At 41.3% G+C, this 576,716-nt stretch overlaps 5 long non-coding RNA genes across 6 annotated transcripts; 4 read left to right on the plus strand and 1 right to left on the minus strand.

Annotated features, from left to right (window-relative positions):
• The first annotated feature begins 29,269 nt into the window (after positions 1-29,269).
• On the plus strand, positions 29,270-287,994 carry LOC122460577. Its single transcript, XR_006281975.1, has 10 exons — positions 29,270-30,164; positions 31,852-31,940; positions 70,483-70,525; positions 72,390-72,534; positions 91,945-92,415; positions 93,876-94,028; positions 248,630-248,669; positions 249,936-250,068; positions 253,639-253,753; positions 287,275-287,994. It is a non-coding gene; the product is annotated as an uncharacterized LOC122460577 (long non-coding RNA).
• A 99,576-nt stretch (positions 287,995-387,570) lies between these two features.
• LOC122460579 lies at positions 387,571-450,872 on the plus strand. Of its 2 annotated transcripts, none has more exons than XR_006281978.1 (5): positions 387,571-388,015; positions 419,328-419,454; positions 422,117-422,282; positions 426,464-426,582; positions 450,702-450,872. It is a non-coding gene; the product is annotated as an uncharacterized LOC122460579 (long non-coding RNA). The 2 variants fall into 2 exon arrangements; XR_006281977.1 differs by lacking the exon at positions 387,571-388,015 and adding an exon at positions 418,503-418,850.
• LOC122460578 lies at positions 413,118-418,911 on the minus strand. The gene is made up of 3 exons (XR_006281976.1): positions 418,807-418,911; positions 414,530-418,385; positions 413,118-413,775 (listed from the first exon to the last, which is right to left on the minus strand). It is a non-coding gene; the product is annotated as an uncharacterized LOC122460578 (long non-coding RNA).
• A 42,927-nt stretch (positions 450,873-493,799) lies between the features above and the next one.
• LOC122460738 lies at positions 493,800-498,913 on the plus strand. Its single transcript, XR_006282212.1, has 3 exons — positions 493,800-493,929; positions 498,209-498,283; positions 498,870-498,913. It is a non-coding gene; the product is annotated as an uncharacterized LOC122460738 (long non-coding RNA).
• A 27,174-nt stretch (positions 498,914-526,087) lies between these two features.
• Positions 526,088-528,747, plus strand: LOC122460611. Its single transcript, XR_006282031.1, has 3 exons — positions 526,088-526,179; positions 526,448-526,480; positions 526,808-528,747. It is a non-coding gene; the product is annotated as an uncharacterized LOC122460611 (long non-coding RNA).
• Positions 528,748-576,716: the final 47,969 nt, after the last annotated feature.

Below are 576,716 nucleotides of genomic sequence, written 5' to 3' on the forward strand. Positions count from 1 at the left end.
GCTCCGGTAGGGAGTTTGTGTGCTGGAGGGGATTCTGGGATGGGGCAGGGTGTGGGGTGTGGGAGAGGGTCGAGTGTGGGCTCCCGGTGCATGGTTCCTGACCAATGGGGGCTTCTTATCCGGCACTTGGGGCACGGGCAGTGCATGGAGCCTGCCTGGCCGCCCATGCACCTAGGTGCCGCAGGGACCTGGTGGCTGCTTCCAGGAGCCCCATGGAACTGGGACAGGTAGGGAGCCTGCCTTCGCCCCGGGCCCCTGCTGCGCCACTGACCAGAGATGCCAGGGTGCCTTTTCGACTGAGCATTCTGGTTGAAAACCGGATACCTGGCAACCCTATTTCACCTGCAATCCATTAACACACTGCATGGGAGTTTGGGGGAATTTTACAATGCAGGATAAGATAGGACTTTGCCAAGTAGTTTAGGCCCTAAATTTACAGTGCCTGGAAGTTTGTGGAGGTTGGGGAGAATCCTTGGGATTCCAAATGGCTTTAACTATAAGGAAAATGGAAATACTGCAACACCAGAGGACTTTTTTTCCCCAATTGCTATTATTTTTGCAGGACTTGCACCTAAAAGGAATAGTGTGTGTTCCCACGTTGGACGCACTGCAAGAGTTAATTACCAAATGCTATCCCAGAGCAGTGGTGACACAGATGAGGCTGGAGTGGCATAGTGCTATGCCAGCTGCATGTGACATCCAAGATTACCCGATGGGCAGTGAAAACTGCCTCATTACAGCTCTGAAAGGGAGCAGCATGCACCCACTCCCCTCACTAGTATATGCTGCCAATCATAGTATATGAATTGATTGGGCTGGGCCTGACCATGGCCTTCAGAAGGCAAGCCATGCTCCCAAGAGGATGTGATACACCAGTGGATGCAGTAGTGAGGCCCTATCAAGAGATAGAAATTCTGTGTGCTAGGGGGAGCAAGTCCCTAAGCCACTTGCACTAATGTCTCATAGGACAGGATTTGGTTCTAAATTACATCTGTGCTTGGAGAAGAGAGATATACAATAGCCCTAACTGTGCCTGCACAGCAGCCTTGGGAGTGATGAGATCTACCATAACAGGTCAGGTCAATACTCCATAGTTTTAAGTCCTTAAATATATATTTAGATGATAGGGAGCTGTCTTTGTGGCAGCAATCCAAGCTTTAAAGCCTCTATAAATATATATTTACATGACAGATTTACATGAATTGCTCTGGTTTCAGAGTAGCAGCCGTGTTAGTCTGTATTCGCAAAAAGAAAAGGAGTACTTGTGGCACCTTAGAGACTAACAAATTTATTAGAGCATAAGCTTTCGTGAGCTACAGCTCACTTCATCGGATGCATTTGGTGGAAAAAACAGAGGAGAGATTTATATACACACACACAGAGAACATGAAACAATGGGTTTATCATACACACTGTAAGGAGAGTGATCACTTAAGATAAGCCATCACTAGCAGCAGGGGGGAGAAAGGAGGAAAACCTTCCATGGTGACAAGCAGGTAGGCTAATTCCAGCAGTTAACAAGAATATCAGAGGAACAGTGGGGGGTGGGGTGGGAGGGAGAAATACCATGGGGAAATAGTTTTACTTTGTGTAATGACTCATCCATTCCCAGTCTCTATTCAAGCCTAAGTTAATTGTATCCAGTTTGCAAATTAATTCCAATTCAGCAGTCTCTCGTTGGAGTCTGTTTTTGAAGCTTTTTTGTTGAAGTATAGCCACTCTTAGGTCTGTGATTGAGTGACCAGAGAGATTGAAGTGTTCTCCAACTGGTTTTTGAATGTTATAATTCTTGACGTCTGATTTGTGTCCATTCATTCTTTTACGTAGAGACTGTCCAGTTTGGCCAATGTACATGGCAGAGGGGCATTGCTGGCACATGATGGCATATATCACATTGGTAGATGCGCAGGTGAACGAGCCTCTGATAGTGTGGCTGATGTGATTAGGCCCTATGATGGTATCCCCTGAATAGATATGTGGACAGAGTTGGCAACGGGCTTTGTTGCAAGGATAGGTTCCTGGGTTAGTGGTTCTGTTGTGTGGTGTGTGGTTGCTGGTGAGTATTTGCTTCAGATTGGGGGGCTGTCTGTAAGCAAGGACTGGTCTGTCTCCCAAGATCTGAGAGAGCGATGGCTCGTCCTTCAGGATAGGTTGTAGATCCTTGATGATGCGTTGGAGGGGTTTTAGTTGGGGGCTGAAGGTGATGGCTAGTGGCGTTCTGTTGTTTTCTTTGTTGGGCCTGTCCTGTAGTAGGTGACTTCTGGGTACTCTTCTGGCTCTGTCAATCTGTTTCTTCACTTCAGCAGGTGGGTACTGTAGTTGTAGGAATGCATGATAGAGATCTTGTAGGTGTTTGTCTCTGTCTGAGGGGTTGGAGCAAATGCGGTTATATCGTAGCGCTTGGCTGTAGACAATGGATCGAGTGGTATGATCTGGATGAAAGCTAGAGGCATGTAGGTAGGAATAGCGGTCAGTAGGTTTCCGATATAGGGTGGTGTTTATGTGACCATCGCTTATTAGCACCGTAGTGTCCAGGAAGTGGATCTCTTGTGTGGACTGGTCCAGGCTGAGGTTGATGGTGGGATGGAAATTGTTGAAATCATGGTGGAATTCCTCAAGAGCTTCTTTTCCATGGGTCCAGATGATGAAGATGTCATCAATGTAGCGCAAGTAGAGTAGGGGCATTAGGGAACGAGAGCTGAGGAAGCGTTGTTCTAAGTCAGCCATAAAAATGTTGGCATACTGTGGGGCCATGCGGGTACCCATCGCAGTGCCGCTGATTTGAAGGTATACATTGTCACCAAATGTGAAATAGTTATGGGTCAGGACAAAGTCACAAAGTTCTGCCACCAGGTTAGCCGTGACAGTATCGGGGATACTGTTCCTGACGGCTTGTAGTCCATCTTTGTGTGGAATGTTGGTGTAGAGGGCTTCTACATCCATAGTGGCTAGGATGGTGTTTTTAGGAAGATCACCAATGGACTGTAGTTTCCTCAGGAAATCGGTGGTGTCTCGAAGATAGCTGGGAGTGCTGGTAACGAAGGGCCTGAGGAGGGAGTCTACATAGCCAGACAATCCTGCTGTCAGGGTGCCAATGCCTGAGATGATGGGGCGTCCAGGATTTCCAGGTTTATGGATCTTGGGTAGCAGATAGAATACCCCAGGTCCTGGCTCCAGGGGTGTGTCTGTGCGGATTTGTTCTTGTGCTTTTTCAGGGAGTTTCTTGAGCAAATGCTGTAGTTTCTTTTGGTAACTCTCAGTGGGATCAGAGGGTAATGGCTTGTAGAAAGTGGTGTTGGAGAGCTGCCTAGTAGCCTCTTGTTCATACTCCGACCTATTCATGATGACGACAGCACCAGCACTCCCAGCTATCTTCGAGACACCACCGATTTCCTGAGGAAACTACAGTCCATTGGTGATCTTCCTAAAAACACCATCCTAGCCACTATGGATGTAGAAGCCCTCTACACCAACATTCCACACAAAGATGGACTACAAGCCGTCAGGAACAGTATCCCCGATACTGTCACGGCTAACCTGGTGGCAGAACTTTGTGACTTTGTCCTGACCCATAACTATTTCACATTTGGTGACAATGTATACCTTCAAATCAGCGGCACTGCGATGGGTACCCGCATGGCCCCACAGTATGCCAACATTTTTATGGCTGACTTAGAACAACGCTTCCTCAGCTCTCGTTCCCTAATGCCCCTACTCTACTTGCGCTACATTGATGACATCTTTATCATCTGGACCCATGGAAAAGAAGCTCTTGAGGAATTCCACCATGATTTCAACAATTTCCATCCCACCATCAACCTCAGCCTGGACCAGTCCACACAAGAGATCCACTTCCTGGACACTACGGTGCTAATAAGCGATGGTCACATAAACACCACCCTATATCGGAAACCTACTGACCGCTATTCCTACCTACATGCCTCTAGCTTTCATCCAGATCATACCACTCGATCCATTGTCTACAGCCAAGCGCTACGATATAACCGCATTTGCTCCAACCCCTCAGACAGAGACAAACACCTACAAGATCTCTATCATGCATTCCTACAACTACAGTACCCACCTGCTGAAGTGAAGAAACAGATTGACAGAGCCAGAAGAGTACCCAGAAGTCACCTACTACAGGACAGGCCCAACAAAGAAAACAACAGAACGCCACTAGCCATCACCTTCAGCCCCCAACTAAAACCCCTCCAACGCATCATCAAGGATCTACAACCTATCCTGAAGGACGAGCCATCGCTCTCTCAGATCTTGGGAGACAGACCAGTCCTTGCTTACAGACAGCCCCCCAATCTGAAGCAAATACTCACCAGCAACCACACACCACACAACAGAACCACTAACCCAGGAACCTATCCTTGCAACAAAGCCCGTTGCCAACTCTGTCCACATATCTATTCAGGGGATACCATCATAGGGCCTAATCACATCAGCCACACTATCAGAGGCTCGTTCACCTGCGCATCTACCAATGTGATATATGCCATCATGTGCCAGCAATGCCCCTCTGCCATGTACATTGGCCAAACTGGACAGTCTCTACGTAAAAGAATGAATGGACACAAATCAGACGTCAAGAATTATAACATTCAAAAACCAGTTGGAGAACACTTCAATCTCTCTGGTCACTCAATCACAGACCTAAGAGTGGCTATACTTCAACAAAAAAGCTTCAAAAACAGACTCCAACGAGAGACTGCTGAATTGGAATTAATTTGCAAACTGGATACAATTAACTTAGGCTTGAATAGAGACTGGGAATGGATGAGTCATTACACAAAGTAAAACTATTTCCCCATGGTATTTCTCCCTCCCACCCCACCCCCCACTGTTCCTCTGATATTCTTGTTAACTGCTGGAATTAGCCTACCTGCTTGTCACCATGGAAGGTTTTCCTCCTTTCTCCCCCCTGCTGCTAGTGATGGCTTATCTTAAGTGATCACTCTCCTTACAGTGTGTATGATAAACCCATTGTTTCATGTTCTCTGTGTGTGTGTATATAAATCTCTCCTCTGTTTTTTCCACCAAATGCATCCGATGAAGTGAGCTGTAGCTCACGAAAGCTTATGCTCTAATAAATTTGTTAGTCTCTATGAATTGCTCTGGAGATCTTGCACACGTTTCATGCAAAGTCTCTCAACAGACTGCAATATACTGCAGCAAGACAGTATTTCCATTGCAAATGATGACCCGCACTAACAAAAGAAGTCCAGCCTATAAGGGTATGTCTACATAGCAAAGAAAAACCTGTGGCTGGCCCATGCCAGCTGACTCGGGCTTGTGGGACTGTGTAGGCTTCTGTGTAAACTCTCCCACTTTGCAGGGTCCTAGAGCCCAGGCTCCAGTGTGAGCCCAGAAGTCTACACAGCAATGAAACACCCCTGTAGCCCGAGTGCCGCAAGCCCAACTTCTCTGGCACAGGCAAGCCATAGGTATGTCTACACAGCAACTAGACATCAAAGAGATCAAGGCATATCTGAGTGTGGTCAGCCTAATTTGGATTCTTGTTAATTTACTAATAGCTGGGCAGGGCAAAGAAACAAAAATGTCCTGCTATAGAATATGGTTTTAATGGGCCATTTTCTGCCCATGTTCAATAGAACATCTATTGAAATTTTGGAATTGATCAGATGCAGCTTTCGAAAGTTACCATGTTACATCCAAAGAGATAAATGCCATCAAACTGAGTGTAAGGACTTTGCAAGTTCAGCCAATGATCCAGGAAAATTCAAAGTGTATTAGATACACAATACAGGCATATAATTTGATTAAACAGACTGAAAACATTGCAACAGTCTATCAGGTAAGGTAACACAAAAATGTTTAGAAAATGTGTAATAGTAATGCTTTTCTAAATGACAAAGCATTTGTACCTTCTCCTTTGGCATTCTATGGCATTCTAGGTAGCTGAAGTAGTAGTAGTAATAGACTATCTCAAATGCTGGTATTGTTTTATTGAGAGTCCTATAGAGAGACTTATTTTCCAATTTGTCATGATCTTTCCTGACAAATTGTGCAGAACAGCGTATGCATGCACCTTTTAATTATAAGATGAATAGTATTTCCAAGTGCCCACATACAGCATAGTATCTATGTGCCAAATAGGGCAGACTTCTCACTGAAGTCAGTGGGCTAAATTTTTCTCTTAAGGTGAGATCCACAAGAGGGTCTTAGGCTTAGCAACACTTAATGATCACTAGTGGAAGGCACACCCCCACATTAGGCATCCAGGTTCCCTATATAATGCAGGGGGAGAGTTAGGCACCTAAAAATGGGGTCTACAAAAGCGAGCATGCTGAGCGGGGAGCTGCCTAAACTAACCAATAGGAGATGCTGAAGAGAAAGATATAACCTAAGCCCTACCCTTCAAAGACAGTTTGGTGCCTGACAGGAAGCACCTTTCTCTGCTTGGGATTCACAGCTATGAACCCTCTCCTGGAATTAGGCACCAAAGCCAGGTCAGTCAGCCCTTTTTCTCAAAAAACAGAGGAGAAAGTGCTTGTAGCTCCTTTCTTCCCTAGTATCTAAATCCTTTTATGGATATAGCCCTTAGTGTCACTAGTATAACCCCACTAAAGCCAACCAAGCAAAATTTGGCCCAGTATATTATTTCAGTGCTGAAACTAAATCCACCATGGAATTGTAATGATTTTTTCCATAGAAAGGACATTATAATATTAATCTTTCTGGAGCTTCCAATTATAGTATATCATACAAAATATTCTAATTCAGGTTCAGCTGACTTCTGTGGGGTTGCACGAGTGAAAATGAAAATAGAATTTGGCCCATTGAATTCAATGCACACTTTGCCTAAGGATGATTTGGCTCACATATATCACACTCTATATAGGCACTGGGAAGTACTCCTCCTCCTTGCATAATTATAGGGACATGTACATGCTGCTATGTACTGATGCTACAAGTATGAAATCTTTGACGTCTACAGCAGTCTTTCCATTGACTTCAGTGGGCATTTAATAAGGCCCTTTCTCCTCTGTGAAGGAAGAGTGGGATTGATTTTTAAAGACCTACCACTTTATGGGGCTAGTCCTACAGTCCCTGCTTAGTTCTTATTCAAGAAAAATTTTTGGTGAAACTGATGCAAGTTTTGCTTGAGTAAAGACTGACCTAACTTTTTAACTGATAGTGAATAATTCGCTTGACTAGTTTAGCTTTCTTTCTGCTTATACAGTATCAACAAGCAGATTCCGATTTACTCCCCATTCCAATTTATTGGGCAAATAATTCTGAGAGTCTTTTACTCCATAAATTAATTGCAAAAAGTTCAATGTGAATGTTCGATACTCAGTATTCAGAATATGAGCTGTTGTGATTGGTCAGTCATTTGGTACTGCTTTTTCCCTAGTTGGAGGACCATAATTCTTACAATCTGGGGGCAGGCCTTATAATTCATTCACTGGAGTTTTATTCTCATAGGCAGCAAAAGAACAGGGCAGGGAAACACCTTTACATTTTAAACCTTTCTTTTTCTGGGTCTCACAGGAACACCATCAACTTGAAATCCAATCATATTTTAAAAAAATGGATTAAAAGCAGTTTCAGGTACTACATCTGCTCAAGTCCCCTGCCAATTTTTGTGGCTTTATTATCAGATTTTCCAATTTTTTAAAAAATGTTTCTTTCCCATGCCTCAAGGGATTTTATTAAATGTGCCTATTTTTACCTCAGCATAAATACAATGGAGTTTCCCAGACTTTCCACCTTAATATGACATCCAGAAAAAATAGACTTAGTTGAAAAGTTCTGAATGAAACATTTTCTGGTAAGAAATGGGATTTTGTAGAAAATGGAAATATTCACCTGGAAAAGATCCATTTTGATGGAATTTTCCATTAGGAAAATTGAAATGAAATGTTTTGTTTCAGGTTGACATTAATCTCCACATCCGCCTGAGCTGCTGGGATACTCATGGGAAGTTCTGGGTCTCTCTTGAGGCTCCCACAATGCACCGCAGCAGACTAGCCAGGAATAGAGACTGCAGCACATGTTGTCCAGCTGAGGAGCAAGACTCATATGGGTGAATGGGGCCGCAAGAGACCAGAACTCCAACTCCCATGAGGTACTGCAGCTGCTCAGGTGGATGCGGAGGCCAATGTCAAACCTACCTGAAACAAAATGTTTAGTTTGTAGTTGACAAACTGAAAGGTTCTGTTTCAATTTCTGAATGTCTGCAAAAAGTTTAAATATTTTGACTTTTTGTCCTGTATCAGAATGAACACAAATGTTAAATATCAGAATTTCCCTTGGGATGGAAATTCCATTTTTCAGTCAGCTCTAATGCCTTGTTATCTTACTCTGCTATAGACTCATTAAAGCTTTTATGCTATGTGCTCCTTTCCATGGGAAAACCTGTGGGAAGAAAAAGAGCCCACTGAAATCTCTCTGGCTTGAAAACAACAGAAAGCCTGTCACACACTTTCCCCCTCCATAAAGGTGGGATTTTGGCAACATGAATGGAGCAAAAGTTATGGCCCTTTAACTGCCTGGAGACTTTCTGCCACTTCTTTTCACTCCCATGATGTTCATGAGGCCATTATATTTAGTAGTAGGAAATAATATTTTAAAATACTCTCCCCCTCACACACCTCTATTTTTATTTATCTAAAGTTATTTGGTTTCTTATGAAAGTTAGACAATTAACTTTTAATTGCTCTAGTTCTGCAGAAATTGAGAATATTCTCAAAAGGACAGATTTAGAACCAATTGGTCTGATTATGTTGAAGTACTAGACAGAACTAAATTCAACATATAATTTTGTCATGTCCATGGTTTCAAAGAAAAGAAAAATCCTTTCATTTTCCCTCTTCATAAAACCTACTGTGACCTTGTCAGTGCTCACCGAATTGATGCTACATTGAAAATGGTGCTGAACAAGTTGCATATTGCGAATCTCATAATACTATAATGTAAGATTATGCAACCGATTAAAAAATGAAGATCAACAAGTTAAGATGTCAATAGTTATGCCAAGGCACCTTTTCTCCCCTTTCAAAAGCATTAAAACAAAGCAAATTCCACTATGCTAGTGATTCTGTTTTATCCACCGTCTAGTGACAGCCTTGATGATAATTCTCTTTATTCAAGTGGTTCCTTCTTGTCTTCCACCTGTTGGTATCCAAGCAACTGTGACAATGCCAAAGCACAAACTGCTATATGTTGCAGAGTCACTGCCACTATTCTTTATTGTTTATGATAGTTTAATAAGAAACATCATTAAACTCCAAATTAAGAGTTTTCACTTCTAATTGGTACAGCCATGTTTCTAGGAATTTGGAAAGCTATCAAGATGGGCTCAAGCAAACACAATTATGATCCAGATTTTGTGCAGTTCAAAGTTTGAGGCCTGTCAGCTCCAAGGTTTTCCATTTGTAGTAGAAGCGTCATTCATAAAGCTGTACATCATATGATAGAAGATCAGACTTTTCCTCACTCACATTTCTTTCCCCTGACACACTTTTTACTAGCTCCAGGATTCTTCTTCACTTACCAGTACCACTTGTTTGGAAGATCTTCTATAGCTGTAACATTTAGTTGTATGTTTGCGTCAGTAGCCACACTATAAATGATGCTGCAGTAACTGGGTAACACTTTTCAGAGTAGCAGCCGTGTTAGTCTGTATTCGCAAAAAGAAAAGGAGTACTTGTGGCACCTTAGAGACTAACAAATTTATTTGAGCATAAGCTTTTGTGAGTTACAGTTCACTTCATCGGATGCACTTGAAATCTTGCCTTTCTCCCAAAACACAAGGCTTTGTCTGCATTGAGAATTTGACACAATTTTTGCCATTGATAGTCAGCCTTTTATATAGCTGAAATAGTGCAAATCCCAAGGGAAGACAGAGAAAACTAGGATTAATGCTGATGGAGCACCTCCTGTCTGAAACCAAAGTGAGTTCCATTTGCACATATCAAGGTCTACACTTAGGAATTCTGAAATTTTTGGCTTGAATGACCCTATTTTCAGACTTTATTGCTTCCTGTGGACCCAGACAAGAAGAAGGACACCATTTTGTAGAGCAACGTACGTGTGAGGTCGTGCTGTGCAGAGAAAAATGGCATCCTCTGCACAGTCAGGACTGCCACAACCCCATCCACTGATGGCATGACCCCACTCAGGGTTGTGACCCATTGGTGAGGAATTGCTAGGGGTTACCCGGGTGCAGCTACATCAGAGACGTGCCACTGATTGCTAAAATTGGGGCAACATTCCAATATAGACAAGGGCTGGTGTCTTAAATGGAGGTTTGAGTTTAGGTTTTTCGTATGTTAGGTAGCAATGATAAAGGGAGTTCCACCCCTAAGCAAAAATCTCATTAAGGAAAATAAATACACAAGAGCAGCCTATAGCCTTGCTCCTTAAAACCATGAGATCTTGACCCAAAAAATCTTTTTGGATTGGATTCTAACTCTACAGTCTTGCCTGAATATGGGGCAGCACATAGCTGGGAGCCCCAGGGACAGGACAAGAACCAGACTGTGACTCTGAGGATCACAATCTGCTTCCTTCTGCCCCCTTGTTTTGGCAGAGAAGCAATCTGTGCCACATCCCACTCTGTGGTGGAGCTGATACGTAGGCTGGTGTGTTGAGGGGTAGAACCAAAACTCTGCCATCTCCCAGTCCCCGCCTGCCCACTTCCTGCCCAGTGACATGGGAGGGAGAGTAACAGCTTGGTGGTGGCTGCTTTCATCATGTAAGCTCTGACAATAATAGTAGTCCATAAAAGGGTGTAAAGGAACTCCTTATGCCTCCCCCCTGCACTATTATCCTTAGGAGGAAGGCTAATGATGGAGCCTAAAGGATTTAAGTCCTCTTAGACTGTGTAAATTTAAGAAATTCAATAGGCCCTACAATTATACCACCACTCCAGACAGCAAACAATATAGAAATGTTAGGGACCCTCATGTCCATGAGGGGCTGAGGGTAGGAGGGGTTGTCCTACGTATCACCATGGAAAGTATCTCCTCTTTGCTAGCTTGATCATTTGTAACTGGGGCTGGAAAGTGCAAACCAAAATGTAACCTGCATTAAAAGAATTTTGTGGACTGTACAAATCATAAGGGTAAGTACTTCGCAAAATACTGTCAACTGAGGCGTATATTTAAAAGGTTAGATAAAATATCTCCTTGCCATTTTTTCCAGTTCTTTTCTTTTTATAGTCCACTGCAAAACAACAATAGATAAAAAGGCTGTATATAATGCATGTATATTTTTTTATATTTTTTTTTACCTTTCCCAAAGGAGTCTCTGTTCTACCCACACTAATTGTAGGTTTTTCTGAAAATGCAGCATGAATCATTTATAAATAAAGAGACTTTAAAATCCCTAAAAGACTCCCTGAGGTATTCAGTATTTCAGCATAAAATAACTGTTAAATGGAGTTATTCTGAATTAGCTTTTACTGGAAAGTGGTGAAAATAAAGTTTTCTTTTCACTGTGAATGTGCAATAATTCTTTTACACAGCTACCCTGGGTAATTGACAAGTGATTTTCATAATTCAGGTTTTAGCAAAGAAATCATCTGAAGTGGCTACCATTAAATGAAGGTAGCTGCTATTAAAACATTGCTTTCAAGAAAAACTGCATGAGATGTCAGTACCAAGGGCTCTGTGTTGAAACCTAAAAACATAATAAAATAAAAACACAGACATTGAGGCTTAGTGACAAATTTATACACACGTCGTCCTCACACACACACTTAAAAAATAAAAAAGGACTTTTTTATTTTAATCTTTCCTATAAAAGCAGTAATTATTTTAATGCATAGATAACCCCAGAAAGGCACAGCACTCAGAAGTGGTGGTTGATTTGCCTGTCTCCTTTGGACTTCGTAACCTTGGCTGTCCATACCAGTGTACAAGCAAAGGTCACATCTGATCTCGGTGTGTACAATTATGCAGAGGAGGCTTCTTCAACACTCGGTAGTTGATTGACAAATTGGTCTGTCACTCAAATGCTCCTTCAACTTATCGTGAACAGTAAAGAAAATTATCTGTTCTGTGCATATGTGAGAAAAAGCTTGTTCATTAACCTCTAGACTGCTGAAGCTGAGGAACATGTAAAGCTTCAAGGAATATCCACTCTGTATGACAAGTATACTAAAGATACAGGTATATGTATTTATGTATATATGTGACTCTGTTTGAATTTACACAGTATACTTGTCTGGTCTGTATAATAAATCTGAGGCATGTGTATGTGTATATACATACAGACACATACATGCAAACACATAAATATACCTGGGTAACATTTTATAGTATAACATTCTTCATATTAGCTGGCAATGGTTTTTATCTTCTAGGGGCATACATTGTAGCCCTCATATGCTGGTCTATTTACAAATACCTCTGAATTGCAAATGCAAGGATTTAAATACAGTAGGTTATTTAGCAGACAATAAAGAGTGAGTTTAATTTAAGGCTGGCATAAGCAGGTGCAACTCAGTTGAATTTATGGAGATGTGCCCATTTATAGCAGCAGTGAATGTCATCCTAAGTATCACAAAGTCATCATCTGGAGTCCACTTTTTACAGTTTGAGAATATTCCTTCAAATTATGTATACATGTCTCTCCCACTGCCCTGCAAGCTTCCAGATGTCTAATAAAGATATATCTCTCTATATCAATATATATGCTTTATTCTTTAGTCAATTTTAACTATAGTGTCAGTTCCAGCACTTTCTGAAGGCAGACTGCCTTTCTCTTCTAGTCATTTTTTTGGATTCACTCATTATTGGAAAGTTTTCAAAGAATATTTTTGCCTTTGTGCCTGGGACTAGTGGACAATGCAATTCTTCCTGTTACAAACAACAGTGAATGCATGTTTTTAGCAGAGATGGATCCCGGACATCTCTCTTCCCTCAAAACTTTGTGAAAGTTTTGATCAAGATCCCAACTTGGCAGCTGTGGTCCATCTCTGGATCAAACCTAAACAGAATATGACCTCTTTGCTTTCTTCGTAAGTTCAGAAGTCTGGTCATTTCTGTCGGGGGTATTTTGCTCCAGATCTATGTTAAAGGATGACATAGGGCTTAAATATCATTTAAAAACACAAAACTTTTTGCTTTCACTATTAAAAATGTTTCTTTGCCGGTGGCTGACTAGCTTGAAGTCTTTGAAACACTGAGCTTTCAATAAAATCCAAATAATTCTCTGTAAATCAAAGTAATTGGCATGCTTGCTGCAAAGCCTGAAGCTGCTATTTTTTTTAAGGTAATCTCTAGAAAGTAGTTTGTACTCATGTTTTCACAGTGATTAAATATGCAAAGTAATTTTCATGATTATCACCCCGTTCTGAACCAAATCAGATGCGGCGATGCTTCTCTTTGTACAAAGCCAGTTATTGGATCAGATTCCAAAACAAATCCCTTGAATTTGGCGGATCATCATTTTAAAAGGGGGCTTGTTAAGGTAATGATTAAATTAAACCACCCCTTTAAGAATATTTAGATCTGGTCTGCCAAGCGGAACGGTCTAATGGTTTTTAAATTAGGAGCTGCGAATGCTAGTGAATTTCTTTTGTGGGTCAAGTGGGTATTAACAAATGCTAAGACTGTTCTCTCTTTTGTCATCACCTTGAAATTTGCAAAGAAAAGGGAAGAGTGGGAAAGACACAAGGAGAGAAGCAGTGTTAGTATTTAACATCAATGCTTTTAACCAAGGGCAGCTTCAGATTTACAAGGTTGGATAGGAGAAGATTTGAGATGCTGCTGCTAGTAATCTCTTTATACCTCACTCTTGAGAGAGACTGAAGCTTGAATCTTCAAGGAAGTGGAGAACCCAAGTGCAGTGAATTCTGGCAAGCTTAAGCTGCTGCAGAGGTGTAATAGCCCACTAACCACAGGAGCATGGATAACAACTGATACCTATATCTGCAAGATTTTTTTAACCCTGTCACTATTAAGTGTACTCGCAACCCCATATGCTGCTGCAATGTTGCAGTTTTGTCCTTTGCTTTTTGTGGAGGGTTTTGTCCTTTGCTTTTTGTTAGCTCTGTCCAATATCAGCAAATGAGTTTGCCTTTTAGATACTCTAGACAATGTTATGTAGTTGTTTCCACCTACAACACTAATTGGTACCAAAGTTTGATGGGGGAGGGGAGAGATGTGGATCTGTGTAGTTACAACATTCTGCCCTCGTGGAAACAAAAGCCAAATCACAATAAAAGTCAATCTGGTCAGGTCAATACAAACCTAACCGAACTGATATTCTGCAGCATGCTGTGTGTGCATGTATTAAAGTGAGAGAGGCTGCTACAGCTAAGATTGTTAAATGGTTTTATTCATACTCCTTGTTTAGTTACTGGCAAGTTTCTGAAAATGGAACCATTTGTGCTGAAATGTAATTCATGTAATTTGGGGGCGGGGTAGTAAGGGGAAATTTGAGTTACTCTGAGAAAAATGGGGAAAGTAGTTTTCCCATGTTTAAAAAGGAAGACAATTCTCATGACCTTTTGCGGTGAAGAGCATTACAGCCAAAATGGCTGGGGGTGGAAAGCTGGCATTTGGTACGGACATAGACGTAATTGATGAGATGTGCTTTTTCATGTTCAGAAATTTTAGTCTGCAGTTGACTGAGTTATGTCCCTTTGAATATCTCATGCTCTGCCCATGTAGTACTGTACAGTTTGCATATGGCTTTTTGCTAAGCTTGTAAAGTATGTGCTTAAGGAAAGTTGTGCTGCATGTGTGTGTGGCTAACTTAGCTGTGAGTGTGAACAGTTTCCTGATGATACAAAAAGGTTACGGAGAGTTGCTACACGCTGCTGAGCCCTTGGCTCATTCTCTGCAAAAACTGCAAGGTGCAAAGGAGTCAGGGAATGGCTGTTCTGCATTTTGTAAGGTTCACAAAAAGAAGTACCACTCTGATGCTCCTTATGAACTTTGTGCATTCCAGGATTGTACAGCTGGTGACCAGAGTAGTCACAATGAGCATTGTGGGACACCTCCTGGAGGCCTCTTAGGGCAACATAAGCAATGCAGTGTCTACACTGTCACTGAAGTCTTTTTCCAGAGTGGTTACAGTTAATGTAGAACCAGCGTTGTGGAGTAATAATTCCCAGGGTGTCATAATGCATTTGGACAGGGGGTAGAGATAAGGTTGTGCATACAGCCTTAGTTGTGGCAGATTTTGGTTTTTGAATGCTCAAATGTACAACAGTAACATTCCTCTAATAGTAGTTCCATAGCCCAAAACTGTCTACATATCAAAGGAACACACTAGAGTAGAACCTCAGAGTTAGGAACACCTTGGGAATGGAAGTTGTTCATAACTCTGAAACGTTCGTAATTCTGAACCAAACATTATGGTTGTTCTTTCAAAAGTTTACAACTGAACATTGATTTAATACAACTTTGAAACTTTACTATGCAGAAGAAAAATGCTGCTTTTAACCATCTTAATTTAAATGAAGCAAGAACAGAAACAGTTTCCTGATCTTGTCAAATCTTTTTTTTAAACTTTCCCTTTATTTGTTTAGTAGTTTATGTTTAACACAGTACTGTACTGTATTTGCTCGTTTTGTTTTGTTTTTTTGTCTCTGCTGCTGCCTGATTGCATACTTCTGGTTCTAAATTAGGGGTGGGGTTGACGGGTCAGTTTGTAACTCTGGTGTTTGTAACTCTGAGGTTCTACTTTATCTCAGGTGCCTTAGGAGGTCTTTAGGAAGAAGTCTGCTGCCCTGCAGCCAGGTACGCAGCCATGCACCCCTCCCCCTTTAAAGCCCTGGAAATTTTTTAAATTCCACTTCCTGTTTGCTTGACATGGACAGCACGCATAGCATCTTACCAGCTGACCATGCTGGCTCTCTGCAGCAAACACACTTCTACTTGGAGTACGCGAGAGTTGTTGCATGCTGGCTCTGTGGTGAGAGGAGGTTCTGCAGTCACAGCTCTGCTCCAGCTGCAGGAACTTTGATACTTACGGATACAGGCGCCAACTTTCTAATTTTCCTGGGGGTGCTCAGCCCCTGCTCTGCCTCAGGCCCCACCCCCACTCTACCCCTTTGCACAAGGCCCCACCTCCGCCCTGCCTCTTTCCGCCCTGTTCCGCCTCCACCCCCGAGTGCGCCCCGCCCCTGTTCCTCTCCCTCCTCCCCAGTGCCTCCTGCTTCTGGCTTCCCCCAGAAAATTCAAACCTGGAGGTGGCACTTGCTACTGTGCTGGTGAAATTCACCCCTTGGGAGCATGACCCTTGTGCCAGGAGCTGTTGGCAGCTCAAAGGGCCAGGGTCAGTTCTCCAGGGGAGGCAGTTTGGAAGTTACTGGCTAGGACACCCACCAGAGCCTGGGAACCCCTGCTCGGCCTATGTACCTCACCAAGCAAAACTGCCCTGCTCCTGGGCCCGGCTTGCGGGACTTAGACACCCGGAAATCTTTGTGCTGGGACGTGGGAGCAGGGCCCAAGCTGGAGACAGCCAGTACCAGATCAGCTAGTGGGTCTGGCTCCCCAGCTGCCTTGGCCAAGGCCCGGCCCTCTGCCCCTTCAGTACACTGGGCTGTTCCCTCCCAGGCTGCCCTACGGACATGAGCTGTTCCTCCCCCATTGCCTGGACATTGGCCCCTGCCGATCGCTGCTCTGCAGTCCGGCAGCTGTCTGAGTGAGCCTGGCTGGGGAGATAGCTTCTGCTCCCTGACCATGGCTGAGCGAGCTGGAAACGTGCTGGGAAGCCGGGAGGAGCTCTCTGGCTTGCTCGCCCCTGGTCCCTGGCACCCGAGCCCAGGGGGTGAGCAGAAGCTGCCTCCCCAGCTAGGCTCTTTCAGGCAGCCACCAGCCCACCATGCTGCAGAGCAGTGTCCCAGTAGGTGGAAGGGCTGGTCCTGCCCCTTCCACTCCTGGCTCTGCCCCTTCCACTCCCTGCTGGTGGGTGCTGAGCACCCACTATTTTTTTCTGTGGGTGCTCCAGCCCCGGAGCATCTATGGTATTAGCGCCTATGCTTATGGGCAGATTGCTGATGGCATGGAGGAGAAGGGGCACTAAAGAGACATGCAGCAGTTCCATGCTAAGATCAGGGAGCTGAGAAGGCAAAGAAGGCCAGTCATTGGTCTGGTGGCAGAAGTCATCTGCCACTTCTACAAGGAGCTGTATGCCATCTTTGGCAGTGACCCCACCTCCACTGCCAAGAGCCCCAGGGATACTCTGGGGGCACTGGCTAGTGGAGCGAACCAAGGACAAAGTGGTGGAGTTGGAGGAGGATGGGAGACGGGCGACAGGGACGTCCAATGGTGCAGGGAACCAGGACCTCTTTTTAACTCTGGAGGGGGTAGCGAGTCCCAGCAGTTCAGCTCTGGTGCACCTGATGCAGGAGAGGGGAGCTCCAATTAGTACTCATTGATGCTAGATGTCTGCTTTGTTTGTTTGTTCCAAATGTAGGATAGGGATAGAAATAACCAACACAGGCACAGTTTGTATTTGGTTCTCATTCCCCTGTGCAGATAGGCAGAGGGGCCCTATGGAAAAGTTTGTTGATACACACTGGGATGTTCCGGGAATCCTGCATAGAGATCTCTAGGAAACTTTCGTGGAGGTATTCTGCAATCCTCTGCTGAAGGTTCCTTGGGAGGGCAGCCTTGTTTCTTCCCCTGCAGTAGGAAACTTTGATATGCCAATCACAATTATCTCTGCAGGCACCAAAGCAGCACACAGTTGAGCAGCATATGGACTCAGTCTATAGCCACATGCATGCAGGAACTGTACCCTTGCACGCTTGGTTACATTCAGGAGGAAGATATCAGCTGCTATTGCCCCTGCCTGTGGAAAACGGTGCAGTATTCAGAATAGTGGCCCTAGGTACTTGTATTGATACTTCTGTGACACGCACCCTCACCCCCGAGTCAAACTCACAGTGGTTAGGGCTCTCGTTGAGCTGTGTGCCTGCCAAGGGAAAGTGAGAAAGTGGTTTATCTAACTTATATGAATCAATATTGTGAGTGCACTCACAAGAGTGCCCCTGTCTATTGTTTCTTTAGCTTCTACAGATGTGTCCTTGTGGGTTTCCTCCTGCACTTTCCGTGCCTGTTGTTGAAGCGCTCCTTGCTGCTGTTAAGGTTTCTCGTGTAAGATTTCATGAATCATAGGATAGGCTGGGTCCCCTGGGATAACAATTGGAATTTCCACATCCCCAGTTGTAATCTTCTGGTCTGGAAAGAAAGTTCCTGCTTGCAGCTTTCTATACAGACCAATGTGTCTGAAGACGAGTGCGTCATGCTTCTCTGACCATCCTGTGTTGATGTTGGTGAAACAACTTTGGTGACACCTCAGTGCTTGCAATACTATAGAAAAGTAGCTCTTTCTGTTGATGTACTCCATTGCAAGGTGGTCTGGGGACAAAATGGGGATATCCATACCATCTATCGCTCTGCTGCAGTTAAGAAATCCCATTGCTGCAAAGCCATCCAGTATTTCCTGCACATTGCCCAGAATCACAGTCCTTTGTGGCAGGAGGCAATTAATGGCCCTACATACTTGCCTGGCTGCAACCCCCATGGTGGACTTCCCAGCTCCACCCTGATTTGGACTTATTGGTAGCAGTAAGGCATTGCCAGCTTCTACAAAGTGATTGCCACTCGCTTCTCCACCTTGGGGGCAGCTCTCAATTTGTTGACCCAGTGCTGGAGTGCAGGGGTGAACTCCACAAACAGTTCCAGGAAGGTAGCTATGTGCACCAAAAGCTTTGCAGCTACTGCTCGTCATCCCAGACCTGCATAACGATGCGATCCCACCACTCAGTGCTTGTTTCTGGAGCCCAGTACTGATGGTCCACCCTGTGCAGCTGCTCCTGTGAACTCCAACAGCAATCTTGAATTGTTTCTTTCCCTGGCACACAGCAGGGCAGACACCCTGGTGTCATTATCAGATTTGCAGCTCATGAAATACTGTAGGATCAGCTGTGTTGTGTTCATCACAAAACTGGAGAGCAGTGCAGGATCCATGTTTTCAGACAGAGATGGCGGACACACAATTTATAGGGACTGTTCAAAAGTGGTGTGAAAAATAGTTGGAAGCCCATACAATGATAGGATGGAAAAAAACTGCATCCGAGGATTCTGAGCTCGCCCCATGAGGCGCCGCAATCGGTTCCGAGAATTCCAAGTGGCAGATGGTGTCAAGTTGCACAGTGGGATAGCTACCCACAGTGCACTGCTCTCTTTCTTGATGCAAGAGCACCAACGGTCGACGCCCTGCACCGTCACTAGGAGCATTGTGTGGCCTTTCAAAAGCAATTTAAATACAGCGCTGGATGATCATTGATGTAACTTAAGTCGACACAACTGTGTAGTTTAGACATGGTGCAAGTGGTAGATGCTTACGCATCTCATATTGTAAACTCTTTGGGGTAAGAGCTGGACCTTTTGTACATAGGGGCAGAGCCTGCCATCTAGTGTGGCTAGATGAGTATACATAATGATTATTATTTTTTTAGATGCAGTCATGGCAAATGTAAGTAAATATGCTTTTAAAATGTGCTCTCCAGCCTTCCCAAAATGTTCTGAGTTGGAACTTGGTAAATAAGCATCCCTAAAATGGGGAGTGTATACTGGGCCAGTGTTTAAAAATCCAGTTTTTCTTTTTGAGACTACAGTTTGTAGCTACAGTTATTTGTACTTGGATATCACGGACATAGACATCCAAATGATATCACATGTATCACACATACTGTGGGTGTGAAATTTGCACCCACCAATATTGGTAGGCCCAGAATTGCTGTCACAAAAATGGAAAGCAGGTTGAGTGCCTATGTAAATACAGACTCATTATGTCTGATAGGTTTTCAAACAAATCTTTTTTTTTAGTAATCTTATAAGACAGCAAGAAACAAAAACTGATATAAACCCAGTATAATAATAAAGTTTTGAGCATTGCTAGGTTTTGAGATGAACATTTTTAACCCACTGATATCTTACTTGATATCTAATTTTCTTTGCTGAGTTGTAAGTCAAAACTCTGCTTTTGGCTTATGTGCAAAGGAGATCTCAACTGCATATTCTGTCCTTGATCTCTGCACAAATCATTTATTGACGTCAGTATGAGTTTTAGATTAAAGTTATGTAAACCTTTCACAATAAAATCTGAAGTTATGCAAAACTCTGTTTTGAGTTCAAACAGGGAAATAAAACAAGCAGTGTTCCATGCAGAAATTTTCTTAGCTCCAAAAATGTTCATAGAAAAGCTTGTTATTTCTATTTCTATATAAGCATAATTTTCTCAAGACTCAGTACTATGGTTTTGTACTCTAGTTTCAGCTGGTCCCTGGTAGGTCATCTGGATTAGATAAACCTTTGCAGTTTCACCTATATTGCAGTTGGTTTGAACAACCCTGACTCTTGAGACTAGAGATGGACTTGAACCTCAAAAATTTTATCCCATTTTGAATCTCACTAAGTCTGGAGCTGGTCAGATAGTTCATAGAATATAGATCTTTTGTGGAGGGGGAATATAGATCTTTTGTGGAGGGGGATCAAGGTGGAATGGGATGCCCATTATTCATATTATGATAACATCAAATTTAGATCCAGGTTTGGGTTTGGATTCCAAGCACCATATACTCTCATCAAAGATGCCTGGATCCAGATTTTTGGTTTGGGTCTATCTTGGCTTAATGCAGAGCGGTAGGAGTGCAAAACTACATGAGCAGAAATGGTAAAAAAGTTAGTTACAACACTCCTGAAACCTCTGAAACCAGTAGGCATTACCCAACTCTGACGGGAATAGAAAGCAGAAAATGGAGTAGAGATCTACTGTGGAGACTGGGAAAGGAGCTTTCCCTTAAGTGTCTCAAGATCACTGGCTTTCTATGGACAGTATCTTGTTTTACAGCTTCTGTGATATGTAGCTTTGCACTGAGATAGTGACAGAGGATAACTTGAAGCCTGGTCCTGAAGTTTTTGGGAGATTTGCTTGCGTAATGAATGCAGGATCAAGCTTGTACGGTAGACTTTCACAATAGACCAGAGCAGCTCCTTAGAGTCATTCTTAGTGATCAGAGAAATAATGTGATTCAATTAAAAATTGTAAATGCATATTTACCTGATTAGATAGGAATGGCTGCTTCAGAGCAGGTTTAGTCTATTAGGTAAATAATGTTCATTTTAAAAAGATTTATAAATATGTATTTGACCAAAGGATTCACTCTGGTGTCTTAGATAATTAATATGCAATGGAAAACTTTTCTTTAAGGTTTTTGGCTTCTCGTTTCCCTTTAAAAAGCAAAGAAGTTAAATAAAAACAACAAACAAACCAAAAAAACATACACACCATTGTTTGAATAATGGTATACTTGGAACATAAACCACAAAAAACAGGACACTGGAATTTAAGGCTGGTGCAACCTGTACTGTGAAGCTGATTTTCTTTTCCTTCTCCATGACAGCTGGAATTAAAAGACCAAGTCTCAATCTAATTTGAAACTTCCTGGCTGTGGTCTATTTGCATCATAGCCTGAATCATGAAGAAATGGTTGTTTCTCCATAGGTAAGGCCAGATTGTTTCTGGCCCATGTGTGGGTGCTCAAGGTGAATGGAAGGGCAGAAAAAGGGGTGTAAGCCATACCAGCGGGGTAGGGAGGGATGAGGATGAGCTGAGGTCATGGTGGTAGTCTCCTAAAGGGTGCTGCAATAGACATACTGTCACTGTAGGCTGAGGGACAATGCCTCTCAGAGCTCTCCCAGGAGCAAAGCAGTTCTGTGTTGCCCCTTTTGTGGGCCTGTCTATACCTGGATGGTATAATCTGGATTTGTTTGCAACAAGTTTTCCATAATAGCCTTGACTTTGAGCTGATTTAGCCAAAATGGTACAATCTGCCTGAAATTTCTCTGGTATGCTTCAAGGCTTTTAGACTATACACTCTTCAAGGCAGGGCCTATCTCTTACTGCTGTAGAGACCAACTAGAATGGAGCTCTTATCCTGACTTGGGTCTTTGAGCACCATTCAATGTAAATGTTAAATAATAATAACAGTATTGATACCAGGTGTCTTTGCCAAAGGAATATTTTTTGTAAAATTTGTGGTAAGTGGACAAGACATTTGTCAACTGTCTTAGTTTGGATTATCAGAGAGTTTCACTTTTATGAAAGTTTCTTAATTTTTTTTAGTGTCATATCTCACAAAGAGCTTTGGCTGGTGTTGCCAAAAAAATAGTTTTACTGCGTTGTCCTCAGTGAGGAATGGTGCCCTGGACTAGTTTTCCAGACTTTATTGAATTAATTTTGAAGGTGATTGCTACATTACCTACCTTTAAAACAAATTACTACAGGGTACGAAAGCTATATTAAGTTCATTGTTGTCTATTCACAACCTTAATTCTGTCTTAGGGTCTTATTAAAAAAAAGAAAAAAAGGAAAGACTTCCATTGACTTCAATGGACTTTACATCAGGCCCTCAATTAACTTTTTTTGTTTGAAAAAGTTACTTAAAGCACCTTATTTAATGACAAAGTGGTGCCCTTTTCATTTCCTTAGCCACATATAAATGGCATAAGTTAACTGCTATTATGTTAATGGAAGATTGATGTGCTCATATATAAAATTAACATGGCACACATTAAACGGATTAAAAGCTGGCTAACTGATAGGTCTCAAAATGTAATTGTAAATGGGAAATCATCTTTGAGTGGGTGTGTTTCTAGAGGAGTCCTACAGGGATCTGTTCTTGGCCCTACACTATTTAACATTTTTATCAATGACCTGGAAGAAAACATAAAATCATCACTGATAAAGTTTGAGGATGACACAAAAATTGGGGACATGGTAAATAATGAAGAAGACAGGTTACTTATACAGAGAGATCTGGTTTGCTTGGTAAACCAGGCACAAATAAACAATATGTATTTTAATATGGCTAAATGTATACATCTAGGAACAAAGAGTGTTGGCCATACTTACATGATGGGAGACTGTATCCAGGGAAGCTGTGACTCTGAAAGAGATTTGGGGGTCGCGGTAAATAGTCAGCTGAACATGAGCTCCCAGTGCGATACTGTAGCCAAAAGGACTAATGTGATCCTTAGATGCACAAACAGGGGAATCTTGAGTAGGAATAGAGAGGTCATTTTACCTCTGTATTTGGCAGTGGTGCAACTGCTTCTGGAATCCCATGTCCAGTTCTGGTGTCCTTAATTCAAGAACAATGTTGAAAAATTGGAGAGGTTTCAGAGAAAAGTTACAAGAATGATTAGAAAACTTGTCTTATAGCAGGGATCTCAAACTCGAATCACCACGAGAGCCATATGAGGACTAGTACATTGGCTGAGGGCCGCATCACTGACACTCCCCGCCCCATTACCCCCCGGCCCAGCCCCACTCCACACCTTCCATGAGGCCCTGCCCCTGCCCCACTTCTTCCCACCCCTTCCCCGCCCCCATTCCAACCCCTTCCCCAAAGTCCCCACCCCAACTCCTCCCCCTCCCTGCCCCTATTCCAACCCCTTCCCCAAATCCCTGCCCCGGCCCCGCCTCTTCTCCAGCTCCTCCCCTGAGCGTGTAGCTCCCTGCTCCTCCCCCCTCCCTCCTGGAAAATGCTAAGCACCACCAAACAGCTGTTTGGTGGCAGGAAGTGCCTGGAGATAGGCAGAGGAGAGGGAACGCAGCGCACTATGGGGAGGGGAAGCGGGGGGGAGGGGAACTTGGTGGCCCACAGGAAATATCTCCGGGAGGGTAAGGGGGGGGAACAGGAAATAACCCTGCAGGCCGTGTGTTTGAGACCCCGTCTTATAGTGATAGACTCAAGAAACTCAATCTATTTAGCTCAGTGCTTCTCAAAGTAAGGCCGTCACTCATTCAGGGAAAGCCCCTGGCGGGCCAGGCTGGTTTGTTTACCTGCCACGTTCGCAGTTTCGGCTGATCACGGCTCTCACTGGCCGCTGTTCGCCGCTCCAGGCCAATGGGGTTTGCAGGAAGGGCAGCCAGCACAACCTTCAGCCTGTGCCGCTTCCTGCAGCCCCCATTGGCCTGGAGCAGCGAACCGCGGCCAGTGGGAGCCGCAATCGGCCGAACCTGCAGATGCGGCAGGTAAACAAACCGGCCCAGCCTGCCAGGGGCTTTCCCTGAACAAGCGGTGGCCCTACTTTGAGAACCACTGATTTATCTTAACAAAGAGAAGGCAAAGGGGTGACTTGATTACAGTCTGTAAGTACCTACACGGGGAACAAATATTTAATAATGGGTCTTTAATCTAGCAGAGAAGGGTGTAACATGAGCCCATGACTGGAAGTTGAAGCTAGACAAATTCAGACTGGAAATATAGAGTACAATTTTAACAGTGAGAGTAATAGCTGTTGGAAAAATTTACTAAGGGTCCTGGTGCATTCTCCATCACTGACAATTTTTAAATCAAGATTAAAAGTTTTTCTAGAAGATCTAGAAGGAATGGTTTTGGGGAAGTTCTATGGCCTGTGTTATATAGAAGGTCATTCTGGATGATTGCAGTGATCCCTTCTGGCCTTGGAATATGTGAATCATTAAAAGAAGAATTCTGATGTTTTACTAAAAGTATTAAGCCACTGTGTATGTTGTGCATAGTCAGACTTCCTCCTTTTTGCTTCTTATGAAAGCATTAGCATGATGGCACTGAAATGTAGAATGAATGGATTTCCTGCTTTACCTGGGCCCTTATAAAAAGAAGATGGCTTATCTCATGATGCTGTCCTGGCAAATCAAAGTTTAAATACATTAAATAAATGCTCTTCAGTCTCTCAAGAGCAGTATGCCTCAGAGCAAAGCATTTTAACTGTTTTATGGGGAATAAGACTCTGTTGCATTGTATCAGAGAACAAGTGCACAAAGCTCTTTAGTAAGACCAAGAATGCTTTTTAGTTTGTTTTATTATATGGATTCCATTCATGATGCTATAGTTAAACTAGCTTCAGTGCCTGCATTATAAATTCTTCCCGTCCCTCTCCCCCCAGATCAAATGTTGGCTTACTCTACCTGTTTTAGGACATTGCAGGAACTTTTTTTTTTTTTGGCTAAAGTTTTAAAATCAAAATTTTAAGAAGTGTTTGTAGACTCTAGAACAGTAGTTCTCAAACTAGGGCCGCCGCTTGTTTGTGGAAAGCCCCTGGTGGGCCGGGCCAATTTGTTTACCTGCCACGTCCACAGTTTCAGCTGATCATGGCTCTCAGTGGCTGCTGTTCGCCGCTCCAGGCCAATGGGGGCTGCAGGAAGTGGCGCAGGCCGAGGGATGTGCTGGCCGCCCTTCCTGCAGCCCCCCATTGGCCTGGAGTGGCGAACCGTGGCCAGTGGGAGCCGCGATTGGCCGAACCTGTGGACGTGGCAGGTAAACAAACTGGCCCGGCCCACCAGGGGCTTTCCCTGAACAAGTGGCGGCCCTAGTTTGAGAACCACTGATCTAGAACCCTGTCCGCATTTCAGAGTGCTCAATTGAAGCTCTGAAACATTTGCAGTCCTGCCATTTACTAATAATTATAATGCTAAAACAAGTGGAAGGGCATGACCTTGTGGATAGGTCACAGGAGTGGGACTCCAGAAACCTGGGTTCTATTCTTAGCTCTACCACAGATTTTCTGTGTGATGCTGCACAAGTCTCTTAAGGCTTGATCTTTAGAGTCAGTTGGAGTCTTTTCCATGACTTATGCTCTTTGTGCCTCAGTTCCCCATTTTTAAAATGGGATAAAAATACTTCCTTTCTCCTACCTGTTTCACCTGTCTTGTCTACTTACACAGCAAATATTTTGGGATAGGGATTACGTATTGCTATGATTACGTACAGTGCCTAGCACAATGAGACCCTGATCTGATTTGGGGCGACTAGGTTCTGCAGTAATTCAAATAATAAATAATTATCTTCATCAAATTAGTCTCTAAGCTCTATCTATTTCTTACCTGAGTAAAAGGAAACTGGTAACCATTAGAGGGAATACACCTCTTTCCCTCTTCTTCTAACAATCTGACTATTCAGAAAATAGGAACATATTCTGGGTGAAACCCCACCCTCACTGAAATCAGTGGTAAAACTCCCACTGACTACAATGGTGGAGGTGGAGAGTTTCACCCTTAATGCATAAGACAAGGCCATTCAGAGCTGCCGGTAACCCTTGGACTCCAATGGCTTAAAATGGGCCTGAATTTAGCCCAAGGTGCTGACCACAACAAAATAACTCCTTTGTGCATCTCTCCTGAGTCTGCAAGGTATGGATCCTGGGTGTACAAATGCAGGCAGACACTCTGTGTGCATTGGAAAGGCTCGATACACAGCCCATACCCACTCATGCATGTGCACCCACCTGTGGTCTGTGTCCAGGAGTCAGATCACATTGTTGCATTAGTGTGTTCAATGGTTTGTGTTTAATATTTTTAAAATGAGAGGAGGACAAGAGCAGGAGAGACAGAGATTAGCTCTGAATTCTTGGTTTATTAAAGTAAGTTAAAAAATGCTGACCCTCTTTTCTTACTGGCAACCTTTATGTGTTATTTGTGTTACAACCATAATATCCTTTAGACATTTTCCTGTATTTAATGTTTTAGAGCAATGACAATAGATCAGTACTACTGTACAGATAATTCTTAGGGGCTAACTATAGTATATATATTAACCAAAAAACCGATTATCAACTCCCTTAAGGAAACAAGCTAACATGCACTATCCTATCCTTTAATACCAGTGTTTCATGGTTATCACTTTTAGATAGGATTTAGATTCTAGATTATTTCTGTAGGAATGAGCAAGCAGTCTGTTCACTACCAGTCTGGCTTAATTTTCTCTCATGTCTTTTTTTTTACCATTTTGTCAGATGCTATTTTTATGGATTTTTTCCCCCTTATAAGTCCTTGCTTTTGCTAATATAACATTAATTTGTGATTGATCTTTTTTGGGGTGGAGAAATAAGGTCGAAGCATATATTGGCATCCTGATGTCTTAAGCTGGTCACTCTGCCAGCTCTTGATCAGCAGCCAACTTTTCAATTAGGAGGTGAGAGCGAGTGATCTGTGCCTTTTTTTTTTTTCCATTTATCTCATCTCTAAGGAGAGACACTTTTTGCCTTTCTGAAAATGGCTCCATAGACTTTATCACTGCAGTTCTCTCAAGTCCAAATCCATTTTGATCAGTGGCAGATTTCCGACTCCCATTGAAAAGTTCACTGAGGTTCTCAGCATCTTTCAAAATGCTTGGAGGTGAAGCTATGAAACACAGAAAATGATCAGAGCGGTAATGATGATATTTCTAAAAAAAGGTAGACTGTTGGAGCAGCTAAGATATTATAATCCAAAAAAATGTTATGGATAATTTTCCCCTCATAACCCAAGGACAAAAAACTTTATTACTCTCTAAACTTCAATATTGCACCAATTAAATTCCAGCATCAGAACCAAGGTTACCAATCCATGTTTCATTTGAAAATCTCTCTCTTGTTCCCATATGTCGCATAAGAAAAACTTTTTATTCTTCCTTTTTTCTCTTCTCATTTCCAGTAATTAAAAACCATGAAGGAATATTAAGTTACAGAAACTTCATAAATGTGCTTTCACTTTGCAAAGTGCACACTTGAAATAATACTATTTTCTAAAAGAAGAAATTTGTGTATATATATATATATATATATATATATATATATATATATATATATATATATATATATATATACACACACAAAGAAAAGAAGCAAATTTCAGGCTCTTTTCTTTCCTGGTGCATTTAACTTTTCTACCTCATAGCTCAGATTGCTTTTTTTAATCAAAGCAGTAATGGAAGAACAGTTCTTACACTCAAATGCAATCACATTTAATCATATTTAATATCCTTATTTCTCAGCTGATCAGACTTTAAAAATGTGATTGCTTTAGTTTGATTTAAAACTTAAGGTAAGTCAGAACCAATAAAGAAGTATATTTTTGTTATTTCTCTGCTCAGATTGCATGGCTTCTTTAGTTGCTTCAACTCTGGCTATACTATTTTTTCGGTAGAATTCTATAGTAGTATGTTGCGCCACCACATTACCGTCTTTTCTTGCATTTCCTGGACTTGTTTCCCAGCCAGTGGGACCAGATTCTGCACTCAGTTATTCTGATGCAAGTTGAGACTAACATCAATATCTTAGGTCTGTATGTTCAACCTTGATTTCCAAAGTATAAGGAAAGGAACTGGAGCTGAAGTGACTCTCATCAGGCATTTCAACTACATTAAAGTCCATTATAATTACTATAATTATCCCCTAACTTCCACAACAATCTCTTTATAATCTACAAAATGCTTGCTTCCTTCTTGTGTTATTAAAGGGTAAAGGGTATATTCAGTGTGTCAGGACTTCTTTTGATGTACTGCATATGGATTCCTTTATTCTCAAAGCAGATTACAGAATACGTCACATGCGAGTACAAAATTTTAGGATACTCAGAACACCGCAAGCAGTGATCTTGATAAAATATGAGAGGGACTGTGTGTTTCTAGTAGCACAACTTTAGGGAGCCATTTGCCCTCCTGGTAAATTGGGTATAGACAAACACTACCTTCAAGTCTCACATGTATTTGTGTTCTTTGTAATCTTATGCCCATGAGCATGAATAGAATTTGTCCCTCTCACCAGCATAAATTGGTCCAATAAAAGATCTTACCTCACCCACCTTGTCTCTCTAATATCCTGCTACTGACACAGTTACAACTACACTGCTTACATGAATAGAACTGTTATACTTCCCATAAAGAGTAAGCCTGGAGCCAATGTTATAATTTGATCCTCCCAGTCCAGCCACATATATAACATTTTCTAAGATGCAGAATTGAACAGAGCTAATACAATGTTCCATTCTTTGTTAATTTGATGCAAGTGTTCTGGGTGGGAACTGTGTGCCCAAGTTCAGGGCTGAGGTATTACATACATTCAATGCAATCTTGAGGACTGATCTACTTTGGATTTCTAGAGCTTTTAGACCAGGCCACCTCAGCAACTTGACAAGCATAAATAAACCAGAGGAAAGCTCCGTCTAAGAGATAGCTTAAAAGCTAAAAATGGTTGATCCTTCAAAAACAGTAGTAATCAAAAAGCCTAAATTTAGTCCATTTCGATATGACAGGATGCTGTTAGCAGCTTCAAATTGGACTTTATGGAAGCCAACATCATGGTCACTTAGAACATACATGGTACTGGGTGTGGTTAAGGTAGAAGGGAGCACTTACAACTGCTGGTAGCTTGATGAATTAATGAGGTAATTAGTTCAACAGAACCCAAGAAGGAAAGCCTTGGAACTCATTCCCTTTAAGAAGAAGAATGGAGGCCTAGGGGAAGGAACCTCAATGGGGAGTACAGGAAAAGAGGAGCTGGACTTAAGCATAGGACCCGGAGTCCATGAGGAGAGAGATGAGAAAACACTAAATGGAAAACAACAAACCAAGAAAGTGGGGCCAATATAGGAAAGACAAGGGCAAAGGAGAAGCAGGAAAGTGAAAACCCTAGATGAATACCAAGAACATGAGATCCAAGTGGTGAATACCACAGCAGAAGAGAAGCTAGAAAAGTGGATGAAGGAGCAGGGGACAGCCATGCAAGGACAACCTGAAGGATGGGAGGTGAACGCAATGTATCCAAGTTAGGGGGCCCAGAGGAGGCAGTTACCCCAGATGCCTAACTCCTAAGTGGGAATTAGAGACCCCAAAGCATGAGGGGTTAGCTGGGGAACATACCCCAGCATCCCCGACGAAGGGTGGAGGTAGATCCCGACGAAGGGTGGAGGTAGAGACTGTAGGTTGTCCCTAGTGTGATGACCTGTAGGAATTTCAGGGTTAGGAATTGCTGTCTTCATAAGAAAGATACAATCCAGTCAGGAAGAAAACTGAGCCCTAGTGGAAAAGAGGGGGCCTCTAGCTGAGCTGGGATACTTAAAGAGAGGAGGTATGTGATGGGATGCTATTAACAACTTCCAGCTGGGCTCTATGGAAGCCATCACCCAGGTCACATAGAACACCCAGGACACTGGGTGTGTTTAAGGTAGAAGGGAGCACTGATACCTGCTGGTAGCCTGATGAGTTAATGAGGTAATTAGCTCACCAGCTGGAGAACCCAGGAAGGAGACTTGGCAGTATAAAAGGCAGGGAGCAGGAAAGAGCTCTTCAAAACTGCTTGTATGTGGTTGTATTGTACCTGGAGTTTAAGAAGGAGACAAACAATAAAAAGGTACCTTTGTGGACTTATGTGCTCTGTAATTCAATAAGAGGGCTTACCAGCCAGGGTTTTCCTGAAGAGGAAAGAGGAGCCCATCCCCAACTAGCATTATGAGTTGTGGTATTATGGAAAGTAGCATTTCATTTAAGCCAGCAGCAGAATTAATTTATAGAAATATGGCCATCTTTCTTGGGAATCTGGAAGTTCTGGTCAACCTTTTTGAAATATCCTTTTTTTAAGGGAGGACTGTGTTACAGTCTTCACTGAAGATCTATTAACTGCTGTAATCATTGACTTCAGAGGTACTACCCCCATCCCTTCTAGACCTGAGCAGCTAGTAAAATTTTGGGGCCCTGGGGACGTTCCAGTAGGGAGAAGAAATGGAGGGAGCCTGGTAGTTTCTTTGATGCAGACTTGTTTATTTACAAGAAATGTACAAAGTCCTCCTTTGCGGAATGCAGGAGGAACCAGGGGATCTCTTCTTTGCTTATAGCCCCATGCCTTGTAGCCAACACTAAACCCAGAACTTCCTCTAGGCTTCTCCAGGGTCAGATTGTGCTTACAGGCTGCTGCTTAGTTATTCTGTCCCTCACCCGCACTTACCCCAACAGTACTCAGCAAAATTGTTCCCCTCTATTCGACATTGGTGAGGCCTCATCTGGAGTACTGTGTCCAGTTTTGGGCCCCACATTACAAGAAGGATGTGGAAAAATTGGAAAGAGTCCAGCGGAGGGCAACAAAAATGATTAGGGGACTGGAACACATGACTTATGAGGAGAGGCTGAGGGAACTAGGATTGTTTAATCTGCGGAAGAGAAGAATGAGGAGGGATTTGATAGCTGCTTTCAACTACCTGAAAGGGGGTTCCAAAGAGGATGGATCTAGACTGCTCTCAATGGTAGCAGATGACAGAACAAGGAGTGACGGTCTCAAGTTGCAGTGGGTGAGGTTTAGGTTGGATATTAGGAAAAACTTTTTCACTAGGAGGGTGGTGAAACACTGGAATGGGTTACCTAGGGAGGTGGTGGAATTTCCTTCCTTAGAAGTTTTTAAGGTCAGGCTTGACAAAGCCCTGGCTGGCATGATTTAGTTGGGGATTGGTCCTGCTTTGAGCAAGGGGTTGGACTAGATGACCTCCTGAGGTCCCTTCCAAACCTGATATTCTATGATTCTATGAAAATCCTTTTGCCCACCCAATCAAAAACTCTTGGGTGGGTTCCCAAGCCCATTTATCTTAGATGGGGGATTTGTGATTAATTTATCATGACAGTTATGTTAATTGAAGCATTCCTTCACACCTGGGTCACAAACCTCTTTAAGACCTATACAGTCATCTGTACCTCTCAGCATAACAGTACGCATTTGCAGGATCAGCCCCTTAGGTCCACTTATCCAAGCTAGGCAAACTACCACCATCAATGGAAGATTCCAGCTGCAGCGTGGCTTTACCATCTGAGAATTCCATCCGAATGATGTATGCTGTGTCTGAATTTTAGGTTTAAATCAGATGACTCTGTCCAGCCAAACATTCCACAGCACCTGCCAAAAATAACCGTGCACATGATGCAGTCTCATATTTTTAGTATAGCACTTGCTGATACTGTGTGTTGGAAATAAAAGCTATAAAATAGAGAGAGAGAGAGGTGTTTTTTTCCGAGTGGCATTATATAATAATTTTAATAGAATTACCCCTTTGGAGTTCTTTTTAAGAGGAATATAGAAAATGGAATGAGGACAATCTGTATCTGCGCTAGCAACGTCTCCGAGAGTTGGGACAAGGGGAAGAGAGTGAGTAACATTTTTCTATGTACATAGAGAATAAAGTGTTGTTTCATGCCAGCAGCTCCGTGAACATTAGGTGTTTACTTATTAATCAGACAGCATATTCCTAAAATAACAGTGGAAGTTCCTGAAATACCAATATGAGTCAGTGCAGTTATTTTTTTAAGGCTCTAGTATTCTCACTGATCACATTTAGGTAGAGAGAGGTCTGAACATTTATTCTGAATCCAAACTACATAATATATACTTCTAAAGGCATATTTCATCTGAGGATCACCAGCACACTTTTTTTTTGTACAAAGAAGATATCATTAATTGTTTGACAGATAGGGTGACTTGCCCAACTTCACACAGTGAATCAATGGCAAAGCTCCAAATAGAACCTACAAGACAGATCTTCAACTGATGATATCAATGGAGCTATGACAGTTTACACCAGCTGAGGATTTTTCCTCAGGTCTACTGACTCTTATACTGCATGAGAATTTCAAAGATGACTTAATTCCATTATTTTCCAAACTAAAAGCCTTAATTTGTACACTATCAAACTTGTGGTGGGGAGGAGAAGGAAAGGTGTTTCAGAGGAAGTATAGTATCCAAACCAGAAAGTATATCTAAACCCAAACTCTGGACCTGAAACCCTCCGAATTTTGATGGGGCTCAAATCTGGACCTAAATGTTGCATCTCAAGTGCCACTTCCTCCTCAAAAAAAGAAGTGTTAGAATAAATAAGAAATAGAAACTAATGAGAAAAAAGGTGGAGTTTGGGGAATGGGGACTGAATAGAATACTAAGCCCTGGAGTTCAAGGGAGGGAGGAAGATGTGAAAGTCAATAGAGCAGAAGTATTTGAGTCCACATTTGAAATCTTTCATTAAGTCCCCTAAACTTGAGTCCTGCCCACTTGTGGTTTATTAAAGAGATCATAGCATTCTTTCCTTTTGTTGTTGTTGTTGCAAAGTAGTGATATTAAACCCAGCGTGAAGGTTAAATTCCAACTGGGTAATGATGCTCTGCTTCTTAAAATTCTCCCTGTACTTTCAGTTTGATATGCTTTTCCTGTTCACTTTGCAGCCTAAACTGTTGTGCAGGATTGTTGTGTGCTGCCAAAATGCTGCTGTGTTCTACTCTAGAAGTGGCTGCATTTTGGTGGTATGTGAAAAAATTCCCTTATAGCTTGTCAATTATTTGAGATCCTTTGGGATTGAAGGTGCTGCATAGATGTAAGACAGTATTTTAGAATTTGGCAGACGTGGAGAGTAATTGCCATGCACACTGTCTCCAAATTCTTTTAATTCTACTTAACAGGCCAGTTAGGCTTTTTCCTCTGGTTTCCTGACCATCCCCCATTAACCTGCAGTCTTTGATAAATATGCATTGCGTCATAATGTTGCATAAACATTTTTAGATGGCAAATAGAGAGTAAACAAAACACATGTTAAAATGATATTAAAGCCTTTGATGGCTTATTAAACATTTATATAAAGCTTATTAATCACATGTATACTTTAAAAAATGTATTTTCTTCCAAAATTCTGTCTCTCTTAAGAGGTCAAGGTCACTGGGAGCTGATTCTTTATTATCCCAGTTCAAAATACACAGAAATAGGAAAAGGATCCCCCGTTGTCATCTCACAGCCAGTGCCACAGCTTTTCATGTTCTTCTGGATAATCAGTTTGCAAATAATGTTGGAGATTCTGATCCCAGGAACCTAAGTGCATTGCAGTGTTGACTCACTGGCTTCATCTAGACTAAGGTTTAAAGGTGTGTGGGTAGAATGTGTTAGCTAACATGTTCTAGCAAACGAACACATTTTAAAAGTATTAGCAAAACTTTCATTGTCTTCAGTGGGGTCAGGATATCAACCACAGTGGAAACAGGATGGAACACATGCTAAACTGGTCACATTGAAGAATCGGGTATGTCTACACTGCAGTCCTGGGGTGTGATTGCAGTGGTGCTTAATTTGTAGTGAAAGAGATGCTGGGAATCAAGCAATTTTTTTACCCTCAGAACTGGTGCAGCAAGCCTAGAAGTGCTAGGGCTATGAACTGCCAAGCCTAGAGGTGCCAGGGCTCAGGATTGCCACTCATGTAGACATACCCAAGCTACCCAGGTACCAGAGCAGCAAAGGTACGGCAACCCGGAATTCAGCAGGGACCGAACATGCTCATCTGGAACCCTGGGTAATTACTAGAATGGGTAGCCTGTTCTGAAGCCCATGCTGCCTCAGCTTCACTGCTCCAGTGCCTGAGCTAGCTACATTAAAGCTGGCTGAGGTATGTCTACAAGGGCTGTAATCACACCCCATGACTGCAGTGTAGAGATCCCCTATGCTTCAACATGACCAGCTTAGCATGTGTTAAAATATACGCTGCCTCACCTACGCAGATGTTTTGAATGTGTGAGTTAGAGGGTGGTTCCAGCCTTCTCAGTGCAGGGGGCTGGAAGTGAGTTTTGGGGCACCTCTGCGGGCACTACGCAGAAATAGAATTCCAGATTCTAGAATCAGACCATTGTTTAGAATTGAGACACGAAGGCATTAATGGAGTTAAGAAGTAAGAAATCTGAGAATAGCTCACAATCCCAAGGCTGGGGCACACCTCTTCCCCCTGGAAATTTTTCAAATGGTATGCATGCCCCTCCCCCTCCTGTGGTCAGTGAGCATGCTCAGACCCTTTGGCCCCTGCAGAGGAAAATGTTCCACCCCACAGCTTGGGGAAGGGGGTGCCACATGCACTGACCATAGGGAAGGCAGGGACAGGAGGTCTTGAGATAGGGCGGGGGGGGCCCAGACCCCGCCCTTCCCATCCCCCTTCATTGGCCAGCTCCGAGTTTGCAGAGACTCACCAGCCAGCACCTCCCCTCCCCGCCATGCCCAAGACAGCCGAGCAGACAGCCACCCAGTCAGTGACCTATTGCCTGCACAGGAGATAGCAGGCTGGGGCACTTGTATCTCTGCCCAACTGGGCAGCCTCTGCCAAAGTCCTAGCACTGCAGGCTGGGAGGGGACTGGAGGCCCTAAGACTTCCCTGTGTCCCCTGCTCTGAGTGGGACAGCAGCAGGAAGAAGGGGGTGCAGCCTGGATGCCTGGGCTTTCCACAGGGAGCAGGGGGCTTAGGGAGCCTGTGGGGCTGCATGGTACCAGCTCCCCCTGCATGCTCTGACACTGGGGTATGTTCTAGACAGTTGTGCTGGAAGGCCTGAAAAAGTGGGGGGAAAGCTTAGTCCAGCAGCCACTCCTCTGTCATGATGGAGGGGTGGCTGGAACAAATTTGAGTAAGTAGTGTCGCGATCTCTACCGTGCATTGGCATTCCGTGTGGTTGGAATTTTCATTTGTTTCTTTTTCTACAAAAGGTATTCAACAAGGGAAGTGTTTGAAGTAACAAATCAAATAGTTTCCAACAGCAATTTAACAATGGTTTCTCTTTGCCCCGCCCCTCCCCCCCATAAATCAGCCTGACATTCCCAGAGCCTTCGAGGGAACCCCCTGACTCTGCCAGTTCTGCTCGCCATTCCACACGCTCCCAGCTCTGCTCCCTCTTCCACGCTTTCCCTGCTCCCCCAGCTCTGCTTCCCTTCATGCTGTTCTAAGTCCCAGTTCCCACCTCTGCTCTCTCCTCCCACTTCGCTCCCTGGAGTAGCTCTTGGGTGATGGGTCTGTTCTGCTTCCCCTTGGCCCACCCAGCCCCTGGCACAGTGGAGCTGCCAGAGGCAGTGAGGGCTGAGCAGGGGCTGCATCATGCAGACTGTGGGACTCAGCCAGCACTAGGGTTGCCAGGCATCCAATTTTTGACTGGAATGCTGACTTGAAAAGTGACCCTGGTGGCTCTGATCAGCAACGCTGACCTGGCCATTAAACGTCCAGTTGGTGCAGGGCTGGCAGGCTCCCTACTTGACACTACATGGCTCCCCAGAAGTGGCTACATGTCCCTTGGCTCCTAGGCAGAGGGATGGCCAAGGGGGGCTCTGCAAGCTGCCCCAGCCCTGAACCCCAGCTCCGTAGCTCCCATTGGCCAGGAACTGCAGCCAATGGGAGCTGCGGGGGCTGTGCCTTTGGGTGGAGACACCGCGCAGGTCCAGCTGGCCGTGCCTCCGCCTAGGAGCCGAGGGACATGTTGCTGCTCATGTGGAGCCGCACGAGGTGAGCACCATCTGGACCCCGCATCCCCTCCCACACCCCAGTCCCCTGTCCCAGCCCTGAGCCTCCTCCTGCACCCTAACTCCCTCCTGGAGTCTGTACCCTGCACCCTGCTCCCCCTCCTACACCTCAACCCCCTCCCCTGCCCTGAGCCCCCGCCCACCCCAAACTTCCTCCCAGAGCCCGCAGCCTGAACCCTCCACTGTGCCCCAACCCCCTGCTCCAGTTTGGAACCACCCCTGCACCCAGCCCCCTCCTGCATCCCAAACCCCTCATTCCTGGCCCCACACCAGACGCTGCACCCCCAGTTGGAGCCCTCACCCCCTCGCACCCCAACCTCCTGCCTCAGCCCAGAATCATAGAATCATAGAATCATAGAATATCAGGGTTGGAAGGGACCCCAGAAGGTCATCTAGTCCAACCCCCTGCTCAAAGCAGGACCAAGTCCCAGTTAAATCATCCCAGCCAGGGCTTTGTCAAGCCTGACCTTAAAAACCTCTAAGGAAGGAGATTCTACCACCTCCCTAGGTAACGCATTCCAGTGTTTCACCACCCTCTTAGTGAAAAAGTTTTTCCTAATATCCAATCTAAACCTCCCCCATTGCAACTTGAGACCATTACTCCTCGTTCTGTCATCTGCTACCATTGAGAACAGTCTAGAGCCATCCTCTTTGAAACCCCCTTTCAGGTAGTTGAAAGCAGCTATCAAATCCCCCCTCATTCTTCTCTTCTGCAGACTAAACAATCCCAGCTCCCTCAGCCTCTCCTCATAAGTCATGTGCTCTAGACCCCTAATCATTTTTGTTGCCCTTCGCTGTACTCTTTCCAATTTATCCACATCCTTCCTGTAGTGTGGGGCCCAAAACTGGACACAGTACTCCAGATGAGGCCTCACCAGTGTCGAATAGAGGGGAACGATCACGTCCCTCGATCTGCTCGCTATGCCCCTACTTATACATCCCAAAATGCCATTGGCCTTCTTGGCAACAAGGGCACACTGCTGACTCATATCCAGCTTCTCGTCCACTGTCACCCCTAGGTCCTTTTCCGCAGAACTGCTGCCGAGCCATTCGGTCCCTAGTCTGTAGCGGTGCATTGGATTCTTCCATCCTAAGTGCAGGACCCTGCATTTATCCTTATTGAACCTCATTAGATTTCTTTTGGCCCAATCCTCCAATTTGTCTAGGTCCTTCTGTATCCTATCCCTCCCCTCCAGCGTATCTACCACTCCTCCCAGTTTAGTATCATCCGCAAATTTGCTGAGAGTGCAATCCACACCATCCTCCAGATCATTTATGAAGATATTGAACAAAACGGGCCCCAGGACCGACCCCTGGGGCACTCCACTTGACACCGGCTGCCAACTAGACATGGAGCCATTGATCACTACCCGTTGAGCCCGACAATCTAGCCAGCTTTCTACCCACCTTATAGTGCATTCATCCAGCCCATACTTCCTTAACTTGCTGACAAGAATGCTGTGGGAGACCGTGTCAAAAGCTTTGCTAAAGTCAAGAAACAATACATCCACTGCTTTCCCTTCATCCACAGAACCAGTAATCTCATCATAAAAGGCGATTAGATTAGTCAGGCATGACCTTCCCTTGGTGAATCCATGCTGACTGTTCCTGATCACTTTCCTCTCCTCTAAGTGCTTCAGGATTGATTCTTTGAGGACCTGCTCCATGATTTTTCCAGGGACTGAGGTGAGGCTGACCGGCCTGTAGTTCCCAGGATCCTCCTTCTTCCCTTTTTTAAAGATGGGCACTACATTAGCCTTTTTCCAGTCATCCGGGACTTCCCCCGTTCGCCACGAGTTTTCAAAGATAATGGCCAAGGGCTCTGCAATCACAGCCGCCAATTCCTTCAGCACTCTCGGATGCAATTCGTCCGGCCCCATGGACTTGTGCACGTCCAGCTTTTCTAAATAGTCCCTAACCACCTCTATCTCTACAGAGGGCTGGCCATCTCTTCCCCGTTTTGTGTTGCCCAGCACAGCAGTCTGGGAGCTGACCTTGTTAGTGAAAACAGAGGCAAAAAAAGCATTGAGTACATTAGCTTTTTCCACATCCTCTGTCACTAGCTTGCCTCCCTCATTCAGTAAGGGGCCCACACTTTCCTTGGCTTTCTTCTTGTTGCCAACATACCTGAAGAAACCCTTCTTGTTACTCTTGACATCTCTTGCTAGCTGCAGCTCCAGGTGCGATTTGGCCCTCCTGATATCTTTCCTACATGCCCGAGCAATATTTTTATACTCTTCCCTGGTCATATGTCCAACCTTCCATCTGAATCCCCTGCCATACTCCAAACCCCTCGGCCCCAGCCCGAAGCCTCCTCCTGCATCCCAAACCCCTCATCCCTGGCCACACCCCAGAGTCTGTACCCCCAGCTGACACCATCACTCCCTCCCGCACCCCAACCTCCTGCTTTAGTCTGGTGAAAATGAGGAGTGAGTGAGAGAAAGCTACAGAGGGAGGGGGATGGAGTGAGCATGGGCAGAGACTCGAGAAGGGGTGGGGAAGGGACAGAGCAAGGGTGTTCGGTTTTGTGCAATTAGAAAGTTGGCAACCCTAACCATCACACCGCCAAAGCAAAGCAGATCACTAACATGCTGTACATGGCATGATGGTGACATGAGTGCAGGCAGTCTTGCTGTGTGCTCCCTCGCAGCCAGAATGAAGGACTTCATATTTTAAAAAGTTGTGGGGCTGGGGAAATGGAGCTTGGTATCACTATCCCCATTTTACTGATGGAGAAACTAAGGCACAGAAAAGTAAAGTGACTTGCCTAAGGTCACTCAGCAGGCCAATGGTAGAGCTAGGACTAGAACCTAGATTTCTTATGTCCCCGTGTAGTGCTCAGGCCTTTAAGGGCAGACTGCCTTCCCTCCAAGTAGTTAACCATTGGAAAATTTATGGTGGATTCTCCATCACTGGACATTTTAAAATCAAGATTGGATGTTTTTCTAAAACTAGATATCCTTTAGTGCAAACAGGAATTAATTCAGGGAAATCCTATGGCCTGTGTTATGCAGGAGGTCAGACCAGATGACCATAGTGATTTTTTCTGGTTTTATAATTAGGCCCCTACCTAATTCAGAGTCAATTTTGGTCAACTTCACGGTCATAGAGTTTTAGAAATTGTAAATTTCATGATTTCAGTTATTTAAATCTGAAATTTCATGATGTTGTAATTGTAGGGGTCCTGACCCCAAAAGAATTGTGAGGTGGTCGCATGGTTATTGTAGGAGGTGTTGCAGTACTGCTACCCTTACTTCTGCGCTGCTGCTGGCGGTGGCACTACTTTCAGAGCTGGGCAGCTGGAGAGGGCGGCTGCTGGCCAGGAGCCCACCTCTGAAGGCAAAGCAGCCACCAGCAGTAGCACAGAAGTAAGGATGGCATGGTATGGTATTGCCGCCCTTAATTCTGCGCTGCCGCTGGCAAGGCACTGCCTTCTGAGTTGAGTGCCCGGTCACCAACTGCCACTCTCTGGCCACCCAGTTCTGAAGGTAGTGCAGAAGTAACGGTGGCAATACTGCAGCCCCACTAAAAACCTTGCAACCCCCTTGCAATTTCCTTTTGGGTCAGGACCCCCAATTTGAGAAAGGCTGGTCTCCCCCGCGAAATCTGTGTACTATAGGGTAAAAGCACACAAAAGACCAGATTTTATGGTCCGTGACATGTTTTTCATGGCCATGAATTTGGTACGGTTCTATTTATAATCTATGAAGAAGTACCGAGCCAAAGTCACAATTTTGTTTCCATAACTGTATTCAAAGCCTTAGACAGTTCAGTAAACAAAATATATTTAATTTTCTGAACTGAAGATAATTTTTGCTAAGAGTTATTTGATTTAGGAAGGGAAGGCAGTTTGATCTATTTATTAGCCATGGTCTATTTTCTAAGACTGGGAGAAGGGTCTCTGATATATAATACTAGGAAGTTTTACCAAGCCATGGAGCGCATCATTGGATTCTAATCAAGACCTGAATTTCTACAGATCTGCTGTGTTTGTATTCTGTGTTCTGATTTTGACCCATTTTAGAGAGAGGCCCAAATTGGGAACTGCCATGAAAAACATGAGTTTAGATGGCATGTTCATGTTCAGGCCCATCTCTAATCATACTTAGCACTTACGTAATGCTTTACATTTCCAAAGCCCTTTAGAGGCATTAACTAATCTCACAATATCACTATAAGGTAGGAAGGAGTTAGCTCCATTTCACAGATGAAGAAAGGGAGGCAGGGAGTTCAGGGATTTGGTTGACGCCACAGAAAGAGAGACAGCATCAGTGCTGTGCCTGTTAGGGTCAGTTCCTTTCTTCTAGTGCCTTGCTTAGTCTGCTGCTTTCTCTATAGGAGACGGGGGGCCTGGTCTCCACTGTCCTGTACCTTGGGTAGTTATTTACATCTGTGCAAACTGGGTGTAAAATACTACCCACTCAGAATTCAGGGACTGAGCGTTGCTCCATTCTATTCTTTTGATTCATTGCAATAGTTGGGGCTAACCAATTAACATCTCTGCCCCTCGATGTCCCCTTGTTTGGAAAAACTCACCTTTGTTAAAGTGCTGTGAGATCTAAGGTTGCAAAGTGCTATGTAAGTACCAAGTACTCTCATGATTTATTTATATTCATAAACTATCTTGAATGATGGCATGGAGACAAAAGAAGTAGCTCACCTTAATGTTTGAATGGAAAACATGAAAGTATGGGCAGGTCTACACTAGAAACTTGATATCATAGCTATGTTGGTTAGGGTTCATGCTTTGCCTGCAAAAGCTGTAGTGTAGATGCAATTATACTGGCAAAAATGTCCTTATTTCACTTGCCTTACTGGTATAAGCTATACTGCTGAAAGTGCTTTTATGACACTATAACTGTCTATGCTAAGAGGTTTTGCTGGTATAATTGTCCTGGAAAAAACTTTTCTGGTGTACGCAAGGCCTACAAATACACATTGCATCCTCTGTAAGTGTGTCTAAAGATTGTTTATGACACTATAACTGTCTATGCTAAGAGGTTTTGCTGGTATAATTGTCCTGGAAAAACTTTTCTGGTGTAGGCAAGGCCTACAAACACACATTGCATCCTCTGTACGTGTGTCTAAAGATTGTTCTCACAAATAAACATAATGCAAACTGGACCTGGGAAAAGAACAAAACATATTTTCCCCTGTAAATGCAAAATGCTGATGACAAATTACAGCAAGGATTAGTTTAAATAAGCACCATTGGCTTTCTTCACATTTACATTTACAAGGCTTATTTCAGAAGATTAAAATAAAAGACACACTATAACTGTTGTGAGAATTTTACCAGCACCATATGTAACTTTGATGGTAATAAGTAATACGACAGCCTCAGTTCCCTTACCAAAGAAAGGGGTGAAAACTTCATTTACTTCTATTCATGGGTGTAATAGATTAAGCTGGAGAATCCATTTCAGTCAGGGAAGGGTGGATGCTGATGAAGTTATGAACTTACTGCACCTTTTAAAATGAAATATTTAAACAAGTGGAACCTTATGAGGTTGATGCATTAAGCTGACACTAGATGTAAATCAAACAACACCTAAATGTCCTTTAACAAAGTCAGTTATGTTACATAAGCTTAACAGAGATGAAACTCCTTTATCCTGTGCATCTGCCACTTTTTTGTGCTGACATAAAAATGATTCCACAGACTCCAAATTTCATTTATAATCCCTCAGTGTTGTGCTAGAAACTTAAACAAAATTAAAAAAATGTGTGTTCCTTGTTAACGTTGTTGAAAATGGGGTTTGCTAGTCTAAACATCTACTGGAAACATTGACTCAGTTCCTGAAATCATCTCTATTAGATTATGTAGATAGTATCTATGAAAATACTTCTAAACTTAATCTGTTGAGACGTCAAAGAGGCTAAAAGCAAATACTTAGATTTGCATTAGATTTTTTACTTTGAAATCTATTATTGTAAGTTCCTCTCTGACTTTGATGTGCTGCATTCACACCTCAGAAAGGAGTTGTAAAGGCAGCACGTTAGTTTATAGACGTTCAGACTATTTTTCAGATAAAACCATTTAAATCTTTTTTGAAGGTCAATACCAGCTCTTATCATTCAAGAAGTAATAATAACAGAAAGACGCTGCCTAGAGTAAGGACTGCTTTAAAACATAAAATAGCAGAGGTGGAATGAACTTCCTTAACTCTTGACTTAGCACAATATCAGCATTCTAGTGTTGTGCTTGACAATGCACCACTATGATATAGTGTGAAGTCTTAATATAGGTGTATGGAATTAAATGATTAAGTGGAACAACAGATTTCAGTTCTTTACAGCTGGTTTATGTTTTCCTTCAAAGGAGCATAAAACTTTGGCAAACCAAGAATAAAGTATAATTAGGCAGGCTAAAAAGGAATTTGAAGAGCACCTAGCCAAAGACTCAAACTCACAGTAAAATTATTTTAAGTATAGCAGAAGCTGGAAGCCTGCCAAACAATCAGTGGAGCCACTGGTCAGATGAGGGGCTAATGGAGCACTCAAGGAAGATAAGGCCACTGTAGATAAGCTAAATTAATTCTTTGCATTAGTCTTCACTGTAGACTGTAGAGGATGTGAGAGAGATTCCCAAACCTGAGCCATTCTTTGCAGGTGACAAATCTGAGGAACTGTGATGTTAATAGAGGACCGTTTGGAACAAATTGACAAATTAAACAGTAATAAGTCACCAGGATCAGATGGTGTTCACCCAAGAATTCTGAAGGAACTTAAATATGAAATTGCAGAACTACTAACTGTGGTATGTAACCTATTATTTAAATCATCATCTGTACCAGATAGGTGGAGGATAGCTAATTTTAAAACTTTTTTTTTACAAGTCTCCAAAGGTGATACCATCGATCACAGGCCAGTAAGTCTAACTTCAGTATCAGGCAAATTGGTAGAAACTATAGTAAAGGACAGAATTGTCAGACACATAGATAAGCATGATTTGTTGGGCAAGAATCAACACAGCTTTTATAAAAGGAAATCATACCTTACCAATCTATTAGAATCCTTAAGGGGTTCAACAAACATGTGGACAAGGGTGATCCAGTGGATATAGTGTACTTGAACTTTCAGAAAGTTTTTGACGAGGTCAATCAACAAAGGCTCTTAAGCAAAATAAGCAGTCATGGGATAAGACAGAAAGGCCTCTCATGGATCAGTAATTGGTTAAAAGACAGGAAACAAAGGGAAGGAAAATATGTTAATTTTTCAGAACATAGAGAAGTAATCAGTGATGTCCCCCAGGAAACTGTGCTGGGACCAGTGCTGTTCAACATATTCAGAAATGAGCTGGAAAAAGGGGGTGAAGGGTGAGGTGGCAAAATTTGCAGATGATAAAAAATTACTCAAGATAGTTAAGTCTAAAATAGATTGTGAAGAGTTACAAAGGGATCTCACAAAACTGGTTGCCTGGCAACAAAATGGCAGATGAAATTCAATGTTGATAAATGCAAAATAATGTACATAGGAAAACATAATTCCAACTATACATACAAAGTGATGGCATCTAAATTAGCTGTTACTACTCAAGAAAGAGATCTTGGAATCAATGTGGATAGTTCTCTGAAAATATCTGGTAAATGTGCAGCAGCAGTCAAAAAAGCTAACAGAGTGTTAGGAACCTTTAGGAATGGGGTAGATAATATGACAGTAAATATCATAACGCCACCATATAAATCCATGTTGTGCCCACACCTTGAATTCTGCATGCAATTCTGGTCACCCCATCTCAAAAAAGATATATTAGAATTGGAAAAGGTACAGAGAAGAGCAACAAAAATGATTAAGGGTGTTGAACAGCTTCCATATGAGGAGAGATTAAAAAGACTAGGTCTGTTCAGCTTAGAAGAAAGACAACTGTGGATAGGGTGACCAGACAGCAAATGTGAAAAATCCAGACAGGGTAGGGGGTAATAGGAGCCTATATAAGAAAAAGACCCCAAAATCGGGACTGTCCTATAAAAAGACCCCAAAATCAGGACATCTGGTCACTCTAACTATGGAAGGATATAATAGAGGTCCATAAAATCATGAAGGGTATGGAGAAAGTGAATAAGGAAGTGTTATTTGCTCCTTCACATAACACAAGAACCAGAGGTCACACAATAAAATTAATAGGCTGCAGGTTTAAAGCAAACCAAAGGGAGTACTACTTTATACCACACATAGTCAACTTGTGGAACTTGTTGCCAGTGGATGTTGTGAAGATGAAAACTATAACAAAAAAGAATTAGATAAGTTCGTGAGGATAGGTCCATCAATGGTTATTAGCCAAGATGGTCATAGATGCAACCTCATGCTTTGGGTGTCCCTAGACTCTGACTGCCAGAAGCTCGGAGAGGACAATGGGGATGAATCACTTGATGAGTGCCTGTTCTGTTAATTCCCACTGAAGCACCTGGCGTTGTCCACTGTTGGAAGACAGGATACTGGGCTAGATGGACCATTGGTCTGACTCACTATGGCCATTCTTAGGATCTTTGATTTTTGATCTTTGATTATAGAATTGATAATCTATTAAAATGCATGCTTGAAGCAAATGATCACTGGGTTGACTCTGTTCCAAACCTGTGCAATAAGTGCCTTCACACAAACACCAATGGTTTGAAACCTGGATGAGTAAAGTTAGATTCGGGAAACCCTTTTTAGGCACCCAAATCCTATTGCCTTCTAGGGGAATTGTGGTTGCTCAACATCTCCGAAAATCAGACCACTTCTATTAAAGTAACTACATACTGATTTAGGAACTTACATTTTGGTGGAAGTTCTTCTGTTCTTTCTGGGATAGGCACTCCCGATTATGTGTAATGAGGTATTGTAGAGGATTCAGAGTTGTGTTTGACAATGTCAGTGTCAAGGTGAATGTCCTGCTAATGTAATTATAAGAATCTTTTTAATTCATCTTTGACTTTTATTGCTTTGCTTGTCACTGTTTTTCTCTGTTGACCACTGAAATAGAAAAAGCTCTGATTGATACAGTCAGTAATGCCCAGTATCTAAACATATTCAGAGTCCGTTTCTCATCTTTCTTTGCATAGGTTCATTTTGATTTCATGGATTGGCCAGATTCTTTTGTCTGCCCTATGCAGTTTCCTGATGTAGACTGAAGATTTTGGAAGCTGTTCCAAAGGGCCTTCTCAGGGGATGGTGGCTTGCTTTTGAATACAAAGCTAGGCAAACAGAGCAGTAGGAAATTCAGAAAAGAATTAAATGCAAGTTTGTTAGTAATAAATGGTTAAGGATTTTTCCTTTTTCCCTTTACAGATTTTAGATGGGCTCTGGCTGCAGTGGTGATGGTCCTTGTTCTGCTAGATGAGTGCTGGCAATCTTAACTTCAGGTTAACTACATTGTTTGCATGTGATTTATAAATAGTGTTGCTTACCTTAGGTGATGTGAAGCTTCAGCCATATTCTTTGCTCAGGGGATGAATAGAGAGAAGCTCTGCGAAGTGATGATGCAGTGTAGATATTTTACAGAAAACCTTGTGTCTGGCCCTGTAATGACCCAGCAGAGTAGTTTATTGACTAGCTTTGAGCTACCAATTTTTCCTTCCTGCCTGCTTATGCCAGGTGATTTCCCCTTTAGAAATAATATCACAATGTAGTGAGGCATAGTACTCATGAATCTAAGTCTAGACCCATACAGAAATTTCACAGTGGCATTTTCTCAAGTTTGTTGTAAGATATTTTTGCATGCCTCAATTTCTGCAACATTGGGGAAAAAGTGGCTATTTTTGTTCGAAAAAGCAACCATAATGTAGAATTTTCACAGATTATCTGGACAAAGCCTTCTCCACTCCAAAATGGTCCATTTTACTTGTAAAAGGACCTTTTTTGCTTCAATTCTTTGCAAATTGTCACAAATTATATCATGAAAATAGGCCACTTTTAGGTTCAGAATAAAATATAAATAAACCTTCACCTTGTAACTAAATTTATCTAGGTTCTTATATGACACCTTTCACTGTGGTTACCTGAGCAGTCACCAGAATTATAAAAGGAGCATAAAAATTAGAGAGACAAGGTGGGTGAGGTACCATCTTTTATTGGACCAACTTTTGTTGGTGAGAGAGACGAGTTTTTGAGCCAAACAGAGCTCTTCTTCAGGTCTGGGAAAGGTCCAGCATCACAGCAAAATGTGATGTGGAACAGATTGTTTAGTATAACTAGTTAGCACATACTGTAAGGCAGAGTGGCCTATTAATACCTGTGCAGTCATAGAACAAAAACTGGAGTTTAGTGGAAAGTTACCTAGAAATCGTGCAAGAAGTCCAAAACAACTATCAAAAATTACCACTACACTGTAGACATAAATAATGATATTTTTCTTTTTCTTCCCTCTAGTCAGCATTGCCTTAACTTTATTGTGGGAAAGCTATGTCAAAAATGGATTTTGCATTTTTGTTGCAAATATTTTATTCACTTCTATCTCTCACATTTTATTAGTATTCAGGAGGGGTTTCCTTCACATCCTCCCAGTGGAGGGAAGGCAAAGTTTGTTCCTCCCTGGAAAAGGAACCCTGAGGATTCCCAGGAGCCTTTGCAATTGCTCTAGTTCCCCTGGTAGACATCAAGTGCTTACCATACCTGGCAGCATGATTCCAGTGGAGCTGCACAGCCAGGGACTCCCTCTGACCATAGCCATCCCAGGTGTTATCTCTTCCTGGAAATCTGTAGAAGGGAGAACGACATGTTTCTTCCCAGCCCTTCCCTTCCCCTGACTCACCTCCTGTACTTGGCTCACCCAGTCCTCCCTCTGACACAGCCAGTTCTGCCCTCTCATCCCACCACCTTGCAGACCCTATCTATTTTAAGTACTTACCTGGTCCACATTATTACAGTGTCCAAACACCTCACCATCTCAGTGTATTTATCCTCAGAATGCTCAGGTGAGGTTTGTAAGAACCATTATTCCCATTTTACAGATGAGAAACTGAGGCACAGAGAGGCTATGTGACTTGCCTGATTTTACACAGGAAGTCTGTAGCAGAACAGGATCCTGAATACAGGTTTTCTAAATCTTAATCTAGTGTCTCAACCATTGGACCCTGGGTCGCCAGAGCACATTCCATGATGTCTGAAGGAAGCAGGGAGGGGAAATTCCACACATGGAGGGGAACTGTTATGTAGACCTAGGGGTCTGGGAACAATCTCACCCCTGACCATGGTCTGTAATGGAAGAAATTTCTTTTTGACCTACAACTAGGGTTGTTTTATGTCAGTACAACAAATGTATTGTGCTGGCTTCTCTGACTTCAGAGGCAGGTTGGAGCATTAGTGCCACAATCTTTATTGTGGAAAGTTGGAGAAAAAGAACAGCTTGTAAGAGAAAAAACTATTATGCCCTCTGCACACCAGAAAACTGTTTCATCCTGAACTTTCCAAGCTGGTCTAGAAATAAAAGAGATCAAAACGTAGGTCAGGAGGCACAGGAGAAGTTTAGTCCTATTACCCTAAGCTTACATACTGTAGTATGGCTCACTCATAAGTCATAGATATCAAACACTAGATTTAGATAGTTAAAACTCCTGTAGCGAAAGCGAGGAATATGCAGGATATACTTAAACAAGTGTAAGCTTATATTTCTTAAATGTAAATGAAAAGGAACTAAATCTTGTACTCTTAGGAGACTGGTTGAATTTGACTCAATAACTTCAGTATATAGGAAGATCAAAGAAAAACTACTTTTGCAAATACTTTTCTAAAAATCCATGATTTTAGAACTTAAGAATTATTTTTAAAAACCTTCAGATGTATCATTTCTTTTCCTCCCGCACAATCATTTAAAAAATAGAATAATCACAAACTACCTCAAATTCTGTTTGCCTGCCACGAGGTTAAGCCCAAGGTCCAGTGTTTCCTTATTCCTACTGACCTGACAAGAGCAATTTATTTTCTGTCTGACTGAGGATCACTGGGGAAGTGTCAATCATGATCTTCCCCTCTATTGATTCTGGTCAGTAACTATTGACAGCTTTAAAAAAGATTATGTTTTAATTGGGGATCAGATAGATGGCATTTTAAGATATTTAATTTCACTTTGTAACTCGCTATAGATTATCTGAGTGGTATTATGACTCAAAGAGGATAAAGATGAATGTGTTGTCCTTTTCTTTTGGTGACCCTGAGAGCAAATGTAGCTCAGGCTAAAGTGACTGAAAATCTTTTTCTATCACAGGGCTGAAAAGGTTGAATGTGAATTCATTAGTGTTATCTTTGTTTAAGGCACAATATCTACACATCACAAAGCTCACATCTGCAGCAGCCACACTTGTTCTCCTAAGGTTTTAGGTAGAAGTAGACTGGCAAGATGAATGAAGAAAAGTTTCAGAAAATCAAGACAAAGAGCTCAAATTCTCCACTGCCTTGCACCTGAGAGTCATTTACAGTTGCTCAAAGTGGTTGTACAGTGCTACCATTGGAGTGATACTTGCACAACTGTAAAATGACTATAGAGGTTCAAGGCTATAGAAGGTTCAAGAAGCATCAGGCACTGAAGGGTGTGTTTTGCACAGTCAAGGGAAGAAGGATGTTCCTGTGAAGCTAGGCATCACCAGAGCCAAGACATTCAAAAGCAACTAGTGACTTTGGGTACCCAAATTGAGACCCCTTAAAGGAGCCTTATTTTCAGAAAATACCAACCACCCACCTCCCCTGAAAATGAGTCCCCTTTAAGTCTCATGTTGAGCACCTGAAATCACTATCTACTTTTGTACATATAGGCCCTGCATTCTATTCATGGCTCTCCCATAGACACACAGACATGTCAATATCTGTGTCTTAGTTTCAGAGCCTGTAAATAGGAATAGAGAAATAGATCTACCGCACACATGTTTTGTGAGATAAATTTGTTCATCTTCATGAAGCACTTTGAGACCCTTGGGTGGGCTGTGCCATAGATGTGCAGATTATTATTATTGTTTTCTGTCCGAAGATCAAAAAAGTACACAGCTATTTCTAGGAAAAACCGGTACTGGTTGTTTATTTCGTGTCCGCCTGATATATTCAATATTTATATTGTATTCATCTCTCTCTCAGTTATTGGGATAACTGGAATGTTCATAAGCTTCCTGCAAATAATTAAAATCTTTGTAACTGAGTGACTCTCATATATCATAATGTGGGCTCTCCTATCCTCTCTCCCTTCATGGCTACTAAAAAGCAAATTAGGGAACTTAAGAAAAATACTTGAGTTGAATGGAAGAGTTTTTGTTTTTATTTTTGCTATGTATGTAAGAGTGTAATACTTAGGCTGGATGACATTTAGATTCAAGTGATAATCAGATCCCTGAATCTGAATATTATATTATTTCTACAGTTACCACTTGGGACTTTTCTTGCATCCCTGCACTTCCTCCAAGCTCTGGGATCTTTTGGGGGGTGTGTGTGCAGAGGCTTCATTCAGGGGGTCTGAGTATCCCCAAATGATTTGAACTGGATTTGGAGAGGAAGCAAACCCACCAGTTAGCTCCTCAAAAATGTTAACTGAAGGGAGGAGAAAACTGGTCCTCTCTTTAGAGCCATAGAAGAGGAGAGCAGGTTCCTGTCTGGATATGAACACAAGGAGTGTTTTCATGCAACCAGGCAACTACTCAGCAGATATCAACAGTATGTTGAGTGATCCCAGGACCTGTGAGGAGAGAAGGATACTAAAGAGAAGTGGAGGGGCAGGATGGGTGAACCAAAGATGATTGTTTCTGAGCGACTACGCTGGTAATCTGGCTGTTTCGGAAACATTTTATTCGGGTGCCAGCTCACTGCTCTTTTCTCCCTTCACCATGCCGAGAGCCAGTTTTAAGCCATTAAATCCTTCCACCAGCTCCTTGCCAAGTGCCATTAGTGAAACCACATCTGCAGCCTACTCTCTGGGAAACACCTATGGTAGTGCGTACTTGTCATGCTCACTTTCTTTCTCAAGAACCTCCATAATCAGTCATCCTTCCAGCTGAAGTGGTAAGGTCTCCCCAAATGTTAGATGTTCCCAGCAATTTCCAGGCTGACCCTAATTTTACATACTTTTTATTTCATAATGAAGCATTTTATTTTAGTTCCTCCCACTTAAGGTCCATGGAGGGTGAAAGGAGTACCCCACTGTCTGAAATCAATTGTCAGTCACTTCACACCTGTACCAAAAGCAAACAGACATAACTCTAATTGGCCGCCTGCCAGAATTTCAAACTGCCACCACATTAATTAACGCATCTGTGATGGAACTGTCAGTCAGATTCCACTTCTAACCTGTACAGCCTTCTGACAGAAACCCTGACAATTAAACATATGTTTCAAATACTGTGAGCAATAGAAAATATTGGGTAATGTGATATAAATGGGATATTTCATGTTTGCTCAGTGAATAAATATGCATTTTCCTTCCACTCATTATCACTGCGATAATGTAGGTCACAGTCTCCTAGCAAAACTCAAGAACATATCTTTCTACCAACCAAGGCCCAGCTGGAGGATGCAATGTGGGACAAAGACTCAAAAGAATGAGCATTAAAAATTATTCTTCCAGGAAATTAAGATTGCTGTGGGATTCACTTCTTTCATGCAAATATCTCTTTCTAGATCCTCAGTTTGATGATGATTTATTTCTGATGCAAATAATTTTCAGTAATAAAAGTGATGGGGCAGCTGATTTGTGTGAAACATAAATAACTTTGGTATTGTAACAAGTAATGCCCCTCAAAAAGGAAGACATTTGAGACTTGTGTACTGTGATCACCCTTTAAAATCTGGTGCTACTCTGAAAACTGAACTGTATACAAATGTCATCATTTATGTCTATGTTCGTTGGGTCTCATTGATTCCAGATCACATGCGCTCAGTTTACACACAAAATGATGTATTTTCTAAGTGCCAGCCCTGCAGACTCAACCTAAGCTCTCAGAGTCAAGATGGATTATTTCCTTCTCACACTTCATCCCAATAATAAAGATTCTGCAGGCCAAATTTTCCCCTCAGTTATTTTTTGTGTGTATCCCAGGGCCTTCTGTAGGGCTGTACAGATCTAACTGATTGGAACTTAGTAAAGAATTCTCTTTACTTACACAAAGGACCAGAATCCAGCTCACTTTCTCATGGACTGTTTTAGCTTTGAGGCGATAACTGGAATAAATAAGATATACAATGTAATGGTACTCAGTTATATAAGTCAGCTGCAATGTTTAAGCTTAACCAACTTCTATTACAATAAGAGAGAGATTTAACTTATAGTTTTGGTTGCAGTTTCTCTGTGATTCATTTGTGTTAGCAAACATGATTCATACAGGAAACATGCATAAGAGTGATTAGATCATGCCATACTCTTTATTTCCTTTTCCTTTATTATTATTATTATGATTTATTTTTTATTGTGTAGTTGTGGAGCACTGACAATGTCCTCAGTGCTGTAGAATAAAAAGGACATCTTAGCTCTGCCTACAATGGGACTGTCATCTAGGAAGACAAACAAAAGCACAGACAGTGCATGGGATGCAGAGCAAGTCACTATGTGACAGGACTGTACACTGGGTTTTCTTGCCTTGCCTTTTGTAGTAAAATAAAGAATAACTCTTCTATGTGTAATTAACCACTGGGACAATTTATCAAGGGTCATGGTGGATTCTCCCTCACTGACAATTTTTAAATCAAGATTGACTGTTTTTTTCTAAAAGATCTGCTCTAGGAATTTTTGGGGGAAGTTCTATGGAAGTCAGACTAGATGATCACAAAGGCCCTTCTGGCCTTGGAATCTTTGAATCTTTGTAGAGCAGACATAGGCTTCAAGAGAAAAGGGATCTGAAGTCAGAGGGAATAATGTTCAACTTCTTTGCTCCTTGTGTACTCATTCACACCCCTGCAAAGTGAGTGTAAGACATGACCATTCTAATATGCTAGTGTTTTATATTCATCCTACATAGGTGCAGATAGCTCCTTAAGGTGCCTGGCAAGGGAGACTTAGGCCTGGAGAGGGGAGAAACACTAGACACCATGCAAGAGAGGGAACCATATGCAGCAGGCCCCATAGAATCATAGAACATTAGGGTTGGAAGAGACCTCAGGAGGTCATCTAGTCCAACCCCCTGCTAAAAGCAGGACCAACCCCAACTAAAATGTCCCAGCCAGGGTTTTGTCAAGCCAGGCCTTAAAAACCTCTAAGGATGGAGATTCCACCATCTCCATAGGTAACCCATTCCAGTGCTTTACCACCCTCCTGGTGAACTAGTTTTTCCTACTATCTAACTTAGACCTCCCCAATTGCAACTTGAGACCATTGCTCGTTGTTCTGTCATCTGCCACCACTGAGAACACCGAGCTCCATCGTCTTTGGAACCCCGCTTCAGGTAGTTGAAGGCTGCTATTAAATCTCGTCTCACTCTTCTCTTCTGCAGACTAAATAAGCCCAGTTCCCTTAGCCTCTCTTCATAAGTCAGAGGAGGCATTAGTGGGAGAAAGGCTATGAAGAGAGTGGTGAGGCCTCTGTGGCCTTTTAACAGTTGTGAAAGAAAACTGCACATTATTGATTTGGTAAGCTCTGACAATTTGCTCAGCGCTATACAAGACAAAGACAATCCCTGCCCAAAAGAGCTTGCAGTCTAAGGCCCTAATCCTCCAAGTCACACTACACAGGCAGAGCCTTGTGCTTGCACTTTCAGGATTGGGGACTAAAAGTCCCAGAGAGAGAAGATGGTCAGGAGAAGGTATTACATTATAAGAATTTATTTCTGTGACCTCCAATCCCATCTTCTAAAAATTTGTATTCTATCTAAGATACTTGGAAAGCTTCTGGCACCACAGTATTTGAGCACCTCACAATCTTTATTATACTTATGCTTGCAACACCCCTGTGCAGTAGGTGTTGGGCTCTGTCCATGTGCAGTTCATGCATAACCTGATCTTTATAGTCCAAGTTTATTTTGTCCATTGTCCCAAGCAGTAGGGTATTCCTGCTTATCTTACATTGCCTAGACATCCTGACTCCAGAATGCTGCTTTTTACAACTTAACCTTCCATTCACCTTCCCAATCATGCCCAGTAAGAAATCAGGTCTTACTTATGTCAAGTTTCTTATGCCCAGCCAGGCCTACAGTTGTGAAACATGGACACTATGCTGCTCAGACTGAGCAAAGCCGGAGGCTTTCCACACAAAATGCCAATGTTGTATATTGTGCATAAAGTGGAATGACTTCATTTGTAATGCAGATGTTTACGGTCGCTCCAATCTACAGACTACTGGGGCCATTGTCCCCGGATGGTGGTGTACTTTTTCAAACATGTCACAAGAATGCCACACGATGTTCCAGCGAATGCTGTTCTCTGGGTGGCTTGTAACATCTGGGATAAAATTCCACCAACTGAGGGGTGGAGGTGCCCCAAAGTCAGACCCCCATTACATGGGTATATCAAATCTGTCCCAGTGTTAGACTCTCAGCCCATCAAGCTCTTGCAGCCGCGCAGGAATGGACCAAATAGTGAATGATCAATCTGGCTGACCCTTTGGCTAAGCGTTGAGGAAGAAGCCAGGTCTACAGCGGGAAGTGCTATTATCCCTCATCCTGCAGATGGATTGCTGAAGCACAGAGAGACTGTAAGTCCTGCGTGACCAAGGTCACCTAGGAATTTTGTGGTAGAGCAGGACCGGAACTCTCCAGTGTCCTAACTAATAGATTATTTACTACACTCTATGCAAATCTAAACGCCAAATGAAAGAGAGGTGTGAACATGCCATTTGGCTGATATATGTCAGTTTTCATGGGCCCTCTGGAAGCACTGAGTCTTTAGAAGTGGCTCCAGTATAGAAAGATTAGAGGCCTCATGCACCGGGATAGGAAGGTTAGTGTTTTCAGGGTGGCAGACCTAACTCTGCTTAGCAATGCAGGGTTTTTCTGTGGGACCAGTGGAATGGCACCTGCTAGAACTCTGCGTAGCTTTGTGGAGAAATTACTCTGTGGACCAACAGGCCAAGCAACCTATCCCACCCCCTCGCACATATCCTCCCTTTCCTTCCTGGGGATACCAGGGAGCAGTCTTTTAACAAGACATCCCCACCACCACCATTTTCCTGGAAGGAGAGACTCTGTAACAGCTGCCATTGCTAGCAGTACAAGGGGGCAAGGAGAGGGGGGTTGCTCTGCCACTTAAGCCAGCAGTACCAGTGAGAGGTGCCCTTGCAGTTTCAGAAGCCCCAATTTTGTCAGGAATTTCAGACTGTCTGTGAGCTGTTCTGTGGGGCTGCAGTTTGTTATGGGGAAACAGTAATAACTGCATTGGGAGTAAGTAATGGACAAGGATGGAACTCGCTCTAACTAGGGACGAATCAGTGGGAGTGAGGGTGTGTGTTGGCGTTGGGCCAGGAGCCTGCAGATTAGTCTGTGGCAGCTAGAGCAGACAGCGTGATGGAGGGAGGGAGAAGAACACACTGGCAGTGACAGCAGCAAGGAGAACCTGGGGAACTTAGGGTCCAGTACCCCCTGAGACTACCTTGGGGACAGGAGCCTGCATTTCTCAAGAACAAAGCCAGGTTCTGGGAGCCCAGACACTGAGCTTGCAGACTCCTGAGCAGTTGTCAGGGGGTGTGCATGTAAAGGGAGAACCTCCACTATTCCAAGAGCCTCTCTTACACCAGTAGCTTTTGCTGAAATTTCTCCTCTCTCTAGAAAATGGGGAACTTGTGCAGAGGGAGGGAGAAGTTTCTTGGCAGGAAGGACACAGTGTGAGAGTTTGGGTTTGCTGCATTGGGGAAGGACGGGGGATTCTGAGTAGATTAGCCAGGATAACAGTGATTTTGGAAAAACTAATTCAAGTACTTTGGGTTTGAAGGGGTGGCTCAGGAACGAATAGCTCCTTTCAGGGGCAGCTGGGGAAAGGTTTTATTTACTAACAAAACAAAGCATGGACCTAACAAGATGTGTCCATCATTCTCTTGCTTGTATCTTGTATGCTGCATCCCTGCCCCCCACTCTTTGTCTTTTAGATAGTGGGCTCTTTGGGGCAGAGGCTGCGTCTAGCACATTTTCAGAGGGGTAGAGTTGTGTAAGGCTTTGAAGGTGAGGTCGAAAATCTAAAAATTGATGTAGTGGGCCGTGGGGAGCCAATGGGCATGTTGAACTGTGGAGTTGAGGTGGTATGATGGAGTAAGGAAAGTAATTTTAACAGCTGCATTTAGTTGGGCTGAAAAAGAGCGACATGGATATTAGGGAGTAATTGAGGTGGGAGATAAATGCTACATTGAATTTTAACTATCCTCTAAGGAAAGCTAAAAGGACAACCTCTTAGAAATACTAAAAATACAGTGTACAGCCATTTCTTTAGTATTGTCGGTTTAATTGAAATAACCTCCAAACTCATTTCCAGAAGACAGTATTAATTGGCTCTGCTAACCCTATATGTTGTACAGCCATTTATTTCATGCACTAACTCTCAAATGGGCTGAGACCCAGTGAAATGTAGGCTTTCCAATGGATAAAGGACGAGATGGTGCTTTCTCCCACATCAGGCATTGCATGTGCTCCTAGAACTATTTCCCTAGCTTGGTTGGAGTTTTATTCATGATTGAGATCTGGCTGATGGGTAGACACCAAGGGCACAGCACTAAACCATCCCACAGCACCGGGATCCAAACTGCATCCTCAGAAGGAGTGAATCTTACAGACTAAAAGAGTGGTTGTCTGATGCTTTTTTTTTTAAAACTGTTATTGTTGTCAATCAACAGGAACAAGAACGATGTTGATAATAATCCTGGCTTTAACCCTTATCACCCTCATGGTGTTCTTGTGAGAAACTGAGGGTGCGTATACTTTTCCTGGACATCCTGAGGCCTCAGCCCCATGTGTGCAATATGTGGCTCATGTACCATTCTAGCCCAGCTCTCCAAGATGAGCCTTCCCCTGCTTTCCTAGCTTCAGCTTTGGTCATTTGAGGATACTCCCTTACCCCTAGACTGGGCAGCCAGCCTCTGTGTCTACAGTCCTCTGTTCTTAGTGGTCAGCCTGCTCAATAGGACTCCATGCCAGGAAGTTCTCAGCCCATGGCTTCTGCTGCTGCTTAATGGGCTGAGACAATAGGACCTGGTGGCAGAGGGAGGCAGCTCTTACACAAAGGCCAGGTCTATTCCCTGAATTTTCTCACTCTTGCTCTCATTGCTGATAAAAACTGTGGGTTTCCAAGTATAGACAAAGTGCTAGTGACCACTGATATTTTAAGCACTGCATTGGGTAGATCTGCTCTGAGCAAGATTAGTCAACACTGCACTTAAAACTCCAGCAGCTGCCTGGAGCCTGGTCTACACTAGGGCTCCCACTGATTAAATTACTGATGGCAGTAGCAATGGGACGTTATTTTGGGGGAGGAAAAACCTAGTTTAGACACCAAATTGGGGCAGAGGAGGGTTCGCTACAGGTCAGAGCCACAGCCCAGATTCTGAGAGCAATCATAGACGTGGTCCCCTGCAGCACAGTCTTCCCTTACGGTACATCTATGCTGGAATAAAAGACCCTTGGCAGGGCCATGGCTGGCCTGGGTCAGCTGACTTTGGCTCGCGGGGCTCAGACTGCAGGGCTAAATATAAAAGTCCCAGAGCCCTTGCTCCAACCTGATCCTGAATGTCTACACCACAATTAAACAGCCCGAAGGCCTGAGCTCCGGATGCTTCAGGCAACTGACATGGGCCAGACCTGGCTGTTTAATTGCAATGTAGATGTGCCCTCAGTGGCCTCATTAAACCCCTGGTAATTCACTAATCCCCAGGTTTTAATTACATTTTAAGGGTTAAAATCTGGTTCTCTGGTGCTAGCAATTTTGTAATTCTTCATCCATGTACAAGCCCAAATCAGCTCACATTCAAACCTTCCTTTCTAAACAAAACAGCCGGATTTGTTTTAATTGTGTAAGTGAGGCTGTACTTAAACTAACTCCCATTCCCCAACATTTGGTTTTGATGTTGATCATTTTTTAACGTTTGATCAGAGCTGTGTGTTTGCTAGCAAGGTGGGTCCATGCCGGGCTACAACATAGCACTGCAAAACCGTAAGATGAACATCTAAGTGTTGATGCGATGCTGTAGGAGATGTCATTTTCTGTTGCCCATATCTCTTGTAATGGCTCCTCAGATATGAGCCTGCATGATTAAGCATGTTTAATCACTCAACTCCATCTTCTTTTAGAGAGAACAATATTCAAAATGGACTCATTTCACTCAGAACAATCGTAAAATATTCATTTCCTACCCAAAATGGAGAAGAGACAGTGCATGCCATTCCAATATTTTGAGGGAATTAAGTGAATTCTTCCTAGGAATCTTTTAGTGACAAGTAAAGCACTGTATATTCTTTGACATTCAGTGAAATTATATAACTATGAATTGTGGGTGTTGGTTACAGATGAGTCTCTCATATATCCTGATATTATGTCCATTCAGAACTTGCAAAAATAACACAGCCTAAACTTTACAGGTCACCCATGGTTTCTCCCCAAAGTGCAGACTTTTTGGTGTGTTTGTATAGGAATGAGACAATCATTTTTTTGAATCTTTGGTCTCTGTGGTTCAGATATTCTCCTCTGCCCAGCTCAGGAGTCAAAACAGTTCTCTTGATTGGTGTCCCACCGACCAAAATGATGCTGTCAAAGGAAAGTATAGTATTTATCGGCAAGTTCCAAGTCTTTGTTCATGCTATTGGACAACTCTGTAACAGGTTAAGAAAAAGACTCTTAAGTCTGAAAAAACATGGCGCTTTTTCTGTCTTAGAAACTGATGGGACTGCTTACCCAGTCTGAGAGAAGCAGAAAGAAGTTTGTCTCCCTTTGTTCTTCAGATTTTAATTCCTCAGCCTCCATTTCCTCTTCCCCTCTTAGAGAAGTGAGGCTAGACCCATTTGAACCTGATTAACCATTCAGCTGGGTTCATTTGGAATACCATACCCTTTTAGCACACACATGTTTCTCTGAGAGCCTGTAACAATCCTTTTCCCCAAGTGCTAAGGATATTATTACTTGCATACTTTCCCCCATTTTGCTAGGAAACTCCTAGCTCATGGGAGGTTCAAGTGGATACAGGAGTTTATGCCCTTCCGTGTGCAGTTTTCATGTGGTTCACTGCTGTGCAGTAGATTTGCTTTGGGAAATCCAAGAGCGAGTCACACCAGGTGAACTACAAGGCCTCTCGAGAACTCCTTGCCCCCTCAGATTTTCCAAATTCGGAATGGTTAACTAACAACTCAACCTTTCTCCGACTTGAGAAAGACTTTCAGTAAGTTTCATTCTCATGACACAAGGTGTGTGTGTGTGGGGGGGGGAATGCCAGGGAGAAAAACCTACCAGCGCAGACTGAGTAGAGTTTGTAGGGTTTTGAAAGATGCCTTGAATGATATTTGGGTTACTGTGATGGCAGAAGCCTTCACAGCAGAGACTTTGAAGGCCCAAATTAAAGTTGGCCTGTGGCCCTTTTACATTTGCGCTGTGGGCACAGCATCCACTCCCTTGAGGAATACTCCTGGCACCCACTGAACCAGCTCTGTGTCCCACCCCCTCGGCAGGAGGTCCCAGGTCCAGGAGGGATTCCAGGGCTGCGGAGAAGCATGTTGGGGGTAAAATGGGAGAGGGAGTGGCCAGAGTGCTCTTATGCCCACTGATTCTACACTTCTGCAATGGCATTTAGAGTCAATTGCATCGGGGCTGCCCTGGCCTGGGCTGGGACTGAACCAGTCCTCTGTTCCTGGCTGGCCCTGGAACCAGTGCAGCAATGAATTGCACTGTGAGTATGGAATTACTTTAATTTGTAGCAATAGCGTGAAAGTAAGATATTTTACACCCCATCTGAGGAATCCCCATCTCCATTCATCCTGCAGAAAGCAAAGTTAAGACTGAAAGCTAATTGCTTGGCTTTGTTTTCTGATTTTTTTTTGCTCAGTAGTAGAATATTTTACCTGCAGATAGCAGCAGACTCCTATGGATTGAAGCCTGATAGCTGGATTGTGGGGAATTACCCATTTTATTTTTTTTTAGAGTAAAATAAAAAAAGAGAAGTAGCATTTCCCCACCTGACTGATGAATCACGGCACATCCGCCTTGTTACATCAGGTTAGTAAGATCACATGACATCCTATATCCTGATACAGCGCCATGCACTAGTTACAGTAGCTACTTCCACCTTGATAGGTGCAGGTAAGAATGAATAGGAGTAGAAGTGTGTAAGTCTTTATGTGGCTAGCACTTTGCTGTAATAAAATCTGATAAGAGAAGAGTCTACAGAAGATTGCTAAGACTGCAGTTTTAGTTTTGTCTGTGAGTATAAACTGGCATCTTGAGTGTCTAAAGAAATATATATATGAAATAGGGATTCTTCACTGGTTTAATCCCTTAGGTATCAATAGAGAATAAAATCCAGAAGCAGAGTTGTTGCTAATAGCAAGGGGCTATAAAATGGGGTGAGAGGGAAAGCAACAAACCTCATTCATATTTTTTTTAAAAAATCCTTTTCCAAACCCCTGGCATGGCTTGTTGCTACAGCATTGCCTCTAATCATATTTTAATTTTTTTACTTTCATAATTAATTTTTTCTCTACAAAACTTTAAAAGAGCTGTACAGGCATCTAATACTTATTTTCCACAAGTCCTGGTCCCCTGAAACATGATATATTTTAGGTACTGTAGGTTTTTTTCCCCATTTTTTTAAAAAAGCCCTATAACTCCTAAATAACAAGCAGTTAGGATAATAGTTCAAGTTGAAATAGTATTTTATAGCACAGTGTACTTTTGTCATTCTGAGTGGCTGTCAATATTTAGATGGCAGTCACTCCCAGAAAAATATATGAAGGTAAAATACAAAGGCTTTCCTTCAAAATCCAGCTGCACTCTTTGACAAGAACTTATATTAGGAAGATTTGGACGATTTCAGAATTGTCTTTATCCTATTTATTGAAGGTCCTTCTAAGTATACATGGCATAGAGATGAACAGGGGAATTTTCAGAAGGTTATTCAAAGTCATGCAACCTAAGTTTTGGGTATCCAATTGTGGGTGCTGACATAAAAAAGAGAATTTTCAAAGCTGAATGTGGCCTGGGCTCCTACTCCGAAAATTTGCTTTGTCTTGGGTTCTCAAGGACATGAATGCACTCAGGCAGATAGAGGGTCAATAGAATCCTTCAACACCTCACTATTCTTTTATGGTTCAGTTTTTACTCCTGTTCTGTTCCCTGTTTCATATTATAGGTGATTTTCCCACCTAACATTGAGGAATCAGGAAATGAAAGATTGTTTTCCTACAGCCATATACCTTTGGCTATATTGTACATATCTATTATTTTCTATGGCTATATTTTGGTTAAATGTATCCCATAAAATACTATAGGTAGGCAACATGGCCAAGTTGATGTCACTAAAGACATTTTAATTTTTGCATTTCCTTACATTTTTTCTCTTTTAATTGCTTAAACTTGCCATAACATTGACAAAATATTTTGGTGTAAATGATCTTGTAGCTCCAACAAAGTCAATTGGGCTTAGGACATGCTCCCCTTTGTAATTAATCAATTAAGTATTTCCCACTGTGGAAAATCTTGTGTGTAGAATTAAAAACAAATACTCCAGTCCCTTTTGTACCCAAATCTTTCTTGCCAAAATACAGTGTCATCTTTTCCTTTAGAATTTTTTTATTTCGACTTACTGCTACATGGCTAATCAATAAATGAGTTGATCAGCTGCCCATAGACATGTCCTTAATGCTTCCTATAAGGTTGTAATAACCCCTTGCATCAGATGTAAAAGTTCTGGGAACCATGTGAACTGAAAGGATTGAAAAATGCTGGCCCTAATGATAAATGGAATCCTGAGTAAAACAAACCTGGATCAATGCATGTTGCTAGGTTGTACTTTAAAATCTAAAACCTACTCTTTGACTAATTTTTTTGATTTCATCAAATGCTGCTGTGTGGTTAGTCTCTTTCCAAAGCTGCCTGGGAATTAACATGTGCCGAATATCTAAGAGTGTTTGTTTCAGGAGCGCTTAATTCTTTTTTGAACTGGATTATCATGTTAGTCCTTGACATAGTCTAAACTTGTAGCCTAAACCTTGCTGGCATAAACTGGTCTCAATCCATATCTTTTTTTTTTGGTATCCCATGCTATCAAATGCTAGTATGCCCAAATGACTCCATAATTTTTGCCTGGTCTATCCGATGTATTTTTAAGACACCTACTACCATGGTATATTCTTACCTTATTTTTTACCCCAAACACTACCAAATAACCACATACCTAAATCTTTTTTTGTAATGTTTGTGTATACTGTCCAATAATAATAATAATTAATAAAAAACTTACTATGCATGTCCCTTATGCATAACCTTCTAGTGGTCCATTAACAGGTTGTTTTGCAATTGGTCTATACTTCAAATGTCATTTTTCTGGAGACCTGCCTGTACTATGGAAAGTAGCTGTACCAGTTTATTTCATTCACAGAAAAAGCACTGAGTTTGTAGTGGATTATATTAGTTCATAGAAGACTGCACTAAATGTGTATCTAGCTGATGAATCCTTTCTACACTTTTTAGTTTCTTTACTTGTGTGGCCAAGAATATCTCCATATACGTTTCTGGGGCAACTTTAAATAGTCTTCTAAATTTCCTATTTATTTCATTACATTTTTGGACTATGGTAAAATCTCAGAGTTATGAACACCAGAGTTACAAACTGACCAGTCAACCCCACATCTCATTTGGAACCAGAAGTGCGCAATCAGGCAGCAGCAGAGACCAAAAAAAATAAAAATAAAAGACAGTACAGTACTGTGTTAACGTAACCTACTAAAAAAAATTAAGGGAAAGTTTTAAAAAAAAGATTTGACAAGGTGCGGAAACTGTTCCTGTGCTTGTTTCATTTAAATTAAGATGGTTAAAAGCAGCATTTTTCTTCTGCATAGTAAAGTTTCAAAGCCGTTTTAATCAATGTTCAGTTGTAAACTTTGGAAGAACACCCATAACGTTTTGTTCAGAGTTACAAACGTTTCAGAGCTACAAACAACCTCTATTCCCAAGGTGTTCCTAACTCTGAGGTTCTACTGTGTTTAAGTCGTCTCTAAATGTATCTTTGTACATTTGTTCCTTCATTTTCAAGCCCATGCACAGCTCCACACTGCCCACACCTGCTCCTCTGCCTGCTTCCTACAGCCCTTCCAAGCTCTCTGGCTAGTCACTCACAATATGAGCAAATAAATAGCTGACATGATGTCTCCTCTTGCCGTGAGAGCCCAACAACCTTATTGTCGGATCAAGCTTATTGCCTGGTCCACCACTGAGTATAAAACTGTAAACAGCTGTGGATCGTTGTAGTCATTAATGGACTCCTCTTGAGTGGTGCATAAGTCTGCACTCACCAAGGGAATGGTCTTGGCAAAATGCCTAATGGTGATTCTTGCAAGTTTTAGAATGGGGGATCTGAAAATGGGCCAGCAACCCTGTTAAGCTGAATTCCATTATTTATTTCCCTCCTGTATTTATCATAGAATCATAGAATCATAGAATATCAGGGTTGGAAGGGACCCCAGAAGGTCATCTAGTCCAACCCCCTGCTCAAAGCAGGACCAAGTCCCAGTTAAATCATCCCAGCCAGGGCTTTGTCAAGCCTGACCTTAAAAACCTCTAAGGAAGGAGATTCTACCACCTCCCTAGGTAACGCATTCCAGTGTTTCACCACCCTCTTAGTGAAAAAGTTTTTCCTAATATCCAATCTAAACCTCCCCCATTGCAACTTGAGACCATTACTCCTCGTTCTGTCATCTGCTACCATTGAGAACAGTCTAGAGCCATCCTCTTTGAAACCCCCTTTCAGGTAGTTGAAAGCAGCTATCAAATCCCCCCTCATTCTTCTCTTCTGCAGACTAAACAATCCCAGCTCCCTCAGCCTCTCCTCATAAGTCATGTGCTCTAGACCCCTAATCATTTTCGTTGCCCTTCGTTGTACTCTTTCCAATTTATCCACATCCTTCCTGTAGTGTGGGGCCCAAAACTGGACACAGTACTCCAGATGAGGCCTCACCAGTGTCGAATAGAGGGGAACGATCACGTCCCTCGATCTGCTCGCTATGCCCCTACTTATACATCCCAAAATGCCATTGGCCTTCTTGGCAACAAGGGCACACTGCTGACTCATATCCAGCTTCTCGTCCACTGTCACCCCTAGGTCCTTTTCCGCAGAACTGCTGCCGAGCCATTCGGTCCCTAGTCTGTAGCGGTGCATTGGATTCTTCCATCCTAAGTGCAGGACCCTGCACTTATCCTTATTGAACCTCATTAGATTTCTTTTGGCCCAATCCTCCAATTTGTCTAGGTCCTTCTGTATCCTATCCCTCCCCTCCAGCGTATCTACCACTCCTCCCAGTTTAGTATCATCCGCAAATTTGCTGAGAGTGCAATCCACACCATCCTCCAGATCATTTATGAAGATATTGAACAAAACGGGCCCCAGGACCGACCCCTGGGGCACTCCACTTGACACCGGCTGCCAACTAGACATGGAGCCATTGATCACTACCCGTTGAGCCCGACAATCTAGCCAGCTTTCTACCCACCTTATAGTGCATTCATCCAGCCCATACTTCCTTAACTTGCTGACAAGAATGCTGTCAAAAGCTTTGCTAAAGTCAAGAAACAATACATCCACTGCTTTCCCTTCGTCCACAGAACCAGTAATCTCATCATAAAAGGCGATTAGATTAGTCAGGCATGACCTTCCCTTGGTGAATCCATGCTGACTGTTCCTGATCACTTTCCTCTCCTCTAAGTGCTTCAGGATTGATTCTTTGAGGACCTGCTCCATGATTTTTCCAGGGACTGAGGTGAGGCTGACCGGCCTGTAGTTCCCAGGATCCTCCTTCTTCCCTTTTTTAAAGATGGGCACTACATTAGCCTTTTTCCAGTCATCCGGGACTTCCCCCGTTCGCCACGAGTTTTCAAAGATAATGGCCAAGGGCTCTGCAATCACAGCCGCTCACTCCTTTTCCTATTTCCTGGTCCAGTGCACACTGCTGGAAAACTGAGGACTCATAGGCTGTATACATCAAATACTGAAACCCACATTAAAACCATACAAATGGTAGCTAGTGTACATTTGCTCCTGCAAAGGTCCTCCTGCCCCAATTGTTATGCCCACGTGAAATCTCATGGAAGGCAGTGGGATTCTACGTGGGTATAAGAGTCCATGAGGGTGGATCCCTTTGCAGCATTAACCACAATAGCCAATTTTCGACCTCATTGACACCAGCATAAAACTAGAGCAAATCCATGAGAGTAATTCTGGTGTCAGTCAGGTTTGAATTTGACCCTATGTTCTTAAAATAATCACATCTACCTCAGTTTAAATTTACCATGGGGTGATCAGAGATGTTGGAAATGGGAACGAGTTCTTAGATCACCCAGTCCATAGCTTTGCAAATGTAGGATTAATAGATTTGGTTTTTGTCTGCCTCCATTTTGAATTCCCGGCCTGCAGCCAGAAACTGCCCATTTTCAGTGTTTGTACATAGGCATTCTTATCAGGAAAATGCTTACATTATGGGTCAGAATAAATTGTAAGAAATGTAATCCAATTGTCACCAACTTTTGGCTTGTGATTTTTTTTTTTTTTTTGCTTCTCTCCCTGACTTTAGTTTTTCTGTATGAAATGGTGGGGGAAAAAAATCTTACATGACTTTTTTTTCTATTCTAGACTTCTGTAAAAATCCTTTCAGCAGAGGTCAGTATATTAGTGCCTAGGTATGATCATGTGGTAGCTTAATTACTGTCTTATGAATCCATTGCTGCCTGTATTGGGTAGCTGTTTTCTGCCTTTAATATTTTACTTTTTCCCTTCCAAGCTGTCTGCATATGGAATTCCAACACGTCCTGACATCTGTGTTTATTCATCATACTTAAAAAGCTGCAGATTGCCTTACCAAGACCCACTGAAACTGGAGGACCATTACTATACACACTGGGGTTGTGATGCAACTGTCGATGTGCAATTTAGATAGCATAGTGAGAGGAGAGAAAGGATGGTGCAGTGACTAGGGCATGAGGCTGGGACTTGGGAAAACTTGGTTTGATTCCCTGTTCCACCATACATTTCCTGTGTGACCCTGAACAAGTAAATTAGTCTGTCTGCCTCAGTTTCCCCTATCTACATTGGGGATAAAAGCACTTTCCTACCTCTCATAGGTGTTGTAAGGATAAATATAGTTAAGATTTTTCTGGCACTCTGACAGCCCTATAATAAGGTATATAAATCCCACACTAGAATAGAGGAGGTTAAGGGCAGATCTGGGACCATGTAGACCCATCGAGCTTGCTTCAGATAGAGGAGGAGTTTAAAGAAAGATAAACAGCGGGTAGAATAGGGGGACAGACGTATCCTGAGAACTCCCTGAGGAAGGGTACAGCAGGAATCTTTGCTGCAGGGAAGGGAGATCCACAAATGGCAGTTACCCAGGCCAGAGGAGGTAGTGCTAGCTTTTCCTTAAGGGCTAAGAAACCCTTCACTCTATCTTTTCTTGGATTGCTTGTGAGACTTTGACAATGTCCTCAACTGAGAAAGTAAGTGGTAGGAGTGGCCCAGGGAGGGCAGCATTGGAGCACTGCTAAGTGCTTGATATTGCTGCCTCTCATAGGGCCTGGGTCAGAGCCCAGTGGAGAAGGGCCAAGGCTCCCCTACTATCCAGCTACAAAGGTAGCATAACTCCTCCACCCCTTAAAATCAGGGGATAAAGACATTGAAAGCCTTGAAATAAGGGTGTGATGCCTTTGGAGGTGCAGAGTTGGGCCAGAAACTCCTTTTGGGGGGTTGTCAGACTTCTGTAATTTGTTGGACTCTGTAACTCTGGAAAGAGGTGGACTTCTGTGGTGACCTGGCCAGAGGGCCAAGTCACTATCTACTGGAAGAGAGACCACCACTGCGACAGAGTGACTACTCGCAGAGGAAAAGTTGAGATGAGGAGAGTTATCACTAGCGGTTCCACCAGTAACTGCAGCCCTGGCACAAGGCCATATAATGAGATATTACTGACTGATTTTTTAAAAAGGGAAGTCAGAGATCCAAGTACACTCCAAGTTCTGTCTGCATACTGGAGCTGATGCCAAATAAAAAACATCCATTATTTGCCTATTTGCATTATTTGCCTATTGGTGCTTTTGCAAAAAGTTTTGGATGAATATTTTCATATCAGAAACTTTTGTCAAAGATGGGTATTTAGTGGGGTTTGGGTGGGGATAAGGCACATGGGTTTTCTTGGTTAAGCCTACTTCATGGGCACACCAGGGATAAAGAGAACTATTTGACTAATCTTCTCTGGGGAAGAAGTGTCTATACTTCATGTCCTCTCTTTGAGGGAGTTGCTATATCTCTGCACTCATTCTGAGTGCACTTTCTAGGGGTCTAAACCTTGGGTTTTCCCTAGCAACCACTTGCAGATGCTTATGCAGGTACATCTCCAAACCAGATTCCTGTGAACAAGTGGCAGCAGCACAGAATGCCCCTTTCCTCTCTCAGCTGCTACGGAAGAAGAATGTGAGAGCCACTGAAGGTTGTCCTGGATCTGTGCAGTGTCCTTGTGCATGATGCAGTTTCCAAAGACACCAGAAAGAGGTAGATAGTGGAGGAGGTTAGCAAGCCACCAATCTTTTCCTATCCCTTGACACCCATAAGAAGACAATACTGACTATGTGGGTTGTACCCTGGGGGAGGTCTGTCAAAGAGCCCATTGGAGGGGTAGGATTGTATGGAGACAGAAAGCCTTCAGGCTAAAATAAGTTTGAATAAAGCGTCCAATCCTGAACCTTTTGAAATCTCCCATCATGAAATTTATAAAAATTCTTGCAATAGAGAACATTATTTACTTCATAATCTTTAAATCTAGCTCTGCTGTTTTAGTGTTGTTTTACTTTATTTTATTTTTTTCTTTGTAATATACTAGAAGCATATTAAGAAATGATTTCAAGGGGAAAAGGAGATTATTATTCCAATTTGGGATTCAAGGTATTTTAAAATGTATGATCTGTATTTCAGTGGTGATGAGGCACATGGGGGCATACACATACAACTGTAGAGATATATATCTGAAATCCATTGAAGTAATTGGTTTTGTGAATCTTAAATTGGAACAATAATCTCCTTTTTCTGTTCCTGGGGGAAATGGCTGGCCTGGCAGGAGGAACTCAGGATCTTATAGTCTTGTACCCTGTGATTCTCTCAATGGTAACAAAATCATAGCACAGAGGACACACAGTCCTGAACAATACAATACAGATTTTTGTTCTCATGTTTTTGTCTTTCCTTTTAAATTGACGAAGGCAAAGAAATATACTGCAGAAAATGAGTTTAGAAAATAAATGCCGAAACTCAATGAAAACATTAGTTTCATCATGCTATTTCCATAGACCTTCATTCATTGCTGATGATCATTTTTCTGTGGGATGGCGAATGCCTCTTGGCAGGCGCAGAGCACCTTAATCTGCGACTTCAATGTCAGCCAAGCAAGCCCACCATCTTGCTAGACTGGGCAACTTGTGTTTAATTCTACTCCCAGTAAAGTCAGTGGTGAAATGCTCATTGGCTTCAATGACCAGTATCTCAGGGGGCATAGCTATTGTTGTTCTGCATACAGAACTGCACTAACCTAGTAGTGTTATAGTAGCACTTATACGTGTCTCTCCATCCATAGGCTCACGTAGGCTGTGCCATGCCACACTGTAGACGTTAGAACCATGTTTTGGACATGTGCCTTTCTTTTTGATGAACAAGTAAAGCTTTAATGTTTGAAGGAGGGTCACTGGGTTGCTACTGTGCCTCTGTAGGACACAAATGCTTGCACAGGACAATAAAACCGTTTTCTCGGCACTTTTTTCTTAGGACTATGCAAAAATCCCATGTGCATTTTTTTATGAATTCCCTTCTATTTTATAGCCACTACTAGTCATGCTTATTACAATGCCATATTATGGCCTTAGCCACTTTTTATGTCCCTGTAACATAGTACCCTAGAAAAAGATGCTTCACTCAGCAAGAACCAGTAAACTTGCTACAAAATCAGTGGAATACTTTTTATAAAAGTGCATAAACTTCTGTTCTTAAACATTGTCATCCTTCACCTTAACAAGCACAGCAAAAAGGTTCCACTGGTTTCTATGCCTTGTTAGGTCTATCATCTTTTTAATTAATAGTGTTTTTACGAAGCCGTCTGAACTGTGTCATTTCCATTATCAGGAAACCATTGCCATTAATGAATAATTTTCATTTCTGATCCTTGATATCATGCTAGTTGATCTCCTGTTTCCATGCCGCCGAATGATAGCATCGTTTTCTGCCCACGATCAAATTTAATTTGGACTCTGATTATATTATGCTGTTGCGACTGAAGTGTCAATTTTTGTCAGGCAATTAGGAGCTATAACCTGTGAAGTTAAGTTTGATAGGCATTGTAATTGGATTGTTACAGTAATAGCTTGGAACATTCCTTTTTTTCTTGCTTCTTTGATTCTTGATGCATACTTTAGTCATGAGAACAAAGGCATTTTGTTATTATGCAACCATAGGACATTCAAGACAACAAGATGGAGACAGAGTTTTTCCACTCGCCTCACATGGACTTGATTTGGATTTAGGTTTGACCACAAATCATGACAGGATTTTGAAAAGAATTCTTCTGGGGTCAAGGAAATCTGCAAAAGTCAAATATAGAATCAAAGCTTTTAGGATCATAAGTTTTTGTGCGGTTCTTTAAATGAAAAGGTTACACAGAAGAAATAAATCAAAACTGGAAATGTGTCAAATTTCTCTTTACGCCATTCTCACTTCTTTTTAGCAATTTAGTGGCCTCCATGGGTTTGTGATCTTGGCAAGTACTAGATACTGTAATTTTGGAACACACTGTGGCCCAAATTCTCTTCTGGTGTAAATGGGCACAGTTCCATTGAACTCTCACAAGCAGAGAATTTGGCCCTATGGAAAATAGTCACAGCATGATAGCTAGTATGTAATGGAGAACACATTTATTTTTATTGGATCCTTGTTGTCAGTTCACTCTCCGATGTCAGACTGGAAGTATCTGGTTGTACATTTTTTTTCTTCTTTGCCGACACAGTAGTTCACAGATTGGCTGTTTGTCAAAAGAGAATTGTTCTCAATGTCTTTGGCATGTGCTCAACCCTTCCCCAGGCTCCTCTTCTGATCATCTCTGATCAGAGGCACAATGAATAGACATTTTAAAAAGGACAATGGAAAGGGGCTACCATATCCAGCACTCATCTGATTAGGAATATGTTATAGCCACTGCCATGGGACAAGTAAAAGAAGGAGGAAAACAAAGGAACCCCAGCTGCTGTAATATAATATATATATATATATATAATATAAGAAATAATGTACACACAGGAACCTATCCCTGCAACAAAGCCCGTTGCCAACTGTGTCCACATATCTATTCAGGGGACACCATCATAGGGCCTATCACATCAGCCACACTATCAGAGGCTCGCAAAAAGAAAAGGAGTACTTGTGGCACCTTAGAGACTAACAAATTTATTAGAGCATAAGCTTTCGTGAGCTACAGCTCACTTCATCGATGCATCCGATGAAGTGAGCTGTAGCTCACGAAAGCTTATGCTCTAATAAATTTGTTAGTCTCTAAGGTGCCACAAGTACTCCTTTTCTTTTTGCGAATACAGACTAACACGGCTGCTACTCTGAAACCTATCAGAGGCTCGTTCACCTGCGCATCTACCAATGTGATATATGCTATCATGTGCCAGCAATGCCCCTCTGCCATGTACATTGGTCAAACTGGACAGTCTCTACGTAAAAGAATAAATGGACACAAATCAGACGTCAAGAATTGTAACATTCAAAAACCAGTCAGGGAACACTTCCATCTCTTTGGTCACTCAATTACAGACCTAAAAGTGGCAATTCTTCACCAAAAATCTTCAAAAACAGACTCCAATGAGAGACTGCTGAATTGGAATTAATTTGCAAAGTGGATACAATTAACTTAGGTTTGAATAAAGACTGGGAGTGGATGGGGCATTACACAAAGTAAAACTATTTCCCTATGTTTATTCTGCCCTCTCTCCCCCCCCCCCCCCGCTGTTCCTCAGACATTCTTGTCAACTGCTGGAAATGGCCCACCTTGATTATCACTACAAAAGGTCCCTCCACCCCCCGCTCTCCTGCTGGTAATAGCTCACCTTACCTGATCACTCTCGTTACAGTGTGTATGGTAACACCCATTGTTTCATGTTCTCTGTGTATATAAATCTCCCCACTGTATTTTCCACTGAATGCATCTGATGAAGTGAGCTGTAGCTCACGAAAGCTTATGCTCAAATAAATTTGTTAGTCTCTAAGGTGCCACAAGTACTCCTTTTCTTTTTACACCAGGGTGTGATTATAGAAAATGGAAAATTCAAACTGGAGTTGCAAGGTGAGTGGCTAAGCAAAGTTAAAGCTTTAAAACTAATGAAAGGCAAATTTGAAAAGGGTCAGATGTCTGTATGGTTTAGGTAACTCCCACAGAGATTAAGGTTCTTAATGGAATTAGCTGAACATTCGAGGATACCTTCCTCCCACCCCTTCAGACTTTCAAATCACCTTCTCTGAAACACAACTAGTACCTTCCACCTGCTATTGTTTCATTGGGGAGTAGCCTTCTGTGATCCAGTGGACTCACGTTCCAAACACACATCTCATGGTGTGGCCTAGTAGACCTGCCCCTCTCTGCTTCAGGGAGTAGAGTCTTCAGGGACAGCCAGTTCTGTCCATCTTCTTCTCTGTCATCCTCAGTGGGCTTGCTGAGCTTGCTTGCTCTTGGAGATAACCTGGTGTGTCTACTGCATCCTTTGGCAACTTTAGTGTGCTCTCAGTAGGCCTCTTCCCTCTCAAATATACTCTGCTGATTTTCTTCTGAGGCTAACTGAATGATCCTCATCCCAGTCCTGAAGCATTATGTCCCAGCAACTCCTCTGCTAGGCCCCGAAGCTTTATCTTTTGACAGTGTAAATTCACAATTAAGTTTATGCTCCCATAATGCTTTGTGGGATCGCAACACTCCCTCAGTTCCAGCACAGATCACGCGAGACTAACAGTTCTTGAGATGACCCATGCCCAGGACTGCAGATCCAGACGAGAATGTGGTAATATCAGAAAACTCTGGATAGCTGTGCTTGGTAGATTCTGTGTAATATAACATCATCACTAAAGGCTGTAGGGTGGGAGTGCTTTCTTTGTGCTTTGAATTTCAGCTCGGACAGTGAAACTAGACTGGTCTGTTAGTCAATTTCACTCTTCTGTTTAAAATCCCTTCTTTTTTCTGTTTATTTTGTTAAGAGTTAACAGAATATTTAGGTTAAATAAAACAAAACATGAACATTTCCATTTGTATTAGATTTTCTTTAAAACCTTTACTTTCATGCACAAAGCCTAAATTTTGGGCCTAGGCTACTTGATGTTGTCCCTTTAGTCTGGTGATGTCAAAAAACGAATATTGAGAACCTGGAAGGATGCATCAAGGCCATCAAAAAGGGAGTGGATTGATGAAATGACACAGGCAACTGCATATGAAAGAAGTAATATACGGAATAGAAAGTAAGTTAAATGAATTTGAAGATATCTGCAATCTATTCTTTAGCTGTATCAGAAGAGATGCCCTGACCTATGATAGGAGACGGTGGAGGGAAATTGAGGGGTGAATGAAAGTTTTTGGCTCTGAAGATAAATAATATTTTCTCTCTCTCCTTTTCTACCTCCGTACATTCTCTTTTGCTTTGCTTTTCTTTCTCCCTAAGTGACAAGGAATGTGGTGGAATTATACCTGAAAAAGAAAATAAAAGTCATGTAAATCATTATGTATGTATGTGTCATTTTCAGGAATATAGACTAAAACTCTAATGACAAAGAGAAATAGACAGATAGATTAGCAGGCATGAAGAAATTCACCCCAGCGAATGCATGCAACTTTCTGGAGTCTCACAGCAATAAGAATCGTTATTAATTTTCCATTTTTCAGTTTATCTGATGCAGGCCAAGAAATTACTGTAAGGCCTATTATCTGTAGCTCATTATTTGTAATGTACTGTGGCAACAATCAATGAGCTCTGTTTTCTGAAAACTGATTCAATCTTTTGCTGTTAGTACTGTAATGAAGTAGGTGCAGTATATACTTGCATAAGAACTCAGAATCGTGTTAGCACCTATGCTGCATAGTGAAGCTGCTGATACTTTGCATGCACATTTTAAGCATCATCTGAGGATCAGCAGAGTTCATAGGTTCAATATTCTCTCCCTTTCAGCCTCCTATGTCAGCGATGTTTTAACCAGCTGGGGGCAGAATGACGTTTTGGAAATTAAAGAGAAAAGAAGTAAAAATGACAAATCCACTGGTATTTCTACATCAGAGCCTCGCCATTAACAATATAACATGAAAAATTCTATCAGGTAAAAATGATGTCTGATTATATTTTTGAAGTGTCAATGCATGGGTAGATTTACATTTGACATGCCATTAAAATACTTCAATATATTTTTATATTTAAAAAAAAAATCTTTGTCAGGATAAAACCTAGGTGAAATCTCTTTATTTTCATACTGGTGTAAGAAACATTTCCAATGTTTTTGACATGCTGATATATTAGAAGTTACATAATTCTTTATAATCTTTCCAAATATTTCGTTGTCTGAAGATATTTCATTGACAACTTCTGTTGTTTTTACTATACTTGTCCACCCCTTCACATTTAATACTCTGATTACACACCTACTTTATGTTGGATGCAATCTGATCATTATGGTGACATATTTTTTCTTTAACTATTGAAGCGAATTTATCTCCGGTGAAGGGGGTTTAATTTTGTCACCCCCAGGATGATAAATCCAGTGTCCAAAAATACAAATAGCATGGGTAGCAGCACACACTTCCCTCACAATTTTCCTCATCTCTAACCTGGAAGAAACACATTTAAGGGTGAAAGGGTTAATCAATTCCCATCCCCAGTCAATCTAGAGAAACTGCAAACAGGCATGTAAGTTAGTTTCAGACATGGTGGTGGTTTGTGTGATGGGAACACCCATTGCAAACTGGGCTGGGATCAAAAATTCCTTTCTCATAAACCACTGAACTGCTGCTGCTGTAATATCTACCTAGCAGAACTGGATTTAAACTGGTTTCAGAGTAGCAGCCGTGTTAGTCTGTATTCACAAAAATAAAAGGAGTACTTGTGGCACCTTAGAGACTAACAAATTTATTTGAGCATAAGCTTTCGTGAGCTACAGCATCTGATGAAGTGAGCTGTAGCTCACGAAAGTTTATGCTCAAACAAATTTGTTAGTCTCTAAGGTGCCACAAGTACTCCTTTTCTTTTTGGATTTAATCTGGCAATCTAGAGGCAAAAGGATCTGTATTCTGTAACAAAGCCCCGTGAGCCATCACTTCTTGAGATTATTTTACAAGTTGCATGCCCTGTCCATCACTGTACTTAGCTGACCACTTTTTCCCATGTACATATGCCTTAATTATTATTGTTTATTAAGCACTGACAGTGTACTTGGTACTGTACAAGACATAAATAGAAGACAACCCCTACCCTGAAAAGTTTACACTTAAAGCTGAGCAAATAATGATTCACAAAACAAAAAATTCAGGAAAAAATCCAGGTTGATTCAAACTGAAACCATTTAAAATTGTTTTTCATTGAATCAAAAGACTTGAAAAAATTCTAATTTGAGTAAAAAAAATTTCAGGTCGATTTGAAACTTTTTTTAAAATTTCATTTCTACTTGACTGAAGTGTTTTCGGTGTCTCAAAACTATTTTTTGTTATTTTTGAGGTTTTCATTTTTATTCGGCCATTTTCAGATATTTTTCACCCTTTTTTGTATTTTTTTTAATAGGTCAAATTTGAATTTGAAAAGCCATTTCAAAATTAAATGTCAAAATAAAATGTTTTGAAATATTTGAATTGTTTTTTTATTTTTTTATTGGCAGAAACTGTTTGTCAATTTGACCAGAATTTGCTGTTTATTTGGTAGCACCAAAAATGCATTCTAAGGTGAAAAAGCTGTTCATCAAAAAAATGTATGTCTGGCCCTACACACAATGTGGAAGACCGACAGAAAGACAGGACACACTAGTAGTTCCAGCCATTGGCCAAAGGGCCAAAACAATCTATTGAAAGTAGATTGTGTGAAAGTAAAGTTCAGAAAAGCACATAAAATGGAATAGTTTTATTGGTCATATTATGGAAAACAAATAATTTGCTTGCCTAACTGTCTGGCAATAGATTCATGCTAGATAGCATTAAGGATTACTTCATGAACACATACTAGATCGGTTTCATTCCTGGTTGTGTAAACTAAATGGATTAAACAAAATTATGGGAGAATATTCATGCTCGAGATTGCAATGAATTGGAAAGACCTCAAAGTAAGAAAAACAAATATAAAATCACAACTGTATTAAAGCCGAATTACAAAAGCACATATAGTGTTCCCAATTCTTTATTTACAGACCCTGATGAAAATTAAAGATGACCCTTGACTACAACCTTCAAATCTGGATGTGAAACCTTTCCAGAGTGTGGGAGTTTGGGTATATGGATTTTTGCTTTAGACCCATGAAGATAAGAACGCCCCACAAAGTTTGAATCCACATTCAAACTTTCCCAAAATTCAGGGACATTCAGATCCAGAATTTTGGTTTGGGCTGTGTAGCGGGGTGGTCACCCTGCTCTGGCCCTGAATGGCTTAAAAACAGCCCTGGAGAGGGCTGCAGCAGGAAAAGGGATTAAGAACAGCTGGGGGAAGCTGACTATGTAGCTGACCACAGGTGTGGCTGGCTTAATCAGGGCCCAGCTGGCCCTTATAAGAGGGCTGTGAGCCAGAAGCTGCAGGACACACTCTCTTGCTTGTGCTTGCATGGAAGAGAGAAGGACCTAGCTAAGGGGCAAGGGCAGATGGGGAGCTCCTGCTTGGTAAACCCCCAGGCTGCAGGCCTTGGTGAAGGCCTAAATAGGTGCTGAGGTGCAGCCTGGGGTTAGGCAGAGGCAGCTGGTCCTACCCCCTTGCTTGTGATGAGTGGCCATTACAGACTGCAGTCTGCCCCAGTGAGCGGGGGCTATATGATGACTGGCTGTAGCCACTGAGACAAGGTGGGTTTAGAGGGTTGGGGGTTCCTCTGGGAGGGGAGACCCAGAGTGTGGAGGTTCTGTTGGGGCAGAACCTCAGGGTAAAGAGCATTGGTGTCCATGAGGGACATGGGGCCAGCAGCAGGTGAGACACTGGCCTACAGAGGGTGTGCCATATGCTGGAGAGCTAATTCCCTTACTGACCAGCAGGAGGCACTGTACTGGTGAGTTGTTGCTTGGCTACAGGATCCTATTTAAAAATGAAGCCATCAAACACTCTTAAACCATAAACTGAGAAATGGAATATAATATTTTGAGGGAAGCCCAGGGGGGTGGGAGGCTGGATATCTCAAGGGATTTGTACTACTATATAGAGCATCAGTTTGAAACCAATCTATGTCAAAAATGACTCAGTTGTTAATGTTTGATTTCTGTTTAGTGGCCTAAGAGAAATAAGTTTGCATTTTCAGTCTGATTCCTAGCAGACAAGTGTCTGCATCACAAGTGGCAGCTTCAGATCAAAGACAGAATGGACATGGAAATGGAACTAGCTTTTGAGGTTATCTTTTCAGTAAGGGTAAAAGTATACTGGCTTGCAAAGTGAGGAAGATTATCCTGCCAATGCATCCATGCAATAGATAAACAGAGGACTTGCATCCTAGGATAGGATTGTCCAAACATGCTCTCAGCATTGGCCTAACTCTAATCTCAGATTTCAGTATGAGTGGAGTTAGATCACGGGCGAGAACTTCTGAAAATCCCACCCCCTAATGTTTCCAGCTGACAAGACACTGTGGCTGAGAATTGAACCTAGATCAAGTGCTTGGAAGGCAGCCATGCTAGCCGCTACATCAACAATGCAGACCTCCATGCCTAGGGTTTCCAGTCTGCCCTGATCATAGCATTCACTTCTAAAAAGGGTGGTGGGGAGAACCAAGCTATTCTACCTACAAAGGACAGTGGTTATAAATCAGAGAAACAGCAATACAGGGAAGATATTTGTCTTATAACCATGATCAGTTGCTTCCTAAGGACTTAAGTGTGGAGATATTACAAGCCCTAAGCAAGGGAAAGTGTTTAGTGGTTTTATCCAAAGAGAAGACTAGGGATTGAATTAGGACTCAAAATTTGGCTTGAAAATTGCCAGTTTACTGAGCAGGTATAAGAAAATTACTCTGAATTATCCAAATGGTCCTTGAGTAGAGTTAACTTTTTTTTGTTTTTGTTTGTTTGCTGGCCAAACAATAGGGAGGGAATCAAGTTAGTTTTGGCTTGACCAGAAACAAAAATCACTTTTTGGGGGGGGGGGACTGTAAAAATAAAATTGTTTAGGTTAACTTTTTAAACCATTTTAAAAATAAAATTGGAATACAGTTGAAACAGAAGTTGTTTCAAATTGAAAAATAGAAAATGGCAAAACAAAACATCAAAATAGTTTTGGAATTTTTTTACTGGACTGATCAGGCGAATTTGGCACAAATTTGCAAAATGTTTCGGTCCGCCAAAATCTGCTGCTTTTGTTGAAAACAAGCTTTTGTCTGAAAAACGTTGCCCACCTTTATTCTTGAGTCCAGCCATTTAAAAACATACCCTGACTTCCAATGATGACTTTTGCCTTATCTATCTCTTTCCCTCTAGATCAAAAATGTCTTGCTATTACCCCTTCAAACTTTTCAAACAGTTAAATTGCACTGAATTCTCATAATCTGGCTATTTCTGATGGGAATTCTTAGCCCAATCCTGCTCTCATTGATATTAATTTTTTTTTTTGCCATTAAATCTTTGCAGGAGCAGGATTGGACACACTGTGCATATGTTTGCACATGTGCCCTTTTCGGGATGGTTACATGTTTGAAAGAACTTAAGGCTTTTTCCATAGACAGCTGCTTACAGAGATCTTTCAGCTTGAGTGGTAGAAGCCTGTGTTTTGGATCTATCTATGACAATTATATGGCCCTCAATGCTATAGCATCTGAACACCTCACCATCTTTCTTTAAATGTAGGAACTATAGACCCAGGGTTCTGGTCATAGCTATATACCTGTGTGTGGTTTATTTCTATATCTTATGCACAATTAAGCATGCAGCCACAGACTCATTAGGCTGATTTTCAGCCCCCCCCGCCACACCTTTGAAGTTCAAAAAAGAAAACTAAAAACCCTCATTGCATCATGTTTTTATAGTTAAGACTTATTGACAACAATAACGCTTTCTGAAAATTGTGATTAAATTGTGTCAGTACTTTTTTCAGATTAAAAGATTTAAAATAGCTTCTTTTTGAAAAATATGCAATGTCTATTGTTCCTTTGTGTCCTTCTCTCTGCCCAAGGAAATCACATACCACAGAATCTGAAACATAAGCAGATTTTGGTACTGACTGTGCAAGAGGCAGTTTTTCAGGGCAGGAATAGTACAATGTTTAAGAAATGCCATTATTTGAAAACTAGACTGAATTCTTTGTCAGTGAATTCAAGAGGGAAAATATCAGGGAGACAAAAGGGCTTGTCTACACCATGTGGCAATGTGCATTATAGGGTGTGACTCCTAAAGTGCACTAACGTGTGGCTCATTAATTGACCCTACTATTTCAGGGAGCACTAGGGAACTTTTACTGTGCACCGGCAGGGCCTACATGGACCAATTAATGTGCCACATGTCAGTGCTCTTTAAAAATCACAACCCCATAGTACACATTAGCCCACCTTGTACACAGGCTCAAAATATTTCTCATCCAACTTTGAACTGCACCAGGCTGCTTTTCAAAAGTGGGAGGAAATTGCAGCATCTGGTAAAATGATTTTATCTTTCCACATTCCTTACAAAATGGCTCCATTTTCTAGATGGGGTACCAAGGAACAGAGGGTACTAAGGAACAGAGGCTAAGACCCAGATTCCCAAAGATATTTTGGTGCCTAACTCCCTTTGAATTTGCCTAACCTAACTCCCATTGAAAATCTGAGTCCAAGTGATCTGCCAAATGTGATGTAGAAACCTTGTAGCAGAGCTGGGCAGAGAATCCTGCCCTTTGCATCCCTCTATCCTTCATTCTGCTGTTGGTTGTTGCTGAGAATCAGAGCTGGAGTGTTTATTATGTGGGCTGTGTAAGATTTCTGATATCCTTACCTACTCATTTTCTTGCTTTTCAGTGCTTGGGGTTTGGAAGTGATGTCGTTGTTGGGTACTCTTCTTAACTCTAAGGCCTTGTCTACACTATGAAATTAGGTCAAATTTATAGAAGTCAGTTTTGTAGAAAGCGTTTTTATACAGTTGATTGTGTGTCCCCACACAAATGCTCTAAGTGCATGTCGTCGGCGGAGTGGCCACAGTACTGAGGCAACCGTCTACTTCTGAAGCATTGCACTGTGGGTAGCTATCCCACAGTTCCTGCAGTCTCTGCTGCCCATTTGAATTCTGGGTAGAAATCCCAATGCCTGATGGGTCTAAAACATTGTCGTGGATGGTTCTGGGTACATATCATCAGGACCCCGTTCCCTCCCTCAGAAAGCAAGGGCAGACAATTGTTTTGCACCTTTTTTCCTGAGTTACCTGCGCAGACGCCATACCATGGCAAGCATGGAGCCTGCTCAGCTAACTGTCACTGTACGTCTCCTGGGTGCTAGCAGACGCAGTACTGCATTGCTACACAGCAGTAGTTTATTGCCTTTTGGCAGCAGACAGTGCACTATGACTGGTAGCCGTTGACGTAGTCCAGGGTGCTCTTTTAACCAACCTCGATGAGGTCAGGGGCGCCTGGGCAAACATGGGAGTGACTCAGCCAGGTCATTTTCCCTTTTAAGTTTCGTCTCATGGCAATTCAGTCCTACTGGCAGTGCACTGTCTTCTTAATCTGCAGCAAGGAGAAGACTATGACCAGCAGTCATACTGCACCGTCTTCTGCCAAGCACCCAGGAGATGACAATGGCTAGCAGTCATACTGCACCGTCTGCTGCCAGCAAGATCTATAAAGATAGATGAAGTGGATCAAAACAAGAAATAGACCAGATTTGTTTTGTATTCATTTTCTCCTCCCTCTGTGAAATCAATGGCCTGCTAAACCCAGTTTTGAGTTCTATCCTTGAGGGGGCCATTCTGTTTCTCGCAAAACCACCCCCTTTGTTGATTTTATTCCCTGTAAGCCATGTTGTCAGTCGCACCTCCCTCCATCAGAGCAACGGCAAACAATGATTCCATGCCCTTTTCCCTGGATTGCCCAAGCAGGAGCAGACGCCATAGCACAGCAAGCATGGAGCCCGTTCAGCCGCAGCAGTTATGACCATTGTAAACACCTCACGCATTATCGTGCAGTGTATGCAGAACTAGCACCTGAAAAACCAGGCGAGGAGGCAATGGCAGCGCAGTGATGAGATGTGAACACACTTTTCTCTAAAACCGTGTTCCCTTGCAATTTGGAGATCATGGTGTTAATGGGGCAGGCTCATGTCATGGAACACCAATTCTGGGCCCAGGAAACAAGCACAGAGTGGTGGGACTGCATAGTGTTGCAGGTCTGGGATGATTCCCAGTGGCTCTGAAACTTTTGCATGCGTAAGGGCACTTTCATGGAACTTTAACTTGCTTTCCCCTGTCCTGAAGTGCAAGAATACCAAGATGAGAGTGGCCCTCACAGCTCACAAGTGAGTGGCAATAGCCCTGTGGAAGCTTGCAACCCCAGACAGCTACCAGTCAGTCGGTAATCAATTTGGAGTGGGCAAATCTGCTGTGGGGGTTGCTGTGATGCAAGTAGCTAATACAATAATTGAGCTGCTGCTATCGAAGGTAGTGACTTTGGGAAATGTGCAGGTCATACTAGATGGCTTTGCTGCAATAGGATTCCCTAACTGGTGGGGCTGTAGACAGAACGCATATCTCTATCTTGGGACCAGACCACCAGGGCAGCCAGTACATAAACTGCAAGGGGTACTTTTCAATGGTGCTGTAAGCAGAGGTGGATCACAAGGGACGTTTTACCAACATCAACGTGGGATGGCTTGGAAAGGTTCATGACGCTCATGTCTTCAGGAGCTCTGGTCTGTTTAAACAACTGCCGGAAGGGATTTACTTCCAGACCAGAAAATAACTGTTGGAGGTTGAAATGCCTATAATTATCCTTGGGGTAATTCCTTAATGCCTATTCCTTAATGCCCTGGTTCATGAAGCCATACACAGACACCCTGGACAGTAGTCAGGAGCTGTTCAACTATAGGCTGATCAAGTGCAGAATGGTGGTAGTGTGCATTTGGACATTTAAAGGGTTGCTGGTGCAGTTTACTGACTTGTTCAGACCTCAGCAAAACCAATATTCCCGTTGTTGCTGCTTGCGTGTGCTCCACAACCTCTGTGAGAGTAAGGGAAAGACATTTATGGCAGGGTGGGAGGTTGAGGCAAATAGCCTGGCTGCTGAATACACGCAGCCAGACACCAGGGTGTTTAGAGCACAGCAGGAAGCGGTGCGCATCAGAGAAGCTTTGAAAACCAGTTTCATGACTGGCTAGTGTGACACTTCTGTTTGTTTCTCATTGATGAAAACCCACCCCCTTGGTTGCCTCTAAATTCCCTGTAAGTCACCTGCCCTCCCCACTTCGATCACAGCTTGCTTGCAAAGGAAATAAAGTCACTATCATTTAAAAAAACATGTATTCTTTATTGATTATAAATAGGGAGATAACTCACAAGTTAGCCCGGGTGGGGTGTAGGAAGCAAAAGGCCACTTTAAAACTTGTTGAATGCCAGCCTTCTGTTTCTTGGGCTGTCCGCTGGGGTGGAGTGGTTGAGTGCCCAGAGCCTCCCCTACCCCTATGCCTGGCTGGTATCAGGGAAGATCCCTGCTAGCCAAATGTGAACAGCTCAGTGCCAATGGCCCCCGCTCCCACCTAATGGCTAACTGCGGGGAGGATTTCTTTACAGCCATAGGCAAACTGCCCAGTAAGAACAGGCACCTCTGAATGTCCCCTTAATCAAATTCCCCTATTTCAACCAGGTTAATATGAACAATATCATTCTCCTGAGGATAACAGAGACAAAGAAAAAGATGTTACTTGAATGCCAGCAAACACCAGGACCATACGCTGCCAGGTTTTGTCATGCAATGATACCAGATTACTTGCTACTAATATGGCGTGGTAAAGTGTCCTACCATGGAGGATGGAATAAGGCTGCTCTTCCCAGAAACCTTCTGCAAAGGCTTTTAGAGTACCTCCAGGAGAGCTTCATGGAGATTTCCCTGGAGGATTTCTACTCCATCCCCAGACACGTTAACAGACTTTTCCAGTAGCAGTATTGGCCACGAATGCATCCCAAGTCCTCAAGGTTACTTAATCATTAAAAAATGCTTGCTTTTATAACATGTATTATATTTTAAAAAGGTACGCTCATCAGAGGTCCCTTCTCCGGCTTCGTTGGGTTGGGAGGGTATTTCAGTCAAGGTGATAAAAAAGATCCTGGCTGTCAGGGAGAACGGTGTGCTCTCATCCTCCTCCTCATCATCATCCCCATCTGCAAAATCCTCGGCCAGGGCAGAGAGTACCCCATCATCAGAGTCCACGGACAGGGGTGGGATAGTGGTAGCAGCCCCCACTAGAATTGCATGCAGCTCAGTGTAGAAGCGGCATGTCTGGGGCTCTGTCCTGGAGCATCCATTTGATTCTTCTTTTGGTTTTCTGGTATGCTTGTCTGAGCTCCTTAAGTTTCACACGGCACTGTGTTGCGTCCCTAATGTAGCCTCTGTCCCTCATGGACTCTGAAATTTTTTGAAATGTTTTGGCATTTCGTCTTTTGGAATGTAGTTCTGATGGCATGCATTCCTCTCCCCATACAGCAATCAGATCCAGTACCTCCCGTTCGGTCCATGCTGGAGCTCTTTTTTGATTCTGGGACTGCATGGTTACCTGTGCTGATGAGCTTGCCTGGCCAAACAGGAAATGAGATTCAAAAGTTCCCGGGGCTTTTCCTGTACACCTGGCCAGTGCATCTGAGTTCAGAGTGGTCACAATGGTGTGCTGTAGGATAGCTCCTGGAGGCCAATACCTTCAAATTGCATCCACACTAACCTTAATTTGAAATGTCGATTTTAGTGCTAATCCCTTCGTTGGGGAGGAATACAGAAATTGGTTTTAAGAGCCCTTTATGTCACAACAAAGCCATTTTTTTTGTGGACGGGTGCAGGGTTAATTCGGATTTAACGCCACTAAATCTGATATAAACTCATAGCATAGACCAGGCCAAAGAAAACACTGTCCAAAGATGACTGTGAAGAGTTACAAAGGACTCTCACAAAGCTGGGTGACTGGCCAACAAAATGGCAGATGAAATTCAAAATTGTTAAAAGCAAAGTAATGCATATTGGAAAACCTAATCCTGACTTTACATACAAAATGATGGGTGTCTAAATTAGCTGTTACCACTCAACAAAGATCTTTGCGTCATCATGGATAGTTCTCTGAAAACATCCACGCAATTGCAGTGGCAGTCAAAAAAGCAAAAAGAATGCTAGGAATCATTAGGAAAGGGATAGACAAGACAGAAAATAGCATAATGCCACTATGTAAATTCACTGTACGCTCACACCTTGAATATGGTGTGCAGTGTTGGTTGCCCTGTCTCAAAAAAGACATATTAGAATTGGAAAAAGTACGGAAAAGGGCAACACAAATGATTAAGGGCAGTACTTAATTTGTAGTGAAAGAGGTGCTGTGGCTCAAACTATTTTTTTTACGTTCGTAACTGATACAGCAAGTACAAGCTTAGAGGTGCCAGGTCTCAATCCTAGCAAGCCCTGGCACAAATTAAGCAGTGATTAAAGATTTGGGACAGCTTCCATATGAGGAGAGATTAAAAACATTGGGACTGTTCATCTTAGAAAAGAGATGAGTAAGGGCAGTGGGATATGATAGAGGTTTATAAAATAATGAATGGTGTGGAGAAAGTAAATAGGGAAGTGTTATTTACCCCTTCACATAACACAAGAACCAGAGGTCACCCAATGAAATTAACGGGCAGCAGGTTTAAAACAAAGATAAGGAAGTACTTCTTCCCACAACACACAGTCAACCGGTGGAACTCATTGCCGGGGATGTTGGAAAAGCCAAAAGTATAACTAATTTAAAAAAGAATTAGATACGTTCATGGATGATAAATCCAACAATGGCTATTCACCAAGTTGGTCAGGGATGCAGCCCCATGCTCTGGGTGTCCCTAACCCTCTGACTGCCGGAAGCTGGGACTGGATGATAAGGAATGGATCGCTTGATAATTGCCCTGTTCTGTTCATTCCCTCTGAATCATGTGATGTTGGAATGCCCTGTTTTGCCAGCCTGCTTTGACTCTGTGCTTTACTGGTGGGAAAATTAAACCCTTATGTGGAGTTCACTGGCATTCTTTTCCCTTTACCCTGACACCTGCCTAGCCTAAGTCCTTTACACTGCATCAAGATGACATGAATTGATCTATGCTAAGGATTTCTTCCAAAAGTCTCTTCCTGTAGAGCAAAGCAATGAACGCAATGTGACTTCACTGAGACAAAGGCTAGACCTTTGTCCTTCCAGATGTGGACCACTGCAAGCACTATAAAGGGAAGCCTTTGAAATACTGTGCTACCTCCTTACCTATAAAAGGCATAGTGCAAGAGTAAGGACTGATTGGTACAATTAGCACCAACATCACAGCAATTGGGTAACCTCTTCCTTAGAGGACTGACTGTTAGTGGACTATGTAGTTTAACGGTAAAATAGATTTCACACCATTATAAATGCATACATTAGCACCTTGAAATTTCCTTTATTGAATTCCATGACAAAACTGCATTCCAAATACTGTACAAACATCTGCTATGAAGCTCCGTTCCTCAGAGAAGTGTGATTGGCTGCTCTGTCTTTCAGCTAAAACATTCAGCAGAAACATTCCTCACTTCTTCCTCCCAATGAAGAATTCTGTCTTTTGACTTACAACATGTACCGTTTTCTGTAAAGATGGTGTGTGTGTGTGTGTGTGTGTGGTGTGTGTGTGTTTCCTAGCTTGATTGTGACTCCTCAAGCATATAATTTTGTCTAGGGCATATGGTAGAGTAAAACTGAATTAGTGAGAGTACAATACAGCAAGTTAAAGTGTTTAGATACAATAAGCAAAAAAAAGACAATTTAATAATCAAAACTAGGACAGCTTTTCACTGCATTCATTTAACGCTCATTCCAACTTGCCTTTGAATAGTAAATTTATATCACTGCAAGTCCTAGAGTGGTGCTGCTGAGTATTCAGGCTAGAATTGCTAGTTAGACAGATCCTGCTTAGCCCTGAAGTTAAAACATGCTAATAGTTTACGCGTGTACAAGCCACTAGTTAATAAGCATCTTTGTATTCATCTTTAGAGTCGTTGTCTCTTTCCCTCCCCCCACACCTTCCTTTTCTTAATAACATCTTAAGGCAGACAGCATTGTTAATGATCAGAACAGGAGACTAAGAAACGGGGTTCCTGGCTTTTGTATGCAGCTCCTCCAGTGAGTCTTTATTAGAGATGGTGGAAATTTTTTATTCAAAATTTTTTGATGAAAAATGCCTTTACATAGTAACAGTTGAAAATATCTGTTTTCTTTTAAAGTGTTCATTGAAAACACAAAAAGGAAAATGAGAGAACCCCAAAATGAAAATGTATTTCATTTTAAAGATTTTTTTTAAGGATTTTTTTGAATTAAAAAAAATCAAATGTAAAGGATTTTTTAAAACAACCCCTCCCAAATTGTTTATCTAATTTTTTCATACTTTCCTTTCACCCCCAATGGTTTTTCAAACAGCTGTAGTCATTATGTGACTTTAGACAAGTTGTTTCAATTCTCTGCATTTTACCCATCTGTGAATGGGAGAAAGGGAATACTCACCTACTTCCCAGGGTCTTGTGAGGCTCACTCAGACTGTTTGTAAGCACTTGCAGACTTCTTGATGAAAACCATTAAGATATGTAATGTATCATTATTAATGTATATTGCCCATTATTTTTATCTATGGTGGTTTTCCACTGCTTAAGAAAATTAGTCTAGTCTAATGTATTGGCCAGATAGAACTGCTGAACTTGCTTTGGTAGAAGTTCTGTAATGGAGTCATGTTGAATTTTATCTTCAGCAATCTTCCTTTACAAGCTTCCCAGAAACATACAGCTTGAGCATTGCTTCTAATTGTTGGCTTCAGGCTAAAATTTTTGATCACTTTAGTCCTGCTATTTTCTGTGAAATTCATTCAATGAAAAGACTGGATAACATTTTATACTGTTTAATGCTTTATTTTTTTGGCCATACAAGGGATGAATGTGACCTTTTGAATTTTAGCCTAACTTTGGTAACAGGGAGCATCCTCATTCTTATTTATTATTCATATTAATACTGCAGCTATCTCTTTTGCCCTGTAGAAAGCTATTAATATTGTTCTATTAACCTCCTTTCTAAGTACTAATGACCTTTCCCCTGAAAATGCAATTATTGGATGTTTTTTCACAGTAAATCTCATTTATTAGAAAGTTTTTCCTCATACACTTTGTTGGCTGCCATTTCATTTAAAAATCATGCTTTTTGTTATTTTCAAATAAGTAACTTATTTTTAGCAAAAACCCCACACACATATGCATGGAATATTTTGAGTTTTGCTCGACACAATTGTGCCATTGACTTCATGAAGCTAGAGGGCCACAATGACGACAGAACTTTCTACAGCCTGTCCCCCCTCAATCACAGCTGGTCTGCTGCAGCTGGAGTAGTACAGGCACTATAGAGACGAACCATCCAAAGCACTGCCTCAGAGTTGGGTCCCCTCTAGTGTCCACCCAATGATGTCTGAATCCTTTGCCAGAGCTGCTTCTTATTCTCCATGTAGAAGTGGTGATGTCTGAGCTGCTGCTGGGCAGCTTTCTCTGCTCCACTTTTCGCCTATTCAAGGGACAGAAAGAGGGCCTTTTGCTTGTGGGGATAAGGGCAGCAGCCCTTTTGAGAGGGAGAATGGAAAAATATCTTATGTAGTTCTTCAAGGTGTGGTTATGGGGTGTAAAGAAAGCTCTTTATAGACCCTCCTTCTCTTCCCACTAAGGGTGGAATAAGAAGATAATGCCCCTGTAGGTCTCCTCTTTGAGGGGCTGGTGGCGACCGGCCTAAGGGGAGAGGATAGACTATCTTCCCAGCTCTCCCCTTTGGCATGGTGATAACATTATAGTCAGAGGGGGCTTCCAATAGCTTGCGGAGGGAGAGAGAATGAATACTCCATCAGCCTTTTCCCCTGGCTATAACAGATTAGCAAAATTAAAGAATTCTTCAAGAAGACATACTACTGTGTGAAATATTCTAAATATTGTCGTCTGGTGTCTAGATGGGGTTTGATTCTATTGTATAGAACACTTCAGGACACAGCATCAATAAGCATGTGTACGAGCAAGGCAGGTCAGAGAGGAAGAATGATCTTGTGGTTGTAGCACTAGAGCAGGGCTTGGAAGTTTTCTGCTATGGACCTGGGACAATTTACTCAAGCTTTCTATATCTTAGTTCCCCATCTTTACAGTGTGGATAACACTTCTTTTTGTCACCCTTTGTCTGTCTTTTCTCTTTGGATTATAAAATCTTTAGAGCAGAGACTGTCTCATTATGCATATAGATCAAGGGTTCTCAAACTTCATTGCGCTGTGACCCCCTTCTGACAACTAAAATTATTTCACTACCCCAGGAGGGGGGACCGAAGCCTGAGCCTGCCCAAGCCCCACTGCCCTGGGTAGGGGGGGCAAAGCCAGAGCCCAATCGCTCTGGGCAGGGGAGCCAAAGCTGAAGCTCAAGGGCTTCATTCCCAGGTAGGGGGCCTGCAACCTGAGCACCATCACCCAAGGCTGGAGCTCTTGGGTTTTGGCTTCAGCCCTGGGCAGTGGGGCGTGGGTTTCAGCTCTAGGCACCAGCAAGTCTAAGCCAGCCCTTGTGACCCCATTCAAAGAGGGTCGTGACCCACTTTGGGGTCCTTACCCACAGTTTGAGAACCGCTGGTATAGATTGTACCTCGTGCAATAGGCTCGCAATTTGTTACTTTAATAGATGTAAGAAATGACAACACATACATGGCTACAATTTCAGCAAACAGAATAAACTACATACAAGTTTCAGAGTGGTAGCTATGTTAGTCTGTATCAACAAAAACAATGAGGAGTCCTTGTGGCATCTTAGAGACTAACACATTTATTTGGGCATAAACTTTCATGGGCTAAAACCCACTTCATCAGATGCCTGGAGTGGAAAATACAGTAGCAGGTATATATACACAGTACATGAAAAGATGGGAGTTGCCTTACCAAGTGGGGGGGTCAGTGCTAACGAGAGAATTTAATTAACAGTAGAATACCAAGGGAGGAAAAATCATGTTTGTAGTGGTAATGAGGGTTATTTGCCTAAATTCAACCAGTTCAATTCTGGGGGAGGGCCATCTAGGCAGAAAGTCCACCTAGTAGTGGAAAAGGCTGTGCTGCTTTGGACCAAGGAAGTTATAAGGGCATGGGCAGGCTGGCTGGGGATGCTCTGATTCTGTGCATCATCTCAACCACTACTCTTATGAAGTCTGTGGTGCAAACAAAAGCAGTTCCTTCTTTGTAGGGTCTGTCAGGGTTCCCTCCCCACTCTGATCTCTAGGGTACAGATGTGGGGACCCACATGAAAGACCCCCTAAGCTTATTTCTACTAGCTTAGGGTAAAACTTCCCCAAGGCAAAAACTCTTTGCCCTTGGAGGGGTCGCTGCCACCACCAAGTGATTTAACAAAGAATCAGGGAAAGGACCTCTTGGAGTTCCTATCCCCCCTCCCCAGTCCTTACAGCCCCTTTTCTGGGGAGGCTTGAGAATAATGTCCTAACCAATTGGTTACAAAGTGATCACAGACCCAAACCCCAGGGTCTTAGGACAATAGAGAAATCAGTCAGGCTCTTAAAAGAAACAAAACTTTATTAGAAAGAAAAGAGGTAAAAGAAGCACCTCTGTAAAATTAGAAGGAAAACTAATCTCACAGGGTAATCAGATTTAAAACACAGAGGATTTCCCTCTGGGCAAAAACTTTAAAGTTACAAAAGAAGAAAAAACAGGAATACACCTTCCTCTGGGCACAGAGAAAATCACAAGCCAAAACAAAAGTAAACTAATGCATTTCCTTACTAGTACTTACTAATTCTAATGGAGTTGGATTGTCTGCTTTCTTGATCTCTGTCCAGCAAGGACACAGAACAGACGGACAAAAGCCTCCCCTTCCTCCCCCAGATTTGAAAGTATCTTGTCCCCTTATTGGTCCTTTTGGTCAGGTGCCAGCCAGATTACCTGAGCTTCTTAACCCTTTACTGGTAAAAGGATATTGTGCTTCTGGCCAGGAGGGATTTTATAGTACTATATACAGGAAGGTTGTTACCCTTCCCTTTATATTAATGACAGGGTCCATGGGTGCGGGGAAGAAAGATGGAAAGGAATGGGAGTAATTTTCACATCCCAGAACCAATTTAATCAATCTGGCCCTTTATGGAAAAAATACCATGAGGCTGAGATTTTCAGAGCCACCTAGGGGATTTGGACATCCAATTTGTGTTAAAATGTGGGTGTCTAAATCCTCTAGGCCATTTTGAAAATGTCAGCCTAAATAGTCGGTCTGAACTGAGGGCACCTGTAACAGGTATAGGGGATAAGGGTTTTCCCCTCAACCCAATTAACTACACTACTTGTAACAGCAACAAAAAAATTGGGACACTAACATTTTACTATCTGAAACTTTGTTAGCACTACGTAGGACTTGTTTTGTTTTTTGTTTAAAAGTTCAAGCATTTTTTTTAAACTTTGTTTTTCCAGCAGATATTTGGACTGCACTTTTCAGAAAACCATATCTTCTGTACATTTCCTGGCTCCGTGACTCATCAAAATGAGCTGTGTTAGTTACATCATATTATGTGTTTCATAGAATAAAACAGGAAAAGCAATGCACTGAGTCATCGCCATAGGGAGTGTGACTCCTAAGCCACTTACCTGACTATATAGGGAGAGGCAAGCACACAAAATGACCCAGCTCACGTGTGTGATCAAGTGCCAGGAAATCATTTTTTAATCAAGTGAATATGATCCTGTTAAAATTTTTTTAATGGTTCAAAATCTTTAGAGTAGCATTATCCATCAGGTGTTCCATTTTCCTTTTTTCTTAGATTAGATAGATTTAGTAAGAAATCTAGATTTGATTAAATAATCTAATCAAGCCTTTTATTACATGGTTTCTGAGTGCCTGGTTATTCTGTACATTAAAGCAGGTTGATTTTTTTTAAAAAAAAAAAACCAAAAATTGCAAATCGTTGACACAATTTTTCATCAACATTTAGAATGGTGAGGGGGAAAATAAACGGAGGAAAATGTTGCAAAAATTTTCACATAGAATGGTTTCCATTTTTTTTCACCAGCTCTACTCTCCACTTGTTAAAGCTCATAAGCTGGAGATTTCAAAATGAATGGTCTTCCAGGTTGATGACCCACTGACAAAGTTGTGGGGATTTCTTAGTACAAAGGCAGTAAATATAATTCACCAACTTCTCTGAGTTTCCTTAGCAAAGTCATGGAACATCAAGTGAAGTTTCCAGCTGACTCCAACCTCTGTTTTAACTTCCTCTTTTTAGTGCAATCAAACAGAATTTTGATTTTTTTTCTCATTGTTACCATGAGCTGAGTGTACATACTTTTAAAATAGCATTGATGAGGCAGAAAGGTACAACAGCAAACAAACACTGGAGCAATCTGGACTCAGAAATCTAGAAATATGACTTGTCATTCAGAATAGCCACACTTGCCACATGAGTTATTAACTGAGTCAGATGATGAGTCCCCAGTTAATTATATTTGTACCACTAACTACATTTTAGCCATGATTGATTTGGTAGTGCTTTTTTTTCTTTTACTGTTGCTTAGGCTTGAAGTATCATCTTTATAATACATCACACCTACTTACACTGGCATATTGTTTTTGTTGCATAACACCATCTATTAATATAACCTGGCATGATGTATCATCCCATTCATTATCTAGCTCATATTTCTAAATTTTATTTCTGACAGAGATTTGCCAAACTATTTTGTTAGTGTTCATATGCAGGAGAATATATTGTGTGTGTGTGTGTGGTTTTTTTACTGTAGACCTATGTTCATAGGGAAGAACCTACTTTCCACTTTTTTGGGGGTTGGTGCTAAAAAAAAATACAGGGTGTTTCTACACTGCAATTAAATACCCATGGCTAGCCCATGTCAGCTGACTCAGGCTTGCAGGGATCGGGCTAAGGGGCTGAAGGGGCTGTTTAATTGTGGTGTAGACATACAGGTTCAGGCTGGAGTCCAAAGTCTAGGACCCTCCAGAGCCTGGGCTTCAGCCTCAGCCCAAACATCTACACTTCAATTAATCTACCCTGCAAGCCCAAGTCAGCTGACACTGGCCAGCCATGGGGTTTTAACTGCAGTGTAGACATATCCATAGGCACAATTATCTTTCATCCTATTTCGGATAAACAGAAACAGACACTGGAGGGGTAAGAATGGACATTCTTTTAGCCACGTGGCAGCTGACTGACTGCTGCTGCATCTGCAAAGCCAGCTCTGCTATTTAAAGAGCTGTTGTTTTACTCTTTGCCACTGTACAATGTCAAAATAACCTAGGAACAAGTACAGGCCACTCTATCTCCAAATAGAGGCTGGAGATTAGAACTGCCAGTACAGAAGGTCACTGAGCACTTTATTCTCTTGCAGGCTGGGTTTAGGTGCCCAAGTCCCAGTTTTGGCTCCACTGCAATCCCCAAAGCTCTCACCAAACCCTGTAGGAACCTAAATTTCTGCCTATGGGCATGCACACTGCTACCTTACTCTAGGCGGTTGGACGTCTAAGCCCCAGAGCAATTAACGAACCAGGGATAGGTAGCCATTTGGCTACCTAAGTGTAAGGGCCCAATCTGGTAGGCATACTCAGAGACGGCATACTGAATCCAATCCCATTCAAAATCTGGCTGGAGGAGGTGGACGCTTCCTCCTCTGGCCATTTTATGTGGCGGGGGCGGGTGCCTAACTCATTCTCTTAAGAAATGCCTTAGGTTCATGTTCGTGCATTGCTTAACAGAACTAGGCATCTTCCAGCAGCCTAAATTTAGGCACCTATCCCCAAGAAAGGGGTGGGGCTTAGGGCACATCTCGCATCAATATTTCCCATTGACTAGGTTAGCAGCTCCCCACCTAGCAAGCTGGCTTTGGTGGATCACATTCTTAGGCAACTATCTCTCCCCATGCATTGTATAGGGAGCCTAGGCACCTAACTCAGATTTTGTGTATTGCAGTGTTGTTCCTCTGATTTTTCTAGACACTCAGCATTGCAATGCCTAAGTCTGCTTGCTAAGGCTTCTTTAAGAGGTCTCAGGTTGGGCCTCCCACAAACTGAGTCTCCCAAACCTCTCGTCACTTTTGAAACCTGGATTATGGTGCTGTCTCTCTGGTTTTCCATTGCCAAATCTTATTTTAAAAAAAAGTTAAAATTGCATCAAACATTTCACTGTTTCCACTCTTTCGTGTAGGCAACTGTGGTAGCTACCACAGTGATGTTTATTTCATCACCAGTTTGAGGGTAGATGGTTCACACAGAAAAATACATGAGACTTCCTGATTGTTATAGATTATTGAATAAGCATTACAAAGGATTATTTGATTATTGAGTTAAATATATATTTCTTTTCAACAGGAAGATTTTTGCGTTGGATCCTTTATATTGTACATGCAGGCAGACTTCCTGCTCTTGGACACAAAAGGCTAAATTCAACTGTGGTATAAATGGGTACAATGCTATTGATTTCCCTGCACTTGCTCCCACTTATACCAGGACTGCATCCAGAGTGTTTCTCTGGAGGCTCCAAGGACGGTGAATCATAGCAGCAGATAGAAAACGTCACCCTGCCCCTGGGAGACAAAACATGGCCAACTGAAACAGAGACTCCTCCACGGACTGAGAAGCAGCTTCTATGCATCTAACAGAAGCAGAGAGAGAACTGAAGCCAGAGGCTCTTCCAGTGAACCCGATCTTGAATCTCTTCTCCCTTTTCAGCACTAAACTGCATTGTCTTAATCTGGGACTATGATTTATCTGTGAAATTCCTAGTGGGTGGCAGAGGTGTGAAAGGGAGCTACTCAAAGTTCCCCAGAGCTGCAGGCTGAGGTAAATAGTGTGTCATAACACATTTATCAAATGATAATGGAAACCATATAAATATATACAAGAGGGAGGGGGGAACCCATTCCCCACTGGGAAGTTACGGAACATTTTGACCAGTTTAAAAAAGTGTGTGTGACTGTGTTTGTGGTGGGTGGGAGGATTTCCCTGGCTTTACCTCTGCAAGTAAATCATTAATCTGCGAAGCCTGAGCAGACAACTGAAATGGATGATCCCATTATGGATCAAGGTGGTGTCCTGGTGAGTTTGAGAGAGACCACCCAAGCACTGTGGGACAGGGATGAGGCTGCCAGTTCTGCCTGTGGAGCTTCGAAAGGCTCAATCTGCAGCCTCTGACATGCTGGGAAGGGGAATAAAATAATTAACGACGCTTCTCGAATAGCGGGCATCAAATCAGTCATTTGTCTGAACAAAATCCCTCTATCAGGCTCATTTGAATTCTGGTATTTTCCCTTCCCCTTGCATGGATTGTCAATGTAGATAAAGAAAGAATGCAAAGTGAGGTAAATATCTTTTGAAGGTGTGCAGAAGTTATGTATACATTGGAAATATGTTGACATTTACAACAAATTCTGAGGACAAAATATAAATGCCATATCATTTAAATGTTATAAGTATATGCCACTTGGTTTAGAGTGTAAGGGCCAGATTTGAAACCCTCACTTACAATGAGTAGTATCTTACTTCATAAGTAGCCTCATTGAAATTAATGGGAACTACTCAAGAAATAATGTACTACTTAACATGAATATGGCTTTCAGAATCTGGCCTCATATTACAAGATAATACAGAAATACACAGGACATCAGGAAGAATGGAATAGTGTTAATTATCTACCTAAATACATGTATGAGTCCAGATTTCCAACAATATGTGTGTGGAGAGGGGAGAGGAAGGGAATTTTGGAATCAGCTTCTTTTAAATAAAATGATACTGGGGTGAAGTTGGATGCATAACATACTACAGTAATTCCTGAAGACTTGCTAGTCCACTTCAGTTGACCCAGGGGATGAATTTGGAGCTATGTGGGGGTTCCCTCGATTAAACATTATAAAGAAAGCTGATCAAAATTTTTTATCAAAGTTTGTCATCAAAAATGACCTTTTCTTAAGTAAAACCCAAAACTTCAGGAAAAATTGTCAACACCATTGAAATTTTCCATCTTTTGTGAAATTTTCTATTATACATTCAATCAGAATTGTTTTTGAAATTTTTTGTTTACCAAAAGCTGAATTTCCTTGCAGAAAACTGGGATTTTCAGTAAGTCGAACATGATTTTAAAATCAATTTCAGTAAACATGTTGGTAAGAAATATCACAGCAACTGTTGGAGGCACTGGAAAAGAGGTCCATTCTGAACCCTCTGAGCCACTTTGAAGGTTTTCATGAAATCATTTTCCCATTATTTGATCACCATCTAATTGTAATAATCTTACAACATTCTAGACCAGATCCTGGAGCTCAGCTCTGTTGTGCCCAGTGGAGTTCAGTGGTAAAGGATTTGTGCAAAAGTGGTTGTAACTGGGAACCACTGAATCAGTTGGTGTGTAAGGCACGATAGAGCATCTTCAGGACACAGGAAGTGGTGCTGGTGATTCTGTAAGTGGCTCTCTTCCCCCATAATCAATGTCCCTGAATGGTGCTAAAGGACCTTGTGTTCCTAGAAATGAAGTATTTTGGACAGTGCATGAAAGTGAGATGCTGATCATTAAAAATTCTCATATCGCATTCCTTAAGAATAAAGATGTTAAGGCCAATATTCAGGCCACATTTCAACTTGGGTACTTAGTATTGCACCTCAATCTCCCCTGAAGTTTCAATTAGATGCAGTATTCTTCATTTATTGCCGTAAACTGTAGTGCAGTGTTGCTGTTCACATTGCTAAACATGTGCGGTGTTTCACCTCAGAGAACATTGCATTTTAATTGTGGGTGAAGAGATCCTTTTAAGGAGAAATTCTTATCCCCAATGCAGAGGTTGAATAACTGGGGATTATGGAGGCGTCCAAGGCTGAGACAGAAAGGAAGAATACTTCTCTTCCCAAATGTTTAGGACATCCAAACAATCTGTCCACAATTAATACTATAAACCATTGGCTATAGTAGCAACTGTAACCTTTCCATTGGATTTGTAACCCTGCTCCACCCCGAGCCTGCCCAAAGCAACTTGCTATGTTCCCAGCATGCTCCTGTGGACTGAGCTATGTGTATCCTTGTTTGTGGCTGCTCCATGGCCCGGCAAATCCATGTAGCCTACCCATGGTCTGTCCACGTAGACTGCATTGCTGAGGGGGTTCTCCCTAATTTCATATAACTCTTGGAGTTGAATGTTATCATATCAAAGGCTATAGATGCTTAGATACTGTAGTGATGAGCACTATAGAAATGGCAATAAATAAATGTCAGATGATATTGTTGCTGAAGCTCATAAGGGAAATGTCTTGGGGATAATTTACAAGGAGGTGTATGGAACTGTACCAGCCCAGAGTAGGGGAGAACTCTGTCAACCCTGCCCTGCAACCTGGGATGCTTTACAATGCCTTGCAATAGTAGCTTCCACTGGGATGCTTGCAAACAGCCTTCCAGCATGCAAGCCGCATCCCGAGTGTCTGTGTGTAACTGCAAACTGACAGCTGCACCCTAGCTCTCACCAGTTTTGGAACCCCTCCTCCAGAGACCAAAGGTTGTTTCCTTTTGTCATCTCAGTTGAGGTGACTGTGATGGGCAAGGAGAAAGAGAGGGGTGCCTTGGAGTGTTTGTCCATCCTTTCTATGGTTTCAGTACCTCTCTTGAAAAACACTTCCAGCTGAGACATAGGAGACACAGTCTATGTGGCAAAAGGAAACTCCATTGCTGCTTCTTTGCTAAAATGTAGATTTTTGTCCCTGTCCCCTTTCATGCCAAAGAATGGACACTTATCAGATAATGGTCCATCAGCCTTATTGACACCTGGCTGAGAAGTCAGCTTGCCCTTTGTCTCTGAGGAACTGGTTTGGCCACTCTCCAGACTTATCTGGGAAACATACTTCAGTCATTATTTCAGCTTATGGTCATAATGTCACATATAGTGTTTCTATGTGCATTGTGCCATGATATTATTGATCAGCAAGTTGAGTTTTTAAATGACACCTCACAAAACAAACCTCCTACAAATACTATTACAATAGTGCATAGGGTGTGAACACAAGGATATAGTCTGTCACAGTGTATTATTACTAATATGTACCATATACATTGTGTATATGTGCCATACCATATATCTGTACACAGGGGAAAATTAGTCCCATGCCTCTAAGGTCCTGGCAATGGTACCAGTGGGTTCTACAGTGCAAGGAGAAAGAGGGCAGGTTTTGGGTGTAGGAGGTGCTCCATGTGCCAACACGAGGGCTTCATTGGTGAACCAGGGGCAGGCTGAGAGCAGTGACAGAGGATCCACTGCTACCTGGATGCTCCCATTTTTTCTGATTCCCCCATGTAAAGGCCAGCAGAGGTCATTCCGGCCATTGGATTGCAGTAGTCTTCATAGAGGATTCCTCCTGCCACCTCCACCCATACATCTGCTCAGCACCTTCCCAGCAATCAGGATTTGCCCAACTCTGAATACAGTATGAACATCCTGAATATGTGAAATACATGCCTGATATTTCTGGATAATGTCATGGAAGAGCCAGAAGAAACCATTTGTTGCTAATAATAGCATTGGATTTAAATCCTGTGTGGAGCACTGCAAGGATTTTTATACACATGGGAGGAGACAGGTTTCCCTGCCCCAAATCGCTTACAGTCTAAGACCCTTATCCTACAGTCACTTATGCATGTGCTTAACTTTTCACCCGTGAGTTGTCCTGTTGCGTTCAAAACCCAGATGCAGTGCAACAGACACAACTGTTATGGGGCAGGAGGATGTGGGGATTATGAATGATGGGAGGAGGGGGGCTGTGTGAACAAGTGTGAGTCAAGCAGGGATTTGAAAGATGAGAGGGAGGGCGACTGGCAGATGAGACCAAGGCAGCTATTCAGATTTGATATTGAATCGCTGTTTATTGACATGGATGTGACACTAATGGAAAGGATTTGGGGAGGAATAGTTACAGGCTAATAGGTTTGTTCTCTCTCAAAGCATGCAGGGAATAACATGTAGACTTTGGATATAATAACTTAAAGTGACATCTTTTGGTTTCAAAGAGAATTCACGGTTAGAAATTAGGATTGCCACAATCACCTGTTTTCTTTTTTTTTTCCCCTTGAAAATTTATTTCTGGAAGTCGTTAAAATTCAGATCCCATCGTTTATAACAAATGATGTGAAGTGTTAGGTACAGTACTTGGAGTATATGTTTGTTAAAATGAAGGAAGAGACCCTTCCAACACTTTGGGATTTTATGAATGATTTACATCTGGTGCTAAAGTTCATAAATGAAACCTGGGGGAACCAGATGCTTCATTTCTTGACTGCATCGTGTCTGCACATACTGATGGTGAATTGAAAACAGGACTGTCTCATAAATCAACAAAATCTATTTTTGTAGTCTTGATTTCCATTCCGAACATCCATATAACACCCAAACAAATGTGGTAAAATTGGTTCCTTGAGAAACCCTTTATGTTTAGTAACAGTGTGGACATGTTAATAAAAAAGAAGGGGAAAAAAAGAACCAGTCCTCGGAATAAAAAAGCTCAGAATGAATGACTATTCCTGGAGATCAATGCAGGAGGCATTGCACTTAGCAAAACCGATGGAGGGACTGAATGGAATCACTAGGCAGGTTCTAGGATTTGCTAAAAGGGCTGAGATAGGTAAAATAAGGAAATAATAGCTTGAGATTTCACAGCACTGGGCTTTGTAAAAGGGCTTAAAGGACAAATTCTGCCCTCCCGTTACAGATAGGGATAACTAAGGACAAAATCTGACCCTAAGTTTGGATGTGGTGTTCAAGGATCACCCGTGTATATTCCTGTGGAGATAAACTTTGTTTGGTAGCCATCCTTTGTTCATTTGTTCATCTATACTATAGAACAATGGCCTTTGCTTGCTGTACTATGGGCTCAATGTTGCAGTCCTTTCTGAGTGAAATCTCCAGTTAACTGCCATACATAAGAGTTTTGCCCAAGTAAGGACAGCAGGATTGGACCTTATTTTTTTTAGAGTCTGTTATTGGTTTCTGATCAAAGTAATAAACAAAAATCTCATACATACCAATGGGTTTCTTTATATTTCTTCTTCTAGTTAATAGCCCCAATCTCACCCCTCCAAGTCCAAAAAATACATGTAAAAAAATTCTAATATGTAAATAAATATACCTAAAATGCCTTTGATTTTTTTTATTTGAAATACCTTGTGAGGAAGGGTAAGAATGACAGTAATAAGATTAGACAGTTATTTGTTAAAGCATATACAGGTCTTGATAGTTCTGTTAACGATTTCAAACAAATATTTTTCTTTACCTCCACCCTACACATTGAGTGTAGGTGGGAGGGGAGGCAGATGTGAGTCTTTAATAGGGATTTGAATGAGGTGAGTAAGTTGGCTTGAAGAGGGTGTCCCAAACAAAAAGAATGACATGGAAAAAATTCCAGAGACATTTCTGAGGGTATCAAGGCTGACATTGCTGGTGGAGCAGAGAGATTGAAGCATGAGAGGGGATGGGCAAGGAGGTGAAGCCAGGGAGTAGACAAACAGACTGCTTTAATGTACAGTCTATTTAACTAGATGCAACTCTGAGGGCTCAATTTCCTCCCATTGAATTAATGGACATTTTGTCTTTGATTTCATTCAGGATCAAGCCTTTCCTGGGGGATTTCCCCCCCACTTCATACACTGAACTTCACACCCTCTTTCACGTTCAGAGGGAGTTACTGTAAGTGACAGAACTGTTCTCTATTCCTCTTAGTTCAAAATATGTCCCTAACTAATACAATTTGCGATATGCCATAAAACACAAAGGAAAGCACTTTTCATGCCAAATATCAGAAAAGTGCTTTCTTTTCTCAACTGCACAAGTAACAGAAATGATGCATTCATTTTAAATTCCATTCATGTAAGCCCTAATAAAAGCTATTATAAAATACAATTGTGTGGAGACAAAAAGGAGAGATAATATCACTAAAGCTCAATATAAAATTTAAGTAATTAAGACATGAAAACTATTATGCAATTCACTGTGAATGCAACATGAATAATAACATGTTTAACCATTTTGCTTCTGGTTTATTTTTCTTACAGTGCTTTTTGAAAATGTTTGAGGTACACATATTGCTAATGGTCTAAATTCCATATTATTTTAGGATATGAGCAGGACATTGCAGTAAAAATTAAGCTAGTTGGGTTTTTTTCAAGGTAAGTCGTGTATGTATTTTTAGACATGGATGCATGTATGGCACTATGCCACGCACTGGGTTCTATTTGGAAAAAGTCATTTTTGCATGATTTGGGTAATGGCTATAAATAACACAGCACCTACATTATGTACTGGGAGTAGAGTCAGTAGTATTTCAGCAGTGCAAGCCTACCAGCTGCAGAATAGTCATGCGTTCGCCTGCAGACAGATTGATGGAGCCAAAGATGAAAACAGCAGAAAGAAAAGTGGTGTTTTTTAAAGTGTATCTTAATCTCTACATGTTTCTTTCACAGTGTCAGACAGAATATGTGTACCTTCTTCTCCAGCTAGCTTCAGCAACCCCACTATGAATGGTTGTGGGGGATCTTAGCCTTCTGGGACAGGAGTTCCTAGCTCCTGCTTTTCTCCTAGTCCACTGAATGTTATAGTTCTGTGTCTCTGGTGTGGATATTCTTGCTTCAGAAGCTGACATATGCAATGCAGTCACATGCATGTATTGTACTGCTTACCAACACTTAGCAACATCTGCTCTATGATCTTACACTTCTATTTTTCATATCATGATTTTTTTTTTACTTTCATGCTCAGACCCAGAGCAACTTGTTTGCTTCATTTCAGATGTCAGGCTGTGTCAGTGCCTTTGACTGGAATACATTATCCCAGGCAGCTGGAACTGGTACTGTAATTGGTATTGGTGATTCAGTAGGTGGCACTCTTCTCTTTAAATCAGTACTGGACCAATACCCCAGCATAGAATAGGTTACAATAGTAGCCTCCAAAGGGGCTACACTACAACCCCAGCTTGCACACACTGTGAGAAGCTGCTGTATACCAATGACTGTTGCTCCTCTATATCTGTGGGGGTTTGGGGCCACTCTCCTCTTACCTGTCCTAATGGCATCCTCCATACCTGTCACATGCAGAGGACAAAAGCAGAGCTTAAGTGGAGTGGATGGGCTTTAGTGAGCCCCTCTGACCTTGGGTGACTTTCACCCATAGGATCAAATTCTGCCCATGGTTGCACATAACTTGCATTGAGCATCAGAGGACAGATGCCTTAAGTGGTAGAGATGCTTTGCATCTGCAATTTCCAAAACAACATAATGAACAAATGGTGCAAGCTGAGTGGTCCTAGGTATAATGTTCACGTAATGAAGCAATAAGGGTTTTGTAGTTAAAGAACAGGCTTATGGGGCAGAAACCCTGGATCTTGGTCCTGGCTCTGACAGTGCAATCTTGGGCTTATTTCTTATGTCAACATTTTCAGGTATCCACTAATCTTGGGAAGCTTGAAGAAACTTGGACCAGATTCCTAGATGCTGAGCACCCACAACTCCATCTGAGGTCTATGGGAGTGAGGGTGCTCAGAACTTCAGAAAACCAGGGTCCTAGGTGTCTCAAACTGTGCACCTAAATTTACAGGTTTCAGAGTAGCAGCCGTGTTAGTCTGTATTCGCAAAAAGAAAAGGAGTACTTGTGGCACCTTAGAGACTAACAAATTTATTAGAGCATAAGCTTTCGTGAGCTACAGCTCACTTCATCGGATGCATTTGCAAATGCATCCGATGAAGTGAGCTGTAGCTCACGAAAGCTTATGCTCTAATAAATTTGTTAGTCTCTAAGGTGCCACAAGTACTCCTTTTCTTTTCACCTAAATTTAGAAACTGTTGGCTTAAATTCCTCTCTGCCTCAGTTTCTCTGTCTGTAAAATGGGGAGCATCATAATTACCTGTTTTGAAAGAGAGCTGTATTGTGAAGCTTGCATATGTTTGTAAAGGATTTTGACAATCTTGAAGGAAAAGTGCTATATTAATGTTGAGCATTATAATTATAATGGGGGGAAATTGCTTTATGGAGTCAAACTTTTAGATTGTTCAGGATTGTTGGGGCAGAGACTGTATCTTCATCTGTTTTTTCTCCAGCTCCTTGCACAATGGGCCCTGATCTTGCTTGGGCACTATAATTATTAAATAATAATAATATTATGAATATTCACCAATTTGTTCCTAGGTTACAAGTGAGTCAGGCAGTTGTCATAACTTATAGATGACAGTACTGAGGCTGGAGGGCCAAAAATTAGGCCTATCAAGTTTGGTTTTGCAATTAGTAATGCTCATCATGAAATTACAACTGCTATGCTTGCCTGTTAGCAGGGTATGACCAGCTCCGCTCACATGTGTAATCTAGTTGAAGTCAGTATCACGACTGATATTACAGGGTTGGGGCCACCTGCTTTATCTGACATAGTAAATTGTTTGAACAAAAAGGTGATAAAATGCAGCCAAGTTAGGAAAAGTCAATCATGCACAAAAGTAATGAGTATTTGAGTCTACATGGTCTAATGAATGGGTTCTCAGTCTGGGGGCTGAGAGTCCAAATGGGTCATGAACAGATCAGTGGGAAGGTTTGTTGCAATCACCCTCTTTATGGCTAGATGACAGGAGGGTATCAAAACTTCTTTCTGCGGTAACATGGGGTCACACTTTGGAAAAGACAAGAAACACCTGTTTAGAGGATAGAACGTGGAAGGGTTCTGTTCCTAGTTCTTAGAGCATAAGCTTTCGTGAGCTACAGCTCACTTCATCGGATGCATGCAAATGCATCCGATGAAGTGAGCTGTAGCTCACGAAAGCTTATGCTCTAATAAATTTGTTAGTCTCTAAGGTGCCACAAGTACTCCTTTTCTTTTTGCGAATACAGACTAACACGGCTGCTACTCTGAAACCTGTTCCTAGTTCTGCATCTAACTTGATGTATAACCTTAGGCAGATTCCTCTCCACCCCAGGTACTGCAGCACTTCCACTATCTGTGACATGGAGATAACAAATACTGATCCACCTTTGTAAACTGCTTTGAGAACAGTGGATAAAAAGGGTCAAAAATAAATCTGAAATAAGAGCTAAGCATTGTATCTTTATGACACTACTACAATTGTTCAGCCACTCTGAGTGTTCCACTGACTGAATCTATGACGTCTCTTTTTGGAGAAGCAATGCCACTTTATACAGTAGATCACTGCATTGTCTCTGTTTGGAGTAGGGGGTGTGTGTGAGAGAAAGAGATGGGGGGGAGGGTTATTTTTTTTAGACGTTATCTTGAAAAGAAATTTTAAAAAACCCCAAAACTCCAAGGTATTTATAATAAATTAACAAAGGCTGTTGCTGGGGGTCACGTTCTCTATCTTGCCAAGTCTGCTTTGCCTCACTGCCTCGTGGTCTTTTTCATCAGGCCCAAATTGCTGACAGAATGACAATCTAATAGGAAAAGACACCATTTGGAACAGTTATTAATATATAAAAAGGACCAAGTTAGTAAAGGGTTAGCCATCCAAATGTCCAAGTTCAACAAGGCACAATTAGGGTTGCATTATCTCTCTCCCTGGAGCACATATGTGTGATTTTATGAAGCTTAGGAATGAGGCCAATTTAGCCCTAAATGTATCTTTAACTTGGCCACTGAAATGGTTAATACCTTTTAAAAAAATAGATATCGTATCTTTATATAGCTTTGATTTTTCCTAACTCGGCAGTACTGCATAATAAATACTTTTGATCACATATCACTTTTGTATTATTTATAAATGTAATTGTGTTTGAGGATTTATTTATTCATATCACATCAAAGAAAAGGCATATTATTAACAAAGGACCATATGCTATCCTTTGTATAAAAAAAAAAGGTCCAGAAAGGGCTAAGTACTATGAAATTGAGCTGTGTAAGTTAATATTGTCAGGCCATTCTGCCACCAGGAAAATGTTTGTAGTAGCCAGTGGGTGTGGCTAGAAACATCTAATGAGACATTTTAAAATACAGGACAAAACACTCCTATGGCAGAATGGGAAGATGTGGAGCACTATACTGATGGCAGCATCTGGAGTAAGCTACACAGCTCCTGTGAACATGCAGTGACTTGAACCCTACATCCCCCCAGTTTTGACCCCTGCTGAACTCAGATTCAGTGAAACAATTCTATATATGTCACGCTACCCAGGCATACCTAGGGTTGTGAGGCACCTTGCCACCATTGGCTCTTAGCGTGAGGCAGTCTTGTCTGTGCCTGCTATGGATCAGTGCCCTTAAACCACGAGCTGCTGGTAACATAAGCACAGTCTTGCAGGCCTCGCTTTTTCTGTACAGGTTAACAACAGGCACACACTAGTTCCTGAGTCCTCTGAGCATCCATCTGGAGAGCTCAGCCCCTATTCCACTGAACAGTCACAGAACTCTTATATCTGCTGTTTCCAAAGGAACAGTACACACCAGCTTGGGAGATTAAATTCGAGATCACCACTTTACTTGACATACAGCACCTATATATATATATATATATATATATATATATAATGAGCACAAGAATAAGTTTATTATCAAAGAATACAGTTTCAAGTGATAGAGTGAAAATATTGGAAACAAAAAATCATAACATACTTTCTACAGCCTAAACTTTACTTACAAGGCATTCCCTTACGTCCTACAAGATAGCTCACCCTGTGTTTTTTTTCCACAGCATTTTCAACCAGTCTGGCTGAAATCCCTTCTCATAAGATCAAGCCTGCTGGTGGCTTGTCCTCACAGATTGAAGGAATACCTGGGGGATTCTTCTGCACCTGAGATATAGTTTCAGATTTAAGAAAATCAGAATGACCCTATGGGGTCAGGCAAAAGGTCAGGTCCAGATGATTCAGAGGGAATGAACAGAACAGGGCAATTATCAAGTTATCCATCCCTTGTTGTCAAGTCCCAACTTCTGGCAGTCAGATGTTTAGGGACACCCAGAGTATGGGGGTTGCATCCCTGACCATCTTGGTAAATAGTCATTAATGGAACTACCTTCCATGAATGTATCTATTTTTTTTAACCCAGTTATACTTTTGGCTTCACAACATCCTCTGGCAATGAGTTCCACAGGTTGACTGTGCGTTGTTGAAGACGTATTTCTTTATGTTTGTTTTAAACCTGTTCCCAATTAATTTCATTGGGTGATCCATCATTCTTGTGTTATGTGAAGGGATAAATAACACTTCATTATTCACTTTCTCAAAAGCATTCATGATTTTATAGACCTTTGTTATGTCCCCCCTAACTCATTTATTTTCTAAGTTGAACAGTCCCAGTCTTTTTAACTTCTCTTATATGGAAGCTGTTCCATATCCCCTAATCATTTTTGTTGCCCATCTCTGTATCTTTTCCAATTCTAATATGCCTTTTTTGAGATGGGATGACTAGAACTGCATACACTATTCATGGTGTGGATGTACTATAGATTTATATGGTGGCATTATGATTATTTTCTGTCTTCTTATCTATTCCTTTCTTAATAGTTCCCAGTATTTTGTTAGCTTTTATGATTTCTGCTGTACATTGAGCAGATGTTTTCAGAGAACTATCCATGATGATTCCAGGATCTCTTTCTTGAGTTGTAACAGCTAATTTAGAACCCCCATCTTTTTGTACGTATAGTTGGGATTGTTTTCCAATATGCATTACTTTGGACTTATCAATGTTAAATTTAATCTGCCATTTTGTTGCCCAGTCACCCAGTTTAGTAAGATCCCATTTTAACTCTTTGCAGTCAGCTTTGGATTTAACTATCTTGAATAATTTTGTATCATCTGCAATTTTGCCACATCATCCTTTTCCATATCATTTATCAATATGTTGAACAGCTCTGGTCCCAGTACAGATCCTTTGGAGACTCTGCTATTTGCCTCTCTCCATTGTGAAAACTGACCATTTATTCCTACCATTTGTTTCCTGTCTTTTAATTCATTACTAATCCATGAAAAGACCTTTCCTCTTATGCCATGACTCCTTACTTTGTTTAAGAGCCTTTGGTGTGTGATCTTTTCAAAGGCTTTCTGAAAGTCCAAGTACACTCTATCCACTGGATCACTCTTGTCCTGGAGCTTGACGAACCCTCAAAGAATTCTAATAGATTGGTGATGCATAATTTCCCTTTACAAAAGCCATGTTGACTCTTCCCCAATATATTGTGTTCGTCAGTGTGTCTGATAATTCTGTTCTTTACTATTATTTCAACCAATTTTTCATGATTCTGAAGTTAGGCTTCGAGCCTGTAATTGCCAGGGTCATCCTTGGAGCCTTTTTAAAAAATTGGTGTTACATTAGCTATCCTCCCGGCATGTAGTAAAAAGGCTGATTTAAGTGATAAGTTACATACCACAGGTAGTAGTGCTGTAATTTTATATTTGAGTTCCTTCAGAACTTTTAGTGAACACGGTCTGGTCCAAGTGACTTACTTGTTTAATTACTGTTTAATTTTTTAATTTCTTCCAAAACCTCCTTTGCTGACACCTGAATCTGGGACAGTTCCTCAGAATTGTCACCTAAAAAGAATAGCTCAAGTGTGGGAATCTCCCTCAGATCCCCTGTAAAGAATTCATTTAGTGTCTCTGCAACAGACTTGTTTTCCTTGCATGCTCCTTTAGCACCTGGATTGTCCAATGGCCCCGATTGTTTGGCAGGCTTCTGATGTACTTAAAAAAAATTTGTTCTTAGTTTTTGTCTTTTGCTAGTTGCTCTTCAAATTCTTTTTTTGGTCTCCCCAGTTATATTATAAAATTATTATACTATTTAAATGTTAATTGTCTTACTCCTAAACTCCTGCTGTTTTTTCCTGCAACCTCTGCAATCTATAGATTAGCATTTTGCTCAGATTGTAAATGGGTGTCCATTGTGAACCAAACAATATTTAATTTGTACATGACCAATCAGCGTGGCATAAGTATCTTTCCCCCCTGGCCTGCTGGGAGTATGTGGATCACCTTTTGGTGAGCTACCTTAACTCACAGACCTAGAGAACGTATTTTTTAGTAAAAAGAAAAGGAGTACTTGTGGCACCTTAGAGACTAACAAATTTATTAGAGCATAAGCTTTCGTGAGCTACAGCTCACTTCATCGGATGCATTTGGTGGAAAAAACAGAGGGGAGATTGATATAAACACACAGAGAACATAAAACAATGGGTTTATCATATACACTGTAAGGAGAGTGATCACTTAAGATAAGCCATCACCAGCAGCGGGGGGGGGGGAGGAGGAGGAAAACCTTTCATGGTGACAAGCAAGGTAGGCTATTTCCAGCAGTTAACAAGAATATCTGAGGAAGAGTGGGGATGGGGTGGGGGGGAGAAATACCATGGGGAAATAGTTTTACTTTGTGTAATGACTCATCCATTCCCAGTCTCTATTCAAGCCTAAGTTAATTGTATCCAGTTTGCAAATTAATTCCAATTCAGCAGTCTCTCGTTGGAGTCTGTTTTTGAAGCTTTTTTGTTGAAGGATAGCCACTCTTAGGTCTGTAATCGAGTGACCAGAGAGATTGAAGTGTTCTCCAATTGGTTTTTGAATGTTATAATTCTTGACATCTGATTTGTGTCCATTTATTCTTTTACGTAGAGACTGTCCAGTTTGACCAATGTACATGGCAGAGGGGCATTGCTGGCACATGATGGCATATATCACATTGGTAGATGCGCAGGTGAACGAGCCTCTGATAGTGTGGCTGATGTGATTAGGCCCTATGATGGTGTCTCCTGAATAGATATGTGGACAGAGTTGGCAAAGGGCTTTGTTGCAAGCATAGGTTCCTGGGTGGTGGTTCTGTTGTGTGGTGTGTGGTTGCTGGTGAGTATTTGCTTCAGATTGGGGGGCTGTCTGTAAGCAAGGACTGGCCTGTCTCCCAAGATCTGTGAGAGTGACGGGTCGTCCTTCAGGATAGGTTGTAGATCCTTGATGATGTGTTGGAGATGTTTTAGTTGGGGGCTGAAGGTGATGGCTAGTGGCGAAATCAGACGTCAAGAATTATGCTCAAATAAATTTGTTAGTCTCTAAGGTGCCACAAGTACTCCTTTTCTTTTTGCGAATACAGACTAACACGGCTGCTACTCTGAAACCTGTCAGATATTCTTGTTAACTGGAAGATAGGCTGGAAATAGCCTACCTTGCTTGTCACCATGAAAGGTTTTCCTCCCCCCCCCCCCGCCGCTGCTGGTGATGGCTTATCTTAAGTGATCACTCTCCTTACAGTTTCAGAGTAGCAGCCGTGTTAGTCTGTATTCGCAAAAAGAAAAGGAGTACTTGTGGCACCTTAGAGACTAACAAATTTATTTGAGCATAAGCTTTCGTGAGCTACAGCTGTAGCTCACGAAAGCTTATGCTCAAATAAATTTGTTAGTCTCTAAGGTGCCACAAGTACTCCTTTTCTTTTTTCTCCTTACAGTGTGTATGATAAACCCATTGTTTCATGTTCTCGGTGTGTGTATATCAATCTCCCCTCTGTTTTTTCCACCAAATGCATCCTATGAAGTGAGCTGTAGCTCACGGAAGCTTATGCTCTAATAAATTTGTTGGTCGCTAAGGTGCCACAAGTACTCCTTTTCTTTTTGCAAATACAGACTAACACGGCTGCTACTCTGAAACCTGTCATATTTTTAGTGTATTAGTTTATTATTTACTTTATATATATGCAAATAAATTCTTCACACATTTTCCATATATATATTTCACATTTATTATGATGACCAGTGTGACACAGACTTTTGTCAGAGAACCCACATGACATTCTTTGGCAGTCTAATATGTAGATACCAGACTCAGGGGATTTCTGTAATCTTCATGTACCCAGGTGCTCTCAGCAAGTTGGCATCAAGAGGTCTTTGGGTCACTCAACATAAAGGTACAGATTGTAGCTGATAGTAAAATGAAGCTGCCTAGTGAGTTGGAGGATGATGGTGTTATTCATGATTACTGAGAAAATGAGCAGGATATGAGGAGAAAGATTAAGAGCTCCGTTTTAGCCATGCTCAGCTTAAACTGATGACTGAACATCCATGAAGAGAATGTCAGGAAGACAAGCTGAGATTTTACTTTGGACAGAACTAGAGGAATCTGGAGTAGAGCCGTAGATTTGTGAGTCGTCAGAATCCAAATGATAGTGTTACCTCTTTTGTGCCTGAGCAGTTAATCTACTTCAGGGTATGCAGGTTGTTTCCACTGGGAGGAGAAATTGATGACTGAGTCAGGTGTTTTTTTGATGCAATCCTGTTGATTTACAAAGAATGTGCAAAGTCCTCTTTCTCTGAACACAGCAAGAATCAAACAGGAGATAGTTTCTTTGCTCACAGCTCCAAGCTGCATTCAGACTACACAGCCCCCTGAGCTTTCTCTTTAAGCTTTTCTCAGGGCCACACTCTCTGTGCTTATTCAGGCTCTGTCTGGTGCCTTCTCTCTCAGCTTCTCTTGTCTTTCTGCCTCTCTTTCACTAACACACACATTTTCACAAATCAATACACAGAGAAACCCCTCCACCCACATTGGCCTTGCATGTGCCTGTGTTGGGGGGGGGAGGCTGCTATTCCTGGTTTCATAAAGGAGCATAACTGTTTCTTACCACTATCTGAACTGGGAGTTAGTTATGTCTCCTTTGCGTGGCTGGTTTCAATGAGGTTTAGCTCAAACCATAACAATAGCCAAATCTATGTTTTGGAATGAGATCACTTGAAAAGTAGGTGATGGGTGGGACAAGGCGGATTCACTGAATGAGAAGCTAAAGGGCTGATTAGAGAGAGGATGGAGTTGCAAAAGCTGAGGGAGGACAAGGTTTCACAAAAAGGACAACAGTTGGCAGTATCAAAAGCAGCTGAGAGGCCCAGGGGAGTAAGGGAAAAGTCAGATCCTGAGATTTGGCTAGGAAAAGCTCCTTAAAAGCTCTGAGAGCAATTTCAATGGAGTATAGAGTGGAAATCAGATTGAAAAGGATCTAGCATTAAACTGGAGGACAATAAATCGAAACACATGTAGGAGAGAGAAGAGAGAGGGTGGCAGCTGGAGGAGCAGGTAGGATTAGACATGGGGTTTTGTGATAGGAGAAACTTTTGGGCTATATATTTTACTATATCTAGAACACCAATGTCTAGTCATATTAATTTTGCAAGTGATGTTAGAGAGAGTGGAGATTGTGTTACAGACAATGGTCTGAAGTTGTAATGTTTGGACTTGTCCATATTCCGGACTCCCCATCAAAGTCCCTCCTGTAGAGATTCAGTAACAACAGTGTATTTCCCCCCCCCAACTTGATGAGATCACTAATGCCATTCATAATGACAATAGTCTGTTTATTATGGATGAAAAGTAAAACATTTTTATTAAAGAATTCCTAAAATTGAAATGTACAAGGAAAGGAAAATGCTTGGTTAAATTTTTATTATTTTGTGTCAAATCAATAAAGACTGAACTTCCATTCATCACTTTATTTTTTTAATGATAAGAAATACAGAATTTAATACTTTTAGGAATATGAAATGAGATTCAAATAGACACAGCAGCATGCAGCAATCACTGCTCATGCATTACTCTCAGGCATGTCACTGTTATTAAACAGGGCCCACTTTTATTAAGAATCTACTGCCATCAGGTCTCTTCCAGGAAGGCAAACTGAGTAATTTACTATCCTCCATCCCCAAGCATATCGATATCTGCCTTGACCCGATGGAACAGGGATGGGAATATAGCAGTGCCAGTTACGTGAAGATTCCGACAGCTATACTGGAGGAGAAATATCCATTTTGACCAACAACACAATAGCTTTTAGAAACTGTTATGGAGCATATTTACTGCCTGTAATTAAAGCAAAAATCAGTGCCTTACATTTTTATTCAAGTCAGAAAGAACTAAGTGTCCTTCTGCCAAAGTTTAAGTGCTACATTTTTTTCATTAAAATTTAACAAATGTTCATCTTAAAATAGACTGGCAATGGGTCAGGCTGCTCCACTTTATCTACTATGAACCTAAAATGTGTCACAGCCAGTACTGACTCTTCCCAGATCAATCTGTAATCTTACTTCTGAATTTAACATATTTACTGTCAGAGGAGACAGTAACTTTTGTGTATCTATTGTTTAAAACAGTGACAATATCCTGAGATACCTGAAGATGATTGCAGCAGATCAACTTTCCCTTCTTCCCCCCATGTGAATAGTTCAGTCCAGTCCTCCCATTCAGATGTTTTATGGGGATTACCACTGTGTACATATCTCCATCTCTGTTGTATCTCTTTTAAATTTAAACTATAAATACAAAAGTTACCTATTACCTGGATTAATAATCCTACCCAGGATGAAAATAAGCCGGTACGGCATACCAGTAAAAAGTGGCCGCCAGTACCAGCCCATACTCAGGTGATGTTAAAGTGCTGTTGCGGCAGCGCTTTAACCTCATTGCCCCTTTTGCCCCTCCCGGGCCGCTGACGGGGGGGTGGGGGGGAGAGGGGTCAAAAGGAGCAGCTGCCCTGGGGCCACAATTTAAAAGGGCCCGGGGCTCTGGCTGCTGCTACCGCAGCAGTGGCCAGAACCCCAGGCCCTTTAAATGGCTGCTGGAGCCCTGGGTGGCATGGGCCAAGCAGCGCAGATGGGCTGGCTGGGGGATGCTGACCCCCCCCAGCCCCGCCCTTTCCGCCCAAGGCCCCGCCCCTTCCAGGGGCTGGAGTTGGTCCCCATACTGGTATGTGTTGAACATTACTTTCACCCCCTGGTCCTGCCTCATGTTGAGTAGTACCTTATTCTACCAATTGTCCCATCAAAGTCAAATTAGATTGTAAATGCTTCAGAGCAGGGACTGTATCTTATGTTTATACAGTGCCTACCACAATGAGGCCCTGATCTTGACAGGGGACCATGGGTGCTACCATAATGCAAATAGTAATAATAAATTGGGGAGGAAAGTGCTAACCAATATGAGAAAGGATATCAGAATCTGGCCCTGTCATGATAAAGTATGTTAAATACAGAATTTAGAAAGCAGATTAGTCATTGACCAGAGTTAAACATATGAAATATTATTTAAGGAAGGCGCTTGCATTCTGTAGTGTTTCGTACTAAAACCCATGTTGAACTAAATCCAGAATAACATGTAGATTCTGGCATATCAAGAAATGTAGAGCTCGACCTTGTGTGAGATTTTGGTGGTGTTCCCCTCGATATTCTACCAGTTTTACATTTAATCTAGGATCAAGGTGAAAATATAACACAAAGATTTTTGATTTCATTGTATTATTTAAAACAATTGCCTAAGTCAAACTAGAAGTAAATGGTTACTAATCTTTTGCATGTGTGCTGCTGTGTGTGCTTCCTAAATGCCACTAGGAAATAAGAATAATTTTGATATTAAAATGATTACTGCCATTTCTGTAATAAACTGAGTCGACTTTAAAAGTCTGTCCCCAATATCTTTCATGATTTAGATATCACACAAGCTATAATTGTGCTATTAAAGGAAAGAGAGCTAATCTTTTTGCATTTGAAGTAAGCCCTCATCATCAGACCCGACAAAGCCAGACAGATCAAAAAAGAGTAAAAAAGAGCATTTAAGGAAATTAGTACTAGTGTCAGTTAAAAGGTAAAAATTAATGCACTTATTATTGAAATATGCTTGAAACCTACGTTCTTTTCATTTCTTTGATATTACCAAAGCATAAAACATTCAATTAACTTTCCATTGTGTTTGGGGGTGGGGGTGGGGCAAAGAATTGTCATTGAAGTGTTAGGTGTATAGGTGGTGTGTTCAAGGCAAAAAGCATTGAGATACAAGCAGAGGATACAGCAAAGGTTTGTACTTAGCAGTCCACAAAAACAGTCAGCTCCTTTCATGTGTTCCCGGATAGTTTTCTTAGCATGTAAATGGCTTCCATAAGGATACTGAATTGAGCCTTTGAGAAGGTAGCATGCATTTATTTAATCATCACCAGGGAGTATTTCCCCTACAGATTATTATTATCTAGATGCTTGAAACTTGCATGGCTATACACCCAATTCCTAATAAAAAGTTAATTCAGATAAACTGGTAATATTTTGGACCATTGGGTGATAATATGTGGTAACATAAGTGAAACAGATACATTTAATTTGTACTTACCTTCAGTCATAAATATGAATTCCCACGGCTGTATCTTTTATTCTTTGAAAGCTGTTACCAAGACTGCTGATTTGCAAAAACTGATTTAGGATATTTCAAAATATATCCTTGATTTGCAACTGTTTTATGTTGGCAATGCAGAAGCTGCAAATAATGTGTAGTTATGCAGCAGTATTCCCATCCTTTGTGCCATTTAAAGTGAAGGAGAGTAGCTTTTTAAAAATGTAACGGTATAGAATAAAGAGAGGCAAAATGCTAAAATCACACAAAATAGGAAGTCCTCTGAATCAATTCAGCTTGGCTGTTAACGGAATCTTTCTAACATATTGGGTGGAAATATCTCACTCTTAACTGTCCCCTCCTGCCTCCATTTTAACTGAGATTTAATAATATTAAGACGATTCTGTAATGTTCAGCGTGGTTCAATAAACAAAAATGATTTGCTAATTGGCAAAAAATATCTGTGATTATTTTTTCATATATTTATGATTTTGCAGTAAGAGAACAGCTGCTAAATATTTTCTTGCATGCTGATTCCCCTTAACCAACATTCTTCTTAATGCAGGCTACGTAAATTAGACATTGTGTTTTACAAATGTGTTCCTTGGAAACATCAGCTTGATGATAAAGTAGGGCACCTTTGGGTACTAATAATCAGATTTCTCCCAAAATGCTGCTGTTAAATTAGGAGATAAATCTTAAATGAAATATCCTTTGCAATATTTGTGCTATTCCCAAGCCAAATGTGTACTAGCACTTAAGGAAAACATCCCCAGTTTTAACACCCAAACTCACTGATGTGATTATTATTCCTATTGATATGCATATGATAGAAGTTAATGCTATACTGACAGATTTAAAGCTTTGTAAATGTGCTGAATCAAACTAGAAAGGTAAAAGCAGCCGTTACCCTAAGACCTAAAAGAGAGACACTAATCAGCTGACTTTTTTCCTCATCTCCTTACAGATGGTTGAGAACACAATTTTTGTAAGCATTATTAAAATGCAAGGCTGAAAACAGCCTAGCCAAAGGCAAAAAGGGTTTGACGCTCAAATATTGATTACATTCTATTGATCACATGGAAATAGGATGGAGACACACATGTGGCAGATTTAGGTTGATGTGATTTGTGATTCATAGGCCCACAAGCTTACAGAGTAAAACAGGGGAAGGGAAATCAGAGCATGAACTGCCTCTAGTGCCAACAGTCGGGCCTCTCAGAACTCATACTTGAAAGTTCTCTACTCACTTTGCAAGACTGTGTTGTCAGAGGGACAGATTCTGCAAGGTGCTGATGGGTTTCTGAGCATCCTCAGCTCCTGGTGAACTCAGGAGAAGTTGAGATACCCGTCCCTTGCAAGGTCAGGGTCTATATTCACTAATATATTCTTTAGTGGCCTACTATGAAAAAAGGGTCAACAGCCAAGCCTCCTTCTCTCAGGCCATGTAGGTTGGTGGGGGAAGGAGAAAGATTATCCTCTGACCACAAGGAAAAAAGAGAGGAAATAGAGGGAAAAGGATAGATAATAGGGTTTGATTCTGGTACCTAGAACAAAACATGGGGATTTATTAAGGGAGGAAGAGGGTAAATTAAATTTCTGAGGGCCAAGACTGTAAGATAATAGCCTACCCCTTATCACCCAGCCATAGCTTCACTGGAGCCCTTCAGAATCCTAAAGCTAGCTCTGGTTGCCTCCTATCCTAGAAGGGGGAGATCTGGCCAGCCTGTGTGTTACAGGTCTCAATGGAATCTCAAATGCTTGTTTTTCTGGGGTACAGGTCTACGTAATTCTTATGGTCAAAAAAACTACAGTGATTGCTTAGAGAACTGCTCCCTTGAATCATGCATAGCCACTATGAATTCACCATAGATATGCTAAGAAACAGATACAGAAAATAAACAGTTGCTGTGGGATAAACAGTGGGATAAATACACTGGAGAACTAATAATCCAGGGCAATCACACATATTCTACTAAACCATTGTTGCATTGTTAGCACATCCAGTGAATTTATGTAGACATATGTTGGGCTGCTGAAATGTCTTTTTCCTAGTCACTTGCCAATAAAACAAAATATGCTTGCTTACTTCTGCATAGGACTCTCTGGTAGATCAGAGAAGATCAGTGGAATGCTGCAGAAAAAGATACATCATTTAAGATATCTAAACAGTAAAATATTTGGTGAATGACTTTTAACTGGTGAACTGTGAGTATTACAAAAGGTAGAGAGATTGATTCTAGTGCCTAGAACTACACTTAGGGATCTTCTGTCCTCTTTATATGCATGTAAGACTATGATGAAGCGCAGAAACTGCCCATCGGCATGGAAGGCGTTAAAGAGAGCCTTTGGGCTCAGCTAGCCCCTCCCTGTTATACCTACTGCCAATGCCAGGACTGGAGGGGGAAGAAAAAGAGACCCTGGTTCAGTTTGGGGCTGACGGTGAAGAGGTAGAAGTTAGCTGCCTCCCTACCTGAGGGGAAGGGCCATTATCCTGCCAGCCAAGGCAGCTGCCAGGAAATAAATACCATCTCCCTGGCCAAAGGAGTCTGTGGAAAAGATTTAGGAGGATCTGACCTAAGAGACAACTGGGTGACCAAAGCACAGCGATCTTGTGGGGTTCCGGCCCTACCAAACCTATCGCTGCCCCACCTGGAGGAACCCGGATCTGTCCATGAGAAAGCACTAATAGAGATAAAGTCACAATAGAGACTTGGATTATAGGGGCCATTCCCCAAACTGAAGGGACAGCAGTAGGAAGTAGCCCAGGGCAGTGGATGTAGACTCCCTGCTAGGTGGTCCCCAAGTCAAGGGTTCGCAAAAAGAAAAGGAGTACTTGTGGCACCTTAGAGACTAACAAATTTATTAGAGCATAAGCTTTTGTGAGCTACAGCTTACTTCAGCTTATGCTCTAATAAATTTGTTAGTCTCTAAGGTGCCACAAGTACTCCTTTTCTTTTTGCGAATACAGACTAACACGGCTGCTACTCTGAAACTAGTCAAGGGTTGACTCATGGAGGGTCTGTGCTGGGACCCAGTGGAGTGGGAGGGCCTGGGACTCCCTACCCAACTTCCTTAAAGACTGAGGCACCGTGACTAGGGAGGCAAGGGGCTGGAAGTCAAATATTCCAATCACTAGGCTTACTAGCCCTCTAAGCTCCCTGTTATAGATTACTATTAGCACTAGTGGGAAGTTATCCAGATATATAATGAGGTGACTAGATTTCCAGAGTGTGGGCAAGTTCTGTGAAAGCTTGTCTGAACTTCACAACAACGTATCTCAGTCCTGACATGTAACACCCTCCTTGTTCCAGTATTTGATCTTTCCAGAGAAAAGGCCTTTCCTCATGCAGAATCATAAAAAGGTAATGGGCCAGATCCTTTGCTGGGGTAAAGTTCAGATTAAGTGTACTAAGCATGTTTCAATTATAATCTATGCTAAATTTTAAACTAGGTCACCAAGATGGACAGTCAGAACTTTAAATTACCTTGCTATCCTCACTATACTATAGCTTTACCATTGGTCTGAATTTACTTTTGCTGTCCAAAGACAATGCTGAATAACCTGTCAAATGTGTGTTTGCTGAAGAACTGTCACTAGATTGTAAATACCATGCGTGTCTTTCTAAATGGATTTCTTTTAGCATCCTTTTCTTTTAGTGGCAGTATCATAGGCTAATCCTACAACATCCTGCCCACTTGCTTTCATTCAAGTTAAATGGTAAGCATACAGTAAAAATTGGAAAATTTAAAATAACTAGGATAATATCAAATTAGAGATCAACTTTTTTGGCAATGTTTATTTTTGGTCATGTGCAAAAAGCAACTAACCTGTAAAATATAAAAGGATAGTAATAATTTCCTAGCTCTAATGATAATTCCAGAGATTTTATTCTGTTCTGTATGTTTATTGGATCAGAATGTCCTGGGCAGTCTGTATTATCTTTCTTTAGTGAAAGAAACTATTTCTCATATGAAGGAAATGTTAACTTGCATATTTATAAAACTTCCTGAATATTTTCTACACAACCCTCCAAAAGTTTATAAAGTAAAATCTGAATTTAGAAAGTGTACTGCATATAGTGTGATGTCTTAATCTTTCTGTATTTTATTAATAAAAGTATTTCAGAACAGAAAGCATAAATGGAAAGTCACATACAATGTGAATGTCGAAGCTTAGGAATGCTTTTCTTTCTTTCTTTCTTTTTTTTTTTTTGGTCCTATTAATAATGACTCCAGTTGCTGTTGTGTACTAGTTATCATCTTTGGCTCACACAGGAAAGGTCCTTAGTTTGAAACTGAGCAGAAACAGTTCAGACTAGATGATCTAAAGGCTGCTTCTGGCCTTAAAAATCTATGAATACTGCATGGGGGAATGAAGAATGGTCCGGTTATTAGCCTGGGATTCAGGAAACCTGGGTTTAACTCCCTGCTCAGATACTACAGCAATAGGGAGAGGGGCATTTAAATACCTTAGCTAGAAATAGGAGTTGTAAAATTGTAGCTATATTAATATTTGTATGAAGAGTATGTGAAAGCAAAAAAAGTTTCTGCTTCAAAAGAAAATTCCATTTTCTTACCCTGAAGTACAGAGTGCAGCCCCTGTGATTAAAACAGTACATTATCACTGTAACAACACAAAGCAGGAATTAAAGAGCACCCTACAGTCTAGTAACATATTCCCAACAAGGACTGAGGTGTTTTAATGAAATTTTTTAATCTGGATAGTACAAACTGTAGGTTTGACTGTGGCATGTGCTGAACACCCTCAACTCACATGGGGTACCTGACAGCCTCACTGCATCACTGAATGTCAGCAGCAATGGAAGATGCAGGGTGTCACTGAGGACCCAGGCTTCAGGCAATTAGGTTTGGTAAATGGCCACAGACTCATAGACTGTAAGGCCAGAAGGGACCAGCATGATCATCTGTATTATTACCCGATTCCACATAAAAGGCTTGCCTTTTGGGGCCTGACTTTTCAGCCACTGAAGTCAATGGGAGCTTTGCATTGATTCCACTGGCTGTCTCACCAGGCCTTTTGTCCAAGGGGGAGAAAACTCTCCGGGCATGGTGTTAGTGCCCTTGCCTGGGACACAGCCCAGGGTAGGGCCTGCTCCTGATTCTGCTTCCAAAGGAGGCTGGTAGGAACAGTTTGATTTTAACATTTTCAAAGGATAAAGAATAGGGGAAGGGGGTCAGAGGCTCCCCTATCCCCATATTAGCAACTGCAAACACCCCACAGTGACTTTAGCAGGAGCACGAGCTTTTAAAACATTCGGGCCCAATTCTGCAATTTTCAGGAGTTTCAGCAAATCACCCCCGGGGAGCTCAAATCCTGCGAGTCACTGTGTGCAGCAGGAAGGGGTGGGCACGTACTAGGGCACTGATCAGCTGCTACAGCCAGAGGGATCTGTATAGGGAAGCTTCTTCCCTATCTTTTGTTTTGGGGTGGGGAGCCTCAGATCTGCACCCCTATAGATCAGCACAATATGGGGTGGGGCATCCCAGGCCTGCCCCCATAGATCAGCCTAATATGGGGTGGAGAGCCCAGGCCTACCACCATAGATCAGTGAGATGTGGGGTGGGGTAGGGAGCCGGGGGGAGCCCTGTGCCTGCCCCCTATACATCAGCATGATGTGGGTGGGTAGCCCCAGGCCTGTCTGCCATAGATCAGCTCAGTGTGGGGTGGGGAACCCCAGGCCTGCCCCCCATAGATCAGCGTAATGTGGGGTGGGATAGGGAGCCGGGGGAGCCCTGTGCCTGCCCCCATAGATCAGCATGGGGTATGTGTGTGGGGGGGAGCCCCAGGCCTGCCCCCCATAGATCAGCATAATGTGGGGTGGGATAGGGAGCCAGGGGAGCCCTGTGCCTGCCCCCTATACATCAGCATGATGTGGGGGGGAGCCCCAGGCCTGCCCCCATAGATCAGCTCAGTGTGGGGTGGGGAACTCCAGGCCTGCCCCCCATAGATCAGCTCAGTGTGGGGTGGGGAACCCCAGGCCTGCCCCCCATAGATCAGCATGGGGTATGTGGGGGGGGAACCCCAGGCCTGCCCCCATAGATCAGCATGGGGTATGTGTGGGGGGGGAGCCCCAGGCCTGCCCCCCAGAGATCAGCATGGGGTATGTGTGGGGGGGGAACCCCAGGCCTGCTCCCATAGATCAGCATGGGGTATGTGTGTGGGGGGGGAACCCCAGGCCTGCCCCCATAGATCAGCATGGGGTATGTGTGTGGGGGGGGGAACCCCAGGCCTGCCCCCATAGATCAGCATGGGGTATGTGTGTGGGGGGGGAACCCCAGGCCTGCCCCCATAGATCAGCATGGGGTATGTGTGTGGGGGGGAACCCCAGGCCTGCCCCCATAGATCAGCATGGGGTATGTGTGGGGGGGGAACCCCAGGCCTGCCCCCATAGATCAGCATGGGGTATGTGTGTGGGGGGGAGCCCCAGGCCTGCCCCCATAGATCAGCATGGGGTATGTGTGTGGGGGGGGAACCCCAGGCCTGCCCCCATAGATCAGCATGGGGTCTGTGTGTGGGGGGGGAACCCCAGGCCTGCCCCCATAGATCAGCATGGGGTCTGTGTGTGGGGGGGGAACCCCAGGCCTGCCCCCATAGATCAGCATGGGGTCTGTGTGTGGGGGGGGAACCCCAGGCCTGCCCCCATAGATCAGCATGGGGTATGTGTGTGGGGGGGGAACCCCAGGCCTGCCCCCATAGATCAGCATGGGGTATGTGTGTGGGGGGGAACCCCAGGCCTGCCCCCATAGATCAGCATGGGGTATGTGTGTGGGGGGGAACCCCAGGCCTGCCCCCATAGATCAGCATGGGGTATGTGTGGGGGGGGAGCCCCAGGCCTGCCCCCATAGTTCAGCATGGGGTATGTGTGTGGGGGGGGAACCCCAGGCCTGCCCCCATAGATCAGCATGGGGTATGTGTGGGGGGGGAGCCCCAGGCCTGCCCCCATAGATCAGCATGGGGTATGTGTGGGGGGGGAGCCCCAGGCCTGCCCCCATAGATCAGCATGGGGTATGTGTGGGGGGGGGAGCCCCAGGCCTGCCCCCATAGATCAGCATGGGGTATGTGTGTGGGGGGGAACCCCAGGCCTGCCCCCATAGATCAGCATGGGGTATGTGTGGGGAGGGGAGCCCCAGGCCTGCCCCCATAGATCAGCATGGGGTATGTGTGGGGGGGGAGCCCCAGGCCTGCCCCCATAGATCAGCAGGGGGTATGTGTGTGGGGGGGGAACCCCAGGCCTGCCCCATAGATCAGCATGGGGTATGTGTGTGGGGGGGGGAACCCCAGGCCTGCCCCCAAAAATCAGCATGGGGTATGTGTGTGGGGGGGAACCCCAGGCCTGCCCCCATAGATCAGCATGGGGGATGTGTGTGTGGGGGAACCCCAGGCCTGCCCCCATAGATCAGCATGGGGTATGTGTGTGGGGGGGGAACGCCAGGCCTGCCCCCATAGATCAGCATGGGGTATGTGTGTGGGGGGGAGCCCCAGGCCTGCCCCCATAGATCAGCATGGGGTATGTGTGTGGGGGGGAACCCAGGCCTGCCCCCATAGATCAGCATGGGGTATGTGTGTGGGGGGGGAACGCCAGGCCTGCCCCCATAGATCAGCATGGGGTATGTGTGTGGGGGGGAACCCCAGGCCTGCCCCCATAGATCAGCATGGGGTATGTGTGGGGGGGGAGCCCCAGGCCTGCCCCCATAGTTCAGCATGGGGTATGTGTGTGGGGGGGAACCCCAGGCCTGCCCCCATAGATCAGCATGGGGTATGTGTGGGGGGGGGAGCCCCAGGCCTGCCCCCATAGATCAGCATGGGGTATGTGTGGGGGGGGGAGCCCCAGGCCTGCCCCCATAGATCAGCATGGGGTATGTGTGGGGGGGGAGCCCCAGGCCTGCCCCCATAGATCAGCATGGGGTATGTGTGTGGGGGGGAACCCCAGGCCTGCCCCCATAGATCAGCATGGGGTATGTGTGGGGAGGGGAGCCCCAGGCCTGCCCCCATAGATCAGCATGGGGTATGTGTGGGGGGGGAGCCCCAGGCCTGCCCCCATAGATCAGCAGGGGGTATGTGTGTGGGGGGGAGCCCCAGGCCTGCCCCCATAGATCAGCATGGGGTATGTGTGTGGGGGGGGAACCCCAGGCCTGCCCCATAGATCAGCATGGGGGATGTGTGTGGGGGGGGAACCCCAGGCCTGCCCCCATAGATCAGCATGGGGATGTGTGGGGGGGGAACCCAGGCCTGCCCCATAGATCAGCATGGGGGATGTGTGGGGGGGGGAACCCAGGCCTGCCCCCATAGATCAGCATGGGGGATGTGTGGGGGGGGAACCCAGGCCTGCCCCATAGATCAGCATGGGGGATGTGTGGGGGGGGGAGCCCCAGGCCTGCCCCCATAGATCAGCATGGGGTATGTGTGGGGGGGGAACCCAGGCCTGCCCCCATAGATCAGCAGGGGGTATGTGTGTGGGGGGGAGCCCCGGGCCTGCCCCCATAGATCAGCATGGGGTATGTGTGTGGGGGGGGAACCCCAGGCCTGCCCCATAGATCAGCATGGGGGATGTGTGTGGGGGGGGAACCCAGGCCTGCCCCATAGATCAGCATGGGGGATGTGTGGGGGGGGGAGCCCCAGGCCTGCCCCCATAGATCAGCATGGGGTATGTGTGTGGGGGGGAACCCAGGCCTGCCCCCATAGATCAGCAGGGGGTATGTGTGTGGGGGGGAGCCCCGGGCCTGCCCCCATAGATCAGCATGGGGTATGTGTGTGGGGGGGGAACCCCAGGCCTGCCCCATAGATCAGCATGGGGGATGTGTGTGGGGGGGGAACCCCAGGCCTGCCCCCATAGATCAGCATGGGGGATGTGTGGGGGGGGGAACCCAGGCCTGCCCCCATAGATCAGCATGGGGGATGTGTGGGGGGGGAACCCAGGCCTGCCCCATAGATCAGCATGGGGGATGTGTGGGGGGGGGAGCCCCAGGCCTGCCCCCATAGATCAGCATGGGGTATGTGTGTGGGGGGGAACCCAGGCCTGCCCCCATAGATCAGCATGGGGTATGTGTGTCGGGGGGGAACCCCAGGCCTGCCCCCATAGATCAGCATGGGGGATGTGTGGGGGGGGGGGAACCCCAGGCCTGCCCCCATAGATCAGCATGGGGTATGTGTGGGGGGGGAGCCCCAGGCCTGCCCCCATAGATCAGCATGGGGTATGTGTGTGGGGGGGAACCCAGGCCTGCCCCCATAGATCAGCATGGGGGATGTGTGTGGGGGGGAACCCAGGCCTGCCCCCATAGATCAGCATGGGGTATGTGTGTGGGGGGGGAGCCCCAGGCCTGCCCCCATAGATCAGCATGGGGTATGTGTGGGGGGGGAGCCCCAGGCCTGCCCCCATAGATCAGCATGGGGGATGTGTGGGGGGGGAACCCAGGCCTGCCCCCATAGATCAGCATGGGGTATGTGTGTGTGGGGGAACCCAGGCCTGCCCCCATAGATCAGCATGGGGGATGTGTGGGGGGGGGGAGCCCCAGGCCTGCCCCCATAGATCAGCATGGGGGATGTGTGGGGGGGAGCCCCAGGCCTGCCCCCATAGATCAGCATGGGGGATGTGTGGGGGGGGAGCCCCAGGCCTGCCCCATAGATCAGCATGGGGTATGTGTGGGGGGGGGAGCCCCAGGCCTGCCCCATAGATCAGCATGGGGGATGTGTGGGGGGGGAGCCCCAGGCCTGCCCCCATAGATCAGCATGGGGTATGTGTGTGGGGGGGAACCCAGGCCTGCCCCCATAGATCAGCATGGGGGATGTGTGGGGGGGGGAACCCAGGCCTGCCCCCATAGATCAGCATGGGGGATGTGTGGGGGGGGAGCCCCAGGCCTGCCCCCATAGATCAGCATGGGGGATGTGTGTGGGGGGGAACCCAGGCCTGCCCCCATAGATCAGCATGGGGGATGTGTGGGGGGGGAACCCAGGCCTGCCCCCATAGATCAGCATGGGGGATGTGTGGGGGGGGGAGCCCCAGGCCTGCCCCCATAGATCAGCATGGGGGATGTGTGGGGGGGGAACCCAGGCCTGCCCCCATAGATCAGCATGGGGTATGTGTGTGGGGGGGAACCCCAGGCCTGCCCCCATAGATCAGCATGGGGTATGTGTGGGGAGGGGAGCCCCAGGCCTGCCCCCATAGATCAGCATGGGGTATGTGTGGGGGGGGAGCCCCAGGCCTGCCCCCATAGATCAGCAGGGGGTATGTGTGTGGGGGGGAGCCCCAGGCCTGCCCCCATAGATCAGCATGGGGTATGTGTGTGGGGGGGGAACCCCAGGCCTGCCCCATAGATCAGCATGGGGGATGTGTGTGTGGGGGGAACCCCAGGCCTGCCCCCATAGATCAGCATGGGGGATGTGTGGGGGGGGAACCCAGGCCTGCCCCCATAGATCAGCTTGGGGGATGTGTGGGGGGGGAACCCAGGCCTGCCCCATAGATCAGCATGGGGGATGTGTGGGGGGGGGAGCCCCAGGCCTGCCCCCATAGATCAGCATGGGGTATGTGTGTGGGGGGGAACCCAGGCCTGCCCCATAGATCAGCAGGGGGTATGTGTGTGGGGGGGAGCCCCGGGCCTGCCCCCATAGATCAGCATGGGGTATGTGTGTGGGGGGGGAACCCCAGGCCTGCCCCATAGATCAGCATGGGGGATGTGTGTGGGGGGGGAACCCCAGGCCTGCCCCCATAGATCAGCATGGGGGATGTGTGGGGGGGGGAACCCAGGCCTGCCCCCATAGATCAGCATGGGGGATGTGTGGGGGGGAACCCAGGCCTGCCCCATAGATCAGCATGGGGGATGTGTGGGGGGGGGAGCCCCAGGCCTGCCCCCATAGATCAGCATGGGGTATGTGTGTGGGGGGGAACCCAGGCCTGCCCCCATAGATCAGCATGGGGTATGTGTGTGGGGGGGAGCCCCAGGCCTGCCCCCATAGATCAGCATGGGGTATGTGTGTGGGGGGGAACCCCAGGCCTGCCCCCATAGATCAGCATGGGGGATGTGTGGGGGGGGGGGAACCCCAGGCCTGCCCCCATAGATCAGCATGGGGTATGTGTGGGGGGGGGAACCCCAGGCCTGCCCCCATAGATCAGCATGGGGGATGTGTGGGGGGGGGAACCCCAGGCCTGCCCCCATAGATCAGCATGGGGTATGTGTGGGGGGGGGAGCCCCAGGCCTGCCCCCATAGATCAGCATGGGGTATGTGTGGGGGGGGAACCCCAGGCCTGCCCCCATAGATCAGCATGGGGGATGTGTGTGGGGGGGAACCCAGGCCTGCCCCCATAGATCAGCATGGGGTATGTGTGTGGGGGGGGAGCCCCAGGCCTGCCCCCATAGATCAGCATGGGGTATGTGTGGGGGGGGGAACCCAGGCCTGCCCCCATAGATCAGCATGGGGGATGTGTGGGGGGGGAACCCAGGCCTGCCCCCATAGATCAGCATGGGGTATGTGTGTGTGGGGGAACCCAGGCCTGCCCCCATAGATCAGCATGGGGGATGTGTGGGGGGGGAGCCCCAGGCCTGCCCCCATAGATCAGCATGGGGGATGTGTGGGGGGGGAGCCCCAGGCCTGCCCCCATAGATCAGCATGGGGGATGTGTGGGGGGGGAGCCCCAGGCCTGCCCCCATAGATCAGCATGGGGTATGTGTGGGGGGGGGAGCCCCAGGCCTGCCCCCATAGATCAGCATGGGGGATGTGTGGGGGGGGAGCCCCAGGCCTGCCCCCATAGATCAGCATGGGGGATGTGTGTGGGGGGGAGCCCCAGGCCTGCCCCCATAGATCAGCATGGGGGATGTGTGGGGGGGAACCCAGGCCTGCCCCCATAGATCAGCATGGGGTATGTGTGTGTGGGGGAACCCAGGCCTGCCCCCATAGATCAGCATGGGGGATGTGTGGGGGGGAGCCCCAGGCCTGCCCCCATAGATCAGCATGGGGGATGTGTGGGGGGGGAGCCCCAGGCCTGCCCCCATAGATCAGCATGGGGTATGTGTGGGGGGGGAGCCCCAGGCCTGCCCCCATAGATCAGCATGGGGTATGTGTGGGGGGGGGAGCCCCAGGCCTGCCCCCATAGATCAGCATGGGGGATGTGTGGGGGGGGAGCCCCAGGCCTGCCCCCATAGATCAGCATGGGGGATGTGTGGGGGGGGAGCCCCAGGCCTGCCCCCATAGATCAGCATGGGGGATGTGTGGGGGGGGGGAGCCCCAGGCCTGCCCCCATAGATCAGCGCGATGTGGCCCGGGGGGATGCTGGGACCCGAGCGGCTCCGAAGAGCGACGTGGGCGCCCGCGGCTTCGCGACCGCAGCCAAGCGGCCGCGAGCAGTTTCCAAACTCTCCCTCGCGCGGAGCCGCCGCGCCCCAGCCCGGCCTCGCTCGCTTTGCAGCCTCTCGCCTAATCTCCGCCCGAAATCTCCGGCACGGAGCAAGCGGCGGCGGCGGCCGCCCAGGTGCCGAGCCCCGCGCGCCCGGGCTGCCGCGCCAGACCGGCCGGGGCCTGCAGCCGCAGCGGGAGGAGGCGGTCTGCCCGATTGCGATCGCGGGAGCGCTCGCCGCCCGCCCTCCTTATCGAGCCCGCCGATCGCGCCTCGGCTTCCTGCCTTCCCACCCCGCTGCCGGAGCGGCCCGTGGCCTGCCCCAGGGAGGAAGGCAGCGGCGCCGCCTCTCGCGGGCTGCCGGAGCTGCCTGGAAGGGCGCAGCCCGCCCCTCGGCGTGGGTGGCGCGGGCTCCGTTGGCTGCCAGGCGGAGGGAAGAGCTGGCAGAGGGGCGTGTTGGCATGATGGGGGTGGGGAGCCCCAGGCCTGTCCGCCGTAGATCAGCTCAGTGTGGGGTGGGGCACCCCAGGCCTGCCCCCCATAGCCCCATGGGCCCCAGCGGTGGTTCAGGTGGCCAAGGGCAGGCTCTCAGATCGCCGGAGCCAGCTGGGGCTGTCCGCAAGGGGCCCTGCTTCGCTACTGAGAACCCCCCCCCCCCGCATGGGGCCGGGGAGTTACAGGCCCACTGCCTTTCAGGTGATGCACAAAGCCGAAGATCTGGTTAAAGTCCCTCCGGCTGGCACTTCTCACAGGGGGAGAAGTTTCAGAGTAGCAGCCGTGTTAGTCTGTAGTCGCAAAAAGAAAAGGAGGACTTGTGGCACCTTAGAGACTAACATTTATTAGAGTGTAAGCTTTCGTGAGCTACAGCTCACTTCATCGGATGCAAGTGAGCTGTAGCTCACGAAAGCTTATGCTCTAATAAATTTGTTAGTCTCTAAGGTGCCACAAGTCCTCCTTTTCTTTTTAGGGGGAGAAGTGTTAACCTGAGCGCCACCTTTCCCAGTGTTCTGCCCCCCTGCGTGCAGGTGCTTGGGCTTGTTGGAATCCTTGAGGGAGCGAGAGACTAAATCCCCTTATTGCCTTAACTGATACACTCCTGGCTCTCTGTCTCCAAAACTGTTCTGGTAGGTTAGGTACCACCGCAGGCCGGGCTGCGTTTCCTGGGGAGTGTGGAAATGATCTCCTGTGCTCCTATAGAACTTGGCCCTGCCCAGCTGTAAGTCCCAGTGAAGTCAAATTGATTTCTCATGTGAGTAATCCCTTGAAGGATTGGGTCCATATTTAATAATGCTGTAAAGAGCTTTGATGCCTGCAGAAGTGCTGTATAAATCAGTGAGTAATAATAATAGAAAGCTATTAATTAAGCCTATCTAGACTCCTCTACTTCTGTGCAACTGTTATGCTAATAATGATGAGTGGGGTGGGGTGAAAAAGAGAGACATAATTCCTATTGAAATGCACTGGAGAAGGTGACACTTTGGGAGGGATGGAAAGCAAGATGGTGATGTTTTTAAGGAAAAAAGCAGTGGAGGGGAGGGGCTGGAATATATAAAACTATCCTTTTAAGTGAAGCATATTTTCAGCTTCAAGTTTAAAAAAAAAAAAGGAGTTCCCCAGCGGAGGAATAAAATTTAGTATAAGTCAATACCAAATAAAACAGCAAAAAAATAGATGGGGGGAGGGCAGAATGAGAAGTTGATGAAGAACAAATGTTCTGAAAGAACAAAATAAAATGAAAATGAAAACAATTTGTAAATAGTCAAGAAACAGTATTGGAGGCAAAAAACACAGAGAAAAGACCAACGGGAAGATACCAACTGCAGGGCTGGATTCTCAGAAGTTCTGAGCACCCTCCATTCCTGCTGAAGTCAATCACCAAACCCAAAGAGAAGGTTAAAAAAAAAAAGAAAAAGAAAAAGCAGAGTGCAGGAAGAGCAGGAGGAACAACATTCCATATGTCATGATTTTAGGAGATGGCTTTCTGCCAAAATGTAATTGATAGCCCCAGTGCTTCTGTGAGAACTGCATGAGTGTGGATTCTGTTTGTGTGGTTCTTGCTGTAGGATCTTGGCTTATGTTACCTTAGGCCCCAATTCCACAGATATTCCACACATAGAATTCACTTTGATGTCCGTGTGAGTTTCATATGAGGAATGCAGGTTCAGACCTCAACTACACATACATGTAGGCCTGCAACTGGATCAGCGCTGGCAGACTCTTGCACCCGGGCAGAGAATCATAGAATCATAAAAGATTAGGGTTGGAACAGACCTCAGGAGGTCATCTAGGTCCAACCTCCCTGCTCAAAGCAGGACCAACCCCAACTAAATCATCCCAGCCAGAGCTTTGTCAAGCCTGACCTTAAACCTCTAAAGATGGAGATTCCACCCCCTCCCTAGGTAACCCATTCCAGTGCTTCACCACTCTCCTAGTGAAATACTTTTAGTCCCACTGAAATCTTGTGGTCTTGCCTGTGTGGATCCGACTGCAGAATGCACTTACCTAATATCTAAATACCACCCAGCAGCTGCTGTAAGTTTCCTGCTTACCTACCTTCCTCAGCCTTACAGAGACCCTAATTGATGTCCTATCCCATGCCCTGGGAGCTGGTGTCATTGCACCAAATAAGGTCGTAAAGAAGTAAAATCTCAATTTTTTTTAACCTCTGTATGTTGAAGGTACTTATCTTGTTGCATGAATATGGATGATAGTTTGCTATGAATATGGAAAAGATTCTGGAGGGATGGGTCATTGTTTAACATTAACTGCTCTTAACCTTTCCACTGCTTTTGATCCGACCACAATATGATGCATAGGAGGGTCAACCTTGGCTGCCTTTTTGCAGCTTGCCATTAGTCATTTCTTGCCACATATGTTTGCCCTAGAGCCTTGTTTGCCACCCTATATAATTATTAGAAGACTCTTTATAATTGTATTTGAAATTCTAAGTTGACACTTATGTCATAGTACCCTGGCATAGTATTATGTTTAATTTCCCTTTTGTTCGTGTCATTTAATGTACGGAAGAATTATACTCAAAGGAAAATCCCACACATGTCTCTTACTTACCATTACCAGCTACAAGAACCTCCCCTACCTGCTGGAACCATTAATTTATTTTTTTAAAAACATGTATGGGTTTGCGTGCTCATAATATAAAGTGGGCAAACACTCAATTCACATATTGTCTCTTAAAGTTTAAGGAGGAGTAAATTTAAATAATTTCCACTGTAGGTAGACTCAATAGCCCACTAGTAATAGGCTGTGATGCTAAATAGCTGGTCACTTTGGCACCTGAGTAAGCTGGTGTGCTCTTCACATCTGATTGTGGTCACTTGATCCATGCACAGAGGGAGTTCTGCATGCAGCTAGCTCCCCCATACCCACACGGACAAACTGGTTCCCATATCTCTTCAATAGCAATCCTTCCTTCTCCTGGCCCCTGTGGAATGTGCTCCACAGCATTGGGATCTATGAGGAAGGCTGGAGTTTGGATTGAATTGGCTGGAGTGGGTGCCTCCACACTGGATGGGTGAGAGATGGGTGGGGTGCATGTTGTCACTGCTTTGGCCCTATGGAGATGACATGGGAAAAGTATTGCAGCCCAGGCTATATTACCATTCCTGCTGAGTCCTCTTTGTGGTGGGGGGTCCTGAGGCAGCCACAGCCAGGACAGTCTTCTGCAGTGTAGCTAAACTACACCCATGTTCTCAGGAAGTCGAGGCAGGGGTGGGGGGTACACTGGGGTTCCTGAAATGCTGTTGAAGGCACAGAGTCTGTGTGGATGACCCCAGCCTCCTAGGTGATCTGTGAGATTAGGTGAATAGCCAGGCCTGTCAGTTCATGCCTTGGGCAGGTGATCTGGTCCCATTTCTGGGAAGTGTGTGGGGTGGAAGAGTTAATGGAGCCATAACCCATTACCTTGCAGAAGAAAAATTGCCTTGCAGAATTGTAGCCGTATTCTGCTAGCCTGTAGTGGATCTTGGAAGTTGGGCATTTAATATAAAATCCCGCAGACTATACACAGTATTGAATTCACATAACCTTTGCTTTGTCAGTAACCTTTTGCTGAGTTACATACTGTGAGGATGCCTGAAAGGTCTCATCTGTTTCCTCCTGTTTCACATCTGGACCCATGCTTTCAGTTTGAGGCAGCTCTGCTTGGTGGCAACTCTCCTCTAAACTCTTATGGTGCTAATCATAGTTTACCTCTTCTGCAGTGTCTTTCAACCAGGGTTCACAATGCTCATTACAGACATTAATTATGGGAGCTTTTGACAACGTGCCTATGAAGAAGGCAACAATTATGCCCATTTTACTGATGGGTTAGATGAAGCACAGAGAGGTTAGGCCTGCTTTTCAGATGTGATGAGCAGCTACACTTCCAAATGAAATCAACGGGAGCTGTAGGTGCTGCACAAAGCCATATAGGGAGTCAATGACAGATGCAGATATAGAACTCAAAGATAACTGACTCCTGGTCCCTACTTTAACCCATCCCTTTTGTATTTGTGTGTTTTACCTGGGTGTTTAGCTCTTTGTTTTCTGTATTGTTGACTTCTAGGATTACCTTGTCATGAGGGACCTGCTAGTGATCGGAATAGTACTATGCTCAATTAGATGATTATTATTTATACGTAGGGCCCCATTACAACAGAACAAAGCAAATGCTGTTGCTGCCCTAGAGGGCTCCCAATCTAGGATTAAGACAAGGTGCAACAGAGAATGGCATTGGGATGAGACACAAGTTAAAAGTAAAGATGGGCATGTTTGTGAAAATGCTTAGTCTCTGCGTGCCCACAGGGGGCTGCCAGCCTAAGCAATGCCAGACGGCAGTGAAAGATTAATGGTTAGGCAGTTAATTGTAGGTAAAGCCAGAAATCTGCTTGCTGTTTTCTGCAGGTGGAGGTGTGATCTGGGGTTTAAGTAAGGGTGGAACAATATTGCTCTGGCTACTTATTATTTAATATTTATATTACAGAGGTGCCAAGATGCCCTATGCAGGTTTCCCCTAAGGCTCTCTACAAACATAGGAAGACATGGTCCTTGCCTTAAAGAGCTTAAAATCTGAGACTAATGATGGAGAAGGGATACAGTCAATTATATAATTATTTGATGCCCAGATGCGCCAACCAAAATCAGGGCACCATTGTGCATTGATTGTACAGACAGCATAACAGAGAGCCCTGCTCTGAAGAGTTTACTGTCTAACTAGATAAGACAGACTCGGGGTGGGAAGGGAAACAAAGGTGAAGTGATTTTCCCAAGGTCACTGACAGAGCCAGGACTAAAACCCAGGTCCATTAAGACCCACTCCGTTGCCTTATCCACATGACCACATTGCTATCCTCTTAGGACTATCCAGTCTAGTTTTAAGTATTTGCAAAAGAGACAGGTTTTGGAGTATTATAAAATAAATGTCAATTATTCCATCTGCCCCTCAATGTAGTCACCGTTAATTAGCTGATTTCTTATGTGCATCGCAGCAGATATGGATTTTATGGATAGATTTAAAAGAAGAGAGGGTAATTGCTTTGCAGCTCAGTTCAGAGCAAGTGGTCCTCATGTATGGGGCAGGGTGGAGATGTTTGTGGGAGAAGCTGACAAGCAGCTGGCCAGGGCATTGTGGGTGGAATGGAAGAGGTGAGAAGGGGAAATTCAGTAAGAGACAAAAGCACACAAGGAAGGATAGAACCATAAGGAATTTTGAAGGGGAGGATAAGAAGCTTGAACTTGTTGCCATGAAACCAAGAGTAATTTAACTGGGATGGGTGATGTGGTCAATGTGGGCAAAGAATATAACGATGAAGTGAAAAAAAATAATGATGCTCTGTCTCTTGATAAACTCCAAGAACACAAATTGGCAGAACAACCTCTGCCTCTGAAACCTCTTAGAAGCTAAACAATTTTTGAGGAAGAAAAGAGGCGAGAGATGGCATCCAAAATAGCATATTAAAAAAAAAAAATTCTGAACGGGGCATTTGCAGTGCTAATGCAGAATGTTAATTGAAATCCTGCTGTGCCAACAGGAACATTGGAAAGAGACCAGTCAGGATTAGACTAATTAAGATGTCTTTTAAAAAAAAAAAGGGAGAGAGAGAGGGAAAAAAAAACCCAAACCTGAACAGGTTGAATTGTCTTAAAGAGGAATTTACCAAGTAACTGGCTACACCGAGACTGTTTCAGGAATTTGTAAAACCTGAGTACCTTTCACAACATGAAATTAGATAAAATGGAAGGGAAAATTAAGATAGTTGGAAAATGGTTGGCTTCATCTAAAGTATATATTCATCTCTCTGTAGGCCAGTGTCCAATACTGCTGCTTAGCTGTTTGCCCCTTACATTTTGATTCTGTGGAATGATGCTCATGGCTGCTTTCACTATATTTGGAGGCCCCTGCATTTCCAATCAAGTGGACTCCTTGGATGCATTGCCACAGGATCCTAATATACTGCCAATGAAGGCGTGATTGCAGCATGGGTGGGCAAACCCACGCTAGCTTTAATCTAGTTGGCGTCGGTAACAGTGGTAATGAGGACATGCCACCCCAGTACATGCCCACCAGGGACCCTGGGTACATACCCACTTTGCTGACCCACGCTGGAGTCTGCTGCTGCTGCAGTTGTTACCCGCTCCAGCGAGATTAAAGCTAGCATCGGTATGCCTACACTCTACTGCAATCACACCTTCACTTGCAGTGTAGACAAGATTCAGCCTTCTCATACTGACATGCCCTGTACTGCTCTGCTTAACACACAGAAATCTCTGTCAGCACAGAGGTGCTTGTGTCCCACATCATGTGGCACTAGAGCATAAGTAATAAATACATCACCAGCCTTTCAACCTGTCTTGATAGGGGATGGATTGAAGTAGGACACAACCTGGGTGCCCCTGTAGATGCAAGTTTGGTAGCATTGTCTGAACCACCTCTGGTGGTGTTTTACTCTTGCAGCTTCCATAACTGGAGCTGCTGAACTAAATCCCACATTCTCACAGTACTTGGGAAAATATATCCTTATGAAGAAAAAATGCCATGTTACCTGTGGAACAATGTATATTTCAGTTCTTAAAACGGGAGAGAAGAGGAAAGCATTTAGTTAGGAGTAGTCAAATTTATTCAGTGTGAATAAATGATCCAATTAATTGAGCATTTTTTTTTTGTTCACAACTCATTCTCGACTTGATCCTGCTTTCTGCGGCCATACTCCTTACTCGCAAGTGCTTGACAAATAGTTTAGGCAAACAAATTGCAGCCTGTGGGGTTGTTAGCTGTTTTCTTCAGCCTTTGCTATTAGTGGTGTGTGATTGTTCATCATAGTCGTGTGGCATTGTTTCTTGTCCGTGATCCTCATCGGATGGCTGAAGCTTTTAAAGCAGGAATATAAGGAATGTTGAGCAGTGAATCGAATATACTGTTTGTGTGCAAATACCTTTTTCTGCACAATTGCAAATATGGGGATTAGGACAAGGAGCAGCTATTCTTCAAAGATCTATGAGAACAAAAAACCAGTGAGTGCATATGTTCACAAGCCTAAGTGAGATTTGAGTCGTGTATAGGCCTGGCGTTGGCCTTCTGCACAGTAGTGATGGTCACCATGTAGGTTTGGCAACCTTCTAACCGCACAAAACCGAACACCCTAGTCTCACCCCTTCTCTGGACCCTGTCCCCTTTCCCGCCCCTTCCTGCCACCTCCACTACATTCCCCTTCCCTCGGTGGCTGGCTTTCCCCCATCCTCACTCACTTTCACTGGGCAGGGGGTTGGGGTGCTGGATGGAGTGAGGGCTCTGGCTGGGGATGTGGGTTCTGAGGTGGGGCTGTGGATGAGGGGGTGGGGTGCAGGATGGGGCTCCAAGTTGGGGAGAGGGCTGTCTGATTCGGAATGTGGGAGGGGCTACAGGTTGAGCCAGAGGATTGGAGTGCAGGAGAGGGTGAGGAGTCTGGGGTGGGGTCAGGGATGAGGGGTTCAGGGTGTCGAAGGGAGCTCTGGGCTGGGGCAGGGAGTTGGGGTGTGTGTGGGGGGTGAGGGCTCTGGGCTGGGGATGCAGGCTCTGGGGTGGGGCCAGGGATGACGGGTTTGGGGTGCAGGAGGGAGCTCTAGGGGGGTGGTCAGACAGGTAGGGGGTTCAGGGTTGGGAACTTACTTTGGGCGGCTCCCTGCCTGTCCTGGGGCACCACACTGCGCCCTGGAAGCGGCCAGCAGGTCCGGGTCCTAGGTGGGAGGGCCAGGAAGCTCTCCACGTTGTTCTCGCCCCCGCAGGCACTGCCCTCAGTTCCCATTGGCTGGGAACTGGCCATTGGGAGTACGGAGCCGGTGCTTGGGGCAGGGGCAGTGCGTTGAGCTTCCTGACCCTGCTGTGTAGGACCCAGACCTGCTGGCCGCTTACGGGGCGTAGTGTGGTGCCCCAGGATAGATAGGGACTAGCCTGCCTTGTCTCGGCAGCACTGCCGACTGGACTTTTAATGGCCCAGTCAGCAGTGCTGACTGGAGCCCCCAGGATCCCTTTTCGACCAGGTGTTTTGGTCGAAAACTGGACACCTGGTCACCTTATCACCATGGGCCAGATTTTCAAAATTGCTTGGGGCCAGATCTTCAAGTGTTCAGCACCAACGAGTGGGGCCAGATTTTCCGTGCATTCAGTGGACTGAGCAATATTTGAAAATGTGGCCACAAGCCACTTATTTTTCTATCTCCACGGGAGTTGAACTCCTTTGGAAATCTGGTGATTAGTGAATAATAACGGGGGACCAGCATGATCAAAGCAAACTGCTTTCGGAATTTGAAGGAATGTCTCTGATCACCGTGTCTGTAGTATCTGACCAGCTCTGGTTTCACACCATTTTGTTTGTTTATTTGTTTACTAATACCTGACAATCCTTTTTACGGAACATATGCACTCTAATTATTTATTTGGGGTATCTCCAATTTCCATCACATTTATAAACTTATCAAGTCCTTGCAAATAAACAAGGGTAACAGTGTAAAATCTAAATATTGGTGTAACATCCGAGTACCTTTATTTTATTTATTTTTTTAATCTTATGTGAAACAATGCTCAACAAAAAAGCCAGAACCTTTCTAGAAAATAACAGACAATAAGCCTCATTCTAAGCCATTTACTAAGCAAAATGGAGTGTACAAGGTACTAAACTAGCCTGACAACCTGTATTTAGTGTAATGATTTATTTGCTCTTTGGCAAGCTCTAACCATTTACTATTAACTATTGCAGACAAAAGGTAAGGTTGTTATTACCTAATAAAGTAAATAGTGATACTTAACAAAACAGAAGAGCTCTCCCCCTTATTTAAAATATTTTGACAGATTTAAACCAGTTAACATTTAATCTCATTTGTTAATTATGAGAAGCAATAGTATGTGTGATGAATACACAAAAATAAATATTTTTGTGATTAGGAAACTTGTTACATTCCAACAATATTTTTTTTCTCAGGCTTCTTTTCTTAATCTGAAAATAATGTAGACATTATTTTGGCATTCTTGTAAATACTGAGGCTACTTGGAACTAAGCCTGCTAGTTTAGATGCCTTAAAAAATAAAATAAAAAATCATACACATACACAACGCAACTCTTAGTTTTATTGTTGGCTTATAAAGCAGTGAAACAGAAACAGTTTTCTGTTCTTGGCAAAACAGGTTGATGTATATGTAAGAGGTAGTGTGGTCCAGGGAGTAGAACACTAGATTGCAGAGTTGGTATCACTGAAGATTTTTTTCATGGGTTTCACAATGTTTGGTGTTTTTCTTAATGCCTCAATTCTGGAGTCAAGTGAGAATCGCAGCTTCGATTAAAAAGAAAGTTTCTAGTCTACATGTTTGCAGTGAAAAGCTTGAAAATGTGATAGAGCCTCAGGTACCTTAGTTTAGAGCAGCTGCGGATCTGGCCCTCATAATTATATTTGTTAGTGTCCAAAAGTTATATATTCATCAACTTAATATTATGTAGCAACTTTTTTAGTGTGTCATAAAGAATTATAAAAAAATAATAGTTACAGAATTTGAATAATCAGTTATACACAGCAATAAATGTAGTACAAATAGCACATCACATGTAATTGTAGTGTTCCATTTGAAGTCATGGTAATTCTCTTGTTCACATCAGTGGAAGTAGGCACAAGCCTGCTATAAGCAAATGTTGAGACTAGATTCTATTGTAAACTCTGTTTTCAGTCATTGACAAAATGTTGTACAAACTTCATGTTGGGCTGAAACTTTCCTCGATGTCTTCTACCTCAAAGGTGATTCTTTTCAGAGCAGTTTGAGCTAAATTTGTTGAACCATTTAAAATGTCACCTTTTAATCAATCAGTAGAACTGAGTGAATAATTTATTTACCTCTTTCTTTTCACGAATGTCCATGAGCAGATCACAATTTTCTCAAAAAATATTGGAAATTATTAGATGGAGCTTTTCTTGAATGTTGTTTACTCTACGACTTGCAATTCAGTATTTAATACTGAAAATTTGAACTTGGCTTAGTTGTGATTGATGACACGAGTTACATGGCATTGTTTGTGTTCCCTGACTGGATGAGCGTAGCTTTGACAATCAAATTTCTGGGTAAGTGTTTGGGAAGTGCAAATTTTAAATTGCATCTCTGTGAATAGTGGAGCATGAAAGTTGAAGATTCACTTTTCCTGAACATTTGGGGTAGTATATCTTGGTTTAATGTGTCTTGTAGTTGTGGAAAGAGAGCTGTGAATGTAATTTATTTATATCTAACTTTAAAGGAATAGTCATATGATTTTTCATTATTCTCCCAATTTTATTAATGAACTTTCAGTGTATGTGCTGGAGGATCTTTCCCATCTATGTCTTTGGAAAATCTTCTTACACTGTGCTGTTTTCCATGTCTTCTGGTGTATTTGATCTTGCCAACATGTTCTTCCAGGTATAATCCCTGCAACTGCAAATAATTGTGTTGAAGTGTACTTGTTGTAGAAAGCTCTATGCCCAGCAATACATATGGGCAGAATGAGGCCCATAGACCACACCCTTTTCATCATGGCTTCCCTGTCTGTTTCTTGTTCATTCATTCTGTCCTCCAGTCCTGAATTTTACCCTACTCCAAAGGTCCAATCTAGTGAGATTTCAGGTTCCCTCAACTTCTGCTGAAGCCAAGAGGTGTTGAGATATTCAGTATCTTGAAGGATTGGGTCAGTCCATTGTAGGGTTTTTATGTTTTCCTTTTATGTTGCATTCCAGTTGTTTGAACCTTGCATCTAGTACAGCAATAAGTTTAGATGGAGTCTCTGAAACTCTTTTCTTGGCTGTTGTCATTGTTGGGGTTTCCTCATTTTTGTGGCACGGTTTAAACTGCCTTTTTTTTTCTGTATGGATTTTTGGAAGTACCCCAGACATCTGGCAAAGACATGTTCTCTTTTCTGCGTTAAGTGCCTGGGCTGTTGGATGCAATCTGGTTTTAGGACAGTGCTGGATAGGAGGCCCAGCCTCCATACAACCCTCCAATCACCATGTGAGTTATTTTTACTTAAGAAATCCATCCAGTGCAAAAATGTTTGAATATCTTTTTCTGTTTGTTCTACTTATTGATCTGCTAGTCTGTTCTCTGATGTCTGCTTCCTATCTTTATTTGATGGTCCCCTTTTCCCCTGTACAACCCCTCCCCCGCCCCGAATTTCCCCTTAGTACTTTGTGAAGGTTGTACATCCCTTGATCTGTGACAATCCAAACAGCCATTCTAATGTAGATTAGATGCTACTCAACATTTTATTGTCCTTCCTGAATCTAGCAGTTTTCTTAAAGGATATTTTTATGTTGCCCTCTTGCTCTGACCTTAGTAACAATTTTGTGGGGTTTTATGCTCTTTGGGATGGTGCTTAGCTAAGGGTATGTTAACATTGTGAGCCAGGTTGTGATTCCGAGCTCAGGTAGACAGACTTGTGCTAGCTCTCATCTGAGCGAGCATGCTAAAAATAGTAGTGTAGTTGCTGTAGAATATATAGTGGTGGCACAAGCTAGCTGCCCTGAGTATGTACCTAGGGGTCAAGGCAGGTTTGTACTTGGGGCTTTCCGCCTGTGCCACCACTGCCTGTGCTACCGAGTCTACTCTACTATTTTTAGTGTGCTAGCTCAGATGAGAGCTAGCATGACAATGTGTATTCACACTGCTAGCTGGTAGTGTAGCCATGCCCTCAGACAAGCTTCGCATATCTGGTAAAATGACTGCATTGGAAAGTATGGGATAAGCAGAGCAGCACAAAACAGCGGGATCAGGGCAGATGGGACGAAGCAGAGTAACCAAGCTCCTCCGCTGTAACTGTGGTCAGAGTTAGATGGTTAAGGAATTTGGGGTGAAATCCTGACCCCACTGAAGTCAATGAAAGTTTTGCTGTTAATTTCAGCGGGACAAGGATTTTACCCTTGGAGTGGAAAGTTTTAGCAAAAATAGAATCTGAACATATATTTAATAACGGCTGCTCATGTCACTAAGCACCAGCATCTGCCTTGGAAGCCTTAGATTCCGTACTTACAAGTAATAAAATCTTCAGAATATTAACCCTTTCAGCATTCCTCGGCTGCAGCTCAATCCTGTCTCATGTCATTTTATTTTTTAAAATTTTCCCTCCCACACTTTGGTTTTAACAAAAAAAACTAGACAGTCCCATTCTGAGTAATTACCACCCTTCTTTTACAGCCTTACAGCTCCCTAAGATGAGCTATTGTACTAAATAATTAGCACATGCCAGTCAGAATATTATAAGAATTATATGCAACATCAAGCAGGAACTATACACTGACACATGACCATATTTTCCATGAAGCTGCGCTAAACAGAAATTGGTTGTTGGCAACAGGTGAATTTCAAACAAATGATTCATTGTTAAGGAAAAAAGGAAATGATGCAATATTGAACCATTAACAGGGTAAAAACATTTTAAAGTTTGGAATTATTTGAACTGCGACCCCCTTTGAACATATCCTTCGTTCATTTGCATACACAAACATTCATCCTGTGCTTGAACACAAAACTGCATTTACATAAAAACGACATCATGATTTATAATTTATTAAGTAATTGTGGCTGAGATGTTATTGGAAACAAAGAAAACAACTCTATTTAAATGCCAGGCTTGAAAGGGATAATATGCAGCAAACTTTTAAAATAAACAGAAGAATCCTTTCCTCCTGGCATGTCACTAATTAATACAGATTTTCTTTTAAATATACTTATTTTTATATTGAATTTAGTGCTCAGGGAGGGCACCAGATTGACAGACTCTGGAGAGTGATGGCCTTTGTTCACAGAACAGAGAAGGGATAGATTAGGGCATCACAAACTTCCCGTGCCCTGCCCTGCTAATGTGCTTCAGTTCTGATTTTGGAGGATCAGCTGCACTGAGTGGGAAAACAGTTTAATCTCCCATTCAGTCCTTGGCCACTCTAGTGGGATCACAGTGGGGGTAGAGGTGATAGTTTTATTGATGTGTAGATTTATTTACTAGGAACTGGATACTCTCGTTTCACATGATCTGACTAAATGCTCTCTGAAACTGTGGTAATGGGTATGAAAACCAAGATAGAAGAGTTTCCGATGATAACTCTGTCACTATTGACAAAGGCTGTATTTGAATCCATGATTTGGAGGTAAGACTCTGTGGGAGAAATTTACCAAAGTGGGAAAAGTAGTGTGTGATCGTAGAATTAAAGACGGTATCATAATGCAGATGCAGAAGGGGGTAAAGTTAAGATTGCAGAGGCAAACTTAATTCTGGCATTTCCTGACTTGGAGTGGTTGATCTGAGACCTTAATAATGTTCTTTTAATATCAAGGGGGAGGGGGAGATTGTGTGTGTGTGTGTGTGTGTGTGTCTGTGTATAATTTCTTAAGTTCTTAAAAAGCAAATTGAAAAATCAGAAATTCCATCATGTGGCATCATACTGACTCCACTTGGGTCATCAGCAGGGTTGGAACCATTAGATCCACCACACATACATCTGCCCCTGGAACTAATGGAATAATTGATAGTAGTTAGTAGTAGGTTGCCATCCTCTGTGTGGACCAGAACTAAAGTGGGATGAAACAGTTTGCCTGTAGGTTTCACAGGTGTTTGCTGACGACAAAGACTCAGGAAAAATCCTCGGTTCCATTCTAGGCTCAGGAGAGGAATGGGCTTTCCCGGGCACAGATTCTTCTGCCCATGCCTCTCATGCCGGACTGACTCCTTCTACCTTGTCCCATCCAACTTGCCCGTCTTGTCTCTTTCCCTTATCTTCTCATCTGATCTGTCTCCCCCACCCTTGCCTCCAGTCACCTCCCCACCCTACCCTACCCAACCTAACCCCACCCAATCCACATTCTCTATCCCCACTGGCTTCCAGTCCCCATCTGCCTTTCAGGACTCCTTGTCCAATCTCAGTGCTCGTCACCCCCTCGATTCCTTGTCCCAGTATCTTGACCCAGCCTGTCCTAGTTCTTCCCTGGTACGCCCCGACTCCTTATCAGATCTGTCTGCCCTCCCCCAGCTCCTTCCTACCATGCAGTGGTTCTCCCTCCTAGTCACCTTGCCAGCCCAGTTGCTGTCTCTCTCCCCCATTCCCCACTCAGTCCCAGTTTCCCTCTGGCCGCATCCTGACAGCCTACATTCTCAGTGTCTGCCCACCACCAGGCTTTTTGTCCCCAACTACTTCCCCATTCCCTGACTTCCACACAGGTCTGGTTCTTGTCCCCTCTGCATTTGAATCAGGCCGCTTCCTCCTCCATGTGGCCTGGGCTCAGGGCATGGGTCATTGAGGGCACAGGAGAGACTTTCTCCCTGCTTTTATTTCAGCTGCCCGGACCTTGACATGACACTGCCTGCAGCAAACCGAGCTGCAGTTGCAGGGAAATTCCTGTTCAGTCCCAGGCTGGACCATGCTTAGTGCAGATGGAATGAATTGTCAGGGAATTTATCTCCTAAAATCTAAGAAGGCCCTACTGAGAATATGCAATCTGCACTTTTTCAAAGACTTATAACTTGACAAATTTATGCAGATTTTCATTGTGACAGCAAAAGACACCTCGCTGACACAAAGGCCACCCTCCTGCCAAATTTCAAGCTCCCGCTTCAACACTGGGGTGCTTGAGCTTGTCAAAGAAAAGGATGCCAGAATTTGTTAACACACGCAAAACAATGTATTTTTCCATAACCTTGTTCTCAAAAATAATCAAGTCATTTTGGCTGAAATTAAATAACAATAATTATAATAATCAGCCTGAAACAAACACCAGATGGTTAAAGTTTGTCAAAGTTATAAGCAACTGTCAGCAGCATCTTATAATGGGAAGTGCCGGGCAACCTTATTAATTGGTGGTGTTACCAACCCTTCTTATGATAATGGTTCCGGGTGCTTCATGAGTTTGGCATAATGCATTGCACAGGCTCATGGATTTGAGACAGAACTTGCAATCCTCAGCAAAAAATTGCAGGTGATTACAATTCTGCTGTGGAGGAAATGGCTCTGAATCAAACACATCATTCTTTAAACTGTCCTGCTGAACTATTCAAGCCAGGAAAGGGATTTAAATAGTTGTGGCTGTTTGATGAGTTGGCTATCACTTTGTAATTTTCCTTTTGATAGCACCTTTCTAGGGCCTTCCAGGAAACTGACATACTTCTGATGATTGAAAGTTCATTTTGTGACTATATTCTAAGTAAATTTTTGTGTGTGTGTTTGTGTGTAGTAAGTGAATGAAGCTAAATTATAATTCCTGCTCTCTGCTGCTTTTACAGCATCTCAAGCCATGAAGTTTCAAATGGATTTATTGATACTTTGAAAAATATGGAAAAATAAATAATCAGCTGTCACTCTCCATATATGTGCTCTGTTTTCTTTAACATTCTCATGTCAGATTCTATAAACTCCAGCGAGAAGCTCTGTGTGCACCGTGCGACTTGGCAGCTTTAATGACACCCATTAACACTTCTGGCAAAAAATGTTTTGAAAACCCTGATATAACAAATCCTTTGGTGTGTTAGAAATAAAGTGGTTCAAGGAGGCTTACTCCATGGAAAACACGTTTTCCAGGATGCTGCACAAACAGCTGTAGGCCAGCCTGCTTGTGCTGTATATAAAACTCCACAGTGAAGCCATCTTTCAGTAGTATGGAAATTAATACAGTAAGTCCATTTAAACTCTCTACATCTGTAGCTATAGTTTTTCAAGGTAGTATATTTATTTTACACATTCTTAAGTTAGGGACATTGCTTTTTTGGCCTTCCTTTCCCCTCTCTCTGCCCCTCCTCATCTAATTTAACATGCCTTTTTTTTCTTTATGTCCAAAAGAACTATGGGCCAGTGTGTGATCCCAGTCATAGTGGTGTAAAACTCCATTAGAATCCAGTAGTGTTGAGTTCAGAATTGGGCCCAGAGTTTACGTAATGAGAAGGTTGTTGTAGAAGCCAGCAGAAGCAAGGAGTTCAGATTTAAGGTTGATTCTGGTCTAAATTTTTTGCTGGGGAAGATTCCATCGGCTGATTATCTATTGATCTCTGCACAAGGGCCAGGCAGCAGAAATCAGTTGGAATCTTTCCTGAAAGTTACAGGAAACTGCTTATGACTCAGTTTAGAAGACATTTCTAGATCAGTTCTGCTCGTACATGTGGGGCTTGATCCAGTTCCCACTTGAGTCAATGGAAAGATTCCAACTGTCAGGCATGTGGTTAATGTTAAACTACCATATTAACTATAGCTTTGTGCTGGAAAAAAAATCTCTGACTATGTGCATTCTAGAACAAGTTGTTGGATTATCTTTGGCAATCTTGATCTTTCCAGCAAAAAGCATAAATGTGTTTCTAACGATGTTATTCACAGTTTGTCAACTGCAATGAGCCACCTTGAAGCAACAACTCCTGCAGTTAAGGTGTAATATAGCTTCACTGTAAAATTGTTCCTTAAAATTGTGACTCAAAATGATCTGTACACATAACTAGCCATGTAAATGCATCTTTCAGTCATTGTTCCCTTCATATTCTCCCAGTCCTGGTCATTCTTATCCCTTCTTAAATGGATTGTGTCTTGTCGAAAACTAGATTGCAAGGTGGAAGGACATTAGGGAAGGAAGTATTGCCAACTCCAAGAGTTAAAATTATAATTTTAAATTTAAATTTAAATTTAAAATCATGAGATTCAAAATTTGGGTTTCTTTTTATTTGCCTTCTGGTATTGGGAAGTTTAGGGTGTCAAGCTTTTCTCAGCAGCCAGGAAGGGTGGATGTTTACTTTTTCTTTTTAATGAAAGCTGAGATTCTTAGATAATAACCCAAAGCCTGCAGCTAACCTGAAGCCTGCACCTGGGGCTCTAACGAGACACCAAATGTCACAAGACTTGCAATAAAATCATGAGAGTTGGCAACACTGCAGGATACTCTGGGTGAGATCCTCGCCCTTGCCCTGGCCCTGTTATGCCAGATAAAATCTCTAGTACAACCTAAAGGGGCTCTAAAAGCCCCATCTCCTTCTGCCTGGTATAAGACAGCCCTAAGATTGCCTCCTCAGGACCCCCTTGCAAGCCACAGTGTAGGAGCATACTGGAGGCAAGAGGAGGCTAGTGCAGTCTCTGGAGGCTGTTCTAATTTAGATAGGCCTCCAAGATTGTAACCGTTTGGTGGGGGCCTCTCTAGCCCAGGTTTGGGAGGGCACAAAGGTTGCTTAAAGCATTTTAGCCCCCCTTCACTTTGGGCTGTGAAGTTACTCACTCTCTGTGTTTGTACAGTGCCTAGCACAGTACGTCCTCTGGGTGCTACTGTAACACAAACACGAAATAACAGTAATGAGAGCTGGGACTGAGCGGAAACCAGATTCAAATCCTCCCAGAATGAGGAAGTTCTGATCTGATTCTAACTTTGTGACGCCAGCGTATCTTATAGATTGTTAGATCCAAATTCTGAGTGATCCATTAGGGTGAGGACTTCTTGATTGAGTTATTTCCCTCAATGACTATTAGCCGGGAAGGGCAGGGATGGTGTCCCTAGCCTTGGCTTTGCCAGAAACTGGGAATGGGTGACAGGGGATTGATCACTTGATGATTATTTGTTCTGTTTATTCCCTCTGAAGTACCTGGCATTGGCCACTGTCGAAAGACAGAATACTGGGCTAGATGGCCTTTGGTCTGACCCAGTATAGCTGTTCTTATGTAGTCAAGGGTGGAAAAAACAGTAAAATGAGTTATACAACATTCACCAATATTTAGTGGAACCGCTTTCAGAGCGCCAGCAGAAACAGCTGTGGGGCTCTGCAACCAAAATGCTTCTCACACAAACATTGTGTTTGTCTTTGTTGGTGAAATCTCCTCTTCCAAGGCATTTAAAGCCTTTTATTTGGGAATGTCAGTCAAAAGAACTAGTCCCAGCTATGTGTTGCTCAACGTCCCCCCTAAAAAGCTAGGGTCAATCTTTCTGGTATGAGAAAAAGGAGACAATTTAACTTACTACATTTGGAAAGCACTTCTGCCTACTAGACATTGGGGTCTTGATCCTGCACTGGGATCCCTGCAGGATAAATCTGATGCCCTCTGGAGTGGTATATAGCAGCAACGTTCTGCCTGTGGAGATGCCATTAAAGGAATGGGGTTTAGAGGAGGCATTGTGCTAGCAGTTATCTAAATTTCCTACTCACTTTTTTAGTCTGAAGAGTGGAAAGAGAGTCAGGTTAGAGGAGGGACATAGTTTGGCTCAGGAATATAGGCTCTGGGCAGGCTACTGCAACACAAACTCATTAGAAGTTCAGCATGCAACACTGACCTCTCAGCATGTTTAAAAACTCGTCTTGTCTTCTACATCGCTTAGTGCTAATGGAACACAGGTAGGAACTATTTCCCTCATAAGCACATCACAGCCCATTTTGCAGTTGCAAGGCAGATGCAATGTAAAATCTTGTCTGGATATAGGAATATGTGCATTCCTGTGCATGTATACAGTGCAGTTTACAAGTGATTCATTTAAGCTCTCTGAGATTTGCACTGATTCAACATCTGGATTTAGTGCTTGAATTTCTGGGTAACACAGCTTAAATGGTACATAATATTACATGCATAGGCATAGATCACAGAACTACCACAAGCCCTGGGTAAGTGGTAGTGTGCAGTTGTTCCAGGAGCAGACTGACTCAGAATCACAACTCAGTCCTTGTTTCACCTCATTTCCAATGCATCTTAGTTTCTCCTCTCTGCTTGGAAGATCACCAAGATCCTAAAAACACCATCCTAGCCACTATGGATGTAGAAGCCCTCTACACCAACATTCCACACAAAGATGGACTACAAACCGTCAGGAACAGTATCCCCGATACTGTCACGGCTAACCTGGTGGCAGAACTTTGTGACTTTGTCCTGACCCATAACTATTTCACATTTGGTGACAATGTATACCTTCAAATCAGCGGCACTGTGATGGGTACCCGCATGGCCCCACAGTATGCCAACATTTTTATGGCTGACTTAGAACAACGCTTCCTCAGCTCTCGTCCCCTAATGCCCCTACTCTACTTGCGCTACATTGATGACATCTTCATCAACTGGACCCATGGAAAAGAAGCTCTTGAGGAATTCCACCATGATTTCAACAATTTCCATCCCACCATCAACCTCAGCCTGGACCAGTCCACACAAGAGATCCACTTCCTGGACACTACGGTGCTAATAAGCGATGGTCACATAAACACCACCCTATATCGGAAACCTACTGACCGCTATTCCTACCTACATGCCTCTAGCTTTCATCCAGATCATACCACTTGATCCATTGTCTACAGCCAAGCGCTACGATATAACCGCATTTGCTCCAACCCCTCAGACAGAGACAAACACCTACAAGATCTCTATCATGCATTCCTACAACTACAATACCCACCTGCTGAAGTGAAGAAACAGATTGACAGAGCCAGAAGAGTACCCAGAAGTCACCTACTACAGGACAGGCCCAACAAAGAAAACAACAGAACGCCACTAGCCATCACCTTCAGCCCCCAACTAAAACCTCTCCAACGCATCATCAAGGATCTACAACCTATCCTGAAGGACGAGCCATCGCTCTCTCAGATCTTGGGAGACAGACCAGTCCTTGCTTACAGACAGCCCCCCAATCTGAAGCAAATACTCACCAGCAACCACACACCACACAACAGAACCACTAACCCAGGAACCTATCCTTGCAACAAAGCCCGTTGCCAACTCTGTCCACATATCTATTCAGGGGATACCATCATAGGGCCTAATCACATCAGCCACACTATCAGAGGCTCGTTCACCTGCGCATCTACCAATGTGATATATGCCATCATGTGCCAGCAATGCCCCTCTACCATGTACATTGGTCAAACTGGACAGTCTCTACGTAAAAGAATGAATGGACACAAATCAGACGTCAAGAATTAGAACATTCAAAAACCAGTTGGAGAACACTTCAATCTCTCTGGTCACTCGATCACAGACCTAAGAGTGGCTATACTTCAACAAAAAGCTTCAAAAACAGACTCCAACGAGAGACTGCTGAATTGGAATTAATTTGCAAACTGGATACAATTAACTTAGGCTTGAATAGAGACTGGGAATGGATGAGTCATTACACAAAGTAAAACTATTTCCCCATGGTATTTCTCCCTCCCACCCCACCCCCCACTGTTCCTCTGATATTCTTGTTAACTGCTGGAATTAGCCTACCTGCTTGTCACCATGAAAGGTTTTCCTCCTTCCCCCCCCTGCTGTTGGTGATGGCTTATCTTAAGTGATCACTCTCCTTACAGTGTGTATGATAAACCCATTGTTTCATGTTCTCTGTGTGTGTGTATATAAATCTCTCCTCTGTTTTTTCCACCAAATGCATCCGATGAAGTGAGCTGTAGCTCACGAAAGCTTATGCTCTAATAAATTTGTTAGTCTCTAAGGTGCCACAAGTACTCCTTTTCTTTTTGCGAATACAGACTAACACGGCTGCTACTCTGAAATATGTGAATCTAGCCCTTGATCTTCAGAGATGCTGAGCACTTGTCTGGAAAAATGCACTTCGGTATCTAAGTGTGGATTTAGGTGCCTCACTTTAGGTGTTCACATATGAAAATGCTAGCCTTATAGTTAGGGCCCTACCAAATTCACGGCTATGAAACTGTATGATGGACCGTGAAATCTGGTCTCCCCCTGTGAAATCTGGTCTTTTGTGTGCTTTTACCTTATACTATACAGATTTCATAGGGGAAGAGCAGCATTTCTCAAATTGGGCGTCCTGACGCAAAAGGGCGTTGCAGGGGGGTCACAAGGTTATTTTAGGGTATTGCCACACTTACTTCTGCACGGCTTTCAGAGCTGGGCAGCCAGAAAGTGGTGGCTGTTGGCTGGACACCCAGCTCTGAAGGCAGTGCCCCCCCAGCAGCAGCTCAGAACTAAGGGTCGCAATACCATACCATGCCAGCCTTACTTCTGTGCTGCTGCCTTCAGTGCTGGGCTCCCGGCCAGCAGCCACCACTCTCCAGTTGCCCAGCTGTGAAGGTCAGCAGCAGCGCAGAAGTAAGGTTAGCAGTACCGCAACCCCCACTACAATGAACTTATAACCCCCCCACAACTCCTGTTTGGGTCAGGACTGCTACAATTACAGAACCATGAAATTTGATTTAAATAGCTGAAATAATGAAATTTACGCTTTTTAAAATCCTGTGTCCGTGAAATGGGTAGGGCCCTACTTATAGTGTAACTAAAAATTAGAAAAAAAAGCCTGCTATAATATGAGGTACCTGGCTGACATGTTACATGTATGAGACTTGGTTCTGTGTTTAAATTTGGTGAGCGGAGCAGGTTGTTGTCGAAAGTGTTCAAATAAATAAACCTCTGCCAGAACAGAACTGTCTCTGAGTTGAAACCTTGTATTCCAAGGTGCAAATTTTACATCCCAATTATAAACCTTTGGAAGTAGGAGTTTATAATGGATATACTGACAGACCCTGAAGTACAGTGTCATGAACAGCAACTATAATACATGCATTTAATTGGATAGTTAATAAATGTTGCTCCCTTTATAAAAGGCTCTGAGGCAGTCATATACACAGAGAAGTAACTTTCAGCAAAGAAAGAGGTAGAGGACAGGTAGAGTGTTCTTACTATCCTTTGATAATATAGAGAATGGAGAGTGGAGACTATTAATCCCATCTATGTCTGTGGTGTATAAACATGGTATGCAGAATATATATATATATATATATATATATATATATATATATATATATATATATATTATTAAATATTTATGTATTGATATATATTCTTTCCCTATTTATGTGCCTTCCTCTGAAATATTAGTCAATATGTGGGGGGGTTCTTGGTATATTTTATAATAAACTTACTCTCAAAGCTAACTGTGGTGTATTTATAACCCATAGAGGTGGTTCTCATTTCTGATCAGGACTTTCCTTGGGAATGTACTAATAACCACAGGTTCCAAGAGGCTAAACTGATACTAATACCAAGGAATTCAAAACAAAACTTGCAGGAGATCCACATAAAAGCACTGAATGGAACAGACAAACTCTTTAGGATAAAAGAGATGCTCACACATGTGTAGGTGGGGAAATACTTTTGACTATTTGACATTCCTGCTGTATCCTTTTTTGTTTAGCTTTTTGGATGGGAATACATTGTGGGTATATTAAATTTGTTTTAATGTATTAACCAGATATGGTTAGAGCCCGATCCAAAGCCCAGGGAAGTAATATGCAATATCTTGAATTTGGGTTACATTCCTTTTACTCTCTGTCTTTTTATTTGCATTTTTCCCTAAAAATATGTTAAAAATGAAGGATTTAGAGAATATTTTAAATAGAGTATTGTGCCTTTCTTTGAAGAACTGGTACATAACTTCAGTAACCGTAAAAATCCAGTGCTTGATGGTGTGGTATTACCAACATAGGATTAATTCCTGCCCTGTTCCACACTGATAATCAAAAGGGAACATCAGAAACCTCTACTCTAGATACAAGCAGCAGGGCGGGATCTCCCCCCTAGCACTAAGGAGCATGGTAGCTGTTTGGCCTAGCTAGTGCTCCTTCCTAAGCTAGACCAGTGCATGCTGGGCTCCTGTTAGGAGTGCACCTCACAGCTGGTATTTCATCCATTTCTGCAGAATGGTAGAATTCTCCTTCTGGTAAAATTCCAGTAACTGCATAGTACTGGGTAGCATCTCTGCTCCCTCTTCTTCTATTATCCAAAGTAGGGTTTTGCTTGTGATCTGTGGGGAAATCTTGTCATAAATGAATGCAGATGTGGGGCTGAGTCCCTACCCCCTTATTCACTTTACTCAGACAAAATGTCATTTGACTTGATTGGAAATTATGCCTGAGTAAGAACTGAGTACACAAGGACTTCAGGATTTTGCCCTCAGTGATTAGACAAAACAAAACACCAATCCATAGTTACGTACTTTCTGTTCATTAAAGAAGTTTTACTGAAAAATTCCTCCACTACTCAAAAAGAAAAGGAGTACTTGTGGCACCTTAGAGACTAACAAATTTATTTGAGTATAAGCTTTCGTGAGCTACAGCTCGCTTCGCTCACGAAAGCTTATGCTCAAATAAATTTGTTAGTCTCTAAGGTGCCACAAGTACTCCTTTTCTTTTTGCGAATACAGACTAACACGGCTTCTATACTGAAACCATCCACTACTCAAAGGGGAAAGTAAATGAGTAATTTTTTTCATTGTTAATGATAATTCTTGTGAATTACTATGGAAATTCAGGTTTCCTGGACAACAACAAAAGAAATTCTGAATTAGAGAAAATCCCACTAACAATGTTGATATTGTTTTTAAGAAAGTTTTTTTTCCTTGAGCAATCCCAATTTTAAATTTATCCCTGTGAGAAAACCTACGTATCTAAGTTACATGCCGTTTCATTCTGTTCTGTTCAAGCATGGTATGCTTTAGACTTTTTAATTTAAATATTTCAAAGAACCAATTTATGACAGAGGTGTTACTTTCCTTCTTAAGCACATATTATGCATTTTTTATTACAATTTTGCTACAGCCAAATGTCTCTTAAAGCGTGATTCACAAACCATTTCACTGCTCTTCAAGAATGAAAAACAAAGAATATACACTCAGAATGTGACTTACCTTCTGAAATGTTGCAAAACCAAAGAAATTAGGGTAATTTAGACCTAGTTCTTATTTTTAGGTTTCAAAGTATTTTGGCATTTAGTTTATTTGGTTTGATGATTATCATTTGATGTAGTTGTGGTTATTTAAAAACACTGTCTCCATGACAGCCTTGTAAATGAACCTTTTGACTCATGCACTTTCTCTTCCTTTTAAAAATAAATCCTATTCACAGAAGAGGGTTATGTGCTTGCAAGGGAAAGTGTATGAGATTTCTTATACTGTGGACAGCACTCTGTATGAAGTTTAACCCTTGATTTTTATTGAGTAACAGTGAATGTGACACTGCGTGTTTTCTTGTGATTCAGTGGGAAAATTGATCCATACATGATGGGCTCAATAATAGGGTGCATCTTAGGAAATAGGTTTATACAGGAAAAAAACCCACAGTGGTCCCTGGGAACACACACAAACATCATTTGTAACAGAAATGAATTGATTGGATGTTCATGACAGGCAGTTCTCTTGGAAAACTTTGGACACAGTGGACCAGACCAATTCAGACCCTGAGCTGTATCTAAGCTGCTCCATTTTACACTGGTTGCCTATGGTGCCAAGCTGGATATTTCTAGGTCTGTCTAGTCCAGCAGCCTATCTCTGACCAATTCCAGCTGCGTTAGACGAAGTTACAAGTAACCCTGCAGTACAGTTGTGGAATACCAGCTCTTAGGAGAATCTGCTAGTCCTTGTCTAAACTAGGGGCTTATCTACACTGCCGCTTAAATCAATGTAATTTATGTTAATTCAGAGCTATGAAAAAGCCATCCCCCACCCCAAGCAATGCAAGAACATTGACCTAAGCACTGTCCACACCAGTGCTAAGTCGGTGGGATACGCTCTCCCACCAACATAGCTTCCGCCTCTCATGGAGGTGGAGTAATTATGCTGATGGGAGAGTCCTCTCCTGTCAGCATAGTGCGTCTTCACCAGACATGCTACAACGGCGCAGCTGCATCAGTGCAGCTGTGCCGATGTAGTGCGGTAGTGTCGACTAGTCCTAGATTTTAAAGTGTGATGTTAACTAAGGGGGAACCTAAGCTTTAATGTGACTAATTTAGCACATGTTAAAGGCAACATGCCTCATCTAGACCAAACTTTTGTAATTTGTTATTAGCCCATGTTAGCTAACACATTCTAACTTCACTCCTTAAATCCTAGTTTAGACAAGATCTTTGAGGTTGGATCATGCCCAGAAGCATGAGCATTTATATTGCCTTTTTCTATCCTATCTAATATAATTCTGCTTATTCCTGTTATTCATTTAAAGGTCTAACCTTTTGTTTGAATCCTAATAAGCTCTTGGCTTGGTGTCTTGCGTCAGAGAGTTCCACAGGTTAATTATGTGCTGTGTAAAAAGCATTTCCTTTTATCAGTTTTAAATTTGGTGTCTTTTCATTTCATTGAACATCCCTTTTTCCTGTGTGGAAAGGTTAATTTATTATCACATGTTTACAGTTGGTTGACATTTCTTTTCATTTTCTATTTTGCATTTTTGCATTGCGTTGTTATGCCCTGTTTAAAAACTGCCACTTGTCACTCCAGAGATGTCTGCATTTCATTGCTTGGTGCAGTGATTGTTCTTTATATAGTTTGCAATTTAATTTTAGTGCCTTTGAATCTTTGCATGGAAGGCATTATACTACATAAATGTCAGTCACTAAATATGAATGAATTATTATTTATCATCACATCAATTTAAATGAGCCTGAATATAAGTGGGGATACTGTAACAACAGCATGGTTAGGTGTGCCAGATTTTGCCACCTTAATACCATCAGCTCCTCAGTTGTTAGCCAGATAAGGTGGTTTCAAATATCTATTGAGTGATAATATTTAATTGTATTGTAGTAGCAGATAGAGGCCCCAACCAAACTCAGAGCATGCATCCTGTAGTAATATATAATGAGAGTCAGTCCTTACCCCCCAAAAGCTTACAATCTAAATGGACAAGGCTGACAAATGATGGGAAAAAGGAAGTCTTATTATCCCCATTTTACAGATGGGGAACTGAGGCACAAAGTGGGTTAAGTGATTTTTTCAAGGTCACACGGGGTGTCAGTGGCAGAATCGGGAACTGAACACTGATCTGCCTTAGCCATCGGACTGTCTTTTTGCTTTTATAAACATTTCAGGCCACAATGGGTACAGTGCATAGCTGATTCACCCACAAAGAGAATTTTTCTTTTGAAGATCAGTACAAGCTAATATTGTGTTTAGATCTGGGAATAGAGTCGGACTGAGGTAAACTTAGGGGAGGAAGCTATTGTTTAAGGTTTCCTGCAGGGAGCTTGCCAGTCATCCTTGGTGGAGAAGACTGATATTATGATTAAGCATTTTCTTAGTAGGTGTGCTGTGCTGTACTGTATGTCTTCATGGAACTAAGGGGCTGCATGTATGTTTGGGTGGAGAGGCCCAGATATCTGAAGAAATGAATCATTTGATGCTTTAGAATTAGGAATAGGCTCTGCATGTGCTGAGTCATAAGCAGGGATCCTAGAAATCCATTTCCCATGTAAAAATGTGAAATTTGCATTTTTACAGAGAATCTTTAGTTTTTACATTTGTGAAAAAATAAAAACATATATTAACTATTAACTGACTTTTAGTGAAAGTACCAGTGTCACGTATTTAGTGCGCATAACCTCTCCCTCTTGTGGTTGATTTCTGAATGCGCTTTACATTTACAGTGGAATCCTGTTTATTTGATCTAATTGGGACTGGGGCCAGACTGATAATCAAAAATTGGGATAATCAGGAGAATTGGCAAAGAGCTTTCTATTCCTTATTTTAAGATTGGGGTGGCAGGGCTTGGGGGTGCAGGGGAGGAAGGGTCTTGGGCGGTCAGTCCTGTGGGTATGGGTCTCAAGTGGTCAGCCCCAGGCATCTGGTGGTATGCTTAATATGGAGAGCTAGAGAATGGAGGCTTGGATAAATAGGGTTCTACTGTAAAAAATTGTGTTTAGCTGATACCTATTATATTGTGGCTAGGGAAACTAAAGTTCAGCATTTCATTTTAATCATGGAAAAACATGGATTTTTATCTTTTTTTTAACTGGATAATTTTGGATTTTTTAATCACAAAAACTAGGATCCCGTGTCATAATCTCCATAATTAGCACCACTGGAAATCCTGCTTGATGTTGAATCTTTTCCTTATATTTTCAAGAATGTTTTAAAAATAAGGAATATAAGGATTACTTTTCCTGTTAGAATACATTTCTGGATGATTATTAATATGTGACTTCATCTACCAGAGAAGGGTTATAATCAGTTGGAAATACATAGCCAGAGCATCTTTTCGCCCTTGTGAAAAATGAATTGTAATAAAACCAAATGGAAGGAAAAATCAGATCTATTCAATAATAGAACATCATTTAGATGGCTATGATATAAGTGATAGCCCAGGAGAAATCCCTGTGTTTGTCCAGAGTTCTGAAGGCACTTCAGAATAGCTTGAGATAAGCCAAAATCACAAAGTTCAGATCCAGATTGGGATGTGGTGTGAACTTCTCAATAGTTTGAGGTGTTTGAATTTTTATTTCCAGTTCCCATCCACTGAAGAGAGAGGCCTGAGACACCAGGCTTGGGTCTGCAGCCCAGTTTTGAAAAATTCAGCATCAGTCCCAATCATGGATCAGGCCTCCATTGTGCTATGAACTATCTTCTTCTTAACGTATGTGCAGTGTGCCTCAGGTGGCCCATGACCAGTATTCATTACTGAATTTGGTCCGCTGGTTGGATCATTCGCTTCCCTGGCCAGGGCTAGGTACTATACAAACACATAATAAAAAGACAATCTCTGCCCCAAAGAGCTTACAATCAAAATATAAGTTAAAAGACAAAAGGTGGATATAGATAGACCCATGGGGAAGTAAAAGAAAACAGTGAGTCAGTTCTGGTTAGCATGATAGCAGTGGTCACGGCCCTTCTGCTTCCTAACCATCATTTAATTTTTGCTAGGTATCACAGCAGGGAAGAGTTTTAAGAAGGGATTTGAAGGAGGACAATGAGATAGCTTTGTAGAAATCTATGGGGTGCTCCTCCCAAGCATGCATGTTTGAAAATGCAGCAAGTGGGTGATGAAGGCTGGCATCATTGATAGAGTGAAGGGGGGAGCGGGGTATCCTTTCAAAAGTGTATAAGGCATGATAGTATGATGCGGGTAGGCCGGGAAGGGTCCTGAAGGTGGAGTAATGAGTAGTTTGTGTTTGATGCAGTGGAGTAGTCCCATTGACTCCAATTAGACCCTGACTAAGAAAATTTCACTTTCCCCTTTCAAAAAACCCCAACCAAACATAAGAAACAAACAAGCAGTTTTCATATAGTTATTCCCCCACCCAGAGTTGTGAAGACACCTTAGCACCATTTGAAAGAGCACATTCAAAAACAAATATCCACTATTAATTCTTCTCTGGATTCTTATGTGGTTTCAAATATAGCATGGCCCTGTTGGCCCTCATTTTCAGAAGTAGTTTCTTTTCTTTGTGACGTATAGAACTGCATTTTATGGTTGTAGAAACTGCTCCCACTTAGTCTCCATTATGTTTCATTTGGTTCAATTTTGTGACATCACAGTGACATCCAGTAGTTAACAGTCCCACTGAATTATCAGATAAAGGCTGTAGTTTTCTTTTCCTTTACCACAAAATTGTTTAAGTAAAACTAGTAGTTCATAAAAAGGGTTTAGATTGGCAGAATTTGAGGCTGGAGTCTTCTGTCCATCCACCAATATGGCATAGGTAGTGGGACTTGAAGTTTCCTTGTGTGTTGTTCGATCACTTATGTTGAATAATCTGATTGTTTCAGTCCAGTACCTAACAGATAGATGTCTGCATCACAGAAGAGTATTATAACAATTGGGAGTAATTGGCACTCTTCTTGCAATCTGTGTTTAATTTGCTGGGAGATTAGACTGTTCCTCTCATCCCTTGGGGGTGTCTTTTAGAACAGAATTAAAAATAAAAGAGAGATACAATATTTATGGGGGACTGTTGGGAAGCTTGCCCTTCTGTTGCTAGACTTGGTCTATGGCTAAGTAGAGGGCATCCATCTCCAGTGCTGTCAAACAGCACTTCTCATGAATGCTACATTCGTAACTTCCTCTTCTCCATTTCAAGGCATCCTTAGTGCTTTGAGTGCATCCAAGTAGCCAGTGCTACTAGCCATGTTGTACCTAAGCATCCAGGGGGGTAATGTTATGGGAGCTGCAGTGGATTATTTCCTAGACTGAAAGGAGTCGAATGGCAATTACAGCAGTACAAATTACTGTATCCCTGAACTGTTGATCCAGTCAGCAGCTTCATGTAAATTTTTCATGGGGAATAGGAAGTGCACATATAACAAAACTTAGATGTGCCTCTTCTTTATTTTTGTAGGACCATGAAGCTAAACACAAAGGTAGAGGCATTGTTCATGAAAAGTCTCACATTGGAGATGGATGTTCTCTCCTCTTTAGACTGCTAGCATAGCTTGTGTATTTACTGCTCTTCTTCTAACTGATGGTTACTCCTGATCATTTTGGAAGATCTTAGATCCTTGAAATAATCACGGGGGCCTTATTGTGGTTCTGCCATTTCACCTACTGTACTTCTGAGGAGAACCCTTCTTTCTTAGAGAGCTGAACCATCACAGTGGCCTCCCTCACTTTTATGGATTGGTGTTGAGAAGATGCAGCTGAAAAAACCCTGTGAGGATGCAAATTAAGAAAACTGGTGGGATAAAGTAATATTCACTCTCTTTCATGCTCATAAACTTTCCACTTCGTCACCTTTTACAGAGCATGGGGTGTGATCATATTGAATAATAAAGCAATTAGGTAACTGGGATTCCATCCTTCAAGATGGTTTATATTAAGATTACGGTATGGTGTCTCTGAGACTGCAAGCCATAGCTCTGGATAGCATGATGGATTAATTGGGGCACTGATCTGTAGGAGCTCATCCTGTGATACTGCTTGCCAAGCTTGCTATGCTCTTCTGGGAGAGCAAGATACTGTGAGGGTTATCACACAGAGAATCTTATTTAGGCCAGAAACCAGCCCTAGCTCTTTTGCATCTCCTACCTCCAGTGCACATATGAAGGCTTGGAGGGATACATTCCTGGTGCTAACTAGGACTATAGAGTTCTAGGATCCTTATGAAATCTACTCAGTAGCAGTCCATAGCCCCAAAGGGATGTAGTCAGCCATCTTGGGAAGTGGCTAGGTCTCCATACCTCTGTGCATATTGCCATCTACCATCAGGACTGGGTGGCAGCATGCCTGTTCTGGATGTGGGGTGGTGCAGAGAGAGCATATGTTTCTCCTTGTAGAGGCAGCTGTGGGGAGCACTGCAGAGTGAGTTACTTCAGATCCCTGCCCATCCTATCTTGCACAGGCAGAAGAGTTTAGAATCTTCACCTTCACCACTACTGCTCAAGGATGGAGTTTTGCCCTTGGAGTTTTACTGAGATGCTTGTCACTTAAGGCAATTTATTTCCATCTGGAAACAGTCTTGACTCCTCTATGTTCTAATTTAAGTTCTGGACAGAAGGTGCAATCACACAGACACTGATAAGGCTGTTAAGGTTTACCATATGCACTTTCAGGAAGAAAGTCAGCCATTGTGTCAGAGAACATCAATCTCTGTGGGCATCATTTCCCAATTGGTCAGAGAACGTGTGTGCAAGGAAGATGTAGTTAAAGGAAATGACCTTCATTTTGGGATGAACAGGGCTCCATGAGGCAAATTACTGTTGGCATCCAAGGCAGAAGAGGGCGTCTTTATTAGCTTCATGTAGAGCTGCTTTTGAGGCCTCCATAAATACATTTTATGGCATTACATGCTGGATGTATCTGCTTGCTGTGAGGCTGCAGTTGATACCCATGTAATCTAGGTTGCCATTTCGAGGAAATTCAAGCCATCTGTCAGTTCAGTGGGTTCCGCTATGATATGTCACATATCTGGGTTGTAGAGGGGATATAGGTGACATGTAATTATTTATCTGCCAATTTGGTTTCTCCAAATCTTCCTATACTAGCCCAGATATCCCACCTGGTTTCCTTAAGTTGCACGCTATGGTAGTTTGTTGTGATGATGGTGGTTATTGCTGAATATTGAATACTATCATGCTTCCTGAGCCAGCAAGCCCTTAATATAAGAGAGAGAATCTCAGAGCCCTGAGCATTTCTGCCTCCTTTTACTAGTACTGCTGAGTAACTCACTTGTATAAATTGGAGTAGGAGGCTCTGGAGAAACCAGATTAAGAGGTGATGGGCTACAGATTAACCAGTAACCGGCTGTTTGCTATCCACTGAGACATCTGACCTTTTCTGGAATGATGCATCCAACAATGCCCAGAAAGAAACTCTTGAGAGCCAGAAATAAGGTGTTGGTGGAGGAATGAGCAAGCAGAGAAGATAAGATTGAGCCTGGACTTCAGAACATGTTACAAAACTTGCCTTTTTCCAGAAATCTGCTTGAAAGAGACGAGGAGAAGAACAAATAATGAAAAAGACAGTCACGAAAAAGCTGCTCAGTTTTGGCTTTTTCCAGACTTAACATGAATAGAAAAATTTCTGCTTAAAAGAATCCATTGTAAACACTTAGAACAAACAAACAACTTCATTTCCTCTTGAGGGTTTGCAACCCAAATATTACAGCTTTGTTTTAGTGCATGAAAAATTGCAAGTGAAATTGAATAGAAACCTGCTGTAAACAAAAGTGACTAGTTGATTTCATTGCCCATACAAAAAGCAGACAAGCAAGGTAATTTATGTTTTTAATCTGACAGAGTCCCTTTAACTTTGTTATATTTTTAATGTACAAATTAATGTTTGCCAAAGCAGGATTGTAATATTATATTGTAACTGCTCTAATATAAACCTTGATTGTTTACTTAGTATTAAGACACTGCTAGTGAAAGCAGTTCTATTATTCAAAACAAATGAGTCTTTACTGTGACTTATAAGTAGGTTAGATACATTTATGTGTTGTCCTCTTCATAAAACAAGGTTGCACCTTATTGTTCATCAGCATTGTGGTTTAGTGAGTAACAATGTTACTTTGAATCCAGCTGAAGAAAATCCACTAAACTTCTTCCTATTAAAGAATAATGTTAATTGGTTAGTGTATATAGAAGAAGGTTATATGGCCCATTGACTTTATATAGATTGAAATGCTAAGCAGGGCTAAGTAGAAGCATCAGTAGGGAATAGAGGGTAAGCGCTCATCAGTTTTATGTTCTCTTTCCTATTTACTGCTTACCCCTTACAGTGTTTTACAACAAGATAAACAAAGTTTTCCTCAGTGCTTCGTAAATAAAAGTGTATCTATTTTTGTTGATATTATTGAGAAATCAGCTTTTGAGGATGTGACATTTAGAAAGATGATGTATGGAAAATAGTTAGGATGTTATCTTAGAAGAATCACCTGAGAGCATCCAGTCCAGTTAGACCACATAGTCTATTACTCAAGATCCTCATGGATGATAGGTCCATTAGTTGCTATTAGCCAAGATGGTCAGGGATGCAACCCCATGCTGTGGGTGTCCCTAACCCTCTGAATGCCAGAAGCTGGGACTGGATGACAGGGGATGGATCATTCGATAATTGCCCTGTTCTGTTCATTCATTCTGAAGCATCTGGCACTGGCCACTGTCGGAAGGCAAGATCCTAGGCTAGATGAACCATTGGTCTGACCCAGTATGGCAATTCTTATGTTCTCACGATCCTCTTCCAATACAAGAGGCAGCTCTTTCAAGGACAAATGGGATGTTTATTTTTAGTCATGTGAGAAGCATCAAATAGACTGCCAATATGATGGTACTTCCTTGCATTTGTTAAACATATTTCTGATGACTAAGAGTCTGATTCTCCACTGCCTTACATTTTTTCTAGTCATTTACATCCAGGCAAGATGAGTATAAAATTTTGATCTGGTACACTCACTTTGCTCTGATATAAATGATAAAGGACAGGTCACTGAAGAATCAAGACCTAAGAGCCTAACATTTTCCTCTCATATGAGTTTTATCCCTGATTCCAATGGAGTTATTTCTGATTGATATGGGTGTAAGTGCGATCAGAAGCAGGCCCTAAATTTCTCTTTCTTAATCTGTATTTGAAAAGATACTAGTGTAGGACTGTGTTCTAGGATTTGATTCTCATTTAAACAATGGTCCTTTTAAACTATTCTCGTACTTTAAGTGGGCCTTAAACTAGGGATAAATGTAATTCATGCATAATGAATTTCCATGTTAATTGCATGTATCTGAATGCGGATTTTGGTCTAGAGGCTGTATCCAGCTGACACCCGATCACAAGACCCTTTATAGATGTCTGCTGGCGGAGACCTGGCATATCATGTATGTGTTGTGCAACGAGAACCAACTTCCCTTTACTTATTTATTGCACACAATTTAAAGCAGGGCCTAATTGCAATGTCTCAAACAGCTTTAAAGAAACTTCTTAATAAGATGATGAACATTAAGGGCCCATCCTATTCCCAGTGAAGTCAGTGGTAACATTTCATTGACTTTAAGAAGGACAGGATTGGATCCTAAAACTCCTGTCTTTATTTGTCATATTTCAATAGGGATTAATCCTCTGAAGTCCACTCTCAGCTCACTTTGACTTAAAATCAAAGGCTTTTAAAATTAGTTCCATTTTAATCCATTGATGACTTCAGTGGGAGTTGAGGGAACACTGCATCTTGCAGGATTGGACCCAGAAATAGGAAGAGCTTGTTATTGTATGCTATGCAACTGATCCCCAGCAAAACGGGTTTCATTCAGGGTTAATGAAGAGAAGCTTTCTCATAAAGAGCTCCTTTTTCCATTGCCTGGTGTTGATGTAGTGATGGACCTGACCCATTATAGCCATTTGCTGTCTATAGGAAGGAAGAAGAAGAAACAAATGACTGAGTTCAACCAGTAACTCCCTCTCCCCTACAATCACTGGAGAGTGATTGTGTGGGATACACACAGCTGGTCCTAATGGCTGATTCCCTGCTCAATGTTCTAGTGGGAATTCAGGATAGATGAATAGCCTGGAACCATGTGCTTTACTGGTACAGCATTATGCTTTAATCTAAGGAAACAATTTTCCTTGTTTCTGGGGATTTTCTGGCTATGCAAGTATGTGTGGAGCTGGGATGCACTGATGGTAGAAGGGGAATCAGGAAAAAAAGTGAAGAGCATTGATAATAGTGGGAACTTCCCAAAGGGTGTAAACTCTTCCTGTTTTCCTCTCTGCCCTCTTCCTCTATACAAAAACACCCATCTTCATTAAATTATCCATAATCAACTGCAGTTCAGACATCAGTCATTTGCTTCCATTTTAGATCCATCTCTTACGCTGCATGTTCCATTCACTCATCTCTTTCTCCTTCCCTTAAAAACCTAATGTTAAATTATTTGGGGATATTAACACCCTGGTAAGGTATGCAGATGTAAAGCACAATTGCAAAGCAGGTAATTTATGCTCTTAATCAACTCCAGTTCTCCCCATTATTAGTGAGCAATGAACTAATTTTTCTGACTATACTGTATATCAAATATATAACATGACATACCTTGGTATATAATTGTTAATTGATGTTTTATTCTTTCTATTGAAACTGATGTGGGGAATAAAATGGCAATATTCCTTATGTAATTGATGGCTCATTCCTTTCATGTGTTAACAAGGATTAAAACATCAATTAATGACAATAGTATGACATTTTAGCTACTTGACCTGGGCTTCATATGATAGAAAAAATTGGTGGGTGGAGGAACTCAGTTCCTCTTATTAAAGTGAAATTAGTTAGTTTTAATATTTATTTGAGGAAAAAAAGAACAAAAGAGAGAGGATGAGTTTCCCTTGTCTAAATATTTGCCATTTAAGACCAGTATTTGACAAATGATGATTACAACGGTGTATTCACTGAAATTTGCAGTGTTGTTGTAGCTGTGTTGATCTCAGGATATGAAAGAGACGAGGTTGGTCAGGATATCTTTTATTGGACCAACTTCTGCTGTTGAGAGAGACAAGCATTTGAGCTTCATAAAGCTCTTCTTCGGATCTGGGAAAGGTAATCAGAGTAATCATAGTCACTGAAATGTTATTTATAGTAGCGGGCAGGGCAAACAGCACTCAGAAATTTACTGGTCCATCAGCGGGCTTCTCCAGGTATTTTGTCTGGAACCTTGAGGCTCTCTCTGATCCATCCTCCTACACTTGGAAAGCCCAGTTTGTTATACTCTCCATGCTTCCAGGTGAGGAGGTTTACAGCTTATTGCTGCTGCTCTTTAATCACATGAAAGGTTGCAACTGAGTGAAGGGAGGTACTCTCTGACCTCATCTATGCTGGGGATTTCAGCCAGGGGTGACTAGTATCCAGCCTAACTATTAATCCAGCTGCATCCCTGCAAACTCCTAGTGTAGACAGAGTAAATTGTTATAAGTCTCCCTTTACATTGGTGCAGCTCCCCTGCTTGAAACTGGGATAAACAACATGCTTGCAAATTACTGTTCATAGCAGCTTAGCCTGTGTATATAATAGGGATGAGATTTTGTGCCCTTAGAATGATTTGAGAAAGCTGGTGGAGAATTTCCCTTACATGCAAGAACCTCTGCTGGCAAAGGCAGCTCTGCTGCTTCCTGCACTAGATGTGACCCAATCCTTGGTGTAAGGGGACGGAGCGGGTTTGTCACTGGTATTCCAGCATGGCATGTAAATGGGAGGTGGTAGGGCCATAATAGACCTTATGCCAGTGGTGGAAGTTAGTTAGGCCTCTGTTCTAATTTTGCTGGGGTCAGGTGGCTGAGGAACAGGGAACCACAATCAGCTCCCTGCAGCCACCACTCTCCAAGCAGAGCTCAGACATGATGGAGAGTCAGGACCCACATATTTGTTTCCTGTGGCTGTATTTGGAAGAGTTGGTAAAATACAAATACTAAAAAATACTAAAATACTAAATTTCTCCTCTTTACTGTAACAATGTCCTCTTTACTGTAAACATGTCTCAGTCCTTTTCTTTCTTTAACAGGGTAACTGATTTGTTGGATAGGGTGAATGCAGTGGACATAATATACCTGGACTTCAGCAAGGCTTTTGACACAGTCCCATACGACATTCTCATAAGTAAGCTGGAGAAATGCAGGCTCAACAGAACTACCATTAAGTGGAAACATAATTGGTAAAACAACTGCAAACAAAGAAAAGGAGTACTTGTGGCACCTTAGAGACTAACAAATTTATTAGAGCATAAGCTTTCGTGAGCTACGTGGTGTTTTTTTCCACCAAATGCATCCGATGAAGTGAGCTGTAGCTCACGAAAGCTTATGCTCAAATAAATTTGTTAGTCTCTAAGGTGCCACAAGTACTCCTTTTCTTTTTGCGAATACAGACTAACACGGCTGCTACTCTGAAACCTGCAAACAAAGAGTAACTGATAATGGAATGATGTTGAATTTGAGGGAGTCTCCAACTGGGATTTGTTCTGGATCTGGGATCTGTTCTGGATCCAGTGTTTAACATCTTTTGTAATGACCTGGTGTCAAGGTTCCTTCCCCACTCTGAACTCTAGGGTACAAATGTGGGGACCTTCATGAAAACCCCCTAAGCTTATTTTTACCAGCTTAGGTTAAAACTTCCCCAAGGTACAAATTATTTTACCTTTTGCCCTTGGACTTTATTGCTGCCATCACCAAGTGTCTAACAAATATATAACAGGGAAAGAGCCCATTTGGAAACATCTTTCCCCACAAAATCCTCCCCAAACTCTACACCCCTTTCCTGGGGAAGGCTTGATAAAAATCCTCACCAATTTGCATAGGTGAACACAGACCCAAACCCTTGGATCTTAAGAACAATGAAAAAAGCAATCAGGTTCTTAAAAGAAGAAAAAAAGTAAAAGAATCACCTCTGTAAAATCAGGATGGTAAATACCTTACAGGGTAATCAGATTCAAAACATAGAGAATCCCTCGAGGCAAAACCTTAAGTTACAAAAAGACACAAAAACAGGAATGTACATTCCATTCAGCACAACTTATTTTATCAGCCATTTAAACAAAACAGAATCTAAAGCATATCTAGCTAGATTACTTACTAAGTTGTAAGACTCCATTCCTTTTCTGTTCCCGGCAAAAGCATCACACAGATAGAGAGAACTTTTGTTTCTCCCCCCTCCAGCTTTGAAAATATCTTGTCTCCTCATTGGTCATTTTGGTCAGGTGCCAGCGAGGTTATCCTAGCTTCTTAACCCTTTACAGGTGAAAGGGTTTTTCCTCTGGCCAGGATTTTAAAGATGTTTACCCTTCCCTTTATATTTATGACACCTGGATATAGGTATAGAGAGCAGACTGATCAAGTTTGCAGATGACACAAAGCTAGGGGAGGTTACCAGGACTTTGGAGGATAGAGCTAAGATTCAGAGGGATTATGATGAATTGGAGAACTGGGCTATAGACAACAAAATGAAAATCAACAAAGACAAGTGTACGGTGCTACACTTAGGGAAGACAAACCAAATGCACAAATACTGAATGGGGGAAAAATGGCTTGGCAACAGCACAGCTGAGAAGTATCTGGGAGTTGTTGTGGATCATAACCTCAACATGAGTTAGCAATGCGATGCTGTTGCAAAAAAAGCAAATGCATTTTTAGGTGGTATTAACAGAGGCATAGCATGCAAGTCACAGGAGGTGATAGTACCGATTAGGCCTCAGCTGGAGTACTGTGTCCAATTTTGGTCACCAACATATAGAAAGGATGTAGAGAAACTGGAAAGAATCCAGAGGTGAGTGACAAAGATGATCAAAGGGATGGAATTCAAGCCATATGATCAAAGGCTGAAGGAACTGGGTATGTTTAGTTTGAAAAAGAAGAGATTAAGGGGGGATATGATAGCGGCCTTCAGATACTTGAAAGGCTGCCATAAAAAAGATGGAGAAAAGTTGTTCTCTTTTGTCACAGAGGGCAGGAAAAGAGGCAATGGGTTCCAATTGCAGCATAGCAGGTTTAGATTAAATCTCAGGAAAAACTTCCTAACTGTAGAACAGCTGGACAATGGAACAGACTGTTTTGGGAGGGTGTGGAAGCTTCTTCACTGGAGGTTTTCAAAAGGAGGCTGGAGACCATCTGTCTTGGCTGTTTAGACCAGCGGTTCTCAAACTGTGGGTTGGGAACCCAAAGTGGGTTGTGACTTCATTTTAATGGGGTCACCAGGGCTGGCTTAGACTTGCTGGGGCCTGGGGCCAAAGCCCGAGCCCCACTGCCCAGGACCGAAGCTGAAGCCTGAGCCCAATGCCTGGAGCGTGGGCTTCAGGCTTTGGCTTTGTCTCTCCTACCTAGGCAGCAGGGCTTGGGCGAACTCAGTCCCTCCCCCCCGCTTCCTGGGGTCATGTAGTAATTTTTGTTGTCAGAAGGGGGTCGCGGAGCAATGAAGTTTGAGAAACTCTGATTTAGACTAGATGACCCTTGTGGTCTCTTCTAACTCTTTGATTCTCTGATTCTGGGAGATTAGCTTTTTGAATCCCAAGCATTCTATCAGTGTTTGCTGATAATATTCTAGTGTTTTGTGTTATTGAAAAGTAGGAATATCTTGTATTTGTCTCTGTGTGTAAACAGACACTTTCTGTATAGCTGCCCAAATCTTACATCCTCGTGCCCATCGTCCACCACAGTCTCACACCGTCATTTCCATGTCTTCTCCCACATGGTCCCCTACATTCAGTGCGATCTCCCAGAGCTCATCAATACACCTGTACACATTTAAGTCCCCTTTAAAGACATGTTTCTGCTGTGCTGCTGATAGTGAATCTAGTTGATTTGTATATCAAGTGCCTAATATTGTTCCCCTTTCCCTAACTCTGTAATTGTTTTGAGATTGGGAGCTGCTTAGAGCAGGAACTTTCTTGACTGGAAAGTAACTATCACATCATAGGTGTTGCTGTAAATAAACATTATATAATGGGAGAATTACTCACTAAGTGCCTGATCCTGCAGTCCCACTGATTTCAATAGTAAAGGTTAGCCAGATAGGGGTCTTAGGCTTTTTTCCTTAATTATTTAACACACAGTGGGGCTTGATCCAAAGCCCAGTCAACTCAATTGGAGGCTTTCCATTGACTTCCATGGACTTTGGATGATACCCAGTGTTCAACCTGTGAATAAACAGGGTATAAAACATCACTTATAAGGCTCAGACCTGCAGAATGCGTAGTTACTGAGTAGTTGTTACTCATGCATGTAGTCTAATTGATGTGACTGCTTGCTTAAGTAAGGGGGTTGCAAGTTTAGACCCATACAAATGCAAACCTCATTTCTTTATTTTTTTGAATAAGCATCAAATAATGGGAAGATTTTCCCTCAGGTGTGAAACTATGTCAGGGTGTAAAGATGTCTAATTTTCTTTGCAGTATTCCACAGGACATCTTTTAAGAGAGTTAGATTCATTCCTCCCCACCCATAGAACTACATTCTGCATGAAGCTATGCAAACATAATTGTGTAGTACAATATTTTGTAAATTTAAAAATGTTTTAAAACTTACTGTATTTTTGAAGCTTCCAGAGATAGAAACTGCAGGAAATCTTTGTGATAAATATGTCTCTTCCTCTCTTTTCACATCCTACAGTAATTGTTTAACATGTTTAGTCTCACACATAGTCTCCTTCCCCGCTCCCTACCCTGATTCAGACACTGGTCGTATTAATTCTCAATGAACTCTTTTCTTGTATATTAGTAAAATGTTGCAATGTGAGTATGAACTCAGCGAAGTTAAGATAGGTAATTTATCACAGTATTTGAGGAGGATTATATTAATATAACTTGCCTTTTTCATATGTATACAAAATGGTAAAACATCAGTAATTAAATAGCAGAAAAAATAACTCAAAAGAACAGACACCTATCTCTAGTCTAAACAAAATAGTGTATTTTTAATTGAAATAACATTCAGTAGAACTGAACATCAAAATATTTTAACTTTTTCAAAGTTTTCACCATTAAAGAATTCAGATGAAACACAATTAGGAAACAGAAAACTGCAACATTGTAGAGGATGGTCACTTTTTGTATGTCATGTGGCTTTAAAAACAAGTCAGATAAATGATGATGCCATTAAAACTGAACTAATTAAAGAAAGCTTCTTTTAAGAACTCATTAACTGCAACCTCATTTGCATAATGATGCATATTAATTAAGTTTTAATGAATCTGAATTTGCACCAAGCCTATTCATGTTGGCTTTGAAACAAATTGAACAAATTAGTTAAAAGCTTTTTGGAATCTACTTTTCACACCAAACAGGATATGAATGCAATCATCTCCACAAAAAAGAAATATTTTTCTTTTAATTTAATTCAAAGGTATGCAGGCCCATCTATTAATTATTTTAAATGCAATAATTTCCACCTTTATTTTATTTTATTTTTTTGTGAAATCAACAGTATTACTCATTCTTGAGCAGCAAATATTATAAATGTATGTAGTGGGATAAAATCATTACAGCCAATTTATTGAAAATAAAGTGGAAACATTTGACTTCAGGGTGCATTTAGTTTACTTAATACATGGATTTCAATTTTGTTGGTAACCTTTAGGCATTTTGGCTGTCTGCAGAACAACCACTGAAGCTGTATCTTTTATGGTACTATCAATTTTTCAAGATATATGTAAATGCTAAATTGCTCTTATAATACCCATTTCCTAAAGTCAGATTTCACAGCATCATAAGTCTTATAAGTATTATAGGGGGAAAATAATTTCTAAGCATTTAAAGGCTGTGTGTTCTTGCTTGAGTGTTGACGGAATCTGTTTTTTTTTCGCATACACAAGAAGCAGAATCCAATTTTAACAAGTTTGCTTTCAGCTCATAATAAAAACAAGAATTACAGCAGAAACACCATTGGTTTCCTTATACTCCATTGTGTCTTCATCAAGAATGAAGAGATTTATGTAATTACTGCTCTATCTTTTGTTGTTAGAAAGCACTTTTTTTGTAAGTCAGCAGATACAAAGGCTGGAATGCTTTTATTGTTGAGATTAAAAGATCATTCTCCCCCTCCCCCATTAAACTGTTTTTCTATGATAGGTTCTTTGGGGAGGCCGACAATTAGGAAGATGCTGTACATTGAAAATCTACACTTTTTATCATTGTTTATAGAGATTTTTTCTCCCCATCCTTTTATCTCGTCATCTTCCTCTCTTTATACAGAAAAAAAATCATTCTCTCTCTCTCTTTTGTTTCCTTGTCCAAAGTGGCATCCACCGACAATGAGCTGATGCCAATGCAGATTCCCTGCAGCAAAGTGCTATAAATGATTTTATACTTGGTGGTATAAAATGGCAACATGTTGTATTATTGCCTGCAAATGACTTTACCTTCCTCTGATTTTTTCCCCCCGTCATCCGTCATTTTTCTTTCCTGTTTATTAACGAAGTTAAAGTTGAACTCCAATGTCTGATAAGCGTAAGGAATACATTCTGGAACCCATGTTTCTAGTGGTGTAATCGGAGAAATCTCTTAAGAGTCTATCCCTTGAGTGGAAGCCAGTTGTACTCTAAAATGCCCACTGCAAAATTTTCAAGGATCAGCATTGTTGGGGCATGAAGAGGCAACCAGATGTCCTGAGGGCCTGGTGGGAAGGTTATCCACTGGTGGTTATTGAAGAAACCGGATGGAGGAATTTGGCACAGAAAAACAAATGGTAGCTTAACTATTATAGTGCTAGGGGATAGACTAAGCTTGTTTTTCTCAAACATTCATTATCAGTGTAGCTATATCTCATCTTGATCCATAGAGATCCTTTGCAGAGCCATTATCTTAAGGTAAAAACAGCTATTAGTGTAAGAAAGTCATAAAACTAATTTTAGGGAACAATTTAGCTTTGCTGTGACTTTTGGGATGATTATACCCTGGAAAAAATAGGCATTTCCACAGTTTTAAACTTTTTCTATTCTTGTAGTTTTATAGGGTACTGTAACATGAAAACAAAATGAAGCCATTAAATATTTTAAGTACCATCTGATTTCCAAATAGGAGTAAATTTTTATGAGATCACAACCTGGAATAAAGAAAAAGAATTGCTGTAAGTTATAGAGCTATCATTCTTTTGAATTTTAGGATCTTGGATTAACCAGTGAACATTAACACCGTTATAATAACCTATAATTAAAAAAATAATAAAGGCAGTTGGGACCTTCCATTATGGTCTCTATTTAAGTAGACAGATATCATTACAGATAATAGTTCTATATTTGCCAGATATGCAATTACCCTAACCTGTAGGCTGGCACTCTAACCTGTCGTGTATCCTATCACTTTATATGTAACACTTAATGTTTCTGGGCTTTAAGATGTTTCTTCTGCTTCTTGGAGAATAAAACAAAAATTATGAGGGATATTTCCCTTTGCTCATATTCAGAATGGCTTTTAATTGTATTTATCTGGTTTCAGAAGGCTTTCCCTTTAGGAAGTGATCTTTTTTTTTAAAGTACAAATTTAGAGAGGAGAGCTGGCTTCTTTTGGGGGAATTTTGACAGAAAGTGTCTTCCTTGTGGGAGGTCAAGAGTCACTAGTATTAAACTAGACAAGCTGGTAGTGGAGTGTTAATGGAAATGGAAAGCAGATGTTTGGTAATTAGGGGAGACGTGAATGACAAGACTTGAGAGGTACGGTACATGCGCTAGCTGGCACAAAGCAGCTGTTGTTACCGATTTCACTGTCAGAAATGTACACAAGTCAGACCATCCCCTGTGAGTTTGCCATAGCTGTGACAATTAGAAAAAACTGCATTTGATTAAAATAAGTAATATGTCATACAAAGTAATTTTTATAACATTTAGAAATGGCCTGGGTTAAATCCCACAAAAATTAACTAGAACCAAATCAAACCAGTTGAATGGGTACAGTTCTTAAAAGTAGTGAAAGGCAAAATGGTTATTGACATTTGTCACCGATTCGAAGGCATATTTTGCTGGAAATGCAAAAACAAACCTACTTGGCTCCTATAAGGTGTCTTATTTAAAAAAGCAATTGTAAATGTAGTGCATTTTCTAAATTATTCCCTTTTTAGGAGGGACATTATTCTTTTAATTTGCTGTTTGTTCAACAGCATTTGATTCATGTCTTTTGTTGTAGTGATTTTATATATTCTCAGCTATCTAGTATATGGATGAAATCTTCATTGTTTTACTCTAAGAAAAAATTACAGTTAAAAGGGGTAGCATGGGAGGGAGTGATAGTAAAATATCTATTATGGCCAAGATTTTCAAAGCTTCATTGGGGATATGGACATCCAATACCCATTCATTTAAATAGGAACTGGACATCCAAATCCTGTTAGGTAGCTTTGAAAGTATCATCTTATTTGTATTGTAGTGGTGCTTAAAGATACTGATCAGGATTGGGGCATCATTGTGGTAGGTACTGTACAACACATAGAAGAACATAGCCACTGCCTCCCTATATGCTTGTGTATTAAGCTGTTCATTTGTGTGAAAAATAAAACCCAAATAATAGTATGTCTTTACCACTACTGATCCAATAATGCTACATTAAAATGAATAGAAAGTGAACATCTTTGGGTTCAGTTGATAGTGTTCTTGTGTCTATATGGGAGGGTCCTGGTTCTAGTCCCCCATGAAGACTTGGGCTCGTCTACAATGTCATATGGGCTTTCTACTCCCACTGAAGTCAGTGGAAAGACTCCCATTGACTTCAACGGTGCACTGTCTAGGTACTCAACCATTAGAAATTCTAACCTTTGAAACATTAAAGCAAGGTTCATTTTACACATTTTATATGGAGCCTAATCGAAATCTCATTGAAGTCAATGGGATTCTTACTGGGGGGCTATCTTGGTAACAGTAGAGATTCCTTGTTGCTTTGTTTTTTAAGAGTAGATGATGTCCTCTGTGTCCCAGCCAGCATTTACCTTGTCTCAATAAAACAAGTTATAGTTTCCAGAGCTCTGTGCTTTTTTTTCCCAATTTCTGGCTGCATAATGGTGCCACATCTGTCTACTGCATAATCAGTATCTAAAATATTGCTTGGTAAAGCACTTTGGGGTACATTGAGTATGAAAGACATGTTATAAAACCAACATCTATTTTAATTCTAAATAAACACTGCTGTCTCAAGATTCCCTTTGATAATTTTACTTTATGTTAAAGAAAGATAATGGTCCAAAAATGTATCAGACTGTTAGTAGATTCCATTATATATTTCATGTATTGTTGTTAACCTGGGATTTGTTCTGTCATGGGGGATATCTGAATTAGATCTCTATGTGTACTTGTAATTATATTTATTTATACTTGAGTATGTATCTTTATTCATTTATGAATACAAAATTCCTCCCATCCAATGGGACAGACTGCTAATACTTTTAACTTTCATATCTGTAATTTAAAGACTGAAAGGCTTTAATGTAAGAGCACTTTTTTATTTGCTTGAAACACACACACACACTTTTCCATGCAGTAATTTTATCACCTTCTTTGAGAGATCTCATGGGAAACCACAAAAAACCTGCAATTCTGTTATAAAGAAATAATCTCTTTTCTTTGAGGAACAGTTGATTTTGAAAGTTTGATGCTAAAATTTGTTCCCCAAGTGGAAAATAGTATCTTTTCATTGGGCAAATCAGAGAGGATAATATATTTGTAATTGTAGACATTCAAATTTAGAAAGAAGTGGTAACCTCTAAATTCAGGTTACTTCATTTAATTCCTCATTTTAGTTATTCACCTTGTTCAACTATATAATTTTATATTATGCAGGGCAAAATTCTGCTTTTAATAATATTTCTTGAGCTTACAGTGATTTTAATGGAGTTGCATGTCCTAAATCAAAGGCAAATCTTGGCTCATACTGTTTCATATTTTTTCTCAAATATATTCAAATACATACTTACCTGAAAATGTATTAGTTCAGTGGAATAAGTGACACAGTCTAAGTGTATAGATAGGTATGGGAGGTCATGAACAAAAATGATGGCCGTTCGATAGTGCTGTATGCATACAAATAAACAGATAATTCAGTATTTTGTTGTTGTTTTCCAGCTGGTCACTATATGGTCATTTCTTAGTCAATGGAAGTTTTGCTTGAGTAAACTGAATGGTTGAATTCTGTTCTATATGAATGAAGTTTCTTATCACAGTTCTTCGTTAAGCCAATGGAACAACAGAATCATAGATGTTACATGTGAAAGGGATGTCATCGATCATCTAATCTTCCATGTGTTATCTAATCCCCTTCTTAACCCTTCTACTGATGATGCTTTCACATCTTTGCTTGGTGGTGGTTTTACTGTTGGCTTGCTCTGACTGCTGACTGATTTATTCCAAGCTTATTTTCCATTAAGTCATTTACTTAATGTATTTTTGGTCATTTTGGATTTAGACTTAGGCCAGGTCTGCACTATACATTGGTATAACTATGTCACTTAGGGGTGTGAAAAATCCACATCCTTGAGCGACACAAATATATCGACCTAACCCCTGGTGTTGACAGCCCTATGTCATTGGGAGCACGTCTCCTGTCGACATAGTTAACGCCTCTTGTGATAGTGGATTAACTATGTCAATGGAAGACATTCTCCCGTCAGTATAGTAATGTCTTCACTGAAGTGCTACAGTGGCACAGCTGAGCTGCTGTGTTGTAAGTGTAGCTCTGCCCTTAAATAAGGATGAAATTAAAGTAAAATTAGAATATGGTAATCAGGGCCAAATCTTGCCTCCCTGTTAGAGGAGTGTAGAAAGCCCTGGACTAGCTCTGTAGTTGGTTTAAATTGTCTTAGCTCCATTGACTTCAACAGAGCTGCAAGAATTTACTCGTGTTGAACACTGGGCCTCCTAAATACAGCAGAATTGCCAAGACTTTGTTACGTAGGGTGAAGAGATTAGTTAGGGGAGAAGTAGGGACATGGCCAGTGGGTTCATGGTTATGCAGATTCTAGCTGGGATTGCCAGCAGTAGCTACTTCAGCCAATCGATATTTAGGGTCAGTTGAGCTGATGCTCTACAGTTTGGGGGTGGGGAGAAGACATTTCTGTCCCTTGGTCCCTAGGAAGATTCACTATGCTTAACGCCCATTAACTACAGCTTTGTGCAGAGATCCAGGATTTGGCCCTTTGAGATCACTGAGTAATTCAATTTTAGGCTGTCTCTTCTGTGTACTGTAACTGCAGCAAAGGGTCTGTGTTATTAGAATTAGAACTGGTATTTCTTAAAGGCTGACTGTGATCCCTAATAATCTGTTAAATAAAACAAGCTTTTAGATGAGTAAGGGTTTAGGTTTTACTTGTGGGATTATTTCTATTCATTATTCTATGTCTGCTAGAATTACATCTCCTCAGTACAAGAATGCTTGGAAACTATTCTCCTGAAACATGCAGTCAGGGCCCATTATGGGAAGAGAGGGAAGAAATGATGGGAATGGAAGGGCTCAAAACTTTAATTCAAGATCTCTCTTTTTTTGTGACTAGATGGTCGGCTGGTGTAAATTGTTATAGCTCCATTGAAGTCAGTGGAGTCAGCTGAGGATCTGGCTCTATGTTTCTTGCCCTTATATCTATAATGGGCCAAACCAAATTCTTTGGCTCCCATGCAAACTTTAGGAAAGTTTGGATCAGGATGCAAATATTGTGGCTTGGGGTCTGTCTTTGAAAGATGAAAAGTGATCATAAATTTGCAGTAATATGAGACAGATGTAGGATTTCTTCCATTACAAATTCACTTGGAAATAGGTAAAAAGCCTGAAGTGAATTGTGGGTTGTTTTGTTGCAGGGTTTTCTTTGTTTTTTTTTCCATCTCTTTCTTTTTCAGAATTGCACTCTCTGTCTGTTCATATGTGATGAGCTGGAAAAGGGCCAAAATGAATATGCTGAATTTCGAAAACAATCACTCTGGTCAACTATAATAAGTGAGGAATTGCTTTCAGTGCATTATTTGCATAGCAATGTTGTTTTTAATTGTTGCTTTGGATTTATTCTAGCTACTTATATTGCTACATTGATTCAGCTTTTATTGGAACCAAACATATACACATTTCTTGCATTTTAGCTTAGTATCTTTCTACCCAGCGGGAACCAGAAATAAATGTGAGATGTAGAAAGGAAAACATAAAGAAATGATTCTGAGTTGGTTTCTATTGCCTTATAAATATAGCATAGTTACTTGAATTCCATAAGAATTAAACTCAGATCTTTTAAAATGCATGCAAATTCTTGCAGAATATATATGAAAAAGTCACTATAACTGTAGAGGCACTTCTATCCCCTTGATAAATGGAACTCCTAGACCACACTTTATTGAGTCTCTGATTTTTAATAATTTGAATCCTGCAAGATTTAATTCTGCATAATTCTGGCTGAAATCAGCTTTTGATTGAGTTGTAATGGCTGTGTTATTGTAAATATCTCTGCATGCTAATGCTGTGCTGGAATTCAATAATATTTAGATGAAATTTTTAGCCTCAAGCATTGTGGAAGTTGGATTTAGAAAGCCTGAAACTTTATGTCAAAAATATTTATTTTTGGGAACCCATAACATGAAATGAAATAAATGGTCATCCTGTGGTCCAATTTAAATATATAGAGTAAAAAATGGTTGGTACAGTATATTTATTACACCCTTGAATTGCCAGACATAATACAATTGGCTATGGCAGGATTTTGTAACCTTAAATGATTTTGCTCTGTGATCCTCCTAGCTGACCTGTAGATTAGGTACTACTGGCAGAGCACAGACAAGTCATGCTAACACATGCAATATAGGATCCATAGCTCAGTGTACAGTAACTCTGATGATATAGCCTATATATTAGGCTAAAGTGTCCTGTATTCAAGGGACTTATTCCACATGTGGCATTTGGGTCACTTTTCCTTGCTTTTAAGGCATGGCAGACATGTAAGACATGCATGTAGGACCAGATCCTGCAGTTTTTTCTTCGGTAAACTTCCATCAAAATTGATAGAGGATTTTTCCTGTGTAATGACCTCAACTCTGGGCCTGTTATTGGTGGGGAATAGGTTACACAGCGGATTCAAAAAAGAAACTTTTTTTAACACTCGCAGGGACAGGAAGAAATGAGCCCAGAAAATGTGCCGAATAAAAAGGATAGAATTGTAAAGTGAATATGAAAGACAGCAATTGTGGGAAATTATGATATTTCACTTACATATAGACACAGTGGCCCTGATTTTGCAATCCAGTTCTCTAGCACGGACACCTTATTCTAAACCCCATTGTAGTCAGTTGGATATTACCATTAATGCACTTCAGTAAGTGCAATCAAATTTGCTGAGAATATACAGTAATTACACATAAAATAGGCTCCTTGGGTGAAACCCTGATACTACTAAAATCAATGACAACATTCATATTGACTTCAGTGTGGTCAGGATTTCGCCCCTTGTGTTCCTCCTGTTGTTGCTGTTTTAAATTTAATTTGTTTAATTTGTAGTTTTTTAAATTCTGGATGAGTGCTATCACGTGACATTTTTATTGAGCACTGTAGTTCATTGGTGCAATTAGAACCACATTTTTATGTCGCCCTATATAGGGGTTCTTAACCTTTTTCTTTCTGAGGCCTCCCCCAACATGCTATAAAAACTCGATAGCCCACCTGTGGCACAACAGCTGGTTTTCTGCATATAAAAGCCAGGGCCTGCATTAGGGGGTAGCAAGCAGGGCAATTGCCTGGGCAGGGTCATCCCTAGGGGAGTGCGGGGCCCGGGTTGCTCACGGCTGCTGGCACCAGGCTCCTCGCTAAGCCTCCAGGCCGCTCCGGACCCCATGTCCCAAAGCACGGGGCCTCCCAAAGCGCAGGGCCCAGGGCAGTTGCCCTGGTCCGTCCTATGGACAGGATGGCTCTGTGCCTGGGGCAGGTCCCATGCCATAGGGGCCTCCATGAAGATAAGCTGTTCTGGCTCTGGCTTCAGCCCTGGGTGGTGGGGCTCAAGGCCTCAGGCTTCAGCCCCAGGTGGTGGGGCTTCAGCTTTCTGACCCAGGCCACAGCGAGTCTAATGCTGGCAACTGCTTGACAGACCCCCTGAATCCTGCTCGCAGCCCCACAGGGTGCCCCGGACCCCTGGTTGAGAACCGCTGGCCATATAGATTCAGAGTGTGGGTCAATGCATTCTTGCATATTGAAGCATGTGAGCAGTTTTAACATCCTCCACTTTACAGTGTAACAGCCTTTACTAGCTCAGATGGTAGGCCCCTCAATGAAATAAAGCATGTGGGTGTCATATTCACCTTGTGTCTTATCACATTATACAGTAGAGCAGGTCAAGTCTATTTAAAAAATAAGAGTTTTAATAAAGCTTATGTATTAGATAGGATATACAGTCAGATTCAACAACAAGCATTCATACTGGTCATGATGGAAAAAGCATGAAAATCTAGATAGATAAGCTGACTTCAACACAGGCTACCTTGCAGAGTGAAAGATATTCCCCCTGTATGGTTGATTGATTAAACCAAGCCCTTACATGGTACCATCAAAACAGTTAACATTCCTACCCCAAGACTTTCATTGACTTGGTTTAATTCAATATGCAAGTTAGCACAGAGAATTTTATTTAAAAAAAGACAAAGTGTGAAACTTCCTAAATGCACATTGAGCTTTTTTGGAAATGGGTATAAGTGCATCTGACTAAAACTACAATTAATATCACAAATAATATTTCTCTTACTATAAAAGAAAAAAATGCCACCCCTTGTCTCTGCATCTAAATGCAGGAACTGAGCAATACCCTTTGCTTTTGCACTAAATCTTAGTGTCTTAAAAAAAAAACCACACCAAATCCACTGCTATTGATGTGATTGCCCTGGTATTAAAAAATACTGTGCTTATATGCTTCAGTAGGCAAATAAAGCGCATTTGGAATTTTAGAGTCTGTCATTCCTCCCGCCCCAGCCCCCACCAAACCTGAAGTGAAATGGAATTGAATCATCAGCTTTGTTTGGGCTTGTTTCAGCCAGTCATTATATACAATAACCCCCCTTTTTTTTCTGAAAGCAAAGGTGAAACTCTTTGTAGGACTTATCATATTTTTCTTATTCTCTGTGCCTGTTAGTCAACCTTTGCTGATTATTTTTGCTGCATCAAGCTACAGTATATTAAAAGTGCTCTCCTCTCAAATGAAATGTCTTACAATTTAAATCTCTCAGTAAGAGTATCAGCATTGCCATGGGACATCTCCAGCCTCCCAAAGCAAACAACATTGACACAGTTGATTTGGTATATAAATGTCTGCAGCTTTATTAAATATGCATTAAAGTGCAACAGTCATAAATTACATGCACTCAACCCACTCAGAACATAATGCATACTGCTAAATAACTTTCTGACTGTACAACCTAAGCAATAAGGCCAACCTAAAGACTGACTGGAAACAGAAAGTCAGTTCCCTAAAGTGGCCGCTATTGGAGTATCATTTTATCATGCTGCTAAGCACCTCTCCTCTCCTGCATAATGTGTATGTGAGTAGAGGAGAGAGACCTATACTATTTTTACTTTAAATTAACCATTTCATTTGCTAGTATGTACATCCCTAGGCATGGAAAGATGGGCAGTTTGATTCTTGGATCCTCCCATTTTCAGTAATAAGAGACTACTTGATGCTGATTATAATAATACTAATTAATATCTTGCATTTTTATAACGACTTTCATCCAGGGGAATTCTAATGATCTTTACAAGCTGTGTATATGCAGGGATCACTTGATAACCTCTGAAATCTGGGTTTCTCCTGGGCTGGAACATGACATGATATTTATGCTTGCTGCACCACATAGCATATTCTATTAAAGAATTTTAAAGAATTTCAATTTTTTTTCAATTGAAATAGAGAGTTTTTATATAGACAGAACGTTATTAACCACATTAGAATTCAGTCAGGACATACACACACTATTTAGAAAAATGTCATGAGTTTGTCAATGACTATGTGTGCTCAGATCCTGTCTTTTACATCTCTTCTGAAAAGGCACCTCCATTAGCACTGTGCCTCCTAGTGTAATGCTAACAGACCCTGTTTGTCGGCGGGCGGAATCGAACCTGGGACTTCTGTGCATGAGCCCTTACTGCATGAGCTAAAAGCCAACTGGCTGTTAGCTAAGGCTGTAGAGCAGACTAATTTTATCTCTCTCTTTCTAAGTGGTCTCAGTGCCACTAGATGGGACAGAACATCACACCCAGAAGGTGTTTGGGTTACACTAGCACCATGTTACGTTCTTTTTCATGGACAAGGAGATAAAAGTATCACCTCCAAAACCAGCTGTACCACTTTCTATAGTACTTGGGTTTTGGCTGGTGGTATCTCAACTAGATCGTGATTAGGATCAACCCAGTTTGATTTATGATACTACTTGAACTAACATACCTACAGTATATGGGTTTTTTGTTGTTGGTTTTTTTGTTATGGCTCTGGTACACATTGTGATCATCTCCCTCAGAGGATGTTTTCTAAGCCAATGTCATTCCAATTGCTAAAGACCCATTAGGTTGAGCAGAAATTATCATAACGTGCTTCTTTCCATTTTATCTGTCCAGATCTAAGACTCTAGTTTGCATTGACCATTTGTAGGGTCAATATCAACTTTGGTAGGAACATTCTATCTCAATAAAAGTGTCCAGGATGTTTATGAGAAATAAGCTTGTGTTATAAAAACCAGGACATCAGGATACTAACTTTCTGGCAATATCTGTAAATTGTGTTCATTTTATTTCCTGTTGATTTATTACCATAAATCTCTTGGCTCTCCTCCAAACATCTCTTGGCAACAGAATCAACCAAATTAATTGTCTACAAAAAAGGATGTTCTATAGTAACTCAAAGTCTGTCTTAATCATCTTGATAATGATCTCCTGTGTGCTGCTGTACAGTAGGTTTATTTTTCCTTGCCCAGTAGATGCGAAAGGAATTCTTGGGTGGTTGTAGTAACCAGGACCTAGTTTCTCTGTTCTGAGAGTATCTTTCATCTCCTGTGATCTGCGATTCTTGGAAAGGGTCCTTCCTGAAGAAATTTCATTCTCCATTTGTCACCAGTGTGACAAAACCTTTGTGATTAGAGAGACCATGGCAAGCTGCTAATTCACTACTTTTCCCCATAACACCCAATATTACATGATGCACATTGCTGAGAGCTTAGAACAATCTGTTTGCAGTGGCCATAATGACTTCAATATAAGGAACTATTGGCATATGAAGGGAGTTGATCCCACAGCTTTCCAGGTTGTTGTTGTAATTTTTGTAAACACTCACAACTATGCACCACAAGGCATGTGTCCGCCTATTTATTTATTTATATTCCAAACCACAGTGAAGTGGACCCCATTCCAAGCATTAGGTAGTAGTTAAGTTTTACTGAGTGTCTCCTGCCCCTTGCTATGAAGAAGCAAACACAGGTTAGATTACAGAGCAAACTTTGCAGTGGCATGCCTCAAATAAAGACTGATCAGAGGTTAGAGGTAAAATTTGCTACAGTATTTTCATTAATGAACCAATAAACCCAACTTAAAACCAAATCCTAGCTGAAGGTTACCTAGGGAAATTGGTACCCACACTGTTGCAAAATCACTTGGCTGTCTTCAGCTGCGAGACATTCCCTCAGGCACCAACACATTATATACTGTGTATGCATTGTGCTGAGAGACAAGGTGGATGAGGTAATATCTTTTATTGGACCAACTTCTGTTGGTGAGTGAGACAAGCTTTCGAGCCACACAAAGCTCTTCTTCATTCAGAGCTTTGTGTGGCTTGAAAACTTGTCTCTCTCGTCAACAGAAGTTGGTTCAATAAAAGACATTACCTCATCCACCTTGTCTTTCTAATATCCTGGGACCAACACAACTACAACTACACTGCAAATGCATTATGCTGTCCACCATGTGTGTTTCCACCTTTAAAACTAGCAAACCATGCTCAGTTTTAGTCAACCTTAGTATGTGCCTCAGTACTGGATTACCCTATTCCTTTTGTTGAAAGGGACAAGACCTTCCCATGTGAATGTTACTGCTTTTAAGCTCCCAGTATACAGATGAAAGTGTTGCTGTAGCTCACGAAAGCTTATGCTCTAATAAATTTGTTAGTCTCTAAGGTGCCACAAGTACTCCTTTTCTTTCAACTGACACAGACATCCTCTGAGTAAAATTGGGAAACACAGCAAAAAAGAGTTTGCAGATATCTTTGCCAACAAAATCTGCCCTCTAGCCTCACTGGCTTTTGAAAACCCCTTTATTACAGACCTTCAGCTGTGTGACTTTTTAGTTCGCAAGGGGCCTTTCAGTGAAGTAATTAACTGAAGAAGGCACACAAAGAGAGATGACTGCACCTTTCACAGCTGAGACTGCTGCTGGGCTCAGGACTATTAAACTATTTGTGACAAATTGCTGCGATGAATAGGACTGGGGTGGCTGTGTGTGGGATGATGGGGACACTTAACATGGTGGTGAAAGTACAATAACTAAAGGGCCAAGCTAGAGGCCTTGTACAAATGCACTGATATAGTGGCCTGCTTGACTATATTAGGGTATGTGATGCATCCTTCACATTAGTATGAATGTAATGTACACATGATTGTTATTACAGTCCAGGATGACCTAACACGAGCACCTACCTTTTAAGATAAGACTGACATCTCTTGAGACCAAATAGACCTGCAGCCCCTTTCTTTCCCATATGTTGTCCAGTTGCTGATTGAGAGGACCATTTTTTGATTAAAAGCTGCATCTCCCAGTTGGAGTCACTGCCCTGACCTCATCTTTCTCCTTCCAGGGAAAGATTACTGTCTGGTGGCCTTGTTTGGGGCCTGCATACTGCACATCACCCAACCCCCCTTTGTCCCATGGCCCTGAATGTGGGGAGGGAGTTCTTGTGTGAAAGCTTCTCTAGCTCATTATTCACTAAGAGTGTATGAATATTAAGCATTAACAGAACTCTTGCACTTGTCTTGGGATTGTCTTCTGGAGATATACAACCTTTTTTATTGTACTAACAATGACATATGGTGTTTTTTCACACAAACTGTATCCTCAAATAATGCAGAGAATTAAATTATTATGATTATTGTTTCACAGTGGTAGGCATCTCACAATATCATAAGAAGAGAGGTCCCTGCTCTGTATACCTAACAACCTAATTGTGAAGGGGATGTAATGAATGGGATAAAAAAATCAGGAAGGAGAAACATGTATGGTTATAATTGCACCATTCTGTAAGGCTAGATTGTGACTTGTGTCAGAGCCCTGGGCAAGGGTGGTGCATAAGCTACACCATCCTAGGAATGTCACCAGGAGACAATGCACCTCATTTTTGAGTCACAATTTCTCCTTGGCTTCCTCCTTTCACTCTAGGGGTTGCGTAAATTACTGCCCCTGCTCCCAGGCCCTGTCTCAGCAAGCAAGGGGGAAGGGAGCAGGCTTCTGCCCTTTCATTGCTACTTTGCCTCTCCTTTGTCCATATGCTCCGGTGAGAGGGTAATCTTGTGAGTAGTCCCACTTACTCCTGCATACCTGAATCCAACAGCTAAGGGCATGTACCCACTAATGCTTACTTCAATATAACTTAAGTCGCTCAGGGGTGTGGAAAAGCCACCCCTCTGAGTGACATAAGTTATACCAGCCTAAGCGCTGGTATGGACAGCGCTATGTTGGTAGGAGACTCTCTCTTGCTGATACAGCTACCGCTGTTCGGGGAAGTGGAGTAATTAAGCTGATGGGAGAGCTCTCTCCTGTTGGCATAGAGTGTCTGCACTAGCAGCACTACAGCGGTAGCGATTCTAGTGGTAGCGATTCTACTGTAGGCTACCCTAAGTAACCTGTAGAGAGGTGTAAGGAGCATTCTGACTTGCTCTTCCACCCCTGAGCAGGTGTTTAGTCTGAATCACAACGTACCCCATACGAATAAGAGCAGAGGGAAAGAAGTAAGAGGTACAGACAAAAGAGAAAATACGTGTTTTGAAACAGATGGTGAGTTGTAAAGCAGGAATGATACTGGGGGGCTACCAGGATATGTAATGTTGATTGCTTTCTCCACAGGTGGAGGGAGTTGACTTTGAGGCAGCGTATTCTATAGACTAGATGCATGGCATCTACTCTGTATCTTCCAACAATAATCTTCAACCATCTCCATTAGACCCTCTCCACATGGGGTTTTTCTCCTGTGGGGCTCTGTTGTTTTCTCAGTACTTTGAGCACGGTTCTCTAAACTTTCAAGGATATTTTAAATGAGACTGAGTTGTTTTAAATGCAGGTTTGTGTTTTTACCACATGTAATACTTGTAATTTCAACTTTACGTCTTATTATGTCTCCACAGGAGTTTTGTGGAAACAAGATGCAGCACTATACATGGTTCTTACAATAACTCACAAACATTAAACTCAGATTTTACAATATAATGCAAACACTGAAGCCTTTGTTGAAAGTAGGTAACAATTTTTTTTGGGAGTGAGATTTGTTCCCAAAGAGGCATTCAGCAACAGAATTACCTGCATCTTGCCACCCCAAAAATTAACCTGGAAAATAGGTACATTTCATGCCCCTGCTTAAAAAAATAAAAGCTAGCTGCAGTGGTTCCAGTAAAGCTATAAGCCACAACAGGTTTTTTAAATTACAACAGGTGATTTCCTGCATCATTTTCACTCTTTGGATAAGCTGTGAAGGACCAGGCTGAAGAACCAGCTGAAATGTGGTACAAGAATGCGGCTTTTTGTTGTGCTAAGATGGTTCCTGTCCTAGGGTAACACTGGCCCTTTAAGAGAGAGCAGGGCCAGTGCCCCTGTGACTGATGAGCTCACTCCAGCTGGGTTTCAAAGAGGGCACCTGGGCCCTAGAGAAGAGAGAGACCTGGTGAGTGAGGGTTACCTTAGGACTCAGACTGAGTCTGTCAGGAAAAGGTCAAGTGAGAGTGAGTGTGGAAGATCCTGGAAGGAAGCTGTGGTCAGTTCCTAGGAGCAGGCTGAAGGCAGGAGACTGGCAAGAGGCTTTTGCTGATTGACCTCCCCAAGCCAAAGAGCCACGGCTGGAGAGGGCTGAAGGCAGGTAGCGGCATCAGCGGAGGGAGTTGCTTGCTGACCTCTAAACTGGAGATGAGGGCTGGAGAGGACTGAAGGCAGGGGAACAGCAGAGGGGCTTACCTGCTGACATCTATATGCTGGAAAGCTGACCCCAGGGATACAGTGAGAGGGCCAGAAGGAGTGAGGGATGCTCCCCTGGAATGATCTGCTAGCAGAGAGGCTAGGAAGATTGGGGTTGCACCACAGCTGGAAGGTCTGGGGTGGCTGTCCTGACAGAAGAGCAGTGACAAAGAGCTGAGGAATGATGGAAATTGCTGGAGTGTGGTGTGCTATGTCAATGGACTATAGGATGTGGGATTTTAAGGATTATATACACTGGGGTGACGAAAGGATTACGTTTGGGGTCTTGTGGTATGGACTATTTTGCATTATGGTTTGGTAATAATCCGTCCCCAAGGAGGTGTATTATTGAAGCAAGAGAGCATGATATGGAGTTACTGGGGACTCTGAAGGGGAAACTGACACAGGTGCATTTGTCATGCTGTGGCGTGCCCCAGGAGTGCATTTCAGCAGCCCTAGGATACTTTCTCAGTTTATATTTTGCACTCTCAAAACTTTTTTTCCCCAAAATCAATTGTTGTGTTTAGACATCATGGCACTGATTCAGCAAAGTACTAAGTACATGTTTAATTCGAGTTGTGCTTAAATCCCATTGACTTCCATGGAATTTATACTTACAGACATTGTGAAATAGGAATGGAGATAAAGAAATAGGGATCATTTAGAGTAAGATGGTGGAAGGCAGCCTGTTTCCCCTTTTATTGCAGCTGAACCACTTGCACTGACTCCCAAGAATTCAGAGACTTCCCAGGCAACTTGGTAGCTAGGGAAAAAATCTGTGGTCTCCCTAGCTATCCAATCATGCTGAGGTTTCTAGGGCATCTGTCAGGACTCCTGAATCCCAGTGTCATCTGAACATGGATATTATACTGTTCACACATCCCTAATTCCTGTAGTCTCCTCTACACTGGGAAATAGTGGGGAATGAGATTACTTCAGATCTCATGAGCCAGGCAGGGCAACGTACTTCATCCAAGTCAGAAGGAGCTCTGAAAAGTCTCAAATTTTCACAAAATGTTGCTCACCATTCTTTGCCCTTTTAAATTATCACGGTTATTTGTAATAAATATGTATGCATCCTTCTCTCAATGTCATTCGGGCTCCCATCACCATGGACTCCGAGTGCTTGTGATACTTTGCTGAATTCTGTGTTTATTTTACACTTTTGATTAATTAACGCTATGGAAGGCCTTTGTAAACACAGAATACAACTTGTTCCTAATTACAACCCTCAGTATTTCAAAAACAGAAAAACCGAGGACTTGCTTGGGGGCTGTATTTTAATAACTTGTGGTAGTTTTATATTCTCAGCAAAAGGAAGACTTAAAAGGTCAGACTAGATGATCACAATGGTCCTTTTTGGCCTTGGAATCTATGAGGTTTAATATTTAACGAAAGGGTTAAGGAGAAGTGGTGTGTAATCTTTGAGAATCAGTGTTTTATTAATCATTATTGCATTGCTATATGTATTTACATTATACAGTTAAACACTGGCAAGAAATCATCATTTACATGAACATAAGTGAAGAAATGTGTATTTTAGTTATTCAAGCGAGACCAATGTACTGGGTTCCTTATATACAGTCTAAATTGGTGCTGATGAGGTGTAGCCTATGATTTGGGAACGTTGTTGAGGAACCTGCAGAATTAATGGAAATGGCATGATGGAAAACTTTTTTTTTAATTGTAAAATCACAGATTGCTTTAAAATTATGGATGGAGTGTTCTTTTGATTCTTACTTCTGGGTAATCTGTTTATGAACCCAAATTCTTAAAAGGTGACTATGCATAAGAATATGGGACAGGTTGTCTATCTTAACCTTCTAAATACAGTATTCACCAATACTATGAGTCAGATTGTACCCTGTGCTACATTTGATTCTCTTTACTCCTTTGGTGTCAGTGACAGAGTCAGTGGATTCTTCTGGTGTAATTGAAGGCAGAATTTGGCCCTATGAAAGTAAATCCTTTCTTGGTAAGAAGAAATGCTGTAATTAATAAGAAAAAGCAGACGTGTAGACACCAGTTGTTTTTGGCACCCAGAAGTTTACAAAGGGGCAGATCCAGTTCTCCTCAGAGTCAATGGGAGTATTATCATTGAGTTCACTAGGAAATGATGATGCGCAAAGGGACCTAGAGTGAAATTTGGCACCATGGAATTCAGTGACAAAATTCCCAAAATTTTCTTCAATGAAGCCAGGATTTAACTCCATATCTTCAAAGGGACTTTATCTGTGCATGTTTTAAATTCCCACTAAGGCATTGTATCTAACACAAAAGTAACTTTAGCTTTTTGCATTAGCCTCTGAAATATTATTAATGACCCATCCAGCAAAGCCCTTAAACATATGCTTAACTTTAGCCACATGAGTAGTGTCATGAAACTGGTTTCAATGGGAGAACTTGCATGCTTAAAATAACCACATCCTCAAGTGTTTTTCTGGATCTGGGCCATCCTGCCTGCTTTTCTTTTGCATCCCCTTAGTCCTGCTTTGATACTGATTATGCAAGGTGTTTTAATTTGGAACTGCATCAGGTGTTCCTTGAATTCCTGTCTTATTTTTTCTAGATGGCTGTGCTTACAAATGGTGGTTGACTATTATGGATGGCAAATCATTATTAGAGGTACAAGAATGAAGAATGCTTGTACTGATTATCCCTCAGAACATCTGTAAGGTATAGATTGCTTCTGAAATATCCAGACACCTATTTGTAGATTTGGCCCATGTTCCAGCAAAAGAAGTTATATGGATTAACTCTTTCTTCTGTCTGAAGTCCTGTTATCTTCAGTGGGACTCAGCATGGACACAGGTCTACTCAAATGGCAACCTTTGCAGGATGAAGCATTGGTATGTATCTTATGGCCCTACATTCATGGCTGTACCTTTTACATTACTTAGCAGCCATTAAATAAGCCTCTGTATAGCTTTTTGAGAAGTGAGAAGGTTGTGCTGATATATTACTGTGTTATCTAGAAATGAGCATGTAATGAATTATGAATGAATTCAAAATATCTGTGGATCATAAAAAAAGCAGATGCACAAATAGCTTAAAGTCTACTTTTTAATCTAAGCCTCCAAGTTTTCTTTATTATGTGTCACATAGTTATGCTGAGACATAGACTAAGTATCAAAGAAATACATTAGTAAATACGTTTTTCTGTGCTCTTTGTGCTTTTTGAACAGACACAGCGTAGTCTCTTTTTTGGGGGGGTGGGAAGGGGAAGGGATTTCAGTCATGCTTATAAAATGAAAATCAGTGTTATGCAAGTCGGGTATCAAATGTTGATGCAGACTGGTAAAAATCTCAGCCTGAAATGGCCCAGGTTTTAGATACGGTATTAGTATAATCGCTTATATTTGTTTCTTTAAAGGGCTGAAAAGAGGTTAACGTTGTGGTTGGTGCACGACTGCAAATAGTGTGCCTGCTCTGGATTTATATTTAATATCTAATCCAGAATGATCACATGATTTACATCCCCATTTCTCCCCCCTCCCCATGTTAGTTCTTCAGAGCTTGTGAATGCTATGGCATAGAGAGACTTCTATCATGTACTCTTTTAATGGCTAAAATTAACATGGAAGATAAATGAATATATATAGGAGGAAGATCAAATCCTCTGCTACAGGTTGTTAAGAAAGAGCCATCGTTTAATTTGTTTGTCTAATTGTGGACAATTACGTTCTTAAATTCTTTCTGCTGAGGCCCTGATTCAGGAAGATAATTAAGCACCTGCTTGATCCTGATTCTTTTATACTAAGGCCACTTTAAACCTTTCTTGTTTCTGCAGTGCACAGCCTTAGTATAAATGAGAATCAAGTGCTTCATTTTAAGCAGCTGGAGGGGCAGTGCAGCCTTGCAGATGGAGCACTGGACTCGGACACAGAAGACTTGGGTTCTAGTCCCGGCTCTTCCACTGGCCTCTTGGGTGACCTTGGGCAAGTCACTTCCCCTTTCTGTGCCTCAGTTTCCTTATCTGTAAAATGGGGATAATGATTCTGACCTCCTTTGTAAAGTGCTTTGTGATCTACTGATAAAAATTCCTATATAAGAGCGAGGTATTATAATTTATGCTTGATTTTAGGCACAGGCTTAAGTATCATTTTGAACTGGGGCCTAAGTTTGCATCAGAATACCTCTAAAAATGTCTTTTTAGCTGTCTCTGGAATCTTACTAGACATTTAAAAAAATAATTGTGGACTAATTGTAGAAATCAAGGCAATTTAATGTCAATACATTCACAAAATATGGGATCAAAATATATTCTAAAATGAAACAGAAATGAAGCAAGTTAGAAATATTATGGTGTGTGCATTTAAAAATGCACGAACTTAAGTTAATAGCAGACAGTGTTTTAAACTTTCTAAGCTTAGATGTTGGAGGCTTAGGTATTAGTGAATAAAATTTGTCATGAACACTTCCATTTGGAAGAAAGAAATTAGTGCAAATTACATTTGTTTTAGCTGAATGAAATCTTTCCTTACCACTTACAGTTCTAACATGAATGACACGTCAGTTCCAATTTGTGACACAGAGCTAAGTTAATCTGGCACAAGTATTCAAAGGGCTGTAGAGAGCACATCCTAGAAAATAATAACATAATTGTCTAAAGTATTACAATTGCAAGGGTAGGCTTCAGGTCACACTATGTATTTTGTAGGGAGGCAGCCTTTTTAATTGACTGTAGTTCATAAAAATATACTATAAAATGGCTCGTGATGATTTATAAAATTAAACATACATATTATCACTGAATAAATAATAAAATATTTGGTTTCAGAAAGCAGCACACAATATTGTTTGAACAGCAAGCTTTACTTACAGTAGTAACATATCTACAGCATATAACTGTACTGTATATCTAGAACTTCCCAGTCCAATCAGAACAGCAAAATTGTTGCTGACATAATTAACCTTTCTAATGGAGATGTCGGAGCTGCTTTTATGAGGGTGCCCTGGAAAACCAGATTTTATGGGTTCTTCAATGTACTACAGGTTTCAGAGTAGCAGCCGTGTTAGTCTGTTTTCGCAAAAAGAAAAGGAGTACTTGTGGCACCTTAGAGACTAACAAATTTATTAGAGCATAAGCTTTCGTGAGCTACAGCTCACTAGCTCACGAAAGCTTATGCTCTAATAAATTTGTTAGTCTCTAAGGTGCCACAAGTACTCCTTTTCTTCTTTCAATGTACTACATAGACTAGAACTATTTAGTGGAAGAAGAAAATAACATAGTTGAAGAAGGACGAAAAGCTGACAAGCAAGAATTCAGTGAGTGACTTTAGTAGCCATATCAGCTGAATATTCTAGTTTGTTCTAGTTTGTTTAATGTTCTAGTTTGTTCATTTGTATGGCCTGGCTTCTCCCATAACTGCCTTCTCCTATTAAAAGGCTGAGGTTACGTTGCAGTAGAATAGCAGCTATTCCCACCTGTGTAGGTACTGAACCCAAAACTGCATTTCTTGTGCTTCCTGAACATCTGTAGAAGTCAGTGGGAGGTGTTGGACGGGCATATGCACAGGAAAGGACCATATTGGAAGAATGTTGTATTTAGTTAATGCTGGTAAAACATATTTTTCCCCACACCTATCCAGATGTTATCTCTGAAATGGATGTAGCTGCTTTAAAATACCGGTCCAAATTCATCTCAGATATAACTCTAATTTTGAAAATGATTTTGGATTTTAATCCAAATAATTTTTTAAAAAGTAGTACCTCTCATTTGTCCCAGACTATGAAGTACAGCAATATGGCACAGGAATGAGAGTTACATGATAAGGGCCCTGTTTCCATCTCTGCTGCTAACTTGTGTGACCTTGGGAAAGTCACTTTACCTTTCTGAGCCTCATTTTATAGGTCTGTAAAATGTGGATAATTATACCTTTCTTCGTAAAGTACTTTGAGATCTATAGATATGCTACCTATTGCATTATTGCTATTATCTATCAAAATTGTCTTCTGGTCTATAGAAACATGGTGCTATTCATTATAACTTAAAATTATTAAGAAAGCGATTAAGCTATAGTTAAGAAAGCTATAGCTGAGTGTGGAAAGGTGCAGAGAAGTGAAGATGGTTAGAGATATCATGGGTAGGTAGAAAGAAGTGTTTCTTGCTAATGTCACAGTCTTTGTGTCCAGAAGCAGAGAAGATTCCAAGATTGCAATACTTGACCACTTCAAGAATGAATGAGGTTAATATCTTGGCTGGCTCCTAATGTTTCTTTCTTCTTCCCACCAGCATCACCTCTCTGTTGCCTGAGTTGAGTTTGAGCCACCTGTTTTTCATATATAAGGCTAGATCACTCGGGTACCATGATAACAGGATAATGATGTTGGCTATATCAGGTGAAATGAAAGCATACAGCTGGATATCATAACTATACTGGTAACATTGAAATCCATATTGCCTTACAATCTTCTTTGGTATATGTGTGCGGGGGAGGTCGTGGATGTTATAAAAGGAGAGCGCAAAGGGACTGATCTTTGCAAAATGTCACAAGTGAGGACTCGTTGGACAGAGAAGCATTCATCAGCCATGACTCTCTGGGCTTTGTTTATGAGAAAAGAGTGAAGCTGACTTAGCACTGTCCTCTGTTGGTAGAGCACAAGGTAATAATGATGCACTGTGTGGAAGGCTGCTGCTAGATCCAGCAATGTCACTGCAGAAGTTCATCTTTTTCCCATGGCCATAAGGAGATCATCCATCAGTGCCACTAAAATTGTCGCTGTGCTCCACGTCTGTGAGGAGGGAGCTGTGTGAAATGTTCACTCCTCGTTGTTTGCTAGATCGGCTAGTAAATGACAATGGATCTCAGTTTGTAGCTCGTGAGTTTGAAACTTTTATGAAGATGAATAGTGTGTGTCATATCAAATCAGCACAGTATCATCCACTGCTGTGTTGGGATCCTTTCATAGCTCCCCCACTGATGGGTGAATTTCACCGGTCATGAAGTCTGCACAATTGTTTTAGTAACAATTTTCATTTTTAGCAGAATTTATTGATATTTATTATAGGGTTATGTGCTCTTTTTTGGAGATATCTATATCTGTCTATATAAATATATGTAATATTTGGTCAAATTTGTTAATAATTGTTTTGTTTTTTAGTATTATTGTGTGTTGCAATGCTTGCATTCTTTACTTTCAGTTAAGACATAAATTGCTGTATTGAGTTTACTTGGTAGATATAATTTCACATTCTCTTTTGTCTCTGTCATTTGAACAGATTTTGATAACTTGTATTAATTGACTTATTGAAGATTAACCTAGAAATGCATTTAAGACACAGGGGCCCCAATATGCTGCATATCTTATATCTATTTAACCAGGTAGTACCTGATTCTGCTGTCTTTTAAACCCATTCATCCCCACTGATTTAAACATAGATATTGACCGACTTGGCTTCTCTACCTACATGTGTATGCATGAATTATAGGGTTATGCTATGTGGATGGGGTTATGGGACCCATCCCCCTCACATGTTCAAACTTTCCAATAAAGCCTTTTTTTTTTTATTTAAAAGGAACACTAGAAAAGTCACCAGTGGGTCCCACTGGACTGGAAATTGAAAACTGCTTAGCTGTTAGTATAGACTGAGCTAAAGTGTTTTTAGCACATATTATGGAAAGCATGCTACCTGCTTCTTTCTGTCAGGTGTCTATCATACTTTTTGTAAAGAGTGCTGTGAAAAATTTGAGCCTGAACTTTATCTTCACATTTTCTACCCCCTTTATGTAGAACATCTTCCCCCCTACAGCTGTAACTAATCCTGTCCTTCCTCCAATTTTGCTAACCCGTTTGTGTTTTGCATCAGTAATTACATTGTGAATGGTTTGAGGCAGGGACCATGTTATAATGGGAGGCACCTAGCTTATTTTTGTGTGCTGTAGAATTAATAGTTAATAATAAAAATGGTCCTTGGCACTGTGCAGTTTTCTGGATGCTGTGATATTGATATTGCATAGCTTAAAGGGGGGGGAGGGGAGCTGTGTAACACACCATTATTATTTAAATGACTCAAAATATGAGCTTTTCAGTCCATGAAAAGAAGCAGAACTTTTTAGAATCAACATCAAGAAGAGAATATATTTATATTATGATAGTATTGCCAAGAATCAACATAAGGAAGTGTGTGGCAGAGTTTTCCTGGGTCCCCAACCAGTTTACAGAGACTGTTGTTCCCAGGTAGAGTAGAGCTGGCATGTGGGAAATTTTGGGACTGGAGCATGCTCAGTGCAGACGGAATAATCAGAGACAGAAATAAGCCTCTAACAAGCACTACTGAGCATGTGCAAAGGGCAGAGTCCTATAACTTGGCCAGATCTGGGTAGATTTTTATGGATAAATCAAAAGGCACCTCTCTAACCCCAGAAACATGTCCCTGCCAAATTTCAAGTTTCTGTTCCAAAGCATGGAAGCTGGAAAGCTCTTCAAAAAACTGTTGAGGGGGGGAGGGGAGAATTAACATCAGCCAAACTAACTATTTTTTCCCTAACCTCATTCTCAGGAATATGTGATCTGTTTTTGCTGGAACTTTCCAAGAAACTCAGCTTTTACAAGAAAAGTCAGAGGGAGAAAATATGAAAAATATTAGCCTAAAGGTTAAAATTTGGCATAATTTTAAGCAACTGAAAACAGGGGCCTATAATGAAAAGCGTTAGACAACCTACCAGCTCTGCATATAAGTAGCTATGCTTGTAATAGGTACAAAGAGGGTGTATTTATGTAGTCCTTATGTAGGCAAAACACCTAGTGAAGTGAGTGTTGTAGTTTTAAATCAGGAAGTGATACTTGATGCTTTGGGGTATATTGTGGCTTTTAAGGCCCACCTTACAGTAGAATTGGGTGAGAAGAGGCTGTGATGTCAAATATGTCCTTTTAGAGCACTGGAGGAACATATGTGTCAGGGGGAAGATTCTAAATTGACTTCAATGGAGCTAGGACAATTTATGCCATCTGATAATCTGCCTCCATCACTGATAGGTGCAGCCTGTCCTTCCCCATTCATCAGATGAACTCTGATGGGTGGTGTAAAAGGAGGCTTGGCCATGCTCCTCCCATCCATGCCACTTTCTCATTCCCTCCTCTGGGTTTCCTAGCGTTGGTGGTGGTGCTAGACTCAGAACTCAGTGGCTGGGATTGTAGCTGGCCCCTTCATAGCTATGTAAAGGGCTGGAGAAAGCTCCTTTATACCTTCTCCCACTTTTCCTTGCCCAATAAACAATAGTCACCATCTCGCCCTTTTAGAAATAATGGTGTTATGCCGTATGTATTTGTGAGCGTTTAGTATACATTGTATCTGTGCACAAATGTTGCAAATATTTTGTTGTCACTGCAGTTATCAGTAACGCAACACATTCAGTAAGGATATAATACAGTTATATTATATGGCAGGGGTGGGTATCATAGATGGAAGAGGAGAGCTAAAGGACTGTCATATGTAAACTATTAGTGTAATTGTATTTTTAAAGCAGTGCCTAAAATTAGTTACTTGAACCATGATTCCAGCTTGTGTAGAAGCAGTAGTATAAAGTAATTTATTTGAAGTCCTCAACCTTTTTGTTTAAGTCAACAGCTCATAAAGCATTTTAACTTTGCTTTTTTTTATTGTTGAAATCCCATAATCTATGAGCCACACTTGGTCACAAAGTAGCTTATTATTAAAATATAATATCATGTTCATCTGTGATTATTATTTTAATTCAGTGCTTGGTTGACTTATACAAAGCTGCCTGAACTCTTTCAGTAACCACTCTCCATTCTCCTACATTACATTTAATTTATACCAAGATGATAAAAATTTTGATTTATTTTACAACGGATCAGTAATTGTGCTCTACAAATAAGTCCGTAATGATAATCAACAGCATTTTCAACATAATTTAATTTGTCTTCTCCCGAGAGGTAGTTAAATGCAGTAATAATAACACTACTGTTATGGACTGTGCCGCAGTTAATCATGGCCTGAATATGCAGACAGCCCCAATATTGTATTGACAGGAATTAAATTAACCATCAGCTTGGGCAATCAGTGGCTGTACAGCTATTAAAAGTAATAAAGGCAACAAACCCCAGCCATAGCCAATTACATTTTGACATATAAATGAAAAAAGACAGATGCTTTTGATTTGAAATTTTTATTTCAGTGGAAATAAGGAAGATATATCTTTTCATATACATCATTTCCTGTGCCTTAATTAACCAATAATACACACCACAGGCTAAGAGCCATATTGAGATGATGTTATATCATAGGTGTCTCTTGAGTTCCCCCTAATCCTGACATTATCTTATCTCAGCACACTGTATGCTCTAGAGTGGCATGTTGTTGTTACAAAAGGCAAAGATCAAAACACATATAAAAGATTAAAAGTGAAACCAACATTTTAAAAATAAAATATTTCTTTCCACTGAAATCATTCTTCAGTAATTAAAGGAGGAATACTAATATGTTTGGGCTGTTTTGCTTAAAATCATGCTTCTACAATAAGCCCAAGTCCCAAGTTCTCAAAAGTGACTAGTGATTTTGTTTGCCCAAATTGAGAAAATTTAAAGGGACTTGATTTTTCAGCAGGTGTGTGATCAGCACGTCAGAAAATCAGGTTCCTTCAAGGTATCTCCAGTGGGGTATCCCAAATCACTAGTCACTTTTGAAATTTTGGTTAAAATATGTTTGTTTTTAAAAAATGAAGATACTGAATGTCTCATATATCTCCAAATTTATGGAGTTGTTAATCAGGAAACAATGGTTTTGCTTTGACATTGCAGTGGAACCTAGCAGGAATCAGAAACAGAATCTGAACAAATTAATAACAAATTAGTTGACTTTGGAATACACTACAGCTTGAAATACATTTATTTTAGTTCACAGGAATTCATATTATGATGGAAAATGCATCTGAAGGCTTAAGGAAAATACAAATAAGATATTTTGCTTGGATTCTTAAAAAATGATTATTATGAATCAGATTCGGCAGGTTAAGCATAATATTTTGACTCCTGATTGCTTAGTTATGCTTAGAATGTCAGAGAAAGGAGTTTAGTTTTCTGTTGCTCCTGCACCTTTCTTGAAGGTTTATTAAGCTTGAAAAGACATTTTCTCAGTCATGACACAACGTCTTGCTCTTTAAGACCCATGACCAAATTAATTGCTGGTGTAAGGGGGTGAAACTCTGTAGGCCAGGATTGTATTTGGCCACTAAATCCCAAAGAAATCTGTGATAGGCTCATAGGCCCTCATCCAACAAAGAACTTAAGTGCATGCTTAACTTGTTGCATCTGATTACTGAAGTCAGTGGACTACTCACATGCTGAAGTGCTTTGCTGGATAGGTGAGAATAAAACACCTGTCATTTTTTGTGTTCTTTTAAATTATTAGGCTTGATGTGGTTCATTCCCATAGTACAGAAGAATAATTCCCTCCACTGTAGGAATTACTAGGTGAAATTCAATGTCCTATGTTATGCAGGTCTGGTTCGTAGGTTCTTAAAAGGTCCTTTCTGGCCTTTAATTCTGCAAATTCAAGGTCTTAAGAAAACTTGCCCAGGACAAAGGCAAAATTGAAAGTAGCCCTGATGGTAAAGATGGAGAGAGACAGGAAATAGTCCCAATACCATTTTTTAAAAAAACCTCTCTAAAACATTTCTAGAATAGTTATTCTGTGGCATGTGTGATAGTCACAGAATGCCAACAGTTAACCAACAGTTAGCCATCCCAAGATCATGCCAAGAAAACATGAATATCTTACAATGCAATCATATGTATATCATATATATGTGTGTGGGGATATGTGCATGTCTGAGTGTATATAATGACAGGCTATCAAATGCTGCTATGGGTTCTTTTTCTAGTTTAGGGTGTCATTTATTAACCATAACTCCAATGTCTTAAAGTTGTACAAGATTCAAAAATGTCTATTCCTACATATGTTTTAGTAGTCTTATTTGTATCAGTTATCCAAACAATCTTTCTTTCTTTCTTTTTCTTTCTTTCTTTCTTCAGTGGTTTTGTAAGTGTATAGTTTATGAAGGCAGAACTATATTATGATACTTCACTTATGAGAAAAGACAGATGTCTCACTCATGGCTATTTCACTGGTGAGTTATCACTTCTCTCTGTATCCATGAAGATACATGTCATAATAGAGATCCACTATCATGTAATTTTTTTCTCTGTACAGCATGTATGTATAAATGGTGTTGATTGCTGACAAGAACTCAGAGGGTGGGAGATGCAATTCCGTGTACTTGCAGGATAGGAAGATACTACTTACAATATGAATACTACATTTTGTTCATTATGCTTCCATCCTGGGCCTTCCTGAATTGTTTCCTCAAGTTCCCATAGAGCAGTCCACAGATTTAAAACTCACATTAGTGACATTTTTCAACCAGGACAAGTACAGAGTCCTGCACTTAGGAAGGAAGAATCCCATGCACTGCTACCGGCTGGGGACCGACTAACTAAGCAGCAGTTCTGCAGAAAAGGACCTGGGGATTACAGTGGACGCGAAGCTAGATATAAGTCAGCAGCGTGCCCTTGTTGCCAAGAAGGCCAACAGCATATTGGGCTGTATTAGTAAGAGCACTGTCAGCAGATCGAGAGAAGTGATTATTTCCCTCTATTCGGCACTGGTGAGGCCACACCTGGTTGTACTGCATCCAGTTTTGGTCCCCCCCACTACAGAAGGGATGTGGACAAATTGGAGACAGTCCAGCGCAGGGCAACGAAAATGATTAGGGGTCTGGTACACATGACTTACGAGGGGAGGCTGAGGCAACTGGGCTTATTTAGTCTGCAGAAGAGAAGAGTCGGGGGGATTTGATAGCAGCCTTCAACTACCTGAAGGGGGGCTCTAAAGAGGATGGATCTAGACTGTTCTCAGTGGTAGCAGATGACAGAATGAGGAGTAATGGTCTCAAGTTGCAGTGGGGAAAGTCTATGTTGGATAGTAGGAAACACTATTTCACAAGGAGGGTGGTGAAGCACTGGAATGGGTTACCTAGGGAGGTGATGGAATCTCCATCCTTAGAGGTTTTTAAGGCCCTGCTTGACAAAGCCCTGGCTTGGATGATTCAGTTGCAGTTGGCCCTGCTTTGGGCAGGGAATTGGACTAGCTGACCTCCTGAGGTCTCTTCCAACCCTAATCTAATATGATTCTATGATGATATGACCTCCTACAATCCGCCTATATAGGAAAATGAAACATATAGGATGGAGGTAAGTGGCAGGCTGCAACTTGATTAACTTTAAATGAATTAAGTGGGGGTAGCTGCCCCCTTTAAATTACCAGAGTGCAGTGTAGGAGGAAACTAGCCTTAAACTGGTCAAGCAATAGGGAAAGAGGAATGGCTACCCTTAGCCTAACACCCCATAACTCTGAACATAGGAGTCATCCCACTTTCCCCTTGCATGGGGAAATGAGTCTAGTCAAAGGTGCCTTTACATGTACAAGACTTAAGCTCTAGCATAGCTGCCTTGGACCCCAGCCATATAGTGCAACAAATGAACTAATATTTCTTTTTATGGCTCTTAAAACAAACAAACAACCCCTAAAACACCAGGCCTCCAGAATGCAGTGAGGAATGTGAAGAAGGGGAAGAAAAAAAAGAAGACCTATAGCGTATTGACAAGTTTTGCCCTGTGGGAAAAATTCCTTCCTTACTCCCAAAATTGATCTGGTCAAGCCCACAGGAAGTCTAAAGTGCAGCTCTGGCAGCCACAAGGAACCTACAGAGAAGGCTGGGTGGGAACAAATACAGGGAGCCAGTATTTGGGACCAGTAGGGCCATTTCTACCCTTTGGCTTCCCTGATCCCTTCCAGTTCAGCTTCCCCACCCTCCTCCAAACTGACCAATAGCGCCAGAGCATGGAGACATTTCTCCTTTTCAGTACCACTCTGCTCTCCGTACATGAGCACCTCTCCTTTCTGAGACAGGGAAGAATGTTGATACGTATTTACACTGGCTGCTTCACCCCACTGTTTGTCTCTTCACCTTATCCCTCCTGACTACTGTCCAGCCTTCCTGCTCCTGCTCCCTTCCCCAGAGTTCCTGCTTCAAACAATGTTTATCTGAATGGATGTCTATTAAATCGCAAGCTCAGTTTAAATTACCTGGGCTTGCAGGCTCTGCACCTCAGAATTCACTGGGGTCCCTAGAGCAGTGGTGCCTAAACTTTTTCTGTCACACACCCCTTTACCCATAATGGAATCTGTCCACACTCTGCTAGGAGCCACAGCTGGGAGCCAGAGCAGGTCTGTAGTTGGAAGTGGAGCCGGAAGCAGAGCTGTGACAGTTGGGGCTGGGGCTGGAGCTGGAGCTTCAGCTGGAGCCGTGGCCAGGAGCGGAGCTGGGTTCAGGAGTGGAGTGTGGGCCGGGGCCAGAGCAGCGGCTGAGGGCAGAGTGGGACTGGGTGACACTGTCTCCCCTCCTGTCATGGGGGCCAGCCCAGGCCCCATCATGCCCCCCAAATGTTCCTTTGTGCCCCTATAGGAGGGAACGCCCCACAGTTTGGGGACCACTGCCCTAGAGCCTAGGAAATTTAAATTAGATTCCGTGCTGCTCTTTTGCTCCACTAACAAGGGAGCAGGTCTCCAGGAATCTCTGCCTTCCTCTCCTGCCTAATTGGGCAGGGGTTCTGACAGCTCTTATCCAAATGTAGTTTAGTTTACTCCCAGGCCCCAATTACTCCAAAAGGGTCCCAATTTGATCCGTTAATTTAATGAAGACACCATTTCTTGTAAGCAGTGCACTAGTGCTCTATGAAACATGCACAGTGACCCCCATTAAACTTTCAGTTTTACTTTAATTAATGTTATCTAGTCAATTGAAATGTTTGCCCTTGTAATGCATGCAAATTAATGTTGTCCCTAGTTTCTGTTTGCCTGAAGCTGGGAATGGGTGATAAGGGATGGATCATTTGATGATTACCTGTTCTGTTCATTCCCTTTGGGGCACCTGGCGTTGGCCACTGTCAGAAGTCAGGAGACTGGGCTAGATGGACCTTTGGTCTGACCCAGTATGGCCGTTCTTATGTGCAATTAAAGGAGTGTGTTGTTTTTACAGGCCCTAGTGCAACACTTAACCAGGACTAATCCCGTTCCTTTAGGAATTATACTTTCTTTGTCCTTTCATTTCTTAGCTTTTTTTTTTTTTTTAAAGAAAAGAAAATATGTGTTCATGCAACATTAAAATTACATAATTAAATTAAAGTGAGGAAAGTTTAAAAAAAAATCTGAACTCAGCCATGTCATATGTAGGTAGTGTTTTCCTTCTTGTTTTTCATATTAAACTATGACAGAGTGAACTCACACCGCATTGGACGGGAAAGGGTTAGCTCCTCACTGTGGACGGAGGAAGCCATGCCCCCACGTCCCTACTGGGCATGCTCCAGGTGTAGCACCAGCATAAGAGGGAGCAGCACAGCTCAGTCTGAGGTGACCGCCGGAAAGGAAGGATGCTTCTTGCCTGGACCACAGAAGGCAGAGACACTGAGACCCAAGCTGACGTCCAGGTATCTGTGGACACCCAACCTACAGGGAGTTGCATGGCTGAAAAACCCAGAGACCCCGAAGATGCACAGACTGCGCATGGTGGGGACTAGCCATTGTCCCAACGATAGTCAGCGTGTTGCAGACAGATCCCCACTAACTCAGTGGCGGACACACTCGCCACTGACAGGGCCCTGGCTGGGACCTAGTGGAGCAGAGAGGGCCTGGGTCCCCCAACGCTGGCTGCCACCCACCCCAACTGGCTGCTAGGCCATACAGCCTCGCCCCAGGGGGCAACTCTATGGACTCTGGCCGCACTGCCCTGTGAACCCAGAGTATCTCTGCCACACTGCCCTACAGACCATGGTAATTGTATGGACTCTGGCTACTAGACCAGACCTGCTAGACCTGCGGAGAAGGGCTACCCCATTGACTTGGGCCACGATGCCCTACTTCCCTGCGGATCAGGGTGATTTTATAGACTCCGGCCACTAGAACTTATAGCCCTGCAGATCAGGGCAACCCTATTGATTTTAGCTCTTAGGTCTCACTGCCTAGAGACATCAGGCAGCTCAAGGATGGGCTGAACCCGTCTAACACTGGATGGGGTCCCCTCACCCCATCACATAAACACAAAGCTTATTATTATTATTACTGTTTATGTAAAGCACAAAATAGATAAGGCATCAGCTTTGACAGCGATGCTGGTGCTGTCGGAATCTTAATTTTTGCATTTCCTGAGTCTTAGCTCTAGAACCTTAATGCTGCATTAACAGTTTTCCATTTAAAATGTGTCCTGTAGGGAGAGAACATATTGTACAAACCCTTGTCAGGGAGAGTTTATTTTGAGACTCTCTCTATATAATTAAAAGTAGACTTTCTTTAATTAACAGTCAAGCTTGTCTTTGTATGGGAGGTTGCTATGGAGTGGTACAAGTTGCTATGTGAATTGTGTGTTAGAACAGAAGACAAAGTGGTAATGGTCATCCCATTCTAAAAACACCTTCCACAGCATCTTTAAAAAAATCCCCACACACAACACCTTTATTTCCTGGTCGCTCCTCCTTTCTTGTCATTGGGTCATAACAAAAGGAGGGAAAATATTGAATTTTCAAAGCTAAAGCAGAGAGTGGGTCCAGCTACATATGGCTTCAGCCGAGGGAAAAGTCCAGACCATTGTGCTGTAAACGTCCCCCTGGGTTGTTGTGGTGTGGTGTTTTTTTGTTGTTGTTGTTGTTTTTCTATTTCATTCCTCTTGAAACAGCTGAAGTTAGACACAATTGACCAGTAGCTGAATTGTTCATGTTTTTGCTCTATATCAGCATCTTAGCACAATCTAGTGATACCTGAACAAGGTGGATGTGAACAGTTGACCTCAGTGTAATGTACTGGCTTCATGTGTAGGAGTGAAAAAAGCTATTGCTTTAGACATATGTAACTTACTAGCTCATATATTGTTACTATAGCTAACAGCATATTTTGATCTGACATTTTAACTATGCATCAGTGTCACTGAAAGCATGTACAGGACTGGAGATACTTGGAAAAAGTAAAATCCAAGGCCATGGACATAGGGGTTACTGCTGGTAGTTCAGATGATGGCACTTTGCCCTTTAAGACAGTTCTGAAGCTGTATCTGATGCAACTTTGGAGGGATGTGTGCTATTGGAATTTGAGCCATTATGGAATCCTGTTGCACTTTTGTCTGCCTTCTGTACCCAAATTCCTCTTTTGCTTTAGTTGGATAAGGTATGGACTACCTGACCAGGAGAGACTTTGATAGCTTTAACACAAATGATTTCATGCATTAGAAATTAGCTAAACACCTGGTGGTAAATCCTCAGCTGTGAGCATGGGACGGAAGGAGGGAGGGAGAAGTGTGTATACGCCACCTTTCCGTTCCTCTATTCTGAAGAAGTTCCTGGGAAACTGCTCTAAGTTACACCAGTTGGTGCAAATCCCCCAAAGACCACTCTGCTAGCTAAGGATCAACTGAGTGGTGTGAGCTCACACTTAAAACAATCTTCATATGGCAGCTTCTCCCCTATGCCTAAGGTGGATCTCTTTGAGGCAGCTTTATGTCACTTTTGTGCTACTGGAGTGGTACAAAGAGAACTTAGGAGGGCCAAGGATCTGCCAGTGGGGGTCACTTAGTGAACCAGTCTAGCTGAAATTATACACAATTCTTTTGGAGATCTGTAGGGTGAGTGTACTAGACGAGCTCTGCCTGCCCTGCTTTCACCAGCTAGTATCTTAGTTCACAAGAATACTTGATGAAAATAGACCAGAAGGACACATCCTATGTTTTTCACTCAGACAACATAGAAGGTACCCAGCCACAGCTGTAATCAAACTCTTCCTGACTGCTCAGAATTTGCAACTGTATGATAACTGGTACTGCATTGTGGGCATGAAACTGCAAGTGGCTGGGTGCTTCCTGTGACGAGCTGACTGGGCTCCCTCAGTTCCCATTGCAGTGAGTAGGGTGTTCAGCACCTCAAAGGGGGCGCTCAGCGCTGTGAAACCTCTTTGTTTGGTCTTTTTTGAGGAAAAGTGAGCAATAATTTACTGGGCAAATTCTCCTTGCATTCACACCAGTCCAACTTCATTGAAGTCATCAGGATTGCCTTGGTGTAATTGAGAGGAGAACATGGCACTAAATGTTTTGTATCAATTCCAGTCCAGAATAATCTTTCTAAATATATGAGAGATGGGTTTCTAACTGTTCTGAAGATAAGTACAGAAATACACGATTGTGAGTGACAATTCATCATGGAATGTCATTGCTTCACATTGATACAACTGAAAAAGGGGGTCAGACTGGCAATAAAATGAGTTAATTTAACCCTAACATCTAGAGCTACATTGCTTCTTTTTGTAGTTTACATTAAAAATCCTTTATTAATGACATTAAAACTTACTTAAAATGTATTGATTTATTATTAAAAATTCTGTTTACAAACACGGCCAGTTCTCAGTAATAGCTACCCTTTGTATTCGTGGTCAGCCCACAGTGTAGAACATTTCTAAAAGTTGTAAGAGGATGCATTTCATGAATTACGTTGTTGTTGTTGTTGTTGCTGCAAAGTATTTGCTAAGCTGTAATATTTACTGTACAAGTCTGATCCTGCTTCCACTGAAATTTTCTCTTTGATGTTGACATGAGCAGCATAAGCTATGTTTCAAGTTAGATGTTGTCCATATAAAGAGAGGTGAAGGAGTAGAAATTGAAGGAGTTTAAGGAAACTTGTTCACTACCATCAGCAACCAACAAATCCAAGTATCCCAGTGTATTATCCTTTGTGATGAAGACCTCCATGCATGAAAAATTCCACAAAACCTCTTTGTCACTGTGCTTTTATACATTTTTTTTACTAAAACAATCCTTAGGCAAATTTATAAACTGCATCTTCATCATTTCCACCTCTTGCTCTGAGTATGCCTTCTATTCCACCGCAGTATTTCCTTCTCTGTCCATGACATCATCTTAACCCTCTCTAAGGAAAGGGGTTGGGGGGTGGGGAAACCTTCCTTGGCAACAGAAATACCTTTAAGTGTAACATAATTACCATCTCTCTGCCCCTCCTCCCCCCGCTGGGACTATTCAGCAAACCCTACAACATGCACTTAAATCTTCAACTTCTCAGAGACACTACACACAGATGGGAAAGATTTGATTAAAATTACAGTGCTTTAGGTTCAACTTCACCTATTTAAAAAAAAAAAAAAAAAGAAGGATCTGGTGCTGGACTTTTTTCCCCTGAGAAATAACTAGGCCACAGTAATTACAGACAGGGCCCTGCTGTGCACCATGAATAGAATCCCTGGGGTGGAATTTTCCTGTTACTTGTCTATGTAGGGCTGTTGACATCAACATGAATGATAACCATGCCAGTTTTTTAAATTTTATTTTATTATTATTATTTTTTATGCCTTAGAAAAAGAAGAGGAGAAATAAAAGAAAATACATTAGTTATAAGTGTTGTGATTTACATTTTTTGTGTCAAGATGCATTTATCTACTTTTTCTGTATATCTGTGTGATTACTTCCTAAAGGTTTATTTGTTTGTTTTGTTTTGTTTTGTTTAAAGGTGAATTTTATCATTCAAGAAAGAGAAATCAGTATCTAGCAAGAGCCAGGCATTGAGCAGTAGGCATTGCCTCCCAGGCAGTTTTCCCAGTTCACCAGAGTCCCAACTGGTAATATTCTTGGTTGTCCAGTGTTGGCTCTATTTAGGACAAATGTCCACTGGGACTAGATGATGCCCACCTACTGTTTTCATGTGTGACCCAAGCCAGATTGGAAACTAGATCACTGTTTGTTTAAACTGATACAGATCCAGAGCAACTCAATTGCTTAAGCATTAGTTTGCTCTGGATTTACACTGGTATACCTGAGAGTAGACATTGCCCCACTATGAACTAGATGCTAGAAGTTGGGCAATAAAGGGAGGGAACAGGGTATGAGAAGATAACGTCAAGGGGGAGGAGAGGAGTTGGTGATGGGGCAAACTGGGAGTGGGTAAGGAAGGGACAAAGTAAGGAATTGAAAGGTCAGATGTGGTGTATGGGTCAGACGGGCCTACAAGAGGAGGTACCAGTGAATGGCAGTGTTTGAAATATGGACTTTGTTTCAGGAGGAGGGAAAGCAATAGTGGTGGGGACTGGGGAGGGCAGCAAGGATGGATGGACAGGCAGACACAAGGTCACATTCCTTTCCTCCACTCTGGTGGTTTAAAGCAATGGAAGCTGACTTTTGCTGGCCAGGGGAGAATTCTGCCAACAGAGGGGAGCATTCAGCTGTCATTAACTAGCTAGACAGCTCTCATGTCAGTGGCTCCCCCTCACCTTCTAGGGGGCTGAATGATTTGGGAGCCTGAGAAAGGGGACAAGCCAAGTGAGCCTATGCTCTGCCAATGCTCAGCTGATGTATGAATCCATAGGGGCCATACCCAGCCGGTATAAGTCAAAACAGCCCCTAAGATGGTCTGACTGATTTCCCAAGCACAGGGTTTGTGCAGCTGCATCATGGGAATCAGGGAGGCATAACTTGCTGAATGACAACCAACCCTCATCCTGTGCTGAGAGGATTTCAGAGCAGGAGAGAATCCTAAAGCCACTGTTCAGAGTGCAGAGGTATACTAGGAAGTGTGAAGTATGCTGTCAACCACACTAAGCTAATGCTGCAAGTATTAAATTACATAGCTACGATTGGTTTCTTATTGTTTGCTCATACCAAGATACAAAAATTAGTTTTCCTATAGGAACAAACAAAAATAAACAAGAGGTGATGGGATTGCTGTATGAATTCTGGGAAGTGAGAGCTGGAGAATATTATAACTAAATCCACACAAAACTTGATGGTCCAAATTCATAGGTGATGTGTCAGGCCTAGTGGTTGGAGCCAGTGTCAGGCCTGGTGGTCGGAGCCAGAGTCAAAACCAGGGCCAACAGTTGACCCTAGGATGAGCCCAAAAGGCAGAGCCATGTGTCAAGAAAAAGTTGGAGCCAGGAATCGGAGTCAAGGGTCAGAGACAGATTATCTGAAGGCAGGGAAGGCAGGAGCAGGGCTAGTTCCAAGGCAGGTGCAAGCCTGGGACAGGACTGGAACAAGGGTGGGTGTAGGGCAGTGCCTAGGCACGAGCAGTGGAGGACGAGGGTTTGGAGTGAAGCGAGCACAGGGAGGCAGAGAATCTGCAGGCATGTGCCTTGAGCAGCCAGCGAGCAGCTTAAGAACTGGTCTGCTAGCTTCCTCAGATGATCAGGCAGGACAGTCCATCAGGCAGCCTGGCTAACTCAGTAGGCTGTCAGCAGACTGAGCAGGTGCAGCTGCAGGGCCTTACTCCTGACAGTGTGAATCTGAGTCCCTTCTGTGCATTTCAGTCCCAGCAGTTTCAAGAGTGGCATGGCTAGCCAATAGGGACTATTGTGGTCAGGGGAGAGTTGCGGCATCACTCCCCCTCAGACCTCTGAGGAATTTCAAGTGTAGGATAATGCTCATGCTAGCATTCTAGCTTGCGCTGTGCTAACTCCTTCATGCTGAGGGCTGGGACAATAGCCATTGGGGAGCTCATGGGAGCACACCTGAGAGGAATGCTGTGGATGAGAGCAAATCCTAGGAAATCTGGCTCCTTCGGTTGAAGCACTCTTGTGCTTTGTTGCACTTCATTCACCCTTCCGAGTTTGCCACATCCCGGCTAGTGTTTTGTCCCTTCCATCTCCCTGTTTAATGTTCTTTGTATATTTGTGGATATTTTGCAGCACTAATGTCCATCTTTATTTTGCTTTCTTCTCCAGTTCTGTACTCTCTTTGTGTCCCTCTCTTTCTCTTGCCCAGTTTGTTTGCTACCCCTTGCCACCTCTGATTCTCTCTTCTCCATCCTGGTTTAGTATTGCCAACTCTAAGCATTCACAAATCATGAGTCAGACCACAAAATATCAAGATTGGCTTAAAAAGTAGTAAATTTTGGATCCTTTTACTTTGCCTTCTGGTTTTTGAGACTTTAGGATACACTAGGGTCACTCTTTCCAGATTTTCTTCACAGCCGTGAATATTAGAAACTTGCTTTTTTTTTTCTTTTTTAAATAAAAGCTGAGGTTCTCATGACTCCCAGTGTGAAGGCTTTAAGAAAGACAAGTATCACAATTATAATGATAAAACCAAGAGTTGGCAACACAGCTTTTGCTCGCCCATGGCAATTTCTCTTCTCTGCCTCCTCTTGCACTTAGGAGAGAAATTATGGTGGGGGGAGGAGGAGGAGAGAAGGTGCCTCTTTATTGCCTCTGAGTTCTTGCAGGGACCGAGAACAGGCTCTCTGGCAGGTTCTCTCAAGAACAGGCTCTCTTCTGTTTGAAGAGTGGCAGCCTGACTACTCACAAATGCTAGGGAGAACTTCTGCAGTTTGGAATGGGATAGCACTTTTCTCACCTGCACTGCTCCTCCTCCAGTTTTTTGTTGCTCAGTCTGCCTTTCCTTCCTCTGATTGGTCTCCATGAGACAGAGACAAAGGGTGAGGGAAAAGGACCATTCTTGCAACTCACAGGCTTCCCTATATTTATTTTTTTCTCTTGCTGTCTAGCTAGCAAATGTGAAATCCAACATTCTCTGCCAGTAGTGCATAATTTGCAATCAGTTAGCAGAGCAAGCTCTATCATACGACTTTGCTCACCATGTAGCTCCATTGATAGAAAGTCGGTAACATAATGAAGAAACCTTTTATTTACCGTCTTTCTCCAGGGTTTTTTGTAAAGAATCTTGCTTACCAAAGCTGGGTTTTCTCAAGCACTTTCATAGTTCCACTGATAGGTTTGTGTATGCTGTAGAATGAGACTGTCCCAATCCAGTCCTCTTCAGCTCACATTAATCACACCCTTTTACTCAAAACAGTATAAGTCTGATCTAAACCAATTAAGCTTGTGATGTTTAGACAAAGAGTGATCTAGCTCAGAAAAGCATAACCTTTACCCACAGAAATGTCTTAAAGTAATGAGTTTGATTCAGTGAGCTTCATTTGTAGAAAGGTGTATTTTGGAAGTAGACAGCTAATTGTAGATACTAAATGAGCAGGAAAATAAATGTGTTCAGGCAGACGCATTTCAGTGGCATGCATACCGGTATAAGAGAGGTTAAATGGGCTCAGTGTAGAGCTGGCTATTTGAAAAATGTAGGCAATTGATAACTTAAGAAAGAACCAATAAAATCAATGGTTGGGTACAAAATACTAATATAGCACAATATCTATGCTCATATTTAAAAGTACATTTTCTTTTATATACTCACTGCCTCTTGAAAAAAGCTGGCTTTGTCTTCTAAAGTTATAGTCAAAAGACAGAATCCCTTTAATAAAAATAAATCACATTTGCAATCTCACTGTGACCAAGTTCCCCAAATGTCTGCATCACTAGTATATGTTACTTAGTACAGACAAACCACTCTCATTTATTATATTTATACCATAATGCACCAGAGGTGTCTGACAACAATTGATATTAGACCAGCTATCCCTTTTGGATCAACAATGAATATTAGAGTTGTGTGAAAATTTCAACTCAAACTTCAAAAGCACATGAAATAAGTCTTGATTTGAACTGGACTTGGGTTCATAAATATGTAGTGATTTGATAAAATTCCTTTCTGCTCTTTCTGGAGGGCCACAGAATTTTTGAGTCTTCTATTCACTCTGCATTTTTGGTTCAAGCTGCATCCATAGGGATACATCACCTAAGTTAACTCACCTAATGGCATTTCTCCTGTGCTTGTGATTGGTTGACACCAGGTCAGTCAGCTTAGCTCAGTAGATTCCATTTTCACTTGATATCTCAAGGAGAACAGGCTCAGTAAACCCCTGCTTGGTGCCTCTCTGTATAGGGATACTGTGCTTATAATGGAATTCACACCCATCAAGGAGGGTAGACTATTTGAATTGCTCACCTCACTGGTGGAATGTAGTTTTAGGTTGTGGTCATCTCCTCTGGAGGCTGCCTAAGTGATGTGCTTAGATCAGGAGTGGGCAATAATTTTTGCGGGGGGGCCAATCCACGAATTTTGGTAAGATGTCACGGGCCACACGTTTCTACTATATTAATGAAATTTTTAAATTCTACCCCTCCACCGCAGTGCCACGTAATAAAATAATTAGCACAAAAACTGAGGGAGCAGGAAGGGGTGCAGGGTCTGGGAGGGCGTTTGAGTGCAGGAGAGAGTTGGGGTGTGGTAGGGGGTGCAAGGTGCAGGCTCTGGCCGGGAGGCACTTACCACAGGCAGCTCCCTGCCAGTGGCACAGCAGGGCTCAGGCAGGCTGCCTGCATGCCGTGGCCCCACGCCGCTCCTGGAAGCAGCCGACTGCTGGCACATCTCAGTGCGCCCTTTGAGGGGAGGGGGCAGCGAGTCTCCGTGCGCTGCCCACGCCCACAAGCACCGCCCCGAGCAGCTCCCTTTGGCCGGTTTCTGGCCGATGGGAGCTGTGAGGACAGTGTTGGGGGCAGGGGCAGTGTGTGGAGCCACTTCCCTCCCCCACCAGGGGGTGCAGAGATATGCCCGCAATAGCTGGCTGCTTCTGGGAGTGGCATGGGGCCACAGCAGGCAGGCAGTGCCCCATTGCACAGCAGAACTTTTAGCAGCCCGGAGATTGCAAGGACAGAAATGTTAGTCATGGCGGGCCAGATAGAAATGTTAGACGGGCTGGATCTGGCCCATCCGGCCATATTTTGCCCATCCCTGCCTTAGATTAAGTATTTCCCATCCAGGGTTGCCAGGCATCACATATCTCACATGGGAGTCATGCATTTGGCAGCTGTCTGGGGGCATTCGTGCATCTCAGCTGGATTCTCACACATCGGAAGGGCTGTGGAAAAGTGGCAAACATTTGTCTGTGGTTCTCCATTTTGGCCATTTAATGAGCCTGTTCTCTCTTGTTGCTCTTCTTGTGGGATCAAGAGTAGGAAGGAGTAGCTGGAGAAGAAGGTGATGGGGCCAGCAGCACAAGGAGAAAGGTTCAAAGCTGTCTCCTATTGTAGTCAGCTGCACCAGCAACTTAGCTCCCTTCAGCCCAGGAGTCCAGGGACCCCCTGATCCCTTCCCCCCCCCCAGCACCCACTCCAGACGAAAGAACCCTGCTTCCCAATACATAGCACCCTTGGGAGTTCCAAGCACCATTTTCCTCCCTGGGATCTCATAGCACCCTCTGTTCCTCCCCCCATTCATCACAAAAGGGACCCCTGCTCCATCCAACAGCCATCCATCGACCTCTTCCCAGCTTCCCACTCAGAATTCCCTACCCCTCAGAATTCCCTGAGCATCCATCCTATTGGTGACCTACCCTAGTAAGAGCTGTCAAGTTTTGTGCAGTTCCATATCCTCACCTCACCAGTGGTTGGGGAAGGGTGTGTTTTGACCATAACTGTAAGTTTGATAATAGACACAAGTTATCTGCAAATTAGCTTTGTAATTAATGGACATAAAATGTCTCCCATGCAGTTGAACAAAACTTGGTAGCTATACTCATCTGCCCTGGGTTCACTTTCTCAATCAGTTTTGATGGAGACTGGGCCCCCTGTCACCATGGACACATTCAGGCAGACTTTCTACCACTAAGGACACGGCATTGTGGGTTAGGCCAGCTTCAGCCATAGCAGAATCTAGCTCATTGGCTGCATTTCAGTTATTTGAACCACTTAGGGAAAAAAAGTCAGTGAGGGGGAGGGAAAATCTCTCCTAGGCCTTGTCGCCCTGACTTGTGTAGACTGTGACAAGTTATTACTGTCTATAACCTTGCCAGTTATTGGGAACTGACTCATTAAAATCATACCTTTTGGACTCACTAAGGGCTGCATTGTGAACCCGACTCCTAGTGCTGAGCAGAGGCTTGCATAAGTAGTCTCCTTGATGTCAATAGGATTATCTTTATGAGTTACTGCTCATCACTGGGAGTAAGGTGTTCACAGTCTGGTCCATAATATTTCTTTGTCTTATAGGTGGAAATGTTTGTCCTTCAAATCAGTGCTATTTTGTTGCATCAACACTTCGACTCCCAGGTTCTGGGCACCAGCAAACTTTTGCAAATGAAGTATAAGCCAGTAAACCTGATCCATGCTTGTGCCCTTATAATGAGGTTCAGTCAGGGAAAACTAGGCTTATTTGAATCAAACCTTCTTGACTTTCAGTGCAAACTGGTTCTACCACAAAAAAAAATGGGGAATCCATTTAATAATGTACGCAGAAGCTTTTTAAATATACTTTAGAGTTCTATGTGGTTTACTATACAAGAGGGCTTTCTTGTAAAAGCTTAAATTCTAAGGCCTTGTTTTTTTCTGGATGGTCATTAAGTATCCTAAGGCAGTTTTCATTATCATAAAGATTTGTTGTGTGACCTTGAGTCAAAATTTCTCCTTTCACCAGTATTGTGTAGTTCTGCACCAGTTGTTCACCTGGCCAAGTAGGTGGCTGAATGTCAGTGGAAGGAAAAATGATTCCTATATATATATATTAAGCTGATAAAATGCTTTGAGATCCTGTTCAATAAAAGGCACTATGTAAACAGAAGAGTAGTGGCTGTAGTATAATTGTAGAAATAGTATTGATTTCCAACTGGTATGGTGAAAAATTCATTTTAAAAACATTTTTAAAACTGTGAACTTAATGGATTCTGCCATTCCTTTCCCTACTGATCAAAGTACAGTGGGCACCTTTTGTGTGTGTGGCTGTGTCCCTGATAGCTCAGTGGTTTGAGCATTGGCCTGCTAAACTCAGGGTTGTGAGTTCAATCCTTGAGTGGGCTGTTTAGGGATCTGGGGCAAAAAAAATAATTGGGGATTGTGCCTGCTTTGAGCAGGGGGTTAGACTAGATGATCTCCTGAGGTCCCTTCCAACTCTGATATTCTATGATCCTATGACAGGAGTCAGCTGCTTCTGTACCATTCCCCAGATCCCAAGGATTGTTATCTATAGGCTCCAGGATCCGTGCATAATGAAAAAGCAGTGTTGGACAGGCTGTGTATTATTCCCTTTCTCACTCTGCAGGAAATCCACTTGAAAGTCAATACAGCATGAGTTTGCATTAATTCCTAGTGAGTAAAGTTACTCCACACTTTGGAAGCCCCTTTTTAAAGGGACTTCAGGGTTGCTTCTCAAAAGAAACATGCTGACAGGGAGCTGCGGGAGAGCTACAGAGGCTTGATGCTTCTGATGCATCCCAAAAAATCCACAGAGTCTGGGGAATGAGCCTTCTGCTTCATCCATAGGTAAGCAAAATCTGTCCCCCGTGACTGAAGAAGATTCTGCGAGCTTCCCTTGGTCTTGTCTTACTGGTATTCCCAAGAAAGAAGATTATACTTTATACTCTTTTATACTTTAAATTCTTTCTTTCTTTCTTTCTTTCTTTCTTTCTTTCTTTCTTTCTTTCTTTCTTTCTTTCTTCTATACATATATATTTTAAAGAAATAGGCCTGAGTCACACAGCTCAGCTTGGATTCCAAGTTCTGGCAGATAGATTCTGAGGTAATGGTTTGGGCCCATCTCTAGTATATTATTACTAAATACAAGTCAAATACATTAAATGACTGGGCTATTTCAGAGTAATATTTTTTCCCCACCCCCTGCTGGTTGACACTACGTTAACTAATTTTGCCCTAGTTTTCCATGTTGTACTAAGAAAGAACCTGTACTTTTCCAGCCTGGCTTTTTTGTGTGCTCCATAGGCATCTGCGCTATTTGAATTTGGAGTCACCATTGGATCTATTAAGTAGATAGGCTGCCAGTGAGCTACTTGCCCTATGCACTGTTCACTGTGGCAATTTCTTTGAACCTGTGAATCTTGGGAATTTGCAAACTTAATTTAACAAAAAATCTTCACGAGATGTTAATATAAGTGTGTTCAGAGGGTTTCCATGAGCATATATATCTTTCCATTCTCAGTCTGCCAACTGAACTTAATGTTGCCAACCTATTGGCATGTGTTCTATTTGTATACAATCCATAGCAAAATCAGTCTTCTATGAACATATACACATACACACCGAGTATTTAATGGCTTTGCAGGCTTTAGATATTGACTAGCTAAAGAATATGCATGTTGATATGTTTTATCTTTATTTATGTGTGTAAATATATACTGTATATGCATGTAAATATTCCTTTTGTACATATTACATTTACATGTTATAATGAGAATGGCTTATAATTTTATAAATGAATATGTGTGGAAAAAGAAATTGTTCCAAGTGATACATTTCCAAATTGATGTTTCCATCTCATTGTTTTTGTATTTGTTTTTAACTTTAAAGATTTTAAAATGAGTATTATTTAACAAAGAACAAAACTTTACCACTTTCTTATGGAAAGCTAATGTGACAATAAAACTGTCAACAAGGAGGCAAGATCAGTCTCACAAAAATCTTGAAACCTCTAAGTGGAATTTGCATAAAATAGTTCTGGTATTATTATTCACTGTTCTTTCAGTGACAGATATGTCAAGGCCTTAAAACCTAAAAGAACAATTATGCTATTGTATCTCTCGGAGGATTCAAGGGGTGTGTCTTTGGTGAAAAAGTGCTATTAGAGCTTTGAAAAGCAGTAAAAAGACAGCCCAAGGGGCTCTTTAGCTAGTCATTTTAAAAAGAATGCCTGGGCTTTAAGTGTCTTAAAGTACATTTATTCAACTCTTACTTTGTGCTTTAAAAAAACTGCTAATAATTAATGGCTGTAACATTTTTTCTAACGTTTGCATTAGCTATAAATAAAAACTCTTGATAAAGCCATTATTGATTAACTTAAACTCTGATTCTCTTGTGAATGCTTCTGTATTTCTGTCAAGACTATTGCTAAGAATTATATATACGTTTTTTGGTTAAGCTAATATTGAGGAAATCATTGAACAATTCTAGACCAAAACAGGAACTAATCAGTAAATCCATTACTTGAACAAGCTAGCTTAACATAACATGTCTGAACATTAAAAATGAGGGATTGATAAGTAATGTATGATTACAACTGTATGTGCCATAAAATTCAATGATCCAAATTTAATTTTATATTAAACTTGCTGATGATTTTAGCATCAGATTTGTTGGAGCTTTGGTGAAAATAGAAATTTTGAACTTTTGACTGGGAACAAGTTAGAAACTACAAGGGAAAAGTTCAGAATTACTGAGCAAAGAACGAAGATGTAAAGTAAGTATATAAAATGGATTGGACATGAGGATATGGAACACAGAGCTACCAAAGACCATTTAAATGGGCAAAATCAAGACCTGAATGATCAAACTTTAATTGTTGCACACTAGCCAACAAATGAATACACTTTAGAGCAAGACCAAAAATGGCATGAAATTAATTTTTCATACCCTTCACTGTAGAAAAGTGTAATTATGAACTTGGCAGCCAGCTCTTGGATTGGCCAGAGACCAGGTTAATATATACGATCTGATTATAAAATGATTCATTATAAATATGGCAGGTCTATCACTATTTCTTATCAGGATTGCCATATATCAGTATAATGTATATAAGGAAAAAGTGCTGGCCACAGACAGATACTTTTCTCTTTGAAACTTGTACATTGTTGTTGGTACATATGTTTTATCACTGTGATGGTATCCAGTTCCCACAGTACTAGACTCCTTAGAAGTACCTGAGAGAGAGATGTTGTAGTGGCATTATATGCTAAAAAAGGAGAAAAACAGTTTTTAAATTGTTGTTACTGCAGAGTTTACAATTTATATAATGGAGTACAGTGATCATTATTAAAATCGTCAGAAATAACTTTGCAAGTAAGTAACATTATCTTCATTTTCCGAGGTATTCTTTACACTAATAGAAAAAACCCAGGTAATGCTGTCTACTTGGAAAAACAAAACTGTAAGGATTTTAAAGGGGGGAGGTGCGGGGACTGACACTCTATTAGAATCAGGGTGGTCAGAAAGTTTGAGGAGGTATATATTAAGTTATACACTCATCATTTCAATCTTAATATGCTGGTATTTAGGGAAAGTAGGCAGTCGCAGATTTACAGTTTAAGGGCCCATTCTTTTGGCACCGCCCATAGAAGTCAACATGAATTCTGCAGGATGTGGTATGTTATAGGGCAGGGGTTCTCAACCTCTTCATTCTGAGCCCCCCCACTTCCCAATATGCAATAAAAACTCCATGGCCCTCCTGTGCCACAACAACTGCTTTTCTGCATGCAAAAGCCAGGGCTGTCATTAGGGGATAGCAAGCAGGGAAGTTGCCTGGGGCCCCGTGCCACACGGGTCCTCACAAAGCTACATTGCTGAGGCTTTGACTTCAGCCCTAGATGGCAGGCTTCCGGGAACTCAGCCCCAGGCAGTGGGTTTCTGCTTTCTGCTCTGGGCCCCAGTGTGTCTATTTTAGTGGAAATTTTGTCTTCATAAGGATCAGGCCTTTTGTTTGGTGATTTTGGTCACGTGTATTGTTTGTGTGCAAAAGCATATTTGTGCATGGATAAACAAACAGAACTATGTGTCTGTATTAAAACTTAATTTATTGCAACACTCTGATGCTGGCACTTGGGCCAACATGCATTTTATCACACTATTAGGTGATTTAGGATTCTGCAAAAATATATTATGCAAGAGCGGATGGGTAGCACTTTATAAACATAAGACTGATGTAACCATACCTCTTATCTGACCTTGAATTTTAGGATTGTCATTGACTTTGCGTGAAAAATTCTCCCTAGCTTTCCTCAATGTACAGTAGTGTTGTCTTTTAAAGATTAGGATTTATAAAGCTGAACATAATGTCAGATTTTAAAATACAGTTGGGCTTTCTTTCCAGCTGCATTCTTTCTTAAAAGCTGCTTACATTTCTATAAATTTAATGATGTCTTTTTAATGACTTTTCCTGATTTAAGTCCTTTCTCCATAATTTCTTTCTTTTTTTATTCTTTTGTCCCCAGATAATGTAAGAGCATTTTTGACAGGAATATATTTCATTAAGAATACAGGCCAAGTTCTGTTCTCAGTTACACCTGTTCAGCCTTGAAGTCTTTGAGTATTATAGCGGTGAAACAGAGGGTGGCATTTGCCTTGCTGACTGATATTTCCTCCTATTCATAAAGCAACAGGCACTGACCTCAATCAGTATTGGGGCCCCACTATGATAGGAACTGTGCAAACACAGAGGCAGATACAATCCCTGCCCTGAGTGGCTTACAGCCTAAGGAGACCAGTGACCTGTGAAGAGTGGGGAGAGGGAAATATATACACTTCTTATGAAATGTTTTATACAGATGTAGAGATTTTTCCATTCCTGAATCCTGGCCATCATTTGTTAGGAGTTTTCTTGTAGGCATTTCAGCATAAGTGCGTCTTGAGAAGGAGTTTAAAGGAAAAGAAGGTAGTGGCCTTATCGACTGGTTCAAAAAGAGAGGATACTCTCTGTGGAAGGGATAGCATAGAAGAAAGCACTACATGTTTGAGTAGAAAGGTGGAAAATCAAGGCTAGAATAGCTGACAAAGTGAAGGGAGCAGAGGGGAATGAAATAAGGAAATGAAATGAAATGTAGATAAATAAGGAAAGGAAGAACTGTGAGGGGACCTTGGAAAAGAAACCTCAATTTGACACCACAGAGAACGGGAGTCAATGGAGGGATTCAAGAAGAATGGATGATATGAATGATCAGAATGACAGCCAAACAGAGTAGCTTAGATTCAGCATTTTATGTAGATTGTGGTTGGTCAGAGAGGGTGTTGTGAGTGTCCGGGAGGCCAAAGAAGAAGAGGTAGCAGTAGCGAAGACAGGAGCTGATGAGGACTGGACAAGACTTTTAGTGGTGCAGGCAAAAAGAAGCAGTCAGTATTAGAAATGTAATGGAGGAACAGTGCCAGGATTTGAACACAACCGGAATATGAGATATTAGGGGGAGGAGTCAAAGAACACATCCAAGTCGTGGGCCTGAGTGACAGGGAAGATGGTGGTGTCATCAACAGTGACAGAGATGTCAATGTGAGACACTTAAGGGAATGCTGAACAGCACCAATGCAATCTGACTGAAGTTAATGGGTTTATAGCCATGTAACTGAGAGAAGTTGTCCTGCATTTTTCAAAATTAGCAAGTACTTAACCATGTGATTTCAATAACTGTGGTCTCAATCACGCACTTCTTATTCCCATGTCCTCAGAAAGTGAAATATTGGGCATCAGACCCTTTTTAGGTAAATGTGTGAAAGCAAGGGCAGAATTGTGTCCATTTTATAAATAAAGACTTTTATTTTGCTTTTGGCACCCTTGTGTTTTTCTGTTTATTCACCCTATTCATGGTTTTCAATTGTAGCCTTTTGGATGATAAATGTAAAAATAAATATACCATCCTATGATCAGCTCCCAGAAACCTGATTGCAGAGTTCTTCTGACTTAGGGAGGAAAACCCCAAGGTAACTTAATGACAACATGTTGAATTCTACTTCATGAAATACTTGCTTTGCTACTCATTAAGGTCCCGCTGTGCTAGCTGCAATACATGGTATTTCAATTGGTGTGGGGAGTATGTTAAACGTGAAGTGTATACATCAGCTTACTTGTGTCAGGGATGGTGAGACAGGGACTGTCATATACTATAAGCACTTAGCCTTAGTGCAAAGGGCCCCAATCTGGTAGTCCTCTAGGAGCTAGTGCAGTAAATAATAATAATTTTATTGTGAAGTGGACTGTTATTCTAAACGTTTTTCTTGCTGTGGGATTTTATAGTGAATGGGAGCATCATAAATAAGATGCAATTTAATGGTTCTGCTTGTGGTGATAGACACTCTTTTCAATATGATGAATTCAGTGCAAGATGCACTTTTGTCAGGGCCTGTTCCTGACAGATGCTGAGCACCCAAAACTCCCAGTGAGTTTACAGCCTCAGGTGCTCAGCATCGGGCCCCAAGTGAGGGCAGATACGGGACCATAGTCTATTAGGAGCAGTACTTGATTGAGGTTTGAATTCAGCAAATAGTCATTAGATAAATACCTCAGCAGCGAGTAGATATTCAGATGATAGCCAAGGTTAGGTAATAAAATCTGGTAGTGTTTACTTCCTAGATACGACTAGTTTTTTTAGTTTTTGTTTTTTTCTTCTGGGGGGGTCTGTGCCTTCTTCCCAAATACCCCTAAATGCCATTTCTTCTTCCTCTGTGTTCCACCTTCCTAATTCTCTTTCCTTCATCCCTTTCCATGCACTTATGTCCTGTATTCTCTGCCCTTTGTCATCTTAACTAAAAGTTATAGTTCCATAAACACACAAAGACACACACACAAAACCCTCTGTCTTGGCCTGATTTTCCTTTCACACCAATAAGGCCTCTTTGTCTCCTTCATTCTGCTAATCTTTCCTTTTGAAGTCCTCAGCGTTCCCTTAATAGCAATGTGTTTAGATGGGTTGTAGCAATGCAAGATGGACTTTGAAAAAAACCTAGTCAGAGCAAGATTTGCCATGACAGAAATGTCAGTCAAAAGATGTTTGATCTGACAGCATTTTTAATCTCATGAATTTTGGGAAAGGTACTTTTAAAATTTGAAGAGGAGGCCAGAAAATCATTCAATAAGGTAAATATTATGAATTTTATTATTTTTTTCCGCTCAGTAATTTTCTACTTATTTTGATGCTATGCCAAGGCAACCTGGAAAGGGGAGGACTATAACAACTTAGGTTAGAGTACTTGGTGCTTGGTTTTATTATATTTGTTGCTTTGTAAGTGGCCTTTTCCTAATAATGGTCCTTTGCCACAGTTGACAGAAAATTCCATTTGCAAACACAGGATTCAGAATTCCACAAAGCTATGGCCTATTCAATCAAATTAATATGATTTGTCATTCTTTAAGGGACCTTTATCATACTATTTAATTCCCTGCCAAAAATGGGAATTAAGGCTGAGTGTATATCAGTTGCTTATGGCTATAGAAATCATAAGAATACTATAGTTATCAAAATAATCCTTTAAATCCAGCAAATTAAAAATTAAGATTAAATTTAGAAACTCAAATATTTGGAAGTACAAGAGTGAACAAAGAATCCAAAGCACTTTACTTATGTCCCTGTAGAGAAACCAAACTCCTATCATGATTTCTTTATTCCTTTCATTCCTAATTTGTAAAAAAAAAAAAACCAAAAAAACAAAACACCTTTTTTTTTTTTTGGATCAAGGACTTTTTCCAAGGATATTAAGGCTACAGACTTCTTAAATATGAATGTCTCTCTATGCTGATAAATAGACCATACCACTGCCTTTCCTCCTAAATTATAATGGTGCTCATGGAATTAATGGATTCCATGATATCCCATCTTTTCTTGAACCCCAGGGACTTTCTCTTTTTTTCCTCCAAAGACCTACCTGCCATCACCTTGCGGGGAAGATGTTTCCATGTGTCATCTATGAGTGTGAAAATTCTGCTATCCGTTGCTTACTGATGGTGTTTGAAAGATTCTGCTTATGTGGGAGATGATGAAGGTTCCCGTTGACACTTGCCTCCTCTAGATAGGCAGTGTTGATGCTGGAGAAAATTCTTTAGTTGCCTGCCTCCCAAGGGACCCGTGTAGAAGAGAGTTTAAAATATTCTATTACTGATGGGTTTCAGAGTAGCAGCCGTGTTAGTCTGTATTCGCAAAAAGAAAAGGAGTACTTGTGGCACCTTAGAGACTAACAAATTTATTAGAGCATAAGCTTTCGTGAGCTACAGCTCACTTCATCGGCCTGCATCCGATGAAGTGAGCTGTAGCTCACGAAAGCTTATGCTCTAATAAATTTGTTAGTCTCTAAGGTGCCACAAGTACTCCTTTTCTATTACTGATGAAGTACATCAGCATCTAGGCACTCTCGAGGACAAAATTACTGCTGCAAGGAAGGGGAGGTGTGGTACTTCAACTCAGGAACGTAGAGGTGGAGAAGAGGAGCCTGGAGAAACTCTCTAATCACCCAGAAACAACTTTAGGGGATGTCCCTTTTAGCAGGACTGTATTTTCCCAGGAATGTGTTGGTTCAGGACCTAGGGGAGGAGTATTGGTACTTCTGACACAGCCATTAAGTCTAAAGGCCATTTTCTGAAGAGAGTGCTCAAGGAAGAACATTCCATATTCTCTTTGGTAGGGTATAGGAGAAAGGGGAAGGAGTAGCTATTTGAAATAGTTAGGAGATAAGAATGCAGCAATGAGAGTGTTATGGGTGGAGACTGCAAGCTGTAATTTTTTCCAGCCGCTTTTTCCAGTCACCATGACAATCCTCCCTAGCAGACTCTCCTTTGCCGTGAAGCCTACAAAATACTTGACAATGGCTAGGCTGCTGGTGTACTGAGACTACAGACTATCATGCTGACCAATAGTGTCTCATTGTTTCCTTGTACTTCCCTATCAGTCTGTTTGTATCGATTTGTTATCCCTTGTCTTATAGTTAGATTGTAGGCTTTTTGGGGAAAGGACTGTCTTTTGTTCTGTTTTTATACAGAGCCTAGGACACTGGGGCTCTGGTCCATGCCAGGGGGCTTCTGGGCACTGATAATATAAATAATTAATAATAACAATTGCTTTTATGTTTTGAAGACTGGCTCTTGGCTAAAGACTTACATTTTCCCCTTCTTTTTGATGACAGCTCTAATGTCCCCACTAATAATTCGGCACTGTTGAAATATCTGCCAGATCCTGACTGTTAGGATATAGATATTCAGGCTGTCTGTAAAGGCCTATACTCTAAGAATGTAGGTATATGTTTATCATTTAGCTAGTAATAGAGGTATACAAGAAAGAATCTGTGTAAGGGCCTTCTCTCACTGTGACAATCTGAGGCCCTGTTCTTAGGCTAATGCCTTTGGCTAAGCAGCAGATGCAGCCATAAGCTGGGAAGTGTATGGTCACATCCTCACATTCCAAACTAGTCAATATGGGGCTGTTAGATCAGATCACCTTCCTATCACCTCCAGAGAAAGGGAAGAGCCTAGAAGATGTAAAAGGAAATTTAGGTTGATAGTTTCCTGTCTGGTAAGAACTCACTTATCAATAGACACAGCTGGAAAACCTTTATGTCTTTATAGATGTAGTTGTGAAATCCTCACCTCTGTATTGTTTTGTCATTATAGTTCTCACTTTGCTATTGTTTATTTGCATGGTCTCTGTCTGGTTCTGTGATTGTTTCTGTCTGCTGTCTAATTAATTTTGCTGGGTGTAAACTAATTAAGGTGGTGGGATATAATTGGTTAGCTAATCATGTTAAATATGTTAGGATTGGTTAGGTAAATTTCAGTAGAATGATTGGTTAAGGTATAGCTAAGAATATTACTATATAAACTAGGGGAAAACAGGAAGTGAGTTGGGATTCGAAAATAAGGAAAAAGGAACTTGGATTTAAGCTTGCTGGAAGTTCACCTCAATAAACATCGAATTATTTGCACCTTCGGACTTTGGGTATTGTTGCTCTCTGTTCATGTGAGAAGGACCACGGAGGTAGAAGAGTGAAGGAATAAGCTCTCTAAAATCTTGGTGCCGGGACTTGGGTACATCACATCGGATAAGTGAGTAGCAGCCTGTAAGTCCCCCTCCCCAACAGTCCACGGAGCTGCTTGGAGGGGGTATGATGAACTCTCGTGATGGTAATTGCGGGTTCTGGTGAGCTGGGGTAACCGATTTTTTGAACAAATGGATAAGGAAGAATCAGGGCCCATACAAGATGCAGGGGTTCACCTGGGATGAGATTGAGAAGGAGATGGGAGAGGTTTTGGGAGACCGCAAGGGAAAGGAGTGTAGGAAAAAGGGAATGGTATTACAAGGTTTGTGTGCTGGGATGGCATACTGGGTAAAAAGGGAAGCTGATCTCCTCCAGCACATTAAGGATTTGGAGGGGATTGTGGATCAGCAACAGATTTTAACAGAAAAATCCGTGTTAGCAGTAGAGGTAGCGGATTTGAAGGCACGGGATTCTGCACGGACAGAGGAGTTTTGTGAGGCAATCCGGAGAGAGAGGGATGAACTGCTGGGGAGAGTAGGAGACTTAGAGGAGGAATTGTATCATTGTAAACATGGGGGCAATGGACTTGGGGACCCCAAACCATCTGCCCCACTAATGGAACTAAAGGAGACACCTCCACCACCCTACCCTGAAAAAACACTGTACCCACCACTGCCAGTGGATGTTGTAAGCCGGCGATCCAGAGTTACAGCCCCTGCGAGAGAGGCTATCCGGGAGGAACTGCAGAAGGCAGGAATAGTGACCCCGGTTGCGGGGTGGGGGGACCATGCCCCACAAGTAGTAGAACAGGCAGAAATCCGCCCCTTGTCCCTGAAGGACCGGGAGGCAGTACTGGGCCGTTTGGGAAAGGTACCCCGGAATGATTGGGATCAGTTTGTGCTGTGGCTAGTGGAGGTGGGCAGGGAGATAGAGGGTCTAACTCGTGAGGACCAGGTGATCTTATGGCATAGTCTTTTGGGACGAGGTACCTTGGGAATCAATGTGGCAGGAGTGGCACACCCATTTCTAATCCCCGGACAGGTGGTAAAACAGTTGTTTGGGGTGTACTCTCGTACTGCGGGGATGAATAAGATGAAGCGAATCCCTGGGGAAACAGGGCGGGATACACTTAATCGCATACAGGCATGGGCACGGTGCTAGGTGGATCCCCTGGACGGTCCGTGGGTGATACCCCAGGCAGGGGCACCGGGACCCGGTGGGGGTGTGGAGCAGGGTAGGGGTGTGGAATTGCTGGAGAAATGGTTGGAGCTGAGCAATCCGCAGTTTGTGGGGCATTTAAGGTTCAGCACCCTGAACTTGCTCCCAATTAGCTACCCCAGTTTCTGGAACAGGCAGATGTGTGGAGGCAGATGCATTGGGGGAAGAGCCAGTCCTTGCTATTACTGCTGGGGATCAATACAAGGTGGAAAGGGGTGGGTCAGCTTGGAGAGAAGGAGGTAGAGGGAGAGTGTGTGGCTTTGGGGGGTAGTCAGGGACGAGCGGGCAGCTATAGAGCAACAGATCCAGAGACTGCAGGCTAAACTGACTACCCAGGATCTTACCAGATCAGGGGGAAAGTGGCTCCAGAGGCCAAGGGACTGGGACTGCCTGAAATGCCAGACACACAATTTTGCTTGGAGACAGGAATGTGTTCGGTGCCAGAACCCCGTCCCCCTGTGAACCAGTGGGAGGGACAGAGGTGGGTGCTGCAGCTTAGGGGTGGCCTGGGAGGCGTCCTGTCCATGTTCTCAGTTTAGGACGGGATGCATCTGGTTGCCCCACGCTCCAGGGGGCAATCGAAGGGAGTCCCATGAGGGATTTTTTGATAGACACTGGAGCAGCCATCTGTTTAACCACATGGGGGCAGGGGAGACCCTCAGAAGGGACTGTGACAATTGTAGGGGCAACGGGAGGGGAGACACAGTTAACCCTGAGGTGGGGACAAATCAAAGGAATCTGGGGGGAAGGGGAGATTATGTGGGGTTGTAATGATATGCTTAATCTGTTGGGGGCAGGAAATTTACACAAACTGGGACTTGTACTGGATTTAGCCAATTTGGTGTGTTTACTGGGGCAAACGCAGGACAGTCAGGGCTATACCATTCCCATGGGGATAGCCACTATGACCATTAAAGCGGCACATGACCTCCCACCACCCCTGGCTGGGTGGGAACACATCCATGTGTGGGCTAAGGATAACCTGGATTGTGGTAGGGGCAGCATGGAGGTACTGATGGAGGGAGGGGACCCTCCCGCACAGAAACAGTATCCTATTCCTCGGGAGGCATTGGCAGCGGTGGGGGCAACTATTGGGGAATTGGAACAGAGGGGACTGATTAGGGCAGTTGCATCCCCTTGTAATGCTGTTGTGTGGTCAGTGAGAAAGCCAAATGATACCTGGTGCCTCACTGTAGATTACAGGGCACTAAATGTTATGGCCAATTCGCCAGCCTTAGTGGTGGCAGCGTACCCTAAAACGTTGGCCCGTATTGGACCCCAATTCCGAATTTTCACTGTTTTGGACATAGCTAATGGGTTTTGTTCTCTGCCACTAGCTACCTCATGTCAGTATAAAACTGCATTCACATGGGAGGGTGGACAATTCTGCTGGACAGTCCTACCCCAGGGATATAGGGAGTCCCCTGCAATTTTTCACAGATACATGAGACAGGCTCTGGAGGGGGTGGATTCAGCAAGGTGCATACAATACGTAGACGACCTGTTGCTAATGTCAGGGACAGAGGAAGAAGACAGGAAACTAACTGAGCAGGTCCTGCAAGCTTTGTCAAGAGCAGGATTGAAGGTCAATGGGAAAAAGGCTCACATGGGACAGACGAGTGACCTACTTAGGAGTGGAAGTGTCTCAGATGGGAAGGGAAATTGATAAGGGATGGGTGCAACTGATCCAGTTCCTGCCACTGCCTACGGATGTTAAAAGCTTGCAAAGTTTTCTGGGTCTAACTGGATTTTGCAGGGATTTTGTGGCCAATTATGCAGAAATAACCCAGCCTCTATTTGACCTAACCTGAGCGTCAACTTGGGAATGGTCAGAAGAGTGTACTGAGGCAGTGAGAGTGCTAAAGGAAAACCTGGCCAGTGCTCCAGAGCTGGCCTCCCCGGATGGGGAGAAATTCTTTTATCTGTACCCTTTGGTATCGGACATTACCATTGGTTGTGTATTAACACAGGAGTATGGAGCAAAGGACTGACCTTTGCCTCTTGACTTTTGAGTGCTGTGGAACTGAAGTATGGATGGTGTGAAAAGGTGCTGTTGTGCTCCTGCTGGGGGGCAGGGAAATTCAAATACCTCACGGGAATGCAGAAAGTAATAGTCCGATCTCATCATGACCCCCTGCGGCTGTTAAACATGCATAGTATCTTACAGGGACAAGTGAGGTGAGTGGGCAGCATATTGCCAAATGGTTGCTGGCTCTAAAGGCAGAAAACATTAAAGCAGAAGTGTTAAAGGAACCCATAGTCTGGGTAGCTGGATTACATCTGGCTGGCACCCCACACCAATGTGAAGCCAGCCCAGGTAAAACCCAACATCAGGTGTTTCGGGCGGCTAACCCCAATCAGGTGAAGGTGGGGACACTGGTGTGGTTTTTGGATGGAAGTTGTAGGTATCAAGGGGGATGGAAAACTGCAGGCTTAGCTGTTGTGGGAATCAGAGGCAATGAGACAGTCAGCACCATTGGTTTCTCACTAGAAGCAAGGTCAGCTCAGTTTCATAGATTCATAGATACTAAGGTCAGAAGGGACCATTCTGATCATCTAGTCCGACCTCCTGCACAGTGCAGGCCACAGAATCTCACCCACCCACTCCTACAAAAAACCTCACCTATGTCTGAGCTATTGAAGTCCTTAAATCATGGTTCAAAGACTTCAAGGAGCAGAGAAGCCTCCCTCAAGTCACCCATGCCCCATGCTACAGAGGAAGGCGAAAAACCTCCAGGGCCTCTCCAATCTGCCCTGGAGGAAAATTCCTTCCCGACCCCAAATATGGCAATCAGCTAAACCCTGAGCATATGGGTAAGATCACCAGCCAGATACTACAGAAAATTCTTTCCTGGGTAACTCAGATCCCATCCATCTAATATCCCATCTCAGGGGATTAGTCTTATTTACCATGAATATTTAAATATCAATTACTTATCAAAATCCCATTATCTCGTCATACCATCTCCTCCATAAACTTATCGAGTAGAATCTTAAAACCAGATAGATCTTTTCACTCCACTGCTTCCCTTGGAAGGCTATTCCAAAACTTCTCCTCTGATGGTTAGAAACCTTCGTCTAATTTCAAGTCTAAACTTCCTGGTGGCCAATTTATACTCATTTGTTCTTGTGTCCACATTGGTGCTGAGCTAAAATAATTCCTCTCCCTCTCCTGTATTTAGCCCTCTGATATATTTATAGAGAGCAATCATATCTCCCCTCAACCTTCTTTTAGTTAGGCTAAACAAGCCAAGCTCCTTAAGTCTCCTTTCATAAGACAAGTTTTCCATTCCTTGGATCATCCTAGTAGCCCTTCTCTGTACCTGCTCCAGTTTGAATTCATCCTTTTTAAACATGGGAGACCAGAACTGCACACAGTATTCTAGGTGAGGTCTCACCAGTGCCTTGTACAATGGTACTAAAACCTCCTTATCCCTACTGGAAATGCCTCTCCTGATGCATCCCAAAACCGCATTAGCTTTTTTCACAGCCATATCACATTGGCAGCTCATAGTCATCCTATGATCAACCAATACTCCAAGGTCCTTCTCCTCTTCCGTTACTTCTAATTGATGCGTCCCCAACTAATAACTAAAATTCTTGTTATTAATCCCTAAATGCATAACCTTACACTTCTCACTATTAAATTTCATCTTATTACTATTACTGCAGTTTACAAGGTCATGCAGATCCTCCTGTATAATATCCTGATCCTTCTCTGAATTGGCAATACCTCCCAGCTTTGTATCATCTGCAAACTTTATTAGCACACTCCCACTTTTTGTGCCAAGGTCAGTAATAAAAAGATTAAATAAGATTGGTCCCAAAACCGATCCCTGAGGAACTCCACTGGTAACCTCCCTCCAACCTGACAGTTCGCCTTTCAGTAGGACTCGTTGCAGTCTCCCCTTTAACCAATTCCTTATCCACCTTTTGATGTTCATATTGATCCCCATCTTCTCCAATTTAACTAATAATTCCCCATGTGGCACGGTATCAAATGCCTTACTGAAATCTAGGTAAATTAGATCCACTGCATTTCCTTTATCTAAAAAATCTGTTACTTTTTCAAAAAAGGAGATTAGGTTGGTTTGGCACGATCTACCTTTTGTAAAACCATGTTGTATTTTGTCCCATTTACCATTGACTTCAATGTCCTTAACTAATTTCTCCTTCAAAATTTTTTCCAGGACCTTGCATACTACAGATGTCAAACTAACTGGCCTGTAGTTACCCGGATCACTTCTTTTTCCTTTCTTAAAAATAGGAACTATATTAGCAATTCTCCAATCATTCGGTACTACTCCTGAGTTTACAGATTCATTAAAAATTCTTGCTAATGGGTTTGCAATTTCAGGTGCCAATTCCTTTAATATTCTTGGATGAAGATTATCTGGGCCCCCAGATTTAGTCCCATTAAGCTGTTTGAGTTTCGCTTCTACCTCAGATATGGTAATATCTACCTCCATACCCTCATTCCCATTTGTCATGCTACCATTATCCCTAAGATCCTCTTTAGCCTTATTAAAGACTGAGGCAAAGTATTTGTTTAGATATTGGGCCATGCCTAGATTATCTTTAACCTCCACTCCATCCTCAGTGTTTAGCGGCCCCACTTCTTCTTTCTTAGTTTTCTTCTTATTTATATGGCTATAGAACCTTTTACTATTGGTTTTAATTCCCTTTGCAAGGTCCAACTGTACTCGACTTTTAGCCTGTCTCACTTTATCTCCACATGTTCTGACCTCAATTAGGTAGCTTTCCTTGCTGATCCCTCCCATCTTCCACTCCCTGTATGCTTTCTGCTCCTTCTTAATCACCTCTCTAAGATGCTTGGTCTACAACTCCTTCCTAAGCTCAGGAGGCAAACTGGCAGCCTTGCTAACAGCTTTAAATGAAGTGGATCCCAAATTTGAGCCAGAATGTTGGGTGGTGGTAGATTCAGATTATATATTTCGTGGTGCCACATTAATGCTGAGATGGTGGGCAGATAATTATTTCAGGGCAACAGACGGCTCCACAATCAAGCATGCTACCTGGTGGAAGTGAGTGGAGGAGCTCAGTCACTGTTTTACATGGATCAATGTGGTAAAGGTAAAGGCACACAAGAAAACAGGACCCCTAAGCAAAGGAAATAATCTAGCCGATGTAGAGGCCAAGTGGGCTGCAACAGAGGCACCCCCATGGCCATGGGAGCCAGAAGAGAGTGTGCCTGTAGCAGTGTTAACAAGAAGCGGGGTGTATATAGATCGGGGAGGGTGAATTCGTGAGTTGCAAGAATCTGACCCAGGACTGGAAGGCATCATGAAACTTGGGGACAGGCATGTGCCAAAGGTGGAACTAATGGAAGGGATTTGGTGTGTCTTAACAACTGACGGACCAGTAATGTTGTGCCCTCAGGGAAGTCGGACGGCTTTCTTAAGCTGGGTGCATGGAAGCTTGGCAGTGGGACACCCCGGGTTTGAGGAGGCACTGGGAACTTTAAAAAGGTTGTGCTGGTAGCCAGGAATGGCAGCTGATTTAAAATCACATCTGGAATGTTGTTTGGACTGTGCCAGGCACAGCCCACCTCACAAGGTGCTAAGGGGAGAATTAATGAGACAAGCCCCAAGGGGACCATGGAAAAGAATACAAATTGACTACACAGGACCCCTACAACCAGATCACAGGAAAAACAGGTTCATGTTGGTGGTAGTGGATGCTTTCAGCAGGTGGGTGGAAGCTTTCCCCAAAAAGTATCAAACTGGTCGGGTAACTGCTGAAATACTGGTAAATGAGGTATTCACTCGCTGTGGGGTCCCAAAGGTGATTGACTCAGACCAAGGAGCTGCTTTTCGGTCAGATCTGTTAAGGGAGCTATCGCTCCTCACTGGAATCACACAGTTGTTCCATATTGCTTATCACCTACAGACTGTAGGGCAGGTGGAATGCATGAACCGCACCATTAAAAGTGAGCTAAGAAAGGGAGTGGAAATGGGAGGAAAAAACTGGTCACAGTTACTGCCCTTTGTCTTAATGAGAATAAGGGCCCGAGAATCAAAGAGCACAGGATTTTCTCCATATGAAACTCTCATGGGAAGACCCATGGAACGGTGGGAAAATCTACTTACCCCAGCATCTGGGGAAGTCACTACACACGGTTTAACACAAGAATGGATTTTAACTCTAATCGAACATGTAAAACAAGTTCAGCAGACGGTAGTCTGGCGAGACAAGCAAGGAGCAGTAAAAGTCAAAGCTGCCTGGGGAGCGTAATCTACCCATGGTGGGAGATCTAGTGATGTGCAAGATTCCAGGTCAACACCATCCATTCCCAGCTCCTAAATGGAAGGGCCCCTATCTTGTCCTTGACCAATTAGGGCCCAGTCTGCTATTACTCGGTACAGAGAATGGAGGATGGCAGTGGGTTCACTGCACGCAAATAAAAAGGTACAAACAGGGGAATAGGAAAGGGGACGTATAAATTTGTTATGTGTGGATTACAGGTTAATTCAAAAAGGAGAAAAGGATGAAAATTCCCTGGCCCTGGATGGAACAATTACTAGTGCTAATCACAATTGTCACATTTACAAATTCTATTCAGATCCCATGATGTGAAGTGTCAAAAGGAGGAAACACATGGACGGCTACACATGCAACCTGTGGTAATAAAGCTAATGAAGACTATGAGAATCTACCCATAGAAAGATGTACCACTAATACTCCAACAGGAATTTGGCAGTGTCGGTGTATGGTTTATGGATTAGATGGGGGAATCCCAACCAGGTGGAGAATATCAAATTTATCAGGAAATATCGCATGGTACTCCCTGGGTGCTGCCATGATTAATGATAGTGGAAAAAACAGTTACCCAGCTATGTGGTTTATTACAGAGGATCCAAAGAATATAACCCTCTGGTCTCCTGGAGCAAATGAACCCTCTTGGGAAAATAGGGCCCTACATTTAGGGTGTGATGTTACCATATGGTACTTCCATGGAAGATAATCCCCGAAGTTGTGATTGTTATGTACATATTACATTAGGTGTAAAATCCCCTTTGGGACGCTGGGTGTATGATGAGTTAACCATTTTACAGAATGTAACCCTACAGGTGATATGGATGCCAAGTTGGAAGAATCCAAATTTAAAGTGGCCACAGCCTGGAGCCGAGGATATTCCCCGATGAGCAAATGTATGGGAGCCATTGTGGGAGCAGGTGCACCCAGCACTTTTTAACGTGTCCTTTCACTCTATTACATGGGTGATACGCCCCAAGGAATGGTGGGTGGACCAAATCCATCCTAACTGTAGTATGTACATAAAAGGATTGAAACAATAATTCAATGGGTGGGTGAGGGGACACACCTGGAATCATCATCGGAAAAGGGGATTGTGGGCAGCAGGGAACACTATGGTGGGTACATGGAATCTGGGGGACGAGTGGGTAATCAAACAATTAATAAGCCAAAATGTGAAGTTTCAACAACAAATTAATGAATTAATGGCACAGTAACTATCAGTAGTTGCCACATGGTGGAGGACAGCAGTAGAGGTAAACCTGCAGTTAACTCGTTGGGCAGGGGACCTGGTGACATGGGTAGGGGATGGCTTTAGAACACTAACATGGGGAGAAGTGTGCATAGGTATTCAAAATGCTCAGTTAATAATGTTAATGAATATTATGAGAGATGGTTGGTCAGAACAATGGCCTTCAGTATTAAATTGGGAGGCTACCCCATATTTATCCACAATTGCAAAAACATACCCATATACCTGGGACATAACATCCCTGACCTGTAGGGACAGTTCTTGTGTAATTGTTACTATGATACCATGGGAAGGAAATGCAAATAAAGTGGTTCCCTTGAACCCTATCAGAGTAACTAAGGAAGGGGGAGCACATTGGGAGCCACTAGGAAATAGGTTGGGGGTGTGTGGAATGGGGTAAATTGGACTGTCATCACATTAAGCAGTTGTATATCCAGAGGAGGAATATGGATGTGCCCCTCTCCTATGACTATGGAGGAGCAGGATCAATGGCCTATTGCAAAGGGGGGCATTTAGGGGTAATGTATATGGGGTACGGTGTATTATGTTGGGAATGTATGCAAACCTGCAATATAACACTAGGAGGCAAAATCCTTCCAGTGTATGACCAAATTATGAACTTCTATACACTGCCACCTGGACTATGTTGCATCAATGGATCAGTGGACTTAATCGTTGTAAACAGTTGAACCGGCACCTACTACCCCATACCGTACCAAGCAGTTGAATTGGTTTGGACAATACCAAATTTCACTGTGGATATTCAATGGACACACAATATGGACAAAAGTACACAAAGATTACAAGAGCAACTTGCTGCAAGCGCCAACAGTTGGACACACTTACAATACACACTACAGGATGGCACTGACAAAATTTTAATCTTATCAAAGGAGGAGAAGCAGTGTTTTTGGTGGTGGCCAGGATGTTGGACCATATTGCAGTGGTCAGGACTCTCGGTGTTGCTGTGGATTATCATAGCAGCTGGTGTATTGTTAACTATATGTGTGTTACATTGCATATGGAAACGATCAAGGGGGGCACAACCCCCTAGAGAACAGGCACTAATTATAACCTATAAGTAATGTTGTAAGCCCCCCCAGTGTACTAGACAACCCAGACCCAACCTTCTTGGGCCCACTATACTGGGAAGTCTGGAACACTAATTGGAATAGGTGTAGTATGCCCGTATGAGAGAAGGTGCAGGGCATGGTACTACACAAGGGGCAGTGGGACAGATGGAGCATCAACACCTTCCACCTTGATGCCTGGCCCTATCAGAAAGTGTGTCGCTATATATCCTATGTTTTTCCAGGGATACCTGGGCAGGAGGATCCCGAAAGAAAAAAAGGGATGGAGTGTTAGGATATAGATATTCAGGCTGTCTGTAAAGGCCTATACTCTAAGAATGTAGGTATATGTTTATCATTTAGCTAGTAATAGAGGTATACAAGAAAGAATCTGTATAAGGGCCTTCTCTCACTGTGACAATCTGAGGCCCTGTTCTTAGGCCAATGCCTTTGGCTAAGCAGCAGATGCAGCCATAAGCTGGGAAGTGTATGGTCACATCCTCACATTCCAAACTAGTCAATATGGGGCTGTTAGGAAGGTGATCCGATCTGTCACCTCCAGAGAAAGGGAAGAGCCTAGAAGATGTAAAAGGAAATTTAGGTTGATAGTTTTCTGTCTGGTAAGAACTCAGCTGGAAAACCCTTATGTCTTTATAGATGTAGTTGTAAAATCCTCACCTCTATATTGTTTTGTCATTATAGTTCCCACTTTGCTATTGTTTATTTGCATGGTCTCTGTCTGGTTCTGTAATTGTTTCTGTCTGCTGTCTAATTAATTTTGCTGGGTGTAAATTAATTAAGGTGGTGGGATATAATTGGTTAGCTAATCATGTTACAATATGTTAGGATTGGTTAGGTAAATTTCAGTAGAATGATTGGTTAAGGTGTAGCTAAGAATATTACTATATAAATTAGGAGAAAACAGGAAGTGAGTTGGGATTCGAAAATAAGGAAAAAGGAACTTGGATTTAAGCCTGCTGGAAGTTCACCCCAATAAACATCAAATTGTTTGCACCTTCGGACTTTGGGTATTGTTGCTCTCTGTTCATGTGAGAAGGAACAGGGAAGTGGGAGAGTGAAGGAATAAGCTCTCTAACACTGAGTATTATGATATTCCTAAAATACCAGTGAAAAATTTCCCAGTTATGCCCTTTCTTGTCTCAGAAGAGATTTTAGCTCACCAAGGCCTCATACAAAATTTAAAGTGGAAATGACCTTTGTGATGTGAGCAGGTGCCTAAAGCAGGCATATAATGGGAAGCAAATCTTAACCTTAACTGTGGCCAGCACTTCTCAGTGTTACTGCAAATGTCAACCAATGAGTGTACCAACAAAAAAGAGGTGTTCAAAGCAACTTTTTGTGGAAACAAATACAAAAAAGATGGTGTAGCAAAACAGAACTATAAAGCTTTGTCATTTCATGGGACCTTTCAGGGAAAAGTGCTAATTTCATGGGGACTTTTAGGAAAATGTGCCAATTTCATGCAAATTCAAGTGGAAAAGATATGCTGGAAAATTTTATTTGGGGTCTACAAAGGCTGTAATGACTGAAAAGATATATATATAAGCCTAGTAATCATTCAAGTTATACTTTTTACTCGTGCATATTAGTCACTTCATATCATGCTGGAAACATTTCGTTTCCAGAAAAGTGATGTATGGCCCCATGAATGGAGAGCTTTAAACTAGGTTCACCGGTGGAAGGAGACCAAAGCACTGAGGTAAGTGTGGAAGTGGGATACCGGGAGGAAGCACAAGCAGTCAAGCACAAGAGGGGAGGGCTCCTGCCTCATACTGAGAAAGTGGGACGATCAGCGAGTTATCATAAGTTCCTGTACACAAAAGCAAGAAGCCTGGGAAGCAAGCAGGGAGAACTGGAAGTCCTGGCACAGTCAAGGAATTATGATGTGATTGGAATAACAGAGACTTGGTGGGATAACTCACATGACTGGAGTACTATCATGGATGGATATAAACTGTTCAGGAAGGACAGGCAGGGCAGAAAAGGTGGGGGAGTTGCATTGTATGTAAGAGAGCAGTATGACTGCTCAGAGCTCAGGTGTGAAACTGCAGAAAAACCTGAGAGTCTCTGGATGAAGTTTAGAAGTGTGAGCAACAAGGGTGATGTAGTGATGGGAAGCTGCTATAGACCACCAGACCAGGGGGATGAGGTGGACGAGGTTTTCTTCCGGCAACTAACGGAAGTTACTAGATTGCAGGCCCTTGTTCTCATGGGAGACTTCAATCACCCTGATATCTGCTGGGAGAGCAATACAGTGGTGCACAGCCAATCCAGGAAGTTTTTGGAAAGTGTAGGGGACAATTTCCTGGTGCAAGTGCTGGAGGAACCAACTAGGGACAGAGCTCTTCTTGACTTGCTGTTCACAAACCAGGAAGAATTAGTAGGGGAAGCAAAAGTGGATGGGAACCTGGGAGGCAGTGACCATGAGATGGTCGAGTTCAGGATCCTGACACAAGGAAGAAAGGAGAGCAGCAGAATACAGACCCTAGACTTCAGAAAAGCAGACTTTGACTCCCACAGGGAACTGATGGGCAGAATCCCCTGGGAGAATAACATGAGGGGGAAAGGAGTCCAGGAGAACTGGCTGTATTTTAAAGACTCCTTATTGAGGTTACAGGGACAAACCATCCTGATGTGTAGAAAGAATAGTAAATATGGAAGGCGACCAGCTTGGTTTAACAGTGAAATCCTTGCTGAGCTTAAACACAAAAAGAAGCTTATAAGAAGTGGAAGACTGGACAAATGACCAGGGAGAAGTATAAAAATATTGCTCGGGAATGCAGGAGTGAAATCAGGAAGGCCAAATCACACTTGGAGTTGCAGCTAGCAAGAGATGTTAAGAGTAACAAGAAGGGTTTCTTCAGGCATGTTAGCAACAAAAAGAAAGTCAAGGAAAGTGTGGGCCCCTTACTGACTGAAGGAGGCAACCTAGTGACAGAGGATGTTGTCAAGTTTCTTTCCCCACCCTGAACTCTAGTATACAGATGTGGGGATCTGCATGAAAACCTCCTAAGCTTACTTTTACCAGCTTAGGTTAAAACTTCCCCATGGTACAAACTATTTTACCCTTTGCCCTTGGACTTCTACTGCCACCACCAAGCGTTTGACTGGGTTTACTGGGAAAGCATTGTTTGGAAACATCTTTCCCCCCAAAATCCTCACCAAAACCTTGCACCCCCCTGCCTGGGGAAGACTTGATAAAAATCCTCACCAATTTGCATAGGTGACCACAGACCCAAATGCTTGGATCTTAAGAACAATGAAAAACACATTCAATTTCTTACAAGAAGGATTTTAATATAAGAAAAGGTAAAAAGAATCACCTCTGTAATATCAGGATGGTAAATATCTTACAGGGTAATTAGATTCAAAACATAGAGAATCCCTCTAGGCAAAACCTTAAGTTACAAAAAAGACACAAAGACAAGAATATTCATTCTATTCAGCACAGTCTAATTTCTCAGCCATTTAAAGAAAGCATAATCTAACGCATATCTAGCTAGATTACTTACTAAGTTCTAAGACTCCATTTCTGTTCTGTCCCTGGCAAAAGCATTACACAGATAGACAGACCCTTTGTTTCTCCCTCCCTCCAGCTTTGAAAGTATCTTGTCTCCTCATTGATCATTGTGGTCAGGTGCCAGTGAGGTTATCCTAGCTTCTTAATCCTTTACAGGTGCAAGGGTTTTTCCTCTGGCCAGGAGGGATTTTAAAGGTGTTTACCCTTCCCTTTATATTTATGACAGATGTGGAAAAAGCTAATGCACTCAGTGCTTTTTTTGCCTCTGTCATCACGAACAAGGTCAGCTCCCAGACTACTGCACTGGGCAGCACAACATGGGGACGAGGTGACCAGCCCTCTGTGGAGAAAGAAGTGGTTCCAGACTATTTAGAAAAACTGGATGAGCACAAGTCCATGGGGCCAGATGTGCTGCATTCGAGAGTGCTAAAGGAGTTGGCGGATGTGATTGCAGAGCCATTGGCCATTATCTTTGAAAACTCATGGAGATCGGGGGAGGTCCCGGATGACTGGAAAAAGGCTAATGTAGTGCCCATCTTTAAAAAAGGGAGGAAGGAGGATCCGAGAAACTACAGGCCAGTCAGCCTCACCTCAGTCCCTGGAAAAATTATGGAGCAGGTCCTCAAGGAATCAATTCTGAAGCACTTAGAGGAGAGGAAAGTAATCAGGAACAGTCAGCATGGATTCACCAAGGGCAAGTCATGCCTGACTAATCTAATTGCCTTCTGTGACAAGATAACTGGCTCTGTGGGTGAGGGGAAAGCAATGGACATGTTGTTCCTTGACTTTAGCAAAGCTTTTGATACAGACTTCCACAGTGTTCTTGCCAGCAAGTTAAAGAAGTGTGGGCTGGAAGAATAGACTATAAGATGGATAGAAAGCTGGCTAGATTGTTGGGCTCAATGGGTAGTGATGAATGGCTCCATGTCTAGTTGGCAGCCGGTATCAAGCGGAGTGCCCCAAGGGTCAGTCCTGGGGCCGGTTTTGTTCAATATCTTCATTAATGACCTGGAGGATGGCGTGGACTGCACCCTCAGCAAGTTTGCAGATGACACTAAACTGGGAGGAGTGGTAGATACACTGGAGGGTAGGGATAGGATACAGAGGGACCTAGACAAACTAGAGGACTAGGACAAAAGAAATCTGATGAGGTTCAACAAGGACAAGTGCAGAGTCCTGCACTTAGGACGGAAGAATCCCATGCACTGCTACAGACTAGGGATCAAATGGCTAGGCAGCAGTTCTGCAGAAAAGGACCTAGGGGTTACAGTGGACGAGAAGCTGGATATGAGTCAACAGTGTGCTCTTGTTGCCAAGAAGGCCAATGGCATTTTGGGCTGTATAAGTAGGGGCATTGCCAGCAGATCGAGGGACGTGATCGTTCCCCTCTATATGACATTGGTGAGGCCTCATCTGGAGTAATGTGTCCAGTTTTGGTCCCCACACTACAAGAAGGATGTGGAAAAATTGGAAAGTGTCCAGCGGAGGGCAACAAAAATGATTAGGGGTCTGGAACACATGACTTATGAGGAGAGGTTTTGGGAAATGGGATTGTTTAATCTGCAGAAGAGAAGAATGAGAGGGGATTTGATAGCTGCTTTCAACTACCTGAAAGGGGGTTCCAGAGAGGATGGATCTAGACTGTTCTCAGTGGTAGCAGTTGACAGAACAAGAGTAATGGTCTCAAGTTGCAGTGGAGGAGGTTTAGGTTGGATATTAGGAAAAACTTTTTCACTAGGAGAGTGGTGAAGCACTGGAATGCTTTATCTAGGGAGGTGGCAGAATCTCCTTCTTTTGAGGTTTTTAAGGTCAGGCTTGACAAAGCCCTGGCTAGGATGATTTAGTTGGGGATTGGTCCTGCTTTGAGCAGGGGGTTGGACTAAATGACCCTCCTGAGGTTCCTTCCAACTCTGATATTCTATGATTCTTTGTATAATCAAATGCAGAGTTAAATCCAGAACAGGTATAAAAATGGATTCTTAAAACAGTTTCTTCTGGAGTTCTTTGTAGACCTGAATAGTCCAGCCTCCTTGTTTTAGCCTGGAAGTATCAGGGTCATCCTGAGTTTAGCTGTCTAGACCATGTGAATAACAAGTGTGGTTGATTATGTCAATGGACTATCTGAAGCTGAGCCTTCTCTTTTTGCTGCTTCTCTTTTTGCTGTTTGAGGTTTATGGGGGGCATGGGCTGAGCACACTATATGAAAGCAGCAGATTCAGCCAGTGGTGGGAAGTGTTTACTCTTGAATCTGAAACTAACATAAACTAAAAGAGTATCAGAATAAGTTTGAATTTAGATTTTCCACTGATTTACCTGAGTTATCTGCTATAATTCAATCAGTGAGAAGGTTAATAATATATCATCTAAACTTTAAAAGAACAGAAACTTTGGAATTGGGAGCCATCTAGTTGCAAATTTCACTCACTCCTAACTTAAAGTCTTGTCTGTTTCTGATGGTGAATGTTAGTAGCTGGACAACAGAACTTAATTTTAATACTATTTTCTATAAATACAGTAGTGATGACTGCATATTGCTCTACTAGGAAGCAGTAAAATGAGGATTGCTTAAATCACTCTATGTAGCAAGGATTGATTCAGGATGCAGTGTTCAGATTTGGCTTAGAGTTTGAGACTGAATTGAGAATAGTGGGTGTGGGTCCAAATTTGGCAGTGCTAAAGTCTCTCAAACAGTCATGGTATGTGTTCAACACCAAACTGTAGAAATCTGCAGCTGAGTCTTATCCATAATGTCAGGTCTCTTGAGTCAAAATCTCCATGTTATTGCAAGATTTTGGCTGCATCTAAAATAGTCCCCATTTAGATGTGGATCTGACCCAGCACTAGAACAGTAGAGTTGGAATAGGAGCTGCCGATCTTAATCATATCCACCCATACCCTGAGTGCGTTGACATTTGGATTTGAGGGTCCATTCTTGTATTTTTTCTGATTAACCACTTTGTCTTTATTTGCACTTGATAAAATATGGTGAGAAAGTTGTCAAGCCACAAACCAAGAAAAGCTCCATGACTGTTACAACAGCATGCTAGCACAGCTTAAAAGAAACAAACACACAAACAAAAAACCCAAAATGACAGTTTTGTTAACTCCGCTGTCCCAAAAGTGGTTTGAGAAGCAGTTCCACAAGAAGATAAGGAGATGGAACATAACATGAATACAGGATAAAAATAAACTCTGTAGTGTTCCTTATACAAAATACTTAATAGAGAGGCAGCTCATTATAGAGCTGTAACTTTAAAAGACAGTTTTATTGACTTAAAGAATAAGTCCAGCAAAATATTAAACATGATCTTGGAGAAGTCCAGTGTAGTTTAGTGGAAGATCAAAGAGTTCTATTAACAGTGCAGCAGGAGGTAAAATATATGTCATAAAGGTTTATGTAGCTCTGATGAGGGCCCCCTGGGTAACTGGAAGAAACTCAGAAGGTGAAAACTACAGACGGCGATAAAGGAGGGGGAGGTGGATGGGCAATTATTTCTGATCTAGAAGGAAGAGGCAGAACAAATTAATCTAATGCTAGTTTCTCAGGAGCACACTCTGAATACCAAGCTGATTGCTATAACTGAATGTAAATGTAAAGCTCCAGACAGTGAGCTTTCCTTCATGACAGATGTGTCAAGATTAAAAAAATCAAAACCATGTATAGATCCTCCATAGTAATTGGTCAACATTTTAAAAGGTTGGAAAAGTTCCATCAAAACTTTTTTCATTTAAATGAGAAAACAAGGAGGGGAATTAGTGAACATCATCTGTTTTTCAAGTAAAAATGCATGGAAAGAAGAGCAGTGTTGTAGCTGTGTTGGTCCCAGGATATTGGATAGATAAGGTAGATGAGGTAGTATATTTTATTGGACATACTTCTGTTGGTGAGAGAGACAAGCTTTCGAGCTTACATTGACATGAAGAAGAGCTTGAAAGCTTGTCTCTCACATCAACAAAAGTTGGTCCAATAAAAGATACTACCTATCCCACCTTGTCTCTGGGAAGAAGAGCATCTGCAGTAAGTAGTACATGTCAGTGGAAATATCAAGAAGGTGAAGAAATGCTCATCAACTCAGGAAGCAGTGAAGGCATAGGAGAAGCCACTGCGGAGATAAGTCCTGAGCTAGCTAATGGAACAGATCATGGATGCTTACCAAAACTATAATATAATAATATGCATAGCATTCCTAATGCTTTCTATCAATAGGTCTCAAAGCACTTTTAGAAAGGAGGGATAAGAGTTGCATGATTTTCTCCCCTTACAGATGGGAAAACAGAGATGAAGTGCCTTGCCCAAGATATGCCACGAGTTATTGACTGAGCTTGAAAGAGTATTCAGGCCTCCTGAGTCCAGGACTGCACTGCCTCCCTCCAGCATACTGCATGCTGTCTTCTAGAATCCAGGTGGCAGCAGGATGATGAAGGGAAACTGTTCTTTTGGGAAAGGACTGTATCTGCATATCTATTGGCATAGAGTCTTGCATAACAGGGGCTGAGTCAAGACTGGGGCCTCACAACATATTAAATACAATATTAAATTAACAATAAAGAGCAAATCAGTTAACACTGTTATACCAAATGGTTCCTTCATGTAATAATAAGGAGCAAATGTAGTTCAACAGCCAGGGAGTGGGGATTTAAGCAGAAGTCAGCATGGTGGCAAAACCACTAAGAATTCTGTAGTCACTTTTATAGTCATGAAATGTGTATATACTCTGTCTAATCCAGTGGAACCAATGACTACTGGTTACTGAGGACTTGGCATGAAACGCTGACAGTTACATCATACCTGCTGGGAAATGGATATGTATCATCAATATAGCTCACCATTAATGTGTGTTGGGTGAAATCATTGAACAGGTCAGGTGCTATGAATGTGGCCTTATATGAGTATAAATTTCATTCAGCCCAGAGTAGAATAGAACAGACTGCCTTTGCAAGAAGAAACAAACTTTTTTTTTCATTTAAATCTGCCGTAGAGAAATAACTGACACTAGCAATGTTAAACTGAATAAGTTTAACTGAATCAGTAGGTTCAGGATCCTCACATCAGCTCAGTGTTTGCTTTGCCTGGCTATAAACAGTAATTTTTGTGCAAAGTATCAGTAGCTTTCTTTATTTCAGTATGATGTTCCAGAGGATAGAATTTACAATTCATCAAGTTTTGTTTATTAGCAGGAATAGGCCCTTCAGCAAATTAGTCATGTACAATACAGCTTCTTTTCTTCCTTGAGGGGTCAGAGCCTTAGGTCCCATGTCAAATTGTACAGTAGACAAATTTTGAAGTTGAACCAATTTTATTTCTAGTTCACAAATTATTTGATTGAGTCAAGTGCAGTCATGAGGTGGAAAAGTGGCGATAGATGAGTATGTTATACGCACTTTAAAGAAAAGTGCCCCAAGAAAGCTGTGAAGATGTATTCAGCTGCATAATATCAGATTTCCCATGAAAAGGGTAGCCACTAATATGCTCAAGAGCTACTGCTAACAGAATAATAATTAGTGCAGCCTATTTGCATCCCATGTAAAGTCAGCTTTCGGGATCCTGGAGAAGAAGCTAGTAGTATTTTAGCAAGGTTTGATACTTTGTTGTTTGTATTGTATTTGCAAATGGACTTTAAATTTAGCCCTTTTCCAGAGGATAATAGATCAGAAATACCCACTAAGAGAGGGGAGGACACTGACAGCTTCGTTTCTCCCCATTGATCAACTGAAAGTTATGCTCAATGTGACAATAGAGAAAGGAGAGATACTTAAACCTGGTAATGCACAATTACCTAAGTTTACTAGAAAAAACTGAATGGGAACCCTTTGCTGGCTGGTAGGATTTCACTGTGAGATATTAGTTCAAGAACTGTCTCTGAAATTTGAAGGATTATAAAGTCTATCTAGAGTTCTTCTTCAGAGAGGCTACTGAGTTCAGCTAATGGTAATTTATTGCTTTTAGTTCTAGGTGTACTCTTCAGAAATGTGTACATGTAAGGCTGTGTACTAAGTCCATGTAAATCAGTGTAATTCAGCAAAAAGAAAAGGAGTACTTGTGGCACCTTAGAGACTAACAAATTTATTAGAGCATAAGCTTTCGTGAGCTACAGCTCACCAACTGGTGATCTGGCCCATAACATCTGCAGTCATTGTTGGAACAGTTAAAATGTTAGCATGAATGTGACCTGACCGTATCTCCAAGGCTTTGTTATGAAGACACAGTTAGATCTTGTCCACACTACACATCTTAGCTGTGCTACAAGCAGCTAAAGTTGAATTGTAGATGGGACCAGTCTAGTGCAGTAGTATGAGTCAGATACTCCTCTGGTGTAAATCAGAGGAATTCCATTAACTTCAATGGAGCAATGCTGATTTACACCAGATAAGAATCTGGTCCTATGTTTGTTAATACAACATGAAAATGCGAGTGAAGGATCAGATCATCAGCTGGTGTAAATTGGTATAGCTCTATTGAAATCATTGGAGCTTCGCTGATTTACAGCAGCTGAGCATCTGGGGACTGTAGTGTTCTATTATTGAGCTTTAGTGGATAATTAAGTATGAGGCGATGGTGCACAATATACAGTTTTTCTTTGTAGTAGAAAAACAGGATATTGTTGAATTTTTAATGTGTCATTCTTGGTGTGCAAATTCCATTATTTAGTGTGAGAATGTGTAAAGCATGAGTGAATCAATCTCATGGTCTTTATTTTAAATGATGTCAGTGTTAGTTATCAAAGCATTTTCTGTAGTTCACTGCATGCTTTAAAAAAGCAGGAATTGTAAAGGTATTATATGTTATGTAAGGGTTAAGAAGTGAAAGCTAAAGAGCTTGAAGTGTCACTGTTTTAGTACCAGCAGTGTTATGTCTCTTCTATAGTGCATAAAGAAAAAAAGAAATGCTGATAAGAAAAAAAATAACACTTTAAAAACTTTCCCAAGTCTTAGGAATGTACTTTTACATTTGTGCCGGTTACAGTAATTAGTAAACTTGTTCTTAATAGTGTTGTTAAAATGTATTTTTTCACACTTTCTCTGACTTTGACACTGCTGCTTTTGAAACTTCATTTTGCACTTTGTTCCATTGTTCTTTAATCTGCTGCACTTTGCATTTAGTATCACTGAAATTTCGTACTTACTATGTCAATAACATCTGGCAAAATTGCCACCTATTAAGAGTAAGTGTTCTTTTTTCTCCTGTGAGAAATGTGATGGTGTATTATATTGGTTTCCCTTGAGAGGCTAAGGAGACAATTTTAAAGCAGATAAATGCATTAAAGAAATAACCTGAACTACAAGAGAAGGTTAACGAAAGTCAGGAACTTTTTTTTAACCTTTATTTTTCTTTGTTATAAGCATTTGGGGAGTGACAAAATAGTTCAGTTATGCAATCTTCTACACATTTGGACGTATGCTTCCTTTCACCATGCTGCGGCAGGATATGTTGTGTTCTCATAGGCTTTTATCTGCATCAATATTTTTTCTGCCCGTGTTGGATAGGTGTCAGCTCAATGATGAGTTGCATCCCACATGCTTGTAAGTTGTGTGTTGTCAGATGGTTATAAAAACATGAATGTTTTCCAGAGGAGTAAGGTTGGCAACATTGTTTCTGGCCATGTGTAGGTGTGCAAAGGAGATACATGATCCCTCCATTTGTGATTCAGTTCAGTGATCAAGCACAATTCCCTTTCTTATGCTCCAGGTTACTGCTGATGGCAGAACTACGCTCCCCAAAGGAGACTGGATGGTTTGTGGGTGGGTTCATGACACCAAGTCCTTGTGCCCTGCCCAGCACCACTGTAAAAGGCTGATAGTCTCTCCCAGAACATCAGGCAGTATCATGCCTGCCTCAGGTGTAGTGCCTCTAAGGACTAGAGTGAGGCAACCTCTTCCCCCACACCTTGAGGCTGTGCCTTAGAGGCATGGTCTAGATCTTAATGCATGTAATATTTTCTCTAAATACAAAAAATAAGTGTTACCTGCAGTCCATATATCCAAGTTCCCTAAAAAACAAACTAAAGAAGATATTTTGATTTACAGAACATCCATGTAGGAGTCTCTTCTCCCTTTGCTTTGGGGGTATAGTCTGGTCCATGTAAGTGTCAAAATGAGGCTAAACTGCCAGATATGTTGCATGGAGCTGAAGGATAAGATGTGGAGAACCTTTGTAGGGGAATTCTGCAATGTTCTTCACACCGTGAGGCTGATTTTCATATCACCACATTCCATGGGCGGGGAATGTGAGCTGGAAACTGTTTGTTGGAGGGCGTTTAGCACCTGACTTGGAGACCAAAAAGTCAGTGGGAATCTTTCAGTTGATTTCAGTGGGCTTGGATCAGGTTTGTGGTGAGCAGATATGTGAATTGTGTGGACTGACCTCAAAACCTTGAGGGATAGGAATATAATGAGCTGAGACATAGTTGTGTGGGATTCTGGCACCCTGCTGGATTAGGGAAAAAGAATTTTGTCTCTTCATACCCCCATGTCAGTTCCCTGCTCTGTAAACTCTATTAGGTCTAGCTTTGCACAGGGGATGTAAATTTCCTTCCCGGCTACATGCACAACTCTAATTTCCATAACGAGAGTTATGCATGCGTTGCAAGGAGAAAACAGGCTGGCTCTGAACTCTGCAGAATGTATCTGTCCCCATGGAAGCAACATAACAACTAGCCTACAAGAAACTGATTTTTTTCTTTTTAATTGGCACATTGGACTTTAACAGTTGGCCTAAACTGTGCCTACTGTTTCCAGGTAAATCGATGTATTACATCTTCCAACTCCTTCTACATATGTGTGTGAAACTCCAGTATATAAATGGCTTGATCCAGTGCTTTTGAGTTCAACAGGAATTTTGCTTGAGTAAGGTATGTAAGATTGTGCCCAAATGAGTATATAAGAGTGTGCCAAGTACTCTGTTATATGAAAGTATTGCTGAATATATCCTATTTGCCGAAATATTGTAATATTGAAACAATATTTCAGTTTTGCTATTTGGCTTCAGTACAAACCACTTCTTGTTTTTTGCAATTTACACAGAATATTTATAAGGGAATTTACTTCATTATGAACATACCCAGGTGATGTGTAAGTGCCTAAACTTTGAATGTCTGTTTTAGAGGACATAGAAACAGCAGAAGAAACAGCAGCACATTTTAACATTGTCACGGTTTTCTTTCTTCTACATATACAATTAAGGCTCAAATATTTGCATCTGAATTGATCCTGAATTATAATCTGAAGTTTACATACCACTGATTACAGATAATGAGGCAGTGAAGAACAACAATTGTATGTCTTCTTCCATATTTCCCCTTTTTAAAAATGTCCCCTTCTTCATTCTTTATTGGCTACAACTTAATGTACTTTCCCTGACATGAATACATTTGTTTCCTATAAAATTACTCCTTTGACAGTATTAATTTTAACGTAATTTTAAAGCACAAAGGATTATTCTGAACGATACACAAATAAGGACCTAATGAGCAAAAACATGAATCAAACAGCTCATGTGTTGTCCTGTGTCATCCAACTGGATAATGTAGGCCTTGTAGTTAGCCTTCTTTATATTATTGAAGTCACTTCTAATTTCTTAATTTAGAAAGTCTCCACTGATTTCTATTGAAAATCAAGAATTTACATCAGTGGTTTCTAAACTCTTTCCAGACAGGAGCTCAGCTGGGAGCTGTAGCCTGTTGCACAAAAAGAACCTGCCCCCAACCACAATTTTTCAGTATAAGGCAAATTATGGTATCTTATATAGGACCTGATTGTCCAACCCTTACTCACATTGTGTAGTGCTCCCCTTGACTTCCATGGGACCACTCATAGTGCACACTACTACTCAGCTTGGGTGAGAGTATAACAATGTGGCCCAACTAGGGGAAACTGCTTTCAGATGATTACTGTTGTCTGTCTTCTTCTTTTCCACGCTATCCATGTCCTATTGTCTCTCTCCCTTTTTCTTTTGTTTTGGGTCTCTCTGAGCCTCTCTGTTTTTCTTGTAAAGTGTTTTTTTTGTTTTGTGTTGTTTTGTTTTCAGATTCAAGTTAGAGCCTGGAAAATCAAACTGGAAACCTCTTGCTTTGAAGCCTTTTCTCCATGATGCAGACCGTAGCCATAGAATCATAGAATATCAGGGTTGGAAGGGACCTCAGGAGGTCATCTAGTCCAACCCCCTGCTCAAAGCAGGACCAATCCCCAACTAAATCATCCCAGTCAGGGCTTTGTCAAGCCTGACCTTAAAAACTTCAAAGGAAGGAGATTCCACCACCTCCCTAGGTAATGCATTCCAGTGCTTCACCACCCTCCTAGTGAACAAGTTTTTCGTAATATCCAACCTAAACCTCCCCCACTGCAACTTGAGACAATTACTCCCTGTTATGTCATCTGCTACCACTGAGAACAGTCTAGATCCATCCTCTTTGGAACCTCCTTTCAGGTAGTAGAAAGCAGCTATCAAATTCCCTCTCATTCTTCTCTTCCGCAGACTAAACAATCCCAGTTCCCTCAGCCTCTCCTCATAAATTACGTGTTCCAGACCCCTAATCATTTTTGTTGCCCTCCGCTGGACGCTTTCCAATTTTTACACATCCTTCTTGTAGTGTGGGGCCCAATACTGGACACAGTACTCCAGATAGAAAAGGAAAACTTGTGGCACCTTAGAGACTAACAAATTTATTTGAGCATACGCTTTCGTGAGCTACAGCTCACTTCATCGGATGCATTTGGTGGAAAATGAGGCCTCACCAATGTCGAATAGAGGGAACGATCTCTTCCCTCGATCTGCTGGCAATGCCCCTACTTATACATCCCAAAATGCCATTGGCCTTCTTGGCAACAAGGGCACACTGTTGACTCATATCCAGCTTCTCGTCCACTGTAACCCCTAGGTCCTTTTCTGCAGAACTTCTGCCTAGCTGCTCGGTCCCTGTAGCGGTGCATGGGATTCTACTGTCCTAAGTGCAGGACTCTGCACTTGTCCTTGTTGAATCTCATCAGATTTCTTTTGGCCCAATCCTCTAATTTGTCTAGGTCCCTCTGTATCCTATCCCTACCCTCCAGTGTATCTACCACTCCTCCCAGTTTAGTGTCATCTGCAAACTTGCTGAGGGTGCAGTCCACGCCATCCTCCAGATCATTAATGAAGATATTGAACAAAACTGGTCCGAGGACCGACCCTTGGGGCACTCCACTTGATACCAGCTGCCAATTAGACATTGAGCCATTGATCACTACCCATTGAGCCCGACAATCTAGCCAGCTTTCTATCGACCTTATAGTCCATTCTTCCAGCCCATACTTCTTTAACTTGCTGGCAAGAATACTGTGGCATGACTTGCTCTTGGTGAATCCATTCTGACTGTTCTTGATCACTTTCCTTTCCTCTAAGTGCTTCAGAATTGATTCCTTGAGGATCTGCTCCAGGGACCGAGGTGAAGCTGACTAGCCTGTAGTTCCCAGGATCCTCCTTCCTCTCTTTTTTAAAAGATGGGCACTACATTAGCCTTTTTCCAGTCGTCTGGGACCTTCCCCGATCGCCATGAGTTTTCAAAGATAACAACCAATGGGTCTGCAATCACATCCGCCAACTCCTTTAGCACTCTCAAATGCAGCGCATCCGGCCCCATGGACTTGTGCTCGTCCAGTTTTTCTAAATAGTCTGGAACCACTTCTTTCTCCACAGAGGGCTGGTCACCTCGTCCCCATGTTGTGCTGCCTAGTGCAGTAGTCTGGGAGCTGAACTTGTTCCTGAAGACAGAGGCAAAAAAAGCATTGAGTGCATTAGCTTTTTTCACATCCTCTGTCACTAGATTGCCTCCTTCATTCAGTAAGGGGTCCACACTTTCCTTGACTTTCTTTTTGTTGCTAACATGCCTGAAGAAACCCTTCTTGTTACTCTTAACATCTCTTGCTAGCTGCAACTCCAAGTGTGATTTGACCTTCCTGATTTCACTCCTGCATTCCCGAGCAATATTTTTATACTTCTCCCTGGTCATTTGTCCAATCTTCCACTTCTTGTAAGCTTCTTTTTGTGTTTTAAGCTCAGCAAGGATTTCACTGTTAAGCCAAGCTGGTCGCCTGCCATATTTACTATTCTTTCTACACATCGGGATGGTTTGTCCCTGTAACCTCAATAAGGAGTCTTTAAAATACAGCCAGTTCTCCTGGACTCCTTTCCCCCTCATGTTATTCTCCCAGGGGATCCTGCCCATCAGTTCCCTGAGGGAGTCAGTCTGCTTTTCTGAATTCCAGGGTCCATATTCTGCTACTTTCCTTTCTTCCTTGTGTCAAGATCCTGAACTTGACCATCTCATGGTCACTGCCTCCCAGGTTCCCATCCACTTTTGCTTCCCCCACTAATTCTTCCCGGTTTGTGAGCAGCAGGTCAAGAAGAGCTCTGCCCCTAGTTGGTTCCTCCAGCACTTGCACCAGGAAATTGTCCCCTACACTTTCCAAAAACTTCCTGGATTGTCTGTGCACGATGTCACAAAGTGTGGGGGAGTCCGGGCCCTGCACCCCTCTTCATGGGATTCACCATGACTTTCAGCCAGCCAGTAAAATGGAAGGTTTATTGGACAATAGCAACACAGTCTAAAACAAAGCTTATGGGTACAACCAGGACCCCTCACTCAAGTCCTTCTGGGGAACAGGGAGCTTAGACCCTAGTCTTGGGGTTCCCTGCGTTCCACCACCCAGCCCGAAACTGAAACTCTCTGCAGCCCCTCCTCCCCCGGGCTCCGTCCCCCTTCCAGGCCAGGAGGCCACCTGATTTCCCGACTCTCCAACCCCCTAGCTGTCACCTTGCAAGGGGGAAGGGCCCAGGCCGTCAGCCGCCAGGAAACAGGGCACTGGCTACTTTCTGTGTCCAGACCCCTGCACACACCCGCCCTCCAGGGCTCCACAACGACCATACACCCCCAGCCCACCACCCAGACACTCAAGAACTGCACAGGGGAAACCGAGGCACCCCCACAATACTCAGAGAAAACAACAAGAACAGTCTCACTTCATCACATATCGCTGTATTGCTCTCCAAGCAGATATCAGGGTGATTGAAGTATCCCATGAGAACAAGGGCCTGCAATCTAGTAACTTCCGTTAGTTGCCGGAAGAAAACCTCATCCACCTCATCCCCCTGGTCCGGTGGTCTATTGCAGACTCCCACCATGACATCACCCTTGTTGCTCACACTTCTAAACTTAGTCCAGAGACTCTCAGGTTTTTCTGCAGTTTCATACCGGAGCTCTGAGCAGTCATACTGCTCTCTTACATACAATGCAACTCCCCCACCTTTTCTGCCCTGCCTGTCCTTCCTGAACAGTTTATATCCATCCATGACAGTACTCCAGTCATGTGAGTTATCCCACCAAGTCTTTTGTTATTCCAATCACATCATAATTCCTTGACTGTGCCAGGACTTCCAGTTCTCCCTGCTTGTTTCCCAGGCTCCTTGCATTTGTGTATAGGCACTTGAGATAACTCTCTGATCATCCCTCTTTCTCAGTATGAGGCAGGAGCCCTCCCCTCTTGCGTGCTCCTGCTCGTGCTTCCTCCCGGTATCCCACTTCCCTACTTACCTCAGGGCTTTGGTCTCTTTCCCCCGGTGAACCTAGTTTAAAGCCCTCCTCACTAGGTTAGCCAGCTTGCTTGCGAAGATGCTCTTCCCTTTCTTCGTTAGGTGGAGCCCGTCTCTGCCTAGCACTCCTCCTTCTTGGAACACCATCCCATGGTCAAAGAATCCAAAGCCTTCTCTCCGACACCATCTACGTAGCCATTCATTGACTTCCACAATTCGACGGTCTCTACTCAGGCCTTTTCCTTCCACGGGGAGGATGGACGAGAACACCACTGCGCCTCAAACTCCTTTAAGAAAATGAGTACTTGTGGCACCTTAGAGACTAACACATTTATTTGAGCATAAGCTTTCGTGAGCTAACCTCTGTTAGCCTCTCTCTCTGCTATTTGCGCTCAGCTGGTTCGCAGCTGACTGGCTTTTTATAACAGTCAGGCCCACTCAAGGCTCACCTGGAACAAAGCACGCCCAATTTACACTTTTCAAACAATCAATCAAGCACACGGTCAAACTGTCCCCACAACAGACACTCAAATACTCACCAACAGAGCCCCCCTAATGCAGCACTTAGTGTACCTCCTCTCAGATAGATCGCAGGCAAACTCCCTCTGTTAGCCTCTCTGCTGTTCGCCGCTCCTCTCTGCTGTTTGCCGCTCTTATAGAGTATTTAAAAAAGCATCAGATTATAGGCAGAGAACACTTGGAGAGATACCATCCCTGCTCATCTAGGTGAGTAGAGGGAAATATGGAGCAGAAAAGGAAGAGGGGAACATAAGAATGGCCATATTTGGTGAGACCAAATGTCCATCTAGGCCAATATCCTGTCTTCCAACAGTGTCCAATGCCAGGTGCTTCAGAGGGAATGAACCAAACAGGTAATCATCAAGTGATCCATCTCCTGTCACCCATTCCCAGCTTCTGGCAAACAGAGGCTAGGGACACCATCCCTGCCGATCCTGGCTAGTAGCCATTGATGGATACTCCATGAACTTATCTAGTTCTTTTTTTTAACCCTGTTATATTCTTGGCCTTCACAACATCCTCTGGCAAAAAGTTCCACAGGTTGACTGTGTGTTGTGTGAGGAAATACTTCCTTTTGTTTGTTTTTAAACCTGCTGCCTATTAATTTCATTTGGTGACCCCTAGTTCTTGTGTTTATGAGTAGGAGTAAATAGGACTTCCTTATTTACTTTCTCCATGCCAGTCATGATTTTATAGATCTCTATCATATCCCCCCTTAATCATCTCTTTTTCCAAGCTGAAAAGTCCCAGTCTTATTAAGCAATTCTCATATGGAAGCTGCTCTATACCGCTAGTCATTTTTTTGCCCTTTTCTATACCTTTTCCAGTTCCAGTATATCTTTTTTTTTTTTTTTGAGATGAGGCGACCACATCTTCCCGCAGTATTCAAGATGTGGACAAACCATGGATTTATATAGAGGCAATATGATATTTTCTGTCTTATTATTTCTCTCTTTCTTAATGATTCCCAACAATCTGTTCTCTTTTTTTATTTGCTGCTGCACAGTGAGTGGAGGTTTTCAGAGAACTGTCCCCAGTGACTCCAAGATCTTTCTTGAGTGGTAACAACTAACTTAAACCCCATCATTTTATATGTATAGTTGGGATTATGTTTTCCAATGTGCATTATTTTGAATTTATCAACATTGAATTTCATCTGCCATTTTGTTGACCAGTCACCCAATTTTGAGAGATCCTTTTGTAGCTCTTCGCAGTCTGCCTGGGACTGAACTATCATGAGTAGTTTTGTATCATCTGCAAATTTTGCCTCCTCACTTTTTACCCCCTTTTCCAGATCATTCATGAATATGTTAACTAGGTCTGGTCCCAATATGGACCCCTGGGGGACACCACTATTTACCTCTCTCCATTCTGAAAACTGATCATTTATTCCCCCTCTTTGTTTCCTATCTTTTAACCAGTTACCAATCCATGAGAGGACCTTCCCTCTTATCCCATGACAGCTTACTTTGCTTAAGAGCCTTTGGTGAGGGACCTTGTCAAGGCTTTCTGAAAATCTAAGTACACTATATCCACTGTATCCCCCTTGTCCAAATGCTTGTTGACCCTCTCCAAGAATTCTAGTAGATTGGTGAGGCATGATTTCCCTTTAGAATAACCATGTAGATTTTTCCAGACATGATTTCCTTTTACAAAAACAGAAAGGTGAATGGGGCTTCTCACAGGGGCAGGCATCTTCCCACAAAGATTTAATTGGAGCCATAAGGGGTAGATTCAAATGATCAGAGAACCAGATGCAGTTTCATGTGTTTAGTGTTATCACTAACCAGCCCCATTTGAAAAATTGCATATAAATCTGTCACAACCTTTTCTCCAATAAACTTGATAGCAAAACAATTTTCAAAGTTTAATACAAAAAATTAAGATGTTTTAAAATTGCCCCAATACAATAAACATTTTTCAAACATGAAAACAGGCATGTTTCAACTAAAAAGGATTTTGTTGTGAATATGCTGGCTTCTCCCACTTTGTAGATTACGGACGACACATGTAGCTTCCACTTTGACCCTGGCAGGCAGCTAAACCATGCAGTTATTATACAGTTTCTATCATCACACATCTTTGCTATTAACCTTTAGGTTTAAATGTTAAAATAGAACTCTTATTTAATCAATTAAAAATAGCAATAATTACTGGAGTGATAATAGAAACAGAATGTTGACAAACAAAAATTCTAAGTACCTCAACTTCTAATGGTGCTATTAAATATTAAAACTCCAAGAATGATTTTTTTTAAAAAAAAGCATAGAAATAAATCACAGAGAAATGTGCCTATGCTAAAACTTAATAGAACTAACAAACAATAAAAGCAAAACTGAAACCAGCCTACGCACCTGCTTCAGCAAACAGCTAAGCACATGCTTAATTTTAAACATGTAAGTGATCTCTTCCCTACTCTTCAGAGGCTTGATCCTGCAAATTTCTGAGCACTCTGGTACAAATCCTCCAATGCACGTAAAAGCATATTTAATATTAGGTATGGAAGTAGTTCCATTAAGGACAATGCCTAATGTTAAGCATGTGCTGAAATGCTTTACAATATCAGGTAAGTCAGCTCAGCATCTTGCAGCATTAAGCCCCTGATCATTTAAATCACATGCATAAGTCTCATAGGCCCTGATATGCTTATATTTTATTGAAGCCAATCAGTATTGTTTTTAATTGAGATCTTCATTGGTCACAATGAACTGTTTAGCTGTCTTACATCTAAATTTAAATAGTGAGAAGTGTAAGGTTATGCATTTAGGGATTAATAACAAGAATTTTAGTTATAAATTGGGGACGCATCAATTAGAAGTAACGGAAGAGGAGAAGGACCTTGGAGTATTGGTTGATCATAGGATGACTATGAGCTGCCAATGTGATATGGCTGTGAAAAAAGCTAATGCGGTTTTGGGATGCATCAGGAGAGGCATTTCCAGTAGGGATAAGGAGGTTTTAGTACCGTTATACAAGGCACTGGTGAGACCTCACCTAGAATACTGTGTGCAGTTCTGGTCTCCCATGTTTAAAAAGGATGAATTCAAGCTGGAACAGGTACAGAGAAGGGCTACTAGGATGATCCGAGGAATGGAAAACTTGTCTTATGAAAAAAGAAAAGGAGTACTTGTGGCACCTTAGAGACTAACAAATTTATTAGAGCATAGAGACTGGGAATGGATGAGTCATTACACAAAGTAAAACTATTTCCCCATGGTATTTGTCCCTCCCACCCCACCCCCCACTGTTCCTCTGATATTCTTGTTAACTGCTGGAATTAGCCTACCTTGCTTGCCACCATGAAAGGTTTTCCTCCTTCCCCCCCCCTGCTGCTGGTGATGGCTTATCTTAAGTGATCACTCTCCTTACAGTGTGTATGATAAACCCATTGTTTCATGTTCTCTGTGTGTGTGTGTGTATATAAATTTCTCCTCTGCTTTTTCCACCAAATGCATCCGATGAAGTGAGCTGTAGCTCACGAAAGCTTATGCTCTAATAAATTTGTTAGTCTCTAAGGTGCCACAAGTACTCCTTTTCTTTTTGCGAATACAGACTAACACGGCTGTTACTCTGAAACTTGTCTTATGAAAGGAGACTTAAGGAGCTTGGCTTGTTTAGCCTAACTAAAAGAAGGTTGAGGGGAGATATGATTGCTCTCTATAAATATATCAGAGGGCTAAATACAGGAGAGGGAGAGGAATTATTTCAGCTCAGCACCAATGTGGACACAAGAACAAATGGGTATAAACTGGCCACCAGGAAGTTTAGACTTGAAATCAGACGAAGATTTTTAACCATCAGAGGAGTGAATTTTGGAATAGCCTTCCAAGGGAAGCAGTGGGGGCAAAAGATCTATCTGGTTTTAAGATTCTACTTGATAAGTTTATGGAGGAGATGGTATGATGGGATAATGGGATTTTGGTAAGTAATTGATCTTTAACTATTCAGGGTTAATAGGCCAAATCCCCTGAGATGGGATATTAGATGGATGGGATCCGAGTTACCCAGGAAAGAATTTTCTGTAGTATCTGGCTGGTGAATCTTGCCCATATGCTCAGGGTTTAGCTGATTGCCATATTTGGGGTCGGGAAGGAATTTTCCTCCAGGTTAGATTGGAGAGGCCCTGGAGGTTTTTTGCCTTCCTCTGTAGCATGGGGCATGGTTGACTTGAGGGAGGCCTCTCTGCTCCTTGAAGTCTTTAAACCATGATTCGAGGACTTCAATAGCTCAGACATGGGTGAGGTTTTTCATAGGAGTGGGTGGGTGAGATTCTGTGGCCTGCACTATGCAGGAGGTCAGACTAGATGATCAGAATGGTCCCTTCTGACCTTAGTATCTATGAATCTAGTGAATGGCCATGTAGAATGTTTAAGCAACTCTGGCTTTGCCTCAATCCCTTGATTTCGCTAGTCATTTATTACCTGTCCTCTAAAGCCTTATTTAATTATACTTTTTTTTTCTTTCAGTGACCTCAAGAGACCCTAATAGGAAGCTCAAATAATACAGGTTTCAGAGTAGCAGCCGTGTTAGTCTGTATTCGCAAAAAGAAAAGGAGTATTTGTGGCACCTTAGAGACTAACAAATTTATTTGAGCATAAGCTTTCGTGAACTACAGCTCACTTCATTGGATGCATTCGGTGGAAAATACAGTGGGGAGATTTATATACACACACAGAAAACTTGAAACAATGGGTTTTATCATACACACTGTAAGTAGAGTGATCACTTAAGATGAGCTATTACCAGCAGGAAGGGGAAGGGGGGAAGGAGGAAAACCTTTTATGGTGATAATCAACGTGGGCCATTTCCAGCAATTAACAAGAACATCTGAGGAACAGTGGGGGGTGGGGTGGGGGGAGAAATAACATGGGGAAATAGTTTTACTTTGTGTAATGACCCATCCACTCCCAGTCTCTATTCAAGCCTAAATTAATTCTATCCAGTTTGCAAATTAATTCCAATTCAGCAGTCTCTCGTTGGAGTTTTTGAAGTTTTTTTGTTGAAAGATAGCCACTCTCAAGTCTAAAAAAGAAAAGGAGTACTTGTGGCACCTTAGAGACTAACAAATTTATTTGAGCGTAAGCTTTCGTGAGCTATATTGCATCCGATGAAGAGAGCTGTAACTCACGAAAGCTTATGCTCAAATAAATTTGTTAGTCTCTAAGGTGCCACAAGTACTCCTTTTCTTTTTTGCGAATACAGACTAACACGGCTGCTACTCTGAAACTCTCAGGTCTTTAATCGAGTGACCAGAGAGATTGAAGTGTTCTCTGACTGGTTTTTGAATGTTACAATTCTTGACATCTGAATTGTGTCCATTTATTCTTTTACGTAGAGACTGTCCAGTTTGACCAATGTACATGGCAGAGGGGCATTGCTGGCACATGATGGCATATATCACATTGGTAGATGCGCAGGTGAACGAGCCTCTGATAGTGTGGCTGATGTGATTAGGCCCTATGATGGTGTCCCCTGAATAGATATATGGACAGAGTTGGCAACGGGCTTTGTTGCAAGGATAGGTTCCTGGGTTAGTGGTTCTGTTGTGTGGTGTGTGGTTGCTGGTGAGTATTTGGTTCAGGTTGGGGGGCTGTCTGTAAGCAAGGACTGGCCTGTCTCCCCTGATCTGTGAGAGTGATGGGTTGTCCTTCAGGATAGGTTGTAGATCCTTGATGATGCGTTGGAGAGGTTTTAGTTGGGAGCTGAAGGTGATGGCTAGTGGCATTCTGTTATTTTCTTTGTTGGGCCTGTCCTGTAGTAGGTATAATACAGTATATATGTTAAAGCATTTCAGCCAGGGAGGAAGAAGAGAACCTGACTACCAAACCAGAAGGGAAAACTGCTACACACCAGCCTGGTTATTAGACACAGAGAAAATATCTTTGCCATCCCTCATGGTAGGCAGGTGGGCAGATAGAATATCGTATATTCTCTCCTGTGTCGGGTGTTTTACCCTGGTCATCATTGTAGTTTTGCACCTTCCACTAGTGCATTAAGCCATGTGACTACACATCCCTCAGTGTTTGTTCTAGCATCCTATCCTCAGAGAAGTGTGAACAGTGAAGTGTCTTGTTTTGGGATTTTTTTAATATTAGTGTGTCTATATATACATGTTGCTTTATGTTTGTTAGAGAAAATAAGGTCAAAGCAACATAGCTCCCACATCCCTGTTTTTCAACATACTTTACATGTGCTATGTAGAATGCATGTATGACACCATGAACACTTAGAGCACTATGTACAATACTTCTTAGATGTTTAGTTTGACATCTTTATTTTAATGTTACTCTACACTAATAATGGATTAGACTGTTTCATGTGTGGCAGCCCATGTGCCACCCTTCAGGCAGCTGTAATCTGGCTGAAAATGCCCAACAGACAATTCTCTTGCTGTAGGGAATCTCTCTGCTGGGCATTAGAGCTACATCTGGGTCTACACCTCTGACTTCATCCCAGCTGTGGGGAAGGGGCAGGGAGGGGGCACAGCAGAGCTCTGCTACACTATTCCTATCCACCCCTGGCACAGGGTACATTAAGGATCCATGCTAATGTTGTAACTTAGAGCAGCCTGGCAACAGCTCTAAGTGGTGTCAGGGCCAGTGCTGGTCTTTAGAATCAGGACAACCAAACAGGCTCTCTGGTGCCTCATTCTCACTCTTCTGGTCCAAACTGAGCTCTGGCACAGGAGAGGATCTAATTTTGGTGATTTTTTTTTAATGATGGTCTGGCCCTTATTCCAGCACATGCTACTTACAGATGCAGTGCAGAGTAGGATACATTCCATTCTGTAATGTAATGGAATGTAATGGCTGCAAGTGGCTGAACTCCTTTGATTTCTTGTTTCATATCGGATTAAGTGACTGGAAACCATTTGATATTCCTTTTCAGTTTTCGGAAGAAACTGGTTTATGGTTAAGTCTTGTTCGTATTAGAAAGATCCATATATATGCATATGCACATACTGCTTTTAGGTGTGATTATCTCCAATCTCAAATCTGAGATATAGTTAGTTCTGGTCACTTGGATAGGTGACATCCTAGGAAAACGCAGGAAGTAGAGATTTTGGTGACTGAATAGGTGGTACTCTTCCCTTTCTGTAGGGGGCGCTTGTTACTGAAGCATTGACACTAAGTAGGAACAGTATGACATTGGATATACCATTTTTTGAACGAGATATAAAACCAAGGTCCTGACTCCTTGTGGTAATTGAAAGAGCACAGGGCATTGAAGTATTGCCTGAGTAAATTCTGGTTAATTAGGGTAACTGCATTCAGCGTACTTAGAACATCCCCTTTGCAGCTTCATTTGGAGAATTTATTCTTTGTGAAATCTCTTCTGCATTCTGTCTTGTTTCAGATTGGCTGGCGTATTCTGCTGCAGAGGTAGTTGCATTTCAGTAGTGGGGTGAATAACATCTGTGTATATAACTTGGAATGCACTGTGGGATCCTAAATAAATGTAATATTTTTACATAAACAGTGTTGTTTGTTGTTTTTTTTAAATAGATCAGTATCTTATATGCATCTGTATGTTAACATCACCTGGTTAGCTGCTACTCCCCGGGCAAACCACAGGCTGAGAGCAGAGAAATCAATGGGAGTTCAGCACCTAGGCACTTTTGAGAAGCCCACTAGGCACCTGTCTGCATCTTTAGGTGCCTGAATACCTTTAAGATTCTGGCCCTTAGTTCTATGTACATAGAGCTCCACTCTTCTGGTGGTCCTGACTACACACATGCAGCCCGACAGCCAAATGCTATTTCAGGTTGCCACCTGCAGCCCTATCTGACATCTGCTGCTACAGGCCACTGCAGATGCTGAATTCCTGAGCTTTCTTCTCTTGCTGCCTCCTCTTTAGCTGTACTTCTAGACTTCCTGAACAACTCAGAGAGATCACCTAAGGACATAGAACCTCATAAATCAAGGGCTTTCAGGCAGACAGGCGCAAGATGAGGTCAGGGGCCTCTCCTAGGTACTAAGCATGGGATGGAACCAGGCATAGGAACTAGATGAAACCACATGTATATTAGAGTTGGGTCCAAACTGGAATCCTGGATCCAAGTCACCCCTGAATTTTGGGAAAGCTGGGATCTGGATCTGAACTTGGTGACTTATTCAGTGGTCCTGAATTGGAAACCCAAATTTGTGAAAAGTCTGGATTTGAAAAAGAACTTAATACTCTAGCAATATAGTCTTCAAGTAGATGTCCATGAAGTCCAGATCTGGCTCTGTCTAAGTATCTGGATATGGGCCAGATTTTCTTTTAAAAATAATCTTAATTTTCTTTGTCATGAAAACATCTTATATATTTTCAGACTTTTCTTTCAAAACAGCTGGTCTAATTACCAAAGCAGAATAAAAGTAGAAACTACATTAAACTATGTATTTGTCAGAAATTGTATAGCTTGCTATACTATTTACAGGTCACCAGTGATATAGAATAATAATACTTACCTCACGTGGTTGTCATAAAGCTTAATTCATTAATGTGTTTAAAGCACTTTGATAGCTTTGGATGAAAAGTGTTGCAGAAGTTCAAAGTATTATTAAAAGAATGAATGAGATTAATGTTCCTAATGTTTTTTTCTCACTGTAGATTTTGCCTAAAATCAAAATGAAAGTCATGGGTTTTTTTATTTTAAAACTTTTTCTGTAGCTGATCTTTATTGTAAATAACTCTCTCTTTCTCTGTTGTCTATCTGTCTCTGCATATTTCTTGACGGATACTCAATTTTAGTGATTTAAGTTATTACTGCATGATATGGGCTCTTTAATAAGAAGGGTTCACAGATGCTGAAACTTGCCTCATGAAGTAAATCTCCCCTCCAGTAAGAACCAAGTCAAGCTATACTTTCCAGTCAGAAAAGTAGTTTTCTGTAACAGCTTTTTTCATAACATTAGTACAATGTTTAATAACCTCTTCTGCAGAGAAATCCTGCTCTGCAGAGAAATGTGTTGTTCTAAGAGCCTCAGAGATATAGATATAAAAGCTTTAGATCAATACCTGAAATCTCGCACTTTTAGATGCAAGTTTTTTTAATTACAATAATTTGTACTGTTTTTTAGACTCTGTTAACATCCATGCTGTAAAGGTGTGGGTAGGACTGTACAAGTGAAAAAATATGTGCAATTTTCTTGGGTTATAATAAAATTCAATTGAAGATTATTCTTTAAAAAAATGAAATCTTGGGAAAGTTTCAACGGCCTTGAGTAACATGCATCACTCGTAACAAAGATGGGAAAAAATGCCCTCAAAATATATGTGAAAATGTATTTTAGGCTACAACAATGAATGCTCTAAAATCAATGCTGTCACTGTGTCAGTACTTTAAAATGACATGGTGATTTTCTAGTTTTAAAATACATCCAGGGGGAGCTAGGGAGTAACAATTTTGCTTTCTCTAATGGTGTATAAGAGAATATGAATACAGAGAAGAGTAACATAAATGACTAATATTCGTTTTGTTTTTTTATAGGAACTTTTGATCAGAAACTGATCAGACATTCCCAGAGTGATTGAGAGTCTGTCAAGGTCACTGCCAAGGACAAGAGAGTCAATTAGTATGCAGATCAGAGGCAAGGAGTTCAAAGGTATTGTTCCAATTCAATCACATTAGCCAGGCCAGTAATGAACAAACGGCATGACCTTAATCATGGAGCCTGAACCACTCATTGAAGGAAAGTATGTCTGTGTGTGTATTTGGAGGGGAGGGGGCGTTGGAAGGAGGGGTTAGAGTGACAGGAACATTTTTTTTTAAAGAGACAGTATGAACAATTGGCTTAATTAGCCACCAATATTAAAAAAATTATTTCATAGACCCCTTATTTTTAAAGTACAAGATTGCTTTTATTTTGGGTTATAAATGAAACAGACTTAAATGGACAGTGGGTAAGAATATTTAATAAAATGCTCAGGTATTCACCGATATGCTAAAGGCTTGCAAGAAGAAGTGGATAACCTATGTAAAACACCAAACTAAATTTTGCAATTGCAGTGTCTCCTTTAATTTCCTTAAAGTCTTGAAGTAAAGAAATTTCTGGGTCCCTCCCCAATATTACAGAATGTTATACTACTTGCAATTCATACACACAGGAATTTGTAGTTATGTCATTAATACAGTAGAAAGAATGAGTGATTTATATATAACAGAAAATAATGTTTTAATATGCTAAGTCTGGCAAACAGAGCTATATACAATAATATTTTAAGTGTTTTAGATATCACAGTTGCCAAATTATTTCCCAGATTTCTTAGTATAGCAATCTGCATGTGTGATCTATCTATCTATCTATATACTCACACATATTATGCACGCTAGATTCACAGATGCATCCGATGAAGTGAGCTGTAGCTCACGAAAGCTTATGCTCAAATAAATTTGTTAGTCTCTAAGGTGCCACAAGTACTCCTTTTCTTTTTGCGAATACAGACTAACATGGCTGTTACTCTGAAACCTAGATTCACTGTATTATCTACATGTGAAATATGTTCTGTCTTTTTGCTCTCTTCTGTTTATATTTATATGTAACACACAGAAAAAAGCAGAAAAATACAGAACATATTTCATATGTAGATAATACAATGTGTGCATGCTTGTATATAATATGGATGTGTTGGTAGTGGCTCCATATCTAGGGTTGCACTGAAATTTCTACTCAAAGTAGGATTAATTTATCCTTTTTTCTATACTAATAATTGAATTTAGTCAGCGTAATTCTTCAAAGGACAATTGCATTTTCTATATTTATACACATATACATACAGATTTCCAAATGCATACATATTTCCTGCATATGAATGGGAACCACTTTGCACATAATTCAGCATTAATCATTGAAAATTTGAATGACACTTAAAATATACTCATTTGCTTCTAAATTGGTTTATCTTGCAAGTATTGTTTCTTGTTAGTATGTAGTAACTTATAAGTTTCCACTATCTTTCTGGGTAACATTTGCTCAACAATTACTTCTGCTGGAGTAGATTTCCCAGGGAAGCTTCAGGCTTCATTGGGGAAGCTGTTTGCAGAAATCTCTTCATTTCTCTATAAATGAATCATGAGAGGCAACTAAGATTTTAGGAATCAAGATTTTTGTTTTTTCTTTTTTATTGGGGAGGTAGTTCCATTTTAGTGAGATATGGTGAAGATGCCTAACAGAAAATAAACTATTCTAGGCTATGATGCACCCTTGGGGTTCATGAATGTTGGGGGAGGAACAGTGATTATACAATGCAATAACATATTGAGACACTCTTTCAGTTTTACACTTGGTATTAAGTAAATACAGGATATCTCACCCATGAAGGGTGATTATCTTTCATGAAGGGAGGAAATGAGTTATTAAGGTCTTTCTCAGGAGCAAAACAAGGATAAGAATCTTTATTAGTGTAAGAAACAATTTGTTTTTTCCCTACAGAAATATATTTCCTTTCTAGAAAATTTTTTCTTATTGTCTGTATCTCAAAAAAAGAAACCCATATCAGTTTCAGCTGATACTTCCCAGTGCACTGCGTGAGAATATTGCTATAAAACATGTGCTCATTGTCATTTTTATCTAGATCACAATTAATAATATTTTTAGGCATGAAATGTCTATCCACTCCCATAAAAACACTTGTAAAGTATTTGATATTTTATTTGAGGATATTAAAAGATTGTTTAAAAATAAACATGTACCACTGGAGCTGAATTTTCACACAATTATTCAGATCATCAATAGGTCTCCTTTGATCATATTATTATGATGCTTCTGCAAGATCTCATTCTAAGACAGGCATATTTTCTCTCTTTTTCCAGCCTACCCCCCCTAAACAAGGTCATGGATTTTTTTTTTTTAACTGAGGACTAGAAGTTCCAAGTACAAGATTAAGTAAGTTCTAACAGTGTTATAAAAGTAAGTGCTTTTTTCTATAATAAAAGGTGTTTAAAAGGTTCTCTACAGCTTTAAACAGAATTACAATTTACTTCTTTCAAGTGTCCAGGCCATAAATTCTTCTCAATTCCCTCTCTCTCTCCTTGTCGGAATTAATGAGATCAGATTTGATCAGGGCAGTGATGTGTTCAGAGCCAAATCACACAACAGCGCGCGTGCGGTAATGGAATTTGCATCTAATGCATACATAAATCAAACATCTTTCTGGACATTTTCATATGCATAATGTCATTTCATCCAGTTCTCTCTGTGCAGTGGGGGAGATTTTTCTCTCTGAGAGAATGACTTTCTTTAATGCTTTCATTTTATTTTCGCTGACTACAATCCCCGAGAATGCGCTCGGTCGGAGAATCTTTCGGGGCGCGGTTGACAGTTCCTTTTCCAAGAGGGGTCCTTCACATTTATCATGCCTCTTCCTCGGGGGCTTTGTTATGCAAATGTGGCTGAAATTGATAATTCCAAAGTGCTTCATTTCGGTTCCTTGGCGGTTGGAGATGGTAGATAAAAAGAAACTGACAAGACACACTGATTGCCCTCAATGCTTGTAACTCTCTTGCTAACAAGGCTCGATATTGTTAAAAATTCCTATTGTTATCAGGGTGGCAGTTCCATTATGCAGGCCTTGCAAATTTCTGATTTGAATATTAACCCTTTAATCACCCTTCTCCCCTCCCCCCCAACTTAAAATCAATTGCCATCATCAAATGGCTTAAGGACGCAAAACATTACATTATTTCTCTATTATGGTTGAACATCTGTGGTACATTTTAAAAACTCCATTTATTATTTTTCAATGTAAGCTGGAACTTTATATATCTAGATGTAAAAAAAAAAAAAAAAGAGCAGGGAGAGAGGAGAGGAGGGTATGTGCCCTAACACAACAACGCTGGGACGGATAGACTGAACTGCATTGTTTCAAGATTTTGGGGGGGGGGGCGTGAGGGCGGGAAGGAGAGGGAGGAGAATATTTACATGGAAATTTCTGATTATAGAAATCAAATATAATAGTTCCTCGAGAGCGGAGAAGTTTCATTAGTTTAAACTTGTGTTTACTTGAACTTTATGTTCTGACTGAGGTAGGCCTCTTGGAGGGGATAGCGTGTCTTCATATTCCATAGTATAGCTGATTTTTACTTGGCTGCCCTGTTGGCTGCAAATATACCTTTTTTTCCTGGCTACCCAGCAACAGATGTAAGGAAATCTCCTTTAATCTGACAGGTAGGTGACCAAAAAGTCCATAGAGCAAAAGGAAACTGTAAATGATGAGGGTTTTTTGGTGTATGAGGGTTTTGTTTTTGTTTTTTTTCCTTTTTAGACCAGTCTATAACTTAACTTGTATAATTAAGTGCTGCTTATCTAGGCAGATTACACTAGTGATTTGTAAGTATCCTTGACAGTGCAGTAGAGGGAAATGTATATTCTAGGGGCATGATCCGGCACCTGTTGAAGTCAATGGGAGCTTTGCCAATGGCTTATAATGGGCGCTAGATCAGGCCTTGGAGATGGTGATCTCCTGCACAATGACAAGTTAAATGTATGTTATAGATCATATGCAAGTTACATTTACACTGAAAAAAGAAAAGGTGCTTGATAACTGTTTTTTTACTCATCAATTTAATGAAAATGTGGCTTCTGGAATTCTACACATCCTTTTAACACTTGCTGAGATGTGCCCAAAGAAGGTGAATTCCTCCCAACCAACCACATGCCTTCAGGCTTATATTACAATTAAAGGTTAATTTTGGTTTGTCATCTTTCTTGAGAGACCTGACATGGTTCCAGTTAAAGTAAAGCTTAATATGACAAGGTAAGTACTCTAGATGCTGGGGTGCGTGGGGGAGAGGGAGGGTTTCCTTTGTAAAATGAAGATAATTCATTGCTAACATCAGGCAACTGCAACAATATAATATCTCTGTACAATTTCCAAGAAGATGCATCTTAACCAGCTCACGTCAAAGGAACATCAAAGATTTCCACACTCTTAGTTCTGAAGTCTTGCAGAGCTGTGTCTGCCAAATTATAGTAAATAAAAAAGATACTTGCACAACAGTAACCTCTTTTACATTGGCGCAAGGATCTCTCTTCCTCCCCCTGTTAGAAAATCTTTCCCGTTATTGTAGTAACTCTTGGGAAGCTCATACCTTTGGGTTTTCTTTCATTTATAGGTATGATGGCAGATTAAACCTATGTCAGGAAACAGTGATAATGCCCACTGTAGAGTCTTGTGAGTTACAATAGATAAGTTTTCCATGCCAGTGTTTTTTCTTTCAGTTATTTCAAAACACCCTTTTAATTTTTAATGTGTTTGTATCCTCATTCTTTTACCAAAACTTATACCTTCCCACCCATTAATTCAGAAACAGATATAACTAAACTGGTTGATATAAACTCAGAATTCGAATCTGTCGATTAGAGTAATCCGTGTGAGTGCTTTTCCCCTATTGATTGAATTCTGTCAAGTACTGTTATTTATATTAAATGGTATTAATATCACTATTAGTTCTATGGTTGTATAATCACCAATACTATCTAAACTTCGCAATAATGACTACATTACCCAGCAGTAGTCAAATAGGACTAATCAGTCAATATATATTAATAACCATAAATGTAAATAACTTATCCTGTCTTCCATAAAGAATCAACTGTACCTCTGATGGTTTAAAAAGATTTCCCATACTTTTCCAGAATCAAAGAGAGTGCTTATCTTTTGGAATGAGAGATTTAAAGATTTGTATATATGTTCTGAATTTATTTCATATTTTCAGTTGTGTTTAGCATTGACTCTGTTGTAATTTGAATACATAATGCAAACTGTAGCCTCTATGAGACAGAAGAGCAATTAAAAGTGGGTTTCTCTTGCATTGTTTGATTTTTTCGTGGGCTCATTTTGACAGTGAAGAATTTTATGTATTTTTGTAATAAGAAAACTTGTCAGCGAATTTGTGACCGTAGAATTAGAGATACAGCTAAGCTGATATATATGTAATGGCTTCATTATGCATAAGAGGAGGCACTCTTTACTTTGCAGCCCAAAATACACAAAGCACCCATTAGAATGAAGAGGCCTGTGATGTCTCTGCATGTGCGGTGTATAAAGGTACATGAATGTCCTTGCTTGTTGGCATTTAATTTACCAGTTGCCTCTGTAGTGGAGCCTTGGCAGATTCAGCTTGAATCTGAAAGACAGGCTGTCATACTGAGAGTCTGCTGCCTACTGCTGAAATTGAGAGGCTTGGCAGATATGCAAACAGTGACTGGGTTTGAGTTGTTTTGATTACAAGTTAAACAGAAAGTCATTGGCAGGGCCAATGTAAATCTGCTGAGGTTTTTTGGCAAAATCTGTGGAGGTATTTCTATGGTTTCTGCAGAATTCTGCAGCACCTTGATTTCACATCAAAGAATGTCCACCTTTGAACCTGATCTGTGTATAAATGTGTCAGGAATGTAAGTGAGCAGGTTTAAATTGCTCAGAGCTTCCAGATTCAGAAATATGAAACATATTAACAGCACACTATACTGCACCATGCTTTGTGCAGTTATTAAATTGTGGAGTCTAGCATTTCATTCACGTTTATGTGTGTTTAAAGATGTAAAAATGTAATGTGAGTTATAATCATTTGAAATAAGAATGCAAAATATATTTTAATACAGGTATCCAGAAAAAGCCATTGGGCTAGATCCTGAACTTGATTACATCAGAGTAAATTCAGAGTAACTTTATGAATATGCTTTTTTATTGAGGTAAACAAGGTACACTTTTACTAAAGTCACTTCCTCAGGATATACACTGGGATAACTGAGATCAGAATTTGAACGATGAAGCATCCCTTAACTTTTCAATAATTTTGCTTGAAACTTCTTGTGGTCTGACCATCCTATCCTGATAAAATTCTAATGCTCACGCTACATTTATTTCCTATAACATTCACTTGACTCTGTGCCTGATCTTCTAAGCTGATTTGATAAAAGTAACCCAAACTGACATTATGTGAGCAAAAAAGGAGTCTGTACACTTTAATTACATTCCCTTTTACAGCTCAACCTCTGTTTAATTCTGAGTTAGTGTTTTGAACCCTACTATATCCCTCATTGAGTTTGCCTTGCAATTTTAAGGCAAAACCATGTTAATTTTGGAGGGAGGAAAGAAAATACATATAATTGTCGCTCCCATTGTTTCTGGCTGGCTGGCTGTAGACAGATTTCTGCAAGGCTAGCTTTACATAGTAACAATACATTGATTTACAGAGGCAAGAATATTTCCATGATTGGAAGGTCTAAGCCCCCTTTATTTGAAAGCTGAGAAGCTGCAAAATGTGACAAAGTTCTTGGAAAGAGCCCAAATGTATGGAATCTGCAGCTCTCTCTTTTTTTTTTAACCCACTTATATCTGGGGCTACTTCTGCTTCTTAAAGATGGCTTTGAAGGAGAAACAAACCAAAATCAGACATAGCATTATATAGTTCATACTAATTTTTTTTAAAGCCTCACTCGAACAAAGTTAATTAGTGTATTATCGTTGTGTTTTAAATTCACTTTCTTTCCAGATCTGGTCAACTGGAAAAGGATTTAAAATAAAATAGAGTTGTTTTACTTGGAAGTTATTTCAATGTTTCTCTCACATATTGTGTGTCTTTTTTATTCTCGTCCCAGTGGAATATAAGAGTTTATGTTAATAGATCATGTCAAACCTATGGTAACATGGGAAATAATAGCATTTGAAGGTACAGGTTCATTTGTAAGTACAGTTTGAAAGATGCACTTGCTCTGTCTACAGCCAGCCAGCCCGAAACAATGGGAGTGACAATTATATGTATTCTCTTTCCTCCCTCCAAAATTAACATGGTTTTGCCTTAAAATTGCAAGGCAATCTCAGTGAGAGATAGATATAGTAGTATTTAAAACACTAACTCAGAATTAACAGGGTGAGCTGTACAAGCGAATGTAATTAAAATGTACAGATTCCTTTTCTGATCAAATAATGTCAGTTTGGGTTATTTTTATCAAATCAGTATAGAAAAATAGAGTTAGGAATCTTCTAACAGGATCTTTTATTCCCCCCACTTCCATGCTGCAGACCAGTGTTGTATTTTAGAGAATGCTAACAAATATCAAATCTCTCTGAAAGTGATATACTTTACTACTGTTCTTTCTTATAATACAAACATTACAGTGCAGCTCTGATATTATTTTTCAAAATATGCAGGATTTTGATATATGGACAACAGGAGAATATGGAATTTAGGTAGAATACCATAAATTCTTAAAAGTTATTTCTGAGCTGATTTAACATGGAAAATCTCCAGGTAGATTAATTTTATGGGCAGCTTTTATAGGTGTAACATTTCAAGATGAGAAAGCCGTGCTTCTGAAATTTCGTTTCGGCAGATTTCATTGGCACTTCCATATCCATCTTTTATTACCTTAAAGTTGAAATTTAATCTCTTTTTTTTCCTGATTTTTACTTAATTTCTGGTTGAAATGGCTGGAACTGTATTTTTGTGCTCAGATTCTGTTGCCTCTATTGCTTTTCATCATTTACATCGCAAATAAAAAAAAATCAGGATAAAAAGTATAGGTACTTAAATTAAATAGCTGTGCTTTTAAGAAATTACAAGGCCACTCATGTCTTTTATTTTTACTGGACCAGGTGGCTTAAAGCAAGGTTAAATAAATATTCCTCAAAAACATCTTTCCAAAAGGCTGCCTGAATTCACGAAAGGAAGGAAAGTCTGTGCTTAATCCTCTCATGCTGTTGTAACACATACGTCTGAAGTTGCAGTCTTTGTACAGGCATAACTCCCAATAGAAACATGTTTTTATAAATAAATATGTATTCAGAGCATGCACCAAATGGTCTCTAGTCCAGTGGTCTACACTACTGTATAGCAAGAGTCGTGTGTATGCTATATTGTGGACTAGGTAAAAAGGAACACGTTTAGCCAAGTTTCTGTATTACTCTTAATATGGATTCATAACACACATCATAGAAGATGTGTGTTGTGAATGCCTATGAATAATACTATGCACTTGCGTATTATGTCCTTTTCTGTATTTCTGAAACATACTCCAGAATACATAGCAACTTCTTATGAAAAGTGGCTTTTATGCATGTGTTGAGGCTGCTTTTTAAATTTCAGTACCTCAGTCATTTGTTGGTTTGGGTTTTTTTTGTTCTCCTTTGACTCTACCACCACCACTCTTGTAAGCTATTCTGGACTGATGGCCTACAAAATTACTTAAAAAAAATAAAGATGTTTTAACATTCCAGCAGTAAAAGTAGGGGGAAGTAAGGATTTGAAATCCGTATACATACGTGTGTGTGTGTGTGTGTGTGTGTAATTCACAGACTCCTTCAGACAGTGATTTTAATTTTTATGGCTGAGTTATATACCTTTAAAAATTGTTCTCAATAATATAAATGCTGAGAAACTCTTAACTGTTGCGGTGCCTATGGTAATAAAGAAATGCACTGGGAGAGAATGACAGGGGTACAAAACACTAAAGAATGATGATTTCCTTACTAGCAATAAGATTACATAAATTAGGTGTACATAAGTTCCCAGTGATTTATAGCACTTGAAACTTGCAAAAAAAAAGATTATTTGTGATGTTGTGTTGGCAAATAGCAAACGCTAGTGGTTATTCATAGAATGGATAAAAGAACAATGATCTAAATATGGATTATAACAGCTGTTCTTTGTAAGGATCTTTGTACACCATTTATATAAATTATTTTCTAAAATATTTCCTTGAAGACGTACTTAGTCATGCAAACTTGCATATCCTATTTGTTAATTTTTTTTTTAAAAAAAGAATTCATTCTTCTCCCCACCCACCTCCTTCCCTCCCTACTGTTAGCCTATTAGTAGAAGTGGCATCATATCGATTGGATGCTTAGTAACTATATTCTCCTATACTTGCTCAAATATTTAACTGTTTGTATGGCAACTAGTGTAAAGATGTCTAAGTAAGGTAAATCTAAAATGGGAGAATAACAAAATGGATTATCTATGGCAACAAGAAGTAATTATTTTTCCTCAAAGGATCAGATGTGTATAGTTGTTTGAAAAACAATCTAAACAACATTTTGTTCACCATTGATTTTAAAAGCATTAAAATTAGTTTATATGCAGTTATATTCATTAAGCTTTTATGTAGGCTGGTAGGATGAATAGTTAAGAAACAATAAAACATTCTGTAGTAAAATATACTTTGTCAGTTGTCAGAAGAAATAAAATACATATATTTGGAATGTTTGCTTCCTGTAGAATATGATATTGGCCCTGTTAATTACAAACCTAATAAAACAATTTTATTTGTGCATCTTAAGTAGCTTATAGCTGTAGATGACTAATACAACTGTTATGGAATGTACTGTGTTGTGGAGTTGAATGTTCATACAAATGAAAAATAAGAGTTGGCAACATATACCCCTACAGTCTCTATGTTTTAGAGCTAAATCCTCTCTTAGAAACTAGTTTTCAGAGTAGCAGCCGTGTTAGTCTGTATTCACAAAAAGAAAAGGAGTACTTATGGCACCTTAGAGACTAACAAATTTATTTGAGCATAAGCTTTCGTGAGCTACAGCTCACTTCATCGGATGCATTCGGTGGAAAACCAAAACGGTGAAACGAAAGCTTATGCTCAAATAAATTTGTTAGTCTCTAAGGTGCCACAAGTACTCCTTTTCTTTTTAGTATTCTAGTATTTCCTTGTTGTAATTTTTAACCTCAGCAAAAAAGAATGGAAGTGTTTTTTCTGTTACATGCAAGTTTCTTTTCTGCTCCTTTTGGTTCCTCAAGTCAATATCTGCATTCATACCTAAACCAATTCATCTAATTTCACTGAAGTACTTAAGTTTATTTTTGTAAAAAAAAAAATTAAAAAAAAACTGAGAACACTACACTGGACTAGAGCCCAAGGAAAAGAAATGTTTTTGGGTCTTGCGTGTAAGAGCACAAGCTTTTGTTTTGTATTAGAAGAACGGAAAGAGCTGTGTGTGTGTGTGTGTGTGTGTGTGTGTGTGTGGTGCGTGCATGCTCAAAACAACATGTCATCAGACAGAATAATGCATATCAAAATGAATTATTGTTATTGTGTTCAGGTGTATTTGTGAATTAAAAAATGGAAGTTTGAAAAGTCAATTAAAATGCATTCAAATTCTTTAACATCAGAATTCTTTAATATGAAAAATTTTGCTAGACATTTTGTCAGTTTTGCTGTAAGTGTTGCACTGTGGTCATAACTAGTTTCCTCCATCTATGATTGCTGGATGGTTTTGGAATGTGTTACTGCTTCCTGCTCCATGAAAGAAGAATACTCTTGAAAACATGGAAGTTCTTACAAAGTAAATAAGCTTTAATTAAGTATCATTGTCGAGCATTAATCTTTATAGCTCTGTTCCCTATGGAAATAAGAGTGGATATTCAATTTGTTTTGATTATGTATGAATTTTAACAGAAGCTTTATTTGTATATTGCTGAGTTCTTCAAGATAGAGGCATATTTGTGTCGACCATAAGCCATTAGGAAGATGATTCTGCATTAATTTGGAATGAGTGACTCATTTTTACTGGGTATAGAATAGTGATTAATATTTAGGATAAATGAAATATTACGCACAAGAATAAACAACCAGCTATACACAGCAATCACAATGTTCTCGTTCAGTCTGAAATCAGAATTTTTCAAGAGTTAACTGTAAAGTGTTTTTCTACTTTTACTTTTGTGTGGGTTTTGGCATCTACCAATTCTGCTGCTCTTCAGTCCCTATAACCAACATATGCCCTGATCTTGCAATGAGCACTGCACAGAGATCTGCCCACACAAAGCTCTTTAGAACCGTGTTTCTCAACCTTTTTGATACCTGGAACTGGCTTGCAGCCTTCCTAAGCTGTGTCAGGGAGATCTCAGGCACCAGCGTCAGTCCACGCACTGGTCATTGAAAAACTCTGCTTTAGAAGATTGAGGGCCTAGTTTCATACTGCTTTCACCTCAACATTCAAACATATTAAGGGTGAAATTGACTTTATCCTGATGAAGACTGAATAATCAGCTTCATGCAGATGAAGTGCATGATCGGTAAGAGGGCAAATCCACCAACCTCAGCTAAAAGCTGAGACATAATGCTGCAGTGTGTTCCCTTCTATCCACCCTGCCTTCCCCATGGCTCCTCTTTCCTTTGGTTCACTTTCAGCCAAATAGGCCTCACACAAAGCCATCTGCATCAATTAAACACAGTGATGAAGCTATGAGGGAGAAAGGTCAGGTAAAAAGGAGGGATATTTGCATCCCCTGCTTGTAGAGGAGTGGTCTGTGTGCTGGATTCATGTAGTCCAATTACGAGGCTAGCACTGGGGATGAGCCGGGGAAGGGCCATAGTGTTTGTAATTATGCAGATCCGCGTTGTCTGATTTTGAATGGCTAGTTTCTCTGTTCTTTTTTTGTTCTATAAGGTATTATGCACATCTGCAGTATGGCACAGATGGCTGGGAATCTTTATATAATGTGCAATGGGGTGTTATTCTCCTACTCCTTTTGGATGTGTCTCACTCCTTTGAGAGTCATTGTAGGCTCAGTCCTTTGAGAAGCTTAGTGCTTCTCCTTAGATAAAACTCTTTAAGGCTGACTATCCTAAGGATGCTTGTACCAGGATAGTTAGCTATATCAGCTATATCAGTTACCAAGCAAGCTATATCAGTGTAAACCCACAACATCTTCATCAATGTAAGATGGAGCTTGCACTGTTCAAACCCATGTAGGACACATTGATGCAGGCCCCATTTTGCACCAATGCAAGACATCTACATTGCGGGCTTACAGGGTGTAGCTGCTTCATTGTAGAGACTGGCCTCAGTGAGTGAAGTTGTCTGCACTGCACCAATATAAAGTAGTTCGCTCTTTGGAAACATTTGCTCTTGCAGCCTGTTGCTCCTACTCTGTGAGCAATGCTGAGTGAGCGAGGCTTTTCTAACACAGCGAGATGGGTATTAGCCAATTCCCTCAATCTGAACTTGCACTGCCCCTTACCTCTCTGCTTTTGCACAATGATGTTTGTGCAGGAGGACAAGTGAGCCAGAGGAAACAAAAGAAAGGGCACAGCAGCACACTTTTTAGGAGAAACCAGAAAGAGGCGGAAGTAAGAGGAATCTTTCTACAGCTCCTTTTATTCTCTTACGTCTAACTGAAATACTGATTAAAGAGTCAGAGCAACAGGCTGCAAGAATGAACACCACTCTTGGTGGCAAGTTTGTACCGATACAGAGATCTTCGTTCCTCGGGGTCTGTCTCATGAACATTGAGTATGCAGTGCCTCTCTCAGGAGCAATACACACTCAAAGTAAGCAGGAGTTGCTGCAAGAATTAATTTCAGCAGCCATGGAAACCAAAACCAAATCAATCTAAAATTTCATGTTCATTATAATGCCATCCTCAGGGCCTTCAAATGTTTTGCTCTTTGTAAACAAGGGAAGTTATACTAATGCCAACACTGGACTATGTATTGACTCTGTATGGTGAAAACTGTTTCTTAGATTTTAAAGCCAGAAGGTATTATTGTGATCGTCTAGTCTGACTGCCTGCTTAACAGAGGCCACAGGACTTTCTTGAATTAGTTCCTGCTTCAAGTCCAGTAGCTGGGGTTGAATCTGAATCACAGTATCTCTGTCAGAAAAACATCTGGTCTTGATTTTAAAAGTTCCAGTGATGAAGAATCCACCACAGCCTTTGCTAAGGTGTTCATTACCTTCCCTGTTAACAATTTACACCTTATTTCTAGTCCAAATGAATATAGCTTCAGGTTGCCGCCATTGGATTGTGTTTGACCTGTGAAGAACCATCTATTATCAAATTTCTCTTTACCAAATAGGCACTTACAGACAGTGATCAAATCACCCCTTAACCTTCCCTTTGACAAGCTATTCAAATTGATCTCCTTGAGTCTTTCCTATAAGAAATATTTCCCAATCTTTTAGTCATTCTTGTGGCTCGTCTCTGAACCTTCTTCAGTTTCTCAACATCCTTCCTGAAGTCCAGAACTGGACACAGTACTCCAGTAGTGGTCACACCAGTGTCAAACACAGAGATAATATAATCTCCCTATTCTTGCTTGATATTCCCCTGTTTATACATCCCATGATAGCATTAGCCCTTTTAGCCACAACATCACACAGCAAGCACATGTTCAGCTGACGAAAAAGATTAATGTGGTTGGGAGTCAATTTTTAGAAATCTATTACATCAGACAGAGAGTGCTATTACAAGAACCTTATTATAAGGATGAATCTAGGCAAATACCACCTCTTCAATGTTTGTTTTACAGAAGAGATGATTGTACAGTAAATTTCTTATAGTGTATGACTTGTAAAATTCTACAGGAAACCATGTGAAGTGTGTCTTTCGATATGCTCTTCCCAGGGTGATCTGACTGTTTCATGCTCAGAAGGAGCTTGCAAAACCTGCCCATTACACTGAAAATATTTAACTTTTTAGCGCTTGTTAGTAGGATGAAACCACAACTGGTCTCCTTCTAAACTTGCTCATAAAATGCATCTCAGTGGTCTTGTTAAATGAACATTTGAAATCTCATCATTAGTAATGTTGAAAAAAGCAGACCAAATAAAATTGTGCAAGTTTTATTGACAGTTTTTTGGTCCACATTTTTGACTGGCTCTTCTTATCATGCTGTTTCCCAATATGCATAAAATACTAACATTGGTAGTGCAGTGAAAGGATGTAGGGAAAGAGTACTTACCATTGAGGGAAAATAGCGGTCGGAGATTATTTCAGAAAGTAACATGAAGTAGCAGGGTGTGCAACTGATGTGCTGAGAACTACGCAATATTTTGAATGCCAGGTTACTTCTGGAGGGGATCTTAGACAGAATTTTAGCCAAAATAAGAGCACAGTGGAGCATGCAGAACCCAATCATATGGAACAAATTAATCTGTGGGTGACTCTCTCAGAAATTCTACTTGTGCCATGTGCTAGCAAGATTATGTACTAAAAACAGAAGTATAGATCAGGTGTAGTAGTGTATAGCTGAGGCAATACTATAGGATGTGAGAACTGGGAAAAGGAGAAACCCATGAGCAAAATGGGCTGTGCATGAGCATGCAAATAGGGTACAAGAGTTACAGAGATGTATTTTAACTAGCAACAACGGACAAATGGTCGAGGACTATAACGGTGAATGGATAGGAGTGATTAGGTACTTGCGGGGGGACGTTCACTACAGACCATCAACTGGACCTATGGTCCGAAATTAAAAGGGCAGTTAAAACAGAGATGGTAATTACTATGAGAGTAGTAACAGAGTGCATTACCAGTAAAGCAGACCAGCGCTTCCTTGTGTGAGAAAACTTTGTTACAGCTAGTCAGGGTGCTAATAAGTGTGGAGATGCTACTAAACTTAGCACTGAGTCTGAAAAAAAAATTGGGAATTTAGAGGTCAAAAGCTACTGAGCAGTAGTAGGGATTATAGTGTGGTGATAAGGATCTTACTTAATTTTTGCACAGGTTATTAAATGCTTTAACAGGAGTAGGAGCTGTGGAGAAGGGAGATATGAGCAGAATGGAAGAATGAGATGCTGGGGAGGAGAGGAGAGGGCAAAGGGCCTGTAACCACTAGACCACACTCCTCTGCAGGACCTAGAACATGGGTTGCAGCAATCCTTTGCTGTCTAGCAAATAGCTTTGAAAATCCACTGGCAAAATGTGTCTCCATTACCCTGTAATAGCAGGTCCACATAGAAGGTAACAGCCTCCTATGGTACTAGCTCCATTAGCGTAAGTGGTAGAGGCATGTGCTGTGATCCAAACCCTGCTGCTGACTTGTAGGCGGGGATGGCAGGTCAATATGGTTCCACACAATGAATTTTCTGTTCTTTTCAGTGTTTAAGTTAGCATGGGCAACCTTAATTATGGCATTGTCCTAACTTTTGAGTTCTTGAGTTTTCAACTATAAAGTTCTTTTAATGCAGTATTTTCCAGTGTTTATGTGTGTTGCAGGTGCCACATGTGGGTACTATAGGGGATGACAATGAGTATGTCTGAGCATTGTTTTCTGAAAATAATACCTAAACCTTGAAAAAAGTACCAGGTTTGTATGGTTTGCAGCCTGGAATATGAAGTTGTCTCAGTAAGGATCTGGCAAACCAGCTTAGACAGTCACTGCTTCTGGTGCTGGGCATGTAGTACAAGACAATCTGATTGTTACCACAGCACGAAAAGGTGTGAACAGCACATTATAGGTCTGTTAGGCATTAGACCAATAACTAGTTCTATGTACAATTCTGGAGTCTCTGATAAAAGATTGATGGAACAATTTGATTGTATAGACATGGCTTGTATTCAGAAAGATGGGAGGTATTGGACAATTCCTGTTGTCATTCCACCTTTTTTCTTTCTGCCTTCTACTTCCTTTTTTTGCTGCTTCTGTCCCTCCCTCTGCCCATAGAATGTAGTCCTTCCATGACCCTTAGAGTCAACAAGTTTTATCTTTTGGGTCAACATGTTTAGTAAACTCTGTTCTAAGGCATAAATAAGAATGTGTGGATTTGTCTATGATCCAGCCTGATGTGTTGTTACATCTCACAAAGAACTCAATAGCTGACACTTGCATAGAAGAATTTAGAAAGTTTTAAAAATATGAGATCAGATCCCCAGTCATGCAAAGTCCGCCTCGTTCCTTGTGGAGCTGCATCAGTTTACCCCTGCTGGAGATCTTGCCCTAATGAATGGAAGTCATTGTACCCCATTTTAATAATTACAACAATTTTGTCTTTTACTACTATTACTACTTCAGGTAGTTACAAGTTTGTGTGAAACTGCTGTTGCCCACAGGAGAGACTCTATCTTGATAGGTGTACTACAGAAAATCCTTTCCTATAAATTATCTTTGTTTTTCTTTAAACATACAGTCAGTCATAATTGCCTTAGAGAACAATTTGCGCTTGTATAAAAATGTTCAGCTGGTTAAAGAAAATGTGAACAAGATGTTCTTTTGTACAAATAAATGAATTGTTAATGCTAGTTTTAGCTATTGATCCTTCTTAGCGATTGTACCTCAGCCCATTGCCACAGAACTATCTGTCAGTCAAACGGGCGTCACTTCATGCTCTTTTATCTGATTCAGAAATGAATGTGTTTAGGGAATGTGCTTGCACTCAAAATGTAAATAGGAGTTTTACTGTAGCTCTTAAAGCTATTATAGCATTGATGGTCGACTCACTATAGTCAAAGTTGTCAGCTTTTATGTTGTGAGGCCTTATATTCAGGGAATGTTCCATAAAAAATGGTTCAGATCAGTCACCAAGTATTTTTACAGCATCAAATTATCCAAAAAATTAACATTTATTTAAAACTTCTGATTGTTTTTAAACGCATAAGAATAAATGAAGGTATATATAGCATCAGATGTTTGTAGATCGTTCAAAGTGGCGTCAGATTAGGTGACAGTCTATTAAAATTTTGCTCTTTGTCCTCTCATTGAATGTGTTTTTATGTCAAAATGTAGAATAGCATTTAAAAGGGATGTAAAATGATGAAACTGAAGAATTTGTGTAGCATACACAATAATTTTGATACACATTTTTAATCATAAAAGAGATTCCAATTGATAACAATCCACATGGAATAAATATTGCATTAAAGATTAGGTTAAAATGTGGAAACTGGTCTCTTAAATTAATGTTAGAAATGATTTTCTCTTGTCCAGAGCAACAATACACAGGAGAAACAAGCCCTATATGTTTTTTCATAAATGCATGCATCTTTAGCTAACATATAACATAAAAACATCACAGATCTTTTAGAGCTAGGTTCACTATGAAAGATACACAGCCATCTGTAGTGTGAAAGTTTATGACTCAGGCATCCACACCTTAACTAAGTGATTTAATAAAGACATATCTGGGCCGTGGAAACTTTTCTTTCACACTTCCTGCTTTGGAAGGACAAAAGATCTGTGGAGTTCAATGAACATTTTAACTCTTGCTTAGTAGTTCACTGCATAGATTCAGGGGTGTGAGTTTTTTGTTTTACTTTTGTTTTTATTTCACAGGGCTGTAATCTGCCTCTGACCTGTGTTTTGAATTTTAAAAGGTGAATTAACTTGATATCATGAAAAATGGTAACTCGATTCCAAGGTGATAGGTGTACTATATAGATTAGATTAGACAGAACTCTGGACAGACAGTGGAGAAATGTTATTCCAAAAAATATGACTTCATGAAATTATTTCTCATCCAGTTGGTAACCCATTTTATGAAGGTTACATAATATTATTGTTCAGCCTTTTTATACTTAGGAACTAAGGGACCCTGTGGAGGAGCTCTGTTCCTACTCCAGCCTCATCAGAACACACAGACCCATCAGGTAGTGTCCAAAATCATCACTCTGTTGGGGTTCTGGTTTTATTGGTAACTCAAAAAAAAAAAAAGCTACATAAAATCTCATCTTAGGCTTTCTTCCTGAGCCTGGCTATCCCTAGGGTTTCCCTCCAGGATTTCCTCTTTCCTGGTTCCCTCTCCCTAGATAGTTACTTCTACCTCCCTTTTGTCCATAGTGGAGGTAATAAACCACAGCTGCCACAGTGAGTCAGCAGAACTTCAGCAACTTTATGTAGTGTTCTCACACTAATTGGCAGGATGGGGCAGTGACACAGAGGCCCATTGATGGCTACCTACTCTGTGTCAGCAACTCTTGTCAGATCTAATGTACTCACTACACCTAAAACACTGTAGTCATTATATATTCCCAAAAGGTGGCATGTCATATATAACTGGAGAACTGACAACTCACAGATCATTAATATTCTTGAGGGATGAGCATACAAAGAGTTATGAATGTGCTAGAATTATGTTCTTAATGTGTTAGACAAACCATGATTAAGCACAGTTTCCTTAGACAAAGGAACTTGTATTTGTTTGCCTGACCAGCCTAGTTGTCAGGCACAGATAATGAAGGCACATTTACATAAAAGGAGAACAAAGCCATCAAGCTAGCGAGTAGAGGGGGAGAACCTCTTGAGAGGTCTGAACCTCAAATGAGAAGCAATTAAATAAATTGATTATACACAGTATTATTGTATTATATAAGTAGGTCAAGGTCTTTTATGAAAGCTAATAACATACAGGTGATCAATTTCATTGTGAAATGTGTGTATTAACACTATATGAGGAATTATGGATATTTAATTATATTATGCTTTAAATTCTGTGACCAAACACAGGGAGAAACAAGTTTTCCCCCAGACAGGAGGGAAGGGACTCATCTACTCATCTCTAGTGAAATTAAGCAATGTGTAACCAAAAATTATGGAAGCTCCATTTTACATATGAATCAACAAGGGGATGAGAAGCCCACAGGAAGGGAAAAACAGCATGAAGTTGCCCTGAGTCTGGGGACAAAACTGAGTTTGGAAAGTTATAAAGAGAATGAAGAAGCCATCTTGACATCATCACTAGACAGATATAAGGGCCCAGAGATCTTGTAAGCTGAAAAAGATGGATCCTTTAACCAAGGGGGTTGAAGTCTCTGGGATCTAAAGGTTGGTGAGAAATTTACCTTAAACCCAGGCTATAGCTCAGGGGTGGCCAAACTTACTGGCCCTGCAAGCTGCATATGCCAATTTTCAGAAGTTCAAGAACTGGGCATGCCTGCTGGGGCTTGGGACTTCAGCCCTGTAGTGGGATGATGGGTCTAGGGTCTTCTGCACTGCAGGGAGGGGGGGCCTCAGGGCTTCAGCCCTGCAGGAGGCATCTGCTGGGGCTTGGGACTTCAGTCCCATCAGGTATGCCGCATGGGGCTGAAGCCCTGAGCCCCGGCAGGCACCTCCCGCAGGGTTGAAACCCTTAGACCCCTCCCCCACCACTGCTGCGCAGAAGCCCCTAACCTTACCACCCTATCATGGGGCAGTAGCCCTGAGCTCCCCCTGAGTCTGATAGGCAGAGAATGGGGGAGTATGAGGGGCTCCATGAGCCGCACTTTAACTGTAAAAGAGCTGCATGCAGCTCGCAAGCTGCAGTTTGGCCACCCCTTCTATAGCTTGTTAAGTCTCAGCTACTAGAAAGCATATTTTTACTGTTGTTTGTTTGTAACCCATTCTACCTTCAATCCCTTCTACTTGGTATCACTTAACCTATGTCTTTTTGTTAACCAAAAAAAAAAAAAGAAAGAAAGAAAGGATTGTTAACACTAGTTAAAATGATATGCTCTGCTTTTGTCTCTTCAACAGATCTTATTTCTCCTCTGAATGTTTCAGGAGAGGGCTGGACATTTCAGGGCAGAGGGTTTGGTGGAAATTCGGGACTGAGAGTGTGTTGGGGTCTCTTAGGTAGTAGTAATCCAGGCTGGTGGAGACCAGAGTGTGGCCGTGGTGTAACAAGGAGGCTGCTTGAGTCACGAGTTTCTAAGCCAGGAGTGCTTAGCACACAGACTCTCAGTACATGTTTGTATGCTGGCTGAGAGTGTTCAAACAGGAAGCTACAGCAGCAGAACATGTTAAGGCAATCAGGGTTGCAGGACAAGCAGTGACACAACCCCTTAGTGGTTTGGGTTGCACCTCAAAATGTGACACGAACAGAAGGCCCTGTTACTTAGTCACTGAAAAGTTGGTAGATCATTGGGCCTTGCTGATAGATGTCAACTAAAAGGTGTTGAATGTGCATCTAACCTCACTTTGAAAATTCCCTTGCTTCTAGGGCATGCTATTTCTCTCATTTACCATTAAATCACTGCCAGAATCTAATAGTTATAGCTGAACCCATTTTTTTTTGAGATATGAGAACAGGAGACAGACAAAGATATCCCCTCCTTTTTGTTGTTGGTTTTAATCCTGGCATTCCTCTCGTGGTGATCTGTGTTGCCAAGATGTCTGCTGTGACTCCATCTCTCACCCTTCAGGTTTCTTAAACCTGTTCTTAGCTCTATGTTCTTGGCTATTTTAAGGCTCTGCTCTGAAAAACACTTTTACTGTTTTAAGGCTCTGAAAAGCACATTTACTTAAAAAGGTCTGTACCAAACTTTAAAAAAAACCCATTTATATTATAGCCCTTACAACCTGGCTTCCTACCCACATTTGGATACCTGCGCCATCTCTAGCTACCTTAACTGACAGACAAATGCCAGCTCCAGGCAGGAGGAAATAAAGTGTACTGCTAGAAGACGAGTTGAGTGTGAGAAGGCAATGCAGTGTCATGAAGGAATCTTGGAGAGGTGTCTGTTGCCACTAGTGGAATCTATTTGTTGTCATGGGCCTCCTGAAGCTAGGGTCCAGTCTCTAGCACTGGAAACTAAGGCCTGGTCTACACCTAAAATTGAGATTGACCTAGCTACGATACTCAGGGGTATGACAAATTCACACTCCCGAGCACCATAGTTTAGGCAACTTAACCCCCAGTGTTACCACCACTCAAAGGTAGAGTTTCTACAGCGATGGAAAAATCCCTTCTGTCAATGTAGGAAGCATGTAAACTATGGTACTACAGTGGCATAGTTGCAATGCTGCTGCTGTGCTGTTGTAGCACCCAAAGTGAAAACATGACCTCACATTGCTTCATGGTCTGTGATGTTGCCTCATGCAGGCACCATAACTATAATTTATTTCTCTCCCCACTGTTGGTATCCCAGGACATTGCATACCTTTTGAGGCAGGGATATCTTGGAGCCCTGTAAAGTTTTATGAGAGCTGTCAGTGAGGGCTTGGCAGAGACCTTGCAAGAGTGTCAAAATATCAGCAAAGGTAGGGCTTCTAGAGGCAGAACAGAAATGGTGAAGGGGTTCTGTGGGAAAGAGAAGTTTCAGAAGGAAATGAAGGATTTTATCAGGTCCAGTAGAGAAGATTAGCCAGAAAGAAGATTGTCCTCTGAGAGAAGGAAGAAGGGGAGTAGGATGTAGAATGCAGATGGAAGGAAAGAAAGGATAAGGTCAGGGAAGGAAGAAGGGTGGCACACAGAAGAGGAGGAAAGGAGGAGAGAGAGAACCTCAGAACGTTTGATAAGCTTCAGCTAAGCTTGCAGGTATTTTTGGGTTGGAGGAAGACTAGCCAAATTCAGGTATGGAGGTTCACCCATCATTCATTTCATCAAACCATTCTGTCTTTTCCCTCTGCAGTGTTCATAGATTGCAGAAGGGGACTTGCTTATAGTCAATAGAGTTGAGCACTTAGCAGAAAGCGAAGAGGAGAAGTTGTTACGTGGTGGTGGTGGTATGACTGGGTCTCTGAGTTGACAGAACAGATAGTCCTGAAGCCACTGATAACAAATAACATGCTGTACCAAAGAGACTTATGACAGTATTGCATGTCCATTGTCTATCCCTTACTATTGTGAAACACTTAGGGTACAGTTCACCCGAGGCAGAAGGCCATCACAAGGTCTATGGATCATTTAATTCTCAGAATTATGCAGGCCCTCTGACCCAACATGAATTTCACTCCCTCTGAAGGAATACACAAAGAATATATTGCAGCATAGAGCTATTATGTGGTGTCATTCTAAGAACAAGTTGTGCATTTGATGTGAACATTGTTGAACCAGTGCATCTGCAGAGGGCATAGACAAGGTGTGTTGTGTTGACTGCTTGGAAGAGAAAGACAAAGGGGAGTTTTAGCAGCTGTTTGTTGAGTCAGATAATCATCCTGATAGTTTGTACCATAGTGGCAGATTAGTGCCAAAGAAATGCATCTCCTATTGCTTTCTGGTCCTGACCTGTATGTATATATAGTTATGTCTGCTGGAAACAAGCTGTTTGATCTAGAGCTCATAAAAAGCCAACGATCCTAGGGGAGAAATATACTGTATTCAGCGTGCTGGGATCCTCATTGTTTCTCTCTGTAACTGATCTGTTACAATAGGGCTCCCTGTAGTGGAGGCAATCCTGAGTGGCCTAATGTGGATTTGTAAGGCCCAGATACAGTGGAAATGATACTGCCATGGACCAAGCAGGGAAGAATTCACCCAGAGGGATTCCACACACATCAATGCCCAGCAGAGCAGAGCTTGACTGTGGTTCTGGGTTGCAGTGCAGGAATTAAAAAGGGTGCCTGCTAATGGATTTATGCACAGCAAGGAATAGATTCATAGATATTAAGGTCAGAAGGGACCATTATGATCATCTCGTCTGACCTCCTGCACAAGGCAGGCCACAGAATCTCACCCACCCACTCTTGCGAAAAACCTCTCACCTATGTTTGAGCTATTGAAGTCCTCAAATCGCGGTTTAAAGACTACAAGGAGCAGAGAATCCTCCAGCAAATGACCCGTGCCCCATGCTACAGAGGAAGGCGAAAAATCTCCAGGGCCTCTTCCAATCTGCCCTGGAGGAAAATTCCTTCCGGTCCCCGAATATGGTGATCAGCTAAACCCTGAGCACAGGGGCAAGATTCACCAGCCAGATACTCAGGAAAGAATTTACTGTAGTAACTCAGATCCCACCCCATCTAGCATCCCATCACAGGCCATTGGGCCTATTTACCATGAATAGTTAAAGATCAATTAATTGCCAAAATCATGTTATCTCATCATACCATCTCCTCCATAAACTTATCGAGTCTAATCTTAAAGCCAGATAGGTCTTTTGCCCCCACTGCTTCCCTTGGAAGGCTATTCCAAAACTTCACTCCTCTGATGGTTAGAAACCTTTGTTTAATTTCAAGTCTAAACTTCCCATGACCAGTTTATATTCATTTGTTCTTGTGTCCACATTGGTACTGAGCTGAAATAATTCCTCTCCCTCCCTAGTATTTATCCCTCTGATATATTTATAGAGAGCAATCATATCTCCCCTCAACCTTCTTTTAGTCAGGCTAAACAAGCCAAGCTCCTTGAGTCTCCATTCATAAGACAGGTTTTCCATTCCTCGGATCATCCTAGTAACCCTTCTCAGTACCTGTTCCAGTTTGAATTCATCCTTCTTAAACATGGGAGACCAGAACTGCACACAGTATTCCAGATGAGGTTTCACAAGTGCCTTGTATAATGGTACTAAAACTTCCTTATCTCTACTGGAAATACCTCGCCTGATGCATCCCAAGACCACATTAGCTTTTTTCACGGCCATATCACATTGGCGGCTCATAGTCATCCTATGATCAACCAATACTCCAAGGTCCTTCTCCTCCTCTGTTACTTCTAATTGATGCGTCCCCAGCTTATAACTAAAATTCTTGTTATTAATCCCTAAATGCATAAGCTTACATTTCTCACTATTAAATTTCATCCTATTACTATTACTCCAGTTTACAAGGTCATCCAAATCTTCCTGTATGATATCCCGGTCTCTCTCTAAATTAGCAATACCTCCCAGCTTTGTATCATCCGCAAACTTTACTTATTAGTACACTCCCACTTTTTGTGCCGAGATCAGTAATAAAAAGATTAAATAAGATTGGTCCCAAAACTTATCCCTGGGAAACTCCACTGGTAACCTCCCTCCATCCTGACAGTTCACCTTTCAGTAGGACCCACTGTAGTCTCCCTGTTAACCAATTCCTTATCCACCTTTCAATTTTCATATTGATCCCCATCTTTTCCAATTTAACTAATAATTCGCCATGTGGCACCGTATCAAATGCCTTACTGAAATCTAGGTAAATTAGATCCACTGCATTTCCTTTATCTAAAAAAATCTGTTTCCTTCTCAAAGAAGGAGATCAGGTTGGTTTGGCATGATCTACCTTTTGTAAAACCATGTTGTATTTTGTCCCATTTACCATTGACCTCAATATCCTTAACTACTTTCTCCTTCAAAATTTTTTCCAAGACCTTGCATACTACAGATGTCAAACTAACAGACCTGTAGTTACCCGGATCACTTTTTCTTCCTTTCTTAAAAATAGGAAGTATGTTAGCAATTCTCCTATCATACGGTACAACCCCTGAGTTTACCGTTTCATTAAAAATTCTTGCTAATGGGCTTGCAATTTCAGGTGCCAATTCCTTTAATATTCTTGGAAGAAGATTATGTGGGCCCCCCCGATTTAGTCCCATTAAACTGTTCGAGTTTTGTTTCTACCTCAGATATGGTAATATCTACCTCCATATTCTTATTCCCATTTATCATGCTACCATTATCCCTAAGATCCTCATTAGCCTTCTTAAAGACTGAGGAAAAGTATTTGTTTAGATATTGGGCCATGCCTAGATTATTCTTGACCTCCACTCCATCCTCAGTGTTTAGCGGCCCCACTTCTTCTTTCTTTGTTTTCTTCTTATTTATATGGCTATAGAACCTTTTACTATTTGTTTTAATTCCCTTTGCAAGGTCCAACTCTACGTGGCTTTTAGCCTGTCTCACTTTATCCCTACATGTTCTGACCTCAATAAGGTAGCTTTCCTTGCTAATCCCTCCCATCTTCCACTACCTTTATGCTCTCTACTTTTTCTTAATCACCTCTCTGAGATGCTTGCTCATCCAGCTTGGTCTACAACTCCTGCCTATGAATTTTTCCCCTTTCTTGGGATGCAGGCTTCCGATAGCTTCTGCAGCTTTGACTTAAAGTAATCCAAGACCTCCTCTGCATTTAGATCCATAAATTTTTCTGTGCAATTCACTTCCCTAACTAATTTAGAAGCAACATGTCACATCTCCTCACACCCAGCATCAGCAGCCACTGTGGCTCAGCTCACACCATATGCTGCTGCTTGTTGCACAGGATTCTGTCCTTCAATCTCATGACATTGGAGTCCCTTCCCTACATCTACAGCCTGTTTACATTGACTTCATCCCTTTTGGCCCCAGGAACAAATCCCTCACTCCCTTTGTTTAACATTAGTTTTGTCTGGTGTTTGTCAGGTTCTGGGTTTGATGCATTCCATGTGGACCAATTTCCAAATAGGATCATGATTGGAGAAACAGCTTGATGTTGTGTAGAAACTGAAGGTCATTATCAAGCATGAAACATTTAGTCTGTGGAGCCCCCAAAGTGTTAATGGTTTTGTGGTAATGAGCCAAAGTTGTGCTTCAGAGGTGAGGGGCCAAAGAGCCTACTGGATCTATTTTGACTGTACCCCTGTTTCATTTCTTGTGCCTTCATGGACAGAGCCCTTATGCATTTGACTGGAAAATTTGTTCCAGTCAAACAATAATGAATGCCCCTAGATTAAATCTATTTAACAAAGAATACAAAGCACAGAACAGCTGTGCTGTACCTGTCATTTGTAAGTGTCCAGTGATCCTCCAACATAGTAGATTCATGGAGCTAAAAGAAATAATTTGCCTAAAAATTATTAATGCTTATTCTGCCTGCAGAACCCCTTAATTCCCGTTACACATGTCAGCATATTATGACTGGGAGCTGTCAAATTCTAATGACTAAAATTTCATTTTTCTGTCTTTTCATGCTGTGTTTGAGAACTATAGGTTGGAAATAATTCCCTAGCTAAATTTCTTCTTCAAATGGTAAACTCTGTCATTTGCTCTCTCTCTCTCTCTCTCACTCTTTCTCTTTCTCTCTTTTTAAATTTGTATTTATATTAGTGCCCTTCTCCTTCCTTATGTTTCTCTCACTGAGAGAAAAAAATTGATTTTCTTCCCAGAACAACTGTCCATTTTAAAGAACATAATCTGAGTTGACAGCAGACAGATTTGATGCAAAAATATTTTTACCCACTGATTTGATCAAAACATGGGCTATTTAAAAGGGGGAGGAGGGAGAAGGTTAGCATGAAACAAAACACATATACAAAAATGTCTACCGTTTCATGTGGTTAAATAACCTTGACACTGGAAAAATATTTTTGCTGTCTTCCTTGAAACAGAAATTTGTTGACACAATATTCAATAATAGAGACACAGGACTAATGTTAACATACTGCACCAAATAGGATCTATTGATCCACCTGTTATTATGCTTGTTACTGAAATGCTGTACGTAAAGCAAAGGAAACCAGTTTCCAATTGAAGTCATTAATAGATTGGTTTCAAAATTTATGTTACACATGTCCAACAAATCAAGAATAAAAGCATGTGAAAGGCTGTGTAGTCCATATTGAATTACTCATTCATTCCACAGTAAAAGCCTTTAGCTAGAGATTGACCAAAGAATTTTAAATATCTCATTATATATATGTCATTGTTCAAAGTGTCCCTAAATGGGATTAAACAATAGTCACTCAAGAATTTCCTGCAATGTCTGTTTCCCCCTTCCCCCCTCACCTTGACTTAAATTAAGGCTAATTATATGTTTTCAGTGTAAGGTAAAAGAAGGATATTCCTTGAATGACTTTCCAACATTTTCAAATCTAATTCATTCTAGGTACTACTAACAAATGATTATTTGTTTCATCTCATTGTTTTAGAGGATTTAACTCTAAAACACACATGTTTGATATGGACTTGATGGCCATTTTATAAAGTGTAACCAACTGAGGCAGCATTCACCTATGAATTTCTGATTGTGCTCCAAATTAAAAATAACACTAAACCAGCTTTCAAAGATAATAGTTATTTTGACTATTGTTTTTACTTCTTGCATGCATTGTATGCATGTACCTCAGATGCTCGTTTTCTAAAACTCAGTAGCAGAACAGAATGATCTCCTGGGGGGTAGACCCTACATTTTAGATAGTAACTAGAAATCACAACTAATTATAATTCAACTATATGTTTTTAAAAATTGAACTTTGTCATGAATCATGGCTGTTTTCCAGTTCTTTCTTTTAAAATAGTCCCCCAGCCATAAACATAGTAAAACTAAAGATCCTCATAAGAGGGGAAATTATGATTGCTACCTTAATTATCTAACTTTTTAAAAGCAAACATATTGTATTGCTATATTGTTTCAGTCACCTGGTCTATCTCTCCTATCAGCATTTGCACAATATACATGGTTTTGATGGGCTTGTGATAGACTGATGTATGAAATACTCTAATCTGGGTCTTCTGCTTGTCAGTGCAGCAGACTTTGCTATTTTGGGTTTTTGAAACAGAGCCATACTCTGGGAGAATAACAGATAACTGTGCCCCTGTATTGACTCATCAGTGTGAAGCGAAGTTACTTAAAACAGACAATGGGCCTGTTTCTTTTGCCACTTTCATGGGTGTAAATTGGGGGTAAACCTTGGTGTAACCAAGAGTCAGGCTCGATTAGTCCTGTGTTGAAGAGACAATAGAAATAAAAACTATTGTTCTAGACTGCAAGGTGAATATGAGGGAGTGTGACCTGTTGCAAGTCTTTGCTGTACCACAGATCTTTGTGAAGGGAGACTACTGAGGTCTCACTTCCTTGGCAGCCTGCCTCCCTCCCTCTTACAAGGAATGGCAGGACAGTGGGAGAAAGGAAGCTGCTGTTGACCTACTTCCTTGACCTATGTAAGCAAACGGCAGATGGTGGTCCTGTTCCCACCTAAGACAACCCATCATAGAGTGGGACAAAGCTTCCAGCATCTGCCACACCTTCAGCCTGTGGAGACAGACTGTTGGGGAAGCTATTGGTGAGTATGCGTCCTCCCTGCTCCTACATCAGAGGTCACAGAAGAAAATTACTCCCCATTTCAGGGGCAGCAGAATCATAGTGTCACACAGGAGGATGTTGCTAGTGTTCCATTTTTACCCTCTTCTGAGATTTGCCTTTCTTTGGATAGAGACTCCTGGTGGCCCATTTCCTCTGCCCTCTGCTAATGAAAGCAGATTGTGAGCTGAAGCAGAACAACCTAGAGAGTTGTTGGCATCCTGCTCCCCCTTTCTAAGTTCATATGGGGAAGCAACTTCTGGGCTTTTCTCTGCATTTGACTATAGCAGATTCTTGCTGAATTTACTGGTGTCTCATCATGCTGTCTTCCTCCACTCTGGAGCCAATTGACTCATGAGGAGAAGGCTGTTACAAGTCTCTTTTTCCCCTTACAGAGATACCAGAATAATGAGAAGAGCTCTTTTATTTTCCATCTTCAGCCCTTTGGACACTGCATAATGGTAACAGAAGGCTTTTATTTTTTTCCCTTCCCTTTGGAGAGAGTAGAGTCACCTCATCTCACACCTCTTGCTGTCCTTCAGGTGGCCTGGCTTCTTTCCAGTACAGAATACTGACTCTTTCTAGTTTTGAGTGGGTGTATTATTTATTTGGGTTGCAGCAGCACCCAAATGGCCAAGGTGCTTTCCAAAGACAGAGGAAGATGCTGCCTCTCTCCTCAAGGGCGTAGAAATAAGATTCTCAATTAACACTGTGTGATGAGATTTATAAAAAAATAATTGCTCTGCTTTAGCAATAAGAGTTTGAGGAAAATTTCAAATGTAAAATGTGATCATTCAGTCAGTGTGATTCCAGCCTTTAATGTAGTTACTTGGCTTCTTGTCTTTAAGAGACATAGTGGGTATGATTTCCTCTCAGTTTCCTGTTTCATTTGGTGTAAGCCCATTGGCATCACTGGAGTTGCTCCTGTTTTATGATTGGATAAATGAGAGGTGAATCAGGTCCACAGTCTGTGAGGGCCTGATTCAGCATTGCTCTACAGCTCTCAGGTGAGCAGCATCAGAATCGGGAGCCTGTTCTCCAGCTGCAAAGCTAGGTCTGCATAACCGCTGAGCAGGAGTGTGAGCGAGTGGCACAGAGAAGTGAAGGAGCAGATCCTGGGAAAAATAGGGAATGGCTGCGACAGGCCTACATTCTAGTGATTCTGTATCCCTGCAATGGCCCACAGGAACCACTGACATTGTGATGCAACTTAGGGCAGACCTCAGTGCTACTCTAGCCTATGTCAGGGGCCTAATTGGCTCACAGGAGCCTGTGAGTAGAGAAGCCTCAAGCTGCCTCTCAATGCAGGAATGCATCTGCCCCTCAGAATTTCATGTCATGATACATGCTGCGATTTATGAATTGTGTTTGTGTTTCAAGCTATTTAATAGACAATGGCATTGCTGTATGAACCTCAACATTTCCTTTACCCCTTTTTTCACCTTTGTGTGTTGAGTTTAAAAAACTGATTAACCCAAAAAGTCATCGGACTAAACATTTTCATCAATGTGCATTTGGAAAGGTGTATTATTGCATCTGGTCTGCGTGGAACAGCATTTGGATGCTGGTGTAGCCAAATCAGGCTGCTTTTGATGTGCACTGACTCATGCTAATCATCACCTATTTCCTCTATACCAAACATATTTTGTGCATTCAAAACATTACAAGATGGTTTAAAAATGTAAAAGTTAGCTCAGCTTTATTGGGGATGGGGGGAGGTAAGAGAATTATTTTACAAATGAAAGGGCAAATGGAGCCTGCACCGTTCATTTGCACAAGCTATCAAATATGAGGAAGAGCTCTGCTCTGAGTCCGTGTTGCCCACAAAAAGTTCATCAGTCCGGAGCCAAATACTTTGGACTCAGTCCTCAGCTGGTGTAAATTGTCATAACTCTACTGAAAATAGATATGCTGATTTACACCAGCTGAGGATCTGGCCTCTTTTCTCTACCAGTTCTTCGCTGGATTGGAGCAAGCATGGTCAAGCCCATGAGTCCCTATCCCAAAAAATGTACAATCTGAATAAGATTACAGTCGAATGCCCCAAGCCTGCAAAGATTTACACATGTGCTTAGCTATATGCATTGTGTGTAGTCCCAGGGAGTTCAGGTAAGTCTTTGTAGGCTCAAGGGCCTAATACTTAAGTGACTAGTCCATGCAGTGAATGGCAAATAGTCTAAGAAAGTGAACAGTTCATGGAAAAACGCACAGGCTAAAAATTATTGTACCAAACGAGTCAATGAATACTCAAAAGTGACAAATACAGTAGAAGAAAGTCTAGATCAGTTGACAAAAGATTAACCAAAAATGATCAAAAAAGCATATGGGAAAGGGTGGGCAGTGACACAAATTCATAACAAATAATTTCAGGGGAAGTTATTGAACTGCAGGACAGTCAAACTTATATAGAGGCTGTGCTACAGAAGAAAAACATGCACATGTGAACCCTAAGGGCAACAAGGAAATCTGTGAAGAATTCACAGTCTTAATGAAGAATTTATAGATGCTTATTTCTAAGCAGACAATAGTGTACAAATTCCTCAGACCAAAGATAAGTTAAAGGAAGATGTCATACAAGAGGACACTGTAGAAAACAACCCATTAGCTGTTCCCCAACGTGACAGACCCAGAGGCAGCTCCATATTCATTAACACAACTGTCAGAGGATCTTGACAAGGAAAAAGATTCTGACACTGCAATAATATCTGCCAAAGCTTGGCATCTGTGTCCTGTGAAAGCCAACCATACTCCATGGGTGCTAGCCCCACTGCTGGGAGAAGGAGAAAAGGAAAGCAGAGAGGAGAAGTAAAGTTATTTTTTCCTTCTGTTCCTTGTGGCATATAATTGATTGCACTAATAGTTTTCTAGAATTAGGATGTAGAACAGGGACTGGCAACCTTTAGCACGTGGCCCGCCAGGGTAAGCCCCCTGATGGGCTGGGCTAGTTTGTTTACCTGCTGTGTCTGCAGGTTCAGCCGATTGCAGCTCCCAGTGGCCGCGGTTTGCCTTTCCAGGCCAATGGGGGCTTCCGGAAGCGGCACGGGTTGAGGAATGTGCTGGCCACCACTTCCCACAGCCCCCATTGGCCTGGAGCGGCAAACTGCAGCCAGTGGGAGCTGTGACTGGCCGAACCTGCGGACGCGGCAGGTAAACAAACTGGCCCAGCCCGCCAGGGGGCTTACCCTGGCAGGCCGCATGCCTAAGGTTGCCGATCCCTGATGCAGAATCACCAAGTATTTTGGGGAAGCATATTTGAAATTCCCATTACATAACAATACCAAAAAATTTGAATGTTTGTTTGAAAAATATATATATTGGACATGTGCTTTAATAATAGGTACATTGCAGCAAGTGATAAGCATCGCTGAAATATGCACCTCCACCACTTGCTGCAATGGTAGGGGATAAAAATGACCATTTTATAGCAGTCATTCATTTGTGGAGAGAGAATTATTTTGGGTATTTATGGAGCAGAGTGATTTTTTTTATGTATAACATGCTCATTTTCATTCATATTGACAATCTGAAAATTGGAGGAAGTGAATTAATATTCAAGGACAAAATCGCGTAGTCTCTACTCAATTCTTGACCTCAGTGGTAGTTGTGGTTCAGTAAGGACTAGCATTTAATCTTTTTTTTTCTTTTCACAAATTATATCTGAGCAATGTGACCTGAAATTCTCAAAAATGGCCCTTGATGTTGGGCGTTTTTGGGAGTCCAGTCAATGGCAGTTGCAGGTGCTCAGCACCTCTGAAATCAAGTCCCAGGTAGCTCAAGTTGGACATACAAAAATTAAGGCATTCAAATCATTTGTCCCTTTTGAAACTGTGCAACTTGATTTTTAGATTTGTTGGTTATTTAAAAGTGTTCATCAAGCACTTTATGCCAGAATATTTTAGCCTGTAGGCAGTTTGTGAACTGTACACTTTGACTATTCAATATATGCTCCCTGTGGCATGTGATTAGTTACTAAGTCACATGAAATTGTTTCTGACCCCTGATTGGATGATGTGACCATTTGAATCCTTCCCATGTAAACTTTTGCTTGAACATATGTTTGCATGAGCACTTGCAAGACTCACAATCTTCTCACGTTTTTGTGAATAAAAAACCCCCAAGCTCACTTGTGTGAATGTAAATACTTTTCAAGTCACTTGGTAGATTTATATCTGAACAAATTGTTCTTGAATACTTTTTTGTAGCAGCATTTGCCCAACTCTTGTAGCTTCTGTAGGATATGCCCCCCTAGGGAGTAAATGTAAAATGCTCATCCTTCCTTAAGCCAGAATACTCCTTGCACCTTAATATTTGAAATTGTTCCACCTCCCCGACCCCTAATAATCATTTGTCTTATTTGTTACTCCTGTGACAGTGAAAGAACTCCCAGTTCATCATGCCTGCAATTATCATTATGGCTGCAAACTCACCAGTACTAGGAGTAATATTATGACCCTTGAGAATAGAAGGCTATAGCCTCTAGCATGTTGTTCTAGTCCACTGGCATCCTAACTAGACAGTTTTAATTTTAGCATAAAATCCATATTTCCAACCTTATGGAGAAAAGAAGCAAGATTCTTTTTCATTGAAACCATCAAGCAACATTACACAGAGTTCATAAGATTAAAGCATGTTTTTCCTAAGAGCTTTTCTCCTTCACATCTATGCGATTAATCTCTCCATTTTGAAAGATACCATTAATTCTATAGGAGCAATATGAACTGAGAGAATAACCCCATCCTGAAATTAAACTAAAGAATGTATTATTTAAATGAGATTCTGCAAAGAGATAAAGAGGCGAACCCGGTACAGTACCCTTCTGAGTTTTAACCATTGTTTCTTCGAAGGCATAAATTTACTTTGCAAGCTCTGCTGATCTACTGTCAGTGGTATTTCTACTTAAGCTACACAGTGGCAAAACCTAAAGAAGGAGTCAGATGTGTGCTCTACAGTACTTGAGAATTTAAGTTAAATCTGTATTCCCCCCCCCCCCTTGCATTTCCTCAGAGAAATTAGCTATTCTATTCACTGCATAAATTTTCAGGTTTTGCTAGCACGACACTCAGGGTGTTGAATTTTTTATGACAAAAATGCTGTAATAATTGTTGAACAGATGTAAGTGTTGGAGAGTGGGCTCTGGCAGACCTCATGAAACCTCTATTAGCAATTTAACCCTGTCGTTACTTCAGTGCAATGGGAATGGGAAAAAAAGATGGACGTTTTGAATTGTTTCAAAGCAAGAGTTTCCCAGGTGGGGGGTAAAAGACCTTTAATTAGCTCTTTTCTTAAGGAAAACAGAGGTGGGAGAAGGTTTGAATGAGCACCAACCCTGGATTACTGCCTCATCGAGGCTTTTCATTGTGCAGTGTTGTATTTGGTAAATTGATTGAAGCTTAAGGGCTAGAGATGGATTTGGATTTAGATATCTCAGCACAACCACCACCACTGTAATCTGTGAAGTTCAGAATAAGCTCCAAATCTTGAGAATTAGTCCATTCTATGTAGTATGGGCTCCATTCATTGGACACATATAAGTGGCAATAACAACATGAAGTTTATTTTTGAGAAACAGGGTAGCTGTGGATTTTCATCTCTGATTCACAGTCCATGCCTGCCAAATTAAAGCAATAGCTTCTGAAATCTGGATGGCATAGGCCAATTGAGAGCCTAGATTTACACCTCAAAGAAATATGCACATAGTGAAACACCCCTTTATTTACTGTCTACAGAGAGAAGTGCCATGAGGGATTTGCACAGAACTTTGTCCACCAAATGATGAAAGCATGCAAATTCCTCAGAATCAAAAGGTAAATCAAAAGAAATGGCAGCCAGGAAGACAAGACTTCAATGACAGCCCATCAGCAGCATAACCACATGACAGACCTAGGGGCAACTCCAAAGCAGCCAACAGAGCCACCCAAGGAACCTGCCCTGGAGACAGATGTCATTACTAGAAGAAAAATTTTCACAGCCTTGTGTAAAGGGTTGAAGAAGTAAAAAATACATATATACACACATTTCATGACTTTATATATAGTTTTGGTAAGAAAACTTTATTTTGAAAGAGGTTTTTGATAGAGATATTTTGTGAAATATGTAATGAATTCTTAGAAATGAATGTGGTTTTATGTGTGTGAGCAGTTGGTCCATGCATGCATTGGTTCTGCTAAGAACTTCAAATACATCTCTTAAACAACCATAATAATTTAGGGTTTGTATAGGGAAATAACTAGTCAGGTGCCTATGTTTGCAGAATTTTTTAAGTTAAATGAGTGGTTTGTGTGCAGGAAACCCCATTTAGATCCAACAAATCCCCATTAAGAAAAAAGCTAAGAAGAAATAGAGGGGTTGAAAAGCAATGACAGAAGTAAATGTATAAATGCTGCTTTGCCTGGTCAAGGGCATTATCTGGATTTAGTTGTTTTTCTTATTTCTGAATGGGAATAAAATGTGTCCAAAAAGGCTATAACGTGTGTGTGTGTGTGTGTGTGTGTGCACACATGCCTGCTCCATCTGCTTTTTTTTGCATGCCCCTGTGGTGATTAGTGAGGCATAGGGAAGTTTAGTGCAGTGGCTTAGAAGTTTTGTGGATAAAAACAGGCAAACTGCATTCTGGACCTAATTTATGGCACACATGATAGCATAGATGCTAAGGAAAATTGCAAACAAGTCAACTTGCCCAAGACTGCATGGGTATTAGATGTGCTAACTATGCCTTTTTGCAACAGCAATATTTTCAAAATGAAGTTTGAAGATCTATGTGTTTGTCTATACACATTTAACCAACCCAGTTTGCTAAGCAGGCATTTCTTTTGCACCTTGATATTCAGGAGCATACTCAAAGATTTGTAGGTGAGCAGCTCCAGTCATGTACCTTCACAGCTCTTTGTCGCATGTAGCTTTTATTCAAGCCAGCATTTCTTTCCACTCTTTTTCTGTGGTGCTTCATGCTATGGTCTCAGATTAGTGAAGGGCCTTATAAGCTAAACTATCTTCAATGTGAAACAATATCTAGTATGTATGTAAGAAAAATAAGATAGTTGTCTGGGGTATTCGAAGTATGTTAAATGAATTCAAACACATGTTTTCAACTTGCATGCCTTCAATTAGAAACATAGATTCCCCTAATCAAAGAGTTTATTTGGATGGTTGATTAGAGAAACATTGCTCCCATACTCAGAATATGGCATTTCCAATCACACTTTCATTTCATATTTAAGGAAAGAAATTATGTTCATCAGTCTGAGGCTGAGCACCAAGTGTCTATAGAAGTTCATTCTGTAGCTCCTAAAACTGATATAATGGTATCATAACTTTGATATGGCACATAGTAAGAGACAGGCCCTGCCTTGAAAAGCTTGCAGGCTAAATAGACAAAGGGTAAGTAGAGACTTGCCTAAAGTCACACAGCAGGCTGGGGAAGAACTGGGAATGGAGCCTAGACTTCGTTAGTTTGAAAATTTTAAATCTGTTTTAAAGGTGCCACTTCAGTGAACATAACATGATCCTATAGAAATTAAATATATTCTCTACAAATAAGATAAAATAATTTCAAATCCCCCCCAAAAAACTTTTAGTATGCAGGTGTGACTTCAATATACTTCTCAACCTACCGAAGTGCAAGCAGCCTACTGTTACCACGCAGACTTGGAAAAACAGACTATGGCCATTTTGTGAGTCTAGAAAGTGAGGAAGCTTTACAAATTCATGAGAAGCAGATTTGTTGCAAACCTATTTTCTAGTTCCATGATTTCATCAATGGCCCCAAATGTCCTACTATAGCTATTACTGGTTCAACTCCACTAGTGGGAGTAGCAGTGGAAGAGCTAATTTAGTGACACTTTCAGGTGAGCCCTACTATTTAAAGTGCCATGTTACCTAATGCTGCTCAATCAAGTTTACAGAACATGCTGCATAATACTCTGGAGGCTGGTTGCACCTTGACCATGCTTGGACTGTTGCTATGGTGTTGAACTATAGTTAGTGAGGGTGGGTTATGTTGGAAAATTTATTTTCTTTGAAGTAGAACTTGGTGGTGTGCTTCAAGAGCATGGAGTAGTTACTTAGCCAGAAGCTGAACACTTTGCCCATCAAGTGGATAAAAAAATTCAAGCAAAGGATTGATCAGAAACTGCACTCAGAAGTAGAATCTGGTATCAGAGGGTCTGGGTTATACTTCATCTTTCAGCCTTATGCTCATACGTCATCAGGTTGGAAGCCTGAGTAAAGTAGCCATTTTCACTTCCTTCAGAGCTACTATATACACTGCTCAAGGACTGGGGGAAGGGGAAATATGGGAGAATATGATTTTGGGGCCAAGTCATTTAAAAAGTTGTAGAGTACAAATTGCAGAAATAAATGTCTACAGAAAATGGCACTCACAATTAATGAAAACTAGAAGACTTTTGTCATATGCCATAGAATTAACCTGTAAAATCAGTTCAAACTTCTGATCCAGGAGAACTTCATTTGAACAGTATGTCATCTGCTTATGGGGTGGTTAAACTGGTTTAAATGGAATAAGAATCTCCCCTCAGATTTCACCCATAACTCCATCAAAAGCCAACTGAAATCATATACTGGAGGTTTGAAAGAATTTGGTTATCATTTTTGTGTACACTTTTGTCATACTGGATCGAAGCCAGGACTGGAAATAGAAGGGTTTTAAAAAAAAGCAACACCCTCAAGAAAGGGTGTTTGTGTGGTTTGGACTGACTATGGTAGGACCCCCCTGTTCTGGCACCCCTGAACCAAAGCCTTATGCAGAACACACACACAAAAATCTCTCATTGTTCCCACAATGAAGATGGAAGATAGTACCTGAAGTTTCAGAGTAGCAGCCGTGTTAGTCTGTATTCGCAAAAAGAAAAGGAGTACTTGTGGCACCTTAGAGACTAACAAATTTATTAGAGCATAAGCTTTCGTGAGCTACAGCTCACTTGCATCCGATGAAGTGAGCTGTAGCTCACGAAAGCTTATGCTCTAATAAATTTGTTAGTCTCTAAGGTGCCACAAGTACTCCTTTTCTTTTTGCGAGTACCTGAAGTGATTTAGAAGCACAACTCTCATTGTCTTTCAGGTCACATGTTCCAAATTCCTAGGTTCTTTTGAAAACCCCATCCTTAAATCTTTCTTCTTTCATTCAGCTAAGGAGTCCTTTTTTTTGGCTATTGTTTATGCTGTGTTGGTGTTTACTTCTAGGAGGGATGGGGAAAGAATCCATAAGTTTCCAGAATCTGTAAGAGAGAAAACATTCATTGGAATCACAGTTTTCTGGTTTCCTTTACAAAACAATGTGCAGTTGACCAGCTCTGTCCTCATCAGCAAATGTCACTGTGGTTATAGAATCCATATCAGATTTCAGGGAATAGGGGACTGATTCAAGGAGACCATTTCCTTCAAACTGGTTGCCCTATTTCTGCTCACAGTGCTAGAAAAGCAAGATTATGGTTTTCATGGGTCTGTGTTTAATACACAAAGTAGATTTGCTGATGTAACAGTTATTTGCACTGTTTATATTCAAATCTCCTAAAAAAATAAGGCATCATCAAAATTTATGGATAGTAACAGTGCAAATCAGTACACTTATCTTCTTTTATAGACTAAAATCAAATTATTCCTTACATTTTTCTCAGTTACAGAATATTAGATGGCAGTGTCTCTAAGAGACTTGCACTTTGAGAAAGGTGAATTCTTAAAACAAAATTGGAAACCACATCAGTGCTTTTTAATGTTTTGTAAAAACCTAAAATTCTCAGCAATAATTATTTGTATAAAGGTAGCAATGCTCAAATCATATCCATGGCAGTAGAAAACAAAACTGGAAGGCAACTCAACACCACAATTAGATTCCTAAGAATTACTCTGCAGTGTGCTATCTTCAAAAATACAGATATATAAAATATCTAAAAATGGTATGTTAACCATTTAATTTTTTTAACCCAATAAAATAATCAAGTTGTTCTGTGACCTGTAATTCTGAATCTGATTGAGTTTTCAATATACTGTAATTCACAGATTTTCTCTCTTCTAGTGCTAGGTTTGTATCTGTCACATGGTTTTCAGTGTTCCTAATGAGCTGTTAACAAGCTGTCAATTACCTATGCAAATTAGGGAAGCAGAAATTGAGGGGTTGCTGTACCTAGAGTTAAAGTATGCTACCTTGGAATGTTATGAAATAAATCATTTCAGTTTTAATAGCTGTCTGTGCCCATGTGCCTTGTGTCGTATAGGGACTGTTTCATTATTTTACTTACCCTATAATAAGATTGTGAGGAGGACTTGGACAAACAATTTCAAACCTGTCCTCATATTCACCTTTACTCTCTTATGCTTTGCATAATGACAGGTTTCAGAGTCGCAGCCGTGTTAGTCTGTATTCGCAAAAAGAAAAGGAGTACTTGTGGCATCTTAGAGACTAACAAATGCTCTTACAGTCACAATCCTGAAAGGTGATGAGCAACTTTAGCTGCCCTCTCCCACCATTGAAGTCAATGAGAACTCTGGATCTCAGCTTCTGATCCCGAAAGACTTAATTCATGTGCTTAAGGATGTATGTCAATGGGACTACTAACAGTGTGTGAAGTTAAACAGATGGGTGAGTCTTTGCAGGATTGGGGCCTTAGTCTGTTCTCAGAAAGGCCACATTTTGACGTAACCCTAATAAATACATCTTCACCCCTTTCCCAGCAGTTCCCCACAATCAAGTATGTCAGGAGACAGGTTGCGCTTTCATTTGTGCTGCCCCATATATTTGGAATTCTCTCCCCTGTCACTAAATGTTGCCTTTACATTTTCTCTTCTCTCTTTCTCTCTCAATTGATACTCACTGTAAAGCTTTTAGTGATACTTTGTATGAAGAATGTTATATAAAATGAAATTATGTTGTATTTATGAGCAACACTCTAATCGCGGTCTATCAGCATTTCCATTATAATCCCCTATTGTCAAATGTTTTAAAATTCACTCATAAAAATTCACTCCGGACTGAAGCATTGTGTACAAAGCATATACAAAGCTGCTTGGCCATTTTGAATTACAGTAGTGAAAATGAGAATCAAAGTTAGATTTTTAAGATTTTTTTTATCTATATTTTTAGAAAAGATATTACAAAAATAAAACTGTAGTTCTTCACGGCCATGTTTTCAAAATGGGTTATACCCCACAAAAGATGCCGTTTACTCACAAAGTAGGCAATTGCACAGCCAACCACCCATTTGCACATGCAGTTAAATAATCTGAGGTTGCAACAGCATGTGCACATTGGCTGTATCCTCGTGTCCCTTAATGGTGTAGCAATACAAGTGCTTGGGACCTGAATCTGTGCCCGCTGAAGTAAAAGATAGATTGCTGATTGGCTTCAGTGGTGCAAGATTGGGCTGTTGGGTGGCAAATAGACAAAAAGATATTTGAGCATTTTTGTGAAATTAAAACAGACAATAAAAGAGAATGAAACACAAATCAGTGAGTCATCTCAAATAGGAAAAGTCCTTCAGGAAGAGCCTGCAGGAAAATAACGAACTTAGCTAAATCTTCTGCTGAGCCTTTCTGGATCAGGAAGGCTTTGTGGTCAGAATACCTAAGACTGTAATTCATTTGTGTGTGTATGTTTACCTGCCATAATCTTGTAAATAACTCTCTTATTTCTTTCCTTAGTTAATTTTATTACAAGATTGGCTACAAGCGTTGTGTTTGATGTAAAATCTAGGGTATCAGTTGATCGGGGTAAGTGATTGTCCTTTGGGACCAGAAGTAACTTGAATGTTGTTGTGATTTTTGGTATAAAGGACCATCTACCACAAAGGCAAGTTTGCCTGGGCAGCAAGATAGACCAGAGTACCCAAGGCGATTGTCTGTGACTCCATGTTTAGGCTGTTGTAGTGCTTGAGGAGTTTACACTAGATACTTGACTGGTGAAATCGAAGTATAGAACTCACAATCAGATTGGGTTTTGTGCTCTGGTTTGTAACAGTCTGCCCTGAGGTTGGCTCTCACTTCAGACAACTTAACAGTGGTTACAAAGTGTGTGCTTGTAAAGGCATTTGGCCTTCTTCCATCTAAGCTTGCATTTAAATGTTGAGTAGTAGCTCATAAATGGATTCAATAAATGGATGAGCATTTGCCTGCACAAATTAGGGTGTACACAAATACTAGTCAGTAGACTAGTTGTGCCCACATTTGAAAATCTATGTCGCTCCTATCTTGTGAAGTGTAAAGTTTAGCATGATGGTGACATCATCATCCAAACAACCTGTTTGACGGTAGAGACCCTCTTTGTGTATGTTGCTATTTAATCATTTCAAATTATGCTAAAATGAGCAAAATTTCACATAAAACATCTACAGTTTGAACCCCTCCCCTCATTTACTTGCCGTAAATACATTTCTAAATCACCACCTGGGTGGAATATGCACAGCCATCACACACTTGAGTACAGAGTTTTAGTCTGGAAAGAAACATGTTTGCATAATCAAGTATAAAGTTTAATCCTAAATGTTAAACAGGATATCCCCTTTGACAGCCAGAGGATGTGATTAGTAGAAAATCCGTATTGATTTTTATGACACATGATTCAACTCACATCCCTACTGATGTCAGCGGTTCCCAATCAGGATTAACTCTCTCTCTCTAAGCCTTGGTCTGGCACTAGAAGTTGAGGTCGAATTTAGCAGCGTTAAATCGATTTATCCCTGCACCCGTCCACACGACGAAGCCCTTTTTTCTTTTACTTAAAGGGCTCTTAAAATCGATTTCCTTACTCCACCCCCGACAAGGGGATTAGCACTGAAATCGGCCTTCTGGGTCAAATTTGGGGTACTGTGGACACAATTAGATGGTATTGGCCTCCGTGAGCTATCCCAGAGTGCTCCATTGTGACCGCTCTGGACAGCACTCTCAACTCAGATGCAGTGGCCAGGTAGACAGGAAACGGCCCGTGAATTTTTGAATTTCAATTTTCTGTTTGACCAGCATGGCAAGCTGCAGGTGACCATGCAGAATTCATCAGCAGAGGTGACCATGATGGAGTCCCGGAATGGCAAAAGAGCTTCAGCATGGACTGAACAGGAGGTATGGGATCTGATCGCTGTATGGGGAGAGGAATCCGTGCTATTAGAACTATGTTCCAGTTTTCAAAATGCCAAAACATTTGTCAAAATCTCCGAGGGCACAAAGGACAGAGGCCATAACAGGGACCCGAAGCAGTGCTGCGTGAAACTTAAGGAGCTGAGGCAAGCCTACCAGAAAACCAGAGAGGCAAACGGCCGCTCCGGGTCAGAGCCCCAAACATGCTGCTTCTATGATGAGCTGCATGCCATTTTAGGGAGTTCAGCCACAACCCCAGCTGTGTTGTTTGACTCCTTCAATGGAGATGGAGGCAACACAGAAGCAGGTTTTGGGGATGAGGAAGATGATGATGATGAGGTTGTAGATAGCTCACAGCAAGCAAGCAGAGAAACTGGTTTTCCCAACAGCCAGGAACTGTTTCTCACCCTGGACCTGGAGCCTGTACCCCCCGAACCCACTCAAGGCTGCCTCCCGGACCTGCCAGGCAGAGAAGGGACCTCTGGTGAGTGTACCTTTTAAAATACTATACATGGTTTAAAAGCGAGCATGTTTAATGATTAATTTGCCCTGGCATTCGTGGCTCTCCTGGATGTACTCCCAAAGCCTTTGCAAAAAAGGTTTCTGGGGAGGGCAGCCTTATTCCATCCACCATGGTAGGATACTTTACCACTCCAGGCCAGTAGCACGTACTCGGCCAGTAGCACGTAATCATTGTAGAACAAAGCATTGCAGTGTATGTTTGCTGGTGTTCCAACAACATCCGTTCTTTATCTCTCTGTGTTATCCTCAGGAGAGTGATATCATTCATGGTCACCTGGTTGAAATAGGGTGCTTTTCTTAAGGGGACATTCAGAGGTGCCTGTTCCTGTTGGGCTGTTTGCCTGTAGCTTGACAAAATGTTCCCCGCTGTTAGCCACGGGGAGGCGGGAGGGATGAGGGGCTAGCCACGTGGTGGGGGGAGGCAAAATGTGACCTTGGAATGAAAGCACATGTGCTGTGTATGTAATGTTAGCAGCAACGTTTACCATGAAAGAGTGTACCCATTGTTCTATAAAATGTGTCTTTTTAAATACCACTGTCCCTTTTTTTATCTCTACCAGCTGCATGTATTTCAAGGATCACATCTTCTCCTTCCCAGAGGCTACCGAAGATTAGAAGGCAAAAAAAATGCACTCGCGATGAAATGTTCTCTGAGCTCATGCTGTCCTCCCACACTGACAGAGCACAGATGAATGCATGAAGGCAGACAATGTCAGAGTGCAGGAAAGCACAAAATGACCAGGAGGTGAGGTGGCGGGCTGAAGAAAGTAAGTGGCGGGCTGAAGACAGGGCTAAAGCTGAAAGGTGGCAGCAGCATGATGAGAGGAGGCAGGATTCAATGCTGAGGCTGCTGGAGGATCAAACTAATATGCTCCAGCATATCGTTGAGCTGTAGGAAAGGCAGCAGGAGCACAGACCGCCTCTACAGCCCCTGTGTAACCAACTGCCCTCCTCCCCAAGTTCCATAGCCTTCTCACCCAGATGCCTAAGAACGCAGTGGGGGGGCTTCCGGCCACCCAGCCACTCCACCCCAGAGGATTGCCCAAGCAAAAGAAGGCTGGCATTCTCTCCTCCACAACCCCTCCTGGGCTACTTTGGTAGTTATCCTTCTATTTGTGTGATGAATTAATAAAGAATGCAGGAATGCATGAATGTGAAGCAACAATGACTTTATTGCCTCTGCAAGTGGTGATCAAAGGGAGGAGGGGAGAGTAGTTAGCTTACAGGGAAGTAGAGTGAATCAAGGGGCGGGGGTTTCATCAAGGAGAAACAAACAGAACTTTCACACCGTAGCCTGGCCAGTCATGAAACTGGTTTTCAAAGCTTCTCTGATGCGCACCGCACCCTCCTGTGCTCTTCTAACCGCCCTGGTGTCTGGTTGTACGTAACCAGCAGCCAGACGATTTGCCTCAACCTCCCACCCTGCCATAAACCTCTCCCCCTTACTCTCACAGATATTGTGGAGTGCACAGCAAGCAGTAATAACAGTGGGAATATTGGTTTCGCTGAGGTCTAACTGAGACAGTAAACTGCGCCAACGTGCTTTTAAACATCCAAATGCACATTCTACCACCATTCTCCACTTGCTCAGCCTGTAGTTGAACATCTCCTGATTACTGTCCAGGCTGCCTGTGTATGGCTTCATGAGCCATGGCATTAAGAGGTAGGCTGGGTCCCCAAGGATAACTATAGTAATTTCAACATCCCCAATGGTTATTTTCTGGTCTGGGAATAAAGTCCCTTCCTGCAGCTTTTGAAACAGATCAGAGTTCCTGAAGATGCAAGCATCATGTACCTTTCCTGGCCATCTCACATTGATGTTGGTGAAACGTCCCTTATGATCCACCAGTGTTTGCAGCACTATTGAAAAGTACCCCTTGCGATTTATGTACTTGCCGGCTTGGTGTTCCAGTGCCAAGATAGGGATATGGGTTCCATCTATGGCCCCACCATAGTTAGGTTCCATGAATGTGCCCTTACGCATGCGAAAGTTTCGCAGCCACTGGGAATCATCCCAAACCCGCAACACTATGCGGTCCCACCAGTCTGTGCTTGTTTCCCGAGCCCAGAATTGGTGTTTCACCACATGAACCTGCCCCATTAGCACCATGATGCCCACATTGCCAGGACCCATGCTTTGAGAGAAGTCTGTGTCCATGTCCTCATCACTCTCGTCACCGCGCTGACATTGCCTACTCGCCAAGTTTCGCTTTGCCAGGTTCTGGTGCTGCATATATGCTGGATAATGCATGTGGTGTTTAATCTGCTTCTAATTGCCAAAGTGATCTGAGTGAGCTCCATGCTTGCCGTGGTATGGCGTATGCACAGAAAAAAGGCACGGAATGATTGTCTGCCATTGCTCTGACGGAGGGAGGGGTGACTGACAACGTGGTTTACAGGGTTGGCTTACAGGGAATTAAAATCAGCAAAGGGGGTGGCTTTGCGAGAAACAGAATGACCCCCTCAAGGATAGAACTCAAAACCTCAAGGATAGAACTCAAAACTGGGTTTAGCAGGCTGTTGATTTCATGGAGGGAGTGAGGAGAAAATGAATACAAAACAAATCTGGTCTATTTCTTGTTTTGATCCACTTCATCTATCTTTATACATCTTGCTGGCAGCAGACTGTGCAGTACGAATGCTAGCCATTGTCATCTCCTGGGTGTTCAGCAGAAGACGGTGCAGTATGACTGCTGGCCATTGTCTTCTCCTTGCTGAAGATTAAAAGACAGTGCACTGCCGGTAGGACTGAATCACCATGAAACGAAACTTAAAAGGGAAATGACTTGGCTGAATCACTCCCATGTTTGCCCAGGCGCTCCTGACCTCATTGAGGTCGGTTAAAAGAGCACCCTGGACTACGTTGACAATGGCTACCAGTCATACTGTACTGTCTGCTGCCAAAAGGCAATAAACTGTTGCTGTGTAGCAATGCAGTACTGCATCTGCCAGCACCCAGGAGACATACGGTGATGGTTAGCTAAGCAGGCTCCATGCTTGCTGTGGTATGATGTCTGCACAGGTAACTCAAGAAAAAAGGCGCAAAACGATTGTCTGCCCTTGCTTTCACAGAGGGAGGGAGGGAAGGGGGCCTGATGATATGTACCCAGAATCACCCGCGACAATGTTTTAGCCCCATCAGGCACTGAGATTTCTACCCAGAATTCAAATGGGTGGCAGAGACTGCGGGAACTGTGGGATAGCTACCCATAGTGCAATGCTCTGGAAGTCGATGGTTGCCTCGGTACTGTGGACACACTCCACCAACTACATGCACTTGTAGAGCATTTGTGTGGGGACACACATAATCAACTGTATAAAAACGCTTTCTACAAAACCAACTTCTATAAATTTGACCTAATTTTGTAGTTTAGACATACCCTAAATCACTGAAATTGCAGTCAATAAGATTAGATCAGATCAAATATCTTTTGAAGTCAATGAGGTGTGATCAGTCTCTATTTATTATTGAAGCCAATGGGGATATGATAAAAGGTAAAGTCAATTGGACAGTATTCTACAAGTTTTCCCCCAATAAAACTTTTTTGTATCTTAATATCCAAAATATATTTGAATCTATATCCCAGCATTCAAGTTCCTGTCTTCAGTAATCATTAGATCATCACTAATGCTTCCTTTGTTCAAAAAAGGTAAACTCCTGTTACTTTTCAGTAGCAGATTACACAAAAGAAACTTTACAGTATATATTACTCTCTCAAAGCAGTTTGCTCCATCTTGCAATCACTTAAAATGTTATCTCATCTTCCTTCCTGCATGAACGTCTGAGATAATCAATGAAGTTCCTGTGTAGAGAATAAATTGAGCTGAATGGCTCCTCTTAAACTGTACAATCAAAGAGAGACAGGGTTTTTTTGCAGCTGATTTTGATATTCAGTTTAACTTTCTTCACCAAGCTGTCAGCTTGGTGAAAGTGAGGTCAGTATGACCATGCTCTTGTTAAAGGATCCTCTTCTGAACCATCCACTTGAGTATGTAATCTGCCCAGAAACCTGGTGCCTGAACATCCATTGCCCTGCACTTTGTGTAGTCATTGCACCAGTGTAGAGCGGGTGTAAAGTGCTACCATATCACAATGATAATGTTTAGCATCTATTTTGCACGGGTATAAACGACTTACACACGATGCAGGACTTCAAACAATTGGGCCCCTTTTCTTTTGACATCTAAAATGCACATGGGCTTGTGTGTGTGTGTGTGTGTGTTTGTGTAAATCACTTTTCTATATAATAAATGTAACACACAAAGAAATGGAAGCAATTTTACAATTCTGTAATCACTGATTCAGCTACCTGAAACTTTTGACTCAGTCATCTGCAAAACTTAAGTGACAGGAAAAAGCACTAATCGAACTGCACCAAAGATGCTGGAGACCAAGGCATCTTGGTCTCACTTCATCCCTATGGTCCCCTCTAGTTCTAGCTTGGCCTCTCTTGAAAGAAATCACAGAAGTATATTCTTGCTCCATAGATTGTAAGTTTCTGGGGGCAGAGACTGTCTTTTTGTTATGTGTTTGTAGAGTGAGCAGCACAGTGGAGCTGAGTCTTCTAGGCACTTGCAACCAATCATGAAGAATCCATTTGTCTGAGTTGCCCCAGGACTCTTGGACACTTATTAATGTGAGGATATCATTTTCAAGACCAGACAGGAGGTTCAGCCAATAGACAGAGCAGACAGGGAACTTTGTGGCAGATTTGCTTTTGTATGCTGGTAGTAATTCCATTGGCACCAATGTCATTGATTATGTCTCTGTGTCTTGGATCTGAGAGGATTTGTTGGTGCTTTTGATTCAACTATCCATAGACAAATCCTAGCTTTGGCCCCCAGATCCCCCCCTAAAAAAAGCTAATTCTGATATGAAGTGAAGTGTTATAATGTGAGAGATTAAGGATCTCAAAATAGGGGGTTTGTATCTGGGTAATATACATTGTGTTGCTCTATAATAGATCTAGATCCTTGGTAATACATTCTTTTCGTGCCAACATTATTCCAACAAGGCTGGCACTGGTTTATTCAGTTGTATCATTGATTTTCTGTGAGAAGGCCTAAATAATATATAGTAATGCATTGTGTAAATCAGCCTAGCAAATTTGTCCTGAAGTTTGCCAGAGAAAAATCTTCTTGTCCATCCTTTATAACGATGATTGATGATATTGGAAAAAAACTGGTGATAATTTACATATCTAATAAAACAATAAATATTCAGCCCAGGTGAACAGAATTCTGCAAAGGTGAAGTTTAGAAATGAGACTCTTTATTATGGTCCGTATTATAAAGTACTTTTCAATTGTCTTCTGCAGAGAAAAGCGAAACACAATCTGATAGCTTTAGGATTTTATCAATTACAATATAAAAATGTCTAAAAAGTGAAAAGGTGAATTTAAGCATATTTTCATTTACTCTGAATTACAGTTATATTCCAGGTTCGAAGATGGATCACTTTCCATCTAACATAGGAATGAATTAAAGTTGATACAACCTCCAGTTTTATAAGGGCTTGTCCACACGGTGCTTAAGTCCACACTAGAGGGATGGTTTCAGAGTAGCAGCCGTGTTAGTCTGTATTCGCAAAAAGAAAAGGAGTACTTGTGGCACCTTAGAGACTAACAAATTTATTAGAGCATAAGCTTTCATGAGCTACAGCTCACTTGCATCCGATGAAGTGAGCTGTAGCTCACGAAAGCTTATGCTCTAATAAATTTGTTAGTCTCTAAGGTGCCACAAGTTCTCCTTTTCTTTTTACTAGAGGGATGTGAATTCTAGTGCTCATTAGCCTGTTGCACACTGACTGGCCCGTGTGGACCCTGCTGGCATGCATTAAAAGTTCTCTGGTGCAAGTTAGCATAGTCTCACTTCAAACAACACTACATTAAAATGTACTAGGGAACTTTTAGTGAATACCAGTAGGGTCCACACAGGCCTGTTAGTGTGCAATACACTAGTGCACACTAGAATTTACACCCCTCTGTGTGGACTAAGGCACCGTGTAGACAAGCCCTAAGTTTCAAAGTAGCAAAACATTACTATTTAGAGAATATATTTTGACAAGTCTAGGTTCACATTTATATCTTTCAGATGTGCTGTGTTTTTTTAAAAAATGTTATCTAGAAGCTTTTAAAAAATTGTTATAGAATAGTTTCTCCCCACACTTACGGTGTTGCCTAGAAATCTTTTGCTTCTTGCACTAATCTTTTGATTTATTCCTTTCCTGTCCTGGATTTTGTTTAACACTCAGTGATGTTCATTTATAGTTTTGTTTTTTCCCTAGAAATTTACTCTAGAGTCAAGTTTAATTAAATGATTAATTGAATTACATAGCCACCATGAAAATGCTGGCATTCTGAAGCCAAATGCTGGAAAGAAAGTGATCCACATTCTCTGCTTTGCCAGGCTTTCACTCAGCAGGCAGAAAGGGAGGAGGCTGTCAGGGAACCTGATATGGCTTACTGATTCTCAGGGCAGATTTGCAGTATGCTGAGCCCCAGCATAGGTTGACTACAGAAGCCTGAAGGCTGCTCTAATTTAAATCATGTTCACTAAAGGACTGGTGAGCATTGCTATACCACATAATGCTCTGATCACACCAACCCTTCCCCAGTAAACCCCCTATGGCAGTGCTGATTGGGGTGGGGGTGGTGTAGAGGCCATTTCTGTATCAGTTGACAGCTCTCACACATCAGGGGCATTCTCATTTGGCCGGTTCCTGCTGCTTTCTGTTTGCTCTGTGGCACTGAGGCAGCACAAAGGGGGCAGGATGCAAGGGAGAATGTAGCCCTGTGGATTGGAAGCATTCAGAAGAACTGGTTAAAATCTTCTGTGTGAGGCACAGATACTAGCCCTGAAATGTTATGGAATTCTAAGGCCTCTGCATAGGGCTTAGGGAGAGTTTGAGAAATCCACTTGGCAAGCCAGCTGATGGATTCTCTCTTATCACTGAGCTTCTATGGCCTCATAATAATTGACCAGAGGTCAGTTAAGATAAGTCTTGACTCATGATATTAGGTGGCAGTAGCTCTTTAATGGTATGTTCTTCTGTCCCAGGCATGGTATGTTTTAGATAATTGAAATGAGAGAAGGTGAATAACAGAATTGCTCATTTATATTACGTTATTTCTGAATTAGAGCCTGCAAGGTGTTAAGTAGCCTCAATTCCCCTGATGTTTAGCTCAGATCCCTATTGCCTCATTTTCTGGAATCCTAAAGGCTCTAGAAACATTTGGAAAGCTGAGGTTACAACGCCTGATGAGAACTATTATCCCTTTCATTAGGACAGGACTGCATGGTGACTGTTCCTGAAAAAACTACAATTCTGTTGTGTTTTTTTGCTCCTTACACAACAATAGCAATACAGACAAAACACATGGGCACAATTGAGTCACAAATAAACATTTGACTAAATCTACCTAAACACCTAAGGTCTACCTACCTACATATTGCTGCTCTAGAAGCTTCTTAAAACACAGAGAGCACCACTAGTGGGCTCACAAACTATTTAAAGGGATATTATCCTATTCCTGTGCACTCCCAGAATAAGGGAGTAATTTTGATTGTGTTTTTTACTTTCAGTATCTTCTCTTACATAGTGTCAAGATGGAAAGGGCATTTTGCTGATCTGTGTTATTGTCTGGGGGGCCTCACTTAGAAGAAAGTGGGAAGAAGAAGGGAACAAAGGAAATGGCAATGCTGGCATTGTTGGGTAAAAGCAAAGAAATTGTGGAGGGACACACCAACAAGAAAGGTCTGAGATAGAAGTACAGCTTTGGACTTTTGATTTTAGTCTATAAAACACCCCAATTAAAAAAAAAGAAACTGCTGTTTGTCCAATGAGCATCAGAAATGGTTACTTTTATCTAAGAGCTTATGTACGTGGAGCAGTATTGTGGGCTACAGAGATGTGATTTCTAATGTGCACTATGTTGCACATTAATTGGTCCATGTAGACCCTGCTGGTGTGCACTTTAAGATCATGCTCTTTGAAACATTCAAATACACTGGGGAACATTATGAAGAGATGACTCATTACATTATATATTACTGCAATGAGAATGTGAATGTGATGGGGGTGTTCACCCTACACTAGCCTGGAATGTGGTTTATGTGGCCCTGAGGAGTTACGTAACGTGATAGGACACACCTGAGGGAGAGTTACGCTTGATGAGCAAACACTAATTAAGGATGGAGCCCACCTGAGTGGGAGAAAGTGGGGCTAGTATAAAGCCAGGACATTTGCAACAGAAAGGGGCTGTAATGTGGAAGCCTGCAGTCACTTTCTGGGCTTAGAAAAGGAAAGGAGGAGACCTGGGGAATAGTAGAAATCCTGCGATTCTGACCCTGAATGAAGGTTTTACCCAGAAGGGTGACGGAACAGGAAAAAGCTCAGGGAAACAGCAGCAAGATTTGGCATGGTGCAGACTTTGGCCACTGATTCGAGGGTCCCTGTCCTGGAACCTGAAGAAGTGGGTGTGCTCAGGTTCCCTTATCAGCCACGGGGGGAGTGACATTGCCTTGGCTTGGAGGACTGCTGGGAATGATACCCAGTCAGCCAGTCCAGTGAGACTTTGATACCCTGGAAAAGGGAAGACCACATAGTGACCTGCCTAGAAGACCGAGGCATGAAACAAGAACACCCCAAGCCATGAAGAGAGAGCATCCTGACTCACAAAGATGAAGTCCCACAACTCCCAGAGTGTGAGAGGGGCCATGGAATGAGCGAGAGACAGAAGAGGCTGTCAGACTGGATGGAGCTGTTTCACAGAAGCAGCCTCAAGGAGGCATCCCAGCAGTGAGTAGAGAATCCTGTGACAGTGTCTGATATACATTACTGCGTTCTGTACATGCCAAGAGATAGCCTCCCCAACCCCCTGATTTTTGGACATCTTCTATAAAACTAAAAATAACCCGCCCCAAAAATGAAATTAATAAACCCAGAAGCCCTCAACATAAACCAAGGTGTACCATAGTTGGGTTCAGCAGGAGAGGACAGAAAGTTTTTAATGAATGTGATAGGCAAAGTGGAGGGATTTGACAATGGATATGATGTTTGTGTGGTGGTGAGGATGACAAGATTAGCAGCAACAGTTTGGATGGGCTGGAGAGGGATAATATAGGAATCAGGGAGATCAAAGTAGAGGAGGTTGCAGAAATTGCTTTTGTTCATTCTGTCAGACATCAACTTTTCTTGGACAATTTCAAGTCCTTTAAAAGAAAGTTAAACTGGTAGAAGTGGATCTTTTAAGGGTCTGGATTAAATAGCCCCCAGAGACTGAAGTTCTTTATAATCACAGGACGGGCCATGGTTAGATATGATTCCACATTCCATGCCAACAATATGCCTCAATCCTGACCTAATGGGGATATGGTGAGAGAGTAGTTCATTCCCCCTTTGCAGACCCCTTTGGCCTTTTTATTCTGACTGGTTAACAAGGATGCCAACTAGTCCACATGTTCTTCTCTATTTAAGAGTTAGGCTGATCCCATTGGCTCATTTCATGCAGTAAATTATTATGCCATATTATTGTACATGACCCTGAAGTGTCGTCTTAGAGCAGTAACACACAGACTGAGACTCAGGAGTTGCAAGTGTCTCCTGTGACTCTTTGCAGCACATAATATTAAAACACTGCGATTTAATTATTATCTAATCAGAACGCTTTTTACTCTGTTATTAACCAATTGTAGAATATTTGGTCAGTCATTTTGTTGTGAGAATAATTATATATATCTCTATATATCTGACACCCTCTTCTGTCTCTCGCTCACGCTATGGTCCCTCTCACGCTCCAGGAATTGCAGTATGTATGTGTGTATATATATTGTGTGTGTGTGTATTGCAACTCCTGGAGCATGAGAGGGGCCATAGCATGAGTGAGAGACAGAAGAGGGTGTCAGATATAGATATAGATATAGATATAGATAGATAGATAGATATAGTAAATGAAACAATGAATTCACAGTACTGTGGCTTTTTTGGGTAATGTTGATTGCTAATTTGGCTTCTGAACCACTGAGGTCTGAGTATCCCTGTCTTAGAGAGTTATACAGACAGAGTCCTAGTGAGTGGATCTGATGTGACAGCAGTGAGGAAGGTGCCAGGATGGTGAGAAGAGCAAAGACTGGAGGAACAGAGAGAGAGAGAGAGAGAGAGAGAGAGAGAGAGGAGTGATGGTGTTAGGGACAGGTGAAAGGAAAAGAAAAGGGTGCAGGAGATTATCACAGAGATGAAATTAAGAGGCAGGTAAATGAAATTATCAGCATGAAAACAGGTAGGAACATTAAAGGAAGTGGAAATAAAGTCAATTAGTGCTTGGAGACCAGAGTTTTGGGGTGTCAGCTGGTGAATGGTGGCTAATTTGATACAGGCTAATTGCATCGTTTGCCTATTTGATTTGAGATCCAACTCCTGCTCCTTCCAGGGTAATCACTCCAAATAAGTGAATAGCTGGAACAGTTGTGAAATCTGATGCATTCATTGTTTTGCTTTAAACAGCTCTATGTACACAAGGTAAAACAAAAGAGGAAATATCCCTGAGACAAGGTAAAATGTAGCTGTGATATGAAAGCCTTGGATATCAGAACAAGATGAATGGGCTAGACAGTGCCTTGCATGTGTGTGTGTGTGTGTGTGTGTGTGTGTGTGTGTGTACGTGTACAAGGGTAATGAGGAAAGGATGTAAGGAGATTTCCTTCCTCTGTGTGCCATAAGCAGACGGCAGACACAATCCTGCTCCAGGGAGCACAAGGACAGCACCAGTTTCCATGAAGTGGACCAAGAGGGCAAAGGGTTATCCCACCTCCTCTGCACTGGCCAGTGGAGTGAAGCTAAGGTAGGAAGGGGAGACCTATATAATGCAATAAGTAATAAGATATAGATGTGGCCCAAGCTTCCCAGGTGCTCCTGGAAAACTTAAGGCACAATGTCTTCTGGAGGTCCCATCAGGGCAGTGCACTGCTACTGCTCCCTCCACACCACAGCCAGGGCCTATAGTCATAATGGAAGCCATTAAGTGGCACAGACATAGACTATAACTGTTTGGTCCTTTAAAGGCCACCAGTACCCTGCACCTTAGACAATCACATAGGTCCTGACTCAGCAAGTTACTTAAGTACGTGTCTAACTTTAAGTGCAGAAATTCTCTCACTGAAGTGATTAAAGGCACGTACAAAGTCCTCTGCTGAACTGAGGTCTTATACTAATGCTCAGTGAGAACAAGGTGAGTGTTGAACGCCTCTGCTCTGATTTGGTAGCTCTTTATCCACACTTGGCCCACACAAGATTCAGGGAAATGGAGAGTCAGGCCCCAAATATATCACTTGATGCTTATTCTAATGGAGTTGTTCCCAGTTACGCCTGTACTGAAACGTAGCCTAAACTCACACTCCTGGAATAGGATGAATAACATTTGGGAACAAAAGGTGCTGGATGAAAAGTATCCTAAGCAAGAAAGAAAGAGTTTGTTGTTTGGATCCTCAGAATAGTTAGCTCTGGAAACTTCCAGCAGACTTTGCAGTGGCTACTGCCTGAAACACACTTCCACTTCTTTCAGAGTAGCAGCCGTGTTAGTCTGTATTCACAAAAAGAAAAGGACTACTTGTGGCACCTTAGAGACTAACAAATTTATCTGAGCATAAGCTTTCGTGAGCTGCAGCTCACTTCATCGGATGCATTTGGTGGAAAATATTGCCACAAGTACTCCTTTTCTTTTTACTTCCACTTCTGTATGTTATATAGCTGTAACAATGAACACATGAGGAAGGCGGCTGCCCTGAGGCATTCTCTGTAAAAAGGTTCATATCACAACAGAGCTGACATACCACTATCATGCCATATCTCTTTTCTTCCTCTCCACAGTGTTCAGACAACCAGGCAATGTCATGGAAATGTTATAATAGACACATCCAGAATATATGGGTGAGCCAGCTGTCCCCAGTGATATATTTAAGCCATTCTCTCTATTATACGTCGAGCAGGTTAAATATAATGAACACTGGTCAGCGGGTCCTTTTGCTTTACATATTTTATGAATGTATTGCCTCAATTATCAGGGAGTGAAAGAAAAGTGTTTTTTTTAATAGCTGCTGATATAAGCTAGTCTAAGTCATTTACATCTGAACATATATTATTCCCCCTAAGAAGAATTAATGTTTTCTCTCTCTCCCTGAATCCCATAATTGTTTTATTGCTACATTCTAGAATGTAAATAATCACCCCTCCCCTTTCATAAATTACATGCAACCTGTCTAGCTCTGAAAATGAACATTTCAATATCTTCAGACACACAATGACATCATATCAATATTTAAAATCATTTTATGCATGTATTCTAGGTTGTCCAACTTCATTAAGGGCATTCATCAGCCCTCCAGCTACAGTGTATTCCCATTGGAGTTGTAGGCCTCAGGCCCTACCAAACAGAAATTTAAACTAACTTGCCTTTTTAATTCACATTATTCTCAAATATTCTCTTTTTTAACCCCCTGCCATGACTAAGGTATTTAGACCTGGCTATGATTTTGTGCATGTCAACATTTAACTGACAAAATCCTCATTATTATGTCAGAACACGTGTGCATGAGAATAATATAGTTTCTCCCCCTCCCTCCCTCGTTCCCTCCTGCCCCCTTCCCTCTTTCTCTGATACAGTAATAATCTTATCTTTTGCTGTAAAATAAGTTAATAAGTTGAGCTACTTTTTTAAATTTATACACATTGTGAACAAATTAAATTTCATTATTTTTGCATCTCTTCCTCTTCCCAAAACAAATCTCATGATCTACTTTTTATATAGCTAAGGATGTGCAGCGTGAATGTGTATCCTTTATGGTGGCATCAAATGCTGATGTATTAGTAGAACATTTCTTTTTTCTCACAAAAATAAACAACTTTCTTATGTTCAACATGATGATTACAATTCTGTTCCCCAAGATGTTCAGTGTCTGAATGATCTTGAAAATTCTAGAGTAAAACTCTGATACAAACAGTGGAGGAAAGAGGAAGTTGTGGTATCCCCACATGTCTAGTTTGCTGCTGACCAGACACTATGGGCCATGGCTGAATCCTCTGACTTACTCCTATGGAGTTCAGCGAAAATGAAGTGGATCCAGGTAGCCATCATCTCCTACAAAAGAGTTTGGTAACATCAGGAGGTGGCCAGGCAAATGCCATGTGTGTATCTGGGGCACTCTCCCAAGAGTTGTTGGTGATTTTAATTTTAAAGTCAGTGCAATGTAGTTCAGCGTAATCAGGCACTATATCCAAGGACCTCTTTACCACAGCACACAGATGTGTACACACCTGGCTAATGGCAGAAGACCTTGATAGGCATGCAGAGATGGGCCACATGTCAGTTGCTTACAAAGAGGGAAGGCAAAACGTATGGGAGGGAAAGGAGAAAAAGAGAAAATATAAGATAAAACCCACACCTGCATGGCCAGTTTTCAGCTTATCTTTTTTGTAAGTAGTTTCTTGTATAATTTTTGTTCTGTCTCATTCCTTGTCTTTCTCTGCCTCTCTTCCTCTCATTTGTCTCTTGTACCCTTCTCCCTTTTATTTTTCTTGTGGTCATATCTTTTCCTCTCTGTTGCTCCGGTGTGTCCCTCCTTCTTTTGTTCTTGCTTCCCTCCTACATTGATCCTTTATCTGTTCCCTTCCTCTGTGTTCCCATCCCTCCTCACGCCCTAAATGCAAGAGTGTCCCTTCCCCCTCCTAGTTTCACTTTTGCAAATTGCTTTATCTCAGCAACAATAGTCTTTGATGAAATATGGTAGACTCTTCCTCCCCTGCCTGCCCTGCCAAGTCTGATCCCTCTGGTCAGGTGTACAAAAGGTGTGGAGAGGGCTACAAGTGCCTTCTTGTTGCATCCTTGTAAAGGGTCAGATAGCATCTTATTCTGTTTTTTTTTAATAGGTTCTTACACCAGGTTCATCATCACAGTATCTGAGCACTTTTCAGTAGTGCATTAAGTGGTATGACTAACATATGTCGTGTTTGTTCCTTTATTTTCTCCCCAGGGGAGGGTTAGATGCAGTGGACTGTCTGGTTTTGGATGTCTGTTTATTTATATATATACACGCGCGCATGCACGCCCACACACACACTGCTATATGTTTAAGTTAGAGAAGGCAAGGTCAAAGAAATTTACCCTGCATTTAGAAGACATCTGCACTGCAGTGGTGGTGTAACTTCCAGTGTGGGTTGATATACACATGCTAGTTTTGATTGAGCTAGCATGTTGTTGTTTTTTAAAGTGTTGCCACAGTGATGTGGGTGGTGGGATGGGCTAGTTGCTGAGTATGGGGACATATCAGATTGGGTTGTATTCGGGGTCATTAACCCATCCTCTGCCTGCATTGTGGTGGCACACTGCTATTTTTTAGCACACTGGTATGATCAAAGCAAGTGTGTATATGTCTATGTCAGGTGGACATTACACCTCTAGAGTGCAAGGTGCTGAAGTTTGAGGGAAGTACATGCCACAGTCATGGGCCACCCCTGAGAAAGCTCTGTCTCCATGTTGTAGAGAGGCCCATTGTGTCAGAGGAGCAAAGTTTTCAGCTATAGTTTTCATCCTTGAGTTTTAAGTGATCTTTCTGAGAGGCACGGGCGTTGGTGCTAGAAACTCCAAAGAGGGGAGGGCAGGGTAGAGTCATGGCTCTGTTTCCTTCTTCTGCACTCACCAGCAGAACTGACCCAGGGTCAAAAGGATTTACCCTTTCTAAGCTGCTCCTCCAGTATGTTTTGTGTGAGGGTGCCAGTGTAACGCCAACAGACCCTGGTCATCGGCAGGCAGGATTGAACTGGGGACCTCTGGAGCTTAGTGCATAAGCCTCTACTACATAAGCTAAAAGTCAACTGGCTGTTAGCTAAGGCTGTAGAGCAGATTCAATCTCTCTCTCTTTAAGTGGTCTCGGTGCCACTAGATGGGACAGAACACCACACCCAGAAGGTGTGTGGGTTACACCAGCAGGCATTCTCAACTGAGTGAGTTGAAATTGCTTATAGGAGTTACACTCCAGTGTGGTCCCTCCTCATCAGACTCTAATGTGAGCTGCCCTTGGAGTCAGAACCTGTTTTGAGGAGGTACTGTGAGGAACTATCGCTGAGGGTATGTCTACACTGTAGTTAGAGACCTGTGGTTGGCCCAGCCCAGGCGACTTGGGCTCGCAGGGCTTCGGCTAAGGGGCTATTTGTTTGTGGTGTGGATGCTCTGGCAGGGGTGCTAGAACCATTTTTATAGTGGGGGTGCTGAGAGCCATTGAACCAACCTGTCAACCCTGTATATGATGGAAACCACTTCAAGCCAGGGGGTGCTGCTGCACTCCCGCACACCTACTTCTAGAATTTGTGTGCTCGGGCTGCAGCCTGAGCTTTAAGACCCTTCCACCTTGCAGGTTCCTACAGCCCGGGCCTCAGCCCAAGCATCTACACTGCAATTAAACAGCCACTTAGCCAAGCTCTGTGAGTGTCTAATTGCAGTGTAGACTTACCCTGAGCTTCCACTGCCTGCCAGCAGGGACTAACTGCACGTGGAGAATAAGAAGATGGAAGGGAGAAGATTATCAGAACTTGGAGGTAGGGAATGTCCCTAACTTGGACATGTAGCATGTTGGGGAGGGGATGGTCAGGATTGGTCCTATGGGCACTATTACAATAAATTATATATCAGAATAACAGAAGAAGAGGATGGGAAAGGGGCATATCCTATGATCCCAGAAGGGAATGGATTGCAAAAACAGGGCTTTCAAAGCAGAACCAGGAAGGAAGAGGATAACCTTCAAGGAGAATGAAGAACTGCAGACTGAAAGGGTCCATCTACACTGCAATAAAAAACCCATGGCACTGAGACTCAGAGTCCGGTCAGTTTACTAGGGCTTGGGCTGTGGGGCTAAAAATAGCAGTGTAGACGTTTGGGCTCAGGCTGGAGCCTGGGCTCTGAGACCCTCCTGCCTTGTGGGGCCTCAGATCCCAGGATCCAGCCCAAGCCTGAACAGCTACACTCAATTTTTAGTACCATAGCCTAGCTGTGGATGCACGAGTCAGCTGACCCAGGCTGCACTGCAGGTCCTTCTTTGCAGTGAAGATGTACCCCAAAGAGAAAGTGATGTAGGGAAAGGGCAAGCAGACAGGCGAAGAACAGAGAGGAAATCCAAAGAAATGAACAAAAGGAGAATCCTGGAAGAACTGGAGAGGTACTTAAACCCCAAAGAATCCAAAACCAAAACAAAACTAAAACATGAACCCAAATTAGATGTTTAATATATATAATGAAGAGAAAAGAAAGAAGAAAAATGATGATGTGGAGGGAGAATAAGAATGGGAAATGAAGGGAACTTAACTCCTATGTAAAATGCTATGTAAGAGCTGGGTATTATTATTATTATTTATTATTGATTATTTATTCTCCTTTCCTTACAGGAATAAGCTGTGCCATTGTCTGCTCCTTTTATACCAGTACAATAGCATCCTCATTAGGGACATCATACTGCTTTAGCTATGCTGGTTTAGTTATCCTGCATGCAGACAAGCCTGGCTCTCCCTTATTCCCCTGTGTGGCTGCACAGGACTCTTCCATGATCTAGCCCTAAATAAGTAGACAAGTGTGCACATGTACCTTGTTCAATGAAAAGAGGAGGCCATGACACACTGAGTTAGCCAAGTAATGTTTTCCTCTGGGACTGGGTTCATATGCTGACTTGCTGTAAGGACATCACCAAAGATAAATGTAGCACACTTAACATTTGTGTTGCGTGGCTGACAGCCTCTTTTTTAAAAGAAGCTCAGACAGCAATGGGAGCAGTGTTTTGGGATCAGTCTTAAACATTGGCAGAGAAATGTGTCTAAGGAAGGGTGCACAGTGTCCCGCTGCACTATGTCTGGCTCAGGCCAACGCTTTTACATTCTCATTTTTAAGAGCATCAAATTCATGCATACATTTTTAAAGGAAAACAATTGTTTAATGAACTTTTAGGAAGAAACCCAATGAAAAGGCCATGCTGTGAGTTCTTTACTCCCTAGACATATGACCTGTATAGAACACGGATCATTGAGTTATTTAGACAACGTTCCTATTTAGCCGACATTAATTTTGTATGCTCCCTCATGGTTGGAGGTGTGTGGGTATGGGAGGAGGGGTGAGGATAGTGGTTTTGTTGGCATACAGCTGGGATTATCTGCTGGAATGTAATGGGAGAAAAGGAGGTGGTAGTGGGGAGAAAAAGACAGCCTTCTCCGGAACAAGCAGCGTACATGCCATTAAAAATCAATGCTGCGCAGGCTCACACAGGTGCAGCCTGATTGAAGTCCGTGGTGATTGCAGCCATGTAAGCGAGGTCAGAGTTGGTTCCTTAATTTTAAAAAAATCTTCAGGAAATGTGGGTGTGCATATTAAAACTGCCCCACTACGCAGCTCTGACATGTGGGGCTGCCTGGCACAAGCACAGCACATAATAACACAAAGTCTTTGGCAGAGTTACAGAACTAATCTTTATGTAACTGTTCCCGAACAACTGCTCTAATGTACTAAGTAGAAACAAGCTTTCCATCAACATTAGGCTGCAGGCAGATCATCCTGTGTCACCTGTTCATACTGAACAAATACTAACTATCTCCATGGCAAGGAAAACCCCACTCTGCATGTATAGCTGATTCTCCCTGAATGATCTCTCTTAACATCTCAGGGTATTAATGAAACATAGGCTTGTGATTGATTTTAATGCCATTTTTGTGGACTCCTTTTTCTTAGACATGAACACCAGGTAGGGATTTGTATTGTGGATTATTTTCAGGGTGGGATTTGAGGGGATGTTAAAGCCAATTTTCCACCCCTTGCTTCTATAAGTGGCTTCCTAATCCATCTGAGCAAAAATGCCTGGAGGAGGGGTAGTCTTGTGGTTAAGGCACTGGCCTGGCACTCCAGAGATCTGGAGTCAGTTCACAGCTCTGCCACAAACTTCTTGTGGAACATTAGGCTAATCACTTAATTTTTCCATGCCTCAGTTTTCCCTCTGTAAAATGTGGCTAATACCTATCTTTTATCTGTCTTATCTGATTTGAATGTTAGCTCTCTAGGGGCATGGACCTTACCTTCATATGTGTTTGTACAGCACCTAGCACAATGGGGCCTGATCTCAGTTGGGGTTACCGTAAAATAGGTGGTAGTAATAATGCATGCAATGATCAGAACAGAAGGAAGTTAAGAAGATAAAAGCTGATGCTTCCCAAATGCTCAAGGTAAGAGTGTGAACTTGAGCAGACTGTACAAAGAGGATTCCTGCCTTTTATCCCAAATGTACAATCAGGTGTTGGCTACTTCTTTAAGTGACTTATCCCTTTATACAGTCAGAGAATATTTCCGTATTTGTAACCAAGATTCAGGCTCACAACTCATCAAACTTCATCCATAGACTAGTATAAAGTTCCCTGATTTGGGTGCTCTTTTTACTCAGTATCATGAAGCCAAAACACATGTGCTGCTGCACTGAAGAACCACGTGGCAAATATATAAAAGCATGTAAGTTTCTGAAAGCTGGAATAGGGCCATAATTTTGTTGGCAATGGAGCTGATTCTTCTTTTTCTATTTGAGCAGGGCCTGCAGCATTCCACAGACATAAAAACCTTCATGGAATTTTACCAGCATCAGGATTGATTGCCAACTTGAGGATTCTCCATTGGCAGCAGGTCCAAGAGGGACACCGCTTCTTTCTCTATATCCAGTGAAATGTGTACTACTGGCTGGCTCTGGAGGCAGCCCTATTGCTGCAGAGTCCTCAAATCCCTGCCTAAGAAATGGACTTGGTAGAATCATGGAGCGATCCGAGTTCTGTATAATCCTAGATCATTAGAAAAAGTAAAATACAGAAAGGGGAGGCTCAGATAAACAATATTAGCAACCCCAAGTAGTTCAAAAATCATGAGTTTGGTTTAAAATATGAGATTTTTTAAAATATATAATTTTGGGGTTCTTTTTATTTGCTGCCTTGGATTTTGAGTCTCTGGGCACCCTCGGCTCACATTTTCAAGCTTTTCTCTTCCAGCATGGGGGCTAGAAACTTACTTTTATTTTAAATGAAAGCTGAGATTCTTCCCTAATCACATGCCTCCAGGAGCAGGCACTTTAAGAAGAACATCAACCATTGCAAGACTCACAATAAAATCATAAGGGTTGGCAACACTGGAAATGGCTTTGCTTCAGCAAGAGAGAAAATCCATAAGGTAAAATTGTTAATTAGTCCTGGACAAATGAGGGCATTAAGGAAGCAGATACTTAGATGTAATCAGGAATGAGTAGGTGAGATGTTTGTATATGTACAGAAATGTAAGAGAAGCTTACATAACCAGGGATGAGATGATAAGGTATAGCCTGCCTCACCCTGTGTCACCCATAGGGGTGGAATACAGTTTTATTGATATGAGACTTGTTGACAGGCCCACAGAACATAAATGCACCATCACATCACTCTGCTGCTGTACTAATTAGTGTCTGAACCATTGAAAAGGTCAACAGACTGGCTGAGAGAACAGGGGTGGTGGTGTGAATTTTTTTTTAATCCACTTGGTGTGGACATTTTTTCCATATTATCCCTCTTACTCCTTTTTTAGCTTTAATTATCAACTTTTTTCCCCAAGAGTTTTTTTTAGGGGGGGAGGGGGAGGGGGTTGTTGCATTTTTAAATCATTCATATGTTCAACTGCAATAAGAGAATGCTATTTGATTCATTTCCAAAATGAAGTGCTTTTTTTAAAAAAAAGTTGAAGTGCTCCAATAATTTTAAATTGTTCTGCATAGTGCATGCCCAGAACTCTGATCCTTTCCAAATGCAATGCTTCACTTTTTTTTTAAGAGCACTTCATTTTGGAAGTGAATTAGGGTGTTCTGGGCACGTGCACTGTAGAACTATTTAGGTTTCCTAGATTGCTTCAATAATTTGAAGAGTACTCCAGTCCAGTCACTTTTAACTATTCTCCAGTACCCGTGCCTGCAACTCCATTCATTACTGAACTGAAGCAATTTTATACTTAGGACAAATTCTGCTGTTCAACTGAAATTGTGCCATACTACATATTAACATACCTCTAATTCAATTTGTTTTATGTTTGATGCAATATTTCACTGTAAAAATATGTAATACACAATGCCATAACATTACAGAGCCACCTTGATTATCCAGCATTCCCTGTTATCTGAATTAGGGTCATGTCCCTGGTGTCAATTCATTACATAGAAAATTGCCTTGATTATCTAAACCTAGATCATTCACATTTATTCAGTGTTCCTCACCACATTCACACATGAAGATCATATTTGTATAGTGATTTTTATCCAGGGATCTCAAAACCTTCGAAAACTTTTAGGAATTAAAACTTACAACACACCTTTGTAATAGACATGTTATTGTCCCTGTTTTACATATAGTGAAGTGACTCACCAAAGATCTTACAGTGATTCAGTGGCAGAACCAGAACACTATAACACACAGCAGTCTTCACTCCCAATCCCCTGTGCTAACTGCTACACCAGATTGGGTGTTGAAATGACTAAGTGAAAGGGTGACAACATTCTACAGGGATCAGTATTCTGAGAGCAAGTTTCTGTGGCTGAAGTTATAAGATTGTAGTGATGGCAACATCACTTATTCACACACAGGAAGTCCAGTCCAGTGCTCTTGGAAACACCATTTGCAAAGATGATAAAGTTAAAAGGAAGGGCAGCCTTTGGTGGGTGCCTGTCCCCAGTAGCAAAGGAGGTGTGTGTGGAATACCTGAAGAAGATAGCATGGTGCCGCTAATGGGCTCATTGCTATTGGCAGGGCAGTGCTTATGCTGTATTTCAAAGAGTGAGAAAAGGCTACCCCAAAGAGAAGCGAGATGAGCTCTGCCAGTAGGATATCATGCCCTTTTCCCAACCCCCCCCCCCAGTCTCCGCTCTCTCTCTCTTTTTTTCATTTTACTCTTAATTAGGGGTGTAATCTGAAACGGGCTGCTACCGGAATGCTCCCACCGGCATGGGAATGCCTCAGCCATGTTTGCCCCTGCCAAGTGGCATCCTCCATGTAGTGTGCATGCGTGCAAAAGTGCCGGTATGTTGTTCTGGCATGATCCAGCCCCTCTACAGCACAGCTCTTAATTCACATTTCTATAAAAGAATTTCTAAGAAATATGAACATCTTGTTCCAGGGAGGCTCTTTGCTGCCTTAACTAATTAAAGCTTAACAGTAGGGCAGCATTTTGTTTGCTTTGCAGTGCGCCTAATGTCTTATTCAATCACAATGCAGTCTTAACAGTATCAGAAGGTGGTACAGTTTCCATTGTTCCATATTTAGTATAACTTTTTAGTATATGATTGTGCATCTCCCACAATAAGAATTAACAAGGAATGAAGTACATGTGCATGCACTGGATTAGACTGAGTACAGAACTTTTGTGCTGCTTCCACAGAACACAGCTATTCTAAGGCTGCCTTCTCTGGCCAAAGGAGGATTATGCCAGTTCGGGGATATTTGGGTGGTGTGGAACCACCATAACAGATTGTAAATCAAATCCCTCCCTGGAGCCAGCAGAGCAGACATGCCTAGGGCATTCCTGTGTCTCAGCAATTCCTAGCTGCCATGGCAGTCCTTTAAGTCCGAAGGCTGGTGTCACAAGTTAAAGCAGCCTTTGGGCTTCTCTATCATACACCTTCGTGGACCAAACCAGAACAGAGTGACCTCAGGTTCAGGCACTCTCAAAAATAGCTTATAGCCCCCCTTTGCACTGCCTGCTTTTCAGCTTCACTGTGTACTTCTTAACTGATCCTGAGAATGTGGCCTAGAAAAATATTTACTGAAAATATTGATAATTGATGACAAAGTGGAGGAGATTATTATTTGTATTTTATTATTTGATTGTAGTGCCACTATATGGTTTACATACCCAGACACCATAAACTCATGTACCATCTCAGGAAACTTGCAGGTACGGGGTGGCTTCCTTTGTAGCAAACATGCTCTGTTCTCTTGTATTACAGAGATTCTTTCTAAGTTTAGTCTCTGAGAAGAGTGATAAACTTCAGGGACAAGATACACCTTTAGAGGGGAGAGTTGTGTACTACAAGGAGTGATGATGGAGATCCAGTGGATAGTGCTCTTCCCTCTAAGTCAAAGCGCTGGCACGTTAGGGCTTCTAAGTCATTGGCAGGTGCCATAGTTTGAACAAGATGTAGATTTGAGGTCTTGACCACTCCTGGATATTAAAGAGTGCATGCTCCAATACTTTTCAAAGGAGGAGAAGTGTTATCTGGGTGTCCAAACTAAGTGAGTACATTCTCCCTACTTACCTGGAATTTCAGTTGTGTAAGGCATTTTTCGTCAGATCTGACAAATGGTTAGGTTTGGATTAAATACTTGCTGTATTCTACCTCAGACGTGGTTGAATTTCATTAGCAACTAAAGAAATTCATATAAATATTATTTGTAAAGCACTTTTTGATCCTTTGGGAAGAAAAGCATCATATATAAATTAAAGATATAATATTAATGGGTTGTTACAATACTCTGGGCTGAATATGATGAGATGTAAATAAGACATATGGGAATTATCTCTCCATAGTTTTATTCATTTTCAAAGAAGAAACGAGGAAAGTTTTTCTTCTTCCTTCAAATAATGATTTTAAACCTAAATGGTATATAAGAAGGTTCTTAGTGGATTTTTTTCATAGCAACATTAAGATAATACTATACTCAAGATTTATTTATTGTTCACTTGGCCTTTAAAACATATCTACAGTTTCAGAGAAACAGAAGCCAAACTTATTGCAGGATATCTTATGCTTAAATGTGTAGAGCCTGATTTTCATTTTAATCAAACTGTTTTTATGCTGATGTAACTCCATCTATTTCAATAGAGTTGTATCTGATTTACCTCAGTGCAAGTGAAATCTGTGTCAGGCATAGTTTCCTGCAGGATTTCATGTGTAAAAGTAGTATTTGCTCATATAGTCATGTATTATCATTCATCCTTGTACCTGTCCAGTTAGCCATAGATCCATCCAAGCATAAGATATAGTGTAGGAGGAATTCCATTCTGCAAGATTAAATCTTCAGTTAAATGAACCTAAAGTGGTTTAGGGCGCGTCTGTAAGGCTATCCTGTTGGGAGTATGTTCTTTTTTTTTTTTTTTTAAAGACATGCAAACCTATTTTCATAAGACTATATCTACAAACTAATGAGAAATCCATTTATTCTACACTGGTTTGCTCAGATTTCTTAGTAACAGATCTTGTTTGTAAACTGTTGGTGGTGCTCAAATCTGACTTGGTACAATTGAAAGGGAATTATGTAAATTAGGAGTAGGTTGGTCAATCCAGTAGAGTTACAATTTTGTAAAACTGGTGTATGAGAGATCAAAATAAATCCTTTTCTTCTGTAGACTCATCAGGGCCCAGTATAGATAACCATCAATGTGCAGAATTAGAGGTGTAAAACTGCAGCATATTAACCTGAACCAAAGGGGCAACTCCTACATCCTTAGAAAATTCTTCTTTTAGTGTTTTATTTTAAAAACTTCTGAACTATATTTTCCCACAATTTAGTTTCAGAATAAGAGAATCTGCTGCGAAAATGATGCTGGAATCTGTGTGGCATTTGAGATGCTTTCCATTGGAAAGGGCATTTAATAATATATTTTCAATGGTGGACCCAGTATACAGGTCTCTATAGTAGGTGATCAGTGAGAAATCCTGATGACCACATGGAAAATCTCATCTCGCTTTTCATCCCTTGTTTTTTGTTTGTTTGTTTTTGATAGTCTGAGGGTTTTCCTGGCTTTCAAGAAACATAAGAGGATGCAGACTCAGGATGTTCATTTTAGACCATTTTTATTCACAGTATGTTTATAATTCCTTTTAGTCTTGAACAACAGTAGCTACAATAGCCAAAGAAGCACTAGATATGCCTACTGCATGTAGCCCTGCTGCATGGTACCATTTGAAACACAGCTCTGTCTTCAAATTCCAAAGCCCCAGACTGACTCTATGGCCTTATCTACACTAGAAAGGGTTTGCTGGCATAACTGTACTGGAACAGCTATGCTGGCAAAACTTTTAAGTACAGTCTGGGTGCAGATGGCTTAGGCTTGTCTAAACACAGAAGTTGCACTAATTTAGTTAAACTGTGTGTGGACACTAACGCAGGTTTAAACCTGGTTTACCTGGGTCTAAACCATTATGTATGTCTACACACACAGTCGCACTGTCATGTTGCATCTTTAGTTAAAGCAATGCATTTGAGGTTCTCCTGCCAGATAAGTATCCATTCCCTCCCACCACACACAAAGACAGTAGGTTTGATGACGTGGCAATGAATTCATAAGCAAATACCCTGCCTTAGTGCCTGTTTGGCAGGGTATAGCTGCAGTAGCTGACTTTCTGATTCCGTGCAAGATATTTTATTTCTGTAAAGCTATTAGCTTCATTTCTATTATAAACTGATAGACTGTTAGGCTCCAGATGAATGAATACTTAAGGATTTTTAATTGAATTAATTGTTTGGTTACTGCCTTGCATGATATGTGCACAAACCCCATCCTTTGCAAATGTTAATTGAAAGAAGAAATGTGTATGGACAATAGAACTGGCTGGAAGAAAAAAAAGTGATCCACAAATATTTTGGGGAATTAAAGTGCAGAAGTTGGTTTTCTGTAATTATTAATTATTAATTAATTATTATTAATTTAGTTGTGAATATTCAAATAGCCATCAGAGAACAGTGAAAATATTTGCAAATGCTGAAAGTTTCACAGATTTTAGCAAGAATGACTGAACAGTTGAAAATTCTCCCTAAAAGTTCACATTTCATTGCTTATTATTATTTATTTGTTACTCAAAATGTTTCAAGCATCCAGTGAGGGAGAAGAAACAATACCATGTGAGTGTGACTTACCTTGCTGTAAGAACAGCAGCTGAAGTCAATGGTTACCGATCCTGTGATATGGCAAAGGTCTAGGCCTTTCTTACTTTTGCCCTGGTAGTTCCAAGCACTAAAATTGACTCTTAACATCAGTTGGCATACTGATATTAAACACATAGCATAAATAACAGTTAGTGACTAGCGAGTAGCTGAAGGAAACAGACTAGCAATGCCAACACAGTCCTTATAGCAGGGATTGAGAGTGCACTTAATACAAGTCTCCTCTTAGTACCTGTGCATAACTCCCATTTGGAGTGGGATGTTTGGATTAGAACTCACCCATAAATTTCATTGTTATTGAAGGGAATGGGAATTGCCATATTTCAGTCCTGAAAACTATGACTTTCTTTTGACTTTATTGATTTTAAAAAATCCCAGCAGTGCTAGGCTAAGTGTAACCAGGTTTATTCAATCTGTGTTTGCAGTACACAGTACAAGACTGTACCCACCATTCTCCTTCTTTGATTTGGACCCTGACTTCAGATTCACTTTTTTTTCACGGCTACTGCAAAGTTACACTAGCAATATTAGGATGACAAGAAGTTCATGACAAGATAAAGGACCTTTATGTGATTGGACATTGAGAGGTACATGAGACACCCTCCTTTCACTTGGCACTTCTCTTTTTATTCTTTGATTAAAGTCTTTTTTCTTTACTTACATCCTCCATTAAGATGTCTCAGTGTCATTTAGGGTGTTAATTGAGAGGAGGTTTAAGCTCATCAAGGCGATTATAAGTGATAGTTAAAAATTTCTATATACGGCCTATGCTGGAATCAGCACAGTAGGGTGCCATTTTTCTTTTATCTAACTGACATTGGTAATAATAGATGAAATTATTACTAAATCGCAGCTGCAGAGATGATATCATGATTTTTGTGTGTAATCTTTGATGAAAAATTAATTTTTGAGAGGGATAATTTAAAATGATTTAAATAGTATTATACCGAAGTCCTTGCTGGTAATTAACACCAATCTTGTCAGAAGTGAATCCACTTTTGCAGCTGTTTCTAAAGATACCTACAGTATTTGGAACTTTTCTGTGAGTAAAATTATAGTGTTTGGACTTTATTTTTACTGCACAAGGACCATTAAAAGAAAGGGATGTTAATAGAGAAGGCTTTGTTCTCCAAAGGGCCCAAATTCCATTTTACGTATGAAGGGCCTCTCTATAGGTAGGTGTAATTAGTTATGATCAGCATATAAGTAGAATTGTGTAGCTGCAAAGCAGACCTTATAAAGTATGTATATGTACGTGCCTGCATGCATACACATATATATGTATATCTTTATGTGAGAGCTATACACACATACGCAACTTTATCTGCGAGGGGTTTAATTGGTTGAGCAGATGGTGGATCAGAAATGCTTCTTCATCTTCATCAGTGACTCGTCTTTCTTTCTTTGCATCAACTTTCATCACAGTGGTAAAAAAGTGCTCTAATGGGAAACAGCTGAAAATAGATTTTTCTTTGGTACTTTCATCATTCTTTAAATGACAGAAGTGGATTTTTTTGTCCTATATATAAGGACCTGCAGGAGGTTAAAAAAGGAAATATAGTGAAATCTAAATAGAAAAATTTGAATGAGAATATGGGCGAGTCTCAGATTATTCCTCTTATCTTCCTATTTTACTTTCTTCTTTTTTAAAGTACATGCTGATTTTTGACAAGATATATAGTCATGGTTATTCACGCCGGCTACAGGATCTGCCAATCAATATTTCTTTTCCTCAAGTTTGGTGCAGAAAGGGGAAGGGAGGGACAGGAGTTGAAAGATGACACAATGGCTTAGAGGACAGTTACTTGTGGTATGTATTCATTAAAATAGTAGGTAAATGGCCAACTTTTGCTGTTTCTGCAATTTTATTATATCCAAATCAAAGTGTGGATTCTCTGTTCTTTAAAAAGAAAACTGTGCCTTATAAACAGTGCTTGGTTGAAGAAGGGGTTAATGTGTATGCAAATTTGTAGTTAGAGTTATTATATGGACACACAGATGATCTATCTTAGTTTTAACTTGTAATACTAACACGCGATACTTCTGTAGTGGTGAGCTCCAAACCTTTTACAAACATTTATTTAGCCTCTCAGCATCCTTGGGAGGTATGAAGGTAGGTAGACCGAGGCAAAGAGCCATTGAGTGATTTGCCAATGTGTCTTTGCTAGTTAGAGGCAGAGCTGGGAGTAGAACTCAAGGCCTCTGATGCCCCTTGCTCTAGCCAGCAGTCCACAGTCCCTCCAAAGGATGATTACAAAGGAAAAATAGTTATTTGAGTGTTAAATATGTGGGAACTGAAAGAGGAAAAATGATTTGGTGGTCTCATGATTCCATAGTAACATGCCTTAATTCTTTCCTCTCAAGATTGCAGGAGTTGGCAGGGCTTCCCCTACTGAGCCTTATCAAGGATCTTTCAATATCCTTGATGCCTGGATTAGGAGAGTCTTTGATCCTGTGACAAACATAGACAGGACCTGAGGAGCTTTCCCACTGAAAGGATGGAATAGTGGGACTATTAGGCAGGAATGTTTCTCACACAGGAGGGAGTGGCATAAAATAAGAGCAACCTGGCAGTCTTTCAAATAAGACTAGGGTTAAAGTCCTAGGGTCAGACTGGAAATAAGGTGTCATTTTTTAATGGTGAGAGTACTTCACCACTGGGCCAGTTTACCAAGGGTCCTGGTGGATTCTCTACCACTGACAATTTTTAAATCAAGATTGGATGTTTTTCTAAAAGATCTACTCTAGGAATAATTTGGGGGAAGTTCTATGGCCTGTGTTATACAGGAGGTCAGACTAGATGATCACAATGGTCCCTTCTGGCCTTGGAATTGATGAATCTATGACCAAAGTTCCACTTCTGTCCCACCATGGCCCCCAATTCTGCATTTTGTCATGGGATTGGCCAGTACAGTGGAGCTTCCCTATGTGGAGAGGCAAATATTCAGTTAGCCAACAGATGATTGGAGGATGAGGCTAGACAGGGGAGTAGTCAATCTCTCACTAAAGAAACATTATATGTGTAAGGGGAAGACAAAGCAATCAAATAAAATACTCCATTGTTGAGTCTAGTGCTAAAAGAGAGAGACAAGGCCATTAATATACTGTCTTCTCTTTTACTCTCTCTGTTGGCTGATTGCACTAGAATGGCTTGGAGTTGTAGAAAGATGAGTGACCATAGGGGCTATTGCCTGAAAACATCATTATGAGCGGGATCATGGTCAGCTCACCTGGTTTGGTTAAAAATGCCAACCAAAGTGAGGCACAAACTAATGACACTTCCCTTTTTCCATGCAGCGGTTATCACAAGAAGAGGATGATGTTTATGTGCTGGAGGAAGACAGGAAGAATGCCCAGAATAAGAACAGCAGCTTTAGATTTTCTGAGCCTTCCTCTTCAGTTCCTGTGACCCACTTATTTGCAGGCTGTGAAACCCTGATAAAAAGGGTGTGGGTTTAGGGGGAGGTAATTTTGGCTCAGGAGGTCCAGCAGATGGTGTTAGCAAATGGAATTGTAGGCTCCTGCAGTGTAGTTCAACACTCTGGAGGTGGCAAAGGGAGCAACAGGGTCATGGAAAGCAGCTGGTGGCATATATATTCAAGTTGGCTCTTGTGAGCAATCAAAAGCAGCCTAGTATTGAAATGCGGAATATAGCTCAAAGTAAATTAACCAGCTATGTATCCATGCCCTGTATAATGCTACTGTGTAAACTCATGAGGGACAGGCTGTGGGATCATCATCATCATAAGTCTTATATTGATCACTTCTTTGTTGCCAAATAAAACTGCTTTAATACAAAACTGATCACATAGATCCTGCAAAAGCTATGGTTTTAAGTTTCCATCTTCCTCACTGGAGGCAGTTGGAGTCTGCAGTACATTGATCTCCATTCTGTTGTGCAGTATGGGCCTGATTCTAATTTCATAGTGGAGTACATCTAGAGTATCTCCACTGACACTACAGTAGTGAGGAGTGAGATTAGAATTAGGACTGAAGTCCTAGTCCTCCCATACTCTGCTTTCTTGGGCGGGATGGGGGGAGAGGGGTATGGTGGCCAGTCCATTATCCCGGTTAAATATAGTGAAAGTAGGTCAGGAAATTTATAGCAATTGCTTCTCTCAGTTAAGGAGTTAGTAGTTTGAGGAGAATAGAAATCAATTCTTTCTAATCTCTATTATTGATAGCTAGGGACAGTTTTGGGTGGTTGGGTAGCCTAGGAAGAAGTGATGGTGCTGAATATATACACTCTTCAGGTAGCAATGACTAGGGGCTAGAATGTTGTGGGCATGAGCTTATTCACACTGTTTTGCCAATGCACCTCAATCCTGAAGTGCAATATTATTCACAGCTGCGGACCTTCCCCACAAAGCTGATGAATTGAATAGTTTTACATCTTATGACAAATGTCTATTAAAGAAATTAAAAGAAGCCAAAAAACTTTCCTCCCTGGGGATGAGCTCCTTTCTGAGTTTCTCAGAGCGCTGAGGAGCCCTCTGAATTTTTCTACCATAGTTGCCTCAGTTCCTAAATACCTATCTCATCATGACTGTCTTTCCAGCGGATGATGGCTGAATATGATGCCCTCTGAAGCCTATGAACACTGCTTCCAAAATTGTCAAAGAGGGTCACTACAAAATAGAGTAATAGAATCATAGACTTTAAGGTCAGAAGGGACCATTATGATCGTATAGTCTGACCTCCTGCACAACGCAGGCCACAGAATCTCAGCCACCAACTCCTGTAACAAACCCCTAACTTATGTCTGAGCTATTGAAGTCCTCAAATCGTGGTTTAAAGACTTCAAGGTGCAGAGAATCCTCCAGCAAGTGACCCGTGCCCCACACTGCAGAGGAAGGTGAAAAACCCCCAGGGCCTCTGCCATGGGGGAAAATTCCTTTCTGACCCCAAATATGGCAATCAGCTAAACCCAGAGCATGTGGGCAAGACTCACCAGCCAGACACCCAGGAAAGAATTCTCTGTAGTAACTCAGATCCCACCCCATCTAACATCCCATCACAGGCCATTGGGCATATCTACTGCTAGTAGTCGAAGATCAATTAATTTCCAAAATTAGGCTATCCCATCATATCATCTCCTCCATAAACTTATCAAGCTTTGTCTTGAAGCCAGATATGTCTTTTGCCCCCACTGCTTCCCTTGGAAGACTGTTCCAGAACTTCACTCCTCTGATGGTTAGAAACCTTCGCCTAATTTCAAGTCTAAACTTCCAGATGGCCAGTTTATATCCATATAAATAATGCAGGGTGCTTGCCAATGACTAAGCGCATTGCCTCCATGGCTCTTATTTGGATTTCATCCATGGTACAGTAGAATGTTATCTTAAATGGAATCTGCATATGAACTATCTGATTGTTGGATCCAAGCACCATCTTCTCATCCCATCTTTAATTACAAAGAAAAAGAAATCTTTAAAATAATACTTAATAATGTACATCATACGTCTCAGTATATTAGTAGTTTTATTTTTTAACCAAGGCAAGTTATAGGTAACCCACAAAGAAAAAAAAATTGCCTTGGCCTATTTTTTGGTACTTCAGGATGTTTAAAGAAGGTTTGACATGTTTTTTCTTTTTTCTTTTCTTTTTTCTTAAAGGCATATTTTCCTGCTTGTTTTTCACAGTAGATAGTCTGGTCTTATCTAGCCTGATCTACTGACATGAGAACTGGTGAAATGGTGTATCAGAAGACTGAAAGCCAACTAAGGGAGAAAGGTTTATTAGTGAAAATGTTTAATACTGCTTGTTGTTTCATTAACACCTAGTTAGTTCTAAAGTCTAATGAACATTTTGAGAAAGGAAATCTTTGTTAAAGAGTCAGCACTACCTGCCCTCACTCATTCAATTGAAGTTTGAGGGTTCACAATATATATCTCTTGGACCTCTCAGAAGTTCTCCATTAAAATCAGAGATGGCCAGACTTGACATTTCTGATATTTTTAAGGTAAAGCACACATTCCTGCACACACACATGCACACATACACACACACACACACAAAAGAAGAATAAGAGAGAAAGAAAGAGAAATATTTGCCTTCATATATTGTAAAGAAGCAAATAAATGGCACAAGACCAACTTCTGAAAAATTGTTCACAGTTCATCTTTAAAACAAATTCCACAGATAGAAATGTGCTACCTAAAATAAAGAGGGCAAATGGATTTCATATTATTTATGCAATAAGATGCTTGTACTTTAAAAAGAATATTTTCCATTCATTTTAAGAATGAGAAAAATGTTTCAGTGGTACATGAAGTACAGGATAACTTGCAAAGACTAGATAGAGCACAACATTTTGCCAGAGAGCTTAAGTCTGAAAAATTTTGAAAATGGAAAGACTCAAAAACTGAAAATGCTTTGATAGGCTTCAAATGTTATATGGGTATAGAGTGGTTTCAAATTAATGGGAAGAAAGCAATTGTTTTTCACACTAGTACTTTGCTTTGGGAAGAGAATAAAACAGAAGTTTTAGTGTGGTGGTTTAAGAGGCAGTGATTCATCTTGAAATTCCATCTTCTAAAAAGTCAAAAATTTAAACAAAAAAAGTTACAAAAAAGAGTTGTGGAGTTTTTTAAAGTACAAAACTTGGCCCTCCACTACCAAGCAATGTATGGACACTCAAAAGAAAGATTGATCGAATCTGTCTAATCTGTCTGGCTTTCTTTTTACCAGAACAATACTGAATTCATGCAATTTGTCTAATACCTGCAATGTTTTTCTTCTTGCTAGGCCACTAAGATGAATGGCTTGCAGTTATGTTATATGACTTCTTACTTTTTAAAGATATGTTTTTATTAGGGCTGTCGATTAATCGCAGTTAACTCATGCGATTAATTCAAAAAATTAATTGTGATTCATCGCAGTTATAATCACAATTTAACCAATAGATTACCAATTGAAATTTATTAAATATTTTTGGATGTTTTTCTACATTTTTAAATATATTGATTTCAGTTGCAACACAGAATACAGAGTGTACACTGCTCACTTTATATTATTATTCTTGTTTACAAATATTTGCACTGTAAAAATGATGAAAGAAATAGTATTTTTCAGTTCACTTCATACAAGTATTGTCATACAATCTCTCTATCATGAAAATACAACTTACGAATGTTGACTTTTTTTTGTTACATAACTGCACTCAAAAACAAAACAATGCAAAACTTCAGGGCCTATAAGTCCACTCAGTCCTACTTCTTGTTCAGCCAATCACTAAGACAAGCAAGTTTGATTACATTTGCAGGAGATAATGCTTCCCACTTCTTATTTACAATGTCACCAGAAAGTGAAAACCGGCATTTACATGGAACTTTTGTAGCTGGCATTGCAAGGTATTTATGTGCCAGATATGCTAAACATTCATATGCCCCTTCATGCTTCAGCTACCATTCCAGAGGACATGCTTCTATGCTGATGAAGCTCGTTAAAAAAATAATTCATTAATTACATTTATGACTGAACTCCTTGGGGGAGAATTGTATGTCTCCAGCTCTGTTTTACCTGCATTCTGCCATATATTTCATGTTATAGCAATCTTGGATGATGACCCAGCAGATGTTGTTCATTTTAAGAACAGGTTTCAGAGTAGCAGCCGTGTTAGTCTGTATTCGCAAAAAGAAAAGGAGTACTTGTGGCACCTTAGAGACTAACACATTTATTTGAGCATAATAATGTGAGCTACAGCTCACTTCATCAGATGCATTTGGTGGAAAATACAGTGGGGAGATTTAGATACACACACACACACACAGAGAACATGAAACAATGGGTTTTATCATACACACTGTAAGGAGAGTGATCACTTAAGATGAGCCATCACCAGCAGCAGGGCGGGAAAGGAGGAAAACCTTTCATGGTGACAAGCAAGGTAGGCCATTTCCAGCAGTTAACAAGAACATCTGAGGAACGGTGAGGGGGAGAAATAACATGGGGAAATAGTTTTACTTTGTGTAATGACCCATCCATTCCCAGTGTCTATTCAAGCCTAAGTTAATTGTATCCAGTTTGCAAATTAATTCCAATTCAGCAATCTCTCGTTGGAGTCTGTTTTTGAAGTTTTTTTGTTGAAGGATAGCCACTCTCAGGTCTGTAATCGAATGACCGGAGAGATTGAAGTGTTCTCCGACTGGTTTTTGAATGTTATAATTCTTGACGTCTGATTTGTGTCCATTTATTCTTTTACGTAGAGACTGTCCAGTTTGACCAATGTACATGGCAGAGGGGCATTGCTGGCACATGATGGCATATATCACATTGGTAGATGCGCAGGTGAACGAGCTTCTGATAGTGTGGCTGATGTGATTAGGCCCTATGATGGTGTCCCCTGAATAGATATGTGGACAGAGTTGGCAACGGGCTTTGTTGCAAGGATAGGTTCCTGGATTAGTGGTTCTGTTGTGTGGTGTATGTGGTTGCTGGTGAGTATTTGGTTCAGGTTGGGGGGCTGTCTGTAAGCAAGGACTGGCTTGTCTCCCAAGATCTGTGAGAGTGATGGGTCGTCCCTCAGGATAGGTTGTAGATCCTTGATGATGCGTTGGAGAGGTTTTAGTTGGGAGCTGAAGGTGATGGCTAGTGGCGTTCTGTTATTTTCTTTGTTGGGCCTGTCCTGTAGTAGGTGACTTCTGGGTACTCTTCTGGCTCTCTCAATCTGTTTCTTCACTTCAGTAGGTGGGTATTGTAGTTGCTGGTGATGGCTCATCTTAAGTGATCACTCTCCTTACAGTGTGTATGATAAAACCCATTGTTTCATGTTCTCTGTGTGTGTATCTAAATCTCCCCACTGTATTTTCCACCAAATGCATCCAATGAAGTGAGCTGTAGCTCACAAAAGCTTATGCTCAAATAAATTTGTTAGTCTCTAAGGTGCCACAAGTACTCCTTTTCATTTTAAGAACACTTTCACTACAGATTTGTCAAAACTCAAAGAAGGTACCAATGTGAGATTTCTCAAGATAGCTACTGGAATCGACCCAAGGTTTAAGAATCTGAAGTGTCTTCCAAAATCTGAGAGGGACAAGGTGTGGAACATGCTTTCAGAAATCTTAAAAGAGCAACACTCTGATGCGGAAACTATAGAACCCGAACCACCAAAAAAGAAAATAAACCTTCTGGTGGTGGCATCTGACTTAGATGATGAAAATGAACATGCATCAGTCCACACTGCTTTGGACTATTAATGAGCAGAACCTGTCATCCACATGGATGAATGTCCTCTGGAATGGCAGTTGAAGCATGAAGGGACATGTGAACCTTTAGCACATCTGGCACGTAAATATCTTGTGATGCAGCTGCAACAGTGCCATGCAAACACTTGTTCTCACTTTCAGGTGACATTGTAAACAAGAAGCAGGCAGCATTATCGTCTGCAAATGTAAAGACACTCGTTCGTCTGGGTGATTAGCTGAACAAGAAATAGGACTGAGCAGACTTGTAGGCACTAAAGTTTTACATTGTTTTATTTTTGAATGCAGTTATTTTTGCTACATAATTCTACATTCGTAAGTTCAACTTTCATGATAAAGAGTTTCCACTACAGTAGTTGTATTAGGTGAATTGAAAAATACTATTTCTTTTGGTTTTTTTTACAGTGAAAATATAAAGCGAGAACTGTACGCTTTGTATTCTGTGTTGTAATTGAAATCAATATATTTGAAAAAGTAGAAAACATCAAAAACATTTCAGTAAATGGTATTCTAGTATTGTTTAACAGTGCGATTAATTGCACGATTAATCACGATTAATTTTTTGAATAGCTCGACAGCCCTAGTTTTTATTTCACAGGCATGCTTTTCTTTTTAGCATACTTATACTTGATTTGTGGATTTTTGAATGCCAAAAATGGTTAAAAATCTTATTTATTATAAGCAGCACGTGTGGAGAATTTAAATGTATTACAGGGAACGTGGTATGTACCTGTGCTCCCCTCCACCATATATTGTTATTTCTACATTTGATTGTTCCATTTTACATTTGATTTGTTCCATTCAAGAGACATTACATCTAAAAGTATGACAAGTAAGACAAAATACAAAAGTTCTGCATTTTCTATGGGGAGAAAGGGTAAGGGAAATAATATGGTATTGTGCTATACTTAGGGACATTGCTTCATGGTGTTTATGCTGGGGAAAAAATAGAAAAATCAAGAGTTTGACTGGCTGCATGGAATCTTACATTTAATACTCCTTCAGAATGGAAATCATGCAAAATTACTTGAAAATGGCTGTCAAGTATTTGATTGTACACTATAGAATCCCCAGGAAGAAAGAAAAGCCCACTAAACTTTTCAGAACTGCTCCAGTAACAGACTGGGCTGCTGTCTTCGTACTTCTGGTGCATGTATAAATGGGTTACCTTGTGCTTTTTCTTTCCTTTCCAAAGCCAGAATTTAAAAGTCCCATATGGCAATAGAAATTGCAGGAGTAGAATGTAGATTTCACTGTTGTGAAATCAATTTGATTTGAGTTAACTTTATACAGTTTGAAAGACAGCTTCAATATTTTGCTTTCTTTACTGTTTCTTTGTTTTTTTTCTGATTTTTTTGCCTCTTTGTGTCACCCCCATGCCACTTGCCACTCTGTGTATAGATGTGCCTGTGTGGTGCAGAATTCTCTTCATTTTGCCCTATAAAATTGTAGAAGGAGGCTGGTATTCTAGCATTATTATTGTTTTTATTTGTTATTTATATATTTGTGTCTAGAGGTCCTAGTGCTGTACAAACACAGGATAAAAAGACAGTCCCTGCACCAAATAGCTATGTTCCTTTGCTGGGTGGAGGTTTCAGGACTGGATGGACCAATGTCTAGAACTGGTGTAGAAAAAGCTATATATTCCTATTGTAAAAGTTGGGAAAGCTAATCGTTAGGGAACATTTAATTGCTTGGTATGTTACATATTTTCAACTAATGTTTTTTATTGCTCTCACAGATATGCCAAGTGTACACATTCCTCTTATACAAGATATATGTATATAGAAAGTAAAGACACCATCTAGTTAGTCACTGGAGAATCTCAAATGTTTTGGAGGTTTGGATAAGCACCTTAAAAGTTCAGCTGCATATACAAAGTTTATCCAAAATTTGTAGAAATGCAGTTAGGAACTTCAAGCTTTCTTTATGCATCCGACGAAATGGGTATTCACCCACAAAAGCTTATGCTCCAATACGTCTGTTAATCTATAAGGTGCCACAGGACTCTTTGAAGCTTTCTTTAGAGATTTCCAGTACTGCGTGGGCTCTTCTGGGAGTGAAACACGAGAGCAGCCTCTCTCACATTTTTTCCATCAATGAGCGTGCCTGAAGATCTTATATAGTGTTACCATCAGACCAGGCTGTAGTGTTGACAGCTTGTGGAGTATCAAATTTGTCCAGATCAGTGGTATTGCCATAAATGAAATGCTTTCTATGTTTTCCCAATGAATCTAAAGAACTTCCATGTACTAATTAACGATGGAAGCTGGCTGTTTCTGGGAAAATAATATAAAGCCCCAGATTTTCAGCTGCAGCTGAAGAGCAAACAGTGCAGATCAGCAGGGAGATATGAGCAAAGGTGATTTTAAGCCACACTGCACAGCCTGACCATTATCTCTCTCCCTGCTGGTCTTGTCTGCTGGCGTAAATTAGAGTAATCTGAGGACTACTGTAAATTAATGTGGGCTGCCAAAGACCCCTAAGGGCCATTGTGCCAGCCAGGGATTGCTGGGTCAGAAATACCCCAGTACAACTTTTACATTATCCACAGAAAAGCATAACAGGGAAGCTGTGAGACTGTACCACTGGAAGATTGCCTACACTTGACTGAGATTCCACTGACTGGCAGTGGTGATTTTTAGACTGCTGGGGGTCATATGGGACAAAGTAGGTCAAACACAGAGAGATTTGCACCTTTCATAAAGCCTTTCATTTAGTCCAAAATGGATTCCACACAGGACATAGCTGGGAGATGTGAAGCACCAATGCAGCAACTGGGACTGTCTGATTGCAGCAGATTCTGCACCTGCTGAACATCCCAGTCACTGGTCTAACCCAGTGAGTATGCATAGTCATCGATCTATGGCTGTACCACGTCACACCCCACTGCCCTTCCCAAAGGACCCTGTCTGTTGCTACAGAGTGAATAATCCGTGTAGAGTCCTAGGGCCTGGCTTTCTCCTCTTGCAGGAGTTTTAAGGCACTCACAAAACAGGGATGGGCGGATCTGGCTAATGTGTAGTAAGCAGCACCTGCTGATTTCAATGTCAGAAAGGAAGGAAGAGTGCAGAGTAAAACTTGTCTCACAGTGCAAGGGGTAGAAGGAGGGACAGGAAAGAAACATCTATAATCATAAAAGTGAATTCCAAACAGAGCTCTTAAAGCAGAACCAGAGCAGGTTCATGGGATCTCTTGGAAATGTGAGCTCTCCTGTTGGATTTGTGTTTGATTTTCGAGTGATATTCTATCATGCAGCATCAGTACAGAGACAGAGGCATTACGGTTGCTGCACGTTATGGTGTGTTGGCATTAGGCCATTCACAAACATGCCAAGATGCTTTTATAAAACCATTAAGAAAGCAGTGCTAATTAGATATTTAGAAGAACTGAAAATCTGAAGGTTAAAATACCAGGGAAGCAATTATGACCACAAGTGGGTGTTATATAAGTAAGCCCACAAAGGGCATTTTTCACCAGGGAAAGCAAATACAATAAGTCCTGCCTTTCTTGTACAGTAAAATAACTTCCAGAATTAATTATTTTTCTATCTGTGTTGTTATTTCCATACCTGTGTTGTCATTATATATTATTTCTATTGCAATAGCGCGTAAAGGCCCCATCAAGATCATGAGCCCATTGGACTAGGTGCTGCACAAACACAAGGGAAAATTCAGTCCTTACCTCCAATTGCTGACAATCTCCCAATGTTTTGGAGGTTTGGACAAGCACCTTAAAAATTCAGCTGCATATACAAACATATAAATGGGTGCCAATTTGAGATTTTAAGATGCAAAAAGGGATGGATAGATATATATATATACATGACAACATAACAGAGCTGGGATGCTGACATGTGAGATTTTTTTTATTTAATAGTGATAAAGTTCTCTATGACTTCATTGTCTGTCATTTCCATTGTACCACATAGCAGTTTACAGACAGGCTTTATCAACACTTACAGCTGACTGTAGTAATGAGCTGAGGCGATGGTTGGATCTGACTCAGACACGTTGCATGCTAGAGCCTGGGGTTCAGGTTTGAAGCCAGTCCAAGGCTACAGTTCAGGTTCACATTTGATGGTGTTGAAGTCTTATATGATTTGATCCAAATGTTGGGAATCTCTCAAGATCACCCATGTCTCACAAGAGTGCAGCCATATTAGCTGAAATCTAGTTAAAACTGCTGTTCACTCAAAATTTTGGTTTCAACTGAAATGAAACCAGAAAAAAACCTTTCAGGTTTGGATTCAGCCTACATGCAAAATCACAAAGGTGGGTTCAGATCCAGGGTTAGAGATCTACTTCCTCCCAAAATTCAATGGGGTTTGAATTTGGGATTCCATCTAAGCTTATCTCTAGCTGAAGGGGTGTGCTGCTATTAATAATGAGATTGAACATTCTTCCAGCATGTGAATGGACAGTTTCATTGACTACTTATAATCTACTCCAGATCAGCAGATTAAGGCTTTTCCTATAGGCCAGGTGAGCTGTTTTTATGCTAGCACTAGCCATGAGGCCAGACCCTGGTTTGGTCCAACCAGTAACCCTTGTGCAATATTAGTGGGGCCACATCAAGCATTGATTGTCTTTCAGCTTGCAAGCCTCTGACCCCCTGACCTCACTGACTAGCCACTACTCAGGCTTCTGGGAGTAAGGAATGGGAGAACCATTGTTCAGCAGGAAGAGTGAGCCCTATGTAGAATGTGGTATAGATTTTTATTTCATGCTTTTATTTACTTTTATTTTTTGTAACTAGTTTATTTTTCTGACCCTTTCCCTTTTTTTTCCCACCAAATAATTTTGTTTCCTGAAATTTGCCTGGCTATCTCCCCGGAACAACAGTGAAATGTGTTCCAAGCTCTGAACAAGGTATGTCACGAATACAGGGCAAAATTACGGTGTGGGATACACTTATGCAGCATCTTTGAACACAGAGGGAGAGAATATATAATATGATCAGATATTTATGAAGCCCTTGGACTGAAGTCCAACTGGCTGAAACAGGCTCTTATGATCATGTGACTTACAGTAAAGAGGCCAACAGGGTTTAGAGTTGTTATTAGAGCAGAATTTGGCCCAGAGACGTTTGCCTTAAATGACTTACAGAATCAAAGTTATCTTGTGTGGACACCTCTCTATATTAGGTCACAGGATTTTATCCTCCTGTTTCAGCCAAGTGAATTATATTTGTCAGCTTCAGGATATAATATACAAAGGGTGTGTATAATCTAATCTATATCAAAATCTCTATATATCTATCTGTCCACTCCGCATATATAATATACTTATATACTGTATAAATATGAAACATATTTAAACACACACAAATTAATACTTTGATGTATTTAGTATTTTAAACTAATTATACCTTCCAGTCTAATGTTAATTCCCATTTGAAACATTTGGCACTTTTCCTCCTAATTCATTTATATTAATGAGGGGAGGATCCTCTGAGCCATAATCAGTTAAAAATCATGACTAGCTTTGTTAATAAATACCATATTGGTACATGATACCGTATTGGCTTGTCCTTAATTAGGAAGCACTGGAAGGAGTACCAAGAGGGAAATACTCATACATTTTTCTTTTAAAGTCTAACTGCTCTCTTTCCTGTATTTGCATCTTTGAAATGGAGAGAAAATTTGTGACTTTGAAATTTCTTAATTTTCCTAGACTTAAAACAGCTTATCACTAATTAAGATATAGATTTGATACTGAAGTTTTTGTGACAATGTTTGGGTGTATGAAAAAGTCTAGCGAAACCACGTGCAATATTGCACAAGTAATGGGTAATTGAAATGATTAATTTAAATACTGGGAAACTTCAAGCTGGTTAAGTCTTATGAAGCAATTGGGGAGACAGGATGGCTCAGGGAATTAGTAATGAGCTATTGAGACTTTCATCTGTAGTTGACTGGTTGAAATCAGGTCAAGGTAGGGACAGAAAGTTATTCCCATCAATTTATGTCCAGTGGTAGGCTCAGTCCAATTCCCACTGGACAAGTGGTTTTTACATACACACATCTTCTTACGGTTGGCAAACTCAGCAGACAACACAAGGAATGAATGGACATGGAAACTGAACTCCAAGTGTGAAACATCTTCTCTGTTCCATCTGGCACGCTGATGCCAGATGATGAGTGAGAAGGAGGAAGCAACGTCTCCATACTAGTGAAAATCCTGACTGGGATGGAGTGGTGGCAGGGCAGAAAGGCACAGTGGTTACATCTCTCCATTGTAGAAGCTTTTGGAAAGGTCCTTCTGCCTCACATCCTGTACAGTGACAGACTCGTGTTAGTTGTGTTCAAACTCGTGCACTAAAAATGTCCGTGTGGATATGGCAGCCCAGGTGGTAGCACAGGCTAGCAGTATTGCCAACCCCAAATGTTCAAAACCATGAGTCAGGCTCATCAAAAATCATGAGTTTATGTACAAATAATAGATTTGATGTTTTTATTTGCCTTCTGCTTTTTGAGCCTTTAGGATCACTGGGGTCACATTTTGAAACTTTCTCCACATCCCAAAGGGCTAGAAACTTACTTTTTCTTTAAGAATGAAGGCTAAAATCATCACATATCCAATTGACTCCAGGAGCTGGGGCTTTAAGGAAAACAATAATTATCATGAGACTCATGACAAAATCATGAGAATTGGTAATGCTGGGCTAGTCCCCCAAGTACAGACCCAGGGGTCTGGAGGGCTTATATTCAGGCAACTAGCCTGTGCCACCATGCTGTTATATTGGCATGCTGGGTGGGGCAGAGCTTGTGTGTGCATGTCTGCCTACCTGATCTCGGAGACATGTTCCCAGCTGCACAGAAGACAAATACCCTTCGGCACCAGCCATTCAGAAGTTGCTCTGATCACCACCTGCCCAGGAATCCCTCTTCAACCTGATTCAAAAGCTTCGCACACCCTCTTTTTCTCCATCCATAGCATGCACTCACTTTCCCTCTCTTTTGCCCACTCACTGATGCCTGATCTATGTGTTCACTCAGAGGACAAAAGCAGCAGCTGGAAGGGAGCTCTGGGAGTGGAGCAGAGAATGGGGGACAGAGACATAGCAAAGGCACGGAGCATGGTTTATGGGAAGAAGCTTGGAGAGTCAACATGGTCCAGAAGATAGGGCACTGTACTGGGAATCAGGAGACTTGACTGGCCTGCTGTACAACCTTGGCCAAGTAGTATCAGCTTGCTGTGCCTCTTTCCCCTCCGACCCTTTCCTTTTTTGTCTCTTTAGATTGAAAACAATTCAGGGCAGGGAATATCTAGTACTGTGTGTACAGCACCTACAGGGCTGTGAGGTGAGCTGGGTCTCCAAGGCAGTACTCCAACACAAATAATAATTGTGAGGACAGAGGATGGGGATGGGCAGGGTTGGCAGGAGCAGAGAGGGGGAGAGAGGCTGTGTGTGGAGGAGGGAGAGGGAGTGGACGGAGCTCTCAGGTCTGCGGTATGTAATAGTTGTGGGAAAGATGGAAGCTGCTAGGTATAAGGAGCATGTTAAGGCAAGAAAGTTGAGGGGAGTGACTTTGATAGGGATGGGGAGGTGGTGCTGGTAGCTGCAGGGGACGGTGCTCATTGTGAGAGGACAGAATCCTGATGTGGACGAGGGAGAGGAAGGTGAGGAGTGCTGCTGCGGGCAGGGCAGCTGAGCTCTCTGGCCAGCACTGCTCTGAGCTGGCTGACTGAAGTGGCAGTGGGAGAGTGGGAGATGGTTGAAAAGCTGTTGCTTCCAAACTCCTCCCTATATCAAAGGGTTTCTCTCTGTGCATTTTTCCCTCCTCTTGCTCTCCATGGTGTATTGCTCCTCTCTTCTGTCATTAAATAGGATTCCCTTCCTCTGGGGCCAGTAATTTCACAAGACTCTATAGCTGGGGTCGAAAAGACTCAAGAAGATTCCTGCTAATGGCCAGAAGAACCTCTTGTGGAATGGGGCTGAGACTAACCGCTTCCATGATCCTACATAGTTCTTTGCTCCATAGATTCCAAGACCAGAAGAGAGAAATGTGATCATCTAGTTTGACATCTTATAGAACTCAGGCTTTGAAATGTCCCCAAAATAATCCCTAGAGCAGAGCTTTTAGAAAAACAGCCAGTCTTGATTTAAAAACTGTTAGTGATGTAGAATCCACCGTGACCCTTGGTAAATTGTTCCAATGGTTAATTACTCTTACTGTAAAAATTTACACTTTATTTCCAGTCTGAATTTCTCTACCTTCAGCTTGCAACCATTGGATCAAGTTATAGCTTCCTCTGCTAGATTAAAACCCATTATTATTTGTATTTGTTCCGCATGTAGGTACTTACTGACTGCAATCACGTCACCCCCTCATCTTCTCTTTGTTAAGCTAAGTAGATTGAGCTCTTTGGGTCTCACTATAAAGCTTGTTTTCTAATCCTTTAATCATTCTCGTGGCTCTTCTCTGACTCATGGTTCTTCTCATGTGGTGCTTCACCCTTTCAATGGTGGCTGGAGGTAACATCTGCTCTTTCCAGCGCAGTAGGGTGGGGCAGAGCTCTCTGGCAGCTGGGCCTGGCTTTGTGGTGTAGGGAAGCACTAGAGAACTGGGCAAGGAGAGGAAAAGGGGGCTCACAGGGGCTAGAAAGTGTATGTGTGGGGAAAGGTAGAATAAAATGTCCCCAAAAACATTTCCCAATTTCAATAGAACAGGTTGGTTAACTGGGACATATGGTCACCTTAATCATCAGTGATGCATGCGAATAAACAACGGAGTAAACATTAATGTCATGCTAATTTCAAACTCTGTTTAGAAACATAGAGGAGAAAGTGTCAATATTTGCCAAATGTGGGAAGATTAGGGGAAAAAAGGGTTCAGGAAAATATTGTACTTTCACTCTTTTTACTTTTTTGTATATTACAAATAATGGAGATGTTAAAAAAAAAGACAGAACTATAAAGATCACTTGGCAACATCCTTTTAAATTTACCAATAATAGAACTACTGCAAATCTGTATCAGTCAGCTTGTTTTCTATTGCAGGTAAACTGCCACTGAAAAGAGATTTAATCCTAACAATTTATGCTTGCTCTCAATGACAGTGCAGTTGTGCATTGCGTTATTTAATAATGCATTCAAGCACCTGTTTAGAAAGGAAAGGAGTACTTGTGGCACCTTAGAAACTACCAAATTTTATTGATAGATTTCCACTCCATACAGCTAAATTCAGTGCCTTGCATAATGACAGGTTTCAGAGTAGCAGCCGTATTAGTCTATATTCGCAAAAAGAAAAGGAAAAGGAGTACTTGTGGTACCTTAGTACTATGGTGCCACAAGTACTCCTTTTCTTTTTGCGAATACAGACTAACACGGCTGCTACTCTAAAACCTGTTTAGAAAGGGTATATTCCACTACAGTCCAAAATGAAAACAACCCTATTACCTGTAGAGGCTTCATTCAGAATTCTTGTATCATGCTCCGATTAGAGTATACATTGAACCTTGGATGAGCATTACCTAAGGCACATTGAGTTAAATGCACTGTATAAACTATGCACAAACCACAAAGCTACCTTTAACTTGCACAAAACAGCAAGTAGAAATTGATTAAAATATGCATTCTGCTAATATAACGGTTGGTCTCAGTATAGAAATTAATTAATGCTAATAGTACACAATCAAAACTGCTTTTAGAAATCTTCTTAGAACATTAACTAAAATGTTCATCTTTTTAATGCATTTGACTGAACCTCTGAGACTGAAAGCTTTGCTTCCTCCATGCAAATGTGAAGAAAAATCACAGCCTGAATTTTCAAGTGGTTATTTTATAGCAATTTCCCTCAGCCATTTGCTTTTGGATTCCTTGTTAACCTGAGCTTGGTCCCAATGCCATGTGTGAGGTTGTACTATTAGCTACTACAGATTGAGGTGGCAGCCCTGGGAATCGAGGCCAATAACATATGCAGATTGAGCCATGGAGCAGAGAAGGAGATAACTAAATGAAAAAAGAGGAAAGGGTACTGTGTTTAAAGAGGCAGCTCTGATATTTTCTGGGCTTACAGTTCATGATTACTTAGAACACAAGGCACGAACATTTGCCGAAAACCTCCAACTAGGTTTTTCCAATATTCTCCACTCATGAGAATTCTGACTTCCTGACATTCCTGACTTTTGGGTTTTTTAACCTTTGGCAAGACTTTTCCCTTTATTGGTATGAATTTTTCCCAGACATTTCAGTTTCCAAAATATAAAACATTAAATAGACTCCACTGTGCATAGCAAGGGGCAGATCCTGCAAGCTCCTGAACCACACACGGTTCATTCTGTACCTTATATTTGCCAGCCCCTAGGCAATAATAATAATATCAAACTATGAAAGCAATCATTCAGCTGCTTGTTCCATGTCATCAGAAACCTGAGATGGAAAAAAATCCTTAATTTTGGAGGGCAGGTTGTTTAATACTTTTTGGCTTTAATTTTTTAAAAAAAATCTCATTATTCACAACTATCTATCTTTATCTGTCTAACTAAAGGTTTCAGAGTAGCAGCTGTGTTAGTCTGTATTCGCAAAAAGAAAAGGAGTACTTGTGGCACCTTAGAGACTAACAAATTTATTTGAGCATAAGCTTTCGTGAGCTACAGCTCACTTCATTGGATGCATGCAGTGGAAAATACAGTGGGGAGATTTATATACACACACAGAGAACATGAAACAATGGGTATTACCATACACACTGTAAGGAGAGTGATCACTTAAGATGAGCTATTACCAGCAGGTAGGGAAGGGGGGGGAAGGAAGAAAACCTTTTGTGGTGATAATCAAGGTGGGCCATTTCAAGCAGTTGACAAGAACATCTGAGGAACAGTGTGGGGGGGGGGGGGGGGAATAACATGGGGAAAGCTACGATAAAACCGCATTTGCTCCAACCCCTCAGAAAGAGACAAACACCTACAAGATCTCTATCAAGCATTCTTACAACTACAATACCCACCTGCAGAAGTGAAGAAACAGATTGATAGAGCCAGAAGAGTACCCAGAAGTCACCTACTACAGGACAGGCCCAACAAAGAAAATAACAGAACACCACTAGCCATCACCTTCAGCTCCCAACTAAAACCTATCCAACGCATCATCAAGGATCTACAACCTATCCTGAGGGACGGCCCATCACTCTCACAGATCTTGGGAGACAAGCCAGTCCTTGCTTACAGACAGCCCCCCAACCTGAACCAAATACTCACCAGCAACCACACTCCACACAACAGAACCACTAACCCAGGAACCTATCCTTGCAACAAAGCCCGTTGCAAACTCTGTCCACATATCTATTCAGGGGACACTATCATAGGGCCTAATCATATCAGCCACACTATCAGAGGCTCATTCACCTGCACATCTACCAATGTGATATATGCCATCATGTGCCAGCAATGCCCCTCTGCCATGTACATTGGTCAAACTGGACAGTCTCTACATAAAAGAATAAATGGACACAAATCAGAATTATAACATTCAAAAACCAGTTGGAGAACACTTCAATCTCTCTGGTCACTCAATTACAGATCTGAGAGTGGCTATTCTTCAACAAAAAAACTTCAAAAACAGACTCCAACGAGAGACTGCTGAATTGGAATTAATTTGCAAACTGGATACAACTAACTTAGGCTTGAATAGAGCCTGGGAGTGGATGGGTCATTACACAAAGTAAAACTATTTCCCCATGTTATTTCCCCCCCACACCCCTCACTGTTCCTCAGACGTTTTTGTCAACTGCTGGAAATGGCCCACCTTGATTATCACCACAAAAGGTTTTCTTCCTTCCCCCCACCCTCCTTACCTGCTGGTAATAGCTCATCTTAAGTGATCACTCTCCTTACAGTGTGTATGGTAATACCCATTGTTTCATGTTCTCTGTATGTGTATATAATATCTCCCCACTGCATTTTCCACTGAATGCATCCGATGAAGTGAGCTGTAGCTCATGAAAGTTTATGCTCAAATAAATTTGTTAATCTCTAAGGTGCCACAAGTACTCCTTTTCTTTTTGTCTAACTAAAGTTTGTCCTCTCCTCCTCCGTATTCTGTACATCTTATCCTCTCACTCTCCTTCTTTTGTGTCTGAGTTTGCCCCATTCTTTTGTCTTTTTTGTCCACTTCCGATCCCAACCCTTCATGCATTTCTGATTTATCTTTCATCCTAGGTCCCTGGCTACTTCTGACCTCTTCCAAAACCCAGCTAAGTCTAAAAATGAAAAATGTCTGGCCTCTGGGCCTTGGAGAGATATACCACACAGACAGCAACAGTCTGAATTGCAAAATGATGTTGACTGCATTGTAGCCATCATGGATTTCAAGAGCGGTTCTCCAGAGACCTGAAACTTTGTCAGTTTTAATGTATACATTAGTTTACATTTCCTGTGCCACAACAGATTTTTGTTACGTATTTTGCCAGAGTTTTAGTGATGTAATTTTGTTGACATTATTTTGTTTTGGTGACATCAGTTCTGCAAAACAATACAAATAAAAACACATAGGTTGTCACTGGCTTCGTTGGTGTGGTACAGTGGATAAGGAATGGGTCTGGAAGTCAGGAAACATAGGTTCAGTCAGGGCTTAAATTCAGCTTTAGCTGTCCGGACCGGAGCTTCGGTATATATTTTCAAACCCCTGGAGTTTTTATAGCATGTTGGGGGAGGTGTCCTCTAGGAAATACTCTATAAGAATTTAAGCCCTGGCGAGTTTAGTTCCCATCTCTGTCACAGCTTTCCTGGGGCAAATTGTTTCCTCTCTCTGTGGCTCAGCTTCCCCACTTGTAAGAGGAATACTGGGACAGAATGAAACTCTGCATTGTGCTTCCTTTCATCAGAAGTTTCCAGAAATAACCCCCTCCTGTTTGGTTTAAGCTCCTTGCTTCCCTGAACCTGACTGTGCTATCTTGTCTTGCTTTATCCACAGAATGATACATCACCCATCTGCAGAAGGGTCTTCAGCACCTCAGCTTTGCTTTGGAAGCACATTTTTGCTGCCTTATCCTTGCTTTCTTTAGAATTATAGTGCCTTGTCCTTGCTTTCTTCTAGAGTTATAGTGACCTGCACCATTTGAACCATGAATTCCTCTGTCATTGCTGTCAGAGCAATCCTAAGTGCTGTACCTCCATAGAGAACTACTGCAATCTTAAAACAAACCCTGACACTATTAATTTCCAGCTTTTTTTCTCTTTATACATTTTAATAACAAAAACATTAGCATATTGAGGCATTTTATCATAAACCAGGTGAGAGCTAACTTTCCCATTTTTTTTATTTGCATTCGTTTTAAGTTTCAAAGACAGTTTAATATTGTGGAATCTGAATAGATGACTTAAAGAGACGTTATTAATGGGAATATTACACAATTAAAATCAGACCCTTAATGTAATTGAACAAAATGTTCATCCACTCTGCCAAATCAAGTGACTAGTTATAGATTATGGAAGTAGAGATAGGTGTGTATTAAGCCACCCGCTTGCCTGGATAGCCACGTACCATCAAGACATTCAGAGAGAATTGGGTAACTGGACCCAAATGGTACTCGCAGAAGTATGGGCCATTGAAATACCCTAAGAGGGAGAAAACATTTGTTTCATAATGATATACTATCATAGCATAAAAAGTCCCCTTACCCACCAGAGAATCTTTAGAGGTAGCTGTTATAAATTAAGACAACAGCAAGAATAAAATCCATGATTATAAAGTTTCTAACAATTTTTGCTTGGTGGTGATGAATAACTAGTAACCCTGACAGAGTATGTTGCCTTTTTACTAGTCTCATGTCTGGAAGCCATGATATTTCAAGTGTTGTACTTGGCCCAGAAGCTTGGGGATAGGAAGCACTTCAGGAAGACAATGACAAGTCTTCCAGAACTATATTTCTGAGACTATCCAACCTAAAATATTTCCGGAAAGCATAAAGACCTAGATGACTATCCGGACATGGACAGAATTGGATGAAGTAGCACTAATAGCAAATTCTTCCATTAAAAATAGTTCTCTGATGATAGAGGCTGAGAACAAATTAGAAACGAGATTGTTCTATGAGCTTAAATGTGTCTGGTTTGGTTTTAATTTGAAACTTTTATGACAAAGAATTACAGGTACTGCATGGTAAGTAGTAATGTGAATGCTTTGTTCCTTCCCATACTGACTTCTAGTTTCCCATATCAAAAGAGAGCTATAGGTCAGAACTCACTATAAAATGTCAATGAGTGGAATTCTCTCTCTGTCTCTTGATCAATATTTGTCTGTTTGTGCATTTATAGCACATTCATCACCATCCTATCTACACCACTTATGAACTCACCATCCCTGCAGTTGAGAGATATAGAGATGTCTGAACTCCCTGATTAAAAGCTCAACATTTTTGTGACACTTACACCAAAAATTTGAAAAACTGACAATCAGGTTAATATTGCAAAATGTCGCCATTTCAACAATGAGCGGATCATGGTCAATGTCTTGTCAGTGCTCACCAGCCATAAATGGACATGGCTACCATCTTAGTGCATGGCTAAGATCCCACTCCTTGAGCACCTGCCGCTATTGGAAGCAAGTGCTAGGGGGGAGTGTAATCTGTCCCTCTTTAGAGCAGCGGTAAGGAACACTAAAGAGTCCACAGGATGTGTGGACAGGATATCTCAGGGGCTTTCTAATCAGCTGCGGTTTCTTCATTCTCTCCCATCGTGCACATCTGACAGGAGTAAGGGAAGGATCTCCCCTCTCCAGCATATTGAAAACGTGGCTGACAAAATTCCTTTCTTCACCCATCAATCTGTCCATGACACACCCCTTTTGAATCCCTCCACTCCCTAACCCTGAAATGCCACAAGTTAAATTTGTTCCTCCTCATTGTTAAAGCCCTTCACAGCCCCTGCCTCTATTAAGGATCATGTCTATTATTATATACTTCCAGCCTGTCCACCAGTTATAAAAGTCTCAATGGTCCTTCTTCTCCTGCTGCTAGGCATTTTTGCACACTGCCTGGTATGTGACACACCCTCACCATATCTGCTGGTCAGGTCACCACCATCTCCACATTAAAGTTCCTTTTAAAATAACTATTCTTCAAGGCCAGCCTGAAATGAGATGATAATGTAAAAGCAAAGTAACGTGATCTCCTATCTCTGAATTTCCCTGTGCCTCTCATCTTCTGTGGGCTTGTCTCATAGTCTGAAGCTTCTGGGGCAGGAACTATTTTTCCTTATGTATAAGGTGCAGCACGGTTTCACGTTGAATTTCACATTGTTCATGTTAAATAAATAATAAATAATAATTATGTTGCCCTTTGTTTAAACAAGTGCAAAGTCACTGGTTGATCAGCATCATTTTGACTAAACAGCTTAGTTTTCAGTTGGCCAAATTTATCCCCAGGTAAACTGTATTAACTTCAATTCATGTATACCAGAGATCATTCTGACCCAGGTATTTGAGTCACCAGGTGACCTTCACTCAACACATTTAGAAATAACTGTCTGTCAGTGTGATATTATTTATTATTAGAGCTGGCCATAAGAAAGGGATAATTTTTCATGAAAAGTTTTGCAAAAAATGTTTCCTCATTTATCAAAAGATTGTGAAATTCATTTTTTTACCCATTCTAATGTCATGGAGTCATGGAGTTTAAGTCCAGAAGGGACCACTAGATCATTCAATCTGACCTGCTGGAAATCACAAGCCACCAACACCAGCCAGCACCCACACACTAAACCCAACAGTGGAAAGAAGACCAAAATACATGAGACCCACAAGAGACTAAACTATTATGTGAGAATAGGAGGGACCGACATGCATCAATGTTACGGCTACTGCATTGGCAGAGAAATGATCAAATGAGATATACCCAGGTAATCCTGGCAAGTGACTCTCACCCACACACTGGAGAGGAAAACAAAAATTTCCCATGGTCACTGCCAACATGACCTGCGGAAAAATTCTTGCCTGAGAATAAGAACCAGCCAGCCAAACACCTGAGAGAGAAAATGTTCAGTGCCACCTCATCCAGTGTCCCATCTCCAGCCATGAGGGTCATGATGCTTCAGAGGAAGGAAATAAAAAAAAATTCCCTTAATACATTGTGGGGGGGGGAATCACTTCCTGATTCCTGTTTGTGGCCAGCTGAAACCCTGAAGCATGAGCATTAGGAACATAAGACACAAACTGATTAAGTTGTTTGCCCCCAAAAACTCCTGTTGGAAGGCTGTTCCAGAACCTCACCCCTCTGATGGTTAGAAACCTTCTAATTTCCAGACTGAATTTGTTCATGGGCAGTGTTTATCTGTTTGTTCTTGTGATAACATTGTCCTTTAGCTTAAATAGCACTCCCCGATGTACTTGTAGAGAGCAAATATAGCCCAGCTCAGCCTTCTTTTTATGAGACTAAACAAGCCAAGCTCTTCCAGTCCCAAGTCATAAGACAGGGTCTCTATTCCCTTGGCCATCCTATACCGGAAACCTACTGACCGCTATTCCTACCTACATGCCTCCAGCTTTCACCCAGATCACACCACACGATCCACTGTCTACAGCCAAGCTCTACGATACAACTGCATTTGCTCCAAACCCTCAGACAGAGACAAACACCTACAAGATCTCTATCATGCATTCCTACAACTACAATACCCACCTGCTGAAGTGAAGAAACAGATTGACAGAGCCAGAAGAGTACCCAGAAGTCACCTACTACAGGACAGGCCCAACAAAGAAAATAACAGAACGCCACTAGCCATCACCTTCAGCCCCCAACTAAAACCGCTCCAACGCATCATCAAGGATCTATCCTGAAGGACAACCCATCACTCTCACAGATCTTGGGAGACAGGCCAGTCCTTGCTTACAGACAGCCCCCCAATCTGAAGCAAATACTCACCAGCAACCACACACCACACAACAGAACCACTAACCCAGGAACCTATCCTTGGAACAAAGCCCGTTGCCAACTCTGTCCACATATCTATTCAGGGGATACCATCATAGGGCCTAATCATATCAGCCACACTATCAGAGGCTCATTCACCTGCGCATCTACCAATGTAATATATGGCATCATGTGCCAGCAATGCCCCTCTGCCATGTACATTGGCCAAACTGGACAGTCTCTACGTAAAAGAATGAATGGACACAAATCAGACGTCAAGAATTATAACATTCAAAAACCAGTTGGAGAACACTTCAATCTCTCTGGTCACTCGATTACAGACCTAAGAGTGGCTATCCTTCAACAAAAACCTTCAAAAACAGACTCCAACGAGAGACTGCTGAATTGGAATTAATTTGCAAACTGGATACAATTAACTTAGGCTTGAATAGAGACTGGGAATGGATGAGTCATTACACAAAGTAAAACTATTTCCCCATGGTATTTCTCCACCCCCCCACCCCCACCCCCCACTGTTCCTCAGATATTCTTGTTAACTGCTGGAATTAGCCTACCTTGCTTGTCACCATGAAAGGTTTTCCTCCTTTTCTCCCCCCACTGCTGCTGGTGATGGCTCATCTTAAGTGATCACTCTCCTTACAGTGTGTATGATAAACCCATTGTTTCATGTTCTCTGTGTGTGTATATAAATCTCCCCTCTGTTTTTTCCACCAAATGCATCCGATGAAGTGAGCTGTAGCTCACGAAAGCTTATGCTCTAATAAATTTGTTAGTCTCTAAGGTGCCACAAGTACTCCTTTTCTTTTTGCGAATACAGACTAACATGGCTGCTACTATGAAATCTCCCCTAATGTAACTAATAGTTTCCTGCATGGTACTGTGTCAAATGCTTTACTGAAGCCTACATATATTAGATCTACAGCACTTCCCTTGTCTAAAAAATGAGTTTCTTTTTCAAAGAAGGAAATCAAGTTAGTCTGTCATGATCTACCTTTTGTAAACCTATGTAGCATTACATCCCCTTTACCACTCACCTCTATGAATATAATTTTTCTTTCCTTCACCATTTTCTCCAAAACTTTGCACACTGCTGAGGTCATGCTAACAGGTTTGTAATTGCCCAGATCATTTTTTTCCCTTTCTTAAATTTTGGTGCAACATTAGCTATTCCCCAGTCATATGGTCCTACCCCTGAATTTATTAAAAATCCTTGCTACTGGTCTAGCAATCTCATGTGACAGTTCTTTCAGTATTCTGGGATGGAAATTATCTGGTCTCCTGATTTGAACACATTGAGCTCTTTACATCTTTCTTCCATCTCAGATGTAGAAATTTCCATTTCTAGATGCTCATTTCCATCAGCTGCATTGCCTTCATGCACAGGTTCCATATTATCGTCATTACTGAAAACCAAAGCAAAGTTTTTGGGCTTATCTTAAGTATCTTTAATCTCCTTCCCATCCACACTGCATAGCAGTCCCATCTCATCCTTCCTTAATATCTTTTTATTTATGTAATTTAAAAAATTCTTATTATTTATTTTAATTTTCCTAGTAAGAGCTAATTCTGCTTGACTTTTAGCAATTCTCACTTTATTCCTAAATTTTCTAACCTCCACTACATAACTTTCTTTGCTGATCAACTCCTTTTTCCATTCCCATAGACTTTCTGCTTACTCCTAATAACCTTTTCTGAGGTGGTTATTCATCCAGCTGGATCTTAAGCCTTTCCCTACAAGGTTTTCCCCTTGCTTGGTATGTAAATTTCAGATCATTTTTGTATATTTGATCTGAAGAAATTCCCAGCCTTCTTCACATTTACGTCTTAGAGCTTTTCAGTCCAACTGACTTCTTTAACTCATTCCCTTCATTTCCCAAAGTCTGCTCTTTTGAAATCAAAACTCATAGTTGATGACTTGGGTTTGATTATCCTTCCATTTAATTTAAACTAAATGTACTTGTGATCACTCAGTCCAAGGTTATTTCCTATGATCAGTTCTTCTATGATGTCTTCACTAACTAACAGTAAGCCTAAAAGGGCATCACCTCTTGTTGGTTCAGTGACGATTTGATGAAGAAACTGCCATCTATCACATCAAGGAATAATTGGGCCCTACCACTATAAGTAGCATTTATTCTCCAATCTATAATCAGGAATTTAAAGTCTCCGATTATGACACAATTCCCAGAGGTATTTATCTCTCTAATAATAAAAAAAATCTCTATCTATATCTGAGCCCGACTTGGGGGGGAGGGGGTCCACACTAGACCACAACTCTATCTGAGCAGAACCTCTTTTACAATATATTTAATGTATTTTTATTTTATGTTATGGTTGGTGCCCTATTATGTTGTACAAATATATAGGGCCTTATCCAAATTATTTAAGCTTTAAAGGACAAGACATAACTGCGGCTGAGGCAAACAACCATATGGGGTTCAGGGCCGGGAAGACCGAGTAACAAAAAATAAAAGGATGTGCACAATTCTTAACCAACCAGGAGTGGTTATCACATCTCATCACCTGCCCAGTTGTTACCAGGTTTCAGTTTCCTGTATGCATACTAGAAAAGGTGAATTTTGATAAAGAGCTAGCTTTCAGACTACGGGCATTACTAGCAAGTACTCCATGAACTTCTTTATGAGCTCTGAAGCATTTCAGCTCATTTCTAATTTAAAGCTTTTTGATCAGGTTTTGGAAGATTTACACAGAATTTCTGACATGCTACAGTATTTGAAGTAGTCACAGCAAAAGGCAGTAACATTCTCTCTTCATATTTTAATTGGAAAATAAATTGACTAAAATATAAAGTTATTACACTGAGCCTCATCATTTTAGTTGTTGCAAAGTTTATTGGCTGTATCCTGACAGTATCACCTGGTTTAGAATTAAAATTTTACAGCCAAGCTAGTATGTTTTCCCTCTCAATTCTCCCAAAGGTAAATTCATTCTCCTTAGTTATGTGGTTTTCTGAGAAGGGTTCTTAGAAACTGAGCAGCTTAAAGAAGGGGAAAAAAAAGCCTGGAGAAAAGAGAAAATATCTCAGCCCATTAAAACTCCATTTTCTAAACCAAAATTCTGCTAACAAGATAAAAAGGGAGAAGGGACCAGATTCCACCCTAGGTGGTGGCCCCTTTGCACTGTTTGAGTGAGGTAAAGGGGTCATGAAGAGGGTGGAAATGCCCTACCCCCAGAATCTCAAGTTGCAGGGGGTTATTTTACTAGTAGAGCTGACATCCCAGTGTAGAAAGCATGTTGGGGGTAGTCTGGGGCAGTAGGAAGGTGGGAGGAAATATGGCTGGAAGTCAGTGCTCTCCAGTCACTATGTATCTGTGTAACAGCCCACAGAGGGGCCATTACAAGCTAGTGCAACTTGGCACACTCTTGGGACTGCTGTAAGATGGGCTGGGATGGATGTGGTCCAGGACAAAATTCACAAAGGTGAAAGCCACTCCCCTTCCACCAGTCCCTTTCCTTACTAAATACAGGAAAGAAGTAACAAAGAATCTGGCCCAAGAACTTGAAAACAGAGGTCCATGTTGTTCCCTCAGCAACAAGAGAGCAACAGCAGGAGGGAACGGGTCAGGCAGCTTGGAAGAGGGAAGATCCTACCTCTTCTGCATGGTTCCTCCTCCCTATATATCCAGTGAAAGCCCCTTCACTCCGAGTCCATGGGGTGAGGGCTTTGTGAATTGGGAGCAGATGGTCACTCTCTGAGGTATCAATTCCTTTAAATTTGCAACTCTTTACCTGCTGGTTATCCCCAACAGGGAAGTTGCCACTCTTTCTGTACTACAAAAAGAGTGCAAAGGAAGCTCCCCAATGCAGAAAATCTGCCCCACTAGAACACATGAGGATCAAAGAGCCTTAATGTCAGTTTTTTGCCTTATTCAAAGCTTGGAAGCACAAATACATTATTCTCAATTTTTTAAAAAATTGTTATTTTAGCACAAATAAAAAACACTGAAGTCTCACTCCTGCAAAGCCTCAACTCACACAAATAGCTCTGACTCATGTGAATAGTCTCATTGGTTTTAATAGGGCTACTGGTGTGAGTAAGGTGCACTCACATGAGTCTGGGATTCCAAAAGCAGACTTTTAGATGCCATCAATGACAAAGCCCTGTTTTGGCCTTCTACCTGAGTAATGACGGCAGATTTGGCTCCTAAATAATAATTACAGCTATAATGCTTCATAAAGAGTTCTACAAAAAGTCAAAACTAGGTCAAATTACAAAGAACGAATATAAACAAATGACAGAAGTATGTAGGGACAAAATTAGAAAGGCCAAGGCACAAAACAAGGTCAAACTATCTGGACACATAAAGGGTAACAATAAAACATTCTATAAATACATTAGAAACAAGAGGAAGTCCATGGACAGGGTAGGCCCGTTACTCAATGGAGGGGGAGAAAATAATAACTAACAGAAAATATGGAAATGGCAGAGGTTCGTAATGACTTCTCTGTTTTGGTTTTCACCAAGAAGTTTGGTGGTGATTGGACATGTAACACAGTGAATGTAAGTGAAAATGAGGGAGGAGAAGAGGCTAAAATATGGAAAAAACAAGTTAAAAATTACTTAGACCAGTTACATGTCTTCAAGTCACCAGGACTGATGAAATGCATCCTAGAATACTCAAGGAGCTGACTGAGGAGATATCTGAGCCATTAGCGATTATATTTGAAAAGTCATGGAAGACGGGGAGAGATTCCAGAAGACTGGAAAAGGGCAAATATAGTGCCAATCTATAAAAAGGGAAATAAGGAAAACCCGGGGAATTACAGACGAGTCAGCTTAACTTCTGTACTCGGAAAGATAATGGAGCAAATAATTAAGCAATCAATTTGCAAACATCTAGAAGATAAAAAGTAACAGTCAGCATGGATTTCTCAAGAACAAATCATGTCAGACCAACCTGATAGCTTTCTTTGACAGGGTAACAAGATTTGTGGATGGGGGAAGCGGTAGACTTGGTATATCTTGACTTTAGTAAAGCTTTTGATATTGCCTTACATGACCTTCTCATAAACAAACTAGGGAAATGCAACCTAGATGGAGCTACTATAAGGTGGGTGCAAAACTGGTTGGAAAACTGTTCCCAGAGAGTAATCAGTGGTTTCCAGTCATGCTGGAAGGGCATAACGAGTTGGATCCAGCAGGGATTGGTTCAGGGTACAGTTCTATTCAATATCTTCATCAGAGATTTAGATCAGGGGAGGGAAAACTATGCCCCATGGGCTGAATCCGGCCCATCAGGGCTTTAAATCTGGCCTGTGGGATTGCCAGCCCTGTGGTGCAGAAGGGGCTAAGGTCAGGCTCCCTGCCTGCCCTGGCCACGCCGGTCCCGGAAGCAGCTGGCACCATGTCCCTGTGGCCCCGGGTGGGGGCAGAGGGCTCTGTGCACTGCCCTCGCCTACAGACACCGCTCCCCGCAGCTCTCATTGGCTAGGTATGAGGAACCGTGGCAAATGGAAGCTTTGGGGGTGGTACCCACAGGCAAGGGCAGTGGGCGGGAGAGCTGCCTGCTCCATCCCACCCCCAGAGCCACTGCTGGACATGCTGGCCACTTCCGGGAATGGCACGGGGCTAGAGCCGGCAAGGAAGTAAGCATCGCCAGGCCGGAGCCCTCATCCTGCACCCCAAACCTCTGCCCTGAACCCCCAAATCCCCTGCCTTGAGTTCCTTGCTCCACCCTTCCTGCACCCAACCCCTGAGCGCTATCCTGCACTCCACACACCAATCCCCTGCCCTGAGCACCTACCACACCCCCCTGCCCTGAGCCCTCTCCTGCACCCCACACCCCTCCTGCACCACAATCCCTTGCCCTGAGCCCATTCCTGCACACTGCATCCCCTCCCATGCCCTGCATTCCCTCCTGCACCCCAACCCCCAGCCCTACATTCATGGCCCTGTATACAATTTCCCCACCCAGATGTGGCCCTTGGGCCAAAAATTTTGCCCAAGATAATGATATAGAGAGTACACTTATATAATAATGGTAGATAATAATAAACACTTATATAGATAATGGTAGATAATGGTATAGAGAGTACACTTATAAAGTTTGCAGATGATACCAAGCTGGGTGGGGTTGCACATGCTTTGGAGGATAGGATTAAAATTCAAAATGATCTGGACAAACTGGATAAATAGTTTGAAGTAACTACGATGAAATTCAATGAGGACAAAGTGTTGTAAGCAAGACACAAGAAGTAATTCTTCTGCTCTACTCCGCACTGATTAGGCCTCAACTGGAGTATTGTGTCCAGTTCTGGGAGTCACGTTTCAGGATGGATGTGGACAAATTGGAGAAGAAGTCCAGACAAGAGCAACAAAAATGATTAAAGGTCTAGAAAACATGACCTATGAAGGAAGATTGAAAAAATCAGCTTTGTTTAGTCCAGAAAAGAGAAGATGGAGAGGGGACCTGATAACAGTTTTCAAGTACATGAAAGATTGTTACAAGGAGGGAGAAAAATTGTTCTTCTTAACCTCTGAAGATAGAACAAGAAACAATGGGCTTACATTGCAGCAAGGGAGGTTTAGGTTGGACATTAGAAAAAACTTCCTAACTGTCAGGGTGGTTAAATACTGAAATAAATTACCTAGGGAGGTTGTGGAATCTCCATCATTGGAGATTGTTACGAGCTGGTTAGACAAACGCCTGTTGGGGATGGTCTACATAATACTTAGTCCAACCATGAATGCAGGGGACTGAACTAGATGACCTCTCGAGGTCCCTTCCAGTTCTATGATTCTATGATAAACAAATGATTAGAAATAGCGCTTGTTCCTTCCATAAAAATACTCTGCAAAATTGTATGAGCATCCCAAAGTTACTGTATAGATTTTATTTAACTATATTGTAATTTCTTGAACACAAAGAGCAACATCATGAAGATGATTACATTCCCACATTTCTAAGTGCCCCCATCTTTTTAATCTTTTCAATAATAACTATATATTACAATTATTGCAGATTGGCTATTCTGAGCAGAGGCCAATTGGTCAGAACATTGTGATAAATTTCTGAGAAGCAGAAACTAAACTGATTAAAAGATTTTATTTGAGAGTTTGGGAGAGCAAAACTGTCATTTCAAATGATTACGTAGGAAAAAATATATAACTCTGTGGCACATGGAAAATATAATCATATGGTACTATAGAAAGAACATACAGGACATCGATATTTTGTAGATAAAAAGATGGAGATGACACAGTGCTGTTGGCTGATTTGGAAGAAGGTCTGATGGAGTTAGTGGAAATTATATGTGAATATGTCAAATGATATGGTGTAGATTTGAACATGGACAAGACAAAAATAGCGGGGGTATGCAATGATCTTGGGAACACATGCAACAATTACAGTGAATGACACAGCTGTACAACGAATAAGAAATTATAACTACTTAGGAAGCATCATTAAAGAAGATGGAAAATCAGATACTGAAGGCACACCAGATGAGCAAGAGTGAAAGATATATTCTGGAAAAATTAACATCTGATAAGGAACTAAAGAATAAATTCTGACTCTTAAAAACTTACATTTGGTCTGTGTTAAATTACGGCTGTGAAACATGAACATTCAAACAACTGATAATAAAGAAACTACAAGCTTTTGAATTATGGGGTTATAGAAGAATTCTGAAATTATTATGGATAGACTGCATAACCAACAAAAAGGAGTTTGGAGATGATTGGAACTCAGCAAACACTAGAGATCTTATGAAAAGAAAGATTCAATTTACAAGGCACATTTTAATAAATTCAGCATGTAACGCATGTTTATGGGCACTAGAAGAGAAGGTTGATGGCAGAAGAGCACGAGGCAGAAAAAAGAGATCTTGGCTGGACAATGTAGTATCCTGGGTGGATGAAAAGGACTATTCATCCATAAAAAGATTAGCAGAGGATCATACAGAATGGGTTATCATGCTGCATACCTTCAGTAATGGAGATGCCACAGAAGAAGAAGAACAAAAAAAGAAAAAAAATCAGAACCTGTGTGTTTGAACTATATACACTCTATAAGAAAAGGAGTACTTGTGGCACCTTAGAGATTAACAAATTTATTAGAGCATAAGCTTTCGTGAGCTACAGCTCACTGAAGTGAGCTGTAGCTCACGAAAGCTTATGCTCTAATAAATTTGTTAGTCTCTAAGGTGCCACAAGTACTCCTTTTCTTTTTGCGAATACAGACTAACACGGCTGCTACTCTGAAACCTATATACACTCTATGACCTTGTAATCTGTAGTAAAAAAATACAAATGTACAAATTATGAAGACATTTATCTCTTTTTTTCATCTTTAGAACACTGATGCTTTAAGTGCTTTTTTGATAGTTTAATGAAATTTTGGTAAGTCTCGATTCTTCTAGTGTGCACAGGATTTACATAGATCTCCAAGACAGCCTAATTGAAAAAAAATGGATTGTTCTTCTCAAGTGATATTTTGGAAGGCATTTGTTATATGCCTCTCTTTGCAAAAGAAATGAAAAAAGAACTGTGCTCTCAGAAACCTGTTGATTTTAAAATGGTTAATTGTTGATATTGAGACTGGAGGTTGTTCTAAAATCCCCTCATCTGAACTCTCCAAAGTTTAGAAGGGGTCCTTATATAGAGAGAGGGAAAATGAAACCCCTAGATCTGAACACAGGAGATGTAGGAATTGCCAGACTGGAACAGACTAGCAATCTATTGTGGCCAGCACCAGCTGCTTCAGAAGAAGGTGCAAGAAGTTTAGCAGTAAGCAGATATGGGATAACTTACACAGAGGTTTTTGCAGCTGGGGTCCATGCTGTCCAGTGTAGAGATGGACATGAGCTACAAGATGTAGATCCAGAGTCAGTTGTGGAACTCCCTTGCACCATAACTAAGGGGTGTTTGGATGCAGGGTTTTGGTTCAGGCCTATCTCTAATTGTTTCACATGAATGTAACCCTTAAGGTTTGATGAGTACCTGTGAGGCTCCAATCAACAAGCAGCATGCAATACACGCTCAATCCCAAATCTATGCATGTGCTTTTTATAAAACTGAAATTACATGGGCAAGTTTTCAGATATGCTAGGCACCTGCAGCTCCCATTGTCTTCAGTTGGAATTGTGGGTGCTCAGCACCACTGAAAATCAGTCCTCATGTAGCAAAGCTGCTTATGAATGACTAGACATAAACAGGCATATATAAGCAACATTTTTGTTACTTTTTTTTGCCTGAGAAACTGATTACCCTGATAGAAAAATATAATGTGAAGTGAATGCAGGCTGTATCATTGTCTTGATTTTACTATTGAAAGCCCTAATACACTTTTTTTTCTTTCTTTTTTTTTAAATTCCACTGCAAATGTTTACATGCAACTCCTAGAATGCTTTGGAACATGCAGTGTGTTCCAGTGAATGGTCATTACAGTTATAAGTCTCAAAGCTTGTAGGAGTCAAAGATTCTATATAATGTGCTATAATGTATTCTACCTTATTACTTAGGGTTGGGTATAATGGAACTATCTGGGAACACTCTGGTATGGGATGTGGAAGGTTAGGTGTATTAGACATCTTATTTTGGGATTATAATTAAGTGTTCCCATCAGTTACACCCGGGTGTCATTATTCATTGGTGCTTCACATGTGTAACTAAAGAAAAATGTGGGCTCCCTTGTTTGGATGTAAAAACATTCACATAAGTATTAGGACTTGTTCACATGGGGAAGTTAGTGCAGAATAAATTAGGATATGAATTTTAAAGTGCACTAGCTACTCCGCACTAACTCCCTTTGTGGACGCTTTTATTTCAGCCTGAAAGTGCCTTTGTTCAGCTCAGCTTGGTCCACTTTAAAGTGTATTAAATTAAAGCACACAGAATAAGTGTGTCCATGCAGGGAGTTAGTGCGAAATAGCTGTTGCACTTTAAATTCACACTCTAGGTTATTCTACATTAATTTCCCATGTAAACAAATTCTGTTCTCTGTCACCGTGTTTTTCTATTTACATCAACACAATTAGTCTGGATTTACCCTGGTGTAACTGAGATAAAGTGATTTTTTTTACTAGTGGTTTATACAAATGATAATCAAATACCTGCAGTGTGGGTTATCAGAAATCAAAAGCTATATTAATCAGGCTATCAAGTGGAAGCTTTTTTTGTTTACTGAAAAAACATTATTTGGTTGTTGAGATCTAGAACATGAACTTGTAAATTACTTATAGAAGACTCCTTATAGAAATGATGAATAAGCAATAATTCAAGGATGAAGTGGTCTAACAGAGCCAACACTGACCTAAGAGACCTAGGTTCTCATCCTGCCTCTGCCATTGATCTACTGTGTGATGTTGGGCAAGTCATTCTACCTTGATGTGCTTCTGTTTCCCCTCATTTTTTTGTTTGTCTTGTATAAACTGTTAGCTCTTCAGAGCAGGGACTGTCTCTTACTATGTGTTTGTACAATACCTTAATATAATGGGGCTTTGATCTTGGCCATGACACCTTGGTGCTACTCTAATACAAATAATAATAAATAGCACATAACATTTATATATGTCCTAATTTCTGAATTTGACACCATGCGCTGCAGAATCTGACTGACTTTCTGAGATGGCCACAACAAGGCTCTGTAAATGGGTGAAGCCATAGCAGTGATGGTGGTGAAGATCCAAATAACCTGTCTTGGGCCTGGTTAGTTACAAACTTATCAGAAAGGGGTAAACACAGGCACTTTCCAGATGAAAAAGGTAATGGCTGCACCACTCTTAGAGGAAGTTATTTCAGCTGATTTATAATCTTCAACTTGTTGTAGCTTCAGGACAAATTGTCCATCTGACTTCATCTGGGGTGCCAAGTGATTATAATGGAGGCCACCAGCAGGCAAAAGGGAAGAAGATTTAAAAGTAGGGAGGAAAGCATGTCAAAACCAGTTTAAGACAATATGAAAAACTGCTCACGTACATTCAAATAGGTGAAAATTCTTTTTCAGCTTTATTTACCTGAGAATGAATTTCAGTTTGAAGAGGCCTTTATGTCGTTTCAGGCAAAGCACCTAAGATATAGGCAATTTTCAACAAGAGTACTACACATTTGTCTTTATAACAATTTGTATGTAACAGCTTTTATGCAAATGACACTAAAGTGGCACCTTTTTTTTCTAAATTGGACATTTTTATGGTTATAATTTTCTTCTGTAATAACAGCAAAAAAATGGCTGTCCCAGTGGAGTTGAACATTTCATCTCTAGCGCTGTTTTGTGAAGTTGAAATGACAAGTTTCTTTCGTTTGCGCAAAGAATGTCAAAAAAAGTATTTTTTGTCATTCTTGTCTGAGTTAGTGGAGGCAGTTACACTTGGAGGTAGCACAATCCCCTGACACCAACCTTTTTTTCTGCAGAAAGAATGGTCTCATAAAATCATAACTGAACTTAAAGGAACTGAAAAATATTGCCCCATCTTTCTCTTTTCTCTCTGATGGGCAAAAATTACTTTGTTAATTTGCTTTGATTTGGTCTTTGGCATAAAGTATAGATTGATGAATGGGCTATAAGGTAGATAGAAAGTTGGCTAGATTGTCAGGCTCAGCAGGTAGTGATCAACAGCTCCATGTCTAGTTGGCAATGGGTAGTGATCAATGGCTCGATGTCTAGTTGGTATCAAGCGGAGTGCCCCAGGGGTCTGTCCTGGGGCCGGTTTTGTTCAAGATCGTCATTAATGATCTGGATGATGGGATGGATTGCACCCTCAGCAAGTTTGCGGATGACACAAAGCTGGGGGGAGAGGAAGCTATGCTGGAGCATAGGGATAGGGTCCAGAGTGACCTAGAAAAATTGGAGGATTGGACCAAAAGAAATCTGATGAGGTTCAACAAGGACAAGAGCAGAGTTCTGCACTTAGAACAGAAGAATCCCACACCCTGCTACAGGCTGGGGACCGACTGGCTAAGTGGCAGTTCTGCAGAAAAAGGACCTGGGGATTACAGTGGACGAGAAGCTGGATATGAGTCAACAGTGTGCCCTTGTTGCCAAGAAGGCTAACAGCATATTGGGCTGCATTAGTAGAAGCATTGCCAGCAGATCAAGGGAAGTGATTATTCCCCTCTATTCGGCACTGGTGAGACCACATCTGGAGTATTGCATGCAGTTTTGGGCCCCCACTACAGAAAGGATGTGGATAAATTGTGAAGAGTCCAGTGGAGGGCAACAAAAATGACTAGGGGACTGGGGCATATGACTTACGAGGAGAGGCTGAGGGAACTGGGCTTATTTATCTAAAGAAGAGAAGAGTGAGGGGGGATTTGATAAACAGCCTTCAACTACCTGAAGAGGGGTTCCAAAGAGGATGGAGCTAGGCTGTTCTCAGTGTGGCAGATGACAGAACAAAGAGCAATGGTCTCAAGTTGCAGTGAGGGAGGTCTAGGTTGGATATTAGGAAACACTATTTCACTAGGAGGGTGGTGAAGCACTGGAATGGGTTACCTAGAGAGGTGGTGGAATCTCCATCCTTGCAGGTTTTTAAGGCCCAGCTTGATAAAGCCCTGGCTGAGATGATTTAGTTGGGATTGGTCCTGCTTTTAGCAGGGGGTTGGACTAGATGACCTGAGGCCTCTTCGAACCCTAATCTTCTATGATTTATGCCCATTCGTTCTCCAGATATCACACCGGTGACTTTTACTCTTGCTTAATTAACTAAGAAGTTCTCCAAAGGCAACATAAGAAAGTGTGGTTATTTAATTATTCAAATTTATCCTAATAGCCAATTAACTGGTGTTCTGGAACCAAGAAACTTTGTGATGGACAATTTTGCCCCCACAAACTGATAGACTGTGTTACCTTTAATTGAAGTGTATGTTTAGATTAACAAATGAAAGTTACAGAATAAGTAAGATGCCATGCGGTATCTTATAAAATTTAAGTAACTGTAGAAAGTATTTTGAAACAAACAAATATTTCTTCTAGTTTGGACAGTCAATACATATAAAAAATCCTTATGGATAAATGTGCATGAACCAATTTCATCCCAGTAGTCAAAACCTCTTTTAACCCAGTCTTGGTTGCATTTATTGTAACTCATTATTACTACTATAACTACTTAAACCCTTAACCCTTAACAAGTTGTCAGGTGTTCTAGATAGCCAATCCAGGAAAGCACATAAACAAGTATGAATCCTGAACTTTATTAAATAATTAAAAATAAAAAACGTAAAGAAATGGGAGGTGTGTGAACTTATCTTTGCAGCAGAGTATGGCCATAGCTGCTCAGTCCAACTTTGAGCCACCCTTTGTCGTCACTGGCAAAACCCAAGGACCAAACAATTACTCAACTATCTAGACCATCAAGCCTGAATATGTGGCTGGGACCACAAGCCACATACTCCACCTCAATAGAAAATAATAGAGCTGCCCCTAAGACAAACTCCAGGCAGGCTCTACTATTGACTCTCCCAATGGTTAGTCAGCATGATAACAGCATACATTTAGCATTTATACACTGTTACAGTATTCTGCAGAATGAGACTGATGACTTGCTGCTCACCCTACAGAGAGATCCCTAACAAACCTAGCTTGACCAGCCCTGAGGACAGTTGAGCAGAAAATTAAGACTCTTAAGTCCGTACTTATGTATCTAAACAAGTGGCCTGATTGTCAAAGCTGCTTCACTCACTGAGGTTCATTGTGGCCTATTATGTGCTCAGCACTTCTGAAGATCACTTCTTTAGAAGCCTAACTTGAGGTACTCATTTTTAAAAATCTTGGGTGAAATTCTGGCTCCATTACACTCAATGGCAAAATTCCCATTGACTCCAATAGGGCCTGGATTTCATCTCATGACTATAATATTTTAGAAACATACACTCTAATACTGCTCTTTCCCTTCACTCAAGCAGACACCCATCCCCCCCCACCCCGCAAGACATTCCTGATGGCTTTACTTACTTGAATAATCACCTTGATGGATCTTACTTTATCAGCCCATCCTTCAGTGGTGTCTGTGGGCCCAATGATTTGGAAACTTCCCAGTAATCTGCTCTTCTCCTCCTCGCCAATAATTTTCCTGTTTTGTTGTGTTCTCTATGTTTGTCTTGTCCCATTTAAACTATAAGGTCATCGGGAATTTGTCTGTCCAATGGGTAGGGCCCTATCGAATTCAGGGCTGTGAAAAACGCATCACAGACTGTGAAATCTGGCAATTGTAGGGGAGTTGTGGTATTGCCACCCTTACTTTTGTGCTGCCTTCAGAGCTGGGTGACCAGAAAGCTGCAGCTGCTGGCTGGAGCTCAGCTCGGAAGATAGCACAGCTGTCAGCAGCAGGGTAGAAGCGAGGATGTCAATACCATACCATGCCACACCCACTTCTGCACCGCCTTCAGAGCTGAGCTCCAAGTCAGCAGCTGCTGCTCTTCAATCAGCCAGCTCTGAAGGCAGCACAGCCATCAGTAGCAGCGCAGACTGCCACCCTTACTTCTGCACTGCTGCTGGTGGCAGTGCTGCCTTCATAGCTGGGCCCTCAGCCAACCGCCACCATGCTTCAGACTCCCAGCAGCACAGAATAAGGTTGGCAATACCGTGACCCCCCTACAATAGCCTTGCAATCCCCTTTTGGGTCGGGATTCCCAGTTTGAGAAATGCTGATTTAAGGGCTTTACATGTTTATATTTTAAAATACATATTCATGATTCCTGACAACACCATGAAATATAAGATTTAAATATCTGTAACTGTGAAAGTCAAGATTTTTAAAATGTGATGCCCAAGAAATTTACGAAAATAGACTATGAATTTGGTAGGGCCCTACCAATGGGGAAAATTCTTCTAGCTTTACTCACCCCAGTAGCACTACTGAAGTTGGTATACTATAACAGCAGTTGGCTTTGCTTAACATTCATGGTCATCTCCTAATCTGAAATAAAACATAAATATCCATGTACATTGATGTGTTTTGTGTTGAATTTCTGGTATTAGGAAAAATCTCCAGCTTTTAATTTTGATTAAAGGATATTTGCTGTAAAAGATTATGTAGACCATGCCTGTCTGATCATGTAATTGGCCCAATATCAAGAAAAGACAATGAGTTGACTTCCCTACTGAGAGAGAAATTCTTCTTTTATTCCCATAATCCTCCAATATGGGGCAAGAAGGAAGAGTTGCACAGTGAACCTATTAATATACAGATGAGTGTGTCTAGATCCCTGTTTCTTTCCTCCTTAAGCCACATCATAACTAGTAGATACAGCACTTTTAAACAGTTTGCTGCAAACCACTACCCCAGACAAGGCCATTGACATAATAAACCACAGACTTAGGCAGTGTTTTAATTTTCGTCTAAGCTAGAAGCTGACCTCCCTGCTAGCCAAACAAATCTGCATGCTGGAATTGTATCGTCCACATTATGTGGCTGCTGTTTGGCAATTCCATTGAAAACCTCTCCTGCAGCTGCTTGTCTGATTGTCCTACAAAGCACTTATTTTATAAACAAATAAAACCCAGTTGTCCTGTTACAATGTGGCCGAGTTGAAGTGGAGCAGCATGTACTGGAATGTGTTTATTTAATTAGCTCCCTGTGCGGCTCAGGCTGGAGATGAGCGGAGTGGGAAGCAGCAACAGCTCATTTTCTCAGCAGGAGAGGTGTCCCATTGTCTGTTCTTGGATGATGGGCCCACCTCCCCCAAAGTCAACATTGCCTCATAAATTACAGTTGCTATCAAGCATGCTCTAAATATAATTTTTTTTCATAAAACATTCTCTTATGAAAATAAATGCTGGAAGTTCTCCATAATCCCAGTATTTTAGCAATTCATATGTATCTTCGTGTGATTCTTTTAAACAAAGAGATACCACTGTTCAATGAAAATAGCCCTTGCTAGAGTTAAACAAATCCATCAGCTACCTGAAAGTTAAACCAAGGCATTATTAAATAACCAAAATGTCAAAAAAGTAAAGGTGGGAATACGTGTATTTTTTGCAGCAGTGTGGATATAAATGCTCAGCCCTCTTAGGAGCCACGCTTTGTCCTGACTGGCAGATGACCACCAACATCAAAACAGCTACTCAGTCAGATAAACTGATCTGCCTGTTTGATCCTGGATGTATGGTGTGGCCTACATGCTCCACTTCCATAGAAAGAGTTAGAGCTGCCACTAAGGCTAAATCTACATGTCATGCATACTCGGTTATTAGACCATGTACATATTCACACCATACCTGTGCCCTATGGCCATATTAACAATGCTTGACACATGTATAACACTGTGTACATTTGTATACGCACATCCACACTATCATCATCATGCAACATTAGCGCTACCATTACAGGGGAGTACCGCAGGGTTCTTTGCAGATGCAGAGACATTTGCCTATGGTAGTTCCTGATCATGTTCCTCTCCACCCCCATCCCTCCTCACATGGTTTCTCCCTGCCAAAATGGGTGGAAGACATGGAGCAATGGGATGATGATCTGATTCTGCTCTTGCTCCTTATTGTGGGAAAAATGGTTAAGCAGTGGAGTAGGTGATTGGCAAGATGCTGGATGGAATTTGGGCAGAATTTTCGGACATGTCAAAGATGTCTGACCTTGAGGGTCAATGATAATTCATTCAGCTCACATGGTCTAGATATGGTGAATTCCCGTATTGCTATATTATGCCTTTGGGTGATCTCTTGCTTCTGTTGCAAGAGAATCAGCACAGTGTGGTGGGAATACACTGTTTTGGAAACCTGCGATGACCAGCTGTGGTTTCAGAACTTCTGAAGGAGGAAAGGAACATTAATGGAGATGGGCAGGGAGCTTGCACCAGTCCTCCAGCACTAGAAGATTCAATTCAGGGAAGCTATTCCACTGCAAAAGTGGCTGGCTAGTGTCTTGTGGAATTTGCCCAAACCAGACAGATATAGATCTGTTGTGAACCATTTGTTGGTTGGAAAGTCCACTGTTGTGGTCGTGGCACCCATATCCCAATACTCTGTGCACCACAGTGGGCAAGTGAGTATGTCACCAAAAAGGTAACTGTTCACTCATTCTGCAAGGCTTAGTGGACCACTGAGGCAGATTCATGAATACAAATGTGGAGAAATACTGGAAACATTCATGATACCAGGGTGCTGAGATCAGGATTCCCTTGAAAGGGAAAAAAGGGACTTTATACCCCAGATATGATATGGTTCTCTATGGTGTATGTGCACCAACTGTTATTTTGGGGGCCCTGGCATACTTGTTCTTGACTTGGCTCAAAAAACCATACCCAACATCAGTGACCCTGGGAAAAGGGAAGTCACTTACAAACTCAGTAGCTGCAGAATGGCAGTGGAGTGAATGTTTGGTAGCCTGAAATCTCATTGGCACTGCCTACATACCTGTCTGAATGCCAATGTGGCAAACCATCACTATGCACTCCATAAAGTTTGTGAGGGTAAAAGGGAGTGCTTCCATCCCCAGTGGGTTCAGGACAAGCCTAGCTTACCAACTCTGGACAGACAGGCAAATTGCACCCAGATGTACACTGGTCCTGGTTCCCAGAAGACAAGGGAAATCAGGGATGCCATTTGTGCACATCTTGGCACAGGAGAGAGGCAGAGGACACATTCTTTGTCAGTGGCACTAACTGCACTTAGCAGCTGTTATGGAGCACTAATCCTTACTAAGATTGAAACTGGTCAAAGTGTTGAGAGAGACGGTGGGGCCATTTAATCACAGAGTAGTGGCAGATACTGTCTTTGCCTGTATTGTTACTGGAATTGTTGTTTTGATTTTCTGTGAATTAAGCCTTAAGGACACTTATCTATCCCGCTTCTGTGCTGTAGAGTTCTCCTGCATTGAAAACTAGTAGTGATTTCTGTAAGCAAATAACACCAACTGGACTTTCCCCTCCCTCCTGTGTATTCTTGCAACCTTGGATATTTCTGAACTGAAGGTGGCAGCAGGATGGTAGATGTATGGGTCAGACAGAAAAGTGTTTGTGGTATGGTGGTACCAAACAGTCACACTGTTCCATTTCATGTGCTGTGAATTGTGGGGCCCAGTCCCAAACTTGAAAACATCTTCCATTCATCATACTTAGGAAGAAGGGTGCACACACAAATCAAGGCAACTATAACGTTTATTAAAATTACTCTACAGAATGTGGAATTAAAATATTTGTAAAAGATATGTCAATAAACAAGATTTAAAAAGATTATAGGAATGAATCCATGAACACCTGCCAAATGCTAGCATCTTTGCACCCATCTCCTCCCCTGACAAGGGGGGAATGATGGGGAAAAATTCTCTTGGGGACAACCAGGAATGTCTCCTGAGTGGGGCTTGGGTGTGATCGCTTGTGGGGTTCAGGGACTCCCACATGCTCATCGTTTCCTTTCTGCACACACAGGGGAGCGTCTTCCCTGCAAGGAGTTTTGGGGTGCTCTGAGGTGCTGCTCCTGCCCTCCTGATGGAATGGTTTCTTTCTCAGGAGCTAAAGGAACTGCCAATTCAAAGACAAGGGTTAGCATTATATTTTTTTCCCCTTTGGTAGAAGCCGAGAAATGCCCTTGCATAACTTTGCTGCAGAAGGCCACAAGTTTCAGCATTCCAGGAATACAGCTGTTAGACTATCCTTGGTTCTCAGACCATTTTTACAGCCCATGAGGATGGAGCAGAGGCTAATAATGGTAAGAAAAATGTTCAAGGGTTTTAAACATTTTAAAATATTCATAGTGGCTCATGGGGAGGGAGGAGCAGTTCCTTCCAGAGGCTGTGTTACCAGTTTGTAATTTCTTTTTTAAAGGCTGGCCAACGTTTGGAGAACATAGTGGCTTTCAAGCCACCAGAGTGGAAAAGAGAGGTGGCTTTCCAGTCCCGTGGAGGAGATCCGGCAATCTATGCCAGAGAAATGTTTCTGGTAATGGTCATGCTTCTACATATTGCTGAATGGAGGGGTTTGGTCAGTTATGAAGGTGGACCAAGCAGATGTGCACTGCTGTTGAATCTCAAGACCCAGTTAGAGTTTCTGCTACACCAGAAATTTGGTAAAATGTGCTTACAGGACTGGGAGGAAGTTTGACTGGAAATTGACTATCTGCTCAGCTAGCATCTGGAGTTTCCATGCAAAGGGAGATGCAAACCACAAACACTGGACCTTCCTCACCTGGCATCACCAGAAAATTCTGCCCCTGTGCCTGCCTATCAGTGGTGAAATGGACAGAAAAAGAAAGAGACGCAGCAAAATTTTATTTGGTTCTCAGAGGTTTCAGATCAGCACCATGAGCCCATCACCTCTCCACGGAAAAGGGACACCTCACTGTGTTTTTCCTGCTGCTAGACTGGATCGTTCTCCTATCTCTATTTCCCCTTGTTTGTGCAGCATGGCTCGGTGTGGGGAGAAGCCAGATAACAGGGACAGTAAAAATTTAGTAAACTTTCAAGGGAGAAAGTTAGTCACAGCAATCCTTTTTCCTCAAACAACCAAAGTGTTCTACATCTGTTCCCCACCCCTCTACCTCAACCCCCTCCTCCCGTTTCATGTCCCTCCACTTCAGTCCCCTCTTTCATTACACGCCCCTCCATCCTAACCATCTCATCCCATTCCACATGGCTCCTGTTTGTAAGGGGACAGTAAGATCAGAGGAGTGGGAGAAGCATTGAAACTGTGTAATCTTCCAAGGGATAAAAGACAGCTGTTACTAACTTTAGACAATTATTCATTTTCTACAATTGTCCCATCCCCAACTGACACCTTTCTAACCCACCTGTCCCATCCCTTCCCCCCAGTCTGCATGGCTCCAAGACCATCGCGGCCTGACTGCTGGCTGAGAAATATACAGACACAGGGGCACAATGACTTTTAGTTAATAATGTGTTTTTAAGACATAGTTTTAGCGAAGTGCATAACAGTGGTTCATCGGAAGTCAATTAAATAATTGATTTGTAGCTGTGTCTTCCTTGGGGACTGTTTTGGTGTGAAGCAGAGTGGGGGCTGGGTTTAAAAGCAGGAATATAGCACCAGAGCAAGAGGGGATATTGGTGGGGAGGGCAGCAGTTCATTGTAACTTACCAGCCTTGGATTCTGGTTCCTGCCATGGCTCAGGCTCCCCCTTGGGTTCATCAGTGTCAGGGGAGCTGGCAGTCTTGTTCAATGGTTAGAACGTGGCTGTGAGCACCTGGAATTGGCACCACAGGCCAAGGATTGGAGCCGAAGTCAGAAACCGGAAACCAGAGCAATGGGTCAACGCCTGAGTCAGGAGTTGTGAACTGAGCCAAGGGTCTGAGCTGGTGTCAGGAGACACTAACCAGAGCCAAGGCCAGGATCCAGAAAGGGAAATAAGGGCTGGAACAGGACAGGAGTAAATTTGGGGCAAGACTGGAGAATGGCTTGAACAAGATAGAGAGAGTCAGGAATAGAGCTGGAGGAAAAAGCATTGACAAGCTGGCAAATGGCTGTTGCTGCTGAACTCAAAAGCAGGCCTGCTGGCTTCCTTCAGCCAATCAAGAGATTCAACCAATCAAGCAAGCTACTACAATTCAGCTGAGCTCATTGATCAGCCTGGAAACTGGCCTAGTTAGTTCTCAGGTTAGCTGAAGGTGCTCAATCCTGACAGTCGAGGGGGCTTCCTCAACTGTCTTCTCCAGATAGAGGTGTAAATAACACATTCCTTGTCCTCTAAGTCTTTCAGGGCATCCTTGGTAGTTCATGCTGGCTTCTTGCCCTTGTCCCCATCAGCATCCTGGCAGACAGTGAGGCTGGCAATGTGAAGCAGGGACTGGTGAACCTGGTCAGTGTTAGGTCAAGCTCTTTGTAAAAGGTGCATGTACACTGAGCCTTCCCAGAGTGACTGTTGGAGTCTTCTGCCTTCTTATACAGGAGCCTCATGTGCTTGATGTGTGTCATGGCTCTGGGTCAGAGTCGGCTCAATGCCTGCCTGTTCCAGCCTCTGTCAAATTTTCCTGCACAGGTGAATGATTCTGCCACTCCAGGTGAAGTTGTGGAGGATGATGTACTCTGACCACACGTTAATAAGCACCAAGGTGTGGTCAGCAAGCCAGGGAGCTGCTTTCAGAGCAGGAGCCATGTTCACCTGCTTTGATATACAGAGAGTGCAGCAGAAAGCTGGTCTGATGTGATCAGTGCAGCTCACTACTACAGGTGAAAACGGAAGGATGGGGACCTTTATAGATTAGATAAGGGACCAGCAGAAAAGGATTTAGTGTATTGTGGGAATGGGGGTGAAGGACTATTGAAACTTGAGACCTGGTACATGCTCCTTACCTTTGGTCATACTGTACACTGGCATGGGTACAGGGCTGAGAGACAGCATCAATTGTGCATTTATCCATACCCCTGAGGGGTACTAGTTTACTCACCTTCCACTAGCCTTCACACATGTGATTCTGGGATTTAGGTATGGGTTATGGTACAATTGCAATATGAACATATGTACATATGTAATGCAGATGTACCTGGAGACAAACTCTAGGTAGTCTGCCCCTGAATCTTTGGGTTCCAGCTACACATGAAGTCCCATAAATCTGGGACTTAATCTAAATTGATAAAGAAAGCTAATCTAAACTATTGAAGTGGAGATCGAAAGAGTCAAGTTCATAGCTTTTTTTCCTCAGAACATCTCTAGATTTTAAAAGGTTGATGTTTGCAATTTGAAAGCATTGTCAATGTGTGGATATTTTTTTTAATTCCTCTGCATCACCCTGTGTTTGCTTCTTTTTGAACTAGAAAGTGGCTAGAGAGTCAGTGATTTAGCCATCAAGCTGTAGGACTGGAGAGTGAACTTCTAATTCCAGTAAAGTGGAATCTCAGAGTGATTTAAGCAACTCACAGGGCAGTTCCTTGGAATAATGACCAGATGTGAGGAGTGATGGCCCTAACCAGGATATCAGGGTATTAAACCCAACTGACCATTAATCCACAGAAAAAGCTCTGTGCTGTGGTCATTATTACTGTGAGAGGAAAATGGAAAATCCTTCTTCCCTGCTCACAAAAGAAAATATAGGTTATGGATATAGTTATTTGAGTGATGCAGTTTCTGTTGGCATAGTCAGGACTCTTCCTGAGAATTAATGACCTGTATATTAAGCATTTAGATTGGCTGAATCATTTCTCAATATTCAATTCATTTTATAATTACATGCTTATTAAAAAAAGCATTTCTGACATTACAGATTTTTTTAAAAACACATTATTTACATTTTAAATGCACTAATTTCTTCTCAGAATGAAAATAATTAATACGTAATTTGCTGGTTTGTAGCCTCTTTCATCTGAGCATCTTAAAGCATTCTGCAGACTTTTACGAATGGGTAAACTGAGGCAGATAAAGGTGGAGCTACATTCTCAAGGTCACACAACAGGTTGCTGACAGAGGTGGAAAGAGAGACCTTAGCATCTTGACTACCATTCCCCTGCTCTAATTTTTAAACTATGCTTTGTGGCCTATTATACTGGATGAGAGGCTCTATTTATCCTAATAGATTATTAATGTTCTGACACTCTAATGGTTTGTTTGGCCTGACATCCCTTTAGGGCTTTATAATTAAGAAAATATGTATTAACATTAATGGTGAAAAATACCTTTTAATCAGATATACAGTAAACCCAGGTTAACAAATGTCTGCTTTTCTGTCCCTGAAGCCTTGTGATGAAAAGAGCTGACATAATGGGTATTGAACCACGGAGCTGATTGCACATAAATGATATTTCTTTACTCTTCTAAACCAAATCTCATGAAGACTTTGACACCCCTACATCTTCACTGAATCATCAGGGGGTAGAGAAGAACCTGTGTTTTTTTAAAAGATATTTTTTTGAAAGCCACAAACACGTAGAGCTTGATTCTCATTTACACTAAGATCCCTTTACAATGCTCTGGCAATGTAAAGGGACCTTAAATGTACATGGATTCAGTCAGATCGGTGTAAAGCAGCTTTAAGTGTCAATGAGAATCATGCCCTTAATTTCCTTCTTTCATTGACAGCCATTGACACGTAACCTGTTATTTTTATTCAACAGGGAAACAAAAGAAATGTGGGCTATTCTGATAATGTTTCAGGCTTCTCATACCATACTTGCCACTGACTAAAAGGCTGGTTTGGTACAATCTGTGCTATATGGGGTGATCATGGCAACATGAATAATCAAGTGAGATTAGCCAACTGCATCTAGCTCTAATTGTCCTATTATCGACTACAGGGAAAAGCATCCTTTGGTTTAAACTACTTTCACAGCCTTCCACCACAGCCTCTGCAAACCCATCACCAGAACACCTTCTGAAATCCCGTTTCTTTTGTTTAATAAAGGAATGCTCATTATCCAGTTTTGTTTATATGTTCTCTAAATATTCTACACCTGACACTTTGCTATTTCTGTCATCCTGCATCATTTTGTGCTTAGTTCATTATGAAAATCACATGAAAATTATAAAGGCTTCATGTGCAAATCTGAACACATGACACACATGCATTCACACAAGCATTTATAGGATGCATCACTCCCTCCAGGATCCCAGAAAGAGGGATCACAATCTCCCGGACAGCATTAGTTCCTGAAAGAGTTCATTTTCTAATCTATAACAAGTATACTGGTTAAGGAAGGGAGAGAGTCTGATCTCGCTTACATCAGTATAAATCAGAAATAACTCTGCTCAGATCAGTGCAGTTACTCCTGATATGCACTGGTGTAATTGAGACCAGAATCCATCTCAAGAACTTTACATAGTCACCATTAGATTTGGAAAAGGGAACCTCTGTCTGTCTAAATTTCTCCAATATGATCAGTCTATTTCTAGGCACACACACATTAACTGTGTGTTTTAAAACTTTGTTTGGTTGAACCTGTCATGCTAGGCTAAAATTGTGTGACCTAACTTGTAGTAGTTTTTGCAGTGAAGGTATCATTTACTGTTGAGTATATTTTACTGTGCTGTTATAGATCTTTTCACTCAACCAGCTGTCTAACATGTTGAATAGTCTTTCATCTTGTCAAACACTTCCATTCCCCTTTCTACAGCTTTCTCAGCCAACATGTACACACCTAATCAATCTAATGCCACTGTCTCCAGACTTAAAAACCAAAAAGCACTGCCCAAAAGTACTTTCTTAAAGAGACAGTCATCCTTTCCCACCAAACTCATTGTCAAGAGGACTGATAAATTAAGTGAAAAGAGACTCTTCTAAAATTTTTATTGTAGGTCCAGCCTGAGAGCTGTATTTCAATGATTGAAGCAGCTGTTTAATAAAGGCCGTGTGGGGGTTCCCTTCACAGAGATCATATATGTGTTGTTTATATTTAATAACTATCCTATTCATATAGTTCATCTTAAATATCCTTATATTTGCCATATCTATATCTATATATAGATATATATATATATTTGGCCATTTTTTGGCAAATAGGATTAATCTGTCTCAATCTGTTCAGTTCTATTTTTCTTTTTTTCCTATCCCCAGTAAACAGAAACTCCATAAGTAGATTGATATTTATATCGCATGAGAGACAAATGAAACAAACCCATGGAGCTGCATTTAGTCAGCACCTGCACTGTAATGTATATCTCACCAGTGGCCGAGCCCTTGTATGGAGTAGTAATTAAGACCTTCTTTATTTTTATTGTAAATACATTAGATATATTACCTAAGGGGATTGTATTAAGTGGATCATATGAAGGGGTGAGATTACTCCTGTCTTAACACTAGTTCTGAAATCAGTTAATCAGAAATGGGGTTGGTTTGAAGGTGCCTCATTCCTCCTCTCCCCCTCCCTCCCCCCATTGCTGTGATTCTGTGGTAGTGAATTTTTCAATTGCACTTTTGTTTCTCCATATGTGCTTTCTATTTAAAAAACAAACAGTTTTATTGCCAGCAGATATACATGTAATATAGCACTCTGAACAAACAGGTAGAGGTGGCTCGTGTTTTCAGCCTGTTTTTGAATTACTTCGGATGGAGGGAGGTAAAGACATTTCAACCTTTAAGCTCCTTTGACATTCACAAAGTGCTAAAAGTCAGCTGGGGTCTCAGCTCTGACAAATTTGCATCTCTTTGAATATGACGCTTGAAAAGCCAAGCCGCTAGATTAAATTTTGCCATGGAGAAAATGAGAAAGGCTTCCATCTCCCAGGTCTACTGGGAGGATCTTTATGGTTGATTTACTTTTTTTAAATAAATGTTTCTTTATGTGTTTCCTCTAGTTTGTGTCCAGCCTTCCTCTATCATGCACGCTGTAACTTCTGCCAGTTATATCAGCCCACAGTAAGTCAACCTGGGCAGAGTACAAGGTGAAAGAATATTTCAATCTAAACTGCATATCCCTTCTGTGTTTTCTGACTAAAATTTGCAAGTAAACCTTGGAATAAACGGTACCTGACATGACTTCTAAAATAATTTAGACAGTTTGTAAATACAGAGCTAAACATACAAACCGTTCCCATTCCATTAGCATGAACAAGGAATACTCACATGCATAAGGGTTCTAAGACTGGGCCCTACAACGTGGGGATGCAGATGACAGGGAACAGAACCAGCCATATAAATCATCTAATGATTAGATTGGCTTCATAAAATAATAAACCTGTTACCCACTGCACAAATCCTACTGCAGCATGAATTATTTCATCAGATTCTACACTTTGGGCCACATGCTGCTCTTAGTTATATGGATTAGGTCCAGAATGTTACCACTGAATTCTGTGGAGTTACACCATGGAAACAGAGAGCAGGATTTGGCCTTATATATGTACTGGGGTCATTTCAGTTAATGACAGATAGATGGGTATATAGAGAGGCAACTGCTTCAAAGTCTATAAATGTTTCTTGTGCAGATCAAGTATCTGTCCGATTTCTATTTATGGTGAAATCTGAATTGTGATACTTTATAAAAATCTCCGCAAATTTCTTGTGGATTTTGATAGTAACACATTTTCGTTTTAATTGAAGAGATTCCAGCCTCATGCTATGCTGCTGTTAAATGATCATAAATCTCTAAAACACACTGAGTTTTAAAATAAAACCTAACACCCCTCCCTTCGAATGGTAGCTACTATGTTTGGATGGAAAAGCCCCATTCCTTCATGAATTATGAAAGAGAATGATCCTTCTTGGGCAGGGAGCTGAATTCCTCAATGCCTTACTTTACTCTCTCTTTGTTTCTCCACTGTTTGTGAAATGTGTATATAATGGAGTTCATACTCAGTGTCAGTAGGAGATATTGTGCATGAAGGGTTTTTTTCCCCCTACACAAAATTTGTTTGCAAGCTCTGTGAGCAGCATAACTTACGAACAATCAAATATAGCTCATTTTTTTTTGCTGGGTTGTTATAATTTTCTGGCAGATCACATTACATTAGCGTGTGATGTAATCTGCAGTTAGGACTTAGTGATGCATCCTGCATGTTTTAACTCAGTCGCCTGGGTTCCTATTCAGTCCAACATGTGTCTCTAGAAACAACTCAAGAAAGTGGATTGATTGCTTAGCAAAGGAAGAACAGCACTGGCTTCGACCAATCCTTTAAAAAAACAATTAAACAATAATTAATCCGAACAATTAGATTTGAAAACTATTCCACACAGGCACAAAAATCCTAGGCCAAGATGCTCAGAAATGGGTTCCTGCGCCCATTTTTATGTACCTAAAGGAAGTGGCCCGATTTTCAAAAATGGTGAGCACTCAACAACTCCCAGTGATCTTGGAGGGAAGTGCTGTGTGCTCAGCTCTTTAAAAAAAATGTCAGGCCATGTCTTTAGGTGCTTAAATATGGGCTTGGGAGTCTAACTTGAGGAACCATTTCTGAGATGGGTTTCACTAGATTTACTGTGATATTAGGATCCTGTCCAGAACAATTTCCCTCTGCAAATGCTAGGGCTCCTGGGCTATGCAGATATGGAGGTTGCTCCCTGTTCAGAGGAGGAATTGTCCTCTTTCCAGCAGCTACAGGATACCATATTATTTTTAGGTTTCAGAGTAGCAGCCGTGTTAGTCTGTATCCGCAAAAAGAAAAGAGGACTTGTGGCACCTTAAAGACTAGCAAATGTATTTGAGCATAAACTTTCGTGAGCTACAGCTCACTTCATCGGATGTATGCAGTGGAAAATACAGTGGGGAAATATATATACACAGAGAACATGAAACAATGGGGTATTACCATACAACTGTAACGAGAGTGATCAAGTAAGGTGAGCTATTACCAGCAAGAGAGCAGGAAGGGAGGGGGGGCGGGGAACCTTTTGTAGTGATAATCAAGGTGGGCCATTTCCAATAGTTGACAAGTTTATACTCCTCATTTACCCACTAAAAATTCTCACACCCTCCCTCCCACACTACTTTTGATAATTGCACACTCCTTGTTTCAGAGTAGCAGCTGTGTTAGTCTGTATCCGCAAAAAGAAAAAAGAAAAGGAGGACTTGTGGCACCTTAGAGTCTAGGCTTGCACCTTGGTGTCATCTTAGATTCCTCTCTTACTTTCTCTTCTCCCCCTAAGTTGTTGCTAGATCGTCGTCATTTACATCTCTGAAAATGCATCCTTTCATCTCCATTCCCACCATTGAAGCCCTTGTCTAGATCTTGGTTATCTTTTGTTTATCACTACCATCTGCTCTCTGGGTTCCTGGATTCCAGGACATGGACTATATTGGGAACTGCCAGTTGCAGAATCACTGCAAAAGGTGAAGAGCTTCATTTACATACAGCTGTGCATCTCCACAGAGCAGGCAGGTTTATCTTGCATGACAGACCCCCTTTCTCCAGGATAGATCTACTTATTACAAGGCTATCATTGAAAACACCATTCACAGGCTGTACGGTTCAGAAAGCCACTGATACTTCCTGCTGAATTAACCTTCAGTCACTCAACTTATTACAAGTTCACACAGCAAGGAATGGAAGCATTCTTTGGACAATGTAAAATGCAGGTTATCTGAGACTCATGGCTGGAGTTAGAATTAGCCACATAATTCTAACATTGTCTTCTTCATTTGTGGCCTAGCCTAAGAGACAAAGATGAGCGAGATAATATTTTTTATTGGACCAACTTCTGTTGGTGAGAGAGACAAACTTTCAAGCTTACACAGATGGTATACAGTGGAGTTTTTAGGCCAACTCCCTTACAAATTAATCATTACTAATAAGCACTGGTGATAGCCATTTTATTATTGAAATGAGAGATTTATTGCTTGCATTGATTATAAGTAACAGTGCACAATGCTCCCTGTTTTCAATAACAGTGTTGCAAAGTGAGCGTAGTGTGCCTGACTGCGTGTGACCTGCATATGGATTTAACTGTGGTAGAAAATAGGTCATTTCCAATACTCAGCACTCATATTTTGCTTACACATTAGACATATTAAGAGGCATGGATTGAGGTAGGATCTTTGGATTTGGGCCTGACACAATAGTTGTTGGCACTTATATATCACTTTTCCTTGGTAGATCTCAGAGCACTTTGCAAAAGAAGGTATTTGCATCCAAAGCTTTTTTGGGGGGTCACTTCAGGTTACCATAATTTACACCAGGGGTTGAAATGGCTCCGGAGGGCCAAGTGTCTGGGGGAGTACAGAATGCCCTTCTTCTTGGCATGAAGGGTATTTTTCCCCTATACAAAATTTGGCATCCTGAACTGGGCAGAATTCAATCAGAGCTCTGGATCAGGTGTTGTCATATATTTGCTCGGTATAACTGTGTTATTGAACAGCAGCAATTAAATATACCCTTAGCTTTGTCTTTAATAAATACTACCTATTTCTGTTTGAACGTTTGGCGGGAGATTTTTATTATCAAATACATAAGTCTGACCCAATTCTTCTAAAACCTTAGGCATAATTTTATTAAGGTATGGACCTACTGTTCCCTCTGAATTTGATTCCCAGTGAGCTGAGGCACTATTATCTTTTGAGTACAGCTAACAAAGAATTAAAAAACTCCAATAAAAATAATGTTGCGCTTACAATCATACACAGGGATAAAAAATATGACAATGTATCATTTTTCTATTGTTCTTTGTTTTGGGGATGCTGGCTGGTTGATTTCACATAAAATTAATGGAGCTGATTAACAGGCCCAAAGTTCTACTTCTCAGTAAAATATAATATGCCACTTCTTTAGATCTTCATATCCTTCCATTACTTTAAAAGGGAAAGTTCACTGCAAACATTTTTTAAATCCAAAAATATTCTTCCAGTGCGGAGCCTCAAACAGAACAGATAACTGAGAACAGATTCCCCTTGAGATCATATGGTGGCATGTGTACATGTAGCTAAGAGCTGGTCCTGCTGCTGATGGTATTGCATTTGTGTCAACACATTATTTTTTAGGGATGAGGGTGTGTTTGGGGATCTCACTGTTTTTGAGGGGAGATATGGCTGTGAAAACTAAGGTTTGTTTATTTTGGGATGTCAGATCAGAGGAATTTCATTGGATCCCTTGCTGTTTGGACAGAGGTTGGCAGATGGGAACCAGAGCCCTGGAATTTTGAGGAGATGGGGCTGGAATCCCTCAGGTTTGGGACATGGGGTATGCCTCTTGATATCTTTTTGGAAAGAATTGGAGCCCCTGGATTTTTGAGGAGTTATGGTGAATTCTGTCAGTCTTGGGTGATACAGGAGATCAGGAGCCTTGTATTTTTGAGAGTCAGAAATTGGAGTTGAGCATCTAATGGTTCTTGGAGGAGGGGGCTGTACTAGAAGAAGAAGAAGCAAGAGCCTTGCTTTTTCAGGGAGCAGCATATGTTCCAACTCCTGGAACACTGGAAATGGGAATAGAATTGGGCCTGATAGAATGTGCGGTTGAAAGTACTTAAAGGATAATAAATCAGAGGGTCCAAATAGAAGTTTCAAAGGAATGTTGCAACCTTCCACCTCAGCATTCAGGACCAGCAGCAAAATGGTTCAAATCCTGCCAGATGTCAGATCAGACTCTTTGGGATGGCAGCCAATCTCTGTCCCCCATACACATCTTCCAAGACTGAGCCTAAATCCACAAGTTGCTTATTCAATATTCTCAACTCTGAACATTCAAAAATCATTGTTCAGGTTCCAAAAAAATCCAAAAAAAAGTTTGGCTTGAATATTATGGGATTTTAGTTTAAAAAAATACATTTTGGGTTATTTTTATTTGCCTTCCAGCTTTCAAGCCTTTCAGATACACTGGGCTCACATTTTCATGCTCTTCTCTGCAAGCATGAAGACTAGAACTTTCTTTTCTTTTCTTTTCTTTTCTTTTCATGACAGTGGAGATTCTTATGTATTCCATCACATGACTCCAGGAGTAAGGAGCTTTAAGAAAAACACCAGTTATTGTGAGACAGTTGCAAGGCCTGAAGAGCACTCTATGAAATATAGAGCATGTACCCTTCCCAGCCCATTTTACTAAGCCACAGCTTCACAATACGAGTAAAAAATAATCAAATCATAAGCAAATTAAAAATAAATACCTCCAACTTATTTCCTCCTCTGAACTTTCAAGTGCGTGTTATATAAACTGTAAGATCTTCAGGATAGGGACTGCCTGTATATTTGACTTGTATTGCAAACATGGTCAACACATAGATAAAGAACATATAAAAAGATACATGTAAGCACATTTATGCCTACGCATTTATAGATCTACACACACACACACACACACCCCATAGGTGCACACATACAGTACAGAGTCACACATACATAAACATATTAGCATAACTATACAATATTAATACATATATGCCAAATGATGAAGCATCAAGTTATGTAAACTGATTTTTAAAAGTTTTTAAAAAGCTGCCCAAGCCCTTAAATTAACTCTTTCCAAATAATAATGTTACTATTAACACTGCACGGTTAAATCCAAATGGACAAGTTTATGTTCCTTTTTGCACATCATCTCCTCTCTCTCTCTCTCGCTCTCTCTCTTTACCTTCCCAATGGCACTGTTTTATTTCAGAAGAAAACTTATGAAAATTGTTGAAACATACACTACAAAGCATTTTCTCCCCCCCCTTTTTATTTCAGCAGATAGCCCCAAAAAAGGCAGAGATGTCAAAGGCTTCTAGTCCCCCCTTTGACATTCATGCAGTGCTGAGAGTCAGCCAGGGTCTCAGCTCTGACAAATTTGCATCTCTTTGAATGTGACGCTTGAAAAAAGCCGGAGCTGCTAGATTAAATTTTTTTTTTCCGTCGAGAAAATGAGAAAAGCCTCTATCTCTCCTCCGAGTCTACTGGGAAGATCTTTATTCTGATTCTTGTTAGAATTGTTTATCACCCTGACAGACCAGACTCGGACGAGATAAAGGCGCTGCTCCATCACGGGGCCTGACAGTGGTAGGACATGCAGAGAAATGAAAGGAGCAGGGGAAAATATTATTAATAGATGCCGACTTGATTTGCCTCTATGGCACGTCAAGGAAGGAAGGGAGGGGGGAGCCACGGCTTGATTGCAAGCCTATGAAGTTCTGTCCAAAAAAGAAGCTATTTTTCATTAAGTGATAGAAGGGCTTTTTTCATGTTCTTTCCTGAGGAGCTGATAACTTATGCAGTTTATTCTAACCCTGCTGATTTCTGTCAGGGAAAGAAAACTCCTGAAAGATGGCTCTAGCTCGTCCTTTTCAAAGAAGGAGGATTCCTTGTCAGAAACGGTAGCAAAGCATTAAAGTCCTGGCCTTGATTCCTACAAGGTCCCTTGGTTCCGAATGGGTGTGTGAGGAGTTCTTAGTGTGTCCTGGTATGGTACTCATGCAAAAAAAAAATATATATATATATAGTGACAGGGTCAGGCCAGATGGCTACAGGAGAGTGATAGAAGGCAGATATATTAGCCCCAGGTTAAGTAGGTCCCTTTTCCCTGGGTAAGGTAACAGGGAAGGTTTCAGAACAATCAGGAACTTTCTGGAAACAATTAAGACAGACAGGCTGATTAGAACATCTGCAGCCAATCAAGAAGCTGCTAGAATCAATTAAGGCAGGCTAATCAGGGCACCTGGGTTTAAAAAGGAGCTCACTTCAGTTTGTGGTGTGTGTGCAAGGAGCTGAGAGTGAGAAGGCGTACTACTGGAAGACTGAGAAGTACAAGCATTATCAGACATCAAGAGGAAGGTCCTGTGGTGAGAATAAAGAAGGGGTTGGGAGGAGGCCATGGGGTAGTAGCCCAGGGAGTTGTAGCTGTCATGCAGCTGTTACAGGAGCCACTGTAGACAGCTGCAATCCATAGGGCCCTGGGCTGGAACCCGGAGTAGAGGGCAGGTCTGGGTTCCCTCCATCCCCCCAACTCCCTACTTGATACCGGAGGAGTTGAACTGGACTGTGGGTTCCACCAGAGGGGAAGGTCTCTGGCCTGTTCCTCGATCCACTAGGTGGATCAGCAGAGGGGTGTATGTATGTATAAACACACACAGAGGCGTGTATGTCTGTATAAACACACACAGAGTTTATTTTTGATTTATACTTACTCTGCAACTGGTAAAGGTTTTTCCTTTGTGAATGTTTTCTCGTTCATATTGTGTAGCTGAATCTGGAAATGGGAAGCTTGGTACAACTGTATTAAAACTGAATACAAAGCAAACAGAAAAACAAATTAGCTACATTTATGCAACATTAAGGTCATCACAGTTAAAAATTACAAGCTGTCAGGAAATGCAAAAGTTAGAGATTCTAACAACCATATTAACTCCCCTGCGTTGCACATCCTCTAGTTTTGTGGCATGGATGGTCTAGCATGAACAGTAATATATTAAGCTATTCATTTAACAAGGAAAATAGGAGTCAAAATATTATGTGTACGCAATGCTGTCAAGTAACTGTTGCTCTTGGATTCTTAAATTTTGCATTTTTGACTATTTGAGGTATTAACTAGACAATCACAATGTGGCATTAATGTCATTTCTTGCATTTGACCTTCCTTGTTCTTCTCTAAACAAGAGATAGAGAGAGAAATTGCCTGTATGCAATAATCTTCAGATTTAATTGTTCCCAAATAAGCCTTGAACTTCTATGTTTCATTAAATACTGGAGAAACACCTGCCCCTACTAAAAGTAGTAGGTCTATTTCCCTGCACCTGCCTCATAGCTTTGCCCTTCAAATTCTTGAGTGTCTCTTGAGAAGTATCAAATGCCCTTTAACACCCAGTGTCTTCAATAGGAGTTGAGGTGCTCCACACCTCACAGGATTCACCTCACAGCATTGGACCCTAAAAGGAAGGGAGCAACATTTACTGAAGGCCTGATGAAAAGCCTGGAAAGTAACAGATGCTCCTTTCATCTCCTCAGACAAATCTGTCTTGAAGACTCACTCTTTCTATAAGGCCCATGAGTGCTAACCCACATTACCTTCCATGTCCTCCCCATTCCAGTATCATATGCAGGGAAACAATATGGGAGAAAGGGGAAAATTATTAAAAAAAAATGAAGCTGCAGAATCATGACCCCAAAATGAGTTACCACGTTCATAACCTTCATCTTCACCTTTTCCCTACAGACATTTGTTTCTCTGACTTGTTGTCTAGATTTAGATTTTAAGCTCCATGGAGGAAGGTTTGTGTATTTTGTTTATTTTGGAAAGTGCTTAGAACGCCTTAGTATCTATCTATTTAGCTACAGTGTATATGGCCCACATCTTTGTAGTATCTGAGTCAGATCTGGGAGAGTTGGTTTCTGAGGTCAGGTGAGATCATTGCATTCAGTTCTGCTATGGTTTTAATCCTGCAAGGTGCTGAGCACTTTAGCTCCACTGCTAAGCACTTAAGTGTATTCTTAACTGTAAGCATGTGAGACTTAAAAGTAAAAGAAAAGGATTACTCATGTGTTTGAAGTTAAGCACATGTTTAAGTGCTTTGCAGAACTGGGTCCCAAATCCTCAATACTTTGCAAAAATGAGACCTACCCTAATAGTAATTGAGATGAAGGGGAGCTTGATTACCTGACCCAAGGACATAGAGGGAGGCCCTATCCTTCCTTGAAGATATTTAATGGTGAGTGGACGGCTCTCTGGGCCTAAGAAGGAGCAGTAGTAATTGGGTGGAGATCCTAGAGAAGGTATTCTGGAGGGCATGGACAGACTGTGAAAACTTCTCAGCCAAAGTCTTTTTTCAATTTTTTTCAACCTAGGATGAGGTGTGCAACCTCCCTAGAATATTGAACCCTGGTGACTCGGGGCAGCTTCAGGTCTATACAAACATTTTGCATAACCCTAATATTGGTCCTGTATGATTAGCAAATATTCCGGAATATAGATAGATTTTTGCTGGAGAGCTCTAAGACAATAGCAGAAGCAGGACCTAATTGCATAGTGGCACTTCTGGTATAGTACGATGGCCTGTTATATGGACTGCTCAATTTATTATTATTAGTATTAGAGTAGCACACGGAGGCTCAAAAAGAGAGCAGGACCACATTATGCTAGGTTCTGTAAAAACACATAGAAAGAGACAGTCCTTGCCCTGAAGACCTTATGGTCTAAATAAACAAAACAGACAAAGGGTAATTTGAAAAGAGGTATTAGGAAGAATAGTGAGAGGCCAATGTGGTTTCATTGAGAGTTCTTTAGTGACCTGAAAATCAAAACTAAAAGTGGAAACATGGACAAAGTGTAAAACTACAAAATGGGGAACAACAGGCTAGGTGATCATATTCCTGAAAAGGATCTGGGGGTTAGAGTGGGTCAGAAATTGAATATGAACCAACAACATGATGTGGTTGCAAAAAAAAAAAAAAGGCTGTTATCATCCTGGGGTGTATTAAAAGGAGTGTTGGTTGTAAGACATGAGGAGTAATTGTTCTGTTCTACTTGGCACTGCTGAGGCCTCAGCTGGAGTACTGTGTCCAGCCCTGGGTGACATACTTAAGAAAGATGTGGACAACTCGGAGGGAGTCCAGAGGACAGCAACAAAAATTACAAAAGGTTTAGAAAAATCTCACCTATGAGGAAAGGGTCACATGGGAGTCTGTGGCAGATCTGATAATTTAACTGAGATCTAAATCCCAGTCCATTACCTTAACCACTAGACAACTCTTCCTCAACAAGCTCATGATGAACTCAGATCTGTCCCAGCAAAGGCACACTTATTGCATTCGGTTCGATTGTAATAGGCATGCTAAGCAATTTTTAAAGCGCAAATTTTTATGACTACAGCTAATTTGCCAGAGTTCTATGAGAAAACATTACAACACATGGGGGATTTTCTAGATTTTTTTTTTACTACATTTGTTTATATTGCTCCAGTGACAAAGCAGGTTATTGCTAATGGAACTGTGAGAGGGGAGATTGAGTTATGCATCCTGAAGTTGTTAACATGCATAGTTTTAGAAGGTGAATATACTTGGCAGGTGCTTTCTTTATTCAGCCACAGTTTTGGCACATGCCAAAGTGTGAGTGAGCTTCATGCAGCAAATTAAACTATGAAAACCAGATGTGGGTTAGAATTTTGGTACATGTGGAGTCCAGGCCTCCATGAAAATATCTGTGTGTAATCAGGGCACACAAAGTCACTTTAAAAGGTGCACATGTCCCATGTTGGTACCTTAACAACTATGCCACACAAGCAAATGTTATAAAAAAGTTGTAATTTTTGCTGCATTATTTTATGCTGTTCCAGATTTATCCAGAGTTGTGGATAATAATGCTCAATAAGTGTTGAACTTCAAACAATTTAGTTTGGTTCAGATAATTGTCCAAAATGTGGAGTCCTTATCTGAACTATCCAAATCTCTTGGGTATACAAAACTTAGTGGGATTTCTCATGAAAGTCGATCTCACAAGATTTTGGATAATATCTCTTTGTGGTTGGACTGAGAGTCCCATAAAAACCAGCCTCTCTCTTGATACTTCAGTACTTCCAGACCTAGCCAGAAGTGCACACAATGTGCAAAAAATGTAAAAGAAGTAAAGAGAGTTATTAACTAAGCTGTTTTGGAGAGTGAAAAATGTTTGTTTGATATTCAGTTCAAGTTCACAGGGAAGGTTCCAGCAGGAGAACAAGGGATGGAATTTAAAGCCAATCATAGAATCATAGACTCAGAGTACTGGAAGAGACCTCAAGAGGTCATCTAGTCCAGTCCCCTGCACTCATTGCAAGACTAAGTATTATCCAAACCATTCCTGACAGGTGTTTGTCTAACCTGAACTTAAAAATCTCAAATGATGGCGATTCCACAACCTCCCTAGGCAATTTATTCCAGTGCTTAGCCACCCTGACAGTTAGGAAGTTTTTGCTAACATCCAACCTAAACCTCCCTTGCTGCAATTGAAGCCCATTGCTTCTTGTCCTATCTTCAGAGGTTAAGAAGAACAATTTTTCTCCCTCCTCCTTGTAACAACCTTTTATGTACTTGAAAACTATTATCAGGTCCCCTCTCAGACTTCTCTTTTCTAGACTAAACAAAGCTGATTTTTTCAATCTTCCTTCATAGGTCATATTTTCTAGACCTTTAATAATTTTTGGCACCCTAGAGACTAACAAATTTATTAGAGCATAAGCTTTCGTGAGCTACAGCTCACTTCATCGGATGCATCTGATGAAGTGAGCTGTAGCTCACGAAAGCTTATGCTCTAATAAATTTGTTAGTCTCTAAGGTGCCACAAGTACTCCTTTTCTTTTTGCGAATACAGACTAACACGGCTGCTACTCTGAAACCTGTTAATAATTTTTGTCACTCTTCTCTGGACTCTCTCCAATTTGTCCACATCTTTCCTGAAATGTGGCGCCCAGAACTGGACACAATAATCCAGTTGAGGCCTCATCATCGTGGAGTAGAGAAAAGGAATTACTTCTCGTGTCTTGCTTACAACACTCCTGCTAATACAGCCAGAATAATATTCAGGTTTTTTTCCAACAGCGTTACACTGTTGTCTCGTATTTAGCTTGTGATCCACTATGATCCCCAGATCCCTTTCCGCAGTACTCCTTCCTAGGCAGTCATTTCCCATTTTTATGTGTGCAAAATTTCCATCAAATTACTTGGGAGCCAGTTTGAGCCTTTAGTCTGCATACTATGCTTGTTTTTTACCCCTGAAAGTCAGAGACCCTGAAAAATGTTTGAAATGTGCCCATTATATCTTGGCAGCTGATGTGCCTGAGTTTAAGTGAAGAAAAATGGTGAAAATAAGGTGATTTTTTTTGCAGTTTTATGTAATCTCTGACTAGGCCATACTTAGAATTATGGTTTAAAGTTGTTGAGGTAGGAAATTAAGTCATAAAGCCAGTAAATCATTGTGTAATTATAGAAAATGTATGCACTGGTAGATTGTACAGAAATGGTGCCACAAACATGCCCATGAGTGATAACATTTAGATTGCAAAAGCAGTTGAAGATTGATGATATTTGGGGTCTGTTATAAACAAAAGTTAAAATAAAGGGTAGGGGGACAGGACAGTTCTCAGAAAATCTGAAAATAGATGGCAATTTTTGCAAATTTATTATTAGTGGTAATTATTCAGTGAAATATTTTGTCACTTTTTGTTTGCCCAGTGGCTTGATTTTTGAAATTTGCCATTGCCAAAATCAACAGGTATTGCTTAGTCATGATTGGTCACATAAGTCATATAGTTTCTCTTCCATGACTTCGTATAAGCCCCAATTCAGGAAAGCACTAAGATCCATCCATATTCAGAACAGTCCTTAAGCAAGTGCTTATGTGCTGTCTTGAAGCAGGACCTTCAGATGTCTAGTGAAAAAACTTGTGGGAAAACTAATTTTAAAAATTCACTTCCCATATGTATTCAGTCATTTTCTACAAGCTTTTGTGCTAAGAAAGCTAGATTGTATGAATGCTCACAACAAACAACAAACCCAAATACAAAACAGGATTGAACCCAGCCAAAGTGGATCTGAGAAAAATTCAAATGATAACTATTTCCCAATATTTATTCAGCTCTGCCTGCTAATTTGTCAATATTACATGGGAAAAGAATGTGAAATATATAGTGTGTTTTCCTGTGTCATTTGATATCGTTTCACATCCAGGAATAGTCTGGGTTAATAATTTAGAGATAGGAAGTTAATTTATGCATCCCTGAAATCCTCCTTTTGTGCAGTTTTAGAAAATATATATATGTGTGACAGGATATCTTATTGTTCTCTGGATGTGTTATCATGTATATGTGGAATAGCTTTAGTGAGATATGAAATGCAAATTTGCCTCACTTTGTTCTTGCCACTTTTATGAATATTAAAAATATGGATAAAATATTTTTGAACACTTTTGGAAAAAGTCTTTAGCTTCTAATTTCAAAAACAATAAATTTTTTATCCTGGCACAGTAGAATTTCTTTTTTGTTTTTTTTATTGGAATTTTTACAAGTTTATATTGGTATAAATGTAGGAAATTTAATTGGAAATTTGCATTTTTAGTGCACTCTGAATAGAATTTTACAATCACATGAAACCTTAATGCCAATAAATAGCACTGGGACCTCCAAAGCCAGAACAATATGATTTGTTTAGGTTGTGTCAAAGAAAACATCATTATTTAGGTATGCAGAGATCAGCACTCAAATTCCTTCAAAATCAGTACTCAGTACTCCTGAGTTTACAACTCCTGTCTGCAGTGAAGGGGTCAAGGAACATCAGATCACAAATAGATAAGGTATTTAACAAACAAGGTAGCACCAGCTCCATCCTTCTGAGTGCTATAAGACTATTTCCCATATAACACCAATCCATCTTGATCCTTCCAGCTAAGTGGATTTACTTGATGAGAATCCTTTGTGTAATACAGTTTGCACTCTCACTAGCAGATTCTTAGTTATAAGGGTGGCTCTAAGACTGCCATGGTATGCCTCATCTAACATTGTTAAGCACTACCTTTGTAAAATACTCTTGATTATAGATATGGGTTGAGTAGTGCTCTAGAAATTGTGGCTGTGTTAAATCAACAGCATACGCTTGTTTAAAATATTGTGGGGGACCAAAAGGCCAACTCATTATCTTTGCATGTGGTTCTTTAATGTGAAAATAAAAAACTACGGACTTTGCTTCTCTAGCATTCATAGATGTTACACCTGTGCATTAAGTGAGATTCAAATACTTCATTTGCTGAGATGAAGAATTATAATCTAAATGGCATAACAATCTCTCACTGTGGAAGGATGTGGATTTGTTCATTTAATTTAATACCTGGGTACTTACCTGGGAAGGCTTTTACTCAAATAATGACCTGAGTGATTTTCATGATTTGGACTATGGATCTTCCCCCATGGGACTCTTTGGAAATGTGAATCTGAGTCAGGAACCAAACATTTTTCCTTAGTACTATTGTGGTGCTCAGATTTTAGGCTTTGGATACAGAGCCCTTAACAGTCATGGAGTAGTTTTTCTCATTCCCACAACCTAAGGAAGATAGTCTGTGCTAATGATTCCAAGAAGCAGATTGGCAACACTCGGGCGAGATTCTCTACTGGTTTAAATCTGCATAATTCCATGAGGATTTTGCCCTTCTTGTAGCAGATCCCTCTCAGGAGGAAACAAACACAAACATTCTGCATGCTGTCTGGTTATTTTGCTAGCAGGAATTTGTAGGCTCTGTCTCACGAGGCACAATTGATCTGGTATGCCACCCCTTTTGGGGCTTGACCTTCTGGGGTACTGAGTCACCCTTTGTCAGGTGACTAACGTCTGAGAATTCTTATCCCTAGCAGAGCTGTTTCTGTGGCACTATCAAGGTCTGAAAAGTTTCCTGTTTCCTTTTCCTGCTATCAATTAGCATGCTGTTGTTGAGGAGCTGGAATTCTAACAACTCAACTGGTTACCCATGTTATAAACGGAGCAAACAACTTGTTCCTTGAATTATGTTTTGTTTTTCTATCCTTGATTGAGTTTTCTCTCCTGAGCTTGTCTGTCCACAGAATATGCTTGTGTTACATACCATCTGACATCTATGGTGGACTTTGAGTGTTTCCAAAAGTCCACTGCAAAGGAGTCATTTTAGATGGCAGCAAGAAATCTGTCTGTGAACTATGTATCATCTTTTATTCCACTCGAGTACTATATTTTGAGGGCAAATCAGTGAAAATACATAAGATGAGCTGTAAAGCTGGCAATGCTTCTGTGCTAACACAAAAGGAAAACCTGCTTCAAAAGTCCTGCCGATCTTGCAAACCTCGGTAATGCTTTAGTCTATGTAGCCAAAGAAAATGGCAGGATCAACTGGTGAGTGAGGGGCACAGATGCTACCCTTTTTGCATGGATATAAGGTCAGGCAGCCAAGCATTTCTCTTCCTGAGCTCATATGCTGGTTGATAAGGGGATATATCATTGCTTATTTAGCTCTGAGTTGAACTAATTTTTCTTAATAAAAATACAGCTTTTGTAGGTGTGTAAATAACACTATTCACTTATCTGAATAAGTAGAAAAGGGGAACAAAGCAGGCATTTTGGCCAGCAAAGTACTGAAGGGTCAGTCGAACTGCTCCTGTGCATAAAGTTAAGCCTGTGCTCAAGTCCTTTGCCTGCATTAGTCTCTTGTCTCTTTTGTCTCTAATCAGGAGCTCTGCTGAACCAGCCAACACAAGCCAAGACAGACTAGCTGACTTTTGTCTATCTAGATGGGCACAATGTATAAGCCTGTTTCACAGCCAAGAGGGATGATTATTAGTGAATGTGAATGAGACTTTTGGAGGTTTTGTATGACAGAGGCTCAAAGCACATACATTTGTTTATTTTAAAAAAGATTTTGAAAAGCCAGTATAAGGGGGCAGGGTCCTTTTATTTTCTGTCTCTGTTTCAAATCCAATTCCTTTTGTGGGGAAAGCAACACCATTTTTCATATATATGAGACGCAGGCCGGTGTTTCAGCTTCACTCAGGGTTTGGGCAGGTGATTTTTGTGGAATAGTGTGTTTAAAAAAAAAAAAAGAAGAAGAAGAAGCTTGAACTACCTGCCTATTTAAATAGTATAGCTTAAAAAAAATGGAAAACGCTTTGGATATAATGGGCCCCACATTCTTTCTATCTTCTTCCCAGCCCCTTCATACTGCGAGGCTGAGAACTTCAATGTGAACCCCCTCAAAAAGAAATTAATAAAAAAAAATCATCCAGTGAGTGTTATCAGTGTGTTTGTCTGTCTGTCTGTCTGTCTGTCTCTCTTTGCCAGCAGTAGATGGGAAAGACTGAAAAGATTTCTTTTCTTTTTCATTTAAAAAAGGACGCTCTATCTCGCTGAGGCTCCAGGGATAATTATATATATGTATGTCTGCCTGAATTTCACATATGCAGTGGGTGTGGTGTGGGTGGAGACAGAAACCTGTCACCTCAGGCTTCTCTGACAAAGGTGCCAAATGCACTGTCCAGAAACTGAAACAAACTGCCACGTCACAGGGCACCCGCCCTTCATGGAGAGTTAGGGCCAGCCTGCCCAAAATTGCATTGTGAAGGCCCCACCGGTAATTTACTGCCACAGATGGTTGATTAGTAAATGAGCACCTGGACCTAATAACGCTTAATCACAGGCAGTCAGAGGGGAACTACTAAGGGAAACAGGAATCTCCTGTGGCGAGGCATTCCCAAGAGTGGTCTGAGTCAGAGGAAGGTCTAAGCAGGAGAACACAGAGGGTAATCTCTCAGACTGACCAGAATGGGGAGCCTGTATGAGGTGCCCACAGAGAGGGGAGCCAAAAAGATGGAGGACTGCAGTCAGCAGGCATCCACAAAGGCCTGGTCCCAGCCGGGGGTCTCCCTGACACTGGCTGGATGCCTCGTCTGACAAGGATCACCCATTGTCCTTGGAGAAGAGTCACAGTAGATGGACCTCCCCAGACCTCTGGCTCCAGAGAAAGATTGTACTCTGGTAGAGGCAAGAGGCTTAACACCATGGACAAGAGTTTAACTGAACGAACCTCTGAGGAAGAGCCTGGCTAGAGACAAGCACTGGACTCTGGTGAGGGGCAACTGGACTAAGAGTGACCTGGTCACACAGCTGACAGGTGAAAGTTATATTTCGCTTTGGCTTTTCTATTAATGAGGCCCTCCAAAAGTGGTCACTCTGGACTTGCATATAATGGTCACTCTGGACTTGTTGATACCCTGGGTGAGGGCAAAATCAAGTAAGGGCTCACCTGTAACACCACCAGTCAGCAAGGGGGAGTGCTTGGTTGATATGGAATGATGACACTCTCCAATGCCAGCCCCCGCTCCCCTGCAAAAAGGGCCATTTTATTTGTTTTCTGTGCTGCCTTAACTGCTTTCCCACTTGATGGACTCATGTTCCCCTACTGTAAGTACCACAGCCTCCCTTGGTGAGTTACATGTTTGCATTGAAAATGCTGTTGTGTTTAACAACATTTATGGTTCCTATGATCTCCTGCATAGGCTACAATAGGCACTGACTGGAAATAGATGTTGTGATCTCTCTCCCTTCGTCCACCGTAAGTATTTTAATATTTCTGAATGCTTTAATCATATCCATCATTTAACAGTCTTTTTGTATCCTGTTGCCTACAAGGCCTTTTTTACTTCCTCTGAGGAAAATGCAAAGAGGCATTCTCTCTAACTTACTCATTCACAACTTATTGAGCTACAAAATGTAAAAAAGGATAATATTCAGAGAAAAGAAAGTGGCCAGCACTGTGATGGGCCCAGAGGATTCTCATGCTTTGTCAAAAGCTGTCAGCTCTATTTTAAATGTTGAGCAGGAGGCCCATGCTACTTCTATCTGCTCTCTTGTCAAGATAGGTGTGGTTGCCTACAGTGCCATTGGGATAGCCAAGAGTGTGGCTGCTAGCAAAGTCCCAAACCCCCCAAAAACGGTTCAACACCTACAAATGAAGAAATTGATTTAATCTCTCTTTCTGGCCTTTGACATGCAGCATCTAAAAGTTGAGGCTCATGAGACCTAAATAGATCACAAGCAGAAACCAAAGCTGAAGTCCTTTTGGCTTTAACACCTGATTCCATTAGATATTGCCTGACCCTTGCATTGGCTTTGTTACAGCTCCGAAATGTTTCACTTTACTCTAGACATTGCCATAAAATTAAACATGTGTGATGGGATTTTTGAAATGCTGGTGCCATTGACTTCAACAGAAGCAGAGTTTGGCTGTGCTGATCTCACCTTTAAGTTATGGTGGCAACCAACTGGTTGCATGCTTTGTCTTCTTGAGACCCAAAAGCTCCATGGGCCTCATTCTCTCACCACAAAGGAGTTACTCCTATCAGGCAGGACCTATGCCTCTGTTCATGCCCATCAGACCATGAGGCTATCATTTCCTCCTCATTGGCCTTTGGCTTTTGAGTTGCTGGTAGGGACGGCTCCTTGTGTTTGGATTGTCAGCGAAACGGCCAGGCCATTGCTGTTGCTGTTTGGGCTTTTTTTTTTTTTTCCCCAACCAAAGTATTACAAAAAAATTAAGTTGATTTCTTCAGCAAGCAGCTGCAATGACAGATGGCTGCTGAATATACTACCAGCAGTTCCAATGGAACTCGACTCCGTGGGAGTCAGGGCACTGTGCACCTTTCAAAGGGCGCAGTCAGTTGGGAAAGGGAGGAAGAGTCAGAATTTTTAACCCTGGTGGAAATGTACAGGAGGAAGAGAACATGCTGACAAGGGGAGAGAAAGGCGATGGATTGAGATACATCCAGCTGAGCCTTTATCCCCATGGGTGGGTTAAGGTGAAATAGGGTCTTAGCCATAAAAACTTCAGGAGAACTTTAAAAATAAAGTTTCTGCATAAACTTTTCATTGTAGCCACCCACTTGCCATTAGACTACATAGTCTTTCTTCCCCAGCTCTCAAATGGACTCTTCCTCTCACTTCTTTGCCCAATTCTTTCCCTTAAGATCTCATGACTGTCTTCTCTGAGCCCTCTGACTTTCCCTTCATTTCTGTGTCAGGACTCTCAACTTTTGGCCTGGATCCCAAAGATTCTGTCTTAATTCAATCCTGGTAACCCCAAAGGGCTTATGCAATTGGGGTGTAGGTTGAACGAAATCTCGTATATATATTTCAAAGCTGCCTCAGAAGTAGAAGGACACATTTTTCCCCCCCAAAGAAAGGATTTGCAAAGCCAAAATGGCAGAGGAACATGGGCTCAGTATATTGAATAGCCGGGTCATTCAAAGTCTGTACTGATGATGCAGTTAAACTCTAACACCAATCTTCTGGACAGTAATTATTCACACTTTGTTTTAGGAACAAATTTCAACAGCTCTGCCATGCTGCAATACTGATTTCAAGCATGGCATTTACCCCCTCTGTAGAGAATTCTGAAGACAAGAAGTGTTTAAGAGGTTAGAATGGTACCTCCACAGCCACAGAAACTGATAACGGGAAGGAGGTTCAAACTATCACCTCTTTTGCCATTCTCCACTTCCTCCCTAATTTACTTCTGTGGGGCACTTGGGCCATGTCTATGCTATGAGCTAGCAGTGTGACCCCCAGCTCACGTAGACATACTTGTGTGAGATCTCAGTGTAGCTGCAGTGGCAGCACTGTGCTCACAGCCTCAAGTACAAACCCGCCTGAACCCCATGGGTACATACATATGTGGCCTGCTTGCAGGTGCTGTCACTACTGTTGCCTGTGCTACCATGGCTACGCTAGTATTTTAGCATGCTCGCTTAGATGAGAGCTAGTGTGAGTATGTCTGTGAATCATTTCCCTAGCTCACAGTGTGGATGTAGCCTCCAATATTTAGGGTGTAATCCTGTCTCCACTGAACTCAGTGGAAAAACTCCCATTGATTTCGGTGGGGCCAGGATTTTACCCTTACAGTGATGTGCATATGGGCATGTGTGGACCTTCTTTAAAGTGCTGTCCTGAAAGGGACAGACTCACACAGCTAGGTGGAATAGGTTAAAATTAACTTTACACTGCTATCTTTACTCTCCTATCCCTTACCGTTCCTAACACTTGCCCCTTCCCAGATTGCACCGCCTTTGATTTAACTACAGAACATTATAGCTGGCTCTTCAGGCATCCGTCAAATTCCCATGAGTATGTGACTGCATCCAAAGGAATGTTCCAACTGGAAAGCTGCACAAGTCTGTAACTATTAACAATAATTTAAAACAGGAACTGAAAAAATAAAGGCAAAAAGTCTTGAACAGCCATTTATAAGGCTTGTGCATTCATTTCACTTGTGTGCATATCAGAGTAGTTATCCCTCAGTACAACTTGGGCTGATGGCACTTAGAATGACCAAGTATTGGAACTGGATGCAAATTTATGTGCAGTATGAATTCAGTGTGTATCTATAAAAGCAAAGAGTTTTTGTCAACCCTACAATATGTAGCTGTGCCATAGTATTAATACAGTGTTAATTTGGATCGTGGAGAAGGTACAACTGCAAAATAACAAAGCTACTATAGATATATAGTTATTAATGTTCAGTAAACTGGTTTCTGGCAATACACATGCATATTATATGTAGTATATGTATAATAACAAAATTCTTATTAATAAATAACAGTTTGCATTTATATAGCACCTTTCCTTTTCAGCATATCAAACTCTTCACAAGTATTCATGAGTTTAACCTCAGAATACCTCTGTAAATTAATTCACTATTATTATCTGCATTTTACACATCAGAAACTGAGGCACATTTGGGTGCAAGAAAAGCCTCAGGTCTCCCAGTAGATCTGTGGCACAGCTGAGAGTAGAACCTGTCCTGTGCCTTAACCACAATTATTATTTATTCGTATTACAGTAGTGGCCTAGAGGGCCCTGTCAATGATCAGAGCCCTACTGTGCTAGGCATTGCATGAAAAATTAAGGAATATGTCGTTCCTGCCTCAGAGAGCTCATAATTTGGCTTTATGGCATTATACAACAGGTGGATGAAACACATCAACAAATGGCGGGTAGGCAGAAGGATGAGATAACAACAATTGAGCACCTCTTGCATAGTAAGCAGTAGTCTCTGCTCACTACTTTTGTAGTCATTATCGGTTGAGAATACCATCCTTCCTCCCTTTGGAAGAAAGCAAATGTAACAAGCACCGGCAAAATGTGTCAATGCCCTGACTGCACCAAGCAAAAAACCCTGCTGAAGGGAGGCTGAGTCGAGCTTATTTCTGTTTAAAAATGTGAATTTTCAGAATGTCCTCCTCTCTCTACCCTAATGTGTGAAGAATTCGACAAAAGGTGGAGGAACTTGATGGCAGGCAGAAAGCAAGAGGAGGGTTGCAACTGGGTAGTAAGTAAATGAGGAACAAAACTCTTGGAGCTGGAAGTGTTTTATGTAAACATACACAATAGTAATAAGGGAGATACATACTTAAAATCCATCTCCAGTGAGTGTCAATCACTTTACATACAGTGAGTAGGGGGGCTGGGGAGAGAGAAAGGGGACCTGTTATTTTCAAATCAAGTCAACCAGCCACGACTGCAAACAAAAAGCATTTTCTGTCTTTTTCTCACTCTCTCATGTTGATGGCCTCCCCTTGTCTCTCTTCCTTGGCATATTTCCTGCAGTCCCCCCAAGCCAGCAGCAATTGCATCTATTTGAATAACATTGAGGTTCAAACACCAAAAGGATTGTTTTCCTATGGTTTCTAAATGCCTTTTCTATTTCCTTGTATTCCTAATCCTGGCATAAACTGTGCTGATTGAGGGGTGTACTATATTAGAAGGCTCCTGTCTGAGAAGGGGGTGTGTGTGTGTCGAGGGAAGGAATAGAGTAGATCATTAACTAATGAATGATGGGCATTTCTTTTATATGTGTGAGTGCAAGAAAAGAGGACAGAGTATATTCCTGTATTTTCACATCACTAATTAACACGAACACACACAAACATACACATGCTCCCTTTCTGTCTTGCATCCCCAAAATTGCCAACAGAGAGGTTTTTCTGGAAAAGCTTGTTTCTTGAGGTGTCCTATAACAATGACACCTGTTTTGAAGTTTTCCTTTGACACATTGTCAGAGAAAAAAACCCTTAAAGCATTCAGCTCCCTTTAATTGTATTGCTCTCCGAGTAATCAATAAAGATAAAGAAAGATCATTCTAAGTACATATGAAATCAAACAGGGTCTCACTATATGGAGACAAATTCCACTTATCCATCTCTGGGGGTAACTTCTCTTCTAGTATCAAACTCAATTTTTATTTGGATTTAAAAATGTTTCAAGTTATCCAGTGAATGTTACATGCATATTAAAAGATTTATTACCAGATATTCTCATCATGATATAGTATGATCTATGCACCCAATTCCCACTAACGTTTATGGAGCTGTGTCTGCAAATCCCCACACATCAAGGCAAGACAGCACCCCTAAGTATTTCAGAGATGCAGGTATCGAGATAAAGAGAGCAAAGATTAACCACCTCTGACACTACTGTTTTCTCCTTTTGTGTAAATGTCTGTCACTTCTTTCCAAGGAATGAAGAGCTCACATTAGAAACTGTGAAAACTCCGGATGTAATAAGAGCACCTCCTCCCATTCTCCTTTTCCCAGTACCCCAAAGGGGATGATTCAGAGTGTGTCAGTGGCAGGGCTGAATTATGAGGAGCTCCGGTGATCTCTGGCTGGCACAGTGGCTGCTTGAGTGCTGCCCTGAGGCTGCTCCAACTTATATTCAGCCCCCATCAGCCCTCAGGCTCAAGAATGATGGAAAGATGGCATGAAGCCAACTATCCTCCCCTCCTGCTGCTCTGACATATCTAGAGGTCTGGCCCACAAACTATAAAAGACCTGAAACAATACACACAGGCTAAAAATGTATAACATAGGTTTCTAAAGTTAGGCATTCTGTCTCTAGATAGGCAGCTAAGTAAGTGGTCAAACAGCTCCCACAGTCTTCCCCCTCTCTGAAATTCAGGCTTGGATTAATTGGATGCCCTACTTCAGGCATCCACGTTTGTAATTGTTGGCCATAATATTTTAATGGTAAGAGGAAACCCATTTATTAATATAAAATTATATTAATTGAGATCCTTGCCAATGTACAGCATAATTAAAGCAACTTAAATATACTAAGAACACAATTTAAATAAACAAATGCCATACTAGAATTCAAAGCAAGTAAACAAGGTTATTAAAAGAGAGAAAACATGAGATTGGGGAAGATAATTAAAACAGGGCCAATGATTATCTTAATAAGAGAAAAAATTCATTTATAATAAAAATATTTTTTAATGTGTGTATATAGGGGAAAAGATAGGGAGGGGCAATTAGGCCACATGCAGGCCAATAAAATAAAAATAATAGTTCTTAAACAGCACTTTTAAATCTAGAGATCTCAAAGTGTTTTACAAAGGAAATAACTATCATTATCCCCATTTGACGGAAGGGGGAAAACAAGACACAGAAAACTGAAGTGACTTGCCCCAAATCACACAGTAGTGAGTTACAAACCCAGTAAATGTGTATTTATAATGGGGTGATGGTAATTTTGTTGGGTGCCCAGGTACCATGATGATGAGGGCAGCATATAAGAAGGGGGTGAGGGGATAGGAATGGATGTTAAGGTGAAGTTGCTAAAGTGGAGGTGGAGTTAGTTATACACTTGTAGCCCAACATGGAAAAGTTGTGATTCCATGCAGATCTGAAACACAGTGGCAGGGCTCGCAGAAAAAGTAGGTCATGTGGGAATACTGATCTCCATCAGGACAAGGTACAGGGGCTCAGTTATAGCCAGTAGTTGTAGCCAGAAGTAGCCTATGCTGAAGGCCTAACTGCAGAGGTGATGGAACTAGGGCTGCGGGGGGGGGGGGGAGGGAAAGGGCTTGAAGTGGTTTCTATTATATACAGGGCTTACAGTTTGGCTCAATGGCTCTCAGCATCCCGACTATAAAAATGGTTCCAGTACCCTAAGTGGAGCAAAAAGGGGCCACTTTGATACCAGGAGTAAAATCCTGGCCCAATTCAAGGCAAAATGCTCATAGACTTCAATGGGACCAGGATTTCATCCCATGCTTGACACTTGGTTTTCCATGCCAAAGCTTTTGTCAAAAATGATGCCAAAATTTCACTGGACTCACAAACTCCTGAGCACATTTTCTCAATATGCAGGGGAAATCAGAGGCCTTCTCCTATTGGTGGTCCTAACCCAGCAACAAAACTTCTATTTTCTCAAGGGTGAGGATGAAATATCTCTGACAATCCAGTTGGCAAGGTTGATCAACCCATCTTGCATTACAGAAATATACAATAGCTGGTGTATCAGTATCAGTATCAGTGTGCTGGTGATACACTAGCTTTTCTTTTCTTCTCTTTTCTTTTCTTTTCTTTTCTTTTCTTTTCTTTTCTGTAAATATCACCAAGGTATGTAGCCTATAGGTATAGACATTTGCCATGGAGGATAGGTCCATCAATAGCTATTAGCCACGATGGTCATGGAAGCGACCCCATGCTCTGAGTGTCCCTAGCCTCTGATTGCCAGAGGCTAGGAGTAGATGACAGGGGATGGATCACTTGATGAGTGCCTGTTCTGTTCATTCTTTTTGAAACACCTGGCATTGGCCACTGTCGGAAGACAGGATACTGAGCTAGATGGACCATGGGCCTGACCTGGTATGGCCATTCTTATGTTCTTATGTAGGTATAAGTTAAAGCAGTAATGAAATGAGTTTACAAAGCCTCACGGCCTGGAAGACAAGAGCTTAACCAAACTAATTAAGGCATAAGGCCCCAAACCCTTCTCATAAGTAGGACTAACCAAGAGAAACCCTAGATCATAAGATATCATAAGACAGAAATTTGTAATGACTAAACTGCAGGTAGGTAATCTCAAGATGCTAATTTATACCAGCTTGAAATATTTTTAGTTAGGGACATCAGCTGATGTTCGACCACAAGAATGCCACGGTCACTAATTCACATATAGGCTAATAAACTTGAGGTAAAAGGTTTAATAGCTCCTGGGAGAAAGGTACTGTACTTCAACATTAGTAGGGTGAGGAACTACAAATAAGGAAAAAGGGCTGAAACTCCCACTGAATATGCATTAGGCATAGTGGTATCAGCATGACATCTTATAAAAGTTTTACTCCAGCTGTGTGCTTTGAGAGGGAGATATGTAGCCCTTGGAAGAGGCCAGTATGATGACCACTGGTGATGGTGACGATGGTGAGGGGGAAGCTGAAGAAGATGATAACTAACAGTTCAGGTTGTTTTGCAAGGGATGGTGTAAGTATATGGATGCTCTGCTCATTTTGTATTATCTCTATCTTTCTGGCTTGGAGTGTTAGTGATTTTGTTATAAATATAGCATGAGTGTTGCCACTGTGCACATGGGGGCTCCCAACTGTACAGTAAATTAATTGTTGTTATTTTTATTATTTTATTATCAGTAAATCTGATAATACTGGGCCTGATCTTGGGACAAGAACTTACCACATTTCAGAGAGTTAATTGGGGAAACTAAATTAGTAATATAATCAATATACAATCAATAGATCAGGCAACAGGTGTCCCATATCTATTTTATTTTATTTTTTTATTTCTAATGCATGTATCCGCAACCCTGGGAATCACCCACATTTTAACAACAAGCCACTAGCAGATCTAAAGTTGATAAATACAGTATTTCACAACATCAAATTTTCTATTGTTAATTTCCATTGGAAATGCTCTTGCACAAAAACCAAAACACTTTGCTTAACCACATCATATCATAAAACATAAAGTCTAAGCCAAAGCATCTTTAATAGGCACCCCTCTCCTATAAGCCTCTAACCGCTTTACTGCCCCAGTTCAGAAAGCAGTTAAGCATGAGAAAGCACTAAACGTGTTTAAATTTAAGCATGAGCTTAACACATAGACTTGACTTTGTGCTTAAGCATGTGCTTAAGTGTTAATCTGAATAGGGATTTTTCTTTTGAATTGGGGCCATAATTCTAGACTTGTGCTGGAAGGTTAATAAATCAGGGGTCTGAAGGCCCCCCCCCGGAAAACACTGTCATGGGAGCCCCCTGTCATTTGTATCAAGGGAATTCAGCTTGAACGATATCACTGGTCTCAGTTCAACAGATTGTGTTAAAGCACCTCAGAGATAGGTTAGAGAACATATTTCACATCTTTTGTTGATGACACACACATTTAAGTCACCATTAGAGCTGGGTAAATACTGGATTTTGGGGTTCGCTGACAATTCCAAAAATCAGGAAAAAAATTGTTTCTGATTGAACTAAAAATGAAATATTTAGACTTGTTGGTAAATTAGAAAAATGTTGTCTTAGGACAAACAAAACATTAATTTCAGTTTTGAGCATTTTTGGAGTTTCAATTTTTTTAAAAATAAAGTTAAAAGAAATTCCAAAAGGAAAAGTCATTTGGAATTGAAACATTTCATTTTGAAAATGTCAAACCAAAATGTTTTGATTTTCTCAGATTTTTTCCCCGTTGTTGACAAAAACAAATTGGTGAAATGAGCACAAATTTGCTAAATATTTTCAGGCCACCTAAACTGTATTTTTTCACCAAAAAGCTCCTTGATTGAAAAATTCCCCCAACCATATTCACCACTTTTAGGTATGATTTGACTTGTTTGCAGTTCTATGGTTCTATGGTCTTCGCTGCAGGAAGAACAATCATATCAGAATCTAGGATGATTGACTCTAAGCAAATATAAATAAAATTATTATTATTTTTGTATTGCAGTAGTGTACTGGGGTCCCAAACAGAATGGGTTCAGTGCAAACACACATTAAAGCACACTCCCTACCTCAAATAGCTTATGCTAGGCAGTCTAGTTGAAATAAAAGCACATATGAGTTAAAAGGAAGATAATATGACAGATGTCATGTATCAGAAAAACAAATCTGAAGACTCTTCAAGTTCATCAAAATTTATGCCACCATTGTCTGAAAACAAAATACATACCACCAACAAACAGAAAACGAGTAAGGGGCAAGTGAGGTGGGAGGAGCTAGGAATAAGATTTAGTCTAAGCTCTGCTGCTAACATCTCTTGCTGCTCAAGAGCAGGTGTCTTGACAAGGCTGTGGTGCATGATGTTAGGCACTAGAAACAGTAAAAGTACATTAAAAGTAAATATTATTCATATATATTATTCATATTTGAACTTTGTGTGTGTTTGTGCATTTTGAGTATAATGGGAGATTTTTTACACACCGAAAAGAGCATTTTTTTAAAAAAAAGAATGACAGTATGATACTGTATGTGAAGGCCACAATCATAACAGGAAATCATGCAATTTTTGCAGAAAGATTTTTGTTTAAAAAGGCAGTATGCATATCATTGACCTACATTCAGTTTCACCAGCATATAATGTACCTGAAGAACTTTTCTGCAGAGAGATATCGTAAATTCAGATAAAGGGAATATGTTGGTGTCAGAATTGTCTAACTGTCGCTTTTGGGAGCTGAAAACATATTTTATTGAGATGTGCTTATGCCGACTCTGCAACTAAATAATCAGCCTGCAAACTGCTCCCCATATTGGAATTATAAAATTGTAATTTATTTTTTTAAAATTATGATGTACTTGGTGATTAAATATCTCAGATTGATAGGACTGGTAACTGAAGCTCTCTGTTTACCCCGAGTGAAATTCACCTCATAGCAGATGAGCTGCTCAGTGAATCACTGAGTAACAGAATAAATACAGGACCCATAGCAGCAGTTTAAGCTTCCTAACACTTCCTTTACTATGTATCTCAATCCTCCTCTGAATAGAGCATCTATAGGTCACCTATAGAACAATTACTGCACTCATCTGGGCCTTTCTTGAGGATGGGGAATGAAGGTGTTAATTAGCACCAGTTTCATCATGTGCACTTTGGCCTAGTCTGAATTAGATTAAGACCAACAACTCATTTCACACATGCTAGTCAGCTGTCATAAGATAGCTGTGGATTGTGAAAAGAAAAGGAGTACTTGTGGCACCTTAGAGACTAACAAATTTATTAGAGCATAAGCTTTCGTGAGCTACAGCTCACTTCATCGGATGCATTTGGTGGAAAAAACAGAGGAGAGATTTATATACACACACACAGAGAACATGAAACAATGGGTTTATCATACACACTGTAAGGAGAGTGATCACTTAAGATAAGCCATCACCAACAGCAGGGGGGGGAAGGAGGAAAACCTTTCATGGTGACAAGCAGGTAGGCTAATTCCAGCAGTTAACAAGAATATCAGAGGAACAGTGGGGGGTGGGGTGGGAGGGAGAAATACCATGGGGAAATAGTTTTACTTTGTGTAATGACTCATCCATTCCCAGTCTCTATTCAAGCCTAAGTTAATTGTATCCAGTTTGCAAATTAATTCCAATTCAGCAGTCTCTCCTAGAAACCTTGTTCAAAACAGTGACCCCTGTGTGAAAGGCTCTTACTTGTTATGGAAGCTGATTACAACTTTTTGTTTAAAACACTTTTTTCAGTGAAAATGGCTTTTGTTTTTAAATGAAAATCTACACGAAATATTTTTAGCTTTTCAAAATTTTCTTTTTTCCACAAAATTATTATGTTTGTTTTTTAATTTTCAGTTTTATTTCCTATTTACCTCTCTCTCCTTTTTACTGCCAAAATGGAAAAAGGAACAAAAGGACAAGAACCAAAAACTGAAAACAATCCTCCTCCTCCCCCCAAAAATTCTTCTGAAAATTCTCAAAAAGCAAATATTTTGGGTCACAAATGAAACTTCTTACCAGTTCCCATTATCAGTCCCTGAACCATTAAGCTCCTTGAACGCAACTTTGCATTCAAGTTTTGTTGAAAACCAAATTCTGTAACAGCTAAAGTGCATCCTTTACATTGAACTCTTCTGACACTTCTTTTGTAAGCAAATCTGTAAAATCTGTCATTAACCTTTGACCCTTCCCTGGAAGCATAATCCTTGCTTCTTCTTCTTGTTTTGCAATGAATAGGATTTTTTTTTATGATGCAGTGGATGAAAGACATTAAATAAAATGGTAATTGCCTCTTTCTATACCAAATGATACAGTTCCTTCTCCCTGTCCCTGACAAGGCCTGCTAAAGGAGGCTTGAATTTCTTTGACCAGGATGATGGCTCAACACAAGGCAAATATACTTCTCATGAACCCACTTGCTCCTTAACTGAACCAGCAGTTTCTTCATGAAGTCAGATAGAGCTATAGGAATCTGTTTGGGTACTACTGGCTAATAAGGAGCACTTGCTTTGTAATGCACTTTTATGGACGTCCATACAGTCATTTAGTTAATTTTTAGAGTTATCTAACTTAGATCCCCTTGAGATCTGCACATGGAGGATCTTCACCTTCCCATGTAGAATGGGACCTCTTCAATGGGACGGTCCCCCAACCACCCAGACCCAGAGAAGAACACACTACAGGTCCAGGGTCCATGTTGGATGAGGGGAGTAGATGAGCAGGTGTGTCACTGACCACTCCATGGAGCTTGATTCAATGGCTGCCCCATGGCCTTTTTTCAAGGGAGGCAAACCCCTTCTCCTAACAGGACAATGAGGGGGTATCTCCTTGAGGGATTCATTGTGGAGATTCCCTCCCTTCTGAATCCCAAGGCACACAATATAATTTTGCCAATAAATGTTACTGTCTTATTTTAATTATAGGGATTGATTCTCTAGGACCAATGGGGCCACTGGATGATTGAGATGCTAAAGGAGAACTTAAGGATGATAAGCCCATTGTGGAGAAACTAAATGAATTCTTTGCATCGGTCTTCATGGTTGAGGATGTGAGGAAGATTCCCAAACCTGAGCCATTCTTTTAGGTGACAAATCTGAGGAACTGTCCCATATTGAGGTTTCATTAAAGGAGGTTTTGGAACAAATTGATAAACTAAAGGTTAATAAGTCACCGGGACAGATGGTATTCACCCAAGAGTTCTGAAAGAACTCAAATGTGAAATTGCAGGACTACTAACTGTAGTCTGTAACCTATCATTTAAATCAGCTTCTGTACCAAATGAGTGGAGGATAGCTAATGTGACACCAATTTTTAAAAAGGGCTCCAGAGGTGACCCCAGCAATTACAGGCTGGTAAGCCTGACTTCAGTACCAGGCAAACTGGTTGAAACTATAGTAAAGAACAAAATTGTCAGACACATAGATGAACATAATTTGTTGGGGAATAGTCAACATGGTTTTTGTAAAGGAAAATCATGCCTCACCAATCTACTAGTATTCTTTGAGGGGGTTAACAAACATGTGGTCAAGGGGGATCCAGTGGATATAGTATATTTAGATTTTCAGAAAGCCTTTGACAAGGTCCCTCTTAAGGAAAATAAGCTGTCATGAGATAAGAGGGAAGGTCCTCTCATGGATTGGTAACTGGTTAAAAGATAGGAAACAAAGGGTAGGAATAAATGGTTAGTTTTCAGAATGGAGAGAGGTAAACAGTGGTGTCCCCCAGGGGTCTGTACTGGGCCCAGTCCTATTCAACATATTCATAAATGATCTGGAAAAAGAGGTAAAGAGTGAGGTGGCAAAATGTGCAGATGATACAAAACTACTCAAGATAGTTAAGTCCCAAGCCGACTGCAAAGACCTACAAAAGAATCTCTCAAAACTGGATGACTGGGCAACAAAATAGCAGATCAAATTCAGTGTTGATAAATGCAAAGTAATGCACATTGGAAAGCATAATCCCAACTACACATATAAAATGATGGGGGCTAAATTAGTTGTTACCACTCAAGAAAGAGATCTTGCAGTCATTGTGCACAGTTCTCTGAAAACATCCACTCAATGTGCAGCGGCAGTCAAAAACGTTATCAGAATGTTGGGAATCATTAAGAAAGAGATAGATAATAAGACATAAAATATCGTATTGCCTCTATATAAATCCATGGTATGCCCACACCTTGAATACTGCATGCAGATGTGGTTGCCCAATCTCAAAAAAGATATATTGGATTTGGAAAAGGTTCAGTAAAGGTCAACAAAAATGATTAGGGGTATGGAGTGTCTGCAGTATGAGGAGAGATTAATAGGACTGGGACTTTTCAGCTTGGAAAAAAGATGACTAAGACGATAGAGATCTATAAAATCATAGAATCATAGAATATCAGGATTGGAAGGGACCTGGATCATCTAGACCAACCCCCTGCTCAAAGCAGGACCAACCCCCAACTAAATCATCCCAGCCAGGGCTTTGTCGAGCCTGATCTTAAAAACTTCTAAGAAAGGAGATTCCACCTCCTCCCTAGGTAACACATTCCAGTGTTTCACCATCCTCCTAGTGAAAAAGTTTTTCCTAATATCCAACCTAAACCTCACCCACTACAACTTGAGACCATTACTCCTTGTTCTGTCATCCGCTACCACTGAGAACAGTCTAGATCCATCCTCTTTGGAACCCCCTTTCAGGTAGTTGAAAGCAGCTATCAAATCCCCCCTCATTCTTCTCTTCTGCAGACTAAACAATCCCAGTTCCCTCAGTCTCTCCTCATAAATCATGTGTTCCAGTCCCTTAATCATTTTTGTTGCCCTCCGCTGGACATTTTCCAATTTTTCCACATCCTTCTTGTAGTGTGGGGCCCAAAACTGGACACAGTACTCCAGATGAGGCCTCACCAATGTCGAATAGAGGGGAATGATCACGTACCTCGATCTGCTGGCAATGTCCCTACTTATACATCCCAAAATATCATTGGTCTTCTTGGCAACAAGGGCACACTGTTGACTCATATCCAGCTTCTTGTCCACTGTAACCCCTAGGTCCTTTTCTGCAGAACTGCTGCCAAGCCATTTAGTCCCTAGTCTGTAGCGGTGCATAGGATTCTTCCATACTAAGTGCAGGACTCTTCACTTGTCCTTGTTGAACCTCATCAGATTTCTTTTGGCCCAATCTTCTAATTCATCTAGGTCCCTCTGTATCCTATCCCTACCCTCCAGCGTATCTCCCAGTTTCGTGTCATCTGCAAACTTGCTGAGAGTGCAATCCACATCATCCTCCAGATCATTAATGAAGATATTGAACAAAACTGGTCCGAGGACCGACCCTTGGAGCACTCCACTTGATACCAGCTGCCAACTAGACATGGAGCCATTGATCACTACCTGTTGAGCCTGACAATCTAGCCAACTTTCTATCCACCTTATCGTCCATTCATCCAGCCTATACTTCTTTAACTTACTGGCAAGAATACTGTGGGAGACCGTGTCAAAAGGTTTGCTAAAGTCAAGGAACAACACATCCACTGCTTTCCCCTCATCCACAGAGCCAGTTATCTCATCATAGAAGGCAATTAGATTAGTCAGGCATGACTTGTCCTTGGTGAATCCATGCTGACTGTTCCTGATTACTTTCCTCTCCTCTAATTGCTTCAGAATTGATTCCTTGAGGACCTGCTCCATGATTTTTCCAGGGACTGAGGTGAGGCTGACTAGCCTGTAGTTCCCAGGATCCTCCTTTTTCCCTTCTTTAAAGATGGGCACTATATTAGCCTTTTTCCAGTTGCCTCTGATCACCATGAGTTTTCAAAGATAATGGCCAATGGCTCTGCAATCACATCCGCCAACTCCTTTAGCACTCTCAGATGTAGTGCATCCGGCCCCATGGACTTGTGCTCGTCCAGCTTTTCTAAATAGTCCTGAACCACTTCTTTCTTCACAGAGGGCTGGTCACCTCCTCCCCATGCTGTGCTGCCCAGTGCAGCAGTCTGGGAGCTGACCTTGTTCATTAAGACAGAGGCAAAAAAAAGCATTGAGTACATTAGTTTTTTCCACATCCTCTGTCACTAGGTTGCCTCCCTCATTCAGTAAGGGGCCCACACTTTCCTTGACTTTCTTCTTGTTGCTAACATAATCATGACTGGGGTGGAGAAAGTAAATAAAGAAGTGTTATTTACTCCTCATAACACAAGAACGAGGGGTCACCAAATGAAATTAATAGGCAGCAGGTTTAAAACAAACAGAAGGAAGTATTTTTTCAAACAATGCACAGTCAACCTGTGGAACTCCTTGCCAGAGGCTGTTGTGAAGGCCAAGACTATAACAGGGTTCAAAAAAGAACTAGATAAATTCATGGAGAATAGGTCCACTAATGGCTATTAGCCAGGATGGGCAGAGATGGTGTCCCTAGCTTCTGTTTGCCAGAAGCTGGGAATTTGTGACAGGGCATGGATCACTTGATGATTACCAGTTCTGTTCATTCCCTCTGAGGCACCTGGCATTGGCCACTGTTGGAAGACAGGATACTGGGCTAGATGGACCTTTGGTCTGACCCAGTAGGGCCATTCTTATGTTCCTCTCAGACTGATTTCTCAGTCCTTTACTCATATTGAGTAGTTCATCACTGTGTGATTGAGATCAGTGGGGTTACTTGTGTAGTAAGGTACTACTCATTGTCAGTAAGAGGGGCAGAATCTGGATCTTTCAATGGGTGCTTTGTGACAAGTTGAGGTAATTATAATATAAACAATCAATGACTAAATAAGCATATAAGAAGAGCTTATTATTAATGATTAGTACTATTAATAATGTGAAAACTCATAAGACCTGGCTTGAAGAATAGCTGCACCTATTTGGGTATCAAAATAACATGTACAGAGAGGAAGGATGGTCCAGTGGTTAGGGCATTAGCTTGGGACTTGAGAGACCCCAGTTCAGTTCCCTGCTCCCCCACCAGACCTCCTGTTTGACCTTGGGCAAGAGACTTAGCCTTTCTGTGCTTCATTTCTCCATCTGTTAATTGGGATTAATAATGTTTTCCTACTCCCAGGGGTGTTATCGGGATGAATACATTAAAGATTGTGAGGTGCTCAGATACTATGGTGACAGAGGCCATATAAATATCTAAGACAGATCCCATTCTAGAAAGACTATGCTCATTATGCTGTAATAAATTCAGTGAAGGTTGCTCTTTGTGGTTTGGGATGACAATTGTTTTAAGTAAGGGGCAAGATTCTGTTCACCTTGCTTCTGAAAACAACTATCATCACAGTCTGTGGCCCACATTTTCAAAGGCGACTAATAACTTTAAGTGCCTCGATTTTGGGTGCCTAACTAGAGACACCATAAAGAGGTCTGGTTTCCACAAACTGTGGAGCACCTGCCCTCTGAAAATCAAGCTCCTTTAAGATGTCTCAAGTAAGGAACTGGAAAACTGAGACATTGAAAAATCTCTGCTTACATCTGAAAATCAATCCCAAGGAGACTGTTTATGAGAATAAAGGGCCTGGCCAAAGCTGGCTGCTAAGGCCAGTGGGTGGTTTCAGAGGGCCTTGGGTCATGCCTAGGGAGAGCAGGATTGGGCCAAAGATCTGCAAACTGTAAGATCCGCTTGTTTTGGTGTGCTCTGTTATAGAGTTTATGAATTAGGGCACTGTCAATCTGCATCATAAACTAATGCTCTCTAGACACTGTGCCACAAATTATTCTATATAGTTGGACCTAAGATCACAAAGGAGGCATATTTACAAGATAAACTGAAAATTAATGAACACATAATATAGCAATTACCAAATCCTTATTATTTGAAGAATATACACCCCGTGGGGGGTCTACTTCTTCTTTGATGAGCATGTGTAACCCCCTTTAATTTTAATGGGACTTGTAACCCCTTTAATTTTTAATGGGACTTAAACATGCACATCAAGGAGAGAATTAACTCATGAGTTTACAACTAACTACTAAGATTAAGACTTGCACTTTTGGCTGTTAGTTGAAAATCTGGCATATCTTTTTATATTTATCTCCTTTTAATTGTGTATTTGTAGCTGAAGCAATTTGCAAATCATTGTTATCCCTATCACTACAAGCCAAAGATAAATTGTATTATATACCCTACTTCTTGGACTCCATGATGTTCTTTTCTGATTAAACTGAACTGTGCCAGCTGTATCATAATTAATAATCTATGCTGATCAACTTGGCAGCTGTAAAGCCTTTTGGTATCTGATAGTAATGAAAATTATTGTTTCAAGGTGTGTCTGTATTTTCACTAATGTGAAAAATGCACAATTAATAAAAGTGAATCATGGCTCCTGTCAGATATGTGACGCCTGCAGTTTAGTTTTGATAAGGGGAAAAACTACAGTTTAATAAAACCTACAGACCAAATTATGAACCATGGAGTTAAATCCATACAGAAGGGATTTTTCCCCTTATGAATATATTACAGGGCTTAAGGATAGAATCCTCAGCTCAAATGACTTAGGGTAGCTGTTCAGCCAGGCTGTTTATCGTACAATGGGTACGATATGGGGAAGGGTATGCACATGTCCCACTGTGCTCGTCCATTAATGAGGTTTTAGTAAAGTGACTCCATGCTGTTTTTGAAGTCAGTGGTGATTTCCCCTCCATACAGTGTCTATAGTCTCTCTCAGCACTTGCAGAACAGTGAGCCACATGGTCACCTCATTTACATGTCTCAGATGTGTATGCCTCTCTTAGGGCAGGAACATCAGTCTCTACAATGTGGAGAACAGCAGGACTTGGGTGTGTATTAAGACCGAAGTACTTATTCCTTTTTTTACAAATTTCACTACACCCTAACGCTCCTCTGCTGTGTTTCCATTGAAACATTCGGCATTCTGATTGTGCATAGGACCTTGGAAGTGCGACTAACAAGACTCAGGCCAGTCTAGTTTCAGTACCTAAGCTGAGTGAATTGCAAAAAGTAAACAGACAAAAATAAGTGGGCGAATTAAATTAAATTTTAAAAATTTGTTTCATTTCAATGATGTGAGCTGCTTTTAGTATCATAGGTAGGGAACTTTCTAATATCTGAGCACAGTAAAGCTGATTTTTAAACTAGCAGTTGCTTTTTAAAGCCATCACAAAGTAGAAACTGTTCCCATTTGCTTGTTTTCCCAACAAAAAGGCAACTGAGGGAATGACCTGATAACAAACACTAGCCCTGAGTGTATCTAATCAAGAGCCTTTTTATGATTCCCTCTTATTTTGGCCACTCCCCCATATAATAAGATCATCTCTCAAACTCCTAAAAAGAAAAGGAGTACTTGTGGCACCTTAGAGACTAACAAATTTATTAGAGCATAAGCTTTCGTGAGCTACAGCTCACTTCATCGGATGCATCCTGAAGTGAGCTGTAGCTCACGAAAGCTTATGCTCTAATAAATTTGTTAGTCTCTAAGGTGCCACAAGTACTCCTTTTCTTTTTGCGAATACAGACTAACACGGCTGCTATTCTGAAACCTCTCAAACTCCTGTAACCTCAATCTGTTTCTATCACCCTCCCACTCTTTCACCCACACAGCCTGGGACCCTTTCAGGCTGGGGAACCAGGATAGGGTCATGAAATCCTAGGCATTGGCAGTGGCAGTCTGATTTGAGCCGCCTCACCATAAAAGCATTTGCCTACATTTTCACCAGTGACTAGTAAATCTGAGGTACTTCTCATTTTGTACACTCAGCTTGTGATACCTTACAGGTTCTTGATTTTTCGGAAGTGCTGAGCACCTGCCCTCTGAAAATCGGAAATGGAGGCACGTGGAATAACTAATCACTTTTGAAAATGTGAGCCTTCCCCTCACCCCCGCCCTTATATAACCTACTGTCCTCCAGGCAGGTAGTGTAAGCACTCTCCAGCATTCTGTTATGCTTTCTGATTAGATGACAAAAATTTAGAAGCTGCCGAAGATGAGATTGTTTTGAGTAATATCTGGAATAACAGTTGAATAATGAGGACTGTGAAAATGTTGAGAAATAAGAACATTTTTGATGGAGTATTTACAGAGGGAGAAAAAAATAATTCTGAAGCATCAAAATCAAGGCTTGATGCAACAATAAAAAAAATCATAAAACTACATCTAATGCAACCCGGGTGTATTAATCATTATGGAGAAGACAGTTCAAGATGTATGATAGCTATAGTGGTGACTGCACTTGTATATTCAGTTAAGATACAGGCTCAGAAAGAAGATTGATATTAAATCTTCAAGCTAGAAGGCACATATTTTAGTATAGCACTCCTTGTGTCCTTCCCCTTTAGATGAGTATGAAATGTGGTTTAAAAAAGACCAGCAGATCTCAGAAAATTGTTTCATACCAAGGCTTCCCCCAACAAGGCTAAGAAGTAAGGGAAATAAAAAAAATTCAAAAACTTGCTGCAGTTTATGGGGACAAATATTTCCCATATAATTATGACCATTAATTTTCCCTTTTATAATAGACTATTAATCTGGGTCAGATGATGATGATTAGCCACTAGGCCATGATAGATCTGATGCAGAGGTGCCATGTCTTTGTGGCATGTGGTATGTCTTCATGCATGCACAGTCACCACTAGGGAGCTGGAGGCTGGAGCAGTCTGCAGTTGACAGAGAGCTAGTCTACAATGTTTCATTCAAACACTTTTTTCTACAAAAAAACAACAGCTTTTCAAGTAAATGGATATTTTCATAGGAAAATGTTCATTTTTATTGAAATTTTTGATTGACTCTAAAATTATTTTTAAAAGTTTATTGAAAATTCAAAGCTAAACATTTTGGTGTTCAAAATCCCCCAACACTGATTTATTGTTGGGGTTTTTTTTGCGGGGGGAGGGGTCGGATGTTGTATCAATCCCCTACCTTTTTTCATCCTTTCCCCCCTTTCCTTTTTTTTTTTTAATTGGGAATGGACAAAGGAGGTGTAACCTAACATCTGTTGAGAAATATTTCTAATCTATTAGTGTACTCTCTTATAAACATATTCTTTGTTTATCCTTGATGTTTCTTAAGTGGAGCCTAAAGTATTGTAAGAGAGAAACCTTCCAGCGGTATTGTATTGTTAACTATTAAGGACAGATGTAAAAGCTTGACCCCTAGTGGTTGTAATTTGTAACTAATGGCTTCAATGCCTGCTGTTGTTGGAGAATGGGGGTCAGGAGTGGGAGAGGTCATTAGCGTGCTAACCATATCCAGAAGCAGTGAGTATATGAGATTACACAGTGTGGTGAATAATAAGCTTTTCCCAGCTCAGAAGTTTTGTTGGTCTCTAGCCTAACAGGCTGCCTACCAAGAACAGTATCTTATCCTCTTTATTTGGAGGTCAGGAGAAATAACAATCCAGCTAAAGTGTGCTCTGTCCAGTAACACTTGGGGCCTTGCTTCCAAGTGCATCTTTTACAGTATTTCTAGCTCTTACCACTCTCCACTTTGAAGAACAGATTGCATGCGTAGTGGATAGAGAGCGCCAAAAATGCAATTTTGACTCCTAAAGCCTGGAGTTTTCATTCCTAAAAATGTCTGTAATTCTTCCTTTGGAAAATGACACCAGTTTCTGAAAAAATCAAAATAGCTGCCTCAAAAGGTGCCCATCAAAGACCTGCAGCACTGAAATCAGTTGGAGCTTTGCCATTGTCTTCAATGGTACCATCGAGATCTGATAAGTCTCTAGAATAGAAAAGTATTAGAAAAATTCCCAAACTGTTTAGGCTCCAGTGTGATTTTCCACAGCAGCAGCCACTTCCTTTTTGCCAGGCAGTTTGCATTTTGAATCTAACACATCCCATATATAGATGACAGCAAGTGTGGTTTTAGAATACACTATGCAAGCATCAGTGAAAGCACCAAGAAAAGGGCTTACACAAACTTCCTAGTTTGCCTGAGCCATACCGGCCTTTATTAATGACACTGTCAAACTTTGTATTGTGCTCAGATTGGAAGGGGAAGTTTCATCCTCACTGAACCAATAAAAGTTGATTACATACATATGAAATCTCTGGGTTAGAAGTAGGATTCTTGGATCCCTTACAAAGAACGTGTCATGTTTCATCTTTGGGGGGGGGGGGTTTATGGGATGCCTGCATGAAGCCACAAAACTCCACAAAGTCCCTTTCACTAAACATCATGCAAGCAGAAACACTTTCTCTTTCAGAAGCACAATTGCAAAATCATCGTTCAGAATAAGGCTTCATTCTCTTTTCAACTTCAGTGCCAACTCAAGGCTATAGAAAGAAATTAAGGAGTTGTTTAGTGGAAACTATACAGTAGATATGTCAAACAAGTAATAATAAAAATATTAATTTTTCATAAATTTAAGAGCAGTTTATTGGCAGCTTGGGTGAAGGGCACCTTGGTGAAGTTGGCCATATCCACGAAGGGCAAGATTTAGAGTCCAGCTTCCATTTAGGCATCAAAATAAGTGTGCACATTTTCAAAAGACTTGGTGCTAAACTCATTTGAAAATTGGGCCATAGATGTCACAATGAGACCTTCTGGGTACAGCTTAGAGTTCTGTTCAAATCAAAATGCTTCGCACAGTCTGGTTGATTTCACTGGAATTTAATTGTATAGGAAAACTGTGGGTGAAAAGTTCCAACAATGTCAAACATTTTCATTTGTTTGTTTGTTTTGAAACAGCTTTTTATTTTGAAATTTTAAAATATCGTGCTTCATTATCAGACATTATATACTAGAATACAAAATTTAAAAAGTTGAAATAAAAACTAAGTGTTTTGGTTCACCCAAATGATTTTTTTCAGAATTTTCCTTTGTAGAGAATTGGTATATCAAACAACTCATATACCACTGCTGATTTTATTGATTTTTTTTGGTTAATATGGAGAGTTTTATCTGTGAGCAATACTAATATCCAATATTTGTCTAGCAACTTTCATCCAAAAGCTCTTTACAAACACTATGCGTTTATTCTCATAGCAATGCAGCCACCTCTGCAGTGAACTGACACACCTACATAAGAACACACAGTAGCTTTAGGAAGGCAAGTCAAATTGAAGAGGTCTTTTGGATAGGCAGACTGTAATCTCCAAAACCACAGTATGAATCAAATCATGGGTAGGAAACACCCCATTCTAGTATCAAATGTGCCATGCGACCTTTTCTCATGGCAAGCTGTTTTAGAAAGGTGGTCAACCTTGGGGAGTGTTGTAATAGAATACAATTTAATCTAATTAATTAATACAATATATTTAGTATTTTTTTATAAAGTATTTTAGGGACAGATTACCCTACTCATGTAAGTAGCACCTAACTGCACTCCTGGTCTCATTGAAGACCACTCTTGGAGTAAAGTTTCATGAAATAAGGGTATCCGAGTCTGGTCTTTGATCGGTCGGAGCCTTGAATATGTAATACCCTACTATGGGTCCTGGATATCTATGTGGGGCTGCAGGAGAAGGAATCCTTCTCTGCTCTAGATCCAATTGGCTGTGCTCCGCAGAGGCTACTTCAGCCCCATAGCTAAAGCAGACATCATGGTCCCAGCCCCCGTGCCCCACTGCTGGGGTTTGGAGGACCAGAAGAAATCCCCTAGCTCTGTCACTAGGCACAACCACCCTAGCCCTTTCATCAGCCAGCCTCTGCATGATGATGCAAAACACCCCACTGAGTGGGTACACAAGATTTGTGTAGCCTCTGAAAGGCCACCTCAAATAAAGCTCCCTTTCTGTGCAGTGGGCACCACACTGGTTTCAATGCCCCAAGGAAGGCCCCCACGACAGTCCAGGTGGGAGTAGAATTTACCCCAATTACAAATCAAATAATGTCAATAATCAAGAGTAACTGTAATAGAAAGTATGCTTTTAATTAAGTATTTGGAGAAAAAATGCATATAACTTGCTTATTTGAGCCTATTCCTGTCTCTTCCTATATTCTCTGCCCCTATCTGGATGGGGCATCGTGCATCTCTCAGACTGCACACTAACCAACTATCAAGTCTTCTAAAATCCACACACTGAACAAAATTATTTGCTTCACCCATGTGACACAGTAGAGGAATGATGGTCTTGTTATTAAAGCACTGGGTGAGGACTCAGGAGATTTATGTTCAGTTCCTGGTTCTGCCATAGGCATCCTATGTGATCTTGGGTGAGCTATGCAATCTTTCTGTGCCTCTGGTCCACATCTGTGAAATGGAGATACTAATAATTTCTTTATGTCTTTAAACTTGAAGGGGCTGGGACTGTCTGTTACTGTGGGTACATACAGCACCTAGCACAATGGCCTCCAATCCTCATTGGGGTTTCTAGATGTGAGTGTAATACAGAAATTAACATTTCAGATTCCCATATGGTATTTTGTCAGTCAGTAGGGTGGCCACCTGCCTGGTTTTCGACCGGAGGGACCTGCCAGTGTCTGGTCAGATCTGCTGACAGGACACCCAAAGTCTGGTTGCTGTGGGTGGGGAAGGTGGGGAGGTGCCAAGTTATCAGCCACACCAGCCCCTAGTTAGCTGGGGCCACCTCCTACCAATGTCGGGCAGCTGCAGCTCCTAGCCCTGGCTCTGCAGGCAAGTCCCGCCTGTCCCGGGCAAAGGTAGGGAGAGAGAGGGGAAGAGCAGTGAGTGATGCAGGGGGGGGGAAAGAGGATTGAGAAGGGGTGGGACTTCAGGGGAAAGGGGCTGGGAAGGAGGGGGGCCTCAAGGGAAGAGGCGGGGCAGGGGTGAGGCCTGGGAGGAAGGGGAGGGGCAGGGGCAGGTTCTCAGGGTGAAGGGGTGGGGAAGGAGAGGTTCTGTCACGCCTGCTGGAGTATCCATTTTTTAAATATTACAAAGTTGGCAATCCTATCAATCAATAAGGAAAGGAGAATTTTATTCATACTACAAAACGATGCTGCTTGTGTAATCAGCACTCCTTCGTTTAAATTGCCTGAATATTCCGGGCAGTTGGGTGAGTGGCAGGGAGAGCAAATGATTTACAACTATGGTGAGGATGCCGATATCCCACAATTTTGTGCTCAAATGTGCACTTGGTCATGTACATTCTCATTTTAAGCACTCCCTTGCTGATATGAAGGCTCATTGTTGTGCTGGGTTTCCTTTGCTCCCATTTAAGCCAGTGGTAGTGAAAGGTGCTTGGCATTTTACAGATGTGGCTTATAATTGCTCAAAGACAGGAATTGTTCAGCCATGTTTGAAAACCAGGCCCTGAATTCTTTTCTCTTCCATGATTTCTTGAAAAATGTGACCTGAAGCAATACAATCCTACCCTAACTTGATGAGAGACAATGTGCTACTGTAGATGCACTTTCCTGGGGATATATATTTTTTCACGCTGTTTTAAAAGTGTTTTTTTCCCTATAAGATGGTGTTTTGAATTTCAAACGATCAAAAGTAAAGACTTCAAACATCACTACAAAATATGTTTGTGATAAAATATTCAATATTCAGTAATAAAACTACAGATTACATAACTCTTTAGCTTAGACATGACCCACTTAAACAAATAGCAGCAGTTAAATCCCTTCTCCCCTCAAAACCTGTACAATCAGTGCATTTATCCCCAATTTTGAATGACGTATGTTTAAATCAATCACACAAACAATATGAGTTTAAACACACTTATTTAATAACAATTTTAATCACTCTATGATAAAGGAACAATGCCATTCATAAATAAAACTCAGTGTACAATGGGACATACCCTAGTTGCACTGAATTCAGTGGAAATATTCTTGCTGATTTCAGTGGGATCTGGTATTAGCCCAGTAGCCAAAATAGGAATGCTGAGCCTTCTCAAATGAAGAAACCTGTTAGGAAGTTAATGTGATCACTATATGAAATTCATTTTAACAAGTAATGCATCACACTCGAGTGGACATTTGCTTAATGAGAGACTCCCTTTAACTAATCCTGCTCCTGCTGAAACCCAAAAGTGCTGTGAAAGTCCAGATCCTTCTTACAGTTAGTGCATATTTTCACAAGTTCCTCATGTTTCATACAATAGGCCAGATCCTCAGCCGGTGTAAATCAGCAGAGCTACGCTGGCTTCCAAAGAGCTAAACATATTTTCATCAGCTGAGGATATGGCCCCATGTCCCTTGACTTTAAATACACTTCTTGTTTAGGATTTAGTAATCCCATGTACATCAAGTGGGCAGCTAGAATTGAATGGAAGAGAGTAGGATCCTAGGAACATTTTTTCTGGGGGGAGAGGAAGAAAGAAATCAAACATTAAGGGGGAACAAGGGAGCTATTGTTTGAGAGGATATATATATATATAATATAGATTAAAAGCTGTTTGATTCATTCAAAACACTCAAGCTGTACATGATGGCCCCTGTTCAGTAAAGCATACCTATTCGTGGCTACATTTAAACACATCCTTTAAGTGCTTTTTTGAATCAGGGCCATTGTCAGCCTATGTAACTGCATGATATAGCTACTGTTACTCTTGTCTTCCCTCCCCATTTCCCTCTGGCTATTTATTACACTCACTTGTTCCACCTTGTCGTTAACGAGATTGTAAATTCTTCAGGGTGGAGACCCTGGCTAGCCTATTGCAGTGGGTCCCCAGTCCTGACTGGGGATTTTTGATGCTACAGCAGAATAATCATAATACTAATAGTAATAAAAATACTGAATAAATACATCTATCCTTTCCTGGAATCTTTTGCTAAGTGGTATTAACCCCCTCTTGCCATTTAATAGGCCACACCCCTGCACTCTCTACAATCAATGCAGCATATTTTTTATTTCTTCAACTTGCATTTGCAATCTGTCCTGACATAATTTACACATTTACACATTTTACAGAGCAAAGCACAGTCATGCAATTTAATTCCAAAAAACATAAGCATAGGAGACTCGGCACACTAGATTAGCAAAGCATATGATATAGTTTTGCCAATATGATATCAAAGGCACACATTTGATTTGAATTTGTGTCAAAATGTACCTGCTGCTCTTCATTTCAAAATAGAAATGTGCTGATGTGTTAACCCATATTCACACACATGGGGATTCTAATTGCTGAGTATTGCACATGTAGACCAATGTCCTTTATGAAGGCATTTTCTTTCCCCTCCTCTTCCCCATCCCAAAGCAGCTGGCATTCACATCACCAGAGAGAGGAAGCCTGCGAGAGATATTGAGATCACTATTCAGCTTAAAGAAATAAAGTTCTGACTCAGTTAGGGTCCTCTGGGTTCTTCTCCTGATCACTGCACTATTGAGCCATCATTCCAGTTCTATTATTTCTTTTAAATAGGGATTTAATGCTCATACATGGTGGAAGGTGAATGCTAGAGAATGAAAGGTGATCACTGCAGTAAAGGACAAATCAATAAAGGACCAAAGTGCTCTATTTATACATAGGGCAAACTAAAGTGAAAGGAAATGTCTTCAAGACTCTCTCAAGCAGTTTCACTAATAGAATTGATAATTAAATTCCCAAACTATTAAACTTGGATTTTCTTTGACAAAATAGTGATGTACTAGAGGAAGAATTGACAGATACCTGGACCATGGGCCTTTAGTTCATTTTGGTTTAGTGTAATTTACAGGAAAAGCATTTGATTTAATTTTGTGAATTTTTAATTAAGTGAAGATTGATAGCTACAGAGAATAGTCTTATAAATAAAATTAAACTCAACCCTTAGATATGCAGTGAATTTAGTATTTTTCTTGGATTCTGGGTTTTATACATATATGTCTGTGTGCATTTGCTGCAATAGCTGAAAAGCTGAGGTTTATTCACTAGGCATGAAACACGTTAATGTCATCTGCTTTATTTCCTCTTTGATCTGATTCAAACTGGAGGTTGTGTGACGAGTGAGCTGAACATATTGCTAAATCAACTGGCTAAATTCTGCTCTCCTTTATACAGGTAAAACATTGAATTTAATGGGGTTTCATTGGTTAAAAGGAGAGCAGAATTTGGCCCTTGAAGCTTGGATGCAAATCTGGGTCCGATCTTCCCCAAAACGTGGCGGTGTTTGTATCGGAGGTTTTGGTTTGGGCTCAACTTTAGTACTAGGTCAATAAATGAAAGATTTATTTTCTGTTTTAACCTACAGCAAACCCTGATTGGCAGGCCCTGAAAGAGACAGTTAACTTCACAAACTCAATAAATATGACCATCTGGGAGAATGCAAATTTAGACAAATGTGAAATCTGTGGGTTGACACTTTTTGCTTAGAACACTCCACACCATGAAAGCATTAAAAATACATTCATATGACCTAGAGCATTTATTAAGGCCTTTAATTTACAGCAAAATGCAAGGGCCTAATTCAGCCCTACATTTTCCCCAAGCAACCCAGTGAAGGATGTTGTGCATTACAGGGAACAATTTCATTCCTATTTAGTTTTCTGATCCCATCCCTGCTCATCTCCAGGCACCTCAGTCTGGGGTTTCTCTCACTGAAACTAACCCTGAGTGGAATCTGTGTGAAAAAAACAACATGTTGATCCCCAACTATTCTTTCTGTGAAAACTCATTTTTATTCCTGCCTCTCTTTATGCCTTTCCCTTTCTAATCAGCCAGTGACTTGAAAAGAGGTTAAGTATCTTTGCACATGAACCTGCAAACCTTTACTCCTGTGAACAAGCTATTTAAAGGTTCAGTTGAATAGACGCTGCAGGTTCAGGTCCTGATAGTCAATAGCAGGAGTCACATGTGCATTCGCCAGCATGTTCTCCCCTGGATGCAAGTGCTTCACCCTTTGAAATGCTTGTGCTCATCTGATCCTTGAGTAGTAAGAAATCCAAGGCCACTCTCAATCTCGGTTCCACACAGCAAAACATGTAGTGCTGCTATCCAACCCCTGGGCTGGCTCGGAAGTATTATCTAGTGGTGCAGTGATATTTATTTGTCAGTGAATAGTAATTTCTTCAGCTCTTGCACAATATGTTTTGGCATGATATAATATTTAGTTCTTTCTAAATATTGGTTTGTACAACACATCCATGCAGAGCCATAGAGAAGAATAAGAACCTCTGTTAGTTTCCTGCATGGGTTAACCACACCTTGGGTCTGGGCCTGCAGGAATAAATGGGCTCTATTTTACTGTGCACCCTGCCTGACCTGAGCTGGTGAGTGGGCAGGGATGGGGTAAAGCACGTGGTGTGTTATAATTTGCTGTTGGCATAGGTGAGCAGTAAATACTTACCCCTGGCTGGTGCAAGAGAGGAGACCTGAGGAAATTGTGCCTCCGAGGACAATACCTCCTGGAACTACTGCTGAGACAGTGTAATTCATTCAGTGCCCTTTGCTGATGACTGTGACTAAAGGCAAAATTTAGTCCTCACAAAACACTGTATCATTTACTAGGAGGAGTTATCTTAGCCAGAATAGCTGTTTAAAAAATAACAATAATAATAATAATAATAAAAAACACTAGCCAAATTTTATTTTTCTTGAGAAGTTACTGATTTTTTGGCAAAACACCTGACCACTTCCCCCCTTATATTAGTACATGAAGGCAGGAGCCTGCAACCCTTACTCATGTGAGTAGTTCTCACTCTCACAATTAGGTCCATGGTGTTCAGCAGAACTACACATCTAAGTAAGATTTGCTTGATTAAGGTCTTATTTTGTACAGTGGATGATAGAAGACAAATAAGCAAATAGAGCACACCTGAGTATGCATCAAGATTACAGCATAAAGCAAAGCAGTAGTTGTTTAAAGCAACTTATTTCTTTGGAAACAAAATATTGCATCTTTCCACTCCAGGGGCAAGATCCTCAGCTGGTGGAAATTGTCCTAGTACAATTTACTTCATTTGGCATAGCTTCACTGGCTTCAAGGAAGCTATGACAATTTACACTGGTGAGGATCTGCCTCTGGCTTTCTGGTTATTGACCAAACCATGTTCAGAAATATTCAGTCCACTGAAATAATAACAATAAAAAGAAGAGACAATGTATTGAATGTAATTTACTCATAGTCTGGGTACTTACAGGAAACCAGGTGGTTAGCACAAAAGTGAGGGCATGCATGTTGCTATCTGCATTTTTTAAAAGGGACAGAATGAACAGAAATAGGAAGATTTCTGAGAAAGGAGAGAAACCTCCAGAGTGGGAGATTGTCCCTTTGAAAGAGGATCTGTCCAAAGTCCGGTTTCTTGTAAGTCTCTTTTTTATGTAATCTACTTATGGTTAGATAATCAAACATTCAGAGATGCTGATATCCTTACATTAGATAATCATACATTTCAGGTATCCTTTCTATGAAAATTAGTCTGTTAACAGCTCTATGCAGGAAATGCACAATTCTAAACTCTCCAGCCTACTTCATCTACACTTCATCAGATTAACATTAGCGTGAAATCTCCAAGACAATATAAATGAGATCAATAAATAGTGTGATCAGTCTCAGCTTGTTTTAAGTGTCCAGAGAGATAGTTGACAACTCTTCTAGACTGACATTCTTTTACCCAATCATGCACAGCAAAAAGAACACCAAACATAGTGTACTGACACTAAGTGTTACCCATCATGAAGATCTGTGTACTTAGGACCAGATCCAAAGCTCATTGAAACCAGTGGGAGTCTTTTCACTGATTTCAATGTACTTTGAATCAGATCCTTAAACACTGTTGAATTTATATTAATGTTAAGAAATAAAGAAACAATAATATACAACTCAAATGATCCCTTTCTTCTGGGGTTCCAAGTGCACCCTGTCTTCTCTGCCTCTCTTTTAATTTTCTAAGGTATTCAGAGCCAGGACTGTATCGTCTTGTGCCTTGTACAGCTCTGACCACACCATCAGTAAATAACAGATAGTAATAATGTATGTTTCCAAGTCCTGAAAAGAAAAAAAAAGAACAAACCCTCTAGATTTTAGATTTTTAAAAGAAGAGAAAAAATACTACCACATGTGAAAGCTGACACAATACAATTTCTAGCACACACACACAAAAAAGTACAAATGGCTGAAATAAACACACTACAAACAACCTGAGTGATACTGAAACAAAGAAATATAAATATACAAGCCTGATCCAATCTTGCATTACTCCAGCTTTACATTGAAATCAGTGCAATTATACCAGCACCAACCTGAAGTGGTAAATCAGGCCCTTTCTCAATATCATCCATAGCTATATCTAGCTACATATTTCCTAGAGAAACATGGACTAGGTCATTCTGAATACATGTGTTTCACTGATTACTTCACCATATGCCAACATTGTTTCTTTGTGCTTTCTCCATTTAACAAAACTCACCAAAACAGCTTGGTAACAGGAGAGCTTTATTTAATAGCAGCAAGGTAGGTAAAACATTTCCTGTACCCTTCCTTCCTCTCTTTTTATGTTTCCACCAAACCTAACAAGTTGCAGTCTTTCAACAGACTAAAACAGAGCGTGCTTTGCGACCGCCTTTGAAAAGAAAACAATAATTATTTTTGCATACCAGTTACAGCCTGTTTTTAAGAGAATGAAAAAGAGAAATCAATGTTGTTGTTTTTCCTTGTAGAGAATTTCAATGGAACCGCTTTGGCACCAATTGTAAGTTTTTCAAAGTCCTGTGCCACTCTGCCTAGCACAATTTTAGTGCATTCTGTACTGCCCTGGGATCTAACCCCCACCCCCCAAAGATCTCTTTCTCAGCCCCTTCATCTGTAACCTTTCTGCAAGTAAATGCTAATTGAAAAAGAAAGAACACCACTAATCTTGGAATTTAAATGCATTTAACAAAACCAATCTCAATCTAAATTGTTGTTTCACCATTCCCTTTTCCCCAACAGATGTCGAGAAACTGCAATTCCTATTAAGAACACTTGACTGTTTACTCAGCAAGAGAACTCCAGGCTCAAGCTGCATCAATCTAACTGTGTTTCAAGACGTCAGCCCCCTGAAAAGTGTAGACCGTTAGTTGGTTATTTTTAAATGTAATCTTCACATAAAAGAGTTGCTGCATTTTTCTTTCACTTTGTCATCCCTTTTTTTACTCTCTATTTTTAATGATGGCATTAAACATAGATGTCCTGAATTTTTATGTCCCATTCCATTTAGGTTTCTTTTAATGCTGTTTTATTTCATTTTTTCCCCTTTCCGTATTCAGTGAGTGGAAATATTAGTGAAGATTTGTGAACATTATTGAGAGAGGAAAAAAGAATGCCAGCAAATGTTATATAGTAAAAATGTTAGACATCAAAAGGACAAATGTGTTTTCTTACTGATCTTTACAGTAAGGCCCCTGTGGGCTTTGACCACAGACCTGCGTAAAGTTATCTAAGCAGATAAAGGCGACTTTGTGTGGTTTTGCTGTTTTGTACCAGGGCGTCGTTAGTTAAACCTTGATCAGGAAAGCAGTACATGGTTTTCTTTGCCTTTATCTCTTCACACAATCCTGCAACTTGTAAATATAAGCTTTATATTTAAAAAAAAGCCTACCTGCTGAACTCATGAAATGATGATTAAAAAAGGGACTTAGGCCCCAATACTGCAAATTCATATCCACATGCTTAACATTTAGCACGTGAGTAACTGCACTGAACTCAACTCATGTGTTGAAAGCTAAGCATGTGTATATGGGTTTGCAGCATTGGGGCTTCAACTATTTTAAGTCTGTAGATGGACTGATATAAGCTCAGTTTTACAGAGGAAAAAATATACAGTGTGAAAGTTACACTCAGTGAGTGCCTAACACTCTACAATAGATTTTCCTCATTGTCCATTTTACTCACCAGATTCTGAAATGCAGAGGATCAAACCCTTCAGTCCTTAAATGGGACCAAGGGCTGAAGGTCCAATTTGCTATCAGTTACGCCTGTGTAAATTCATAGTAACTCCACCAACTTGTTGGATTCTGTATTAGGACAGCAAGCTTCAGCCATAAAATCAGAGAAGGAAGTATGGTAGCCTTGGAAAAATATCAGAAGCAGAACTGACACCGCATCTATTAATGGAGCATTTGATCCTCTGAGCTTCTTTGAGCACCTTCCACTCCTACTGTTGTAAGTGAGATGGTAGGGTGCTCAGCACACCCTAGGGTCAGGCCCAAATGAAAGTGAATTCAGTGCTGCAGCTCTATAAACAACCATGGTTTAGTATTGCAATGCAGAGAAAGTGAGCGAAAGTAAAGAAAAAGATAGATCTGGAGGGTGCTGGACTAAGCTTTAAAAGGAAATCATCAAATAGTGTGAGCCTCAAATATCATTTCAAAAATAAAATATTTAGTTAATTAATTTAGATCTGTATGCAAAAATATATTTATACACATTTAAAAAAAACTTAATTGAATTGATAAGTACATAAGAACGGCTATACTGGGTCAGACCAATGATCCATCTAGCCCAGAATCCTGTCTTCTGATAGTGGTTGGTGCCAGATGATTCAGAGGGAATGAACAGAACAAGGTAATTATCAACTAATACATCCACTGTCATCTAGTCCCAGCTTCAAGCAGCTGGAGGTTTAGGGATACCAAGAGAATAGGGTTGTGTCCCTGACCATCTTGTCAAACAGCCATTGATAGACTTATTCTTCACGAACAAATGAATTCTTTTTTAGAACCCAGTTATACTTTTGGCCTTCACAGCATCCTGTGGAAACAAGTTCCACAGGCTGACTCTGTGTTGTGTGAAGAAGTACTTCCTTATGTTTGTTTTAAACCTGCTGCCTATTAATTTCATCAGGTGACCCTGATTCTTGTGTTATGTGAAGGGATAAATAACACTTCCTTATTCACTTTCTCCACACCATTTACAATTTTACAGACTCTATCATATCCCGCCTTAATCATCTCTTTTCTCAGATGAACAGCCCCAGTCTCTTTAATCTCTCCACGCATAGAAGTTGCTCCATACCTCTAATCATTTTTGTTGCACTTCTCTGTACCTTTCCAATTCTAATATATCTTTTTTGATAGGGGAAGACGAGACCTGCAGTATTCTAAATTGTGGGCATGTCATGGATTTATATAGTGGCATTTTGATATTTTCTGTTTTATTGACTATCCCTTTCCTAATGGTTCCTAACATTCAGTTAACTTTTTTGACTGCCACTGCCCATTGAGTGGATATTTTCAGCGAACTATCCAGACTAGTTCCAAGATCTTTCTTGAGAGGTAACACCTCATTTAGACCCCATCATTTTGTCTGTATAGTTGGAATTATGTTTTCTAATGTACATTACTTTGCACTTAGAGACATTAGATTTCATCTGCCATTTTGTTACCCAGTCACTCAGTTTTGTGAGATTCTGTGTTACTTATTGGAATGCATCCGATGAAGTGAGCTGTAGCTCACTAAAGCTTATGCTCAAATAAATTTGTTAGTCTCTAAGGTGCCACAAGTCCTCCTTTTCTTTTTGTGTTACTCTTTGCAGTTCACTTTGGACTTAACTATCCTGAGTAATTTTGGATCGTCTGCAAACTCTGCCACCTCACTGTTTATCCTCTTTTCCAGATCGTATATGAATATGTTGAACAGCACTGGAGCCAGTACAGATCGTTAAGGGAACCCTGGTATTTACTCTCCACTATGAAAACAGACCATTTATTACTATTCTTTGTTTCCCAACTTTTAACCAGTTACTGAGCAATGTGAGGACCCCCTTATCCCAGGACTGCTTACCTTGCTTAAAAGACTTTGGTGTGGGTCTTGTCAAAGGCTTTCTGAAAAGTCCAAGTACACTCTATCCACTGGATCACCCTTGTCCATATGCTTTTTGACTCACTCAAAGAATTCTACAGATTGGTGAGCCATGATTTACCTTTACAAAAGCAGTGTTGACTCCTCCCCAACGTATCCTTTTATGTGTGTGGTAATTCTGCTCTTTACTCAGGGGTGAAAGTAACATAAAAGGCTTATCGGTATGGGGGCCAGACTCTAGGCCGCTGGAAGGGGTGGGGCCTCAGGCACAAGGGGCGGGGCCTCGGATGGAAGTGGTGGAGCTGGGGCCAGCCTCCCCAGCCAGCCTTTCCATGCTGCCAGGCCCGCCCTGCCCTGGGGCTCCGGCAGCAATTTAAAGGACCCGGGGCTCCGGCCGCTGCAGCAGTAGAGGCAGCAGCAGCAGCCGGGAGCCCAGGACCCTTTTAAAGCACTGGGGCCTGGGCAGCAGCCCTTTTTGCTCCCCACATCAGCGGCCCAGCTGGTAGTGCCACCAACGGGGTAGGGGAAAGGGGTATTAACATCAGCTGTGTATGGGCCGGTACCGGCAGCCACTTCTTACCAGTACACCATACCAGCCCACTTTCACCTTTGTCTTTACTATCGTCTCAACCAATTTGCCTGGTACTGACGTTAGGCCTACAGACCTGTAATTCTCAAGAGCACCTCTGAAGCCTTTTTAAAAATCGGTGTTACATTACCTATCCTTCAGTCATCTGGTACAGAGGCTGATTTAAGCAATACTACCACAGGTAGTAGCTCTGAAATTTCATATTTGAGTTGCTTCAGAACTCTTGGGTGAATACCATCTGGTCCTGGTGACTTATTACTGTTTAATTTATCAATTTGTTCCAAACCTTCCTCTTTTGACACCTCATTCTGGGACAGTTTCTCAGATTTGTCACCTAAAAAGAATTCAGGTGCTTACTGAACATTTCTCAGCAGGCTGGATTCAAAGAGGCAGCAAAATTGTGGTATTGCAAGAGGAGCAGAAAATAAAATTGATTATAAACAGAAAATGAAACCAACCAAGAAAGTGAACTGCAACAAGTAAACAATTTAACATAAATAATGGAAATTAATGAGATTTTATTTTTAAATCTCTCAAGATGTAGTGAAGATCGTGATTAATAAGACTAAAGCAGATTTTTGAAATCTAATGGATAAGATCTCTAGCCCGCACTCCAGCTATGCAGCCATAAATCTGTCAGATCAGCTGCTTGTGAGGTCCTGGAGGGGAGTTTCTAGGCAACATAGAATTGGTATGGTATTTCTCTGGTATAGACATACAAAAGAAACAAAGAAAAGCATTATTGGAAGGCCCACTGTTAAATGAATGGCTCATGGAATTGATAGATGTTGCTGCCTACAAGAGAACCATCTTCAGCGTGTGAAACAGCTTATCAAGTGAACACAATTCTCAGCTGTGGATCAGGCCTAATATTTGGAGTCCTTTACTAGATTTTGAAAAGTGCTTATGTGACTTAGGAGCCTAAATCCTCTTTCAGAAATGACTTGGGCACTCACTTAAAGTCAATGAGACATAGGATCCTAGGGTAGGATTCCCAGAAATACTTAGGTGGCTAACTCCCATTGAAATTTACAATAATGGGACCACTAGTGGAGCAAGGTACTATTCAAAATGATTAAGGGTATAAGACTCTGGATCCAAATACCTACAATGGATCTATGCCTTTTAAGATTATATGAAAATGGAGGCCAATTTTAAAGAAGTGGGTAAAGGGCCCGGGTGCAAGTGCAAAATATGTGCACCCACATTTGCATGCACAGTTTTCAGAGTTGTATGCACAAATTAAACAATTGCACATGTACACCAGGACCTGATTTGTACATGCAAGGTCCTCAGGGCAGGGACTGTCCTTTATTGTGTGTCTGTCCAGCTCATAAAACAATGAGGCCCCAATCTCATCTGGGGCCACTGCACTCTAGGGTAATCTGAATCCTTTCTGTGCCATCAGACATTGTTTAGGGCATGAATAAGGCTCTGCCATTCTGGTCTATCATGCTGTTTTCCAGAATGGCTACTTTGGGTTTCTATACTTCAACTTTTTTATGAGGATAGGTTGTTGGCCTATCGCTCAATCCCCAATGTGAAGGATCAATGGAGTATTTCTTGATGGATCCCTGCCCTTTAACCTGTGCAGCTCGAGTAGTGCTACCAAGAGTTAAAGCTCCTGCTGGCATAGCACTCAGCATCATTGGAAAAGACAAGCCTTTCCACCATGTCAAGGAGCAGTATCTAGAAAAGGTCTCTAGGGTAATACAAAGGATAAATACTAAAAGTAATTGCAATTACAACTACATGTGCATGAGGGCACTCTACCTTTTAAACATTGTTCCTCAGATAGTATGGGTTAAGTATAAAAAGTAAGGTACAAAATCTCTAGCTTTTCTAACACTAAAATTTTTCTCAAAAAGAAAAGGAGTACTTTTGGCACCTTAGAGACTAACAAATTTATTAGAGCATAAGCTTTCGTGAGCTACAGCTCACTTCATCGGATGCATTATGCTCTAATAAATTTGTTAGTCTCTAAGGTGCCACAAGTACTCCTTTTCTTTTTGCAAATACAGACTAACACGGCTGCTACTCTGAAACCTAAAATTTTTCTGTAAATCAGATTTCAATGTTGACTCCAAAAACAGCGTTGGCAACATTACGAAGGTCATATTTTTGGGTAACTGAACTGTTCTTAAACAATGCTTCCAAAGTATTAGTCACAAACAGGTTTTTCTTTGGCATTAGGAAGGCAGGTCTTTGCTCTCTGCCTCTGTTTGGCTCAGCAAACATGTTCATTGGGGTCACTGCAAGGAAACTTCCACTCTCACTGCAAGTTTAGGAGAACTGTCATGATGAGGTGGAACAAGACTCTCACTTACTCCTTATGAAGCCATACAAGTGGCTCTCGTGCACTGAACAACACTCATGGAAGGTGACACTTTGTGGAAATGAAACAGCAGTCTGCCCCTTTAAGGGCTAGTCGGGGCCAGGAGCAGCCAGCCCTGTCCTGGAGCCAAGCCCAGGAGACAGATGCTGGGACTCATCTGACTCAGTGGGACAGCATCAAATGATAGGCTCAGATGACTCCCAGCTAGGGAATGAGGGCCTCAGCTCAGTTAGAAAACCTGGGCCCAGAAAGGCTGTAAGTACACTCTTCTGTAGCTGCAGCACAAAACTGCAAGGGAGCAAGCCAGTTTTGTGGACTCCCCTAGATTGGTGAAGAGTCTCACCAGTAAATTGCCAGAGGCCAGAGAGTCCCGTAATCTAGGTCAGGAACCGGATTTATACTGTTGTTCCATACTGTTATATTTATACTGTTGTTCCATCTTTTCATTTTTGTGTTGGAGAATAACCAGGTAAGGGCTACAAACTGAGTTGGGTGTAGCCAATTGTTTTTCCCAGGCCGGTGATCAGACCCACCAGCCTATGAATAGCCTCAACCTTCTCTCACTGAATCCAATGGCAGCATTTCCATGAGAGCAGGCTTGACCTTGCCTGAGAGTTGGCGCTATGCATAATTACACTAGCCTTTCGCCTCAGAAGGCAAGGGTCTAGGGTGACCAGATGTCCCAATATTGTTAGGACTATGCTGATATTAAGGTCTTTGTCTTGTACAGGACCTATTTTCCCCCCACCCCAGTCCTGATTTTTCACACTTGCTATCTGGTCACCCTAAAAGGGTCCAAAAGTGACCCTTCAGGACACAAAGCAGTCTCATCCTTGAGAGGAGGGAACATTTATTAGTGTAAAAAATAGCTGCATCAGCAGGCATTTCTGTTCAGAAGAAATCCGCTACTGGGATAGCTAGCATGGAGTAGGTCAGATTTGATGTGCGGGTGCATGGAAAAAGTTCTATGTAAAATCTTGCTCAATGCCTACCTGTGCTTTTCTGGGTCTCCCAAGTTCTTTCCGTTTCTTGTATACAAAACTCAGCCATGTTTTAAAGATAATTCACACGAGACATTTTCACTAAAATGCAATGTCAGCCAAAGCTCCTGCACCATCAAACATATGGAGGATGATCTGTAGGAAGAGTGTTAAACAACCACTAAAGACTGACAGGAAGTACAAGATGAACAAACTTGTACCAAAAAACCCCCAAAACAAACAAAAAAAACCCCCAGCCCATAGGCCTTTATTCCTCTGGAAAGCACAGGAACTCCAGGTTTCCCTGCTGCATAAAGCAATGGGAGATTTCAAATCTCTTTTGTATCTGCCAACTTAATAATCAGGAAACCTTTAATTCCAGGACCTGTATGCCAAGGCCATTAAGAACTGAACAGGGTAGAGAGTTCAAGGAAACAAGTCTCTTCAGACCTGAGTGTTTGTTTGCTTCACTGCAGCCAAAAACTAGCCTTTTGTTGTCAAGTAAGTTCTAGAATTATTTATCTGCCTTGCCCCATTGACATTGTCAAAAGGTCTGAAAAAGGAATGTTATTGCTGAACGCAAACTCAAATGATTTCTTACTTATAAAATACAAGAATGACTAACCAGGATAAGCTGTGCTGCTTCTGTATTAACATTTTCCATCCAACATACAGGTTCCCATTCTCAGAGCTCATTTGTAATGGGTCCACAAACAGCAGTTAGAAACAATAAAAATTCTACCCTAACAATGAAATGTACATTTAGCCTTAAGAGGAAGGGGCCAACAGATAATAAGGAAGAGCAGACTGTTGAAATCTGCAGGGGATGATGATAAAAAGATTGGTGGTTCAGTTTGGATAAGCACCAAAAGTCCGGTTAATTATTCTGATTATCCCAAACAGTTTGGGCTGAAAATCTTGAAGGGAACAGACATTGTTGTGGCATTTCTGGTACACTGTGCCTCTGGAAAGATCATGAACACTAGAGAATAGCTTTTCTTCTGGTATACAACAAGCACTTCTACTTTGGGCCCTTGATTCAGCAAAGCACTTAAGCGAGTGCTTAAATTTCAATATGTGCTTAACATTCAGCTAAGCTCTTAAGCACCTGATCAACTTTGATTTCAATGGAACTTAAGCATGTGCTTAAATGCTTTGCAGAATTGGGGTCCTGGAAGACTATGTAGCATCAAGAAAAAAGGAATACCCTTTTGCTTAAGGGCATGGCTGCACTTGCAGATGTAGAGCGCTTTGAGTTAAACCATCCTTCATAGAGCGCAGCAGGGAAGTGCTGCAGTCTGTCCACACTGACAGCTTCAAGTGCACTGGTGTAGCCACATTTGCAGCACTTGCAGTGGCATTGGGAGCAGTGCATTATGGGCAGCTATCCCAGCATGCAAGTGACTGCAATGTGCTTTTCAAATGGGTGGGGTGGAGTGGGGTGGAGTGTGACAGGGAGTGTGTTGTGGGTTTTGGGGGGGCTGAGAGCATGTCAGCATGCTGTCTTATAAGTTCAGACAGCAGCAGATCCCACTTTCCCCCCACCCCGCCTCTCTCTCTCACACAGCATTCCACAGTAATGTTTGCTTTGTCTCGGAGCAGATAAGCAGCTGGCTGTCAGAAATGGAGCTTTGAAAGGGCACATCCGCATTCCTACAGCGATTCAAAAACAATGAGAAGAATGGCCACTTGACTTAAGGGGATTATGGGATGTTTCCAGAGGCCGATCAGAGCGCAGTAATGCAACAACTTGTTCACACTGATGCCTGGGCATTGTAGCCAAGGAGCAGCAGATGTTATTCCACTCGCCGAGGTGGAGTACCAGCAGTGCTGTAGCCGTGGAGTCAGAGCGCTTTACATGCCTTGGCAGTGTGGACAGGTAGTGAGCTAGTGCACCCGGGGCTCCTTTATTGCGCTGTAAATCGCAAGTGTAGCCAAGCCCTAAGTTTAGTTTGCTTTAGGGGATGATGGTTCAGATCAATGCTTATTTTATCCCTAACTGAATGCAACAACAATAAGTAAACATAGAATAGAGGTTTAGCTATTGTCCTTCATTTAAGATAACAGTTAGAGACAGGGGCGTATGGGGTGAATTCAACAGGTAGTACCTCTGCACCTGTAATGGGTCATTTGCTTGCAGCTGGTTCTGGTGACTCACTCAACTCTCCAAGTAGCTGCATGTGTACTGCATCAGCACACCCCAGGGCCTTGCCTCAGCTGGCATGCTAAACCTTGTGAGGGTAGCTAGTAGCGGCAACTGCTACTGAAAGGCACTTCTGGCCCTCCAAGTGCATGCCAAAGAGTCATGGTCAAACACTTGGCAAATATTAGACATAGCACCTGAACAAAGAACAGAAAAGACTTCATTCAGACTCATCAGCATTGTTGAGCTAACAAAAAAAAGAGGGATAAGCAAGTCAGCTCAGGAATTGACAATCTGTGCGTGTGCGCGAGAAGTATGTGAAAATGTGACAAGTGTGTATGAGAATCAGGGGGTCTGGGTAGGTGGCCCATGCTACCCCCAGATAAGCTGCTATTTTTAGCACACTAGCTCAAGCAAAGTTAGTGTATATCTACCTGTGGTGGGAAGTGTGCTCCCCGCTACAGTGTAGATATACCCAAAGAGAGACCAATTCAGCCTAGAAGCATCGATGTAGTTCAGGGTTCATCATCCATTCCTCTAATGCACTGTTACAACTTTGGATGTAAGATGATATTGAAATGAAAAATATTATTCATTGTTATTTATTGTTTATCCATTACAATTTCAATTTACATCTCACTGTTTTAAATCTATTACTGAAGTGTCTCTCCTTGTAAGTTGGACCAGATTGTATGATTATAAGTGAATAAATAGTGCTGGTAGTTTACTGTCCTCTGGTATTATTTTATGAAGCCAAGGTCCCAGCTAAAGAGAGAGCCCTCACTTTGTGTTCCAAACAACCCTTGAGATAACAGAAAATGTCTGAAATGAATGTTTGCTAACAGTTTGTAGACATGAGGCAAATAAATAAAATACAAATCCTGCTGCAGATTTTGTCAGGATTCTGGGAGCATTTTCTACTGACCTGAAAAAAAACCCTTTCCCTCCTCATGTGCTGTTTTCTGTATGTTTTGTCACACAAAGCATATTCTGTGCAATTTGTGGAGCCTCTTGTTAGACACACTGAAAGTTAAGTGAATTTAGGAGGATTATTTATTATATTGCAGATTACATCGTGGCACTGCACATTTCCTCACTGAAATATGTTTTATTAGCAATTTTGAAATCCCTTTGTATGCATCCCTATTGATGAATTTGTCGGTGAGCATATGTGTTACCTGATATCCTTGTTGTGTGTTTGTAGGTCATGGTGTTTCATGAAACATTTTTGCTGATGTTGATAATTCTGTAGATTCCTTTGTATGCCAAATGTATGTCATCATTTCTTTGAAGGCGTTGGAATCCCTCAGGATGGTTGCAACATATAAATGTAACAATCCCAATAGAAAAGTTTGGACTTCTGGAGTCGGAGTTTAGAATCTGCTTATTCACTTTCAAACTGGGGCGGTTTAAAAGTAAACAGGCCATTAATGATAAATTATCTGCAATGTCCTGAGTCAATGATAAGGGCAAACATTCTGTACCTTGGAAGACTATACAAGTTATCACAGTGGATCAGCAAGATGGATTGTTTCAAATGGCTCATTTGAAACAATCCAGCTCCAATGTACATATAAGCATTTTGTCAGTATTCAATGTAATTAGTATTATTAAAGGAACATTTTTTTAAAAATTTAATGGGGGACAGGGGAAGTCTGGCTCCCTTCTCTGTGGGGGGCCTGATCTAAAGCCTCCCATTGATTTCAAATGAGTTTGGATCATCCTTATGTGTGTGAACAGGATAAAAGATAGCTGTGGGGAACTAGAAAGGCCAGTTTTAGCAGCCTGCGTCCCGCTTCCCTCAAAACACTGTCCTCCACAACTGAAGCGTCTGGTGTGAAATTTTGGCCCCAGTGACAGCAATAGGAGTTTTGCCATTGATTTGAATGGGGCTAGGATTTGAATGGTGTGATGGGGCACAAGTAGTGCATTTTAGCCTGTGTGCTCACTGGCCTGGTTGCCACATCGCATTCTTAGGAATAATCAGCTTTGAATAGCACTGAGGGCAGCAAGGCTATCTTCTCATTGTGCATCTGCTTCCCAGCTGCATGCTTTCATGGCATAAACTGTAGATGTATTCCTATTTTTAGAAAAATCAATGTAGGACCTAAAAATAGCTCATAAATTTTATTTCCCAAATCCAGAGCTCGAGAGAATATAAACAACTGGTATGATCCCGTTCTTTGGATTTAGATCACTTTAAATGCTACCTGTGAGAGACTTCTTCTCGTTGGACATCAGGCTCAATATCATTCAGTTCACACTTCTACTTATGGCCAGAACATGCCTTACATCCTTACAATGGATGGAAGTAGTTCTTGGAGCAAAGGGCACTATTTAGATCTATAGCACTGTGCTCCAGCCCATTCTCTTTAAACGCGCTTTCTGCTCACAGAACGCTTCCTATGCTGAGCAGTAGGTAGTATAATGCCAGTTATATTGACTTCATATTACTAGGGTATTCTCATATATCAGGGGAATCACCAGCTAACCTATTATCAGAGGTTTGCATCTTCCGTGCACTGCTAGTGTAGCACCAAAGGAAATTACCAAGGGCTGAGGATTTGGCCCCTCTTTATTTAAACACATAAAGAGCCCAATTGTTTCATTAAGGCACAGACCTGAGCAAGGGTCAGTTTCAAGCTGCAGCACCCCAGTGGGTCACCAGCCAGCACTGTGCTTCATAGAGAAATGATCCATCCCGGGGTTTCCTAGAACACAGGGCGGGAACACTGACCTCTCTTGGCCAAGAGGAGTCGGAATGAAGTCCTTACATTTTCCCTACCCTTTGGCTAATGCCCAGAGGTCACACATGTAATATACATACACACACACCCCCACCAAAATGTTCATTTTGGTCAAAAATATTTTTGATAAACTCCTGAAAAAATGTGATGAAAAAATACATAAATGTCATTTTTTGTCAACTAGCTCATTTCCTGACCAGTTCTAGCAGAGATTGTGCAAATAGTGCAAGCGTGTATGGTGGGGAGAAATCCTTTGTTCCTTCTCTGCTCCTCTCCTTTGGGCCCCACACAAGGGCCAATCACAGTCTAGCCCCAGATTATTGCTATAGACGTGCCTCAGTTTCTTATCAGTTTTGCTGCTGCTTTGGGGGTGTGTGTGTGGGAGGTGTGTGAATTTTATCTTTTGTGAATGGGGAACACAGTCATCTTGTTGCTCTCTAGAGCCATAAACAACGTCATTTGGGGATAGATTCTTTCCTTTTCCTCACATGCATAGGCAGGGGAGCGTAGCTGATATCAGTGAAGTTGCACATGATAGGTTTTATTTTGTGAATAGGAAATATTGGGATTCAGAGTGCTAGTTACTTTCTGCATGCAAATACCCTGTTTCTCTAACATAGAGGGCTGTGTAAGTTGCAAATAAGTGTTCTGTGAATCAAACCCCAAATCCTCTCTTTATTTTAACTGGAGACTTTTGCTTGTGGTTAAGCATCATCAGACATTATTCAAACGTTTTATGGCTTGCAGAGGAAGTATACTTTTATTTTTTGTAAAGAACATTTTAAATGAGGGAAAACAAACAGTTACGTTGGAAGGGCCTGGCTATGGATATCTTCTTTCCACAACAATGGCTTGATGTGACTATTAACCACCATTTGGCTGTTTTATTACTGGTGCAATTATTTTGTCAAAGGTTGCACGGGTTTTTTTTTTAAATTCCTTTAGAAAAAGTTAGTTTACAGTTTATTAACTTAGATTACTGCTAATAGCTCCCACGGGTCTTTCTGCTGAAACAAGAACTAGGATAACTGATTTCTTAAAACCAATCTGGAAGACTTTAAAACACAGTTATAGCTATCACTGAAACAGCAGGAGGAAGAATAGTCTGTCATTGTTTTTTTGTTTTGTTTCTTTTTTCTTCCTTATCTCCATATAAACTTTTTCCAAGACTACATGGCCAACTTTATTTTTCTATTATCTTGTTTAATTTTTTTTTGAATCTATTGACCAGATTATTTTTATTCATTTGCAAATAATCAGCCAGGGTACTTAGCATTTTTCAAGTATTAGGAAACATGCTAGTGCATGTGTGAAACTAGTGAAGGGTTTCCAGGGATAAAGTATGACAAGGCGTTAGAGCTTGGGGACTAAATACAAAAGGCCATTTTTTCAAAAAATTACTTCCTCCATTCCCTGCATTGGTTCAGGTACTCTGGCTAGAGAATTAGGGGGTGGGGTGGGGAGTGAGTAGGGGAGCCTTGTCTCCATCCATTTCTTACCCATTCCCCACCCACGTTGTCCAGGAGGAACAAGTGGGCAATTAGCCCTGCTTACTCCTATGTGTCTTAACCCATGCCTGGGTAGCTTTCCTAAAGGCATTCAAAGGGGCTCCTTCTTTTTACTCCCTTGTTACCGGTGCATAGACCATAGTTCAACACAATCCAGCCCTGTGTGATGAGGGAACAATCTGTCGACCCGTTGGTGAGCAATATGCACAGTGGATGAAATTCATCCAGATGTAGAGGGCCTGTGCATAGCAAGCCCTCCATACCCCATAGGCTGCACATTGGCCAGGGATTACTTGTATAGATCTAGCCTACAAGTCTCATGGTGAAGTTGTAATGATTACCTGTCCAACAGGAACAGCACTGAGATATAGATATATGTAGCATAGGTATGTTACATCATCATATCTTATACTGCCTATAGGAAGAAGCAGAGGCCTCAGGGAGCAAAACGGTTTCAGTTGTAAACCTGTGCCCTGGCCTAAGACTGGAGGCTGAATTTCATCTCCACACCTCCTCTGCACTTCATCTGCACAGAGTCCAAGTACCCTGGCTCTCTGTGGGCGGTGTGAATCTCACCCACAAAGAACATGTATATTTTCTTATATTTTTGATTGGCTGCTAGGGCCTTTGGTTTCTTTTTTTCATCCCAGATGATGTAGAGCCTCAGAGGACATTGGATTAGTGAATTAGGGACTCTTGCAGTATATCTACCATGAAACTTCATGCACATTAAACAGGTTTTGGTTGCTGATGTCATTATCATCCTTGTAGTTTTCTGTAACACTTTCTTCCCCTAATTGTATATCTTTTCTATTGCTGTCATTCTAAGCAGTATATTGTCCATTTTGTGTTACTGCTAAGTGTTCAGTATGGAAAGACATACATGAGTTAGTTTGTGCATGTTTAATATCACTTGTAGGATGTTTTTGCTCCCACTGCTTGGGAACAGAATGCACAGTACTTTTGAAGACAGAACATGTACTGTAAGATATGCACTTTATTGAATTATCTTTGGTCACAAAACAGTATTGCATTCTTCCCTTTAGTCATAGATAAACACATCTTTTATGTATATTTTATGTGATTTTACACATTTTCACCTTAATATTTAGTTAAATGTAAGCCAGACTGCATGAGCTCTAGCCGCACACCTAGTGATGAGCCAGAGAAAGAAGACTTCATGAACCAACCTTGTTTGCATAGACACACTCACTCTGCCCAGGCACACAGCATGATGGGAATGCTTTGCCCACATGATCTCTTTTGGCTGGTATTGAATTACAAGACACTTTGTTTTTGGGGGCAGAGGTAATAAAGGGTTGTTATACTTGTGTGAATCAAGGGTAGCAGAACTGTAGTTGGCATACCCTGATTGAGGGACTTGTAAGAATGTAGATACTCAGGTCTGCCTGTAAAGGCCATTACTTTAAGAACTTAGGTGTCTTTTTATCATTTTGTTTTTATATCCCTGTAACTAGCTAAGAATCAAAATCACAGTCCGCCTGTGTATGGGCCTTCTCTTACTAGGATAGTCTGAGGCCTTGTTCTTAGGCTAAGGCCTTTGGCTAAGTAGCAGGGGCAGCCATAAGCTGGGAAGCAACTGGTCACATCCTCACCTTCCAAAACAGTCACATTGAAATAAGGTGGCATTGGGCTGTTAGGAAGACGATCCTGTCCTGATAGTACCCATCACCACCAAATAAAGAAACAGATCTTAAGATGGTTAAAGAAAACTTAGTTTGATAGCCTTCTGTCTGGCGAGAAATCACTTATCAATGGTTGTGAAACCCTCATTTCTGTATTGTTTTATTTTTATGGTCCCCACTTTTCTATTGTTAATCTGTCTGGTTCTCTAATTGTTTCAGTCTGCTGTATAATTAACTTTGTTAGGTGTAAGTTAATTAGAGTAGTGGGATATAATGGTTAGAGAATTCTGTTAAGATTGGTTAGTTAAATTTCAGTAAAATGATTGGTTAAGATATAGCTGAGAATATTACTATATAAACTGGGGTCAAACAGGAAATGGGGGGAAGGAAAATTGGAATCATGCTTGCTACAGGGGAGGAATGGAACAGGGACACAGGCAAGGCTCTGCGGTGTCAGAGCTGGGAAGGGGAACATGGGGTAAATGCTCTGTGGCATCAAAGCTGGGAAGGGAACACTGAGGAACAAACTCTATTGGCATATAGAGATAAGTCCAACTGGTGTGAAGGGCTTCGGAATATGTTTGCTTGGAAACCAACCCTAATAAACATTGCATTGTTTGCACTTCAGACTTCTGGTCTTCTGCTTTTTGTCTACGTGACAAGAACCAGGGTAGAGGGTGAAGGGAAAGCACTCTAGCAGGACTCACCATCAACTAAACTTCACCCAGTAGGTAGGGAATGGGTGCCAAAGCCCAGTGGAATTGAGAGAAGATGGGGACAGGTATTTGTACATGGTGGTGTGGGTGCTGTCTATGGGTCCCGGATGCCATTTGACCTGTCTTCTCTGTATTGTATAATAATGGAGCAAAGCAGTGAGTAGCTAGCAGAGTAGCAAGTGCCTGATGCCAGAACAAGTGCACAGAGAGTGAAGTAAGCAAGATGCCTTCCCTCCTCTCATCCCCCACCTGGGTAGGAGGTGAATTCACACAGATGCACCTCTGAATTCTGGGTCTTCACTGACCAAGGATAGCAACTGTGAGTGGGTGCAGTGGAGGGAGATGGGAGGTCATGTTAAAGGAACTTCCGGTTGTTGGACTTAACAACCTGAGGCAAAAGGACATAGCTCAACATATCCCAACATTTGGGTGGGTGTTTTGCTCATGGTTTTATGCTTATAAATCCTTCTTTTGGTATTTCCCCAAGTTAATACTAGGTTACACTCCCCCTTTTTATTAAACGTTTCTTTTCAGACTCTGTGCTTGTGAGAGGGGAAGTATTGCCTCTTAGAGGCGCCCAAGGGATGGTATGTAATTGTCCCAGGTTGGGGCTTGAGCTGGTTCTGTGTTGTATTGTTGAAAAGGAACCCTTAGATATTGAACCTGGCCCTTGTTGCAGCCAACTTCAATTGGCAGAAGGGTTACATAAACAAAAAATACCTGAGTCAACGTACTTGCAAAACTTAGATCTCAAAACTTTCAGAGCTGGGTTGCATCTCCTTTCAAAATGTTAGCTTGTGTCCTATGTGAAAAATGTTGGTGATCTCCCATTCCTATCCTCAGTCCTGCTCCATATGAGCATAAGACCTGGCATTATTGGCATGTTTGTTGATAGTTTCACAGACAAACTAAGGACGAAACTAAATTAGACTAAGATCTAAATTGAATGATCTTCTCGTGCCTGCAAGTCGTCCCTGTAGGTTAGGGCTGAATCACATAAAAAGCATTTTCCTAACCAGCTGCTTTAACTATGTCACTTCCCCTCTTTGAATCCTTCCACTGACGTTCTCTTGCCTTCCATATCAACTCCAAGATTCTTGGGCACTTTCAAGGTGCTCCAAAATGTTGCCCTTGCCAATATCTCTGCTCTCAGAGCCAAACCATTCCCTCCTAATTCTTCAGGTTGTTATTTTGCATGAACTTCACACTGAATCAAGAATATATTTCTGTCATTTCAGTCTGTAATTGTTATACGCCATGACATATGAGGTGATGGATACTTGCGTCATATGGTACTACATAATACTGTACATGGCAGCATATAAACTGTAGTACATGTATCTCTAGCTACACGCAGAAGAAGAGAGAGAGTAGTATATATTCTATATTAATCATTTCAGAAAACCTTACCCACCAAAGATATTAGGACTAGGTACAACAAAATTATTAGTGCCAGATCCACAGTTGGTGTAATTGGCATATCTCTACTGAAGTATGCACCAGTAAGTTTATATGGTCTGATATTGATGCTGTTGTCTGTATCCCTCGTTGCTGAAAATATTTACAGAAATTTATTTTCACCAAAAACTTGCTCTCAGCATTTTACTTCTAAGTTTCCAACCTGTTCATTGATGCAGTAGAAAAGGTTTTGAACTTCCAGTCCTGAGTTGGGGTCATGCTGTTGTCCTCTCTTTCAAACACCTGATATCTTTATCCTTTACTGCTTCAGTAACATACATTTTAAAAAAAAAACCTGTTATCTGATCTGCAAGTTATAGCACAACAACATATTCCCCTGAAAGAATTTTGCATAGAATCGATAATATATTAAAAATAAATAAAAAAGATCACTTTATATTAACATTTACAAAAAACAACAATGCAAAAATAATTCTGTCCAATGTATTATATGGGAAATACCTGTGCTATTTCCTACTGCCTGTTTTTCTTAACACAAAGCTGCTGATTTTCATGTGCTCCTGTAGTAAAAGTGACTAGAATGTCTGACAAGCTCGTATGGTAATGAAATGGCATACCCTTCTGTTACATCAGCATTTCAATAAGGATGGAATTTTGCCTCAAAAGGAGGACAGTGATCTTTTCACAAACACTGTCCTTTGTCCTGAGGCACACAAAATCCCCAAATCCCTAAAATATTTTATCTAAAGATAAGATAATTTTGCACCAGCCCAGGCATGAAGGAAAAAATTATATCAGATGCAGCTGGAAAAGTCCTGTTGCTCAGGGAGAAGGTAAATTAAAGGTTTCTATCTTATCTGTATTTCAATTAAAATTTTATTTTGGTCCCTGGCAGTGCAGACAGTTGAAGTCTTGGGAAGTGGAAACACTCAGAGGTGTCTGAAAAAGGAATGTTTAATGGGGGAGATGTATACATTTGATCTATGCTGCTTTTCATGTGGGGTATACATGACATTTAAATAAAAATGTGGAATTTTATGGGGGAGTTCGTCACTGTGAGTTCACTTGCTCGATTTTTTTTCCATATGCAACGACCCACTTTAGAACTCTGCAAGCCTGCCTGGCTCATTCTATGGGTCAGTGCCAAAGGAAACCAGCTGTGTAAAATACAGTACAGTCGTTAATTAGAAAGGATCTGATCTAGCTTCCATTGAAGTCAGTGGTGCATATTGGTTTACAATGTTCTTGTTTGCTTGGGAACTCGATGATAGAGTGTCAGGATAGCCTTGCAGGTCTAGGTCACAAGCCCAGGTCATTTGTGGTCAAAAATCATTACCATCTCCTAGCCATTGGGTGATCTTTGTGAAACGACTTGATGGTCTTAGTCTAGGCATTAGTGGACTGATGTCTCCATTACATTATACCCCTCTTCCAGTTGGTACTACTGAGGCACACATTTGTAATCTCATCAGAGACACAAAGATTGGAGTTAAAAAGAAAAGGAGTACTTGTGGCACCTTAGTCACTAACAAATTTATTAGAGTATAAGCTTTCGTGAGCTACAACTCACTTCATCAAATGTATACAGTGGAAAATATAGTGGGGAGATTTTATATACAGAGAGAACATGAAACAATTGGGGACTTACCTTCTCACCTAGCAATGGTCCTTCCAGTCATTAACAGGACCAGAGGGAAGCTGACAACACCACTCCTTGTGCAGCACTTGTTCTGTGAACAGATGATGCCAGTCTTCAGGGCTATCAACCGCTTAATTCCCTTTAAAATGGAAACTGAGTGGAGTATTTTGGACAAGAATCCCCAATATATTCTGGATGCTTTGTGCTGCTCCACTGATGCAGTGATTCCACCTTATCAGGTTGATGCATACCTGTGCCTCTGGCCCTTCGAGAATACTGTTCCTGCTGGCCCTTCAGTGTTCAGAATTAGAAGTTTTACAGTATTTGATAGCGGTGGAGTTCACGACTCTGTTGGCTTCAGTTGCCATTGACATAGTCAGGGCGTGGGTGGATGGCAAATGGAGAGGCAGTATCTCTGATATTGCAGAGAGGAGAGAAGATTCTTCCTGACTGAATGAGCTGTGCAGCCCAAAGAGAGAGCTGTCATCCAAGGAAAGGAAGGAGCTATTGGCAGGAAATACCAACCACCCTGTTCCCTGCAGGTAATTGGGATGTGGTGGAATGTGAGGCCACAGGGAGCCCACCCAGTCATTGGGTTTTTGTTTATTTAACTTAAGGAACTCAAACCTCTCCCTTCCCCCACTAGTTCTACTGACTCATGGGCTGCTGTAACCTGTGATCATTCTCTGCTGTAGACCCTTTGCAGAGAAGAGGAAATTCAGATGCTGTGGCAGTCTCAGTGCCTCCTGGGTGCCAGCCTTGGACCTAGTCATACTGCCTCATTTCCCTGCCCTCCCGCCCGAGAAACTCTCCCAGGCAGTAGTCTGTCAGCATCACCCCACGAGACACTGGTAACACACTTAGACAATAGTCCCAAGAGCTCAGATCTCAGACTTTGGTCAACAAAGGAATTTATGCTAACCCTAACCCAAAGGAACATGAGACAGGGGTCCAGGTGCCTGCCTGCGCCAGCAGTGTGCACGCTCAAAGGCAGACATTTGGTGACTTGGGAACTTTCACAGCAAAAATGTAAGGGCCCAGTGAGTTTAGGCAGCAGCAAAGTGAGGCCTTTATGGATGGCAGTGATGCCAAAAAACTGGAACTTAGGCATTAAAATCTGGGCTTTAGTCACCTATGGCCCTTTGAGGATCTGGGCCTCAGTTCTTTCCCACTCTCCTACAGAGTGCTGACTCTCAGGATTTTTCCTCCTGGGTGTCTCCCTTTCTTCCAGGGCCAGTTACAGGAGATAGCCTCCCTCCTGCAACCCTCTTCAGTCCTTCTGCAGGCCATCTGCCTGGGAGTTATACTTCTCCAGGGCCTAAAAGAGGAACCAACAATCTACAGCTTTCCCTCTCCCAACTGAGCCCTCATAGCCCTTTCTAGGCATCCCATGACCCTTTCCCAGGTAGGTCTAATAATTAAATAGGGCCACCTGATCCCTAGCCACTCAGGATTAGGTGGGAGGGTAGCTAATTGTCACAGGGTAGGGTGGGCATGACTCCCCTGAAAGGGCCAGACAGCCTGTGACAGATCATGGAAGAATAGGAACTAATTTGCATGGTTCCAAGTAGAAATGAGTTTGAATCAAAACTCCAGATCTGAGCAAATCCTAAAGACTGGATAACTTCAGATCCAAATTTAAATGTGGTGGCTAAGGCCTATGCCTAACTCTGAGGTTTGCTTCAAGACAAACAGTCCACCAGAGTGGGCTTGGAATCCAGCAAGAGCAGGATTGCTTGTGAGTTTTCTGGTAATGTCTACTTCTCGCCAGACCAGGAATGCCCTGAAAACTGCCTTGCTCATATTATTTTAGTACTTTATCTCCCATCTTTAGTACTCTTTATCTCCCCAGAGGGGATCTGATTGTGATCTCAGCTGTACCAGCGTAAATTGAAATCACTGGAGTTACACCAGTTTAAAATTAATGTGAGATCAGCATCAGGCCCATGAAATGCAGACAACAATGAAAAATGGGGATAGGGAAGGGAGGGGAGAAAAAGAAAAAAAAATCCTTGTCAAAAAGGTTAACCAATCCTTTTTTCAAGCTTCATAATGATTCTCTTCAGTTGGAGGTTTAGGTACAGGTCTGAACAGTTTTTATACTAGAGAAACAGGCCTAGTTAGTTATTAACCCCATTAAGATATATATGTAACTGGAAGATTATATTTTTATCACTTATTTGCTGGGGAAATGACATTGGGGAAGGATTCTGTAGCTCCAACTGTCTCTTTAAGTAATATTTTCTTGTGTCTGTCTCGGATTCACAAACAAATGTTTGCCAAAGTATTTTCCAATCAACATGAGAGTTGAACAGTTCCATGAATCGTTGCATCCTATATTTCATTATCTTCATCAGAATGTGTATTTCCTTGTTGGTATCATGGTAACACATCAGGGTTTGTGTGTGACACAGTTAAAATTCAAAGTACATTTTCAAGGACTCTACCAGACAAATATTTTAGGGTCTGGTGGTGTCCGATGGAAAAGATCTGCAAAAATTACCAAGATACAATGATGAATGAATTCTGCAACTGGAATGTAGCAGAAAGCTGTCTAATAGATCTTCTACTGTTTAGTGAACAGGACTCAGATTAGGTAATGGCAGCAGAAAACATTAAAGACAATTGTATATGATGTAACGTTCAGTCACAGTGTATAGTCATTTTAAAATGGCATTCTTTGTTCTGTAGCAGTGTCTAATATTTCTCAACATTTTAGGCTCTGTGACACCTTAATGGTATACAATAACAGTATGCCTCCCTCTTAGAAAAATGGATACTCTCATTTTTCTAAACATTGGTCCTTTACCTTTAACCATTTCCATTTAAATGCAAATTTCAAACATGTCCACCTCTCTGTATTCCAACAGAAACAAAGGGAAAATACTCTACCTTAAATCCTAATTTTGCCATAATTTCCTTCAGGTGTGTCATTGCATGTATATCTATTTTGCATTTCAATTACATACTATCACTGTAGCAGGTTTAACACGTACATTTCACTTTTAAACATCTGTTTTTCTTGAGAAGCCACACAGTTTTCATTTGATGTAGGAAAATTAACATTAGTAGTTACTATAATTTCCTATTAAATCTACCTGACCTCACCTTCCAAGGTGGAACTTTCCCATTTCAAGTCTTAGAATTATTGCAAATACTTACAGATGTTTGCACAATTAAAAGCCAATAATTTCATTAGGAACTGCTGACAAATTAAGTGATTTTGTGCCATAGGAATGGATTAAACATGTAATTATCATTCCCTTCTATGGAAAATAATTGAATTTTGGGGTTAAAGATAAAACAAGATGCTATGAAACATATGTAACATATCTGATACCTGAATGTTTGTTCCTCGTATGCAGCTTAGTAACAAATCTGAGCAATTCATTAAGGTGTTTTTGTTTAGTGATTCTTCAGAGACAAAGTTATGTTTCAATCTGTTATGCAAAAAAATACCTCTAACCAAAACCTTTTATCTGTTGTTAGTCCCTCTTGGTTTACTTTTGACAAGAGAGGGCACTGTGATAACATTCTAAAGAGTGGACATATTTGTATACACTTGCCTCTGAGACAGAAAGGAAGCCAAGGATTAACCCCTGAACCAATTTCATTACAATATAGCAACTACTTCAACACAAAGAAGGGTAGGGGAAGGAAGGCAATTTAACTAATTAGTGAAAATTGCAATGCTCTTTATGGAAATGATTCAGTGAGAAGAAAAAATGTTGATCACAGGCAATAGGATATCTCCCATCATTTGCATTTACTTATTTTCATTTTGAGTCAGTTCTCGCTGGCCAGGAAACTAAGCTGTATGGAGCTCTCTAAGACTCAGGTCCAGTTATGCATATGAATGAGTTTACACACATAAGTCATTTCAGTGAGCTTTTATCTTTAACCCTGAACAGAGTGGGACCACTCACATCTGTGAAGTTACTCACCTAAATGTTTCCAGGATTGGAGCCTAAGACCCCATCACTGGGCAAACACGGAACCCCGTTAGTCTTTGAATATTGGATAGATTAATGGCTTGCCTACATGGGGCCTTCCAGGAAAATTAATTTGAATTAACTAGAGGTGTGAATTTGTTGTAGACTAGTTAAAACCATGAAATCCCTGTGTGGACAATGTTACTAAGAATAGAAGTGTCCTTAATTCAGTTTAGTGTAATTCACTTTGGAAGTGAATTATACTAAACTGAATTAAGGACACTTTAATTCTGAATGAGGGTGTCCATATAGGGATGTAGTGCAGTTTAACTCATCCCCTTCAAATTTAGACCTTTAGTTAATTTAGATTAACTTTTCTGGATGGCTGTATGGACAAATTCATTGTAGCAGAGTTCAACCAGAATGAAAGTGATTTTTTTTTTAAAGTGACCAGTGATTTTGGTTTCAGAGTAGCAGCCGTGTTAGTCTGTATTCCCAAGTGATTTTGGGTGCCTTAGTTTTTGGAGGCACAACTTAAGAATCATAGAATCATAGAATCATAGAATATCAGGGTTGGAAGGGACCCCAGAAGGTCATCTAGTCCAACCCCCTGCTCAAAGCAGGACCAAGTCCCAGTTAAATCATCCCAGCCAGGGCTTTGTCAAGCCTGACCTTAAAAACCTCTAAGGAAGGAGATTCTACCACCTCCCTAGGTAACGCATTCCAGTGTTTCACCACCCTCTTAGTGAAAAAGTTTTTCCTAATATCCAATCTAAACCTCCCCCATTGCAACTTGAGACCATTACTCCTCGTTCTGTCATCTGCTACCATTGAGAACAGTCTAGAGCCATCCTCTTTGAAACCCCCTTTCAGGTAGTTGAAAGCAGCTATCAAATCCCCCCTCATTCTTCTCTTCTGCAGACTAAACAATCCCAGCTCCCTCAGCCTCTCCTCATAAGTCATGTGCTCTAGACCCCTAATCATTTTCGTTGCCCTTCGTTGTACTCTTTCCAATTTATCCACATCCTTCCTGTAGTGTGGGGCCCAAAACTGGACACAGTACTCCAGATGAGGCCTCACCAGTGTCGAATAGAGGGGAACGATCACGTCCCTCGATCTGCTCGCTATGCCCCTACTTATACATCCCAAAATGCCATTGGCCTTCTTGGCAACAAGGGCACACTGCTGACTCATATCCAGCTTCTCGTCCACTGTCACCCCTAGGTCCTTTTCCGCAGAACTGCTGCCGAGCCATTCGGTCCCTAGTCTGTAGCGGTGCATTGGATTCTTCCATCCTAAGTGCAGGACCCTGCACTTATCCTTATTGAACCTCGTTAGATTTCTTTTGGCCCAATCCTCCAATTTGTCTAGGTCCTTCTGTATCCTATCCCTCCCCTCCAGCGTATCTACCACTCCTCCCAGTTTAGTATCATCCGCAAATTTGCTGAGAGTGCAATCCACACCATCCTCCAGATCATTTATGAAGATATTGAACAAAACGGGCCCCAGGACCGACCCCTGGGGCACTCCACTTGACACCGGCTGCCAACTAGACATGGAGCCATTGATCACTACCCGTTGAGCCCGACAATCTAGCCAGCTTTCTACCCACCTTATAGTGCATTCATCCAGCCCATACTTCCTTAACTTGCTGACAAGAATGCTGTGGGAGACCGTGTCAAAAGCTTTGCTAAAGTCAAGAAACAATACATCCACTGCTTTCCCTTCATCCACAGAACCAGTAATCTCATCATAAAAGGCGATTAGATTAGTCAGGCATGACCTTCCCTTGGTGAATCCATGCTGACTGTTCCTGATCACTTTCCTCTCCTCTAAGTGCTTCAGGATTGATTCTTTGAGGACCTGCTCCATGATTTTTCCAGGGACTGAGGTGAGGCTGACTGGCCTGTAGTTCCCAGGATCCTCCTTCTTCCCTTTTTTAAAGATGGGCACTACATTAGCCTTTTTCCAGTCATCCGGGACTTCCCCCGTTCGCCACGAGTTTTCAAAGATAATGGCCAAGGGCTCTGCAATCACAGCCGCCAATTCCTTCAGCACTCTCGGATGCAATTCGTCCGGCCCCATGGACTTGTGCACGTCCAGCTTTTCTAAATAGTCCCTAACCACCTCTATCTCTACAGAGGGCTGGCCATCTCTTCCCCATTTTGTGTTGCCCAGCACAGCAGTCTGGGAGCTGACCTTGTTAGTGAAAACAGAGGCAAAAAAAGCATTGAGTACATTAGCTTTTTCCACATCCTCTGTCACTAGCTTGCCTCCCTCATTCAGTAAGGGGCCCACACTTTCCTTGGCTTTCTTCTTGTTGCCAACATACCTGAAGAAACCCTTCTTGTTACTCTTGACATCTCTTGCTAGCTGCAGCTCCAGGTGCGATTTGGCCCTCCTGATATCTTTCCTACATGCCCGAGCAATATTTTTATACTCTTCCCTGGTCATATGTCCAACCTTCCACTTCTTGTAAGCTTCTTTTTATGTTTAAGATCCGCTAGGATTTCACCATTAAGCCAAGCTGGTCGCCTGCCATATTTACTATTCTTTCGACTCATCGGGATGGTTTGTCCCTGTAACCTCAACAGGGATTCCTTGAAATACAGCCAGCTCTCCTGGACTCCCTTCCCTTTCATGTTAGTCCCCCAGGGGATCCTGGCCATCTGTTCCCTGAGGGAGTCAAAGTCTGCTTTCCTGAAGTCCAGGGTCCGTATCCTGCTGCTTACCTTTCTTCCCTGCGTCAGGATCCTGAACTCAACCAACTCATGGTCACTGCCTCCCAGATTCCCATCCACTTTTGCTTCCCCCACTAATTCTACCCGGTTTGTGAGCAGCAGGTCAAGAAAAGCGCTCCCCCTAGTTGGCTCCCCTAGCACTTGCACCAGGAAATTGTCCCCTACGCTTTCCAAAAACTTCCTGGATTGTCTATGCACCGCTGTATTGCTCTCCCAGCAGATATCAGGAAAATTAAAGTCACCCATGAGAATCAGGGCATGCGATCTAGTAGCTTCCGTGAGTTGCCGGAAGAAAGCCTCATCCACCTCATCCCCCTGGTCCGGTGGTCTATAGCAGACTCCCACCATGACATCACTCTTGTTGCACACACTTCTAAACTTAATCCAGAGACACTCAGGTTTTTCCACAGTTTCGTACCGGAGCTCTGAGCAGTCATACTGCTCCCTTACATACAGTGCTACTCCCCCACCTTTTCTGCCCTGCCTGTCCTTCCTGAACAGTTTATAACCATCCATGACTGTACTCCAGTCATGTGAGTTATCCCACCAAGTCTCTGTTATTCCAATCACGTCATAATTCCTTGACATCACCAGGACCTCCAGTTCTCCCTGCTTGTTTCCAAGGCTTTGTGCATTTGTATATAAGCACTTGAGATAACCTGTTGATCGCCCCTCATTCCGAGTATGAGGCAGGAGCCCTCCCCTCTCAGACACCTTAAAGGGGCCTGTTTTTCAGAAAGTGCTGAGCACCTGCCCTCTGAAAATCAGGACCTCGAGGGTGTCTCTAATTGGGTACTCAAAATCACTCATCGTTTTTGAAAATCATGTCCGTTTGTTGTTTATGAACAGCTGATAGATTGTATGGTTTTGGTGGGCAGGGCATTTTTCTTTTTACTTGCCTGCAAAATGCCCAGTACGGTACTGATGTTCTGTTATTGTTGCAATTAATACTAAAAAATGTCAGCTAAAAGAAAGCAAAAATACATTAGTAGAAGCCTTGGTGTTTTAAAATCTAAACTCAATGTACAATGACCCACTTGATTCTAATAGAATATTGAAACAACAGCTACTACAAACCTACTGCTAGAAGGTTTCTAACCATCAGGGGAATGAGGTTCTGGAGCAGCCTCCCAGTAGGAGCTGTGGGGGCAAATAACTTAATTGGTCTGAAGATAGAGCCGGATACATTTGTGAGTGGGAGTGTATGATAAGGTTGCCTGCAGTGTTGAGGGCTGGGCTCTGCTGTCCTGGTGGTCCCTTCTAGTTTAGATTCATAGATACTAAGGTCAGAAGGGACCATTCTGATCATCTAGTCCAACCTCCCGCACAACGCAGGCCACAGAATCTCACCCACCCACTCCTACAAAAAACCTCACGTATGTCTGAGCTATTGAAGTCCTTAAATCATGGTTTAAAGACTTCAAGGAGCAGAGAAGCCTCCCTCAAGTCACCCATGCCCCATGCTACAGAGGAAGGTGAAAAACCTCCAGGGCCTCTCCAATCTGCCCTGGAGGAAAATTCCTTCCTGACCCCAAATATGGCGATCAGCTAAACCCTGAGCATATGGGCAAGATTCACCAGCCAGATACCCAGGAAAGAATTTTCTGTAGTAACTCAGATCCCATCCATCTAATATCCCATCTCAGGGGATTAGTCCTATTTACCCTGAATATTTAAAGATCAATTACTTACCAAAATCCCATTATCCCATCATACCATCTCCTCCATAAACTTATCGAGTAGAATCTTAAAACCAGATAGATCTTTTGCCCTCACTGCTTCCCTTGGAAGACTATTCCAAAACTTCACTCCTCTGATGGTTAGAAACCTTCGTCTAATTTCAAGTCTAAACTTCCTGGTGGCCAGTTTATACCCATTTGTTCTTGTGTCCACATTGGTGCTGAGCTGAAATAATTCCTCTCCCTGTCCTGTATTTATCCCTCTGATATATTTATAGAGAGCACTCATATCTCCCCTCAACCTTCTTTTAGTTAGGCTAAACAAGCCAAGCTCCTTAAGTCTCCTTTCATAAGACAAGTTTTCCATTCCTCGGATCATCCTAGTAGCCCTTCTCTGAACCTGCTCCAGTTTGAATTCATCCTTTTTAAACATGGGAGACCAGAACTGCACACAGACCTTGCATACTACAGACGTCAAACTAACTGGCCTGTAGTTACCCGGATCACTTTTTTTTCCTTTCTTAAAAATAGGAACTATATTAGCAATTCTCCAATCATTCGGTACTACTCCTGAGTTTACAGATTCATTAAAAATTCTTGCTAAGGGGCTTGCAATTTCAGGTGCCAATTCCTTTAATATTCTTGGATGAAGATTATCTGGGCCCCCCGATTTAGTCCCATTAAGCTGTTTGAGTTTCACTTCTACCTCAGATATGGTAATATCTACCTCCATATCCTCATTCCCATTTGTCATGCTACCATTATCCCTAAGATCCTCTTTAGCCTTATTAAAGACTGAGGCAAAGTATTTGTTTAGATATTGGGCCATGCCTAGATTATCTTTAACCTCCACTCCATCCTCAGTGTTTAGCGGCCCCACTTCTTCTTTCTTAGTTTTCTTCTTATTTATATGGCTATAGAACCTTTTACTATTGGTTTTAATTCCCTTTGCAAAGTCCAACTCTATTCGACTTTTAGCCTGTCTCACTTTATCCCTACATGTTCTGACGTCAATTAGATAGCTTTCCTTGCTGATCTCTCCCATCTTCCACTCGCTGTATGCTTTCTGCTTCTTCTTAATCACCTCTCTAAGATGCTTGCTCATCCAGCTTGGTCTACAACTCCTTCTTATGAATTTTTTCCCCTTTCTTGGAATACAGGCTTCCGATAGCTTCTGCAGCTTTGATTTAAAGTAATCCCAGGCCTCCTCTACTTTTAAATCCATAAGTTCTTCAGTCCAATCCACTTCCCTAACTATTTCCTTAATTTTTGAAAGTCAGCCCTTTTGAAATCAAAAATTCTAGTTGCAGATTTATTTTTGTTAATCCTTCCATTTAGTTTGAACTGAATTAGCTCATGATCACTTGAGCCAAGATTGTCCCCTACAACCATTTCTTCTATGAGGTCCTCGCTACTCACCAAAATTAAATCTAAAATGGCATCCCCTCTAGTTGGTTCAGCAACTACTTGAGGAAGGAATCCATCAGCTATTGCATCTAGGAAAATCTGAGCCCTATTATTATTACTAGCACTGGTCCTCCAGTCTATATCTGGGAAGTTAAAGTCTCCCATGATCACGCAGTTTCCATTAGTATTTACTTTATTAAAAACATTAAAAAGGGCTCTATCCATATCCAAATTAGATTCCGGAGGTCTATAGCACACCCCAAGCACCCCAAGCACCATCGTAGGAGAGGCTTTACTAGTTATCTTCCCCAATGTAATTTTTGCCTAGACGGACTCTGTCTTATCCATTGCATCGCTTCTTATTTCTTTACATTCTACCTCATCATTGATATACAATGCTACTCCACCACCTTTACCTTTGTGTCTGTCTTTCCTAAACAGCACATACCCTTCAATACCTGTAGTCCAGTCATGACTACTATTCCACCATGTTTCTGTTATCCCTATAATATCTGGTTTCACTTCCTACACCAGTAGCTCTAGTTCCTCCATTTTGTTATCTAGGCTCCTCGCATTGGTGTACAAACATCTTAATTTTTGCTGTTTGGCCTCGCTCACATTTTGTACTCTATTAGGCACAGTCATTCTACAGCCAGTATAACCTATTAGACTAGTATCCACACCGCCCTCGCTCCTTATATACATTCTCCTACCCACGGCTGTATCCTTTCTTACTTCGTCTTCTTCCCTCTCAATGCTAAAATCTGGCGTGGAGATTACTGGACATCTCCCAACCATCTCCCTCAAATTCCTAGTTTAAAGCTCTCTTTATCAGTTGTGCCAGCCTCGATCCTAGAAGTCTATTTCCTTCCCTACTCAGATGAAGTCCATCCTGAGAGAACTATGCCTCCCAGTGGCCATACATCCCAAAGCCCTCCTTATAGCACCACTGCCTAAGCCATCTGTTGACAGTCATAATCTTGTCACACCTTTGTTGCCCTTCTCTAGGAACAGGCAGGATCCCACTAAAGATCACCTGAGCCTCAATTTCCTTAAGCGTCTTCCCCAGCCTAGCATAGTCTCCCTTAATACTTTCCAGCGAGAATCTAGCCGTATCATTTGTTCCCACATGAAGCATAATTAGGGGATTCTTTCCCGCTCCCTTTAGGATCCTTTTCAACCTCAGGTCTACATCCCGTATCTTAGCACCCGGAAGACAGCACACCCTTCTATTCTCTGGATCAGCTCTAGTTACAGGCCTGTCTATTCTTCTCAATAAAGAGTCCCCTATCACATAGACCTGCCTTTTCCTGGTGACAGTGCTATTCTCCAGTCTCTCCGCTGTTCCCTCTGGCTGCAAGTTCTTTCCATTCCTATTTTCCCTTATAATCCTCTTCAACCCATCCTGTATCCTCCTGGGGCTCATATTTGGTGTAGTCTCCCTTGACTCTTCTGCTTTTCCTATAGGACTAGCCTCTCTTCTCTTCTTCCTTACCCTTCCACCTTCAACAAGTACCTGCTGAGCCCCTTCTTCATTTTCCAACTCTGCAAACCTGTTCCTAAGCTCTATTTCTCCTTCACTAGCCCGTCTTTTCCTCTGCCTGGTTCTTTTAGTCACATGCTTCCACTGACCACTTTCCTCACCCAGTCTCCCCTCAAAATTCCCCAGCCCTGCTTCCATCTGTGAGTCTGAGCTTTTCCCTTCAGATACCTCATATCTTTGCTCCATCATCTGCTCAAACCCCTTCCTAAACTCAATGAGACTTTCCACCTGCATCTCCAAACCTCGGATCTTTTCCTCCATCAGCTCTATCAGACGGCATTTCATGCAGAAAAAACTCTTACCAGGTCCCCCCTCCAAGATCATGTACATACCACAGCTTCCACATCCAGTCACCCTCAATGGGTCTTCCACTACAGGAGTCACTCCCACAGCTGCCTCCGTATCTGTTATCACCTTTCCACCTAAGTCCTGTTAAACTTCTCCTCCAACAGAACTCCCACTCAAACTCCCCTGTTTACAGCTCTGTTTGCTAGCTCCTGTGCCGCTGCAGCTGTCTGGAAAAAAAAATCTTATGTTTTGGGGCTTCAGCTGGCCACCTAAAGGGATTTTTTTCCTCCAGTGTGTTCAGTGTCTTTTGTCTTCTTCCACTGAAGCATCAGAGATGGCCACAGCTGGACAGGGTGGGCCAATGCTCTGAGGTGGCACCAAGTATTCTCTCTCTCAGCTTACTGGGTTGGTTCTTGCTCACATGCTCAGGGTCTAACTGATCACCTTGTGTGGTTGGGAAGGATTTTCCCCAGGTGAGATTGGCAGTGACCTTGGGGGTTTTCCCATTCCTCTGTAATGTGGGACCTGGGTCACTTGCTACAATCATCTGAGTATGTGTCACTTAATCAATTCCCTGACATTGCAGGGGCCTTAGGCATTGGTGCACCTCTCTGTTGTGTGACACAGGCAAAGAACAGGAGGCAGTTTACAATCTTGATGGCTGGAATCCTTTAGTTTAATCCAGGTTATGGGGCTCAATGCAGATATAGCTGGATGGGGATTAGTGGCCGGGTGATATACATGAGGTCAGACTAGATGATTATTTTTGGTCCCTTCCAGCTGTAAACTCTGACTCTGGGACACTCAAACTTGGCAGAATTTTGCAAGCATTATTATAATAGATTCTGCATGACTAGAGAGCCCAGTTCATAAACCTGAATTGCAGTAGCCTTTTATGTACACTGTACAACAGTGATACTCAGACTGCGGCTCGCGAGTTGCAAGTGCCTCTTTAATGTGTCTCCTGCAGCTCTTTTCAGCACATAATATTAAAACACTGTGTGATTTAATTATTAATCAAACTAAGTTATTAACCAGTCAGGATCCTTTCACTATGTTATTATTAACCAATTAAGATATCAACTTGCACTAAGTTGAAAACTTATTTGCTGTGACAATTATATAAACTAAATATTTTCCATCACACTGTTTAAATATGAATAGTATTATAGCAATGAAACAATGAATTCACACTACTGTGGCTTTTTTCAGGTAATGTTGATTGCTAATTTGGCTCCTGAACCACTGAGGTCCGAGTATCACTGCCATACAAGAAGTTTATGCCATTAAATCCACCCTACTGTATATATATGCCATCAAGAAAATATGTGATATAGTTGATACTCAAGGCAGCCCCTCTGACTTGCAGATAGTGTTTGTGAAACGGTGTAGCTATAAAATAAATTGTTTATTATTTATAGTAATTTCTTGTTGTAATTTGGGGCTTGGGGAAGTACGTCTCACTGATTATTTCATGGCAGAGTGTGTGAGTTTCTGCCATTAGAGCAGAGTTCTTGAAATAGAAGGGAAGGAGCTCCCTTTCTTTCCATCATGAAGTCCCTGAGGACATTCTCCTTTAACATTAGTTCCTTCTCCGTATAGGAATCCTCCTGCTGTGTGTAAGAATGTGATAGAGAGAATGTGTTGAAGGTGTAAAACTACTCCTCTTTTCCTCTTTTCCAGTACTGCTTTAGCATTCTGTTTTTCTGACCCTTCCATGGAATAAACAAGACAACAGGTTTTATTTCTCTCTATTTTTTTTTATCCAAGATCTTTCTCAATATATGACTATATAGGTGATTGAGTGGAAGAGATTAGTATCTTTCTCAGAATGGAGAAAACCCTAGTTTAGTTTGTTTCTCCCGTTTAGTTTTGTTGTTCAGCTTTTGAACATAGAGGATATATTACCTAATGGGGAAATAGCTGTTCCTTCACTCCATCTGATTTAAAGAGAGACAGACAGAATCTGCGAGACACTTCCTGACAATTAGCTACCTGTAATGCCAGTTGTGGCTAATTTAAAGAATTGTAGGTGCATCAGGAAATGAGGAATTTTGGGTAATTCGGCTGTATAAAAGACTTGCTTCAGATCAAATCCAATAAAACAAAGATAATGTGCCAAGAAAAACTTATGTTGCTGAGGTTATAAAGTCTCACTGCACAAGGATCACCCTTTGAAATCAATATTTGCCAGCAGATACTGCACAGTTACCACAATTCTTTCCTGTTCTACGAATAGAGAGGGACTGAAGTATCCCATAGACCACTGTGTGGTAAGTATTTGGAAATGTTGATATTTCAGTGGCAACTGCTACACTTTGAATGTAATGAAATTATAACTCATACTCATTTTTTTACCCTGCTGAAAATGTGTTTGCTTTTCTGCATTCAAGTTTTCATATGATGAGATTACTGGTTCTGTGGATGAAGGGAAAGCAGTGGATGTATTGTTTCTTGACTTTAGCAAAGCTTTTGACACGGTCTCCCACAGCATTCTTGTCAGCAAGTTAAGGAAGTATGGGCTGGATGAATGCACTATAAGGTGGGTAGAAAGCTGGCTAGATTGTCGGGCTCAACGGGTAGTGATCAATGGCTCCATGTCTAGTTGGCAGCCGGTGTCAAGTGGAGTGCCCCAGGGGTCGGTCCTGGGGCCCGTTTTGTTCAATATCTTCATAAATGATCTGGAGGATGGTGTGGATTGCACTCTCAGCAAATTTGCGGATGATACTAAACTGGGAGGAGTGGTAGATACGCTGGAGGGGAGGGATAGGATACAGAAGGACCTAGACAAATTGGAGGATTGGGCCAAAAGAAATCTAATGAGGTTCAATAAGGATAAATGCAGGGTCCTGCACTTAGGATGGAAGAATCCAATGCACCGCTACAGACTAGGGACCGAATGGCTCGGCAGCAGTTCTGCGGAAAAGGACCTAGGGGTGACAGTGGACGAGAAGCTGGATATGAGTCAGCAGTGTGCCCTTGTTGCCAAGAAGGCCAATGGCATTTTGGGTTGTATAAGTAGGGGCATAGCGAGCAGATCGAGGGACGTGATCGTTCCCCTCTATTCGACACTGGTGAGGCCTCATCTGGAGTACTGTGTCCAGTTTTGGGCCCCACACTACAGGAAGGATGTGGATAAATTGGAAAGAGTACAACGAAGGGCAACGAAAATGATTAGGGGTCTAGAGCACATGACTTATGAGGAGAGGCTGAGGGAGCTGGGATTGTTTAGTCTGCAGAAGAGAAGAATGAGGGGGGATTTGATAGCTGCTTTCAACTACCTGAAAGGGGGTTTCAAAGAGGATGGCTCTAGACTGTTCTCAATGGTAGCAGATGACAGAACGAGGAGTAATGGTCTCAAGTTGCAATGGGGGAGGTTTAGATTGGATATTAGGAAAAACTTTTTCACTAAGAGGGTGGTGAAACACTGGAATGCGTTACCTAGGGAGGTGGTAGAATCTCCTTCCTTAGAGGTTTTTAAGGTCAGGCTTGACAAAGCCCTAGCTGGGATGATTTAACTGGGACTTGGTCCTGCTTTGAGCAGGGGGTTGGACTAGATGACCTTCTGGGGTCCCTTCCAACCCTGATATTCTATGATTCTATGATTCTATGAAGTTTTCCTTGCTTTGAACCAGAAATTTGTCAGAGATGGGGTCCAAACAAAAAAGTATGAAACTGGATTTGAACTTTTCACTAGCTTGTGTGTATTTTCTATTGGGGTCCACTATAGAGACAGGATTAAGTGGTGAATTTGGGATCCAGATTTTAATTTTTCCAAAGATTGCTGGTGTTGGGATTCAGAGTTCTGGTTCATCACTGAGACAGTCACAGTGTTGCATAGGTGTAAACAAGAGCAGATCTCATACTATTAAAAGTGGAAGGTTCACACGTAGGCAGATGCAAGAATTCAAGGTTCAGGTATGGAATATGCAAGAAGCAGGAGTCATGTAAGGGATATCTCCATAATTAGTTATTATTCTTCCATGCACCTTGCACTAAGCCTTGAAAAAAAATAACCATATATGTCTTGTACCAGCTATGCATGATCCTGGCAAATTTACCAATATGAAATTTGGCCCAATACCTGTTATATACCTGACTCTAAATAAAATGCGTTGGAGATTCAAAAAAGAAGGGACCAAACTGCAAGTAGCAGGAGGAAAAATCTGAAAATGTTCAGGTACATAATTTGTAATGCTATACAAATCTTGCCAGATTAATTACTGGCTTTTATTGATTGGACCCAATTTTCAGGCAGGTTTCAGGGAATCTCATACTCAACTTATCTTTATGGTATGGTAATGATAAATGCATAAGCAGAATGAAACAAAACAAGATAACTTATCTGGGAAAGAGGTGTATCTGCTCTATGGGAAATGTATGCATAGTTCTAGGCAAGAAAGCTTGCTAGCCTAAGCTTTTAAATTCACCCAAATCATAGAATCATAGAATCATAGAATATCAGGGTTGGAAGGGACCCCAGAAGGTCATCTAGTCCAACCCCCTGCTCAAAGCAGGACCAAGTCCCAGTTAAATCATCCCAGCCAGGGCTTTGTCAAGCCTGACCTTAAAAACCTCTAAGGAAGGAGATTCTACCACCTCCCTAGGTAACGCATTCCAGTGTTTCACCACCCTCTTAGTGAAAAAGTTTTTCCTAATATCCAATCTAAACCTCCCCCATTGCAACTTGAGACCATTACTCCTCGTTCTGTCATCTGCTACCATTGAGAACAGTCTAGAGCCATCCTCTTTGAAACCCCCTTTCAGGTAGTTGAAAGCAGCTATCAAATCCCCCTTCATTCTTCTCTTCTGCAGACTAAACAATCCCAGCTCCCTCAGCCTCTCCTCATAAGTCATGTGCTCTAGACCCCTAATCATTTTTGTTGCCCTTCGCTGTACTCTTTCCAATTTATCCACATCCTTCTTGTAGTGTGGGGCCCAAAACTGGACACAGTACTCCAGATGAGGCCTCACCAGTGTCGAATAGAGGGGAACGATCACGTCCCTCGATCTGCTCGCTATGCCCCTACTTATACATCCCAAAATGCCATTGGCCTTCTTGGCAACAAGGGCACACTGCTGACTCATATCCAGCTTCTCGTCCACTGTCACCCCTAGGTCCTTTTCCGCAGAACTGCTGCCGAGCCATTCGGTCCCTAGTCTGTAGCGGTGCATTGGATTCTTCCATCCTAAGTGCAGGACCCTGCACTTATCCTTATTGAACCTCATTAGATTTCTTTTGGCCCAATCCTCCAATTTGTCTAGGTCCTTCTGTATCCTATCCCTCCCCTCCAGCGTATCTACCACTCCTCCCAGTTTAGTATCATCCGCAAATTTGCTGAGAGTGCAATCCACACCATCCTCCAGATCATTTATGAAGATATTGAACAAAACGGGCCCCAGGACCGACCCCTGGGGCACTCCACTTGACACCGGCTGCCAACTAGACATGGAGCCATTGATCACTACCCGTTGAGCCCGACAATCTAGCCAGCTTTCTACCCACCTTATAGTGCATTCATCCGGCCCATACTTCCTTAACTTGCTGACAAGAATGCTGTGGGAGACCGTGTCAAAAGCTTTGCTAAAGTCAAGAAACAATACATCCACTGCTTTCCCTTCATCCACAGAACCAGTAATCTCATCATAAAAGGCGATTAGATTAGTCAGGCATGACCTTCCCTTGGTGAATCCATGCTGACTGTTCCTGATCACTTTCCTCTCCTCTAAGTGCTTCAGGATTGATTCTTTGAGGACCTGCTCCATGATTTTTCCAGGGACTGAGGTGAGGCTGACTGGCCTGTAATTCCCAGGATCCTCCTTCTTCCCTTTTTTAAAGATGGGCACTACATTAGCCTTTTTCCAGTCATCCGGGACTTCCCCCGTTCGCCACGAGTTTTCAAAGATAATGGCCAAGGGCTCTGCAATCACAGCTGCCAATTCCTTCAGCACTCTCGGATGCAATTCGTCCGGCCCCATGGACTTGTGCACGTCCAGCTTTTCTAAATAGTCCCTAACCACCTCTATCTCTACAGAGGGCTGGCCATCTCTTCCCCATTTTGTGATGCCCAGCACAGCAGTCTGGGAGCTGACCTTGTTAGTGAAAACAGAGGCAAAAAAAGCATTGAGTACATTAGCTTTTTCCACATCCTCTGTCACTAGCTTGCCTCCCTCATTCAGTAAGGGGCCCACACTTTCCTTGGCTTTCTTCTTGTTGCCAACATACCTGAAGAAACCCTTCTTGTTACTCTTGACATCTCTTGCTAGCTGCAGCTCCAGGTGCGATTTGGCCCTCCTGATATCTTTCCTACATGCCCGAGCAATATTTTTATACTCTTCCCTGGTCATATGTCCAACCTTCCACTTCTTGTAAGCTTCTTTTTTATGTTTAAGATCCGCTAGGATTTCACCATTAAGCCAAGCTGGTCGCCTGCCATATTTACTATTCTTTCGACTCATCGGGATGGTTTGTCCCTGTAACCTCAACAGGGATTCCTTGAAATACAGCCAGCTCTCCTGGACTCCCTTCCCTTTCATGTTAGTCCCCCAGGGGATCCTGGCCATCTGTTCCCTGAGGGAGTCAAAGTCTGCTTTCCTGAAGTCCAGGGTCCGTATCCTGCTGCTTACCTTTCTTCCCTGCGTCAGGATCCTGAACTCAACCAACTCATAGTCACTGCCTCCCAGATTCCCATCCACTTTTGCTTCCCCCACTAATTCTACCCGGTTTGTGAGCAGCAGGTCAAGAAAAGCGCTCCCCCTAGTTGGCTCCCCTAGCACTTGCACCAGGAAATTGTCCCCTACGCTTTCCAAAAACTTCCTGGATTGTCTATGCACCGCTGTATTGCTCTCCCAGCAGATATCAGGAAAATTAAAGTCACCCATGAGAATCAGGGCATGCGATCTAGTAGCTTCCGTGAGTTGCCGGAAGAAAGCCTCATCCACCTCATCCCCCTGGTCCGGTGGTCTATAGCAGACTCCCACCATGACATCACTCTTGTTGCACACACTTCTAAACTTAATCCAGAGACACTCAGGTTTTTCCACAGTTTCGTACCGGAGCTCTGAGCAGTCATACTGCTCCCTTACATACAGTGCTACTCCCCCACCTTTTCTGCCCTGCCTGTCCTTCCTGAACAGTTTATAACCATCCATGACTGTACTCCAGTCATGTGAGTTATCCCACCAAGTCTCTGTTATTCCAATCACGTCATAATTCCTTGACATCACCAGGACCTCCAGTTCTCCCTGCTTGTTTCCAAGGCTTTGTGCATTTGTATATAAGCACTTGAGATAACCTGTTGATCGCCCCTCATTCCCAGTATGAGGCAGGAGCCCTCCCCTCACAGACATTCCTGCCTGTGCTTCCTCCCGGTATCCCGCTTTCCCACTTACCTCAGGGCTTTGGTCTCCTTCCCCCGGTGAACCTAGTTTAAAGCCCTCCTCATCAAGCCCTCGCCTCACAGACATTCCTGCCTGTGCTTCCTCCCGGTATCCCGCTTTCCCACTTACCTCAGGGCTTTGGTCTCCTTCCCCCGGTGAACCTAGTTTAAAGCCCTCCTCACTAGGTTAGCCAGCCTGCTGGCAAAGATGTTCTTCCCTCTCTTCGTAAGATGGAGCCCGTCTCTGCCCAGCACTCCTCCTTCATGGAACACCATCCCATGGTCAAAGAATCCAAAGCCTTCTCTCCGACACCACCTGCGTAGCCATTCGTTGACCTCCACGATTCGACGGTCCCTACCCAGGCCTTTTCCTTCCACGGGGAGGATGGACGAGAACACCACTTGCGCCTCCAACTCCTTTATCCTTCTTCCCAGAGCCACGTAGTCCGCAGTGATCCGCTCAAGGTCATTCTTGGCAGTATCATTGGTGCCCACGTGGAGAAGCAGGAAGGGGTAGCGATCCGAGGGCTTGATGAGTCTCGGCAGTCTCTCCGTCACATCACGAATCTTAGCCCCTGGCAAGCAGCAGACTTCTCGGTTTTCCCGGTCAGGGCGGCAGATAGATGACTCAGTCCCCCGGAGGAGAGAGCCCCCGACCACCACCACCCGCCTTCTCCTCTTGGGAGTGGTGGTCGTGGAACCCCCAACCTCAGGACATCGCATCTCATGCCTCCCAACCAGCGGAGTCTCCTTCTGCTTTCTCCCCCCAGACATATCATCTGGTCCACTCTCCGCAATGGTACCTGTGGAGAGAACATGAAAGCGGTTAGTTACCTGTGTCTGTGTTACTGGAACCCGGACATTCCGCTTACCTCTTCTGGAGGTCACATGTTGCCAAGCTTCTTCACTGGCCTCTTGGCTCCTCTGTGCAACCTGCTCTATATCTTTAGAGCTTTGTGCCCCTAGAAGCCTATCCTGAGTTTGGTCCAGAAAATCCTCAGTCTCTTGTATACAACGCAGGGTCGTTACCTGTTGCTCCAGACCTTCAATCTTCTCTTCCAATATGGAGACCAGCTTGCACTTCGTACAGACAAAGTCGCTTCTGTCCTGTGGAAGAAAGACAAACATGGCACATCCAGTGCAGGTCACAACAGCTGAACCCCCCCCTTCCATATCACCTACCTACTATGAGCTTCCTCAGAGACGTTGGCAAGATGTAAGCCTCACTGGGCTCACTCCAGGCGAACTCCCAGGCAAACTCCTGCTGTGAGCTGCTCTGCTGTCCCTGCTGCTCTACAAATCATGATATGTAGTTGATTGGCATGCTGAATTTTGTTATGAAACAAGTTTAAGAGGTACTGGCTCTCTGCCATAAACAATAGATAACTTGTCCTACCCACATGTAAGGAGGGTAGTATGTAAACCAAACACTTAGAACCTAATCACCTTTTTTGTTGTTTCAGGATCCATCTTTCAACTGTAGTCCTTTGAAAATACTTTAATCAAAGAAGACTTTGTCTAAAAATGTGTCAGAGTTAGTGAGTTACATACGTGCATCCTATAATGTTGATGGACTTTAATTTGTTGCTGACAGTAATGGATGGAATAAGATAAAATGGGTTAGAGATCCTCAGCTGGTGTACACTGGCACAAACTACAGTAGCCTGTAACTTCATTGGAGATGTGGGGGAAGGAGAGAATATGCTTTACATTTCCAATGTAGCCCAGGATTTGTTCTTGTCTCCTGGTGTCTAGTTACTGAGTGCTGAATCGTGATGAGAAGGCCCATGGTGCATTATATCACAAATGTAAAGACAAACCATTTTCTTCCCCCAAAAGGCTGGTAATTATTACCCCATAAAAAGCCGGGCTTTTTCCCATCACCTATGGGTTGAAGTGAGCAGCAGATAATCCACTGTCAGAGCTTTTCTAATTTTAACTAGCATGGGTATTTCTTAGATAAGTGAAGAAAGGTAGTGTAACTGTGCATTGATACAACCCAGACAATGAGCCTCTGGACCTACTTGTAAGTGCTGATAATACAGACCCAATGCCATTCAATGTCTAAGTCATTTCAAACAACCATATTTAATGAGATTTGAGTCTATACTGCCCTGAGCAGAACACTAATACAGCATGAGGCACTGAACTACTTGCACATCCCATTCACATTATTCAAAGAGAATGTGAGGATAGATTCGGATGACAAGTTGGCACTATGATGCCTTTTCTTCATCCAGAAATACCAGGTATAGAGTTGAGATACAAGCAGCATTGCCTTCTGCAAACAAAGGCGTTTGATTTCACATTGGCTGCTCCAGAATCCACCCGGGAATAAACTGTGCATCTCCCAGCTGAAACTGGTTCCTATAAGAAATATGCAAAGCATAAATAAAAGGCGAAACATTTCATGTATCTATTTTTTTGGTGAACTTCAAGCCTAAGAAGCAAGAAGTTTAGATGAAAAAATCCCCTCATCGTTAGATAATCATATGGTATAAGGTGTCCCACCTTCGTCACATCACTTACGATAAAAGGAACTAGATTAGTAGTGTCTGGGTAGGCCTTTTCTTTGGCAAATTCTTATGTTCTACCCAAGGCACAACTAAAGTCCAGTAATGAAGCATTTATTGGGTATACTTTTGAATCCTGGCCCCAGAACTGATGTGCTTTTTTCATCAGATTTAGCAAGCCACAGAAAGAGTTAAGCTGTGCAACTGAATCAATGAGTAAGTTCACAAAGTGGCACTTCCTTGACCTTTGCAAAAGGTGTTTAGTATAACTGTCAGAAGTACCACGGCTGTTAAACAATGTGCTTTTTTATAAAACCATTCTGGCAAAAGGTGCGAGAGCTTTAAAACTGTTTCCTAATGCACTTCAGCAAAAGAGCGAACTGACTGTCATAAGATGAAATGCGTAACACAGCGATCTTGCTGCACATTTTGATGCAAAAGGAACACCCTGCTAGTTGAAAATTGCTCCTAACTGGATTCAGATGTTAGAGCTACAGTATATGGGGGACTGTACATTTGGTAAAGCTTAAAGGTCCTTAAAAAGACCATAAATCTCTAACTGTGGCCTTTTATCAGTCCTTGATTTGTCATGGTATTTTAATTACATTCAGTGTAAAAATTTTAATCCATACGTAAAGAAGCTGTTGCTTATTTACTGTTCTGTCTCCTGTAATAACAGTATAGTTTCAAAACACTGTGGGAAGCCTGCACATAGGCATGTTTTGAAAATCCTGTAACAGCCCCTTGGAAAATGCACTGAATCCCATTTTAGCCACACTATAGGCCACTTTTACCTGTGCTGGCTTTTGAAATTCCCAGCAACAAAATGAAAAGTCTCAAACTTCCAAAATGACCAGTGATTTTTGGGTGCCTGCATTTTTGGACATTTAGAGGGACTTGGTTTTCAGGTGGAGATTCAGCACGTTCTGAAAAATGGGTCCCTTTAAGGTGTTTCAAACTGGGCACCCAAAAATAGCGCCATCCAAAAACCATTAGTTGCTTTTGAAAATGTAGTCTTAATCTTGTCTCCTATGTGGTATGTGACCCTGGTGACTGCGTTTCCACAGTCTTTTCCCACTTGTCCTTTTAATCATCTTATTTTCAGGGCTTACATGTGTGATTGTGGAAACATCACAAAATGTGATAAAATTGGTACATGAAGCTAAGGAAGGCAATAAGATGCTCTTACTACTTCATGGCTGTAGTTAAGTCATTTTTTAAATCAGTAATCCCCTCACAATGCATAGTGCCACTTGACTGGACATACAGATGCATATACCTTTGTAAATGAGTTTACATCCCACTGTGTCTTTAGCCTCAGAATCTTTCCTTCCTTCTCAAATTTTCCTTGCCTCCATTGTAGATATGGAACTCAAATTAAGATTGCATTTAAAATTGACTATGTATACCAGGTTTCAGAGTAGCAGCCGTGTTAGTCTGTATTTGCAAAAAGAAAAGCAGTACTTGTGGCACCTTAGAGACTAACAAATTTATTAGAGCATAAGCTTTCGTGAGCTACAGCTCACTTCATCGGATGCATTATACCAGATGTATACCAGATTATTTACTGGAAATGAAGCTATATAAAAGCACTCAATATATGGCTTGCTTAAATTGATTTACTGAACTGTTCCTGTGGTCCCAGGGAAACAGTCTCTGAATAATTTGTCACATGGATAAATTAGAGATGAGGTCCTGAATAGTTAGTGGGTCAAATCCAAGACTCCAATTGATTACAATAAATAAGGATTTCAGGATGTGGCCCACATGTGTAGCATAAAGGGCACAGGCTCCTATGACACCCCTGCCAGCCTGAAGCATGTCCAGAAAAAAGGTGCTATTACTTGGGTGTCTCTCTGGCCGTCGGCTGCTGACAAAAAGCAAAGCAGCCTGGAGGCAGTTCCTTTTTTACACTGGGGATCAGCTGGGTAATACCATCTTTGCCCTCAACTGCTGAGATGAACTAAGCACAGCTTGGATGCAGCCCAGGGTATGGGCTATTATGTAAAGGGCACTGCCTATATACAAGCTCTTCAAAGAAATGTAGGACTGGTCATACTAGGATTTGAATCATAGAATATCAGGGTTGGAAGGGACGTCAGGAGATTATTTAGTCTAACCCCCTGCTCAAAGCAGGACCAATCCCCAATTTTTGCCCCAGATCCCTAAATGACCCCCTCAAGGATTAAACTCACAATCCTGGGTTTAGCAGGCCAATGCTCAAACCACTGAGCTATCCCTCTCCCCCACAGTGATCCTGTCTTCCATAATGGCCAGTGCCAGCTGCTTCAGAGGAAGCACAATAGATCCTGAAACAAGCAGTTATGGGATAATTTCCCCCAGAGATGTTTCCTCCTAACTCCTAGTTAGAGGTTGGCTGAAACCCTGAAACATGAATGTTTATATCTCTTCCAAACCCCTCATTTATGTCTTTATATTTACTATTATAACTCGTGGTATATTTGTTCTCTCTATAAATATCACCACTTTTTTTTTACAATCCTGCTAAACTCTTGCCATCAGCAATATCTTGTGGCAATGAGTTCCACTGGCTAATTTGTGAGAAAGTATTTCTTTTAATCTATTTTGTATTTGCAACCTCTCCAATTTACTGAATATTGCCTAACTCTTTACAGATGTGAACTACTAAATCCTCACAATAACTCTGAGATACTTTGTCACCCCCATTTTGCTGCTGCTGAAACAGAGAGAATAAGTAGCTAGCCTTGGCTCTTGGCTCTAGCTTACTCCCTTAATTTGGTATCTCAGCTGGACTCTGGCCACTAGGCTGGTCACTTCCACTCCAACCACTAGGCAAGCCTCCTGCCCTGACTATTAGGCAAGATTGCCTATGACCTGGCCCTTAATAGTTTAAGAAGCCAGTCAAAGCTGAAGAGAAAATGACTCAGAAACAGAGAGAGAGAGAGAGGGGCAGAGCCAGTCAAAGGGATGGATCTGTCCCAGAGTAGTTCTTCCCTAGATGAACTGCTGGGTACTATGCACAGCCTGCAAGTGCAGTTTGGCTCTCTGCAGGCTAGGAGTGCCTCTCTTTAGACCCCAGCTTCAACATCCTTCTCTCAAGCAGTAAAGGAAATGAAGATTTCCTTCCCAGACATGTTCGATGGGGATCACAGCTCCTTTTGTGGGTTCCGAGCCAATACTGCCTCTTGCTCCAGAGGAGGCCACAAACCTATCCCACCAACAGTCAAGGTGGTGCAAGTCATCAGCTTTCTGATTGGAAAGGTGCTGGCTGGGCAGCCTCCTCGGTGCAATCTAGCAATTGCAGTCTAGCAATTGCAATCTAGCAATCTCTTTGAGGAATTCGAGAACTTTATCCAAGCCATGGCAACCATCTCTGATGACCCGAACTGGACATACATGGTTGAGTCAGGACTTTAGGCCCTGAGACAAGGCCGCCAGACAATCACCAACTATGCCACAGAATTCCGGAGCCTCGCAGCTGACTCGGAATGGAAAGATGCCACACAGCACTACCATTTCTGGCTTGTTCTGAGTGACGAAGAGGAAGTGGCCCAGACAGAAAACCTGGCTGGTTTGGGTGCCCTGATCGACCTTACATAAGAATCTACAGCTGACTACGGGAATGCTGATCTTACCCAGTTTCGGTCATATCTGCCTAGACCCAGCACCCCACTGACCTCGTGCAACAGCCAAAGCCCGTGCAACTCATCCCTGTCTTTCTAATGCTGAAAAAAAAACACTGCCTAGCAGGCTGATGCCTTTACTGTGGCAGAGTGGGTCATTATGCCTCTGGCTGCTCAGCAAAAGGTCCAGCTGTCTCCCAGCTGGGAAATGACAGGCTCCAACCCTGAATAAGGGTACTGGCTGGGGACAGTGTAATTTCCCTCATTCTAGCTTGCAACCATGGCACCATTTTACTTTGGAGGCACTTCACCCTGCTCATCTTTTGCTCCTGCTCTGCTTAAGACATCCAGCGATGGTGGATGTCCCCTTGGAAGCCCTCGTGAACTCGGAGGCATCTGGTAGCTTTATGGACCTAGAATTTGCATGACAATATCAGATTCTGACTAGGGTCAAGCTTCCTCTTATCTTCTAGCCTGATCAGATGAGAAACAGCTCCTCGAGAAATCATCATCACTCAGGAACACCAGGAGACCTTACTGTTTGGCTTAGTCTGTTCCCCTCGTTTCATGACTGTTTTTGACATCACTTGGCTAACCACCTGTGACCCCCTTCCCCACATCTGGTGGAGCTCTAGCATGATCAAGTTTACCTCACTGCCATCAGTTGTATCACCTCAACCTCAGTCTGCGAAAAGAGGCTACTCCCCTTCTTGGACCCTTTGAAGTCTTCTCTCCCAAAGCCAGATCAAGGCAGGTCAGGAGGGGCCTTGCTACCTCATCCTGCCCCCTGATTATTATGGCTATACCTGAAAAATACCAGCATTGCCCAACTATTTTTTGACGAAGTGAAGGCCAATATCTTGCCTCTTCATTGGCCCTGTGACTGCCTTATAGATGTCCAGGCCAGAGAGGAAATTTCCTTTGGTAATACTGATTCCCTATTGGAACCCAAGCTTCAGGCCCTTAGGGTCTGTCCACACTGCAATAAAAGATTCCTGGCATGGCTGTGGCTGACCCAGGTCAGGTGACTCAGGCTTGTGGGACTCATGCTGCACGACTAAAAAATGCTGTGTAGATGCTTGGACTGGAGCCTAGGCTTTGGGAACCTTCCCCCCTCACAGAGTACCCAGAGCCTGGGCTCCAGCCCGAGCCTGAACATCTACACACTTAGAGATTACTGACAAGATAGCCTGGAGAAGGGGTTCATGAACCCCTCCAATTCCCCAGCCAACAGTCCAGTTTTCTTTGTCACAAAGAAGGACAGTTCCCTTCACTGAGGCATTGACTATCGAGCTCGAACAAGATAACCATACTAAACTTTTTCAGTCTTTTTGAAAGGCTTCCTGGCTCTCAACTCCAAATCACCCCCTGTACTTGGTACTTCACTTCTGACCACAACTCTGACCGTTAGCTCCTGATACCTGTCTCTTGGCTCTGGCTCACTCCCTGGACTTGGTAACTCAGCTCCTGAGTTGGGCTCTTGGCACTAGGCCTGGTCACCTGTGCTCCAACCACTAGGCCAACCTCCTGCTCTGACCATTAGGCAAAACTGTCGATGGCCCAGTCCTTAAGACATACTGCCGTCTCAGTGGTATAAATGACTTTAGACCTTAGCAATGGGCAACATCAGCAGAAAATGCATGTGTGTCATAGTGAGAGATTATTTCTTGTCACTATTATTTTCTATGGAAACAGTAGTTTCTGATTATTATTACTAATAACTAATTATTATTAGTTTCTGATACAACACAGTATGAAAAAACACGTGCCACATCATGCAGGGTGAGACAGTAGCACACTTTTTTACTTTGTCTAAATCTTTCAGAAGTGTTCCAGTTTGGAGAGGGATCTATCAAACATCTTGTTTCCCTTTGCATTAAAAAAATGCCAATGCTATTATTTATTTGACAAAGCACTGAGAGAACCAGACCCACTGTTTACGCTGATAGAGTAAACTGTCTTCTTGAAGAACAGAGATTTACCCATTCGCCTTGAAGGCTGTGCTACTAAATCTCAAACTGTTGAGGTGAGACATTCCTTTTCTCATGCTGCTTTAAAAAAACAATATCCCCTTACCTCAATCCCTGTGCTTGCTCTTCAAATATCAATTTGTCCGGTAAGCAAACCAGCACTTTGACACCCCTCCCATTAATGTTTTTTTAAAACACCATTTTAATAGTAAAAATTAGAGCTGGCCTGAGTCTGACAGTTTCATTTCATAGCAACTTTTGAAGTTCTGAAACATGTTTTCATTCTGCAAAGTGGAATTGTGTTGAAACATCCATTTTTTGAACTGAAAAGATCAGGTTTTCAATTCTAGTCTTGTTCTCTCTCTCTCTCTCTCTCTCTCTCCCTCCTTCTATCTTGTGAGAAGTGACTCGAGACCCCTATACCGCAAACAAATACTTAGTCAAAATCAGTATTTGTAGATGACATGCTTTGGCTTCGATGATCAATGCTAGTGAAAATCATGATAATAATTATAAACCTACATTAGGATAAGTCTAAGGTTATATGCCATCACCATTCCAGCTGTGTCCTTTGTAAACTCACTCACATCATGCTGTCTCACAATATGCTCTGGAAACCTTGAACTAAAGATTTGTTGTTTAAATCCTTCAAAGCAGTGATTAAATTTGGCCTTTATTTATATATTTATGCTGATCTCCCTCAGTTGTGCACCCTAGTGCATTACTTTTGCTGCTTTGAGATTTTTTAAATATATGTATATATCTATAGCTTATTATACATGAGTGTATGTCTATATGTATGACTACAATGAGATTTGCTTGACTTTATGAACTACATGCCAGACCACATCTAACAACTGCTGAGCTTGCAAAGTGTCTTACCAACCCCCTCCTTCCATTTTCTCTCTCTCTTTTAATTTGTTTCAGAGTAGCAGCCGTGTTAGTCTGTATTCGCAAAAAGAAAAGGAGTACTTGTGGCACCTTAGAGACTAACAAATTTATTAGAGCATAAGCTTCCAATGAAGTGAGCTGTAGCTCACAAAAGCTTATGCTCTAATAAATTTGTTAGTCTCTAAGGTGCCACAAGTACTCCTTTTCTTTTAATTTGGATGCCCTTCTGGTCTTTTTGCAATCTTTTAGTATTTTTTAACTATTTCATGACCCAAGGTCTGCAATGATATTCATTTTTGATGTGAAAGTAAATACTTGACCTGTTCAGATTTATGATGTGACTATTATTTACCTACAGATCCCAACAATGTCTCAATGATTACTTAAGTCTTATCTACATGAACTTTTAGGTTGCAGTGAGCTGAGTTGTGAATCTACTTCACACTAGCCTGCTGAATACTAACTGTCTGGATCCTCACAATCTACACTAATACCTAACTTTAATCTATTCCCATTTCAAAGCAGAGTGGATCAAAGCACACTAGCACACATGTACGGGGTAAATTCACAACCCAGCTTGCTGCAAACAAAATGTTCATGTACACAAGTCCTGAGCTAGCTCAAAACATGGGGTCAGAGTTGTAGATGTGTTCATCCCCAGCAATGGGGATCAGATTTTCAAAAGAGCCCTTTGGAAAATCTGGCCATATGTGGGGCCACAATAGGAGCTGTTGGGTGCTAAGTACTTTTAAAAATCTGGTATTTATGTTGTAGCTGCCTAAATTGGAGCTGAGCTTTTTTGAAAACTCTCCCCAACGAGAGGGTGCTGAACACTTGAAAATCTGGTCCTGAGCTCTTTTGAACATAGGTCTCACAAGGGACAAATCTGGCCCTCCAATGTACACATGCATGCTCACTGCTGTTAATGGGGCCCTTTGCATGCATCTGTGGCAAGAACGTTCTTGCTCAAAAGAGGACTTTGATTCTATCTGAGACAGACTTTGCTCAGGATCTGTTAACGTTTGAGCAAGTTTATGCCCTTGATCGGCGGACACAGCTCCTACTGATGTCAGCGAAAGTTGCACATATAGAACAAGTTGCCTTGTGCTTCTAATGGGACTACTTGCTTTGCTTTCGGACCTCATGTTCAGTGACATAAGGACAGATTTTTAAGTACAAAATTGTATGGACATAATGAGTGTGTAAATTTATGATTTCTTTACATGCCAAATTACTCTATTTGAATAGACAAATCGGGTAACTGGCAGGGCAAATGCCCAGCCAGTTCTGTTCATACAATGGCCTGATGTGTGTGCACAACCATGGTATTTCTATGGGCAAATAAGGGTCAGATACACCACTGGTATATTTTGGCATAGCTCCATTTACTTCAATGGAGCCATGCTGACTTTTCTGGCTCTGTATGCATAACTTCTCTGAAAACCTGCCCCAAAATTACTTGATCTTTTCCCAAGGCAACACTCTGGACATTTTATTGAAAGTTTTTCCTGAGTATGGACACAATACAGACTGCAGGGCTGGGCCAAAGAACATTACATTAAAGTGTAACCTCAGGATAAATGAACCACAATTCTGCACTGGGTACAGAGACATAAAATTGCCTTTTTTTAAAAATTGTCTTTTTATACACAAAGAACCAGCAGTCTCATCTTTTCTGTCTGTCTCTGTCTCTCTCTCCTTTAATAATTTTTGACTTCCATGAAACTTTCTAATAGTTTGTGATTTGGACCTTGCATTAGGTGCTAAGCAGATTAGAATTAAATGTGGTAAACTGTCTGCATTGACCAGGTTATGTTGCTGTTAAATCAAATAAAATAACCTGGGAATTGACCTCAAAAAGGCACACTACAGAGAAAGGTGACACCGAGTCCATCGAGGTCTCTTTGTAGACCAGAGTGGAATTTGCTTACCTAGACTATACAGAATACTCATTTCTAAGGGCTAAATTATCCCTGTGCCTACACACACACACACTGAGGCTTACAGGAGAAGTAAGACTCTACCCTGCACCCATAAGACCTCTGCATTAACTACCCAGGTAGGCAAGGGTAAGCAGGCACTTCAGACCACAGCACATGGGCTTGGAGTGGGCAGGAAGAAGTGGGAAATAGATGGAGCTTCACCCCCTTACTTGTTGTCTAGTGGAGCTGGAACAGGTGGAGGAGGTAGCATTTTGCTGCTGGTATTGACCATTGGAAATTACTCCCAAAGTGAGAGCAAGGAAAGAACTCTTTCTACAAAGAACTCTGCCCATGGCTCCTTCCCTAACATATTCCTGAGGCTGTACGGCAACGTGCTGCCCCTTAGTAAAAGCTATGTCCTTATGGCGCACTCTAGCCCTCAATTTACTGCCTACAAAGCATCCAGCATGGACACAGAGATATAAGAAAGGGTCAGCTCTTTACATGTTTTCAGTAGGGCCCTAATGTAGAGCTACACACAAGTTTATTAACACAACCCCAAAGAAACTGAATTCCCGTATGTCAGACTTCACAATGAAAGGCATTGGGTTGTGATATAGACTATTCCCAGAATCGAGACACTGGTCTCCAGCAGGCTGGTGGTTTCCCTCTCCCTGGTTTCACTTTGATCTTCTAACCACAGTGACCCAGCAGATAATAAACCTTCTTCCAGGTAAGAAGGTCTAGAGGTGTCTCCATCTAGAGCCCATCAGTGCTGTCCCTAACATGGTGTTTTGCAGTGCTTACTATGCTGCTAGCCATCAGCAATACAGATGGTTAGCAATGTCCTCTGAGAGGGCAAGATCTGAATGTGCATGCTCACTCATCCACCTTCTCACCTTTGGCGTTGATTCTTCCATGTCAGATTTGAACGACATACATGATGGGATGGTGTGGGGAAGCATGCATGACCTCTACCCCTGCTTTCCCTGTTGTGTGATGGCCTGGAATAGAGTATCCAAGCCGGTCAATCCAGCATCCTTTGCAAACAGTTTGGTTTCAGTCAAAATGGTAAAAGACAAGAATGGCCTCCATAATTGAAGCGTATCAAGCAAAAAGAAAAGGAATACTTGTGGAACCTTAGAGACTAACAAATTTATTTGAGCATAAGCTTTCGTGAGCTACAGCTCACTTCATCGGATGCATATCAGTTGCATCAAGTGCATATCAGGTGAAGCGTATCAGTTAGGCATTCAGACTGAAGGTCGCGTATCATGTTTTCCATGTTAATCTCCGTTAAATCGATTGCAACATCACTATATGGGAATTAAACATAAACTCATCAAACTATTCAGCATTAATTTTCCAATCTCTATTCAACATCTAATCACTTTTGTTGTTCAATTGAACAACCTCATGAGAAGGATTCTAAGAGAAACCAATGTACATGTTCTCATTAAACATTTTACGTCCAGTGTTTTCAGAGAGTTGAAAAAAAAATCTCCCCCCCCCCAAACCCATGAAAAGATGACAAATCAAAATTTCAGCTGGCGATGTGATATGACAATATATTTCCAGATGAGCCATAAAACTGCAGTATTGACTGCTTATAGTCATTAAAGAAACAATGCTAATTTTAGCAAGAGCAGTACCATTAACTGGGTACCTAGGGAGGTGGTGGAATCTCCATCCTTAGAGGTTTTTAAGGCCCAGCTTGACAAAGCCCTGGCTGGGATGATTTAGTGTGTGTTGGTTCTGCTTTGAGCAGGGGATTGGACTAGATGACGTCATGAGGTCTCTTCCAACCCTAATATTCTATGATTCTAACTCTAGAGGATTGTAAATTGGGCGAGTACACTGCATCCTCCTAGGCTCCCCGTGTATTTCCAAATGGAGATTATTCTTCACCACTTCCTGGGCTAAAATGTGTACCTGCTTGCTCTTAAACAGCTGCCATGTTCAGCATCAGAGCGAGATGCTTTCAGTGGTAAATGCATTATACACCTGTATATAAATGTGTACGTTTTACATTCCAATTTGTAAAGTTATTTTCATAAATGAATTAAATATTTTCCTTAATATAAAGTTGAGAAAAGAGGTGCCATTTTACATGCATTGAAAAAATTTGTCACATTTTCATCATTCTTCCTTCATATTGTCACATTTCTAGATTAGGGAGTTAAGAAGTATGGTCTGCGTACATGTTATCCTTGATTGAGGGCTCAATGGTGGCCTCAATCCAGCAACTATCCACATGCTTAACTGTATGCTTATGAGTACTCCCACTAGTCAATGACAGTGGTCATGTGCATAAAGTAAAGCATATGCATAAGGGTTTGCAGGCTTGGGCCACTGTTTGTTATCTGGTATTCATCTGATTTTTCTGCAACATGTCTATTGATGTCTCCTGATAATAAATAATAAATAAATAATTCTCACAATGTCTTGGTGGCCTTTTAGCTCTTGTTCTTCACTGAATTATACAATTCCTTGAATACTGCAGTGTTCTTGGGTTGTCTAGGTTGCCCCTTTAAGGCTTATTTGTATAATCATTTAAAACAGGACTCAAGAAGGCCTGTTCATGGAGTCAAATGTTCTCAATGTATGACTTTTCTTTTCCAAGAGATGGGAAAGATTGTTGAAAGTCTGAATCTCTTGGAAAGTTTCAATACAAATCATCTGTTTTATATATTAGACTCTTCCAGAATAAATTTCTTTCTATTATTATTTTGGATTAGGATCATGATGGATGACTTAAAAGTTGGATGGAGTAGAGGGCTTTATGCCTTTCATTAGATCTTGTCCATCAGACTATTTTGTCTGTCACTATGAAAAGGGCTTTGATTTTAAAGAGCCACGTTTGAGATAAAATAATCATAATTTAAAAAATTCCTAACTTTGCAAAAAAGGAAATCAAATTTATTTTCTACTATTTATGTCAGTTGTTTATTCTGAGCATCTACCATAATGAAACAAGACTAGTTATTTTCAATATAATGTATAGTCTGTTTCTCTTTTAAGCTTTCATGAACTTGCACTGTAATGTCTGGGTTGCAACTGTGGTAGGAAAGTTTATCTTTATTTGCATTGGAATTTAAAAAGAAATCATGGACACATTTTTATTGGTGACAGTAAAATGATCTTTACTAAACCTAAATTTGTGGCCTATTTTTTATCTGACAATGTCTCTTTAAAACTTGAGAGCCTGTCACACTCCATTTTTCTTCATATCCTCCATTTATTGCTCAGTATTTATTATCTTTCCTAATTCCATTGGAATTGTGTGGGAATCTTTTGAGTGAATGACCAAATTTTCCATCAGAACCTGATCCTGAAAATTCTTAAGCTTAGGAGTAAGGTTTACTTAATTGTTTTCAGGATTGTGCCCTATGTAATTAAATCAAATGAAGACATTATACAACTTTGGCAGAATATTTTTTTAATTAATAGGAAAGTTTTTCATAATAGGACAGTAAGAGAAATCACATGAATTAACATGACACTGCACAGCACATCATAGAGTAGAAACTCAACTCACATTTAAATTTCGAAGCCTCTGTTACTGTATTAAATGCACCATTAAATAATTTCCAGTTTTAATCTGAATTTTTTGCTATGCTGTGGTCTTGCCTAGGCGGGCAATAGGTTGCCACCCAGAATGGCGACTGGCAAAATTTTTCCTGTTCAATCTAAATTTTGGTTGCTCTTTGCTCCTCGGGAGGTCAGTAGCTGTTGCAGACTCTTTAACTACTGAATTATTGTAACCAACATCTGGCCCTTCGAGTGACTTCCAGCAATAGGGAACAAGAGGTTTGCCATTTGAAATGATGAGCTGTACACTCTCTTTAATTTACTGGCATTGTTTAATAGCTGTGACCACTAAATGTTTGGAGTCAGCTGCATCCCAAGGACTCAATCTTTTCCAGTCTCATCTAACCACGGATACTATTTTAGTTCAGCTAACTGCCCTCCAAGTGCCATGTATAGTTCATTTTCGTGGGGGAGAGGGGAAAGTATTAATTTCTCTTGTACACTGGCCTCCACATACATTCTATTCTTTGGAAAGTGTTACACAGTCAGTGTGATTTGCATTTGCAAATGATGGATAGAGGAAACTTCTGAGGGGAAGCTGTGGTGGTCAGAAGATTCCATATGGTTGTGGGCAGTATTTTTTTTCAGGTCTCAAGAAACCTGTTTTTGAGAGTAAATAACTGAATGAAAACACATTTCTTGGAAACTGTTGTAATTTAACGCATGTAAACAAAAGCTTTCATAATAGCCTCAGTCACACTGGAATTTCTCAAAGAAGTACTTCAAACAAATATCAGTTTTTAATTGAGCGGGACCCAAGAGGATAATATGTGTGTGTGTTTTCTTTCTTTCTTTTTTGTTCTTCCCTGCTCTCCCCATGAAATGGAAACTAAAGCAACATTTATCATGCTTTTATTTAAGACTCCAGTTAGACGTGGTGGTGCTAAAAGTTTCTAGGGTACATCATTTTACAGATGGGTTCCATTCAGATTTATATAGAGATGTACAAATCAGGTGATTCAAAGAGGAACCTGTGGAGCACAGGAGCTATACTTAGGCCTGAATTCTCTAATCAGCAGACATTTTTTCAATCTGAAAGATGCTTGTGTTTGTACAGCATGTGGCACCAATCCTGACTGGCACCTCTGAGTAATCCTCAATGCAAATATATTTAATAATAAAATAATCATAATTAGTAATACATTTGCCTTTGTATGCTTATCAGAAAAACATGTGGTCATTATACATTTTCCTTTTTTATTCTTTTATTATTCAGATTGAAGAAAATCAACATGGCACAAATGGATTAAAAACTAGTTAACGGATAGCAAAATGTAATAGTAAATGGAAATTCATCAGGAGGGCATGTTTCTAATGAGGTCCTGAAGGGATTTGTTCTTGGTGCTATGCTGTTTAAAATTTGTCAATAACCTGGAAAAAACACAAAATCATTACTGATAACGTTTGCAAAAGATTGGGGAAGTGGTAAATAATGAAGAGGACATGTCATTGATTTGTATTGGTTGGTAAACTGGACACAAGTAAACAATACGAGTTTTAACATGGTCAAATGTAAGGTCATCTAGAATGCTGGCCATACTTACAAGATGGGGGACTATCCTGAAAAGCAGTGACTCTGAAAAAGACTTGGGGGGTCATGGTGGATAATCAGCTGAATATGATCCCCCATTGTGACACAACATCCAAAAGGGCTAATGTGATCCTTGAATGTATAAATAGGAATCTTGCATAGGAGAAGAGAGGTTATATATCCTTTGTATATGACACTGGTGCAAGTGCTGCTGGAATACTGTGTTCAGCGCTGCTGTCCACAATTCAAGAAGGATACTGAAAAAGTGGAGAGGGTTCAGAGAAGAAACATGAGAATGATTAAAAGATTGCAAAAATATCTTTGAGTGAGAGAAATCAAGGAGCTCAATCTATTTAGCTTATCAAAGAGAAGGTTAAGGGGTGATTTGATCACAGTTTATGAATACCTATATGGAGAACAGAAATCTGATGAGCACTCTTCAATCTAGCAGAAAAAGGGTATAACAAGAGCCAGTGGCTGGAAGGTACAGCTAGACTAATTTGGACTAGAGATATGATGCAATTTGTAAGGATAATTAAACATTGGTGGATTCTCCATCACTGGAAATCTTCAAACCAAGTTATGTTTTTCTAAAAGATCTGCTTTACTTCAACCACAGCTATTGGACTTGAAGCAGGAATTAATTCAGGGAAGTCCAGTGGCCTGTGTTATGCAGACTAGATGATCACAATGGTTCCTTCTGCCCATCAAATCTCAGATGCCCTGATAGTTTTTTAAACAACTGTGCAGTCACATTCTTAAAAAATCATGCAGCTAGCTAATTAAAAGAATGAGCTCTCCTAACCTGACCATCCCAACAATAAATAGTAATAATAAAACCATTGTTCATTAGTGTATAGAGATAGAAAGATAAGAATAGACATAGCCAAATTCTACACTTGTTGACGTCAGTGGAGTTCTTTGGGATAAATGAGGGTAGAATTTGGCTCAGTATCTTTACAGGGAAATAATAATAAGGAAATTGTTATTTCAGGAAGCTCTGATAGCATCAAGACCCTTGAGAATAAGGCCTGAATATGTGGTGACATCAGCAGAGCCCTGAGATGTTTTTATTTACTTTGACTATAATTTGCCTCTCATGCGATTCCTATTGGCCTGATATGATGCTCATTGACATCAGTTGGGGCTTGGTCAGATACTGTGAGAATTTCCTGTTTCATAGCCTGATCCTGAAGGTTGCTGAGAGCTCTCAACTATCATTGACTTCCCCATCTTCATAGTCATCTACTCATAGGCCATTTGTCCTCTAACTGACTGAAGAGGACAATTTGTGGATTTTCTCTGGATTCCTCAGTGGTGGCCTGAACTTTGGCTAGAGCGAGAGAGTGAGATGAACTCTTTTTAGTCTTCCCAATGTTCATCTGTTTTCACACCAAGAAATGAAGGATCAATTTGAGAAGTAATGTGTTTATATTACTTAATTCATGGATCCATTTTTCTTATTTCACATAGTGAAGACTTCCTATTGTTATTAAATTGTTTTTCAACAGAAATTTATGAGTTTTTTTACTAAATGAATTTTCTCATGACATGTCTCTGCTTTCCATAGGCAATGTCGACTTTTCATTGAAAAAACAAAAATAGTTGTTGTTTGAAAAAATTTGATGTTTGGTTTGTTGATGAAAAGCCAGAATTTTCCACAGGGGATTTTTTTGCCCTCAAACATTTCTAATTGAAGCACTAGTAATAATCTGTTTGCAACATTATCTTATTGATACTACGTACACTGAAGTTTATAGCACCACTTACTAGTCAGTTGGATTATTTTCACAGTAAGGTACTGCTACTCATCATGAGTAAGATTTACATAGCCCAACAAAACAGACACTTTCAACCAAAGACAAATATAAAATGTATTTACTCTATAACAATATGCAATTTATAAATCTTGAATATAGCAAAAAGTAGGCCCAATCCTTCAATGGGCTGAGTGCCGCCTTTGAGAGAATGTGAGATGGGGGAATTCAGCACCTCATAGGAGAGGCTCAGTACCTTGTCAGATTAGGTCTTTGCAAACAAGCATCTGCCAACTGCAAATAACAAAACATCAAAGTATTCCTTCTCTTTATCTCTCTCCACCTTTTAAACCACTTTCAGATTGTGGGATCTGCAGCTCTGACTATATGAGAGGCCTGGCTGACCACCATAGTCCTCAGAACCTAACCGTGAAATATATTTTGTCCAGGTTTGTGGTTCGTTAGTGGTTCCAAGAAATGACATAATGAATAACAACATCATTCTAATTTCAGTTATGGGGAACACTGATAAGGGATAAGACTACAACACACAGCAGAGAGAGGTAATATAAAGGGTCCTTCAGCTTTCATACCAGGATGATTTTTTCACATGGTACAGTGTGGGAGAAAAGGTCTATGCATCAGACAGGCCCCATTTAAGACCTCCAGCTAGTGTCTAAGTAGGGCAGAGGGCTTGCACTGGCTTTCTTCACAAATGTGAATTTAATTGTATGGGCCAGACTGCAAGCCCTTTACAGTTCACAATCAAGTCAATCATACTACATATCAGATAAGCCTCTTACCAATCTGGCCCTTTATGAATAATTTGTAGGAGTTGATAATTTTTACATTCAAAATTCTTACTAAGGGCCAGCTTCACATACCTTTCCTCATGCTGAATTGTATCTTACTGCACCCACTGGAGACAATGAAACATTGCTTTGAGTAAGATGCTACTCAGAACGAATAAGGGTACCAGAATCTAGCCTGCTGTGTTTTGGAAAAAGGTAGTTAAAAGACTACAGGGAGATCATGGCACACAGAGCCAGATTGTGGAACCTGTGCTCCCTTTGCTGAACACTATATTCACACACTACTACACCCAGCAACTTTTATGTTTTTGTGCAAGTGCTCACCAACATAAAAAGTTTGTACAAGTGAATCCACATGTAAGATCAAAAAAAATAAACAAACTAGTAAAAAGAGAACAAAAGGTCATGAGTATATTTGGAGAGATTATAAAACAAATATAGATTATTAGGAAAAATGATTTAAAGAAACAGTACCTATTGATCATACAAAATTGGGAAGAAGCAGAAAATGCAGAGGATCACAGTACACAAAGTAAGTTTATGGGTGGATAAATGACTTATTGAACACAGTGCAGAAAAACAATACAATGAAACATGCTGAAGAGGGAGACTATAGTCTAAAATAAAGCACAATGTATAATACAGAAGTAGTGTGTAATGATCATGAAATGAATATCTTTTTTTGGAAATAAATGCAAATCTGGTTCTTTGATTTATGAACAGGCCATATAGATAGATCGATAGATGACTACAGAGATTACAGTGACATTATCTGTACAATGTTTAGCCAGCTGTAAAGTATAAAGCACACAAAATCTTTAGATGAATGATATATGCAGTGAAAACAATACCTACCTCTTATATAGTGTTTTTAACAGTAGTTCTCAAATAAATAATAATTTAAATAATAATAGGTGAGTAGCGGGATGCGTAGGCTATATGTAGGCAGACATTGTTCGGCCATATTGTTAGGCATGAGTAAAACTGCATTTGCAATACATTGTGCAGTTTTAGTCGTCATATTATAAAGAAAGAATTTTCTTGAAATTTAAACGGTATGTGACCCTGCTCCGATAGTCTCTGAAGCCATTAGGCATTGGATTGAGTCATGGATAAGGGTTAGACAAACTGATTCGGGATGGATTATGAACTTGAAAGAAATATTAGTCTGATTTGGGCTCTGTTTTGTAGTGAGGGAGGAGATTAAGGGATTGATTCTGCAAGGTGCTGAGTTTTCTTAATGCCTACTGGGTGGAAAAGGAGCAGAAGAGGCTTATCTCACAAGAGGCTCTCAGCACCTCCCTAGTTCTGGTCATAAGGAAAACTGGGAAATCCCATCACAAATTGTGGAAAAGAAAATGGATGTCATGTTCAAAACAGTCGCTAATTCAAAAACAGGAAGTCATCATGGATTGAAGCTGAATAAGGGACAGAACAAATATTTAAACAGTTGAGATAGGCTTTCATAGGTATAAATGGGTGAATTTGAAATGCAGGGCAGACTACAGCACAAGCTGACAGTATTTCTCTCTCCTTTGTCTACCAGGAAAGGCCTGGCTGGGCCTTGTGAATTTCTTTGGGTCCCTAATATTTCCAGAGTTCCTAATCAGGTTCAATTGTGGGGAGAGCTGGGTGAATTTTTTTGGATGAATGTACCAAAAATATATATATACCAAATTTGGTATATATATATATATATATATATATATATATATATACACCAAAAAATGCACTTTTGGTCAGCCCAGAACTATTTGCAAATTTGACACATCTGCTGAATAGTTTTGGCCCCAAAAAATTGGTCGTGGCGGCAGGAGGAAGACACAAGTTCAAATCTCTGCTCCAAATGAGGCACAAAAGAGACTGAATCAAGGTCTCATCACATCCTGGGCGAGTAAGCTAATCACTCGTTTATAAGTTATAAAGGCAGGTGTCATCCTCCTCCCCTGACTGTTTTGTGAATCCAGCCCTTTAAAAATGACTACAAACAAATTGTTTTGGTTTGACCCAAACCAGACTTTTTTCAGCTTGCCAACAATTCCAAAACATTTCAGATCTGGTTCAACCCAAACTGATTTTTTTTAAGTTTTTCAGAACTGTCAGCTACCCAAAAAAATCAGTTATATGTCTTGCTCTAATTGTGAGGTTACTATTGAGTCATGTGGTTGGCTTGGCTGCCTTTCCTTTCAGAACACTGTCTCCTTCTGATTCTTTGTCTCTCTTAAGAAGTTTTCATACTGTCTTTCAGAGCGTAAGGCTCTGCAGAAATCTGACATAGGATCCATGTGTCGGGCTATTACATGCTCTCTAATAATAGTACAGTATTTATCTTCTCTGTAAATCTATACCTAGGCTTTAAGGATCACTGACATCCCAGTATGCACTGTTGGTTGCTTTTACTTTCCAAGGACTTTGTGTGTGTTGTGGCTTAGAAATGCACAATCTCATTGCTGGTTCAAGTGGAAAATATAACTTGAATATTGTTATGTTTCTTGCTTACTTTAATATACTGACTCAGATCTTGATAGCATTACAAATACAGGAGTAAAACCCCTGCTACCATACCAAGCATGTCTGTATGCTATATCCAGTCTGAAATAACAACCAACAAAGATCTGTACATCCACTATATGATTATATTTGAGTGTATATGGCCACAATAGCCATGTATCTTTACTACAATATACATACACCCACATACGGTCCTTTTATTTGAGCTGTGGAACAAGGGTGCTGCAGGTTTTATAAATCTTCTATGTCCTCATGAGCTCCAAAATGACATGATAAATTCACTCAGTCGTCAGTTGACCTAAAGGGGGACGGAGTTAATGGCATCTGATTGGGAACCTGGTACTTGCAGGAGATTAGCTTGATGCCTCCTCATGTTTCTTTGCAGAGAGTGACCCATCTAGCCAATCTGGAAACATTTCTGAAGAGAATCCCAAGCAGCTCTTTTTAACCAGAGGCAGGTCACTACTTCATGTGCGCTATATGTGTGCTTGAAGGCTTGTGAGAAAGTCTGGGAGAAACAATGCCAGGGAAGCTACCTCTTCAAAATGTACTAATATGTCATATATTAGATACAGCACCTTGTAGGGACATACCTGTGACTGGAGAACAGCTGAGTAGCTTGACTACATGCACAAGATATACATGGGGAAAAAGAACACTCTCCCATGGTCTCCTTTGAACTAGTCCTCTTGGCCAATGAGTTCCCAGCTGCAAGAGAGGATGGCTGGTGAGTGCTCCTTTGCCAATCTGATTAGAACAAGCAGGTGAACCTGAGGACTTTGACAAAGAGATGTCCGATTGGACATATAACGAGCAAGGTCCAGGGTTTATAATTCTTTTAGTAGAAAGTCTTTCAGTGAATCAGACCAGAGCATTAATTTCTATTAAAACTAATTGTCGACAAAACTTGTAGAGTAAAAATAATATTATTTTAACGTTTTTGGCTGTAACACTTTAAATATAAAGATTCTTTCTTGGAAAAGTGATTAGAATATTAAAACGCTATAAAAGTAGGCATTAGCTGATGATCCTATCATTATGTTGAGTACCCATGGATTCACCTCAGTACATCTAGTGATTTCACAAAGGCCATTATTTCATGGCTACATCCCCTTCTTCAGAGCTTATTACTTTAAATAAAACATGTTAATGGTTTCTGAGAAGTTCATGATGAGAAATGGAGGATTTCGAACTGAAAGAATCGCACTCTCCAAATTTCAAAGCTTGCATTAAACTTTCCAGCAAATGCCTGAAATTCTCAGTGGAACAATAATATATCAATGTGAATTCAGCCTCGCTTTATACTGAGGTGCCATTTAGGTATACTTTATTTTTATTTATTAAATTATGCAGCACTCCCATAGTGCAAGGGATGAACTAATGACCATGCACTATGCTTTCACATTCGGGAGTAAATGGGTGACATTGTACGGCCTGCGATAGACCAGAGGTTAGATTAGTTGATCTAATGATTAGTTGATCTAATGAATCTATGAATGAATAGAGTACTTCGCTTCCAAACAATGGCTATAAGGAGATGGGCACTTTAGAAGCTGACACACAGACAGGCAGATACAATGAGCAGGGCTGTACAAGACATTCCCATTCAAAGCAAAACCAGGCAAAAGTCACATGGCTTAGAGTTCCATTGCACAACCAGTTCTTCAGTAGTCTGCAGGCTCCTTTCCATCCCACAGATGCTCCCTTCCCACTCTTGGACCCCTCCAGGCAACAGACCCTGGGATTCCCCACACCCAAGCCTCTGACCCTCCAGCAGACTCAAACCCTTCTCAGGAAGCTTTCCTTTCCCTGCTTTTCCTTCCAAAAGTTTTCAGGAGCAACCTGGCTGATTCTCTTCTGGCTTTTTGGGTATGACTTACTGATTAACAGCTCCACCTAGAGCATCTAAGGGGGTGTCAGCAAATCCAAGGATCTTCCTGGGAGTGAGCTACCAGTCATTGGGCAGCAGGCTGAAATTTAGCAGACAAAAGAACATAAGAGCGGCCATACTGTGTGAGACCAATCTAGCCCAGTATCCTGTCTTCCGACAGCGGCCAATGCCAGGTGCCCCAGAGGCAATGAACAGAACAGGGAATCATCAAGTGATCCATCCCCTGTCACCCATTCCCCACTTCTGGCAAACAGAGGGAAGGGACACCATACCAGCATAGGAGAGTAGCAAATAATGAAGAGGACACGTCACTGATACAAAGCAATTTACAATAGTTGGTGAGCTGGGCAAAAGCAAGCAAAATGTGTTTTAATATGGCTAAATGTAAATGTACACATATAAGAACAAAAAAGCCAGTGCAATCCTTAGATGCATAAACAGGGGAATCTCAAGTAGGCATAGAGAGGTTATTTTACCTCTGTATTTGGCACTAGTGTGAATAGTGATGGAATACTGTGTCCAGTTTTGGTGCCTACAATTCAAGAAGCATGCTGATAAATTGCAGAAAGAGCAGAGAAAAGCTAGAAGAACAATTAAAGGATTAGAAAACAAGCCTTATAGTGCTAGACTCCAGGAGCTCAATCTATTTAGCTTAACAAAAAAGGTTCAGGGGTGACTTGATTACAGTCTGTCAGTATCTACATGGGGAGCAAATATTTAAAAATGGTCTCTTCAGTCTAGCAGAGAAAGATATAACCCAATCCAATGGCTGGAAGTTAAAGCTAGACAAATTCAGACTAGAAATAATGTATACATTTTTGACAGTGAGAGTAATTAACCATTGGATCAGAGTGGAGTATCCATCACTGACAATTTTTAAATCAAGATTGGATTTTTTTTCTAAAAGATCTGCTTTGGGAATTCTTTTGGGGGAAGTTCTATGGCCTGAGCTGTACAGGAGATCAAACTAGATGATCACAATGTTTCTTCTGGCTTTGGAGTCCAGGGATCTATGAACACCGTGGGGCCTACAGCAGTCCACTTTCACTATAACAATTGGAAGCTGGAGATGGAGCATGAGGAGTGGCTGGGTCCAGGTCCCTGTCTGTGGAATCAGAACAAGAGGAACCAGCCAGCAGAGTGCCTCTGTAGAGGCCAAGAGTGAGGAGAGCAACTATCAGCTAAAACTCTTTGGAGGGTAGGGGGAAGAACAGCAAACCTCCCCTTCTCTCCAGGAGGCAGTGATAGTGGGATGGAGCCTGTTGGCGATAAGTCATAGCAAACCATATTGTTAGTTAGGAATCCAGGGAGTTCTGATGGCACACACTTTATATTTTGTTCCTGGTTTTGTTTAGCTGTTTCAATGCAATAAACAGATTGATCACAAGTTCTGCAAATTCTTTTATTAGAGTAAAGTAAGTGTTACATCCCAGTCTACAGTAATTCTGAGTAGGTGCTGAATTACCACACTACTCACTGCGGCTTTGAAGGTATTTTCTGAAGGAGACATTAGCATATGACAGGGATGGCCAAATTGTGGCTTGCAAGTCCATGAGACTCTTTTACAGTTAAAGTGCGGCTCATGGAACCCCGCCCGCTTCTCCACCTTCCAGACAGGGAGATGAGCTTGGGACCTCTGCCTTGCAGTGGGGTGGTGGGGTAGTGGCTTCTGCCCAGCAGTGAGGACGGTCTCAGGGCTTCATTCCTGCGAGGTGTGCCTGGTGGGGCTTGGGACTTCAGCAGGAGTGAGGCTGAAGCCTTGAGCCCTGGCAGGCATCTCCCATGGGACTGAAGCCCCAAACTCCAGCAGGCATACCCTGACTCTTGAAATTCTGAAGATTGTTGTATGCAGCTGAGAGGGTCAGTAAGTTTGGCCACCCCAGCATTTGATATGTAGTGTAGCAGACAAATAAGCCACATGCTGAGGGTGGCTGGAGCACACAACCAAGCTGACAATGTGCTAAACTGCATGAAAACTGCAGCATGGTCATAAGTGTCAGGATTGCTTCTGCTGCAAATGCAAAATCTGTATGAAGAAACACTTGGTGACCCAGAAGAACATGTCAACAGAATGTCCCATTAGAATACTGAAAAGTGATTATGGTTCAATAACAAAATGGGTAATTAGTGGAATTCATTATGCATCAGGACAAAATACTTTAATAGTCAAGAAATGATGTTTCACACACCTAAACAGCTACACTTGTTTGCCATGCTTCTGAATCACTGGCTCTCTGTCTGAATAAGACAGATGAGCTGAGTAGTATCATTTCTTCATAAGCAATGAAATACATTTGCAGATAAGTGCCTACAACATTTTGGGGGCACATTATTTCCATGAACAAATCTGCCTGCTTCACCTTGCATTAATGACGGATATAGACAAATCCAGACATGCAGACAAATACAGAAGCAGTACTAACTAAACTATCTTACAGTAACCCTCTCTAAATATTGTCCCTCAAGCAAACCTCTGTTGCAAATGCCCCCAATAAGAAGGTTAGTCTTTTTCGTGTGCTCTCAAATTAGCATATTTGAGTTATTTTGGACCAGGGTGGGAGCAAGTTCCAAACTTCAGTGGCATTTGCTGAGAACATCCTGCCACAACTCCCTCTCTTATGTTGAGGACTCTCCAGGTTGCGTGACTCCACTGATCTCAGCTCCTGCAGTATGGTGCAGGGAGTGAGGCAATCTCTCAAGTAAGTATGTTCCAAGCCAGTTGGAGTTTCATAGGTCAAAGCCGACACGTTAGACTCCACCTACAATAACACAAGCAACCACTGCAGGTCACACAACAGTGGGTGTAATATGCTAAGAGGAGACATACCCCATAATAAGGCTGCTGCATTCTGCACCTTTTTAAGCATCCAAATAGATCTAAACTGTAGCCTCAAGTGGAGTACATTGCATTAATCTCATCTGGAGGTGACAAAGGCATGATGAGGTCTGCATCCAGAAGATGAAGTTGCAACCTCCTGACCAGATGTAAATGAAAAACAGCCAACCTGGCTACTGATGATGAAAGCATCATATAATCATAGAAATATAGGGCTGGAAAGGATCTTGAGAGATCGTCAAGTCCAGCCTCCATGCACTGAGGCAGGACCAAGTAAACTTAGACCATCCCTGACAGGTATTTGTCCAACCTGTTCTTAAAAACCTCCAATGATAAGGATTCCACAATCTCCCTTGGAAGCCTATTCCAGAGCTTAACTACCTTTATAGTTAGAAAGTTTTTCCTAATAACTAACCTAATTCTCCCTTGTTGCAGATTAAGTCCATTACTTCTTTTCCTACCTTCAGTGAACATGGAGAACAATTGATCACAGTCCTGTTTATAACAGCTCTTTCCATATTTGAAGACTGTTATCAGGTCCCCCTCCATTTTCTTTGCTCAAGACTAAATATATCCAGTGTTTTTAACCTTTCCTCATAGGTCAGGTTTTCTAAATCTTTTATCGTTTTTGTGGCTCTCCTCTGGATTCTCTCCAATTTATTCACATCTTTCCTAAAATGTGGTGCCCATTATTGGACACAGTACTCCAGCTGAGGCCTCTGAGTAAAGCAGGACATTAATTCCATTACATATAGCATTCCTGTTAATACACCCCAGGATGATATTAGTCTTTTTCACCACTGCATCTCATTGCTGATTTATATTCAGTTTGTGGCTCCTCTATAACCCCCAAGTTGTTTTTAGCAGTATTGCCACCTAGTTAGATATTCCCATTTTGTAATTGTGCATTTCATTTTTTCCTTTCTAAGTATAGTACTGTGCACTTGTCATTATTGCATTTCATCTTGTTGATTTCCGATCAATTCTCTAATATGACAAGGTAGTTTTGAATTCTAATCCTGTCCTCCAAAGTGCTTGCAACCCCTCCCAACTTTGTGTCATCAACAGATTTCATAAGCATACTCTCCACTTCATTATTCAAGTCACTAATGAAAATACTGAATAGGACCAGACCCAGGACTGACCCCTGTAGAATTCCTGTAGATATGTCCTCCCAGTTTGACAACAAACCATTGATAACTACTCTATGAGTCCAATCTTTCAACCAGTTGTGCACTCACCTTATAGTAAATTAATCTAGACCACATTTCCCTAGTTTGTTTATCAGAATGTCATATGGGACTATGTCAAAAGCCTTACTGAAATCAAGATATATCACGTCCACTACTGCCCTCCCCCCTCCCCATTCACTAGGCCAATAACGCTGATAAAGAAGGAAATTGGGTTGGTTTGGCATGATTTGTTCTTCAAAAATCCATGTTGACTATTATGTATAACCCTATTATCCTCTTGGTACTTACAAACTGATTGATAATAATTTGTTCCACTATCTTTCCAGGTATCGAAATTAGGCTGATTGGTCTATAATTCCCCTGGTCCTCTTTGTTCCCCTTTTAAAATACAGGTATTATGTTTGCCCTTCCCTAGTCTTCTCACTCATGCTCCTTGAGTTCTCAAAGATAACTACTAAAGGTTCCAAAATTGTGCCAATTAGTTCCTTAAGTACCATAGGGTGAATTTAATTAGACCCTGCCGACATGAATACCTCCAACTTATCTAAATATTCTTTAACCTGTTCTTTCCCTATTTTGGCTTGTGTTCCTTTCCCACTTGTTGTAAATATTGATTGTGTGGAGCATCTAGTCACAGTTAAACTTTTTAGTTTAGCAAAATAGGCATTAAACACTTCAGCCTTTGTGATGTCATCAGTTATTAGCTCTCCTTCCTCACAAAGTAGAGGACCTTTTTTCCTTCTCTTAATGTATTTAAAGAACCTCTTCTTATTGCCTTTTATATGTCTTGCTAGGTGTAACTCATTTTGTGCCTGAGCCTTTCTGATTTTGTCCCTATAAGCATTGCTATTCTTTGTACTCCTCCTTAGCAATTCATCCATGTTTCCACTTTTTGTAGGATTCCTTTTTTTTTTTTTTTCTTAAACTTTCAGGTCATTAAACAGATCCTGATGAAGCCATATTGGACTTCTTCCTATCTTTCTGATATTTAGCAATGCAGCGATAATTGGAAATCTAAACAGACTCCCAAGTTGTGAATATGAGTAACATGTGGTGGACATATGCCTTCAATCACAAAGACAGATATAATCTCACTATATATCCTGGGAACTTTTCCCTACATTCCAGCATCATCTGGTTTCCCTGCAGTTTAGGTAGAACTGAATGTGCAGCAGATTGGCAGTTTAGGACCAAAATCTACATATATATCAGGATCAGATTCTGCTACCTTTACTCCCACTGAAGTCAGTGGGACTACTCATAGATTAAGGTGCTACTCAACACAGGTAAGAATATCAGTAGCTGGGCCTATCTAAATGAACACAATTAAATACAATAAACTATTGTTTTTGCTGCAGTTTCTTACACAGTTGCTGTACTCGTCCATGTCAGTACAATTCTTTGGCTAGATCATAAACAGGCAAAAAATGGGACACATATTAACAACACATGCATCAGACAACTGTTGAGCTCAACAATTGCCTTATGCACACCTGCTCACATACGTTCCAGACACTCTGTAGGCATTTGAGAGATGTATATTTGTGGGCTTTTCACTTCTGTTTTTTCACAAAATACAATTAACAGCAGGTTGGCGGTTCAGATATTAACAAGATGAGCACTCAACTGAAGATGCCCCTGACCCACTCCCCAGAGTTCACAGCTGACAGCAGTATCCTAGTAGCTGATACTTCGATACAGAACCCTGCTTCTGAAGGGTACATGGCAGGATGGTAATAATGATCACTACCTCCATTATCCCAAATTACCACAAGCCAATATAAATCAGGGCAACATGATAACAACTAAGATATCCTTGTAACAATACTCTTCACATATTAATGGGTTTACTCTGCCTGGTTCACACCACACATTAAGAGAGGCCTGGTCTATAGACCTGAGCACAGGAAATGGGGCCAGGAACTCCTGAGGTCTAATTCTGGACCTACCACTGACCCTGTGTGTGGCTTTATATTAATCCCTCTACCGCAATAGGGCAAGTTCATAAGGGTGTTAGAATTAATTAGTTAAGATTTGCATGGAGTTCTGAAGATGAAAAGATGGCTCTCATGAGCATTATCCAATATGAGCATATCTAATGAGACACAAGCTCACACTGCCGGATGTGTGATTCAGTGGCTGCATGGAAGCACAGAACATGAGGCGACATTTTGTAGAGCGTGAAGGGGAGCAATTGGGGTTCCATGGAGGCCAGAGAGAAGGAAGTGGCACTTATCAAGATGGGAGAGGATGAGGAACTTTAACAAGAGTTTGTGCTGAAACAAAAATACACTGTTGGAAGCAGTGGCAGGATTTTGACAGGATCTGGGTGCTATGGGGCAAAAAGGAGTGAGGAAGGGGTTGAATATGACACCCAGGATACAGTTATTGTCAACAGTGATGGGAGGAGAAGAGGTGATTTGAGAGGATGAACAAGAAGTTTTGATTTAGCTATGTGATGTTAATCAGTTAAATTCTTTTTATGTTTAGGAAGGAACAGAGCCATAAACCAAGAGGTCAACAAGACGCTGAAGCTTTCCTGATGTACCACTTGAGCAGCCTTTGTTGTATTAATTTAAATGGAATATATGGGCCCAAAGAATAAAAAGGTGTTAACATGACCCTGAATCCATCCAACATTAAACAAGGTTTGGTATACAGAGATTTCAGCCTGCTTATGGTGCACACACACCATTATTTTTAACCTTTTATTAAAAATATCAAAAAAAGAAAAAAACAGTTAAAGCATTTGAAAGGTAAAGTCTTCTAAAAGGCTTTTATTTTAACGCCATTCCTTTTCCCCCATTCCCTTTAGCTGGAGAGAGTTTTTAGAAGGAACCTCCCCACACCGCTTGTTTAACAGTTTGTAGGCAGAAATAACTGTTATTTTGGGGGAAAAGAGAAGAAGTTAGTTGAGATGGCCAGTTGATAAGCTGCTGTTATTTCTGTGTTGTTAAAATTTAGTACTATTTCTTGGGGGAAAAAACACCACCACCAAAACAAGAGAAACACACACAATTGAGCAGAGAAAAGAACAGCAAAGTTAGAAAATGCAGCTTCTGTGTCTGGTGTTGACTTTTACCTTCAAGACTAGCAAACTTGTACCAGCATCAGGCTGTTTAGGGCATTGGATATAGCTGCCTCTTTCTTGTCACAGGCTTACAGCAGTGTTGGCCAACTAATCCAGACTCTTATTAGACAGAAGGCAAGAGGAGAAGTTAAGAAAAGAGAAGAAATAAGTTAGGGAAGGAAAAGAGCCACATGGGGGAGAGGGGAGACACAGGCTCACATCCCAGGTGGTATTCTGGATTTAGCTGAAGCCAGTGGCACTGTCATCTGGGTCCCTTTCTCTGGCCCTGTTTGATCAGGATATTTTTTTAGGATTAGGATAGAGAAGGTCGGAGGTCCCAGGACGTGGTAGAGGTGGCAGCCATGATGATAAAACTTGCTGCAGCGGTTGTTGACAGACAGCTGGGTTTTTTTGCCAGTTTTTTCCACAAAGTTGTTTTTATTTCTAAGAATCCCAGTGGCGAGTGTTGGGTGTAATAGTTTATTCTTTTATTCTTTTGTTTACCAATTTGATCTACTTTTTGACACAGTAATTTTGGTTCATGGAAATTTGGTTTTGTATAGTTTATATTTACCAAGCATGTTTTTAGCACAGTTTATGAATTATATTAGTAGGCATTTATCTTTGGACTAATTTACTATCTTTGTTTTTGTTTTTTTAACATTAAAAAAACAATTTTACATAACAGGTTATTATGACAATTTATGAACTTTTACTTACCTGAAGTGTAAGCTCTGTGGTAAAAAGTAAATTTGTAGGCCCAATTATTATAACACATCTCAGGACTACTAGGTTAAGAATGAGATGGAAGAGGAGAAAGTGTTAAAAAAACTTATTGAATTGATCTTGTTCTGGGTGGGGGGGGGAGCATAAAGCGCTTCCTGTTCTGATTTCCTGTTGAAGGAACCTTGAACCAAGGACATGCACAGAACACAGATACACAAGGGAAAAACTGCTGCACAAACTCTGATCATGGATAGGAGGAGCAGAGCATCTCTTCTCACAGTTAGGTCCATTATACCCAGACTTGGCATTTGAAACATTACCCTGCTTGTGCATACAGGAATACAGGAAATGGCAAGATTTCAGGTTTAGAATAATAAAAATCACAAATGGAAAAGATCTATTGGAGTAATTTATTCATCCACCTGTCAATGCAGGATTGTTTCCTATAGTACATTCTTGAGTGCTTCAGTGCTCATTCTAGCTTTAAATCAGTCAGATAATGGGGGGACTTCCAATCCTTTCCTTGTAAGGCTTTTCCATGGTCTCATTGACTTCACTGTAGAGACATTTTTCCTGGTATTCACCCAAATGTTCTTTTGCTTAACTTTTACCCATTATTCCTGATTATACTCACCTTCCTTCTTCTTTGTGTTTTCACCCTTCAGATTCTGGTAGAAGGGGTGGTATTTTTTTCATCTTGATTTGCCTTGAAGACCTTTTAGAAATGTACTAGTGAACACCACACTACAACCTGTATTACTAAGTATACATGCAGACACTCTGTCCTTGAACAAAACTTTATCACACATTTATATGTCCAAAAGTTTCTGTTCCAAAGGGGAGTGTGTTTGAAGGTAGGCGTGTTTGGTTACCAATAAGAAACAGTGCCAGATCTGTGCTCTGATTTCAAGGACAGTCACACATTACTGAAAAGGGTTAACTTTAAGACTTTTGCAATACTGCTTAGTCCACGCTTAAACATGCAACGTCCTGGTGTATGGAAGCCACATCAGTAGACTCAAGTCCTGCTACACCTGGACCCAGAAATGGTATCTCATGAATCCACAGATACTAGAAACTGTACAAAACATTCTCTGATTAGGTAAGATGAGAACAGAAGTTTCACTTTAGTCAGAAATGCAAACCAGTTCTCAAAATTCAAACCCCCCACTTAAGTTCATGCTGGGACTTCACAGAGTACTTGCTTTCTTTCATGCTAGATTTGTTTCAATGACCTTATTATAGAAACTGGGTTTTATATCTCAATGCCTATTACCATATTTTTTTATTTGTCACAATGAAAACATTTCATTAAAGCTGTTATTGAATATCTGAGTGTGAATCTTGGGAGTGAATAAAATTCATTTATTGAATCAGCCAGAGCTGAAACGACGAAAGCATGGTAGAGCAGCAGAACTATAAAATGCTTGATGTTCTTGGATGTGGGAAAATGTTACACAATGCAGCTTCAGTTCCCTTCCAAAATCAACCAATAAATGAAGGGCTCAGTTGTCCAATTTAGGAACATCAGGAGCGGTGTGGTGCCTTGGGGAAGAATTCTGCCTTGTGGATACAGAGGTAAGAAGCCCACTGGTTGTAGTTTGCTGCCCCCACTGTGTCAGTCCTGCTCCACTGGTTAGGTGGCAGGGCCTTCAACCACCTCCTCCTTGCTCCCTTTTGTCTCAGGGATGGGGAGCAGGAAGGTAGCAGGCTCTATTGTCCCCTGAGCACAAGGAATGCAATGGTGGGCACTCACACAGGCCATGCAAGGCTCCCTGTGCTTTTCTCCCCTCTCTAAACCCACATAAATTCCAGGTACAATCTACCCCTTAATCAATTATATGAATTTAATAAAATCATTTTGATACTTTGCTTTAACTTAGCTGGAATTTAGTTCTTCTTTCCTCTCTTTAAATTGTCTTAGACACATAATTCAGATCCAGATCTACAGTAGATTCAGATATTTCATCTTAGGCCTTCTCTAGTATATACATTGGATAAGGGAGCAATTATGTCATGTACTAAGGACAGATTCTGCTCCTTGTTACACCAGTGAAAATCCAGAGTAAGCAACTTACTTCAGTGAAGCTATTCCAGATTTATATTGGTGTAGCAAACAGCAAAGTTTGGCTGTGTGTGACTCCACAGATATATATGCTGTTTAAATATTGAGTCTATTGTTGATTAAATATGCACACAAATGCAACAAGCCATCAGTCAAAGAAATCACATTTTCTCTGCTGCCAGGGTATAAACAAAAATCATGAAAAGAAAATGCATTTCCCAGATATATTGAATAATACAACTTCAGTAGAAAGCATTGCTTTACATTATTTTAATATGATTAGTGCCTGTGAAAGGCCTCAGATTTACTGATTGGAAACTGGTGTCCTCTGTTTATCCAGAAAACAAGTACAAAAGCCATCTTTCCCTGCACTGCTCTATGGATATGCCTTGAGTCTGAGGATGAAAGTGTATTCCAGCCTCCATCTCCATTCACTCATTGATGATTCTGTTGAATTTACCAACAAGAATCCCAGTTGTTTGGGATGTTTATTAGGAACAAGACTAAATTCACCATTTCACATGAAATACCCAGAAGTAATGACTTTCAGTTACTATCAAGCTGTACCAGGTTTAAACTGATGAACTAAAGGCAAAAGGCTTTGCAAGTATTGTTAAAAAAGATGTGTTGGTAGTGAAATATTAAGCTGCTACCGATGAGACAAAAAGAGAGAATTTCTTACTGATGACAATAATTTAATCTACTGTCTGCTTCTATACTTCCAGCCTGGAAGAGAGAAAGAGATTCTTACCACTTTTTACAACTGTCTAATCACAGATGAATGCAGTAACTAGCCTCATCTCCTTCCTTTAACCTGTGATAAGGAATCTTTGTATTACTTATGCATAGTCAGCATCTTAAAACATTTGGTCTCATGGACATAGATTCTCTCTACAATCTACCTGAAAAAGATCCATTCTGAAGCCGTGGGATGGATAGTTCATAAAGTATTTCAGCATTCCCAGGAAACACTTAAATCCACTGCATTTAGCATTACATTAGTAATAACAGTGAGTTCTGTTCCTGTTCTGTGCCACTGACTCACTATGTGACCCTAGGCAACAAACTAACAGCCTGATTTTCCAAAGTGCTGAGCAGTCACAGCTGTCATTGACTTCAGCTGGGCTTGTGGGTGAGCTTCTGAAAATCAAGCCATTAGCAGGAGGGGCCAACATTTTTCATAAAAAAATGAATTTTGATGAGAAAAGGGGTAAATATTTTACAAAAATGCATGTGAAAAAATGAGAGTAGTTCTTGTGTATCTCAGTTTTACCCATCAGAGGCCAAATTCCAGCACTATTACTAATTAGTAATACCTATGAGTAGCTGCATTGACTTCAGTGGGACTGTTCACCAGAATTTATCATTACTAAGGATGGCAGAATATAACCCTAAAAATTGATGATATACTACTATTTAATTCACAAGGGTGTTATGAGATTGAATTAATTAACAGCTGTTAGGTCCTTTAGGATCCTCAGGTCTACGGCAATACATTTTGTGAAGAACCAATGTGTGCTTCTGATAATTGATGATGATGCAAAGTATTATTTTATTTTCCTGTAAAAATTTAATATGACTTTGAAACTTTCTTCCCCATCTGTACATTCTCCTGGACTCCTAACACACAAAGGTTAAAAAAAAAGCCTAAATTTAGCATATTATCATTTCCCAATCTCTGTTCAACCATAGCACAGAGTGGATAACTTTAATATCCATCTCCAGCCCCCAAAACTGAAAGTTCATGCATTGTTGAGGAGCTGCTAAGCACTGGCTCTTAATTAAAGTAAACACTATTAAAACATTTCCATTATGACAGCTTTAACCTCCATAACATTCTGACCACATTGAAATGAGCATTGAATGTATTTTACCTTGTGGCGGGAGCTTGCAGTATAAAATTTTGCCAGCATAACGGCTGCCAATAAAAAAATATTGTGATTTTCATTACACCATACTCATTTATCACTGGGAAATGCAAGGATGAGATCTTCCATACAAGTTCAGACACATGCCCTTGAGAGCTAAAGAATGACTTTTCAATGCAATTCCAAATGCTAATATCCCCACAGGAATGCAGATCCAACAGAACATACTACACTATATAGCTATCACATTCACCTCAGTGAGTGAACACCATGCATCAGTGTGGCCTGATACTAAGATTTGCTACTTTGGAGCTATGCTGCATAATCAGTATCATAGGCAATTCTTTCTTTAGGCCTTTGCCCAATTGGATTTGACATGGGGAAACATTTCCCATTTTAAAGGAAATATATATATATATATACACACACACACAAAACAAGTAAGCAGAGACACCTCTTGTATTTTTAAACAACAGACAATTATAACAAAGAGAGAGAGAAAACATGAGACATCATGACAACAGAACAATAAGCAGAAGACTAAGAGTTAATCTGTTCTACCTACATAATTTGAGCAGACCATACCTGGACCACTGGGCTCATTATGGCCACTTCATTACCAGGAGGATATTGACAAATTGGAAGGAATTCAGAGAAGATCAACAACAATGGTGAGAAGGCTGTAGAGATTGATTTACAGTGAAAGATTAGCAGAATTAAATACGTACACCTTGACTAAGCATGGAGGGCATGATAAGAGAGTTTCTGAAGGGAGGAAATGCGAGGGAAGGAGAGGGATTATTTAGTGTCTTTAAAGGGGGTATAATTTTGAGATGTGGAATAAAATTTAAAAATGGAAAATTTAGCCTGAATATCAGGGGAGAAACTTATTTGAGAGATAATTCTTTTCCCCTGTGGAATAGTCTTCCAAGGGAAAGATCCTATCACATCACATCTAAAAGTAGACTGGACAAAACACTAGTAGATGAATTGTAGGGAATAATCCTTCACTGGCATAGTGATGGTCTAGACCTAACAGGGATTTGGTACTCTAGATTCTATGATAAACATTCAAAAAAATGGTAAGAATGTAAAAGAATCGAGGGGCTGTTTATGCTTGATTGGTTTGTTCTGTTTCCAGAGGGCCAGCACTAAGAATAACTCCCTGATTCCTGATAATGGAAAAGGAAAGGAGCCAGGCATGGAGGCCCAGCCATAGTTGACAGCCTTATGGTTCTATAGGCACTGTGAAAGCTTCACCGCACAGCTCTGCCAATCCACTTCAGCTGTGAGCACACATTTCCACTGTTGCAGTCCTATGCCTTGCCACATGTCAAAGATACTGAATTGCTTCAGAATGGATAGTGGTTTGGTGAGGTAGATAGCAGTCTACTTGGGATGAAGCTGAGGCCACGGCACTCATTTCATTTGTTACCTAAAGATTTGATCCTTCAAACTTGTATGTATATGCTTAACATCAAGTACTCATGTAATCACATTGAATGGGACTATTCATGTATTTAACATTAAGCAGGTACATATGTATTTCCAGGGTTGGTAGTTAAATGACCTACACATTCTGCTGTTAGATATGCACATGAAGATCCCTCAAATTGAAAAGCAGCAACACACACACACACACACACACACACATTTCAGAGCAGATGATAGACCTCAAAAGTTTCCAGAGATGAATGCTTAATGTTTTACGGGCCTGATTCCTAATGAATTCAATGAGTGTTGGATCAGGTCCTAGAATATTATCACCATCCAGCCCTCAATGTAATGATATAATTTAAACTTTTGCTCATGTATCTTTTATTAGAGGGAGAATTGTGGTCTAGTGGATTAAGTGCAAGGTTAGGAGCAGTAGTGTTACCTCACTGATAACCAAAGAGATTTTTTTTTTACTCTCTGTTGTGTGAAACTTATCATGTTTCACTAGTCTGAAGCATGACAAAACATTTTTATATTTTAAGAATAAATAGCAGCTTTAAAACAATCATAGCAACAAAATCTTATCAAACTAGGGTGTGCTCAAAAACCTTTGATATGATGGAACAATGTGCATCAAAGTTAATAGAACCACGCCCTTAAGAGAAGAAAACGTTGTCATATAAGCCTTCACAGACCTCTGCAAGGTCACTTCTTTCTTTTTTAAAAAAGTTCCTAATGAAGTTTTTCTTCCAAAGGTTGAGTCTTATTGTGGTGAATTACAGAATACAACTGACGCTCCAATAATTATTGAAGTGAAAATGAAAAATAAAATCTTAATTTGCTCAAAGTACAAACAGGGAGCAGTAAAAATGGTATGTTTCTCATATATACAAAAGATTTCGCATTGGCAGTAAATGCTGAGCTGAATACATTGCAAGAAATCATTCATTTGCTGAATTTTGACTCCCTTTCTATTTGTGAATTGTCTGGGATTAGGTTGTGATTTTCTCGAATTCATGTGTTCTGATTGCTTCATTGACAATGTTCTGTGAATAATTCTTGGTCTGTAGCAAGTTTTGGAGCTGTGTTTATTGGAAATATGGTTTACATAGTGTGTTTTTATTTGATTGGATGCATGTAATTTTCAGAATCTGGTTTCCAGAGTGAACACACAATTATGAATTAAAATTCACTTGTGGCAAATTACAGTGTGAGCCAAGTTAACTCCCACTGAAGCCAATGAAAAGCCATTCACTTTGGTTGGAGTTGGATTGGAACCATATTCTTCACTATTCACTTAAAACTTGCAAGCTTCATTCAAACATACGGTTCTTAAGCACATTCACTGGACCAAAAGAGATGTTGGCAGACAGATATAGGAGGGGTGTTCATTATTATTATTATTATAAAATTACACAAATATTATTGTTCTTTTGAGGTCAGAATCTAGGTTGTTTGTGAAGCTGTGCATTTTCAGGCTCTTTCTTTCTTAAGCTAAATCACAGCAATATTTTAATAAGTTATTTTTCTCCTATACATAATTTTTATATATTTGCAACCTTAACTCAAGCTTAATGAAGCTTTATTTATGGGAATTACTTTAGTTTCTATTATAAAGTTGTCCCAGGAAAAATATTGGCATTTCTGGTATGTGGAACTAATTATTTTCCACCAACTATGTAAATAATGCTATACTCAAGATGACAACTGTGTTAATGAACACATCTTGGTCTCCTGTCCTGCTTGCTAGAATTGTACCAAAGTTTCTTCAAAGCTACACCTATAGGTTGTTCAATGTCCTTTACTTCAGGTAGTTCATCTCCAGTCTTTAAGAAGCCCTTAAAGAGTAGACTGTGGATTTCTTGAAGCAAGTTCATGGACTTTTGAGAGGTTTAAGAGTTCCTAATGAATGGCTTAAAATTCTCAAAGAACTATCCCGAAAATACTCAAATGTGGACCTTCATCTAGAAAACAGATAAATAAAATAAATATAAGATTAATAAATAAGAGGGCCAAATTCCGCTCTGAGTTACACCACTGTGAATCTTGAGTAACACAATTGACTCCAATGGAATGACCCTGAATTTACAGCAGCATTCATTTAGAGTCAAATTTGCCTAGGATGTTCCCAAAAAAAACTTTAAAAGAATTTTTCAGAAGTGACAAATATCTCATTTTTAAATTTGTGGTAAATGGATTTTGGCAGTTTATCAGAAACTTTCTCCAAAAATTGTCCTCTGGCAAAGATTACAAGAATTTCTGATAAAAAGGAATTTTTAGGAAGTTGGACAGAGAGAGTATGAAATGATCAATAGATGGGGGGGAGAGAAATTATTGTCCATATTAATAGATTAATAGATTTTAATTCCAGAAAGGATTACTATGGTCATTTAATCTGACCATTTACATCACACAAGACAAATAATTTCACTCCGTTATTCTTAAAGTGGAAGAGATTACTATTTCCTACTCTGCGCGTCAACAGTATTAAACCCAATAGCTTGTGACTGAACTGAAGCATATATATTTGAAAGACACACATCTATTACAAAGACTGTGAATAGAACCTTACTCAGTGAAAAGCCCCAGTGTCTTCAAAGAGTAAGGCAGAGTAAGGTGAGGCTGGGTGGCAAATTTTCTCTCTTGATACCCCTGGAGCTATGTAGAATTCCACTAGTTGAGATGTGGCCCATAGTGGACTTTGAGGTTCAATAGGATATGCCATGCTGAATGATCACTAGTCCTTCAAGTCCAGTATCTGCTTCCACTAATGCCCTCTAATTAATGCCTCAGAGAATAGTGATTAAATTAGAAAATGACATCTGGACAAATGGGCTTTGCCATTTGGGGAGGTAGAAAGAATTCCTTCCTGACTCCTATGATAATCATCGTATGCCTTGCAATATGACTTTTAATGATCCCTATTTTAGCAAACATAAATACAACTATTCAGAAAATTACCATATTGGTCAGAAAGTTACCTACCCCTTTTTAAAATTCAGCTGAAGTATTTGACTCTGTGACCTTCTGTGGCAATGAATCACACAGACTGATAACATGCAGCGTGAAGAATTATTCTCTCTCCTTTGTTTTACATTTACTTGCCATTTGCCATTAACTTCAAGTGACCCTCCTGTTGTTCTGGTGTTATGAGACAGCGTAAAAAGATGGACTGGCTAGTTTTTGACCATACCGTTCATAATCTTAAATACATTAATTAAATCCTCTCCAATGCTTCTCATTACAACACGAAGTAATCCTAGTTCTTGCAGTCTCTCCTCCTGCAGAAATCCTACCATATCTGTATCTTCAGTGCCCTTCTCTGGACCTTTTCAATCTTAGCACTCTTTTTCTATCAGCATCCCAAACCAAACTCAATTCTTCAAATCAGGGCCTCCCGTTATCCAATATTTTGGAAGGAAATCATTGTTACTGGTATAGTATTAAAGCACATACATTTCAATCCCTTTCTGAGATCCAGTGGTACTGATCATACACAGTATGACTTTGATTATGCCTGGTCTTACGTGGGTATTGAGTGGGGGAAGGCACAAAGAGTTATGCAGAATGTGTGGGCATAACTGGAATCCCTGCACTTGGACTCCCTCCTAGTATCCTGAGTAGGATGCATTGTGGAATTTCACCATCCAAAGCTCCAGATGGCGCCATATGGGGACACTTGCTGCACCATCTCATTGCATGGTGCAGTGTGCTCCCTTGTCCACCCTCCCTTTTCCATTATCATCCTTCACATTAGGGAAGGGAGCACATTGCACCAACCTATGGGATGCATGCTCCTCTTAAAGCTGTCCGGAACTGTGGGAGGGACTCTTTCTCCAGGAGCTCTCACTGGGATGGTGTAGCTCTGCAGCACAACCTACTCAAGGCTGTGCCTAAATCCTGCAATTAGACCTTTTACTGAAAATGGAACCCAATTCCTGTATGTGTTCCATCTAATTTTCAGGAGTAAAAGTCAGTTGCATATCTAAGGACTACAAGGATTTAAAGGATGAAGAGCAGAATTTCAAAATTGTTTAAGCATCTGAAGGTGTAGGTAGATGCCTAGTCGGATTCAACCCAGGCAGTTAGGTGCCTAATCTAACTAACTGAAAATCCCACTAGGGATCTATCAACATTTTATTATGTCTAAAAACCTTGAAAATCTGTCCCCAAAGACACTTAATTCCTATAAAAGATGCCAGGAAGGCCATGTTTAATTATAACTTTACAGAACACACAGTGTTAATGGACTTTTTAAAAGTTTCTCTAGCAAAACTGACACAGGGCCATGCTTCTCAGCTGCCCCTCAATAGCTCCTTTAGCTAGAAATGGGAATGAATTGCAAAATTCAAACCAGAATACAACCCAGTGTTGAAGGTCCCCAAAGCTCAAGTTTGTACCTCATCTTGCATCACACATTGAGTCCTTGATGGGTTGTAAATACATCCCTACAGTTGTAATTTCTTTTACAGCATGTTAACATGCTTATACCTCACTGTACACCTGTAGCATGTGTACAGCTCTTTCTTCTGTGCTTGCCCATCATCCTATGCATGATTAAGCAAGTATGGAAGCAATCAGATCCCCGCATGTTCATGCTGAGCTGTACTATAGGTATCCACCCCTGTTGGTGACAGAGCTCTTACATTTAGGCAGTAAAATTCAGGAGCACTTTTCTGTATACCAATAGTCTATTGTAATAAAGTGTGGGACGTTTTCTGTCTTGCGCTTCAACCCCAAACATAAATTATCTGAACCACAACAGTTAACTTTGTGTATATGAAATAAGTAGGGCAAAGAGAGACCCTATGAAATAGCTGCGGTTAGTGGCTTGTTGACTGGGAGTGGGGTGAGGGAAGAAACTCGCTTTTAATCAATGTGATAATCGATGACATACAGCATCGTGTTCCTGCCTGATTCAGTTTTTTTTCCCACATGCTGCAGGCCTCAGTGACTCTTCCCCCCACCCTCAGCCCTTTGCTGGCCAGCTGGAAATTCTGTCTATTGTTTTTTTTTTAATATAGATACATTTTTAAAACAGACATTGATCTTCAAAGAAGCCTGCAATTTAACTGGGGATGGAATGTTTACAGCCGTAGTTTGTTTAGTGATGATAAAAGGCATATGCCTCTGTTACTTTTCCCCATACAGGCTGACTCCATGCATGACCCCATGATTCTACAGGCCAGCCAGCAACATGGAAAAAGCCCAGCCAAGGATCTCATGGTGTGTATGTTAAACGTGCATTTTTCTAAACTGCAACACAAGCACTCTGTGTGGCAAATGTAGTGTATGCTTCTGTATCAATGCCCCTTTTGCTAGTAATAGTTTGGGAGGTTCTCAAAGCTACAACTGTTCTGAGTAATCCTGGGAAGGGTGGTGTTTTCTGTTCAGAGCAACTTTACGCTTCACATTGCAGCTTAACACGGCAACAACAGCAAACATAATTGGTACTTTTGTTGGAAGGCTACGTTGAAGCCATAGGGGTTTACAGGTTCTTGCCCATCCTCATCTCTTCAGGGAACGAGCTCCAAATTTGTATGCTGGTTAAGAAGATGCTGTGTCGCTTGACTGTGCCATTGCACCAGTTTTACATAGCTATCATGGGACCTGCCCTGATAATGACAGGTATATCCTGGGGCAAAGCTTAAAGGAAGCTGTACGTATCATTTTGAATTCTGGAAGCTCACATACAGAGAAAAACAATTTTTATATACTAATAACCTTTTTTTAAAAATAAAATACCCTTTTATACTGACTTTCTCAAAATGCTTTACAAAGACACTGCATTATTGTTTTCTCTGTTTGACAGATGGGGAAGTGGAGGCCCAAAGAGTTTAAGTAAGACTTGTCCAGGGTCACACCAGAAGGTAGGAATGGGTGGCATTTGAGAGAAATGATTTATATTATTTTGGACCCTTCTGAGATTCTGGCTATCCTGCCAGCATTTTGCTGAAAAATGACCTGTTTTTTGATAGTAGTAGGAACTGGAAGAGACTAGGCTCAGGTATTTTAATCTGTATCATTTAAACACAAATATTTAGCACATTTAATATAAACACATTTAAATATAAAACAATAAACTCCTCCCTTGGATGTCCATACACAATATTTAGTGAAATCAGTGGGAACAGGTAACTGGGCTTTTCCACTGACTCATGATGTTAGAGGGTTAGAATCATGCATAAGTCTGCTGTGTAAGTTTTGTTGCACCTGCTTGCAGAGCCCTAGAGGTGGGAAGAATTACGTGTTGTAATTAGCTTTTGCTTTTACTTATTTCTAGACATACTGTGGACTAGTAGAACAAGCACTGGCCTGGGACTCAACATAGCTGGGTTCTATTCCCAGCTGCTGACAGTGGATGATATTGGGCATGTTGCTTCCCCTTTCAGTACCAGGATAGCAGCTTACTTTGTAAAGTCCTTGAAGTCAAAAGATGAAAAGCACAATAAAAGAGGTAGCTATTATGCTTGTACAAGGAACGAACTACATCTTTCATGAGTGAAAAAGTCAGAAATCCAGACCAAGGAGTTCATCTATAAACTCGAGATTGCATTTTTGAAAATTAATATAGAAACAAAAAAATTCCTCTGAATATAAGTTGTCATGAAACCCTCCACTGGCATCTTGTGCCTTGTGTATGCTGCACTGTGGCATTGCAGTGGAATGTAAGGTTTCATTTACCATTAGCCATTTACTGCAGTAGTTACACAGTCACGACTCCCCATGATCTTGAGTCTTAGCTGCATTAGGACTGCAGGGTCTGGCATCACATGTGCTGTACTGCTGAGACCAAATGAGTAGTTAAAGGAATTAAAGAATGCCACGATAACCTGAACTCATCAGGTTTCAGAGTAGCAGTCGTGTTAGTCTGTATTCGCAAAAAGAAAAGGAGTACTTGTGGCACCTTAGAGACTAACAAATTTATTAGAGCATAATCTTTCGTGAGCTACAGCTCACTTCATCGGATGCATTCGGTGGAAAAAAACCCCTTTTTTTAATTTTTTCTGAACTCATCAGTTTTCTTTCCCACAATATTTTGGTCTTAACTTTAACTTCCCAGTGTTCAACCAGCTCCAATTGTTTTATTTATATCTATATCTATCTATAAATGTGTGTGTGTGTGTATATAACATATTAGAGGTGGGTGCATATTTCAGCTGGGTGAATGTTGCACATACATATATATACATGTGTATAGCTATCAGTATAGATGTGGGTGTCCATGTGTGTACACACAAACTTTTATTCTTTAACAAAAGAAAGAGCATGTGATGGCAGCAGGCCAATGTATTGTATATCATTACTACAAATAATTTCCATTAGTGATAAAATGGCTTATAAGTCATAAGAGGCAGAGCCTCAAGTGAGTCATGAAGGTAATTCCCCCTTAGTTATTATCACTCTGCTCAACAGGCTTTTGATATATGTAGTCCTTTAGCTTTTTTATTAGATAACTACTAGTGAGGAGCTTAGAACCTTTGACATTCCTTTAACGGCATACCATGTCAAGGGTTAATTTGAATTTCAATATGTTATGGATTGTATGAAGTTTGTATGGAAGTTTCAAGCTCTGGAAAAGAGACTGACGTAAAAGTTTGCATGCACCCGTGGCTCCTCCATTCACTGTAGTGTAAATCAGCGGTAACTCCCTAGAGACCAATGGAGTCACACTGGAGTAAAACAGGTGTAAGTGAGAAGAGACTCAGGCCTGTGATTTTATTTCTCCCATTGCTTTCACCAGCAGTGAATTTTCCTCACACGCAACTCAGTGTGGGACACTACAATAATAATGCTTGCTAATTTCAAAGCATAATAGATGTCACTGGCATTTAAACAATATGAGGTCTCAAGTAGTCCCCATCACACCCGCCCATATGTAAGAAGGTGGCATGAAAGTGCTGATGACAAGACCTTGAGGGCCCTGCATAGCACTAGAGTCCTTTGATGGAATTACTGTACAACTTTGTGTAGTCTGCATGCTTTCAGAAAATTTTTGTACCAAAAACACACACAAAACATGCAACAGCTATCAAACAAAACAACATCTACTCTTTCCCCTGTAAACATTGCCTGCCTGTTATGCTGATCTCCTTGTGTGAAGCTCTGTCTACACACTAATTTAATGATTGCAATCTCTAAATACAAGTAACAAAAGTTTGTTGTGGTGGTTTTTTAAAAAAATATTTATTTATTTAATTTATTTATTTATTGTCTGGTAACACTAAAGAGTTCTGAGACTGAGTAATAGCCTGGGGGGGGAAATTCTATAGTAAATGACTAATCCCTTTAGTAAGTGCATTTCTGCAGAAACTATTGTATTATTATAGTGGCATGTACAAAGGAAGTAGGGCACTGCTGGTCCAGCAGTGATAGCTACTCCTTAGATGGTATTACCATAAAGCCATTTTGTCAATTTACCTTATTAATTTTTTTCCCTGAAAAGGAGCCTTTTTTTCCCTCGAAAACCTATAGTGTTTTCAGTAAGATATCATTGACCATTGTTCTCATCTACCATTGAACATATAAAATTATATTGTTCAAGCATTCCTCAAAATCCGATACAATATCAAAAGCAACCCTTTTGAATTGATAAAAGGATTCAGTATCAATCATATTTATTCATTTATTCTGTTCTGTATGTTTGTATATGTGCTTAAACATACAGGCTAGTCTTATGAGATATTTTTTATCATCTACAGTGATGACCCCCCCCCAGCTATGAAGTAAGTACATGATCCAAAATCTATTATACTCAATGAGAATGTTTCTACTAACTTGGATGGACTTTGGATCAACCCCTACATTACCATCTCTCACAGGATTTCTGTCCTCACGGTTACATGATCCTTTTAGTTTATGGCTGGATCACTCACAACATGCTTCTGCGTAGGTTGCTTGAGAAGGTAGAGGTACTCAGCTCAAAAGCCCACTTTATGTAATGATCACTTTTCAGTCTGGTTTGACTTTTCAGAGACAGCATAGCACAGGGAGACCATTCTACTCTCATTTACAATTATATTTGGGCACATCCTTTTAGGGATACCTTAGTTACTTTTCATAGTAGCAGCCGTGTTAGTCTGTATTCGCAAAAAGAAAAGGAGTACTTGTGGCACCTTAGAGACGAACAAATTTATTAGAGCATAAGCTTTCGTGAGCTACAGCTCACTTCATCGGATGCATTGTGAGCTGTAGCTCACAAAAGCTTATGCTCTAATAAATTTGTTAGTCTCTAAGGTGCCACAAGTACTCCTTTTCTTCTTAGTTACTTTGATTTTGTTAGAGCAGATGGGGTGTGTCTCTTTCGAATGGGAAGTACTTCTCAAGAAGTAATTCTGGGAGGAAGTTCTGGGTTGTCACTTTATTTCGACCTCTTGGGGAGACAGAGAAAGAGAGAGAGACTGCTTTGTTACAGTCACGCCAGAAGCCAGAGGGGCACTCCCTTTACAGTAATAAATAGATGTGATTCTTTTGTTTACGAGCTTCTGCTGGTCCATTATTCTAGGGACTGTGATTGCTTATGCAAATCTGTGTAGAATGCAAGGCCACTTAACAACAGACACTTTGACTTCAATTAACTATGTGCTTAAATGCCTATGTGGACTCTGGCCCAGATTGTTACAAGATCAATTTTAAATCCAGATCACACATTTAGGATTTTGGGGAACAGAAATGTTATCAAGTATTGATTCGAAAACAGTAACAATTATGGGAATACCAGACAAATTTGCCTTCCAGTGGAAACAAAAGGATCATCAAGAGGTGAACTGCAGGCTGCTCTAGTCAAATATGAATATCTTGTAGTTCATTTTTGGTAAGGGAATAGAGCAGACTGGGTTCAATGGTCTGGAGTCAACACAGATTCAAGGAATAATCAGGGGTCAGACCCTAAAATGGTTGAGCATTTGCCAAGAACTCGCAATTCCCACTGAAGTCAATGTGAGTTGAGGATCAGCTCCTTGGATCCAGGCCACCGTTTGTTATTCTTCTACTACTTCATGGCTGTTTTTGGGAGGATCTGGAGTAAACTAAGGCACAGGGGGTTTGAACAGATAGGGAAGCTGATTTTTTATTGAAGGACGGAGCTTGGTTTGAGACAAAAGGCAGCAGGCAGAAGCTACAGGGAAAGGGAAGATATATCGAGGAGGTTCAGGAAAAAGAGGCAACTCCAAGGTGCACAATTTCAACAGTGAATGTGTGTTCTAATGAGTAGGTGGATATCTATAGGGATTTATCTCATCTGTGGTTCATTACTTATTCTCTCTTCATCCATTTTGACAATAAATTTAATAATAAGCCCTCTGAATCTCTTGTACTTGTTAAAGTTTCATGCCATCATCAACATATTCTGAACTAGGATTTAAGTTAGTTTTGCCCACAGCAAATAATAGTTTCCATGTTTTCAATACCTTGGGGGAATCTGCAAATTACTAATTGATGGTTTTTCCCTACTTGAAATCATTACTGTACTTTGGACTTCGAAAAGTATGGCTCAGTCAGCTAGTCATCAAGTGGGGAATTAGTCTCCCTAGTGCCAACAGGAAATTCTCCAGTTCATTCAATAACCAGTTGAACAAGCGCCTCAATATTTAACAACATCAACTATAAACAAGCAATCTCTTTGCCTATTTTATTTTCTCAGGAGAGCTGACACGTTCCCTGTCAAAATATGTACATGTACAACAGACAGTCAGCTGCTTCCCTTCTACTGATGAACTTTTTAGCATTGTAAAAGACAATGATTGTCATTGTCCAAAACACACTCCCAAAACCCTACCTGGTACACTGAGCCACAGTGCATAGCGTGTGATGGCTGGTTTGGAGCTACAAAACTCCAAAGAACTTTTCCATTGTGATGTTTTTCTTTTTGGAGTGTTGGATGCATAATATTTTTAGGTAACTCCAACTACTGTGTGATAGTTAATCATCTCCACTGCCATGCAGTAATCACTTTTATTGCTTTATGCTAGTCAGCATATTCTTTGCACTTTAATATACATGAGGTTGAGGGAGGAATATTTTTTTACTGATGGCTTTAGGGAAATTCTTTATTTATTAATTTTTGTAAAAAAACCCAAACAAAAAACCCACTGTTATTCTTTTAAAAATTGATGAAAATGATTGCCGTGGCCATATTTGTTCAAACAAACAAAAATATAGTATAATGACAACGCTATCTCTCATTTCCACATTTCACCTGGAGAAGGAAACCATTTGATCTGGAAATCCTGTGTACTACATCAGTCCGCAGGAATATCTTTTATTCATGTGTATTAAAAAATATGCAAAGAGTTTGTACAACTTGGGTAGAAAAAATGTTTGACCAAAATAAAACAAACTTGTCCAGACAAGCGTTGCAGATCTGGGGTTTCCGGGGCAATTTTTTCAAAGGGTGCCTCGCAATCCAGTTTCTGAAAATAAGCCAGAAATGTTATGTATGTAATTTTTCACATGTAGACTTTTTTATACAAAACTAATATTTTCACGTGCAACATATATTATCCTTATGTATAGTTCCAAGTATAATTGGGCCTGGATTCCTGATCATATTCTCTAGGTGCCACTGTAGTAGTAAGCACAAAAAATAAATAAATAAAGGAACTTATGATGCAAATTGGGTAGTTTTCCCATCTAGCTACCAGTTTTGTGTGTGCTTATCCCAAGCTTTGTGTGCAGAAGAACTTGGCTGCCAACAAATTTCTCATGCAAAATTGTGCTTGTAAAATAGAAATTTAGATTTTAGAGGTTCCTTTGGAAAATTTTGTGGTTGATGTAAAAGCCTACTGAAACGTGTCAGTTTTTCACTGGTGAAAATGTACATGTCTCAAGATCCTTTGCATCACATTGCAACTAGTTTGTTATGTTGACCATTATATAGCCATCAATTAAAAAGAGTTCTGGGTGTGATTTTTATAGCATTACCCATTCCTCTCATTTATATAGAACAAGTTTAGCACAGATAGTACATAAACTCTCCCAAAAGATATTATTTAGAATATCCAAAGAGATACTATAAGCTACTCAAAACCCACTTATCCCTCTTTGGTTGCTCTGAATGAGCATTCTGCTTGAGGATAACATCTGACATGTAGTGTCAGATCATCAGCTGATGCGAATCTGTGTAGCTTCATTGAATAGATGGAGGGGATGATTAGTGCACTATACTAGGACTTTGGGGAGACCTGGACTCAAGTCCTGGCTTAGACACAGACTTTGTGTGTGCATGTGCATGTGGGTAAGTTACTCTGCCTCTCTATGACTCAGTTCCCCATTTGTAAAATAGGAATTACAAGGCTGCTCTGAGGAAAATATATTAAAGAAGATGAGATGCTCAGATACTCTGGTAACAAGGGCCATAACACATGTAGGTAGAATTCAGTGGGACTATGCTGATGTACACCAGCAGAAGATCTGTCCCATCCTGTAGATTACTGTTGTGGTGTATTAACTTGCTTGAGTGTGACATTTAAATCAAACATGAATTACAAAAGAGAAAAGAATCCTCCCCTGCTCTTCTGTTTTGATTAAACCAGGAAAGGTTTAATCTTCCTCTTCTTTTGCAAAGGAAATAGCACTCGTTGCTCTGCAATCTTGAACCCTTCATGAATCTTTGAGAAAAAACTAACCCTAGAGGCACAGTTCATAGCATGCCTGGAGATGATACTTAACACCTTCAGTGCATAAAGCATAGAGAAGTAGAGGGTTTAAAATGGTTGTTATTATTATTTATTTATTATTGATATAATGTGCTAGGTCTTGTACAGACATATGGAAAAACACAGTCCCTACTCCCAGGGTACTTACAACTGAAAAAGACCAAAAACAGACAAGGTGTTGGGATGAGCTGTAACTAATTCCCAGCTAAGTGATTGGGGTGATGACTGCCCTATGTCTTCTTAGCTACAATATTTTTTTTACATCTATAAATCATCCCCAGATTTCCCTCTACTTAGCCTTTTTTAGTTCTATTTTAAAATGTGGCTATTTTCAGTTTTTAGTTATTTTAACCATTGCTGTTTGCTAAAGCTTTCGCTTTTCTATTTATTTTCATAACACTGACCTATACAGCTATGGGCTACAGTGAAAGAGAATGTTAAGATTACAAAGTTAGATATTAGGAAATGCCAAAATTCAGGTTGACTGTGCAACCCTAGTTGAGCCCCCCTTCTGCATACACATTATGATGCAGTCTTTAATTACATTGATCACATACTATTTTTTCCACAAGACCTCCCTCTCTTTCAGAGTATCGAGTATTCAGTGAAAAGAACGAGGAGTACTTGTGGCACCTTAGAGACTAACAAATTTATTTGAGCATAAGCTTTCGTTGGCTAAAACCCATTTCATCGGATGCATACAGTAGGAAGATTATATATATATATATATACAGAACATGAAAAAATAGGTGTTGCCATACTATCTATAACGAGAGTAATAGTAGTATTCAGTGTGTAGCTATTTAGTATTCAATATTCACTGCACACCATACATATCCTGCACTGAAAACAGAAGTATTAATTTCCTTGTGGGCTTTTTAATGGTGCTTTTATAGTACTATATTTGTGTTTTACACACATGACTGAACTGATCTTCACAACAGTTCTCAAGTGTCTACTATTTTGGGTGTCCAATATGAGAAGCTTATGATCTGATTTTTCAGAGTACTTAGAATATATAAATGGCTACGTAATGCTGAGCACATCTCCTGTTGACTCAGTGGCAATTATGAGTGCTCAGGACTTCTACAAATCACAATCCAAGCGTCTCAAATTGAGTATCCAAAACAATACTGTGATGGGGATGGAGACACATATTTTGCCGGTGGGTTTCACAGATTCTATTCCAGATTCTGGAGGGTGTGCGCTATAATGGTTAGACCCCTCTGCCTCTGTCCCCCCCAACCTCTCCCTGGAATCCCCCACTGTTAGCCCCAATGGCTTCTCTCCATTCCTATCCAGCCCAATTCCTGCCATTGACACCACTGCTTCTATTCCCCCTCCCTCAGTCACCCCAACCCCAACCCCTGGCCCCAGCCCCTGCCCATATTTTCCCTCTCATCTGCTTCTATCCTCCCTTCCATGGCTTCTGCTCATCCTCCCCTCTTCCTCTTGTCCTATCCCCTTTCCCCCATTCTTGTTCCTATCCCCTCCGTCCCAGTCTTCTGTTTCTCTCTGCTCCTGCCTCTGTCCCCCACTTCCTGGCTCCTGCTCCTATCGTCCCCTTTGCCCAAACTGCTGCCTTTGTCCTCTCAGACAGCATTTCTTCCTCTCACCCTTCTATATTCCATTCAGGTGGCTTCCTCTTTCTGCTCCATGCTGCCTGTACACCATTAGCAAGAGCCTTGAGAGCACAGGAGACAGAATCTCCCTGCTCTCAGTTCTGGTGCTTGGCACCCCAGCAGGTGCAATTGCAGGGGACTGCAATCCTGGGATCAAGCAGTCACTTCTTTGGGATAGCATTTGTGCAGTCCAGTCAGCATGTAGGACTTGTGAGGAGCATGCTCAGTAGAAATGGAATCTTCAGAGAATTTAGCTGCCAAACTCTTTAACAAGTCTCCTCTGAGAATGAGTGAACTGAGATTTTTCAAAGGCTCATGCTTGGCCAAATTTGACCAAATTTGCACAACAATGGCATCTCTCTGAATCTCTGAACTCTATTTTAAGAAAGAGTTCACCTCTATTTGAGCTTTGATTTATAAAAAGGAACAGATCCCATGCTATGCACCCCTACCTCAGGGTCTACAAATAGAATGAGTTGCTGGAATTGTATATATAAATTAAAAAACTCTCCATTCATGCAAGGGCCTAAGTCTTCAGCCCTCACTCATGCAAGTCTTGCCTTTATTTAGTTTCACTACTCGAATAAAGGCTACAAAATCAGGCTCTAGGCTACCCCAGCCCCATATTTTCAGAGCAAGTGTGAAGGAAAGACTTCATCTCCAGTTCCTGTTGCCCATGGTTATTGTAATATCAAACGTTCAGAGTGGCCAGTTAACCTGTTTGAGCAGGTCAACAGAATATTATAATATCAAAACATCCCTTGTCATAAATCACAGAGGAATAAGGAACAGGTTTGCCTTCTCCTTCGGTGGGAAAAACCCACTTCTATTTTTAAACAATAGAATGATTTTGATACATCTTTTAACTAACCAAAAGTAACATCTTGACAATTTTAATAGGCTAATTATACACTGATGGTCATCTAGGAATGCGCTCATTTTCAGGTCTTTATGTCCTGACAACTGTAAGAGTTATCAACTGGAAAATTGGCACACAAACACAGAATTTCAATCACTAAGCCCCTGCAGGATTGGATTTGACTATTTTCATAGCACAGAGTTTCAGTCGACGGTGCAGGGGAAGATGAAAGATTTTTGATCCTCCAGGTCCTGGGCCCAGTCATTGTCCTGATTAGTTTTGCAGAAGTCAAAACAGTTCCGAATATGCATAATCAGATGCACAATAAGATGCACAATCAGAGCACTCTGAATCTCTGATATTAACAGTAATTCACAGAGGTTTGTACTAACCTTTGTTTCAGTTTCGATTTGCGAAAGTTTGCAACGTGTCTGAGAGATACTGGTATAGAATCCTGAATCCTGTTGCCAAAGCATGGAAAATGAGAGCATCTGTCACAACATCCAACAGGTAGCACCCAAGGAGTTAGCTGCCTGCATCATCTGTGCATTAAACCAGCCCTGACAAACAATATCACTTTAATCCTCTTGAAAAGGCTCATGCTATGAAATTCTGTGTCTGGGAGCACTGTAGATGTCCCATGTGTCTAAGCCTGTGTCAAGGGTGCAGCTACACAGGATCCACACATTATTTTGGGGGAGGTTTACTTTACTGTAACATTTGTATATCTTCACCTATGATTTCCCCATGTTGTGGACCACCATGTCTCTTCCATCTTCACTTTGAAAAAAAATGAACTCCATGATCCATCCTTCATGACCCTCCACCAATAGAGATCCCCCCTCAGATGTCAATATTATCCCCAAATCCCCAGGGTAATGATTAGTACCCTGTCCCTCTAGCTGACACACCTTCCCCAGTTTACTATATAGCTTATAAGAACATAATGGCTATGCCGTGTCAGACCAATGGTCCATCTAGACCAGGATCCTGTCTTCTGATAGTGGTTGGTGCTGAGTGCTTCAGAGGGAATGTACAGAAAAGGGGCAGATTATCAAGTGATGCACCTCCTGTCATCCAGTTCAAGCTTCTCTCAGATGTTTAGGGACACTCAGAGCATGGAGTGGCATCCCTGGCCATCTTGGCTAATAGCCATTCATGGGCCTATCCTCCATTAACTTACCTAATATTTTTTAAATAAATACAGTCATACTTTTGGCCTATATACAACTTGCCCTGGCAATGAGCTTCACAGGTTGGTTGTGTGCTGTGTGAAGAAGTACTTCCTCATATGTGTTTTAAACTTGCTCTCTATTAATTTCATTGAGTGACCCCTGGTTCCTGTGTTACGCGAAAGGGTAACTAACACTTCCTTAATCACTTTCTCCACACCATTCATGATTTTGCAGACCTTTTGTCATATCCCTCCTTAGTCATCTCTTTTCTCAGTCTTTTTAATCTTTCCTCATATGGAAGCTGTTCCATACCCCATATCATTTCTGTTGCCCTTCTCTGTACTTTTTCCAGTTCTAATACATCTTTTTTGAGATGGGGCAACCAGAACTGCATGCTGTATTCAAGGCTTACAGCTGCCAATCTAGGATTCCTGTAAAACACACTTGATGCAGGGCCCTACAAACTGCTGGTCTGATTCTGGCAGTGTCCTGTCCTCTTTTGCATGGGCAAAAGTTCTGCCAGCAGAGCTTGAGTGCCCAGGAAACCAGATACTGCTGCTGTCAAAAAGGAAAGGGAATCAGGATACAAAGTAAGAAAAAGGGGAGATCTACCTGGGGATGGTGATGGAGGTGAAGATGAGGAGACGAGTAGAGTGACAGTGACATCAGTGGGGGAGGAAAAGAAAAGGATTTCATAGGCTAGGAGGGAAATTTTGCCAGAGTAGCATAAAATGCAAAGGCAGAAGGAGTGGCATATTGGGCCTCCCACTTCTAAATATCATGAGGCTTTTGCTCTTAACTACATGTCTCCAGTGTTTGAGAGGGGAGGTCACTGTTAAGGCTGCAAGAAAATGAGAAATGCCTCTAAATGGCAATGACCCTCTGTTAACAATAACAGTCAGATTACAGCACTAGAAGATAAAAGGACACACAGTTGTTCAGCTGTAGAACAAAGTTCTTGGACTTTTGTTTTTATGCACAAAGCTTAAAATAAACTTTTAAGTTGTTGTTCAAATGAAGTCAGCCCCATTCTCCTTGGCCCACATCACAAAACCACCACATGGCTTGGCATCTTGCAACAAAACAGGCCATTCTTCATGAGGAAAGTGCCAGGAATGGAGCGGAAGCAAGGAAGAGCAGTATTTGCAGGTCCAGGATAAGGACTGCTGGTAGAGCTTTCTAGGGAAGCTTATGCAACTCCAGACTAAAGTATGCTTGGCTTATAGTAGGGCTATTAGCCCTGCACATTCATAAGCATTAAAATTCACCCACAAATTTGGAGCGGGGGAAAGGAAAGGGAAATATAATTTAACACACACTGATATTTTTTCATGTTACATTATCCTGCCAACAGATACCATCAATCACAGTTTTTAAGAAGCACAATGACATTCTAAATGGTCTATGAATATTACTTTAATATTGAGACTAATTCCTTGGATGAATTTTAACTTTGCTTACCCCTCCCTTTTCCTTTTACCTTTGGCCAGCTCTCGCTCTCTCTCTCTTAAAATTTTCATGGCCTCTGCCATCAGAGACCAGTGTAATTAAATTAGTGAAAGAGCAGGTAAGAGTGATATCAAAAAGTTTCTGGACATTATTTTAAATCTTGCTTGGAAAGCACTTTAAGCTGAGTCAGGAATATAAGTGACAGCAAAGCAACTTGGGAAGTTTTGCTACATTGTTTCATTAGTGCATGTATTCAGAAATTTGAGCTATAGCTTTTAAAACACAGCATTTAAATGAAATATTTAGATGGTATACAATTTATGTGTGATATACATATCCATAACAAGCAACATTAACTCAATTACTTGCCTATATGAGATGTTCCCTCTTTCCTTTGTCAAATATTAACTTGAATATAATGAGCTAAATTTCCACATCTATATTTGTGGTTGTACAGCTGTAAGTAGATTTCCTATTGGGCCCTCTTAGCAATCATCTTCAAATGATCAGATATTAATAGATTCTAAGGCCAGAAGAAACCACTGTGATCATTTAGTCTGACCTCCTGTATATCAGAGGCCAGAAAACTTTCCACAAATAATTCCTCTTTGAACCAAACTGTCTTTTAGAAAAACATCCAATCTTGATTTAAAAATTGCCCATGATGAAGAATCCACCACAAGCTTGGTAAATTGTTTCAGTGGCAGGGGTGCCAGAATGTGGGGGCCGGGGAGGGGGGGAGGAATCAAGGGGCCATGGCCCTCCCACTTTTGAATGTGGACCTACCTGGCCCATCCAATTTTCCCTACAGGCCTGGCTCGCTGACCCTCCGCTTTCCCTGAGGCTCTGCAGGTCAGAAGCTGGAGCCAGGCATCTGTGGGGACCCTCCACCTGCCCCACATTTAGGAAGAATTCATCGCCCCTGTCCAGTGGTCAGATCTTTGTTAAATCCAAACCATTCTTTTTTCATTGCACACAAAGACACTAGATCTCAGTGAGAGGTGAGTACATGCGGAGTGTCAATCTTCAGCTGACATTGCTTAAAGCCTTTATTATCCAGTAGTGAGAATTTTCTAAAATGGGAAAATTGCACTTTAAAAAAAATGCTCACCTGAAAACAATTTAAGGGATTTTATTTCAAGGGCCAGTCCTTTAAGGAACTGAGAGGAACAGTAATTTCCTCCACTGCTTTAGTTACTGAATGAAATTCTATATCTTGTCTTATGCACAAGGTCAAGCTAGATGATTATAGTGGTTCCTTTTGGCTTTAAAAATCTATGGGCCAGGTCTTCAGTTAGTGTCCACTGAAAGTAGAGAATTGTTATTGTTGTTATTATTATTATTGTTATTTGCATTACAGGAGTGCTTAGAGAACCCAACTGAGATTGCAGCCCTGTTGTGTTAAACACTGTAAATAAGAGACAATTCCTGCCCCAAGCAGCTTGCAATCAGAAAAAATGAGGCAGACAAAGAGTGGAAGGGGAAGCAGAGGCATAAGAAGGCAAAGTGCCTTTCCCACAGTCACATACCAGGTTTGGGACCTACGAATCCGTGTCTCCTGAAACCTAGCCTAGGTCCCTATCCACTCGACCATGCTGCCTCCCTAATAAAGCTACACCACTGGTGCATCTGGCTCTGTGAATCTAATGTATGAGTCTATTACCACTTTCTAGTAGGGGCTGAGTAACAATAACTCCCATTGATGTCAACAATGAGTTGAGGAAATTCATATTCATATTGCAGTAATCACCCATAAACTAGTAGATTCATTCATATATTACAAGGCCAGAACAGACCATTATGATCATCTAGTCTGACCATCTGCATAACATTGGCAGTAGGCTTTTTCTGTGTTAATTCCTGTTTGAACTAGAACCAAGAACCTTCTAGCACTGGCCTCAATCTCACTACAGAATAAATTAACTTTAGATTGAAGTGCAACGACAGAGCATTTCAGTCCCAAAAGATGAATGTTTTGGGAAGTTGGGATCTTGTCAAAAAGAGAGGGTTAATAAAGAAAACTGCTTAGCAACATTAGCTCTGGTGGGCACTTTTGAGCCCCCCCCATAGCAAAATGTAAGCATGTATCTCAGATGGCTGTAAAATATAGCAATATACAGAAAATAAGATTAGTATTAATGAGAGGTCCAACCTTTTAATTCTTTATGTCTCGAGCTAACCACAATGTGCATTAATGACAATGGAATATTTTATGAGTCATCTTTTACTATCTGTGTTCGGTTAATGCACTCATCATTCTGTCATCTAAACTTTGTTTTTTTCATACACATACACCTTACACATTTGCAAGTGCTCAAATAACACTGAAGCATCACTCCCCTACCCCTCAGTCTTCTTCCCTTTGACAAACCTAGGAGCTGGAAATTCATATGATCTCCAGGGGCAAAAGCAAAGCATTATGTTTTCTGACAGCTTGTGTCATATAGTTGGGCAGAGGGGCAAATCTTGCCCATGCAAGTGGGTCAGGAATTGGGGCTTCGGGCCGGGAGGGGGGGACCCTTGGGCATAGGCATAGTTTGACTTCTATTTTGTGTGGGGTAAGGGCTGGCGGGACTCGGGCAAGCTCTGCACAGCAGGGTCCAGGGAGGGAGCACCACCTCCACCCCCTGATTCACCTCAGCAGGCCACCTGCCTGTCTGGGTTGTTGGGGGCTGCAACTAAAAAATATAACTCAAAGGGGAGACTCTGCTCAAAAAGTTTGAAAACCGCTCAGGGTGAAGGCAGGGGGTAGCTAGGGGCTGTATGAAGTGAGAGGTATAGCTCAGGGTGCAGGGTGGGGGTAGTCAGGGCTGGGTGCAGGCAATGGAGTATCTCAGGGTGCAGGCAGGGGGTAGCTAGGGACTGTGTGCAGGCAGGGGTTAGCTCAGGTTGCAGGGAGAAGGATAGCTAGGGGTTGTGTGCCAGGAGGGCTCTGTCAGCCCCAGAGCTGGATCCCCCAACCTAGGTGGCTCTGATCGGCTACGTGAACAGTCAAGGGGTGCTGGGAGCTGAGAAGCAGCCACAATCCCGGGCACCAGCAGCAGATGGGGGAAATGGCACAGCTGCCCGCTCCATGGTACCACCAGCTGGAGGAGCAGCTGCCCGCACTGCCTGGCTCTGGCTTCCTGCGTACAACCTGGCCAGAGGGTGGGGCCTGTGGGGATTGGGGGAGAGGAGGAGGTGAGGGGTGGAGCTGTCCCCAGACTGCCCCACTCTGAGTAAGGCATTGCAGTTTGGGAGGGCAACACCCTTGTACCCTCCCCACCTAATTCTGCCCATGGGCTCGGGCTTCTGCCTTCAGGGAGCGTAGGGCCCAGGGCTTCAGCCCCATAGGGGGGGCACCAGGCTTGGGGCACCGGGTTTTGGCCCTGCAGCCCCCTGAAAGGGCTCACGGACACCCAGGGGGCCGCGGACCCACAGTTGAGAACTGCTGATTTAGGGCTTTAGGGGCTAACACAGCCTCAGGGCTGAATAGTAGCAAACACTCCATGACCTTCATGGACAGGATTCTGTTCCCTCTCCCCCCATGTATTTCCCTAATGGGCCTATGCCACTCCTGATCTGGTGAAATTCTCCCCTGGGTTGTTGTGTCCCCTTTGGGTATGTCTATACAGCAGCTACAAGGTAGCCTTCCAGTGAGGGTAGACAGACTCACACTAGCAGGGCTTGAGCTAGCATGCTAAAAATAGCAGTGTGAACGTTGGGAATTGGGTGCCTGATCCTACCTGACCCACTGTGTGTGGCCTCAGGTGTTTAGCCTGAGTCTCTGCAGGAGCCACAATGTCCACTGCTATTCTTAGCGCACTCGCTCGAGTCTGTCTACCTGGGCTGAGAGGCTCACTCCCCACTGCAGTGTGGACATATCCTTTGTGATTCCTATATGCTGCTGGAGCAGTGTATGGAACCTGACGCTTTATTCATGATCTCTGTTTCTTGAAGAGTGCGGGAAGTTGCCATGCCCTATTGTTGTTCTCTGCCACGCACAATGTTTACTCCTGTTCTTTATTCAAATTCACAAAGGCAAACATTTTCAAACTTAAAAGCCTAAAGTTAAGGACCCAAATCCATTCATTGGCACTGAAATAAGTGGGTTGATTTGCAGAGGTGCTGAGCAGCCTCGCTCCCCCTGGATTGATGAGAGTTGCAGGTGCTCAGAACCTCTGACCATACAAACAATAGGAGGGCTGTTATAGCAACTACGCTGAACCACTCAGCAAACCTCAGGCTAAGTCTTTAAAAGCCTTTTTATTCTACTTGTAGCAAGTCCTCCCTATACTTTGTATATTTTCCCAACTGAGAGCACCTTAGCTCACAGGAGCTTTCAGCAGTAAGGATTTCTGGGGTTTTATAATTGCCGAGTTTGGTAATACAGCTATTAACTATTGCACTGGTTTCTGGTTCTAACTGATTGTGTAATAGTCTATAAGTGCTTCATAATAAGACTTCTAGCAGTTTGTCCTACTTTTGAGGTTAACGACCAGTGAGATGATAGGAAGTGATAAGAGTACAAGTAGGTAAGAGCAGCAGCCCTGAATATCCTTCCTTTACCAGACTGTGTACTACTCCCCCTCTTACCTCCCCCATCCCTCGCCTTGAGAAGAGTTTGTTATGCAAACCTGAACAATCTGGTTCACACGGTAAAGGATGGAGACAGTTAAACTTGAGGTATGTCTTCTGCTCTTACAGTTAGTTACAATGCAAACCTTCTCGTGTTGTGCCTTCGAGATAAAAATAGCAGATTCAAAGACAGAAGAGAAAAAAAACAGTTTAAAGTTTGTACCTTCAGTGCTATGAGGGACAAAAGCTCCTAGGCTGGAAGTGGCACTTTTAATGAACTGGCAACGTTCCCTGTAGAAAAGGACATACACAGGCTTTTTTCCTAGGACAGATATCGAACAGCTTATCAGTGCTTGACTGACATGTCGGTCTTTAGCTGAGAACTTTGGTGAAAGAAAAAAAAAAGATGAGTATAATAAGAATTAGGTATGCAGAAATCAAGTCCCTGCAGGGTACTTATGTACCGCTTGAAAATTAAGGGCCGCATTTTTAAAACTAAGCTCTGAAGTTGTGTATGCTAAATATGTGCATGTGAGTGTGAGCAGGAAACTGCAAAATTTGCAATTATTTACACACAAAAATTGAACAGATATCCATTTGTATACACAATTACCCACTTTGTGTACCCAGCTGTATGTGTTGCACTCATTATTACCTGTTTGTGCCCATTTATGTATATTTTTAGGTGCAACTATAGCATCTACTTTAGAACATTTGTCCTTTTGCCTCTCCAAATTAACAGGTATCAGTTATGTTTTCAGATTCTTTTTTGCTTAGCACAGAGATATTTTATTGTATAAAATATAAACAAAAGAAAAACACACTATATTTATGTATATACAGAAAGAGAGAAAGATGCACACACACATAAGAAAGTTATTTTTCAGATGATATCACCTTAATCTGCTTCTACCAACAGTCATTGTTACATATGTTTCAGAGTAGCAGCCATGTTAATCTCTAGCCACAAAAAGAAAATGAGTACCCGTGGTACCTTAGAGACTAACAAATTTGAGCATAAGCTTTCGTGAGCTACAGCTCTCTTCATCGGATGCATCATGAAAGCTTATGCTCAAATAAATGTGTTAGTCTGTAAGGTGCCACAAGTACTCCTTTTCTTTTTATTGTTACTATAGTCACACTTTCAGGTCTAAATATCTATGACAGGCAATAGCAAGAGGTTGCTTCCAGTCCTATGTTCTTATATTGTATCCTTCACTGATCACATATTTAAAAGCCCAATTTATAATGCATTAATGCTTCATTTCTGTAGACTTATTATTTATGTTCACAGCACCACAGTTATCTGAACCTGCTGTCGTCATGGTCCTGGCAGTTAAGTAAAAAGTATGGAACAGGCCTTAAAATGTGTTTCAGGCACAAAGAATTCACATGTATTCACTAAAGAAATCCATAACACTTTCCAAAATGCTCGGGCAAATATGAGGAATTCAATAAATGGTGTTGTATTACTGATAGTTCTTAAGCCCAAATCAAGCCAATAACAAGTTTTGTGGAATAATATATAATACTGTAGAACTGTGAAACACTGCTATCCTTCCAGTAAGATGAGCCCAGTCTTGCAAAGAGTTCATATGGGTAGAGCTATGGACTTCTATCTAAACTGTCTGCCTGTTATCTTAGAGTGAAGACAACTTATAAATACCTATCACATGGATACTATAGTGCTAGAACTTTAATAGACAGTAATCTTTCTTTAGTGCCAGAGAGTGACACACACACAATCATCTGCCAGGCAACTACCATGATCACACTCATCAAGGACTTTCCAGAAGTTAAATAACACATCTGAAAAAGAAACAAACAGAAACTCTTCGGATTTCCACGGGACAAGGGAAGATTCCACAGGACAAGAAGTTACTCACCCACCTGGATTTCCGTTCTGGACATGGTGCTGCCACTAGACCACCAGATTGGCATTGCTGCAATATACACATATTCTCTCTGTTGGTTTCACTAGGGCTAGAGCTTTTTTTTTTTTTTTGGCACGGGCTTCATCACATGCGATCAGAGCTAACAAAACTCCTGGGTTCAGATTGCTGATGGAAACCCCCACTTTATGAGAACAACTAGCTCTCTGCCATTTATTTGCTTGTCCTAAATGATAAATAAGTGATAAGTATTTGCACTTTGAGATAATTCTTATGCACTATTTTTTTTTGTGTGTTACGTTTCACGCTTGAATTAAATGTTTTTGTTCTCACTTATTGGGATATACATGGAAAAAAGAGAGAAAGAAAATCTTAAATTTCCCTTCCCAAATAAATGATTGGATATTTACCTGAAGTTTCTTATCTTAATTGTGTTTTCCAAAGTTTCTCAGTGATGCATCTACAGTGGCATGTCACATGTTGTGTCAGTCATACTGTATTACATTAGCAGACATGACTGACAAACCCCAAGGTGACAGCACAATGCAACACATCATCCAGGAAATTAGAAAAAAATACAGTTTCCCCAAAGTAAAATTAAAAGGATGCTTTTAAAGGTCTGTCTTAATTGTTCTCTCTTTGGCTGCTAAAGACTGAGATTGGCGAGCCCTTTGTGAATCATTTACAGGAAAAATTGGAGTTTTATTTAAAACCATGTGTGCCCGGTGTAAAGGCGGGGGCAATACTTTAGATCTATTTCAGCCTCACAATATAGCATTTTTACAAATAATTAACTATATTTGGGAGTGGACTAAGGTGGAAGAAAAAGTTGCTAATTTGGTGCCATCTTCCTACATCTTTGTTCACTGTTCCTTTCTTCTTATCAGCCAACCCAATCTTTTACCTTTCTGTCACCAAAAAATTATCCCCCTCTTTCTTCTCAGTTGGGTATGGTGGACAACGTTAGCTCCTAAACACATCCCAGAACCATCAGGTTCAGATGTGTTGACAAGGAAAGGCCACAGCAGCTGATGAAAAGCATTCTGGAGCAAATTTGAAACCCATCCATGTGTGACTAACTAGAAATAGGCTCCACTTTGGAACTGCATAGAGTGGGCCATGTGGAATAAATGGTAGATTCTCTGTAACTTGATGTCTTTAAATAATGATTTGAGGACTTCAGTAACTCAGCCAGAGGTTATGGATCTCTTACAGGAGTGGATGGGTGAAGTTCTGTGGCCTGCAATGTGCAGCAGTTATCAGACTAGATCATCACGATGGTCCCTTCTGGCCTTAAAGTCTAGGAGTCTATAAGACATAGCCGTTGCCAGATAATAGATGTTTGGAGGTTGCCTGTTGGCCAATGCACATATTAATCCTGGTTCTGTTCTGCCCTCAGAATCTGCATCCCTGACCTGTGTAAGGCTGCTCTTGTAGCAAAAGTGACAAAGGAAGGAATCCCATAGAGGTATTACTAGGGGCTGGTCTATACATGCAAAGTTATGTCTGTTTGATTTAAAACTGATTTAGTTAAATGATGCAAAAAGTTGTGTGGACACTCTTAAACTGATATAAACCTGACCTGTGCTGATTTAGCTTAAGCTAATTATAAACTGATTTAAGTTAAACTGAACTAAGAGTCCATACTCATGGCTTTGCACCAGTTTAACTCATTAGATTTAAAAAACAATTTAAAATTAAATCAATGCATTAAGTTAAACTTTTGTGTGTAGACAAGGCCCATGTGACATCTGAGGATGGGCAGAAATTTTCTGTTCAAAAGCGTTAACTACTTCCAAGCCACTGAATACCACTAATGTATGGGCTGGATGAATGGACTATAAGGTGGATAGAAAGCTGGCTAGATCATTGTGCTCAACGGCTAGTGATCAATGGCTCCATGTCTAGTTGGCAGCTGGTATTAAGCAAAGTGTCGATCCTGGGGCCAGTTTTGTTCAATACTTCATTAATGATCTGGAGGATGGCGTGGACTGCACCCTCAGCAAGTTTGGAGATGACACTAAACTGGGAAGAGCGGTAAATACACTGGAGGGTAGGGACAGGATTCAAAGGGACCTAGACAAATTAGAGGATTGGGCCAAAAGAAATCTGATGAAGTTCAACAAGGACAAGTGCAGAGTCCTGCACTTAGGATGGAAGAATCCCATGCACTGCTACAGACTAAGGACCGAATGGCTAGGCAGCAGTTCTGCAGAAAAGGACCTAGGGATTATAGTGGACGAGAAGCTGGATATGAGTCAACAGTGTGCCCTTGTTGCCAAGAAGGCTAACGGCATTTTGGGCTGTATAAGTAGGGGCATTGCCAGCAGATTGAGGGATGTAATCATTGCCCTCTATTTGACATTGCTGAAGCCTCATCTGGAGTACTGTGTCCAGTTTTGGGCTGGAGCACATGATTTATGAGGAAAGGCTGAGGGAACTGGGATTGTTTAGTCTGCAGAAGAGAAGAATGAGGGGGTATTTGATAGCTGCTTTCAACTACCTGAAAGGGGGTTCCAAAGAGGATGGATCTAGGCTGTTCTCAGTGGTAGCAGATGACAGAACAAGGAGTAATGGTCTCAAGTTGCAGTGGAGGAGGTTTAGGTTGGATATTAGGAAAAACTTTTTCACTAGGAGGGTGATGAAGCACTGGGGAGGTGGTGGAATATCCTTCCTTAGAGGTTTTTAAGGTCAGGCTTGACAAAGCCCTGGCTGGGATGATTTAGTTGGGGATTGCTCCTGTTTTGAGCAGTGGGTTGGACTAGATTACTTCCCGAGCTCCCTTCCAACCCTGATATTCTATGATTCTAGGATAATCAGTGAACATTTCAGGGACAAGAATAGGTACCTTTGATAGGAAGTTTAGCAGACAATACTACAAAGGTTGGGACTGATCCTGGGGTCCAACCAAACTGCCTCGAGTGAAACTTGGTATCAGGTGAGTGGATGAAAGTGGCTTAAAACTCACCTTTGTGTTTCCCTAACACTGGGGCTGCTCTGTGCAGGATCAGTCCCTTGGTGGAAGTTAGATTTGTGTGAGAGTAGCTCTAACTTACACGAACTACCAGTGGTCCCAAGGGTGTTGGTAGGGTGTACGGAAGTTCCTGCACACCCCCTAAGCCAACAGCAAGGAGCCAGAGGTGGCAAAGGACTCAGTACACTTGTTCTGTGCCACTAGAGAATCCTCCTAAATAGGGGAAATCTCCATTGGCTTACTGAGCTGGCTTCCTGGGCAGAATCTGCTAGTGACGTAATGCATACTGGCCTCACCAACCCCTGTGACCTAGTTCCTATTGTTTAAGATGGATGGGAGACTGTTTATAACTCATAGGGGACTGATGGATCAGACTGCAAGAGTAGCATGCAGCATGATTGTTTCAAATTCATATTTGTAGTTGCCCATCTTTTTTTGTTGGTATTGTGTGCTAAGCTACTTTCACATTAGAAGAGAGATTGGCCCAAATCCTTATGTGCTTGCTCAGTTTTCCCAGAAACCTCACTCAGGCAAACTCTTAACTTCCCTGCTGGGAGCTGTATGGATAAAAAGCACTATATAGGGGGTAGGTAGTACTATTAATCTATATTGTCCTTTATACCCACCCATTGAAGTGGGAACTGATTACCACTGCACATATTCAGCACATTCCTCCTAGGTCAGCCAGGTTCTTTTTTGGCACACATAGACACTGCCTTCTAGCAGCATGTTAAACACAGAGGAGTCACATATTTTCATTTATTGTGCTGGCCGAAAGCCCACACAAGCTAAAGTACTAATGACGTCATTCAGAAGTACATGAATTCAGCAAAAAGCAGCTTCAGAAGACCTTTTCTTTTCAGTAGTCCCTGTTCCTTGTCAAAAGATTTAGCCTGGATTGTCTGCGCCAAAATCTTTTTGTGGGCATCACACACAAAATTCTGAAGAGTGCAGAGAGGGGAGGGGGTCAACACAGCGGGATCTACGATGTTAAGATGAATCTAAAGTTCCATTGAAACATTCTGCCTGCCTAACATAGGGTTTTTTTTTTAAACTACAGAGGGATAAATGGGTATTAAAAAGTACCTACCACTTTCCCTTTTCTTGTGGCTAGCTGCAAAGAACTGACAATGGCCATGGGTTCAGATGTACAGATAATTAGTGATGGGCAAACTTCAAAACATTTGGAGGCTGAGCTGAGGTATGTATCCAAGTTTGCTTGTTTATCCTAACTTCTTTGGGCAAAAATGGGGCTGACAGACAGGTTTTGTTTTAAAATTTCTGATGCTTCCTGTTTGCCAAGTGGCTTGAAATGCTGGGAGAATAACCACTTTGTGTGATGTTTCCATAATTAAGCTTCTGGTTTTATTTGTATTTAGCTTGTGCATGTTAGCATAGATCTACTGAAGTCATCCAAGGATCTGACCCATAACATTCAGAGGTAAGCAAAACTAAAACAACAATATGACTCAAACTCTTGTTTTAAACTTCAAGGAAGGCTTAATTTGGGTTCCATTTGAGATTTGGCCAGTAATAGAAATAAGCCTGAAACAAAACACTGGATCCATGTACCCAAGAACTTTGGTAAAGTACACATCTAGATCAGTACTTAGTAACTGGACTGTGTATGGACCATGGACTGAAGCAAACCCCTCCATCTGAACACCCGACTCTGGGAAAGTTTGAATACAGGAGTAAATTCTTACATTTTGTCCTATGTTTAGTCAGTTGCTACTTTTATCCAAACCAATTTGTCTCTCCTTACATATAGTGCTTGATGTGCACAAAATGGTTTATTTAAAAACAAACAAACTTTATGTGCTATAGCTTGAAAGCTGATTTTTATGGTTTTGGTATGACTTTGAAGCTCCTACTTGTTCATCAGGCTAGTGGCGTATGGGGATGCTATGTAAGAGATCTATTTGGGCTCCAAAGGAAGAAGCCTAAATGACACTTTTTGTTAGCCAGTTGCAGAAGAAGTGGAACCTAAACCCTCATTTGAAAATGACAGTCACATGTGGCAGCCACATGTGGATAAGGGGAAAGCTGGGGTAAAAACAGTGCCAATGAGAGTCTAGGAAAGAGCAGGAGCCTTGTGAATATCAATCTTCAGACCTGGAATAGAGCTGTGCACACTTAATATTACCGCTAATAATGGGCACCTCCACCAAACTTCACATGTCAGCAGCACTGCTGTGATGTTCAGATGTGTAGCCATATCCTGCAGCACCACAGCCCTGGTATGTTTTGGGGGTAGGAAGAGATGAGCAATTCACCTCTTTACCTTCTTCTCCCCCACCCCAACCCCCAGGGCTGGCTGGCTCAAGAGCTGGCAGGATCCTCACTTCTACTTCCTGCTGTCAGCTCTCCTGCCATTGGAGCACTGTAATGTCACTCCAAAACAGTTTGGTCAGGTTTTGAGTGGAAACCAAGCTGAACCACCAAGCGTCTCATGCTTCATCAGCCATTGTTCCCTGGAAACATGGCCCAGCTTCACAAACCTGGGATGAGCTTCAGGTTTGCAGCTGTTTTTTTCCACCAGGTTTTGCCTTTTGTTCTAAATGCTGCACACAACTCTAGCTCATAGTAGCGGTGCTCAGTGAAAGCCCAGCCACTTCCAAGAACTTCTTATTGTCAAATAAAACCAAACCTAACCATAGAAAATGCATTTTATAATATTTTGTAAAAGATTATTTCATTTTTTAATGTTTCCTGGGCCAGAGGCATCGTCTGGATGGAGTGCAATCTAAGGACACTAACACTGTAGTTTAATGAAACTAACTAACTCTCTGTCATTTTGCACTTGCATACCAATGATGTTTACTATATTTCCTTGTTTTATGTGCAGCGTCCAGACAATCATTCTATTTGATGAACATGAAAGGTTGAAGTCATGGTCAGTAGCTCCAGAATGTAGAGCTGGGGAGGGAGCGACTGATTTCATTTTTAATCAATGGACCAAACTCTTCCTTGGTTTCACTCCACTGACTTTAAAGGATTGACATCAGGGATGCATTTGGCCCCATATGGCCACCCCAAGAGGAGATGGTGGGGTCGGGGGAAGAAAAGCAGGCTGTCATCTCTGTCATCCCTTTCACTGACCCAGCATATGGCTCGAACTCACATGCTGGAGAAGCGTGATGGGCTTATCTGCATTTCAGTGCTATTCAGTCATCATTGTTGCTGAAAATGTGCAAATAAAATAACCAAGAACATGATAAAACAGAGTAAGAAAAATCTCTCTCTATTTAAAGCAGCTGTTTGGGTGCCAGCTGCTTAGTTACAAATACATCTTTAATGAAATCAAACAATCCAGCAGCATTTATTGATTGCTAACAATTGTTTTAAATACAGTCTGGTAGGCTAGGCTGTTAACATCCTTTTTTGTCCAATTAGTTCAGTTGGTTTGAATTAGAGATAGTTTGCTATTATCTTAAAAAAAATGCAGCTCACCAGACACTTTTTTCCCCTCCAGAATAAAGTATGGCATAGCTGCACAGAATAAACGATTTCCATGTTACTCCAGCTGTTTGGGGAAAGGCAGCCGAGCCTTTTATCAAGCCCTTTCACATCAGCAACTGCAGTTCAGATCCACCCTGAGATTTTAGTTAAGAGGATGTGGTGTTCTCTCTTTGGAGCCCGTTGAACAGTGGAAAGGACTTCTGTGGCACTTCATAGCCAATTTCTGAAAGAAGGATAACAGAGTCCTGTGGAAACTTAAATCTTAGGACTGACCTCTATCTATCTATAATTCTACACTTGCTAGTATAGAGGGAAAGCATTAGTACTTTGTAAGGGGATGGAGTAATAGCACAGGAAACTATTTCAGCCCTGTTTTCTAAGAATCTATAAAATATATAAAAATCCACCATTGACTACAAAACTGAAGAAGTTCTGTTCCTAAACAAAGCCCTGACTTTTCATAGAATTATGTACAAGTCATATTGGTGCTAGCAGGAAATCCCTAAGTGCCAAGCTATTTCAGTAAATCTGCACCTACATTCAAGTATTCATTAAGGGACTGATCCTGTAGTCTTTTAGACCCAGCAAAAACTCACACTAAGTTCATAGGAAGAGATCTGGCGTTAGGCAGGATTGACGGATTGGGACGTAGGTGTAGCATGCACCAGGATTATGCAAAGTTCATCATTTTAGATTCCCCACAGTTTTGCTCTGCACCTACTCACACAAGAACTATCGTATGGATGGACATACCTCAGAGTACCAATCTGAGAATCATCCAAAGTGGAATTAGCAGAGTAGATAACTGCGTAAAAATGATACAATAAAATACTAACGTGGTTTGGAATGTTGTGCTTAAATAATTAATCAGAAATTCTGGCATATGACACATTGAAGGTACTGATACCACAGTGATGGACAACATTAAAATCACCTAAGTAACTAAATGAATTCTGTAAACTTTACTCATGTAACACAAGTAGTCCTACTGTAAGCAGTGTGACTACTCAGCTGCAGAATAACTACTCACCTGAACAAGGATTTGCAGAACTGGACCCATATTTGGTTTCAGCCTAAACACCCAATTCAGAAACTACTGGTTCATTTAAGATTACATCATTTCCTTGGACTCAAGCAACACACAAGACTTCATGACTGCATTTCTTTGCCTCATCAGGCATTTCTGCCAGAAAGCCACATGAAAATAGCAGCAACAGCGTTTGCTTATATACACTAAAGATGGGCCTGACCAAAAATCCCATATCTGAACACCCTGCAAATGTTGAGAAAATTTAGAACTAGACCCAGATCTGAATTTTGCAAGTTGGGCCCATTTCATTCATCTGTGTGTGCGCGCATGCACACATCATCTTACTAGGACTTAAACCTTTCACTAGTATGCTCAGGTTGGAGTCATGTAGCATCCAAACATGCCTCAGTATATTGTCCCTTAACAAAGATTTAGTGTCTTCTCCAGCAGTTTAATATGGGTGTATATAAGGTAAACTTATCAGGTATATCTTCTGTTTATCAGTTGTCTGACACTGAAGAACTCTAAGATCACTAAAACCACCAACTTAGATCAAGACCTGATAAAAACTTATTGGCTATTGGTCTAGATGTATTTTTTTTTAAATGTTAAGCATAGCATAGCTTTTCTCTGTTGTAATGGTATTACACGTAAATGAACTTCTTTTGTTGTCATAGTAAATGAGTCATTAATGTTTACTGCTTGGTAACACTGCATTTTATACCCCAACAATTCTGGCCTAATTGTTTACAATCCTTTTATTAATATGCACAAGATACACAGTAACTTGTTGTTTGATATGTGTTGGTATTACACCAAAGTGTAAATCAGAGTTACTTGATTGGTTTATTACTACAGTTACCAACCCTCCAGGATTATCCTGGAATCTCCAGGAATTAAAGATTAATCTTTAATTAAAGATGTCATGTGATGAAATGGCTATCAGAAATTCGGCCAATCAGAATTGGTGACCCTAATTATTATTCATTATGACAGTAGTTCACAGAGATTCCAAATGAGGCTGAGTCCCATTGTGCTTGACACTGTACGAACACCGAGGAAGTGACAATCCCTGCCCTGAAGTGCTTACAGAACAGACAAAGAGTGGGAGAGAAAATGGAAACAAAAAGAGGTTCAAGGGTTTAGACCATGGGCAGAGCTAGGAATAGAATTCAGGTCTTCCAAGTCCTAGAGCAGCAGCCTATCTATTGTACTATGCCACCTCTCAAGATTCAGTGTACTCTAGCTTTACTAAGTACACCTGTATGTTTGGTCCCATCATGTCACATCCCAGTGGACAATCCTATACTACATATCAAAAATACACCTCAAGAACTTTTTCTTCTTTCTCCGGAACACCACTGTAATGGAGGCACATCAGAACTGAAGTATGCGTGCTTTCTAAAATGATGCCAGTGATTCCTCTGTTCCTTTAAAGACAGCATGGTGAGATTTATTTAATATTTCAGATCCCCTATCATGTAATCCCATATTAATAATAATATTAATAATAATTAATTAAGGACCTAGAGGTTCCAACCAAGATTGGGTTTTTTGTGCTAGGTGTTATGGGTAAACATTTTGAGACAGAGTCCTTGAACCCTGCCTCAATGGGGAAAAAAAGATATGCTTTCAAATATTTTTACCTCAATCAAGATTTTAATGGTTGAAAAGCATGATTAAGAGGCAGCTAACAATCTGACTTCTTCCCCAGGCTAAAACACAGCCAGCTAATGACTTTAAACAGGTAAGATGCATCTGACTGGGGTGAAAAACTAAACCTGGGAGAAAATAGGTGTTTTATCCCCCTTTAATAGTTGGGAAATGGAGGCCCAGAGAGAGTAAATGAAATGTCTATGGTCACACATATGGTCAGTTGTAGACCAGATGACTCAATCCAGATCTGTGAAGCTCAGTCCAATATCTTAATGAAAAGACCACCCATCCTGTTTTTCCAGACTGTTAATTTTATGTACAATGTAACTTTAAAATAAAGGGCTCAAGCTACAATCAGATGTTTTGGTTTCTAGACATTAATTTCATGCTCTAATTTATCATTTCTATATTTTTGTAGATTCTACCCTGTTCCAACCACCAGCAGACATAGACTGGAAATTGTCCAAGCTTGCCCCTTTCCTGGTGCTTACTGAAACAACAGCAACAACAATAGAATGTGTGTGGTGGGGGAACACCCTACAATACATAAAAATAGTTCCTTGGACTCCCGTTCAGTTTCTGGCTGTCCCATGGTTACTTCTGCAAAGAGTGAAGAGATAGATTCTACGTATAGATGGTTCCATTTTCCTTAAAAGTGTGACTCTGAGTCTTGGCTTCCTCTTCTATTTTTTTAAAAAAAGTTTTTGTCCTTTCAGATTAGATTAGTGGGAAACCCCCACTCACCCACCCATTTTCACCCCATAGCCCAGGCTCTCAGACCCTACCTCCAAGTGTTCTTATCTCCTCCATTTTCTGTTCTGTAAATCTTCTCCCCTCGCTCCAGTGTCTAGGTGTCTCTCATGTCCTACAGCCAACATGTACACACTGCTGTTGCTGTGTTCAAAGACAAGGATTAGTATTAATAATTTCCCCCCAGGGAATGAAATACTGGATCCAGGTTCCTTTAAAGCCTGTAGGTATAGAATGGAGTGTTGTCATGATGCAGAAAGGAGAAGATTCTTGTAAATAGGTTATTTTAGCTCCTTTTGTTTGATAAGAATGGCTAGGAGATAAAACTTTCCTCGATGATTTCCCACATAATTGTCTTTTTTTATTATTATTGATCACATTTACACATAGGAATATATACACACAGCACTTGTTACAAGCCATTTACACCCTGAGGTAGCTTGTAAAAATATGACAATATTCTTTGATAATGGTCCAGTGACACTTGCTATTATTATTGTCATTGTTATTGTTACTGTTGTGGTGGTTGTTCTGTTGCAGCAGCGTCTCAAGGCCAGGGTCAGGGCCACATTGTGCTAGTGTGTGCAATTAAACGATGGTTCCTTGCCTTTAAGAGTCTACAAATTAAGTATAAGACAAGAAACAACAGGTGGATACAACAAACAGAGCACAAGGGAGCAGTGAGGTAGTTATGATTCATGTAATAAGCAGTGGTCATAGCACACCAGTTGCCTAACCATTGTCAAGTGTTCTGTAGGCATGGTGAAACAGGTGTATTTTAAGAAAGGTCTAAAAGATGATAACGTAGTGCCTTTGAAGAGCTTCTTCCTTTCACAAGAGGTGGCATGGGAGAAAGCATGAAGGTGCACGTTAGAAAATTTGAAATATGGTGGTGTGGACCATGATAGCATTATATTCTGGTATATTATTACATATTTGTTTTGGGTCTCTTAGATACATGAGGGTGTTGGGGTTGGTCCTGCATTGAGCAGGGAATTTGACTAGATGACCTCCTGCGGTCTCTTCCAACCCTAATATTCTATGAAATCTTGGCCCTGTTAAGTCAATGGCGAAACTTCATATTGACTTCAGTTGTGCTAGCATTTCACCCTGAGAGTAGGTACACCAAAGAAAAGGGGAGTTATACATGTAGCTTTTGAATCAGTGTATGCCTGATAACACTTCAAATGTGTTTGTATAGTACAGGGCTAGTTACAGGACCTTCTGGGAGTGAGTATTTTCCCTCTCCAGTTTACTCCCATTGAGTTCAATAGGATTGCGTTCATGAATAAAGATGCTCAATGTGAATAAGTGTTTGCAAGACATAGCTGAAACATATGATATATTCTCTCTCATATTTACTATATTCAATACTGGAGAATATTTGTGTGTATGGTATTTTATATACAAGGTAAAAAAATAATTCATACACAATGACATATTGTGTCTGTCTCCAGTTATTATATGAGTATGTTATTAATCTGCTTAGAGTTCTGTATAGGTTTCATTTTTCATGCCTCTGCTACTTATATACCTTCAGGCTTCTAAGTAAATTATAACATATTAAAATTATTTGTATGGTTTTGGATTCATATAAATAAGTGGGCCTTCTAAGAGTTGGGTTTAAATGGCTTCCTTGCTCTCTCAGTATTTCATTTGAGGAGATATATATCCTGATTCACCTCTTATTTACACTAGGTTTACACTATGAATAGAGCTTTGCGGGAACCAGAATTTTCATTACACAGAAAATTTCACAATTTTGAATCTTTTTCCATTCCAAAATTGAATGAACACTAAAACAAAACAAAAATTGAAATTTCCTGTGAAATGAAAATCGGGGGGGGGGGGGGAGGATTATTTGTGTTCAATGTGCACATTTTTGTTTAATAGAATTGAAATTTTTCATTCTGATTTTGACTTATTTTATATTTATATAATGTGAAAATTGAAGCAATAAGTCACTTTGAAATGAAAAATTGAAATCTTTTATTCCAAAAAGGGCAAAACAGAATGTTTCAACCTGCAAACTGAGCCTTTTACCTCAGTGTACGTGAGGTGAAATTCAAGCTACGATAACTGGTTTGAGGAAAAACATGGAAATGCTGGAAAAAATTGTGGTAAGTAGCAAGATGGCCCAGTTAAATTTACCATGTTTTTCTCTCCCCTTCTCTGTTTTCAATGCAACTCCAGAGGATTTTGTTTTATTTTAGAATTTTATTAGTTAGTCTAGAAAAGGCGGCTCAAATTCTGCTATAATTTAAACTAGTGTAAATCCATAGAAGTCACTAGACTCATTTTGGATTTGTATAGGGTTAACTGGTAGCCTTACTTTTTGGCCATATGTTCTTCTGTGTTTCTCCAGTTAAAGGCCTCATCCTGCTCCCATCAAATTCAGTGGCAAAACACACATAGACTTCAATGTGGGGAGGATTAGGCACTGAGTTCTAGTTCTTCCTGGACCCTGCCCACACACTTATGTTAAGAGTGAAGAACTGGGGGTACAAATGTACTCAGATGATCATCCTCTGTGAACTCCACTGTGTTCATCTGCATACAGATTTATGGAGTTAGGCCCTGTAGTCTTGTCCTTCACTTCTTTACTGACTCCTATTCTTTACAATGGGTGTTTGCAGGAGGATTTACATTTAAATGGCTTTAAATTACAATCTCTATTTTGGACATGGTTCTATAGCCCAGTCATGACTTGGTTGTTCATTTGCTTTTCAAAGATTTTATTTTTGAGAGAAGATGTTTGTTTTTCTGAATGAATTTCTGGGAGGAATGGGGAAAGAAGGGAGTTAACCCAGTGGCTACAGTCTCCTTCTTAAAATTAAAATAAACGGAAGAAATATCTGCACTTAGTACATGTTTTTAGGAAGCATGTTCATTTTAATAATTTCAACTAACTCCAAAAGAGAGACTTGGTACTTTCCAGATAGTTCTAGATTTGTATAATAGCATAATAAAATTAAATAAATAAATAAGTGGCTCCATATTACATTTTTATAAATGACGACGCAGACTTGGCTGTACCTTTGTAACTAGCCAGTTAATAGAACTTGCAATCTCCTTAAAGAGGAACTCTTTAATTTCCAGACTTTCCAGTCTACTCCCAAGACTTCTAATTTGTTTTGATTTATGAACATAACCTGACCTATCTCCAGATGTATTTAATATATTTGAGAAACTGGGTGATGTCTCCTGGTCTGTCAAAAACATTAATAGGACATCTGCAAAGAGGCATGTTTTATATTTAGCTTCATTGGCATGGGTTCCTTTTATCCATGAAGTAGTTCTGAGAGTTTCTACCAGAGTGTATATGATGAGGTCAAACAAAAGAGGAGAAAGAGAACCCCCCAGTTCCATTTCCCCACAACGTAACTCGAATGGAGCTGTGAAATTGTGCTAATGTAATCCCAATACAATCAATCATTTTTGCCATTCAAAGCCCAAGAAACTATTTTGCCATCCCTCCCCCTCACCCAACGTAACTGTGTAGCTCTCAACTTATTACCAGCAATGTGAAAAAGACACAGATTCAAACTTATCAAAGACTAACCAAGACAAGATATCTCTGATCCCTTGATTCTCTTTGGGAAACTCCTTCCACTTAATGCAGTGTATGCTAGTTATTTTCTCAAGCTCTCTGGAGACTTCTGAAATTTATTTTCAAGGGTATCTATTCATAATATGCTGCTTTTCTTCTGCTGCTTTGCATTTATTTATAAAGTGGAATTATTTTAAAAAAATATGATCTGCATGATATATTATTCTTTTCCCTCAACATTTCCCCCCTCCCAAGTAAGCCCTTAAGAAGGGGTGAAAGATGTACTCATTTTGCAGACTCTCTCCTGTTTTTCCAGGAGGAAGACTAAGTGGTGATTCATTTATTTAGAACCAGGTTCAATGAAAAATGTGTCAGCTTTCTACACCGCACAACCCTCCATCTCCATGGAAATCTGGTTTGGGGAGAGCCTTTTATAAGCTTCAGCATATTCAGGGGGTGTAATTCCATGCAACCCCCACCCTTATTGATTAAAAAAGCTTGTAGCACCACAAAGCCCCACCTCAGTGGGTATACCGTACTAATAAAAAGAAACACCATAACTAATCACACACAAACCCAGATCCTCAGCTGGAGTAAATCATCATAGGCCAATTTTTACACTGATTTTACACCAATGAAGCACCTGGCCCCTACGTGTAGAAATGAAATAAAAGATGAGGAAACACACTTAGAGATTAGATTTGCCAGATTTCTTGCTGCTGCTTTACACAAGTCTCACTGCTTTTCTGTGGAATAACTTTGCCTTTTACTGAAATTTTCCTGGTACGTTGAGAGTTGCTTCTGAACTCGGCTGGGGGACAGAAAAATACTTCTGCTTTTTTTCCCCCCTCCTCACTGTTTTTAGTTTGTTTTACAGTTAATTTAATGCTTGTGAAAGTTGCTAGGTTAATAGTCCTGGAGACCAAAGCCTTATGTTTATCCAGAAAATACATACATGGGCAGTAGCTGTGCAAGCTTCCTTGTGTCCACTCAATGCTGTGCCCGAAGCCGACAGTTACAAAGTGATGGGAGGCCACTCTTTTTCTGGACTACAGCTTGCTGGAGTGGGAGTGTCTAGAGCCTGATGCTTCACTTTGCCTGCCAGAGATCTCTGCTGCAGACTGGCCTTCAGCCCTGACCAAACGCATTAGCTTCGGGCCCAGTGCAGATCCCTATGCTACTTCTAGAGATGGAACTAGAGTGGATGAACCAGATCTTTAGCTGGTTTAACTTGGCACAACTCCATGTTGCTAGCTGAGTCACATATAAAAAAGCCTCAGACTTCTGACGTTAGAAGGGTATTCATAGATTCAAAGGCAAGAAGGGGCCATTGATCCTGATCTTCTGTATAACATGGGACATAGAATTTCCCCAAAATAATTCCTAGAGCAGCTCCTTTAGAAAAAAATCTTCCAGTTTGATTTAAAAATGGTCAGTGACAGAGAATCCACCATGACCTTTGATAAATTGTTCCAATGATTAATTACTCTTAGCGTTAAAAATTTATGCCTTATTTGCCCGTCTGAATTTGTCTAGCTTCAACTTCCAGCTACTGCAACATGTTATACCTTTCTCTATTAGATTAAAGAGCCCATTATTACATACTTGTTCTCCATGTAGGAATTTACAGACTGTAATCAAGTCACTCCTTAGCCTTCTCATTGTTAAGCAAAATAGATCAAGCTCCTAGAGTCTATCACTATAAGGTGTGTTTTCTAATCCTTTAATCATTCTCATGGCTCTTCTCTGCTCTCTCTACAATTTACCAGAATGCTTCTTGAGTTGTGGGCACCAGAGCTGGGCACAATATTCCGTCAGTGCCAACTACAGAAGTAAAATAACCTCTCTACTCCTACTTGAGCTTCCCCTGTGTATACATCCCAGCATCATATTAACTCTTTTAACTATAGCGTCACATTGGGAGCTTATGTTCGATTCATTACCCAACATGATCACTACATCTTTGTGCAGAGTCACTGCTTCACAGGACAGAGTCCTCCATTCTGTAAGTATGCCCTATGTTCCTAGATGTATACATCTACATTTAGCCATAGTAAAATGCATATTGTTTGAGGCACCCAGTTTACCAAGTGATCCAGATCACTCTGAATCAGTTACTTGAGCTCTTTATTATTTGCTACTCTCCCAATTGTTGTGTCATTTGCAAACTTGATCAGTGATGATTTTAGGTTTCCTTCCAGGTCATCTATACAAATATTAAATAGCACAGGGACAAGAACTGATTCCTGCGGGACCCCACTGGAAATACACCAGTTTGATAATGGTTCCCCATTTACAATTACATTTTGAGACCTATCAGTTAGCCAGTTTTTAATCCATTAATATGTGCCATATTAATTTTATATCACTCTCCTTTTTTTTAAAATAAAAATGGCATGTGGTACCAAGTCAAACACCTTACAGAAGTCTAGGAATATTACACCAACACTAAAACCTTTATCAATCAAACTTGTAATTTCATAAAAATATCAAGCTAGTTTGACAGGATCTATTTTCCATAAACCTGGCTTCATTTGCATTAATTACATTTCCTCCTTTTATTCTTTATTAATTGAGTCCTGCATCAGCTGCTCCATTATCTTGCCTGGGATGAATTCAGTCTGACAAGCCTATAATTACCTGGGTCATGCCATTTACCCTTTTTAACTACAGGCACATTATCTTTCTTCTGGAACTTCCCCAGTGCTCCATGACGTATTGAAAATCAACATTACTGGTCCAGCACTCCAAACTGAGCTCTGAATCCTTTGTGGCCCTCAAAACTTTTCAAAAAGTGACATTCTGATTATTTGAAAATTGCCCAAGACAAACTGAACACAACTTTGTGACATTTCTTGCAAACTTTCATTGTAACTCCTGGCCTCAGCGAAAATTAACAAATAAGGAAACTACTGTATAAACTGTGGGGAAAGTACTCTTTTTATCTGAGGTTGCTCAGAAGGGAAACTAATGAATTTAATCATTTCTTCCACAATGACAAATACTCAGATTTTTTTTTTGCAGTTTTCATTACAAGATTCTTCCTGAAACACTACAAATATAGTTGCATTTGCATGTTTCTTGTATTGTTTTGCACTGGTTTTATTCCAGTGACCTCCGTGGAGTTACTTCTGATTTATACCATATAAGTGAAAGCAAAATCAGGCCCAGAACTTTCACAAATATGTAACGTGCTCCTCAGGCAGCTTTTTGGTACTTATATTTCAGATAGGCTGCTCAATGTGTCAGATGATGACCAGGACACATCTACTCTTCCCAAAGGGTTAAAAAGGCCAATGTTTAAATTCCTATGTACTATTTTTATATTTACTTGTTTTAAGTAGGATTTAAATCAAGTCCCATTGACTTTCCATCTATACTAGATACTTATATGGCCTCATTATCATATGATGTGAGTGCCTCACATCTTTATGTTTGTCCTCAACCCCGCAAAATAGGGCAGTACTATTAGCCAATTTTGCAGATGCAAAACTGACTCTAAGGCCATGTCTACACTACAAACTTTGGCCAACACAAGTTATGTTGTCCAGCGCACTGTCTTTTGGGAAATTTTGTCAAGGCATGGTGGGGCAGAAACAAGTTGTGCAGGAGTGACTGGGAGCAAGGGGTCAAGTTCTCATCATGCCCCATTCCATAATGCCATCCATATACCCCAACGTCTGCCTTTTTAAAAGTCCCACAAACCTCTGTGACACTTCATGCTGTCTGCCATCTCTGATAGAAGCATAGAGCCCGCACAGCTCTTCACTATTGCCATCAGCCTCGCAAACACAGGATGAATGATCCTCTGTTTTGCAGACCAGCAGGAAGAACTGCAGCAGCAGGGGACATGATGATTTAGTGGGGGACAGATTACTATGGGACATAGTGAAAACCAATTCAAGGTTGTTGGTGGCATTCACAGAGCAGCTGGAGATAGTGGAGTGTCCCTTCTGGGCCTGAGATATGAGCCCTGACTGTGAGATCGCATTGTAATGCATGTTTGAGGCAGTGAGCAGTAGCTGCAGAACTTTTGGATGTGAAAAGACCACGTTCGGGGATCTGCGTACCAAGCTCTCCCCAGCCCTCCAGCGCAGGGACACCAGAATACGAATTGTACTGACAGTTGAGAAACCAGTGGCAATCCCTCTGTGGAAGCTTGCAGCACCACATTGCTACTGGTCAGGGGGAAATCATTCTGGAGTTGGAAAATTCACAGTGGGAGGCCATTGTCATGCAACTGTGCAGGGCCACACAGGACTGTGACTCTCAGCAACGTACAGGACATAGTAGATGAATTTGCAGAAATGGGGTTCCCAAACTGTAGGGGGGGCTATAGAAGGCATGCATATCCCTATTTTGGCATCAACCCACCTTTCCACAGAGTACACCAATTGAAAGGGCTACTTTGCTATGGTTATGCAGGCATTAGTGAGTCACTAGGGTCACTTTACCGACATCAATAGTAGCCGTTTAGGGAAGGTGCACAATGCTCACATTTTTAAGAGCACAGGCTTGTTCAGAAAGCAACGAGAAGGAACATTCTGTCCCAAGAAACAGATTACAGATTTTGGGGGCTATTAGGAATTATGTGATGTTTGGTGCACATTTATGACTATAACTCGGTCCATTAATGTACCTATTAATTTGCAGTGCTTGCTATATATTTATAATTATCACACAGTGTCACTGGTCCTATGAGTTCTGTTGCCCTACACAATAACAAGTAGTGGGTACTTTCAACAGCACAATGCATTCTGCAGCATATGTGAATTAATAAAGATGAATTATTTACCCAAAAATAGATTTTTATTGTATGCCAAAACCAGTGCAAAAAACCCCAATGTGCCATTAAAAACAAATACAATAAAAACATCTCAGATAAATGAACGGAACAGAACTTAACAAGGGGAAAGAACATTCATGTCCATCTGAGTTCATTTTGGCTACACACACAGCAGTTTTGGGTCTCACAGGTCAGCGTATGTGTAGCTATGGTTGTCCTTATTGTTCCCTGGTATAGAGTGGTATGCGTATGGTTGCAACCCCTTATGCCAAGTGCAGTGATGGGTAGGGAGAGCACTGAAATGGAGATCTCCACTGACTGCAAAAGGAGACAAGCCCATGATTATGGAACCTGTAGGTCAATAAGAGTCTGCAGCATCTGTGTTCGCTGCCAGAGAAGCCTCATTATGTGCCAGTGCACCCCCCCCGCGTCCTTGGCCTCTTTCTTTTCTAATCTTTCCCTCTCCATACTCACTACAATATTCACTCTCCAGGCCCTCTCTTCATGGTCTGTTGCAGCACTAGCTTGCAGCATCTCCTCTCTATTATAGTCAGGCATTCTGCAGGAGAGAGGGCACCTCAAGGCTGCAAAGGTATCAGCTATAGATAAAACACCACAAGGAGGTATCGTATTTATAGTCATGATGGAAAGCAAAAGTTATGTTTCAGAACTCCCTTCCCATGCTGCCTTGGAGTTCCTGTGCACAGCACTGCTCTCCAGCCACAACCATAGTGAACATGGCCCAGCAGGGGTGGGTAGAGGGAAGAAACGAGGAGGGAATTGTTCAGTTGCATGAAACAACATTTCAGCCCATTTCCATGGGTATGAGTGCAGGGCAATGGCACTCAGCACTGGCATTGTTTTCTAAACGGGGTGCTGATTTTATTGGATATCTTGCTCCAGAGGGTAACAAAGGCACAGAGAGCACAGCTGCTAGTGGTATCCTAAAGCTTCCTGGACCCATATGCTGTTAGCCTGTTTACTGCAATGATGCCAATGTGGAAACAATAAGGCTGTCTTCCCTAGAAATCTTCATGAGAGGGTTGCAGAGCACCTCCATGAAAGCTTCATTGAGATCTCTCAGGAGGATTCAAGGCCATTTCTTTCTACATAAACTGCTTCACATGTCCCTCTCCCTCCAGCTAACTCCAGCTCTCTTTGTTGTACTGCTGTCTCTTCTAGTATGAGTACATTAATGAAAAGTCAGTGCCCGTTTCCTGTTCCACTAGGGTTGGGTGCCAGCTGTACATTTCAACATTGTAATAGGAAATACAGTCCTATCCGAGGTTCCTTCCCCTCCTCTGGCCTTGCCCATGCTGGGCTGCCAGGACTGAGTAGATTGCCATGGAGTCTGAAACAGCTCTTGGCTCATGGCACAGCTGGACCAACCTCATTGCCCGGTTATATCTCCCGCATCCTCCTCCCTATTCACAGCAGGTGTCTGCGTCTCGGGCTCCTCGGAGGTATCCACAGTGGTCTGTGGGGTGCTGATGAAGTGTTCACCCAGTGTGGTAAGCAGCTTGTTGTAAAAGCAGTAGTTCTGTGGCTTGGGACCAGATTGACTCTTGGCCTCCCCAGCCCTCTGATATGCCTGCCACAGTTCCTTCACTTTCATGCAGTACTTATACTGATCCCTGTCATACCCATTTGCCTGCATCCCCTGTAGAGTCCTGCTCATAAATGTCCATGTTTCTGCAACTGCTCTGTAGCTGTGCCTGCATAGTCTCTTCTCCCCACAGGCCCAAAGGATCCAATACCTCCTGTCTACTCCAGACAAGAGCACATCTGGACCATGTAGCCAGCAAGGTTGGTTGGGCTGTTGCACATGCCAAGGGAGAACTGCAAGGTGTACTCAAAAAGCTGGACAATCAAGAACAGGCATTTTAAAAATACATGGGGGCAACTTCCAGTCCTCATAGCTCTTGGGCAGTGGTGAGAGCAGTCGTGATGAGAGCAGTTAGTTTTGGGCATTGTGGGACAGCACCTGGATACACTTGCACTATCTCTACCACAGCTCAACACTGTTTGGAGGGGTTGTGTAACTATAGAACAACATGGAGCTTACTTTGATGGGAGAAAAATTTTAGTGTTGACAGATGCACAACTAGGTTAATGCAAGGTTACTTAAGTCAACCTAACTTTGTAGTGTAGGCCGGCCTAAGTAATTTGTCAAAGATCACATGGCAGAGCAAGGAATTAAACCTGTGTTCCCCCAGTCCCAGCCTAATTTCCTAACCCCTAAACCATCTTCTTAGAGAGCAATTCAGGACCATGGATGCGCTGGAAACAAAAGCTGCTTTCTAGAACAATGACTTTCACCACTTGGCAAATTTTACCTGGTTTTTGGTAAAGTCTCTTACCTTGCAAAGCCCACAGAGAGAACTTAATTAAATACAACTGAGATATTCAGGTAGGAAAAGCTAGCAGTACAAGGGAAAGAAACTATGATCTTTCATATTTTTGTAGTGCTTTTCATCCCAAAGGAACCTAAAGAATTGTATAAGCTATGAGAAAAATGCTGATCTGAAGAGCCCAAGTGAAATAGGAGAAAGTGAGTGCAAATAGCATATTTCTCCTGTCTACAGCACACCCCAATACCACAAAGGGATAATTCCAACTTTCCTCTATCTGAAGCACCAAAATAGGGGAGCTGATGAACTAGACGGACTCCCAAGGAAACACCTGTGACCCTATTTACAATTAAAGTCATAGGAATTGCAATACTGAAGTAGACCAGTGATTCATCAAGACTTCTAGCCCATCTCTAACAGTGGCTAGCACCAGCCAGTTCATAGGAAGGTACAAGAATCCCTACAGGAGGCAATGCTTCATCTTCTAGACAAATTAGAGGATTGGGCCAAAAGAAATCTGATGAGGTTCAACAAGGACAAGTGCAGAGTCCTGCACTTAGGACGGAAGAATCCCATGCACCGCTACAGACTAGGGACCGAATGGCTAGGCAGCAGTTCTGCAGAAAAGGACCTAGGGGTTACAGTGGACGAGAAACTGGATATGAGTCAACAGTATACCCTTGTTGCCAAGAAGGCCAATGGCATTTTGGGATGTATAAATAGGGGCATTGCCAGCAGATCGAGGGACATGATCGTGCCCCTCTATTCAAAATTGGTAAGGCCTCATCTGGAGTAGTATGTCCAGTTTTGGGCCCCAAACTACAAGAAGGATGTCAAAAAATTGGAAAATATCCAGCGGAGGGCAACAAAAATGATTAGGGGACTGGAACACATGACGTATGAGGAGAGGCTAAGGGAACTAGGATTGCTTAGTCTGCGGAAGAGAAGAATGAGGGGAGGATTTGATAGCTGCTTTCAACTACCTGAAAGGGGGTTCCAAAGAGGATGGATCTGTTCTCAGTGGTAGCAGATGACAGAACGAGGAGTAATGGTCTCAAGTTGCAGTGGGGGAGGTTTAGGTTGGATATTAGGAAAAACTTTTTCACTAGGAGGGTGGTGAAACACTGGAATGCATTACCTAGGGAGGTGGTGGAATCTCCTTCCTTAGAAGTTTTTAAGGTCAGGCTTGACAAAGCCCTGGCTGGGATGCTTTAGTTGGGGATTGGTCCTACTTTGAGCAGGGGGTTGGACTAGATGACCTCCTGACGTCCCTTCCAACCCTGATATTCTATGATTCATCATAATTGTATTATTACTTTTTGTGTTTATACAGACATGGATAGTAGGGTACTTAAGGGTAGACATGCTGCTCTCTTGCAGAGAATTAGGAAGATGAATTGCAGAGCACATAGCAGCATGGGACACATGTCCCACCCCCTGCAACAGCAAGATGGTCAGCCATGTGGCCAGCACTGTTTCACTCTTGCCCTTGCATGACTCGGTATGTTAAGGGTAGGACTGAACTCTTCATAGGATTTTTTCACAGGAAATACTGTTAGCACTGAAATGCAGTCTCCCCTGGGTGGAGCACAGTAGGTCTATAATAGTAGATTGAGATACTGCACAACAGTTTATGATCAGAAGGAAGTGAAGAATACCATGCAAAACTAAACCTGTAAATGGGCATTGAGATAGGCAAAAGATAGTTATCCAAATTGCAATTTAGCCAGGACTAACACACTTATCTTTGTAAAAAAGAGTGTGATATGAAAATCTTTTAATGACCACAAGTGGGCAAAGGACCTCAGTTTTACTGTATGTCTCCTCCATCATCTCCCACCACAAAAAGAGTCCCTAACACAATGCTAAAACCATATTAACTGAGTGTATAGAAAGCTACTGATTAACAACAGCTGCAACTTCAAGGTTTCTATTGTATGTTTGTTATCCAAGAACCGATCAAGTTGATCATACATAAGTCATGCTTTTCTGGCAAGAACTCAGCTGCGGGTGGTACAACTGTAGGAAAGAAATATGATAAAGAGAAGGGCATAAAGGATTCACCCTGTCTAATCTACCCTAAGTAAAATAATTAGTATGGTCAGTGATACAGTATTTCAACAATAACATAAGTACTTAAGGTTATACCTAACACTGTATGATGATTTTTCCTGTTGCCTAGCCATTAGTCTGTATGCATGCTGTCAATAATTATTGAACTGTGCATAAGGACTGCTAGTGTAAAATAGTAAATAACTGATTTACTGGGTTGGAGTCACCCACTGTTGCACTGAGAGAGGTGGGAGACCTCTGGCGCTAGTCCTCCTTCCATTGCAGGTTCAGTGGTTGAACAAATATTATGACTCTCACCTCCTCAACTCTGAGTCATTGTCAGATAATCTCCCCTCCCACAGAAATACGTGAGAAACTGTTCTGGTTAGAGCTAGGGAGGCATGTGTAGAATCATAATGTATGGTGCTTTCAAGTACAAGATCTGCTGCACATCTTTCAGTTCTCGTTTATCTTTACAACTGATCTCAGGCTTTCAGCAATTTGCTTAGTAGAGGGGGAGAAAGAAGAGAGAGCGAGAGGGTTGTTAGTCTCTCCAAACCTGAAAGGAACTGGTGTCATCCTTGGCCATATTGTTCTTCTGGAGGGGCTATTACTTCTTCCTGCACTACATCCATTGCCCCTCCCCTGTATCAGCTATGTCTTACTACTCTAATTAAAAGTTAGGCTGCTAGTTTAGAACTGGCATGACTTATTTGGTAAGGCAGGGCTAGCAAGCTATGGTAGTGAATGGGCATATGAGCTGAAATTCAGAACACAGGAAAAGGAAATATATAGCTTGCAAAAGATGAGTGCTTTCCCTGTGTACAAAGAACACAGATTGTACTGAACAATATTATGCATGTTTGCTGCACTCTGGCTAGTGTATTAAACTAAGCAAAGCAAATAACTACAACTTTTTAATCATATACCCACTAGGAATGTGCATAGGTGCTCATATTTAGATTTGGTTTACATATAGTTTGAGCAGGCCGGGGAGCAGAGTAGTTCTAGGACTTGCTATGTTGCAGGTTATATTCAGATTTGGCTACCTATTAAATGTGCTAGTCCTTCTCTCTCCTTCCTTCTACCCATCTATTTTTTTTTTAATCCTGGTGGCTAGGTGCAGATTGTTCTCTCTTCTTCCCTCCTCACACAGTAGAGGGACAGCCCCAGGAGTCTTCCATCCTTTTAAGAAACTGAAAAAAGCAAATTCTGCTTTCTTGACCCACACAGAAAAGTTCCATACTCCATTTTAAACTCAATATGTTTACTCCCTCTGGCATAATCCCCTGATCCAATGGAAGGCTAGGAAGATCAAGAATGCAATAGTCAGGGTTTCCAGTAGGAAGGATTTGCTAGCCCTATTGGCTTTTTAGATTTGTTTTGGTGGCAACTAGCAGGACTTTGAGGCAGAGATTTAGTAATGAATAAAACCAGCCAAAGATGGAGAGGCAACCCCAAAGACTCCACTTGAACCAGCTTTTGATACCAAATCGCTGACTCATAGTCAGAGCTCCCATCACCCCCAAGCACCGGTCTAGGCTTAGAATCAAGAGGCTATTAAAAACACACACAACACATGTGCACACACATGATGTATCACTGGGTAAAATTACCAGCAATCACAGAAAGCATCTATGCAGAAGATCTGGGCTCAAACGCCATCTGGGAATTTGTGGTCCTCCTCTCCACAGCTTGAGCTGGGAGGCCAGATGTTTTCAGCCTCTGATGTGAGCCAGGGGAATCTCAGTGGCCCACCCTCTTATGCTGAGGTTTAGGGTCTGAGACAGGGGGTATTGAGAATGAAAAAGAGAAATACGGAATAACGGAGAGGGGGACTGGGTAGGAAAAAAAAATCACTTAAAATTGGAACATGCAGTCCAGCGTCATTGGAAGCTGTGGAGTATAAGCCACTTGCAGTGCCTATTAATGCATAAATAAACCACTACTTTTCTTTTCAGAGGGTGACTAACCAAAACCAAGCAGCTAAAACTACTTTACATTTAAACTTTAATGAGCACTTTAAAATTGTATCTTTATGATGCTTAAACGAACAAACACTTTTCCCCCCCAGAAAAAAATAAGATGTTCTTTGTATTTATGTTGTCACTCATCCTTGGACTCTGATCACTTATCTAGATAATTAAGCAATATCAGTGAGGAACCAGATACCAGAAATCTGATATTAATCCGTCCCTCTTAATAGTAACACAAAGCCACTGGGGTGGAAAGCAGCCTAGCCTTCTTAATCCCCTTTTACCAACATTTCGGCATCAGCACATCTCATTTATTTTCAAAAGTGGTTCAAGACATACTATCACTGGCTTAAGCCTAATTTAGGCTTTAAATCAAAGTATGTTAAGAAATTCAAAAATAGTCAAGATTACTACGATTTCTTGAGGGAATAATTCACAACTAGTACATGACTTTACAATGGGAACAGCTAGATGATTGTTACTTGTTTGTATCATTCTTAAGCATAGTACCCTGCTCAGAATTAAAAGGAGAAGGCGGGATTGCAGCAGAAGCCTTGGGACCCCATTGCCATACTTATCAGGTGTATGGTATTGCTAAAGTAAAAAATAGTTTGAATAACTTCTACAGCTGTTGGATCAGCTGCCAGTACAGAACAATCCAATCTGAACATCTCACAGAATCTTTGTTCACTTTTCCTCCCTTGTTTTTTTGACATTTGGCAGAGTATTTTTATTTTTAATGTCCACACTGTCCTCTGTAGAGCTGGTTGAAATTCAGGATTTCCTTGTCATGGAAAATATCAAAATCGCTATGATTTCATGAAAAAAAAGATTCAATTAAAAATGAATTTTTCCCAACTGAAAATTGCTTAGATGAAAATTTTCTGACCAGCTCTAGTTCTGAGCTCCCCACTGATAGTGATATCCCCCTGGTATAACTTCACTGGCTTTATTGGACATGTAACCATATGCATTTTGCTCATCATGCTTAAAGGAACAGAAAAAAATTGCACAACTGTCAAACCAGGACAAGAGGTCCAAGCACAAAAGCCAAACTGTGCTTTCTCTTCTGTTCATGCACCATATACTGTCACCTTATTGTATTAGTAGTTGCTAACATTCACCTATGGATATTGAACCTAGAACATTTTGACCTAAAAGCATGAGGACTAAATCCATTAGCCTAGTAGCAGACTTGTAACCTCCTATGGTCCAGCCACAAGAGGGGGGCAAAGACCCACACAGTATTAGCACATGTTCATGTTCATGTTCATGTTCAAATCTGCAGTTTGTACACATCAGTTGACTATTTCTGGTTGTATTGTATTGGACTGAACAATTGCATACATGCAACTACATGTGCCTCTTTCTGAAAGTCTAGACAAACATAACAGTGTTTAATAAGACAATTAGAATAGTTCAGCCTTGAGCTTGAATCTGGGGGTCTGAAATATTGACAGTTAGAATTGGAACTCAAGTACAAAATTCTGACCATCAAAGTATTGGGCATATCTATAGTAACTCTTGTTCAAGGGTCTCAGAGCACTTTTTGTAATCTATTAATTAAGTCTTACATTATTAAGACCATTTCACAGAAGGCTGAACAAACAAACAGAGGCACTGAGATTAAGGGACTTGCCTAAGGTCTCATGGGTAGTATCACAGGATCCACTCACTGTGAGTGGAGCTTCCTCCTAGTCACTCTGGTAATTAGCTCTAGCCAGGTATTGCATCCTCCTCTGGTAGTGTCTTTCCTGTCATCCTCTTGCCCTCCAGACCACCTCACTCCAGGAACCACAGCCTCTTCTTCATGACTCAGTCCTCCAACCAGGTCACTACATGGTTCCCCCTTCCAGGGAGGTATCACAGTCCTACTATACAAAATAGCAGTCTTCACTTCAATGCTCCGACCTTGCTACTCCTCCAGTGGCAGGGAAACAGACTTCACCTCAGGGACCCTCTAATCAGCAGCCAAGATCTGCACTACTATTCCTTGCTGTTTTTCCCCTAAGCCTTCTCCTACTTTTCCAGCTTCCCCCCGGGTTGTCATCCTCCAAACTCCCAAAGAACACTATCAATTACTCTCCATCATCCTAACACACCTCCTTTCATCCCAATTACAGCCTAGCTCCCTACAGCCCCCTTCTGCTCCTAGCTCCTGTGTTTTATATATGCCCCTCCTGTTCCTGTCCAGCTGAGCCTGCTTCCAATTAGTGGCACCTAACAGCCTAAATCTCTCCCCAGCTCACTGCTTAATTATTGATTGGCCCACCTGGCCTAATTCTGCCCTCTTAGGGTTAGTCTGAGGAATAGGCCTCATCACAGGACGTTAGTGTAAGGGGACTGTTGCCCCCTTACTAACATTCAGTGGGGATGTTTTAGTTGCTAGCTCCTAGTACTAAAAAGGGGGAAGGGTTGATGGGAAATCAGGACCCTGAGACTGACAGCCCCCGGGAGCGCTGGGGAGAGACCAATGTTCCAGGTAAACCTGAATGACACAGGGTGAGCAGGCTAATCAGGAGGCCAGGGAGATCCCGTTCTCCGTGTGAGCTGGATTTGCCTGGGTCAGACAGAGTGGGGCCAAGCTAAGGGGAAAGCAGGGGCCCAAGCTAAGCTGGGGAGAAAGAGCTGTGCCAGATCCCGAGGGACCAGAAAAGCAGCCCAGAGAGAGCAGACCCTGTTCTGGGAGCAGAGCTGCAGCCCCAAAGCCAGAGGCACAGGCCAGAGAGAGCAGACTTGCCCTGGGAGCAGAGCTGCAGCAACCAGAGCTAGGGGGGCCAGAAAAGCAGCCTAGGAAGCAGGTCAGTGCTGGGAGCAGAGTCACAGATGCAGCCTGCAGAACAGACCTGTCCTGGGAGCAGAGCTGCAGCAACCAGAGCCAGAGGGGCTAAAGAAGCAGCCCAGGGAGCTGGAGGCAGAGCAGCAGTAGCAGTGCAGAGACCGAGTGGTGCAGCTGGGGCTGGAGCAGTCTGGAGCTGGGTGCAGTGAGCAGCTGGGGAGACCGAGGGGCAGCCTGGACAGCAGGCCCAGCACAGGGAGACGCCTCAGCCAAGAGGCTCTGCAAGCCAGGCTTGGATCATAACCCCAACAGGGTGGGGGCAATACTGGGAAGAAGGCCAGTACCACTTAAAGCCTGAGAACGTGTGGCCACCACCAGTGCAATGTCCAGCCCACAGCGTCCCTGCAGCACAGCCAGGACCTGAGAAGAAGGCCTGGGACTTACAAGGAACAGGCTGTGAACGGCCCAGACATTCCAGAGACACCGTTCGTGATGTTCCCTGCCACAGAGCGGGGTGACGTGTTTCCTTTAACCTTTCCCATTATTCCTTATTCATTTTTAAAATTAATTGTTGATTAAATAACTTGCATTTGCTTTAACTTGTATGTAATGGTCAGTGGGTCAAAGTGCCCAGTGTAGATAGAGTACCCCAGAGTGGGGACACCCTAGCTCCTGTCCCAGGTGACCACAGCAGGGTTGGGGGTTGAACCCCCCCCCCCTTCCTCCCCCAGGAATCCTGGGCCCAGCTTTGTTTGGGTTACGAGGACTCTATCAGACAGGAGAGTGGAAGGAGAGCCCTCAAGGACAGGGAGGCCACTGGCTAAAGGAAGAGGGAGCGAGGACTCAGATCCTTTCGCTAGCCCACTTCACCAGGGTAGTGCAGAAGCCAGGAAGAGCGGGACTATTCCCCTGCTTACATCAGTAGTAGAGCTAGGTGATTAGCACAGGAGCCTGGACTTCCAGTCACCTACTCTAAACACTAGACAATACTTCCTCTCAGCAATTACAGCAGAATTCTAGCAACTAGCCACATGTAGGTTACTGTTCACAGCTTCATAACATTTGCAAAGAGTAGTAAATGGGGGATGGGGAGGGGGGAGAGGAAGTGAAGCTCATGTAAAGTAATAGTAAAAACTTAGAAGCATCACACCAGTCACTTTTATTTTCAGAGGTCCTAGAAACTAGCCTTTTCCCATCCTCCTACATCTACTATCAGAGACAGACACGCTTTTCATCCCAAAAACCTCCTAGAGAATGCAGTTCTCCCATGTATATTTTATTAAGCAATAGTGCCACCGTGCACTGTACAGATGGGGGAATCTATCACATTATTTATAAAATAATTAGCCTGCTATTTCAATGACAAGAAGGAACGGCAGCATGTAGGCAGCAACCTGAGGTATTGCCTTTACCTACCTCTTCATTTTTGTATTTGTACAAAAACAGTAAAATGTTTTTACAGGCTAGGCCAATAGTGCCACAGGAATTGAATTAGAGCATCCTTAATTAATATGTCATAATATAAGAAATGATGAAAATATGTATAATTAAATTCTTGCACTAAAAACAGGATTATAAAATGTGACTAAAATAGAGCAGTGCAGCATTTGTTTAAAAAAAATTGTCACTGTTTCTACTGGCTTTGTACTGCATCACGCTTAGCTATTGGGTAGCTGTCTGACAGACAGGTCACCCAACAAATTAGACACCAATTGTCAAGATGAAAAGAAATCTCCCAATTTTGTGACTCTTGCATTATTTTCAGACTAATGTACTGTAGTGACAGCTTGGCACCCTGGTACCTGTATAGGCAATAAGAAAAAGCTGCTCCAAACAAGTGCTTCAAAGAACACACGTCTTGCATAAATTAAATATATATCTTATATTATGTGGTCTAAATTTTCAAAAGGGATTCATGGTTCTAGGTTCTTCAATTTTCCAGGTGCTCAGGTAAAGACACTTGAAAAAGGCTTGATTTTTTCCCAGGTAGGTACTTTGTGCTTTCTAGGTTTGCCACCTGTCCAGGTTTTCCCAGGATTGTTCTTTTTGTTGTTGTTGTAATAGCTGTCATGGGAAATCTGTGAGGGTGCTGCCAGCTGTCCAGTTTTATTGGCTGAAGATCATCCTGGATGCCCCTGGTTTTTGTATCTCAGAGGTGACAATCCTAGTGCTTACTAAAAACCTGACCCCTCAAAGTATTTCAAGTTGGATTCTCCAAAATTGGGTCAACCAAAACAACAATACTTTTGAAATGTAGTCCTAATCTTGTCTGCTATTTGGCAAATAACTCTGCAAGCTGGTTTTCAATATGTGATTTTTTTACTCAACATGTAAACCAGAGAAGACAGACACACTGCTTTCTCATGGAAACTTTCTATTTGTTCTTTCTTTCTTTCTGCTGTGCTTTCATTAACCTAAATAAAAATATTTTAGACTAAAATCATGTTTGTTTGTTTTTTCTTTACTAGAGCATCGTAATTATTATACTGCAATTTATAAATGCCTAGTTGTCCACATCTGATTTAAAGAGTGCTTTTAGTCTTTTATATAAACAATGATCAGTTTGTGAAAAGCAAACAGGGTAGTCATCTTACAAAATCCCACAGACTGTTGAATCATGTTAAATGTTATTTATTCAATTATTCAGAATATTGATCTTTTAATAAGTACTCATTCTCTCTCTCACCTGTTACATAATTTCTCACAACAGGCTTCAACACCCTACATCCCTCCCCCATTCATCGGATCCTTAAATGTTCTCAAAGGCCTGCACCTAAAATAAGACATCAGTGTTTAAATGGGTACTGTCCAGATGACTCCACTGGCATGAGAAAAGCCATGAACTACATGTAATGAAAGAGCCATGTGAGGAAAATGGAATTTTCTGCTCCTGCACTTCAGCATGATACCCAGCTTTTCAAACAGACAAAATCAAATATTCATATGGGTTAACATTTAACCCAAACTAATAGGCCCAACTGCCCATACTCAAATAAATCATAATATATTTTCAATTAGTTTGCACTTTCACTAGCTGCTGTCCTAAATAATTAGGAAAACAATTCACATTTCAGTAGGAGATGATATGAAGTGTTATTCCTGTGATAATTACCAAGCTGCAGTTCAGCCTCCTCTGCTCCCACTAGGTCATCAGGGCACAAAAGAGGACACCATGAGAGCACTAATGAGCTCTCATTGAAGATGTTAAAAAGCTTGTATTGATCTGTTTGTCCAAGAAGGAGATATTTAAGCCTTTCTGCTGAGGGCACGAGAGACAGAGATTCATATCACAAAGCCTTTTATCCATCCCCTTCTGTTTCTGGCTTCAATATTGCCCAGTCTCAGCATGTCTGGTTCCAGAGGTCACACTTTTAAACTTTCATACCATTTTTTAATTTTTCCTTTCTTCTTTTTGTTTTAAAAAGATAATACAGTGTACACTTAACTTTTAATCCAGGGATCTCTTTATGCATCTGACTCTTTTGCAGAATAGGATTCACATATACAGACCCCCCACCACTCCCTCTCCCCCACCCCCCTTAATTGTGTGCAGGGTAGTCCAGATAAAGCAAGATGAAAAAATTTACTTATCCTCTTAAACCAGACTTTTTGGAAGGTTGATCAAAATTTCCCCTCCACCATCACACTGTTGTGAACCTCGGTACTTGCTATTTCTGGCTGGGAGCGGAAGTAAAAGTACTGAAATGTTGCAAAATAGCCAGTTCTTGTGGTATTTTCAAAGGATGCGTCTCAGTGCAGGCAGGATAGGCAAGAGCCTGCCCTGTTTTGAATTATATGCATTTTTATGATCTATACCTGAAGCAGTAAATTGGCTCCAAGTGCACATATTGTACATATCTGTTTGTTTTAAAAGTCAGGAGTAGCTTCCAGTGAGTATTCCTGACCTGTTTGGAACAGGAAGTATGGGATGTAGGGTCTTCACTCATGTAAATGTAATGGGATTTGTTTTCTCTGTATTACACCTTTAAAATGCTAAGTCCTCTGAGAAGCCAGGCAGGCATTTTGTGAGCAGTTGAGTGCAGACCATCCCAGAGGAGGCACACTGTGCACTCTCTCACGGTTATTTTTTTGTATCGGTTGTTCTCTTCATCTAAAATAAAGACCAGTATGACTGAAAGTATCTGGGTTTTTTTGATGTATGGAAAAATAAAACACTGGGAACCTCATGATAAAATCTATTCTTTCATGGGATTTCTAATCAAGTTTCACATATCAGAGTGGGTTGGATAATATAGCTAAGATTTAGTCTCTGAAGGTTTTGAGGTTTGCTAGTCCTTATCTTGGATTATATACAATTTACCCTGTGCTTTGATTGCTCCTAATTAACTCATGTCTTCCTGACACCCATCTGTTTATAAGCATTCTGGACCAAATTCAACCCTGTTTTGAGTGGGTGCTACTCGGCAGAGTTGAGTGGAGTTATGTTGGTTTACACCTGGTTGATTTTGGCCCTGCAAATTTATTAGTAAGTTTATGGGTATTGTTTCATGCTAATAGAAAGGCTGGAGTGGAAGAACTTTACAGGAAGCACCCTTTTGTGTCACAACGGGTCATCCTGTCCTGCAGTTCCATTTATGCACCTACATCGGGGCCTCAGGGCTCTATCTTTTGAACTCAGCTATTTCTCTCAAGTCCTGCGACACTTGAAAATCAATTCCTCTTCTTGCTTCTGTGTAATAATATAACATGTTCAGATACTATGCCCTGGACTGGAACTTTGATTAGTAAGACCTTAGCCTAAACAGCGGCATAGTAAAGGTCTGGAAAACATACAATGATAATATAGACCATAGTGGTAAAGCCATGGTGCAGAAAAAAAGAAAAAGATTTGGATTGAATCATACATGTGATTTGGTCTGACAATGGTTTGAAACCTTCAGAGTCAGCCTCGCTCTGGTAATGACGTGTTATTGATATAGTAATAATAATATTTTATAGTAACAAATCTGTGGTAGAAGTACTCTGTGATGGTTTCTTGCTTGAAAAACGATGGAGAAGAAGAAGCAGGTCTCCAAAGTTCTGGTGGGGCATGCCCAATGTCTGACACAACATACATGCCCCAGCAGACTAGTGCAGCTGTGCTGACTGACCCATTGAGCTCTGCCCATTACTCATTCAACCCACTTGTCATCCAAATCTATGGGGTTGGTGGGCAATGACACATGTGGTGACCTCTCAGAGGTTGCTGTCCACTCTGTGCTGCTCCCCATCATATGGTATGCTGCTATTCGTATAGGCATGAGGATAGAACATAATCTGGTCCTATGTGATCAGCCACATTGAGGGCCCTTGAAAATATGATGTGCTGACAGAGGAGTGCTGGTAGCTCCCATGTGTAGAATTTGCATATTTGCTTGGAAAAAAAAGAGAAAATCAGACACTGGAGCTGGGTGAAAACAGACACCTTTTTCACCCCTTTGTACCCACTGTCTGGGAACAATACAAATCATTCAAGCTTGGCTTTCTTAGGGCCCATTCCTGTTCCCATCAAAGTTCACTGCAAATACTTCAACTAGCTTCAATGATCTTTGGATCAGCTCCAAAATCCCCTAATCTTGCTCGCATGGAAGTCATTGGCAAAACTGCCATTGGCTTCAGTGATGCAAGATCAGGACTCAAATGAGCATTTTGCTCTCACAGAGGAAGATGAGGTTCACTTACAATACTCCCTGATAGTAGAGAAAGGGGAAGGATACAGATAGCTGCAAATGGAGTTGCGAGAAAACCAGAAATCCTTCTGCTTTATCTATCTATCTATCTATCTATCTATCTATCTATCTATCGTAGCTCTTTATATGTCACCTCTTTCAAATGCAATTGTTTCCCTAACATATTTGTGATATCAGGCAGACCAAGAAAATTGAAAGATTCTCCCAGGTTCAAATGTAAATACAGAATTGAGATTTCATTTCTCATTGATTTTTTTATTCTCTCCCATAATTTCATTGGCATTTTATTTGCCGGGCTATGTGAGTCCAAGAATAAAAAGAAATTACTGTGGCTTACTTGATTTGGGTGAATAGTTTAGGGTACGCTTCTCCTGATATTATTCTCTTAGATCTGAACAGTTTGAAACCTGCAAGCAGTGTCTGCAAATTGCAGATTCTTAAAAGGACTAAAGGAGAGTTAGACATTTCTGATGCTAAGTTTTATTTAAGTTTGAAATTAAAGGGCTCCCCTTTATTCTCCATTTTGCAGGAACTGTACACAGCACCATCTCTACACCTCAAGCTATAAAATCAGTACTTTGGGGAACTGGGGTTTCTGCCTGACCTCAATCAGCGTATGTTTGGATTTAACCAGTCTTTCAAAGAATGATTCTTGCAGTTGTTGCAGTCTAGGTTACACTTGACAGCTTTCCCTCTAAAAACAGCACCAGACAAATCCACCGGGCCACACACTGTTTAGTACCTCTGATTAGTTGCACAAGAGCAGGTCTCTATTTTGGCACAGGGAGCAGAAATGTTTCCTTGCAGCCCAATTACTGTTTGCTTAGTGCCAGCCTGTTTGGGACACTTTATACAAGGTCTGTCCCATCACACAATGCTTGCCAAAACTGCAATTAACCACTGTACATCAACAACAACAACAACAACAACAACATTTGCTTTCTACTCCTATCTCTCTCCATGCTCTCAAACACGTACTAGTTTAATGGTCCCAACCTGAGGAGGATAGATAACACATTGCAATTGCAAAAGGGCAAGGACTTGATGACTAGAACAGAGAACCACAAAGAAAAAATAACTATAGTAATTTAATTATGAGGCAGGATTGTTCTCAATTGTTAAAATCACACAATGCAATATTTATGTTATTCCCCACATCTGGAGATATCAAAAATAACATGAATGAATGAATGAATACGAGGGTCCTGGTTCTCCTCCCACATAAGTTTCATACCGATGTAACTCAGTTGACTTTAATGCAGCTAGCTCCAGATACACACTCATGAAAGTGAAAGCAGAATAAAACCCACAAAGCAAGTGTGGAAAAACAATCTGGAGTAACTTCTAAATAAAAGCAGAAGTTGTCTCATTGACCAAAACCTTTACAATGATAGCTGGGTACTCAAAAAATTGCTCACCTGTAAAATGTCAACCCTTCCTGCTCAAATATTGTTTTTAGAAAATGTAAAATCACAAAAAACACAACACACAAAACTAGCACTAAAACACAAGCAGCCTGATATGCTGTCTCTCCCATGCTATATCTATGCCCTATGATGTACACTCATTACCAGATGATTTCTAGAAGCATGAGGTGATCATTTTGACCTCCAAAGCCCTCATAACTTAGATTTCCTCCACTGCAGAGACCACCTCTCTCCCTATATGTTATTGAGTGACCATCCAAGGTACACAAACTATCCTCTTTAATTGGGAGGCAGCAAAAGCAAGGACATTCTTGTGAGGACTACTGGGGACCCTGAAACTTCCTTCCTGCTTTGACACAGATCTAGGGACCTTCAAGACATGCTGCCTGGCTTACTCATTCCCTTGAAATCAGTGGAGTTATGCTAGTGTAATGGAGAGCTAAATACGGTCCCGCAAAATGGGGAATAACAAAACCTATCTCACAGGGGTGCTGTGAATCTAATTAATTCATGTGGGAAAGGTACTTTGAGAGCCTGAGACAGAAGGTGCTATACAATGTAATTGCAAAGCAACTGCTCTCTGTTTCATGTGGAACTGAACACTTTCCATCCACAAATGCATATTTTGCCGGCTCAGTTATCTGTTGGCATTTGGCCACTGAGAGGAACCTACTCTATGTATATGCATCTTTAAAAGAACATTTCCCCTCTTATTAGCATGAGCACACTCTGGAATGACATTTCTTCTGTGTCACATGGCACACTATATTACTGTTCCAGTATTTGTTGTAATCTGTCCGCATGATTCAATTATTTGACTATCTTTGGATGGTGAATGTGATAAGCTGTGGGACCTTAACTCAATCTTATAAGGAATGAAAAATACAGAACAGACCTTGCTTTAATATATTTTTGTGTAGTTTGGATGATATCATAGAAAACCAGCCTCCCTATCTTTACTCCTCTCCTCTAAACTCTCACGTTGTGAATGCAGTTGTGGTTCTCTCTATATGTTACCATGATTATTACAAAACATGGCACATCTAACACTCTCTAAGAGTTCTCCACAGTACATCAGTTTCAGGACAATGCAACTACTACAAGAGGAAGGCACTTATGGGTCTTTTCCCTTAAAAATAAAATAGGTAGGTAAAATGCAAAGAACTGCATACAGGTGTATCAAAACAATGATACGATCCACACTGAACAGACAAAAATATGTTTGCAGTCTACAGTAAAGAAGAGGAATAGGCATGTTCCCAAGCAGGGATAAATGGAAGGTTTCAGGCCACTCAGAGACTGGGTTCACATGATACTGTCAAGGCCTCAGATTTATGCTTGACAGCATTAGTGCCAGGGCCAGTATTTATGTTGCTTTAATCAGTCACACTTTTAAAATCACCAAAGCTCAGCATTTATATCAATGAGGTGATAATATTGCTGTCAGGCACCAATATCGATAGTTGTGCCATAATCTAAACACTTTTAATCTTTTCCTGTGCTTGCATTAATGAGTCTGCAAAAACACAAGGGTGGCTCTTGTTATGATGAGTGGCAATGGAAGATACTGTGCAAATGGGAAAAAACAGGCTTTTTGTTTGGTTGGTTTGGTTTTGGTTTGGTTTGGTCCTTGCAAATCATTTTAATTTGCCTTTGGCTTTCTCTCTATCTGTGAAGAAACTGTCAGCATATCCCCCTGATTTTCTCACAGGCTACTTTTGGCTCTCAAAATATTTTTAGGCTTGCTATAAGTGTGGGGAAGTAACCACTTCTCTAACTGATATTGAAAATAAAGAAAGAAAAGGAAAAAAAAATCCACCTGAGACTAATTTTTGTGGGAGGAGGAATAATCTTTTTTTTCCTGAGTCCACCACTAAAGCTACAACCTTTGTTCTTTTTATATTGTAAATAAAGTCTTTCTAAGGTTATAGCTTTAAGCAATTTTTTGTAATTAAAATTCAGTTTAAATATGAAAGTTAAAGAAAACTTTCAAAGCAAAATCTACAAACTGATTCATTCAAAGAGCCTGTTTTCATTGCCATAGCTACAGATTACTATAAAGAAACTTGAACCAGACCTTTGACACCTACAAAGGTCAAAAGCCATTTCTGCCTGTGCTAGGACTCTTTTGACAACTTCCTGTATAAATTTGACTGTTATTTGCCTGTCTGGTCACCATCTGACCCCAAAGTCTGGAAAAAATTGGGAGGCAGCATATATCTTTGTTTCATACAGACCTCAAAAAGGGCACTTTTAATCGCAGTTTGGTGAGAAACCTCTGCTTGTAGGCGAGTGCAGCCAGCAGCTGGGGGAACTCCTAGAATCTTACAGGTTAAGGATCAGCTTGCCTTGCGCGACCATAATTTGTCATATACACCCGGCCATGCATTGCTGTCTCTGCCTCAGAGAAGAGGTATCCGTTTCATAGACGACTTAGCTTTGTAACAATAAAAAGTTACCCCAGTGCTACAAATCAACTATTGAAATATAATGCACTGTATTGAATCCTCATGCCTCTCTAATTTAAAGTTGATTTGTGCTCATTGGGCTAGGCCCTCTGCTGTGCCTGAGATCCTCTCAGCACAACAGGGATAGGCAACATTGGTTACAGCTCCTGGATTCTCTGCCCCAGCACTGGCTCTTGCTCTAGCCTACACCAGCTGAGACACTGCCAGCTAGCAATAAATGGAGCACAGTGCATTCTGGCTGCACTCCTCTCTTCCCCATCACCCCACCTAAGCTGCAGGGGAGGTGGCATAGAAGTTGGCTTTGCTGACTCTACACTCCAGGTGCAGTTTCTGTACCCTTTGGACTTCCTGAGTGGCGTGGGACTGAGAACTTACCCAGTCGTTATTATGCCTAGCACCCTGGGGAACTATATGTAACAATGTGTATTTAAATTGTATATATTAAATGATTTGTTAAAAAAATAAATGTTAAAAAAATCACCAAAAAATAATGTGTAAATATCTGTAATAGTTTCAACTTTGCGTAATTTTAAAAGCAGAGACAGGCCTGCAAAAAATCCTCTGTTGGAAATGATTCATTCTCCCCTTTCTACATGACGATCCAGCATTGTTCCTTGTCATTGACAGCGAGAGGGTGCATTGCTGATCATGTCTGAAGGTGTGGTGTCCAAAGCTTTTAAAGGCACCAGAAACAGCAGCAACAGCCTCTGCCAGTTAGTAAGCAACAGTCTTTTCCCATGTAGTTCCGGTGACCTATCCATTGAGGGTGCTACTTTTTTATGCCAGAAAACTATGCAAACTGTGCATAGTGTGCTGAGACTTGCCCTATTTGGCCCCTTATTGGGTGCATTTATATATCTATCTAGGAGACTTGTATTAAAATATGTAACCATTAGACAAAACCAGGGAGAACAAACATCTTCACCTACTTGTCAGATAGCAGCCAGTGGAACATCAGCCACTGCTAGAAACAGGATACTGGGCTTAATAGATGAACAGTCTGATTCTGTATGGCAAATTCCAGCTTCCGATATAAAATATGGGACAGTCATACACCTGGCCTTCTTCTCACAGACAGCCAAGGAAAGAAAGATGGGCATGCATAAATTAATGGGGTGAGGGATCCAGAATGGGGCTTCTATTCAGTAGTGTTTGTTGCAAAACACCCTGCTTAAAGCTTGTAAAATTACACAGGAGGGAAAAAAAGCTGTGCTTTTATGTGTTATTTTTTCATTCACTTAATGATGCACTTCAGTTCACTCAGAAATAAAGAGGCAAGCTTGAATCAATAAACAAGGACTAACTGAACGCAGTCAATCTAAAAGGCAGTGTCTGTGCGTCACACCTAAGCATGATAGCCATGCAGCACTGAGTGCCTTTCTTTTGAATGCCGGGGGTGGAGAGTCCAGGAGATTATAGTTATTTATTTATTTGGGCCGGAGTCTTTGTGCTGAAGAACTGAGGGTCTGATTCACCTTCTGTCTTTCATTACCTAAAACTGAAATGAAACTGTGATCAGGCTCTTAAAGTCACCCTTAGTCACAGTGAAATCACAGGAATCACCCATGGAATGAGATGGTGTTCCATGTGCATATTGGACTTTGGCCCCCTGTATAAAAGATGAGACAACAAAGACAGGGAGAGGCCAGGAAGGATGAGGATTATAAGATCATGCAGTAAGTTGGGTGACTCATGCACAGTCCAAATGTGTTATGCAATTAGTTTTTATAAAGATATAGTTAGTTTTCATTGTACTGGTTAAGGGAGTGACAATTCTGTTGTGAAAGGCATGAAGTTTTTTCTCCCTTTTTTTTTTTACCTAGGATGGAATAAAAAACCACAGAGCAACTTTTGAGTGCCACCCAGCGGGAGTGTCCTTCCATTCAGACTGTGTATTTGTGGGGACACAAAAGTGTTTGTAGCCCTACTTCCCCACCTGACCATTCCTTTGGGTGCCACAGGCCTCAAGCAATAAGAAAAAAGAGAAAAATTAGAGAAATGTAAATAAGGAAGGTAACTTGCCATTTGTCACTTTAAAGTCCTTATTTCATGGCCTGTTCCCTGTACTCCTGGAATTGTGTATCATTATCTTCTGTTAAAAGGATTCAAATGACATTATTTGCATGGAAACTCGCATACAAATGATGTCGCCTGTGCCACAAAGTTGCATTACAATGAAGGGAATGATGACTGTGTCACATGTACGTGACATTCTTTGTGTCATTAAATTTAAAGTCAATGCTGGCAGTTATAAACCACTCACGTCTCAAGCAAATACATCACTTCTGATCTGAAATGAATATTTTAAAACGCCAACTCCAACTGCATCAAACACCAATAACCTGCAATGTCATCTTAAAAAAAAAAGGCAAAGATTCTAAACAAAGGTGGACTTATGGGAGTGTCTGATATAGAGCAAAGCAAAATATTTTAATAAGCTGTAATAATCCCCAGACAAACAAAATCCATAGTTTGATGGTTGGTTCCTGGAGACATTTTTTAAAGCCAATTTAATATCATGTGTTTTTTCAGAGAGTATTCTGCTCATAGATGGATTCTAGGTTGTTAATTGTAGGCAGACTGAATGAATTAATTGTACAGTAGAGCCCCAGGACAGACCTTTCTGTATGTTGTTCCTATCCATTTTCTTGCCACAGTCTGGCACTGACAACAGGCCAGGCCTCTGAAAGTTCTCCTCACTCCTCCACAGATTCAAGGGCAAATGACGACAAGAAAGGCTCAAGCAGTTCCCACTGCCAAAGTGAATGGGAGAAAAGAGGAAGGACACTGGATGCAAATAAAAAGGTTGAGAATTTTCTGAAGAAACGTTTTTTCATCGGTAAATTCCAATCCATCGAAACCGCAACTTTCACAGAAATGTATCAATTTCAATGAAATATTTGCCAGGAATCATGGAATTGCTGGTCAAACCATAGCAGCAACCCCAGAATAGCGATTAGCCCTGCAGCTCGGGCACTTAGGTGGGATGTGGGCAACCGAGATGCAAGTCCCTGCTCTGCCTCATTGTACCCTACCTGTAGGCTATGGCATCAGTCTCTGGCCCAATGAATATAAAACTAGTTAAACAAAATTCCAACAATTCAGAATAGTCAATACCCTGTGTATTGACCCTGTTAGTGTATTACATGGAAGGCGGACAAGCCAAGTTCAAGCCCTTGTTCTAAATGAGGAAAAGCAGGCACACAAACCTGGGTCACACACACCCCGCCCCCCCATCCCAGATGAGTGCCCTAACCACTGGCTATTAATTACTCTGGGATGGAGCTCATTCTCTCTCAGAACATTTTGAAAGGTCTTAATGTGGAACCTCAAAATTTTGCACAAAATGGATTTTTTCCCCCCGGCCAGTCCTGTTTCATGCCATTGTGGTACTTAGAGACGACAGTGATGAGGGCCATACAAGTAACTAGATAGATCTGCTTCATTATTGATCCAATGCTTGTATAGTCCAGTTTTAAGGAGAAAGACATCTCAATAAGTTTTTTCAGTAGTAATGATAATTGTGCCCTTATTCACCTGCATCAATCCTGATGGCTTCAGATCTAGCTATTAGCATTCTGCTACAGTTATGGGGAAAGGCACTTGAACATTTTCTTCAGAAAGTTATTGTTTCAACAGCAGAATGTGCTGTCAGATCTCCTAAAAGTTCTGTGTATAATTTTAGACACTCATTTAAATAGAAAAGTTCAATCTTTTAAATACCACAAAGAAGATCAGTCTTTGGCTAAGTTGTTATATGGCACAATCTTGCATAAAAAAAGAACAGTCTTACATGATACTTAGAAAAAAGTTTCCTTGGTGTGTGTAACTCCACAAGCATAAGGATCAGTAAATGATCAGGCAAAGAAAAATCATTCTGAATGCAGCCCATTTCTTTTTGCTTATTGATACCATTTCAAATTTAATTGAAACATCCTTTAGAGAAAGCCATTCCATCCACCCCTTCAGCTTTGATATGGATTTTTAATCAGAGGGCATTGTTATTTCACAATGAACATGGAAAGCATTTAAAATATTTTCTAGATGGAGTGCATTACTTCTGATCCCAGATTTAAGACCACATTAAAAGGAGTAAATGATCAGAAATGGAATTTACCCTCTTAAAGTCTTCTGGGTTCTAAAGCATTGGTGCACATGTGGAATATGCTAAGGGATGGATCTGTCTAGATACCAGGTTTAAGCAATGAGCTAATTTTTTTCAAAAAATACAAGAGCTCAAAGTTGGGTCAGGGGAATACATTTTTCTAAAAACGAGATTTGACGCAAACGCACCTCCCACCCCAGGAATGTATAGAATAAGCCTGCTAGCTGGCAATCTAGTCTGAATTATCTGCACTGTCCCAGGAGAAGGGCAGGAACCAGATTGTGACTCAGAGTGACAACCTAGTAGCTATTTTCCCCTTTCTCCAGAGGGAGGTAATATGTGCCAGATATTTCAAGAGTAGAGATAATATACCCCTGTATTCTGGCTCTGGTATTAGGGCTGGGGGGGAGGTTCCTTTGGGGACTGAATCAAGGCCCCTCCACTACTTGCACACTCACATGGGGCAGGATGTAGTTGCCCAGCAATGGTTACTCTCAGTCTCACCCCCTCTCATCCTGCAGCCCCTTATGATAGAGGTAGGCCACAAGAGGGTATCTTACACCCTCTTGTTCCCATGAATTGCTGTGAATTAAGGCTCCCCACTGAGCTCTTAATGTCTAGCTTAAATTGTATCTTGGGATGTATTACTTGTTTGTAAAAGGAGCAGGACATAACTGAAATGACTCATTGGGTCAAAGTCCTTTCACCCTTTTGCTCTGGTATGTCTAACATTTCTCAAAATCTCATTTAACCCAGGTACATTCAATTACTAATGTGAACAGGAATAAATCAAATTTAATTAGTTTAAGATTTAAAAAATGGTTAGATTAAGATGATGGGATCTTAGTGAGGTTCATGCACAAGTGGGGGTATCTGTATTTTAGGGGAGTTCAACAAAATCTTAATTGCTTATTTTACATAGGCAGATATTGGTGAGATATGTTGCCTGAGAAGTGAGAGAAGAAATGCTTTGGCTGCTTTTTGATGTACAGTTCAGCAGTTCTGGTTTGCAAATATAACAGAATGAAAGGATATTGAACTCAACCCACTTCCAGCAAAGAAGACTTTCTGGCATCTAAACTGCCATTCTTCCATTGCTCGAGCTGTTACTCAGAAAAAAGAGAGAGAGAGAGAGAGAGAGAGAGAAACAAAGTAAGCATCTGATTCTTTAGTAATTAGTAAGGAACTGCAGCATTTGGCCTGAAAATTACAGTACATATGCTGTCCACTTGTTCAGGACCCCTGTATCTTGAGAACAAGCAAACATTCATCATTCACAGATGTCCGCCAGGCCTAGGTGACTGAAAATTCAATGCACAGTGCTTCTCACAATGGGTTGAATGCTAATTGGGTGGCTTGAGGAGATTAGAGTAGCCCTGGAGCTATTCTCTATCTGCAGAAGTCTCTCAGACAATAACAGAAGTCAACAGTGTCTTTGAGAAGCTTACCTCAACTGACACTTATGAGGAAAATTAGAATGAGTAACTGAAAAGAAAACTAACCCCCTCCCTAATTCCTCCTTTTGCTTTCTTGTCCCAGTTGTTAGCTTGCTGTTTTCTTCCTTTTCCTTTAGCTTCCTGCATAACTTCCCATAAACAGGAGGGAAACAAATAGTATGCAAACTGAAAAGGAATTGAAAATGGATGCATAATGCAAGCTATTCTTGAAATAATAGAGGAAGTATCACTGAGGTATGTTATTTTAAGTTTTTGGAAGCCACAGAGTGGAGGTGATATGGTCTAGTAGCTGAAACTGAAGTATGGACTTCATGAGATGATGGTTCTATGCTCATCTTTGCCACAGGCTAGCTGTTGGATCTTGTTAAAAATGCTTCTCTGCACCTCAGTTCTCTCATCTCTGAAATGGGGGCAATTATACTTACCCATCTTTGAGTAGCAAATTGAAATCTATGGATAAAACAATACCTCTCTTTATAAGAGGTAAGAATGTTTGTCACTAGTAATATGGCACAGGGCAGTACATTACATGGATTTGTTTCATGTTCATCAACTCTGCCAAAGCTCTTCAGTATGTTCTTAAATGGCAAATACCGGAACTGTGTGAAATTCTGTATTTGCAGAGGGTTGTGCAAACTTAGTTTGTGTTACACATACCTCTTCAGAGTCTAGTCAGTAGTGTAACAAGGCACCAGAGGCTTCTAGTGCAAGAATGAGCTATGGTCCCCCTTTCTGGTTCTGAAATCAATCCCTCAGATCCAGTCCAGCCCTTGAGCCCCTCTAACACCACCACAGTGCCTATCCAGCTGCCCACTCTCCTAGTTCATGCCTAGCCTCCCCACCTCGCCACTCAGATTCCCCCATAACTCCAATCCAACTCTCCCATTCAACATCTTGCTAGCTTCCTAAGGGCCCCTCTACAGACTTTCTAGCTCTCCCTACAGCCGCTCCACTCCAGTTCTAAATCAACCCCAAGCTCTCACACAAACCCCTTCCAGCCTCATTTGTTCCATCCCATCCCTCATCCAATCAACTCCCCAGGCTCTTTTAGCTCCTCTCCTGCCTCTCATTTCCTTGATCCACCCCCAGCCCCATTTCAGGTCCCCACAAGGCTTCCCCCAGCTTCCCTCTGCAGTCCCCTCCAGCTCTGCCCCAACTCCTTGTCTCCAGTGTCCCTGTACCTCTGCCCCCACTTCCCAGGAGCTGCAACCCTCTCATGTCTTCTCCATACACTGTTGCTGTCTGCTTACAGCTGGGGCCCCTGGGTCACCTTGGTTGGGGATCCCTCTCATCCCCTGGGGAGGAGGGGGTGCAACGGGTTTCCTTCTTTTCCAGTGATCTCTCTATGCTGCAGCACGGTTCAACTTCAGGAGTGGTTGGATCCCCATAACCTCATGTGCCCTAGCACAAATGTACCACGTGCACCATTGTCACTACACCACTGACTTTAGTTTTGAGTTTTAGGTTCAAACAAACCCCAACTCCCTAAAGTAAAATTCAGATGAATCCTCTAGGCTGCATGATCTTCAATGTAGCTATAACTGGGGTAACCCAGTAGTGAATCAGGCTTGATTTCATTGGAATTATGCTGGTGTGTAACTGCAGGATGAATCAAGCCCACCTATTTTGTCTATTTTTAGTGACCTCATTGTCCATGGCTTCCACCCCAATCTGCCCTGGTTCTTTTGAAACTGATCTAGGTTGGCTCAAAATGCAGAAGAGATTTGTCAGCATGTCCTCAGGCTTCAGCTAAACATTTTGCGAACTTGGCCCAAGTTTTGGGTTAATAATAAAACACAAAACCAGGTGATTTTCTCTTGCCTTCAGGCTTCATTATGAAAGTTTTGCACAGCTCTAGTAAATATGTATTTTATTGTTCTCCAAAGTCTGCCCTTTCTGAATCACCTTATGCTGATGTAACTGTAAAAGGCATTACTATTTTGGGTTCTTCCTCTGCTAACACTGAAGCAGTAAGCTGGGGACTTTCATAAGAGATTGTACTGAAATGTCAACAGATGGCTTGCTAATCACATTAAAAAATACTCACTTCTTTTCTAAAATGGCATTTTTTCTCAGTAAGTAAATCAGAAAGGAATGTTTATGATATAAAACATATTACTCACAACGTCTTTTAATTATCATACTTAATCATCAAGGTCATCATGATAATTGTTTCTAAAAAATAACACCTCATTTTTCTGAAAAGCCTACCAAAATGCATGGTCAGAAACGTGAATGTACTAGTGTGGAAACTAGTTAGGAAAATATATTCTCTGGTATAAACCAAATGTATACTTAAATACCATGAAGCCCTTGCAAATGAATTTCTATTAAAGACACAGTCTAATTAGTCCACTGTTGCCTCCTGAATGCATACCCTATCATATGCCCCAAAACGGGGTGCCATGTGAGTGTTCAGCGGTGACCCATATTTCACGAGATAACTCAGAGCCATTAATATATCTTAAACGTTACCTACTTTTGTAACCTACTGGAGACAACTGTCATTTGCACTTAATGGAAACAGCCATGATAGGTTGGCAGAAATTGCACCTTATTTGAGGATGGTGAGCACTTCATGTGGGCCACCATATATAATTTATGCTGCCATCTAAATATATAGCTAGTTCAGTTGTCATCTTCTGCCTGAGTAGCTGGAGAGGAACCTCTTTTATTCTTGATTCCAGGTCAGTTTAAGAGGTTGCTCTTCAATGATAATAGTCACACATAAAAAGGAATAGGAAGCCATGCAACTACTGATTTCCCTTAATTACATCCCACACCTAGGAACATCAAACCCTAAGTGTTAGACAGGTAAAGGTTCATAGCTTCATAGATTTTAAAGCCAGAAGAGACCATTATGACCATCTAGTCTGACTTCTTGCATAAGACAAGCCAAAGAACCTCTCCCAATAATTTCTGTGGTAAGCCCATAACTTCTGTTTGAAATATACTATGTCTTTTTTTTAAAAAAAAATCCTGTTTTGATGTAAAGATTTCAAATCATGGAGAATCTGCAATGTCCCTATGTAAACTGTATGGTATGCTAGGTAAGGCTGGGTTTTGCAGGCTTTGTATGAGACCAACTCAACAATAACAAAAGGGGTTTTTTTTTAGAAAATGAAGAAATTGTATATTTCTACCCTCCACCTCCTTCATGATAATTTTATATGCAAATATTTACAACAGAGAAAGTTTTGGAACCTACTTTCCAATTTAAGCTTAAAAGAGAAAGGAAGGTGGTCACAATGATCTCCTGAAACTTGTTATGAACCTCCTTTGACTTGTGATCCCAGGCTCAGAACCAGTGGTCAATGGCTTTTGCTACCATTTCTTTTTGCCTTTTCTTTGCTTCTTGGGTTCTCTAGTTTCTTAAGAAAATATAATAAATATAAGTAGTATAATATAAATATAAACATACTCAATATAACTTAACTGGTATGACCTGAACAGTTTTATAGTCCTTTGTATAGCACAAGTGTACTGTATATAATAATAGTTAGGTTTCAAATAGATATTTATGTACAAATCTTCAGCCACCACAAAAATTTAAAGTAGCCATTAGACTCACTAAGAGAGTCACTGTGTGGGACAGCAAGAGATTACAGTTGTGTGATACTAAGGGGGGAAATAGTAAGAACATCGTCTTTGAGTCTGATATAGGTTCTGATCGTGGGCCAAAGGATAATAGAAGCACATTGTTAGAACCCTTTGATCACTAAAATTACACACATTTTTTTCCAGTGAACAAATAAAACCCATTAGTTAAACCTTTGGTCCCAGTGTGGACATGGATTAGGTCCTGATCCAAACCCCACTGAAGACAATGGAGGCACTCCCATGGAATCCAGTAGGTTTAAGAGCAGGCCACATATAGAACCTGATTCATAATTTACCACATATAGAACCTGATTCAGGTCTCACTCTGGTTTTACACTGGTGCAACTTCACTGATTTCAGTAGAGTTACTTTTGATAATTAGTCAGAAGGATTCCAGTGTAGATATGACATTTCCAATAGCACCTAGGCTTGTGTATAGAACATGGACAGCAAAACCAGTAATGCCAGGATATTCTTCTTCTTATTATTATTATTATATTATTATTATTATTATTTATTATTATTACTATTTTGATTACAGTAGAGGCTCCATTGTGCTAGGAACTGTACAAATCCATATTTCTGCTGCATATTATATACAAAAATTAGCTGCTAGTAAGCATGGTAAGCAAATAGGGCACTAGATTAGGATTCTGGAATCCCACTTCCTAGGGTTCTAATCCCAGTTTTTCCACTGGCCTGATGTGTGACCTTGTGTAAAACATGTTAGCTCTGTTTCTTTGACTTTCTTGTCAGTTTAGACTAAACTCTTCAGAGAATGTCTCTTGCTAACAGCACCTAACACAATTGGGCAGTGATTTTAGTTAGGCCCTCAATGTACAATTGTGATATAAACAATAATAGTGAGCATGATATCACTGCATCATTTAAAGGATTAGTGTGCCCTTTCCCAAACCTATATTTGAGCATTTTGGTGCTGCATTAAAACACAGCTCAGCAATGATCCTCAGCCTTTCCCTTCTCTATTTTTTAAAAAGATTTAAAAATTGATGTAGAAAATTATAACTGGATCTTTAAAATATTCCATTGTGACAGGAGGACAGCTCTCAGTGTCTTTTTGTTGCGTGATTTATTGAAGTTTGACATCCTTTGAGGAATATTTTCATAACCCACTGTTTGCTACCCTGTCTATCCAATTATTTAGAACAAGCAATCTGTCATTTTATTGTTTCCTTCCAATTATGTAACTTTGGTGACAGTCATGGCAGAGTATCCTTTGAAAGTAAAAACAAACCACGCTGTGGATGCTAAAGGCTGTAGAGCATGAATGTGTGTGTGTATGAATGTGTGTGTGAATTGTGAGAAGAAAGGGCTGAAGGGGAGGTACTAATAGGATTGTATGTGAACGTCATTTAAAAAAATAGCACTAACTGTGTATTGTAGAACTTATAAGAACTAATGGAAATAAAATGTACTATGTGTGTTAGTAGTGTTAAAAAGGAGATGCCCTCAAAATGGACAGGTAATATAAAATCTACTGACAGGTTTCAGAGTAGCAGCCGTGTTAGTCTGTATTCGCAAAAAGAAAAGGAGTACTTGTGGCACCTTAGAGACTAACAAATTTATTAGAGCATAAGCTTTTGTGAGCTACAGCTCACTTCATCGGATGCATTCCGAATAAAATCTACTGTAGCTGCCATTACAAAATCATCATTTACCATCGTAGTGGTAAATGTCCCCCCTTGTTGCTCTAATTTACCATCCTAAGTATTTGTGAAGCAATTTCCTATATTTAGAACAGGAAATATTTATGGCACTGCAAAGGGAAAATGATCAGTGTTTAGTGAACTCATTCTGCTGATCTGTGTTTTCATCTGAGGTATCCATCTATCGACAGTGCCACAATGAAAACCCCTCAGAGTTGGGAAATTGACTGATTAGATACATTTATTTGACTGTTAGAGACAAATTTGGTCCTTGGATGCATGTGTCCTATTGATGTCAAGGAAAGCCAGATGTAGGAGTCCAGCCTTTCACTTTCAGTCAGCAATTGATAATTTCAGCTCTAGAACTTTGGCATCTTCTCAAATTGGATGGATTCTAAATTTGAACCTGAATCTTTGGGTTGTGCCTGTTTTGTGTCTGACTGAGGAAAGGGAAGAGCATTGGAATGGCAGTTGAATCCAGCTCCATTTAATAGTCAGAATGTATAGAGAAGAACAGTGAAGCTGGGAAGAAACAGCATGCAAACAGCTGCAATGGGGAGATTGAACAGTCAAGTGTTGTGGCAGTAGATGGTAGAGCTGTTTGAACAGTTCCACATTCAAAGTAAAATTGTCAAGTTATTGTGTCCATTGGGCATATTTGTATCACTGTAATCATAGAATTATAGAACTGAAAGGGACCTCAAGAGGTCATCTAGTCCAGTTCCCTGCACTCATGGCAGGACTAACTAGACCATTCCTGACAGGTGTTTGTCTAACCTGCTCTTAAAAATCTCCAATGACGGAGATTCCACAACCTCCCTAGGCAATTTATTCCAGTGCTTAACCTCCCTAACAGTTAGGAAGTTTTTCCTAATGTCCAACCTAAACCTCCTTTGCTGCAATTTAAGCCCATTGCTTCTTGTCCTATCCTCAGAAGTTAAGAAAAACTATTTTTCTTCCTCTTTCTTGTAACAACCTTTTAGATACTTGAAAACTGGTGTCATGTCCCCTCTCAGTCTTCTCTTTTTCAGACTAAACAAACCCAATTTTTTCAATCTTCCCTCATAGGTCATATTTTCTAGACCTTTAATCATTTGTGTTTGTCTTCTCTGGACTCTCTCCAATTTGTCCACATCCTTCCTGAAATGTTGCACCCAGAACTGGATACAATACTCCAGTTGAGGCCTAATCAGAGCGGAGTAGAGTGGAAGAATTACTTCTCATGTCTTGCTTACAACACTTCTGCTAGTACATCCCAGAATGATGTTCGCTTTTTTTGTAACAGCATTACACTGTTGACTCACATTTAGCTTGTGGTTCACTATGACCCCACAGATCCCTTTCTGTGGTACTCCTTCCTAGGCAGTCATTTCTCATTTTGTATGTGTGCAACTGATTATTCCTTTCTAAAGGAAGTGCTTTGCATTTTTCCTTATGGAATTTCATCCTATTTACTTCAGACCATTTCTCCAGTTTGTCCAGATCATTTTGAATTTTAATCCTATCCTCCAAAGCACTTGCAATCCCGCCCAGCTTGGTATTGTCTGCACACTTTATAAGTATACTCTGTATGCCATTATCTAAGTCATTGATGAAGATATTGAACAGAACCAGACCCAGAACTGATCCCTGCAGGATCCCACTCATTATGCCCTTCCTGCATGACTCTGAACCACTTATAACTACTCTCTGGGAATGGTTTTCCAACCAGTTTTACACCCACCTTATAGTAGCTCCATCTAGTTTGCATTTCCCTAGTTTATTTATAAGAAAGTCATGCAGGACAGTATCAAAAGCTTTACTAAAATCCAGATATACCATAAGCTTGTAATGCCACAAACTGGACTGGCTATAAAGTCGCAAAACCCTAAATTAAAGGGAAAGAGGAGAAAGAAAAAAAATGTAAATTTTGTTATTTTTGGAGACCTTCGTATAACAACATTAGACATATATTTTATGCCTCAATTCAGCAAAATCACTTAAGCCCCATTGAAGTCATGCTTAAGCTCACTAAATTGGAACCTTAATGCTCAGCAACCCAAACCAAAGGAACTTCTGTATGCTTTCAGTTTTGTACATTTTATTTTATGTGAATGTTCACCATATCTCAGAGACATCCCTAGGACTTGTCTACATGATGAGTTGGTGTGTGGCATGCTGGTGTGCTGTAGATTCACACCCTGGCTTGTTGGATGGTAAGTCACCATGTAGACAAGTCCATAGTCATCCCAACTCTGCCATGTGTTCTGTCTTCAACTAGTATATACAACTAGTTCTGTAAGAAAGTTCAAGCATGTTTCAACTTCAAGAAGAATATTATAGGAAGATCATAAAAGAGAAAGCTAAAAGTTATGAACACTGTTACGAATCCCCACTCTCATAGAATTTAGAAATTCTTTTTGGTTCATTATCCAAACCTTAGTTTAAAAAATATGCTTCCATACCAGCTACTGCAATTGCAGCTGATCTGGCTAATATAGCTGTGTGCTGTACCTAAGGTATATTTCATTAAGAATAGCATGGTGTCAGTGCTGGCTGCTAACCTAGATGGGCCTGTGTACATTTTCTAATCATTACAAAACTGATTCAGGCAAACTGATTTTAAAACTGCTTAGTGTGTGCTCTTGACCTAGATTTAAGGTGATGTTGAGGTGTTCATGAAATCAGCTAAGTTAAAATGGGTCAGGCCACTTTAAACCATCTCTAAACTATGGTTCCTTAAAGTCAGTTTAGCTGAACGAATTTTAAAATTGGTTCAAAATATTTATTCAGTGTAAACAGGCCCATAAGGTCGTTCACTGAAGAACATCAAATATAGCTTTGAGAACATTCTTCATGGGAACACCTCATTTCAGGAATATGTTCTCCATCCAGAAATTGCACTTGATAACATCTGAGAATGTTTCAAGGCCCATCTGTTTCTCCCATACGTTTGGGGGGGGGGCATGGAGGAGGATTTGAGCGTGGAGACCAGGTTATGCTGTTTTGCAGAGATGGATTAAGCTATCACCTGGCATATGTGCATTTTACATTGGCAAGAGCAGCCCCTTGAAATTAAGCTGTCAGCAAGCCGAGAGGTTGTGACGGGTGGCGGTTTGTGGGTTTTGGATTTTCTAAATAAATAAATCATAGAACTGAGAGCTGGACAAAGAATCCAAGACATTTCTTGTTCCCATGCTGATGTTCAGACCAATGGACAACATCTAAATACATTAGTGAGGAATAAAAGTAATGTAAGCTTTCCACAAATCATGCTTTCAAAGCACTCAAACCCAAGAGAGTGCTGTATTCACATACTGGCAAATCAAAGCTGCAAACCTATGAAACATCTATCATCAGGAAAGGCATTCTGGGCAATACCATGTAAATAAGCACACCATGCAGCCCAATGGTTTTAAAAATTGCCATACTTGTACTGTCACCAAAAAAGTAGCTTTTTAAAGAACTAAAGAGTATGTCAAGACCGGTTAATATTAAATATTAAAGTATACTGGCTTAACTGCAAACCTAGGGCCACTTCATTGAAGTCAATAGAGTTACATCCCAGATGATCTTTTACTAGAACTTTTTTATGACTGATAGCTCTGGGGATTTTTTACTATGGTGGTAAGTATGGAAGCCGAATTATCCTTGTGATAAGAATGGGACTAATTTATATCTAAACCAAAGTTAGCATAGAAAAGCATAATGCTGGTTGCAATGAACCTGAGCCTTGGATAACTAGAGAGCAGGATATTTCTCACTTCTCTTGTGCACTCAAATCAAAACATAATGCATGTCTCATTATTTTTAAAAGAGCTCCTACTGGAAATTCTCCATGTAGCACAGATTTGCATGCTGGGTGTAAATTTTCTAGGACATTTTCCCAGAAATCTGCATTTAGATAGAAGTATTTTACGAAGTCTAAAACCTGAGATTTTATGTGTATCCTATTTTTGTGTGTGTGCTCTGGATAGGGAAAGAGAGGATGATTTTTTGTACAGTCTTAGATAAGGAAGAATCCTACAAAATTCCAGCATATAATAAAGATTGAAAAATACATAATCCTTTCTCAAACCAAAAACCCAACTAAAATGAGCCTCTGTGATCCATCAGACACATAGATGATGGGGTTCTGGAAGACCCCATTCACTTGAGCCTTAAACAATTGGAAACCGTCCTCTTCTTTATCTGTACATAGACTGAGAGAAGCTAGGTTAATACATTAGTCTCTTTATGTTTAAACTCCTGATCTTTGTTACTTATACCTTTCAGGTGTTTAAAGAACTAGATCTTTCTCTGTCTTTCTCTGCTTAATTAGCTGCTCAGAGATTTTTGAATGCAGGAAGGTGAAAAAGGAAGGACAAATGGACCTTGATCAGAGACTTTAAAATCTAAACTTGAATCTGCTACAGAGTGTTTCTGTGATATTATAAATATTTATCTTAAACATTGTTTTGAATTTTTATTCCAGTCCATTCCTGCTTTGAGACTCTGCCTGTTTAGCCTGCAGACATCTCAGGCTTTATTTTTTTATTCTGGAATTCCTCCTGTCTGCCTTCATCTCCAACTATCAATCTTTATAGGCCCTACCTAGACTACAATATGTAAATGAGCTTGAACCTTGTTAATGTCATGTTTGACTTGAAACATGGTTTGAATTCACATACAACATGGTTGCTAGCAGCATGGTAAGTGTGGACAGAGATACATACTTGACAGATGACTGTGTTGTGAAAAAGGCTGGTATATGGGTAAAACTGAGCCATGTTTTGTGTAACTCTTTCAGAGGAGACTATCATGAACCAAATACAAAAACAGTGAAGACAGGTCCTTAACTAGCAGTTCTGTTCTCTGGACAGCTACAAGTAGTGACTCCTCCCTGAGACACATACATGAGATATCCGTTCCCTACAAAGCAAAAGATAACATTTTCATCAATGCCATTTTCTAAGGCACCATCAAAAAGCAAATCACTATCAATTGGTCCATATAATAACAAATAAAAGACCTCTTTTCTCTTTATAAGCCTATATTCCTGATATACACTAAAATTGCCTTACTGTCTTCTGACATGCATCACTTTATAACTTATAAAACCATCTACTGATGCTTGTGCACATATGCATAACATCTGACCTCGCCAGGGACATCATGATGGAGGCTAATCACTGGCCATATGTCACAGCCAAGGAGTGAGTAGCAGGGGTCTGAATATCTCGTGGAGAGCTGTCGCATGATCCCGGTTATACCAGTACACATCTCTAATGCCACTGACTTCAATTTTGCAATTGAAGTTAAACGATACAACTTACTTGCTATAAACCACTGTGAATCTGTGTTGAATATTTTGCTGGAAAATGAGAGACTGTTTAAAGTGCACAGGATTCTGTATGTTTAGCATGTCAAACATTTTTAATAGCACTTTAAGATGGTAAATGTCTCTTGTAGCATGTGCACAGCCCTCAAACTTGAGGGGGCCTAGCAGCTCGTAGGATTGGGCCCCCTACTTTTCAACTGTATGACATGAAACAGCATATCAGTGTACTGGAAGTGACTTTGCCATACACATAATATATTTGTCTTTCAGAATGGGTTGGATATCAATGGGATTAAATGCTCCGGTTATAGACCAAAAATCCCGTGTATTTAAGCTTTTAACTGGCCCTTCAAACAATGATCAGATGTGGAAAGTTGAGATCTATTATGTGTGTGTGGCAGACTGGCTGTGACTGGACCCAGGCTTAGATTTTCTGCCTCCACTCACAGAATTTTGTTAGTAAGACTGCCAAACCCAGGCAATTTTGGCAGCTTTGGTGGAAAGTAAAGTAGAGAATTCCATGGGTTTTTGACATCCCAAAAGGTTTGCACTTATGAAGTGTTCTGTTGTATAATGAAGTCCATTTGTCTGATATAAGAGACTTCAACAGCATATCAATGTTGCATAAAAAGCAATCAGAAATGGTTCCATTTATGTTACTATAGAGGTAGCAAAGGATGCTGAAAATATCATGCTCTGTATTCTTCTGTTTATCACAAAAACATAAATAGAGTGGCAATGTAATTTAATTTGAGGTCAACCACACAGATTATGTGAGATCTCTTAGATCTAACATATGAATAATAAACAAATTAAAAACATCTATTGCTGTCTTATAGCCTGCCTGTTGTTTGGCATACTGTGTTCTGGAAAGTGCTATAAATTATAATTTTGGGAGGTCAGTTCTTTGCACAATATTGTTTATTGGCACTGCACAAGGGGGTGGGGATGAGATGAAACTGAAAATAGGAACGTTTAGGAAATCTTGCCTAATAGTGAGATCTATGCAACTATGGTTTCAAAAGGCCGCAAAATGAAATGGTAGAAGTCTCATTGCTTCCTTCATTCAAAACTGAACTGGACAAAGTGCTCTAATTTATAATATATGGAACAATCCTGCACTGCTGGGATGCTAGGATAAATAGGCAAATAAACTCTTTCCACCTCTAATTTCTGCAGGCCATAATCTGTCCCCAGACCCAGGCCACTCACATGTACATGTGAGGGTGGAAATTGACCCTGTGATTGCATGATGAAATAACAGGTGAATATATACATTGACAATGCTGAAGCATTTTAGAAAGAATAATCAAAAAGAGTGTTGTGTAGTATGTGACATTGTTCCAACTGCACCTAATATTCAATAATGGAATGTATATTTATTTTTTTCCATTGGAAGGCATATAAAATGGTTCTGAATAGCTTTATAGACTGGTAACATTATTAGGTGTGTCTCACATGCATAAAGAAAAGGAGTACTTGTGGCACCTTTGTTAGTCTCTAAGGTGCCACAAGTACTCCTTTTCTTTGCGAATACAGACTAACACGGCTGCTACTCTGAAACCTGTCACATGCATAAATATCCCCAGACTTGGCCCCATTACCAATGTGAAGCATTTTCTACTACTGTTTTCCTTCTGGAACGTCAATACTCCGACTGAAAGCCAGAAAAAACAAAGTTTTCTGACTAAAGTTTATTTATGAATTATAAATTTATTATAATGAACATACATTAATCTTACAGTTAATATACTATAAATAAAATATATCTGAAGCTTAATTTTATTAATTATTAATTATTATTATTATTATTATTTGCACATCAGTTACCACTTTCTCCCCTTCCCCTACCTATACCATTTTTTCCACAAGAAGAAAAAAAGAGAATCATAGTTTATGTTTCTCTTTATTATCAAGATCTACCAGTATCATAGAACCTGAACTGTGATGTCTGCGCTGAACTGAGCTGTATATGAAATCTAGCATTTTTTCTTTTTTACATACTGTACATCACCATTCTTCCATTATGAATCACTATGAATTCTTCTCGAGCATTTCAGGTTACACCTATGAATATTGACTAACAGTACTGTATCAACATTGTCAAAAGCCAGTCCTAATATTTGACAACATCGAAGGGAGATAGTAAGTGTTTGCTCTGATGGAGCTCGGACATGGAAAATGATATGGGGGGGGAAATAGAAGGAAATAAACTCTTGATATCAAATATTAACATTTAGTGTTCATTAAAAATATAGCATTAGTATAACTATCAGTGAAGGTGTTTTAAGTGAATCTGAATGTTCTGCACAGCTATGATGAATCTCCTAATGTGTCTGCTTAACAGAATTGGTTTGTGATATCGTTGAACTACTGCATGCGAAGAACAAATGCATTTTTTTCTTCTTTTGAAAGAGTTGCAGAAAGCTTGGCTGGATGGTCCCTCTTAATGTAAGGCACTGATTAATAAAATGTGTTATAATAGGTGTGACATGCTCTTTAAGACTTTCAAAGCTATGTAGTCTCCCATTAATTCAAGTGCAAATTGGAATATGGTTACATTCTGTTGAAATAAAGTGACTGAGACTTCAAGGGTTCCATTTTTACTTACATTTATGAAGTTTGCGATAATTCACCACAGCCGCAGAAATGGCAAGAACAGAGAGATTCAGTTTGCTCTCTCTCTCTCTCTCTCTCTCTCTCTTTTTTTTTAACTAATGCTTAATAAATTTCCAAGAAGAGAGATACATGTATTATATTCTCAGGACTGTTAGTTTAAGAAATGTATGCTTGCTTTTTTCCTTTTACAATTAATTACAATTAAACCTTCTATTGACTTCAGAGAATAAAGTTTTGTTTGTAGAAAGGTTCTTTGTACATTACGGCCTAATCCTATGTGATTTAACTGTGGTCATGATCCTTTTTCACACTGTGGAAAACATGATTTCACTACGAAATGGCTTTTCTTCCTCCTCTACTCCTTCTATCCCCAAGCCCACCCCTATAGTCTTTGTCTCTCTGGCAATATACAAGTCTCCAAAGTGTTTACATTTTATCATTGTTTTTCCCTTTCTTGGCCTGATAATACTAGTATGATGAATGACATGAAGAAGGCTCAGCTTAGGCCTGTTGAGTCTCAGAACCTTTAATCCGTCCATTGCAGGTAAATGAGTTTGTGCCCTGGCTGTTTTGTTTGTTTTCTATTTGTATTTTTCCTCATGCTTTTCTCGGTGCAATCCAATCATGTTTAATTTCCCAGACTGGCCTGTGAGAAGATTTACTTCATTGTATTTGTCCTGCAAACAATATTCATTCTGAAGTTTGTGCTAAAGAGCAGGATACTGAACGTTCTGGCGGGAAAGAGAGAGAGAGAGAAAAGAGAGGAGGAATCTGAAGGGATTGTTGCTTTGTCTGAAGGCTTATCCCAATATGCAAGTTAAAAAGCTCTTCAGATCCTGGGACGGGCTGAGATTCTAAAGTGTAGAAGTAGCAGTGGATTCAAAAAAGCTGGCACAACTATTTACTAGGGAGCTTCCATCTCCATAGGCATAGCCACTTGGGGAGGAAAGAAAGAAAAATTTAAAGAAGGGGGGTATGCATAAGCCAGCAACCGGAGTTCCAGACGTGGATTTTAGAATCATCCTGGAAATCAGAGAGCGAGTAAGGGTGATTATGGTCTGGGCAAACAGCTTTAGCTCTGGATAATGTCTAAAACAAGAGGAAGATGTAGTAACTGGGCCAAATTCAGACCTAGCATAATTAAGATGCATCTATCTAATTTAATGTTTATATTTTTCTACTGTGCTCATCACCCTAGTATCTGAGTATCTCTGAATGTGATCAAGAGGAATTTTATTTTTGTGGATATATATATATATATATATATATAATATATATATATAGTCAACTTTTTTTAAAATGATAGTGTTACTTTTGTTTTTTTATTTGTATTAACTATAAAAATGCATTGCACTTATATAACAGCTGTCGTGGGAGAATCTCAAATTCTTTACAGATATTAACTTACCAGGAGAGCAACCTGGTGGAATTGATATTCTTTATCCTACCCATAATGCAGATGGGTAGGTGGCATAAAAAGTTTCACATAACTTATCCAATAACACATAGTGAGTCCATGGCACAATACAGCTGCTCAAAAAAAGGCGAGGAAAATTGTGAATAATTTTTAAAAAATTCCTTTAGGAATCTTTTTGTTAAAATTTTAAACAGCTGTAAAGTTGGTCACATTTTTAAAAAAATCAAAATTTGAAATTTTATTAACATTTTACAATTAGAAAAATTCACCTCACTATGGCCGGAACTGGAAACAGGATACAGGAATCCTTGTTCCCTTGCTCCAGCCACTGAATAATGCTGCCTTTCTATAGACTGTCTAAGAGAAATAAGGAAAATGAGCAGATCCTGTTTACCGCAAATATGAAGGCTACTGCAGAGTTAGCGATTATGCCATTGTCAGAGAAATCTGTGAATGCTTCACAGAGACCTGCATTTAATAATGAGACAGTAGGGTGGAAGGGAGTGAAAAGTCAGAGCTTTCTTCATTTACATGGAAATATTTTAAGCAGCCTGTAAGCAATTATTTTATTGGGTGGGTTCATATGTAATTGCACTCAGTTGTGTTTTTTTAGCATGAAGTCTAAATAAGCCCACATGAAAGAAAATAAGCCCTTTTTGTTGGTTTAGGAAAAGAAACTGTTAAGCACCCAGCAGTGAATGGGTCAAAACTGTTGTATTAACTGAACTCTCCTGAGGACAAATGTTGTTTACAGTATGTTTAAAATAATATTCCTGGCTACTCAGCCTTTCCCTCAGGATAGTGCAATTACAACAGTAACAGAGGATTAATTAAAGATTCTCCCATAGGTGTTGCTAGAGATCTTGAATCGACCGAAGGGGGATACATTACCAACTCAGCACAGAGGTGAACAGACCAGAGCTGTTCAAATAATTAGTTAGGCACAAGGGCAGGGTTAAGTTTTTTGCCTCATTTATATGATTTTGATTAATACTTTAATTTCATTTTTATGCAGAAGAGGAATATTAGCTTCCATTTATGTGGAGAACTGAATGAGAAAGATCAGGCCTCTGAATCCAGAAATCAATAGAGAATGAATTTATTCTGGTCCAATGTCAAGTAGGATATCTATTTTTCACACCTGGTTTCAAGCCTTGGAGCCCTTGGGTGTCTCTTCTACTTTTTCTTTTTTAAAAAAATAATCCTGATTATACACAATAGACAGAATGATACAAATGTATAAAAGGAAGAAACCCTGGCATTAAAGGGTATGAATGTCAATGGGAACCAGAAGCTTATCTTCCCTTTATGCCTTTGAAAATCTCTCCCATCAATTCTGGTGAAGATCCTGGGCCAGATCATGCCTCTCAATCTGGCAAGGACCAAATATGGGATTACAATGTGTGATAAATATGCAAAAAGAAGGACACACAACATTTTTTTATTCACACAGCAAACTTAAAATGATGCAAGATTCTTTCCTTTTGCACAAATGACTCTTTCTATGACCTGTGTTTCCTGGTTCTTTATTTCAGATGTAAATACTGTTTCAACAATAAAAATGAGGGGATGGCAAATTTGTGTAGAATGTAGTGAACTTTGGGATGGAAATAAGTGAATGAGTGACTCACATTGAGCTACACTTGAGAGGTATAGGCCAGATCAGTGGTGGGAGGCAAAGCTGGCTTTAAAGCTCTCACTTGCATTGTCCTAAGCCTGGGGCTCTTCTGTGTACTTCTGCTCTGAGCTGTGCTAGAGCAGTCTACCATTCAAATTTTATTATGTACTGTAATTTTCCTAGAGGGAAGGAGCACAAAAGTCTCCAAGTTGTGGATCAAGGTATATCTAGGCATGTTGTAATTTATTTAGCAAACCATAGTAAATTATATATATGGATGGAGCAGGCTAAAATCCTACTTGAGAATTTATTGAATATTTGAGCCAAGAAACATAAGCCAGATCCTCAGCTGGTGTAAAATGATTTCTCCCCTCTCAAGATCTGGCTAGTTTAAAAGTGGACAATTTCTTTGGTTTACCTCCTACAAATAAATAACTTGTCTGAAAGGTGATAGAATCAGAGGGGAGAGTGAAATCCAGATTATGCAGGTACACATTTGCTGTGTATTAAATTTATATGGAAACAAGTTCTTTCAGTGACTGTGAATGTGGAGCTATAGCAGCAAAAGATATATATCATTTATTTAAGCAGTAAAGTCGAGGGAAATGCTCAAAATGTACTGCAACTCCTTAAAGTGTCTGGGAAAAAGGATGCTGTGCCTTTTAATTCCGGTGCTAGTCTGAGATAAGAAAAATAATTCCTAAAATGATATAAAA

This window comes from Dermochelys coriacea, chromosome 6, assembly GCF_009764565.3.
Source record: "Dermochelys coriacea isolate rDerCor1 chromosome 6, rDerCor1.pri.v4, whole genome shotgun sequence".
Lineage (NCBI taxonomy): Eukaryota > Metazoa > Chordata > Testudines > Dermochelyidae > Dermochelys > Dermochelys coriacea.